This window comes from Pithys albifrons, chromosome 4 (genome assembly GCF_047495875.1).
Source record: "Pithys albifrons albifrons isolate INPA30051 chromosome 4, PitAlb_v1, whole genome shotgun sequence".
Lineage (NCBI taxonomy): Eukaryota > Metazoa > Chordata > Aves > Passeriformes > Thamnophilidae > Pithys > Pithys albifrons.
In genome coordinates this window covers 65,354,313-65,878,295 of record NC_092461.1, presented here as the reverse complement: position 1 = coordinate 65,878,295, position 523,983 = coordinate 65,354,313, and the positions used below count along the sequence as shown (strand labels likewise).

The 523,983-nt window shown below is 38.1% G+C and overlaps 4 protein-coding genes and 1 long non-coding RNA gene across 8 annotated transcripts; 3 read left to right on the top strand and 2 right to left on the bottom strand.

Annotated features, from left to right (window-relative positions):
• Positions 1-42,259: 42,259 nt before the first annotated feature.
• NKAIN3 (sodium/potassium transporting ATPase interacting 3) lies at positions 42,260-402,752 on the top strand. Of its 3 annotated transcripts, none has more exons than XM_071553096.1 (7): positions 42,260-42,596; positions 216,429-216,566; positions 225,385-225,465; positions 312,476-312,673; positions 377,456-377,516; positions 398,059-398,142; positions 401,647-402,752. In XM_071553096.1, exons 1-7 carry the CDS (start codon positions 42,543-42,545, stop codon positions 401,658-401,660), a joined length of 630 nt encoding a protein of 209 aa, XP_071409197.1. In that variant the 5' UTR covers positions 42,260-42,542; the 3' UTR covers positions 401,661-402,752. The 3 variants fall into 3 exon arrangements, with proteins under 3 accessions (XP_071409197.1, XP_071409199.1, XP_071409198.1); XM_071553097.1 differs by lacking the exon at positions 42,260-42,596 and adding an exon at positions 42,803-42,956; XM_071553098.1 differs by lacking the exon at positions 398,059-398,142.
• Positions 59,649-68,800, top strand: LOC139670947 (uncharacterized). Of its 2 annotated transcripts, none has more exons than XR_011697611.1 (3): positions 59,649-60,074; positions 62,178-62,281; positions 68,349-68,800. It is a non-coding gene; the product is annotated as an uncharacterized lncRNA (long non-coding RNA). The 2 variants fall into 2 exon arrangements; XR_011697612.1 differs by lacking the exon at positions 68,349-68,800 and having other exon boundaries at positions 59,649-59,791; positions 59,879-60,074; positions 62,178-62,633.
• A 21,860-nt stretch (positions 402,753-424,612) lies between the features above and the next one.
• On the bottom strand, positions 424,613-438,661 carry GGH (gamma-glutamyl hydrolase). Its single transcript, XM_071554451.1, has 9 exons — positions 438,440-438,661; positions 437,573-437,687; positions 436,161-436,211; positions 433,031-433,115; positions 431,336-431,474; positions 430,314-430,420; positions 430,117-430,207; positions 428,719-428,856; positions 424,613-426,616 (listed from the first exon to the last, which is right to left on the bottom strand). The coding sequence occupies exons 1-9, from the start codon at positions 438,564-438,566 to the stop codon at positions 426,495-426,497; spliced, it is 975 nt and encodes a 324-aa protein (XP_071410552.1). The 5' UTR covers positions 438,567-438,661; the 3' UTR covers positions 424,613-426,494.
• Positions 438,662-438,786: 125 nt separating this feature from the next.
• Positions 438,787-456,739, bottom strand: TTPA (alpha tocopherol transfer protein). The gene is made up of 5 exons (XM_071554452.1): positions 456,464-456,739; positions 447,537-447,690; positions 446,144-446,337; positions 443,312-443,422; positions 438,787-441,583 (listed from the first exon to the last, which is right to left on the bottom strand). The coding sequence occupies exons 1-5, from the start codon at positions 456,656-456,658 to the stop codon at positions 441,404-441,406; spliced, it is 834 nt and encodes a 277-aa protein (XP_071410553.1). The 5' UTR covers positions 456,659-456,739; the 3' UTR covers positions 438,787-441,403.
• Positions 456,740-482,178: 25,439 nt separating this feature from the next.
• On the top strand, positions 482,179-503,929 carry YTHDF3 (YTH N6-methyladenosine RNA binding protein F3). Its single transcript, XM_071554450.1, has 5 exons — positions 482,179-482,503; positions 484,509-484,533; positions 489,681-489,766; positions 491,101-492,693; positions 502,958-503,929. Exons 1-5 carry the CDS (start codon positions 482,480-482,482, stop codon positions 502,979-502,981), a joined length of 1,752 nt encoding a protein of 583 aa, XP_071410551.1. The 5' UTR covers positions 482,179-482,479; the 3' UTR covers positions 502,982-503,929.
• Positions 503,930-523,983: the final 20,054 nt, after the last annotated feature.

The following is a 523,983-nucleotide window of genomic DNA, read 5'->3' as shown; positions in this document are numbered from 1 at the left end:
AAAAGTGGTTAATTCCTTGGTAATGTTTGGTTTATGTTGTAGCAGAGTATCCAGCAATTAAATGCATGGTAAGTGACTTTATAGGCAAACCCAACACATTTAAATTACAAACTAAAGATCTAATAATTTTCTCAGTATGCCTCCAAACAGGAGATAGACTACATGAGAGAAAGTCACATTACTGCCTTAAGGACAGTGACCGTCATCTTCAGATCTGACAAATCAGTGAGTACCACCTAAAGGTTTCAGATTTTACCATCTAAAAGTTTCAGTTGTGTTTTGATGTTGATGTCAAATGCACAAACACACGCAATATAACACTCGCATGGGATCAATGTCCTTAATGCACATCTGATCATCCACTTTCAATATGCAACTTTTCTTCTCTCTCATGTAAGACCCATTATGGCCCTGATCCAAGTCTCACCACTGTTAAGACTCTGCTGCCTCCTACAGACTTTTTGTCAGCACCCTAAAATATAGTAATACCCAAGAGACTAGTAGTTCATATCAGTGGAATTGGTGAAGCAGTTTAACAGTTTAAAAACAGTGCTTTTTAACATTCTTGAATAATTTAAATGATATGGAAAAATTAATTCCTCTGCAGTCATCTAATTCCAGAGTGAAGAATCGCTGCAATTTTCATTTTGGTCTTAGAGACAGAATTATTAACAAACTAAATCAAGTAAATTGGATATCATGCAAAGGTAGGTTATTTTTCTGGCTTTAATAATGCAAAATCAATACAAGCATTTACTACTTTCTGGTGCTTTCTGAACATGGTCTGAGACAGTTTTTCAAAAAAATACTTTACAGCACTCAGGCTACTATGAACTGCTACCAAAGCAGTTTCTCAAAAACTGCTCACAGAGGTCTCTGCAGTTAACATCCTCCTTCCTCACCCCCTCTTTAGGTTTTGTCCAAAGCTTCAAGTGAATGCTTCAGCCTCTATGTATAAGAATAAAAATCACAGTCAGTCAGCACAATGCCAAGTTTGTGGTTTCAATCCCTGTGTGGACCATTACTTAGGAGCTGGACTTGATGATCCTTGTGGGTCCCTTCCATCTCAGAATATTCTGTGAGTCTGTGATATTCCTCTTATGAAAGTTCTGGGCCTTATTTTATATTTTGAAAAAAATCTGAGTTTTGAGGTAAAGCTAGAAAGGATGTCCTTAAGAATCCAAAAATTCAGTCCTTTTCTTCTCCATTCCATTCTCTCAAGTTGGCAAGGAGCTGGCTCTTTCCTATTGAAATCAAACAAATCCCTTTTGATGTCTTTTCCCTGAAGTTAGAATTACTTCTAAAAGAGACTATTCCTTCAACTGGTATGAGAGATATATACCAGTCTCCATCCACTGCCCTTTCCAAGCTATCTGGCTGACATCACATTAATCTCAAGAGTAAAATTAATGGAATACCTTAGTGTCTTTTCTGGTTTTTTGAGAAAAGTATGACCTGTCTTAATCACGGTAGATAAAATACCTGAAGAAATCAGGCACTCAAAATGGAATCTTGCTCTGATGGGTAGAACAGAGTTAGCTATTTATACTGAAGTACCAGGAAATTCAGGTCCTGTTCAGTGGAAGACTGCTCAAGATGAAAATTTACCTGTAGAAGCTTCCTAGAAGGGAGCTAGCTACATAAAACAAAGAGATGTTTGGGATTTGACCCAACAGATGGGCCTTTAAGGTGAGAAGTAACTGTACACATTTCTAGGGAAGTAAAGACTCCCTCTGCCCCCACCCCGCCACCTCCCTAGGAAAAATAGAATAAAATTCTTTCATTTCCTACTACAAGTAGGGCAATTTTATCATGTATTGTGAGACAATGAGAAGAGAAATCTTTTTAGTTATCATGCAATTCTGTCTTTCCTCATCTCCTCCTTTCTTCCTTTCAGGTGAGTAATTGAATAGTTGTGAGACTGTTCTTTGCCTGGCTAGTAATTCCTTGAACTGCATGACATATATGAAGTGCACTTAGATATTGAAAGGGCTTTCTGTGCTCTTCTCATCAGTCTATCAGACTATACTCAGGCTTAAGCTCAGTAAAAGCCTGTTGGGAAATAAGACATTTTGTCCAAACTACAGTGGAATTTGTACTAGTTATTTCAGTAATTAACAAAAAACCCCGCCCAAATAAAAACAAACAAACAAATTAATCTTTTTATTTCAAAAGATACTTACTTCACACCATTACTTGACATTCTTCTATACTGTAGCCCTGAATTGTTTTGTTTAAACATCTGGTATGTTATCTGTGAAGCAAAGTATTTATCTTGCTCATCTGTACCCATCAGCATCTTGAACCATAGCGATTGCTGAATGATCATACCTTAGATTTATAGCAAATTTCATTGTTCCCTGAATCTCTGAAAAGAAATTCCTGCAGTATTTGCTCAGGCATCTGGGGACAAAGACTTTTTGTAATTGAAACTTAGGGCTATTGAGAACCCACACAGTGGCCAGAAATATTTGTCAATGAGAAGGAAGAGGCAGGTTTATTTCAAAATCTTTTGTTAGAAAATGATCAAGAGCATACTAGAAATACAATATGATGACTTTGTAATTTAATAGCCTTGCATGTTTTATTTGTAACATTGACATTGCTAATTAACTGCAAAAGGGGTTGAATCACACTTTGTGTAACAAGTTCATGACACAACTTGTATGTTACAGTGGCCTTTTGCTGAATGAGGATTGCCATATCATGCCTCTGTTTTAGGTGACTGCAATGTTAAGTGTAAGTCCTGAAAAGCTGGTAAGTGATTATTTGAATTCCAAATAGCCAAGGAGACTGTAAGTGTTCTTTAATGCCTAACACAGACATAATAATATCCCTCTCCCTAGCCCTCTAGTATCAGAACTCCTCATAATTTTAATTTGTTATTTCATTCACAGAAGTTAATTAAGGAAAGACCAGAAAAATAATTCTCAGCCATCTCTCTGGTTTCTGCAACGCCAAAGCAGCTGGACCGCTATTACCATGTAACTCATCCAGAGGGGCCACTACCATTAGTCACATTAATGTTGAATTGCACCATTCGCTTAAGCAAACTCTCAGACAAAATACATTTAATTTTTCTTTCATGAATAATTGTTTCTGTGAAGGACAGGTGGCTGGCTCTAGCCTTGACAGAAATCTAAGAGGGATGCTCCTTCCCCATTTAGTTTCTGGTGTACAATTAAAGATGTTTTACATATTCTGGTTGTAAAAAAGTGGGCCAAAATTAAATAATAGCTTGAAAATCTGAAATAATCAATAATAAGTTATTGTGGGCTAAACTGTGGATAGTCCTTTCACAGACTCATACCGTGTAGAGAGTCTCTCTTTTATGGCTGTTGCATGACCTTCTCTGAAAGCTCAAAAGTTACATCCTTGCCTCAAAGAAAGAAGCTGTAGAAAAGATGGAAAGGACAAAGTGCTGCACCAAGTATTCACTGACAAGCCATGCAGCAAAAGTCAGTTGACATTTTGGTGAGCAGAGCAAAGACTACTGCCTAAAGACTAATGCATGTGCATCAGGCACATTGTCCTGGGACTAATGGTGGAACAGGACAATTCTGTCCAAATACTTCTGTCCAAACTGAAAATTTGTATGTAGGTCCCAAGTGGATTTTTAAAAGTATCTTGTTCTGGGATGTACAATCAAAGCATAAACCAGCAAGCCATATGAGCAGTTTCTGATCTCTCATGAAGGAATGTAATTGTTGTGTGATTTATAGCCAAATTCTGCACCTGGGACAGGGCAACCCTGGTTCTATGAATAGACTGGGAAGAGAGAGCCTTGGAGAGCAGCAGTGCAGAACGGGACCTGGGAGTCCTGGTCGACAGCAAGTTGAATGAGTCACCAGTGCCCTGGCAGCCAGGAGGACCAACCATGTCCTGGGGGGCATCAGGCAAACCATCGCCCGCTGGTTGAGGGAGAGGATTGTCCCATGCTGCTCTGCACTGGTGCAGCCTCACCTTAAATATTGTGTGCAGTTTTGGGCACCACAAGGTAAGAAAGACATTAAGCTGTTAGAGTGCATCGAAAGGAGGACCACAAGGATGGTGACGAGTCTGAAGGGGAAGCTGTATGAGGGGGGACTGAGGTCACAGGTTCAGCCGGCAGAAGAGGAGGGTAAGGGAAGACTTCATTGTGGTCTTCAATATCCTCACAAAGGGTATCTGCCTGCTGTGAAGTAGACTTTGAAGTGAAATTTAAGCTGTTTCTTTGGGCTCTGCACTTGCATCCATACATTCAAAAACTACATTGGCTGTGCTTTCCGTTAGAAGCTATCTGTGGAAATAGTTAAGAGAGAGAAAGCTTTCAAGGCAGAATTACCTTTCACAATCTTTATAACAAACTTATGAAGAAAATACAAACCATTTTTTTATTTTACTTATCTGTTCTGATATCATTACTAGCCATAGAAATAGTTCAAATTCTTGAAGGTAACAGGTGACTGATTATTCAAGGATGCAGCAGAATAAATCTGTTGTAACCATAATTTAAGAGCAAATGAGTTCCATACTTCCCATAAAGTGGGCATTAAATGTGTTATAAGGAGGAAATAGACACCATATTGATTACCATCACTTTCCTAATCAGTTGAGATATTTAGTTTCTTCTGAGCGTTCTGCATATAGATGTAAGTTTAAATCTACCAAAAATATTTTTAGTGTTATGTCTTGTTCAAAGTAATTTCCAATTAAAATAGCCTTGAAAAAACCTATCAATTTTCACAACTGAATATGTATATTTCTCTTACAGCTAAATAAGAAGTTTTGGCTGGAACCACAGGATCATGAACTGAGACCTATGGCAAGCAACCAGTAAAAAATGAATCTCTTTTTTCCCATTTTACAAGTTTTCTGACCTGTTTAACACTTCAGTGATGAGTACGCTGAAGGAGACAAAAGTTCTCACACCCACATCTTGACATAGTCATGAAAAGTTCTGTCAGTACTGGGGGGTCAGCAGTATGTGCAAGAAGCTCACTAAGTGCAGCACCCCTCCCAGCACTTAGTGGGCTCTCCAGCCCTTGGAAATAAGTGTCCTGCAACATACTACCACCATAGCTTGCCTAAGCTGCAAAAGAAAAGCACAATTTCATGCTAAATCATGTTGAAAAGACATAGATTCTGGGCCTAGTTTTCTTATTTTGGTAGACTCCTTACAGGATGGTAGCAATAGATAGTGTGGATAATTTTAGTCCTGATTTTGGTTTGCTTTTCTTAGCTTTAGGAAACCAGATCCATGAGAACGAGCTGTGTGTTGTGTTGAAAAAGGACTTTGGTGAGAAGGGAATGATGACTACGTAGTATCTGTTTACCTTAGTGCAAGAGAGATGAGCTCCATGCAATTTAGGATATGAGATTTTATTTTGCTCTCATAATTTTTAATATTGTCATCATCAGATACTGTGCAGATAGATTTTATGTCCACAGATTCCTTTGCACTGATACATTTAATAACAGCCCTGACTTTCATGTCTAGAACAGCTTCCTTGGACTTCTTCCTCTCAGTCTTTTAGAATCATGACCCCTAGAGGAAGGAACTTAGCCAGCTAATCAGAAAATAATGGCCTGACAATGAATCAGCTAAAAATAAATTATCCACTTTCTTATGAATATATATGTGTATTTAACGCATATAACTTACAAATTTGACATATTTTGCTTCTTTCCCTTTATATAATGCCTGTATAAATATTGTAGGGATTGCTGTCTTTGCTTCATTCTAAGTATATTTGTTCATAAAATGAAATGGTCAGATCAATATCATCATGGCAATGAGCTTGTGTACAGGTGCCTTTATACACAGAGCTTTTTAAAATGGGTTTAAGTTTGCTATCATAAGAGCTTTCTGTATAGGTGTTCAGCAATGATACATGTCAGTACATAGGGATTTGTCATTGCAGTTATTTCTTCTTGGAAAGCTTATTATTCTATAAAAATTAAAACTTTGTTTCAAAAAAATTCGATTTTAGGAGGAAGTTTTGGTTCTGAAAGAGAGCTGACATCAAAGCAGTGATTCTTCTAATAAGTTGTTTTAACATTTTGCTGACTCCTTGACACTGCTCTGAATGCTTCCAGCATGAGTACTTCAGAAGCACTTCCAGGAGATGGCAGTGAATGTCACTGGACCTGCTCAAAACTTAATTCCTCTCTGCTAAATCAAGAAATCTAGCACAGTCAGTTTCCATAAGCCTGACTGCCATATTAGCCTTCAGGCTGCAGAAACTTGGCACCAAATTTATGCTTCCCTTTGTATTTGGCTTGCATTTACGAAAATATCAGCCCTAAGACACCAGCAGTTATGAAGTCCACTTTCCAACAGTGTTATCCGCTGAGTTTAAACTTCAGTAAAGCTGTAGCACTTAAAGCAGAGACAGCAAGTTAAAAATGTAACCTGTAAGCATAATTATGGTAGCAAAGCATATTTATAGTAAATCTAACCTAAAGATTCCAGATCTTGATTATTAATCAATTATAATTACTGCTTAGAATTAGTAGCTTTTGTGAATTGCTGACTTGAAAAATTATTGAGACATTTCCCCATACCTTTCTTGAGGTGCTATCAACTAGATATTGAAGAGAATTTAACACTTTGAACATCATTTCCTAATCCTTTTATTATCTTTACTTTTTGAATTTGTTTCATGAGGACTAAAAATATACAAATGCAGCAATAGCTGAAGTCAGTGTGTTGACTTCAAAAGTTAGCTTCACCATAGTTTCTTTTGGTGCCCTTTAAAGTCAGCAGGAATGGTTTGCATCCCATAATACACCTGTAATACTCCATAAAACTGGATTGTTGTGTAGTAGTTGCTGTATAAGTAGAGTCTAGAAAACCAGATACACTGAGGTGACCAAAGAAATTACAGGGTCGGAGTTTGGTTTGAGTAGAAACAGTGACTGTTATGTTTTTTAATGGATTTATTTATAGGAACAAAGTTTTCCAACAGAATTTTATGCATTTTAGATATTCATTTGTATTTTAAAAGTTTTGTTATAATTTTTGTTACTTGAGTTTCCAGTTCTGTTGACTTAGTTATTTCCTTGGTCCGTTGTGTTTGATGAGTCTGTAAAGTATTTATTCCTGACACTAGGTGTCACACTAAGAATGTTTCTGTTTCTGGAAAGAAAATCCTTTCCCAGTAAGGGAGAAAACACAATTCCCAGAATGACCTTCTCTCAGTCCAAATGCCCAAGGTCAACAGGAATTTTTCGCATTGATTTTGGTGCAGCAGAGTTTGTGCCCTTGTTGCTTATTTAGATCCATTCCTTCTAAAGTTGTAGCACTTGGGCACAAACTACCCATTTGGCAATCATTTGGATTTGGTATCCCCATTCAGTATTCTAGTTGCTAAGGGAAGTGACATTTGCCCTCACGTGTTGCCCAATCTTTTCAAAGACTTGGATATGGAGTTTGTTAGAATTTTCAACAAAGTACTCTGGCTCCATACATAAAAGTACAAATGAGCAGTTCTCGAAACAACATTCAGCAGGATGGATTTGCATGCTCTAACACCCAAAGTCAATGAACGGGTTCCTGGACTTTGGCTGGAGAATTTGCAGTATTTCATACTTCATGCTGAGCCTTCAACTCACTTGTGAACCTACAGTTACTGCCTCTTTTCGCTGCAATGAGTTTCATGGGAAGACTTCTGTGGTGCTTGCATGCAGTAGGAGTGCAGTGAGAGAGGTGGAAGAACGAGCCCAATGGTAGCAGAAGCTATTTTTGTGCAATAATTGTGCAGAGTTTAGAGTCAGAACCTCCGAATATTTTGCTGGGAGGTTTCCTGTATATATCTATTTGTATATGGTCTAATCTAAAGTTTGTTGAAATACAGAAGTTTGTGCATCGATAACAATGTAATTTGGATTAGGCACTTAGGGCAGATATGAATAAATGGGTCTGTGCCGAAAGTGTTTCCAGTCATGAACAGAGGATGTAGGTGGAAAGATAGATGCAACAGGTAACTTTAAAACGCTGTACTTATTTTTCATTTGAGCTTTTCTTATTTGAGTGAGCAATTTGTTCACCAGGTGTTTCATGCCAGCTCATGCTGATAGATACAAGAACTTAGCTTTGGAACGTTCTGAAAGCTTTTAGAGAGCCTTGATTCGTTCTTCCAGCCTGATGTTCTGAGAAAAGGGCTTAAATCCTAAGCACTTGCAATTCTCCAGCAACACACAATAGAGTCAAGTTGAAAGCACTATAAAACTTGTTTACAAGGACTCAGAGAGTGAAAAATTGTTTCATTTAAAATGCTGCAGAGGAAGTGGGATCTGACAGCTTAAGAGCCTGATTTTTTCCTGCCTCCCAGCAGGGATAATGCACCAGCATGGACATTCCTGTCACCTCAGAAAACCCTTACACCAGCTGTGCATGTGTGAGCCAGATAACAGAAGAGAGATGCAAGGCAGTGGCCAATACCATTTTCATTTCATTCACTTCTTAATGAGTTTTGTGGTTTTCAATATCACAAAGGAAGGTCTGCCCTAGTTTTTCTACTATTGCGATGTTGGTGGGAAGAACAATGGTGGGACAGACAGAGCTATGTCCTATATTCCTCATTCTAAGGTAAGACAGGTAACAAAGAGATTTCATAGGTCTGTTATTACTGTGTGGTCTGATACCTATTTGCTTTGTTTTGTACCACTCTGATACATGGAAAAAAATGGAAGAGCTGCTAGTGGTGAAAAATTTTCAATGTCAGAATAAAATCTTGAAATTCTTGGTGCCTGTCTCACCCTACTGTCAGTTGACATAATTTTGGTCTGTCAATTGTGTTTGCACTAGCACAGATTAGAGAGTCAGGTTCTATGGAGCAAAGCCTTCCTGGTAACAAGTGGAACATGGTGGCAGCTGTTCTAAGGCTTGCCATTATGCCCATTAGACAAAACTCTGGTTGTATAATAAAAAGATAATGTGCAGAAATGGTCAGGTTATAGTGTTCTGGACCTTAGCTCTGCCCACACGTATCAGCTGTTCTGCCACTTGCTTACACCAGCTCAGACCTAGACAGACACTGGTTTGCACTGCACTGCATCCCAAACATTGAAATATAATACCTAAGAGTGAGAGTCACTGTCTTGTAAATAAAACTTTTACCTTCCAGTTTTCTCCATCTCCATGCAAGATAACAAATGTATCCACCAGACTTATTTACATGCTTGCAGATAATGTAAAGTGGAGCATGTTCATATTCTGCTTCAGATCATGTAGGAGAAATGCAGGGAGCTGTATAAAACATAATTGCAGCCTGAAGTGAAGGAGGAGAAGGAGAGCCTGAGGGCATCATTAGTACTGATGCTGCAGCTTTTACTGGGCATTGGTGCCAAACACAGGCTTCTCAGTGTCTTTGGGTTGGGGATGGGGGTTGCTTTTTTTCACCTCTGGTGCAGACCCATCAGCCATAAGATAAGAAACTGAAAAGTCATGTGATTTTTTTCTCCTCAGCAGACCAAACTACTGTCACCTGTCTGAGGCCACAGGACAGCTGAAGAAAATTGTGAGAGAGTTACCAGGACAGGGTATGAAGTGGAATATCTGATGCCTGCTAGTTCTCCTTCTTATGCTGTTTTCTATGTTTCTTCTCAATGAAGAACAAAAAGTAAATCCACACAACAGAATTGTGCATGTAAGTGTTTCAGTTCCAGCTTTGCAGTTTCAATAACTGTACAGACCATAATATGCTTTAGAATATGTCAGATGTGTTCTCATCTCACAGAGTCAAGGTTGGAAGAGACCTTCAAGATTATGTAGTCCAACCATCAATGTGGTAGTGGTGACTCTACCACCTCCCTGAACAAGTTATTCCAATGCCTAACCACTCAGTGAAATATTTTTCTGATATCTAATCTGAATCTCCCCTGGTGCAACTTAAGACTATTTCCTCTTGTCCTTTCACTTGAGACTTGGCAGAAACTGTACACCACCTCACTACAGCCTCCTTTCAGGTAGTTACAGAAAGCAATGAGATCCTTCCAAGCCACCTTTTCTCCAGATTAAACCTCCCCAGCTCCCTCAGTCACTCCTCATAAGACTTGTGGTCCAGACCCTTCACCAGCCCCACTGACCTTTTCCACACACATTCCAGCACCTCTGTCCTTTTTGAAGGGAGGGGCCCAGAATGGAACACAGTATTCAAGGTGTGACCTCACCAGTGCAGAATACAGAGGACAATCAGTGGCCTGGTCCTGTTCGCCACACTGTTTCTGATCCAAGCCAAGATGCCGTTGGCCTTCTTGGATAGTTGGGCACATTGCTGGCTCATATCCAGCCAGATGTCAACCAGCACCCCCAAGTCCCTTTCCCCTGAACAGCTCTCAAACCACTCTTTCCCCAGCCTGTAGAACTGCATGGAGCTGTTGTGACTCAGGGGCAGGATCCAGCGCTACACCTTGTTGAACCCCATGTAATTTACCACTGTCCATTGATCCAGCCTGTCTAGATCTCTCTCAGAGCCATCTTGCTCTTCAGTAGATCAACACCCCCACCCAACTTGGTGTCATCTGCAAACTTACTGAGGGTGCACTTGATCCCCTTGTCCAGATCACTGATAAAGATGTTAAACAGGACCAGCCCCAACACTGAGCCCTAGGGAACACCACTAGTGACCGAACACCAATCTCTACTATGCCTGTCATGCCCTACTAGGACTTTGCTGATTGTCACAATTATTTATTCCATCCCAGATTTCTAATCCTCCTAAATCCACTGAAGCTCTTCTATGATGATGTGGAGGACCACTATTATACACCTGCTAATATGCCATTGGAAAAAGAAGAGCCTCAATAAAGAAAATTATGTTTGATGTGCGTCCAAGATGTTGCTGCCTTGTTCAGTCAGTTTCTTTCACGTGTACAAGCACTATCTACTCCCAGGCAGCTGCACAAAATTCATCACAGAGCAGTTGCTTTCTGATGATGTGATTTCCTTCTAGTAGCTGTCTGGGGGCAAATGCTTCTTAAACCACTGAGTCTGAACAAAAACCCTACAACATTTGGAGCAATTTGGATTCAAAAATGTTTGGCTTGGATCCATTTCTGTATTTCACTCTAGAGCCCTTCTTCTTTGTTACTAGTGCATTACAGCATTAGCTGTAATATTTTCCTTGTGCTGGTACCTACTCTCACCTGCATAAAAGCTCTAAGAAATTGCATGATACTCTGAGCATCATTGCTGCAACCAGTGATGAGTGGAAACTCAAATGGAGTGGATCACCTTCTTTCTGCTTATCCATTCTAACCACTTTTAGACTGTTTTCTGAGGTGTTAAATTCTTCCTATAATAGAAATGCAGCAAAATTAAATATTAAATTAAATATTATCTAAGGAGTAGTCTCTGGGACCAGCTCTGATTTCTGAAAACAATGTTTACCAACATGCAGCATGTAATGAGAGCTAAATATGCAGGTCTCAGCAGAGATGATTCTCAGCTCTGTTATTCAGTGTGTTCCTTGATCTAACAGCACAGTTCCAGTGTCACTTCTGTTTTTGGTGGCTGACACTGCAGATCCTCACTAGTTGTTTCACTTTGCTCATTTTGGAACTCAACATTTGCATTGTGAAAACATTTAAACTTGTGAATTAAAGTGTCTCCAAAAACCACTCAGGACCAATGCAAATTTACTTATATGGCTCTCATACAGGAGACTGAGTCAATCAGGCTTCTGTCTTCTATCACACTTCCAGGCTACTTTCATGATAAGAAGAAAAGAGAGTAATGTGATAATAAACACAATTCTATCAAGTCTGCTTCCTTGGATGACTTCATAGGACAGATCTATAAGCATCATGTCACATAATGCTATAGTGTTTCACTACAGGCTGATCTGCACTAGTGAGTGCAGGACTGTTAGGCAAAGTGAGCACATGTGAATTGTTCCACCTGTCTCATACTCTCTAAAATGTTTGTGAAATCCTGAAGAGTGTGTGGTGCCTCTGCATACTGGCACCCTTATTCCAAGAAGAGAAGGACTCCAAAAGGATATCTGCGTGTACAGGATGCTGAATACCACAGTGGGATCATAAGTTAGCTTTACAATGGAAATGGGAGCTAGAATGAGAGCTAGAGATAGGAGAGGTAAAGGAGCCTTCTTAGAATGTATTAAAGTTCAATTCATTGCTAAATATGAAGCTGTTGTCTCCCTAAGACAGCATTTGGTGAGGTTCCCCTCAGTGCAGAGCATAGGAAGCAGTATGTGAAAGACAGACTAGGCACAATATTCCAAATACGGGAAAATTTGATAGCAGGTTTGTAACCCTGGATGAGAATTAAATGTTTAGATTAATTTGGCATTCAATTTTCATTCAAATTAATTTGGGCCTTCAATTTTGCAAGCGCAAAAAGCAGGGCAAACTATCTTTATGTAAACATCTATTTCCAAAGATTACTTAATTCCATCCGCAGATACCTTGCAATGCCTTGAGTTTAAACCAACAAAAACTATGTCATACAGGTTGTTATTTAATTCTCCCTATTCCCCCTTCCCCCCCTTTTTTTTTGCTATATATCTCGGTTTCTTGCTATAACTCATCTCTTTTAGCAGGATTCCCTTTCCACTCCTAATTTCCCCCCCTAAGATTTCCTCCTGCTCTCTGCCCCTTAGAGAACCCTGTTTGCTTCTCATTTAGCTGTAAAGTCAATGCTTCAGCTCTATGGTCCCTGACTTACTGCCTCTTATAATGTAAGCAATAGTGTCTTAAAAATGCATTTGTTTTCATCACCTAAGAAGTATTCAGAACTATGTATTGCCAGTCTTTAGAAACACTTTGGGTTGTGGGTACATGAATATTTTCTCTTCTAGCTTGAAACATTTCAAAGCTGCCAATTTTTAAAGTACTCAACAAACCACTTGGAAGAAACAGATATTTTTTGCCATTAACTTCCTCCTATGATTGGCAGAATCACCATCAATGAAAAGGAAGTGTAGAAACAGGAGGACAGATTGCATTCATTTTAGAATCTGAGGATTGTGGTTTTAGAAGACATCAACTGAAATCTCCTATTCTTTTTTTTTTTCACTATTTCTTCTCCCTTCTTCTCCCTTCTTTCTCTTCTACTCAAGTGTGCCTAGAAGAATGTTCCAATTTTTGTGTCTTTCACAGTCTTTTTTAATTAGGCACATATCTGCACATAAAAACCTTGTAGAAAACCCAGAGCACAGAACAGCACTTTTATGTAACCCTACTGCTAGATGGCAAACTGCCACCTCCTGCCCCTCGCTCATCTTCTCTGACTGATCATTTTGGCACTGCTTTACTTCTACATGAGACTTGTTTACTTAAAAGACAACATTCTGATTCTTTAATTTTTTTCTATTTATGTTTTTTCCACAGATGCTTCCATTAACTTTGCTTAGGATCTTTGCTGATCATGTCTGCACCTCTTATTTCTGGTTATTTCTTTACTGACACTGTATGTTGTGTGCAGTTTTTCTGTTGCTTTGACCTTGAAGTCTGGCATTTCAGAGGCTTCCAGATGTCTTTTGTCCACCTAGTCATAGGAATCTGTGGATGCCTCCCTATATTTTTGTGTCCAGTTCTGCTGTGGCAAGACTTAGACAAACTGATTCCTATAGCATTAGGGAGCAGGAACACCAGCATTTCAAAGGAATACATGACTGAGTATTACACATTTTTGTAATCTTATACTAATGATGTTTCTGAAATAGAAGAAAGGTTTGGAAGGCAGCAGCACTCTGGAATATTTTTTCAAACCTAAGATCATGCATAACCAAACCTGCACTGCTCTGTAAAGGACACCTACTTTGTTGCCTTGAGGCTACCTCTTTTGACATTTCCACATCTGGAATGCTGTACTGGGTTTGTGTGGCAAGGTTTTGGTAGCAGTGGACCTTGAGGAGCCATTTCTGTGAGAAGCCTCCGCCACATCTGACAGAGCGAATGCCAGATAGCTCCAAGATGGACCTGCCACTAGCCAAGGCTGAGCCCATAAGCAATAATGATAATGCCTCTGCGATAACATATTTAAGAAGGGAAAAGAAATTGCTGCACAGAAACAATTGCAGACAGAGAGAGGAGAGAGAATATGTGAGACAAACTACTCTGCAGACCCCCCAGAGTCAGTGAAAAAGGAGCAGGTTCTCAAGGCACCACAGCGAAGACTCCCCTGCAGCCCATGGTCATCTATGGTGGAGAAGATATCCACCTGCAGCCTGTGAAGGAGACCGACACTGAGGCAGGTGGTGCCTAAAGGAGACTGTGACCGCATGGGAAGCCCATGCTAGAGCAGGCTCCTGACAGGAACTGTGGGGAGAGGAACCCATGCTGGAGTAGATTTTCTGGCAGGATTTGTGACTCCACGGGGGACCCACTCTGGAGCAGGGTGTTCCTGAAGGACTGCATCCCATAGAAGAGTTGCATGCTGAAGCAGTTCCAGAACTGTAGCCCATAGGAAGGACTCACATTGGGGAAGTTCATGAAGAACTGTCTCCTCTGAGAGGCACCCCATGCTGGAGCAAGGAAAGAAATCCCACTCCTGAGGAGGAAGCCATGGCTGAGACAATGTGTGATGAACTGACCACAGTGCCCATTCCCTGTCCCTCGTGCTGCTGGCAGCGAGGAGGTAGAGAACCAGGAATAAAGTTAAACCAAAAAAGAAGGGAGAGGTGAGGTTAGGGTGTTTTTAAGATTTGGTTTTACTTTTATTTATCCTATTCTGATTTGACTAGTAGTAAATTCCATTAATTTTCCCAAGTTTGAGTGTGTTATTGCCCATGAGAGTGAATGATCTCTCCCTGCCCTTATCTCAACCCACTAGTCTTTGATTGTATTTCCTCTCCCTTGCTCACCTGAGGAGGGGAGTGATGGAGCATGTCTGCTGGCCACCTGGCATCCAGTCAGTATTAACCCAACACAAAGGCCAGATTAAAAACAGAGGACAATCTGGTCTTCAAAGAACCCTCTTCCATGTTCTTTCAGGCCCTCTGGATGATCCTCCTTTCGGAGTAACCAGAACATCCTTGGACAGAAGCATGGCAAAGGCAGCACCACTGTGCCTCATCTTCCCTGATATGAGTTAGAGTGGATAGCTTCCTTCAGTGTTAAGGTGACTGCACAGCCACTCAGAAACTGTGTTCCAGGAAGTAGAATTTTTCTCTGTCCCATAGAACAATCTTACCTGAAACTCTTGCTAAAGAACCTGTTTCATTTCATTCATGGACCAGCACCAAACCAATGCTTCTCCAGAACCTTGGCTTTCTAAAACAATGTAAACCTCTTTCTCTATTCTCTCCTGTATCTTTATTCTCATCTACACTTTTAAACTTCTCTGTGGACACCCCCTTGTCGCAAGGGAGAAGCTTGTGTGCCTTCATGAGGCTGTGTGCTATGCTGGCAGTGGTATGTGCCTCCAGTAGGGTCTCCCATGCCAGACACGTCTCACCTGAAGGGTCAGACAAGGTGTGTCCATGGGCAGGATGGGATTGCTAGCTGTCTGGCAATCATCCTAGGAGAAGGACAACTCTAACTCCAAACATGAGCAGATGGAGCTCGCTTAGCCCTGTAAGGTTATCCATCTAAGAGAAGGATACTCTAATGAAACCTACATCTTGAGGTATTTGCTGTCATCCAAGCTTGCTCAGCCCTGACAGATGAACCTTAGGAGTAAAGGGTGGGGCCAGTTCCGTGCATACTGTGCCTCACCTAAAAAATCCATTGCACAGGCTTGAAGGGTTCACCCACATTGCAAAGCCTTGTAGCGAAAGGTGAGGGTCAAAACAGCAGGTGATAGGAAGTGCTGGAAGCCACGGCCCCAACCCTGCATGCAGGTGGTTCAGGACATTGGTCATTCAAGACTAACCCTGGAGATTACAATCTGCTTTGGCAACATCCTGAATGACCAAGCAGCTTTTTTAAGCCCCTTACTCCACACAGAGAGGGGCCTAGAAAAGATGGCCTAACCAAAGCTCATCTCCACACCTGGTTGGATAACCACAGCCAACAAGCATCTTCCGATGCAGTCAAAGACAAAGAGAAAAAGGCATACACCTGCCTCCAAAGTTGTGTCCAAATTAACACTCGCATGTTGGAACATCAGAACCATGCTTGATACTGCAGATAGTGGATGACCTGAGCGTTGTTCTGCTCTAATTGCCCATGAACTGTCACGACTCAACATTGCTGCTCTCAGTGAAGTTCTTCATGAGGAAGGCAGCCTTAAAGAACATGGTGCCGGCTATGCACTCTACTGGTCAGGCAAACCCAAAACTGAAAGTCACCTTTCAGGACTTGGCTTCATGACTGAAAACTCCATTGCCTCCAAAATTGAAAATTTGCCGATAGGTCATTCCAATCACATTATGTCCTTACACCTCCCACTACACAACAAGAAACATGTTGTTCTTTTTAGAGTCTGTGCCCCAAATCTCCAAGCTGACCCGGTGGAAAAAGACAAATTCTAGACGGACCTGCACCACCTCACCCAAAAGGTTCCTGCAGATGTGTCCTAGTTCAGCAGGAGGGACCAGCTAACCCTGTGTGGGGGTGATCAAAGCTGTGTATTCTACCCCCTCTATTCATTCCCCAAGGTCAATGGGCCATTAGCAGCAGCTGCCCAGGGAGCCATTATCACCTTCACAACCAGCCTGAGGGGGGCAGAGCTGCTAATGGGCCATCAACAGTTCAACACCCCCTGGCTCCCAGAGTTAATCACCCATTGTGTGAGTCCCTGCCCAGGGGGAGGGACTGGGTGCTCTCTGAGGGTACATAAGTGGTGGGTAAGAAGACCTCGGGAAATTCTCGTCAGATCCAGAACAGCAGCAGGACCTTGACAGGAGGAGATCACTGCTCTTGCCCAGACCCCAACCCTCACCTGCACCAACAGGTTTTTTCTTTTCCTTTTGCTCTGGACTTGGGGGAACCACAGGGGTCTCAGCACAAGGGCAAACAAACCCCCTTGGGTTTGTGCCCCAGGACACTGGGTTATACTGCTGGGGTTTTGTGAGTTGAAAGCAATTTCCCTTGTGTGTCAGTGTTGTTATTGTAATATTATTATTAAATTTTAGCTCTGACTTATAATCTCTCTCGTGGTGAGTTCATTTCCCCTGCTGGTTCACCTTTAAACCAGCACAAGATGATACAATCATAATCCTTGGTGTCTGGTCTTGAACAGGCTGGGGTCACCAGTACCGAGGCCATGCTGATGAGAATGCAGCTGCGCTGGGCAGGGCACATCTCCAGGATGGAGGATCACCACCTTCCGAAGATTGTGCTTGATGGTGAACTCACCACCGGCTGCCACAAGAGAGGAGCCCCAAAGAGGAGATACAAGGACTCCCTGAAACAACACCTCAGCCTTGGTGATATTGACTGTCATCAATGGTCCACTCTGGCCTCCAGTCTGGATTCATGGAGATGCATCGTTCACGACACTGCTGTTTCATTTGAAAATGCACACAGAGTCAGTCTCGAGGAGAAAAGACAATGCAGAAAGAATTGTTCCTTGCCAATATTGCCAAAGGAGACTTTCCGTTGTGTCGTTTGTGACTGGACTTGCCTATCCCATATCAGCCTTTTTAGCCACCAGCACGCTTGCAGCAAGCGTGGGTAATGCCCTTTCCTAATCTTTGTTGGCGAAGCCAACCATGATGATGACACTTTCAAAGTCATTCAATGATACTCCAGTTCTAAGCCCAGGCATACTTATGGGTGAGTTTAGTTATTGGCAGACATGAAGATTGAAATTTGGTGTTAATTTGGCTAATGAGTGGAACATGAAGTTGTATTCCTATAGTGCTTGAAATGTTCTACAGCTGGAGAGACCATAGATTTGACAGAGTAGTGTACTTGCTGTGTTTTTGCAAGTACCTGCTTACAGGTTGGCCTGATGCAGTTTTCTCTTTCTCAGCTGCTTAATCAGGTAAAGTCCTGTGTCTAGTACAGGAGCAATGGGTGTTGTCACAGGTGAAGCCAAACTGAATGCACATCCAGCTTTTAGAGTGTTGGCTGAGAATGAATGTTTACATGCAATACACCAATGTCAACCTCACTTGTTTTTACTTTGGGTGATTTTGGATGCTTAAGTTTCCTATGAAAGCAGTTCTTCCCACTTCCATTGAAATTGTGCACCCAGTGCAATGAGAGAATGTATCTCTAGTTTTCATACTTTTGAATACCTAAATATCCTCCATTCACTTTTTCTTCAATTACTTGTGCTGATTCAAGTCTATAATTTTGCCCTAACACAGAACTGTGCTAGAAGCAACTTCAAAAATAAGGTTTTCCTAATGAAAACACATTAGTTTCAGTGGGGATTTCAACCAGTAGATTCCTAATTCCATCAGTTTATAGGCATGGCTGAATACAGTCTGAAATCTAAAGCCCAAATTTAGGCTTACCTAGCTAAACCCATAACATGGCTTGAGCTAATGTTAAATGAAGTTTGTATTTGTTCTTCAGCTTATGAATCTGATGAACATTGTATTCATTGGTTTTACATTGCTAACTAGTAAAGCGTTTGTTGTGGATGTGGTCTCCCAGCCTTCAAAATAGATCCTAGGGGTTTTCTTATTCAGAGGTATATTTTATTCAAAGTATTTGTCTTCCACAAACTTTCTGATACCATGGAAACTTTAGATATCCATGACATCCTATAACAAGAATTTCAACTATACATAATATTCAAAGGTCTCTCACCTGATTTGAGTGGGTGGCTTGCACCTTTCCTATACCTCTTATGATTTTATAGATCCCTGTCATAGTCCTCTCAGTTATCTTCTTTCAAGTTAAGGGAACTGTCCTAGTTCAGCTGGAGGGACCAGCTAACCCTGTGTGGTGGTCATCAAACCTGTGTATTCCACCCCCTCTATTCATTCCCCAAGGACAATGGGCCATTAGCAGCAGCTGCCCAGGGAGCCATTATCACCTTCACACCCAGCCTGAGGGGGGCAGAGCTGCTAATGGGCCATCAACAGCTCAACACCCCCTGGCTCCCAGAGTTAATCACCCATTGTGTGAGTCCCCGCCCAGGGGGAGGGACTGAGTGCTCCCTGAGGGTACATAAGTGGTGGGTAAGAAGACCTCGGTAACCTTCTCGTCGGATCCAGAGCAGCAGCAGGACCTCGACAGGAGGAGATCACCGCTCTCGCCCAGACCACAGCCCTCGCTTGCACCAACAGGTTTTTTTTCTTTTCCTTTTGCTCTGGACTTGGGGGAACCACAGGGGTCTCAGCACAAGGGCAAACAAACCCCCCTTGGGTTTGTGCCCCAGGACACTGGGTTATATTGCTGGGGTATTGTGAGTTGAAAGCAATTTCCCTTGTGTGTCAGTGTTGTTATTGTAATATTATTATTAAATTTTAGCTCTGACTTATAATCTCTCTCGTGGTGAGTTCATTTCCCCTGCTTGTTCACCTTCAAACCAGCACAGGAACCCAGGTTGACTTAATTCTTCTTTACCTGACAGCTATTGCCTAATTTTCATCATTACTGTTGCCAATGATTTCCATTTTCATTATGCTGTGTTTTGGTTTGAGATTACTGCCTACTGTATTAGTGCATCACTACATCTTTTTGTTTTCTTTCCTATTGTTTCCCAAAGTTTTGGTCATTTTTGCCTGTCTTTGTTTTTACCACTGTGAGGCACTGAGCTGACATTTTTATGGAACTATTTACTATAACCTTGAGATTCCGTTTCTGAGGGGTAATAGCTAGATGAGAGCTTCACATTAACTTTATAACGTTAGAATTGTTCATTTTTTCCTGACATTACTTCACATTTGTCTTTATTGAATTTCATTTGGTATTTTATTGCACAGTATTGTGAAGTCCTTCTGCAATTTCTCTTAGTCAGCCTTCATTTTTACTTCTGTGAATGCTTTAAACTTAGTCACTTTGATATTCATCATATAAGCTTGAGTTTACATCCTCTATGGAGACTCCATTGGTGGCTTCTTTCTTTTGTGCAAATTAGCCATTTGCTGTTCCCTTTACTCAGTGAGTTAGCTATATGAAAAATTTTCCCCTTATCCCAGGGCAGCTTGTCTTTTCCCTCTTGGAAATCTTTGAGGGGTCTCTAGTGCTCTCTTCTGAAGATCAAAGTAGTTATATCCATGAGATTCACCCACCTCTCCTTGACTCCTTCGCAGAACTGGTACAGATATGTGAAACATTACTCTGTTTCATGAAAATCATATCAGCTCTTCTCAAATATGTTGTAATATTGACTCCCAATCATATGCAGTAAACCAGGTCCTGAGCACTCAAAAAAAGAAGTGTTGAAAATAATGTAATGACAATATCATGATACTATATAAATAATATAATGTTTTTAACTTATTAGAAAGGAATAAATTGTAATATTAAATTTTTAACACAGTTTAAAATTTTAAGAAATTCTGGCATGTGGTAGGTGCTAAGTATTATTCAAGAAGCAGAGGTAAGTTGCAAAGAAATGAGACTATCACATCTACAATCTACAGATCTCAGTAGCAGTCAGTGCCACGGGAGAGCTGCCTTGAGCATCTCATCACCAGTGTAAGACTACTTTAAAACAAATAAGACAAGCAGACGCAGTGTTTTGTAGTTAGCTTCTTTTCTTGCCAATGCTTGTCTCCTTAGATCCTTCTTCTCCTGGCATTTCTTTTTTTGCCTGTGTATGTTAAACACTTAATTTACAAGCCATAATACAAGCATTCAGAAATCCAACTGAAAGGTCTACAGAAGTCTATCTATGTTACTTTAGCTCCTTTAGCAGTGTTTGTGTATTTTTCCTGATTGTTGTTTGGGCTGGAAGTAATCTGCTCTGTGCTTTTGAGGCACTTGGCATAATGGGGTCATGGTCTTTGAGCAGAGTTTTTAGGTACTACGTAAATTTATCAGGGTTTATTCAGGTGCCCACTGATTCTATTCACTGTTACAATATTTTGTGCAGCACAGTCTTATTCATCTGGTGTTTTCTGGGTACTTGCTGGAAGCACATCATGCTTGCTGACACTGAGGAAATTTTAAGCGAGAGGTTACACCCTGAAATGCTTATTTCAGCTGTATAATAATTAAGTTCCTTTCACACTGGTCCTGGAGTTTTTTACTATCCGTTATGTCAGTGTCCTAGTTCAGCAACCGGGACCAGTTTATCACTGTGTGGGTGTGATCAAAGCTGTGTATTCTACACTCTCTATGCCATTTCTCATGAACTGTTAACAATGGATCGTTTGCAGCAGCTGCCCAGGGCACACCTGACCCCTCAGGCTGCAAGCTGGGAGTGAGAGAAGCCTGTGAGAGAGGAACTGTGATAACTCTCCTCCAGGGAGTCATTAGCACCTTCAGACCCAGCCTGAGTGGTCATGTCTGCTAATGGGCCACCAACAATTCCAAAATATCCCATGACTCACAGAGTTACATAACCCACTGTGAAACTCCCTGCCCTGGGGGAGGTGCTGGGCATTCCCACCTAGACCTGAGCATATATAATCTTGGGGTTTGGGGATTTCTGGTTACACTTGTTGGATCCAGAGGAGGACCAGAACCTTGACAGGACTGTGACCACCACTCTTGACCAGACTGCGACCGTCATCTGCGCCAACAGGTTCCTTCCCTTCCTTTTACTTTGGACTCAGGGAAACCATGTGGGTCTCAGCACAGGGGCTAACAAACACCATTGTGTTTGTCCCCTAGAGTGCTGGGTTATACTTCTGGGTTTTGTGGGTTAAAACCAATTTCTCTTTGTATCATTGGATTTATTGTAATATTGTTATTAAATTGTAACTCCGACTTATAATCTCTTTTGTGTTGGGTTCATTTCTCCTGCTGGTTTAGCTTTAAACCAGCACGTTTAATCTGACCAAAAATGTTTTTTACTCACATTTCATTTTGAGACAGGACTGTGGTATATCTGTTAACATGTTTCAGTGGGGGACTCTGCCTGAGCTCCTTACATAGTGAAGAGTTCAGCAGGCCAAAGAGGTATGTGAAATACTAACCTAACTTTTCTATTGTGGCCTTGTGTACTCCATTATTACTTCATCACCTATCTGGTCATCTTCCTTTTCCTCATGCCTTTGAACGAGATTTATTTTTGGTTTCAAAGGTTTTTGAGAAACATTCCTCAGACTTTTATTGGACTGCCTTATAGAATATTTACATTTAACTTGTCAGATTTTGTTGTTTTCTACTTTCCTTGTTTGGAAATAATGTCAGCTCTTTTAAAGAAAGCTATCTTGATCTAATGAACTTGGTGAAGTGTTTAATCCTACTGGCCTTTCCTGGGTATTTGAGGGATCAGAATAGAAGGAAGGAAGGTTTCAGTAGATGCCAAATGGGCTTCATGTTTCATACTCTACTGCTTTAAGAATGCAGAATTGATTTTGTGGCATCATTAACCAACATCTGAAATACAGATTCTGGTCAAATAGTTAAAAATAATACTAGACTTTCTGGGCATGTATTAGGATTTTAGCCATCATCTCTATAAGTGAATATTTTGTAGACAGTGCCATTTAAAGTTGTCACTTTAGGATCCAGTGGACTAGAAGACAGTCTCGAAAGTCACCAGGGCTTCTTCCGGGTATGAAAGGAAAAGACAAACAGACCCTTGCAGACAGCCAGTGCAGTATCTTGCTTTCTCTGTAGTAGCTCTGTCCTGTAGTGTTGTGACAATCGGCCAAGCTGTGCCACATGTCTGAGCTGCTTCTTCAGTTTCCCAGTGATGACAGGATCCATGGTGCCAACGTGCAGTTATTCACGTGCCTCCTTCACACCTGAAAGCTGGCCAAATGAGACAAAAGCCAATTCCTCTTTCTAGAGACTGCTCAAAATTGTATCTGCTTTGCAGGAAGCAACTTGGCAACAAGCATTTGCTATTTTACCTCAGGTGCAAAGACGCTGGGAGAAGGATTTACTTTGTGTGTGTGTGTGTGTGTACAGCGTGTGTGTGTGTGTACAGCGTGTGTGTGTGTGTGTGCACAGCAGTCAGCATAGTAGGGTCCTGATTGATGGCTGACATTCTTGTAGGCTGAATAATAAGATGAATAATTTACTGTAGCAGGAACTGTGGCAGAGGGTGTTCACTACTGCTTTTATAATTTCCTGCACTTGTGTCTTGGTTTGAGATAAGCAACTGCCAACCCCCCCCAGGCACAGAGAGAAAAGCCTCCCTCCTAACACCAGGGAAAGGGAGGAAAAGAGAGGGGAAAGAAAAAAAAACACTTCAAACCGCGTTTATACTAAAACTACATATATTTTTACAGAAAGAAAGAGACAATTAAAAGAGTACAAATATACACTCACACAAGTCTGCAACAACAAGTTCCCCACCTCAACTTCATAATGAACACACAAATTCTACTGTCTTAACTACACATTACTTAAGAAAAGACTTATTCCCCAGGGAGACAAACTCAAGTAGAAAGGAGAGACCCAGAACAACACATTTTACTTTCCTGAGGTACCCTGTGAGCCAGTGGTGGGCCTGGTCCTCTCCATCCCCCCTGGGACAGCATCGTGCGTCCTCCCAAGAGGAGGGCTGAGAAGTGACTACCTAACCACTCCCACACTGGTTCCTGCTTCCCTGGAGATGATGTCATAATGTGGTATGGAATACAAAATTACTGACTAGAAGAGGTCAGCTGTTAGCTCAGCCCAGCTCAAGTCAGTTTACAGCTTCGGCCCAGTCCAGACTTCAGAGCCCAAATTTAGGCCCACTTAGGTGAACCCATAACAACTTGTAACTATGTATAACTACAAAGAACAGTAAGACTGAAGGTTCATTTAGAAGTTAAAGATAATAAGTGAGAGCAGAGTACTGTATACCCTCTCATCACTGCTGTTCTGCCGCTGGTTGCAATACTTCTCTCCCTCTCCTATTCTTTTAATTTATCTTTCAGTTCACCTTGAAAGGCCCCATGGATTATGTATGGCAAATGCTACTAGCTTGCAAAACTGGCAGTGGTGATACCATTAGATGAGCGCTGCTAGAGCTACTGCTACTAGCAACAAAAATCCGTGTTCTGGTCTTCTGAAGTCTTCTCCATTCCCACTATGCTAAAGTGTAGCCTGATTTGATTTTTCTTTTCTGCACCTGCTTATTTTTCTGATTGGTGGCAGGGATAAGAGTGAGAAATGATCATCCTTGCTACTGGAAAACAGAGTCCACCATAAACACAATTTTTTGCTAGTTAAATGTGGATGCATTTACCTAAATAGAAAGAATGAGCCCATATGTACTGAAATTCTACCATCAAACATGGAACAATAACTATAATACATTTACTGCACCTTGTCCTGATTTTCATTGCTCCCATAATCTATAGAAGGATTTTGTTACCTGCTCAAGAGAAAACGGTGAGTCATTACTCAAGATGCTGCATGTTCAAGAGGCAAAGGAAATTGAATAAGTAAATAACTGGCTTTTAAGGAAGCTGCAGAAAACAGGAAAGTAAAGAATTTAGAATATTTGTATGGGAAATCATTTTCCTGAAACTAAAAATGGTCTGCAATTCAGAGAAGAAAAGAAACTTATTATGCAAAGATTAAGTTAGTCAATCTGGAAATAAACTACATAAACATGATTTTTCAGAGATCATACAGAAGTGTTTTGACCTTTAAGATTCTTATAACTTAGTTCACTGCATTAATTTAATGAACACAGAGTTTTGTCAGGTTATTTGGCTGTCTTTTGGGGTTTTTTGTTTTATTTTTTGGGGTTTTTTTGGTGTTGGTTTTTTTTTCCCAATTGTTCTTTTTTTTTTTTTAACTTGAGGTACTACTTCTTTTTATCAGGAAATCTTTTGGTTCTCAGTTGTTTCCTCACACCAACTCAGTTTCTGTCAGAATGCAGCTTGGCACATTTGAACAGCTGTAAGTGTAGGAATTCCCTCTTGTTTGTCCATAGAAGTCTTGACAAGTTTAATTAAACGTGTTTGTGTATCAGCTCTCATAATGGACCTCTGATACGTGATTAGGGTCTCTTGGTACTCCCATAATAAACTCAGGAATATTTGAAAGTATTTCATGATTTCAGGAGATACAATGTAACAATTGCTAGACCACACTGTGGCCTGTCCCTTGCCATGCCCCTGCTTAGCATTTCTAGGCTTGAAAACAGGCTACGTTTCTGTCTCCTTCTGACAAGACTAGTGCACAGCAGTGGGATTTTTTTACAGGCTCCCAGTGCAATCTACAAATGTTTAGGATGCTGCCATGTGGACCAGTTCAGACAAACCTTTAGGAAGCAACGCAGCCATTAAAGTGGAAAGTATGCCAGCCTTTTACTGGTGGAACTAGGTTTTTAGGCCTACCTAGCTAAACCCACAACATTAGGTTTCTCTAGAGCTTGTCTCACACAAAGCGTCGCTCAGTCGTCCTTGTGCAATGAATTGTGACCAGACTTGGGCACATGCAGAGTGTTTGTGGCTCTGCAAGAGGAGACTGTGACTCACAACTAGATATAAACCTAAAATGGCCAATTTTCTGTTTTCTGCTGATGAAGCAGATGAGTACTGATTGCAGACACTGCAGTATGGGGCAAATTCTGTGGGTTTTAACTTCAGGCATAGCTTCAATGAGGTTTGAGCCTGGCTGTGGAGCAGTTATTTGACTCCTTCATGAACAGGAAAAGAAAATAATAATTTTACAGAATCTTTACACTTGCAATTTTGTTGTGCACAGTTTTCATGGGAAGCAACCCCTATTGAAATACTGCAGTCACTGATGCACATCCTCAGTGTTGCAGTCCTCTAGGCTAGCATGCAGCTTAGTTTCCAGGAGTAATGGCCAGAGACAAATCATTATGAGTATGGATACTGCTAGTAACTGCACCAGAAGAAGCACTATAAAGAGTAGTAACTGTAGAACTAAACACGCTTATTTGTATTTAAGAAGAAGCAGTGGGACTAAGCCCACTGAAATATGTCAAGCAGAGAATATTTGCAGGTAAATCCAGAGCTACCAAGCATATAAAAATTTCCTTTCTATTTTCAATATTCCATTATTGTAGCTATAAAATCTGATATTGTCCTTGTTAGTCATCATTATTTAACACTGTCTTTAAAACAGAACCAAGTATCATACCAGTTTACAAGGGACAAAAATGATGGGCACCTTGGCGGCTTAAGAGTACATGTATGTTAGTGAGTAAAGATGTAGCTATGTAAAAACAGATAATGTGAATTCATTTAATCATTTGATGTCTCAGGGTTTTTTTATGTTTTATTTTTTACACATTTTAGTAGTTGTAGTAAATGTAGATTTTAATGTACCAGTAAGAGTAACCCCCCAGTAGTTCAATGTTTACACATACCAACCCTATCCCCTATCAATCCCTCAAAATTCTGTTAGCTGTTTAGTCATCTTTTCAAGGTAGAAATGCAGAAAAACGCTGTAAGGCCTGCACCAGGAGACATAAACATAACCAGAGTGACCTCAAAGCTCAGAATGCTGAAAGACCTCCAAGGACTCTACATGATATGAGGAAGATGAAGATGATGGAGGGTCCCAAACTCCCCCAGACTCAATACCTGGTGGGGTGTGCCGGGAGGCAGAACAAGGCAGAGCCAGAGAGTAGCAGAATAGAGATTAAATAAACATTATTATAAAAAACATGGAACCAGTGTTCAAGGCACATGCGTGGATATGTATTCCTGTGGGCCTCAGGCCTGAAATTAAAATACCTACCCTTTTTATCTTATACACTGAGTTGGCTCAGAGTTCTGTTTTCTGTGGTCTCTTAAGGCAACAAGTAAACCCAGAAACATATTGTCAGACATTATAGTCTAGGTGAAATTTAAAGTCCTGCATTATTGCTGTTCCTCTGTTTTGTGTTACCCTTCACTACCTTATTAGGCTTCTCTAGGGTGTTTCTGTTTATGACTTTTTTTGTCTTAAGGAGAGAAAATGAGATGGAGTAGCTATAGAGTTAATATATTGCCCTATGAAATCATGTATGTGGGAATTTCTGGAATATCCCCCTTTCCCATATGATAGTCTATTGTACAGAGAAGTAGTTTTGAGAGACATAAACCACTGTTAGGTTTGGGGTTTTTTTAATTTCAAAATGCACTTTCAGAAAATGCATGTACCTATGTTACAGCTGTAACATAGCCATTGGCTGATTTTAGCTAGACAATGATCAAATCTAAAGCTTGATGTAATTTATCATCCTCACATTGAAACAAGTTAATAAACCAGTTGAGTCACCACAGGTCCTTTCCCAGACTACTCAGTCTTCTCTGTGTGCATTCTCTTGTACATTGCTTTGTTTTAAAATCAGTTTCCTAGTTCTTGTTGCAGGATTATCTTTTGCCTCTTTCACATATACTGATTCTTTCTGTTAAACCTGTTTCTTCTATAAATTATTCTGCATTGTTCTTCTTGACTGTCACCTTTCTTCATTCATTTGCACCAGATACAGTTTGTGTCTTGTGGAGAGACTTATGCATCTTAGATTTTGAGCCATTTAGGGATAGAAAGATCTCTCTTAGTTTAGTCAGTTAAGGTTCCTCTCACAAAAGCAATTATATATAAACAAGGTTATTGTCTGTATAATAAACCAAAAAACATAGCAAAGAGCTAAACTGGAAGACCAATAGGTCTTTTCTATCTCTAACTTTATTAATGAGCCTTAAAAAATGCAGTACTCATTAAGTCTTAATGCTTAATCATGCTAGTGTCACTAAATAGAAAATGTATATGCTCCATCTGGATTATTACAGAATACAAGAGAAAGGCTAAATAAATTCTACATTTAACTCACTCTTTTCTTTAGCACAATAAAGTAAATTAAAATCTATGATTGATTGTCTTTGGGAACATTATCATCAGAGCTAAATACATAAACAATGCACCAAATGAAATGCTATTTAATCACATTCTTATTTATGTCTTAGTATGAGTCAATAAATAACATTTATTTTATTCCAAAGATTTTTAAAAAATCATTTATTCAGTTTAATTGTTTCTCCCAGTTTGATTTTCTTTGATGGTTCTTTATGTACGGAAATGTATACAAATATTTTAAAATGTTTAGAAACATCTGGCATTGTATACAACTTTTAGAAGTATCTTAACCAGGCTTATTGTAGTGCAGGGAATCTGTCTTCATACAATAAAACATACAGAGTCCCGGGGAGTTTGAAAAGGTCTTAGTCAATGTGGGCATGTTTGGGGTTTTTTTCAGTGGGAATAGAAATTTCTTTTGACCATTATTTTAAAATTGTATTTGTTTTCTTTTTAATAGTATATGTTAGTGCCTTTACATTCACTGTGTCAAGGCCCTCTGATCACATGTCTTATGCTACTCTTCAATGAACTGTCCTCAGTTTGCGTAGTTTTATGTGCCTGTACAAGGCTGCTGGTAAAGTAGAACTGAGGTATGCATGGGAATTACTGGTGTGAAATGCTAATTCCACATGTGGGAAATTTCATACAAAATTTGATATACTGATTTTTGCATGTGTATTTAATACACTAATTCAAATAAAAATTACATATGCATTACAAAAGTGCACAGAAGAAACATGATTTATTGTCCTGAAATAATCTGATTTGGAAATGGAGAAATAAATTTCATGGACATAAACTTGGTTGTGTGGATTTTAACTTGTTGATTTAGGAGGAGTACTTTTAATCAAGCAGACATTTATTCAGGTCAGAGATTTAAGCTTTTCTTCTTAATCAACTAGTACTGAAGTTTGATAGTAGGGGAACAGATTCATGGGAATCTTATCAGTAACTTGGAATAACTATAAGCTAAATGTCTTTCAGTGCAAAGTAATCCTAAGGGAAAAAAATAAGCAGAGAGACAAGTGGGAATACAGACTCCATGAAATCAAAGCTAAATAGAATTTACATTTGATGATGTGTTTGGGCCTGTATGGAATCAATCCTTTTTTATTATTACCTTTTTGGCAATATAAAGGACTTGTTCTGATGTGATTTCTGAGGCTGAGCTGGACCTGCAGCTGTCCTTAGTGAAGCTGGAGAACCTGTCTGATTATTTTCAGTTGCAATTCATTGTGGCAAATTAATACATTGTGAAAGAAATCATATGTAAGGAAAGAAAGGGTAGAAAAAGGGACAGAGACAGCTATTTGGACGAGTCAAAGTTTAGCTAATTGCTGCTGCTTTAGTGCGGTTTTGATTAATGGTCATTGAGAAGTGCTGGTTTTGTACGCATTCAATATCCTATATTGCATCTTCTGTTACAGAATATTGAAACATTTTCCATTGTGAGTTGTTATGCACATTGTAATCCTCAACAGTCCTGTTGCGTAAAGTGCTTCGTCTCTTTGCACTTAGTGCAAACTAATGCAAAGTCAGTTTTCCAGCCTCATAAGAACTGAGCTTTAAAAGGGCTGAGCACTTAGAGGTCACAGCAAAAGTAGGGTCCCCTTGTGCCACTGCAATCATTAAAATTCAGTGCAAGTGAGAGCAGTCTAAAACATTCTCATTTGCTCTGCAGTCAAATCAGAATTTAGATTTCTCAGGCTAGTGGTGTGGAGGCAGCAGACAAGTGGTGGAGAATTGCTCCTCTTTTCCTCTTAACTGTTCATCACACAGCTGACAATACATTTCGAAGCATGCTGCCTCCTAGTCCTGTGCATATAAAGTTGGGTTCCTGGGATTTCAAACATCCGTAATTATGCACTTAAAATGTATTGTTTCCAGATGGTAATGTAACCAGTTATTTCAAACAATGAAAAATCCAGTGATTTAATTGTTTGTAACAGATGAGTAGGAAAGCTGAAGGAATAGAAATGTGTAAAAAGAATGTTATATAAGGCTGTTGGTAGATTTTGCATCCAAAGAATTTCCATAGAAATGTGGATCCATAGCCTTAAAAAATGCCTTTCATGAAAATACAGACTTGAGGTATTCAAGAGTTTGACATTTGTAATAATTTCAAACAGTTCTTACATATATAGGTGTGATTAAAAGCTGTACAAACAAAGGAAATTCCACATTTTCATTCTTGAGTGCAAAACCGGATTCTAAGGCTGGAGCAGGGGAGGAGCAGAATTTTTCCAGTTTCATTGTTCTCTGCAGCATGTTGATTACAGAAAGAGCACCTTGAACTATGTATTTCATGAACCCAGAATCATTCTCAGTATGACAAATCCACATGGAACATATCTTTTCATCAGTTCTTGTCAGTAAGTTCTTTTAGCCAGATGCAATAGTTCAACAATACAATTTTACAGGTGTAAAGAATGCTGATTAGATCCATGGATTGGTAACACACTGTGCCCTTAAGATCTACACATCACAGTGTTTAGCTGACTCAGAAAAATGTACTCTTAATGTCATGCAATGGTTTTTAAGACAATAAGGTCATACAGCATTATGAAATTTCACTTTTTCCTAGTGCTGGTTACCTGCAGAAGCAATGAAAACAGTTTACCAGTTTCAGACCTTCTCCCTGTTTTCCACTTTCCTAGAAACACAGTGGTGTGACAGGCTACAGGTCAGTGCATCGTTCCAGAAGACCTTTGGGACATTTTCTTGCAGTCCTGTGCCCCCATATCAGAATTAATCTCATCAACGTGGTGGATTTCCTTCCAGGGCACTGGCTCTGGTGAACATATCTCATCCCAACACTGACCACACTAGGAACCATCACAAATGCGATTCCTGTACACTTGACTGGAAAAGCATCTGTCCCATAATAGAAATTACTTTTTGATCATGTGAAAGATACTTTATGTTCATGGAAAAAGATGAGGTAATTACATGCTTTAAATGCCTCCCTGACAAGCTATGTAGCTTGTCCTGCCCAGAGAGCCCTAGGAAGTGAACTTTCTATGCACAAGATCAGACAGCTATGAAGAGCTTTCTCTATTCCAAATCACAAGCAATTCTCGTTTCCATCACATATGTATTTTAAGCTATCACTTAGCAAGTGTTCCAGTATACATAAACAATAAAGAAAATAAGTTTCCTTTACTGGAAAGTATATGCTTTGCCTGGTTTGCTTTGTTAGAGGGCATATTCATGAAACAAGAAAAGTCACACAGCCAAACAGCACACACCTTGCTCAGAGCAGAAGCAGCCAGAAGGTGTATGCAGTCACTTCTATGCTGTTCTTACAACAATTTTAAATGAGATATATAGACTCAGGACCGTTCCAACAAATAAGAGCCCCTGGTATAGATAAGACAGTCTCAGATCAGGGATGATCTGACTACCCTTCCTTTCCAGGCAGAAAAATAACTAGCTGCCAGGAGAGCAATGGTATAAGACATGCTATGCCAGTTGTCTGCATTAATTGGCTACCCTGGCTTTAGAGCTGCTTAGTGTCAACAGTACAGTGCTAACCAGCTGTAGCCCAAATCCGAATTTGGTTTCCACACTGCTTCACAAAAGCTACAAAACTGATTGCACCACTATTGGCTTTTAAACTATTTACAACTCGAGACCTCATTACCACTGTAAGACTGTGGGTTTTGATTGCCTTGTCCAAGCCTCCTACTCAGTGTCACTTGATCTGCTTTGGTTCTATTAGCATAAGCTGAAATAACCTAACACAGTTGGCATGGGATGCTTTAACATTACAATTCTGGAAGTACTATAGCACTGCTGCCAAAAAGAACAGCCCTGCCCTTTCCCTCTTTCCAAATGCTTGCTCTTGTCCCTATGTTGCTCCTTGTCTGCTGCCAGTGTAAGTATTTGCACTGCCAAGCAATAAGCTAAATGGGAGAATGGGTCCACTTCAAAGAAAAAAATAGTAATGATTAATTTTAATCCAGACAAATTCAAACTGTTTTGCTGTTCATTACTGAGAATGCCTTTGTCAGCTTAAAGCAGAGGGCAACCGGGAGAGCAGTGGATTGTATTTAGGGGCAGATGAAGAGTAAGGCTGCTGTTCTTGGCTTACATTTTTCATAGAAATGTGGTATAAATATGATCCTGTTCTCAAATGCCCTTAAAATGACACTATTATTCTGTTCTTATTGCTCCTTATCTATCTCTCAATTCTCACTTGAGGTCTTTTTAAAAGCATTCATTAAGGTGGTTTTTTGGCCCTTGTCATCTAAAATTTAATTAGGAGTATGAAGTGCTTTTCTTCCTGGCTTGATCATATCATTGCTCAGTAACTGAAACATGCTTATTGGCAATACATAACACAGAAAACATACTTTACATGGAACTGTCTTTTCAGAGGAATAAACATAGTGTAAGCTCCTTTTGCATATGAACATCACATCTTTGGATGTGCAGAGATATTGGTTTCCTGGTAAGTACCTACTTAACCAAAATGCAAGAACAATTGCTTTTCTTTTTTGCTTTTTTTTTGGCTTCCAGAGAGGCATCTAGTGATGCAGAGCACAGCACGGCTGCAATCAGGAAGAACACGGATATGCAGACATGAAAAAAATTGCACAGTTCTACCACCCAGATTTTAGGTACTACGCTTCAAGTCCTGTTCCAAAAGAAAGACTGATGAACATAGTCCCTCACCCAGAGGAGCAGAACCCATTGAATGAAAAGATATCATCTTTTAAACAACTGGTTCACTCTTACTACTTTCTTAGTAGTTCTTTTTCTACTAGAAAAGAGCTGATCAAACCTGTACATCTGTACATGACAGCAAAGATTTAATCTTTAATTATAGATTTCTCTCAGATTTCAGTATTGAATATTTGAACTACAAGAGTATCCTCACAGCAAGAAACCAAAGGAGCTGCATGTGTTCAGTCCCTGTGTGTCCCCAGCTTCATTCATATTACCTTTCAGTTCCTTGGGGCTAAAAAAACCCTTCATAGGCATGAGGAATGAACCACAGGTAGGTCAAATTCATATCCAGAATTCACTGCAGTTTCATTATGATATTGTTAAGTTTCATGTTCCTGCTGAAAAGATGACATTTTCTATTGAACAGAGACATTTGAAAATTTAAAACTAGCATATTACATTTCTTCTGAAATACTTGATTCAGCAAACAAGTGACAGACACAGATATTCTGGGTTTCATTGGCTTCCGCAGAAACATTATACAAATTGTTATTTGATCCCAAGTTTAAACTCCTTCTTTGCTTTACTTAGGTAAGTGGACAAAAAAAAGCAAAAGCATGAGCAGTTTAGAACAGCACAAAAACTTTTCTGAAGTTTAGTCTTTTTATCTTTACCGTGGAAACCTTTTCTGAGACATTAATTAAGGACCAAACAGGGATTAGATAGTGCAACAGTCTCTGTCTTGAAGTGTTATATGAATATATCAAAACATATCAGAAAATTTTCTAAAGGATTAATAGCAGACTCAGTTACTACACATGAAAATGCAAACGTGGCCATCAATCCAGATTACCTGCTTTAAAACCTTGTATGAAAATTCACTACAAAATTCAGTCTTGGACTGAAACACTGAAACATTTTAATCTCTATAGCAATTGCTGCATCTGTATACAGCTTTGTTAACTCTGGTATTAAAAATGAACTGAGACTCCAGTTAACAGTCACAGCCCCGTAAATTTGTTGTGGTGCATTAGGGAGTCTGGCCCAGTGTGTGTCACAGTTGTTTAATTCATCTAAGGTTGGCAGGGGCTTTTTTTTACTTAAATGTATTCACACCCATGCAAGCTGTCAAATTGGAATTACACTTAAGGGCTTAGGCCTTGCTGCAGCTGCAGCAGCAATGGGGGCAGGGAGAAGGGGGCCTTGCATCACTCCCTCTTCTGTCACCTGGGACTGAAGAAAATGGCCCTTCCACTGTTGGCCTGGTCTTATCTTCCCTGAGTGTTTTTTTGAAGGTCTGCTTGACCTGGCTTTTATCTGGATTTCAGGTTTCATGTGATATTAAAGGACTTAAGGATGTCATTTTCATTTAGCAATGGATAAAAATAAGGTATTGAAGAGGATATTCTTGCAGCTTGAAATGAATAAACAATCATCTATCATCACAACCGTATTATCTCTGTTCCTAGAGCAAACTCTCTTCATTAGAGCTGGGAAAAGTATTTGCAATAAAGAATTTATTCAGATAATTTAACCTTGGTTTTTTTCCCATTTTTCCAATTGAAATTTATCTGCAAACAGTCCGATTTTTACATGCTGTCCTGTTACTCAGAGTTACTCAGTGAGTTCTTTATGCAGCTGTGTTGGAGTTTATGCACTGCTCCTGAGTTCCTCACTCTGGCCATTTTTCTCAAGTATGAGCCAGTCATAATTTGCTATTTGTTTAGTGGATGACTCAAATAAGTTTTTTAATGTTGCCTTCATTTTCTTCTGAGCATCCTGTAGGACTGCTTAACTTAGAGTAGGATTTGTTTCCCAGAGGCATCCATGCTGCCCAGAGGCTTTGTCAGCTATACTGGCTGACAGGATGGTTTTCTGTCTGACACATCTCCTTCCCTTCATTCCTCATGCTGTCTTTGTGTTAGAATTTTTGATGGCTTTCTATAATTCAAAGGGACTTCCTGGTATTCTATAGGGTTCTGGTATTGCAATTATCTGTGCTTCATCCATCCAATTCCCTTCACTAATTTGTCAACTTCGTCTAAAAATTAATTGGCTTTATTTGTTTCTCCCAATAGCCTTGGGAAAGTTCTTCTAGGATCTCATTCCTTTGTTGGCTGGAGTCCTTCTAATTCCTAGTAAAGAGTCATCATCAGACTACTGCCTGTCACATTCTTCTTTGAATTCTGGTACTGAGGCTTTTTTTTTTCCTTTAACAGCCCTTTAAAAGCAAGTGAAGAGCTTGATGCAGTAGTGAAAACTTCCAGCAACATATTTAACTTTAAACATAGTGCTATAACTTGCACAAATGTCAAATGAATGCAAAACTATATGATCACATTTTCTGTATTAAAATAATTAACTAGTACTCATCTTCTTGTATAGTATTGGTCATCCAAGCTAAAAATTCATAAGCACCACCTTCTTGATCAGTATATAGATACATGATTACATTTGCCAGAGTGTGTGCTCTCAGGTTCTGGAACTGACTCAGTTTCCATTTAACTGATGCATTACTGTTATCCTCACACACTTAACAGCTTTACTTTGTTGTGGAAAAGACAGTTTATTTTTCTTCATGCAAACTAAGTTTCCTATGTAATCGCTTGAAGGTGGTGTTATACAAGTAACAATTAGCAAACATGACAAAATCATCAAAAATGGTAACATGTATTGTCAGTGTGTATGGACCTTGAATAGCATGCTTATGTACTGGCAATTCACACCCTACAATAGAATTAGTAGGTTACAGAAATATATTTACAATGTGTAGGAAATTGATAGAGAAAACCAAGAAGTGTGCATGGATCATTATCATGCAAACCCGTAACTCTGAACTGTCTGTGAAGAATTGTTAAAATTTCTAAAAATAATGTCATAGGCTGGTCTCAGACATAAAATGAGTCTGAAGAAGAGGTTCACTTTGAAGGGTGGGTAGATACTTTTGTTGTAGACTGTAGGTTATTACAAGCATCAAATTTCAATACAATGTAGAGAACCAAGGTTAGGAGCCTAAGTTCCCTGCCTTGGAAGCAGCAGAAATCTTGATAGGAAAATGTCTTTAGTTACTTAACAGACTGGAGTGGGGAGTGCTGCTCAGCTTCCTCCTTTCCTCCAGCTCCTAGAGAAGGATCAAGGTTTACTCACCCCACAGGTAATCCAGGAAACAGAACAAAGGAGACCCTGTCTGTAAATTCCATATAAATACATATATGACAGTGGAATACTGTCATTTTATTATTAATTCAGATATTCAGAGACTAAATTATGAACTCAGCGATGGAAATTGAAAACTGAAAATGTATTTATTTCAAAGCGACACGTAATTATATACTTCTAGTTTGCCCTGTCTATTTTAAATAACTTTGTGCAAATCTCATTTTCAAGGATTATGTATAGAGTAAAATTAGATGAGCCCTTAAAAAGCTAATATAATATAATTGTGGTATTATTGTGTGTGTGCATAGTGTGTACATAAGATCCAGATGCTAATTACTAAATCAGGTTGATTTAGCAAACAGAAATTTGTTCTGATGAAAAACTGAAAGAAGAGACTATTACTTCCTAGAAAGTTATTGTTTGTACTATGAGCTCACTAAAAAGAAAAAAAATAACATGGAGAAAATACTTTCAAATAAAAAAACACCAATTAAGTCATATAAGCAGAACCAAGCCTGATGGCTTTCTGCAAAAAGACATTAGTTGTTTACCCTGAGTATGGACTGTGTAAGGATAAGGCAGCCAGCTTTATGTAATCAAATTTTCCACTCACGTGTATCACTATATTGCACCTGGCTGTAATGGAGCTAGGGAAGTTTGCATCAGATACATATGTAGTTCCTTAAGCCTTCTTTTGAGGGATACAGCTGGCTCCAGAGGCTTAAAATTTCTGTCAGTCATTGTACAGTTTTCCTGGACCAAAACTACTCCAGTACATGTCCTTGGATGGGCTCTGTTCAGAGGCTTGATCCAAATGGCAGCCTTGCGCTGTATATAAAATGAAACTTGATGTAAAATATTTCAGCTTTATAGTCATAACAAAAGAAGGTTTTTTCGACCACAAATGTAATAACTGTAATTTAGGTAAGTTTTGTTATTTAGCATCAATAGGCATGTCAGCTTTGCCTATCTTATGGAAAGCTGACATTTAATGTCTGAAAATACCTGGAAAATGAGTATGAATTACTCAGAGAAAAATATTGCTGACAAGAGAAACTTTAGAACAATTCCATGGAATAACCTCTCGGCCTACCTTCTCAGCCCTAATCAGACCTTAGCAGTGTGTTCACTGCTTCCCAAACTCACATTGACTTCACTGAGAGTTCTGGATGTATCCAGAACAGGAGGTACTGTCCACATTTCCTACTGTGGCAAAACCTCTGTCATGACCTATGATCCCCAGATCCAAAATCTCATTCAGCAGGTCCCAAAAGCTGAGCAGAGCATGAGTGTGGCAAATGTCATAAGTATTTCAGACCAATCTAGCATCTAAAATCCTTGGTTATGAACAACACAGCTGGTATCAATGTTATCTTTTCAAGCCTAATGCAAAAACCTCAATGGGCAAAGGAAAACAATCTTTTCAACATTCCAGCTCAGATGTTATAATTCAGCTTTGCATTTTGAAGGACTTTTCTATATCAACACATACAGGCCAGTTTTCTTGTGAAGTTTTTCCATATTAAAATTGAGGATTGTAGCAATGTTTGTGTACAATGAATGGTTCACAATTAACACTTGCTGACCTACAAGAAAGCCTTATAATTTACCAGATTTTTTGGTTCCTGCAACAAATATGAGAGGCAGTTGCAAACATCTTGTGCTTTATTCTAGTCTTACTGAAAGATATGGTAGTACTCATTATACCAAAATTGAAAAAAAAAAAACAGAAAGAAGGGCTCAAGACAGAAAAAGAAGCCCAAAGCTGAGCTAGGTTCTGTCTACTGCTGAAAAACCAGAGTGAGTTACAGGGAGTCAGTTTGTGCACTTAAAACACTCATGTTTTCAAAACTGCTTTCATATTGTCAGGGCCCCGAGAGCGCCATCAACCCTGCCTGTCCCTGCCCACCTCCTGGGGCTCTCCCACCCCTGCCCATAGCCATCAGCCCCATCTCAGACATGCAAAGGCTATGAGTCCCTGACCCAGTGACACCTCATTGGGGCCAGTCTACAGCTCCCCACAGCCTTGTCTCTCCAGAGAAGAAACCAGCCTGTGGGCTGACATCTTGTTCTGGCACTAAATGGTCCCCATCCCTGTCCTCATGGACCTACCCAGCCACTGAGAGGCTGTGCCTCACCCTGGTTCCCCACACTGGGAGTGATCATTTAAAACACTATTTTTAAAATAAGAAAAAAGTAATTCACAATGAACTTATGTTTTCATTTCATAAAGTACTTGCATTTAAATGAAGAATACAGTTTCCTAGCAGCAGGTGTGAACATCGAAATGAAAAATTAGATCATTATATTGTGTACCTGCCTTCAGAGGGATAAACTGAAAACAGGATTTACTAAAAACACTGATAATACCTTGAAACCCTTATTTGTCTTTAAAGCTATATTAAATTTCATGGGGTTTCTAGTTTGCTTGAGGTATTTCAAGACTGCTTGGGGAATACACACTGGAATGTTTTTCTAAGCTATCAGAACTATATGTCTGCCTGAAGTGTGACCTGTTGATAGCTTTATGAAGGTACATTTTGATCCATGTATCCTCCTTCATTATGGCAAAGCTTGAAAAGTAATTACAAAGCTTCTGATTCTCAGTGTTTCTGCATTAAATGCCAAAATTAAAGGTGAAATCTGAGGCCACGGAAATCTCTTCTTAAACTCAGATTCCGCAGACCTTGAATGTACTTACCTATTCTCTGTGCAGGATCAAGGGCTACTTTCAGTGTTTAAAATTAATAGGAAATCTTTCCAGGATTAAGGTTATTCTTTAAAACTCTTACTTATTTTCATCAGTAATTTCCTCTGAATAACATTCATGATCAGAGATGGAAAATTCAGGTGATGAAGATTTTCTGCTGTCACCCATGATTATTACTGTAGTCCAATTGGCAGAGTTAACAAAACACACCTCCTTAAGCCCAGCTTCATGACCAGACAAGTTTGGTGCAGGCTGATGAAAATTCCAGCACAGGCAGACAAGTGAATGGCTTATTTAAACAAGTAGTATGAGCCATTAAAGAGCTACAAGGACAGTCAAATATTATGAATTTCACTTTGCCCTCTTGATATGAGAATTTTACTGATGGTTCTAGTTCTTAAACTTGAAAATTTTCATATCTGTTATTCTGACAAATATAACCTATCAAGGAATAGAAGTCTCTATGACATAATTGCAATATGTCTTATAGATATGTGTGATGCTGTTTGTCTATAAATGTGAACTACTTCAGTTTTCTGCTGTGAATGCAATTAAATTAAAAGGACAAGCTCTAATGGCCTACAATAAGGAATCCTACAGTTTTGTCAGGGTATGGCCATGAGTACATGGATTTATAAAAAAGCTTTTGAGGACATGTTTTCTCTTCAAGCACACTAAATTTGCATCCATACAGCACACCTTGTTAGATGTTAAGATAGTCCACAGGGCTTCTTTGAGCTTACACCATTTTTTCATCTAGTTCGGATGCACACTGCTGAACTAGAGGTGTCTTCATTATGAAGCTGGAAATTACTTTCTATGGTTATTTGACTATCAGCTTCTCTACCTAGTTCATGTGTAGAGAAATCTGTAAATACAGTCCTTCATCTTTGTACAATATTCTATTCTTCTTTTGCATTTTCTGATATGCTCTAGAAATTCTATGCCTTCTCATAACCATACTTCATTTCTAACCTTCTTCTGACTCAGTTTCTTTCTTCTGTATCTCGCTGTGCCCAGTGCTTTCAGCTGTAAGGCAAGGGTATTCTAATACTTCAGTTCCTTGTGCCCCTGTCATGTTCTGCAGCATTCTCTTGTTAATTAACTTTTTTTTTTAACTGAGTCCCAAGCCAGGTAACATTAGTTTTGTTTGTGGAACCTTATGCTCAGGAATAATTCTGCTTTATACAACTGTCCTTTTTCGGGGGTGGGGTGTGGGATAGACAGTTTTGGCTAGCTAGAGGACACAAACAGCAAAATCTTCAAGAACATGAGAAAGCAAACAGAAAAAATATTAGAGATTCATAGACCTCTATGAACGTTCTCTCATTTGTTGTAATTTACACAGCCACTCACTCCCACCTCCCCTCCCTCATGTGGAGGGGGAGAGAATCAGAAAGTAAAAGTGAGAAAACTTGTGGGTTGAGATAAAAACAGTTTAATAGGGAAAGCACAAGCTGTGCACACAAGCTAAACAAGACAAGGAATTCATTCACTACTTCCCATGGGCAGACAGGTGTTAAGCCATCTCCAGGAAAGCAGAGCTCCATCATGTGCAACAGTGATTTGGGAAGACAAAAACCATCACCCCAAACATTCCTCTCTTTCTTCCTCCCCCAGCTCTGTATGCTAAGCATGATGCCATATGGTATAGAATATGCCTGTGGTCAATTGGAGTCAGTTGGCCCAGCTGTGCCCCTTCCCAACATCTCGTGCACCCCTAATCTCCTTGCTGGTAGGGAGGGGTGAGAAGCAAAAATCCCTTAAAGCTGTGTGAGCCCTGCTCAGTAGTATCTAAAGCACCTTTGAATTATCAACGCAGTGTCAGCACAAATCTAAAACACAGCCTCATATCATCTACAATGAATAAAATTAACTATCCCAGCCCAACCCATCACATTCTCTACTCCTTATTCCATAGGATTTAGCTACGTCTCAGAAGAGCACTATGCTTGGAGAGAAGTAGAGGGTAAAGAGTTATGAACCTCATCCCACTGATGTACAAGCAGGGGATGAATATGGTGAGTACAAGTAAAATCTCTTCAGCACTAGCTCTTGTAATTTCATTTACCTGATTCCTTACCCACCCTGCAATTCATATTATTAAGCTCTGTATTATTTGGTTTAACTAAAAATATCTTGTAGTCTATTAAATACTTCAGTAAAGTCCAGAGAGATGATGCCTGATCTAAAGCCCTCTATAAAGAAAGCCAATTATCTGTAAAATTTACCAGCTCAGGCTGGCATAATGTATTTTTGGCAACTACCATCGTTTCAATTTACTTTCATATCTTCAAGTATTCATCCATCAAAATATGTATGTTCTCAGAACATGCACTTTTAGTAAAGTTTTAGCCCCAGGTAGAATTTTATCTTAAAAGCCATACACAGAAATAAAAATATCATGTAGTTTTATTAAAGTTTTGTATATTGTGCAATGTGGATTATATTTTGCACTCCTCACATACATACCTAGTCAAATACACACCCTGGATGAGCAGAATCCGCTTTTTTCTTGTCTTTTGTTCCTTCAGTTTGGTATATAAAACTACCATAATGGTTTTCTACTTAAGAGAGGTGGTAGAAAAAAGCAGTTTTCCAAATCTAATGTGACACAGCACTGTTTTGCAGTAGCATTGTAACTATTAGACTACTGTCACTACCATTTAATGCATAAATGAAGAGCCATGTGTAGTTTGGGGAATGCAACACTCTGTACTTCACAGAGACGTTATTCAGATATCTCGCTACAATGCCTCGCAGAAGATAAAGTTGTTTTGTTTTTTTTTTCCCTCAGGGCAAGCTTCATTCAGTGTTTTGTGGTAGAAGTCTGTGTATCATGGAACAGTAGCTGGTAACAGGCTGTAGGAAAGTGCTGTCTGGTGAGCGGAACACGCCTGTAAAAATAATCTAATTTATACATACTTTGTTGGGGAAAAAAAGTCGTTGACACTTCACCCACGTATAAAAATATTGTTAAGAGACGGTGTATATATTAGTATTTATTAGCCCTCCCCAAACATTACTTGTCTATGACCGAAGTGCATATAATAGATGTAGGGACCTCGTTATATCTCCAGTGATCATGTTTCTCTCAGCTGCCCACGGACAGGCCCCTGGAGAGCACTGTTTGTTCATCCGTCTCCTTGTACGCCGTGTATTTGGCAGTGCTGAACTAACGGTTGGACTTGATGATCTTAAAGGTCTTTTCCAAGCTGAAAGACTTTACCATTGCCAGGAGCAGTGACTGCAGGGGCCGAGCCCCTCTCCCCGGGGCCCATTCCAAATTCACACCCGCGAGGGACCGCAGGAGCCGGCAGGCTTTTCCTGACACAATGGCGTTGCCAGCGAGGGAAACCCCTTCCCCCAGCACCGCCGGTGAGGGGATCAAACAGCCCGAGCTTCACCGTGAGGCACCCAGGCACTCACCGCCGGGAGGGGAAGGAGCTTCCTGAGATACCTCCTCTCACCTGCTGAGAGCGGGCACCCAGTCTCTGCCAGTGGGACTCGCTGACGAACAGGGTCCCGGCTGCCTCCCCCGGCCCGGGAGCGCCCTCCAGCCCCGGCACAGCCCACACCGCGAACAATGGGCCGCGGCCACCGCCGGGCGGGTGCTCCGGGCTCGTTCCCGCCCCGCCGCTCGGCGGCCGCCGCTCCCCGCCCCTCCCGGACAAGTCCCTTGAACTTTCCCCGGGCGCTCTCAACAAACGGCTCGCGCCGGGCTGCCCCGGTCCCTTTTGCCGAGTCCCCCTCAACTACGGCCTGCCTTGAGAGCCTCCAAAATCCCTGCACTGCCTGCCCGCGGAACCTCCAAAATCGCTGCCAACTACTCGTACGCAGACCCCCGACACGGCGCCCGAGGAGAGCCCGCCGCCGCCGCTCTTCTCCTTTCACACCTCGCACAGCTCCCGCTCGCTCGCCCGCCCTTCCTCGCACGCCCCCCGCCTCCCCGCCCGCGTTCCCTCTGCCCACCCCCGGCCCGGTCCGCACACGCCCACCCCCGGCCCCTGCCCCTTCCCCAGAGCCAGACCCGCGCAAAGCCCTCCGCTGCCGCCTGCTCCCATCCCTGGGGCCGCGCCGACCTCCGCCCGCTGCTTCCCGCTGCCGAGCAGAAGCGCCTCCACAAAGGAGCGAGGCAGCGGAAAGCGGGGGACACACGCACGCTCGGCCGCTCCGTCCGGATGCGGTGAGCCCCCCGTCTCGCCTCCGGGGCCGCGTCAGCGCGGGAGGGAAGAAGAGAAGCAGCGGCGGCCGCTCTTCGGCTGCCACCATGGGCTGCTGCACGGGGCGCTGCACGCTGATCTTCCTCTGCTCGCTGCAGCTGGTGAGTGTCGGGGCACGGCTCGGCTTCGCGGGAGGAGGGAAGGGACGGGCGCTCTCTCGCCTGCCCCGGGCACACCCGCCGAGGGCGCGGAGCGGCGCTGACCCGTCCGCGGAGCTGTCCGCGTCCGCTGGCCCGACGGCACGCCCGCCCCGCGTCCCCGCGCCCCAACCCGTAAGTTTCGTGGTGCGACGCGGCGTGGGGCGAGAGCAGCCCCGCGGCCGGGGCAGGGAGGGGAGCGGCGGGCCGGGCGGGTGTCGCAGCGCCCCAGCCCGGGCGGCTGTCAGGGTTCCCTGCCGGAGGCTGAGCAGCTCCCCCACCCTGATGTCCCTTCGAGACGGTGTCGCTCCTCCCTGGTGCCGGGTAGGGCTTCCCCCGTATCCTCAAAGTAGAGGCCGAGGGGAAGAGCGAGGCGGACGATGTCCGTTCGGGCCGCAGCCGGTGCCCGCGGGGCGATGGTGGGGCCGGGCGCTGCCGGCGCTGTGGGAAGGTGCGGGGGCCGGCATTGCCGCCTCTTTCTGTTTTTTCTTAACCTGTGTAAAAGCGGTGTCTGCTGGCCCTCTCCCGTGACTTTTCTTGGGGTTTCTTTCCTCTGATTAAATATTCCTCAGCGTGCAGTTGAAACAACAGAAAGGTGCAGCTTCTTCTCTTTGTTTAGTGAAATTGGCATGTTTATTTTAGAGAAAAGAGTTGTTGAGACAAATCAGCGCCAAACAACAACAATCCTTCCTCTGTCTCATTACGTGGATGATAAAATAATGCTCTTCCTTTAGCAGTCGTTACCGGTCCCAAGAGTATTTTAAAAGATTTTTCTCCTTTCTAGTGACTCAGAGTCATAATTTTGCCATGTGATCTCTCTTAAAATTTATGCTGTTCCTTATGTGTGTGTCTGTAAAGAAGAAAAGTGGGATGCAGTTGGGGGGGGGGGGGCGTGAGGGGTGTGTTTGTTTGTTTGCTTTGTTTTCATAAACCTTTTCCTGATCTTTCTAGTTTTCTGTCAGAGCACTTCGAAAGAGTTTCTTCACTAGAAGTAATTGTCCATATTGCATTTATTTGAAGATCCTCGTTGATTTTCAAAGCTTTGTGCCAGGTTCTTAGCCTGTGCAAACTGGTGTGTCTCCATTGTTTCCAGTGTCAGCCTGAACCTTATTCAGATGTGCTTCAGTGTGATTAGCCAAGTGTGGTATACTTCTGAATGGCACAACCTTGCCAAAAAGCAGAGGAGGCATGCAATTTGTACTTTTAATGTGAGGAAAGTGTTCTTTTTATATTTCTGGTGGTTTTTATGTCTTATTTTGCATGTTTTGACCTAATGTCTACAGCAGAATTGCTCCTGATTTACTTCAGTGCATGCAGGAGAGGAAACAAACCCTATTTCTTCAAATATATCTCTCTGCCAGTTTTGAGGGTTATAATAACTGTATTTACTATTCTGTAGAATTACTGTGAGACTATAAAAAATTGAAGTAAATTGTGAATAGCCACCATAATCTGCAGAGAAATGCATAAAAAGCCTTTCAGAAGGTAAGAATGATATTTTATAAAGTCCTGTCAGATGATATAACAACTTTCAAAAATTACTTCAATGCATAGTTCTTTCTCCTGTACTTACCTGCTTTATAGTAAATGTCCACTGTCATATCTATGTCTTTCAGGTTCTGATACATGTCTATTTTGCAAAATACTGCCTTGCTAATTTATTTTCATTTAAAATAGAAGTATTTCTTGATATCCATGGGGGCATGAGTAGGACCCAGAGGTTATTCTGTACCACCTCATGTTGTTGCCAGGAGTGGGGGGAAGGAACTCTCTTTTGGGCAGAAGGGGTTCCTTCCAACTGAGGTGGTGTGGCCCTGGTTCCAAGCCAGAGGGAGCATGGCTGTGGTCATGTGGGGTCGGGCTCAGTGAGCATTCTGCATGTGAGTCACTCTCTGTTTTGTACACTTTTGTTACTGATATTGTTGCAGTTACTGTTAGTTTTATCTAATTACTGTTTCCAGTAAATTGTTCTTATCCCAGCCTATGATCTTTGCCTTTTGTGCCTCTAATTCTCCTCTCCAACCACCTGCAGGGAGAGAGGAAGCAAGTGAGCATCAGCATGGTTTGGAGAGTCTCAGTGGGAGAACTAAATTGGGGAGTCCTATTGCTAAACCATGACACATGAACTTAAAGCTCAGGCACTTTCCATGATCTCAGTGGTGGTAGAGTTAAGTTTATATATGTACACTTTGTTGCCACAGACAGTTTTAGAGCTTTTTCTAACATCTTAGAGGTTAGGAGCATAAAGCATTCACAGCAAAACTGCATCCCTGGACATTGCTGTTGCTATGTGAGATTTATTTTCCCTTGCATCTATTTATGGAGGGGTCAAAGAGATGTTAGTAATTGTGGACTACATTTAGATTAAGTCTTACAAAATCCAAAATGCTTGTATTGCTAATTTGTAGAATTACAGAAGTACCGATGATTTATATAACTTGAGGAAAAACTTAAAAAAGGAGACTGATGGGCAAGTCTTTTAAAAAAGGAAATTGCTCACCTTAGTCATGTTTTGGTCATGTCAGGAAAAGGCCTGGAAACTTTAGGATTAACCTTTAGATATCACCTGAGAAAGAGATACCTTATTAAATACAGTTGGCAGCACTTTTCGTAGCATGCATGTACTACACAGAGTCTCTTTTGTATAAGATGTGAAGTTAAAAAGTCATATCCCTGCAGATATGTTTATAAACAAGATTTGGTTCTTGTTCTAAAGAAAGGTGCATTGTTTAGTGTCCCCAAAGCATAGTTTCTTGATTCTTTGATTTTTTTAACTTTTGCCTTCTTTATCCCAGCAACATATAAACAAAGCAGCCTAGGCAAAAGAGCACAACAGTTATTGCATGACAATAGATAAAATACCTTTTCTCTAATGTTAACCCATTAAGTGCATTAACTGCAAGATGTTTGCAATTTTCAGTGCTTTTTGTCAGAGGATTTAGATGTAAAAATGGTAATAATACCAGTTTTAAGTTATGTTTTGATCAATTAAATTATTTTTGCCTGCCAACTTTTGCTTTTTTATGATAAACACATATAAATGTTGAATTCAGTAATCTCAAGAACAGTCTGTAGTTAGTCTTCTATCATTTAATGATAACTTCATTAGTAAATGTGAATCCATATCAATATGTGTGATATAGAATTCTGGAAAAACTCACTGAGATGGAACACTAGGTGGTACAAGTTCAGGAAAAGTTGTTAGTTGCATGGTTTTGTCAAATCCTTTCAGCTGGATTCTGCTTCTGAAAGCCAGGGGAATTTTGTGTAAGAACTGAATCTTTCTCATCCCCCTGCCCTTCATCCTTCACTACTTTTCTCTTCCTGTCTGAAGCATTGTCATATGCCATTGCCACACTTGTCAAGCAAAGAAGTCAGAAGTGTATGTGTATGTGTATCTTTTTGTGCGTAAATCTGTCATTAAGACTATTAGGATCTATGTATATATTGGGAAAACAAATCATAAGGATTACAGACATAATTCTTACTGGTGCCACTAGAAGTCTGAGATGTTAGACTTGTCTGTACTAGAAAATTAAAGCAGTTGCCAGAGATTGCACGTGTTAGTGCATAAAATGCTGCCATAAAACATTGCAAGATGAAAATGTTTGTAAAATAAAACAAATTCAAAAAATATTAAATTCTGGAAGGGGTAAATTGACAATGAATTGCAGCAAGTTTAGCTGTGTGAGTCCAATTGATGTTAATATATGTCACACAGTGAAAGCCTTCATGCTGCTTTGAAAATGTGTTTCTGAGAAACTACTATTGCAGGATAATTTTGTTTCAGCATTTACAGTAAGTGGAAGTTTTTGAGACCTAGAAGCATACAGATAAACAGACATAAAAAACTCCAAATAATAGAGATGGTGAATGAGATTTTCAAAGTGATGAAGGGGAGTTTGATGGAAAGTATGTGGCTAAGTCCCCTTACGGCTTTGACAATCTCATTTCATGTGTTTATCCTTGGACTCCTCTGTACTGTGTTCATTCTGTAGGTCTTGATTTAGAAGTGTCTGGTTTATCCAGTTATAGTTAGTGTCAAATAGGCTGTTGCCTATTTAACCTGTTACTTTCCAAATAAGTTAAGTGTCAGCAGACCACAGTGGGAAATGACTCCAGTGGAAACACAACTTCTGTGTACTAATCTTTTGACTAGTGATTGTTTGTGGAGTGCAGTTGGTAATTTTAACAGAGTAATACTTCTCAGTATTCTGAAGATTTATGTTTATGATTGCCATTAACATTATTATACTGATGTATGTAAATCCTTACATTTAGAGATGAAACTGTATCCATTAGACTGAATGATAACGTTTTAATTTGTTACTGTACATCTTGAAATTTCAGCAGTTATGTGGGGAAGTGATATATGCCATGCATAATTTTCATCTCATTTTAAAATACTTCATAGAGCTAGACACTTTAACTTAATGATTTTGACTCTCAATGCTTGTAATGTTAGAATGGACAGATAGCTGTTATTCAGTTAACAGCTCAGGGATTCAAGGGATTTGATAAATTTGAGAAAGTAAAATCTTTGAGCTGGTAAATTGCAGCATCTTTTTATGTTGGTAGAAGAATCACCAACCCATTGATCTGGACATGAAGCATCTGTCTACTGATAAAAGAGGAGAAAGTATAGGGGAGTGCCTGTTGTACTAGGAAGGATGGAGAAGGCTTGGGACTTTTGGTCTGGACAATGCCCTGATTGCAGAATGTTGCCTCTTCTGTTAGAGCCGAAGATGTGAATGGTGTTTTTCTGAGATAAATTAAATATCATCCCCAAAACATGTACCCATTTCTGGTGGCTGTGCCTGAGAGGCTGATATGCTTGTTATATAGGTGTATAATTGCATTTAATCTGAAGGATTTAGGCTGGTGAAAGGACATGAGCACAATTCTTATGAGGAAAGGCTGAGGGAGCTGGGGTTGTTTAGCCTGGAGAGAGAGGAGGAGGCACAGGGGAGACCTTATCACTCTCTACAACTACCTGAAAGGAGACTGTAGCCAGGTGGGGATTGGTCTCTTCTCTCAGGCAACCAACAGTAGGGCAAGAGGGCATGGGCTTAAGCTCTGCCAGGGGAGGTTTAGGTTGGATATCAGGAAGAAGTTCTTTACAGAGAGAGTGGTCAGGCATTGGAATGGCCTGCCCAGGGAGGTGGTGGATTCTCCGACCCTGGAGGTTTTTAAGGTCAGACTGGATGTGGCACTCAGTGCCATGATCTAGTAATCAAAGTGGGGTTGGATTAAAGGTTGGACTTGATGATCTTGGAGGTCTCTTCCAACCCAACTGATTCTATGATTCTAAGATTGGCAGTAATACACTGCATCTAGTAGAACTACTTGAATTAACTATTTGCAATCCAAAAAAACCATATGATACAGGAACAAAAGAGTAACAACTAACATTAAATGTTTTCCACTTTGTGATATGTTTTATTTAACAAATTTTTTGGGAGTTACCTGTTAGTAAAACACATTCCCAGCTCATCAACACTGTACAGTTTAACCTCTCTGTGAACTAGAGATTCAGCTTCAGTAGTGAAACCCACTCCTGCCAAAGGCTGCACATGAGACTTCTTTCGGTTCAGTGTTCCAAGTAAGAAATTCAAGACTTGAGGAACCATGAACTTTTAGAGCTCTCTGAAATTTCTGAACTGGGTGAATTTGTGGAAGGACCCTCGCAGTTCTTGCTTAGTTTTAGGTTCCATCCACCACAGCAGGCTGCTCTATGACTCACAGTTAATTGTCATATAAACATTTAATGACTATTTTTACAGTGATGAAAGAGTTAAAATTTCAGTGATAATAATGACAATTAATACACAGAAAATTGTGAATTCTTTAGCTGTTCTTTCTGTATAAGATCAGTAGGTTTTGGAAATATTTATTTTAAGAACATTCAGATATGCTGCTGCTCTGCTTCTTGTTTCAAGATCTGCTATGTTCTGCCAGGACACAATTCTTGGGACTAAGAAACAAATATTGTGGCTTTGAAAATTATTGGGCTTACAGTTCTTTACAGTTAAGGGCTTACAGTTCTTTATTAGTCAGGCAAATAAAATACACAGTAGTTTGAATTGTTCTGAAATAATTAGTTTCTTTATTTGTTTCATTTATAATACTGTGGAAATAGGCTTGATATGGCAATAATAATTCTAGTATTCAGTTGTACCTCTTGATGTCAAACTTGAGTGTTAAAGTAAATGAGAAGTACCTGTGATGGCCCTGTCATTTATTATTTCACAAGTAACAATTCAAACTCATTAATATTGAAGCAAAATATATTTTATTCATTCAGCCTTGTAATTAATTACTAAGCAGTAATTTTTGGGCAAATAGCCCGTTACTTTTATCTGCACAGGGAAGTGAACTGCACACTTTTGGTTCTAGATGAATAATATAAAGGAGCAGTAATAAGTGACTGTTTGGTTCAGGAAACTGATATGTCATATAGAGTTTTTCAACTCTAGGTCACATTTTGAGATTCACTGCAAGTTAGATGAGGGCAAAAGTCATTATGAAATGTTTGTATTAAATTTTACTGGTCTTGCTAGAGCATCAGAATAAAAATGTCATCTCTATATTAGCCCTAATTTCTGCCTTTTAGAAGGGTGAAGCTTGATGGCCGTTGTACTGTGAAGACCAAAGTGATCTTTTTGCCAAAGTTTCCTTCAGGTCACCTTTTGTGCTAGCAGGTGCTAGCAAGATAGTTCAATGAATTTTGCACTACCTTTTCTCATGCTCAGCATGATTTCTCTATAAATTAAATTAAACCAAAATGAAAAATAATGTTAATTGCAATGATTTTTTGTAAATTTCATCTTTTTCAGTGGTCAGAAAGAAGCACATTTCTTTCTGCCTTTTATTTAGTATATTTTGCCTTGAAAATAGAATTCAGGCAGCAGCAAATGAGAAGTGTCTCCCTTTGAATCTTGAAGCATCTTGGATTTGTCAAAGATAAAACCGTTTTCTTCTCATCTCTCAAGATCAGTTAATGCATACCTTCCTAAAGGATATGCCAGCAGGTTTCAGATCATGCACTGCTACGTTTAGTGAGACTTGCAATTCCTTAACAGAGCCATGCCAGCAGCACTGTGGCAGTTTTTACTATGTCATGGGCTTGGGTTTTTCTGTGTTTTTTTTTTTTCCTTCCATGTGTGACCAGTGAAGTCTTTGTAATCTTGCTATGGATCAGTGCCTTTGGTAGGTCTGTAAAAGACAGTGATAAGCTGTATTTAATCACTGTTCTCTGATCTTAGGAACAAACAGAGTGCTTAAGACCCCAGTAATGAAATGGTAGTAAAAGATTTTATTTTAGACTTTTTACTTTTTACTGTACTTCTTTATCATCTTGTCTTTCTTCAAACACAGCCATATCTTGCATGTAATCTCAGCTCAGATGGATTTTTTAATGCAGTGGTGATTTGGGACTTGTTCTTACAAGTTGCTGAATGCCCTACAGCTCTTATTAAAGTTGTTGAAAGTCATTCTTTTACATATAGGCTCTTTATAGTGATAGGTTCAAGCAAAAGCAGCAATGAACCCCTTCCACCTAGTGAATGCCAGCATTACAGTAGAAGAAAAGGAAAAAGGAAACTTTTCCACTTAATAGAACAACTTAATGAACAACTTAATACTGCTTTGGCCAGACACGTATCTCCTACAGAAATTAACATCAGAAAGAAGTAAAATTAAAAATATTACAAAATGCAAAAGGAAGATAATTTGAAACCAATTATTTATGTTGAGAGTGGTCCTCTTGAATAATCACTGTTTGTTCTTCCACAGATCTCTCCAAAGGAGGTTGATAGAAAGGTGGGTTTCTTTTTAATTTCATCAGTACAGAGATTTTGGCTGAAAGTAAGTGTATATATATATATATATATATATATATATATATATATATATATAAAAAGAGTTATCTGTTTGACAATGAGCCAAGTGGGACTTCCTTAAGGAGGGTTTTGACACACACCAAAGGAGCTACAGCTACAGCAAAATAATAATTAAGAGATGAACCATGAGCAGAAAGATCCTGAAATGCTTTTGTAGTGATGGAGATTATGTGGGAGCATGGGTTGAAAAGTGTAGAAAAGTACATTTAGATGAGTGCAAAGAAAGTGGGATGTGGAAGCCCTCTTCAGCAGACAGATGAAAGTTGCCTCTGTGTGTGGGAGAGATTCCTGCCCAAGGTTTCACTGAATACAAGATCTTAAAATCTAAAGAAGATTTTTATTTATCCTTTCTAACATGCCACTGCCGCTAAGCCAGTTTCTCACTGTTCTATTGTAAAGTAACCATGTTAGTGTCAGATCTTTTGAATCAAATTTGCCAGGGGAGTAAAATCATTTTATCATGGCATTTTCTAGGGAGATTGGAATAACAGGCTGTGTTTCTCATCCAACTTTAGTTTCTGCCTTTGATTGAGCCTTGAATAGTTTGTGTTGACCTGGGAATGCTGCAGCTTCACTGCCCTGTTGCCAGTTTCCAGAACCTCCTGTGAGCAAAGTGCTTCTAGAGTTTAGGAATGTGCAACTGAAGCTCAGCACAAGGCCCAGGGGGAATGAGTAGATGCGTAAATCTGTGTTGGCTGATATTATGCATACCTACAAAAGCAAAAACACCCAAACAAACAAACAAAAAAACCCCAAACAAACCCCCAAACCCCAAACCAACAACAAAAAACCAACCTCCCCCCCAAAAAAAAAATCCCAAGGGCAATTAAGTGCAGTTTCTTAGGTGGACTGAAAAGACCTCATGTTTAAATGCATTTTGGAAACAGGATTCTGTTCAAATGAAGTGCATAGAGAAAAATCCTTCTGTAAGTTCAGTCTCTACAATCAAGGAATAAAAAGCTGAAGAATTGTAAAGCTGGAAACTGTAGTGCATTATAATGCAGGAATAACATCACAAAAATAGATAATTTTGCCTCTGCTTGTGAGGTATTTATTTTTTCCTGCTAAAAGCTTGATGTATCTTTCTATTTCAGAGTGACCAGGGTGTTTCATTTCTCTAATATGTGTTTGTTTCATGAATTAAGTAGACATCATCAAGGTAAGTGGGTTTAACTGGAACAGAAACCTTGCAGTTCCTACTGATTGAATAATTTGCCTCATAGAAACTTTAAAAGCCTCTCTGTCCTCTAATGTGGACGGAGCTACTCAGAAAACTGAAGATACATGGTCGTCTCATGGAGATTGCTTGAGCTACTGAAGATTCTTTAATCAGTCTGCAGTCAGCCAGCTGCACATTTGTGAGATAACTGTTTAAGTGTGCTCACCAATATGAACATTCAGGAAACCTTGAAAATGCCCAGGTTTGGAAGATAATTTTGCCAATTACCACTGTTTACACTTAATTCTTATATTGGTTAAAATCACAGATTTTTTCTCAGCCTTATCCTTCTTTCTGTTCTCATCAACAGTAAGCTCTTGGCTCCAATACCCAGGTGTGAAATGATACGCTATTTCCATTTATCATGTTCCTTTTTTCTTTTTCTGGAGCCAGATCATTTGTTCCTGACTCTCCTTCCAGTTATTTCATAGCAGCTTCCAAGTTCTGATATTCATCTTTTTATCTCAGTAAAATTCAGACCTTGTTCCCTAAATGAGTCAAGACAAAGTTTGCTTGTGGTTCTAAAGGGGAACAGTGTGTTGTTCTTATCTGAGTGATTTTCATCTATACAAACTAAGTGTTCTTTCAGTGGATGCCACAGTTATTTGTGGTTCTTCATGTGATGTTGGTTTCACAGCATTATAAAAAGATCTCATTAGTTCAGAAAAGAAGAGAATGTAAACAAGTGATACCAGATAGATGAACTAGTAGTGTCATTTACTATAATGCAGTTTTTAGAGGACTTGCAATAGGAGTGTTGAAATGGACTGAAAAAAGTGCTTCCAAGCCTGAATTTACAATGACAAATTAGACATATGAATGACAGTAGCCTAAATCCAAACTTCATTCAAATGTCATAAATGAGTTTAAGTATATTGAAGATATTAGATCCCATGAATGGCTTTAAGTTGTGTATTACTAATGTATAATTTAGTTATAGTGGTTTGATGAAAGCCAAAGCTGACTGAGTTGTGCCAGAAGTAACCACAAAGTGCTGAAGTTTATTTAACTTGTATTAAGTGAGGAAGCCCTTCATTTATCTGTTTTTTCTCCATGAATTAGACATCATGAAGATGTGTGTTTATATTTCAATTGGAACCACTTACATCTGTTAAATCTGTACAATTGTAATCAATTGAATGCACTGATGACTCTTTCAAAATGTAGCCTTGCAGCTGAGGTGTGATGTGCTGCTTAGCACAGTGGTAATGCAAGGGGTGGAGCAGCCACACCAGGACATTAGTGGTTCATACATAGGTACATGAACCTGGTTGGTTGTTCTCTTGTGGGATGGGTACTACAGTGTATCCACCGTGATCTGCTGACAGTTTGTACCCACACTGGGTTTTGAAAAGAGGTGATTGCATGATGGTTGCAGGACAATACTGCATGTAACCCCTTTTGGTCACATTTAACAAGCCCAGGTCGTCTGGAAAGAGTGTGGTATCAGATAGTTTCATTGCATTTTTTGTATCCATGGAAGGCTCCAGGTTTCAGCATTCAGCCAATATGTGATACTTGACCTGAAAGCTGAAGAAATCTTTCTGCAGTGCCTTGTGCCCTTGTGTCAACGTTAACCTGCGCAGCTGAGATGCTGGTATTTTCATTGCAGTATTTAATTATTTATTATTTAGCTTGCTTACATATTTGGTTCTCTTGGCCTATCTGACCAGTGAAATTCTTGGCCACATGACTCTCTTAGGTTTTCTGTGGGATTTCTAGACTGTTGTTTGATTTCTAGGCTGAACTGTAGTTACTGCACGTTCCAGACGTGCTGGAGTGCTCCAGTACTTCCGGGAGTTCATTGTGTGTATTCATCTGTTGAGAAGCTGCAGTAAATAATGCTCCAAGTCCAGTGCTGAGTTTGCACTTTGAAACATCATTTGAAACACACTGCAGCCGAGGATGGCTCTGGACTATAATGTGTATCTGAGATACAACCTGCCTCAAGCACTTACAAACCAAAACAGATAATGTACTCACAGAAGGAAGCATGTGAATGTTTTGCTTTATGTCATATAGAGAGTCTCTGGAATCATATTTCATGCTGGTTTTATGTTTGGTGCTTCATCACTGTTTCTGCGTACAATTACTGGAATTCGTTGTGGGTTTTTGTTGGTTTTTGTTTGTTTGTTATAAATTGGCCACATGTGACTATGAGTAAACTAATATTTTGATAGGCAATTTCTCTGTGTTTGTGTGGGCTCATAATTTGAAGAACACATTTCTTTTTGATTGTGTACTGTTGGAAAAGTGGTTTAGAGGTGCTAAAATACATTGCAAAGACAAAATTATCTCCATGTTTCAGGAGGAATTTAGTAAGTATGGATTTTCTTTTGGAGAGATTATTTTCAGGAGTTGACAGATTTGAGCTGATCCCAGCACGGTTAGCTCTCTTGCAGAATGAGACTTGTAAATACCTACACCTGCACTGGTCGCATGCTTAGCTGGGGATTCCCTCTTGAGTTGTCACCTCTGGACACAAGCTCTTTTGGAAGACAGGAGTTAGTCTCTTTAAGGCATTGTGGAGAATGAAAAAATGAACAAATATCCCCAAAATACTGAAACTGACCATCTACGTATAAGGAAGGGACATTTTTAAGTCAGGGAGGAGTTTTGTTTCTCCTGATAGAAACACTTTAATTGGTCCTAAAAGAACCATGAGTTCATGGGTTTCTTGTTATGTTACCTTTGTCAACAATTTACTCAATTCATTTTTTGTTAACTGGAAATGGCTAAAAAATTACATGATATTCACTGTAATGATAATAAGAAGTCCTAATCTCTTGGGTGGCAAACCTTAATTGTTGCATATTCTCTGAATGACAAAAGCACATCTGACAGAGCATCCCAACTGTCTAGGCAGAAGAGTAATTTCCTAGGCAGCCCAGCCACATTCAATTCTCTTCCTCTAAAAATAAAGCAATAAATTATGCTCTGTTTAAGGGGTAATCTCTGTGACTTTAAAGAACATAAATCCTCAGAGACTTACCAGTCTGACTGTGCTAAGTGTTGAACACCTCCTGTGTTGGAGTGAGCAACCTCATCTCCCACAGAGAACATTGGGAGTTACAGACACTGGTGTCCTCACTCAGTGGCGTCCTAACCTAGAGGGATCAAGCTGTAACTAAGGGAGCTATGCTACTGACTGGGCTTGGTAAGTGCAAGCACTATTAGAGGGTGCCATTAGATGAAGTCACTGTAATGAACCATTAGGAAACCTGCAAAAATGAGTACCCTCTTCTAATCGGAAAAGTGTTGTGGTTGAGAATAGACCCATTGCACATTCTCAAGGGAAGATTTCTTTTGCACATACCGACTCTATCAGTGTTACCAGCCAGCCTTTCACTAGCATGTGACAGCTTTGAAACGTTTCGCGGATCCTACATCATACTGAGTAGTGCTGGGTCATCTATTATTGATATGCTCACATTTTTTGCTAGAGTTGTCTTATTCTCTTATTAAATCTTCCATTACTTTAAGATGCTTTCAAAGTCTGTTCTGCTCTCATTATTAGTTGTGAAGAAAAGTTCTTCTAGCATCAGAAGTTAATATATACTGATTTCTGGATAAGCAAGAAAATACATCAGATTTTGAGGCCAGTTTATATGTAATGATGTCTTTGAGCCTCATGGACTGTTTTTATAAAATAGTTCTCTTTTTCCTATTTGATTGCATATCAAGACACAGTTACAGTTTTGAATCAGAAATACTGGCTGTATAGTAATGTGAAACTTTCTCCTATAATTATAACCAGTTATTATTTCACATGCATAAAGAATTCAAAGAACTTTAAAGTTAGAGACTTAACATTATGTTTGCTTAAATAAGTTGATGGAGACAGTCACAGTTCATTCTGCTTTGAGGTGGCCTGAGGCAAGGCAATGTGCATCTGGGAACTTTGAAGTTAGTTAGTGTGGTGTGGTGCCTTGGTTAATGAGCCAGTGGAGAATATCCTATCTCAGGCACAGTACAGTGCTAATGCATCCACAAGGCTTCTGATTGGAAGCTGGGCTGTATCTGCATAGACAAAGCAGTCAGAGCAACTCTGAAAAATATACACAGGCCACAAATATAAAAACAGTAGAATTATCAAAATATGAGGGCACACATTCTCTGAAATGCTCAGGCTATTGTGAAGAAAGACACTGGGAGAGTAGACTGGGCCCACCAGTTACTGCTTTGTTAGATAACAGCTTATTGCTTTGATGGGAACCAGATTTGTTCATCCTGGTCAGCTTTCTGCCTTGTGTTGGTTATTCTTGGGCAGCAGAGTGGAACAGGCCATCTTAACCATAATGCTGTTGTAACATGGTTTGAGGATTAAGTGAAAGGTAAGCATGGAGAGGAGTATCATGACAGAGAAGTCCTCCAACAGAATCTCAGGAATGCTACACGTTATAATATCTTGCTGCTAATGGCCAGGTTCATTTGGAGTGGTTTTGCCTTTGTTCCACCATGACTGAAGCTCAGCAGAGGGGAAGATTCTCAGAACCAGGCTGGAAAGTGTATTATGCTTTCTAGAGTTCCCCTGCAAATCTCTTGCTATTTTTATTTCTGAAACTCTGTTTCCTAAAATAGCATGCAGGACCTGTTGGAGGAATAAACTTTCCCCTTATTATTTAGCTAATGTAGGCCTGATTTTAAGTGCACTGTTTATGCTCTGTTAATTTCCGGATTCATTCTTGCCTTACCAGTAATAAGCCTAACACAGACAATGAATTTTACCAATAACCCTTCTTTCTCTGTTGATCTATTTTTTCTGTTCTCCTTGTAAGTTTTTTTGTTAAGCTTTAGGGAACTTTGAACTACTTCCCACAGTTATGCTGAAAAGTGGGTTTGTAGCCTTTTACTGCCATTGCCACTAGTAGACCTTGCTTGAGGCCATAGGGAAGTTGGGACAAAGCCAGGGAAAAACTCAGGCTTATGTCTTAAGCACAAGATCACCATTTGTCTTTTATAAGCCTTTTTTTTTCTGATGCTTTCAAAGTCTCAGAAGAGATGGCCTTGGAGATTGAAGTGTTCATAACTCAGAAATAGATTTTTTTTCTTGGGAAAGTTTGGTCATGTCATACTGGTCTGTTTGTGGGCCTCAAGGTGTGTGGTGATGTTACATCTGAGGTCATTATTCCTTGCTTTTTCTATTAGATTATTCAAAACTCACTTTCTTTGGGTCTTTAGCCTTTGTAAATCCATTAACATCAGCGGAATTATGGTTGTTTATACTTGCTGAATATCAGTTTTAAAAGATAGCAGCTGAATACTTGATACTAAGTGTCCTTCACATATTTGAAAAAAATTACTCTGATAATGAATCTGTATTTTTAAATATTTCTTATGGCCACATTTTAATAAAATGCTTAATAGGGTTTGAGATTATAATGGTGTCACTGGTGGTTTCTCTTACCATTATCTGCATTAGGGAGTTTGTGTCTCTATCCACTCTGCCTCCTTTATCCTTGTCCTATTTTGGAAAGTGTAAAGTTCCTCATAGTTTTTAGCAGAAGGCTGTTTTTACAGGAAGACTCAGGATAGTCCTCTAACTTCTGACCTTTCCAGAACATGCTTTTAGGTCTCTTTTGAAGAAGCATAGAGGAATGATGGTAAGGAAGTTGAAGATGTGGCCAACATAAACATAAATATGCTCAGAAAATGATACTGTCTTCATTAATATTGAAGGGAAAAAAAATAAGCGTGTGACCTAAAACCTGTTGGAAATAAGTGGAACAGATCTTGATGATTTGATATTCTGAAGTCAGCCTTGCACATAGTTTTCTGCAATGCTTTTCATGTATTCCTTTTGGGTTTTTTTCGCTTATTCAGGTGCTTAAATGCACTTTTTTTAGAGTTACTGCAAGAGGCAAAATTTAGGCTTCCCTCACTGTGATTTATTGAAAATCTCAACCATAATGTTACATTAACGGAATTCATATAGCACATATAGCATTTTTACTTGACAGGGTAGAAACTTTATTGTGTCTAGAATTGTTGTCTAAAGACCTTTCCAGAGGTATCAGGAGAGATTACTTGTGCATTCTTAGCCTTTCAGAAGAAAGGAAGAGCCATGAGCCAAACCTGTAATTCAGGGCTGGAGTCTACACATTCCACAGCATCGTGCTGAAATATTGGTAGAAGGTAAGAAAACATAATAAATGGTCACTTCTCTGAAAATGTCAGACAAGATTCTTGAAATATATATCATTTCCATTCACGTCTCAAGAAGTGGTAAGAACCAGGGCAGTGGGAATATCACAGAATCACAGAATTGTTAGGATTGGAAAGGATCTCTGGAGATCATCTCATCTAATCCCCTTGCCAAGACAAGGTCACCAGGGGCTGGTTACACAGGAATGTGTCCAAGTGGGTTTTTAGTGTCTCCAGACTCCACAACTTCACTGGGCAGCCTGTACTGACATGAGAGGCAAACCCTTGTTTTAATGATGTTTTCAGATACAGGTGCACTTTTCCATTTAGGCAGGTGAAGGAAGCCTTGGCTTGGTTGTCCTCCCTTTGAAATATAAGCAAAATAGTCTCCCTGAATTTTATGTGAAAAGGGTTATGATTCTTGTTTGAATGGTGCATATTTACCCTCATTCTGTCTCATTGAGGAATTATTTTTGCATGAAAAGTATATATACTATATGGGTTAAACACTGCTCCATCTTTACTTTTCTATGAAAACAAATTTCTCAGGGATTAGGGGTTCTGTTACAGGGATGTTTGATCAAGAACATATAATTTGTACAGTTGATTCTGTCTTGAGGCAGATGATCTCTTGTGGCTGCTTTTGACCCTGATTTTAGAAAAAAACTAAAAGGAAATGTGCACAAGCTGATGTAAAATCCACAGAGGACTTGCAGCATTATGTTGGATATAAAGATCAAGTAACAGAAACTCTGTAGTTAATACATATTGTTTAGATTTTGCCTAATTTGTAGGCTGCAGTCTTAGCACTACTGGTGTAACTTCATTACAGGAGCCTTTTGGTGTAGATGTGAAATAAGTCAACAGGATTTTCTTTCTTCCTGCAGGCTGTTATACCACCTCTTTAAATGTATAAACTTAGCTACGACAGCTCTTACCTACTGATGCAGTCATGTCCTCATAAGGGGCTTTGCCATCCCAGAGCAGATAGCTGTGGTATTGAAATTTTCCTGTGAGTTAGAAGTACAAGGCAATTATGGCACAGTTTTGTGATGTCAACTGAATAGTACCTGCATACGCCCAAGAGAGAAATGTACTGAACTGCTGTCGGTTCTAACAAATGAATCTGAAATCTGTCTATGCTACTCCTATTCCAGTTATTATGCAGCTTTTCTTTCTTTAAAAATAAATAATTAAATGGTATGTTTTGAGGAGTCAGACTCTCATTAGTGGCAAGCAAAAAATTGTGCACGCCATTTGGACACTGATTATCATTTTGTTAATTATGAATTAGGCTAAATATGTTTGGTCTGTGCATGTATTTTGTTGCTTTAAAAGTAATTATCAACAGTTCTAATAATGACATAAACCAAACATCTGAAAGGATGGAAAGGAGGGCACTGGCAGGAGAGAAGAGTACACGTCTTCTTTTGCATGTAGGAGTCTTGTTTCTGTTGCTATATCATTTCAGCCTTACTCTTCAAGTATCATCTGAGCTCTGATAGACATACTGATTCCTGAGATACTCCTTGTTGCTCAGATTCTAAATGAAACAAGTAAGTCTGCTGGAGTCAGCTTCTCTGCTTCTTTGTCTTCAGTTTGGAGAGCTCACAGTTTCTCACAAACTTGATAAAGGGCTCATTTCTCCTGAATATCTGACAGTGACTTAGAAATGTATTTTCTGTCTTAGATTTTATGCCATTTTTCTTCCATATACATGTTGTTCTGCTACTATTTACAGAATATACAAGGGTGACATGCCTTGGACTGCCTGAAGCCATTTACTGAGTGGATATTTTTCATATTGAATCACATTTCATATTGAATCATTCCAGTCAACATGAGCCTATGAAAGGCAGGTCCCACTGATCAACCTGTTCTCCTTCTATGACAAGGTGACTCACCTAGTGAATGGCTGTGGATGTGTTTTACCTGGACTTGAAGAAAGCTTTTGACACTATTTCTCACAGCATTCTCTACAGCATTCTCCTGCAGGGACTGACTCCCATGCTGGAGCAAGGAAAGGAGTCCTGCCTCTGAGAAGGAAACAGTGTCAGCCGCAATGTCTGATGGACTGACCACAGCTCCTATTCCCTGTGTCTTGTGCTGCTGGCAGGGAGGAGGTAGAGAACCAGGAATAAAATTCAGCCCAGGAAGAAGGGAAGGGCGTGAGGGAAGGTATGCTTTACTTTTCATTACTCTGATTTGACTGGTAGTAAATTCCATTAATTTTCAAGTGTGTTATTGCCCGTGGCAGAGAGTGATCTCTCCCTTCCCTTATCTTAACCCATGAGTCTTTCACTGTGTTTCCTCGCCCTTGCCCAGCTGATGAGCGGACTTATGGAGCAGCTTTCATGGGCACCTGATGTGCAGCCAAGGTCAACTCAGCATAATGTACAACTTTCTTCTTCATAATAACCCTTGATGATTTTAGTTATTATATATATATCTGTTTTCACACTTTTCTTCAGATTGAACAGTTCAAATTTCTCTTTGATACCATTGATCCCCTTGTTCAAATCATTGATAAAGCCCCAATACTGAGCCCAGGGGAACACTGCCAGCTGGATTTAAGTCCCATTCATCACCACTCCCTGGGCCCTGCCATCCAGACAGTTTTTTATCCAGCAATTCTGATAGTTCCAGTTGCCCTCCTCTGGATTTCTACCAGTTGGTCAACATAGTCCTTATGGTATGATTCCTAAATCTAAAGTCAAGCCTCCAGCTGAGGCCTTTCATTTTGCATAGAGAAAGAATCACTATATATATATGTATTTTACAATTCTTGCTTTTGCTGGTTGCTTGAAGTAGCATGAAAATGATGACTTATTTGATTTATCTACTGTAAACTGTAGCCCTTTTCTTCAAAGTAGCTATCTAACCTGCTGTTTTCAAACTGGTATTTGCACATATTCTAGTTAATATTGTATTCATACCTCCTTACTGTATTGATTTTGATTCTTCATCTTAGACCATTTCCCCATTTCATCAAAATAATTTTTCTAACATGACTACAGTAGTTCCTGCCTTTATGTTTAGTAAGTATATGTTTTGTCATAGCTACTGTCATTAATAAATCTGTAATGTAATTTACTTTGTGGAACCAGGACAAACCCTCCAGCAAGACCAGTTAATCCAACTGTTAATGACCATTCGTCAAAATTCTGCGGTTGCTACAGAAACATCTTTGTCTTTTACAAATTCTTTGAGGAAACATTCCACTTCGTGATCCTGAGACATGATCTGTCTGAGAAAGTGTAGCAAGAATGTACTTTCTAAGCTAGCAAGGGAAACTTCAGATTACACTCCTGATGTAAGCTGGCAATGTGTGCTTACAGCCCAGAAAGTCAGTCATGTGCTGGACTCCAACAAAATAAGCATGACCAGCAAGTTGAGGGATGTGATTCTGCATCTCTCCTGTCACAGAAGCATCAGGGTTGGAAGAGAACTCCACAATCATCTAGTCCAACCATCAACTCAGCACCACCATAATCAACCCCAAATCATATTCCAGTGTTCTGCTGAGACTTCATCTCTAGAGTACTATGTCTAACTCTGGACACAGGAAAGACATGGACCTGTTGAAGTGAGTCCAGATGAGAGCAACAAAAATGATCAGAGGGCTGGAGCACCTTTCCTATGAAGAAAGTTTGATAGAGTTGGAGTTGTTAGGCTCCAGGGAGACTTTATTGAAGCCTTTTAGTACTTAAAGGGGGCTTACAATGGATATGGGGGCAAGCTTTTTGGTAGGGACTGTTGTGATAATATGGGGAGTAATGGTTTTAAACTAAAAGAGGATAGATATAGACTAGATATAAGGAAGACATTTTTTTGTGATGAGCGTGGTAAAACACTGGCACAGTGTTTTACCTGTTTTACACTGACCAGAGAGAGGTGGTAGATGCCCCATCCCTGCATATATTTGAAGTCAGGTTGGATGGGCCTTTGAGCAACCTGATCCAGTTGAAGAATCCCTTCTCATTGCAGACAAATTGGACTAGATGACCTCTAAAGGTCTCTATCAACCCTAAATTCTATGATTCTATGTTTCCTGGGCTTGTGATCAAAATCTGGAGCAAAGTTTAGACGTGGGAGGCAGTAAAGAAGTGCCTGGTTCACAGCAAGACTTTCCCTGTGAAAGCAACTGGACTCGTAGCCCATTTCCATTGCTAGTACGTTATGGTCACCTTTGCACCACAGACCATAGGACTGTAGAGTTTAAATTAGTGAGAGAAGTCAACAAGACTTCCAGAATTATAATACTTTCTTTCCCTACTGCAGATTTTGAGTTGCTCATGGATCAACTTCGGAGGATCCCATGGACATGCACCGAAGAGCAAATGGGGGCTGGCAGAGCAGTTTATCTTGACATATGATAAGAGGGGGTAAGAGGCTGTATAAAGAGACAGTTCTATCTCCGTCCTTGCAGATACTTAGAAATGGATATTACAAATAGATTTTTATAAGAAAGAAGTTCTTCAACAGTTCTGTCTTCACATTCTGCAGAAATTTCATATACAGAGAAGCTGAAAGAGGTTTTTGAACACCAATAGGGTAGTTAATATGGATATTGCTGGTGGAAAAGCCTGCATATTTGGAGAAGAAAAAAGATAGTTCGAGTGGCAATTTAGACTTTACTTAATCTTCAATGTCATGCATTTATTTGTTTTGTCCTCACCTTAGGCTGCTAAATAAATATTTTTGAAACCTCACAATTAATAATGAATGTCTTCTCTTGGTGGCATAGTGAGTATCTGATAGTAAATCCTCACAGAACTATGTTCTGAAGTTCAGGGGCAAGATCTTTCCCTTGACTGGAATTTAGCCAGGATTATTGCTGTTAATATACCATTGTGTTGTGGGGTACAAACATGCTAAGACTTTCAGATCTGCTGTAAGTTCCTAAGGAAAAGTCTTGGCACTTAGCATTTTCATAGGTGTTTTTTCCCTAATGCCTCATCCTAATTTTTGAGAAGTTAAGTCACACCGTCTATTCAGTTTGAAAACTGTATTGTGTCTGCAGCTTGGCAATCTTTAGTGGCTCTAGGATTTTTTTATGCCTATTGTGTTGCCTAAAATCAAGGAAAAAACCTTTCAAGACAATTTACTATAGGTAAAGTACAGAGCAGTTTTTTAATTAAAGTTTTATGATGCACAGAGTATACAGATGTGCACACACAGTTTATAGTTCTCAGAACTTTATAACAGTACTTAATTATCATATCTAATGGATACATCCAACCCAAGAACCTTTTGCCTTTGGTACCACCTTGGTACCATCCTCAGAACTGCCCTGTTGGAGCAACTCCAAGGGATCTGGGCCTTTTATCTTGTTTTACCTTGTTCTTCCGGTTTCTAGTAAGGGGGTTCTTTTTAATTATCATCATTATGTCTTTGTTTTCAGCATGTATTCTGTTCTGTACAAACAAAGTAAAAAAGACAGCATGTTGTTAATGACTTTAAGGTCAGCATGTCACCAGCATCTATTCCCTGTGGTCCTACAAAACAAACAGTGATGACATTTCAAGGACTATCACAAGCATCAGGTCAAATATACTTGGAACTGTGGGTTCTTTGGGATCAAAAGTTCATATGTGATTCTGTTGCTTTCCTAACTGGTGAAAAAACAACCACAAAGTGATCAAAGTAATAAATGAATGCATATGCTTTGTCTTATTATCCCAGTAACTTAGATTGTTCTGTTCTGTCAGAGGAATTAAAAGAGCCCAGTTTCAGATAACTAAAAATTTGCTCCTTAAATCTTAATCTCTTAGTTTGAACAACATCTGATGCCATGGGGCTAGAACACTGAGGCACATCCATATAAAATTCATGTGTTCTGCCTTCTGCAGAATTAGAGTCTGTGAACTATATAAACATATAAGGTATGCAAAATAATGGTGGGTTCTGTATCAGCTAAGGTAAGGTGTAAAGATCAAATTTTGTCCATTAACTTGTGGAGCATCACCATTAATTCCTTGCTTTAAGAAGAAAATACATTTTTATGCATTTTTAACTGTCAATAAAATGTGTTCTGTGTGAGAGCGCTCAGTATTAATGATAGTTCATTGTTCAATCAGATGTTTTAACAGCTAGAAAAGCAGCAGGATTTTTGGTAACTCCTGATAACAGATCTCTCAATATTTTTCTTTTTAATCTTCTTTTTACTGCAAACTATAAAACTCTTGATGCTGTTACCGTTCTGAGTGAAACATTACATATTGCTCTACTACATGATGGTATTGTTTTACTTTAGAAAATCAGAACTAGTAAAGAAACAAAAGAAAAGTTTGGATTTTTTTAATAGGCTCTTTCAGTATGAAATTTTTCACAGAGAACATCACCTTTACTCAAAAATAATACCGTGGTGCCTCTCTGAGTTGACATCTGTTGATGTGCTTTCAGTCTTCTCTGTGGATGTCTAGATTAAAGTGACATACTTTTCTCATGATATGAATCTCTAGTCTTAATGCATGACAGATAGAATACAGGTGAAGAGCACCTAGAAGAAATAAGACAAAGCTGCACAAAAATTTCCAAGAAGCATTAAACAGCACTGTCAAATTAATTTTGTTTGAATTTTATGCAACTATTTTAAACTGAAAAGTCAAATTTTCCCCTAATGTGAAATTTTTCATTTATTGAAAAGTCTGTCTCTGATATAACTGTATTACACAGAAACTTGAGCCATCCCTGTAAAAATATAAGCACATACACATGTGGAACAAGAAAATATAAGCATCTTAGAATACAGCCACTAAAGCTAAATAAGTTACTCTGTAAATGTGTGTGCATGTTTGTTGGTGTGTAAACATAGATATTGGTTGCTTTCTGCTGCCTGTCTCCATGTGTGATTGACTCTTGGGAAGGAATGATCCTGGAGGAATTGCTCTGTCAATCAATAAAAACAATGGGACAAGAAATTTGAGGGTCTGAGCTTCTAGAAAGGCCACCTGTTTTATTTTTATGTGATTATAGCAGTTAATGGATTTTCATGGAATAGTTTTATTGCTGTTGAATCAATATTTTAGGATAAAAAGTCTTCCACTATGTAAGATTTTTTTGTAATTTCATTATTCATGTGCAACATTTAGACTGTGTTACTCAAAGTCTCTCCAATACTTCCTAAACATTTAGCAAATACTTAAGGACAAGCTTGTGAGCAGTATTTTTGAGAATAGGGAGTACCAAGTCCAAATGTGATTTTCAGATGTCACTGGATTGTCTGCTATTAATTCTGGGTGAATTCAGCATCTGAAAGAGATGTATTGGGAAAAGATACACAAAAATAAACCAGATTAATTGATTGATTTATTGATTGATTGATTTAGTTAGTTAGTTAGTTATTTGGAGACTGGCAAGCACAAAATTCAAGAGATTCATGTAGCTGATGTTAAATGGATACAAGAGCATATCTAAGACTGGTCTTTAACCTGTGAATAATTGTGACTTACCAATTTTATTGGGACTTTAAGTGTAACACTGTATTTTAAATGAAAGGGATTAATAAATTTTGGATGTGATGTAAGGGCTAAATAGTGAAACCACTTCATACTTAATGAATCAATCTTATCTTTAATTGTTTGGAGACTAGCATCTGCATGAAAATTACAGTAGACACCAGAATAGCTGGCAACTGCATTATCAAATTTATAGATGGAAATAAAAAATAAGTAATTGTTGAAACTGTGTTGTGTGATATATGCTCATGTAGTCTTCCTTTTCTTTCTGCAAAGGGATTAATTTATAAGTGTATGAAAAAAGAAAATTGTTGTGTGTTTGAGCTCATACACAATTTTTCATACACCTCATTTCTTAATGTTTTCTTTAGAATTTGCAAATATTTATTTTTAAGGGGTTTCATAGATTATTCTCTACTATATGTGACTCTTGATCTTTCAGTCTCCTATTAAATGTAATGTGAAGCTCAGACTCTTGGGTTGCAGCTACAACAAGGGGATGTATTTCAGTCAGTGTTGGATGTATTTTTTTGGTGTGAATGTGATTTGCTAGGTTTCATATATGCTGTAAAATAACTCATGACAGCTACGTGCTAAAACAGATAGCTTTTCTTCCTTCCGTAAACCTTTGACTTGACTGTTCTTTCTCTCCAATGACTTGCACTACACAGAAAATTTCTGCTAACTCTTGCTCAATAGATGGTCAGAAAGTATGGTTTAAATGTGGCAGAAACCCATGAAAATATTTTCAAGGATCAGTTGTCTGCAGGTGGTGTTTGTGCTGTCAGAGATGGAAATGATTTATCTGAAGTTTTATTCCTTTAGGGGTCAGGACCAGTAATTGTTTTATCACAGGAGAAATGCCTGCACTTACTAGTAAGGTGCTGGTTTGAGATTTGTGGTGATAGTGTAGACTGGCAGGCCAGGGTTTGGGCTCTGGGATAGATACGTATTTTGCTGGACTCACAGGTTCCTGAGGTTAGGAATGTTTTGGGGTGAACATCCAAACACTGATTAAATACAAATTCTCAGTCAAGGGGATGTGAAAAATACATAAAAGAAGATGGATAATAGGGATGTCTCTATGGATGAGAACTGTTATTTTTCACGCTAGTGTCTGTTATGTCCCAAATCTTCTATAGTTCTCCAATAGCAGCTTCTTATTGCTTCTTAGCAGCTTGCTATGACTTTGGCAGTAAGTAGTTGATGATGCATGAGAGTGGTATCCACTAGAGTGTTTTCTTCCTCTTCATTCTAATGCACTGCATATGGATATCTTCTGTATCCCATTTTATGTATTTTTACTATCAGTGCAAAGAAGTGGAACAAATGTGAGCAAGAACAGATTTCATTTGCTATTCCACTGCCATTATCCTGTTAGTACTTTATTACTTACTGAAAAGCTGTCTTGGAGTAATGGTATGGTGCTGCTTAAGAGCAACGATGTGATTAATGACAAGGTTTTTATTTTTTTTTTTTGTTGTAATGGGGAAATGCTAACTTAAAGCAGAAGTTATGTAATTTACCTTACTCCCTGAGAGTTTAATGTAAACAGTGTAGAAGATGCCTGCTGTTTGCAATAGAGCTGATAACGTTACTCATTAGACATATTTTCTTCGAGTTGATGGAGGCAAACTCTGCATGTAGAGATCTCAGTTCCTACATATGTACGCTTTATTCAGGATAAGTGATTAACCAATTTATGTGGATGTATTTCAGGCTCTTGGCTGTGTGGAAACCACTCATGGTGGTTGGCCTAGGATCAGAGCTACATGAACATTTGCCTAAATCACATGAGATTACCTCTATTTCCTTTCTGGATGATCAAACCTTAGTGGGCATGGGAAAGTGACAAAGAAAAGTGACAAAGTACTACGTTGTTCTCTCCTTTTCCCATGAATCACTGTTTGACCTTCCCAGTTCCCTCAGACAGTGGATGGCTCTGGTTAGGGCAGCACTGCCAGAGTCTTTCTGGGGAGGTTCTTCTTGCACTGGCTGAAGTGGTCACTTTTAACTAAGACATTCACTGTGCTGGAGGGGTACCAAGAATTGCATGAAGATAGATTATTCTGTCACTTGAGAATAAGTCTGTTAAGACCAAAAAGGGATTTGGATGTGTTTTCAGGTCTGCTTATATATTTTAGAAATTGCCCAAAATATAGCAGTCAGCCTGGAGTAGAGCCCAAACAGTGTGCTCTAGAAGTTCTGAAATAGAGTTTTATGTTCTCTGTCCCCAGCAAACTGAATGAAAGAGATACCCCTTCTTCCCTGTCCCCTTCTAATCCATTTTTATTTCGTTATTCATACAAACTCACTGTCAGAGAGAGATTAGATGGCAGCCTAGTGTTTCGAGTCATGGGTTTGACTTTTCAAGTGCTGAAGAAGGAATTGAGCTTGTCTTCTATTACCTAGGCAAGTTCTCTCACTACACTGGAGAGGAAACAGGGAACTCCCTAGGATGCTTTTAAAAAAAATCTGGTGTTGGATGTTGCTCTGAAAAAGTGATGCTAAAAAGTGTGAAAGCTCCAGTCTGAGCTTACAACTCTGAAGTGCCCAAATCAGGTTATTTCAGATCTCCTTAGTTTCTGGATTTAAACTGATTTAGGCATGAACTAGATATTAAACACTTTCTCCCTCTTTAAGAAAATTTGGCATAAAGCAGAAAATTCCATTTTAAAGTGCCAAGGGAGATCTAAGGATACAACTGTGGCTGCAGCTGTGGCTGGGAATAGTCATTTATTATTCCCAACAATGCAGAGTTTATCAGGTTCACAGTTTGGCATCAAATCCTCACAGCATCTTAGTCTGTAATCTTAGAACTGCTGATCTAGCAGGTTTCCTATTCTTAAGATGTTTGCTTTGAACGCAGCATATCTTTAGGGAATCATAGGTCCTATATCAGGATTAACAGTTCATAAAACTAGTTTATGGAAATTAGTTTTGTCCTTAAATATTTCCACAGTGCTCATGGGAGAAAAAACTTTATTTACAGAAATGCTGTAGAACTGATGAAAAGGTAGTGCAACTTGACTGAAACAAAGTGGAGTTCGGAATCTGAGAGAAGAACTCTGAGTGATTTTGCTTCTCTATCTGGCCAGACTGATCTTGGGACCTCCTTGCAAGGTATGAGGAGTATGATATGAGGGGAAGATATGAGGAGAAAATATGAGAAATTTGAGGAAGGACTACTTTAGTGTGTGAGTGACGGTGCACTGGAACAGATTGCCCAGAGAGGTTGTGGAGTCTCCCTCACTGGAGATATTCAAGAACTGTCAGCATGCAATCCTGTGCCATGTGGTCCCTTCCAACTCGACCCATCCTGTGATTTTGCAGTGCTTTGAACTGCTGTCCTCTGTTATCTTTGTAATTTTCCCCCATGCTTCATCTGTCATTTCTGGAGGCCTCTTTCACAACCTCCCAAATCCTTGCATTGTTACATCAAAAACTCACTTTGGCTTAAGAAAACTCAGTGTAAGCTATAACTTAGTCTCTGCCCACCAGAATGTATGTATGTGGTATAAGCATTTCCTTTTCTTTCTTAGCCGTGCTTGTATAACACCCCCACTGCTTAGTTCTTAATCCTTAAAATATTATTTAAACTGCTTTTCTGAAGTCCATGGTATACTTATTTATATACAAAAGCAAATTCCATGTCAAGTTTCTTGCTTACCGGTGTGAATGTGGAGAGCAGGACCAACAATTATTTGCTCCTTTCCAGCTGTGTTTCCTGATGTAAGCTTAAAACAATTATGGGTTGGATAAAATAAGGCCTAAAAATAAAAGCAGATTTACGTCAAACAGAATTAAATAGTCCAAGAGCTGGTGCACAAAACTAGCCTATCTTCTTGATAATTCATAGCGGGCATGGGATCCACACATACCATCAGGTAAAAATGTGCATCTGAGTGTAAAATTTGTTTTTCCTCCTTGCTACATAATAAAGTAAGTTTACATGTAGATGCCAATATATTTTAGAACATTTAAGAAAGATTAAAAGGATCTAAAGATTATTTTTACATGCTTTTTAAATAACTAGTGGATGGACTTGAGCTATCACAGTGTGTATTATTGTCTGACTTAATTCCTGTGGTTTATTTGAAGTAAACTGCCAATGTTTCTCAAGACAAAGGTTTATTGATTATTAGAATGCTCTCAGGATATCATTACTGTCTTTGTAGCATAGGTACTGTAACCTTTTGAGAACTGACTTCTATTTAAACGAATTGTCAACTGTTTGATCTCTGAAGAGCCATGAGAGGATTACAGGTAGCATGGGACATAACACTTTTTTTGATAAACAACTTGTCATTTAGCTGAAATGCATGTTTCTGTACTTTTAAATTTTTAAGATGCACTTAAAATACAAAAGACAAAAAGAGAAGAAGGAAATCTGAAGAAGCTATTAATGACCCCCAAAGCAAATAAAAACCCAGAGCATATGAAGAAGAAACAGTCTCCTGTTAAATAGTTCTAACAAAGAGAGCACAGAAAAACATGCCCTGTAAATTGTAACCAATTTTTTTTCCCTCTGAGATATGGGAAAATAGCAAGATAAGAATCCTAAAGCTTCATACTGGCTTCTAAAATCCAAGTCTGATTGAGTATAGTCAAACAATGTAGAAGTCAGCTTGTTTGCCCAGTGACATAGATTACAAAAATGATGCTGTTTAGATTTAGGATGCCTTTTAAATATTTACAGCAGTTTATTAACATTAGCAAATTAATTTTTTACCACCTGAGTCATATATATGTATTTTCAAGCATAGATTGCTTTGCATAAATTGGGTCAAATTCACAGGGTGGTTTAATCTGAAATAAAAATAAATATAAAAAAATTGAAGCAGATCATGAAGCACATGATAAATTTTCAGTGTCTTAACATCAATGTTAGTGGCCCATGCAGACTGTAATGTAATGATAAATGATATAGAAGGGAACCTTTTGAAAAGAATTCTGATGTATGGAAGCTCCATATCTTGCCAAAGAAACTTTTCTAGTCAGGTTTTCTTTAGGTTCATTTAGTATCCTAATTATTAGGATGTATTACGTGAGATGTTATTAACTAGAGTCCTCTGTGAATGGTATCTAAAGCCACTTAATCCAGCTGTGTGTTCTCAAATTGTCTTTGCTTTTACTAATACAGTTAAAAATTACTAAAGAGAAAATTTTTGGGTTTTTTTTCATTCATTAAAAAAATGGAGCAAAATTGTTTTTATATTGATCTGCAATAATAATGTATGTATGTATTTATTGGAACTGTCAGCAAGGCAAAAAAAAGATTTTTGCCCATTTGTCATCATAATTTGTTTCTGAAGTATAAACAGAATAATTTCTCATTTACAGTTACAGAAAGGATGTGGGAAGAAGTAAATTTATTAAGGATGAAGTTTGTATTACAAATTTGAAATTATAGAAGTTTGATTAAGAACAGATTTGTGTTAAATTTGGTTGGACCATGCATGTTATGGTTTTAGAAAGACAATACATTCCACAAAGTTCTAGTATTATTTATCTCTACATTGTGTAAATGTAATGAAATCAAATAATAGCAGGTGGTTATTTTGTTTGCTGAAAATAAAATATTTTCAAGTGTTTGTAAGCATGGTGGATATAATGACTTTAATTTTAAACCCAGGAAATATCTAAGTTCTTCTGCAATAAAGGGAATGCTGTCTGTTGTTTTAAAGTCCACCATTATCAGAGATTAAGTTCCTTTTTGAAATCTACAGTAAGGAACTCCTTACTGTAATTACCCTGCAAACATGGAAGATGAGAATATTAACACATTTGCAGCTTTGGGGTCACAGATTAAGAGCTTTGTTTTCCATCTTGCTGTCTTTTGATCTCTAGATTTGAAGTGCACGGAGAGTAAAGGGTTTCTAAGAACAAACCCTGTCACAATATGTGTTTATCCCCTTGGGAGACAACAGTTAGCTTAGAAAGAGTCCAATTGATTTTCTTAGTTTGCCAAAAATTTACTTTCTTTTTCTGTTACAAGCATAAATTGATAATTTGGAGTATGTAAGAAGCCTGTAAAGAAAATAGTTTGACTTCTCCAGTTTCCATTTTTGCAGTTTTGAAACTGTTAAATAAGCTTTTTGCAATTTTTCTAGCTTTTTAGAAAGCTAATAGGCCTTTCATGTCCTGAATATTATCTGTGAATAGAAATTTCATCTTAAATTTTCAGTAAATGATGTATGTTGAGATTAAAATACATGAAGAGAATTAGTGCTTCATGTTGAAATAATATTTGCTATATGTCAGGTGTCCATGTAACCTCTGGAAAAGACAACAGTTTAGTTTCCTGGAATATAAGGATACTATTTATATTTTTATTCCATATTGCAAACAGTCGTTGAAATAAATCAGAAGTTGAAGCTAAAATATACACAGAAAGGTTTTATATTTCTTTTAGTATCTAGAATATATATTGTTGGAATATGTATTTATATATTTGTCTCCAACCAAGGAGCTTAAATAACTTCAACTGAGCTGGGGCAGAGGCAAAACTGATGTTACTGAATGGGCATGATTTGTGTGATATGGAGGATGTTTTGCAGGGTTATAAGCAGGCCATTTGTTTTTTGTAATACTTTTCAAACAAAAAATTCTAACTAGGAACAATATCACATCTTTCATGTTCACTTTGATGCAGCTACCATTTTCTGAACATTGAAAAATAATATGGACAATGTCTTCTGAAAAGATGATCACGGAGACTTTCAGAACTGTAACACTGGACTGTAGTCCACACCCAAACTTAGTGTTTTGTTTTCTTGCAAAATCCCTTGATACTCAAGAGAATCCTTGATCTTGGTCCTATTTTTAGTGTCCTTAGAACACAGTTGTATGACGAGGATCATTACAGGTAAAGGCATCTAATTATGAGCAAGATCTGACCTCAGTCTGAGTCAGTTATTGGGAGCTCAATACTTCTGAAAACCAGACAGTTTACAGGTAAGGACCTAGAAACAGAAGAAAGGAGAAGAAAAAACAGTGTCATTGAATGCCTTCTTTGCCTCAGTCTTCACCAATAAGACCAGCCCTCAGGGATCTCTGACCCAGGAGACTGGGGTAAATGAACTGCAGGATAAAGACCTTCCCTTGGCTAAAGAGGACTACTGGGTTAGAAAACACATAAGCAAACTTGACATCCACAGGCCCTAACAGCATGAATCCAGGAGTGCTGAGAAGATTGGCGGACATCATAACTAGGCCTCTCACGGTCATCTTTGGGAGGTAATGGAGGTCAGGGGAGGTGCCTAAGAACTGGAAAAAAATGAATGTCATTCCATTCTTCAAAAAGGGTAAGAAGGGAACTACTGGCCAGTTAGTCTCAACTGAAAACCTGAAAGGTGCTGGAGCACCTCATTCTGAGGCCATCTCTACCCGCATGGAAGACAAGAAGGTGATCAGGAGTAGTCAGAATGGGTTCACTATAGGTAAGTCATGTTTGTTCAACTGCATTGACTTCTGCAATGAAACAACTACCTGGATGGATGAAGAGAGATTAGTGGATATCTGTCTACCTCAATTTCATGAAGGCTTTTGACATCGTATTCCTATGAAATGCTCATAGGCAAACCCTAGAAGTGTGTGTTGGATGAATGGACAGTGGAATGGATTGAGAACTGGCTGTGTCAAATCCCAGAGGGTTGTGATCACTGGTACAGAATCTAGTTGGAGGCCTGTCACTAGTGGTGTCCTCCAGGGTTCTGTACTGGGCCCAGTGTTCTTTAATGTGTTCGTCAATGACTCAAATGAAGGGACAGATGCCTCCTCAGCAAGTTCACTGATGATACAAAGCTGGGAGGAGTGACTGGTACCTCACAGGGTTGTGTGGCTCATAAGAGGGCCCTTGATATATTGGAGAGATGGGCAGAGAAGAACCTTCTGAAATTCAACAAGGGCAAATACAGGGTCCTGCATCTGGGGAGAAGTAACCCCATGCACCAGCACAGGCTGTGGGATGATCTGCTGGAAAGCAGCTCTGTGGAGAAGGACCTGAGAATCCTGCTGCATGAGCCAGCAGTGGGCACTTGTTGCCAGGAAGGCCAACAGAATCCTGGGATGCACTGGAAAGGGCATTGCAGCAGATTGAGGGAGGTGGTCCTGCCCCTCTACCTAGCCCTGGTGAAGCCACATTTGGAGTACTGCATGCAGTTCTGGGCTCTTCAGTACAAGAGGGACAAGGAGCTTCTGGAGCAGGTCCAGTAGAGAGCTACTAAGCTGGTCAGGGATTTGGAGAATTTCTCATATGATGAAAGGCTGAGAGAGTTGTGCCTGTTCAGCCTCAAGAAGAGGTGACTGAGAGGGGCCCTCATTAATTTGCATAAGTATCTGAAGAATGACTGTGAAGAGGATGGAGCCAGGCTCTTCTCAGTGGTGCCAATGAATAGCACAAGAGGCAATGGGCAGAAACTGATGCACAGAAAATTCCAGCTGAACATGAGGGAGAACATCCTTACAGTATGAGAGACTGAGCACTGGAACAGATTGTCCAGGGAGGTTTTCGATTCTCCCTCACTGGAGATACTCAAGAATCATCTGAATACTCAAGAATCATCTGAATGCAATCTTGTGCCATGTGCTCTAGGATGACTGTGCTTGAGCATATAGGTTGGACCAGATGACCCACTGAGATCCCTTCCAACCTGACCCATTCTGTGATTCCGTGACACCTGGATCCACCCAATGTTCCTGAAGACTGTCATTGTAATATAGCATGTAAATAATAATGAAGCTATGAATCAACCAAAAATGGTAAACGAGGCTGAAGCATAATGCCTATGGGCACTTGAATCAAATGAATGTTGCTTAGGTGGCCACAAAACTCAGTTTCCCTAGAGTTTCACAGCCTTCAACAGCTAAAATTGAATATATTTTAACATTACATTACATTTTGCTTTTAAGAAAAATATAAAAGCCAGTTAATTATTGTAATTCCTATTTCTGTAAATAGTTAAGTAAATAGTATGTGTGCTGTAAATATCAAGTTAGAGAATGTTCTGTGTTATATGAGGAGAGTAAGCATTTACTGCTAATATGTGGTCAGGTCAATTTAAAACACCATTTCTATGGATACAGTGGAAATTTTCATTTCATGTGACTGGGTAATAAATCCTGATCTCACAAATATTTTTAGAAAATATACACAAGAAGGTAATAGTGTCATATAAAGAATTGATGCATAAAACTGAGGAAAGATTTTCAGGATATTTCTTATTACTTCTCATGCTATGGATACTCTTAAATTCAAAGTTCCCCTCCCTTAATTTGTATGTAAGCAAGTTAAGCTTAGCCTTGGTTAACATTTGAAAATGTATCTTAGGATATTTAAGTATATCTAGCAATGAATAATTAATCTTTAATATTTGCATATGTTATAGTATCACTATGTACTCAAACTATATGTTCTATTTAATACCTTCTAAACTACCATTGTATATGAATTTTAATGCAGCTCTGGGTTGGTTTTTTTTAGCATAGAAGAAAAAGCATTTAATGTGTAAGTATAGTTAGACAAAAACTGAAGTTTTGAATTTGAGTGCTGAGCTTGTTTCCTAAATGATCTGTAAGGGCAATTATCTTTTACATGTAGAAATGCTGTTAGTTGCTGCAGTAAGTGGCTGTTGGGAAGCCCTGTACAAGCAGTCAACTTCTTTGGAGTATTTTATATTTCTTTCTTTAGACCCCAGCAGAGAACTGTAGAAGAAAAAAAGCTCCATGATTTGGTTCTTAGCAGCCATCTCCCATAATTGACTGGGTATTTCTGTCAAGCAGAGGTTTTTAGTGTGATGGAGCAATGAGGCTGGGAGCTGTCAAATACTCTTGTTTCACAGCAAATGGATTCATGATGGATTAGCTGTGTGCCTCATATCAGAGCATGACAGGCCCAGACGACATGAACTGAGATTCTCTGCCACCACGCAAGCATATCAGCATCTCAGAGGAATTGATTGGGATCTCATCAACCTACAGTACTCTTCAAGGCATGGTTCAGATCTGGGAAACTCTCTCCAATGTACTTCAATCAAATGAACTTTATGTTATCATTACTCCTCACAAATAAGGTTTCCTTGATATCAAAACTTAGTTTCCTGTGTAGAGAGAGATTGGTGTTCCTCTGAACTTGCTAACTGCTGGAAAAGTCTGCTGTCCCATTCATATCACTATCTTTTGATATATGTGCACCTTTTGTTCAGGAGAGCTGTTTGATATTACTAGTTTGTGGTACATTAACCATGGCTCTTTTTTAATAATGATACTGAGAAGAACAATAACAATAACCTCTTGACATTTTGCAGGAGCCCAAGATTATGTATTGAAGTGACTTAATTGCAAAGCTCATGCTTTTTCATATGATTTTGTCATTGTTTGTATTTAACTATGTATAAATGGTGCAAGTGTATAAATGGCATAATTATTTATAAATGTTACATGTTACAAATCAAGCAACAAGCCGAAATCACCTTGATATGGGACGATATTCAATGAAGATTAGCACATAGTGGGCTTTATGTTAGTGTGTTGTATTTATAAAACTTTTGTTTTCTTGTTCCGTATTTTTTGTTTTTGTCCTAGTTCAGCAGGTGGAACCAGTTTATCACTGTGTGGGTGTGACCAAAGCTATGTATTCTACACCATCCATTCACTTCCTATGAACTGTTAACAATGGACCATTTACAACAGCTGCCTAGGGCATGCCCGACCCCTCAGGGTGTGAGTTGGGGGTGAAAGACACCTGTGAATAAGAGCTGTGATAACTCCCTTCTAGGTAGTTGTTAGCACCTCCACACCCAGCCTAAGGGGTCATGTCTGCTAATGGGCCATCCATGATTCAAAAAATATCCCATGACTTACAGAGTTAGATCACCCATTGTGGAACATCCCACCTTGGGGGAAATACTGGGCGGTCCTACCTGGACCTGAGGGGATATAATCTTGGGGGGACCACTTGTCAGATCCAGAGGAGGACCAGAACCTCGACAGGACTGTGACCACCACTCTTCACCAGACTGCAACTGTCATCTGCACTAACAGGTTCTTCACTTCCTTTTACTTTGGACTCAGGAGAACCACGTGGGGTTGAGCACAGGGGCTAACGAACACCATTGTGTTTGTGCCCCAGGGTGCTGGGTTACATGTCTGGGTTTTGTGGGTTAAAACCAATTTCTCTGTGTGTCATTGCATTTATTGTAATATTGTTATTAAATGGTAATTCTGACTTATAATCTCTTTTGTGTTGGGTTAATATCTGCTTCCTGTTTTTCCTTTGCCACTTGTTATTTATATGTTTCTACATGATATTTAAATTGATTTTTTTTTTTTAGTTTCTTGCCTTCATCTAGGATTATTAAAATACGTTACACTTTAGATGCCCTGTTTTTTTGTGCAATAGCGTTAAAGTCAGCTAGGAGGAAATAGTTACTAGTAATGCTATTTATCTAATCTACTAAATTTAGGATACAAGGAATTGCTGAAAGGCGTTTTATACAGCCATATGGTAACACAGGATTCCTCCTTTGGAGGAGGTGCTGCTGTAAACATTTGCCAGTAGGCTGGTAGAAGAGAGAGACTAGCAATCGTTGGCACATTTAGAGGCAGCAAATCATTTAGGCTTTTTAATTCAGACTTGGGGAAGAGGGAAAGGAACTCAATGTCATGAAACCCTGCGTAATTCATTATAAATACATGTAAAGCAATGCGCACTGGAAGGGGAAAATTTGAAATGCCTCGGATCCAAATTCTTTGTGTCCACACAATTAGATAGTTCTAACAACCTGGATTGTTATTTTTCTTTTTTTTTTTTTTTTTAATCTGAAGATGACTCTCAATTTGCTTTTGTCTTTGCAACTAGAAGTGTCATAATATGTAGCAGTAATTACTATGGGTGCTAGTACACTTGTGGTTTCTTACTAATGTGGTATTTCTCTAGGACCAGCTTCTCTAAAAGGAGACATTTTTTCATCAGGATAGTTGGGGAGGTCAAATTGGAAGCATGGCCCTTCAGGAAACATTTTGAAGCCTGCTCTTCTTGTACAGCACACTGAGTGTGCGCTCGGCAGCAATAGCCAAAGGCCAAGGCACGCTGAGGCAGCTACTAGAAACTCAGGAGAAATTATCAACAGGACTCATTATGTTAACTTCAGCCTCAGTGATAAAGGTAAGTTAGTGCTTTACTGAAATAGATGGGACAGCTGCAGTTCAGCACCGTTCTGCTGAATTAGCAGGCGAAATTTAATAGTGAACTGCTACACAAAAGAAGCAAAGGGTCACAGAGAAAGCATCAGTGAACAAAGGCTGGAAGCAATGTTTACCCAGGGAGATTTAATCGGTACTCAGGTGGTTGGTAACAGGGATGGCCAGTTTTAATTAGTCCTTGGAGACATAAGAAACATGTGGCAAGCTACTTACTGTTCATTTTGGATAAATAGAAAATACAGAATGTCCAGCACTACACTTGTGGCTGTAATTAAGGATTACCATTTTTCATGCTGCTGTTTACTTAGTCACTAATTGGCACAGCCATGTGTTTTGATCTAAGCAAGGTTCATTTACCTAGCTGTTATTAGAGGTTCTGGTTTTCAGTTTACACGACAATAAATCAAACGCACAGAAAAAGTACAAAAAAGACATGAACCTGTTGGAGTGGGTCCAGAGTAAAGCCACTAAAATGTTCAAAGGGATGGCGCACCTCTCCTGTGTGGAAAGACTGACAGAGTTAGGGTAGCTCAGCCTGGAGAAGAGGAGGCTCCAGGGAGACCTTATTGCAGCTTTTTAGTACCTAAAGACAGTGGGCAGGTGTCTTAGCAGGGCTTATTGTGATAGGACAAGGGATAATGGTTTTAAACTAAAAGGGGGCAAATTCAGACTAGATACAAGGAGGAAATTTTTTACAGTAAGGGTGGTGAAGCGCTGACACGGGCTGCCCAGGGAGGTTGTGGATGTCCCATCCCTGGAAACATTCTATGTCAAGTTTGATGGGGGTCTGAGCAACCTGATGTAGTTGAAGATGTCCCTGCCGGAGGACTGGACTACATGGCCTTTAAAGGTCCCTTCCAAACCAAACCATTCTGTGATAAAAAATCTGTCAGTTCATCAGTCAGTTTTACACTACTGGAAAAGGTTCAGCATTGATGATCTGAAGCACTTCTAAGTTAAAATTCAGCTTGCAAAATTGAGTTTTACAGCCACACACTGATTTTTTTTTCTCCCTCCCCCTCACTCATCTGTTGTCTAGGGAATCCCAGGAATTATTAAAGCCAAAGCTAAACTAGGGTTATGGTGATGGCTTTCTGTTTCATATGCATGTCCAAAAGTAACCAGATGCATTCTAATTCATAACCATATCCTATCCAAAATAAAATTTTGCTGTGTAGGGATTTTTCCTGGAAGATCCAGAAGTAGTATAGCAGAATTGAAATCTCATTTACTACCTGATGCCAGCTTAAATCAGTTTTTCTCACAGTAAGTTACTTCTTTTTACTTCAGTCTGCTCTAGCAAAGGGAAAGCTCATAATTCCTATATGAATTTATTAATGAGAAAGTGATAATCGGTGAAATGTGGAATAATCTGTTACAGATTTTCTGTAGATTTTATTTTAGAAATCTTTGTATTCCTTTCTCATGAGTCAGTGTTTAAGCATTGATCCTACTATTGTATCTTTAATACTGTATCACTATAATGCATGTAGTAACTAAATCCTGGGCTTGTATGAGCTAAATGATATTAATGTTAACAGAAGGATAGCTAGACAAACCGCACTTGTGCTCGGGTGTGCTGTCTGAGTTAAATGAAGGGGACATTTACTACTGTGAGCTGTGCAATGTGAGATATGGTACCATCTCATTTGGTTGCGACTGATCTTTAGACGTATCCACTGGGGTCAAAGAAATCTGGACAATGTTTTGTTTGTACATTGCAAAAAAGGGATGTGACTCTTTTTAACATATCCTGAGGGAATCAGTACCCCGTTGGTACAGAAAGGAAGGAAGCTCAACACATCCTATGTCAGAGGTGATGTGGATTGGTTTTCTGTGTCCTACACATGGAGTAGGTGGTGTAAGGAGGGATGGAGCACTCTGAGGCACAGTTTCTAGTAAAGCACTCTCCCTATTTCCTATTTCTTTGTGAGACTAATCACAATTGATGTGGTGCTATATGGTTAGGGATGCTGAGACATTTTCTGGGGAAATATTTCTTCGGAAAAAAAGTAGGTTTGACAGTCCCACTCCCAGAAGCACACCTTTCTGTAGGAAGAGTCTGGTTTAGACAGAATTCCTGTACTGAAGGAAAAAACTAAGTGGCGAAAATGTACTCTTCATATTTTGAAATATTTCAAATGTAGCAGAATAGTGTTTGTGAGCCTCTTTCTGAGAAGCCTGCTTGTCTTGTACTGTCTGTTGTTGAGAAGTCATAGGTTCTCTCTGCTCTGTAGTCTTGAATGAACACAAACACACAGATCACAGGTATGGCATTGCATAAAGTATCCCTTTTGGGGTTTCATTTAGTAATGAGAGTACATAACAAAGGCCTATGTAGTAATTATAAATAACATTTGTACTTTCCTACTCAAAGTCTCCAATTTAAGGCTTTTTCTTTAAGATTTAGTCTGCCAATGTTGTCTTCAAAAAGAGGATGGTTGGGCCCTGGAACAGGCTCCCCAGGGAAGTGGTCACAGTACCAAGGCTGACAGAGTTCAAGAAGATACTCTCAGGCACATGGTGTGACTCTTGGGGATGGTCCTGTGCAGGGCTAAGGGTTGGACTTGAGGATCCTTGTGGGTCCCTTCCAACTCGGCATATTCTGTTGATTCTGTGATCTGCTTAAGAGAGTGTGGAAGAACCTGCGAGGACAGGAAAAATGTATAAATTTCCTGGGTTGGGGGATGAGAGAAAAGACTGTTTAGAAGTTGAACAAGCATGCTGAGTGTACAGGTCTTTCTGCTGTTTGCTGCTTACATTGTGACTGTGTTTGGTAGTTACACTATCACTGTAGCATATTTTTTCAAAATTGACAGTAATAACATTTTGGTACTTCAGCAAGTATTCCCTGCAATACCAGTACATACTACTGTGGATTAAATAAGGAATAAGAAAAGCAGTTCTTTTCTTTAAAGATTATGTCAAATCTGCTGGATTTTCTTTACTGTGGGTTGAAGTTCTTTTTCTGTCCCTACAAATGTACCTGTTAGCAAATGCAATATCTAAGACAAAGGCATATTTTCTTATAGAAACTTTGTCTGCTTCTAAAAGTAAGAAAAACTGCTGTGGAGTAACCAAGACACTTTTTAAAAATGTATTTCTGTTTTTCACTTGTATTCTTCTCACAAGGACTATGAACTTTTAGAAATTAGAAAAACCCCTCAAAAACATTTTAATGAGGACACAGGGATCAACTGATGAACTGGAGTATCATCCCTTTACAGTTTATGCTTAGCTCATTATATATTTATTCCTTTGCTTGCCTAAGTCTGATGTTTTGGAACTCAACACTGCCCATTTGGATGTTTGTTCTTCAAGAGGTTTTGGTTGTGCATCTGCTTTTTGTATTGCAGTTTCAGTTCTGGTCACATGGCCCACAGTGTGTGCCAGGAGAATGACACTGGCACTTGTGGCAGGACCATAGCATTTCACTGCCACCTTCTATTCCTGTCCTGCTGTGCAATGGACAGCTACCTGCAGGCGTTTGAAAGCTACCTGCAGGCATTTGAAAGCTTCCAGTATTTATGTGTGTGCCTATCTATCTATATCTATATCTATATCTATATCTATATCTATATCTAATCTATATCTAATCTATATCTAATCTATATCTATATATCTATATCTATATCTATCTATATCTTCTATATCTGTATCTATATATCTATATACATCTATATATGTATCTATACCATCTATATCATATATATCTTTATATCATCTATATCTATCTATCTATCTCTATCTCTATCTAATCTATATATATATAAAAGCAGAAACTGAGGAAACAGTTTTTTGTATTTTGCTCCTTGACAGGAATCTTCTATGATTTGCTGGTCTTGGGGTGGTTCCATTCAACAAGGAAGCGCAGATGAGTTGACTTTACTCATTGGGGCTTTTTCAGGTTAATGGAGCTTTTATTGTGTACATGAATGAGGTCAGAGATTATGGCAGTATTTATGGACTTAATTCAGAGGATGGCATACTCAGGTTTCTGTTCTGACAGACACTATAAAGTAAAAGCCAAGCTGCTTTTGTTCTTCCCATGTTCTTATTCTGTGTTTTAGTCTTACTTGTAATTTTAGTTTCTTCTCTAATGTCATGTAGTACTTCAGTCTTTAAGAATACATTGCAATCTGTCAATCTTACATTGCATTTTTCTTTCTCAGAGAACTGCTTGAATATGAAATCAGATTATTTACATTAGACAGTTATAAAGTCTTTGTTACAGTCAGGTCTCTGCTTGTTTTCTACTTGTGGAGGCGCACCAGGCTGTATGTTGGGCTGATTTTCAAGATAACTGAATCTGAGGAGTATTTGGAAACTGTCCTTGTGTCTAAGGAATACTGCACTTATGGTGTGGAGCTCAGTTCCACTGTATAGAGGATACAAATACCCCTCCAGAGCTCTGTGCTCGTGGATGTGCTGAATAAATCACAGATTAAATATTTCGCCTCGGAAGGGTCTTATGGCAGTTCAAGCCACATACACTGTATCATCCACACAGTACAAGAGACACTGAAAAATAGGGGTATCTACCACAAAATTTTCCCCATTTGGTTTCCTGACAGTATGTTTGGGTCTGTCAGTGTTTTCAACAGAGTCTCCCTGGCTCTGGGTTGCAGTCAGCCTGCTGTTGTGTAGGAGTTTCACACTTTTTTCTTGAACTTCTCCCTCCTCCAATCTGCAGTGTGTTAGAGTCACTAGAAAAGCAATAAATAGCCTGCGGCTGGTGGTCTTGATTGTGCTACTAGGGCAACATTGTGCTTGCTACAAGGACAGGAACAATAAGTTGGTGATGGGTCTTTCAGGGAGAGATGAAGGGAAGGACACAGCAAGTAGCCTACAGGAAATTCTACCAGCAAGGTTATAAACTGGAAATCAGGCCTTGAAGTAGATTAATTTCTGCATAGTCATAGTTTTGATGCATATTAAGGATGCCACAGGGTAAAGCTTGATAATAAAAGTGAATTAGTATTGGTTGGGAAAATGTATTCAAATACAATTTTTCCGGTTGTTGATTTAACATTTCCTTTGAAGGCAGCTGTAATCGTTGACGACTAATTCTGTGATAATTAAAATGAAATGTGTTGAAGTGCTGAATTATCTCTGTCTCAGCAGAATAAAACTGGCCATATAATGCTTGCTAATGTCAGTAGATCTTTTCCCTTCTAATTTGCTAAGGTTATCACAAGAGTCTTGAAATATAGCCTATTTGTGCAGGTCTAATTTCCAGCCAACTCAACCCCTGCTTCATGTTTTTTTAATATGTTTTGTACCAAAAAATAAATTAGGTATTTGGAAGGAACTCACTATGTTTCAGAATACCCAAATGAGCCTTTTGCTATGGGGATCTTGCAATTTAATTGCAGATAATAGTGCTGCAAAACTGTGGTTCTTTTTCAGGATTTCTTGTTTAATGTGCTCAACAGCAATGGGTCCCTAACTGAGTAAAACCAAATGGATGGCTTTCACTCTCATTTGTTACTAATTCACTCTAGTTTACTTGGGAACTAAACAAATGCAATGCTGTCTCCCATCTTCCATATGCATTGTAAAGGCAGGTGATTTAAAATATACATTGTTTTCACTGACTTTTAGCTGTGCCGAAAACCATTATTTCTCTTCACAGCTTCCTTTTCCCAGTGGTTACTTATATGTATATATACATACATGTATGTTAGCTTAGTAAACTTCTTGGAGCAGGTTACTATATCATTGCTGTTTGTTTCAGTAATGACTTCAGTGTGGGAACCCCTATTGGTTTAGGTGCTTCTTCATTAAAATAAATAACTTATGCCATAGAGATAGTATAACATCTAATTACAAGAAAGATAAAACATATACTGAAAAGTATGTGAATAGTGTAATTTTGAATGGTGTTCTGATTGAAATATTTGCTGGGTTGAAAAAAATTATAAACTTTAAGTCCACTTTTCAAGCCTGACTTCTGCTTCAGGTTATGTGGATATAATCTGTCTGTGTAATTATGCTACTTCAGGCTTGCATATTCACAACATAGAATAAGCAAAAGTTAATACCAAAGGATATAAAATAAGCTGAGAGTTTGGGTGGATTGTTATTCTTTTGAAGAATATGGAAATCATCCTAAAGTTAAAGCCCCAAAGATTCTACACAGGGTTTGTTTTTTTTTCTCAAAGGCCTAAGTACTGTGTGATTAGTAGGAACTAGTGATAGAGGGTGGCATCTGGGTTTTTTTGGGTGTGGAATTGTCATTCTAGAGCAAGGATACCAGTCTGGTGCCTTAAGAGTGGTTTTGGAGCCAGTATTAGCATCCATGCTGATAACCTTGCACAAGAAGTAGCACGTGTGAAATTTGGTAATGGATGAAACCAGAAGGCATTGTCAAATCAAAGACAGGGTGACTGAATGGAAAGAAATGGGCTGAAATTAAGCAGTACAAAGTGCAAGACCTTGTACTTAGGTACTGGTATTGGGATTTACTGCTCTTAACATTGAGCTACTCCATTGAAAATAGCTGAGGAAGAGAAAAATATTATTTTATAATTTGTTAAAAAATATCTATAAGCAGTGAGAGAACAAGTGCACTAGCAACAGGCTGGATATGATGACCCATAAAGTTCCTTTCAGTGTTGCTGTATCAGCTCCTGGTTTGACAAATATGCATTACTGTTTGCAAAAAAAAAATAGAGAATACAGCAACAGTTGTTGAATAACTGTTGTCTTCAATATAGTATATACACCTTTGCAAGCAGTATTTTGAATAAACCAGCATGTAGCTTGTGGTGGAATATTGGCACTTACAGTTTATTCTTTTTATTTCTCACTTAATTCAGTGCTTCTGAATAGAGAATTATCAGGTGATATTGAAATGAGTAATTTTTTTCTCCTTCATTTTACAAATTCTGCTTGCAACTTTATGGCTGACTTGGAGAAGACTGCAGCTTGTAGTTGAGAGACACAAAGCTTCAGGGAAAGTTACATAAAACAGAAAAAAAATCCTCTGACTCCATAATAATAGATGGAATAGGATAGGCTACCCTATTGCCTGGAGCTTAGTGTTTATGTTTCTGTATTGATTGAAATGCTTTAATTTTGCATCCTGTCACAGTTACAATTGTGCATCCAGAGCTGCAATTCTAAGAAAGAGAATATTCTAATAAAATGATTTTTTTTAAAGGGAAGTGTTTAGTGATACAAGTTTGCGTGATTATTTGGAACTCTTACTCTGGAGCTCTTATTCTGGAGCTCCAGCAAGTGAAAACAAAATAATTTATATTATATAGTGGCATTCATACAGAGTATCACAACATGGTTCATAAGAAACTGACTATTAAGCAACAGGGACGAAACGAGGCTTTAAGGCATGCTGAAAAGGGTGAGTGGAGCACCATGAGAAGGAGTGAGTTAGCATTGAGATCAGACTGATCAGAGGAGAAGGTCAGCAAGAAGTTTTACCTGAGTTTCGAAAATAACTTTTTTCCTTTAGATTCAGAGGTGAATGGTCTAAAAATGGGAGATAAATCTTTTTGTCTCAGTAAAAAGTGTAGTTATCTAGGATGTTTCTGGTGTTTTTAAAGCTTGAGAGTTGAGACATGGGAGGAAAATGAAAAAAAAAATGGTGGTAAGCTGGGATATGTTGAAGAACACAGTTCTTCCTGGGATGTGCTGAAGAAGGCATCACTTCCTCCCATCTTTAGTCCCTAAGATTAGAAAGATACATCTTCTCTTTGGCTATTGAAGGCAGTTTTCTTTTTAAATTTCAGGTAACAAAAATACAGCACAGCTCTACTGTTTAGCCACTGATCACAAAAGGCCTCCCACCCTGTCCTTGGCTAAAAGTTTACATAGCATGGGAAATATTCAATCACAATTTATTTGCCTGTTCTTTTCTAGTAAGATATATTGTGATGATTTGCTACAGAATAATCCAGGAAGTAATTTTTATGCTGTCACTTGGAGCTGTTGAGGGAAGATCAGTTTGGTGGACTTCAGTATTTGCTGGATTTTTCCTGTTCAATCCAATAGATCCAGATTGCCACAGTCCCATGCTCCTTGGTCTCAGCAGTAGAAAGGCTGAGAGTGTGTTCCTTATGCACAGTCATAGCTGGCCACCAGCAGAGTCGCACACAGAGGAGAACTGTGCTCAGTCTGGCGCCTTACTTGTAGGTTTGTGCTTCCACCACACAAACAAATCTGCTGATCCTGTTCTTTCATTTCACTAATTGGAATCTAAGCATGCTAGTACATTTCACATTTGTACATCCTTACATGAAGACACACACACACACAGATGTCTCCAGTCCTATCATTCCTGAGAATGGCTCACTTTCAGGCTTTCCAACCATGTTTTTTTTTTTTTTTCTGGTGGCTGGCTCCCAGAGCTTTTACCCTAGGCATTGGTTAGTCCAGCATGAAGTTTGCTAACATCTCACACACGCATTTGTGCACAGAAAAGAAAGCACATTTAAGCATAGTTATGGAGAAAAGAGGTGTAGAGTTTAATAAGACAGGGTAAACTGGTGATCAGATGCTGGACTTGGCAAGACAGCTGCACTGTCCAGTAGCTTGATTATACTTGACTGGGCCCTTTTATCTCCCTTTCTCTCCTTTTTTTCTGTGCTTGTTCTTTTCTCCCATACCTTTTGGTCTTGGTGTTTGCTCTTCCTTTCTTCCCAAATAAAAAACCTGTCCCTAATTATTTTCCCATGCTAATCTCAGTTTCACTACATCCTTTAAATTTGATGTTACTGACAGCATTATCTAGGTCTTCTCAGCCATATTATGTATGTATGGCCAGACTTTGTGAACAAAGATTTGGGAGGGGCTCTCCTCACATGGGTGTGCCCTTCCAGCCTGCGCAGTGGATTTTTTAGGTGAGGCACAGCGTGCACAGAACTGGCCCCACCGTTTAAGTCCTAAGGTCCATTTGCCATGGCCGAGCGAGCTGGGACAGTGACAGTGAAGTCCTCGGGACTGTCACAGCACCTGGTACTTACCGGGGCTGACCCTGCTTGGTGTCCGAGATCTGATGGGATCGGATGGCAGGGCGGCATTTAACTGCCAGGGGACGGTCCCCACAGAGACTCAAACTCAGGTCCTTGGGATTCAGAGTTCAGAGTGCTCTCCTTTACACCATGGGACCACCATAGTAGTATCACTCTTACTGTAAGTGAATTTACTGCAGATTCAGGTGGAGTAAGGTTCTGGAGCCTTCTTGTACCAAGCAAATTGCGAGGGTGAATGAACAGCCCCCCACACCCGTGAAGACATTGCAGCTCTAGACTGCTCATTCTTCTGTTTGAATTTTTTGTGTGTTTGGGAGTTACTACCATGGAGGAATCTGTAGATGCACATACATTTTCACTTTCATTGACAGTTTGAAAGAAGATAGTTTTGAGAACCTGGTGACCTGGTGCCTTTAATGTCTATCACTTTTTAATTAGCTATAAACCAGTATTTTTCTAATATTATGTAGTAAAGGTATTATACTTTTGACAAGTTTCCCTTTCCTCACATGTGAAAATGATATATTTTTGTCATTGTCAAAGGGTTGTTTTGGCATTGTACACTCTAAAGTATGCAGTTATATGTCACTTCACTTTAAATAGTGAGCAGCATATTCTATAATATCTATGAAATTATCTATGCAATGGTCTTTGTATTGTCATCTTTCAGCAATTTGCAACTCTCTTGAAACTGTTGCTATTTAATAAAGAAAAATCCTCTACTTTTATCTTACTTCATAACAGTTTTTCTTCACACACTGTTGTCATGTAAAAGCTGGCACATCAGCATATTCTTTCTGCTGTGCTGTAGTGGAATTTGCAATTTGCCCATGAAACATATACTGTTTTCCTTTTAATGGACTTTTAATGGACTTTAAATAACAGTTGAACATTTGTAGAGGATAAACTGTACATCAAGAAAGTCTGACCTTGGCCCAGCCACTGAATGAAAATTCAAGTTCTGTTTCACTGCTCAGAGGAGCTTAAACAACTTTTGCTATTTTAAGAGACCCTTTCAATTAGCTTCATTATGTCCTTTGAGAGCATTGGCTGTTCCATCAGAAAATATTGAGGAACTTTTTTCATGATCAGGTTCTCTGACTAATGGTAAAATGTCTCTTGCATGTATTTTTTTTAAACCTAGAATGGAAACATAAACAAGTATCCTGAGGTCTATCAATGTCTATATAGGATGCTGATGGGAAATTTTTGTTGAAAAATATGTCATTAGTCAATTTTTACTTTCTGAACAAAAATTTTTACACTGTGTTAGTGATAGAGTAAATCACTCTGGGAAATCACTTTATTGAAATCAAATCAGAGACTTATAAATGAGTAATAATTTTTATTTAACACTAAGCTTTACTTACCTCATGAAAAGTTCAGAAAAATCTGTTGTTCAGCTATATTGTTATTGAAACAGAAATTGCACTTAAATAGTATTGTGGTGGTTTTTTTTTTTCATAATTGTGATGTAATACAGGAGTTTCTATCTACTTAGGAAAGTGCCCAAGGGTGTGTATATCAGAAATTTAATGAGAATTCTTATTAATTATTAACAGCTCAAGAGTGAAAAATTAGGTCTCACCAGTGGGAATCTCACGAATAGGAAAAACTGCTTTCACTAAAAAAGGAGATGCTTTCTGCTTATGTTGCTCCAAATAAAAAACCAACAGCTGCTAACCGACTTTCTACAGGATTATGTGAAATACAGTCTTACACTCCAATTTTCTTTGTCAAAAGCTTTGGCCTCTGAGGACATATTTGACTATGTTTTGAGAAAATACAAGATCATTCAGTACTTCAGATGTGATAAAAACCTAGGTTTCTAGGTCTTAGCTTTTTAAGATAGCATAGAGAAGTGCACCATGATGGAACCTGAATTTTATGTGCTGTATCTGAATGAAGAATTAAGTCAAATTTACTTCATGTGATTTATGTAAAAAGACTTGCGATGCATTGTTGGCCCTCAGTAATACAAAAATGTGCATTTACTAAGGTAAATGTAAAAACCTGGTAGAAGTCACCAATAAAGATGAGCTATGAAACTTTGTAAATATACCCTTTATGCTAAGTTAACCTCTTTCTTAAACAATTCCACTTAATTTTACTGCTTTTCCTTGATATGTCTTTGCTCATACTCTCAGATGCTTTTCTAGCATGACTCTCCTGTGGGTTGTGTAGCATCCTGTGTTATAGTTGGTATTTCCAAGAAGAAAGAGACTTGCTTTATTGGTTGTTGATTGCTTTTTCTGTTGTTCACTTTCACTCTTCTGTTAAAAGACTGGAAAAGGGGAGCAACATGTTAAATTTCTGGAGTGATGCTTTACTGTGGTTAGTTAAATGAGGAGCATATTCCAGTCAGGTAGAAGAGACTGAGGAAATTGCAATTACAATAGTGAATTAATTTAGATGAATACTGATAGCTGCTGCTGGGCTGCTTTATATAATTTTTCTCAAGACAGAAGGCAGATTTCAGCAAGGTTCCTGGAAGAAGTGTAATGAAACCTGTATTCAAACCTGGTGACACAGAACTAGCCAAACTATACCTGAAAGAAATGGGAGTCAAATTTGGCTCTAAGACTGGGCCACACAGAGCATCTGGTTACATTTTGAAAATCGTTAAGTGTTTCATATGCTAATTTTTATGAGAAGGGCAAGACAGGTAATTGATGTGCTCACCAGTGGGAATGAGACACTGCACCTGCTGACATGCTTACATTGGGTGATAAGAGTAAAGGCATCCATATACATCTGCTGTTTCCATGTTTAAATTTCTTTACCTATGTTGGAACATAGAGAGAAACACTCATAAAACCCTCTCAATGCAGGTAGTGACTTGTGGGAGAAGACCCAGGATTCACTAAATGGCAGGATTATTTTAAACGTTGAGTCTACGATGATGCGGATTCTCTGAATTCTACTGCCCCTAATGCTGATATGTTAATATCAGTAGTTTAATTAAAGTGCATCATAAACATGTCCTCCCCATTGTATTTTTCCCTTAGTCATTCCCTATCCAAGTTTCTTCTTCCCATAATCCCCTAGCGTTCCTTTCCCGCCACTTCTCCCTATCGGTTTATTGTGATGTTCCACCCCTATACCCCATTGGTCCATTTTTGATCCTTCATTTGCATGCCTTTCGACCAATGGGAAGCTTAGTACTGCCCTTTATTCCAGAACCTTCCCTCCTGAACCCATAAAAGCGAGACCTCTCAATAAAATTCACTTATTCTGCCACCGAGCCTCCTGGTGTCTGGACCTCTCTCCAGGGTGTGGCACTCTGGGCTTGGGCGGATCGGTGCGGAGGGAACCTTCCTTGGCTTTGAGGAGCTAGAGCGAAATCACTCAAAGCGAAATCACTCACCAACATTTGGTGTTAATCATCCACTGTTAGAGACTGTGTGAATGTCAGAGAGGGGGCACTTCATTTGCCTCTGCTGCAACAAAAGAAAAATCCAAAGAAACGCATCCTCTCAGTTGTATGCCATTCCCTTCTTTTGTGCCAAATTTGCATGTGTTCTCTTTCTTTTGTTAAAAACTGGTGGAAGGTCACTTATATGCATAATTTTGGTAACCCTGGATAGTAAGTTCAGATCACAAATCCTCAAAGCAGTTAATAAAATCCCTGTAACAGACCTCCCACTGAATCCTGCTGGGGCTCCTGAGACAAATAATTAATCTCAAACCTACTTATTTCAACATTGTTCATTTACTGAACAAATGTGTTGAGAAAAAAGACCTTCTTGAAATAATAACCTAGTTCACAGATTTATAGTTCTGACTGAGAAAAGTATTTAGCCATAATGGAGATACCAGGACATTTTTGTTATCATTTTCCTAGTGTAGATTCCCCAAAGCTAAGTGTTAACCACAAAAGCTGATGCCACTGAGAAGCTGTATTACTGCTATTGGTATTATTTTAAATTTTGTAGTAATATTTAGGAACTTGTGAAAGTCAGGATCTCACTTTGCTAAGCAAACTGCAAATGAACATGCAAATAATGAAGAGACTGACTTCTCCTTTACAGGGCTTACATCATATGCATAAACAGGGAGTCCAGCAAATTAATGAGCAGTTCTCTTTGGAAAAAAAAATAAATTAAAAGTTATAGAATGATAAATGATTTGGGCTGGAAGGAACCTTAAAGATCATATTGTTACAATCCTCCTGCCTTGGGTAGGACCTCCTTCCAGAAGACCAAGTTTCTCAAATCCCCATCCACCTTGGCACTGAACACTTAAAGGGGTGGGGATCCACAACTTCTCTGGGCAACCTGTTCCAGTGCCTCACCACCCACTGAGCAAAGAATTTCTTTGTGGTATCTAATCTAAATCTACTCTCTTTCAGTTTAAGGCCATTGCCCCTGATCCCATCACTACATGCCCCTGTAAAACATCCCTCCCCAGCATTTCTGTAGGGCCCCTTTAGGTACTGAATGGCTGCAATAAGGTTTCCCTGGAACCTTCTCTTCTCTAGGATGAATGACCCCCCAGTTTTCTCAACCTGTCTTCATAGGAAAGGTGCTTCAGCCCTCTCATCATCTTTGTGGCCCTTCTCTGGATTCACTGCATCATGTCCATGTCTGTCTTATTTTGGGAGCCCCAGTGATGGACGCAACACTCCAGGTGTGGTCTCATGAAAGCTGAGTAGAGAGGGAGAATCTTCTCCCTTGACTAGCTGGCCATGCTTCTTGTGATGTGTCCCAGGGTCCAGTTGGCCTTCTGGGCTGCAAGTGCATGGTGCCGGGTCATGTCAGGCTTCTCTTCCCCTGATATCCCCAAGTCCTTCTCCTCAAGACTGCTCTCAATTCATTCTCCACCCAGCCTGTATTTGTGCTTGTGGTGCTTTGTCTAGGTAGATTTCCCAAATTTTCAACTATACAAATCTTCCACAGTTTTTGCGAATTTTTTGGAAGCAAAGTTCAGTTTACTGTTGGAAATTTACAGCAGAATGTTAAAAGTCTGGCTCGAGAGGGACTAAAGATGTGTGGAAAGGATTATTCACGGCCTTAGTGATTCCTTCACTGACAAGGAAGATAGCATGATCAGGAATAGTAACACGAGCATAGCCCTGTAGCTGGGAAAGTTGTGGGGCAGGTTATGTCCAAACCTGTCCATCTATGGGGAAGGAAGCAGAGCAGCCTCTGCACTGTGGTTGTGTTCCCAGTCTGCGTCAGTGAACAAGATGTGCAAAAAAAGCAGGAAACAAGCAGATTCTTGGCTTCACAGTTGTCATTGTAGGACATAAGAAACCTCCTGCACAATGATTTTCAGGGTACATAATTGTCCCATTATGGGAGATGTAACAGCAACACTTTGCATCAGCTGTAGACAGAAGGCACTGCTACCTGAACCAGCATTCTTTTCCAGTGCAGGCCTAAGGACTTGGTACCTGGGAACTGTTTTTCATTTCCAGTTTCTTATCATTCTCATCTCTCTTCTTGCTGTACAGTCTTTCAGAAATAAAGTAGAAATAAATGGACAGGGTTTTCAGTATGCCCATGTGCCTGTTTGATACCTGCCTTTAGTGGGGTGTGTGATTAGATTTTTGAGTAAGAGCAACTTTCTCAAGAGCGGTGCCTCTGCCTTGAGGAGCTCTGTGCCTTGTTCTGATGAAGGTAACTGAATGTTTTATTTGACTTTTAATAAATTTCTTTGAGGTTTGATTTGGCCCTCATCTAAAAAATAGTAGGTAATTCTTACTTTGTCAGGGAAGTCTGTAAGGAGGCTTAAAAACTCAGACTAGGCAGCAGTGTAGTAGAGCAGGTTTAAAACCATCGTGCAGTGTCTGTTCACTCAGCAGCAGAAGCTGTGAAGATGAATGGTGTGACATGTGACAATACCCTGCTGGTGAAGGTGTTGTGCCACATGCTGTTGAAGGCTGCACCAGTCAACAAGGGAGCTCTGGGGGCTGCGTTTGTAGGTGCCCTGAATGGTGTTTGTGTGCTGAGTTTGCCTACAGCCTCTGTGGCTGAAGGTAATCCTTCTTTTAACAGGCTTAGCTGGTCCAAAAAAAAAAAAAAATTGAACTACACAACAAAAAACATTTAATTTGGAAATATTTATTTGTAGGAAAGTGAGCTGTGAAAATATAAATCTCTTGATAAACTCTCCGTGCTATATTGACATTGATGGTACACAAGGCATTTTCTTGCTGTTCTCTGTTCTTTCAGGGAAACCAGAAAATCTCAGGAAATATTCCGTTTGTCTTTAAAGCACAGCACTAATGATCTTGTTACAAGTTTACATCTGGCAGGAACAACTTTATGTTTGTAAATGTTTCATTCCTCTTGCTAAATAAGTTATAGCAGTAACTCATTTCAAATTTAACAAATCTGTAGAAGCATACAATAAATTAACTACTAATTCAGAGGATCATTTTTGAATGCTAGAATTTAAAAAAACCCCAACTTAATAATGATTTTTCATATTGGTTCCATCCTCGACACATTAACTGTTCATTACCTCTGTGTGTTTTCTATTGATCCATCTATTATACCAGTATATTCCATTCTCCTGCATACCTATGAGCCTGAATTTATTGGAACAGTTAGATGACATTTAATGCACTGTAGCTGGGAAACAGAGCCACTAGACAAACCTATTATTATACTAATGGAGTTTTTTGAATTACATTTCTCTAAGCTCAATGTTATGTTTTATGGTATTCTCAAACCTAGTGACAGGTGGGGTAGTTTAATATCTTCTGAGCTGTGTACGGTTCTGGTCTGTTTGCTTAATGAACTCATGGTTTCAGACATTGTTTTCCTTTATTTCTGAAGAAGCTTAAATATTTAAAACAGTCCTAAACCAAACAAGCAAACAGCAAAATTATTCTGGGCTATATAGGCAGTTTTCCTTTCAGACATGTGAGAAAGCAGCAGTGCACTGCCCCAATTTCAGAATAAATCAGAATGAAATTAGTTGGAAAAATCCTTTTAAAAACATAAACCAATATGAGTATAAATGAGGATATCTCACCTAATTTCTGAGGAATTATGCAGTTAAAAACTGAATTCTGTTTGTGGATTGAAAGTTACATCATTTTAGCAAGGCAGAAAAAAACCCACCCCAATGGGACCTGCTTTTTATTTGCTGAGAAGCAAGGAAAAAATGCCTTAATGTTGTAAGTAAAGTAAATAGAAACATTTTTTCTCTGATATTCCTGACTTAAATCACTGATGATTACTTTTGGCTAGGACTTCAGGTAAGTTCCAAGATGGTTAAACAAACCTCAGTCCACCAAGTCTTTTTAAATTCAGGGATTTTGTCTTTTCTTCTTCTGAAATTCAGCTGTCTGTCTCATTAGAAACCCCTTTGCCTCCTGGAGGGCACATGGCAATATTCATTCATGCCTTGGCACCCATTCTCCTTTAGATAAACAAATTCAGAACAACCAGCCTTGTTCTGTCCATTGTTAAGCAAGCAGAAGCTGCCAGTCAGCAGATTGGGAAAACCAATTCCTCTGCACTTGAGTAACATGTTTCATGTTTGCTGGGTGCATGAACAATAAAACACTTAGTTATGTTTGGCTTTTTAGCTATAGGAAGAGATGGTGGCTCACCTTATTCCTTACACCATCAAGAAGAAGACAAATCTCTCTGGGAATATGAGGGGTTTTACTTGTAAATCTGGTAAATATAGTATTAGCAGTATCAACTTAGCTCTTGTTGTTCTGAGTGAGGCACTCATACAATCTAGCTCTGGTTCTCAGGCCTGACATACTATGCAGTTTATAAAATCCACTGCAGAGGTGACAGAATCCATTGCAGAGGTGACAAAAACCTCCACTGAGTGTGAGCTATCCATGCAATCCTCATACTTTTCCTTTGTAACAGAGCTTTTCATTCCTTTGCACTCCACAGTCGTGAAAGTGGTTTGAATCCCCCTCCCTTGCGCAGCAGCAGGCTCTTGGCTTCTCACTCTTGCTGGAGTGGGGAGGCTGCTGAGCAAAGGAACTCCAAGAGCTTTTCATTTTCATGATCCAGTGGGACAGTTATTCAGCTCCTCTTTCACTGACGTACTTGGTTCATCAACAATAGAGGGGTTATCTCAACAGCTGCATCCTACATGGCACTGCCTGCCTACATGTTTTGTCACAGAGCCGGAAAAGAGTATATTACCAGAGTCAACAGTTGTCTTGCATTGCCAGTCAGTCCTACAGCAGTCTGCTTGGAGAGAGTGAGGCTTGAGAGTCACCTTCTCCCTGTCCCCCTGGCTTTATTCATCAGCAACTTTCTGCAGAGGTGTCAAAAGAAACTGCAAGCTATATTAGAAAACAGACTGGAGACCTCCTTTAGGATTTATCAAATGAGCTGAATGAGACAGCAGAGCTTGATTTGTGCCTTCCTGAAGATGGAATAAATGCAGCCCATGGATCATATGCTGTTGTGAAATCGGATACATCTGTCCAAGAACATTTAATCTTTTCAAAAATCTCTGTTATTTTTACTTTTCAATTGTTTCCTTTACCATCATGTATTTTTTACTGAAACGTCACAGCTGTTCTTGCAGTAGTAATTCCCACAAAGGCATTTGACAAGACCTTTAATATCTGAGGTCCTAGCATGAACTATCATGGACCTTTTAAGGAATTTATTCCTATGGGACATGGAAATGACCAAAGGAGATTTACAATCATTCTTTACAAGCACAGAGGAAGCTGGTTGTTGAGTAACCTATCTCAAATTAACGTTATCGGGAGCTTGGCAGATATTGGTAATATAATTACCTTTCCCACAATCACCCATGATAATTTGACTGTATAAAATTACTTTTTCTCCTCTAATGGAGACCTAGTTATCATCTTTGTAGCTATATTTTGGGTTTCCACTTCAGATTCATTTTCTGTTACTTTAAATAGAAATATCAACAAATGAGGTTGCAAGAGCACATATCTTTTCTGTGGTCTGTCAAGAGTAATGTAGCTTAATTTTAGAAATATTTAGATGTGATTCTTTGATTTATTCTGGGTTTTGTGTAGGTAAGAAAATCCTGTGGAATTAAGACAAAATTTCAATGCGGTCCAATAGTGGAGGGCATAAAAAACCAGAAGATGCAGCTAGAGGAGATATTAAATGGCTATCTCACCCTGGTCAAATGGCAAAACAGGTTTAAAAAGGAGGATTCTCAGAGTGGTTTTGAATTTTCCACTTTGAATTGTTGCAAATCTTTATCTCTGGTGGTTTTTTCCAACCTAAATTTCTGGGCTGTTAATGCCAGTGGGAACTGTTGGTGAGTCAAGGAAATCAGATTGGCTTCTCTGTGACATTCAAGGTGACTTTTTAAAAATGGGTGACAAACTGTCTAGGAATCACTATAAATTTTTGTTAGATGAATTAGAAAATAGATTTCAGCACCAGGAACTTGGCAGGAGTTTGACCCAAATTATTTTGGTGCAACCTTGGTGATAGAAATAAAAAATATATTAATCCAGAAGAGGACTCAATTATTTGTTTTGGACAGTTTTATGTAGAGTGTTTTTTTGTGTTAATGAATAGTTCTTCAGCAGATCAAGCACATCTTATCTATTATACCCATTATACTTACTTACCATAAAAAGCAAATGTAATATAAAATACAGACTTCTGCCTTTGAGGACACTAAATTTCTTCAACTTGCTGCAGAGCACCTGGTGTGATTCCCTTCCCAGTTTTTAAGAAAAATTTTCACTGACTTCATTATCAACAGTCATTGATTTTTGGTGGTTGAGATGCTTAGCATGAGTACATACTTGATACCTTTCGGGACTGAGCTATTCCCTTAACCCTAGATTTTAAATGCCTCTCAGGCCGTGAGGGAGAGTGAGATAAATGACACCTCCTGGCTGTTTGTTAGATGCTGTAGTAAGCATTCTTTCACATGAGCACAAAGTGTTTAGGTTTGTATTTGCCTATCATGCCACATGTGAATGATGAGTAAGGTGATTTCTCATTGTTATCTGATTAATTGCCTGAGCATCAGGACTTTTCCCAGGACTTTTCAGGTAACTCTTGTGTTTTCACTGGTTGGCACATCTGATCAATTCAATAATTAAACTTTATGATGCTATCTGTGCAATCACTTAAGTTTATCTTTCCCATTTGCTTATCTATGTCTCCCTCTAAGATCTGAGTGTGAATGGGAGAACTGCCGAGTCTTCAATAAGATGATATTTATGTACCTATCTATGAAGTTTACTAAATTTCCACCCTTACTCACTCACCCCAATCACAAACCAATCCATCACATTCGAGAAGAAGCAAATGTAATTCATGCTCCCAAATGAGACTCTTTCTGCTATGATTTCATATCCCTTTCTGCATTTTAGCTTTTTTCCCTTCCTGCCTTCACACTGAAGTGGCATTTGGATGTTATATTTGAGAAAGCTAGTGGTTTTATCAACTCTATCTAGCTTTTTACCACTACCACCATCACTTTCAAACACAGATGGGACAGTCAGTTTAGAATAGACACAGTTTCCCTGAATTACAAATATAAGAAAAGCCATATTTACTAATTTTTCATCTATATTTGGCAGTGTTATCATCACAAAGCTAAAGGCAGTCTGAAGTGTGTTTTAAATACAGGATGTATCTTCATGTAAGCTTCACTAGTTGATTTGTTAGAGAGGGTATTCTGCTTCAACTTTATGGCCAGTAGAAAATTCTCCTAATTTGTTGAAAAAGGGAGCTGTTTTATTTTTTTGTCACTATTCACATCTTAAAGTGATCACAGGAATATTTTTATAAGGACTTGTTTGAGGAATAAGTATGTAAGAGCAAGGAAGGTTAAGTTGCAAAGTAATTGGGAAAAATAACTGGAAGTTGCAGAGCATTTGAATATGAATTGCTTATTTACATGTCCTTCTGTTTGCATTTTTATTGTACCTTTCTTGAAACAAATACTCAAATTTCGAAGAAATTGTTCTGTATGCTAGATGTAGATGCATCCCCATTTCAAAACTGCTGTCTTGTTTCTGGTGATATCAGCATTTCATTTATTTACTGCTTTTCTTCAGATCAGGGCTTGTTTCACTGGTTTCACCTCTTCTGTATATGGGAACATTTTCTTTTGATTCTAGCTTGTGCAAGACCCTTGTGCATGACATCATCACATACCAGTTGCAAAATAGCCATTGTTTTAGCTTGTTTTATGCTGAAGTCTAGGACTTCCTTGCTGTCTTTTGTTCCAGCTGTTGAGAGACAGTGTGTGAAAATGTGTGAAGTCATCATGATTTTGACATATCCCTATTCTACCAGAAAGTGAAGGAATTTGATGAGAGTTGGGGAAATGCTGGGGACAGCAGGCAATGGAACCACCCTCATGGGAATTCACCTTCATGGCTGCTGCATCCCCTCCACAGTCCCTATGTGGAAGTGCTGTTTCTCCCCGTTGAAGCACAAAAAGCTGCCAGCCTCTGTCACTGCTGACTTGTGTCACTTCTGTAAAGGTCCATCAGGAATTGAGCATTTAGTGCTTAGACCATACTACTCAACAGCAGTTTAAAAATGACAGTGACACTGACTTTTGATGGGTAAAGGCATAACAGTAGAGGGGTTGTGGGAATTTGATCAAAATTCCAAAATCTAGGAGAAGATACATGAAAAACTACCAGAATAATAATAGAAACTCCATAATTTGTGGTGGCTGCGCAGAGGTTTGCTGTTAGCATCTCCAGTGAAAAAGAGTATATGTACTTTGGAAAATTAGAGATTTCTGTGGGTACAAAAAAAGAGAAATGCATGAAGCAGTTATACCAAAACTGTGTGGACCCACAATTCATAGTCTAGCCACTCCCAATTATTCTTAATGGAAGATTGCCGTGCAAATAACTTTCAAATTTAAAATAACTTTAAACTTAAACAAACCATAGCACATACTCTGATGTTAATGTCATGCTGAACTTTCTGAAGTTTATAAAACTTATTGTTGGAACTAATTAATATGCTCCCCCTTCCCCCCCCCCCCCACTCCAAAGACCTCAAGTTAGTAGTTTGGTAATTCATATGTAGATACAAATTGGAGATAATTAGAAATGCTGAGGTACCATGCAGATTAAGTGTGCAGCATTATTTGAGCTATTTAATGCATTTTATTGGTAGCTGAAAAAGTGCAAAGTAAGCTGGACAGGGAGGTTCTTTTCCATTCTACATTAAATCTGAGACCTAAATAGAGTTACATTTTTCTACTCCAGTTAAAATAAATTGAAAACCTTCATAAGGTGCTACAACAAGTAGTGGACTGCTGCTGACAGTGGCATCTCCTTATAAGTAGGTGTATTAGGCTTTTCAGGAATAAGCTGTCATTTTGTGCTTTGTGCTGGGGTGAAAAAGAAAAGCAAATTTTAACAAGGCTACATGGTGTGGAATAGGTTTCCAGAAATCCCAGTTTCTTAATTTTTACAGGTTTAAATTGAACTGCCTTTATGTTCTGCTGCCTACTTTCTGATCCATCTTCATCTGCTGCCAAAAGGTATTCAGCTCTGCCTGAGGTCTCTGTCAAGAGCTTTGATACAATCTTCTGTCAAATACAAGCTACAGGATGGACATGCTCTGCTGTAACAATAGTTACAGAAATTTTAAAATATAGCAGCTGAAATTTCAGAACAATTTGTGAGCTGTCTGTTCCAGACTTGAGTTTTTGAAATTTTGGACACAATCCAAATCCTCTGCAAAGTAAAACTTTCAGTATCTCAAGTAAGAAAAAACTTTTTTAATGAAACCAATAGTTATAACCTGGCATTTTGGAGAATGTTGAGAAAAGATTTTTCTGCCAGCACCTCCAACTACTCCATCTGACAACGGTTTTTTAAGCAAATTTTCCTTAGCATTACCTTGTCTCCGGTGCTTAGAACTTACATATTTTTTCTGGATGGTCTATGTTGCAAGTCACTATGGGAAGGGAAAAGTGTAACAAAATCTCATTTCCTGCCATTTTTTTTTTTTGCTGTTTTTGAGGAGGAATGAAAACTGTTATGGACCTGTTCTGAAAACAGCAACTTGTTGAGGAAATGGAGACCTCCAGCGCTAGGGATATCATGATACAGAAGAAGAGAAGAATTGTTTCCAGTATCAAATGGTACAGTATTTAGAAGCAGGTCCCCTTTGAATAGATTTTTAATTTAAGTTGCTGCATGGGAACCTCCTCTCCTTAGAGAAACAGATAATGTGTAGACTGTCCTTGAGCAGAATATATTCCTCCTAGGACCTTTTTGCTGTACGTAATGAGGAGTTCTTACTGGCTGAGTAAGACAAATATGAGACAAAGGGAATGAAAAAATTCTGGTCTTGGTTTGAGTATCTTTTAAACTTCTAGAGAGTACTTAACAGAAAAATTAAGTGTTATTTGGACCTAGAGTATACGACTTGTGTGACTTGTATATTCAGGTTCAAGTTTCTGGACTGTTCTATTACAGAATGGGTAAGGTTGGAAGGGCCCAGAATGGGTCATCCTAGAGCGCGTTGCAGGGGATTGCATCCAGATGGTTCTTGAGTATCTCCAGTGAGGGAGACTCCCCAGCCTCTCTGGACAATCTGTCCCAGTGCTCAGTCAGTTCTCCCTCATGTTCAGTTGGAGCTTCCTGGGCATCAGTTTCTGCCCATTGCCTCTCGTTCTATTGGTTGGCACCACCGAGAGAAGAGCCTGGCTCCATCCTCTTAAAGCTTCTTTAGATACTTACACACATTAACGAGGTTCCCTCTCAGTCACCTCTTCTTGAGGGTGAATAGGCGCAGCTCTCAGCCTTTCCTCATAAGAGAGATGCTCCTATCCCTTGAGCAACTTAATAGCTTCTGCAGGACCTTTCCCAGGAGCTTCATGTCCCTCTTGTACTGTGGAGCCCAGAACTGCACACAGCACTCCAAATGTGACATCACCACGGCTGAGTAGAGGGGCAGGACCACCTCCCTCAATCTGCTGGCAATGCCCTTTCCGGAGCATCCCAGGATTCTGTTGGCCTTCTTGGCCACAAGAACACTCTGCTGGCTCATGGACCGTTTGTTGTCCCTGATCTTCAGGTCCTTCTCTGCCGTGCTGCTGCTTTTATATTCCTGCAGTGTATACTAGTTGACATCATGCTTGAAGGATGCTGAGAAGATTAATTGTTAACTTCCTTAACCTGTTTTGTTTAAATGTGAGTGTGATAAAACCCAGTGTTTTATCCTTCAGAAGTTCATGCAAGAAACAAGTTGTTCCCCTCTTTCTTTACATAGGGAAAATGAGAACATACGGCTCCAGAATGACCATGAAAAGAGAAACAAGTGAGTCAAAAGAGTGTTTTCTACATTGTGACATTCTTTGTACTAGTAACACTGGGACAAGGGCTGCATATGCATCATGGTTGAATAAAGAAATAATTTGTAATTGTGAAGCAGTTGAGAGATATATCTTGAGGGAAACCAGTGAATAGCAGCTAATGCAAACCCATCTTTCATCAGGCTTGATCAGTTTTACTTGTGTGGATACTAACCTTTATGATGGTAGCTGAAGACCAAATTATCAGTGGAAATGTGGTAGTTAGTAACTGCTAGGTTAGTAACAAGAAATGACTGGAAGTATCAAAAAATATTGTTAATGGAAAACAACATGGGATCCATGTGGCTATCCATAGCTGGGGGAAAGAGGAAAACCCTATGTTCTGTAAAAATTGGAACAGAAAAGGCTTATCTTCAGAAGCTAAAAGTGGTTTGAAAAGCTGGTGCCTTTTGTAAAACCAACTATGACTGCCAGGTCATTGCCATGTAAGCACAGATTCAGTCTGCTGTCTTAGACCTATCACAACTTCTATTAAAGGCAAGAAAAATTTGGAAGAACATTTACAAGTAGATTTTTGTCCTCTTGAAATTAAAGATTTCTTTTTTTTTTTTTTGTAAATAAAATGCTTAAAAGCATCATGCTCAGATTTTCATTGAGTTATTGACAATCTATGGGGAAAATATTATTACTTTGATTTTTAAAAAATCTTTTCATTCAGATTGTTGTTGAAAAAAATTAACTTTTAGGAGGAGTGATGGTCACTAGTTAGGGTGAAAATGTCTTGTGTAAACATTGCAGAAATTTAGTAGTGCTTATGAATTTGTATATATATGTATTCACATATCTAGGTTTATATATGTCAATAAGTACTGCCATTTTGACTGTAAAAATTCAAATCAAAAGTGCAGGTTCTGTTTGTTATTAGTCAAAGAGGTCAATACAGCATTTGACCTGCCCAGTTATGCTGGAGTAAGGTTTGTGTATGGGGATCCCAGGGAAAATTGATAGGACTCACACATCTTGAATTTTGGCCAGTCTATTCAATGTATCTCATTTAAAATAACTATAGGAATTTTGTGTTAGTTATATGATGTAAGATTTTCAAGATCACAGTCATGCAATTACCTTTGCATAGAGATAACTAGGGAGATGACAGTTTTGTCATCTTACTGTTTAACTGAAAAATGGTAAGAATATTTAGTGTTATTAGTACTATTGTTTGCAAAGTTTTTAATTGTTATATCTACACATATGTAAATCTGTAGATTTAGAAAAAAATATAATTCATCTTTTTTATCTCTTTTGCTTATCTCAGTCCTTCCACAGTATTTTCAGCCTTCAGTGAGGTACATAATCCTCTCAAAATCCAATATCATGAAGTGTGTGGTTGTTACAACAGTAAAGGTCACATCAGGTCATGAAAAGGTGTTAGATCTTCTTTCTAATTGAAGGATAGAAAGCTGACCTATGAGATTTATTAGACCTTCTGGAGGAGACAGAAAAGTATTAGCTTCCAAATGGTAGCTGTGGGAATAATATTGAGAGTCACCAAGAAGAATAAAAACAGCTGGGAGTTCAATTTATGCCATTCAATTTCCAGTCATTAATATGGTTTAGTGTATAAGAGTAGGACAAATAGTCTTGTTATTATAGTGTTTATAGGGGAATATTATATATAAAGGCCCAAGCTCATGTTTTTCTTTGAAAATGAATACAAAAACATTCTAAACTTCTGAGATTTCACAGAAAACACTGAATATTCATGATGTGGGTGCTTTATTGCTTTTTTATTCTTAACTTACAGTTTAGTGAACTATAATGGAGCCAAGCATGGAGTGAGATCCCTACAAAACCAGAAGAAATGTGTCAGAGAGAGAGAATGCCCTTTGCTCCAGTACCGCATGGATTTCGCGAATGAGGGAGGGAGTCGCTGTGCTGTGCTGCACTGCATGGGGAGGCAGCTCTAACAGTTTCTTTTCTATCACTCCTGATTCTTTACTACTCATACACACAAACTAAAGATGCTTCCCCTATGTCCTGGGTTTAAGTAGGTGTAGGCCTAAATTTAGGCTTTAGTTTTAGAGTGGGCTTTGAATTATCAGCTGACTTAAGCTGGGTCAGGCCACCTGAGAGCTGACTCTGCTGGCCAGTGGTATTCCATACCATATTCTGACATCATCTCAAGTATAAAAAGAGAGGGAGGTGGAGCTTCTGTCTCTTTTTGCTCATCACTCCAGCCCTGGGAGGACGTGCTGCTGCTGCTGTCACTGAAATTAGGCCTCACTACTACCCCACTGCTGTGTTATCTAGGGAAGTAAACATCTTATTATTGTTTTTTTCTCTCCTCTCTTGCAGAGAGTTTTCTCAGGAAGAGTCTTTTGGGGTGTTTTTGTGCATCTAGGTGGTTAGAATCTCTTATTTGGATGGCAACTCAGTAGAGTTGTTTTTATTTCTTTTCACATTTGTGTATATATGTGTTATATTGTATTCTGTTTTCAAGTTTTCCTCCTCTGTGTAAATATTAAAACCATGTCATTTTAAGATTTACTTCTGGTTGGTTTTGTTTCCCCTCCCTTTCCCCTGGCGGTGGACTCTGACTCTGTCTGTTGTGTACTTGGCATTTTGCCAAGCTAAACCATAACACCCTATCAAAATAGTAAAAAACACATTCATTGAATCTGTCATCCCTGATATATTTAGTTGTGTGTTTAAACAGGTTCTTACTTCTATCGTGCTATTTTTTAGCCCAACTGAAGCAGTAGAAAGCATTCATGATGTACATGACAATGTGGAATTGATGCCTGCTGGACTGATGTCTCACCATTCTTTTCAGTTTGACAGTTTATTATGTTGTCCTTCTCATCCATTCCTGCACATATATACGCCTGTATTTCTCTCTCGTGTAAATAGGCCCTTCTTACCTAAACCAGAGGACAGCTATGCATATTTGGATATGTAAAGGAGTTAACTTCTATATGTGCTGCATTTTGTTCCCATTAAGTGAGGGCATTAAAACAAATTAGAACATTACTTAATGTGGTGTAAAATTATTGCCATATGAGCAGTCAATTAACAAGATAAAATTTGCAATAATGACTTAAAGGTGAAATGTGAGAGCTTTTAATGAAAAAAGAAAGAAAATGTGGGGGAAAAAGAAGTCCTTCCCAGTCCTCAAGTTATTGGAGTATACAGGCAAACAACCATGACAAGTGTGTTTTATTATAGATTCCTTAAAGACCTCTTCCTTCATGACTGCTTTATGAAGGCTTTATTGGGTCCTCATCCTCAATAAAGCAGATAAATCTTATGCAGAGAATATGGTTCAGGAGTGCAGAACCAGAGAGGTACACCATCACTGTATGGAAAACTTACCTCTTGTCTTTAGGCATCAGAAATTACCTCCTTTTCCTGACTTTTTACTAAGGACAAAGGCATTTCTGGCTCCAGAATGAGGCTGAGGGCTCTGAGTTCAGAGATTCAGGCAACATGGATGATAAGATGCCAGTTCTCCCGGGAACCATGACAATCCGTCTCTTACCTTCAGTGTTTGTGACAGGGACGGAACTTCAGACCCTCTCCATCACTCACTTGTGAGTGTCTGTAGGGTACCAAAGGTCTGGCAATCCAACTAGCAATCCTGAAATCATGCCATCAGTGGTGGCTTCCTTATTGGTGTGTTGGCATTTTAATATGAAATACAACTCCTAGCATTTATTATGATGTCAATGTTCCTGAGTCAGTAGTGTGTTTTTCAATTCAGTTGTCTATTTGTTTTCCCAAATACTTGACATGTTTAATGTTGTGATGTCCTAGCCATAAAATCTCCTGGATACAGAAGCTGGGGATTTCTATGATTCAATTCTTTTTTGAAGTCCAGTGTTTTTTTTTTCTTAAATTGCAGAACTTTTCTTAAAATGCATTTGAGGGTCTGTAAAAAAAAGGGCTTTGTTCTGTGGTGCTCTGTTTATGTATGAGTTTGAAGGCCTTTGTTCCTATGTATGGTCTTCATACTAGTGTGCATGCAAGTTTTTATTCAAAATTCTGTGTTGCTGCTGTTCTAATGCAGGTTTTTGGTGTTCAGAGACAATTTTGTTCTTTATGAATAAATACAAGTCCTAAAGGCAGCCTGCCTGATTAAGTATGCACTTAGCTTAAAAACAGTAACTTCTTTCCCTTGTCCACAATTTCAACCAATATTTACTGTGTAACTGATGCACACAAAAATGAATTAGTCAAAACTTTTCCTGGTATCTTGTCCATTCAGCATTAATGTTTATTGCAATACAACTCCAATTGGAAGCTGTAAAGAAAGATGAAATAGCAGTCTCTGCTTGAGGAAGCCTAAAACCTAAATGATTCCTGTACAAATGATTAGATATAGAGCTCCAACAAATTAAAGCAAATCAACAGTAAACATTAATTTGTGTCTTACTGGCCTTAAAAATCAGAGTCCCTTACTGACACTGCTTCTCTACAATCTTCAGTGACAGGAGAAAGATCTGGTATAGAGGTAGCAATTTTGTGTGTGTGTGTTTAAAGGTATAACTGCAAAGAGTCTTAGAAAACTGATAAATTTCTGTTGATATTGATAATAATTTTTAGAATATATATCATGTTGCCTTTCCTTTGTAAATGAGGTTGTAAATTAAAAATGTATTACCTATCATGACAAGCAAAGTGCTTCCTGATCATAAGACTTGAAGGCCAGTAATGTATGGTTACTATAATGCTTCAACCTGCACAGGAAATCAACAGAATCTGCCTGACTCTGAGAAAGATTTTGATTGCAAAGGCACTAGCTGTGCATATTTATTTATTTAATATTTGGTATTTTTTAACATCTCCCCTGTTCTGGCAGCATCAGGCTGTAGAGTTGTGCACTTGTAAACCTATTTGTTTCTATCTGTGGTTTGTGGAAGGCACAGTTTGATGTAGTACGCTTATCTTTGCAGATGTCTTTAAAGGATTTGATTGAATGAGTTGTCATATCAGGAAACTCAGTAAGCCAATTTGTTATACTGATATTCCTGTAAAATACATGAGGACTGAGCCAGGAGGTGTTTCAACAGTCCTGTCTGATAAATCAGATTGAACTGCATTTATCTAAGTACCGTGGCTTGAATTTCCTTCCACTGTTGCTTTAGCTAAACTTTTCAGTTTAGCTAAAGAAGTGGCAAAGAAAGAGACAGCAAAAGAAAAGGATTTACTTGACAGTTATCTATTATTCAATGTTTGGTCTTGTCTATCTGTGCAGTGTGTACATGGCTAAAGTCTGAAGAAAAGTGATCTGCAAACAGAAACAAATAAAATGTCACCTTTACAAAATTATCAATGACAACAGCAATTATTGCTAAGGACGTGGCAATTTCATTCCTTTCCACTGTAAAACCCACAATATCTGAACTCTGAGTAGAAACAGCAGGTCATCATCATCATCATCATCATCATGGCTAGGCTTCGCAAACGAAGATTTGAGAAGGGCACTACCCACGCTTGCTGCAAGCGTGCTGGTGGCTAAAAAGGCCGATACGGGAAAGGCAGGTCCGGTCACAAAAGACACAGCGGAATGTCTCCCTGGGTGACATTGGCAAGGAACGGTTCTTTCTGCGTTGTCTTTTCTCCTCAAGACTGACTCTCCGTGCATTCTCAAAGGAAGCAGCAGCGTCGTGAATGGTGTGTCTCCATGAATCCCGATTGGAGGCCAGAGTGGACCACTGGTGGCAGTCAATATGGCCAAGGCTGAGGTGTTGTTTCAGGGAGTCCTTGTATCTCTTCTTCGGGGCTCCTCTCTTGCGGCAGCTGGTGGTGAGTTCACCATAGAGTACAATCTTCGGAAGGCGGTGATCCTCCATCCTGGAGACGTGCCCTGCCCAGCGCAGCTGCGTTCTCATCAACATGGCCTCGATACTGCTGACCCCTGCCTCTTCAAGAACAGACACATTGGTCATGTAATCAGACCAGTGGATGTTTAGGATTGAACGGAGGCAGCGCTGATGGAAGCGTTCAAGAAACTGCAGGTGGTGGCGGTAGATGACCCAGGATTCAGACCCATATAAAAGAGTAGACAGTACAATGGCTCTGTAGACACTAATCTTTGTACTTTTCGTCAGGTGTTTATTGGACCAGACTCTTTTATGGAGTTTTCCGAAGGCTCTGTATGCCTTTGCTAGCCTGTTGTCTATCTCTTTGTCAATCTTACCGTCTGAGGAAATGATACTTCCCAGATAGGTGAACTGCTGGGCTGACTTAAGCTCTGAATTGCCTATGGTGATGTGAGGATGATGGAAGACTTCTTGAGGTGCAGGTTGGTAGAGAACTTCTGTCTTCTTCAGGCTGACTTCCAGCCCAAAAAGCTCAGCAGCCTCTGCAAAGCAGGATGTTAAGCACTGCAGAGCTGCTTCTGTGTGAGCAACGAGGGCGGCATCATCAGCAAAAAGCAGCTCGCGGACAAGGTGATTCAGGGCCTTGGTGTGGGCCTTCAGTCGCCTTAGGTTGAATAGGCTTCCATCGGTACGATATCGGATGTAGATGCCGTTTTCTCCATCGAGGTCTGCTGTGACTCTTTGGAGCATCATGCTGAAGAAGATTGTGAATAGAGTTGGTGCAAGAATGCAACCTTGTTTCACACCATTGGTTATTGGAAAGGGCTCAGAGAGTGAATCGCCATATCTGACTTGTCCACGCTGATCCTCATGTAGCAGGATGATCATTTTGAGGAACTTGGGGGGACATCCTAAACGTTCCAAGATCTGCCACAGGCCTTTTCTGCTCACAGTGTTGAAAGCTTTGGTGAGGTCAACAAAGGTTACATAGAGACCTTTGTTCTGTTCCCTACACTTCTCTTGCAGTTGTCTGAGAACAAACATCATGTCTGTGGTGCTCCTATTGGCTCTGAAACCACACTGGCTTTCAGGTAGAAGATCTTCTGCAATAGTGGGTACTAATCTGTTCAGAAGTACTCTTGCAAGGATTTTACCAGCAATGGAGAGCAAAGTAATACCTTGGTAATTTGAGCAGTCTGATTTTTCTCCTTTCTTCTTGTACAGGGTGATAATGACTGCATCACGGAGATCTGGTGGTAGTTCCCCTTGTTCCCAGCAACGCACAACAAGCTTGTGGAATTTGGCATGAAGTGCTTGACCTCCATGCTTCCAGATTTCAGGTGGAATTCCATCAACCCCAGCTGCCTTGCCAGTTTTCACCTGTTGTATGGCCTTGAGTATCTCTCCCATAGTAGGGGCTGCATCCAATTTATGTTTCACCGGTTGTTGTGTAATGGGCTGAATTGCTGAGCCTTGGACTACACGGTTGGCACTGAAGAGAGCCTGAAAGTGCTCAGACCATTGGTTCAAGATGGAGGTTTTATCTGTTAGAAGCAGTTGACCATCTGCACTGAGTAGGGGGCTTTGAACCTGGTGTGTGGGTCCGTACACTGCTTTCAGGGCCTCATAGAATCCTCTTTGGTCACCCAAATCTGCGCATAGTTGTGTCTTTTCTGCTAGGTCGAGCCACCATTTGTTCTGGATGTCTCGAAGTTTCTGTTGGAGCTTACTGCATGCAAGACGAAAGGCGGCTTTTTTATATGGCAAGATGGCTGAGCAAGGTGTGCTTGGTGAGCAGTTCTCTTCTTCTTCAGCAATTCCTGGATCTCTTGATTGTTCTTATCAAACCAGTCTTTGTTTTTCTTGGAGGAGAACCCTAGGGACTCTTCAGAGGACTGCAGGATACAACTTTTAATATGTTGCCAAAGCGCTTCAGGAGAGGGATCTATGGGATTATCTTTAAGTCTAGTTTGAAGGTTTCCCTGGAAGCTGTCTCTCACTGTGGCTGTTTGAAGATTGCTGACTTGGAGCCTTCTCCTTGGAATGCCGCCTCTCTTAGGTTTGGGCTTCAAGTGGAGGTTAAGTTTGCAGCGCACAAGGCGGTGGTCTGTTTGACATTCTGCACTCGGCATCACTTGAGTATGACGGACATCACTGACATTTCTCTGTTGTACTAAGATATAGTCAATGAGGTGCCAGTGCTTGGATCGAGGATGCATCCAGGTTGTCTTCAGGCTCTCTTTCTGTTGAAAGACAGTGTTGGTGATGGTGAGCTGCTGTTCTGCGCAAAACTCTATCAGGAGGCGTCCTTTGTCATTGCAGTTTCCAACGCCATGCTTGCCCAGGACTCCTTCCCAAACTTAAGAATTCTTACCTACTCTGGCATTGAAATCACCAAGGATTATGATCTTATCATCTGCAGGAACATTTTGGGTGAGGCGGCGCAGGTCTGTGTAGAATTTGTCTTTTTCTGCTGGGTCAGCTTGGAGAGTTGGGGTATATACGCTAAAAAGAACAACATGTTGCTTGTTGTGTAGAGGGAGGCGTAAGGACATAATGCGATCGGAATGACCTGTCGGCAGATTTTCAAGTTTGGAGGCAATGGAATTTTTAATCATGAAGCCAACTCCTGAAAGGTAAGGTAACCATCAAATGGACTTTATATCTCGTTGCATTATCAATACATACTGTGAGGGACTGAAGTGCAGAACCGTACCAAAAATTGTGTAAATTCCTTTCTTGCATCTGAATCAGAATCTGATGGATAAAACATGTCATGAGCAGTGGGTCATTCTAAGGCTTACTGACCCTGGAGGAAGTCTGTGAGTCTTGGCTCAGAAATGGGAAGAGAAAAAATTTACAAATCATCTGAGGAGCATGAAACTACTTTTTGTGTCTGCAGTTCACCCTTGTGATCCTTATTTGTTCTTAGACATTGGCATCTGAAATGCAGTTTCATGAGGAGGATGTAGTCCTGGATAACCCAGAATTAACTTTTTGCATTCCTCAGTGCACAAACTTGCTTCAGAAATTAAGTACAGTTTATTCAGTTTTTTATGGTAATTTTGATGATGGGTTTTTAAGATCAACAAATACTTGAATAGGAGAATATATTTCTGACTTCTGCTATTAATCAATTTATGGCCTTAGATCTAAAATTGTTATTTATGATTAGAAGAAAATCTACACACTATGCATGAAGTCTTTGCTGCCTTAGCAATTGTTTAGTCCAGGGTCAGTCTCTTCCTGAAAGAATTCACCCTTCCTTGGACATGATCCAAAAGACTTTATTATAGTTTTCATGCAGATTTTCTTTAATGTTTGTTACTTTGAGGAAGTAATTAAAACTGATCAGGAATTTCCCAGTATGGATATTTTGGAATGAGAAGAAGATCTCATTGCTGAAACTGTTTTTTTTCCCAGAAAATATAAGCTGCAGTTTCTCTTGCAAATCAGAGGCTGATTTGACCATATACAGAATTAATCAGGTGATAAGGTGTTCTCTTGGGATGTGGGGGATGCTGTCAAAGCCCCGTGCAGAATTAAGCAGAATGGAAGGTCGCACTGTGGTTTTCTCCATCCTGGGCAAGTGCCCTGAACACAGAACTATTTATTATTTTTATGGAAGGATGAAGACAGTGTAGGAGGAATAAATCTTCCCTCCACCCAATTTCATGGATATTTTTAAAAAATCTATTTCCTTTCCTTAAATACATGCAATTTATTGTCACATTTTAATGGGATAAGACTTTTCATTTGACTCTATCTTTCCCTGGCTTCCCACTTTAGAACTATCATTTGTGTTTTTACCATGTCTTCCCATTGTGGTCTTAATCCTGTTTATAACCCCTGCTACTGAAGAAACTGTACATTTAATTAGTAATGATGCTGGCAGATTTTAGCTCCTCTAACAGGCCTTCCTTCTGTTTTTATTTCTGAATGGCTTTCAAAAGAATGCTGTTTTCTTAAGTGAGAAAGATAAAATTGAACATGTCTAAGAATGTTGAAGGTATCTTATCTGAATGAGAAAGAAACAAAGATGTTCTCAGAGGCAATTGATAAAATGTAGAGAGCTAGCTACTGTTAGCAGCAAAATCCTTTTCCTTTAAATGGTGCTAAGCCTGTTTGTGCCACCAGAACTTCTGGTATAAACATAGTTTTTTCTATATCTGCAATTATGTTCATCATAAACCCCACCCCCACGAATAATCAAGCTGAAATTTTTGATGCCACATAAGTGCACCTGCACAGTTTTTCTCAATCCTTATATATTTTTGCTGCACTCCTTGCCTTCCAGTGCAGAAAGATCATCTTTGGAAGGAAAAATACAGTTTTGACCTTGTACACCTGTCTAATTTCTGCTCTCTCCAGTGACATTTCCAGCAGGACTGCCAGGTGTGAGTTAAATTTTCTTTCATTATCAAGAATAAAGAAAACATTGTTACATGAGTAACACATCATCAGACAGCTACCATGTAGAAGGTACACTGGGCTTTTACTGTCTTGCATCACTGCACTCTAGTGACCCTGAAGCAAAATGGTTTGTTTTGCTATAAAGCCACTCAGTGTCTCCTCTTTGCCTCTGAGCTCTTGTGAATGAAATCATGGGCCACATTTATTGCTCATCGCTATTGACCAGATGATTGTCCCCACCCAGGTGTTCTTTGTGAACCTGCAGTGCGACAAATGGGACCTCAACTTTAAACCTGCAGCCCAGGAGTGCTGTGTGAGGGCGAGGTCTGTCTGTAGCCTGTGCTGCTGCTTGAATAGGGAATTTGGCTGGGATGTGCAGAGGAATTGCCCTGGTCCCTTGGCCTGGCTACTCAGGCACCCAAAATGATAAAGAAGGCTTCCTTGAGGATTCTCCCATAGAAAGGAAAAGCTTCAGAAATTTTTTGCATAGCAGAATGGTTGTTGGAGAGATACAGTGATGCAACAAAACCTGGGAGTGGGCCTGGAATAGCAAGGGCACAGATGTCTCTCCACTGGATCTTGAATTATGCCTAAATTGTGGGGACAGTGGAGCTTTTGATTAAGTCTTTCCTGTAGAATTACCTTCCAGTGAAGCTTAAGACAGGTGCCTGAGTACAGGTAATACCTAATTTTCAATTCTTCTGGTAGCATAAAGTCTGGGGGAGATCAGACAAAAATATGACTTCTTACACCATTGGTTTTCATTGGCATCCCTCACCTAGAGAGACAAGGTATGTTGCACTCCTCCAGCCTCTCAGCTTACTGTAAATCTTTACTGTTTCCCTTCTCATTTCTATGATATCTTTCTGATTTCTGCTGTGGATAAATAGGTGATGCTTCTGTCAGGTACTCACTGAAGTGCTGTGAATGAAGATGCTTTATTGGTGACCATTCCATTACTTTCAATGGGCTTTGGAATGAACCCACTCCTGTTTCTCTTGTAATTATTTGTTCCTCATTCATTTACCTGGGCCTCCTTATGACTTTTCCTATCTATTCTTTCTTCACTCCTTCCAGTTTCTTTGTATTTTGCAGAATTTCTTCTTCCTTCTCTTCTCCCTCCTCATTCACATTATCCTTTAGTGGAGCCCTGTGACCATAAAAAGAATTTTAGAAAGAGTAAATGGAGTTATTTGCCCTTTTTACATTTAATTTTTTCCTTTTAAACTTTTTTTCTCATTTGTGGGATAGAATTAATTGTTTTTCGATCATATTTTACTTTTTATTTACTCACCAGAGTTATTTATTTGTAAACAGAGAGAACTTAGGAAAGCAGATATTGCTAATTGTTGCAAGAGGCAGATAGTTGCTTGTGTCTTTGGCTTGGGAAATCGTGAGTTAGGGCTTGGGATGTCCTGTCATCTAGAGCAGATGATAGCAGGTCTGGATGCTTCTGTTACTCCTCTAGAGGTTGTTTGCAATGCTACAGAAACAGAGAAAAGAGATACCTTTGTACTGGAAACATTTGTTTACTCCTGGTTTTTAGGGTTTGAAAAGCAAGAATGTTCTACTTGTGTTTAGCCTTTTTGAACTGGAGCATGCTCTCTCTTTCCAAGTCTGCCCAGCAATTTAGCTCAATTTAAAGGGACCTTTATGTTATTGACATATTCAAGATTATTCTCTTGTTCCTGATGCTGCCTCTGAAACATTGTTTCCATTATAGCTGGCCACCCATTTTATGTCCTGTCGACCTCTGTTCTGAAGTACTAGGAGGGTGTTGAGTTTATCCTCTCTGCTTCAGGAAGACATTGAGAGAAAAATTTTTCCCCCTTACTGATCTTTTAAATAACACTTTATCTCCTGTCCATGAGTTTAGCTGATCAATGGTGTGGCACAACAACTATAATGTTTGAGTTTCTAAGAAAAATAAATGCTAGAAATGGTTTGTGTAGCCTCCTTGCCAGACTTTTATCTATAACGTCTTCTCAATAGTCCTCAAACCACTGACATAGTATTCATGGGAGAAAATCCAGTTGACTTCACTTCTTCTGCATCATTATCAGACTAAGCATTAGCATGCACAGATATTTATTTAGATCACACAGCATGTTTTGTAACAAAACTAAAGAGTAATGTCCTCTAAATAGCAATAGCAATGACAACAGTCCTTCAGAATGTATAGATTCCCCCATCATATTCAGGGTGGAATTCTAATCTGTTCTCAAATCAGCCACCATGCTCTCCTCCTCAGTATCATGAAGGGGTTGCTTACATAGTATATTTTAAGTGCAGTTTTAAGGCATGCATTGTCAATATAGCTCTGAAGATTCATTCCCTTTAACTTTTGAAAATATACCCTTTGTTTAACAGTGAATTGATTAACAGCTTTTCAAGAAATGATGCTGTAATACGCACCATTTAAAAGCAAATATCATCCCTGAAAATCACCTCCAATACGGTTTCATAAGCAAGGTGAGAGCCTTCCAAAAGAAAGAATCAAATTAATTAGCTCTAGCTATCTGACACCGCTCCTGTCTCACTGAACTGACAGCTGAAGTGAAAGGCACGTTCAGACTCCATAGCGCTGTTACATTATTCTGCACATTTGTAGAAGTCTCAAGGGTCAAAACCAAATAATATCTATGCTGTCACAGAAAAAAATCGGTAGAACCTGCTGCTTTCTGAAAGCTTCTGATGTCATTTTGCACTGTGACCCATAAAATGGGGGTTATTGACAAATTGTAAAGGGATACAGACTTAGATATATTATGCTGCAGATTTAAAATTATTACTGCCCTTGTGCAACTAATAAGCAAAGTTGTGGGAATCGGGACACCACTGGGGCCAGAGTCTTGCTAAGTGGCTTCCAAAAACTGCTTCTATTAGCTTAAATGAATAGCTCCTGCCCATTCACTGCAGTTCAGTTGGTGCGTGCTGCCATCAGACCTGGCCTAGTGCTGACTGTGTGGGAAGAAATTTCACCTGCAAATACTACACATGCATTTGGTGCACCTGCTAATACCAAATTGCAGGATAAAATGCCTTTTCAGCCAGGGCTCTGAATATAGGTTAGAACATGAAAGAACTGATGTAGAGTTTTACTGGAAGTTCCTAGAAGAATGAGGGGACAGCCTATGTAATGTTATGGTACTGTGAGTTTTAGGATAGGACATCATTAGAGTGACAGGAAGGTTTCAATACTTCTTAAAACATAGGTAAAAAAGTTCACTTCAGATTGAAGGGTAATAGTTAAGAATGAACAATTCTGAACTTCAATATTTTGTAGAATGAGGGTATCAATTTGAAATGCATTTTCCTGGTTTAATGTTCTAAATAAATATATTTAGATATATAGAAATACTAGTGGTGTATTTTTCTGTATGTGTATATAAAGATTATTAAAGTTTTAATTTCAAATTTCATCATAAACCTATCCTAGATTAGAAAACCCTTTTCAGGATCCTGCATTGGGCTGTCAATGATGGTGGCATATGTTAAGCCCTGGAAGGATCTAATAATATTTGACAATGTTCACTATCACAGACTGTGGTTATAGTGCATGTAATAGACACGTGTGTTTCTCAAAGACTCTTGATTCTTAGCACAAAGATTAGTGACCTGTGAAAAGGAGAAGTTGTGAGATATAAGTCACTTGCAAGGTGCAAACAGCCCTGCGGTGCCAGCCAAGAGGAACCAGAGAATGATTCTAAATTACAAGTAGAAGAATTATTTTTAGTGAACTTTTGAGAGATAGGCACACATTCCTCACTTTGTTGTGGATGTATACAAATACCTGAATACTACTGCATTCAGAGGTGTATGCTATGATTGATCTTAGCTGTCACACAAGTCCTAAAGGACAATATTTTTCTTTGCCATTTGCTTTTGTACTCAGATCTGCTAGAGAATTAATTTTTCATGAGTGGCTGTAATCCAGAACAGAAAAAAACCCCAAACAAACAAACAAGAAAAAAAAATGGGAAAAGAATCATGTACCAGTCTCATTCATGAGGTTGCTGTGTAGTTTTGAGAAAAACTATTTTGGCAGTGGTTATACGGTTGAATGTTTTTCAATGGTGAAATTGTCACCTTTTTTTCAATAAAGGAGCACAGAATAGCTCTAGAAGACTCTTAATACCCTAAATATTCAAAATTGCTTCATAAAGTCTGAAAGCCACATAACAAAGAGACCCACACTGTAAAGCAGAGGATGGATCATGAACAGAGGAGTAAAAACAAAAAGATGATACAGGGCCATCTCCTTTGGCCAGAAGAGTTCTGTAGTGCGGGTGAAGAGAGGGTTTTACAAAGTCCTGCAGTGACAATGATTTTACACTGAAAGAAGGTAAATATACATTAGACACAGGAAGAAATTCTTCACAGTGGTGGTAGGCAGACACTGCAATAGACTGCCAAGAGGATGCTTCATCCCTGGATGTTCAAGGCCAGACTGATGTGGCTAGGGAAAGATGTTCTTTTACATGTTATGTGGGTTGGAACTAGATTGTCTTAAAGGTTGCTTCCAACCAAAACCATTTTGTGGTTCTAACATTCTGTGAATACCAGTTGTTGATTTCATCAGGAGCACTGGAGGAACAGAGAGGCACAGAAGAAAGATCATGGTACTGGGGGACTATATAGAAAAGTTTCCTCACAGCAGCTCAATACTGAAGGACAGTAATAATCAAAATATGAAGTTATAAATCACAGCCATACATCAGAAGATGTTACTAAGATATTCCTTCCTCTGAAGAAAACTGTGGAATTACTGGACCACTTGGATAGACACTTCACACTTACTCAGTTATTTGTTAAGTCAAAAAGAAGGGAGAGTTAATGGCAGATGAAAGTTGATAACACTTCTGAAAATTTTTTGCAGTGGGACTAGGTTTTGAATAAAACCAAGGAACCAGGTTGGGATTTTTTGTTTGTTTGTTTTTGGTTTTTTTTGTTTTGTTTTTTTCTTTTTTCTCAAGCCTCCTGTCATAATAAAGGCCTGATTGAAAATACAGAGAGATTATGTCATATCCACATTCATTGGGCCCTCAGAGTTTGTTCTGGAACAGGGAATTAGCCCTCTCAACTGACAGATAATTGCTGGTTTTTGAGTCACTTAAATAACACAGAGCTACCTTACTGGCAGACATCTTAAACTTCATTTGACCTAAAATGCTATAAATTTTTTTGCTGTAAAATGCCTTCAAAAGACAAGCCTAAAATTCAATGACCTAGTAGAAACGTTTGGTTTGGGCATATGCAATTTCACTAAGTCTTTCTTCCAGCGGATGTGGTCCTGTGTTGCAGTCAATAATTGCCTCTCTCTTTTCTCCCTGTCCCACAGAGGCAAACAAGCTTTTCATCTGTCTCCTTCCTCTGCTTCACAGATGTCAGCCATACTCTTCTTTCAATCAGTTACCTAAATAATTAACATAATTAAGTTAAACTCGGTGAAATTGTTCCTGAATTGTATGTAGCCCGAAGGGTGTTTTGGCTTGGAAGTGCTGCTGGTATCTCCAAACCTCCCTTTTCCTTCTTTTTTTTTTTTTTTTTTTTTTTAGTTTAGGTTAATTTTACCAGTTGTTTTCCTTTGATTTCTTGTTTTCTTTATAGATTATAACTCTAGATCACAGTAACTCAATTCATGGACCTGTAAAAACTGAAGATGAGAGTCAGTGACTTACCTGTAAGCACAAAGCACTTTTCCTCTGAACAGTGCATAGAGTTCTTGAGGAGATTGAGAGTTTCTAATACCTGTAGTATACTGTTGCAGTATAGCAACTCAGCCAATGCACACAAGTGCTGTAGTGGTCTTTAAAGGTAGCAAACATTTTTTGTAGGTGTGTTTTTGTGTTTCTTTATGGGCAGAGAATAGGGGGAACTTTTTTTTTTCCAAGTCTATGGTTGAGTAAAATGATGGCTTCTCCTACCTGAACTGGCTGCTTAGATGAAGAACAGCAAAACACATAAGTTTCAGAACAGTGATATCAGTAAATACCACCCCGCCACCTTTTTCCCTCTCCTGAAGCAGATTAACACTAGCCTAGTTGTCCCTGTTTTTCATAATCACTTGTCTTTCAGATATGTTTCTGTTCCGGAAGTACCACAGTGCTTCAGTAAATCTTAGTCATGCTGTATTAAAAACTGAACAGGGCTGTACTGAGACAGTCCCTGACCTGATGTTCTGGTGATTTAAATGGAAAGTGCATCAAACTGTGGTGATTGTAAAAGTGTAACAAAAACTGACATATAAACAAATGCAAAACCATCTATAGAATATAATTTTTGCTAGTGTAGCTATTTCAATTAGAGGCAGATGAAGTGAACTCACATAGCTTCATTTATATACGCTTGAGCTGTGTAGATAGATGATTCTTTGCACTGATGGAGCAAAGTATCTTAAATTGCAAAATTAATTAGAAAATAGAGTCTTGAATTTAATTTCACCCTGTAAGGTTGCTGAGAATGAGCAACCACAAGGAAGAATATGGAATGGGAGCAAAAAAGAGGGACTGGAGAAAAGATGCAGTGGCAATGTGGACTTGCTTCCTACTAGTTAGTCACTGGTTTCAAGTAGGGGTGTGTTCTGTTTCTGAGTTTGCTTTGTTTGGGTTTTTTTTGATGACAAGTGAATGATGCTGCTAATTGTCTTGACTGCCTGCTCAGGCAGGCTCGGCTTGTCTCCCCAGGTGCCACTGTTTGGTGTTACTGTGCAGAAGTTGCATTTAATTATTTGCAGTAATTTGGGTGAAAATGCATCTTCTAAGATGATTCCTCATGCCACAGGTGTTGAAGTGGTTCCCTTTGTTTAGCAAGATGAAACTGAATTCTAATGAGAAAGTTAATGTATTGGAAAATGACTCTAAATGGAATAAAATTGCATTTTGCTAACTAATTAAATTTATTTTGCATCTTTTACCATAAAAAATATAATCATTTTCGGAGTCTGGCATTTCTTTTCTTTCATGGCCTTCGAGGGAATGTATTGACACTCGTTCTCTGTCCTACTTGCTCTCCATTCATAACATTGTTTCAAATGCAGACCAATACTCCTTCTCACAAAGATTTCCGCACTTCTCTTTCTGTTATCTGATTTTTTTGTAAAGAAGACTATTGCTTTCCTTTGCAATCTGTAGTACTTTTATTCTGTGAATCTTCTTTTTTTCATTACACCATTGAAACACATAATTAAGTTAAATCAGTCAGCTGTTAAACATTTGAGTTTCCTAAAATTTTAAGTTTTTGTGTTGGTGGGAATCCTGAAGACTTCAACAATTTTGTTACATTTGTAATAGCTTCCCACGAGTTTTGATTTCACCTTACACTTATTCACTTGGGGAAATAAGAACATTGGATAAGAGGTGCATTGAGGGAGTTGGAACTGCCTTTTAGATATGAGTGCTTCTATGTCACCTTCTGCTCTGCAAATGGCCTTTTGGCATGTGTTCTTACAGGGGCAGAAAGGCAGCAGGTAGAACTCAGAGATGTAGCTGACTCTTCTTTATTACATTGTTGAATACTTATAAGGAGAGTCTGGAAAAAAAATCAGTGCTTTCATTTGGCAAATATGCTAAAATTTGAATGTTCAGTTGTCAGCCTGAAAAAGTACCTGGGAGCTTTCTGAACATCGACTTTCTAAAAAATGCTCCTTGTTACAGTTTTCCTAGAAGTATCACAGTAAATAAAATCTTCAACTTTATTTTCTGATGGCCTTCAAATTTATTCAAAAGTTAGAAGATCAGTGACAGATGATGTGTTATTTTTTTTTAAATACTAAATGAATTTTTTAAAACCCCAAAAAGATAGTTTAGTGGTGTTTGAACACAGGCTGCTGTCCCTGCTGCTGTCTAAGTTCATTACCTAAATTCATTACCTATGCATGACTTGCTGTTTTAATTAGTGGCCTGTTACCCTTCATGTAATGAGCGCAGATGGAAGAATTCTAACCTAGCTATTATCATGTACATTGGGCTGAACATTTCTTGGGAGTCATCTTAAGATTTGGGCCTTTGAATTTTAAACAGATATTACCTACTTGGAGCAGTGGTTAATTAAATTGAACTAGTGGTGTTAGTTGGCAAATCCTTTTTTCCTAGTGCACTAAACAGGAAGCACATGTTCTGGTTACATTCCCTGGTATTTAGAAAAGATCTTCCAAACTTTCTTCGTTAGGATTATGTGCAGTTTTCTTCAAGAAAGCAAACAATGAAAAGATGTTCGCAGATGCAAATTGCCTCTGCTCCTTTCCATGGCAGTAGGTACCAGAGACTCAAAGGTGACTGAAGCTTCAAGAGAATTTTTAACAGGATGAAGCATCATCTTTATTGATATTTAGAGCTTTTTATAACACCAGTGGGAATCTGTTAAAGAGCACCCACTGATGAACTGTGCAGTATCAGAGGTGATTGCTAACTTAGCACCAGCCTGACCACAGCTTCACTGCTCCTGTGTGTGAGTAGTAATTTGCATTGAAAGTTGTCATGAGAATAGCAGGGCTTAGTTCTGTGGATCAGTAGAATCACAGGAGTTGTTTCGTCAAAGTGCCAGTTCTTCTCTTAAGAATAGGGTGACCAACAGAAGGGTATTTGTAATTTTAAAATTGATTTTATCTGTGCTACTGTATTAAAAGTTCCAGTAAACATTTAGACTATGTCCTTCTTAACCATCCAGATTGTGCTAGATCCTGGATAAGGAATACCAACAGGTTTTGAATCCTAGTCATTAATTTTAATGCAGGTGCATTTTTACACTGACCCGAAACACCAGAGTTAATTTCTACCTGTGGTTTTTTTTAACAGAATTAAGGGGAAAAAACTGGGGAAAAAAATTGAGCAGAGATGGTATACAGCAGACTAAAATGAGCAGAAATATCTCAAAGAAGTGTTGGATGGATTTCAGTAGCAGAAGTTATGACTGTAGGACCTGTGTGGGAAAGGTGGTAGCTGTAGGTACAATACATATATCAATGCCAAACAACTTGTATTGAAAGAGTAAGTCAAGAGAGTAATGTCACTTGTAATATGAGCACCAAGTAGCACTTGGTACCACGTGGGAATCCTGTTCTTCTCTATGGCTTTGGCATTTGCTTCTGGTACTTTGCTATTCCTCAAGAACTGCTGGATAGCTTTCTAGTCACACTGGCTTGCTCAACATTTGAGAGCCATCAGGAAAAAAACAGATTAAGTACAAAGTGGAAGACTTTTTTATCCTTATTTAACTCCAGTGAAGCTATTTGGATATGTAGGTAAAAATATTTAGATTTGCACCAGCTATAGTGTTTGGCACTCCATCTAAGCACTGTCTTGAATATTTAAAGAATAATCATATAGTTCAATATGGGGAAATAAAAAATAGAAATGCCATGTCCATGTAGACCATGTAAGTCAGTGAAAAAGCCACAGATAGAATTGCTACCCCTGTTTTCCTTCTTAGAACATCACTCATGCTTTCCAGGAAAAGAAGAAAAGCCACTGAAGAAGAGCTGAACAGGACAGTCTATGAAAGGAGTAGAGAAAGGAAAAAGGACCATCTCTTACTTAAGCTCAAGGGCTGATACTGTGAAATCGTATTTATATGCTGAGATCTGTAGGTTGCTTCAGGTATAGTGACATGGGACAGGTATCAATTAGAGAAAATTTCCATAATCTAATTAAGAGATAACAGTTTACTGGTCTCTTTTTTTTCCTTTCACTTGAAAATTCTCCATTGTTTTTAATTAAGCTTGTCTTGGATTCATGACCATAATCAATGTGATTTTTTCCCCTGATTTAACAACTAGCTTTGCTCATCAAGGAACTTTTCCCTGGTGTTACACACTCTAGTTAAGAAATTTCATTTTGAGCTATTCTAGTTCCTAGAATGACTTAAAAATATCTTCAGAGTATAGAGCTGGAGCATGAATGAATATAATTTTTCCAAATTATAAGTGCATATTCTCAATTTGCTGTGAATGCTTTATCTTTCCACAGAAAGCAGATACTTTAAACACTAGGTGCCTATTGGAAAACACCTGCATAAAGTTTTTTTTGTTTTTCATATGCCATCTTATTAAGAGAAAAGGGAAAAGAGCAATTGCTAAATGCTGACTTGTAAATTTGAATAATCATTGCAATTTTTGTCATACCAATTTGAGTGATCTACTTATTTCTTGAATCAACATAAATGCTTTTAATCTGGAACAGCATGTAGTACAGAGAATATAGAATATAGAATAGTCCTGCCAAAGGAACCATACTGGATTGTTAGATAAACCAAATTACATATGCTTAAATGCTGACAAAAAAATGGTGTTTTTATAAAGGGTTTTCCAGTTTCCTTTGTAAGGGATTTTTGATTCCTTGTGAATGTTTTTGCTAAGACTCCGAACCTGATCTCTATTTCTATAGGGTCTCATCCTTCCTATGGCAGGAAGTAGCATCTACTTCCAATAATTGTCTTTGCTTTGTTGTATGGGGAATTTCAGGCATTGTCCTGTAGTATGGGCTCATATCCTTCATGTCTGATTAAATTTAGCTAAGAGACAGAGGATCCAATAGATGTGCAAGTAGTCAACCACTTTGTAATGGAGGACAGCATGCTAATAGAGTCCTTATGCAAGAATACTCAGTTCTTTTGAATATGTGGTTATTAATATCCTCATGGAAATTCTCAAGAGCATTTATCTGCATTAGCAGTGTCTCACAAATATTAACCGATTTCCCCCAACAAAATTTTAGTAGTTATTTTTCAAGTAACTGAGATTTCCAACTTTTTTTCCCCCCAGGACAAATATTTCCTTCTGTTGGAAATTTCTTGTTTTTAGAAAATAAATAACCTGTGAGTTTTTGACCTGATTACCAAACATAGGAAGTGTAAGTCTAAATGATGACCTTGAAAAATTTGGATTAAGTTACTTCCAAGAATATCCTTTAATTCAGGTACTTTTAAAGTTCTGGACATTGTCTGTAACATTCTATCATAACTCAAAGTGATTTAAAGTTTCTTATGTTCTCAGACTGAGAATTTGAATAATTTTTCATATTCATAGTTTAATACCACCATGAAATAAGAAAGTACAGTTATTCCTGTTTCACAGGCTAGAGTATCAGACTCTTAGCTAATGGATTTACATTGCTCTGGGATCTGAGCTGCCATCTCTGCTTGGTAATCCACTGTGCCATATCCTAAATCTCATTTATTCTTACTTTTAACATCTAGCTGAAGTGCTTCAGCAAGAAAAGTCTAATATTACCCTTCAGTCAATGGTAAGTAGAGATTCAGATCTAGTACATTGCAATTAGAGATCTAGTTGTACTAGATATTATACAACTTATTACATTTAAGGTGTGAGGTGCCTAAATGCAAGTGAAATATAATATTAAGTACTTATTAAACCATTGGTTTTATATTTTAATAAAAATATAAATAAAATTAAAATAACATGTAATAAAATATATATGTAATATTATGTACTTATTAAACCATTGGTTGTAGAGGGAGACTATCATCTTCTCTTAGATTTTGTTAAGCTTAATACCTGAATTTCTTCAGCAGTAATCCAAAACTAGCCAGGAAGATTGTGAGGAGCAGAGACTGACAGCCAGCCATGGGGTAGAGCTATTAGTATGAGACCTTTGCCCTTGTCTTCTAATACACTTTTTGTATAGTGTAAATACAAGGACTCTCTATAGCAGCATTGCAAAGCAGATCTGTCTAAATAAACGAGGAAGAAAATAAATCCCTGTGACCCTGACGTACTTCTACAGGCCCCAGAGGTTCTTTGATTAAGTAAAACTGTCACTTACCAGTGTTATCTTTTCACTTTCATTTTACTCATTAATCTTCAATACTGCTAACAAGAAGACATATTTAATGGGTACGTTAAGTCACTTGTAGCCCTTTATCTGTAGATTGTTGGCTCTTGTCCAGCTGCTGTAAAAGTGATGAAAATGTGTAGTCATGTCATGGCTGCTCAGTGGCTGAGAAAGTCCAAGTCCTCCACCAGTGTGTGAACACCCACATCACCTAGGATACAAGCAATCTTTATCCAGATTCTGCCAAATCCAGAGTCTAGTTCTAACATGTGGAAACAGGTCAATGATGCTCTGTGCTTCACCTCCCACACCTATTTCTGTCCTGTGTCTGCGCTGTGCCTGTGCAGAGCTCTTTGGTCTTCAAGAATACCAGTCAAGAAACTTCCACAGGCTGAATGTTACCCAGTTACTATCCTTTGTAAATAAGGAAAAACTTAACTTTTTCCTTTTAATAATTATGAATGATGTCTCAGTTAAATTTCATTCTGGTCTCACTGATAAGGAGGTCTTTTTCATTATTTAGGATTTTCAGGGCTGCCTCTTGGAGTGTTTAGCATTCAGCCCCCTACCTGGAGGCTGCTGCTGTGAGATCAGAGTTGAGATTTATCAAGGCAAAGCTGGGTGTTTGTCCATTGGGTGGACCTTGGCTGCTGGCTCTTAGTAAAATTCCAGTTGAATCAAAACTTCACAGCTGGGAGGCTGGAGGCACAAAGGAGCTCTACTTAAGTTGATGATTTTAGGATTTCCAGATTGCCTACCATGAATTCAAGAGCATGGAAGCCTAGGGAAGCTGTCTTGGGTTGAGCTGGAGCTGGCAAAATGCCAACTGCCCAATACAGAGTCAAAGCCTCCCTCCCCCTCCTGCTGAGAAAAGGGAGAACGGAATAAAACCTGGAAACTCAGAACAGGTTCAAACTTAAACTAATTATATATATTTATACAGAAAGGAGAAAATAAAAAGCAAACTACAATATAACACACACACACAAGTTAGATATAACAAGAATTTTATATTTCTTAGTGAATACAAATTTCATCATTCTAGAATCCATAGAGCACCTCAAAAGTCACCCAGCAAAGCAAAAGAGAGAGAACAACAATAAAATGTTTTACTTCCCTGAATTCAAACAAAATGTGAAGTAGCACTGGGCAGCAGCCAAGGCCCACTTCATCAAGAGAGCAGCTGCGTGTCTTGCCTCTACTTTGGCCATGATGGAGCTGAGAAACTTTCCTACTCCAGCTTTTGTATTTTGAGATGATGTTGGAATATGGTATGGAATACCATTGGCCAGTAGTAGTCAGCTGTCAGCTAGCCCAGCCCAGCTCAAGTCAGCTGATAGTCACAGGCCTACTCTGAAATCTAAAGCCTAAATTTAGGCCTACACTTAGCTAAACCCATAACAGGAGCTTTCGAAGAGGCTTGACTGTCTAAACAAAGAAGAAGGGCTTGATCAACTAGATGAGTTAAAATTTCTGGGTTTGTAGTTTTCATGATGAGTACCTGAGGATCTGGTTCTGAGCAGCTTTACTGTAATTTCTTGTTCATCAGCTTCTGAACTAGGTGTAAAGTGGGCAAGGAATGGTCTTTTTTACTATGGTTTTGATGTTAAATTTAAGTTCATGTAATTTTATTCTTCCTTGGCTCTTGTAAGTGTAGTAATAGTTTTGTTTCTACTTTGAGTTTTATAATTTCTCCCCAGTGTTCAGCTAAGGGAGAGTGTGCAGAGGAATAATAGTTGTTCAGGTGGAAGAAAAATATGAAAGAGCTGTCTGAATACTGAAAGTATTAATTAAGAATATGCAGTATAAATGCACTTTTATTCTAGAAGCCCATAAAATTGGCTGGCTGAAGCAAGTTATTTTTTTCTTTGCAGTGGGAGTTATGAAGCAATGTATATTTTAGTGCTCAATGTACTGGAGAATTAATTATAGTCCTAAACCTATCAGACTTTCAGGAAACAGAACCTGATGCTTGAAAAGAATGAATGGCTCCAAAGAGAGAGTGCAATTTGAGTATGCTGGTAAGAGGTTGAAAAAGATGGTCTCCCAGTATCTCAAAGGATTAGGCTCCTTGTTAAGGATATGCACCTTGAAAGACTGAATGTGAATTGAGATCTGGTGTGGTTGGAAGCAGGTAATATATTAAGAATATATTAAGAAGTCTGTTCAAAGGCATAAAGCTTAGTTAAAAATAATTTAGATAAATTGTTTTAATAAAGAAAAAAATTGAAACATTTCTAATGTTTGCAGAAACCTTCTGGTATATTAATTTTAAAAGGTTTTTTTACTTTTTGTTATTTTTTAACCTCCTGATTATGAGAAGAAAAACAACAGTGTATTATGTTTGTTGAACCATTAAATGGAATCCAGCAAGCCACTAAACTTAATAGGTCAGCATGAAACATGGGTGGATGCAGAGGAAAAAGCCCAGGGTGACTACCTATCAAAATGCTGCATCTGTTTGTCAAGGTGAATGGTATAGCCCAATTTTTTTATAATAGTCTTCTTATCTGGGCTTTATTATAATTCACGTGTATGTGCAATCTTTAAAATGATAGATGAGAATTAAATGGGAAATGCGTAACTTTTCTTTGTAATGATATACCATGGAATATTTTACAGTTAGCTGAAAAAACCCTCATTTCTTATTCAGTGATGGTATTTCCTTGAACTAACAAGTAAGGCATAGGAGGCAAGTTATGTTTACATTAAAGATCTACACAGAGGTTTGCCAGCTTGAAAGCCATAGAAGAGATTGTAGAGCCAAAGAAAACATATGGAAGAAGAAAATGAAACAGCTGAATGTGACCTGCACTTGGTAGAAATGAGCAAAATGAGCAAAATGAAATAGAGTGATCACAGTTCCCAATACTATCTGAATAAACTGATGCTTTGGCAAATGAGAAATAGGTAACATCAAGCTGGAGGATGTGATGAGTTGCTGCTTACCTCAGTTATACATATTTTTCTGAGAAGAATGGTGAAGCTCCTGGGTATGAAGAGGTTTTCACTCATTTGTTGCTGAATAAATGGCAGATATGTCTATTGCATAGCACCACACTGTGCTACTGAATTCTAGTGGCCACCGCTTTTGGTGAAATACTAATGGAACATCTGCAGCCCAGCAGGGAGCAGGCTGGGCCCACAGTGAGCTGATTATTTTATGCTGCAGCTTCTAATCTTTATTGGTGTGCATTTTGGAGTCCTAGATCACTTACCTTTCTCATTTATAACAGTAAACAGCTTTCCTATTTCTATCTCGTTGTGGCTAAGCCTTACATACATGATGTCCGTAATTCCTTTGCATTCCAGGGACTTGAATTAAACTTTGGTATGAATAAGACATATATATATATATATATATATATATATATATATATATATATATATATACTGAATTAAAATGAAAGAGCAGTAGAGAGACATTGAATGTTTTTATGTTTTAATATCATGTTCTAAGTTGGTAATCTGAAACGGCACTAAAATGTAAAAAAACTGACATAGTTTAATCCTTTAGTAACAAAAAAAAGGCACATAGCTCCTGATCTGACTTTAACTGAATTCAGATTACGAGATTGGATTCTCATCACAGTTAAGCGAGTTTGAGTCTGAAATAACTTTCCTGACAGTGTTATTGTGGATTGACACCAGCGTAATGGAGAATTGAATATGGATTTTGAATTTAAATCCTTTCACCCTTCACTTAAATTTAAAAGTAATTTACCTGAGCCTTTCACTGTACCAGTTCTTAAGTCTGGACTTACTCTAAGTGCATGATCCTTTTGGGTGACAGCAGGAATACTATCAGGAAACTAGGCAAGGATGCTAATCAAGTTAAGAGATGTGGCTAGTACTAACAACTCATGTTAAGCAGCCTTCTCTCAACACACCTGCAGTACACCATGACTCCTTTTGAATTGCCAAATATTCCTTCCTAGAGCAGTGAACTGTCTTTATTTCAAATCATGTATATTGCATTCCATAGCAAACCACAGACTGTTGGTGTTAACAAGGAGGATGGTAGTAGATTGATTATTGGATTGACCTGATTAACTCCATGATGTTAAACAACAGTCAGTGGTAAAAATACCTCACAAGTCTGTCTATTAAAGAAAGTAATTGGATTCAGATCCTGTAAAATGGTATTTTGCTCCTGCTGTGTATTTTCCACTAAAATTTTGAGGAATTCATTCAAATTCATCTTAGAACCAAATGCGGTCCCTGCCAAGCCATTCTCTGATTCTGTCATTCTCTAACCTGAGATGCCACATTGTGCTTCTGGTAGGAGGTGGGTAGGCATATTTTGAGTCACTGGTCCTGAAGCCTTCCCTTTGACCTGGAGGGATTTTATAACTGCAGAAATGGTCTTCCAGCATACCGTGGGAAGAGTGTGATGCTTTGAGGTGCAGGGCTGTGCAGAGCTGCACCTGGCCTTACTTTTTGCATGGTGTGGTGTGCTATCTTGATGTGGGCCCGTTGCAAAATGCTGCAGCTGTGCAGGAGAAAGAAGACTCAATTTGTATCCAGAAATTCACCCCTTTCATTGGTTGTCATATGTCACTTCTGAGGAAAACGGGAAGATCTCAGTGAGGCGATGGAGCTGCCATAGCTCAGGTAATCTCAAAGGGACAAATTTGTAAGAATAGCAGTAAGTCTGCTTTTGTTAGCTGCTTCATGCATCTATGTATATATGTTTATATGCATACAATCCTTAGGCTAAGGATGCTTATATTAATGTTCCTTAACAGCCATTAAGGAGTTCAGAAAAAGCTTACCCACAGCTTATCTACAACCTGGCTGAATGAGTCTGCCGTTTATTTTCAGACATATTTTCACTTATCTCCAGTACCTGTTTTCTTCCCCACCTTGTAATTCCTGTCTTTAAAAATCGGCTAGGAAGGTACAATACTATCACTTTATCAGTTTAGCTCAGCTGAAATTCAGTGTATTATACATAGGCAAAAAAACCTAACAGAGCTTATCCTTTCAGGTATGCATTAGCCCCAGAACAGACTTAATGAAGTAAGGATTCACTTGAAAAAGGTAGGGTAATTAGGAAGAAAATTATCTGTGCCTTGCAAAGGAAGTTTCAAAGTTTTTTCATTTTCTTTTTACAGGTTCAGTATTGGTAAAGAAATAAAATAATTTCTGACTGTGAGCATTAAGTTTCTCTGAAAAATAATAAGCATGTGTATTATATTGCTATACAATCTGTGCTTTATTAATGGTAAAAATAATGCTGTGTAATTGTGTAGTTCATTTTTAATAGAAACCACAAAATTGTTAGAAGTGGCTGTGTTTTGAAAGAATGGAAAGTTAAGGGGAGAGAGTTTGAAAACCTGAATTTTGGGAGTGTGGAACATTTAGAGTTTCACTTGAAGTTGTGATGAGTTGTAAGGGCTCAGCACCTGTGAAACACAAACCTGTCCAGCTATCCTGAGAGTAGAATTCAGATCCCTTCACCCTTCTGTCTATCTCAGTCCCTTAGGCTACATGTATATTCCAATATATATTAAATTACTAAAGTAATAACCAAAAATCCATATGGTAATTGGTTTTAGGTCTCTTTGATGTGGATTTTGCAGAATTATGGATAGCTGCCAAGTGTCTTGGGAGGTCATGGGTGGACTTGTGGGGCTGTCACCATGGCAACACTCATGGATGCAGATTTTCCAAGTAATGGATTTACAAAGGAGAGGGAGAAAGAGGACTCTTGTGCATCATTCTGACTGTCAATATCTGTTCAAATAGAGGAAATACAGATTGAATGCTTATTAATAAAGTTATTATTGTGTTGTCTCAGCATAATAATGTACTAAAACCTATTGATTAGCAGCTGAAAGCTAGAAGTAAAGTCAATCAGTGAGTATATAACATTCAGCCATATCCTAATTTTCTTTGTAGAAGCTATTTTATATGTTCTGTGACTGCAGCAGTGTGGCTGTGCAGATAAAGAAAGTAATATTGGAGAAGTGTTATGTTTATGATTTCATTTGTGTTTTGATAGTGAACGAGTGGTCAAGTCTTTAAGTGGCCTCTTATTTCCTGCTGTGATGGTTAACCATGTTTAGTGAGTGGCAAGAACTTCTTGACAAAGTCTTGGTCTTCAAAGTCACCAGTTTATTGAAGCCCAAATATTTACATTTATTTATAAACTTTCAGTAAAATAAAAGCATGAGCCTTGTGAGTTTTCTAGTTTCCAGGAAGCTGTATTAGATGCATTGACTCAGAGTCAATGATTTCAAGCCTTCCAGCCTGCTTCCTGTGAGTTGAGAAGCGGGAATCTGGGAGAGCCTGAGCTTCAGTGAAGGCTGTTGTACATTCAGCTCTGGCTTTGGAGCAGGAAGCTCCAAATCTCACCCCCACTTCCCGTCACAGGGGTCTTAGGGCTCCCAGCTTACTGATGGTGCAACTCTGAAGCTGGAGGAGTTGATAAGTGTCATTAATTCTGTCTGGGGTCATAGTTCCCAGACATGCTGTGTTGTTACACAACTGGTCCAGGGTGCTGCAAAATTCTAGCAGCCTTCCCTGTTATTTAGATACTGTGGTTTGATTAGAATAAGAGTTTTTTTTCTTCATCTCTGAGGAGTTTCAAAAAGTCTAGTTTTCATTTTGTGACATATTGTGTTATGGTCCTGCATGCAGATTTCCTTTTTTCCCATAAGCAAGATTTCTTTGTTTTGCCTTCTGCACTATTTCCTATGAGGGAAAAGGGAAGCAGGGAGGAAGTGAGGAGAGTAATAGTTCCATTTTTACAAGTGGGAAACTCCCATACTACAGTAAAATGCATCTCAAAAAAGAAATAAAGCAAGGAAATGGGCAAGTAGGGTAGAAGCTCCCATTTACTAGCTTCAGATTTGGAGTTTTTCTGTGCTGAAGAAAATGTGCAAGTCCCAGCTGTAAAGTATAAGAACAAACTCACTGCATAACACATGCTGATGTCTTCCCTATTTTATTTATTCATACAAGGCTGCACTTGTCAGTCTGTAATGCATAACTTTTTTTGCTGTAAATCTAAATGGTAACCATAATGTTTTCTTTGTTGTTTTGCTTTTACATTTTAGATTTCACTCTTTTGTACCAAGCTCTCTTTATATCTTTAGAGACCAATCAAGAATTGTTTATCTGAGATCCCCGATTATAAAGATAATGTGCACTTTTAAAGTGCACTGTATTTAGAGATATTTGGACCAGTGATTATCTGCACATTAAAGACATAAAAGAAGAAAATGAGGAGATAAACACTGCAGGAGGTATATGAATGGATACTTTAAGGCTTTAAAATGGTCCTTCTTGTTTTCATATTCAGATGGCTTAACACTTTTATAACTTACAACCGGCATAATTGTTGTCACAATGTTTTGCCAAGAGTTAAAGCCATCTAACCTTCTGACCAAGCCTCCTAAACTAGTAAACATCAAGGCTTCTAGAAAACATATTTGGCAGGGCACAGACTTTATTGTTTGTTTTTACTTCTGTGCATAAAGCTGTCACTTTTTTATTTGCCTTTCTGTCTGTCATGCATTCTCTGAAATTTAACTGATATAAAGCTAATGGTGCAGGACTTTTTGCTTCAGTAAAACCTTGGGAATATCAAATATGCTCTAATTCCAGATGTAATGTGTATTCTCCTGTGAATCAGGCTGCGTCTGTGTTGGCGATAATGTCGCTGTTAGTTTCATCTACTTTGTGAGACAGCAAACTGTCCATCTTTAAAATGACTGCTACAGAGACTTGGATTTTAAAAAGAAGCCCTCGTGAGTTTACAAAATTATAAATAGGACAAGAAGGGATTGCAAGGCTCCATCCACTCTCTCTCTTGGGTATGATACAGGACCAAATACACTTAATCTGTTCTTGATAGGTATTTGTTTAGTGTGTCTGGAAATATCCAAAGGTGGTAATTCTACAAAGCATTCATAAAATCTGCTTCGTTGTTTATCCTTGCTGCTGAAAAGTTGATTTTTCCTCTCAAGTCTTTTCTGCTGGTCCTCTGCTGCTTTTTAAGCCATTACTTCTCTTTCCATTCTCAGAGCATGGAAGAGAGGTTAAACATTGCCATTCTTTTTGCAACTCTCCTTTGAAGAATGTTATCCTTCTCAGTCCCAATTGAGTCCTGATTTTTCTCAATCTTTTGATCAAGCTCTAGATTTGATCACTTGCTGTCTGCTTCTTACAAGCTTTTGGTAGGTCCGTGTCTTTCCTGAAGTACCATGCTCAAAACTGTGCAGGAGACTGATTAACTGCGTATCTCACAGGTGCTAGTCCTCATTTATACATTTCAGGTAAGGTGAAACTGCTGGCAGCAGGAGAAGGAAAAGAGGAGTTCTTAAAGGCCAAATGTCTTTCACTGTTCTTAAATGAATGGTCCATCAGACAGCATCGGGCTAATCGCATGGGTAAGACATGCAGGATTCTGACTTCCATAAATGCTATCATTTTATGTCATCTCGACATTTTAAAATGCATTGAGATAGTTAATGCATTTTTTATCTGATTTCAATTTAATACAGTTTCACATCTGGCTAAGTAGAGATAAGTATGCTGGTTATTTCAAAGTTTACAAAGTTGCTAGGTCAGTATTTTGCAAGCAGGATTTCATAATAGTCATCATAACACTAGTGTTCTAACACAATGGGATATGCAACTGGAGCCCATGGAGAATCGTATTAACATTTCTGCATTGCTAATTTTGACAATGGTAACACACTTCAATTTGATAAGAATATCATTAATGCAGCACGAGCCTCTGTCCTAGTTTCACATTGCTTTAATATTAATGACAACATGCCTGAGACTAGACCACATCTAAATGTCACTAGAATTGGTAGGTGGACCAAGATGAGAATAAATAATTCACATACAAACAAGTTCACTAATGATTTTATGTAAGACTTTTAACTTTTGGGAATGGCACTTGCACACCTGACAAGAAACACTAAATATGTCTGGCAGAAGGAAGGTGCAATGCTGCTAGGTTTTTTTGCCAATCTGTGGGAGCAACAGATATCTATTTAGCTTTCTTATGTAAACACATTATTTAAATCTAACTTCAGACAGTAAATACCAAAGATATTTTAAACAAAACAGGGTTTTTTCAGTAATTCAGGGAAAGGTCACCTATAAATATTTAATTATCCAAATTCATTAATTTCAATTACACATAGATTATATCTAATCCAATCACTCTTCATCTCAGCTACAAGTAAAGTATAAAATATGCCGAATCTGTTCTGGAATACTCAAAGCCAGCAATTAATAAGTAATATTTCAAGTGAATTTTAGAGTGTTGCTGTTTATATGAAATACATTGAAATTAATAAAAACAGGTCAATTTAATTCTTATTCAACCTTGTACATCTTGTAGAGGTATGTTTTGCCTGAATATGAAATTTGGCTCAGGTTTTTTCTGTGTTTCCTTTGAGGTAATGATACACAATATGAAAAGAGAAAAGCAGAAAAATGATGCAATGATTTTCTGTGCTGGAAAATCTAACAGAGAAGATGAAATACTGAAGCCCTGTGAATGAAAGACATGACAGACTTCTTTCTTGTATACCTCCCAGCCCCCTCTGTTTTTTGTCTGAATGAGTTATTAGTTTCTCCCTGAGTTCCCTTCATCTGAGTGACACACTGCATGTATAAGATATCAGGGTTGTGAATCAAAATGTAGAATTAGCCCATTGAAATTATACATTTGTGTTCAGTTTCTTTTTTTTATGTTCAGATCTCATGTTTAGATTTTCTCAGCCTGACTGTCACGTGTAGCTGTCACTGAACTGTCTGTCACCATTGCCTGGAAAAGTGTTTTAATTAACTCTGTGTCCCAGAGAGTGGAAATTTCAAATGTAATTTTGAGAGGGCTCACTCTGGTCTGCAGGTCCATCCCCAGAGTTCTCAGTTTAAGAGCTGGGGGAGACTGTTCTACAAACCATCTATACTATGCTAAACAAGAAAGAGGTTATGAATTTTCAAAGATGTTAAATGTAATACATATTTACTTCATATATTGCTCAAAGCTGAACCGCATAGTCGGTGGGATTATGAAAAGCATGATGGAAAATGCACCGAAGTCAATGGGAGTCTCCCTATTGCTTTTAAGATCAGGCCTTTAATAAGAACACTCTGTTCTGTCATGTAGGAAACATTGGCCTCACTCTCCAAAATGGTGGTTATGGTGGTGCTGTAGCTTTCTCTGGGATCTGGTCCTCAAGATAATGGGGCTGATGTGTTGCAGTGTCATAAACCCCAATTTTATAAAACCTTGCTCCATGAGTGTGTCATAGCACTGATTTCTGAGACGAATAAGACATATGTAACTACTGATGGACTTTGTGTGAATACCATTAGGCGTCCACCTCCAAGGTGACACTAGCACTGTATTTCATTTAATGTGCAGATGTACTCCTGAGAAAAGAGGCACCTCAGTCTTCTGTGCCAGCATTGTAAGGGATGCAGCAGGCATCAGTGATGCTGTAGAGGTTTCCTGCTCTCTCTGAGAACTGTCAGTACTTCAGGCAGCACTAATGGTGACTGGAAATTAGGTGGGCAAAAGAGGGTTGGGATGAGCTCTGCACTCAGCTAGTTGGATTTGAGTTTCAGAAAGGGATCAACTGAACTTTAAACTTCTCATACAGTTGTTACAATGACCCTCTGGTACTTTCATTCCTGTCTTTATTCTGATGTTTCTCTGTCATTTTTTAAAATGAAGCCTTCATTGGCTTTTCAGCAATCAGTTTTGATAAAGGCATTTAAATTTGCCCGCAGCATGGTCTGTAAAGACCTGTTGGATAGGACTTCTTTTATTCCTGAGCTCTGAGTTGCAAATGTCTTCCTGTATTCAATGATTTGCCTTATTGTGTTCGGAAATATGTGTAGAGCAGTTCTAGGATCTCCTCTAGCTTAATGCATTGCTTAGTTATGTAAGCATAACTGAATAAAGATAGTCACAAATGTGTGTGCTGATTATTCCCATAATTTCTCATTACATTTTTGATATTTCAATCTTTCTGAACTAGGAAAAGGGCTAGGAGAAATGCAAAGGAGAAATAAAAATCATTGTCAGTTAAGCCACATAACTGCCTTAAGAACTGTACACTAGTATTGCACAAATCTTGATTCTGCTAGCAAAGTGTAAAGAATAAACACATAGTATGTCATGGGGAGTAAATCAGATTAAAAAAAATCAGGTTTAATGTTTCAGAATAAGATTAGCACAGGGAAGAAGACTTTTAAATATGATTATAAGCTGGCTGTTATGGGTTATTTACTTGATGTGGGATGCTGAGGAGAATGCGATATTAATCTTTAATGTAATATGGGGAGGAAGTTTAAATAGTTATGGAACTAAGGGTGATGAAAAAGGGCTTTACCCGATATCCTAAAATCATGCTTAGCATAGGTTAAAACTTCTGCTATTATTTTTATGAAATACTTGCATAATAGGAGGTCAAGCTGAAAGACACTGGAAAGTGTGCTGAAGTCTCAGTTACATGTCTTAGTTCTGGAGGACTGATATTTAAACAGTATGTTTGCCTTCAAAGAGAAACCAACATAATGTTTGCCCTTAGTCTAGAGACATCAACACTTGATATAATTGGAACTGATAACCGTTTCAGTTAGAAGCATAGATTTAAGCCTGACTATTCTACGCTGAAATACTATTCCACTGATGACCTTGATAAGAAGATTATATTTCCTTCACTGTGTTATTTCTTGTGTAGTTGAAGACTCCAGCTCCACAAAAGTAAACACTTCACCCTACCAAAATATAGATGAATATTTGTTGAAAACCTGTCCACAATTCATGAACCAACTGAATCTTACTTGAAAGGCCTGGAATTATGATCCAGCCTGGGATGTCTCAAATTACAGAACTAAGGTGAATACAGTTTATCTGCTGTTGTATATACAGAATTTTTTCTCTTCTGAATACAGGTTTTGCCTGTATGATTTACTTATGTATAATGGACAATTACTCTTTTAAAAGCACTTACAGATAAAAAACGTGCAGACTAACCAACAGAAATATCCTTTAAGATGGGTTCTTTATAGACTGAGATACCACATCCATCTGAATAGATTACTGTCTCTAAGTCATTATCTATGTGGTGAACATAGAAAGGTTTGAGCTTACTGGTTTTGATAAAATATTGGCATGATAGAGAGATATGCCTCCTTCTTTCACAGCTAAAGAGCCTGATGGAAAGCATGAAAGTAAGACTGGTGAGTCCAAGAATAAGCACTGAGAGAAGTTCTTGGCACTATCCATCTGAAAGATCCACACATTTTTAAGGTGGTTAAGAGTACTTAAGCTTCTATAGTGGACATACTAGTTAACAGAATTAGTTAGTAATTTCAAACCAGTAGTTTAACTACAGTTGCCAAGCCCATGGGTAAGAGACAGTATCAAGAAAAAAGCCAACAATTTTATCCAGTCAGGGATGCTAATTTAATTATGTATTGACTTGAGCTGGGATTTCAGTCTGTTCTCAATACTGAACATCACTTTTACATGTAAGGGCCTATTACAGTTTCACTGTGGCACAGTTCTCATCTGCAGATTAGAATAGTCTTGTGGAAAGAGTCTGTTTGAATGGACAGAATGGGGAGTTCACTGTGCTGCTTGTAAATTTAACAGCTATTTCTGTTTGGGGTACTTCTTTGAGTCAGTGTCCACCAGTATGTTTCTGACAGCAGGAGCTGAAGAAGGGTCTCTAGAAGGTGTGGTGAAGAACTATGTGCAGTAAGGAATTGCATTATTTGAGAGGCACTGTTGGGGTTTATATGCCAGGAAGAACATATATGTGCAGGTCATGCCAATCTGTACAATGGTGATATACAGATCTGTCAGGCTGAGGAGGTTTCAATCACAGTTCAGATGAACTGCAGGTTCTGGGGTGTTTAGATAGATGATAGCCCTTTGGATAATGGACTTTTGAAGGGATGCAGAAAGAAGACTGAGGAATATCCTTCTGCATAAATGTGCTGCAAGTATTGTCATTAGATCTCAAATAAATCAGTGATACATGCTCAGGAGGAGGGAGATTTGGAGGTGCAGACACAGAATGTGTGTACTAAGGCTGAAAGCAGAAATACAGCCTGGAGAGAGGAATGATGTTTTTGTAGCTTTGATCAGCACAATTTTTTTTGGTGTGCACTACAAAATTTTGCTGGCTTAAGAAGCTGCACGGTTAGATCATCATTATTTGTTCAGTATAACGGCTGATACTCTGCACTACCGCTCATGACAAACTTTTTACACTCTACAGATAGTAAAAGGTGTCTCCTTACACAAAGTCCTGGTTAAGGAAGAACATGTTTCCACTGTTCCACTGTGTTAATGAAAATGGTTTCTTCTGTGCTTTCTCAATAGAGAAACTAAGCATTTTTCTTTGAAGTTTGGCTGAGTAGTCAGCACTCTAACTTTTGCTCATCACAAACACCTGAGCTCTCTTTGGTAGCCAACACAATTAATGTTTGATATATATTTCCTCAGCATTTTCTTTATCTTGAGTCAGTGGAACAAGGGGTCACAATTATATTTCAGTCATTTTACCAGCTGTGGTGATTGAAAATTGTTAATTTGGATTTTTAATCAGGTTCCTTAACAGGTACACCTTGTGTATATGTCAGACAAGGTGATGTCAAAGCAGTATTCTCTGTTCTAGGAAGAGAAAGTAGTAAGACCTATTACTTTTCATAACTATTAAGAAAATTCTTGCTTAAATTTCAGTTACATTCTCAGTCTAGATGTGTTTTGTCTCCTTAGCCTTTTATTGTACCACCACAGATACTGTCATTAACCGTAGTTGTCATTTTGCAGTGATAAAAGCTCTTAAACCCGAAGGGACAAGACAAGACCTTGCACCTGATATGAAATTTCATGGAAATCAATAACAGACAACAAGAAAAGGGCTTGAATAACTCATAGTAACATATCCTGCAGAGGAGATGTGTTGTAGTGATCTTTACTAGTTGGCAATTGCTAAACATTAAGGGCGGCATGACCATCTGTCCCATTACCGTGTGCCAGCCAAGATACAGTGAAAATGTGAGCAATGTGAGTCATGTCAAGAGTCATCCATGTTACAGTGGCAAATGTTGTGTTTCTAGGAAAGATGAAAAATGTTATTTGCTACTACAGGGGAAATTAGTGTCATGAAAGAAACCAGAATTGAATAAATTAAGGGCTAGGTATCTGAAATGGTAACCAAAAAAGACTGTATTGTGCCTGCTCTTTCTCACAACCATAGCACTTTCATTTAGTGCAGTGTGAGAAAGGAAATTTAAAAACTTTTTTTCTTTGTTTCAAAAGCCTTCACACTCTCATTAGCACTTCAGAGAAGTTCTGTACTTTTATTCCTCTTATGAAGAAACCAGTACTAAAAAAAAGAGAAATGCTCCCCAATTTATTTTACACTTTTGAATGTCATATCTAAAATACTCTACAGATTTTGAATAAAGCCACTATTGTCTATGTCAAGGTTGTTACAAAAGAAAAGCAGAAACTCTCATGCTGCTTGTGTTGAAAGTCTACTCCTGAGATTATGTTAGTACTTTCTAAATAACTATGTAAATAATGCTTAAATTTTTATATATATTGAATACCTGAAAATGAGTATATATTTCTGATTTTTAAATATATCTGTAGATATAATGAACAGCTTTTGTTAGAGAATATAATGTATTGTACTTGGTATCATTCCCTTATCAGGAAGAAACTGAATGCAAGTTCAGTGAGATTTACTGTGTGTTCAGTACTACTTTGGGAAAGGGTTTCAGACATCATGTTTTCGGCTGACCACATCAGTCATTGTAATTTTTTTTCTATACTATTTGATAAATGGAAGATAAGAACAAAAACATGTGGGACCACTGGCAGTCCCTTTCTTTTGCTTGTATCAGCCGTGGAATTTGTGCTAGAATGAGAATTAGGAATGTGAAATGATAGGGATTTGTATCATCATGGCCAGGCTTTACGAATGAAGATTTGGGAAGGGTTCTCCCCACGTGGGTGTGCCCCCTTCGAGCCTGCACATTGGATTTTTTAGGTGAGGCTCAGCGTGCGCAGAACTGGCCCCACCCTTTAACTCCTGAGGTTCATCTGCCACAGTCGAGCGAGCTTGGACAGTGACAGTGAAGTCCTCAGGACTAGAACCTACAGCCCCCGGTATTCCCAGGAGGTCTCCCATCCAAGTACTAACTGAGCCTGACCCTGCTTAGCTTCCCAGATCTGATGGGTTCAGATGTCGGGGTGACATTTGACTACCTAGGAATTTGTATATGTTATAAAATAAGCATCAGTAGAAAAATCAACAAAACAAAATCAAATTTACTTCTTTTACTAGGCTGACATTCCTTCAGGATAAATATAAACTTCTCTGCTGGTGACTCAGGTTGATACTAGGTGATGATATAAACGTGTGCTGACCTGTTAGAGAAAATCAGTAGCAGCAGCAACGGCAGTGTTAGTCTCCATGGTGACAGAGGAGCTAACAACAGACCATTTATATGAAAGGGGAAATAATGCTTTTTGTTGCTTTTAAAGGAAAGGGCTGTGTCTATAACAGTTTGAACAGTTTTGAATGTGTGTTTATTCACCTTTGGAGAAATAAGAATGCAGGACATTAGTACTCTTCTTTTTTGTTCTTTTCTTTCCTACATTCCCTCCTCCTCATCCACATTTTTTTTCTCAAGACACTGTCTGGCAGCCTGTTTAATACACTTGTAAATCACATTTCACTATTAGGTTTCAGATAATCAGCTGAAGGGCTTGAAAGGGTTTCTAATTTGGAGATAAAGTTTTCTCTAGAAAAAATATTTAGGCTGTAATCATACATTTGTGGAAAAACAGAGATCACAGCCAGAGCAGTCAAACTTTGGAACCTAAAAGTAACTACTTAAATTCATCCTGAAGAACATGAAATATTTGAAATTATTCATGTTATGAGCTAATATGACATACTTCCTGCTTTTGCTGGAGTGTTTTGTTAGAACAAAGGAAGAGAAGTGAAAAACCTGTGAGCACAACTTTGGACTCTTAGCAGTAAAGAACTGCTCCCAACTTAAGAAGTAGCATTTCCAATCCGCAGGGTAACATTGAGGTTATTATTTCATTTCAAGATGCATGACTGGATAGTCCCATGTCCTGCTGGCAGAACTGGTTCATGATACAGCTTCATCCTGTTCCCACATATTTGCACAAATTACATTTGAGTGGAGCATCATTTCTGGTTGGTGTATTCATAGCCTCTGCTATATGACAGTAGTGCAGTCCTGGAAATCAGGATGATCTTTATCAGATGATAAAGGACAGGCCTGCCTCTAAATAGAGGCAAATTAGGCAGAGTGCTTATGGTGGAGAAAAGCAGAGAGACCACTTTATCTAATCAGGAACCCTGAAAAGTCAGATCATGAGCTAGTGTTACCATTACTTTTAATGGGTATTATCCTCTGCTGAAAGAAGGGATAGAAGTTGATTCAGTTATGTTTTTATATTCCAATGAACACCTGCTTCTTCTCCCTCTTCTCCTTTGCCAAGAACCATTTGCCTGAAAGGTGTGACTCAGTCCTTAACCAGGTCATGAGGTGTCTTCCTTCATGGCAAGGCTCATGTTATCTATCTCAGAAGCCTCGAGATAGCTCTTGGTAAAAAGAGCATAGCACTCCCATATCTCAAACTTACTGTCTCTGTCAGTGTCACTATTTGTCACATTAATAGCAAAGACAAATCATTCTAACTGCAAAATATATTTATCTCTATTTCTCTAACCTTGCTGGAAATATCAGTTGGATTATGAAGACCAGATTTGGAGATGCTGGCCTCAAATACTTCAAGAAAAAAATGTTATGAAGTTTTCAAACATTTAGTTACTATCCCTGCTCCTATGTATGAAAGAGGATCAAAGAGGAATTTATATGGATGCAGAGACATACTGTGACATAACTAGCACAACCATTTTCTAACCTGGTCCAGCCAGGAAGTGTCTCTGCCTAGCCATGCACAAGGGATATTTGTGTTTCTAGAGCGAGCTAGGAGTCAGCAGATAGCCTTGGGGGAGGAATGTGAAAACCTGATATTGTAATTAATTATCACATGTATGAATCATGAGTAGTCTTCTGGAAAGTGAATAAAAAAAGAAATTTATGAGGGAAAATGGGTATTGTATATACTTACAAATCCATTTGGAGATGGTTCTCACTCAGTGAAAGTGACTAATGAGATGAAGGTCATAGCTGAGAATTGAATCCAATTGCCCAAGCATCCCAACAGCTTTCCAACTAGATGGAACAGAAGGGAAAGCTCTGTGAGACAAACTGAAAAAAAGCTTTAAACAGTAATTGTTTTACATCTCTGTAAAAAGAAAAGTTTTAAATTTGTGTTTCAGATCTGACACTAGTAATTTGTAAATAAATTGTTTATAAGATACTTTTTATTATTTGGGTTTGATTTTTATAAATTTAAAAAGGTGATTTAAAGTGGTGGGTTATGCAGTAGCATTGTATGGAGACTGAAATATGCTACAATAATATCCTACTGTAATTATGCTAGTAAACTGTCACGACATATAAGCTCAGAAATGTTAAGTAGTAGTGTTCTGTGGAGGTGTGGGGGCCGTTCCAGGATCTGGTAAAACAGATTTCTTGTTTGGGAGTTAGAAGGACAAACATTAGCCAAAGAAGAGCTGTGAGGAATTTAGGAAAATGATTGAACCCTCAGGATCTCTTGCATATCACTGTTTAGGTGATGTGTTACAAAATGTTGTGGATCAATGTAGTTCATCATAAGCATTAAGGGGTGCTATCTAGGTGAGGGTTAGACTGTCCTATCTACTTGGCTGCTTAGGTGTCAGCTATGGGAAGATCAAGGAAACTAGTTGAACAAAATCACTGCAAGTGTCTGAAGCATAATCGTAAGAACAATGAAAGTAATATTTGTCAGAGGACAAACAAGAACTTTGAGATCTACTTAGTGCTCACATAAATGAAGTGCATATGCAAAATTTAATGCTACAAGTTTTCTTCTTAGAAGTAGACCTGTCAAAAGGAGTAGTAACAGAAATGGATGCAAGAAGAATGGACAATGTCTCTGTGTCTCCATGTAACTCTTGTTGAAGGTATTTTCAACATCCTGTACACAGACTTAATGTCTTTTTGTGGAATGGCTGTGCATTCAGATCCTATGTCAACCTATCTCTCAAAGAATGGGTAATGACATTTAATTTTCCTATTTTGAGTATCCAGTTATAATTTCAGATGTGCCTACAGTCTTTGTTTTCACACGTAGAGATGCCCAAAGTTAAAATTCTATGAATGCACCTATGGGCTAGTATAAACATTTGGTCAGTTCTCAGTTTTAAGGACACTGACATAGAAGGAACAAGAAAAGAATGTAGAAAAGTAAAACAGAATAGCAAGACCACATGAGATCGGTATAAATTTACTTGTTCTCAGAGCAGCATCATAGTTAAATAAACATTCTAATAACATTTTCTGTTATTATTTATTGGTTTTGGTGTGTCAGACACATTCAGATCAAGCTTCTTTGCAAACTCTCATTATTCTAAGAGTTCTTACCATGATGGGCACACTCTACTGGAGCCCTTGAGTTTGACTCTGCTCCCACGTGAGGGGCAAGAATTCAACAGCTGAATGTGCAAGTATGCATTCTCCTTTCAGATACATTAAAGATTTTGGAAGGTATCTGATGTCTGCCTGTGATCATGCTCTCCATAGTCTTGTACTTGAAATCATTATTTCTTTGTGTTATATTGATTGTTTTTTCTCTGTTGTTTTTTTTTTTTGTCTATCAGCTACAACATTTTATGTACTCAGGTAACTTGACACTGGAGTCTCATTTATTTTCTGCTAATGTCGTTTGGGATTTTTGTGAAGACTGACAGTTACAGTGGCTTAGATCTCTAATTATCTTGTTTTAAACATTTAAAATATTTGAAAAAACTTTTATCAAAAAGAGTGAATTAATTTCTTTCTGCAAAATATAACCTTTCTGATTGTAGTTGACAAGTAATTTGCTTAGATAATGCAAGAAACTCCAATACTTTTCTGTAGGTTTAGTAACAAATAGAAGCAGATGAATGTGATGCTAAAAAGTACTAATTATTTTCTTAATAACAAACACAATGTGATGACAAATTTATTTCAGCTCTTTGACTGTGTCCTGACTTAGACTATTCATCAAAATTGACACTTGGAATAGAGTAGTATTTGGAGAGAAAATGTAATGATTCTTGAAAATCCACATACATTGTTGTCATGATAAATCAGAGGTACTGTAGGTTGAGAAACCCATTGAAAAAAATCAGCATTTATTGTCTGTACATGATATGTAAGAAACTTATGCATTCACAAAGAGTGTACTTTGTCTCTGAGAACAAAGTCCAGCTGAGAACTTTCGTCTAGTTTAATTTGGAAGTTTGACTTTTCTTCCCAGAAGACCTTGTCTCTGTTTGAATTTCTATTCAAGACTGCAGAATCTGAAGAAGAATTTTCAAAGCATATGCCTGACCAAAATTACTTTCCTACATCTCTACAAATATTTTTAATGAACTGCTTCTGTGTCAAAAGAAGATGATGCCATGCCTTTTAATTTGGTGACCCAGAAAACTCTGTGATGTTGATGTGACCCAAGGGCTCGTGCATTAAAATTTATCTGTGACAGACACTGCATATTAACATGATACTTGATACCTTGTCAGAATAGTTTCAGACTTTATAATTTTCATGCTGCCTCATGATTCTTTCTGGAGGGCAGAGTTCATGGCTGGGAATAGCACCCTTAAAGGAAATGCAAGTGTGTAGCATGAACATTGCAAACCTGGACAAAATTGCTTCCATTTCTGTGAAAGGCATACTTCCAGTTGCTGGAATTACAGAATGGATAATTCTAAGTTTGCATAAAAGTCAACGTCAGATGATTGAACTGTTCCTGAAGTTTACAGTGTTTAATGAGGCATAGATAAGCAGGTGTTAGTTGCTTGTAAGTTTTCCTTTGACAAGAATTTATCGCAGCATTCCAATAAACTGGACTCCAATTTGCAGTTCCTGTCTTTAATTTCCTAGACCTGCCCACCTCAACATCTGCATGTGATTTGGGCTGGAAGTTGCCTTTCTTTCCACCTATGTTCTGTAGACCTAGTAGATGGACGAGGTAAACAAAGGTGAACAGAGCCTACCCATTTCTTGTAGGAGCAACGCAGACTTGTCCTTCTCATTTGGCAGCTTTATGATATATTAAAGCTGCATCAGCTAGTACACAAGAAAAGGACTCAGAGAGTCTTACCTACCTGCAAACCCACAACTTAAAGCTTCATGACAAGCCCATATTCATAGTTGAGATGATTGTGGAGTTAGTTGTGAATCAGCAGCTGTCTGCAGTTGTATAAGTATCAGCTTGCTTATTCAAGTGGCAGGAGGATTTGTGGTGGTATGTTTATATGAAGGTTGCAATCGTGGTGAAGAACCCCTTGATAATCATCCTTTGGCATTCCAAATGTGGTATAACTATGTGCTGGCCTTCTTTTTGCATTGACTGTCTGCCCAGCCAAGCAGTAGACTGGCATGCTTTGTGCATATAGACCAAAGATGATTAGCTGTTGCAACAAGTCCCACATGCAGTGGACAAGCTTCTTTATCTTGTGAAGGCAACATAAATATTGGTGTCTGATTTCTAATGCCTTAGGCTTTGAGAACTCATGGTCTTGTAGGATCTGTGGTGGGCCTTTAAAAAGACAAAGCTAAATGGCATTCTGCCAGGCTATTGTGTGGTATGTTATTCCATATGAAATTGAAGTTTAGCCATTACATAAAGATTGCATTGTAAAAATCAATCCCAATTTTGCTTGTTATTTCTGGTAGTTTTTACTTAAAGACACACAATAAAAGCTGTTGGCTTTATTTTATTGACAATTTTCTTTTATATAAATACCTCCTTATGAAAGAGTTTAAAAAATTTTTAAAATTTTTTTAATTTTTGCCATTGCAGAGGATGTCTGGAGGAGTGTTTCAAGAAGAAAATTTAAAATGGGCCCAGTTTTAAAAGTTGGAGTCAAAATATAGTTAAGTCACCGTATTTTCACTAGTTATCACATATAAAGTCCTTCTTGGAAATGCTGATTTGGGATACATAGAATATTAAAAAAAAAGCGTATGTTGTTTGTTAAAAGGACTGATCACTTAAAATGGTAGAAAAACATTCTAATTCCTTTGTTTATGTAGGTCTTCTGATAAGGTGTTATGACATTGTCAACCTGAAGAACAAGATCTTCTTGGTGAGCAAAGTTACAGTATGGATTAGTGCTGAGAAGCCAGAGTGTAAAGTACAAACTGGCAACATGATTTAATAATATGGAAAAAGTGGTCAGAGAACATCTGGGTCATGTAACAGTGCTACAGCTTTATGGAGATCTGATAGACCCAACCTCGGGGAAAGTACACAAAATGCATAATGCACTGAAAGCTTTTCTCATTGTGTGTCCTGCATAAAGAGAGAAAGACGGTCTGGAGCCAAGACCCTGTTAAAAGAAAAATATTTGAGCACCTTTCCTCCATCTCAGACTGTCCTGAGGAAAGATAGGTAGATCAGTAGAAACACATTTTTTATATTAACCTGCTGTGTTCCCTGGACATAAGGAGGGTACTAGCCTAGGCACTGGGGTGAAAGGGGAAGTGGTTGCAGTTAGTGTTGTGTCTGTGGTCCAAGATCCATATGCACAGGTGAAGTGGGTATATACAGTAATCGTCACTCCCACTTTGGAGGTAAATTTGGTGCACAGTTGGATGGGTGCACACTAGGAAAATGGAGTGTGACTAACACATTCTGTCTCGTAATCCACATGTTTAAATCTTGTTTCTTAGCATTCGGTGAACTTGAGAGTTTTAACTTAGGTGCCTTATGGATACTTACTGTGATCTTTGTGCAATAATGATCTATATTTCCTTATATGGTACTATCACTCATTTCCTTTTTATGCAAGTGAAATACATTTTCATAATTTAACCTTTCATGTTACTGTTTCCCTGATCTATTAGCACTGTGAACTCTAAATCTATAATACACAAAGATGACACTGACTTTTAAATGTGAAAATCAGCTTGTTTTTGGAATGCAGAGCTTAATAACTTTGAGAATGAAGTGAACAAATCAGGCATTGGAAAGCTGAGATGGCAACATCAAACAAGATAATGAACAGAGCAATCATTCCAGGAAAACAAAAGAAAAGAGTGAAGTTTGTCTTTGACTTTAGAATGCAGTATGAAACAAAATACAGGATTGCCTGTTTTCAATAGTGAGTTTAAAAAACCAAACTGCCTTACGAGTTTATAGGAAAGAAATTTTTTTCTGCTTTTTGGATCAAATTTCCTGAAGCCAGAAAAAATATATAATATATATTAAAGTTAGTACATAGTGGATTTTTTCTTTGTACAGTCTTTATTTAATGTTGTTAAAATTATGATATTGTAACACTGAACTTTGATTAGTAGCTTCTGCATCTGTTTGTTATATCTCCAGAGCTGTATGTTGGAAGAAACTTTAGGGATGAAAGGCTCAATACTTGATGAGTTACTTAGGTGGACTGATGGACTTTATGTCCAAATCATTGAGAATCTGCAGAATCAGGTACAGTAATGTTTTAATGTGGAAAAATTGTACAGAGATGAGTTTTGACAAAATTTGTCTAAAATCTAAATTTCAGACTTAAATCACAGGTACGAATTTTCTTGGGTACAAACAAAAGGAACAGTTTACACAAACCTCTAAAAGATAAGCCATATTCGTTAATTTCTGTCTTTCTGACTATTAACACGTCAGCTCATCTGCCTGAGGATTAATGTGGCTTGCAAGTTGCAGCAGGTGTCTCTGTCATAGTCCATGTCTAAACATCGTAATTTAAAAAGCCCTGCCGAGCCGAACAGGCTCCTGAAAGTGGTCCTCTGGCTATGTTTCAACAGTCATAATTGAAGAGAGTGGTTTTCTCTAATTTATATTTGAATTTACTTTTATTAATTGTTATACAATTAGTACATGCAGAAATGCTAAGTTCTTGCCTCCAGCATCTCCCAGTGAAAAGGCCTGACCAGTTCTTACTCAAATTAAAGGAAGCCTCCTACTGGTTTTGATTAAATTTATTTAGAATTTGAAGACAGTATTTCTGAAATTATTGGAACAAAGACATGTTAAAATGGAGAGCTGACGGGCTTTTCAGGCTTTTTAAGAGGCGACAGGGTGGGAGTGCCAAGATAAAATAAATGGCATGAGACACATTTTGTCAGTGCCAAGTTTGTCAAGGCCTATCAGCTTTATCAGTAAGTGTCCTGATACTGATCCCCCTGCTGATAGTTTTTTCTTCCTTGAGTTTTGAACATGCCCAAACTGATATTAGATAACTTCATCTTCTGTCTTCTTACAGGGCAATCTTCATTACATGCTTGCACATACTTAGTTACAAGAAAAGCATATTTAACTTACTAGAATCATTCTCAGGATTCTCCTCTTTTTGTTCTGGCCCTTCCTTTTGTCTGTAGCTATCACCTTTGGTGCTTAGATCCTCTTTTGCTTCAGCAGACTGAAATGGAGCCCAACTTTCATCTGTACCTACAGAGGTTGCAGTAAAAAAACCTGCTTTTTCAAATCCTATCTTTACCCGGGGAAAGCTGAAGATGATAGCTGTATCCAGAACCATTATCCATGAATAGTTTTATAAATAGAAACAGTGAAATCCATTTGATGAGTTTTCAAATGCTGCACTCAGTCATTGTTCATAAATTTTGAATAGATGAAGCATCATTTTAATTTATTAAAATATTAATGAACATTGACTAAGTTAACATGAAAGTATGGGGAACATTTCATAAATGAAGAGGCACTCATTTATATGGGAATGCTATTTTTCCTGTCCAGTAATGTGTCCCTGCTGGAAAATGTAAGTACTACAATTAGTTATTATGTTGGGAAATGCAATGCTCTTATTTTATTGAGTAATATGAAAGGACAAATAGCATATGTGAATAACATGGTGAGGATTAAGATGTAAATATAATAATATGAGTAAGCATTTTTAATATTTTCACATAAATGGTACACTAAGCTGTTTTGTTTTAGAAAAGAATTTGTAAAATTATATATTATTACTGTTATGTAGAGAAAGTGTTACTTAATACCTTCCCTTATTGCAGTGAAAGATTCAAATTTTATTGTTGCCTTCAGATTTTATACTTGCTTGTGAACGCTGGACACTTAAGTTCCTGTTCCTGTTCATATAAACTTTTGCCAAATTTATATGTTCTTCAAAAGTCCTTTTTTATTTCCTTGCCCCTGAACTGAATGTTGAGTTAGATCTCTAGTATGTAGAATAACAGGAAAAAGTATGGGAAGCTCCTTTTCTGAATGATGTCTAAGATTTCAATCATTTACAAGACTCAGCTTTTCTTCATTTGAGAAAACTTAGTTGTCCTCCTATTCATTCACAGAAACATTTTTATGTACCTCCTTTAGTAATTGCCAACAGGGTTCAGAAGATTAAATATTTCAAATTTTACATTTCTATTACTTTTTCTAGCCGACTAAAACTATGTATTATTCTTCAGGTAATTAGTAAATCCATAACAAAACCAAACACAACCTCCTACCTCCCCTGAAAACCAAGCAGCCAGGCAAAGCAAAACTAAGCATTATACTCTTTTGACATTGGAAGAAAACCTAAACCCTACTGACCTCATCTTCATTTCAAGTTCACTTCATGCTGATATGAATGGTGGAAGACACTTCTGAATACTTCTGAAAATTACACCACATGTTGATACTAAAATTAGAGTTGGATGGAAAGGCACTTTTGGTGTGTTAAGTATTCTCTAAGAAGTCTTTAAGCGCTTTTTTTGTGGGTGGGAGGATGACTTGTTGGGTTTTGTTTGTTTGTTTGTAAAATTTATACTATCTTGCATGCCTCTTAGAAAAAGAGGCATGTCCTGTCCCCTAGGAATTAGGAGCTGCAAAAACATACATAGCAGAAATACAGAACTCAAATAATATCTACACACTTACCCACTGAACTAGGAGCAGGTGTGAATCAGCTCCTTCAGTTTCTATTTAGAATTATCTATTTTTGTATCAATAATTTAAAGATTGACTAAAGCTAGAAACCAGGGCAGGTATTTCCAACATTCCAAAGACAGTAGGAGACCTCACTGTCTTTAGCCAAAACATTGTCATTTTTCTATTAAAGCATGTGAGACGGGCACCATGGGCCAAGGAGGTATCACACTTAATAGGCATTTGGATACCTCGGGCTCACATTCCTAGTCCAGTGAATAGTTTGCTAGTTATACAAGGTGGAATAAGTCACCCCACCCACAATTACTGATAACTTGACTGGACCTTGGACCTTGAAGACTAAAGTCTGTAGCCTGTGCTACACAAAATTTCATGTTCAGGAATACTTTTAATTTTTATCATAATAGCTGCACAGGGTAATTTGTCTCTAACCCTGCTCTGGACATGGCCAGAAAAGAACTCTACAAAATGGAATTCATGTTTTTACAGTTTCATTTTCTTTAGACTGGTTTCTTTCTGGAACAGTATCTTCTTGAGAATGTTTCTGAAAATAAGCACTGGATACTTACTGATGTAAATCTTACAGGAATCGAAATGGCCCTGTGGAATAGGCTGTGTTTTATATCAGTCTCCCCGAGCAAAGGAAAGAGAGTTTTAGCTCCTGTCAAGTTTGTAGCTAACTTAGTAATAATAGGTGGATTTTTTACTGAGAAACACTCTTTGAAGATTTAGCAGGTGGTGAGAGGTGACCCCAGCCAGTGACACTAACTGTAATGCCTTTGTGCTCACCTTTTGCTGCCCCACAGGTTTTTGAAGGCTTCCATCTGCTACTCCCCACATTGAGATGGATTGTCACCTCCTCTGGGCAGTGGTTAGCTTTCCATGATATGCATACTCTGCTTTATACTGAAGAACTAAGCAAGCCTCAATGGTGGGTTTTACATGCATCAGCAAAATAAATAATTCAGCCCCAACAGTAAAACGTATTTTCTGCTGAGACTATTTGCTGGTGATATGAAAAATCTTATTACAGCAATGCCAGGAGAGCTATTCTGTTCTGCCTGTGCATCTTTCCTCTTCCCAGATTGGGAGGAGCATGACTTACCTCAGATGTGCAAAGCAATTCAGTGACTTGCTGATATTCGTACAATGGGCCAAGGAGAAAGCATGAGAAATAAAAAGTAGGTTTCTGTGTTCCCAAGGTGTTGCCTTTACAGTGCATCTCTCTCCTCATCACTTCTCTCCTTTTCCCTCCATTAAGTACTCTTTCCCTCATGCAGCCTAGCTCAGCTGACCTTTTTTCTCTCCTGTTTCTTGGGGATATGACAACTATTAAAACTGAAATGGAGGCATGGAAATGTCTGAACTCCTGTTTTGACATGTTTCTGGTCATGGGATTTTAAAAGTGAATACACTGTTCTTTTTCTGTACAAAAGGTATAGCAATTTTCTACTTTCAAGTATGACTCACATTGTAGAGTCAAGATGGCTTACTATGCAGGGTGGTTTGTGATTCCCTGTTTACAATTTTGTTATTTCTCTGCTTCCTTCATGTTTTGCTTTAGATTTTTCTTAGAGCCCTAACTTTATTTTGTTCTTCTTCAGGTTCCACTGTAACATAAAAATAGTATTTATCCCTCTGTACCTTAGTTTCTGTTGGGGCTTTTACGTGCATTTGGTAAAGAAATAAAAAAAGTCCCTAGTTGTTTAACATGTTTGTATCTCACTAGTACGATCAAAAAAAACCAAGATATGCTCTTCAGTAGACATGCTTATGACTAAAACACGACTGTGCTCTAAAACTGACTTTATTCAAAACAGAGGCCAAATTTTCATCTCATTTATTACGAATTTTGCTTCTCCCAAAACTGTCTTGGAATAGGCACAGGATTTTTCACTGCTTGGATGCTAACAGGCAGAGTATGTAAGGCTGTATGCAATGGTATCATGTGAGAAATTCCACCTAAATTTAACACTGGAATTTTAATTAAAAATAGTTCTCTTAGGTTGTTCCTTCTTTTCCAGCTAAACACAACTTTGCTGTCCTGCTAATAGCTGACTTCAAGGTACTTTGTTCATAGCAAATGATTATGATAAGTATATTATTTGATATTTGACCTGAAATCTTCTGTGTTGTTGGTCTTTGTCATGCATTGCTTGCCATGTTTATATCAGTCAACATGATAAACAAGGATAAAAAGTGACATAGAACAGAGTTGTATTAGATGAAAATCTATTTCTGTAAAATTTCTGTAATTTAGTTTGCTTTGACCATTTACAAAGTTGAATACTGTTTGGACAATATAGTTGTGTGATGCTATACTTTTCTGGAATAAGGTCCTCCTTGTCAATATTGTACACCTTCCCTGTAAATGGTAGGAATTGCCAAATAGTAAAGAACTTAGAGAAGTGGCAAAGTGTGTTAGTAATTTTTATTCAAGACATGATACTGTCTTTATAATCAAAACTGTGAAACACTGCTCATTTGTTATGTGAAGACAGGTTTATTTTTGTTCTATCACTATGATTGATAGATGTAAATTGGATACAGTATGATATCTTGATTTTTGTTATTATCTGGAAAGGAAAATGAAAATTTTAATTGAATTTGCACAATGAGTAATAAAGTAACATGGAAAGCAGAGACAAAAGAACTGTCATATGAAAGGAAATTTTATTTAGTCAGATTATGATCTAATTTTGCATTTAATCAATAATGACAAAGTCCCTGAGGACAGTCAAAAAGCTAGATTAAAACGGAAATTTCTTATACACAAAAATCTCTTTTAATCAGAAGACAGTTGGAATAATTCCCAGTTGTACACTATCAGTTCTGTATAGGCTCAAGGTACAATGTACATGTTCAAAATCAAAACAGGTTTAACATTGTAAATATTTAGGCGTAAATCGCTAAGCACGAACAAGGCCATCGGTGCTAGAGACTGTACCATGCAGGGACAAGCTGGAGGTCACAGCTACCTTGTCTGGGCGTATTCTGCTTGCAGGTGACATGTAACTGAAAGGATATCCATGGGAGCAATGATGAAGTGCACATACAGAGCATAACAGCTACTTAAACTGTGACAAATACCTTTCCTGACTTCACAATCCACTTGGTGTGTTGAGTTGATGGGGAAGGCACAAGAGAAAATTGTGAATTTCGTATTTCATTCCCCTTGGACATCCAAGCTTACTGTAGCAAGATGAACTCTCTTCCCTTGGCCTTGATCTCTCCTATAATTTTCCCTTCATTTTCATGAGAATGATTTTTGCAAGCATCTGGCCAAGAGTGGAGGAGAAGGCAGTTGCCTGTGGGGTAACCTCAGCTGCGTTCAAGGCCCAGGGCCAGCCTTCTGCCTGTCCTGGCTGCGCCTGGTGCCTACTTTGCCACAGTGGAGACTCAGTTTCGGCTCTGTGCAAACAGATGCCTGCCTTTTCTTTTTATTCTGTAAGCAATTATTTTGAGGCTGGCCATGTCTTCTATTGAGTTTATACATGAATTCACTCTATGAGCTTATGAATATTGAGCTACATATTGTGACCTCAACAATAGTCTCTGGCTGCTAACTGAAGAAACTCATTATCATGATGATTGAGTCTTAATTTTCACTGTGCATGTTTGCTCTGTACAAGCAGGCAAACAAAATCCTTAACCTATGCTATTCAAAATCTAAAGAAATACATAGGAAGGCAAAGACAGAAAGAATTTGTCATGGAATTTAATATGTGCTACTTGTTTGTTTCTTTGGGGTATTGTGGAAAAATTACTCTTCAGGAGAGATGGGCTATGAGAAGACCAGTAAATCAGGATGATTTGTAAAGTGCAATGAACAAGAGGAACTGACAGAGCAGGAGAAAAACTTGTTGAGGCTTTTTTCATTGGCAGGGTTTATTAGGGAAGAGGAGGTAGAAGATGAAATATGACAGACTCTGATATTCATCCTGTAATGTGCACTGCTCTGTTTTCCTTTACCTCACATTATGCATAATTCAGATATTCTATTCCATGCTGATAGGAATTCAGATTTATAACAGTTTTAATTTCTGATCTACTCCTCATACATGTTATATCTACATATTATGTCAATATATTATGCCTATTTTGAAAAGCCCTTTCTCTCAAAGCCTGTGTATTTGCTGTTCATACTGTGTATGCCAACCATCTGTTGATACAATTACAAAACAGGGTTTTCAACTCTTGACTAAAAACATCTGGTACATTCTGACACAATGCATGAAAGTTCACTGTTCAGACTGATGGCAGTGCATGACCTTGAAAATTTTAAATGACCTAGTAAGTATTTACCACAATATCTTCCTGTAATGAGTGGAAATGGGCTGAATGACCTGTCTCACCATTTGCTGGTGTAACTAACTCTATTTAACATTGGGAGCAAGAGTAAAACGATATTCTACTACTGATACACAGATTATCAAACATTACTCTATAACTTTGATTCCTCTCTTCTCTGCAGTTCTTTGAAGCCACAGAGGACCATTTTCCTTATTTTTTAGGGCAGTAGGGAGTATCTCCTATGGCTTTATTGAAGGGACCACTTGAACGGCATCTGAATTGACAGAGAATCCTGGGCATGTCATGCAAACTAGGGAAGTTATTGGAAGACCTTTGGATGGAAGACCTTTGTATTTTTTTAGTACATATGTTGCAACCCTCCCTTAAAGACTACTTCAAATATCAATAGCAAAGAAAGTAATTTTTCATGATCTTATGTCACATAATTAGAACTTCTGTACCTAGTTTAAAAGGAGAAGAAAATAGACTTTTTATCATAAACATTGTAAATTAGATGAAGTATGTATGAAGTTAAAAAATCCAAATATATTATTATTCTGACAGACTCAGGAATCCTAATGGAATTTCAATACAACGATATGCAATTTCAGGCATTTAAAATATCAAATGTAAAACTACAAAGACATAAATAATTTGTATAAACTGTCAGTCAGAGTAGAAATATGTGTTATATAATTTTTTCCATTTGTCATAACTAAGGAAAAAGAGAAGAGATGTCAAGACACGCTTTTGGAAATGTGGTTTATTTTAAGGGCAGGATAAATGAGTTATGACTCATGTGGTTAGTAATGAAAAAGATTCTTTCACCTCAAAGTCCTTCATTTAAATCCCAGTTCAGGTTACTGTAGTCACCTAAAGACTTCTGGGATTCTTTTTATCTTGATGATAAAAACTGGCGTGAGGTACTTAAAAAGGAAGATAAAGTGGATAGATGTAAAGACTTTGTTGCTCTCTTAAGTCCTACAGTAAGCTAAAACTCTTTGACTATCGCAGTGCTACATTTCTGATACACATTCGGTTTGTCCAGACATTTTTTATGTCTAGATTTCCACATCATAATCTTTATCATAGTCACTGTGAGACCAGCAGTCATCAGTAAATGAGAATTATTAGTACCATGAGAGAGACTGTATATATACAGGTCTTATTGCAGGTCATTTAGAGTCAAACACTGTTATAGAGACTTTGTCTTTTTCCTTTCTAGCCATGGTAATCTCCTTTATGGAGATTATTATGAACAAAAATCATGTTTCTTTTCCGCCATCCAAGGTTTGAATTCATGGGTTTGAAGCTTTACAGAAGTCCAGCTGAATGAAGAAAAACCAAAGCTCTGTTCATTTAATCTACAACTGAAACTTGCAATTTGCTAAGAATGATCTGCTGCTTTAGGCAACTCACTGTAGTCTGCTTTCTTTCCATGTTAAACTGGAAACATTAACAAAGGGGAAAGGCATGAAATGTCTAAAGCCTATACAGCACTGCAAACATCAAAATGCTCAATTCCACAGGTGTGGCACTACACTGAGTTTTTAGGGCAGCATGCACAGCTTGTTATCTATAGTCAGAATTGCAATTTTGTTATAGTTCACTGAAGTCCCTCATGGAAGTAAAAATACACTTTGGAATATACTTTACTGTCCCAGTCTTCCTTTCTCACCTGCTTTTGGCTAATGCATGTTGAATTCCAAAAGACAGAGTAAGAGATTTGCTGCATTGCTTAATTAGTAACTGAAAATGATTGAACTGAAGGTAAACCTTGGAAAAGCTCTAAATCCCTCCAGTCATTTGACTCTTGCTGTTTCTGTGTCTTGCTGAACTGTTTGTATGAGCTGAAATATTTTTATTTAAATGAAGAGGAGAATAAGTCAACCTAAGGTTATAAAACTTCCATTTAGGCCTGAAAGAAAATCATTAATGTCCACAGCATGTGGTCCTTTCATGCTAGGAGTGCCACCTGTCCTCAGCTTAGCCTGAAAGCTTTGACTAACATAAATATGTGTGAGGGTATGTATATAAACTGCAGAATAAAAAGAGTATTACTGTCCAGTAATATAATAATACTTACCCACTCTTCAGTTAAAGCATATTTAGAATTCTGTAACTTTTTATTTTCCTTATCTGCAGTTCCTTCCTGTGCTGGGTCTTTGGGCTAAGTTGCCTGGAGTTCAGAAAGCAGAAAAAGTAGTGGCTTAAAGTGTATAATGACATAATAATGAAAAATGAAGAAGAATTAAACAGGACTGTAGTAAGCCCCATCAGCCTGGGGAAGTCCCCTATTAATAAATCAGAAGAGGAAAGGGTTCAAGACATGAATTGAAATATGTGTCCTGTGCTGTTACTGACAACACTCTGCTTGAAGGAAGATATTTTGTAATAGAAAGTATTGTTAATAAAGAAGGCTCTTTGCAGCCATTGGGATTTTTTTCTTAATAACCATGGTGCCAGCTGGCCTAGGATTTCCTAGGTAATTTTCTGCATTTCTAATGAAGTAATATATTGAAGTTGCTGTAGGGATGTGCATGCTCAGGTTTTTGTTGCTGTTGTGTTTTCAACTACCCTTTTCATTGCAAAAGGTCAAAGGATAAATATTTGACTTGACTGAATCTCCTTTGAGCCCATAGTGGAAGTTCCAGCATGTTTCTTTCCAGAGGAGCCTCTTAGCACAGCTGCCAGATTGCACACATGGAGGGGTTAACACATGGAGAGAACGTTGTGACTGTCTTGGCATAGGGATTTGCATGATTGAGGTTTTTCCCACCCCTTTCATGGAGGGTTCAGCTGCTAGTTGAGACTCTCAACTGGTGTAAATCCATATATTTCCTGTCATATTGTGGAGGTAGAAGGATAGGTCCCAGCTGGGGTTTTTGCATCCTTAATATCCATGTGTGCATCAGCAGAGGGCTGATAGACTTACAGGCTCCAGCTGGCACACCTGGTCCAGTATTGCCAAGAGCTTGGTGGTACTAAAGTGGTTCTCATAGTTGCCTGAGAGCTTCAGCCTTAGCATTTCTCCAATGTACTGTGCCTTCTTTCAGTCACACAAAATAACTTGCCTTGTCAGTGTTACAGATGCAATTTGCTGTGTTCTTGTGCTCCTTAAGCATAAGTCCTGACTAGGGATATTGGAAACTTCCACAGAAACTTTGTTGTAGTGGTAGGTTGCTGACCTACCAAAACTGAGGTTGGAATGTATCAGTTATACCACTATCAGCAGAGTTCTCTACCAACAGTAGTAGAAATTGATGTGAAATTAAATAAAGATTGAAAACCTTGTATTTCTTGTTAAAATTAGTACTCTAGTCCTATATGGTGGTGGAAAGGGATGGCTACTTCTAGCATTTTGACCCTCTCTACTGTTAAAGAGCCTGCTGTCTTCTGATTTTGTCACTACCTGAGGAGATATAAACTGAGCAAATGTATGAATTAAAGAAAGGCAGACACAGACAGTCTTTTGTTTCTTAAAAAGCCTGTTCTCAGAATTTCTCATTCACTGGAAAATTATTCAGAGGGAAAAAGTTTCAAGTTGGATTAAAAACAAATTCTGTAAAAACACAAGTGTTTTGTGAAAAAGCAATTCTGCATTTTTAGCCAGCTTTGTTCAGAGTAGGTACCCTTTATTAATTATATGATCACTTGAATCTCATACTTTTTGTACATTGCAGGTAAAAGCCAGAACCTCAGTTGAGTTAATTGGCTTCAGTGATATTACTGAAGGTATAAATACAAACTTATCATGTCTACTTGAGAATTTCTATTTAAGTCATTCATTCATTCTACTTAATAGTGCAGTTTAAGCAGCAAAGGAGAAAGCTGCTGTTTTCTTCTGAATCAGTTTCTTTTTTTTTTTTTTTGAAAGTATGAACTGGATGTTAGCCTCTGACACAGAAATGTCTGAATATTTAAACAAGAAGAAAAGGTTGCTTAGATACTTTTCTGAAGAACCTTTTATTATAATTATTTTTTTCTCTCCTGTTTAATTGTATATTTTCTCACAAAGAGATTTTCCTTTGTGCTTCTTTCATATGGCATAGAAGAATTAGCATGACAGTTTATTCACTTTACAACATTTCTTGGCCTGGTTTTCTAATATAAAGATGTGGCATTTTTGATCATGTCATTTACCTGCCATTATGTTTAGACTTACCAGAGTACAAGGTAAAATATACCTAGTTATTTGCCTTCATATTTCAATATCATATAATCAATAGGCCTCTATGTGATAATTATTTCAGGACAGATTCTTCCATGTTTGTCATATTGAGTTGTATGTTACTGAAAATTAGCTCTGTTCAGGCGAATATCTTACCCTCTTAAAATGAATAAGATATTATTTAGTATGAAAAAAGGATCTTGGTTTAACACAAAATAATAGTGGAGTGAGTCATTATGACAGAATCACAGTGGGTTTATGCCAATAGTTTGTTAGGAATATTTGCCAACATGTCATGACTTAGAGTTATTCCTCCTGAAAAATAACTAAAGAAATTTTACTGTTCATTGAAATAGTTTGTGTCCTGCAATATTTGGCACAATGTGATTATGTAGCTAAACTTTGGACATTTATTGAATAATCTTATTTAAATTTATATTTAATAGATCAATTTTTTACTAAGGATAAACCTGTATGCATATAAAGGGGAAGTGCAAGACTATTTTTGTTTGACTAAGTAAAGTAGTTACATAGGTGTGTTGTTTTTCATAAAAATTGTGTTCTCCTTCTCACTAACAAGTCTACTCATTATAGCTACTTCATACAATGGTTGCAGGAAGAATTTTTCATTAATTTTGCTTTTTATAAAGGAATTACAGTTTATCTACATAAGGCAAAGCAATATTTTAAACCTAGAAGATTACTGTATATTTCAAATTGATTTGTCTCATTATTAACATAAAAATCTGCCCTTTGCTCATCTACAGAGCCTGTACTAGTATCTTTTCATTTCTGTGTGTTAGACAAATGCCAAGACACCATCCGAGTGACTGCAATATTTTCACTATTGACCATATAGTGATTTTCTGTCCCCTTTGGTTTATATCTCTATGAGAACTTCAGAAATAAACAACATCTATTTAACTCCATTTATGGCCATGCAGTTGTAAAGAAGTTTTGATAATTGTACATGTATCTTTCTGTGCACTTGAATTTGACTGTTACAATTAATCTTTTTTGTCCATTAAAAGTTGTCAGTATAAAGTTACTTTTCTTTCTTTTTTTTCCCTTTCTTTTCATTGATGCCATTTTTAGTTGTCATTCACTGAATTCAGATTTCAGGCAGAAGAAAGTTAAAACAGAAATATGAGGGTACTACTGTCAAGGAGTAAGTGGATAAAATGTTTTTAAGATGTGCCAGTATGAAGTGACATAATTGTCCTGTTATGTACAGGTATCTGTGTTCTCAAGTTTCTGATAGCATCTCCTTGTATGATTTTTCATTAGCCATAGTCACCTTGTAGAAGGGGACAAAAGTGCATTTCACCCAGCACCTTGATCTGAGACTGCTGACATGATACTTGTGGTTTGTTTTCTCTTTCCTTTACTTTTGTCTTGTCTAAATGTTCTTTAAAACCTTGATGTTGATTCAAATTTACTCTGTGAATCACTTTCCCTCTCTCCAGTCCTTAGTGAACTGGGCTTCTTCAGAGGACTTAGTCAATCACCAATATTAGGTTGACAACATGAGGGCCAGCATAGAAGGAAGGCATGTGTTGACGCAAGAGCTTTATCACATCTTTTATCTTGTTTTTTTTTTTTTACTTATTTCATCTTGTTTAAAGTGAATCGGAACATATTAATAGTGACATGTTACATTTTTAGTACTTACAAAAGTTTCTTGGAAATACTCCAAAAATATTGGAGAATGTTTTTGTGTGCACGTCTTTGCAATTTCCCACTTTCATAATTGCTCTGATATGAGAGGTCAGCACTTCCTGTCTTCATATTACTTAACTGAGAAATTAGAAAAGTCCTCTAAGTTTATCTTATTATCAGGTTTGTGGGTATTTTTTGTTCTTGTTGATAATTTTTTATTTCACCAAATGCTCAGCAATTCTCTTAGCCCAGTCTTGTAGAAGAGTTCTTTACTCTGTAACTAGTAAGTTTTACTTCTCCTGCTTTGATGAAGTATACTTACTGTGAAGAAAGATGAGAGAAGAAGTTTCTGTGACAGCTTTAGGCTGAATCTGTATCTTGGGAATGTCAGAAAAACTCTTTCTAGTAGTTATGTGATGAGTAGTCAGTATGAGGAATGAGTTAACACACTGTCTGTATTTAGAAGTCTGTTTGTATCACTCTTTACTAAAAAACCAAGGACTACGTGACTGCTTGAATGTGTACTAGAATGACTGAACAAGAAGAGGCAATTTAGCCAGTCCTGCCTATTTCTTATTATATCTTGTCACTAATGGTATAAAGTGATCAAACTTCTCTATTGACCATTTCTACCTCTTAAAAGAAATTAATGAATTTTCTCTTTTAAAACTCAAAAATAGAGAGCTCTATGGTATTTTCTGGGTATTATAATTCATCGTTGTGTAGTGCTGTGCTGCTGAAAGATACCTACTCAATTTTAGTGTCACTTTTCATAAAAGAGCTTATAGCAAGAGTGGTAGATAAGGATGTCATAACAGAGAGAGAAATACAGATGAAAACTTTGCTCCCAAGTGTTTTCCTAATAATTTAATATGAATTAGGTTAAAGAACTAAGATGTCCTCTGAAGCTAGAATATAGTTAGTATGTAGGGAGAAGGCATGAAAATGGAGGTGGAATGTTATGGGCAGTTGATGAAAAGATGGGTAAGCAGAAGAGAAGATTCACAAGGAAAGCTGATTTAAAATAGACACTTTCTTAAAGCCAGGTTTGAGAGCTTTAAGCATGGTGTGGATGAGAGAAGAAGCTAAAAGATATTCAGAAAATGGAATTGTTTGTTGGTTACGAATATAAGCAACTAATTCAGAAAAAAACTAAATTACGTATAAATCATAAAATTGTACAACAACTGAGATTGAAGGGAATGTCTGAAGACCATTTAGTCCACTCTGCCCTCCACCTTGTTCTCAAAGCAGGATCAACTAGAGCAAATTGCTTGCGAGATTTCTAGTCAGTTTTTTAATGTCTTCAAAGATGGAGACTTCACAACTTCTCTGAATAGCCTATTCCATTTCAGTGTTTGACCACCCTCACAGTAAGAAAGTGTTCAGAGTTCATATATAATTTCTTATTTATTAATTTGTTCCCATTGTATATTGTCCTCCGACTGGACACCACTGAGAAGTTCCTGGCTCCAAATTCCTTAATCACCTCATTACTTGCTGTCAGTGCCCTGCCCCTTTCAGCCCAGGAAGCTGTTGGCCTTTTCTGCAAGGGGGCATTGCTGGTTCATGTTCATCTTGGTCTCCACAAGGAACTCTAGGCCTTTTTCATTAAACTGCTTTCCAGCTCCTGAAGGTGAGTGTGGTGATCTTACTATTTCTTTGTTCTCATTGCTCACAATCCTGAATTCCACCCTCCCATGATCACTGTAGCAAAGACTGTTCCCAGCCTTCACATCTCTGACCTGTTTTTCTTTGTTTGCAAGTGTAAGATCAAGCAGATCATCTCTCCTTTTCCATGTCTTGATTATCTGTGCCCTGCTGTGTGGTTTCTCCAGCAGATGCATAGGTAGTTCAAGCATCATTACTTTTTGTTGTTAAATATTATGAGAAGTGTCTCTGATGTGGCTGCTGTATTGGAAATTAGATAAGCATGTAGCATGAAACTGGTTTGTGGTGGATGCAGAGAAGGAAACTTAGAAGGGCAGCTTTTGAACTGAACACTTAATGATGCTAAAACCATCAGCAAAGTATTGCCTACTGAATTCAGACTCACAGGTCTTTGTAGGTTAGCAGGGTCACACCTAGCACACCAGACCCCTCCATTAATGTCTCCTCAAAATGCAAACATCTTAGAGGGCCCTGGAATTTGGCTATCATCCGAAGTTAAAAAAAACTAAATCTGAATACTCTTTGCTATATTCTTTGTTGTTTCACTTCAAAGGAGCTAATTGATATTTTGATCTTCTTTTGCTAAACAATACACTGGATAAATAATGCTTTGGATAAAATTATTTTCTGATGTAATTCTATTAGAATAGCTTAACTATAATGAAATAATGAGGTGCATTTGACTGATAAAATTTACATAGTCTCACAAGGACTTGATGTTTTTCAAGCTGTGTAATTGGAAACCAAACAATTACTACAATAGGTCAACAACTGTCTATTCTATGAAGCGTACATCACATTGTTAGGGAAATTATAGGTGATTTTCCATGCTGCTGCACAGTACTTTGTGAGATTAGCAAGGTCACAGAATATGAAGACCTGGAAAAGCCTTCCTTATCACTACAGTATTTCCATTTAATTTAAATATTGGGATTTCTTTTTCTTGGTAGTTCTATTTTCATTGTTTGAGAGAATCTCTTCTTGCAAGTTTGGTTCCAACTGAAGCAATATATATGTCTGGCATAGTGAAAGAATTTTACAAGATAATGATTTTCAGTTTCCTAACTGTACCTTTTCAGTCCCTCATAGATTAGTAATGTTATCCCAGTCCAGACTCAATAAAAAGACTGAATAGGAGAGACTTCTCCTGGACCTAAAACATTTTTCTTCTTTCAATCTGTTTCTCTCAAAAGTTGAGTAAGTTAACTCATGACAAAATTCAATTTATATCTATATATTTTCATTCTGAGGGCGTTTCTTCATGATATAAAGGTCTTTTTTTACACTTTTGTATACATAGTCTTGAAAAATCAAGAAGCAAGAAATGACAAGCTCGAATAAGACAAATCACAAAAAGGAACATGTTGGAATGGCTCATAATATTTATCATATTTCTGCAGAAGAAAAAAAGAAGAGGCATCTAAGAAGCAAAAGTAAGGCCGATGACCTAAATGACTCATGTGTTTCATTATTCAGTTGTTGTTTCAGGCCTTTTGTTTCTGAATGGGGAAAGCAAAGCAGCAGATGGAACTCAAGATTTGAAATTAAAGCAAGAAGATCTAGACTGCAGTCCAAATTGTAAGAAAGACAGCTGCTCAAAAAAAAAAAAAAGCCAGCTCTTAGTTTCTTGAAAAATAATAATAATAAAAAATCTCCATTACTTTTAATGTCTTAACTTTCCAGCAGAGTCTGAATATTGTTCTGAAGACACAAGCATTGAATGATTTTTAATGAGCAGGCTGAACTGTACTTGGAAAGGTCTTAAGTTGAAATGGTGCTAACTATGATACATGAAGATCTGAAGTTGTATATTTTGGTCATGCAGGAAGTAAACCACACTTTTTCTGCTTGTAGCACAAAAAGTTGTAGCCTAGAGATCAAAGGATAGCTAATTAGTAAGTAGCTGTAAAGAACATGCTATCAGCAGGAAAGAAAAAGTGTTTAGTAACAAAACCAGTCATTATGTAACAGTATATGATGATTTTATTCATAAATTATATGTACTGTTTTGTAATAATCCAGACAAATGAGAAAATATTTCTCTACACTCCCACAGAGTTATATTCCTATTGGTCACATGATTCTAGTCCAACATGAAGAATGTTTTCAAGTTTATTTTTTCTGAATCACTTATTTTCTTGAGAAACTAAATCTAACTGATACAAAGCTGATGCTCTTATTTCCTAGAGACACATACCAGCCAGATCAGTGAGCTGGAGATTTATGGCGTAAATATGTATCTCCCAAAAAGATAAGGAACTACTTTGTATATTGATCTTGTTGTAACGAGTCCTGATCAAGGACAGTAGAGCTAAAATTCATCTAACTCTAATATTAATTTATGTGGATTTTGTATCTCAATAAAATAAAATTACTTGGTTTAGCACTGGTTTAGCAACATATTGTGCTTAAACACTCAACATAGAATTTAAATAGTGTTTTATCCTTTACATAGGAACTGGAGCGCAAAGTGTTTGCCCAACAAGAGTATACTGTTATGAAGCCCATCTGTTTCTGGCAAGGCTAGTACTTAAGATTCCTTCTCATCTAATTTAATATACAGATGAATTTGCACTTGCCTTTCTTAACCCCTAACCATTTTCAAAGGAGCATCTAGGAAAAAAAATAATATATTTATAAAATAAATTGCTATCATTTGGAAGAAATTGCACTAGTCCCAGATAGTCCTGTTTCACTGGGCCATAGAAGACATTGGTTTCTTTAGGCTGAGGTTAGGCTGATCCCCTAGGTCTGGCATCCTCAATACCTGTTTTCCAAATCTTGTCAGATGAAAACTGATCTTCCCTTTCTGATCTGTGAGTTTATCAGTGGGTCACTCTGCCCAATACTGATTGGTAAAGTAACATGGACAAAGACTTTGTTAGGACTTTTTATATTGTAACTGTTTTCATTTGTCACTTGCACAGTTTTCACCGTAGATGTGAGGAGGAGAGGCCCAGAAGTCACCAGGTTATGCAGAGCTTACTACTAATATCTTCTCAAGACTACTTGATATCTAGAGAGGGTCTGCTAGTGGAGATTGTGGTCCCCAGATCTGACTAGTCCTCTTTTCCTAAGCTTATATGTCCCTTCTCTGGCGAACTATTCAGTCCATCAAGTATTTAACCCAACTGTTTTTTGCTTCTACAAGATACTTTACTCAAGGCAGGGACAATACTGGGAGCTCACAAACTGAAAGCAAGAATTGTGGACTACCCTGAATAAAGAGTAATTTGAGTCTGCAATGTGAGAGTGTGTAACACTCTGGCCTTGGAGCTGCTGGCTCACAGACTCTGGAGTTTTACTTTACTTTACTTTATATACAGGATTCTTTAATACCTCACGACAGCATTCAGAGAATGAGTCACAGACTTGTTCCCAAGAGGTATCTTTATTAATTTAGGGGAGAAGATAAGGGAACTTGTCAAAGGTTCAAAAAGGGCACTACACAAATGTGGTGGACAAAATGTTCCACCACAATACTAATTCATCACATACTAATGCACAACACATATGAAAATTTAATCCCTCCAGCTCCAAGCCATCCAAAGCATCATGGAAGGAGTAAAGAAAGAGGAGCAGAGGGAGGAAGAAGAGAGAAAGAGGGAAGAGGCAGATCATTTGGCCACCACTGAAACCTTGTGAAGACCAGCTCTCACATGTCCAGATGGCAGGGTTGTGACATATGCCACACTTACGCCTCTGGCTTTATCTGCTCTGGTCTCTATGGCCAAACACCCCATGCGGGACCTCTGACCCCCGGGACACTCTGGGGTCCCAGGCCAGGGTGAAGGGCTGTGTTCTTACTGTCCCTGCCAATCTGAGCTGGGTCAGTGCTCCAGGAACTGTGTGGTGTTACAGTTTTCCTAGACTGTTTGTGACTGGCAGCTGCTCTGGGGCTTCCCTGTGTGGGCTCCAGGGCCCTGCCATGAGAGATACGATGCCACCCAACCTCTGTGAGCCTCAACCCATCCCTGTCCTCTCCACACACACACACCTGCACACCCCACAAGGTTGTTCTGTTCCAATAATTACTGATCTGGTGTGTAACACAGTGGTGGCTCAGGTAGAACGTGTAGCAAAATCCCACATGGCTGTTATTTCTGGGCAATGTCATTTGTAGCTCATTAACTGTATTCTACTTTGCAAAATTCTTGTGAAACTTATTCATTTTTGGGTTTTTTTATTGTTCTAAGAAGAGAAAGGAAGACTATTTTCCCATTAACAAATATGGGTATTTTAAAAGACAGCAAAAGCTTACTTAAACTAAACAAGAAAAATGTGGATGTAGAATAATACTGATTGTTACAAAATAAAAGTCTACAAGACTAGTAATTACTATTATCAAATTTACTTCCACAGCATGAGCAGGATTTGCCTCTGAGCTGTACCAACAATTGCCCAAATTCTGATAAGGTCTTTCCTACCACTGTTCCACTGCGCCAGATGAATCTTGCATTAAACATTCTACATTTTGCATACAAAGACCCTTGTATTTTACTTAATCAGGGAATCGATTCAAAACTTGTTCTTTACACATGGCTGATTACCTCAATAGATTGTAAGGTATTAAATCTGTGAAATAGTCTATAAAACAGCTCCAGCCAATTAATCCTAATTTCACAATTCCAAAGTGGAGTTTTCGAAAGTACCTGCAAATACTTTGTTAGTGACCTTTCTGATATGTGTACCCTACCTGTCAATACCATTTATTGCTACTGCTGTTTAATTCCTCTTTTATTCAAATTAAATACCTTCCAGCCATTTACAAAAACTGAATTATGCTGCTGCTTCTTGCAATTGTCACACTAGTTAATTAGTTCTTGGCATGCCTGAGTGTCTGAAGAAATTGGGAAAATGATTTGTAATTGTTCACCGAAGTACAAAGAGGCACTTTAATAAAGCCACATAAATGCTGGAGAATAGATACGTATTTCAATGTAATTTAGGTTTTTATATTATCAGCAAAAATTAGAAAAGCTCATTCATTTTATATGCAAGCTATGTGCTCATCATCTTTTGCTGTACCTGAGCTTAGCAAGGTTTTAAAATATAAGAAAAAAAAACAAAACAGTGAAAAAAAAAATGGGATTTTATAGAAGCAAACTGCCAAATAATTTTTTTAAAGAGTTCCTCCTGTCCAACCTCTGATTCTTATCACTAGCTTATATTGTAACTGAGATATTTGGAGGGATCTGAATATTACGACATCTGGTACTTTGAGATCTGTGAAGCCCCAAGCTCCCAGCTCTGTGTCATGGTACTAAGGTAGCTTTAGGAGTCTTCATCAGCACAAAGCAGCGTTAAAGCCAATCTAAGTAACCAGAAGAGAATTTCCCTGTAGTCTTCCTTCTGGTGTGAGACTTGAGAAATAGAAAGTTATTAGACAATGCTTTTTCTTTCATCAGTCTTCTTCCTTGTGCTTGTGAAAGTAAAGGGAAGACATAGCAAACTTTCAGTGTATGTCTGCGTGATTTTGTCCTACCTGTTGCACAGGGGATAACAAGGCTTTTGTTACTACTTTAAACAGCATCATGTTTGCAATGGCTCTCTCTATTTGTAAACCAACACACAACCAAAGTTAATTTAATCAAAGAAGAGGGTTACAGTAGTCCAGACATGGGTTAGTTTAGTGTGATTATTCTCCTTTACAGGAAATCTCAGGGCACCTCTGTTTAGAAAGCTGGTTTACTTTGCCTGCTTCTTAGCTCATTTTTCTTTCCACATGTAGAATACATAGTGTGCACAGGCAGAAGTGAAGTGTACATACAGTGAGAGAAAAATGGAACCTGGGAAGTAGGAACTTCAGGAATCCTGTTGCCTGGTAGCTTACTGTGTAGCAAATGTTCAGTCTTCCAAGGAGCCAACATATCTACAAATGAGGATGCCAAGTGCCTTGTCAATGCAGAGCTTAATGTACTGCAACATGTGGTGTCAGATAATTAGCTTGACAGACCGATGGATATTCCAATAAAACTGATCGTGTAAGCCTTTTTTATTAGTATTATTTAGAACAGTCATTGTAACCTTTTGATGAAATTGAAATCAATCCAGAAATAAAGACTCAGAGTCTGTAGGCACGCTTCTAATTTTGGTCACCTTGTCTAAGAATTATCTCTGGCTGACTTCTCATTGCTCTCATGCTCAATTTGAGACAAATAATATATTAATGCTCATAAATTGATCAAGGAAAGCAATGCAGTATGGCAAATGAGTTTTCAAAAACAGCTGCTATTTCAAATAACTTTGCAGTATTTACAGTGTAAATTCTTCAAGTAACAAGCTGTCATCTTTCCTGACACTCTAATTTTAGTCACTCCTACTCAATTGATGACTCTTTTCTGGAAAAAAAAGTACTGTATAAAATATAGTAAACATACTTTTTATTCACACTGTCTCTGCTTCAAAGCATAAGGTGATAAAATGAAAATGTTTGTTGTAGTTATTGTGGTACTCACTGCTGAAGCTGGACTTGAGTGCTGCAGTCAAGACCTTCTGGGGTACATCTCAGTAAAAGTGATGTTTATTCCCTGTAATCTTGTTAGCTGTTTGACTATATCTACATGGCATAGGGAGAATGCTTTGCAATAGTTGCTTTCCAAGAGGCATGTTTGTATTGCTCATATTGGGGCACCATGGCCAGGCTGGAAGTGCAGGGTAGGTCTGTGTGCAGGTCAACTGTGGGTATGATGCCTTAGCACATGGTTGTGTGACAGAGAGCTGGGGAGCTCAAACCACTGCACATTGGTAGTTTTGCACAAAATAATTGCCAGTTACCTAGAATTTTAACTGGATATTACTTAGGTAAAGAAGATATATTCTGTGAACTTTTCAGCCAGGTACATTTAAAATACACATGGAATTGGAAGGAACTGTGAAAGAAAATGTGGGCAAATCACTGCATGGCCTGTGAAAATGCAGATGTTTCTTTAGACATCCTCTTGTAGCTGCTGGGAGGAGTGGAGGCATCATGGTAAAATATCCCATTAGTAGGTCTGACTTAAAAAAATTAACCAGCAGAGTCTTGTATTTGAATTACATGCCCAAAGTTTTACCTGTGTTTTTCTTCCTAGTGGTACTTCCAGTGTGAAGCAGGTTTTGAAAGCATGCCTGTGCCTTTGTGGCAACCTGCAGAGCAGAGCAGGAAGGTGGATGACTGCCCTGTGGGGGCGTGAGCCTCCTTCCATGGGGGAGGTTTTTCTGCAGGTGGTGGAAACTTTGCCTCTCTAAATAAAGTGGAAAGTCTCAAACTTAGGCTGCTCCTAGCTCTGTCTCATCTTTCTTCTTCCTATCTTTCTCCAAGGTTGCACATTATGTCCTTTTTCCCCCCTCCCTGTGCAGTCTAGCAGGGTCACAGGCACTTTAAAATGGATTGCAGCACTAGTACAGAGACAAAAGAGAACACACTGATGGAAGGATGAAATGACATGTGGCTTGGCTACCAGTGCAGAGACAGCTGTGATTGAAGTGAAACACAGGAAAGGCATAAGAGCAATCACAGGGAACTATTACAGATTTCCGAGGGCAGAATGAAAAGGCAGACTAGGAAATGTTTATTCAGATAGAGGCAGCAGCTTTTTTGGAAAGGCTAGGACACTAAGCACACAGGATATGTTCAACCAGCCTTTGAGTCAAAATTGTAGTGTTCCCTGTAGGATTTTAATGGCAACAATTTCAGAAAAGATTTTTGTGAACTGGATGAAATCTTTAAAATATTACTGATAGGAGTGAGTTAGATGATGTGTTATCACTGCATTAATAGATAAAGAAATTTGTTAGCAAGGGTGATGCACAAGACAAAACCTAGTGGAAATAGCTTTTCTGCTGGGTGTAAATGGAGCAGTATTAGGCTATAACCATGGCATCTGCTTGTGCTAGATACAGCTGCTCATTAGTCTGTCCTGCATGCAAGTCCTTAGATATTTTTAGTCCAAAGCCTCCTCCTTTAGGTGAGCCCACAACACCTCTAGAGCAGTCAAATGCTCATGGAACTTTATCTGCACAATTCACTTCTGTTCAGTCTGCCACCTTTACTACAAAATATCTGGTGAGCAATTTCTGAAGCAGTTAATATTACAAGGAACAGTAGTTAGTGACTGCAGTGAGTCCGTGAAGAGAAGAAATAAATGTAAAAGGTCTGAGGCATCAGTGTGTTCAGAAAGAACATTTGTGAAAGCAATACATACAGAAGGAAAATCAGGGTTGCTGAAGCTTCTGCATATGTTTCCAATAATACAGAATAAACTGTTATATTTGGCAGAGAGCCATGGAAATCAGAGGGTATAATCTTAAAACTAAGAAATTAGGAACTATAAAATGTTTAAGTATACAAGAGGGAATAAACATATGTACTAAATTACTGTTCAAATGAGGAGAACTAGCAAGACAGCTCCTAGGCAAAGGGTGAGAATGGGAAGAAAGATTGAAACTAACTGATTTTTTGTATTTTCTGCAGAATTTTTCAAACCAGTCTGTCATGGGTAGTTAGGATACTTCTGAAAAGAAAATAAAACCCCTTTGTCAATGGCTTGGGTAGCTTAAAAATGTAGTTCTCAGGATCTCTTTTGTTGCAGTTCCTGTTGGGCCAGTGTAAAGGATTTTTAGACTAAAGAGTTATACAGATAAAGTGCATATTTACTGTCTCATTTTATTTAATTGAGATGAGACACAACATCATTTCAGATGGTGTAGTTACATGCCTATATTTATGGCAGAGGATGCTGTGACAAAGTGTGCTGGTTTAAAGGTAAACCGGCAGGAAAAATGGACCCAATACAAAAGAGATTATAATCAGAGTTACAATTTACTAAAAATATTACAAAAAATGCAATGATATATAAAGTAATTGGTTTTAACTCACAAAACCCAGAAGTATAACCCATCACCCTGGGGCACAAACAATGGTGTTTGTTAGCCCCTGTGCTGAGAACCCCACCTGGTTTGCCTGAGTCCAAAGTGAAGGGAAGGGAAAAACCTGTTGGTGCTGATGATGGTTGCATTCTGGTCGAGAGTGGTGGTCGCAGTCCTGCTGAGGTTCTGCTCCCCCTCTGGATCCAATGAGTGGTACCAGAAGACCCCAGACACCAAGATCATATACCCTCTGGTTCAGGTGGGAATGCCCAGTACCTTCCCCAGTGTGGGGAGTTCCACAGTGGGTCATCTAACTGTGTCATGGGGTATTTTTGGAATTGTTGATGGCCCATTAGCAGACATGCCCCCTTAGGCTGGGTGTGAAGGTGCTAACGACTCCCTGGAGGGGAGTTATCACAGCTCCTCTCTCACAGGCTTTTTTAACACCCAGCTTGCAGCCTGAGGGGTCAGATGTGCTCTGGGCAGCTGCTGCAAATGGTCCCTTGTTAACAGTTCATGAGAAATGACACAGAGGATGTAGAATACACAGCTTTGGTTACACCCACACAGTGATTAACTGATCCTGGCTGCTGAAGTAGGACACCAAAGAAAGTAGTATTTCCTGTGGAGGGTGGATATTAAGCAGATACTTCCAGAAAATGAGTTTGGAATGCATACTGTAATCTGATGAATAATAAAAGTTAAGGGAATTTTTTTGTGATGACAATATTTTTGAGTTTTGTGTTTCAGGCACTTCCCTGATCAATTCCTTTTTGTAAGAGCTTTTTGCGAAATGCAGAAGGAAACCTGAGTTCTGGCAATTGTACCATGGGGTTAATTCCACTGAAACGTCTGATTATTTGCAGAAAACAAGATATAAGCAATGTGTAAAACAGCTATTTTGAGGATGTCTAACACTGGATGAAGTAGCCTGGAGTAGATGCTTTGTGCTTCTGCCTTCTGTCTTTCACCTAGATTCGTCAGTTAGCTGTTTCTGTCTGTGTGATAGTAGTCAAACAGACAAAAATCTGCTATTTGGAGGGAGAAATCCATTGGAGTACTATTATTGACCACAATTAGACTAAAACAGTATGAAATTCTCAAGACGGAACATTATTTTAAAATGATAATTGGCAGAACACTCTTAAGACATTTACAATATTGTATCATCTTTTTTTCTTTCTAGTGGGGGGAATTTTTGCAAAGTGTGTTAGCTTTTATATTAAGCCTCCTTAGATTTGGATTGAGAAGGTAAAGATACTTTATGCACATTTCTTTGAAACAAGGCTATTTCCATCTCATCTTGATAAATAAAGGCAGTGAAAGGTTTGCACTATTTCTACCTCTTTCATTTTACAGTCTCTGGTCTAGTGGTTTCTCTCAGTTTCCCAGTTCATGCCACACTTTGCCTTTTTGTGGTGCATATGAGAGTTGAAGCAATGTTTTAAGCATAAAAATACTTGTAAGTGCATCATGCTGATCTCAGTGTATATAACGGTGAGCAAAGTTCCTTGTGAGTTGCAGTCTGTGTGATCAAGTTTTATATATAAATAAAGGCAAAGAAGAAAATTTCAGTGCATTTTTACTTTTCACATTCAGTTAAGCATCAGATTAAATGCTTGTCTATATCAGGGCTAAATTGCCCAAATATGTTGGAGATCTTTCTGTCCACTGTTTACAGGTTAAATGGATATATTTACTAGCTACAATTATTTTTAAGTAGAGGCTAAGTTCTGTAAAAGCATATGGTAGCCACTATCAGAAATATAAATACCCATTTCAGTGAAAACCAAGATGCTCTTCTCAAATATAGTCCAATACTAGGAGTTCCAAAAGCATCTTGTAATTATGAACTCAATAATGGTGCTGCTGCTAAGCTGTCTTAATGCTGCACCTTGTAATCTTGTCCTCTGGTTTTGATGCCAGGCTGTATGTTACACCCATTAACTTCAACTAAGCATGTTTTATTACCTACTTCAAATTATATATGGACTAGGAAAGAGGAATGAAGGCAATAAATCAGTCAGAAATGGCTGGTGTCATACAGAAAAGAACTTTTCTGTGGGGGCTTTAACAGGGTGCAGTAAGCAGTTAAAGAATGACTTACTGGCTAGAAAAGCAGACTATATTTTTCTGGCTAATTGCCTGTGGTCCACCTTCATAATTTTTCACCAGCTTAGTTGTAGTGCTGAGATGTTTGTGAATAGTGATGTTATTTCTATTACTATTAACTTATGCCGTGAGCTGGGACCACAGTCTGATTTTTCTGTTTCATGTTAGCAATTCAGAATATAAGATCAAGAACTGATTTTATTTAGATAGAAGACAAAAGTTAAAATGTATTAAAGGCCTGAGTTTGCAGCATAAGGTCATTGTAGAACTTTTCTGAGATGTTTATTATAACAGCAGTATCAACGACAATAACAATATTAACAGGAATAGTAATAATATAGCAGAGACTATTTGTTCCTCTTTTTATCTAAATATATGCAGCACTTGAGTGTTAAAGTCTGCACATTTCTCTAAAGCTGTGAAAAAATACCTTAATAAAATTTAGTACAATGCTATTTTTCCCCTGCATGTTTTCAACATAACTTTATATGTAGAAATTTATATTATTTACATATTTTTATATTTTTTTTACTGGTTTAAAAATAAAACATCAAAGTGCCCTGTTTAGCAGATCATATTTTCCATTTGCACATGCATCTTTTTGCTTTAAAAAGTTGTTCTATGCAACTTCTATCCAGATTCAAAATGTGTGCTATGTGACCTCTCTGATCAATTACAATATAACTCAATCCATAAATAATAACTGGGAAGTCTTAGCATGTGCTTGTTTTGAACCCTTTAGGCATTAAAAATGGCATAAACATTGAAACCTATATGCATTTGAAAGAATGGAAATATCCTGGCAGAGGTGCCTTAGACACTAGACAGATTAAGCTTCAGTAACAATACAATCACTATGAATTATTTGCCTCATCCTTCTCATCGTACAATGTTGCTGATAGAATTTTCTGTTGCATAAAACATGCACCTACTTTCTTTATATATTCTAGCAGTTATCTTAGATCTCTTGGGAGAAATAAAAATAGATATTTGTTTGTATTCTGACTTCTGATCAGGCAGAAAGAAGCTGCTTAAACCAGATATGCTCCCTTTGATGAATTGCAATGTAAGTAGAAGTACAGAAAGTGCTGGTTTAGCCTAGCTCAGTTCAGAGGCTTGTTCTGTTGTATGCCAGTGGCAACCACAGGGGAATGGGGTGTCAGAATTCCACTTGAAAGATTTAGATATAAACAATCATGATTTAAAAAAATGAGACCTCCCTAAACAGACAAGGAATATTCTACAGATACAACAATTGAAAGTGGGGAAAAAACAGAAACTTAATGAAAAAGTGCAGAAAATTAAGTATGAAATAGTGAAGTTTTGCTGTGAAGCAAAGGAGACAGAACACCTTGCTGGGTTCTAATATTCCAGTCAGAAATATAATCTCTACCATATGATAGAAGACTTTCAGCAAAAGATGGTCAAAGAAGTGTGAGGGCAGAGTAGAGGCAACACAGGGTACCAAGAAAGGAAGTCAAATCAGATGTTCATAGTCCCAAGGCACGAACACTGTCTCAAGACTTTTGATCGATTGTGTTCTGTGTTGTTAATCACAGCTTAGCTTCAGAAGGAGCCATACAAAAGTGTCTATTCTGAGTGAATTCATGAACTTCAGTTGAGCTGATGGAGAGAAAAATCAGACCTTTTAGTATAGTTGGCAGAATAAAATCTAATATTCTTCACTGCATTTTTAAACCAGTGCCTAGTCCAAGAAATATTTTTTAGCTACTGTACAGTGATAAAATTAAGCTGTAGTTCAAGCAGAAAATACCAGCTCATCTTGATTGCAGGAAATGGTCACAAAGGCATGGATCAAACTAATCAGCACCTACTGCCTCTGAAATGGTTTTCCCTCTGGACATTTATTTAACCCTTTGCTCCTAGGCAGAAATGGCTCAGAGATCACAGGGTTGAAACAGTGGTACATGCTGTTCTGTTCACAGCATCTGGCTGCTGGAGTAACCTGGCAGCTGCTTCCCTAGTTCTCCATACCATCCTCCCTATGGCTTCCATCTTTATTCCTCCCTATCTCTGGCAGCCCCAGCACAGTGTGCTCACACTGTGCACATCTGGTGTGGAGCAGCAACCCCTCCCATCATCAGGCTGGCACAGCTGCTGCTTCTAAATGGGACCTGGCCAAGCAACTGTTCCCAATGATTCCCCTGACAGCTCCTTTCCACTTACTGATCCAGCTTTCCTATTCACCACCTGCTTGATTTCCCTTCCCTAAACACGCTTGCTGCTCAAATACACATTCTGAATCCTCTGCTTTTGGCAGCCTGCACACTAAAGCCATGGGAATGCTATTCTCCCTGGGCTGATTCCCTACACCTCCAGCTCAACAGTTATTGCTGCTGTCATCCTTGGATTTAAAATAGCAAACCAGTGAATGGAAGATTACTTCTTTTTTCCCCTGTTCTGCCATGTTTTGATTCAGATCGTATGTCTGCAGGTTAACACCAGAAACAGGACAAAGCAGTGCAAAGCTTCACAGTTACATGCTAAAGTTTGGAAATTGGGGTCTTGAGCTGACTATTGGGCAACGACTCTCTCTTATCCTCTGAAAAAGATTGTTCTGCTGGTTGTTCCTTTGTGCTGTGGTAGAGACTGTCCTGTAGGAAGTCAGTCATAACTCACTTCTGTAGTAACAACCTAGGGTGGTCCTGTGGTGTAATGGAGAGCACTCTGGACTCCAAATCCCAAGGTCATGAGTTTGAGTTTCAGTGGGGACTGTCCCCATGGCAGTTAAATGCCTCCCTGCCATCTGATCCTGTCAGATCTCGTATGCTCAGCGGGGTCAGCCCTGGTTAGTAGTGGGTGCTCTAGACAGTCCCGAGGACTTCCCTGTCACTGTCCAAGCTCACTCGGCCATGGCAATTGGACCTTAGGACTGAAACGGTGGGGCCAGTTCTGTGCACGCTGTGCCTCACCTAAAATATCCACTGCACAGGTTTGAAGGGCCTCTCCCACATGGGGAGAGCCCTTCCGAAATCTTAATTCGTGAAGTCTGGCCATACACACATACGTAGTAACAACTTTGGGCAGCAAAACTATAAAACACTGAGTCAAACACCTTACTGGTTTCTGAGACTTAAATCTGTTGAAGTTTTAGTTTTGGGAATCATCTCCATTTACTACTTTACCACAGAGCATGGTTAGTGAGGAATAGCTGAGTTGGTTAAAACTTGATTGTAATAATGCCAAGGTCATGGGTTCAATCCCCTATGTGGGTCATTGACTTAAGAGTTGGACTCGATGATCCTTGTGGGTCCCTTCCAACTCGGAATAGTCTGTGATTCTGTGATAATTGCTTTTGGTAGGAGCTGCCTTCCTATCTATTTTCCATTTCGAGAGAAAACATATTTCATAATTGAGATATTTTGTTTTTCTTAAAAGCAGAGAAAGCCAAGACTCCAGAAATACCTGAAGCCTATAAAGTTATCAGTACTAGGAACTAGGACTAGGGAAGGAAACATCAGTATCTCATATTCTGTATGGAGCCCATCACTCCAGACTAAAAACTTAGGCCTACCTTTTGTGTTTTATCTTCTTCACTTCAAAGTATTAAAAAAAAAATTAAAAAGAACTATTGTGCCAGACCAGAGATATGTTTGATTTCATATGTGTTAGGACAGTTCCCTTTGATGCAGAACAGCAAGATTTAAAACTTGGATCTGAATCAGGTAAAACCCAAATATGTCTTCAGCTCTCATATTGGAGGCTAATTCCCTGGCTGTTAGTGACCATGAGCACAGCATTTGCCATTAGTGGATTTTCTTGAAATGCTGGGATGAGCACAGGTCCTTCCAGTAGTGATATGGAACATTTTGAATTCTCAAAAATAAAAAAAAAAAAAGAAGTGTCTCCCTCCTATCACTGTTCCATGTGTTTCTGATGTGCCTTTAGGGCATGCATTCCAAACCCTGAATGATCAATAGCTTTTCATATGTATTGGTGGATTGAAAAGATTACAATTAATTTATATATCCAGAATATAACATAGTGTAACTTTAAGCCTTTTAAAGCCTTCTGAGACAGTGTAGTAGGAACACTGGCACTTCTGAAGGAGTCACTCCCTGTTTCTGGAAACATTACAGAGGATAGAGTAGGGGCACAGGCATTCTGTCAGAAGAGTGCAGAAAGAATAGGGAGTACAGACAGCAGGAGGAACAGGATGATTTTCTTCAAAGCAGCCTTTGTTGATGGCATCAAACATGACTCAAATGAATAGACCTAATTCTAATATCTCCCACTTTTTGGTTCTACTGACATCCTGTCTTTTTTGTTAAATTAGTTTCTTAGCAGGGAATGTTTCAATTTTCTTCCCCTTATTCCCACCAGTCTAACGATTCTTTACCATCTTAATAAGCACAACGAATGTGCTCCATTAATGGACAGAAGCATTAGAGAATAATGTAATTTCTGAAAATTCTTAATACATTTCACAATTAAGAAAGCACAGACCCAAGATCTTTTTCAAACAAGAAAAACCCAAGTCATTTCCCTTGTGACACTTACTGCCTTATGAGAAGTGGGTATTCTAGTAAGGAAGTTTCTTTGATTTTTTTTCATGTGTTGCTTCATTTGCATGCATCAGCTTTGCCTGATCCCTGAACCTGGCTCAAATACTCATCTGCAAATAGCAAGGGTCTATATGTATCAGGATTTTGTACCAAATTTTGAATTCCAGCTTAACAGAGATAGAGAAAATATGTAAATGCAAGTGATTGGGTTTTTTACATATGTGAAATTTATGTCTAGTACTATCACATTTTTTAAGCAATAGTTATTTTGTGTCATCAATTTATGCTGCACTTTTTTTCCGTATTTTTTCCTCAATTTTGCTTGGCTTACAATGCTCAACTCTGCTTAAGTTATGAATCATAAAACATCCTCTTATCCAAACATTGCCCTTTTGACAGCAAATGGCATGTTTATCCAGTCAAGTGCAGACAGACAAGGCATAGTGTACTGGTGAAATATGAACGATATGTTTTGCTAAATTAATGTAGACACATCAGCATGTGATTTTGCATTGCTTTGTAAGACCTGTATTTGAGGTCTTTCAGGACCTTGTGCTCAGGTAACTCATCTGAAAGCATAAATGGAGGCATCTGAATGTAACTGTGAAGACACATTCTAATTGCTTTGCTGAAGTGGCAAATAGTAATAGTCCAACTGAAGCCAGCCTGTGTGGACTTGTGAGCATGAAAAGAAGGATTTTCATGTGTGTGGTATTGAACTCTATATTCTTGGTTCTAATTCATTATTACTGAAACACAAAGCCACTGATTAGCTATGTATCATCTTTCTTTTTCATTGAAAGTAAACTTTGTGTCAATATTAGCACTAGCACTTCAGAAAGGAATATCCTGATTGTCTCGTCTGACTATCCTTTACTTTTAGTCATGGAACACTCAGAGTAAATGAACTATGTTTCTTCAATGACAATAAACCAGCAGCATTCATTCCATGGTACTTTTAGTTCGAAGTAAGCCCTCCAGATACTATACCTGCTTCTACTACACATCACTCTTTGCTGTGTTGCTTCTATTACACGCACAAGCTTATTTGTGTTAGTAATGAATTTGAATGGACAAGATGATACATTATTTTGCTTAGGTATTCCTCTTTAGAAGGAGCATAAATAATTTATTTCCAATCTCAGCAAATATCACCATGTATGATTATTAGGGCATTTGATATATCCAAGTAGCTTTGCTTTGTTGTTTTACTTGTGTCCCTGCCAGCTGCAGCATATGTTTTTTTTTCTTGGAAAATATTATATGGACTGGAAACTTATCAGGTACTTAAGGTCTACTTTAAACTTTGTTAAAGTTTTTATCATTTATACCCTTCAACATGGTGGTTCATTTTGTGCATGATCTGTAATCACAACAGCCTATACCCTCTTTTATAAAATTATCTAAAATGTCATTCTTGCAAATTCTATACATTCTAGAGTCCAGGACTAATTCAGTGCATTAGTTCTCCAAGGTATGGTTTAGTGACAGCATTCTCCATGAAGGGCCACTTTCCCTCTCCCTTTGGCTAGTACTACAGAACAGTTTAACAGTTTAATTAATCTCTCATCATTTCTTGTCATGATTTAGGCATCTTGAGACGACTGATAGCATCAGGAAGATTGATAGCTTATGATTTATGTGATGAGAAAGACTAACATTTACTAATGTGGGGCATCACTCACAGCAACAGCCCAATTCACTCTGTGAATAGTTAAGATAAAACTTAGCCAGTGTCTGGAACACTCTTGGCCAACACCCTTTAACTCTGTTATCAGCACAAGGCCAGTACTGGTAGTTTTCCCCATTCCCTCTCCATATGTTTTAGGTTGATGATATCCAGTGAGTCAGAATACATTGCATATGCCTGCATTTCATTTGTTTAGTGATTGTGTAAAATGAGAAGGTAACAAGACAGTCCTGTTATTCTTTTTCATGGTTGCTACTAAGACTTCTACAGAGTTAATGACTGATGACAGATGAAAAACTGGAGCTTTCTTTCCCAAACCTAACAAAACAACTGCTTTATCTGAGTGTGGGTGGGTGACTCCCAGAAAATTTTTAAGTTCAGAAGAATGGTCTTATGAAAGAAATAAGAATATTCTCTAAGTAGAAAAACATTTGATTTAGGTGGCTAATTAATATACCTGAGGAAAAAAAAATTACATTTCTGAAAGAAATATATTTACAAAGCAATTGATTGATTGATTGATTGATTGATTGATTGATTAAATCAAGCTGTAGGGGTTTTTTGTTTTGGTTTGGTTTGGTTTGGGTTTTTTTTACATCAGAATTTTTTGTGCCCTCTGCTTAGATCTGTCCTACTTTTTTTGCTCCAAGTGCCACTTTCAGGGTTTAGTATTCTGCCCATGACTGTGATTTTGGGAGCAGGGTCCTTCTGAGTGTCTAGACACACTGAGTCATTATTGTCATTATCCTGGCAGTGCTACTGTTGGGTAGTTAGGAAAGTGGGGGTCCCCATGTAATGTGTCTAGAGTTGAGATGCAAAGTATTGAAAGTATATGATCAAGGTGATGGAAGAACATAATACCAAGAGCTCAGAATAAACCAGAGGTTGCTAAAAGTTCAACGTGCCATCATGATTTCTTCATGATTTCATCAATGTGTTCCCCTGATTTCTTGCTGATTTCAAGTACTGAGAGAAAGAGAAAGAAAAGTCTATCTTGACTCTTTGAATTTGTTATATATTATCCCACCCATGCTTGTTCTTAAGATTTTGGATCTTTTTGTACAGGTACAATTTCAGAAAAAAATTGGAACATGAAATCAGAATTCACATGAACATATGCAGAGGTCCTTTAACAGATGTGAAAGCCTCTTCCAACACCATAGTTTATTCAGCAGTAAACCATGTGACACTGCATATGTTAAAACAGATTTGGTATCAACACAGTTTAGTATTTCGATGATTTCTTATCTGGGGTTCTCCCACAAAAATTCATTTTCTATCAAAATACAAGAGCAGAAGTGTTCAAAATCCTACTCCACAATGTCTGTTATGTTCAGTGACAGAACTAGTTAAAGGATGAAGCAGATAGCTTCTCAAGGTATCATTGGTAAGCTTAGTTAGAGATTATAGCTCAGTTACAGATTGTAAGTATGCAAATAACATAGTCCCAGGAAGTATCAAGAAACATTCAACCTCTATTGGAGAACTGCCAATGCACACCTTTGCTATGATTTGAACACTTATTGTGTGATAGTGACACTTCTTATGTCCCGCTAAAATATAAATTGAGCAAATTTGTCTCAGGTTATACAAGAGTCCTGTAAAATACCTCAGATCTTCTAGCTGGTTTTATACCCTTAACACCTCATACACCTCACACACCTCACATTCCTCTGCCTGTTAATTAAAATACATTGATTCTCTGGATGCTGTAAATAAATATTCTGTTCCATAAATTTGGTATTAACATATTCGCCTCTTTTTACCTAGCTACTGTTTTGCTCTTAGGGTGAAGTATACCAATACATCATTTGTGATCTGTTTGCCTGATCACCCTACAGAAGAAAAGCAACATTTTGATATTTTGAGGCTCACCTTCCTGGCTACTGCAGCAAAGCAGTAGATTTGCAGTGATATTCTTGAATTTATATTTTTTCAGTGAAAACAGCCTCTGTTTCGAAGGTTAATACATCAAATCCTGTCATGCTGTGCTGGGACTGAAAAAGGAAAAGCTTTCTGCATCAGAAATCATTGTTTTGTGATATATTTCTAAGTGCCTCTGCAAGGTGTAGACCTTTGATTGTAATGTCTGGGTTTTTACAATAAACAGTAATGTCAGCAATGTGGTCTGGAAAATTTGTTTAGTTTGTGTGTCTTACAACTGATAAAGTCATGTAAATGTGTTTCATGTGCTACTTAAGTGTGTGGGAAGCTATTTTTTATGGTAACTCTTCTGCTCTTGATGAAATCCCTAATTTTCTGTAATGTAGTAAAGATCACTGGGGGATAAATTGCAATGAAATCTCATATTTGGGAAATTTGGTGTGAAATCTAATAGTTCATTCCTCTTTCACTGTTTATTCTCCCTCTGAGTGAACCCAAGGCTACTTTACCTTTCAGTACATGGATTTCTTGGGCAATGGAAAATACTTTGCTTTACCTTCTAATGCTTTTCTCAAGTTTTGCTTCTTCTCCACTCGTTTCTGGGGTTCCTGTTGTCTTTCTCTCCTGAGGTAGTCATGTAGATTGTGTTACTGCTTCTTTTACTCTCCTTTTCAGTGCTTTTTTCTCTTTCTCTCTTCACTTACCTAGACACAGACACAGAGGCAGGTTCCTCATAAAAAAGATGTGTTTAGTAGCCATTTGTCCCTCTACTTGACTTGAACTATTCATTTATTGAGTCTGTTTTTCTGAGCTCCTGGGCAATTCTAAATGCACGCAAAATACATGTGGTGTCTGTGGTTTAGAATATGTATCTTGCTTGCCATCTAAGACTTACAGACTGAGCCTGTATGAGTAAACTGAAAACCGTGGTGAACTCTGCTAGCATTCGATGTTAATTTTTTCTGAGAGACGAAAGCTTCATTTCCACTATAGTCCAAAATTGGAGATGGCCTCACTATTTGTTCAAAGAAAAGGAACAAAAGAAATGCATTGTACTTTATTGTCTTCCCTGAAATGTCACTGAAGTTCCTGGGGTAAGAGAGCCATATGGTGTGAGACCTCTGGTCAATGCCTGTCTCTAAGTTAAAAAAGTATACATGAGATCTCAAATCCCAAATTAGTCTCAAGAGCTTGGATGTAAGGTTCACCAAGGAGTCTGCACTCACTTATGAAAAGATGACACCTCACATTGCTGCACTGACAAGTAATACCTTGGACCAACTAGAGTCAGTTTGAGCTCCTTGGTTTCCAAGGTTTATGGTCTCAGTATACAAGCTTACACAATTAACCTGTGGATAAGGACATAACCTTTGGCGATATTGATAAATATTTATTTGTTCTCACTAGACCCAGTTGGTCCCCAGTGGAGTTAGTCAAAGTCCTTTCCTTTCTACTAGGCAGGTATATAGCAATTCATTTCCTTTTTCCTCTTGCCAATATAGGCTTTATTTTTGGAGGAGATACACTGAATCCTGTGCCCTTTTTTAAATGTGTATTAATATACTCAGATTTAGCTCAATTTTCTATGGACATCCTTCAATGTTCACGATTTCCATGAAGTTATGTGAAGTCACTGGTTCCACTGAAGTTACATTCTCCCTTAATGGGAAGAACAAAACTGAAATTGCTTTTATTTTGATTTTTATGAGCAAGGACTTCTGGAAGACATCACAGGGACTGACTGTGACTTCTTTGTTGTTCCTGTTGCCAAATTGTTGATGCATTTCCCACAGATGGTACAAATGTGTCAGCTGATAAAAAGCAATTTCTTGGTGAGATCTTCGTGACAGTAGACATCTGAATTGAGGCAGCCTATTGCAAATGCCAGTAAGGGATCGCCAAGCTTGTAGAAAAGATACTCAAAAAGGAAAAAGAGAGGGTAAAAAAGCAGTTTGGAGAGATACTGACTGGTCACTGTTGTGTCTGTTACTGCCAGTATTATTTTTTGAGTTTTGTCAAGTTACGAAAATAAATATTGCAATAAAGATTCTTTTAATATCTAACCTAATTTTTCACAGATGACAGGTCTGATATTCCTGATTTGGTGGATGGTAGTATTAAATGTACGAGTATAAGTTTGCACTACAGAGGAGTATCCATCTTCCATGGATGATTTTTTGTGGATACACATTAAAAACAAAGCTGGGCTGCTTATAGTATAATTTTCCAAAACTCACTGGAGGATCAGGGATACTTTGACCCCTATTCTCTCTAAACATTTTTTAAAAATGCCTTTAGTTTTGGGGTTTTTTTTTTGAATTCAGTTTCTTATAAAGAACCTGCTCTGCTCTTGCTTTTCTTCCCTTATCATCATGAGTAATTTCACAGAGGGCATTCCCTTGATGAACAATGATTTTTTTTCCTCCTTTCTCCAAGTGAAACTACCGGTTCTGAAAACACACTTTGTTTTGAGTCTTCCATAAGTTTTTAAAGAAAGACCTGTCATCCTTTAAACCTGCCCTTAAACTTTTTCATTCTGTCCAGTAAGAAAGGTCCTGCTCCTTTGCTGGTTTTGCTGAGAGTATATGTAATAATGACTTCCACACAATATTTTGACCCGGTCCCCATGAATCTTTCAGGCAGGACTCAGCCACCTGCTCCCAAGCAACCTTTTCTGACACTAAATTTCTAAAGAGCAGAGAAAGTGTAGAAGAGAGACTTTTTCCTGCTCTCTGCTAACTTAAGCTGCGCTAAATTGAACTACTTTTTGCTTTAAAAATCAGGCTTTACAGCATGTGAGAAAGACAAGGGCAAAGGACTGGAGAGGAGAATAATAAGTGGAAGAAAGAAAGAAGAAGACACAAGAAAATGTATACAAGAAAAGGGAGTCATTTAAAGGGTCACGTTTTCAAAAAAGAGAACAGTGATATCTGAGCAAACATATTCTCAGAGTCAAACACCTTTGGCAGCTTCACATTTAAGGACATCTTCACACCTGTTGCAGTATACTGTTACATTTGCCTGTGCATGGCTTGGGCATTTTTAGACTCATGTTTAAGGAAGCCAGACCTTGGTACTCTGCTATGGTCAGTGGGAAGAGGTAGTCCCAACACCTTAGATCAGACAACCTCTCAAAAGAATTTGTATGTATGCATCTTTTGATCATCTAATTATAGATCTTAGTGGTTGGTTGTGTCTGTAGTTGTACTTTTCCCATGGTAACCAACTGTACTTTTACCATAGAAGTAGTACTCTTAAAAAAACCCCACTCCTGTATTCACAATCATTATGTTTCTCACTGCTGGTAATCTTAGGAGATACTCAGGGACTGTTGTGAGAGTTTTAGTGAAATATATTAAACCGTTTCTTCCTCCAAACACATCTGTGTCCTACACCACCATGTCATGAGGTGCATGTCCTTAACAAAGCCATGGTTTCCCCTTTGGATTCAACTTTGGAATCATACAACATGGGGCAGATGAGTTGCTCTACTCATTTTTTTAACTTCAGAATAGACTGTTTAACTAGCATACATACACATATATATGTGTGTACACACACACACACACACACACACACACACACACACAATTATAGCTCCTTCACACATATATATGTGTGTACACACACACACATACACGCTACAGCTCCTTCTTTAACTGCCTGACTCAGTATTTTTATTCCAGTAACAGAGCTCCTCACGGGCTACTGAGGTGCTGCCTCATTATATTTTACTGTCATAAATGGATGGGCAAAAACGTGAGGAAATGGTAGTACCTGTATTTTACTTAGAGGCAACTTAGAGATATTGATGGGCTAGTGTTTGGAAGTAGTTGGGTCTCTTAATAAATGGGGTTTAAGAGGTTGCCTAAAGCCATATATACCAAGTCTGTAACAAAGCTAGAACTGAGCCACAGTTTAGTCTAAGCTTTGTAATAGAACTTTATCCCAGCCTAGATTTTTAAACCCCACATCCATTATTTGTTTACTCATCTATTCCCACTCCTCTTGATGTCCTTTGGATCTACTGATTCTGTTTAATTAAAAGGCAGACCCAGCCAAGGGGTTTTAATTCTCTCCAGGCATACCTTTGCAGGGTAAAGAGCCTCAAATGTACTTCCAGTTCATCTTGTGCTCTGTTGGCTGCTCTGCTGCAGTTCCAGACCACCATTTGTGAAACAGGTGGTTTTGGCAGGAGTGTGCTCTGTCACCTGGCCCCATGAGAAAGGGCATGCCTGAAGGGGCAGGGAGAGAGAAGAAGAAAGGCAAAAAATGATGGTGCCTGCCTGGCTTTCTGTCCAGCATGGTCAGATGTCAACCAGAGCAGGCACTGGCCCTGGGAGTGGAAAAGCACTCTCATGCTTAGACATAACTAGGTTAGCCAGTACGAGTGGATGAAAATTTCCATTCCTCTTGATTTGTTCTCTGCAAAATGACATCTTGTGTATTTTGCAATAATTTCTTTTTCATCACTTTGAAAGCTCTTGGTATGGTCATCAAGCTTTACAATATTTTAAATACTAAATATCTATAAGGATGCTGTCTGGTATAAGCAAATGTGTTTATTAGAAAGTCTGAGACGTGTGTGATATATTGTGATGAATTGTATAAAATTGCTTTAGGCTATTTTCTGTGATGCTGCGTAACACTCTGTGGAATAAGCATATGACAGAATTTTGTCTTTTGAGGAGTTTATGGAAAACATAAGACAGGCTAAACATTACAATTTTGTGATAGATTCCTGAATGTGGCTTTTAATGACATTTCTGTCAGCCATAAAGAAACCATCTTCCATTTACTAGTAAATATGCACTCAATAAACAAAAAAAAAAATGAAAAAAGTATTTACAATATGTGAAATTACTTTTAAAAGAAGCTATTAGTAAGTCAAATATTATGCCTTTTATTACCATTTGTTGCTACTGCCACATTCCATTTCATTTTGATAGGCATATCTCAATATGTTAGTAATCACATAAACACATTATCCTTAATCATCTTTCAGACATAATTATTCAGTACCTATTTTGATTATAATATACAGTATGAATCACTTAATAATTTTAGACTTGAATATAATACAGGCATCTTAGTATTTTTTTTTCAGATTTTACCACTTCCTTTCAGTAAAACTCAGTATGTTGAAAGTGAAATTTTAGTCCATTCATTGACCTGTGCTGTTGATTTTCTGCTGGTGAAATTGAAGCCAACAGAGATTCTGAAGTGAACAAATATCTTTATCTTCTTCGCAGGCAACAGTCACTTCTCCTTATTATCAGAGTTAATAGATCTTGAAATCCCCTTATAAGCTCACATTATGAACTTTCGCCTTATTATATTGAACAATTGCTTTGTTGATACAATTTAAGAGCTTAATGTTAGCTCGTTGGGTTTTTTCTCAACACTTTCAGACCTATTGGTGGGAGAAAAGTTCCACTTCCATAGGAATACCATAATGTCATATATACATTAGAACAACTGAGGCATTCCATGGTGGATAAAACATGAAAACACACCCATCTCAATTCAAAGAGGCCCAGTGCTTCTCTCAGCACCTGTGTTCGATGCTGGTTGTCGCAGCTCACAGACAGCAGTGTTTTGTGTATGATAAAGAAATAACCTCAACTTCATAAGCACAACCTCCTGCAAGGTCAACCAGATGTCTTGCCTTTCTCTGCACAACTGCTGAGACACATGAGTCAGATCTTCCCCTTTTATTATGCTTTGCAAGGAGGTTTATGAGCTGTGGAAGGAGATGAGTTTCCTTCAGGTTTGTCATCCAGTTAACAAATTTTGGTGTAAGCTTTGATGTAAGCTCTGTGTTTCACCAAATGGGACTCCTTGTTGTAGACTTTTCTTGCTTAAGAAGATGTCTCTTTTACATTATTTTCTTGAAATATCTTCAAGATATTTGAGTCTTTAAGACCTCTGCTCTTGTATCATTTTTCAATGAGCAATTGAAATAGACCACACAAGAAAAGAAGAGAGAAACATCCTTGTGTATAAGGTGATTCCATACATCTCCTTACTAAATCATGTTAAAAATTTGATGCTGAACTATAAAATGTAGAGTTTATTTGTGTAAAGTGTTACAGGTGTGCTCTTCTTTATAACAGTGTCAATTTGCCATACCTTCAAGTGTATATGCCTAGTTATTTTTTTTAAGATTTGAAAATACTCTGGAAGAGCTTTTTTGGCTGTGATTGGCTAATATTTGTATATATATGCATATATACATATATCTTAAACATAGTGTGATTAACCAACATGTGCTTGTATGTGTGAGTGCGCATATATATATATATATATATATATATATATATATCTTGAACATAGCATACAACTTGTTTGCAATCAAGAGACATTCTTCATAAAATAAAGCGGGTTATGTAAATAGCAAAAATGGCTGCTGGTTTGCTCTGTCAGAATGATTCCTAATAATTTTCTGTCTTTGTCTGTTTATTGGATATTTATGCCACTAGAATAATAATTTCAATTCTTAACTCAAAGTACCTTACTCAAGTGTTTAAGTTCATTTTAGAAATAATTTTCTTGTCAGACACATCACTGTAAAGCTCTCTGATATGTCTGTACTGGCATATATTGATTTATATGAAGCATGTCCCATTCATGGGGAAAATAACCCAAATGAAGAGGCAGTAGCAATAAGCCTCACTTAGAATGCTAAATGGGACTTAAGTGTCATGCAAATACTCCCACAATTTGTCTGAATGGAAATGCTTTACAGCTGCTTGAAATACGATTATGTATCTTTGCTGCAGTTTCTTCGGCAAGTAGCTGGGATTATGCCTACTTTATATATGGTCCCATCTGATTACAGTGACATGTTGACATCTGCACTTTTTCAACATGTATCTTTGAAAAACAAAATCATTTTTTTAAACTGTGCCATCAAGGCTGTGAAAAATACTTGTTTCATGGGACTTATACAATATATGGTGATGGTGTTTTCATCATGTTAGCATTTCTTTCTAATCATGCCGTGAAATAATATTTGCCAGTGCAAGAAAAATGAGGGGAGCAGAGGAAAAAAACGCTATCAGGATATTCTTTGATAGTTTTTCTTGTGATGTCAATGATTCATTATATATTTGCCAATTGCTATTAAAAGGTTGAATATAAGCAAAAATTTATCCAGAGAATCTGCCTCCTTCCGCCTGAAAAAAACCCAAAGTTTTGTATTTTAAATGGAATCATTTAAGACATCTTGTTGCTTGCCAGTAGAAATAGTTAAATTATGGTGTTGTAGCAAACTTTAACTAAAATGTTAGTTAAAGGCTTTTATCCTAATGCTTTGATGTATATGCATGGAAGGTGCACTTTGAATTAAACTGTTAATATTATAGGAAAAGATAGTTCATTACAAAGTTCATTGCAGTAGTAGGAATATTTAAAAAAAACAGCACAAAGGCAATGATGTCTTGTATCAAATTATTATTAAAAAGAAGAAGAAAAGGTATAACAGCACTGTCCAGAAAACTGTGCTAAGAATGGTGTTTCCATTGGTCAGTGAGTTGCAGTTACACAGATACACAGTAAAAGGTAATCATAGTAGAATGAAATTCATTCTGCTGAAGGTTAGCACAAAGCTTACATGTTTCTTCAGTACTTACTCAAGCCTTAATTGAAGGGTTAAATTGAAATGTGATGATGCAGAAACTGCTTGCTCTCTCTCATTGCAGAGAAATAGAGTTAATTCTCTCAAGGATATCTCAGAACTGCCATGGCTGATTATTTGAACCGGGGAAGGACACAGACCACAAATGAAGCAAGATCAAATAGTGCATTAATATGATACATAAATGATATATTGAATGAATCTCCAACAAGTACATCCACAAAAACTGCATGATTTGAAACAGCTGACACCAAACATTATTGGTTAAATATGGTTTAGAACAGAAAGATAGAAGCTTCTGATGATTTCCCAAACTCCTAAAGGAAAATAAAAATGTTTCTAAATATGGGACTTCACTCATTGTCTTCATCAAACCGTCAGTGTCATTAGTGAAACAGGTCATAATCTTTTTATTATAAATGGCAAATCACATCTAAATTGAATTTCTTCACTTTTTGTCTATAGTATGTTTTCTAATGAGCAAGAACTCAAGTTTCAGGGTTGCCTGTAGAAATTAACAGTCAATGTGCTAAGGCACCTGAGGGATGCTTGAATGCATCCCCAAGCAATTAAATCATTATGAACCATCTCTGAAACCCCAACCCTGTATTTTTATGATAATTTTTAGGCTCTTCTGCTATCGGACTGTGGGGAGCAGGGTCATGACAAGCATTTTGAACTTCTGTACAAGTGTGTATCTGCCCATATCATGCTTCTATTCAAGAGTATGAAGAAAAGAGTTTACAAGAAAATTTTAACTTTATTCTCTAGCCAAGGTTCATGGTCTAGCACAGAGAAAACGTAAAATGTTTTAAGATCATGAAGTAATGCTGCTCTTCAAATTACTTCAGTAAATAACAATTGCTCAATGGATTTTATGGGAGACAATGTAATCAATCCTGCACTTGAATAATAGACAGTGTTCTCGTGTATGAATGATTTGCTTTGAGGAGATGTTGTTTATCTTAGATTGAAACAAACATTTTGGACATCCCCTTGGCTTGAAATAGTTATTTATTATTTACAATGTATATGATTTAGGACATTACTCAGATAGAACTTCCTTGACTTAATGTTCAAGACTACCTACAAGATAAACTACCCTAAGAAACTGGAAGGAGACTGAATTGCGTTTTAATCCTAATGAGCTACAATGGAGAGTCTCTTGGCAAAGCTTGTGTGGATCATTTGAGTAATACCCCTGGAATTTAAAGGAAATCAAACATACTGATAATAAAATAATAACAAAATTAATGAAATTACCTGCTTTTAACACAGATGTGGTTCATGCAAGATTCATCATGAGCTTCAGAAGAGGGAAAACATGATTTTCTGGTAGACTAGGAACCTATGTATGCAGCCTAATTTCACTCCATAGATTAAACCAAAGGAAGCAGCCTTATGAATGAAGTTTTGTATGTTTAAAATAATGAGACAATGAGGCCTTTTCTCAGGTTGTCTCCAGTTAGAAGGAAGTAATTACAGAAATACACTTGATCTCTGAACAGATGAGGAACATAGTTTGAGCTGTGAAGAACAGGAGAAATGATGCTGAAGAGAGATAATTTCTTAGTCTTCTTTCCACCTCTAACCCTTTTGTCCTCCACATCCTTCCCTTTAGAGCTTCTACTATCCTAAATAAAACTGAACTAAAAGAGCAGACTATTTCAGAAGGGTTTTTGTAGTGGAGACTAAAAATATATATAAGATGCAATTAGTTGTTTGGAGTTTTTTTGTGATGGTAGAGAAACATAAGCAAATCCTCACTCATAGTAAATTGTCATACACACAACACTTGGGTTGACTTTGAATGCCTTGTAAGGCTGGCCCTGTATACATCTCAGATCATCTGTTCTAATTTAATTAACTTGTTTCCGAGATTCCAGTTTTGCTTACAACTCTTTCTGTCTAAAACTGTGCAGTTTGCTAAACTGTACACTTTCTTCACAGTATGAATTCTTCAATAATTTATATGAAATATATAACTATGGAATAATTTATATTCAATGCATTTTTGTCTCCTCTAGGTCTAAGTGAATTTACATGCCATTGTGTTTATGCAAGGCCTGGACATTTCACATTTTGTATATTGGACTTCAGAAACAGATCTGCTTTTTAAACAGAGAAAAAAGTCTTCTCATGTGGTTATATTTTTCTTCTTTTTTATGAAAAATTGAAATGAATGAAATGAGAATTTAAAGGACAGTGACACAGGATAGATTAATTTCTTTTTGACTAAAAAATTTCCAAATGAAAATGTACATTAATTATATAAAAAGTCTTCATGTTAGATTCATATGCCATCTGTGCTACAGTGTTTACCAGTTGATTTATTTACATATAGACAGATATCTGTCTATGTAAAAAATCTTCTACCTTTAGTTTTTGACATATCACACACATTTCGAAGAGAATGTTAACACATTCCAATACAGATTTTGGTTGAGCTGCCTATTGTTAAGCAGATGCCATTAATATTTGGATTTTCAAAGGCTGGTTAGAACTTTTCTGATGTTGCTAAAATAAAAATGAAAAAGAATCATAGAGTGTGACCCTTTGGAGAGATTCCCACTGAAATCTCAGAGGTTTCCACTGGAAACATGAGATAACTGCTGCCTACTTACCTCTATGCCTGCTTGCTCACCAAGATGCCTTCCTGTGTGTTAGTTTGGGAGGAATCTGGGAGCTAGAAGAGCTTTCATCCAGGCCCGTAAGGGAATGTTATTTCAAAACAGAAAAATCTCAAAAACACTAGAAGTTATTATTCAGAAATTCAATTCAGTTTTCTGTTTTGTTCCACTTCCTTCCCCATGTATGAACTTGATCCGTTTCTTCCATTCCTAAGGTCTCTTAACAGTAAGCATGAACATCTCCTTTTATCTCCCACTGACACTCCAAAAACAACAGCACTCCTTCAGCAAATGTTTTTGTTTGAAGTAGAGGACCTTCCATTTCCAATAGGAAAGCCACAGAGTATCTCTGAAAGCAATAAAGGAGAGGATGAGAGAGGAAAGCGTCTTCAGTTTATGACCTGACTGCTCACGCACATCAATATTGCCTTGGATAAACAGTGTTTTGTGTTTTTTAAGCATAGGCTTGAGCAAACAATGGTATGTAAATTGCATCAACCTACAAATAGCTCTGGGAGGTATTGTGCCTCATACCACAGTTCAGAATAATTGCTTACTGGCTTCCTCTTTCTCCTGGGGGATAATAATCAGCTGCTTACCTCTGTCTGTAGTAAAACTACTGAACATCAGCACAGAAAACCTAACATAAACATACGCTTGCTCATCTGCTTCATTTAGCGGCTCAAGCTTTCGTATCACTCACTCTTTATTTAATGCACAGCATGTAAGTCCTTGCTTATTTTCTGTATATTTGGAATCTCCCATAAGCATACAGAGTTTTAATTTTTATTTCCTTTCACTCATATGAAGTTTGAGCAAAACTGCAGCCCATAATTGTCTTATTTCCCCACCCATTTGTGGAGAGGAGATAATAAACCTTATTCACACTTCTAAAGTACATAAGAAACACTGATTGTGAATTATATGTAGCATATAAAATGTATTTACACCATGTTTATGTTATAATGCCATAATGGTGTAAGACATCCTCTTCCACAGTTGAGAATCAATCTCAATATGAATAACACAGTGATTTTTTTTTACATGAAAGGGATAGAACTCTATAGTGGACTCTGGAAAGCTAAGATGTTAAAAACTTCATGTGGTTAATAGCTTGTGTCACTCTGTGCCATAAAATTTGATATATCATCCCTGAATCATTATAGGCAGATCTAAATCCCATGGGAATTTCACACCGATATATACTTGCTGGATTAGTCTAATTTCTTAAAAGTGCACACCCCAGTAAGTCATTTAAGAACTAGGCAATAAAAGAAAACACAATTAGCCTTCAACTTGAGTGATTCTTTTGGTTTAACCTCCCAAACTTCTGGTTAGACCCTGCAGCCCAAAGTAATTGCAGTAGTGTAAAATCCCTTGTAACATATGCCGTTTGCATGGCTTGCCAATATAGACCTTGTAGGTTTTGAAGTTGCTTTGCTTTCCTTTTAAAGGCTTTCAACATAACAACTGTGATATTTATACTCTTTTATTCTAAAGAGCATTTTCCCTGTTCTATAGGAAGCTGAACTGTTCCATTCCTGCTCCCAAGCACATCTTGACATTTTGAAAATGAATACAGGTCCCCAGAGGACACACACTGTGCTCAGAGTGAACAGCTGTTCCAGTTAGCAGTATATACAATCAAATTAAAACATATTAATTGCACATCAGGATTAACATAAAGTTCTCTGAAATCAAAGCCCACACAATACCAATCCTTTACCCTGTCAACTCCATCTTCATTGGTGCCATTGTAGGAAGCAGATCAATATGCCCATGTTCATTTTTTTAACTAGTATTAGATTTGTAATTCTACAAGTTTACAAATCAGAGTTAGTTGTAATGGAGGATGGAATGCTGAGCACTGTGCCATAAATTCTCATAATGAATGCCAATAATAATAAAGTTTATTTATAAAAGTTTTATTGTGTGTGAATTAGAGGCATGCCAAAGTCAGCATGAGCAACTCTGAAGGGGACAAAAGGATTTGCAGCAACCCACAACATTTTGTGACAACTGCAACAAAATGTTGTTTCAGTCACCAGAGGCATCCTGGACAGTGATGAATTTCCCCTTTGCCATCTCATCATCACACCACACTTATTTCAATGTAGGAGAAATACTGCCAAGAGTAGTAGTATTAACTTAGTCGCATGGAGTAGGGAACAAACTTGGTGCATTTTGCTTGATTGTACCATCTTGGTGTGATTCTCTTCTGAGGTCTAATTAAATGCGGGCAATTATTCTAAGCAGACAAAACTTTCTTATTTGCATCATAGGGCATTAGGAAAGAGAGGTTTCCTCTGTTTGTCTTTAACAACAATTCTCCATTTTTAAATTTAGGGAACTGAAATCTGAATTTAGGGGCTGCACAGCTAATTACTTTTGGTACCTGCTGGAATGAAATTCCTTATTGCTGATGGAATTTAAATCTTTAAACAAAAGCAACTATTCCACTAACTTAGATATACTCTGTCTTAACCTTTACATAAATGAGGTTTTACTGTTTCCTGATGGAAAATGAGCTGAGACTGGATGCAGACCACTCAATAGAGCTGGTCACTGGATTAGATGTTTTATCTTGTTTTCATTACTAGCTTTGATTTCTCCTATGTCATAGTGATAGGACCAATTTATTTAAATATGGTATTTTTACAGATAATAGACCAAATGGAAGGTCCTATAATGTTTTCATAATTCATTTCAAATGGAGAATAATTCTCCTGAAATGCAAGCCTTTGACTGCAATATGTTTCCTTCAACTCATTTATTGTCCTCTTTCTAAACTGTGATTCTGATACTTAGTAAAGATTCTCTGGAATTTTATGGCATTTCCATGGAAATAGCAGCAAAAAAGCAGAGCCACAAAATTAAAAAATATAGGCTCTGAAGCCTATAGTTGTACATCTCATAGTATTAAATATATTTTTTTTTAACTGCAGCTATTTATTATTCACCCTGTCTGCCCTTTTCTGCACACACATACTCATAGTCAGCAGAGATTTTGTAGTAGCTGTAGTTCCCCTGGGGCTACGTCATGAGGTCCACAATAATTCCACAGAATTATTGCTAGCATGAAGCAATTTGTGGCAATCGAAAGCCTGGTTCAGAGTTGGTTATTGATTGGTATCCTGATGTAGCCATTCCATATGAGGGAAATTTCCTAAAAAGAAAAGAGGAAGCAATAGCTGTATGTAAGGGGAACTTTTTCACTAGTACATCTTCTTATTTTCCTTGATTCAAGAGATGCAGAGGGATTGTAATGAGGAAAGATCAAAGGATGGTAGCTTCCTAATGTTCTGTGAGATTGCTTATGCGGCTATTTGATGGTATCATAGAGCAGAATAAATTTTAACAATGCTACAAGTGTTTATCATTTTTGTGAAAATATCTAAAGACCTAAATTATGATATGGTATGATAAAGAAGACCTTGGACCTAGAAATAATTGAAAGTTTTCAATTTCACATCCTTTGTTTAATTAGTGTACAACATATAAAAAACAAATGGCTATACAGTGGTCACATTAAACAACTTACTGTCCTTTTGTCTAAACCACTGAATATACATCTTGGGGCTTGGGAAAGAATTTGTCTTCCTTTTGCTTTCTCTTAAAACTCAAGAAATGAAGGTCAGTTACAAGAAGCAACTCGCTTCACTTTAGGTTAACACAGAAAATATTAAGTCCAATGTAACCAATGTTAACCTTTAAACATACATAGAAGGGAGAATGGAAGTACATCAGGAAGAGGTCAACATATATTCCAGTATGTAACATAAAAATATGTACGTATGTCAGAAAATTGCTAAAATCATCAAAAGAGAGAAAGGAAGAAAACTGTAGCAATGGAAATAAGGTATGAAAATAAATATTAATGTCTCTGTAGTAAAAAGTTTGTTAACAAGGATGCAGATCTCTGCAGCAGTGATAGAATAGTCAAATTGCTTAAAAATGTGGAAATTACAGAAGTGATCTCTAAGTATTTCTTCTCTATTCTTTGGAAAAAAAAAGAAAGAAGTATATGATAGAGGTGTTTGAAAAGATAAAGATGATAAAACATTTTTTAGTCCTGTGATAATTTGAGAGGATGTCTAGTACTAAATATTAAAGTGATAGACATTTTGAAAAGAGCATGTATGTCACATTCAGAGGTTTCAACGATTTAGATGAGAACCTGTCTCAGGATTTGATCTTCATTTTCATCATGTTTTGGAACACCAAAGAAGTTCCAGAAGAGAGCTGATGTTGCAAAATAATTTAGAAGGAGTCTTAAGTAAATTGTTTATATTGTTTATATTCAGTGCCTAGCAATGTACTTAATTTTAGAATTTATGAAATATCAATCAAGAAAAAAAAGTGTTATAGAATTATGTGACACTCCTTAAATACACTAAAAATACATTAACTCCAGTTTTCAGAATGTAACCACTTCATCAGGGATATCTGCTTAATACTATGTTTAAAGTCAATATTCCTAATGGCTGTATAAGTGCTTTGGGTCCTATGCTGCCAAAGATTTCAATAATGACAAACAGAAATCCTAAAATAATAATTTATAAGATTTACAGGAATGCAAAGGTAGGGAATTGGTAAATAACAGAGATAAATATTTAAACTCTGTTGTTCTTGTTTCCAAAAAAACCCAAACTTCCAAATTATTTAGAGTACTATAACTGTCATATCATGATTGGTTTGTTTATTTTTGGTGTCTTTCTAAAAATCCAGCCTGAATTTGAACTGATACCTTTACATGTCTTCCAACAAAAAAACACCCCTTTATTGTAGTAGCTTTTAAAATAGGTTAATCATGTCTCTTGGGAGAAGAACTCCAACTTATATCTGAAATGCTTTAGGCCAAGATAGACTTCATATTGTAATTGTGGTGTCTTTGGTAAGTCAGAGAAAGCATTTTTGAGGAAGTTTATGTAGCAGTTTTGAGTAATTGCCTCGTGTCAAGTAACCATTGTGTCTGAAGAATCAGATCATTCCATTTAAGTAAATATTTCCTCACATCAAAGTGGATATTCTTATTCTTCAAAAAGAATGTAATTGTTAAGTTTGTGGAAAAGAACTTCAACATTAAGTTCTTTGAAAAGAACTAGAAACTAAGGTACAGCATTAATGTATCAATCACTGAAAGACAATCTTGTATTTTATAAGACATAAAGTGGGTAAATGTTGTTGATTTCAATTATGTTTTTTATTTCAAAAACAATTATGTTTTTTATTTCAAAAACAAGAGTTTAATTCTTGGTCAGGAAATGTTAGATGCTATCAAATATGACTCAATAACCAACTTTACAAAGCTTCTGAAAGCAGGTAGATATGAAATGTAAACTATCACATAAGAAGAAAATCGATTGAACAAGTGAAATTAGCAAATACCTAAGGAGTTGTATTTGATGCAATAACCACACTGTACACGGCCAGAAAGCCCTGTAGGCAGAGCCAACTTCAGGTGTAGGAAATTGCTTGGAGTTAAAAGTAGTTGTGGCTAGCCCTGAACTGCTGATCCCCATCTCCTGCCCACACCTTTTGCCTGGTGCTGTGGCTATCACTGGGATTTGGATTCTGTGGTAAACCAACTGTTACAGGTTAGTTTGTCCTAGTGCTTGGCAGAGATGAGAAGCCACAAGGTATTCTCTTGGAATAAGGAATTCACAGCAGATATCTGGATGCAGTGCTGGTGTGGAGACAGTGTGCATTAGTCTGGGTGCTCCTGAAGGAGAAGAGGCTGCTGTGAAGACTCCAGATGTAATCCTGACCTCCTCACACATGCTCAGGCTTCACTGAACCTGATTTTTTTTCTGGAGGAAGAGCTTTTGGTTTAAATAACTTTATTATTATGGTATGACAATTTTCATAATTACAACATTTACAGGGTTTCTACTGTTCAGAAAAGGGAACTATTTTGAATATAGATAGAGTTTACATGTGATTGGGCCAGGATTTCAGAATGATTTCTATACAACTGTTTGTGTATCAAAAGAGTTAGGGACACTGAATTAATTACATATACACATACATATACATATGTATTTATATGTATAGATCTCTATATAAATAAGTATCTGTGTGTTTTTATGTAAATGCATATTTTAACATATGTATGCAATTTATATAGATAGATGTTTTGAGCTAACTCCCTGCACGTTTGAATATTTGCATGGATGTGCATGATTTGACTTCATGTCTGATATCAGCCTTCTCAAACTGACTATACACAGCTTTGTGGGGAGAAGGGCAGAAGCCTTGTGTTTTAACTACAAGACACTTCCTTAATAATAATAAAAAATGTTTGGATACTGTGGGACATATTGTAAGGAAATGCTTAGAAATAGAAATCAAAGAACACTATTTTGCTTCCAGCTCTTTCAAGGACTTAATTGAAGGACTTCAGTGAAACATTTTTGAACAATTTCACTGGCTTTTATTTTCTGTAAGACCTCTTAAAAACTTGGGATGAGGAATGCAAAATTATGACTTCTACTACCATGGAAAAAAGGAAATGAACTCTGAAGGTGACTGAAAGTGTAATGCAACAACATAATCTAGTTACATAAACTTTACAAACAGTAAAAACCCACACTCATGATTTAGTGTTCCCAGGAGACAGTCTCAGCATTTTTCAATGACTTATGATTGAATCTTGGCCTTGTGGTGTAATCCTGTGTTTGTGAAATGGGAATAAATCCTCCCTAAAAACAAATTGGGAGATCTTTATTCCCAGAGAAATGCTTGCAATAAGACAGAAATGTAGGATGTGAAGAAAAAAAGAAAATAGAAAGGTGATGGTTCCTTGTGTGTTCCTGTAGCCACATGGCATCTTCAAGCTTTCAGTATGAAGTGACAGCTTTAATTTACAGTTGAGCTTTGAAACATTTTTATAGCTCGGCATTCAGTTCTTTTATGTGGGTAGTACAAAGAGTTTATCAGAACAAGCATGGTTTTTAAACCACAAGGCACTTTAGGGTATATACTGTGAATCAGAAGTAGGATTCTGAATTTATGTTTAGAGAAAATGTACCATAAGTTGGATCATTAGGGAGTCAAGATGGTGATAAGATTAAAGGTATACCTGAGGACATACATATCATGTACATCATCCCAGTTCTATTATTTCTATTCATTCTTCACTTTTAAGAAATAAGTTTGCTTTGGCTGTGGAGAAAAATAGATGGGTATCTTGCCTGGTTACACAATGTTCATTGCAAAATAATTGATATAGCTAGTAGTTATCTTATTGTACATTGTGTATATTGTGTTAAAATTTAGAATTTTAAATAGGAAGCCTAGTAAAATCCCATGAAAGTGCAAATTAAACTAAAACAAAATGTACAGCCATACTACCAGAGAGAGAAGGAAATGGCAGGCTTCTCTGTGGTTTCTGTGGTGTGCCTGTGGTACAATGTCATGACCCTCTTGTGTGTGATTTTCTTCTTTTCCAAGAGGTAAGCTTGAACTAAAAAATGAAATCTGTGTTGCAGCATCTTAGAATCGTGGTTTTTTACAACATTAAAGAGGTTTATGTGTATTTACTATCTATCAGTGGCAGGAGAAATACAGAGTTTGAATCTGAGAGCATGTAGATGTGTTTGTAAATCAAAAGCCTCCTGGGGCCACTTGTATGAAAGTTATCTTTAAGAGTAGGTCTGGAAGTCAACTACCACAAGCAAGTAATCCATTAGAAAGTTGAAATACATTGGAGAAAGTGAATTTGGATGTTGTCCTTGTCTTTTTAGTGCAGAGCAAATTACCTCTTTACTGGATAAATATTCTGCATGCTTCCAGGTCCTCATCTGACTAGAAACAGTACTGCAATTGGAGCATCAGTTTTCTGATGTTTGTGGAAGATTACATTATATGAAGGAAATATGATGAGTTTACAGAAGAGAATAAAAGTAGTGATGACAACCTCTCACTGTATTTTGTAACTAGAGATAATGATTGATAATTTATTTATATCATTGGGTCGCAAAAGCCTTGGAAGTAGTAATAGATGGCAATAAAGTACCTCCATGAATTCAAGAACATTCAAGAACATAAAAATGGCCATACTGAATCAGAGCAAATACTTAGATCCATCAGTGCTCAGATTTTTAGGGAAAGAGGGCAAGAAACATACAGAGACTTTGGGGGTATTTTGACAGTCAGAGACTATGAAGAGACAGTGTTAATATGTTGCCCATTTATAATCAAAAGGGGTTATTGTTTAATTAATTTTACTGACGGATTACAGTAAGAAATATTTTATCCCTTGCTAGCATACCATGCTGCCAACTCTTGAGCATGAAACAGCTTCTTGTTCCGCATATTTCTCTTGTCGGGGGTAAGGAATGGAGAGCTGGCAGTGTGCAAAGGGCACGAAACCCAATAGAAACTGCATATTTCCTGGGACCTTTGGTTCTTCAGTAAAAGTAGTGGTGTGCCATTAAAATTCATCATTGCTAATTTTCTCCAAAGTTACCCTAGGTCAGAACAGACAGACATCAACTTTTAATTAAGGGCAGGAATAAAAGATCTGTAAGGTATAAATCTAATGGTGAAAGTAGCCATGTTGTCCTATGTTTCTGAACAAATAAACTGTTTGTCACCTTGTTGAGCATTAAATAGGAATACATAACTTATGTAATATATTAGCTGTCCATTTATGGAATCCAAATATTTTGGCAAACATAAGGCCACCAACAGCTGAAGGTGTACATGGTTTTCCCCAAATTCTAGGAATCCATTAGAAATATTTAATACACCAGATAGGCCCCAGGTGACACACGCATGCAGCAGTCATTGTGATTAAGGGTTTATGGAAGAGTGTGTTTATGGAAGAGTCACACAGGGCATACTTTGGTCCTAAAGAAGTAAAAGGAAGACCTGTGGATTTAGTGGGCAGTATGTCCCGTGGAGATGTGTGAATATGCAAATAAGACATTTTGGCAAGATGAAATGAGAGATGTGACAGCTCAAGTAAAAGCAGGAATAAATGTGTTTGCAGCTTCTCCAACTCTGAAGTTACAAAGGAGATGAGACAAAAGAGACATGTGGGTCTTGCCTCACATGGAGAAATATGGTAGGTTTTCATTGTATCAGCTTCCTCTGTATTGCTACCATCTGCTCAATCACTAGATTAAGGAGGTTTCTCTTCTGACAGTGGATTTTCAGGAGTTCTTGCAAGATAATGCATGTTTATAATTTCTAACCCTGGCATCAGATAAGGCAGGCTTGCCTTGTCTTTATGCCTATTCCAGCTGTGATAAGAAGAGATTACAGCATGCCTTCTCTGGGGTCTGCAAACTCTCTGTCATAGACTGATTGCTTAGCCCAGCTGAAAACAGTTGCCTCTCACCAGGGAGATGAAGCTGGAATAAATAAGTCTACAGTGTTTAATTCACTGATCAATTGATTGGTTGGTCTTAAATTTTTCTTTACTTCAAGTATCTCTAATCAGGTTTTGATTCATCTGACATTCATTTTGCTTAGGTTAACATCATGATTTCATAGAGGAAATTTCATAGTGCTGTGAATATCTTCCTTTATCTCATAGAGCCGAGGGTGAATTTTGACAATTCTACCATGTAGCACACTTACCCTTCATTTGTGTATATGATCCTGTAGCTCACACATGCCTAAACAACCCCACTGGCTTCACTGGGGTTACTACTGAGACCAAGGGTTCCAGGTTCTGATGCTGGTAGGACTGCCATCAGATTTTCCAAGTCTTTGCTCTAAACTCATCTTAGCTTCTTATTTGTTACAGTCTCCCTTTGTCCTTCTTAAGAAAACTATCTTGCTCAAGTTTCTAAATTTGATCCTGATTAAGTCATATCAGATCTGCCACAGCAATAAAACCAGCATGTTTTGAAGACAGAAACATGCCTCAGAGTTTCTTGTATTTTCTCAAAGTCCCTCCCTTTTCCACAGAGACTGTCATAGCACATCTGCTGAATTCACTAGAAATTGTATACTGAAAGGCACAGAAAAAGGAAACACTTTTGCTGTGAGAGTGACTGAACACTAGCACAGGTTGCCCAGAGAGGAGTCTCCATCCTGGGAGGTATTCAGTACTCGTCTAGACATGGTCCTTGGGAAGCGGCTCTAGGTGGCCCTGCTTGAGTAGGGGGTTTGGACCAGGTGACCTCCTCACATCCCTCCCACCCTTAACCATTCCATGACTCAGTTTTGCTCTACTAGCACTCAGATATGACCTATGCATCAACTTAAACATTTTCTCATGTAACATTATCCACTTTCTTGATGTTTCCTTCACGGTTTTGGATGATAGCCAGGAAGTATTTGGACAGCATCAGTTACAGTAAGGATTATGTCTGAAATGGATTGAGGTCTCTCTTACACAGCACACTATCACTGATATTTCTGTTATTCATACCCAGCCACTGCGATCTAGATAGTCTGGATGATATATTATTGTGCTACAGCTCAGAAAAAGCACAGCATAGAAGTGTGATACTTAAAAACAGTCTGTTATGTTTTTACCTTGGTTGTATAGGAACATTACATATGTAGCCTTAACACAAACTAATAAATGTTTGGGGGATTTTGCAGATCTTTGGGATCAGAACTCTGAAATACAAAGGAAAAATGTTGTACCATGGGAATCTATCATACTGCATGACTTCAGATCCATGTCTGTCTTCCCTTTTTTCTGTGTAGTCTTGCTGAGCATCTCTAGATAATTAGGGATAATTACCTCTAGCCACTGAATAGCAATAGTGTCTTTTGTGACATTCTGGTAGGCCCCCTACTTTCCTCAACTTGTTTGTTCCAAACCTTTTGAGAGACAATTAACAAGTATGGATATGTCTTGGCTGTGCTTAGGAATGGACAAAAGAGCTGCTGGAAAAGCTTTGACTGATGGGATAAATAGAGAGAACACCGCTGAGATAAATGAAGAGCTCCACTGAATATCACTAGCTATCATCTTTTTGTGGTACATACTGAAATACCAGCAGTGGGGCTGGTGGAGAGTGGCAGGAATTATGAAGGTAAAGAGAGATAATTATTGCATCTATAGTTTGCAAGGAAAAGGCTAAATAAAGTTTTTTAAAGCACTGTAGGCCTACTACTATGGAGAAATAACAGATGTTGGAGGATTAAATAGAAATAACAAGACAAATGAAAGTAAACCACTGAGAGATGAATTAAGTTCTGTTAAAATTGGACTAAAAAGTTAAGATTAAACAATTTGAACACTTATTTTATGAAAGAGTCCAAAATATAGCACATACAAAGAACTTTTGCACTTCTATATGTATACCTTTGACCCTGAAATGTATCATCCCCACTTCTGAATACTTGTTTTAAATTCAGATTATAATTCATCCCTCTCTCCTATGAACTATGAATTACCAGTTAGTGCCAAGCAAAAGTAAAAATGTTTTTATTTGACTGAAAATGAAAATAGATATTTCCACTGATAAAGGAACACAGAGGAGTCTTTCTGCACATCTAACAGAACTACACATGTTTGGGAAAAATAAGTTGAAGGTGAAGCAGGTACTGTTTGAATGATGATGTTTTGGATTGGCATTCGAGAAAGAGTAGGGGAATCAAGGCAGTTTAGGTAGAACATAAAGAATTCTTAAAAGGAGTTGAGAGTGGAGTTAATTTTGGTATCAGGGAATTGGTTTAGATGCCCCAAAAGACATTTTTATTTCCCCTGTAGCTCTGTAACAATCATTTTCCAGAACAAGTATTTCTGTTGACAACTTTCCAGCAAACCGTAGATGTAGTTATCTGTCTGTCTATCTATCTATCTATCTATCTATCTATCTATCTATCTATCTATCTATCTATCTATCTATCTATCTCTATCTATCTATCTTTATCTATCTATCTATCTATCTATCTATCTATCTCTATCTATCTATCTTTATCTATCTATCTATCTATCTATCTATCTATCTATCTATCTATCTATCTCTTCTTTGAGAATTTCAGTCTTCATTCTGTGAGAGTAGGTGACAAAATCACTGAAAATAATGTGTATTTGGGGTTTATTTTTACAAGAGAGTGGCTAGATCTTAGCGTAGATGTAAAAGAGCAATATTTAAAGCAAGATATTGCTATGTTGTCACCCACTTCTAACTACAGTTATCTTCTTCCATGTTTTGAGAATAACATCAGACTTTCCATTATTTTTAATCAAAACATTCTTGTATGTCTACATGAGACATAAATGCCCATATAGAACCCAAATGTAAGTTATTCACACAATAAATTTTGTTGATGAATTACTTCAGATGACATGAGGTCAAAATAATTTGTCATGCTGCTATTCAGTTCTATTTCTTTCCCTTAATGGGAGAGGTTAGAAAAAGAAAAGAAAATTCAGCTGTCCTACTTTCTGTTAATAGTAACTGGCAAGAGGATGCTCATGGGATGCTGTATATGTGTCCAGAGTGCATGATCAGATATTTGATAATAAATTATGGTACTTGAAAGAGAAAAATAATATTAAGTGCAAAGAGCATTCCACAGAGAAACATTGTTGTGACACATCAGGCAATTACCTGGATCAGGAGATGAAATTGTTATACACCAGTCCAGATCCTGTATTATATTTTGTGAGTTTGCAGGATTTGAGCACACAGCAGGCAGAACTACCGGAAGCATTCAAAGTTCTTTATTATACAGAAGAATTAATGAAGAGAAGCTTCATATTCATTATTTTTGAGTAATGGGCTTGGACATGTGCTCTAGATGTTGCTGCCTTCAGTTCAGTTGGTTCAGGTACTTCAGTTTACCTTTCTACTAACAGTGTAAATTGACTCAGTTATAATGTCAACAGTCTCACCTCACTTGTTTCAAAGGAGTGAGATGCTCTGCTTGTGAGGATGAGACAGAGCTCTGAAGGGAACAAAAAAAGACAGTAGTAAAGAAGACTAGAAGAGACTCAAATCAATTTGATACTAATTATGTTCTCTCATCAAAGAAAAAAAAGCATCAGACTTTTCAGCACGTGGAAGTAGCAGGTGCATCCTCTTTCTTCACCACAACCCTTCTTCTTGGCCAAATAACTCAGGGGGTGGAGGGATATTGTTGCTATGCTGTAAACAGAGAAGGATTTTTCTGTATTTTATGTGACAACAAGAAATGATCCACTATCAGAGAGTTTTCTCGTCAATGCAATGGCAACTTCAATACAATCTTGTCATTGCAATGACAGAGTCAAAGGATCTGTGACTGTTTCTAGTGTGCTTGAAATTGGCATTTGACAGCAAATGAATGAACTGCAATGCAGGGGCCTATTTAGACACATTGTCAGACTTCTGAGCTGGTGCTAAACTGCTTGTTTTCCCCTTGTGCATCTGTTGAATCTAAGCAGATGCAGTCTCCTATTCTATGTTTTCATAGCTGGCACTCAAGAGAGGCACTGGACAGAAGTTTTCCAGGGAAAAAAAATGGAAAAGTTATCTAGGTGGATGTCTGAACTCCTCCCTGCTGTGGAAATAGACTCTGTGTGTGGCTCAAATTAGGCGTAACAGGCAGCACATGATTTTTATTACTTGGCTGCCTTGGCTTAATACTTTGTTTTGCTTAAGAGAGTTGGTGATTGAAGATACACTGCCTCTTTGGAACCACAAACTAAACCCTAATAGAAGATGCACCATCCTGTAAGAAACCTTATGTTTCACATTATCTAGCATTAATCAGTTTGAGCCATTTGATGTTTTATGCCAAAGCTCGTATCAAACAATTTCAGTTTGTTAAACTTGGACCTTGAGCTAACTGTCCAACCTGTCTAGGTCCTTGTGAACTCTGAACATGTGTCTTCCTTAGTGGTTTAATTTCTGTCTTCTTTTGGAGCCTGTATTAAAACACAGGAGTTTATAGGGCTTTAAAGAGTCGTAAAAGAAATATACTTTGTAAGAGTAGAGGGTTGTTCTTTGGCCAGAAGGAGCATGACATTCATCTCTTAGAGGCTCTAAATATTGGTTTACCTGTTTAGCCTACAGAAATTTTAATTCCTCTCATACCTTGCAGTCTGAGTGCCCATCTCAGCCTCCCTTCTCTCAAAGTCTGTCTCTTTGTGCTGGGTATGGCTTGGGTACAGAAATTACAGCAAATGGTCTCAGCATTTTCTTGTTTGTTTGTTGTGTTTTTTGCCTGGATACAATACTCATCAGAATCTAGGAGAAATATAGGGCTGTCAACTGCCCTGTTATCAAGTGCTGGCATAATCTGTTATCCCCTCACCTTGCCTACTATGCCCTGGGAATTCAATGTAGTAGTAAACATGTTCATTTCTCACTATTGTGAGGTAGTCAGTAAGGACTTTACTCCACCATTTCTTAAACCTGAGCATTGAGGAAGCCTGTAAAGATACGTAGATTTTTGTGTAAAGAAATGAAACAAACAAACAAACAAACCCCCCCCAACTTTACTATTACAAGAATTTAGTGTTTGAAGATATGAAGGGATATAATCATGTGGCATGTGAAAGCTTTCTTTCGGATTAAAGGCACTGCATATGTAGCTTGATATATTTACAAAGAAGAAAAATTGTAATTTTCTTTTCTCTTTGCTCTAGTGTCTTTTGACGTGGACTTTGTCATTTATGGTAAGATGGAAATCTTTAAAGATCTTTAACCTATAACTATCTCTTACACAGTCTTTTGCTGTATATATGCTGGCATTTAAGTGAAAAAACCAAGGGAGTCTTAAATGCCATTATAAGCATGTTCATTCCAGCTGTTTGCAGGATTGGATAGGTCAACCAGCCAAGGAGCTTGACTTTAGTGTTTTGGGATCAGTTATATCTTCATTGAAGGGTTGAAATTCAATCTTAAATCACTGTGCTGTAACGAGTTGGCACTAGGAGGTTTTATTACACTAGCTGGCTTCTTCCCTGTCATGGCTACCCATAGACTGTAACGGCATTTTTATAGTGTCTGTTTGGTACTCGTAGCTGTCAGCCTCAGGTATATCACACTGACACCCATAGTGTGCTGGGAAGTGGGACTATTTGATGCCACATTTTATATCACTGCAGGTAGGTGACCCTGCAAAATAAATATTAACAGACTCTTCCTTTCATGCTGATGAGATTCTTAAATAATTTAATGTTGCCTTTCTGAGCCAGGTCCTGCAGCCTTGATGCAGTCATGGCTTCTTTTGTCTTTGCATGAGTTTTGTCAGAGCCCAAACTGAAGGCTTGGGCTCAGTTTGTTGAAGGTATATAACGCCATCACTCAAAGTTTCCTGCACATCAGTAGTGGATTGACCCTGGCTGGACACTAGGTATGCACCAAAGCTGCTCTATCACTCTCCTCTGCAACTGGTGAGAGGAGAGAAAATGCAATGAAAGGTTCATGAGTTGAGACCAGGACTGGGAGAGATCACTCAAGATTACCATCATGGTAAACAGATTTGAAGTGCAGATATTAATTAAATTTATTACTAACAACATCAGAGCAGGATAATGACAAGAAGAATAAATCCTAAAAAACACCTTCCCCTCTGCCCTTCCCCCCCCCGTGGCTCAGGGAGACTGGAATGGGTACTATGGGCAGTTCATCACAGGTTGTTTCTGCAGCTGCTCAGGGGGAGAAGTCCTTCTCCTGCTCTCCATGGGGTCCTTCCCATGGGAGGTAGTTCTCCATGAACTTCTCCAACTTCAGTCCATCCTACAGGCAACAGTGCTCTGTGAACTATTCTGTGGGTTACTATCACTCTTGATGGGCTCAACCTTGGCCAGCAGTGGGTCCATCCTGGAGCCAGCTGGCATTGGCTCTACTGGACATGGGGGAATCTTCTGTCAGTTTCTCACAGAAGCCACCCCTGTAGCCCCCCACTAATAAAATGTCGCCACACAAACTCAATACAACATCACTGGTGTAGCTGCAATGCTTTTGTAGTACATGTAATAATTAAAAACCCAAATACTGTTAGGAATTGCTTATGTTTTGTGTTTGTCTGATAAACAGTGATTTTAAATATATAAATATGTTAGTAAAGATTAGTGGAGAAAATGAACTAAAGAAGAGAAACCTTTCAGCATCTGTATAATTGCATTTGTAGATTTTTAACATCTGGCATTTATCATCTCTCCCTATTGAACTATGGTCCAAATTCTCTGAGATCAGGTTCTTCAACAGTTGTTTATAGAATCATAGAATCATAGAATCGATTGGGTTGGAAAAGACCTCCAAGATCATTGAGTCCAACCCTTGGTCCAACTCTAGTCCATTTACTAGATCATGGCACTCAGCGCCACGTCCAATCTGTGTTTAAAAATCTCTAGGGATGGTGAATCCACCATCTCTCTGGGTCTTCTGGTTCTGAGATGTTAGAACAGTGTATTGGCTTTCAAAAATAATTGAACACATACTGCTGACTACTTACCTGTCTTTTTTTCTTAAGCAGTTTCTGAAAAACTACTAATAAAATATTGATGATTCACAATTTCTTTTTTTTTCCTCAGAAAAAACCCCAAACATTATTTTGCTAAAATATCATGTCTGCAGCAATATTGTGTGCTATTGTTACCATTACCCTCCAATGAACTTATTCACCAAAGCACTTACCAGAATGGTGGAAAGATCTTTACTTAGTTCTGAGTATTTTCCATATGAAAAATATGAATATGAAAAATATGTCTTGGGTTGAGCTGGCAAAATGCCAACTGCCCAATACAAAGTCAAAGTCTCCCTCCTCCCACCAAGAAAAAGGAGAAAGGAAAAAAACCTGGAAACTCAAAACAGGTTTATATATTTATGCAGAAAGGAGAAAATTAAAAGAAAACTACAATGCAGCACACACACAAGTTAGATATAACAACAATTTTCTACTTCTTACTGAAAACTGATTTCATTACTCTAGATTCATAAAGCACTCTAAAAGACACTCAGCGAGGCAAAAGAGAGAGAATAGCAATAAAATGTTTCTACTTCCCTGAACTCAAACAAAATGCAAAGTAGTAGTGGGCACCTGCCAAGACCCAGCACAGCACCACAGCAGCTGCATGTGTTGCCTCTACTTCAACCATGATGCCAACTGAGAAACTCCTCCTATTCTGGCTTTTATATTTTGAGATGATGTTGGAATATGGTATGGAATACCATTGGCCAGTAGTAGTCAGCTGTCAGCTAGTCCAGCCCAGATCAAGTCAGCTGATAGTCTCAGACCTGCTGTGAAATCTAACATTTAAATTTAGGCTGATACTTGGCTAAACCCGTAACAGTCAAATAACTAAGAGTAACATTCACTGTTGAAAGACAGCAAAGACTCTCTTAGAAAAAAGGAGAATTTTTATTGAACCTGCCTTTCTTTTCTTTGTTTCTATGCTTTGGCCTTCGCTAGTCTTGGCCACTACTCTTTTATTGAGCTCTTTCAGCATATATATTTCTTTTGCTTTATATTTTATTTAAAGCTACTCAAGTGACAGCCAATTACCTATCTATCTGACCAACACTGCAAAGACACTTGATATTAGATCAGTGGGGGTTTTTTGGTCTTTGACAATTACTTGTCAGAAAGCTAACAGTTTCTCTTTTCCTCCATTAAACTGAAATTACTATAAATATTAATGATTTAATCAGAATATTCCTTGACATTCCATAACCTCCATGACACATAATCTTAAAAATGTATTTAGTGAGGTGCTATAAGGGATCACTCCCTTAAAATCACCCAAAAGCTAGTATTTCACCTAGACAAGTGAATTTGGATCATTAAAAATCCAGTGGGAGTTTCCTCTCTGGCCAGATGATTGCTTTAACTGTCATCAAAGGTATAAAGAAGAGATTTAAGTCAAATTTTAACATTTCAATTTGACACAGACTGCATTCATCTTTGGTTATGAAGCCTCCATTGAAAGATAGTAAATTACATATAAGGAGGCTGTAATCTTTAGCTGAGGAACAGTATCTTGGTTCTTCCGCCAAGAGCAATCATCTGACACTACCCTTCTACTTCAGATTTAAGTGTCCTCCTCTGCTTTGAAAACCTAGTATTTCTCGTCTATTAAATCCTACCTTCCTTTTTATTGAAGTCAAGCCTGTCAGTAAAATTCTGAAATCACAACAGGAGTATAAAATTTGTATAAAAAGTGATTATGCATTAACTGTTGATCTTTGATGAAACTTATTTATTTACATATTTATTTTATCTTCTTCTTTCACCAACGATTAGTCTTCTGTTAGAAATCCTGCTTTTTAGCATGTGATAAGTCAATCTTTTACTCTCCAGTGCTGTGGTTTTATCCAGAGTAGCTTGGAAGTTTTTTGATGTCTTTTCATCTTAAATTAGAAAGTGCTTATTTTCCAAAATAATGTAAAAACATGATGTGAACATTGAACATTTGCCCCAAGGTTTTACAAATATGTTTTCTCAGTGAAATATCTGTCAAGAAAAAACAAATAGACACCTAAGAGCACTGGAATGTGAAGACACACTTTAAGTTAAATGTGGCTAGGGCTAAAAATGACTTTGATACAAGGTCTTCTCTATTCTAGCTGAGTATTCTGGCTATAAGGTGGTATAAGAGGCTCCGACTGCTCCTCTACTACCTCACTATTGCCCTCTTCCTTGTGTTGGCCAGCAGCTTTTTGGGAGCGTGCAACCATCTGGCCAAAAATGAAGGAAGAAAGAAGGGCAGGAAAGTAAGGAGGGATGGAATGGAATGGGATGGGATGGGATGGGATGGGATGGGATGGGATGGGATGGGATGGGATGGGATGGGATGGGATGGGATGGGATGGGATGGGATGGAATGGGAAAGGTTGATGCACTGCTGAGCTCAGCAAAGATATCCTGGAGCTTCAGAAAAGGGGGGTCTTAAAGCTCCTGGTGGAGTTTTCTGGAGGAGGCTTGGGACCAGATCAGTGTTTAACAATTGCATCTACCAGACTGGACTAAAATGTCTGTAATTCAGCACAGCACATTGAGATTAGTGGTCATGGTAAAAGGAAAAACAGTTCTCAGAGATCCGTCATGTCTAGGAAACTCTTCCTCAAGCCACATGTTAAATTTATGACCATAAGCTGAAGCTGAGAATTTTGGAGAAAATGTCTTTATCCTTAGGAGCAGCAGTTAGTATGGATGATGAGCTGTGTCCTGGAACTTCTCCTGTGATAATTATTAGCAGCATTGGCCAACTCCAAGTCTTACAGGAATAAATCAAATGTTTTAGATAACTCCTCACTTGAATTTACAAAATTAATCCTCTGGACTGGAATTTTTGGATTCACCATTGTTTTGTATACTGTTTTCATTTTTGAATGCTGAGTCCATATGAAACACTAACAGTGTGCATTTGGGAAGCCATAATAATTTCTCTCTCTTTTTTTCCTCTAGCTTTTAAAATTGTTTTATTTCAAAAAAGTTTCAAAGCTGTATAGTTTTGCAGCTCTGCAGTCATTAGGTATTTAATTTTATAATTTTTGTTAGATTTCTTGAATACAATGTTGTCAGATATAGGATACTTCACTTCTCTGGTTGTTATAATTTCTAGGGATTGTTTTCCATGACAGATTGAAGAATCTTTTTAATATCAAATGCAGAGTAAATTATACTTCCCAGCTTTTTAAATTTAGTAATTTATAGGGTATCAAATTTGCAGCTATGTCATTAACCTTTTATTTTTATATTAAGAAATTTTTTGTCTTGTGTTTATATCAAGCCACATTTAGAGGTTTTTCTTGTAAGAAATGATCTTTTACATATGAAAACTCTTTGTCTTGATTCAGTGAATCTTTTTGTTATGGATGTAGATCTATTTATTAATCTCAAACTAACATGTCATTTATAAAAGCTTTTCCATTAAAATATAAAACTGACTGTTATCTGTGATATTTCTGACAGAAGAGAAAATTGAGTTTTAACACGTATTTTGAAAAGTTGACTTTGTGACTCTGTTGTGGTGTCTCGTCTCTCAGACAGCTCCTGATATGTATTTTGAAGTATAATAGGACCTGAGCATTTAAAGGAGCGGTTTACTCCATGGGCCATACTTACTGAAACCTTCTATGAAAAATATATTTTGATCTCTCTGTTGACTAGGACCATCTTCCATCTTGGTGATTTCTTTCTGTAGCTCCTACACAGCATTGGAGATTGCTATCTTTTTATTTTGTTCCTCCTCTACTACAAGCTGCATAAGGGTCATTAAGACTTCAACTTGCCCTATTTCTTCTGTTCAGGATGCTCCAAACGTGCTGGACAACTGGTTAATCCATCTTGGGGAGAAGCTCAAAATTCTAACCAGTTTAGTTCACCTGAACTCTTTCCTGCTCTTAACACAAGAGAACTTGGGCATGGCCAGTAGAGAAAGTTCAGCCTAAGTTACTTTAATGCAGTCCCATCTCGCAACATTCTCCTTGAACTCTGCAGGAATTGGGAAATGAGGAATGTTTAAAAGACTTAGCAAAATAGAGAAGCAAAAGAACAAGGCATATGTGGCCCATCTTCATTAAGTGAATTCATGCAGTCCCAATAGAGCATTTTACTTATAGTCCTGGTCTCCTGAGTTGCACTTTACATTACATGGTTGTCGGTGACGATGATGACTAAGTAACAAAGCACTCCCTTGCCGGCAGCAATGAGAAGTATCATGTCTCCTTTTCCAAGTGTTGTTATGATAAGAAAATGTTATTTCCTATCAACTTTGATAGATTTTTGTAAATTCTAGTGAATTTTTTTACTCAACTGCAAACCAGATACCCAGTATTTAAGTTGCCAAAACCAAATCCTAATCTTTTATTTATAAGAAAGGTTTGGGTTTTCATTCCACTTTCATGTTGATCATTGAAAAAGCATCATACAAAAATTTATTGTGCACACTCCCAAACTTTTTTGTCTTAGTTTTCATGAGTAATGGAGGTGCCAGCCTCTCACAGATTTTAGGGAAGTGGTATGACAAGTAACCCCCAGAGGACCTCAGTTACATCAAGCATACCCCATTTCTCCAGCCTTGAGCTCCTCTGTCCTACTCAGTTCATATCTGTCTTCTAGCAATGGGAGAAGTTGAGCCAGATGATTTTGGAAACCTCTGTTTTGCCTTCAGGGTTCAGGTATTTTTGGTGTTCTCAGAAGAATCTGAAAATGGTGATGAAAGCAGAAATTCATGTGGGAAAATTTCTTGTTGAGAAAAACAGCGTCTTAATCATCAAAACATTTTTGGTGAAACATTTCAAAGTACTCACATGCACATAACTCCAAGTGAAACCATCTGCCACAGTGTCTGGTCCTTTCCAACTGCACCATGTGGCATAGGTTAGTCTGGTGGCCAATGTTGGCTACTGAGATTTTGTGCAAACACAGATAATACTGGCTCTTCATATCTGTGGAAAACCAGCCTGTAACTGTGCACAGCTACCTGTTTCCTTCCCTTTATTCCGACGATTTATGTGCAATGAATTACCTGAATCACAGATGGTGTTAGGGACTGCTTTTATTCATTTGCACAGAGATAAAAAGTGTGTGGACTTCACTGCTGCTTGAGGACTCTGTTGGGTGAAATACTAGACCTAAGAACTGCAGCTCTCAGATGTTTTCTCTATTCAGAGCATATTGCTTATGGTATAAGGAAAACAGAACTTAATATGTTTCCTCTGTCATGATCATGAATTATTAGGTTTTTAACTTCTACCTGCATTGCCTGCAAGAAGGTGTTAAAATTTAGAAGAAAGTAGCAATTTTAGCAGGACAGACATGCCTCCAACCTCTTTCTTTTCTTTAGATTCAACATCCCCACTCCCTACTAATGTATTTTGTAGGCTTTAGGGATGAGACAAATTACTCTGTGTTGGCAACAAGTGCAAAATAAATGAGACTTAGTTGTGCAGGAAGGTCTCACTGCATAGCCTGATAGTGAGAGCACTTTTTAGTGGGGAAGGAATGGTACTGTATGTTTGGCATCCTGCTTCCAGGGCTCCTTCAGTGGTTTCATGCTGTCACTGCATATAAAAACAAAGAGCCAGCCCTGCAGGCAAGAAGTGCAAGCAACTCTCCCAGTTCTGGGGAAGTGTCATAAGCAATAGGCTGTAGACTCATGTTTCTGCTTGCACTTTCTTTTTGACTCACTAAATACAAATTCTTATTTTTTGCCTGTGACAGAGCTTCAAGGAGAAGCTCTCTCACTTGGTATCCTAATGGATAGGAAATGGGAGGAGACTGTTGCCTGAACAGTCTGTAAAAAATGACTCCAAGCCAGTTTTGGTAGGAGATAAGAGTGCAGTGGCTTAAGTGAGCACCCAGGCTCACCCAGGAATATATCGACGTGCGCGTGGGCAAGCTCTAATTTCCATGACGTTTATAGAATGATCTATTCAACCATTAGTTTACACATCTCCAGTTCAACTTTTTTCCCATCCGAGTCCCACCCCATCAGGATTTGAGTCTGGGGTCGGTGAGACCTCCTCTTCATCAGTCCTCCTCTTCCTCGGACTTCTGGAGTCCTTCCAGTGTTCTGACTTCTGGGTCACTCCGCCCTGTGCTTATGTCTCCTTTTGATATTCTTCAACCTTCTGCCTTGAAAAAGAGACTAAACAGCTAAAGGAATTTGAGCTTACAGTTCTGGGACAGGGGTAACAATAGAAAGGCATTAAACTCAAGCATTAAGCTTAAAACTTGCTTGGCAGGTATTGTTGCAACCCTGCGCTAGGGAGACTGCACACACCAATGAGATGTTCAAGCAAATCCCAAGTTTATTCAAAAACACAGGTATATATGACCTCAAGTGACCCCGCCCCAGGTGCGGTGGTCTGACTCTAATTGGTTGAGGCTGGAAACATGTCCTTTTAAGGTGAAAACGAAACTTGTGAGGTGGTCCTCCAGACCCACCTGAATCAGGGGCTGCAACAGGTATCAAAGAGGTGTATGTGAAGGCAAACTTTGTATCTGAACCAGTGTAGGCATAAGCTGAATACCAAGCCTTTTAACATGGGTCTGTTGGCAAAGTGCAGTGGTTTGTATTTGTTTGTGTTGCAGTACTATGTCTTTCAGGCATTGAAGATGCTGATGTACACAAGTCTGAAAATTTCTCTGAAGGACCAGTGTAACAGAGTGGGTTCTACAGTTGCTGGAAAAGTGAGGCTGAGCACTGCAGAGAGTTTAGAAAAACAGTATTTTTATTAACAGGAGTGACTGAATAGCAGGAACCCGAAGAGAATGGAGAGAGAAGAGAGACTAAAGCACTAAGCCCAAATGTGTAAGCACTCCAGTCACCAGAGTTACTCACGTAAGGTTGTCTTTCCAACTCAGAACACTTCCCTGAATGCAGGGGTACATCTTCTAAGCACTGGCAGACAGCAGGCATCCCTGTTGTCTTTTTGGGGAAAGAACCACCAATGCCAAGGTCTCTCACCTTTTTTTGAGCCTGCTGGAGACCTCTGCCTGGGGAGGTGAGGCCCCCAGCTCCCAGCAAGAAGTCACAGGCCCTGCTGCTCCCTCTCCCTCCCTCCCTCCCTCCCTCCCTCCCTCCCTCCCTCCCTCCCTCCCTCCCTCCCTCCCTCCCTCCCTCCCTCCCTCCCTCCCTCCCTCTTCCTCTCTCCCTCCCTCTTCTCCTCAGACTGTCAAACCAATAGGAGAGACTCAAATAACTTTAGTTTATGCAAAGTCTGTCTTCAAGGACGAAGCCTTCACAGCTTTTGTTCCCTAGAACTTGGCAGGAAAAGGATAAATCTTTTCACAGGTCACATTGGCAAAAACACAGACCAAAATGTCAACAGTTTTAATTCCTGACACAACCTGTTTCAACGGGGACACATACCAAACATCTTCATTCATACCTGTGCTGCTGCATTTATACCTAGAATCATAGAATCGATTGGGTTGGAAAAGACCTGGGAGATCATCGAGTCCAACCCTTGGTCCAACTCTAGTCCATTTACTAGATCATGGCACTCAGCGCCACATCCAATCTGCATTTAAAAATCTCTAGGGATGGTAAATCCACCACCTCTCTGGGCAGCCCATTCCAATGCCTGATTACTCTCTCTGGAAAGAATTTTTTCTGATATCCAACTTAGATTTCCCCAGGCAGAGCTTAAGCCTGTGCCCCCTTGTCCTATTGCTGAGTGCCTGGGAGAAGAGACCAGCCCCCACCTGGCTAGAACTTCCCTTCAGGTAGTTCTAGACAGTGATGAGGTCACCTCTGAGCCTCCTCTTCTCCAGGCTAAACAACCCCAGCTCCCTCAGCCTCTTCCCACAGGGCTTGTGCTCCAGTCCCTTCACCAGCCTTGTTGCTCTTCTCTGGACTCGCTTCAGCACCTCAATATCCTTTCTGAACTGAGGGGCCCAGAACTGAACACAGTACTCAAGGTGTGGCCTCACCAACGCAGATTCCAGGGGAAGGATCACTTCCCTGGTCCTGCTGGCCACGCTATTTTTGATACAGGACAGGATCCCATTGGCCTTCTTGGCCACCTGGGCACACTGTTGGCTCATGTTGAGCTTCCTGTCAATTAGTACCCCAAGGTCCCTTTCTGCCTTGCTGCTCTCCAGCCACTCTGTGCCCAGCCTGTAGCACTGCAGGGGGTTGTTGTGGCCAAAGTGCAGGACCCGGCACTTGGCCTTGTTGAACTTCATGCCATTGGAATCAGTCCATCTCTCAAGTCTATCCAGATCCCTCTGCAGAGCCCTCCTGCCTTCCAGCAGATCGACATTCCCTCCCAGCTTGGTGTCATCAGCAAATTTGCTGATGATGGACTCAATCCCCTCATCTCATCATCATCATCATCATCATCATCATCATGGCTAGGCTTCGCAAACGAAGATTTGAGAAGGGCACTACCCATGCTTGCTGCAAGCGTGCTGGTGGCTAAAAAGGCCGATACGGGATAGGCAGGTCCGGTCACAAAAGGCACAGCGGAACGTCTCCCTAGGTGACATTGGCAAGGAACCGTTCTTTCTGCATTGTCTTTTCTCCTCAAGACTGACTCTCCGTGCATTCTCAAAGGAAGCAGCAGCGTCGTGAATGGTGTGTCTCCATGAATCCCGATTGGAGGCCAGAGCGGACCACTGGTGGCAGTCAATATGGCCAAGGCTGAGGTGTTGTTTCAGGGAGTCCTTGTACCTCTTCTTCGGGGCTCCTCTCTTGCGGCAGCCGGTGGCGAGTTCACCATAGAGCACAATCTTCGGAAGGCGGTGATCCTCCATCCTGGAGACGTGCCCTGCCCAGCGCAGCTGCGTTCTCATCAGCATGGCCTCGATACTGCTGCCTTCTATGCTGCGAGTGTGATAGGACGCAATTTATTGGTGCAGGTGAAGACATAGGCTACAGGAGAGTTTCAGTGAATGTCAGGGCAGAGGTGGCTGCTAAGCAAGTTCTACTCTGATTTGACAACTCCATTCACAACTCACTAGGTAATGTCAGGGCTCCAGGAAGAAGACATGTCTCTCAAAATGTGTCATCTGTGGTTTTGCTGACCCTAGCAGATCTCCTCTTGTAGTGGTGGGAATGAAATGGGTTCTGACTCTGGTCATCAATGTCATAAATGTCTTCATATGTGGTACAGGACAGGACTCTTGGTATGTTGTTGTTAGATTATAAACTGTAGGTTCTGCCTGTGCCAAAGAGTTTTCAAAACTCTTTATTTACCTTTTTGCACCTGAGATTTGGGGCACCTTTGTGCTGTACTGTGTGAAGTTTCCTGTGGTTTAGGGAAGTTACAGGCAGGGTTATTCCCAAATGTGGGGTCAACTGAGTGAGCTCACTAGAGAGTAGGAGAAAAAACACATCATTCTGACATGTCCCTTGTGAGGTCCCAACTAGGGCATTATCCTATAGCAGAAAGAGGATAAGAATTTTGGTTAATATAGGAACATCTTATGTGTTCAAGAGGATAATGCCACATTAACATTGTTTTCTACATGGTAATTTTTCATTTATATATACTGGGCCAGAGGTTTAACTCATAAAAGACACATCACTGATTGCAGAGGAGCTGCACTGACTTGATAATTCAACTTTTGTTCATTTCATTGTTTAGATTTATCATATTTATTAACCTCAGAGAATATGGTTTTCATGTGTGGTGAAAGGGAGGATTCTTGTACAGAAAAGATGGATTCTGCTCTCAATGATGCCTAGCCCCATCTTATAGGTGAAGAATGAATCTGGTCATTATGTGTAAAATGAAATGGTTTATATAAAATACCCACATATGATAATACTTATGTTGGTATTCATAGAGCCTTGCTTACTCCATCTGTCTCAGTTATAAGTATTTTAATTGTATAATTTGGTAATTTTTGGGGTTTGTAACACTGTAGTAAATCAAGTAGATGCTAATAAATTCCAGCAAACACAGAAACTCAGTTGTTTCTCTGTAGGATTCTTTTTAGCTGCTTAGGAATGTTTTCTTCCAACTGCACAAATATTGAACCAAGTTTAGGCTTCAACAAATGTGCTGCTAAGAAAGTTGTTTTTTATATTCAAAACAATAGACTGGATTGTCAAAAAGGAGTAGCAAATGTGTTTGCAGAAGAATTTTAATCTGATTCCTTTTTTTTTTCTCTTTTTTTTTTGACTAATGTTAAGACATGTAGAATTACCTAAGAACCACATGCTGGATGATGATTGATGCTTCTTAACTTCCTCCTTTTCCACACCCAGCTAAATCTGTACCCAAAATGCCAAGAGGACAGCGGCAAGAGAGCTGCCACAAAGAAACAGTTGCCACCATTTCTTTCTGATTTGTAGTTGCCCAAAGTAACCTAGCAGCTTTTGGTAGAGCATAGATAACTCATTTGGCTGTTGGCTTTGAAGCAGCTTGCTCTGAGATTTTTTTAACATTTCTACAGGCTCTTACTCTCTGAGTCTACATTTGTGCCTCAGGCAGTGAGGAGATCCCAGCAGTCTTCCTTGATTCCTGCATTAGGGAACTCCTGAGATCATACACAATACTACATTCGTGACTATTCTGAACTTACTTTGCTCTTTTGGGCCTTTAGGATCTGATTGAGGAACTTGAAGTCAAGTCCAGTTGAGACTACAAGAAAACAAAGACATAGGGAAGGGAAGGAACATGATGATATTTCAGTAACAATAGCAAGATGCATAGCTTTGCTCAGTCTAGGTGAGCTTCTGTTTAAGACAAATTTTTTATTTAAATAAATATTGTCAAGCCTTAGAGTTTCCACAATACAAGAATAAAATAAAACTTGTCTGCATTTGATTTCTAGAGGTATTTTTGTATTATATGTGGTTGTGTAAATATTTTCTTGAAATTTTTTCAAAATGCTTTTTTATTAGAAGAACTGTATGTTGACTAGTGACTGTTTTCAAAAATCAATGTCCTGACAATGCTGACAAAGACTACAGCCAGAAACCATAGTTTCCGAATTCTTCTATACTTTTGTCTGGTGAAGACTGGTGCAAATAAGAAAATGTCAAGTGTTCTATCTCACCCATAATTAAAAAGTGGATGTTCTGTTTATGTGTTTTCTTACAGCTGGCAGCATTAGAGAGACAGATCTTTGACTTCCTTGGTTTCCAGTGGGCTCCTATCCTTGGCAATTTCCTACAAATAATAGTTGTCATTTTGGGTTTGTTTGGAACCATCCAGTTTAGGCCTCGATATATAGTCGTGGTAAGTCTCATTTATTTTATATAAATTTATTTTATATAAACGGCAAAAAAAAAATCCCTGTTCCTTCTCCACACTCTTTCCTGAATGGATTAATATTATGCTTTACCTGGTATTGCTTGCATCCGGAACATTTTGGTTGTGTTGTCAGTAATGGATTTTAAGAGTCTAAAGTTACCTTTCTTTTTTCTCAAAAAAGAGTGAAATAAATGTCTACTGGGCAAAATTAATTAAACAAATACTAAAAACCTTCATCTTTTCTAGTCAAGCTTGCAATCGTGTAATTCTTTGTCATGTTCTCAGGAGGGTTAGGAAGGATTACAGGCTGAAACTATGACACCATTTAAAATACAAGCAAACAGTATTTATTGCAAAGAAATAGCACATGAAAGGAAAAAAAATGAGAAAAGGAAAAAAAAAACAAATCCCAAGATAACTCCCACTAAGTTACTCACAGTTACTGTCCATACCAACCCCAAGGTGCTCAAGATCCCCAGTATCACCAGCTGTTTCATCCTTGGTCTTTGGTAGGCTTAACACACTTAGCAGGCATCCCTGTGGAGGCAATGTTGTCCTTGGCCAGCACACATCTCCACCTGCAGTGGAAATGGTCTGTTTTTTATGCACTTGGTCTGTGATGTCTGTCTAGGTGCATGTGGCCAGCACTCACCCAGATAGAGGCCTCCAGTCCCTCCACCCATTATGTAACTGGAAACCCACCTGCATGTGTGCAATGTGTATCGAGGATCTTTCTTTTTGGGTCGGTGGTCATTACTTCATCAGCCTCCTCTTTTTCTCTTTGACTCATCCTTGACTTGCTGTGGCAAGCAGCCAGACTACAAAACAGTTTCAATGTACACAAGATGTTTTTCCTTCAAGGCCAAAGTCCCACTTATCGGGTCTTATTTTCCATACCTTGGCACGAAAAGAACAGACTGGGCCAGACACAGACCAGAATAACAGTGTCTCATCATGCACAAATACATGTCTTACAAGAAAAGTGAACAAAAAATGTGTCCGAGGTTATACTCAATTAGTTAAGCTTACAAGCAATCTATAACAAATTGAAAATGGATTGATATAAATAACAGCACTTTCATCTATTATCTGTGATTGAAAAACTGGGCACCCATTGCAGACTCACCTTTCTGCTTCATGCTCTCCATTTGGTACATAAGAAGTAAGTGAGGTTAAGCATCTGTAAAATTAAGTAGGAAGTTTATGTCTGAAGAGCAACATTAAAAAATTTCTTGCCACTCAGTTTCAGCACTGCTGTTCAGTAATGCAAGCTCTGCTTTAATTTCCAAATGAAATGCAACAGATGTTGACCGTTTCTATGTCTTTTCCAATGTAAATGAACATTTTAGGCTATATTAAAGGGGTTTTTTAAAGAAGAGGTATAAAATGCATCATTAAAGAAAGAAGCACTTCTGCAGCAAGATAGTTTATCCTCAGATTTAACTGAACTGGTGTTCAGATTTATGTTTAAGCATGTATTTAAGAGCTAAAGGTACAGTAGGTGCAAAACCTCATTACTTGGGAAGATCACAGCCTTAGGACAGCTTCTATCCTTAGTAATGCAAAGTTCCTAGTGAAATAATAATAGTTTGAGCTAAATCCTGGTCTGAAGAGTGAAGGTGTACAAGGTGTCTGGAGCCAGCCTCACAGCTCAACATCAACAGAAGGGAGTGGTTTGCACATCTCTCTGTTCACACTGTTGTTCTCCCTGATCGAAAATTTTTCAATATCCTCCCCACCAATTCTGGCAGCAGTTAATTGGACCCTTCAATAAGCCATTTCCACTCCTAAGCCATCAGAAAACCAATCTAGCAAAAACTGGAGAGTTTTTTTTTTACCAAAATGGTGAGCTGAACCCATTCTGTGAGGTTCCCAATGGTTGCCAGGGCCAGCATAAGGCAGGGATTGGGTCTGCATGATCATGAACAGCAGTGTGGAGGTGGAGGGGAAAGGAGGAGGTGCAGGATTTCTGTTGTTGCTAGCTACACACTTGTCATTTCAGCCTTTACCCAAGCTTCACCCTCAAACTGAGTTCAGTGGATTCCTCAAGCCAGCATAAGAAGTAGTCCCTTAGCTCAGCTGCTGCCTTCAGTCCCTGTGCTGTTCCTTCACTTGCACCAGCACAACCATCAATTCAGCCCCTGGGTAAACTGTCAAACCAGAACAGATCCTGTTGAAAAACAACTGTTTCCTTTACTGGTGTGAAGTGTAGGCCAGCTCTCCCCTGTGTTTTGCTTGTTCCAGGAGAAGGGAGGAGTGACTCCTACCCAGGCTCCCACTAGTGCATTGGGCTCCAAATTCATTAAGAAGCTTTGTGGGCTTCCAAGTCCATAGCTGCACCTTCAGCCACATCTAAGCCCCTGGATATGTTAGTGGTTGGTGAGCTGAGAATTTGGTACTCTGTCTTTGACAGAAGTAGTATGTTGAGTAATGTTTTTATGTACTGTAGTTGCTGAAGATTCTGATTTATATTAAGCTTAATCCAATTTCACTGGAAAAGTAACCAATTACTTCAAGAAAAGTATGCTTAGCCTCCATTGTCTTTTCCTCAAGACTTCCCTGGAAGTCAGCATTACTAGTGCAGATGATCCCATCAGAATATTAAAAAAATTAAGTAAAGTGAAAATCATGTCAGATACAACAGTTCTGTAAGCTGTTTTCACCAAATTGATCTGGCACATGTGAATGCAAATTGTCCCCATGATACTCTGTCATACTCTGGTGGTGATCTTGACTTAAGCTGACCAGCTCTGGGTTTGTTGTTTAACCTCAAGAGAATGTTTTTATCTATCTTCTGTGCAATGAAGGCTGTGCCGGAAGGTTTCCCTGACAAGAGAGGTTACACAAAAGCTTTCACTTTGACATCCTATGCTGTGTGTGTCATATTCTCTCTCCTCAAATTTTAACATAGTAAGAAATGGGGAAGTAAGTGAATAAAGGTAATACATGTAGGGCCATAACTTGAAGCACATCTATACTGCAGTCAAATATGAGACTAATTCTGCAGGCACAATTGAGCAGGCTTTTGTTGCAGGTATATAGAGTCAAGGAATTCAGTGAGGGCTACAATAGAAACTGATTAACACAATAGCAGTTGCATTCTTCTAACCCTTCCTCTGCCATTGAACCCAAGCTACTTAGTGTATCACTAGCATTTAATAACTACATAAGATGTAGTATTTTCTTTGACAGCAGCATAGGCATAGCCATGGTACATTAAAAGTCTGAAGAAAGAAATTAGTTTAGTGATATAAAATTTGTCATGAGAGCTTTCTACCAATAAAAAATGCCCATCTATCTAAGAGCAGCCATGCAATAGCTGATTCATGAGGCATCTTTGTTGAATATTATTGTCATTACAAGTAGTAAAAGGTAGTAGCTCATGCTGTCCATCTGCAGTCTTTCAGATACAGGCCTATAAGGATAGTAATTCTGAAATAAATCTGAAGTTTCTCTTGCCCATAGATAAAATTCCAAGTCCTCAGCACTTAGGAAACAGAGAGATAGGGAACAGCAGCATTGACTCCAAGTGTCCTAATTAGTTTAAATCCCATAATTATTTCTATTATATTTTGTATTAATTAGTAATTTAGATACATTTTGTGAACAATTTGTCCTGTCACTAAGCAGATGTGCTATTTTCAGTATTTTGTGACTGAATTAAATCTTTGCAAAGTTCCCAGAACTTTGCAAGTGCAGAGTTGATTCCTAATTTTCACATATTAGCTCATTTGAAACTTACTCAAACATTTGAGAAAAGAAACAGCTACATTTCAGTTCTAATTTTACTGTTTTACTTGTGTCGTGAAGCTCCAGAGTTCTGCTGTGATCCGTTTCCCTATGCATGCTTTTCCTTTCTTTATAGAACTTGCTGTCAGCAGCAAGATTTTTAGGCTGTTAAAATTGATTAAAGATGATACTTGTTAAATTTGGGGATTTCCCCCCCTCTCCTACCTCTGATATGAAACTTCAAAAGGCTTCTGAATGGTGAGTCATGTAGTTAAAATTGCACAAACCAGGCCCAAAGCTGCAAAAAATGTGTTAATGAGCAATGAGGGATGAAAATAATACACTTAAATAGGAGGAATATAAGGTGGAAATTTCTCCACTACTTGCCTTAATGTTTTCCAATACATTAATGTATTCCAATACAATATAATACATAGACAATAGGAGAGTTTCTTTAAAAAAATAGAAAGGAAAAAAATAAACCAAACCAAAACAACCCAAGAAAACAAAAGCAAAAGGTCTATACAGGATACTTTACACAGTATTCAAACAAATATACAGACAGTGAAAACACATGTGAAAAATTTAGGCTTCCAAAATTACCCCTTAAATATCCTTTCTGGTAAGTCCTGTGTTGTTACTGCTCTATAGGGTGATTTATACCACTTCTCTTGCTATCTTTCATAACTATGACTTATACATCTCTGCAAGTACTGATGCCTCTGAGGCACAGCCAGGTGTTTCAGAGGGATGATCTGACGACTCAGTAGTTGCTCCTTTCCCTTGAAGTATCCCTGAGCAAACTGCATTTCCGCTAATGCCCCTTACCTTGTCAGAGTAGTTGCCACACTTCAGATTTAAATATACACTTGAGATACTGTACTCCTTAAAGCTAAACTTATCCCACTATCCTTGTAATATTCAAACTTAGAAAATTCCATTTTTTTCTTTTACCTTTCACTTTAAGATGCCATCCTTTTCATTTTTTCTTAACCTGTTCTTTTTGTGACTTTGTGTCCATCCAATGTGAATGATTTAACTCTAGAAATGTTTGTATTTCACTGATACATAAAATATATGACTGCATTGGTTTCAATATGGGCTGTAGAGTCAAAAAAGGTGTAGAAATCTCACTGACAGAGTGGCTGGTATTATGAAAGAGGATCTGAAAGGAACCTACTTGGCTTGACCGTAATTTAATAGGCCTGTAAGGTTTAGGGAGCACTCTCTCCACGTAACTTATAAGACTCCAAATACTTCCTTACACCAGATAATATACAATCATTAGTGCAAAAGACCAAAAGCAAGAAATAATATAGTGCATATTGGGGGGAAATAAGCACAGATTAAGACTAGGTCCAAGGTCCTTCCACCAGAAATCTATTACAAAAATGTCCACGTGATTTTTAAGTAGTGCATCATATAGGATATCAAGTAAAACTCCCAACTTTTCTTATTAATTCAACCTATGTGGAAAATTTCTCCTTCATACCAGATATTGTGAGGGTTGTGATGCTGAGCATGAGACCAGATGAGCTGGGGTGTTCTGAATGTGGCTCACAAAAAAAGAACTGATGGGAGAATTGCTCAATGTGGAGGAGTAAAAGTGAGCAGATACAGGACGGACAGGGTAATGTTTAGGCCATGGAGTGGGAGAGGTTGAATGGCAGATCAGGGCATGAAACAGGTTAGGTGAGGTGCCTTGGTAGGGAAATGAATCCTGAGGATCAGCGTGGACCTGATGTTTCAGATCCTAACCATTACTATGCTGAGAGAAAATTGCCAGCAGGTTGACATGTCCCTTCACAGAGAGAATGGCAATTCAGGCTGTTTCTCTGCTACCAAAAAGAAGTCTTCATCATGGATCTAAAAGTTAAACCTTTCTTCATGACTCCAGCAGGTGTTAGGGTAATACCACATAATGGAATATTGCTATAATTATTTTTTTAACCTATAAGGTATTTACATGTGAGTTTACACATATACACATAATGGTCAAAAATTATTACAAAATTTTCAGAAAGAAACACTCAAACATTTAGAAGAATTGTTACTGAAACCCTTCTGTGTAATCCTACTGTGACCCTTTTATATATTTGTGATTTTGAACTGGATAGGTGCATACCAATTCTTATTATATTATCACCTCAGTTTCAATAGAAAGGACAGACATTTGGGGGTTTTCTGGTGATCACAGCCAGAAAATATAAGCTTGATTTGCATAAAACAGAAGACAATGGGAAGAGTGAGGCACATGCTAGCAAGAATTGTTTTTGCTGTGAAGTCTCTGCTGAGTAGCTGAGATTCATCTCTGCTCTTATCCAGTGAAACCCTTTTTGACTCAAAGCGAATCACTGAAACCAAACTTGTTATGTGCTTTGTTTTCCCCTTGTGTTCTGGGTTCTTGTCTTGAGACCTGTGGTCTGATTTGCACGAGTGCTGCATGCTCAGCCACATGGAGCTGAACACGGAATTTATAAAGTCCTGTATAAGCTCAAGTGTTCTGAAAATGAACTCTTAAGCACCTCAAGTTAGATGCGTATAATGTATGAATACTTCTGATTGTAATCTCTGCATGTTCCAGAACATCATTTGCATTCTGAGAACTGTATCATTCCCTTATAACATAAAATAAATTAGTTAATGTTTGTGCAGCTCTCACATAGTACAGCGATGAGCATCTTAGTAAACCTCATGAGGAAATTAATATTCTGTCCTCAGAGCAGAGTCTGAGTGACAAGGAGAAATGAAGTATTGAGTTAGCTGTTCATAAAATGTGTTAAGGGAGGTAAGATCTTTTAAAATTAAAATATGCCTATGATGATTTAATTAAGGTTTGCATTGTATGGCATATCCACAAAATAAATTAATTTGACAAATAAACCAAATTGTGACATTTCCTAAATTTTGCTTGCTTGCTTTTTCTGTCTTATAACCTTTCCTTTAATGTAGTCTTCCTTAACTACCTAGGAAACTATGCAAGATAAAAATATGCATATCCAAAAGGATGTATTTTCAAATGTGGACAGTAACACTCTTACTTAAAAAAATTATATAGTACTTATTACTGAAGATGTAATTATTATGTTTATAAATTGAGACTTCTGCAGTTCAGTGAAAGTATAGGAAGAGCATCTTCATACACAGCAGCTGGGTTTCTAAGTGCACACCTGCTTTGCACCTTCACTTCTCTTTTACTAATCCTCACAATGGATAAGGAACCAAACCAGTCCTTACTGTGTAAAACAGCATAGCCTGTTCTGGGAAAGCACGTTCAGACAGTTTTTGCCTGCATAGTTCAGAATTGTCATTGGTGCCTGTGGGACAGAATGAGGCCATTAACAGATTTGGTTTGGCCTGGCAGATCAAGCAGGATTCCCTTTGTTGTGGTGACAGATTTAGTTCATAGACAGAAAAAAAATTCTTTCTTAAAAAGGTGAATTCTCCTGAACAGTCTTACTTCTGCTTTTTACAAGCAACTCGGCTTGTATGAATTGTTCATTAATTTTGAACACTCTGCACATTATCTGAAGATAAATATTGGAAATTCAGTAGCTCGTGATGAGTTACTACAAACTCAACAAATGTAGGAAAATGTGACCTACTCTTTTAAGTTAATCTTATGAATAGTACAGACTCTACACTACTCAGACACCATGGCAGCTTTGTCTATCGTATAATAACCCAGCCTTCTGTTGCTGCACTTCTTTGTAAGACAAGGGAAACAGGGAATGTTACTCTTGTTTCCTTTATTAATGACCTATTTCTAAGGCCAGAGCTACCTCCCAGCTGCCTATGTACCTCAGAAGAAATTATATTAAAGCAGTTCACCTGTTTGGGGGGCTAATCAAAGTGGGAAAAAATTCAACGCCCTTCACCTGAACCTTTCATTATACATTACCATAAGGGGGAAGGAAGAAGGGAACATAACTCAAAACTGAGCAAGAAAGCCAAACTGATGGCATATGTGCAATGCAAGTGGGATCCAGTGTCATAGATAAGTATGCTGAGTTTTAGTGATTAAATTGAAGCAAAACAATAGCATATTAACACTCATCTGATTACAGCTAATTAGACTTGGAATGACTCTTAGCAGCAGTTCTCTACTGTGAAGATTGTAAGTCTGTAAATGTAAAGTGGCAACAATGCTGGTTATTGCATTTTTCTTCAGGTGGATGTAGCTCCAGTGTGGATGGGTGGGCACTTGGCCCATCAGACAGAAATGTTTCTGCGGTGCTGCCTGGAGAGTTCACTGGGAATAGTTTACAGCTGTATGTTAGTAAGCAGTGCATCTGTAAGGAAATAGTGCCAGTCTATTGTGCTGACAATTAAGATTGAAAAGATGAGTTAAGGTAGAAAAATTATTCTCCCATTCATGCTGTAGGTGGAGTATGAGTTCAGTATGACACTGGAGAAACCAGAAGAGATATGGATACATTTGTCTGTTGAGGGTGCTTTGTAGGATCTGGTTCACGGCAGAAGGGCTGGAGAAATAGTGAGCTATTTTTAATGTAATTAAAGTATATTTTACTGTCAAAGATGCTTAAGAGATCAGATTTACCCTTAATTGTTTAAAAAGAAAATAATTCAGATTATCAGGTCAATAGATCTTCTGTTTTATGTGGTGATGGGGGTTTTATCTTGTGGCTTTCTTCGTAATATTTAAATGTTATTTCAATATTTCCTTATTTGAAGTATTGTGTTATTATGGAATTTCCTTCAACAAAGCTAAATCATAATTTAAAAATTGCTCACAGTTGCCCCAAAACTGGTGTTTAGGTCTGCATTTTGGACTTAATTGATATCAGTAGGATAGTCTAAAACTGTAAAGAATAAATGTTTTTATTGATATTTACTTAGTACAGAAGTGAATATTGGATTTGTAATTTCCGGTGCTTCTTAGGGGACTTCTGGAGGGAGAACTCCTTTCCTGAACTCTCTATGCTTGGCTGTTCCCAGGAGAACAATGCTTATTGATATCAGGTTTTTTGTTATTGATCTGGTCAGTTTAAAGTCGTTTCATCTTCACATTTTATTTTTCTGTCTCTTTGCTTTCATCCGGCTTTGTGTTTAGTACACGGTGTGGACTGCCCTGTGGGTCACCTGGAATGTTTTCATTATCTGCTTCTATTTGGAAGTAGGCGGACTTTCCAAGGTAGGTCACTTCTCATTCTTCAGGTTTATGGGAGGGTGTTTTAAAAGCAGGACTCTCAGATTTTAGAAGACTGGAAACACAGAGGAGAAAAATGTGTTTGTTTGAACATACAATTTGATCTTCAGCTCCCCTACAAGAGCTTCTAGCATTTGAACTTCTCCCTGATAGTAAATAGCCAAGGGTTTGAAGAACATAAATGCAGTGGATCTGAATTACAGTTGTCTTCTGAAGTACCATCCTGAGGTGAGGGGTGGGGAATGTATTCAGTTGTAAAAATTGAGGTTCTTTTTGGTTGTTGAAAAACAGGCAATGTCATTTTTGTTGAATTTTCAAGTGTATGAAAAGTGTGAATTTCCAAGACTGCTTTGAAAGGAGCTAAAAAAATTACTAAGAAGGTTAATGTAATAAGCTGTTGAGCAAATTGGTCTCACAGACAGAATGTTAATTCCTTACAAAAAAGAACAAATTACAAAGGACAACTTTTGTCACATCTGAATACAGCTTTCCTTTACATAACACTCAGTGCTGTAGGTCACCAATGCCTTATTCAAATGTCTGATTAGAGCAGAAATGTTTGCTGAAACTGTCAGGAGACATATGTGCATTCAAGGTGGAACTTATATTACCAGAGTTTATGTTTAGCATTGTATCTATAGTGAGTTCCATACAACACCTGCTGTTTTTATTCTCGAGTTGGACATAGTTGATACCAATCTTTGTTTACCACAGTCATACTTCAGTGCTTCCAGGCACAATGTGTCATGTGCATGCTGATACCACCATTAGTAATAGAATAAATGTCACCATTACTGGTTAGTGATATGAACTACATCAATCTTAATTCATGCAATGCTTTTAGAGAATGCACTGCTGTGCTGTGTGCTCTAGGGAGTCCCTGCTTGAGTAGGGAGGTTGGACCAGATCATCCACTGTGGTCCCTTCCAACCTTACCCATGCTGTGATTCCATGAATTGTGTACTCCACTCAGTTCAGAGTGGAACATTTATGAGCTACATACTGGCTAGCATTAAAGCTCCTAGCTTTTAGCTAACAACAAACAGAAAACTGGTGAAACTAATTTAATAAGAAACAAAATTTAATTTACTCAGTAGAAATTCCATTAAAACTAAAGCTTTCAGTGATAGATTCCTTTGGTGATAAAATTTGATAATGAAAAGCTGCAAGTTTATTTTTCCTCCAAATATGATGTAGCTATGAGAAGTCATAGGCTTGATGAGTTCACATTAGTGCACTTCAAAATAAATTATTCTGATGGTATGTTCTGATTTGAAAATCTATTAAATGAACAGAAGGGCAACACATGAAAGTGATGAATGCCTGAAGTAGTTGTTTGTTATGATACACAGGAGTTGTATTTTTTCCTTTAGTTGGGTCATGTTTGCTTTTGTAGTGACTATTATATTTTAAATATAACTAGTATATTTATCCAAGTGCCTAGGAAGTGAAGCAAAACTTTGACTTCCCCCTGAGTTTGTAAAAATTTGAGGGTTTTTTTCCATTGATTTCAAAGCATTCTGATCATATCTGTAGTTTAAGTGGTTTATAAATCGGCAGGTATGAATTGAAATCTTGCATCTTCCAGTTGCACATGTTTCACTTTTAGTTCTTCTTACTTAACATATGTAACAAATCACAGTGCAGAGGAATAGTAGCAAAACCATGACTCAACAGTTGAGAAAATTTCCTTTTATTAGGATATACTTCAGCTGATTCAATATTTTTGTGGAATTTTTATCTTGTAGTTGATAATGACAACATTTGAAAAGTATTCTCTCAACAAGGTGATTGACACAAAATTAGTTCCACAGAAGTTTAATTGATCTTGTATAGATTATGTCAAAGGTCCTAGTGTCGGCATGAAATAAGTAATTATAGAATCAAGAATTTTGTTCATGGAATTTTTGATCAATTTAATTCTCTTTCTAAAAATTATGCTAGAAATGATGAGGCCATCATGAGAGTGAGGTCTTTTTTCACCATGTGGATAGAATCCCGGGGATTTACAAATTGTATGTTACACCGATTTAATTAGAACCTAGATTTTATCCAAGATGTTAGCTTAAAAATAATCATCTTTGCTTTCCATTAATATGTTCCTGTGTTTTCAGGCATGATAGAAAGGTACTCTTATCAAGGTACATTAGTGTGGTTAGGAAATCAAACACCATCATAAGCTTTTATTGGCTGCTTATTCAGTACTGAAATCTTGGCGAGTAATAGTTGCTTTTCTCTTGCTATTATACTATTTTTCCATTAAAAAAAAGAAAAAAATCTTTATTTCTGAAATGTAAACAGATTGATTATAATTTTAAACTTCTGTTGGCATACAATCAGGGAAAATTATGATGCTGTCTGGCAGATGACTTATTTCTGTTGATTTGTTTATTTTTAAGCACTTTTGTTTTTGTATTTGCTCTGACCAGAACTAATTGTTGCTGGTTGGAGTCCTGTGTGTTTATTAGGTCTTCAGTCATGAATGCTTCAGAAAACCTAACTTGGTGCAATAATAAATGGCAATTTTGATTCAGTATCTTCGCATGGACTATGCATACAATGCAGACAGACTTTTCAAATGTCATGATACAAACCCACCACTGCTGAAAGTTTGCTCAGATCTTATTCCTGCAGTGGAGAGGAAGATTTCCTTTGAATATTCACTGTTTGAATTCTGCCAAGAAGTTCCACTGCAGTTAACGGAAAATTTGGATAAGAAGGACATAGGTAATATAGACCTGTTCTTTACTGTGAAAGTTTGAAATATTTTCCTTTCATTATAATGCATAATGTTCAGATTTCTCGGTAAGCTCATATTTTATGTTTTTTAAGGAAAAATTTGGTATTTACTTCAAAGTTCATGGATATAGTGCACCAAGATCTTTAAACTTTTCTTGATAAGGAATGATGGAAACTTCTGCCCCCTACTCTCCCAGTGTCACGCACAATCGATGTGACTTGATCCTTTCCATTTTTTCAGAAGAGAATGTTTCTTCATCAGAGTGATATGGAAACTGCATTTTTAGTTGAAAATACATTTCTTGTTTGATTTCAATAATCTGGAGGGCCAAACTAGTAGACCTCAGGGGAGGAAGCTGGTGGAGAGGGCTAGGCTAGGAACTGAAAGACTGTATATATGGCTGTAGGCTTGTCATCAAGGAATTCACTTGCTCCATTCCCTGCTCCAATTAACATATTATTTTATTAATGTTATAGTTTCAAAATCTTCCGTGGAATTTTTTTGTCTCTCTTACTAATACAGTGGTGTGGGAGTTGAAGAGTCAGGATGAGATAGCTTGTTGAAGGCCAGCCCCTACTACCTGTTCCCAGTTAACTGTCTAAAAGGCAAAACAAAGGGATGGCTGATAGCTTTGCATTCCTATGTGATGGCTGGGGAAGGTTTTTTCCTGGTGTTGGCCACACTTCTCAGTCTGTGTGGGTTCTAGCCGCTGTTTGCTGGGCTGGTGTAAACACTGGGTCTTTTTCTGGCTTGTCCCCTGACTCTACGTGCCCTGTGCATTCTTTGGAAGGAACAGTCTGCCTGGATTTGCTGCAGAAAGCAAATCGAGGGGCCGACATCATCTGCTGAGGAGTTGCTGCCCCTTACCCTGACACCTCCACAGAAATGTTTTTTTCGGACAAAGGATGGTAGGAGAGGGTCTTTGCACTGCCTATGGGAAAGGTTTCATCCCATCCCTGTGGCCGCCATTCCCATAGGAGTTTCGGAGCCAGCGTATCTCCCTGGTCCCTGATTTTGCCTCACCAGAACCTTTGAGTGACTCATCATGCCTGCTGTCTCACAAGGCATGGCATCGCCTCCTGTTGTGTGTAAATACAACTGCACTGAAGGGGCAGAGATAGGACTTGTCTGAAAGTTTTAGTTATGGTGTTGCTGTTTGTTCTGTTCTGGTTTTGGTTACATATATATGCAGTAAAGAACTGTTACCTTTTTCTATACATTTTCCTATTAAAGTCTTTTAATTTCAAAGGTCGTGGTGGTTTTGGGGAAGAGGCCCCCTACCTAGTCCAGATACACATTTAGTTTCCTTTTAAACTGAGACAATTATATAGAGATGGTCTCACAGAAGAGCTGTCTGAGGAAGCACCCCCAGGAGCTATAGTATGGTGATTAAAGCAATATCCTGTGAAAAGAATGATATAGATTCAAGTCATCTTGGATACAAAAGGGAAATAAACACAGCTCTCCCACAGCCAGCTAAGGAGCAAAGGTTTCCTCTTTATCTACCTTATAAACAGCACATATGTCAAGCTTCTTTTTCGATTTTGTTGAGATGTGCAAATAAAATTTTAATGCTTTTACCAGGGTTAAAGAAATTGTATTTAATCAGAAACAAAAGAAATATATCCATATGCATATTGCTTATTTGTTTAAACTTAGGAATTTTCTCTGACTTTAACTGTGATAAAACTTCGCATAAGAAAAATGAAATTTGCCTGGTTTTATTTTTTTAAATTTACTACTTCTGTGAAATTACAAGCATAATTTTTAGTGTTAACCATTCTATATGAGAATGGTTATATGAGATAAATAAAGCTGCTATTATAAAATGACCTTTTAATCCTCAACTGCAGGATGACAGATTGCTGCATCCATATATAAGCTCATTAGTTGTTTGGATCTTATTCTATGTCTTGTAGGGAAAATATGTTCTAATTGTCACATTCCAGAGCATGGACAATTTAAAGCATATACACATAAACACTGTTTTTCTGAAGTTTTGTATGTGCTTAAATATTGATCAGGTAACTTCTAATGTGTACAAGCCAGCCCTCCATTTGCAGCAATATATGCCTTATGCACTCCTGTGCAAAGGAGACTTCATTTGTTTTGAGTGTACAGTTAATAATTCTATTTTTCATACCCTTCCAGTGTGAAAATAGCTGTGTTTATTTGTATTTATCATTTGCTCTTTCAACTGGTAATTTTTGAGAGACCATTTTTTCTATTGTTTGTGTTATTGTGAGTTACTGGCATTTCTTTCCATGTGTTAAAACCTTTATTCAGTAAACACATAGCAGTATTCCAGTACTGTGTACACCTTTCCTAGTTGTTTGATATACTTTACCTAAGCAGCTGGGCAATGTTGATGAGCTCTTTTATTTTTCTGTGATAGTTCTGCTTTTTTTTTGCATAGCTTTTTCATGACATGCTTCTTCAGCATGAACCTTGCCTCATTCTGCATTATCTTTAGTTTAGCTTTCAAAATTGAGCTCTATGTCAACTGACTTTTTTACTTTTGGCCAAGGATTTGCATGACACACAGTTGTATATTCAGTGGGAAACTACTTTGAATGTTTATTACCTGGTTCTTAGTTTTATGTGTTGAATAAGATCTAAAGCTATTACGAAGCCTTAGTACTGGATAACTCTTTTGCCTCATTACTTTTTGTCTGTGGAAACAAGCCTCTGAGAAGATAAAATCCCGGGTTGGTGTCCATGGAAGCTTTAGGATAGGAGTGTTTAAATTTAAAAAGTGAGTTGAAGACTCAAAACCTTATCTTAAATCGAAAGTCTTACTTGCTTCAGCAGGAGCATCGTTCCAGCTGGGAAGTTTGAGGTGGCTTTTCTCCCCTACAGGTGTGTAGGGACACAGAACTAGGGGACTCTAGTGGAGTCTCCTTAGGAGATTGACAGCAGGGTTTGAGTGCTCGCAGGTGAGGCTTTGTTGTTCAGCTGTGTGACAGCAAGCGGGAGGCAACAATGTCACTGCTGCTCACTCCTTGTAGAGAGTAGACTTCTGTTACAGACAACTTGTGTGCTTTCTGTTCTGTTGATGGACTTTTAGCTGAACAGAAATCACTGCCTTCGCTGTGAACAAAGTGAGAGTGATAATAGCGTATTTCTTTGCTGCTGTACATGGTGCATACATTCATGTACAGCTTAGCTGAGAATTTGTTCCCCACACCTCTAATTCATCAGCACTTCCTTTTGGTCACCATCTCTTTTGAGAGACTACATACTCTTTAACTTCTTACTCTCTTCACTACTGTATGTTTATTTGTTTCAACTGATGCCATCAGCTGCTACAAGCTGACATGTGATAAAACATTGGATGTAGCTGTAGGCATTCTGAAATTTCTAGACATTACAAATTACTGGTTTTATAGCAGTAGTAAAATATAATCTCTTCCTAGTGTATGCCCTAGTAAAACTCAACTTGCAGAAATTAAAGCTGATGAAAACACTGGTTTTGTTTCTTTGATGTTTGGACCCTCTTACCTCTACCTTCTTCCTCAACCTTATTATTCCCAAAGGTTTTAAAAAGTTGTTTTATAAGTAATGTTTCAGAATCTTCCTTGACATGGTAAAAGGAGGAATGCTAATGAAATAACACTTAAGCACATTTAAACTAATCTAAAAGCAAAGAAAAACAGACCCAATGTAAATTTTAATGCTTGCATCGTATAATCCTTTCAACATCTTTAGCATTCACTCATTCTTTGAACCAGCTCTCATAAGTAACGGTTTGGGTTTTTTTAAGAAAAAAAGGTTTTAGAACCAGGTGCCTCCTTTTTGTTATTCTTGTACCCTTTCCTGCAATAGAAGTTCCACTGACATGTGTTTGTTAAAATACAAACTTCTAATATGATCTTCCTTGTTCAAGTTGGTCCTCCCATCCTGCTGCTCTCTCACCATATAAAGAAATATCCTTCATGTTCAGTTGTATTTAATACTTTTCAATAATATTCTGTTCCAACAGCCACCTTTTGAATTTTTAATTAATTTGGTAGTAAACCTGGAAACCAATTTACTGTGAAGTTAAGCAGTGTAATACTGAAGGGAAACAACTTGTAGTACTTCAAAATAATAACTCTGGCCTTGGATGATGTTAGGTACTGTTAATCACAGATTCATCACATTGATGTGATGCCTTTCAATGGTATTTGCAAACACTATTTTCTGATGTTGTGTTAGGCTGGCATCAATATGTGCAGGAGAAGAAAATGTGTGTGGCAGTTTCTATAGAGAGTGCAATGGCTGTTTTCATGAAAAGCGAGAGATGAATTAGTGAAGAATTGTGAATTCACAAGGATGAAGCTATGGAAAATGGCATTTTCTTTTAATTTGCAATTTGAATTTCTCAGACAAAAAAGGTGACTTAAAAAGATGACTTAATGCATTCTCTTTTTAAAAAAAATAGGAAAAGGAAATTGAAGAGCAGAAATATGTGAATCTGTTAGTACTTTAATACTGAAATCAGTGCATATCACTCCAAAACTTTCAACAATGAAATAGCCTCAAAGAGTTCTGTTTTAACTGAAGAGGCTTTCTGATTGTTTAGCTGAAGAGACTTTGATGTTCCCAATTTCACATTCCAAAAGTAATTTTGTTCATCCTGTTATAATCCATTGTGTAAAGCTGTAGCATCATGTAAGATTTAATGAAATGCATGCTTGTTCTTGAAAGGAGAATCAACATGCAGGTAGGTTCATGGCACAAGCTGAGTATAAGGTCTTTCTGGAAAAAAAAAGTGTAACAAATGGGGCACAGATAAATGCCACTGAAACTCCAAAATATGTCATGTTGATTAGTTTGTTTAGGTGATGCAATCACATTGCTAAACAACTTAATCAGGAGTACTATCCAGATGGTGCAAAAATTCAATTTGATATCCTTTCAGGTGACATTTACAGGGGTTCATTATATTATATTCAATGAGCACCAATAAAATAGGTTTTTCAATCAGAATTGGTGTTGTTCTATAACCCTTTGATGTTAAATTCTAATATGCTATTTGCAGTGTAAGCCACCATCTTCTTCATTGATTTAAATAACTGAGGTATATCTTTGACCTTTTTTTTAAATAATCTATTTAATATCCATTAATATTAAATGGCTTTGGGAATAATGGGTATATCATATCTGGTTAGCTCAGAGGTACGCAGATAAATTTATTAATACAAACATCACATGCATATTTGTTTGAGTTAATTTACTTACTTTCCAAGATCTTGAAGATTTTTAAAAGGAAAAAAAGCTAGTGAGTAGGTAAGTAGCTCAAGCAGATTGCAAAATTTGTCCAAAGACACTTTTGGATATGAAAAATGAAAAAGGATGCAGTCCCAGTCTGAGCTCAGTCCTAGTGATGCAGAGAGGGTAAATCCTAAGTACCCACGGTACAGCTGTGCCTGAAGCACATAGCAAAGCTTGAAAAAGGACTGGGTATTCACATGTAGAACAAGAACATACAGAATAAGGAACGAGAGAATATAAGGGCAGGAAGGACCATCTAGTCATCTCTTCTAACCTTGTGTTTCTGAAATCAGTTGAATTGCTCATGGAGTGAGGGAGGGAAATTTCCTTGAATTGTGATTTGATTGTAAGCAAGTATGGCACATTCATCTGCAGGTAAAGGTGAACCTTGGTTTCATTACTCAGGATATTATTTTAACTACTTATTGATATTTAAGTCTATTTTGTAGTGATTATTATGCTCTTTTTGTAGAAATGGAAAGACCGTTGCTGGGATTTGATTTTTATCTTTGTAAACATGATGTCCTTCTGACAGAACTGAAATGAAAGATATTTTGATTATTTCTTCAATCATCTTCTTGTTTAGACTTTGGATCAACCATATTTGCTGTCTGTCCAGCACCTTCTAAATACTGAGATGAGTGAATCTGTGCCCAGATTTTGGTCTTTACGTAAGGCAGTATACTTATTTCAGTGCTAGTGCAGGCTCTGTTTGTTGCCTGCTAAGGTCAAATTGGTGGTTTCTGCTAATAATTTGTGTACACTGTTTTTATTGCCATAGTGTATTCTTTGGAATTTTAGTTCCTACATTGGCCAAATAAGGAATTTTTCCTAATTATGAGGAAATCTGTCATTTCCTAAGTCTTCTAATAAATATTTGCACTCAATTGATGTCCAGTTTGAAAACAGTTTTACCGTTTACTGTTTTAAAGGGAGATTCACACTGTTTCACAGGTGTTTGCTTGGTTTTTTCTTTCCATTTGATGGCAATGCTTGTTAGGAAAAAAATGTAATTTGAAGTAAGTTTTTTGTAATAATTTTCTCATAAGGCAGTCCTTGATGAACGTACAGAGGATTTATTGTTGGTGATAGTACATTCTGAAAAAGTTCTTTCCAGAAATTATGATGCTGAATCTCTTGGTAGTTTTAAGAGACTTCATAATCAAAGAATCATTGAGTCACTAAGGTTGGAAAAGACCTCCAAGGTCATCAAGTTCAACCATTAACCTAACACTGCCAGGTCCACCACTAAACCATGTCCCCAAGCACCACATCAACACGTTTTTGAACACTTCCAGGGCCTGTAATTCCACCACTTCCAGATGAAAGCAGAGCAGCCTGTTCCATGTTTGACAACTTTATCAGTGAAGAAATTTTTCCTGATATCCAATATAAACCTCCCTTGGCATAACTTGAGGCCACTTCCTCTTGTTCTGTTACTTGTTACCTGCAAAGAAGAGACCAGACTCCACCTGCTACAACCTCCTTTCAGGTAGTTGCAGAGAGTGATAAGGTCTGCTCGGAACCTCCTTTTTTTCCAGCTCCCTCAGCCACTCCTCTTAAGGCATGTGCTCCAGGCCCTTCGGACAGACTGCAGCACCTCAATGTCTTTTTTGCAGTGAGGGACCAGAACTGGACACAGGATTAGAGATGAAGCCTCACCAGTGCTGAGTACAGGGGTGTGATCACTGTCCTTGGCCTGCTGACCACACTATTACTTATAAAAGCCAGGATGCCATTGGCCTTCTTGGCCACCTAGGCACATTGCTGGCTCATGTTCAGCCAGCTGTCAACCGGCACTCCCAGGTCCTTTTCTGCCACTCAGCTTTCCAGCCTGTCTTCCCAAGCCTACAGCACTGCTGGGGGTTATTGTGACCTAAGGGCAGGACCTAGCACTTGGCCTTGTCAAACCTCATCAGATTGGCCTCAGAACATCAATCCAACCTGTCCAAACTCCCCTGTAGATATTATTTAGATAGATGTGTTAATACAGGCCTACCTTTGACCTGGAAAATAAATATAAGAAGCGAGTGATTGCTTATTGTCTCCAGATGTCATGCAGGTGACTGTCCTGACATCCTTTGGGATACATAAACTCTAATTTAGAGAAAAAGCAGGCTTGGTTTGCTTTTCATAGATTACATTGACAACCAAGGAGCTTTTGCTAACTATATAGATCCTCTGTATCCACTCAGAGTTTTCCTGATTCTTTACTGTTTTCTAATGTCTTGACATTTGACATGCATAATAATGAATTTTCTGAGCTAAAATCGACCTTAAATTACTTTGGTCCAGGACTCTAGTACTATAGTTTTGCCTTTGATTTTTACAAACCTTGTTGTATTTCAAAAGAGCATTGGGAAGAAAGTAATTTTGCCCTTCAGCTCCTGTTGAGTGGTTCTTTCTTGGGGAACAATAAGGGCAGTGTCCCTGCCTTCACTTCTGGTATTCATTTATTTTGTAGGCTTCAGCAAACAAAAATCCTCTAGTTTGTTCCTTAGCATGACCTTGGGAAACCTTAAATGTATTTCCAACATGTCTATTTTGGCAATCTTTTCTTCTTTTGTAGAATGCTTAATGTTTGTTTTGTGTTAATCTGTTTTAATTAGAAGAAGGTGTTTGATTCTGTTAGGTCATAGAAAGTAGTCTCTTAATCTTTGTGGTTTGAATCTTGGAGCAAGTTTGCTTCCTAAATTTCTTTTCCATGCAATAATTTATTTAACCTCTATAAGGTGAATGGGTTTTGAGAACTCCTTTTCAATTGCACAAGGGAATTGGAGGGATTTTTCCTTGTCTAGATTATTATACTCTTCCTTTTTCAGCTGTCCTTCAGGGAAATTCCTTGGTCATGTCAATGATGTGACTGAATTTATTATTCATGAGTATCAGTATTCCTTTGAGCAGACTTCTTCAGTTTGGATTAATGGGGAAAGAGTGAGACAATCCTACTGGGGATTTAGCTGCCCTCCTGCCCTTTATTTTGCTAGGAGGTTTATTGTCAGAGTGGCTTTACTATATCAAGAATAATGCTGGGTCTTCTTGACCTATTCAGTCAAATAGGGAAGGCAGAAATGTTGGAAGAGAAGTCACAGTGATGGCAGAAGTGCTTGACTAATGCTGTCTTCCAAGGGCAAATGCTGCTTAGAAATAATTTGATTGTGTTATAGCAGCATTGCATTCTGCACACTAAGATTCCCTCTCAGCTTATATCTTTAAAGACCATGTATAAGTTCTTTAAGATATTATTTTGAAAGAGCTATTCCATTGCAAGGAGCAAAAATATTACATGCATCTGCTGAGAACTGCTGTTCTGTGTTACTGTGTCACATGCTTGGAATAATCTTCTTTCTTTTTATCTATTCTTTTGTCTCCTCTTGTAAATCAAGGTTTGATTTGTGAGTTTTGACTGAAGATTTTCCTTGTTTATCTCAAAGATGTTTGAAGGCCTGGACATTTTTTGCACTAAGACAGTTTGAACTCTGAATCAACTGCTGAAACCTCTCTCTAGTTCTGCTGCAAGGGGCATAGGTGTTATTCCTAAACAAAAGATTGCCTATTTGCAGCAGCTATAACACAGTTGATTTATTTTACCTTTACTTTCTGTAAATTGTCAATGATATTTTATTTTTTTCAGCTTTATTTTCATTCAGTTTAGTAATTTTCCTTGCTTTGGTCAGAAATGACCAAACTACTGGCCAATTTTACCAGGACAGATTATTTTCCTTTTGAGCCATCTCGCCTTGACTAAACTGTGTTTCTTTCTCTTTATCTGTTACCAGTACATTCAGAAGTGCTTCTTATTTTTGCACTTCAAAGGTGGACTATTAGATAAAAGACTGCAGTCAGTGAGGGGAAAAAAAGCTATGTACATGTAGCTGTGAAGGAACTGATTTTCACTAAATCTTCATCTCAAATACAGTTGTACATTATTTAACTTCAGAGTTGTTCATGCTTTATTAGGACCATTTTCATATGCTTCATGTCTACCCTGAATTACAACTATAATTTGCTTCAGGTTATCTTCCATTCTTATGTTTTGTTTTTTACATGAGGTAACTACTGGTTATTGTTAAATGTTTTGGGTGTATAGACATTATGTACCCTGTCAACATTAGCACAGTCAGTGTAAATAGTTATTTTGGAAAAGCTTATGATACAAAGTTCTTGATAATCATGTTTTAAGTAGTATTTTGCAATATTTTAATGTATTTTAGCTTTAGTTTGTTTATATCTAACTTTTATGAATCAAACCCAATTAGTTAAAAAATACTGTTTTAAAGATACAGTTTCCTATAAAAATTTAAATAATCTTGTGTATTATTTTCTTGGAAAACCTTTTACTCTGATACAATATGCTAATATTTGTGAAAATGCCTAAATCTTAAACCATGCTTGGGAAAGATATTTACTTGGTTGTAATATACAAAATAACCAAATTATTTTAAAAGGTTATTAGAATATTTCTAGAAGTTAGTAGTGCCATCACTATCCTAGGATATTAATTTCTAAATATCTAAATAAGACAACTTTTTACATATGTAACTAGGTAGCTTGCTTAAATATTCCAGGATAATATTAACTTTTATCCAAACAGTTTGTTTCCTATAATGCATTTTACAGATCTGTGACGTGACTTGCATTTTCTTCTTCCAGGCTGTATAATTTTGATTGTGCCTATAGTTTAACAGATTTTGTTTCACTGATCCCAGCCTACCAAGTAGTCCAGATGGCCCTGTACAGCTGCCTGTCTTTTCATTATTTACCCTCCTCCCTCTCTTTGTGTCATCTGCAAATATATCCACTAAAAGCAGTGATTCTATATGTTCTTCTAGATCACTGATGAAAATGTTGAATAACATTAGACCTTACATTAATCCCAAGGGAGTCCTGCTAGAATCACTCTTATTCAGCTATGATTTTCCATTGATAACTATGTTAATTAGCTAGTTTTCAATCTATTTAATTTTCAGTCCATTAAAATGTATGGCCATTCTTTTTTTTCAGTAAGAATGTTTTGTGAATGCCTTATAGATGTCTAAGTATATTATCTTCTTGCAGCTGCTTCCATCAACTCAACTTTTAACCTCTTGAAGCAATGAAATCAAGTTTGTTTAGCAGATCCTAATGTCTTAAGAAATTTTATTGACTGACATAAATTATGCTGCTTTTGCTGGTTATCAAGCATCTGTTTCTAAGTCATCTTTCCCCTGTTTACTGTGGGACTGAAGCTAGATTAACTGTCCTTGAACCATTGCATGTACATGTTTTGAACCTTATTTAAACTTTAAAATTATTCAGTCTCATGCAGTTCCAGAGATTTTCATAAAATTAACTTATTTGCATTCCTGGATCATCCAAAGCTTATTGTGGTTGCAAGTTGTCCAGGCCTAAAGACTACATATGATTTAGAAATTGGTAGACACTTACTAATAGTTTAGAAAATGCTTTTTCCTCCTCTTTTCATTCTATTCTTTACTAAAAAACAAAGCAAAACAAAAAAAAACAAAAAAACCCCAAAGAAGCAAAACAAAAACAACCAACCCAGAAACATGTATTAAAGATGTCTGCCTTTTATGCCTTTTAAAATAATTCACAGTAAACATCTACTAACAGATCTAGATCATCTGTGTATTTTCTTTTGTTCCTAATAAGTTTAATGAACAATTTCTTACTGCCTTTAACCTTGCTAGCATGGATTCTACCTGACTTATTTTTCTTCACCATTAAATATTCTGTACTATATATCTTCTAATTTATATTGACAGAAATCTTTTCTGCATTTTTATTCTGGTTTCTTGAGGAACAGACTGGCACCATCAGTGTATGGGTGTATTTGTTTGCCTGGCATTGAAAGCTTTTATTTCTTTTTTTACTCATTGGCTGCAGAAATTTACACAAAGGATGAATCTTTCATAATTAAATTCTTGTATGTGATCTGTTACAAATGAAAAAAGGTAGCCAGAAGAGAGGACAGAAGCAGCTGTCTAGTGCCCCCACAGAGAGAAGCATTGTGGTAATGTCTTATTAGAAATTTCATAGCTGTCTTTATTTTAAACAAGAAAAAAGACCACAGTGGAGAAGAAGGGAAAGAGATCCTTTTGTATTCCTTCTCAGTTTCAGTCCTTAGTCCAAAGCATCCTAGTTCTGAACCTGGAATAGTCCTTGACTTATTAACCCGTGAAACTCCATATGCTGATCACCTAAAGCTTCCACAGCCATTTTCCCTCACTGAGACGTCTTTCTTGTGTTCTTAATATGCACAACCTCTGCTTCAGAAAGAAAATGAGAGCATCACACACCCAATGAGCTGCTATAGCCTAAAGCTGGTGTGTGCAAATTATAGCGGTTATTGTCCTATGACGTTGTGTATTCATACCACTTAGATTTCTGTATGGCATTTTTTTCTGTGGCTTCAGACACAAGTTTAACTTAAAATGCGTGAGTAGTCTCATTAAACTCAATAAAATTACTCAGTTGCTTACTATGCATTTTAGTTTGCAGAATCAGCATTAAAATAAGAGGCAATCCATAGATCTCTCCACTTCTCGTATAAAAAGTCTAGGAAAGGGAGGGGGCTTTAATATAAAAGCTGAGAAAACCTCTAAGAAGTCATCAAGTATAAAAATCTTGTCCTGTGGAATAAAGTTGGAATGCTAAGATTTGATATACAATGTATTAAATAAATGCTGATATATTTGTCTATCTATATTATTCTGTTTGTATATTATGGACATTACAATATTGTCTAACAGTATCTCTGAAGAGCCTTTTCAAGTCATCTAGGTTGCATTTGCTTGTATTGATCCTGTATATATTACTGTGACACCTCTTATGTGACTCTGTTGTGCTTTTGCTTTGTAACTTCTCTCAATACATAACATGAGGTGAGAGAAATTCAATGAGTTGGAGTCAGAAAAAGTCAGGGAAGGATATGTAGATTTATGAAATTTATGGTCATGGTTTTGGTGGTGTTTTTTCAGCAAACATCTGCATTACTTTACTATTTTGGTGCATCTCTGAAATAGTCAGTGTTTTTAAAAAGTACAGTTCTTAAAAAGGAGAATAAAAAAAATCACTGAGTATTAAAGCCAAAAATGTTTCAAAGGCAGAGAAATTAGTATTTTATTAGTATTACTACTAGGTTTATGTGAAAAAGAATGCACAATATGTTGCTTCTTTCGTTCTGTGGCACAGCTATAACAATTTGTCCTGCTACATCATATCACCAAGATTGTGAACAGTGTGATAAATAATCTTTCTGACATAGCTTTTTTTTTAATTTAGTACTTGCATTTTGAGTCCCTTAATTAGCACAGAAATATGTGTTCCTGTATTAAGTGTTTTGCCAGCAGTAAAAGAAGTTGATGTATTGAAAGATTTAATATTTTACAGGCTTGTGTTCTTTCTAGCAAAATTATTACTCTGTTTTATTTGTAATTCCACTTGGCTTAATAGATTATTTTGTCAGTCCACTGAGTGGCTGTTTAATTCAGGTTGCATTGAAGACAAAAAGAAACACTGGAGTTTATGAGTTGCAAGATGACAAACAAAAGGTATTAATAACTATTCATAGTACTGCAAACAAAGTATAGAATTTCAATACTTGCACATTATTCTGCTGCCTATGTCTGGGCTGTTGGTAAATACCATTTTAAGGAGAAAAAACAGGTTTCCATTTTGTGCAATGTTTTTAAAATTTCGAAGTTCTTGACTTTCTGCTGAGATGGTATAAACTGACATGACTAAAGGAAAATGCATTGAAACCCTGATCAAAGAGATTAGACAAAAATTTGACCTTGTTGTCTCAGCCAATTCTTTAATGAAAAGGAAGACATTTGTGTGCTAAATAACCTTAAAGGAGAGAATGTTTTTTTTTTTCTTTTCTGAGGAGAGAGTCCCCCGGAGGGCAATGATGTAAAACTAACTTAACCTCAACAATGTGTTTTTAGGGATGCAGTCACGGTTTCCACACAGGCCTCTCATGGGTTAGGATGGAACTTCCTTTGAAAACTGTCTCAGTGGCAATGCTGGGAAGGAAACTGTCTCTCAGTGAGTCTTCTTGCCTCTCCAGAGAGTAAAGAGAGCATCATCTATGTATTCATTATTTCTCCTACTCTGTCTTTCCACAAATAGACTATACTTCTTCCCATCTGCAGTCCTGCCTCATCCATCTACCAAGGTAGAAGAACGTTTGCTGTGATGCTGTTTTTCCATAAAGCACTGTTCATCAACATAGGCCATTGCTTTTCTCCCCAAACTGTGTATTTTACTTCTATATGTTTCTTTTATCCTTTGCTTTCGGGACAACCATTGCTTAGGTATTTGACTCATGGAAGACAACCTTGACTTCACTGTGTTTTTAAAAGGCACATGGGTGCTCTAGTGTTCTGGATCACCCTGAGGTACTTGAAGCACTGTACAAAGATAGTCTGAATCATTGTATTTGTTGAGTGTTTGAAAAAAAATCAGCCACTTATGCTTGATGAGTGAGTCCTGAAATGTACCAGGATAGACTTTCGATCCTACATTTGAGAAACAAATGTCAACTATAAGATTTATGTTTATCTAGCAAAGAGGCAGATTTTCAAGTTCCTGAGATCAATGACTCTTAAAATTGCTCAAACACTGAATAATATGCATGAATAATTTAAAACTGTTTTGTTAAATGTGTAAAACTCAAGTTATCCTTGCAGTGAGAGTCATTGTAAATTGCCAGCAATTTACTTTGATTCTGAAAACCGCAGGCATCAATTTACAGACAAGATTAGACCTGTTACTATACACATGTGACATTTTCTTGATTTAAACTGTCATTCTGAAAAGCTGCTTACTGACAGCCAAAGTTTGGGATGAGGTTATAAAGTTTACTGAAGAATTCCTTGCCACTGAGGTTGAACCGTATTTCTGCTCCATTAGAGAAGAGCACATAGACCTCCTACCACAACTGCATTATCTATGCATGCAAAGTAGCACTTTAAAGGGAAATTGTACATTATATTTGTAGACATTCATGTGCTGCGGTGGCATGTGGTGCAGTGATGACATTTTGCATCTCATAAACACAGTATTGTATTTCCAAAGTATCTTCTTTCTTTTGAGGTATGTCAGAAATTCTGACTGTAAGCACTACATTCAGACACCTGGCAGTATAGTCATATGCAGTGGCTTCATTGTTTTGTCTGTTCTCTGTAAGTGTTGTTTGTCAAAGTAGTTTCTGAAGTTGATCCATTGGGTTCCAGAATATCATGATGGGCTAGAGAAGGGAATATTCATCTTTAGTTACTGTGGGAGTTTTCTTAAATGATCAACTAGACTGGAAGTCTTCCTACCAGCTCAGTGCCTGTTACATTTCTATGGCACACCTAGCAGAGATAAGAGTTAAAAAAAAAACAGCAGGTGGACTCCTTGTAGACAAGACAAACTACTGTTATAACAATCAAGTGACAATTTGGTCTTCTGAAAACTAAGTGATCCTCAGGCCTTGCCACCCCTATTACTGCAGCCAAACTGGTGAAAGGTTGGGGAGCACATCTTATCTACTGACAGTGGGGTTGAGTTTGTTTATATGGAATTAATGGATACTCTTGCAGCGTAGCTGTGTAATAGTGAATTCAATGTTTCATATGAACTCTATTGGTATTAGAACCCATGCGTATTAGTATTCACTTACAGAACTAGTCTGGGATTCTGGTACCTTCTTCACTTGTGCCAGGTGGAGTTGCCTTTGGATTTCTGCTTTTGTGAAGTATTTGATGAGGAAGGGAAAAAGGAAGTGGTGATACAAGCAAAAAAAGGCAAGTATCAAGGAGGAAATCAGTTTTCTTTCCTCATACTTGAACAGCTCTGCAGGAAGAACACAATAAACCATCAGGTTGTAACACAGAGAGTAGTATATACTGGGTTATTTCACTAGAAATAATTTCTTTAAAATGTTTGTTTAAAGATAGAGGGGGAAATGGAATGAACAAAATTATCCTTCTGTAAGTAAAAGTACAGCTTCAGATTGGATCTGGATTATTCATCATACCAGACTAGACAGAGTGTTGAAAAAAATGATATTTTAGTCACTTTGTCTATCTGATGCTATACAAGTGCAAGTCCCTCCAAGTAACTATCCCTGGGCTGTTTGCTGTTGGTCTCCACCTCACCTTTTGCAATGCCTTATGGAGTTCTTGGCCACCTGATATTAACAAACACAAGATATTTAAACACATGGTTATGAGTACCAAATAGCAGCACAAAATAGAAATAAGCATGAAACAATATTAAATTACTACTGTAATTATTGCCTAGTCTCAAGTATAAATATTTGATTTAAAAAACAATTTGTTTAAAAACTGGTTATTTAGAAGAACTTAGTTTAGAAAAGTTAAATGCAGCATTTTAACTAAAGATATCCTAACAATACAGTTGATGACACTTTTATGTGTCTCCATTTATACACGCACTGCATCTGGTTTGATCTGAGGAAGGTGCAGTCAACTTTTAGTGTGAATTTACTATGTTTTTAAAGTAACTTGGTATCCCCAGATTCAGAACGTGCTGTAAAAAAACCCCCACTGTCCTTCGCAGAGGAACTTTTTTTTCCTTCTAGTTTCATTACCATTTGGAATGAAAATATGTCAAACAATGTAATCTAAGCAATAATAAATAATGAGTGAATGTTTAATAATTACTGACTCGTTTGAAGATCCTTGGGTTTTTGGATGTAATTAAGAAATTGAGCAGTTTCTCATGGTATTTTCTAACAATGGAATATCTAAGTGATGTTTTAAAATGCTCTGGGACACATAATTTATACCTTGTTGTTACTATCAGTTTCTGACTCTTTAGCTTGCTTTCGCTTTGTTTTTTTGTTGTTTTGGGGGTTTTTGGTTGGTTTTTTTTTTTTTTAGTAAATGCAGGAAAGATCTTATTTTATCTGCTTCCGCAAAACCAGTAATAATTGGAAAACTCAGATTTGTTCAAACTGCTTTCTGCTATCTGTGGATTTCTGTTTGACCATGTCAGGCACCATCTTCCCCTAGGATCTCTGAGTGCTCTCAGCCCTGGCACTTTATCATCAGTTTTTCTATTGGAAAATGTAAGCTGCTGTGGCATCTTTCTATCAAATATCTTTCAGAAACATGAGTCATATCGGGTCAATTCACTAGGGAAGATGTTTTTGATGAACAAAAAAGATTAAAAATTGCTAAAAAAGATGAAAAAGCATAACCTTAATTTCACTAATTTGGGATTATAAAATCTTTATGAAAATAACCAAGTTTACAGTGAGTTTTAGGATATGCTTTAATAAACTAGTTAAGTAATTTTGTCACGTGTTACCTTTGAGCATATCATGTGAACTCAGGAGTTCTGCTATGGAAGTGGAAGAGAATATTATGAGTGAAAAACAGGACGTGGTGGTGGTTGTCGACTCCAAATGAGTGTGGACAAAGGATGTGGTTTGAATTCAGTTTGTTATTCTCTTGAATCCAAACTTCTATTGTTCATTCTATCCAATCAGTAATCTTTGTACATGATATAGGAGCATGTGTCCAAAGATAGAGAGAATACTATATATTCATCTTATTAATATTTTTGCAAGTGTCATGTAGTACTTCAGTGTGAAATATATTACATAGAAAATTTAAACAAATAATATTGGCATTTTCTACATAAATATCAGGCCTTATATTGCATTCTGGAAAGGAAGGAAAGACCAAGAAGATGCATAAGTAGAATTCCTGATTAAAGTTATATTTCAGCTGGAACAGGCTTTTGAAGGGTTAAGGGCCTTGAGATCAAGTTTTCAAGAGACCACCTGTTCTCTAGAGACCACCTGTGGTCATAATGTGATTCCTGGCCATTAGCTATCACAAATCATGTCTTCACAGTTTTTCTTCAGTTAGTGTTTGGGGTGTTTTTTGGGGGTGGGGGGGATGGAGATGTAAAATTCATTAATTTATATAGTAATGATAAATTAGTATTTGGAGGGGTTAATGTTTGTTTTTATATAAAAACTTCTAATGCTTACTTATGTATCCTTCATATCAGGAAGTGTTATACATAACATGTAAAGTCTCCTTTGGGTAATACTAAGCAGCAGCCCTACTACTCCTGCTACAGCTGGAAGAGAGTGAAAAATATAATTTTAATTTTCCTAAAGCCTGACTATTTCCCAGCCATCAAGCTGCTGACACACCTTTTCTATACTGAAATTATGGATGTATCAAACTGTGGTCTTAGAAAGGCTGAAATTTACATACTTTTTTCAGGTCAATGATTAAAGTAATGAAAGGTGCAAGTTAGTCATTTGAGAACCACAAGATGCATTTACCTGAAAGGTCAGGTAAATGAAGGGGCTGGTGCAGAAAACTTGGAGGTTGGGCATTAATTCCAGTGAGTTTCTTGGTATCGATTGCACAGATCAAGAATGCTCATTTGTAGGCCAGAAGGCAGATATGTCTCTTTGCAGACCATTTGTCTCCTTTTGTTTCTTAATATCATAGGTTTGAAAACCTGTGGTAATGAAATTGGTCTGTTAATTAGGCTAGTCTTTAGCAGAAATGTTTTGATGTCTTATTTTTTTTTCCAGCACAGTTAACAGCAGTTTTGTTAAAACTTATGCTTGTTGATGTAAGGAATAAACACATCCTCTGCTTGATAACCATTTTAGTGTTAGATTTCAGCAAAAAATACTGATTTGAAAGTTTTGATTTTTTCTCTGGATGTCTTTAACCTGCAGTTTTAAACAATTGTGTTAATATCTTACTTGGGAAAAATAGGTTATTTCTTCTTGTTTTTGAACATCTGGCTGCATTTTGAGTGACATAAAATACTGTATCACGATCTTTTGATGCAGCTTTCAGTGGCACAGTCAATTTTCTCTGATGATTGTGCAGTGTTTTTCCAGAACAATGGAAGAGATGCTTTATTATGTTTAAGAGTAAAAAAAAAAGTAAAATTAAGACATAGCCAAAAAATGAGAGAAGGGGCAAAGACACCACTGAAAGATAGACTTCTTATTGAGTGTTTTGGGAGAAAGAAGTTCTCTTTGTAAATTAATTTTCTGGTTTGACTTTTACCTTAGATTAGATGACAACTATTTTTTTTTAATTTTCTAATAGTTTGTGACTTCCTGATAAAAAGTAAATAATATCCTTTTGTTTGGTGTTAAATTCTGAAGAAATTATCACTAGAAATCAATGATGAAATCCTGTATGTGTTGATATCTCATTCGGTGTTCTGTGTGCAGCCCTTGCAGTTCACACTCAGTGAGGTAACTTTTCATTACCCCCTCATATTTACATCCTTTAGGTCACTAAAACTAGTATTGCTTTATTTTAGCACATTTTTATTGTAGTGAATTATATTTACATCAAAGAGATGAGAAGCGTAAGTGTCTTGGTTTGAGCTAGCAAACTGCCAACTCCCACAAGTACTGAGAGAAAAAACCTTTTTGCGCCCACCGAAGGAAAGAAGGAAAAAAACCCAAACTACATTTATGCTAACACGACATGTTTTTTTACAGAAAGAGAGAGAAAATTAGAAGAAAAGTACAATACATGTTCACACAAGTTAGAAACAACAAGAAACAATTTCCCACTTCCTAATGAACACACAAATTCTACTATCTTAACTACAAATTACTTTAAAAGACTTAGTCCCCAGAGAGACAAACCCAAGAGGAAAGGAGAGAACCAGAACAACACATTTTACTTTCCTGAGATAACTGGTGAACCAGTGGTGGGGCTGGTCCTCCCCATCCCCCCTGTGACAGCATTGCGTGTCCTCCCAAGAGGAAGGCTAAGAAGCGACTGCCTAAGCCACTCCTACCCAGCCTTTTATTCCTTTGGAGAATGATGTCGTAACATGGTATAGAATACAATATTATTGGCTAGAAACTGTCAGCTGTTAGCTCAGCACAGCTCAAGTCAGCTGACAGGTCCAGGCCTACCTCTAGGTTTAAAGCCTAAGTTTAGGCTCACTTACGTAACTCTGCAACAGTAAGTCAGAAAACAAGATTGGATTTATTAGAAGGATAAGCAATCCCTCTACAGCGTTAAGTAAGAAAATGTTTTCACAACATAAAATATTGCATGTTTTAAAGCTCCCCTAGGAGAGGTGAATGCAGGCAAGTGCAGTAGGCCTAATTGTTAACATACACAGACCAAATAAAGCATTTTTAAAATTATCTAATATTTTCTCTGCGTGCTATTGTGATCTTGCTTTAGCAAACATCCACAACACTATGTTATTTTAAGGTAACTGGAAGTGGTAGAAAATATTGTTGGAACCTGAACATCTTTTAGATAAAGTACTCAGAATAAAGGAATCTGTTAGAAAACACTTTTGTGAAATCTGTGAATAGATATACTTATGTATACCAACTCAAGCGATGAAATAAGCTCCTTATTCTTTTCTTGTACAGCTGAAGAATGTTTCCATACTTTGCTCACATTCTCTGAAAATTGTTGTGATTAGGGAGAAAGATCAAATGTATAGGCTCCCTCAAGACTGAAATTTAAATTGTTTCAAAACTGCTATAGCAGGAATTGCACGCTAGTTTTAACTATAATGATTTCTACCTTTCTCTTGTACATTTTAAATTTCTTTTTTGCATACATTTAAAACTTTCTGCTGTTTGTAGAGCTTAGAAAACTTTCAGAAAATCTCATATTTTTCTGTCAAAGTAACTTTGATAATTGAATTGCTCTTACCATTTTTAATAAATCTTTACAGATTTCACAGTTTCTGTATTTGCTTTGTTATTTTTTCCTCAGGGTTTTCAGAAGATTTTCTTCCCTTTTTCAGACACATTACAGTATAATGAGGCAGTTGGATTAAGTCTTGCGAATCCGCTAGTTGTGGACCAAGCAATGAGAGTCACATCCTGTTCATATTTCCTAGGCCAGCCAAGTGAAGCAAATAGAGCAGAAAAGGAAATAATCCAGAACCAAGTAGTGTCCTATGGTTCATGCTGTTAAGGGTATTTCCATTTTATGAGCTAACAGGTTAAAGGGGGCTGGATTAAGAAAAGTGAACCTAAAAGACACATACTTGGTCACTAAGTGCAGTCTTCTGAATAACCAGTCGTCCTGTCATATTATTTTTTTCATAAACGAATCAATTTATTGCATATCACGATTGTGTGATCCATGTTATTTTATTTTCCCATATCACAAAATACACAGATGTTATGATCCATGTACTCCATAATCATTTGCAGTTGTGAATTTTGGATTTAGTGGATAACATGATAGACTTCTCTTGATTCTAAGCATTTTTTATGATCTTAAGAAAACTCTTAATCATCTTGTTTCTTTTTTTTCCCTCTTTCTCTCACTTCAACATTTCAACTGCACAGACTCTTAACAAGGTATCTGCTTTATAATTTCAGAACACAGTTCTACCTAGCACAGAAGAACAAGGGTGGTTTTGAGCTACTTCTCTCAGACTAAGATTTTTATTTCCAAAAAAGAATAATCACAGCATCTTAAAAAAGAAAATATCAACCATCTGAATCCATTTTCATTTAAGCAATTGTTCACAACCATGTTAAAGGTGTCTATACTAGTTTTGTGTCATTGGTTCTTAAATTTACTTGTACCTAGGGTCTGTAGATAGATCTGATAAGGTTACAGCTGAGCCAGGATGATTATACTGTTTTATAGGACTATTCAAGTCTTACATTGCTGTAAAGGAAAACACTCTTTTTTTGTCAATTCAGAGATAACTGAAAAAAAAAATCACCAAGAAAAATTGACTTTTTCGGTACTTTCAATACTGAAATAGAAGTGTTAATTACAAGCCATATCTTTGTATGAAGTGCACCAAGTACATAACTTTAATTCTTCCCCTTGAATCTTAGCTTTCTCTCGCAATAGAAATATGGAAAGTTATGGCTCATCACTTTTGGGATGAGATACGAAAACCAAAAAGGAATTGGCAAGTTAAGATATGACATAAGTGATCTTTTGATGTGTGTTCTGTTCTCTACCCCAGAGTCACACAGAATGTGCTGCCTACAAGACTTTTGTGCTTTGCTTGTAGGCATAGGAAATTAAGAACATAAAAATAAAACCTGGGCTTTTTGAGGAGGTGAAGGATAATGTTGCCTACTGCTCATTCTGTGTCAGCAGTGTTGCCTGTGGTCAAATATGATTAGGACCACTGTTTTCAGATATAGCTCAAAGTTATATTGTTTCATCTAGTACATTCTGGGTTATAGCTCTATCTCTGACTTCACTGAGGAAAGGGTAAATATGGAATATGAGAATAGTTTTGCCTACTGTATCATTTTTTTTCATCATTTATGCTACAAAATAATTGTTTCACATTGGATTGAGTTAATATTTGCAGCAATTCAGTGCTTCAATAAGGATAGCTCATATAATATTTTAAAAAAGGAACTATTTATTATGATGGGCAGTGCTTTATATGCCTGTGAGAAGCAGCTCCATAGACACTAAGAATACCTTCCTGGATAATTTAAGAATTTCAAATTAAGTAAATGGAAAACCAGAAATTTCCCTATGAAATAGCATCTGTACCTGAAATCCAATAGTTTTTACCCAAATGTGTTGCTGTTGCATCGCAAGGACCAACAGTCCAGTCTTCTATTTCTAATTCTCTTTTCGTGTCTGGAGATCAGAGATGACCACATCCTGTGTTGAACCATGTTCTCCATTCTTGCTGCCCCCCTACGGCATTATACCTAGAATCATAGGATCAATTGGGTTGGAAAAGACCTCCAAGATCATCGAGTCCAACTCTAGTCCATTTACTAGATCATGGCACTCAGTGCCACGTCCAATCTGTGTTTAAAAATCTCTAGGGATGGTGAATCCACCACCTCTCTGGGCAGCCCATTCCAATGCCTGATTACTCTCTCTGGAAACAATTTTTTTCTGATATCCAACTTAAATTTCCCCTGGCAGAGCTTAAGCCCGTGCCCCCTTGTCCTATTGCTGAGTGCCTGGGAGAAGAGACCAGCCCCCACCTGGCTAGAACTTCCCTTCAGGAAGTTATAGACAGTGATGAGGTCACCTCTGAGCCTCCTCTTCTCCAGGCTAAACAACCCCAGCTCCCTCAGCCTCTCCCAACAGGGCTTGTGCTCCAGTCCCTTCACCAGCCTTGTTGTTCTTCTCTGGACTCGCTCCAGCACCTCAATATCCTTTCTGAACTGAGGGGCCCAGAACTGAACACAGTACTCAAGGTGTGGCCTCACCAATGCAGAGTACAGGGGAAGGATCACTTCCCTGGTCCTGCTGGCCACGCTATTTTTGATACAGACCAGGATCCCATTGGCCTTCTTGGCCACCTGGGCACACTGTTGGCTCATGTTGAGCTTCCTGTCAATTAGTACTCCAAGGTCCCTTTCTGCCTGGCTGCTCTCCAGCCACTCTGTGCCCAGCCTGTAGCACTGCAGGGGGTTGTTGTGGCCAAAGTGCAGGACCCGGCACTTGGCCTTATTGAACTTCATCCCATTGGAATCAGCCCATCTCTCAAGTCTATCCAGATCCCTCTGCAGAGCCCTCCTGCCTTCCAGCAGATCGACACTCCCTCCCAGCTTGGTGTCATCAGCAAATTTGCTGATGATGGACTCAATCCCCTCATCTAAATCATCAATAAAGATGTTAAACAGGACTGAACCCAACACAGACCCCTGGGGAACACCACTGGTGACTGGCCGCCAGCTGGATGCAGCTCCGTTCACCAGCACTCTCTGAGCCCAACCCTCCAGCCAGCTCCTAATCCAGGAGAGGATACACTTGTCCAGGCCATGGGCTACCAGCTTTTCCAGGAGTATATTATGGGAGACAGTGTCAAAGGCCTTGCTGAAGTCCAGATAGACTACATCCACAGCCTTCCCCTCATCCACCAGGTGGGTCACCGGATCGTAAAAAGAGATCAGGTTGGTCAGACAGGACCTGCCCCTCCTAAACCCATGCTGGCTGGGTCTAATCCCTTGTCCACCCTCACTCAGGATGAACTGCTCCATAACCCTGCCAGGCACGGAGGTCAGGCTGACAGGCCTGTAGTTGCCAGGGTCCTGCTTGCAGCCCTTTTTGTGGATTATGATCTGTAGTCAGCTGAAGGGAATAGGAGGAACAAACTACAGTTGCCATTAACATCGAAATCATATTTCAGAATACTTCCTTTACCACTTAAACTATTAGTGTAAAGCTGATGGTTGGGAGGTGTGTGTGTGACTTTATTTCTGTACATTGAGCCCAAGACATCAGAAAACCACAAGTATTTTTCACTCTTCTAGAGTGAACAGAGCACACCTATAACAATAATTTTAACCGGGCTGTTTGAGCAATGTTTTTGAACAATTCTGTACACAATTCAGTTTTAAGTTTTCTCACCTTCAGCATCTTTTTTATTTATTCAAACTAAAAGATAAAGTAGTAAACAATCTATTTATTTCAGTTCTGTTGACAGCCTCCATACCCCAATGGGACTGCTTATAGAGGCGTGACAGGGTACTGGGAATCGTTATTTGCTGGAACCAAGCCCAGCCATTAGGGAGTCATTTTTAACACTGGATAAGAACTAATGAACTGCCTTTTAAAATGTCCTTTTTCAAATGCAGTAACTGGCACCATTCCAATGCTGACATAAGAAAAAAATATTAAAAATGTATGTAAAATATGTCTTCCATATAGATGCACACACTTTCCCTACACTAATATAGCATTAATATATTAAAACTTTTTGTTAAATTTGATGCAAGAGTAAGATGTGATAAAGATTTTAAGAGCATCTTCTGGTATGTAGTGCTGCTTACAGGAAGCAGAAGCAGCCCTTGTGCACTGCTCCCACGAGGTGAGGTCCGAGGTGCATTAAGTAGGTGAAAGGTGTATTGCACATACTCTTATGCAGCAAGATAAGCTTGGTTTAACATCAAAAAGAGACTATTTTGTGCTCTGGGTGGACATAGATGGGTACTGTAGCAAATTCTAAGTTTTCATGTTTGTTCTTTTTACAACAAAAGATTCATAAGCTGAAAATCAAGCAGCAAGAGTGACTGACCCCAAAATCCTCCAAAATTTCAGTATTTTGTTTTGGTTGTTTTTTTTTCCTCATTCTAGATTCACAAACTGAGTGAGAATGGTGATGCAAGTGTCTGGGTTTTTTTAAGTCATCAGAGGTCGGAGCACAGAGCCATGATATGGGAAGAGGGATTCTTGTTTAAACTTCTGGTGTACAGATGGCTGTCTGCAGCAAGGCAAAACATGAGGGGATATTTTAAAACATTCCATGATTTTACACCACAGAAATGCTATATAAAAACCTTCAAATTGAGCTGGCCTCTTCCTAGGGGCAGATACAAACCTAGTTTTCTGAAGAAAAGAGTTGCTGCTGCACTAGACTGCTTGTTTTAGTGTGTTTTGAAAAAGATATATTGGAAGTCAAGCACCCCAGACACATCCATTTAGTGGGCTGGCGATAGTGGATTATGCTTTGGCATACCTGCAGTGTATGTCAAAGCAAGACATTCTTGTGTATCACTCAGTCAGTAAGATCTGTCTCTGAGGGATCCAAGGGAGAGAGCGCTATCTTTTAACTCTTATGAATGGGAAAGAGAGGAAAAGATTGGAAGAGATCACATCTTTCATTCACGTTGTAGATTAAGGGCCACAAGTCAAATGCCTTGCAGCATCCTTTCTTCAGCTGGGTTCAACAATCACTTTCTTATTTGCTGGTTCTTGCATATTATTTCAGCATTAGATAGATGTATAAGGATGTTGATTGCATTTAGTGCCTTATTTGTAAGAGGGAAGAAAGTTGAAAGGGAAGGCAGAAAGGTTTTTCACATCACTCCTGGGTGGATGCTGTAGGTAATGAATTAAAAGCACAGAAAGTAGGCACTGTATGAGAAGACAAAAAGAAAATTGTTGCAGCTGGTGAAGCATGGTTTGCTTTTTCAATGAACAGATGTTATTTGATCTCTTCTACTTTCTTATGAAGGCAAAATAATCTTTCATACTGGGACAGCTCCTGGGAGAAGTCTCTCCCATTTTTCAAAGAGGGTTACTGTAATAACACTGTTCTAACTGTGTGGGTCAGTTGTCTTTTTGCCTCAAAACTGGAATGATAATGCATGATTCATAGAATTGCCTACAGCCTACTCTTCTTCAATAGTGGGTCTGAGTCTGATGATGCTGTACCAAGTCTGTGATGTGTTCAAGAAATGAATGACAAAGAAATATAGCTATGGTATAGGGAAGGGATGAATGGGGACAGTAGGCAGTTTGGAGGGAACACAGCAGCAGCCATAATTCTTGCGGTCACTATCAGTCTCATTTAATGAATTCTTGTGCTTGGAGCACAAAACCTGGTTATCAGGAGACTAGATGAAAGGGTCAAATGTCCAAGTCGCAGTTGGTAGTGAAATAGAAATACCACATAGCTGGGCTTTTTCCCTTGTAGTATCTTTCAAACAGCCTTCAAACTAGGTAATAAGCCCTTTGTTAAAAATGTGTCAAAATTAATAACAAATGCTATCGGAAGAAGAGGGAATTAAGGGAGAGAGAACAGAGGAATTTTCAAGTTAGTCTAGAAAACATCTTAATCTCACATTAAAACATTTTTCTAAGACCCCTGTATTTTGGCCTTGCTGCAAGGAAGAGGGAATGACCTGCAAGGAGAGTACCTGCAAGGCTGAGACCACTCTGGAAAAGAGTTTATAGTGGCATAGGATTCATATTTTAGTGACAGTAGCTAATATTTTACATCAACTGTCATAACTAAAGAAGGAAGGACTTGGGACTTCCTTCTAGTTGAGTATTTGAGGACTTTTGACAGTATGAAGAACACTGTTAAAAAGTTGCATCATTAGCTGTGATAACACTAACACAGGTTTTAAATCTAACTTTGTCTTATGGGCTTGTCTGCCCTGAAAAATCCCTGAAGGACACTAAGATTCTAATTTATATTGCTTACTATATCTTAACACCCACTGTGGAAATCATGGGTGCATAAAATATATGAATTATTTCGCTTCACTTACTACACGCTGATATCCACACCAAGAGTTAAACAAAAGTAGATAGTATGCAGCAGGTTGGCTTATTTTGGAGCAAATTGCCAGAAAAGGCATGCATTCCAAGAAGTCCTTCAGCCTCTGCTAAGTAGATGCATTAGCTCTCTCAAGAAACATTTCTGTGTGTTTAATAATTTTATCTTGTGATTATTAAGTAGCACAGACTCTCAGCTCAGTTTTCCTGAATGTCAGTTTCTCATCGAGCTACTTACTGCAAACCAGCCAGAAGGAAATGTGCTCTTAGGCATTAATGGATTACTGATTAATTTTTATTATTGGGATTAGGCCTTGTTCACTTAATCTAATGGCTGCAAAGATGTAATAATGGTGGTGAATGCAGCCTGTATTCTACAACACTAAGCTTACTCAAAGCTCCTCTTAAAGAAATCTGACTTCCGGGGGATGAAATTTAAATAGGAGCCATTATAAGCACTGATAATTTAGTTCCTACAGAATGATTTCTGCAAATGTCTCCTTGATTTGTGGCACCTTTTTGTGCTTCAAGTCACCAAAGCAAACACTGTAGCAACCTAAATCTGTATAAAGATATTTTTCTTTATTCTGAGGAAGTGAAAGTTGAAGAACTGGCACAGCTGAAAGCACTTTGAATGTTGTTCTTCTGTTCTCCCTCCCATTCCTTCATGTCTTCCCTATCTTAGACATGGAAAATACCTGTTAAATGTAATATTTGCTCCTGTGTTAAAGTTAAGTTTTTCTGGTAAATTGTCTATACTGTGTCCCAGTTCAAAGTTATAGATATAAAAGACTATGAGAATCTTTTAAACTTGTGAAAGATTGTTTTTAGGTCCCAACAGTATAAAGCCCTGAGCAACTTGGTCTGATCCCATAGCTGGCCCTGCCAGAATCAGGCAGTTGGACTAGAGACCCACTAATGACCCTTTCAACCTGAAGTATCCTATGATCCTATAACTAATATAATTTGTCCTGCAGTCTGATTAATAAACTATGAAAGTTATACTTCTATGGCTCTTCCTGTTGTCCTTGTCTCAGAAATTCGGAGCAAGGGAACAGTATTAATTGCCATGTTTAGGAGGATGGCTTCTGTAAATGCATTTGGTACCAGCTGGACTTCCTGAAGCCTCAGTTGTGCAAAATTTATCATAGAGGAACGGGTCCATCTGTGATTTTAAGCTTTCTCTTCCAAATGCACCCAGGAGTTAAAAAAAAAAAGGAAAAAATAAAAAAGAACAACAAGGAAAAAACTAGCTGAGGCCTGCAAAATTTGTCTTATAGCAATCTGAAATTATAGAAGAATCATCTCCCAGTGGTATAGACATGTCTATGTGAAGCCTTTTCTCATTTCTTTTGATTAAAGCTTCAAATCAATTTCTTGGTTCGTGGGTTCATTTGTCTCTCAGCAATTGAGTGAAATGTGTTCTTCAGTCTCTCATTAGGCCAGTCTTCACAAAATTGCAAGAGCTCAGCTACTACAGGATCAACAGTGACTGAACAGGCAGAAATGATACAGAAGATGTGCAGTAGTGTCTATTGCCTGGAGCCACCAGCTGTTACCCAAAAACTTCTGCCCAGCTGCTGCAATGGTTCTACTGAAAAAAAAAAAAAAAAGTCTTTCAGTGTGGTATCAGACCTTCTTGCAACCCAGTGTGCCAGTTTAGTAAGGCCACTTTCACAACTGGATACCAAGAGCTGTTTTGAGTCAGAGCATGGCAGGCTGCTTTTCTGCTCCCCATGAAATAACATAAAGCAACTGGTCATAACTCTTGGTCCTTACAACTACAATTTGTCATTTCTAAAAAAGAAGAAACCTCAGTAAGAACATTCACATCCAACTACATCTTGTTACTAGGTTTGACTATGGCCATCAAGGGACCCAGAGGCAGCTGAGGCAGTGCTGCTCAGCTCATCTCAAATGCTTGGTGCTGCAGTTCTGCTTCCTTCTGGTGCCAGTGTTTTGCCACTGCCCAGAGATGTTTGTGTACCTGTGCTTGTGCCATCAGTCAAAAAATTACCACTGCTGTGTTTTTGAGCTGGCTCTATAAGCTTTGTGGTCCATGCTGCAGCTCTAGGATGATTCTGGATGGAGGTGAACACAGAGCTTTACTTTCCCCTGGAATTACTCCTTGGAGGAGTCATGACTGTTCTTTCATATCTCAGCCAGTCTATAATAGACAGGTTTTTGCATGAAAACATTTGTCTCTGTGGCAGGTTCATCTTCCCATCTCACCGGAAATCTTTTCTTATTGCTGGATAAACCATTAGCAGCATCCAGATAGATGAATAGCATCTTTTTACCCTTTTGTTGCTGGCACAGCACAAGATGAGTTCCTGATACAAACATTGTAATCATCATTACTTGAGTGTTCCTCATTTTTCTGATTTACTGATTAGACACAGTGGCCAGAAGTCCTGCACAAAGTGTATGTTTTGATGATGCTTTCAAAAGGAAGAAACATGCCAGATACTCCAAACAATATTGGTCTCATCTTTTGGAACTGCTCTTACTTCTGTAAAATGGGGGTGATGGTAAACCTTCATAGCCCAAAGAAGTTGTGGAGGTAGATTTAAAGCATGCCACCCTGACCAACATCCAGTACAAGTAAGTAGATTGTTTGCAGTAAAGATTATGCAGTAAATAACAGATATGAAAGGAACGAGGGAATAACTAAACAAATATTTCTTACCAAGAACATAAATTCTTGGGAGGGATGGGGGGGAGGCAAAGCATGTGTGCACAGAACTGAAGATTATATCATATTGCAAGTGCACAAAGGGACCAAGTAAAGACTGTTTAAGCAAATTTAATTCTTGCACTTAATAAGTTTTTATGCTTGATTTTACAAAATTCAGGTGGTTCAGACTTCCATGGTGGAGTTTGCTAGAGTGACTAACTTTGTAAATTAGGTTGCTCACTGGTGAAAATCAGAAAGAACAACTATCTTTAAAAATAGCACTCATAAATAATACACTTTGCTATTTTGGGGTTTATGAAGCGTTAATGAGATTTGTAGGAGCAATTGTTATTTCAAAAATCACAGCAATTTATTGTTGCTAATTACTCTCTTGGCATGGCATGTATTTAAGACTAATTAGAATGTCTGTACTCAGTAATGAGGTCTCATGTAGTTTACAGTGACTGACAACTCTTCCTTTATCTAGAAAATTACCACACTGGAAAATTTTTAAACAGGGCTGTAGCTCTTGGCAATCAAAGTTTGAAAGTTTTACTTGATACAGTAGCTACTGATTAAAAAGATCAGGCAGCCCAGCAGTTAATAATAGCAATAAAAAAAAGTCTGCAGGAATTGTCAAGAAGATATAACTTGCACACACAGAAAAGGATGTTTGACTCCTATGGAGTCTGAATTAATATTCAAAGACTGGTTTCTCAGTTTCTCATCATGAATTAAAACAGCAGCATCCCTCAAAGATTTATTTTTATCACTATTTTGTTGCTGTAAATTTAGTTGTCTAAGGATGGATACTGGAAAAGCAGTCCTTTCATCTCCATTTAAAAAAACACTATGAATAAATAATAGTAGGTGTCAGTGGCAAGGAGGATTGTGTTGTAGTGCTTTGTGTTGAATTGCTTTGTTTGTGTATACATGTACATACATGTTTATGCAAATGGATATTTCTTTGGCAGCTTGCCTATTTCTGTAATCAGTTAAAAAGGGGAATTTTGTGTCGTTCTTTCTTGGATGCATTTGTCAATGGGACTGATAAACAATCACTTGTTACAGACTTCTTTGTCAAAGAATGGGAAATGACTGCTGGTGGTAGAATTCATCATTACTTGAATTAGAAACTTGGTCTTCCTAACCACAACCACATTTCTGGTGCTGGACACGGCAGAAAATCCAACCACCCAAAAAATACCAACCTGGACTCCCTAACCTTGGTCACTTCTGCATTGCAAAACTAAAGCCATACTTGGTAACTCTGCCAAAATATAGTTGTTTTCTGTGTGCTCTTGATCTTACAGTATTCATCAATTAACAAGGAGATCATTTTGCAAAAGCTCTAAGGGTGCAAATTTTCATGAAGGGTTTGAAAAATTTACATATCAACCATTTATTCTGGTTACTTTCCATTTCCCTATATTATGCAGTCGATCTGTAAAACTCAAATTAGAATTATCCAATTAATCAGAATTGTGTCGAGCATTTCTTAGATGATCCCTTGAATAAAACCAACGAAGTTGTAACATTAATGACCAACAAATATAGTGGTTTATTATCTTCATTTTTTTTCAGTATTTAATTTTATAGTTTCTCATGGGCCCCCCTTTCTACTCAACTGATGATTAGATGAACTATTAGTACAGAAGTTAGAGCAAAATTAGCAGATATGCTATGAGCAGTACTTTCTTGGAGCACTGTGGATCTGGGCATTATTGTTGATGCTTGAACTAATTTGGAACTGTGTTTTAAATGGGAAAAGCATGGGTATTTACACTGGTGTTTAATGGCACTGTATTAGTCTTGGAGCACAATTCTATTTTACTGATTTTTTCCAGGAAGCGGGGAAAAGTTGACATCCTGACTGTTCTGGTCATTAGTTACGCATCTTCAAAGCATTTCAAAGCTAAACTGTGGGGCAATGTTTGTTGGTATGCATTAGTTATGAGAGGTTCTGCCCAAAAGAGATAACACCATGCATGCTCCTTTTCAGCTGCCTGGTACCCTAGTGTGAGTCTGGGCTGTGGCTGAGACCTTGGGTCTCATTTCCAGGGTGTCTTTGTGGGAACTTGCACTACAGGGGATTGATAGAAAAAGCAAACAAAGCCTGTCTTTGCCAAGAGGGTGCAAAAAGGAGCAAAATTCCTCATATGATTGTTATAGTTCTGAGCATCTGGGCAGGGGCCAGGGAAAGCCTCTCTTTTGATTAACAGTGCTGTTTATTATACACCAAATGTTTTTCTCCTTGCTAGCAGCGCTCTGATCTTGTTAAAGGGGCTCGGAAAGAGTGAAACCAGAGGTACTGTGTAACTTTGTGCACAGTGGATAAGCATGGTGAGTGCTTTTCTTTGCTGGCCGTACTCCTTACAGGCAGCCAGAGGAACCAGGAAGAGGGATGCCATCCAATTAGGTCAATCTTGTCACCCATTTTTTTACTGTGTAATCTTGCAGGCTGGATATGGCCACCAGAGCTGCAGATGATCAGGCTCTATTTACATTCATGCTTCAATCTTGCATGTAGGTTTTCAAATTATTTTTTTAAATTACAGTGGCACAAATGGAGATAATAACTAGATGGAAACACTGTAATCCCTTGGCATTCCCACTAATGCACTAAGTCAAAGCTGCAACACATTCTATCTTAGCGATATATATTTCCTCCAAGTTTTTGTGGTAACTGTTGAATGCTCCTCAAGCTTGGTGCAGACCCTGACAAGTGTTGAAAATGGGTTGTTCCTAAGATATCAGAACAGAAATGAGAAACTATAAAACTGCTCAGGAAAATGACATTCTGAAATTTAAAAAAAAAGTTTAAAATAAGTTACCAGGTTTATGAATTTTTATGTTAAAGCAACCAAAAGAAATCCAGGAGAACTCGGTACAATACTTGCAGATTCCACAACTGTCCTGGCCTGAAGAGATGCAGTTCTCAGGAAGTTGGGTATCTGCTGTGAAATATAGACGAGTCACAACAGTACCCTCATAAAAGGCAACAGAGAGACCCTAATAATCTTGGCTTCTGACGTGACCCTCATTACTCCAGAATCCTTTGAGCCTGGTTTACCTATCTCTAAGGCATTTTAGACTCATTCTAAAGTTTGGAATTCTTGAATTCTTTAATCCAGGGATCTTTCAGCATTGTGTAGTGGTGCTGTCCAGTAGGCAGAAATTTTGAAACCTCAGAGAACACAGTGATGTGTGATACAGAAGGTCAAAAAACCCTAAAAGTTACTATCAGAAACCTCTGTATGTTACCCAAATCAGTATATTTCTGTAGGTAATAGCTTTTATCTGAATCATTTTGTGAGGTAATTACTGGGTAGTTCCACTGTGTTGTTATGCGATGTGAAATAACTGTATATGCCTTCTTGAAGTTAAATCTGGCAATGCTGCTGTCATTCTGTATTGTGAAAGACCCAAGAAATTTTAAAGACCAATTATTTATTTGGATTTTTTTCACATCTTTCAAAAGAATTGATTCCTGTACTATCTCAGAATTATTGGTAGAGTCAAGTATTGCTAACCCAGACAACCAGAAATAATGAATCAAAGCCAAAAAAAAAAAAAGGCATTTCAAAAATAAGGTGTTATTACTCAATAATTTGCCTTAAGACATTCTCTGTAATAATGTCTATAAGAACAAGGAATGAATTCTTGCATTTTGAGCAAGGCACAGTTCTTAAATGATTCTGCTGCAATGGTAGCATAGCATATTAATACAATAAATATAATAATATATATTGTATATTGTATAATAAATGTTTCAACTACTGATAAAGTCATGGTAAGTGGTTACAATGGGAGTTAAAATAAGCAGAGATACTGAAAAGAAAATTAAGTGGAGTTTCAAGAATAGGGTATGTTATGACTGCTGGATCGCAAGTTACATGTGAGGTGAGTCGGGGGTGTCTCATTTTGTCCAGTAGAGTTCTGTCCACATGAAACACTGACAGAAACAGATATCAAGGAAATTGCATAGATCAGCCATCATACAATTTTACCCCACAGACATCTCCAAGGCTCCAATGATCTGCAATGCAGCACTGAAATGAAAGGTTTACAAACATTCCTGTTGTCATTGGTGTCTGGATGAAGTCATTTAGGTCCAGAAGCCTTCACTGTAAGTGGCAGAGTCTATTAGGAGAGCTGCCTGCTGAGCTGTTCCAGTACTGAATGTGTTCCCAGATGAGCAATGGCAACAGGTCTATTGAAGCTGCAATAAGGAAAGTTTCTGGTTTGTAGTAATGAAATAATGGGATCATTAACTTAGATGTGCATGCTTCCAGGGAGAGACATTAGAAGGCCATTGGCAAGCTGCACTTCATCCTTAAGTTTTAAAATTGCTTTTCAATGCCTTGGTTTGAGTCTTACCTCAAAGAAATGACCAGCTTTAAACTCAGTTGAAAATCAAAGCAAAAGTAATGAAATCTCTTAAGTGGAGCGAATAATGTAGCACATCCTTTGTCCTTCATCCTTTGAGATTTATAAAGATTGCCCCTGAGTGACTTTCTAGTAATAGGACTTGGAAAATGTGGGTTTTTAACACTAGAAATTTTCACACTGATTTTCAGGTCCAAACCTGTGTCAATCATTCATGGTTTATTAATCCTTAATACTTATTGCTCCTTTTCCAGTCTCCAATCTCTTGACTTTTTTTTTTTTAATTCATTATTTACTGGATTGGCATATTGTATTTTTGTGCGTTCAAAATTTCAGGACTAGAGAAACTGAGTTTTTAAATTAATTTTGCAAAGCAGTGAAAGCCATGAGACTGGTTTAGACTCTTCAATGAACACGATCTTAATCTTTTATTAGCTTCTTTAAGAGTTTTCATCTGACAGTTTTCTCTCTGTAACTTGACAGCTTCATTAGTACCCATCACCCAAACAAATCAAGCTGAGCCAGGTCACTTCAAAATAGTGAGATTGTCTTTTTTTTTTTTTTTTTTTTTCTGAAGTGCTCCTTCTCTTTCCTGGTTATATTAGTATTTCCTATGATTGACACTTTTTTATGCATAGTGATTCTGAAAACTGAAAAAATAGTGTTATTAATGTTATTTAAAAGATATGGAGATTTGGGCATTTTATGTAAAATTATCATGCTTCATCTGCTGTTGCCTCTTTGCGAGTTCCCAGTCTATGGAAGATAATTTGAACCATGTGGAACTCAATAGCTGAAGGCATTACAAAATAAAGTAATGTCAGTCTTTCAGGCATTTCTTTTGAGAACTTAAAAGTGGGGAAATGAGTGAAAGATGTGTTCATTACCATTATGAGTTTAAAGGGAAAAAAATACTGGATATATAGGCCATAAGGGGAGATAAAGCAGTGTTTGTGTAATATGTAGTACTTCGTAGTTATTCCAGTGCTTGTTTTCTTGATGTTACTTTACGTATCTTTAGCCTTGCAGGAGTATTTGCTGGAAGATTCAAACAGGAATAAGATTAACTGACTGGCTACTGTAAATCTTTTGACCAATTGTGTTGGTTTAAAGGTAAACCAGCAGGAGAAATGAACCCAACATGAGAGGGCTTATAAGTCAGAGTTATGATTTAATAACAATAAATGCAATGGCACAAAGAGAAATTGGTTTTAACCCACAAAATGCAGTAGTTTAACCCAGCACCCTGGGGCACAAACACAATGGTGTTTGTTAGCCCCTGTGCTGAGATCCACAGTTCCCCCAAGTCCAAAGTAAAAGGAAGTGAAAAACCTGTTGGTGCAGATGACAGTCGCAGTCTGGTTGTGAGTGTTGGTCTCAGTCCTGTCGAGGTTCTGGTCCTCCTCTGGATCTGATGAGTGCTGCCTGAAGTCCCCAAACCCCAAAATTATATATGCTCAGGTTCAGATGGGAGCACCCAGTACCTCCCCCTGGGCGAGGAATTCCACAATGGGTGATCTAGTTCTGTGAGTCATGGGGTATTTTTGGAATTGTTGATGGCCCATTAGCAGACACACCGCCCTCAGGCTGGGGGTGAAGGTGCTAACAACTTCCTGAAGGGGAGTTATCACAGCTCCTATCTCATGGGTTTCTTTAATACCCATCTTACAGGCTGAGGGATCAGGTGTGCCCTGGGCAACTGCTGCAAATGGACCATTGTTAACAGCTCGTGAGAGATTATATAGAGGGTGTAGAATACACACCTTTGGTCACACCCACACAGTGGTCCTGGTTGCTGAACCAGAACACCAATACAACACAGCAGATTCCAGAGCTGCATTTATGAGAAACAGCTGGATGCCTTAATAATGCGGAGCTTTTTAGTCCAGTAAATGTATGCTGTATTGCTGTTCCATGAACATCTTGTGAAAAACAAGAGGATTCTTCTTGCTATGTTTTGACTTAAAACTAAAAAAGGAAATAAAGCATGAATCCCCAAATGATCATTTGCTTCTTAAAGCAATCATCCAAGAAAAGACTCATTGTCTGCTTTGTCTCTTCCAACATTTGAAATCAGAGGTAGCCTGGCAACAAATGTGCTTGTTATGCTTCTAAAACAGATTTCACAACATCTGCAGGTCTTATGCTTATATGAGTAATGCCTTATTCATTAAATCATAGAATGGCTTGTGTTGGAAGGGGTCTTAAAGATCATCTTGTTCCAACTCTTCTGCCATGGACAAGGACATCTTCCACTAGAGCAGGCTGCTCAAAGGCCCATCCAACCTGGCCTTGAACAATTCTAGAGATGGGGCATCCAGAACTGCTCTGGACAACCTGCTCCAGTGCCTCACCACTCTCTTAGTAAAGAATTTCTTCCTTATAACTAATCTAAACCTGGCTTCTTTCAGTTTAAAGCCATTCCCCCTTGTCCTATCACGACATTTCCTTGTAAAAAGTCCCTCTCCAGCTCTCTGGTAGGCTCCTTTAGGTACTATAATGCTCAGTAAGATCTCCTTGGAACCTTCTCCAGTCTGAACAACATTAATTCTCTCAGCCTACGTTCATAGGAGAGGTGCTCTAGCACTCTGATCGTCTACGTAGCCTTCTCTGGATTCTTTCTAGAAGGTCTATGTTCTTCTTGTGTGGAGGGCCCTAGAGGTGGATACAGAACCCCAGGTGTAGTCTCATTGTCTGACTACTTTGTGTTTTAATGGGACTTGTAGTTGCAATGTGCATCAACTCATCAAGTATATGTTGGGTGCTCTCTTGATGAGTCAGCTGGTTCCATATCTCCATGGCTGTGTTTAGTCACCCTCCTCACTCATAATTCACTTGGGGATATGGATTCCACTGTTATGCTCTTTTCTCAATTTGTTATGGCATTTAGACCTTCATCTGGAAACAAATAAGGAACCTCTGAAATGAGACGCTACTACTGCTTTGGGGATCTCTTGCTTCAGAAAACATGTATCTTTTTTACATTCTTTGTTTTTATTGTTGTTGGATTTTTTTAACAGAATTTTCAAATCAAGCTGGAAAGGCAGTTTGAAGATCATTTGCGAGTACATTTGCTATGAGGACAAACAGGAGTCTTTGTGAACTAACATAGCAGTGCTCAAGCACTTATATAAATAAGATCGAGGAGTAAGAGGAAATCTTACCTCTCATGCCCGGTCAAACAATTAATCAAGTGTATTTGTGTATCTTTTGTTTTCTATAATATTAAATGTAGACCATAGGTTATCATGACCAGTAAGCAATCACATCTAGTAAATCAGACCTCTTTTTCTTAACAGCAACATCTTAGAGGGTGATCCATTTTCTAACTTTAGTATGTTACTCTACATCCTCTAAGCTGCAGTAAAAGTTAGCATAGCTTTTCTTTTCTCACAGATGAGGTAAATGTTATCAGTTTAAGTCAACTTCCTTCCTAGTTTCAGTGGAAAAATTAAAAGGAAAAGCAGCTGGGCTGCCTGTAACCTACAAGATTCAAACCCCTTGGAGTAAAGTTGCCAGACTTGCTTGTCGTCATTGTTGGTTTTGGTTCCTGTGGTGAATAATACCAAAGAGTGTACCACACACCTTCAGTAGATGTTCACAGCTGGATTGCATTAATATTTTAAATTATTCTTTCTACAGCAAATAAAGTATCAATATGTTCATTGTTCTATTTTTATTAAAATTGTGATTTTTTTCAAGAAAATCTCTCTTGAATTCTTCTGTTTGCTAAAGAGTTCACTCAGTGAACATTTGTGTCCATTTGAGGAAACAGAAAAAGAGATTCAGTGAAAAATTTAATGTTGCTTTTGCACTGCATTAAACAGGTTTTATAATGAGTTTTATATGGATCATCATAATTTTTCTGTGTAAATTTCTACTGACTACCCATTTTGAGACTGATGCAAATTTAAAAAGAAATTCTGACAGACATCCTTTTTTTTTGCTGCAGCTTTAGTGCCATCATCTATCTTACCAATTGCATTGTGGTGAATGAAGAACAAGGCTTAGGAAAGTGTGTGTGAATGGTCACTTTCTACTGTTATGTGACAAATATTTATGCCTCAACTGGTGCACATACTTCACTGGAGGGAAAAGAAAACAAGCAATTCAGATATTTAAGGTCTTGAATAATCTCAGCTTAAAACTCACAGCCTAATACTTCATTGAAAATTGGTTGCTTATGGCTCATGAACATGAAGTTTGGTATGTGTACATTGGAAAATAGGCATAACTGCAAAATTTTTTTATTTATCACAGTCTTATTTATCACAGTCATAGAATCAAAGAATGCTTTGGGTTGGAAGGGACTTTAAAGATCATCTGGTTCCAAACCCTCCTGCCATGACAGGGATGCCATTTTATATATTAGGTTACTTAGGGCCTCAGTCAGCCTGGTCTTGAATGTTTCCAGGAATGGGACATCCACTGCCTCTCTGGGCAACCTGTGCCAGTGTTTCACCAAATCTACCTTCTTTCAGTTTAAAACTGTGACTCTGTGTCCTGACGATATGGGCACTGATAAGTCTGTCCCCATCTTTCTTATAGGCTGAAAGGCCACAACAAAGTCTCCCCAGAGCCTTCCACATAGGCAGTCTTTCAGCCAAACATTTAAATGTCTGTCTCACTTCTAAGTTACTGTTGAATTCAGCAAATTCTTGAATACCTCGGTGATTGATCACAGCAATGAAATGTGCCAAATACAGAGCAAGCAAAAGAGATGAATTATTTTGTCTGAAGAGTTTATCTGCTAAAGTAGTGGTCCCTAAGTTCTACTGGCAAAGAAAAAGTAAAATCAGTAATGCATTGCAGCAAGCAGCATCCTGTGGGACTCAGTTTTCTTTATCTTAATCTCTTCACTCTTGAAGTACATCAGAGGGGTACCTGGACTACATGCTTTTTAGCTGAGGACCTACTACCAGATGGCTTACGCATACTATGAAGATAGATTATACTTGTCACTGATGCCATGAGTAAATATTTCCACTCTACGTCAGGACAGAAGAACGAGGATGCCTAGCACTGCTATTCTGTGTCTACATTTGCAAACAAACATGTGTTCTGAGCTTTGTCAGTCAAGCCATACCACTAGCTGAGGTATGCTGTTGGCAGCAGTCATTTTCTTTTTCGAAGAGAGATCTTATTCCTCCTGTCATTTACAATTTTATATATGAGAGCACAGTCAGTGTAGCCTCGAGGTCATTGAATTTTATCAAGTATACTGTTTCCTTCCTGTGCTCTGGCAAAAGTGTTAATTATCACATACTATTCGTCCACCACAGTAAGAGGCCTCAGAGTCATGAAGTACAGATGAACACAGTCAGTTTACATTAAAACTAGGTTCGAGCAATTAAAAATTGCCCAATCTTTCCTCTGTAGATGAAAACATGCTGTAGGAGTGCTGCTGAAGTGTATTAAACCAATGCATTAAAGTAACTCTAAGTGTCTTCATTCTAGAATAATTTTACTATTCACAGACACCAAGTAATTTTTATGTAAACTGCCTATTAAAACACAAGCTATTCATCACCATAGAGACTAGCTACATTCCCTATCAAGATCAGTAATACTTTTGTTTGGTTTGTTGGATTTTTTTCATTTCAAAGCTTTAAAGTTAGTTATAAAACCTATATTTGTTGATAATTTATGATGTTTTCTAAGAAGCATCTAGGATTCTATGAATCTTTTTCATCTGGAATAAGTTAGTGTAGCATTAAAATGTAATGGCTAAGTACTGGCAAGGGATAGGAACTCAGGTGTAAATTAGAGTATTCTACAGGAATGCCAGAAGTCCATAGATTGTGTAACAAAAAAAAAAGAAAAATAATTGATAAAACCTTTAAAGACAGAAAGTTTAATTCTATGTTTGCATTCTCAACCCTAGCTTGGTCTTTCAAATACACACTGTAAACTTCTATGCAAAACATTTTGTATGTAACTGTTCACTTTTTCAGCAAATGCTTCTGTCTTCTACAATGATCCAGCATTCTTTTTACACCATTACCATGGCATCTGGATTATATGCATGATAGTACTGTATTTGGGCTCTTATGCATATATGTATGTAAATACTGATAGATTTTCATGTGCATCTATCTATACATAAAAACATATATACATTTACCAGTATAGAGGTATATAAGAATCCATCATGAAATCCAGGAACAAAAGAAGAATAAAAAAAATGGAAACAATCTCCCTTAACACAGGTGCTTCACATTGTACAGAGCAGTTCTTTTGTAGATCTTGTTGACAGCAGCTCGAACGTGGAAGCTGCTGTGATTACAGCTACAGAACAGATCAGTCAGGAACTACAGATGGCCACTCAAGCAGCAGTGTTAAAGACATGTGGCACCGATATTTCTGTTCATGTTTTTCTTGGTTGCATGAAGTATGCTTTTATACTTAAAACCTCTGTGAATTGTTTTTGCTTGAATTGGAAATGATAGTCAATGGACTTTGTGGAAGTCAGAGTGGCAGTCTTGCTACTAGTAATGGCAATTATATATAAAAAAAAGTTTAAAATAATTTATCCAAGCAACATATTTTTTCAAGGTTCCTCCAGTTAATTTAAATCTATTCCAGAACTGAAGACTCAAGAATCTAAATAATTTGAAAAATAGCATAGTCAACATTCTTCACTAGAAAATAAAACTGCAGGATAACAACTATGCCTGAATGGAGTGACATTTCTCTTCCATAGCACATGGAGCATATCTTGTAACTGTTTATACGAACAGTGACACTAATGGAAAAACAACTTGCTGCTGAAAAAAACCATCAAGACCAAATATTTTAAGAACAATAACAAACAAAACACTTCATAGTAATAAATTTAGATAGAAAAAAAAATTAAAATTATAAATACATCATTCTCATAATTCCTTTCTCAGAATAAAACAGTTTAATTGTCTTCCCATGTAAGAACTACTAATATAAATATAGTTAAAATAATTAAATTCAATATAATGTTAGAGATAAAGTTTACAGTCTCTGGAAAGCCTGAGTTTTGATTATATTGGCTTGTCTTATGTTTTTCATCATCATGGAGGAAGACTTTGGAAGTGAATTTTCAATAGAGCTGTGTTACTGTAGTGAGACAGTGAAAGGGTGCTCAGGGCTATGCAGCTCCAGCACAGAGCAAGGGATCACTAAGCAGTGGCTTCAGTGGGAAGAGCTTTGCTGTAAAGGCAGAATACCCTCTGCTCCGGGATGCAAGGTGGGATACTGCTGACCACCACTCCTCAGGGTTCCTGTACCATCCAGTTCTGCTCCACTACAGCAAGTGATGAGACTTCAAATGTCTGCTCCCAAGTTAAATTCATTGTGCTAAGAGAGTTCTGGAAAAGAATGTCAGGGGCTTGATTACTGGCTGAAGGTGTTGTTTCCAGAGGCTTCTGGTTCAGGTGGATTTCTTAGGTGGAGATAGTTGCTGAAAGGCACCAGAGAAAGGACAACCAGCTGCAGTTGAATATGCAGAGTTCCTCTCATTCCTTGTTTAAACAGAAAATGCCTTTTTCTATGGGGATTTTTACATTGAAAATGCTGTGGCTGTCAATATCTTGGCTTGTGCCTGTAGTCTGTTCTCTGGTAGTACTTTGAGTAAATCTGCTGCAGTAATTCAAATCTCTGGCAGCATGCTGAGGGCACCAGTGCTGTACTCACTGAGTCACTACTTTAAGTACTAGAAGACTTGGGATGCTTTGGGAGAGAGGACTTTCAGATCTGGTCATCCCATGGGCCCGAAGTGCTACTGTCCCTGGATACAGTGGAAAAACAGAAGAATTTGCACACACACCTCGCAGTCCCAACACAGACTCCAGCAAGACAGGGGAGATGCAGGAAGTGACCACAAAAAATGTATGAAAGGGAAAAAATGTGCCTTCTCTGTATTGTCTTGTGTGTTCTTCCTTCTCGCTCTCTCTTTTTTTTTTAATTTTTTTTTTTTTTAAGGGAGTGATCGTCATCTGCTCTCTCCTGTGCTCTGAGTTACTGATATTACCGATGAAGAAAGGAAGTAATCCTTTTGGATACTCACCAATGTTTGTAATCACTTGGTGCTAGAATTTTAATGTGTGTGCCAGGTTTGCAAAATATATAGATTTAAATATTGGATGTTGAATGTGTGTCTGAAGCATGTTGGTGGTTATCTCTGTGTGTGTGTGTGTGCACGCGCGCGTGTGTTCATTACTTATTGAGAAATGTTTAAAATAAAGATTTCTGTGTCTCAGCTACACAGGTGAAATTGGCTGTACAAGACTTTTCTTTTAAAATAACAATCTTTGCTCTCCATGGAAAGAAAAGATGTCTATTAGAAGAGCCCCATCTTAATTTCTTCTTATTGTCTTAATTGAGCCATTGATCTGCAGTCAGTAAAAGCTCACAGCAAATACAGTATCCAATCAGATATATATTTTAAATTAATCTACATTTGAATACCTTCCCTGATTTCCCACCAGCACCTGCAAAAGAAAAAAAAAGGGGGGAAAAAAAAGGACAAACGTTTGAAAAGAAAAGGAATACATTTGCAAGTTTAATTTCCCTAGGGAGAAACGAGCTTTTCAGAACAACTTTGATATGTTTCTTTCTTCTTTGTGTAACCTGTAGTTTAATTTTGGTTCACATTTTTGCATTGACATTTGCATGATAAAAAAAGTTCCACTTTTCATTTAAGGATTATTCCAGAAAGTCAAAATTATTCATAGGAGAAAACCATTAATAAAATGAAAATTTAAAAATTGTCTTCTTTTTCAGTAAGTTGTATATGCAGTCTGCTGGTTGCCAGTGATTTTACTGCTGTGATGAGAGTGCTGTGTCTGATAATCGCTGGAGGTGTTCAGGGCCAGTTTGGATGGGGCCCTGACCGACCTGGTCTGGTGGGGTGCATCCCTGCCTGTGGCAGGGGATTTGGAACTATATAATCTTTAAGGTCCTTTCCAACCCAAGCCTTTCTATGATTCCGTCATTCTTTTATTCTATGATTTTATGTTTTTTAGAAGGTTATATGAAATATTGATACATTGTTACTTTCATAGTGATTCTGTGAGTCTTCATTTTTAAATGGGACGAGGCATCCCAAAGACAAAATTGTTTGATCTTCAGTGTTGAAGATATTTTCAACGTATTTTCTCAGACCCAAACAAATGTTTGGGTTGCTTAGCATCCCTTCTAAAATCTTCTTTCATGCCATCTGTCCTGCAGCTAAGCTGACAGTGAAACTGGGAAAACTTCTATTATCTGTATTTGTTAGAGCTAGAGACCTGTGATTTATTTGCTGCTCAGTCATGTTTACACAGGGATTTCCTAACTTACTCTTGACCACTGAGAAAACAAAAGCAGCATGACCTAGTCACTTCTATACATCTATGGATGAGACAAGATGAGATGTTTCTTTATCACATAGGAACTGTGTTTTCCTTCCCTGTGGTATACCTGACATGTAGAGATTTGTGTAGCTTAGTCTGGTAACATATTTTAGTTGTCTCATGTGATGCCTACCCCTGTCCCTCCTGTTGAGTTTCTCAGCTCCATCAAATGCAGTAGTAGGACTGTAAGGCAATATACCAAGCTGCAAAACAAAAACCCAGCTTATACCTCAGGAAGCAAGATCACAAAGAAATTTTTAGCTGTCCAGAGCTAGAATTCAAATATTTACTAATAAAAACTTCTATCTATGTCGTATATTCCAGGACATTACATAAAATCTTCAAAAAACAGATATAGATTTCAGGTGTGCAGTTATATACGTACATACAGGTATCTTCTGTCACCAGTTATCACCTGCACAACCTGTGTTTGAAGTAGCTCCAGCTTGCAAGTGACCTTTTGAAGGAAATGACATAGATACAGCTATTCCCAAGCCCAGCTTCATCTGAACTGCTGGGCCATTGTGTCCTTTGCCTGCCAGCATTAAGTATTAGCCAGTATTATTCAGCATTACTCAGCCCCATAGTGGGTTCTAGCTGCCAGCTTCTGTCCTAATTATCAACTAAAATATTATATCAACCTTTGTCATGTGCTAATTAGCATACTCACCTACAGTAGTATGAATTTTATTAAGGATAATTCTTTGTATGTTACATGTTATTATGATGCAAGTAGTTTGAATCCTATCTGTTTAGATGCTTATGTGGTATAGAAACACATAATACCCAAACCCCTTGTGGTATTTCATGAGTGATCTCATGAGTGATGAGTGCAGAGACACTTGCTCTTACTTTTCACAGTTTGTCTGAAAGAGGAATTACTTGGGTAATAGAGGCACTTTACTTGTTTATAGCTTTCTGTGAGTAGAAAGAAATGTGAGTGCAAGAAACGAGGAGAGAAAAATATATTTAGTGGGAAATGTGAAAATATGTCCTGCAAATGGGGAGCCATCTGATGTCCTGCTTGGCCAAGATTATACTCAAGTGTTAGGCTTTCCCTTTAGAGTTTTTAGTTTTTAGCTTTTTCTCCTCAGTTTACACTTTTCAACTCTTCCTCAGTTTAGCAATCATAAGTGCACAAATCATGTCTAGCTATGAGAGGGCTTCAAATATCATTAGAGATATCTTGGTTGGGGCAGACAGTAAAGGGCAGATAGGTTCAAAGTAAGCTGAAATATCCAATGGAGAAACTAATGTATTTGCTATCTGATGGTAGTTCTGCTTTGGTTTGGTTTGGTTTTTTGTTTGTTTTTTTTTCTTTTGCTATTACCAATCACACTTTACTATCACATCTGCCAAGATTTTTGTTTCTCATCTCTATTTAATTGTATTGCCCTTTTCCATGTTCTGTGTCCTGACATTCGTAAACAGTGTCTTCCTGAGATTCAAAAGCAATTCCCAAGCATCCTGGTGTTTCAGCTCTGCAGGTAAAGATCCTGTCCTTAATGGGAGTTACTGCAAAGGAATCACATTCTTCAAAGAACATTTTTGTCTCAGAAGATCTCTCACCTCAGTGTTTTGCTGAAAAGCCATAACACTTCATGAGCTTTCTTTAGTCATTAAGAAAAATAAGAGAAAGGTGATTTGTTTTTATATAGATGAATCCTTAAGTGTTTTTAATTTTAGAAGTCAGCCTATATTATCTTAGATACCTGTGTGCAGTTGCAGATGAGCCTTTTTGGCTCTTGCAAAAAAAGGCTTGATGTAGACAAAATATTATCAGTAGGGATTCAGTGTTAGTGACACGAGCCATTTAAAGGTTTTTCCCAAACTCCCTTACAGCCTATGCAAAACAAGAAAATATACTTGGTGTTTGTCAGCAGCTAACATCAAGGAATGCTCTTGGAGACTAGCATGAGTGTACACCTTACTGGACTGTGACACCAGGTTGCACCTCTGGATCAAGTCCTAGACACAACTCCAAGAGTGAAGGTCTAACTTGCTCTCTTAATTCCCATGTTAACTCAAGGGTAAAGCACAAGAATTACAATATTACTTGAAGCAAGAGACTTTTTTCAGCCCCTGGAAATACTGACTCCATGTGTAGCTTCTCCTCAGAAAGGTCAGGGTCAGAGCTACAGATGATGTCCTCGATGGCCCTGATTCCATCAAATGCTGCTGGTATGCTACTTTGAAAACAGATGATGCTGCTTCTCTGACCTTTTTTTTTTTTGTGTTTAGGGGAGTTATTGTTCAGGTGGGTTTTCTATTTTCCTGATTTCAAGCCATTAGGGATGATGTTTTTGTGTTATTCTTCAGTCCATCATTTCGTGCTACTATTCTGTGCAATAGTAGATCACCTTGGGCAAAGGACCTTGCTTTTTTTTTTGGTGAGGTTTGTATTTCCACAGCATTGATCACAAAAGCCTATTCCACTGTAAGTTTCACACACGTCCTAGGAGACACTAGGTATGTGCAAAAATTTTAAATATTGAAATTGTGTACAACTTTTAAAGAATTCCTGAAAGAAGTAGTAGTTGTATTTATTATTTTTTATACTTCAAGTCTCTTTTCCTATTTATTAACAGTTTTATCCTGTCTGAAATGTAGGCCAAAGGTTTCTTGTTTATTTAGGAAATTGAGCAATAAAATGTTTATTGCTCATGCATTTCTTCACTTTCTAGTTACTGGATGCTTGCTGGGTAGTTTTTTCATTACGTCCTTATTACTAATAAATGGAACAATGTCAGGATATTGTGTATTCATGTTATCTCACATTTTAAGCTCAAAATTTACTACATCAATAACAGTTATAAAATAGACTGACCAGGATGTACAAAAAGATAATCTTAAACAGAAATCTTGGCATGTAATTTTAAATTACCGTTTTTCTTGCTGCCTTTTTTTTTTAATCTACTCATTGATGGATGTACATAAATACACAGCACCAAAACCAAGGCTTAATAATATCACAAGAAACATTTCATTTTATAAAGAACAATTTGATCGTCTGGTGTGATCTTCAGTGCTTGTAAATTGTTGTCCAGTCTAAAGCATTTCTCCTTGTTCTTTACTGTAATAAACACAATAAATACATATTTTCCACAGCTTTTCAAATGTTTTAATCCCCAATTCTTTACCTGATGGATGCAATGGAAGTCAGATAGCTGCAGTCATTATTCCTGATTTCTTTTTACTTTTCCAGTTTTTATTTTAAAAGAATTGTCTACTTTACTGTAATAAACAAGGCAGTTCTTTTATTTGGGTAAATCCAAACATAAGTTTATATAATTTAGTGTAATTAGGAATAGGAAAATGGCTTTTAAAATTTCCTGTATCAGTCATAATAACATGATTTTTCTCTTGCCTACCCTCATCTTAAGCAAGACCTTGGGTTTTTTTTAAATAAAATACTTTTCCACCAGATAGGGAAACTGTATATTATTGATACAATAAATTACTAAAGAAAGAAAAAATACCATGTTTATATGAATAATAAAACTATCTGTTGTCAGAACACATTAACAAAAATGCTGTTGCAAGGCTTGCAGTGTGATGCTTCAATTTGTTGAACTCAGATTCAATTTTTTAGGTGGTAGTATATTTTCTAATAATGGGCCTGTCGCAATTTCACACACATTCCCTTGATGTTCAGTCACTAACTAGTCTTATAGAGAAAAAGTGCTCTTGGACAGCATTTTTGGTTTCATGACCATGTGTTGGTAAGGAAGAAAAGCAAAGTAGTCCCCACTCTGAACCAGCAGAGTTTGGAAATTCAGATGCATTGTGTTACTGTGAAAAGGAGGTAAATAAAGAAAAATGTAGTTTTGGATAGAAGTCCAAGACGAGATGGTGTGGAGACATAACACAAGCAAAATACTATAGTGACCTCTTCAATATTACATATTTCTGCTTGAGGCTATTTGTTTGGTGCTTTCTATTTATCTTACCAATAAACCCATCTCACTTCCCATGAAAACAGACAAAAACATACAAAGGAAGTACAGTTTCTCTGCTACAGTTAATTTAGATGAAGAACTTGTATTTGGCCACAATAAATGTGCTCAAACATTAGAAGCAAAGTACATGGTTTGGCTATAAAAATTGGCAAATTAACTAGTGAGATTAAGGGACTGTTTACATGATGCATCCATTCCCTGCTGTTTGTGAGCAAATGCAAGTGCTGAGAGGGAGATTTTTTCTCATTTTGTTCACTTAGCAGGTGGATGATTGGGTTAATTTGACTTAATGAAGCATTACAGCACACATTTTCTTCCTTGCAGTTATGAGCAGCTTCTCTGTATGAAGAGGATATCATGGTGTGGTCTGCTTGACAAAACAGGGAACAGTGCCCTCTCAAAGCCATCACACACAATTTTGTCAATGCTTAGTGCTTTCTGATCAAAATTCAACAGTACACTTGTGTTTTATCACATAGAGGTAGAATTTTCTGGTTGAATAAGTGGAAGTTTTTATGCTTAGATGCATTTGAGCAAAAGCCTCTGTGCTTTCACTGGGAGACTACACTGTTTGCAAGTGCTCCTGTCTGTCCATAGGGTATGATTGGAAAATGTCAGTTCAAGATAGAAAGGGGCTAATGCATAAGTTAGTTAACATTTGGTTAAGGCTTTTTAAATGACTGAAAATGCCAATTATATAACAGCATGGAAATGTGTTAATGTTGATTGTTTCCTAGGTGTTGATCATTCTCATTTAGCTTGGGAAAGCAACTGATTAGTCCCAATCAAATTGATTTGATTACATTTGAGCACTTTGTCTTCTGTTCACAGTTATTGTACATAAAAGTGGTAGTTTAATTTATTCTTGTGAAGCTATTTATTATGATCATTTCCAGACCTGATGTTTGAATTACCTTATTTTGAATTATTTTTAGCAAGTTTCAGCTAAATGGTTCAGACACAAATACTTGTAAGTGAATAAGTTGTAAAATAAGTTATTCCGAAACATGCTAAGTTCTTTTAGGTAAAAAGCCATCAGGGAGAAGTTGTGGCTGTTCTACTAATCATCTGAGGGCTTTTTATTTTTTTTTTTAGTTTGTTTTTTTTTTTTTTTTAAAGATTGTGACATTATAAGCAGAATGGAGAATATTCAAGTACTTGCCAGGAAGAAAGTTGTGTTCAGGAGAACTGTGTTAATTATTTTATACAGAAATTATTTTTCTTGAATGCATTTCCAATATTAAGGGTAGACTAAGCCATACTAGTGAGGTCTAGACAAGTTCTGTGAATGAATGAATGAATGAATGAATGAATGAATGAATGAATGAATGAATGAATGAGAGGGGGAATAGGGGCGAAGACCCAACTGCACAATGTCTCCTGCGCAAAGTGCAACCAATGGGCCTCTAATGTCTCTGATTCTTCTCATGCCTGTATCAGTTCTGCCTTTGCTATGAATACTCCTCTCAGATTTGAAAGGAAAACTTTTCTCCTAAAGCCTGTCTTGCACATCTCTGAAACAATATCTGAGCTGTCCTTGTGAAAACAAGATGATTTTGTCATATTACTTCTCTCCATGATTATTCCAGCCCAGTGTGAAAAGGTGTTTCTGCTTATCCTTAACTTTTCAGAATAAATAGTCCTGGAATGGACTTGTGGTCTTTTGGTACTGTACATGAACAAGCCTAAGGATTGCCTTTTATAAAAGGAACAATTTAGCATTGCCTTTCAAAACTCTCAAGCTGATCTAATTGAGCTTTAAACTGTCAAAAATATTTGCTGGACAGAGCAGATGGATAAGCAGGTTGTTCTCATCCTGCATGTGTCTGTGTCAAGTTCCAAAGTTATAAGCCCTCTAAACAGGCTGTCTGGAAGAAAAAAAGGTGAAAACTCCAAATAATTGATGGAATTCAGCTGAGCAATCTATAACTTTAAGAAAGTCTCCAAGTTTGTCCCCCTTGTATGGAGAAAATAGTGCCTGTGAAACAGATCATCGAAGAAACAAAAGGGAAAGAAAAGTGCAAACTATTCTTTTTCCTTTATTTTTATGACTTGATACTTTGATATCATTTATTATTTGTTCTTGCATACATATGCTTGCTCACCAAGTCGGTCAGTCATTATATTGGTCATTGTAATCTTTTATTAGTAAAGCAGCCAGTAATTCCTCATAGCAATGAAATACTAGGAGATTCTGCTGAGTATCTTTATATCCTTACACTGAACCAAGATATGGTGCTGACTCTTTGGGCCTTTTCATAAATCTTGAACACTTTGTTTTTCCTCACAGCACTTAGCTAGTCAGCTTTAAAAAAGCCAACTTGAGAACAGAAAATATTGCTATAATGACAGCAAAATGATGAAACTCATTGAATCTTGCTGTGATCATCCTTCCCTGAGTAGCATGCACTAGTCGTAGAATCATAGAATGGTTTGGGTTGGAAGAGACCTTAAAGACCATCTAGTTACAACTCCCCTGCCATAGGCAGAGACACCTTCCTCTAGACCAAGTTGCTCCAAGCCCTGACCTACCTGGCCTTGAGCACTTCCAGGGACAGACCATCCAGAACTTCTCTGGACAGCTTGTTTCAGTGTCTCCCCACCTTCACTGTAAAGGATTCCTTCCTAATAGCTAATCTAAACCTACTCTTCAGTTTAAAGCCGTTTCTCCTTGTCATGTCACTAAGTAGTTGCTACCTTTAATCTTAGCACAACCCTGCAGATGTTAGCCTTTCCCTCTGTTCACTTGTTCTACTTGTCTGTGAGCTCTGTTAATCTGTTCGTGAAACTGGAAGATACACTGACATTGTCTGAGCTCCAGCTTTCAGACTGATCATTATGTTGCTCCACTTTAATGAGTAGTTATATTAAAGTGCTGGTTATATACATGTTAACCTGTATATTTGCTCACTTTGCTTTTAAATCAAACCCCTTCAAAGCATGTAGAGCTAATTTATTCAATTACCTTTTAGTACAGCATATGAACTCAAAGGCCACAGGGGGCCTCAGATCATAGGTTTAGAGGTTGCTTTCCTATGCTTATAAATAAATCTCCAGGTTCTTCACAGGGGCTGTGGAACTCATTTGTATAAAAATTCTGAATGTTTTCTGTAAAACTGATCCTGCACAGGACAGAATGTAAATGTTCCACCATGCTATTTCTGAGACTGAACAGATTTAATAGGTTATGTTCTCTAGTTCTCTCTAGCATTAATTTAAGTAGCATTCTAAACTTTCCTTTAAGTGAGGAAACGGTAGGAAAATGGTGTGGTATTGGTTTGCCTTGTTTGCATTATGCATCCAACTGTTGGACCAGAGACCAAGATATGACTGCCTGTATTCATTTAGTTTGCCATCAGTCCTGCTTAAACCTGTTTTCCTTATTGTAATCTCTGTTCAAATGAGAAAGTCTTAGTATGCCCTGCAATCCAGTGTTCACCTTAGTGTCTGTACTATAGAAATAAATATAGCAAGAATAGCAAATAAATTATCTTGAAGTAGAGTGAGAAAAAGAAACATTTCCAAGAAGTGCTGAAGTGTCCAGAGAGTTTATATTATGCTTTCACTCTCTTCTTTCATTTGACTGCTTAGAGCAATCACTATTTTGCATCCATTTGGTTGGTACAGTTTTATGGAAGGCTATGTACTGTGATGGATGGAGCTGTCTAAAATCCTGCTGAACTGAGTATTTAAGTGTTGGACCAGTGGATTACATTTGATAACAGTTGTACTGTGGGAAGTCAGAGCTGACTTCACCTCTCCTTTTCAAGTTAATAAAGCAAAGTATAGGAGGGAAACCTATGTAGATTTGGAAGTAATTTAAGAGTCACTTTTCATTCCTGTATAGGCTAAGCATGTTAGACAGATGATTTCAGAAAGATTCTGTCCTCAGAGATTTTCACTCAAAAATGAATAGTGCCCTTCTAAACTAAACACAGATTGAAAAGGAATCTATGACAATACCACGTATTATTAGATGAAACATAGAGACCAAGTCTTCTGAGTACTTTAATGGAATGAGAAAAGCAGTGTCATGAAAGGACAAAACAATAACACTTTCTGGTTTATGGATCCTTTCCTAGTTCTTCCTTCTAAATCATATCACTTTGACATTTCAAATTAAAACACTAGGTGCTTTACTTTTAAATAACTTGTCTCAGTGTCTCCTTGTCTCTGCATTCAGGGGAAGCTGCAGTTGCATATTCCGTAAGTCTCCTGAGTGATATATTTTAACTTTATTTGAAAGTCTATGAGTCCTTTTTCTATAATGAAAAGCATGAAGATTTCTGTATATATGTTTCTGGAGCCCATTCAGTAGATTCACACATTTTGAAAAACATTTTTTTTCTTTTTTTTTTTCTTTTTTTATATATAAATCATTGGAGTAATTATTTGTAACATAAAAATGAATAATTGGAAACAAAAAAATATTAACCTGTTTCCTTTCACTGATTTGATAAACTTTGCAACCTGGGATGTGTGTGTCTATCTTTAAAGCCGTGTTAGGTAGCAATAACCTCATTTTATTGATAATGAGAGTTAATTTTCTTATTCAATAACAATTTTATACACAGCTGAGCCCAATATCTTCCTGGCAACCAGCTACCTCTGATAAGCATGTTTTCTGTGATGTGCCAGGTCAGGCTTCTATGGGATGCTATTCAAAGCCCAGATCTTTCTATCTAAAATCTGAAATTATTGTATATTTCAGCTAAAAAAAATGAATGGGCAAACCAAAGCCTTTAGTCTGTAAGTCACCTCTATGTGAGAAATCATTTGCTGAGTTATGCATATAATCATATGAAAGTGTTCTGCATGTGTAAAAGTGCCCAGAGGTAAGAGATGCATCTGTAGTCAATGACAGACTAAAATGCGTGCTTTAAAGCACCTTTGCATTAAATAACATACAGGCAGAACAGGCTAGACTGGAAAAAGGATTACAAGCACTAGACCTCAAAATATAAAATAAAGATATTATTTTGTCTGAAAGAGTGTGTTTATGAGTTTTGAAACTCTCACTTTAAAAGAGACTCTTTATTTCCCTTGGTTCCAATTCATCTCTGTTCTCTGAATAAGAAACAAGAATTGGGTCTCTGAAACAATTGCTGTTGTGGCAGCCACAAATTATACAGTGGTGCTGCTAATTCCTTGTGGTGCACAATGTATTTGCAGCCTTCTTTTTTTATTGATTCTTTCTGAGAGTCTGCACTGAGTGCTGCAATAGAGATACAGAATTTCCAATGTAATTTCTAGCAAAATTATTATTATTATTATTATTGCTGTTGTTGTTATTGTTATTATTATGTTCCCTCTGAAAATGCAATATTGCCAGAAGAAACTGAAATAATTATGGGTTTCATCTATAGGTAATGATCTGTTTTCTTCGATTCTTTTTTGTGAGGTTTAAAGCAGCTATCTGTAGCCAAGCAAATCCTGGTGTTCTCTCTGCCTTATTCTGAGTGACTCTGGGTTTTATATGCTTTAAACTATTATCTGATGTGCCCTTCTACCTCTGGTTATCTGGAAGCAACGTGCTTCTTGACCACAGAGTTACATAATAAAACAAAATGAAATTTCAGATTACAGTGGAAAAGTTCGAGTAATTCAATTTGTAAATAGTTATCAACTTGACCTCTGTATTTAAGCCCTCGGGTCTTCATTAGCCAGTATTTATAACACAAAAACTCCTTCTCTACATGTGTCTATGTGCAGACAGATGAAATAGGTTCCTTCCTACCTGATTTTAATATGAAAATTATATTTTTACATGCAAGTACTTATCCTTTTTCCTTTTATTTTTATTATTTTTTTAAATATAGTGAAGGAGTATGGAATGATGACAACTACACAGAGAGTACAGAAGTCTGTAACAAAAGCTTAAGTCCTTGGCCCACCTCAGTCTTTGACAGTGTATTCTCTACATGATGCCTTATCCTCTACACTGTGCCGTGACCTTTTTTTTTTTGCTGGGGGGTGGAGTGGCGGGGGATGACTGGGGTCTGGGTGTTTGGTTTTTGTTTGTTTTGTTTAATTATCTCTCTTAGGAAGCTGAGTTTTCTTAGTTTTTCTTTTCTTAGTTTTCCTCAAGATTCTGCAACACGACAAAAAGCATTTCACTGCTTCATTTCTGTTTCACTCCTCTTTGTTACCCAATAGTGTGTAAACCTTTTCAAGGTCTGCAGACTACTACTACCTTGCCACCTGCACAAACTAAGTAAATATACAGAGGGAGGAAAAACACTCTTTATGAAGGACTGACATTTTATTTAGAATTTACATTATATAATAAATTTATTATATGTACCTAGCCTTTGTTTTCTGAGCTTTTATATTACCTCCTCACTTTCTATACTACCTAACACAGATAGCTTTAAATAATTATTTTCCACATAATTACATCCATGGTATATTATTCTATATTTTTTAAAGATAGACTGGTATTTTACTCTAGAATCCTTGCTCTTCAAGGAGACTTCTTTTGGGTTGAGATACCCTCAATGTCTTTCCCATCACTTTGTGCTGCTGCTTCTACCGTAAAGTCTTTGCACCTTTTTCTCCCCCTGCCTTTCTTCCTATTTTTTTTTTTTACTCTTATGTTAGCAGAGACAATGTAAAGGAAACTGTTAGAAAATACCACCATGCTCCAGAAGATGACAGTGAATGATGTCTCATTGCTTTCCCTGGTTTCTATGCAGTGCCTCACAATGTTTTGAGTAGCCTCTGACCTGCATGTAGGTACAAAAGTGAAGGAAAAGAGCTGTCTTCCACCTCCATCACACGAGAGATGTGCTCTGTCAGTCTCAACCAGCTGTACCACTTAATGGACACCAGCTCTCAGGCACAGAGAAACCGAATTTCTTGAGGGGCTTTTTGTTTTGGATATTTTGTTTGTTTGGGGATTTTGGTTTGGTTTTTTTTTTTTCTTGGTTGGTTGGTGTTTTTTAATTGTGGATAGTGTGGAGTGGGACACAGGGCGATGATTTAATCCTGAAGGTATTTGGGCTCAGTTTGTTACATGGTGGGTCATACTGTGAAAGATTTACAGTGAAAACTATCAGCAGCTACAAAAAAGGCTAGGGGAGCTGAATGGTCATTTCATTGCCACAACTTCAGGACTGGAAAGAACTGGCAGCCTCTTCAGTTATTCTCAAAGAGTAAATGCTCTGGCTTTGCCAGCTCCTGCTTCAGGTTTCTTTTCTTCTTATATGACACTGTTTCACACAAACAGGACAAAAATTATTGAGGCTAACCCGGGTTGTTTTGATGTTTCTAAATTCTGAATATTTAGAATGACTTTTTATTTTTTAATTTTTTTTTTTCTATTTCAACTAGAGGAAATTCTAGGGTACCAATTTTTCACTAGAAATAAACATTTTATTATTGAATGATGGGCATTTTTATATTTCTTTAGCGCAGTTATACGCATGTAATAATGTTAACACATAGGTTGTCATTTAGATTTGAGCTTTCTGATCCCTGGCACAGACTTCTGCCACCATAACTAATAGAACAGCATCTAGAAAAAGCAGTTTGACATCTTGGTGCACCAGAACTGGAGTGGGGAAAAGGTTTGGAGGGGAATAGGAGCTTTTGGACTCCCATTTGCAAGCAAAGAAGCGAAGGTGCTTTGGAAAGCCCACTGCTCTGGGGTTTGCCACTTTCTTCTATGTCCTCTCCAGCCTCTTAGTTTCTTTTCCCTCTTGCTTTTTGTTGTCTCCTCCAATCCACCATGCAAGAGCCTTATCCTCTATCTGATTTGCATTCCCTTAGCATCTCTGTCTTTTTCTTCTTCCTTCAGTGTTGTTTCTATAAAGAGTAACGGTCCCAGTCTCTGTCTCATGACCTTTTGTTACCGTCTCTGCATTATACACTATCCTTCCAAGCTACTCCCAGCTCCCTAGCTGCACATAAATCCATTTCCTATGATGCTATTTGAAGCATCTTCTAGTTTGACATCTTACATGAACTTTATTGCTGGTAACAAAGTCTCTCTTCCAGATCATTAGTGAACACATGAAATGTTACAGAGACAAATTACATTACATGCACTCTGCAAGAAAGGTACTTTGTGAGAGTTTTACATTTTATTACATGCTTCTCAGCTGTTGAAAGTCTGGAAGAAAGAAAATTAAATACAATTTCACAATGTCACAGCACTAAATCAAAGAAGGTAGCTCTGAAGGCTTAAATTTGGATCAGTCTGCTAACAATTCCGGTTCCATCTGGATGCCAAAACTATTAGGAAGTATCCTCTATTTAAAAACTTTTTGAGCATGGGCAAATAAAGGTGTGCACAAAACACCAGAGAAGTCTGCAGCACAATTAGTTACTGAAAGGACAGAACAGAGGAGAAGCTAATGTGTTCACAAATGAATTTTAAGTACCTTTTGGGTGATGGCTCAGCTCAGTAATGTAGTTTTGTGAAGAAGTGATCAAGTATCAGAGAACATGGAAAGTGATTCTGTGCTTGGCAGGATATATGGTTATGAAGGTCAATACAGCTTCAAGGTGGACTTTTTTAATCAGTGAGCATGGGAAGTAGAGGAACTTTTTTATGATTGGGCCTGCTTTCCCAGAATTATCTGTAGTGATGTCTTTCCCCTGCTCACCTCTCTCTTTGTATCTCTTTCTTTTTTGTTTTCTCCTTTTTCTTCTTTTTTTTTTTTGTGTACTTCTCTCCTTCTGCTACATTCTCATGCTTGCTAATGACTTTCTTCAGCTGTAGCCCTTATTCTGTCCTATCCCATCAGCCTTCCTCTATCTCCATCCATCTTCTTCTGCCCTGGTATTAGATCTCATTTGTTTCTCATCACATCTAATTTGGTTCTGTTACTATGTAAAGTCAGAACACAAGTGAGAAGACTAGAAGTAGACATTTCTGTTCTTCCTCTTCACCATTTTTTTTATCCTTCCTCCTCACTTTCCCACTTAGCTGTACTTTTAAAACAGCTTTAGCTTTCGCAGTTGGAGCAACTAAAAATATGGTTTTGCACACTTAACCTCAAACCTTAGTTATCTTGTTATTCTATCTTTTATGGTGCACACGGAGAAGAGGTTTTTGCAGGATTTGCAGGAAGGGCAAGGGAGAAAAGCCTTTGTAATACTCCCAAATTGGTTGATTCATTCCTATGAAAGGGAGCTGAAATGGCTTCATGCTGTTCCTGAAAGAAAACAGTGCCGAGATCCACAGTTGTCTGAATGAGACAGAGAAACAATTTCAGTATTGGGCTACCTCATCAGCAGTCCTGAGTGGCTACCAGAGGGAAGTGAAAATAATCTTTCTGTTGTGGCAAGCAAAGAGTGGTATTTCAGGAGGGGTCAGAGATATTGCAACCATGGCATTTGGCAGGTATGAATATACATAAATGAGATACAGCACAGATGCCCCAAATCTCTCCCAGCTGAGGTTTACTCTGTGAGCCTGCCAGGAGCCCAGCTGGAAGATCATAATATATACAATAAAATAAAATAGATTGCTCTTGGCTTTATAATTCTTTGTCTTGGAAACAGAGATGGAAGGCATGAGAGAGCCATAGCTTTGATTCTTCCTTTGACTTTATGAACCCAGACTCAAACAGTTTTCCCCAAAGTGTAAGAAAAGAAAAATGGACTAAACTGTATTGGACAAAATGTTGACTGTGTCTACTATTACACAATGAAAGATGCTCTGATAATACAGTATAAAAAAGCCCCACAACAAATCCACAAAGAAAAAGAAAATAAGAAGAAATGTGCTTTAGAGGAATAGTGTATAAATGGCATTATAGAACTCCAAATTCTGATTTGAGAAATCTTTTGTGAAATCACAAGAAGAAGGGGTCTGGATGCAAGGCAATTTCTTGAACTAGACCTATACATTTAATCATGTCAGTGCCATGATGAAATCAGAGTAACTAAGTTATATCTTTGCCAGGTTTGATCTTTTGTACTGCAGGTCTTAAATTTTCATAAAGCTCTGGGAAGGATTTGGTAGATAGATATGGGAATAGGTTGGAAGATTATCATGTGGACCTTTCTGAACTAAAAATCTAGTGTGCCCGTGGTTCAGAAGTTAGTTTGGAAATGATTTTTTTTTTTTTTTAGTTTGGTTTTCACTTCTTTTTTTTGAGTTAGGAGTCCTCGGAGTCACAGAAGGAATCTGAATTACTGAGAACCACACCTTCTTCAGCTGTCTGCCAAACTTTTCAGTGTTTCAGAGTGCTTTCGGTGTGTCAGTATAACTCCTAATCACAAGGAGTTATTTAGTCTAGGAATGAATGATTAAGATTTGGGTAGATAGAAACACCTCTCATTTGAGGTGCTCAAGAGGAATTTTGCATTCCCTTCCCATGTATGGTTCTGTCTCTGAAGCATTTGGTATATTTTCCCCTGACAGTGTTCTTAGGTGCTCAAAGTGGTATTAAAAGTTACAGCTTTGACAATGACACCTGAATCCAGTGTACCTCATTACACATAAATCCTGTTTCATAGCAGTAGCAGCACTATGGGAGTGCATCTTTCTGGGAGAGGAGATTATTTGTTCTTTGGCCTTACATCTGACATCAGCCCTGATGTGGTATTCTAATTATGCAGCCTCACTGTCTGTCAGCTCTTATTTTTCTATGCAATAATGTAACCCCTTCCTAAGTGTACTGTAAAAACTGATGACACACTATCCTTAGTAATACATAATTATCTATTCTTTTTTTCTGTATTATAAATGTAACCATTTTCATGTGAACTAAAATCTCCAAATTGCATGATGATTACTCAATAAATAACTGGATTATTTCAAATGTGTCTGACAAATGTTCTGCAGAAATGGTTAATTCCTTATGACATAAAAAGCATTTCTCATAGCATTATAAAAGATTTCATGTTTACAGATGCATTGAAAAAAATTAGAGAAGGAAAAATTCTCTGAAGTGCTGTAAATTAAAGCTATAATTTCTCTGAAATTTAGTTTAGCAGTTACTTATTGCAATCACCATTTAGAAAGCAATTTACATAAATGTCATCTTTGCCTGTGTTGATTATATAAAATGCTGCTGGTAGCTTCAAAATATACCTGATTACTTGAAGATGGCACTTTCCATCACTTTATGGATCTGAGAACACAAGTCTGCTGGCAAATGTTTACACATAGTGTGTGCATTTAGTAGTTTGTCATCCAAAAGGAGTTGCACCATTACATATAGGGAGATAAAGGACATATCCGTTGGTGGTTTGATGTCAGAGTTGCTTTTCCACTATTTCAAAATTCGTGCTGCTACAGCAAAAGTTAGTTGTTAAAAACAGGTATTGTATTTTGTGGTTAGGCAATGATTGTCCTATTTGCATACACACAGAAAGAGATAGTGTTAGTTATGGATTTTATATAAAGTTAAGTTTGATGACAGGCAACAAGCTGTTTTACATGTAGCTAGAAGATCAAATTGTCATCCTTACTATCATAGAAAAACTCCAGTCCATCTTCCTCAGGGAGGAACTCCTGGTTTTTCTTCAGTACAGACAGTCAAGAAAGAGGTAATATGTAAGTTCATAGTTACATTTTCCTATTTTATTCATGAACATATTGAAGGATTTTGTTTTCATAGGGTTGCTACATCCATTTGTGCTTTTTTACCAAGCACAACATGGTGAACACAGCTGCTTCTGCCAGGAAGAGCCAGCAGATTAGACTGTGCTACACATCACACTGTTATGAACTGAGAATACTTTTTTGTTTGTTTGTTTTATTTTAAAATTATAATTTGGAAAATTTTTAAGATTTTGACATTTTTTAATAAATCATGGGAGGAAGTCACCACTTTTTTTTCTGGTTTTGCCCTAAGCCTGGACTCCAATATGGTAATCAAATGCACTATTGCTCTCACCACATATGTCTCTTAATCTCAAGCAATTTCATAGCTATTGCATTTCAATTTCATACCTCTGAGCTGGATTCAATAGACTAAACACAACCCTACATCATATCTTTCTTTTCATACATGCATGAGAACTTTTTTCCTTAACTTTCTTGAAACTTGTATCTTTGCAAGAGTAATTCAGTTATCTTAGTGTAATTCATTTTCTTAACATTTATTCTTTTATGGCAATTGTGCTGGTTTAAAGACAAACTGGCAGGAGAAATGAACCCAGCTCAGGAGAGATTATAAGGCAGAGTTACAATTTAATACAAATATTACAATAAATGCAATGTCACAGAGAGAAATTGGTTTTAACCCAAAAAACTCAGTAGTATAACCCAGCACCCTGGGGCACAAACACAATGGGGTTTGTTAGCCCCTGTGCTGAAACCCATGTGGTTCCCGAGTCCAAAATAAAAGGAAGGGAAAAACCTGTTGGTGCAGATGACAGTCATAGTCTGGTCAAGAGTGGTGGTCACAGTTCTACTGAGGTCCTGCTTCTCCTCTGGATCTGATGAGTGGTCCCAGGGGTCTCCAGACCCCAAGATTTTATACCCTCAGGTCCAGTTCGAAAAGCCCAGTACCTCGCTCAGGGCAGGGAGTTCCACAATGGGTGATCTCACTCTGTGAGTCATAGGGTATTTTTAGAATCATTGATGGCCTATTAGCAGACATGACCCCTCAGGCTGGGTGTGAAGGTGCTAATGACTTCCTGGAGAGGAGTTATCACAGCTCTTATCTCACACCCTTCTTTAACACCCATCTGATAGCCTGAAGGGTCAGGTGTGCCCTGGCCAGCTGCTGCACAAGGTCCATTGTAAACAGTTCATGGGAAATGAACAGAGGGTGTAGAATGCATAGCTTTGGTCACACCCACATGGTGATAAAATGGTCCCACCTGCTGAACTAGGACAGCAACCTTTTCCAGGAGGACAAATATTGGTTTTAGCATTATTATCTTAGCAAAATGTGATTTTTTTACCATAAGAGAGCAGCCATTCTGCCATATTCATGTCTGTATCTTTCTCTATGCAGATGTGTCTGGTTGCTTTTTAGAGAAAATGAAATTTGTTTGATTTGATTTCACAGATTTTTCTGACTGTTTCTGAATACAATAAAGCTGATGTCTGACTGTTGGGCAACCTAACTTTGCTAAACCAGTTTGCTTTCAAATTACATATATGAAAAGAAACTACATCTCATTAGAAAAAAAAAAAGTAGTTTTCCTTATTCATTCTGCAAATTTGACTTTGGAAATTTTAAGCTATTAGTGATGAAAAGTTGCTAAAAATATGTAGTAAATTATTGAATAATGTATTTTCACGCAATTTTTAAAGGAGTGTTTGAGATTTTTTTCTGTCACATATTCATCTTCTGTAACGCATTCTTTGAAGTTGAATTCCTCTCTGGACTTGAGCAAACTGTCACTGATATTGCTTAGCATCATCCGCTGCCCTCTGTTGACTGAAAAAATTGCTGACTCTTAGACATGGAGCATTATTTGGGTTTGTACTTTGATATTTAGCACAATTCTGTAACTGGCAGTAAGTGCAGAATTCAGGCACTCTACTTGCAAGAGTAACTAGAACTATTAAAATAGACTCGCAAAATATTGGCTGCTGAAATTTTCTATTTTTTCCCTTTTATGGAGATTAATGGTGTGATTTCTGTGCCTGGATGCTGTACAAAATGGAATTGTAGGAAGCAACTTCCTTGAAGAATTAAGACTGCTTTCTTCAGAAAATAGGAAAGCTATACCTTTGCAGATTTGGTTTAAAACCTAGATGTAGTAGGTCTGCAAAATTTTATACAGAAGAGAAGGTTAGGGATAAATCTAGTTTATTATAAGGTGAGGAGCAGAAAGGATTATGGACCCCTGAGGAAAGATTCTTTTCAGTTTGATAAATGCAGCATAAGTTATTTTCTATAAAATGCCAAGTCATTCTAGAAGTACACTGATTTTGTACTCCTGTCTACTTGGAGAGCACAGGTTTCTTTGACATTTTGTAATTTGGTAGGAGTCAAATAATTGTGAAGTGGTTATTTGTAGATAGTGATAAATTCTGAGTATACAAAAAGTTATGTTTTATTTTCCTGCATGTGGTACAAATATAAATGTTTATAAGTTATGAAGAACGTATTCTGTCCTTCCACAAAATCCTTCTGGAGAGAGCAGAGATTCCAGGTTTAAAATGTCTAATATAGTAGGAAAAGTAAAGTTCATACAGAAGGCAACAGAGATCAGGTTAGTTAAAAGGAATGACAGTCCAATGGAGCAGTATGAAAGTAACTGGAGTTTTAGTACTGGACCAGCTCTACCTGGCAAACTGGAAATGGTTTGGACACCACAGAATGACAGCAATGCCACAATACCATATAATTTAGGTTCTCCAAGACCTACTTGTCCTTTCTGTGTGAAGGTGGATTATAAAGCTTCTCTTACAGAGAACACTTGAAGAACATGACATTTCCAGGGTTTTTTTTTCAGTATTTTACTCTCATGGGAAGAAATTAACCCAGTCCTCAGTGGATACTACTAAGAACAATGTGGATGGGGTCTTGCAGCCTTGTGAGGCTGCCAAGCAAGTTACCCTTGCCATGCTCTCAAACATCATTGGCTTTCTGCTCAGGACCCCATTACACTCTTGTAAAGTGTCCAAATCCAGTTTATGCACTTAAACATATTGTCCTGCTTTGGAATATCTGGTACTCAGAATGTTTAAGCCTGTCCAACTACTCTAATGGACTTTTGCATAGCCCTTTCAGTTCCTTAATAATTTTATTCCTCTTCTCCTTTATCCTCTACTTGTCAACATCTTTCAAAATCCAAAGAGCCCATAACAGCATTATTTATAGCTGGAAATTGGATTAGTTTTTCACTACTAAAATAAAAATATAGAAATGTCAACTCGGAACAAACTGGTTTATTAAAGAACTATATTATTATTAATAATTACTAATATAATTTATAGGTATGATTACTACATTTAAAGAAAGCCAAGCTGTTGCCTGCTTCTTAAATGACAATATTTCAACTTTTCAGCATGTTACTTAAAAATATGAAGTAGTCACCTTATTATACATCATCTTTCAGGATTTGAAAGCAGCTTATACATATGAATGATTTTATCCTCATCAGTACTTCTAAATGATGGGGGGAAAATTACATTTATTAAATAAATGCATCTAGTGAAGATCCTATCTGCTGGATTAAGTCTTGATTTACATTTAAAAACACTTTGAAGGGTTAATCATCTCAAACTTGTCTAGATTGATTAGGTGGGCTCTTTCCATCCTCAGCAGAAAGAGACAGAGATATCCTGGGGAGGCCTGTCACACTGCTTTTAAATACCCATTTGTAGGGGCCACTGCCCTTTAGAGGTACAGCTCCCTTTCCAGGAGGGATAGACAACTGGGTGAAATGAGGTACTTAACTTTTAGACACTTTAGACCTACTGAAGATAGGTGAGATTGATCTCTTCTCCTGCAAGTCTATTCATTTGTTTCATCTTAGTACCCTGTAAGAAAACTCCTACTGTGTGCCTTTGAAATACTTTAGATAAGTGGTGAAGGGACTGCATGGATCTACAAATTGGATTCATCTAATAAGTAGTAAGAAGTAGTAAAATTAAACATAAGCTTTAACTAATAACCTGATAAAGACAAAATTTTCTTTTTATCTCTTTTGCCTCTATGATGCTTAAGATTCTTTCTTTGTCACTCTCCTTGCTATTAATTGGCTCAGAAGTTGTTATCCTCCATAAAAATCTTCCTCTATTGTCTTTAGTTAAAGAAAAAAAAATATTATCAAGGGAAAATAATGGAAGCCTGCATCAGTTCATCCTTCCATTTAAATATTAATTCAAATCTTTAAAAATGTCTATTTGTTTGCCATATAGTAACTGAAAAGTCAAAGTTTCAGTCAGATGGTGGGACTGTTCTCTAGTATAATGCTAGTTATTACTTGGTTGTTGTCACTAAATTCGGTGCCCTAGGGAGACCTTCTAATTTGAGAAGGCTCAGTTATTATAGAAGCTGATCACTTTTATGACACACCTTAATCCCAGGTCATCCATTCAAATAGCTGTTTCTTTTCTACTCAGTTTCATTGTCTGTATAGTTCTCTGAACTAATGAAATTGCTTTAACAAATTCTTGTCCCTGGCTCCTCCTCTCTATCATAATTCAGTTTTCAACAGTTAATAACTAATCTTTTAGTCTCCCAGTTTATATCATCAGCCAGTTTTCCTTCAGCTGAGCTAAGGAGTGTTGGCTTTTTCCCGCCTTCTTATTCTTTGAACTAATGATAGATTTTTTTCCCTTCTTTTTTGATCTTTCATTTTGTTTTTTCTCTTTAGCCTGTCAAGAACGAGGTTTGTGTGCATTTATGGTCACATACGTATCCTAGTCTCTTCAGTTAGATTTTAAGGAAATTAAAGTGAAGCAATTAACTGCTGACTTAAAGACCATTTAAAGCACAGGACCAGCACATGAGAAAGATCTCAAATATATAAAAAAAATAATGTCCAATACTGTATGAACATGCTGAAGCTTTACCAGGAATAAAAGGTACATGAATCAAGAATGCAGTCGCCCATGGGCTCTCTTGAATAACCTTTTCAGCACACCTGAGCCCTTGATTGTCTCCAGATGTACGCTAGTGAAATTGCATTGTAAATGCAGAACTTATTTTCTCCATAAGATGCATAGCCACGAGACAAAAATGGACCTTACAGGGCCCATTAAAGGGCTTGTTTTTATTTTCAGAAACTGTGTTGAGGTTTTGAGTTGGGGCTTCCATTCAAAGGATTACTTTGGGGAGTGTCAAGGGAGGAGTAGGGACTGGGATGGCTGTCCATGGGGATAGTGTTCCCTTAGCTATATAAGGAAAAGCGAGGCAGCTCTACTATTGTGTGTTACACAAAAATAAATAGTCCTCTGCAAAACACAAAAATTCCCTCTAAAATAAAGAAGGACCTACTGAAATGTTCTGTGGGTTGTGAAAGAAAAGACAAGTTTATTAAACATTTTTGTCATTTTTCTTTCTTACTAAGGTTTTCTTTGTTGCCCTATCCTCACAAGTAGAAGACAGTTGGTTTTAGAGGGGAAAATGGACTGCAAGAGTCTTCAAAACTCTGAATGAGTTTTTCACTCTTTTCAAACTTACATAGTTTTATTTAAAAACCTGGCAAAATAACAGCCAGTCAGTCTGCATAGCATGTATCCTTTTATTCTTGGATATCTTGAAAGTAAATACACTAGAATATTTGCTTTTTATTCTGTCAGAAATGAGGGGAATCCTTCATATATGCTGATTCTTCTTCACTGTCTGGCAACATTGTGAATAAACACAAAGATTTTCACCAAGTCATGCAATGATTTCTTTTAGCATTTATTATTTAACATTGCATGACTACATATACTGAGCAATAGGAATGGAGATATACTAAAAATTAATATCTGTGGGAAAGAAAAGACCCCACCTGGAGTACTGTGTCCACCTCTGGGGCTCCAAACACAAGGAAGAAGTGGACCTGTTTGAGTGAGTCCAGAGGAGGCCACAAAGATGATCAGATGTCTGGAGCAGTTCTCCTGTGGAGACATGCTGAGATAGTTGGGGTTGTTCAGCCTGGAGAGGAGAAGACTTCTGGGAGACCTTGTAGCACTTTCCAGTACTTAAAGAGGCCTGCAAGAGATCTAGAAAGAGATTTTTTTAAAGGGCATGTAGGACATAGGGCAAAGGAGAATGGCATTAAACTGAAAGAGGAAAGATTTAGATTAGATACTTGGAAGAAATCCTTTACTGAGAGAGTGGTGAGTCACTGGAACAGGTTTACCATAGAAGCTGTGGATGCCCCATCCGTGGAAGTGTTCAAGTCAAGGTTGTATAGGGTTTTGGGCAAGCTGGTCTAATGGAATTTATCCTTGCCCGTGACAGCAGGCATCAGAGATGACCTTTAAAGTCCCTTCCAACCCAAGCCATTGGATGAATGCATAAAATTGAATCTGATATTTGTAATGTAGAAAACCTATCCAAAGCATCATCAGGGACTGTATCTTTTGTGTCTTGACTTTAACTATCACTTCCATGTTACAATTAACAACAGAAACATGGGAAACATTAAAACCATTTCAGAACTAAGACAATAAAAGAAGCATCTTAACTGTATTGAAGCTCTATCGCAGGAGTCCATTTCTACACCTCCTCTGCTCTTAGTATTGCAACAGGAATATTTGGAAATGGAAAGTGATCTACCTGTGGCTTTTGTAAAATATATTGATCTTGTTCCCATTGGTTATCTGGTGGGTTTTTTGTTGTTTGTTGTTTGGGTTTTTTTATAAGAATAAGTGGCTGACACAATATTTCAAATGGAGAGAAGGAAAGCAGCCTACCTACTGTAAGTGTAGCTGTTTTCACTGCACCTTCAGTGAGGCCTACTTTCTGAAATTTAGATTGTTGTGCCAAGGCAGATGTGAAATCTGGGAAAATTTCCAAAAAAATCATTATAGAATGAGGTTCTCAAGATTAGCTGCTGTGTTTACCCTTTTTCTCCCTTGCACTATTAGCAGCACTGAAGTCAACACTGGATGATGGACTGAGAGCATAAAAAACTCATAGAAGAGCACTAAGGGAAACACTGTGTTTTCAAGTACACTTCTTCCCTTTGTCAGAAATCTGTAGCCATTTTTAAAGAATAAAAGGACTCTTCTGCTGCTATGGCACAATTTTACTCTGGCCAAAACAAGCCACATGTTAGAAAACTGAAAGCTGAGGCTTCTCCTGTGACATCTGAGAAGTGATGCAGTGGGAATAATTACATGATTGCTGCTGGTACTGATGGTATCTCCCTGCCTGGCTGGTACTGCTAATCTATTTTACATTGTCTTGTGCTTCTGTAAAAATTGTTATGCCTAAACTGAGCAGGAAGATGTTAATGATGACATTGCCTCCAGATAGTGTCTGTCAGGTGCCACTTTTAGATATTTCTAAAGAACTGGAGGGACAAGCAGACAGAGGATGAGACAGATGCCACTCCTCACTGTACTTCTTTGGAAACATCTTTAAAGAAAATCTAAATAATCCTGCTTTACATAAGTGATTGAGGATTTCCTTCATGGAGACTCATGTCATAAACCTACCTCACCTGTTTGCAACACCAAGAGTTTAAAAAACCCAATGCTTGAGAAGTGCATTATGTACAAGAGTTTCCATTAAGAAGAATTATTTTAGCTATTCAAATAAGGACCCACAAAAAGATTGATCTGAATTAGCCTGACATCAAGATTTGGCAAAAGCATAAGACTGAACTGGAACTACTTTCCCCCTTTCTTAGCCATTATGTACATAAAATCTGAACCTAAGTGTCTTAGTTTGAGGGAAGAAACCAAAATATTTATCCAAGCTGAGGAGAGTATTCCTCCACAATAATCATGTCACTCTTTATCAAATTTAAGAAAAGGAACTTTAATCAGAAAATGTATATAAGAAGGATAACTTTTCTTAACTACTATATATATATGTAAGTATATATATAATTGTAAACAGACCAGAGCAAACTGCTTCCCCAACACCACAAGAAAAGAATGAAAGAGAACAACCCCCAAACTGACAGGGGAAAAGTTATACTTATGGGCAGTGTCAGTGTCACACCCCGGCTAGCTGCAGGGTGAGCTCCTAGTCACTCTCCAGCGAGACAGAGATGAGCAGTGAGCACTCAGATGAATTCTGGCTCTCCCTCTGTGTCCCTTGTCCCAAACGAAGAAGGAAAGCTGGGAGTAGCAGCGTGTACCGCAAAGTAGCTGTGACTTCTCTCTCCCGGGTCGCTGCTGTGGTGAGGTGGGCAGTTGTGACACTGCAGGCGATGGTGAGGCCTGAGCAGCGACCTGGACCCCAATGCCGAATCAGGAGAACAGCCGTGGCAAGGAAAAAGGAACCAGCACACTAAAAAGCAGCAGCAGCAGTGAGGAGCAGGAGAAAACGGCTTCTCTTCCACAGCAGCACACACACAGCTCCTGCGTTCAGCCAAGTTAAGAATGGAATGTCCCCAAAACCAAAAGAGACAGTCTGCCCCCCACCCAAATGATCAAGAAGAAGCCGGTAGCAGTTAACTACTTCTTTTTGTTAGCTAATGGCATAGGCAGTTAGTGGCAGGGAGGGAATTTACATTTTAATTTCAAACTATAACACTAAGAAAATGCAGGGCTGCAATGACCTTGGATTATTTAATCAACATTAACATAATTTCAGACTTAACATTTTATACAGTTTAAAAAATCAAATAATGAAATAGGAGAAATATTAGCAATATTTACTGTTTCATAATGTCAACTAATTTTACTGTAAAAATTAGTGAAAATATTTCTCTGAATCCACTCTAGTGTCTTGAAAGCTGAAAGAAAAAAAAAACAAAAAAAAAGGAAAGCAGACTTCCCTAAACATGGCAGGGGTTAAATATTAACAGATAGTATTAGCATCATTTTATTTTTCAGGTCAGACACCTGGAATTATTAGCAGCAATAGACAATACTGTAAAATATGATGGCGGTTGTTATCTGACTGGAAGTCTAATGTGCAACATTAAACCTCATCACAGGAGATTTTTAAACTTTTAATAATTACTCTATGGCTATAAATGGCTACGGCATTAATGCCTGCGTAGTTGCAGCTGCAGAAACTCTAATTACCCGACCACACTGTCAGTATTCATAACTGTTGGTGTTTCTTATTCTGTTACTATTGGCTTTCCCAAGCTAAAATCCAATGCCTGATTTTTGTTCTTCTCTGATTATTACATTCCCAAGACCACATTCCTTAGCCAGCTAAATGTTCTTTTCCTCATTCACTTCAGTGCAGGTACATCAATGCATTTCATTGCCCATTTGCTCTAGCAGAGAATCTAATCTAGCAGGGGTAAGAATACAAATATGCTAGAGAGGCAACTCTGTAGTATGTGTTTGGAATTATGTTTTTTCGGCCTTTGTTGTTTGTGTAATATGGAAGGGCTTGTAACTATTCATAACTTTAAAAAAGAGCCAAGTACTACAGGTGAATTTCCATACATTATAAAAGGAGATACCATTCATTACTGTCACATTCTCATGTCATTTTCTGGAGCAGTAATTCCCATGGGTATATATTTTGTTTGCATAATGTATATGGAAATAAATTCTCTGATTTATTTACAGAAGGATATTTTTTAAATACTGTGAATTTTAGTAGTTAATAGTTCTTTTCAGTTATTCTTTACTTCTTTAGGCATTAACAAAGCACAGAAAAAAGCACCTAGGCTTTGGCAAAATTTAAAAGAGCAAAGATTGTAATAGGAATGCCTATCCAGCATGGCAGCTGCCTTAGGGATGAGTAGGATCTGGAAGACAAGGACAAAGCTCAACATGGGATGTGGAAAATTTAAGAGACAGAAGCAAAAGTAATGCGGCTGGAATTAGACCTTAACTCCAGTGGAATCAACAGACAAAACATATGTTGGTTTCAGTACAACAGCAATTCACCAAATGTGATTCATGTAATTTTTGTAGCTATTTTCTGTACAGATCAAAATATGAAAATAGAAAAATAATAAATTATTCATATATACCAAATTAACAGCTAGAAAAATACATGAATCACAAAAATATATAATGACAAAGAAGATCCATATAGTTTCTTTAGGATAATACATGTGGCTTTTTGTAAAAGTAATGGTGAGGAATTGAAAGAAATTACACTGAAAGTGAGTATTACAGGAGTTAAACTGGGAACTCTCTTCTGATTACTTCCCTGCTTCAAACTGTACAGGGGAGGGTGTTTGCTGTTATATAGAGCTGAATAAGATCAGTCCAATGCACTTCCGCTTTCTTGTATGCATTCTCTCTTTCCACATTTATCAGTTCATCCTGGTCATGACAGTCCAGCAGTCTGGTGGAGTATTTTTCAGACATTTTTAAGACTTTGCTTTATGCCTTCCCAATGTGCAACTTCTTGTTTTTCCTCTTATTGTGACATTTTTCTTGTATTTTCTCATCTAAAATTGAAGTAATATATTCTTTAGAATAGCAACTATTGTTTACATGTTTGGAAGTGTGTTTCTTAGTTTCCCTTTCTCTCTTCTTTAGATCACCAATTTGTACCTGATTGTCTACTCACAGCCTGTCCTTTTTTTTTTCTTTCTTTCTTTTTTGTAAACTATGTTTCCTTCCAAACCCTAGGCTGGACTTTTGTTGCTTTTCCCATGTGACTTTAGGTAAAAAGATGAAAAATAAGAACTATCAATCCCCCTTCATTGGGAATACATACAGAAGAGATGAGGTCTGAACAGTTCCTTTCCCTCTTTTCAGTAAAGCTTATCTCACCATTTTGGGGCGTCTTCCTCACCACAGTCTTCAAACATTCTCCTCTGCCTATAAAACTCGGTGACAACATGCTCTTTGGCTGCTTACTCTTTTTGCAACAACAAGGCTTGCTAGCGAGGTGTACTTCCTCTCATGGGCTTTGATTAACCAGGAGAAGTTTCTAGGATTTTAAACCTCTCACCTGATCCAAGTTGTCTGTTTTGTATCAACTTAACTTGCTCACACAGGATCTTCTTCTAAGTCCAGACATCCTACCGGAATGCAGAAGGCAGGAAAAGATCAGTCTGTGCCTCTCCATTCCAGTGGAGCAAGCTTTTATTTAATTCTCCTTTAAATGGGTATGCAATATACTTTTATAATTTGATAGCAATTCACAATTCTGATGGCCATTCTCCCAAAAATGTAGTAATTTCATTCCCTGACAACATTCAATCGTCATATTGTTGAAACCCTAGTAAATATGCATTATATGTGATTGTATGGGCAGCAGAAATAATTATGCCACTTTTTATACTCGTGCATTGACATCAATCTCTCTTATGGTTTCTCTTTCATCAGAAAAAGACAAACTTTCCCTAGGGTCCTCCTTCTCTTTCTAGTTTCTTATTTTAATGAAACTTTTAGGTAAGTTAATATACATGGGAACTTTCTTCATTTGCAAAGGTGTGAAAATACCCCAAGGGGATGGAGAGACAGACACTGATGTGTACTGAGATGCTATGAGTGTTCTTTCTTTAGGAAATCAAATGGAAACCACATAGGATAAGACTAAAAACATACCTGATTTTTTATACACCTGCAAATATTGGCCATTCAAGACAGATAGTTCCAACATTTCTCACTAGGAATGTTCTACAAATGCTCAGTTGACCCAAGCCACGCAGCATGTCTGCACAATGGCTGTTTGATTTGAGTTGCTTAGCAGGGCATTTTGTCTGCATTCATTTGTTTAGTATTTCCAGAAACTTGATACTTCAGTATCACAATTTAGTAGTGTTATGGGTTCACCTAGGTGGGCCTAGATTTGGGCTCTGAAGTGTGGACTAGGCCGAAGCTGTCAGCTGACTTGAGCTGGGCTGAGCTAACAGCTGACCTCTTCTAGCCAGTAATTTTGTATTCCATACCACATTATGACATCATCTCCAGGGAAGTAGGAACCAGTGTGGGAGTGGTTAAGGCAGTCGCTTCTCAGCCCTCCTCTTGGGAGGACACACGATGCTGTCCCAGGGGGGATGGAGAGGACCAGGCCCACCACTGGCTCACAGGGTCCCTCAGGAAAGTAAATTGTGTTGTTCTGGGTCTCTCCTTTCTGCTTGAGTTTGTCTCCATGGGGAATAAGTCTTTTCTTAAGTAATGTGTAGTTAAGACAGTAGAATTTGTGTGTTTGTTATGAAGTTGAGGTGGGGAACTTGTTGTTGCAGACTTGTGTGAGTGTATATTTGTACTCTCTTCTAATTGTCTCTTTCTTTCTGTGAAAAATATATGTAGTTTTAGTATAAACGTGGTTTGAAGTGTTTTTTTTCTTTCCCCTCTCTTTTCCTCCTTTCCCTGGTGTTAGGAGGGGGGCTTTTCTCTCTGTGCTTGGGGGAAGTTGGCAGTTGCTTATCTCAAACCAATTACTGGTGAAGCTGTTAGGTACAGATCAAACAGGCTTTCTCATTTCCTTAAAACTGTCTATAAGTACCACATGCAAAAAAATTCTTTTGTGGACTTTGAGTCACATCTTCAGTGATTGGCCAGTTGTAATTTACTCTGTAAATGCAATATACTCTTACAGTTCACCAGGCTAAACAGCAACTTAGGGGTTAAATTTTAGTTTTAACTAAACCGTTGTAATGCTATAGCCATGACAATGGTCATTATTGTGCTTTTTATTACAAAACTTCCTCATGCAATTATAAAAATACCTTTACAACATTATTATTGTTTTATGTTGATGGAAGTTATGCCAATTTAATTATATCAACATAGCTGAAATAATACCACGTTGTAATCAGACCTTGTCTGTGACAATTTGTGTTTTACTTCTGTATGATTTACTGGTGCTGTGTTAATAGGAATTTTTTCTTCTGTCTAGATTTTGGTAATTTTTTCTTTTCATTCATGAGTTAGCACAATCCACACAAGTAAAGATCTTACAGATTAAAGATTGTCCAAAGAATCATCTGTGACAGCATTTAAAGTGAGCATAAGCAAACCTCTCAGTTCAGAGCTGTTTTCTCCTTTTCCCTTTACTAGCAAGACTCTGAAGAATTAATTCAACAGACATAATCCTTATATAAAGTTTGTCAGGTTTTATGATTTTTATTTCAGGGAAAACAAATTGTTTACTTTCTTAGAAATAAGGTGATTTGTAGAAAGCTGGCTTGTTCAGAGAAAAACCTTGAAACATACAGTTTTAGTTCCTGGGTTTTAGTACTTTGACTTTGGAAGTACATTTATAGCTGAAAAATTTCTTCATTTTGAATGCATTTAAAATTCAACAAAACATGAACATTCAGAAGAGTTTTGTTTAGATGGTTTTGGTTGTTGTTTGTTTGGGGTTTTTTTCAATTAGGATATTTTCATTTTCCATGTTCAGGTCATAAATCTTTACTGTATAATAGGGACTTTTTTGTGGGAAAGGGTAAAATGCAGACATAACAGCTACAGTTTTTAAAAGTATTACCAAGTTCAGACGACTGCATGTGTTTACCTACTTTCCCAGTTTGCAAAGCTAATTACTCCCTCCCCACAACGTTCTGCCTGCTGTGCAAAAACCTACCTGTTTACAGTATATGAATGACTTAAAGTTCTCTTTGTGTTCGCATGAGTAGTTGTATTTTTAAAAAGAAAATATCAAGTTGGCAAAATCTACTTTGATTCCAAACAGGAAAGGAAAGTGTAGTGGAGGGCAGTGAAGGTGTATCTGTTTTCAGGTGTGCACGTTGGTGTGCCTTTGTAGCTATGCACCTGTAGCTATCCTGTCATCTCAGATCCATCTGTTTCAGTGTTGTGGTGCTTCCCTGTCCCACAGTTATGTTGAAAGGGATCCAACTCAAAGCTGTCTGAAGTTCCTAAGGGTCTGCATTACCAATGGCTGCTTGACTGTATCACTACTATGCAATGTACATTTAAAACCAAGTGTGTGGATGTTAAGATTTGCAATGTTAAGATTTGCAGTATTAAAGATGTGAAGACATGAGAGTTATCAAGAAGTACTAAGAGGGACTGGCATTTCATGAGATTTTTCCCAGTATGTTTCCTGATCCTTAGCCTTGTTAGGCAACACCCCCATACACGACACTGAGGCAGCATTCCTGGGCAGGGTTGATTTCTGTTCTTTCCCACAGATGTTTTCACCTGAGCTGCTGCTGCTTTCATGCCCACAGTCATGCAGCCTGTGCCCACCCAGCAAGCAATTAAAGCTGACCCATCCTCTCTCATCCAGCCAGCCCTCAGCAGTGCTGTAAGAAGCAAAACTGTTGAGAAGTCTGTGGCTCTGAGAAGAGGCAATTAGTGAAAGAGGAGCAGTGGGGAAGTCTGCAAGGCCAGGCAGCAGTAAATGGCAGGAAACTTACTCCCATCCTACTTAATAACTCCAGATCTTAAAATTTCCCTGCTTTATCATATCTACTATCTTCCCCAGAAAGTCTTAGTACTGAATTTGTCTTTATCTTTGCTATTTAGCACTGCCATGGAACTTAGTTGCTCCAGCCAGCAACTAAGCACCATGGAGCTGCTTCAGCTGTCCTGACTGCATCCCTTCCAACTCCAACCTCCAGGCTGCTCACTGGTGGGATGGGATGAGGAACAGAAAAGAATTTGACTTGCACTTCTCCGCAGTAACAAAAACTTTCCATGTGTTATCAACACTGTTTTCAGCAAAATCCAAAACAAAGGCCCATACAAGCTACTCTGAAGAAGATTAACTTTCCAATTCAAAACCAGCACAAGCACACAGACATTAGCTGGCTACATGTGAGGAATAAAATAAATGTAAATAACACCTGCTCTCTTCACATTCCTCTTCCTCACCCAGAGACTGGATGGGAAACTCACCTTTAAAAACATATTCTTAAAACATTTGCACCTGAAATTCTAGCATCCACTAAAGCTGCCTATGGACTAATTTCATAGACTTAACTAGAGTTTTATAGCAAAATATGTCCCATTTGTTCAAGAAAACCTTCCTCACTCAACTGACCTTCCTGCTGCACAAATCTATATAGGACATGCTATACTGAAAAGAAATTCTGTGTTATCTCCAGGAAGTATACAATTAGGCTGTTAAGAATACAGCCACATGTTCATATTTCTTGTCCTTTTCCTCTCATGTATTTCTTAACTGCTTTTCTTACTCACCCTAATCCAGCAAATATATGTAGATCCCTTATGTCAATGGGATGCTTGTTGAAATTAAGCAGTGCATTTGTCAAATCAGCTCTGTAGCTTTGTAGACTTTTCAGGCTTTCAGTGGCCTTCTGGAGTCACACTGTCATCCTTATATCACTGCTTTTAAAACCAGCTTTAAAAATAGAAACACTTGCAAAGTGAAAATGCTGGTGATATTAGTAATCCTTATTATTTATTGTAAAGATTAGTGATTTCCAAAGTGTATTGGATTTTGAAGATACTCATCGGCTTGCAGAAAAATGTGTCACATTGACAATATTTTGATTCTTTCTTTCCCTCAGACAAACTGAAAATTCTTTATATACATATATATTTGAGGAAACTCTTTATTTAGTAGTCTTGATTTTGTTTTCAATAAATACGTAATACTATCACACTGATATTAATATTACTTGTCCTTTTATAGTTGTATCCTGATGTCACTCACAACTCAAACAGTCTGTCCAAAAATTATTAATCATTCTTCCCCTTGTCTGTTCTTATTATTTCAAATTTGAGAGTGAAATGAAACTACCATTTCAAATATCAATATGCCCTTGTATCTTTGTGATGGTCTCATTTTACTCTTATTTATTAGAGCAGAATATATTAAAAATTGCATGATGAAGGATTGCGAACAATTCTGTGTTGTTAAAGAATGAATGGATCATTAGACTTCTCTGTGCCTTTATTCATCACCTAAAGTGACCAGATTTATACAACATCTGTTAACAGGATTATTAAATAATCCACCTAAACTTGAAGTAATTAGCAGAGGCTTTTATAGTTACCTTGTGAATTAAAAATACATTTCTGGTGATCATATCCAACCACATTGATTAAAGGAACTTCTGTGAGAAATGTCTTCAGAATTAAAAAAAAAAAAAGATATAATCAAACTCAGCACCTCACTGATTTCCTTTGGCATGGCAAACATTTATCCAAAAGTTACTGAACACCATCATATCCTTTTTATTTTTCTCATTAAAATAATTTTATAAATTTGGTTATGAGGAGTCTAGACTTACCAAAAAGAGGGTGTGTCAGAGAAAAAAGGATCCTTGTTCCAGAAATGGTCCTCTAAGAATCTGAAAATTAATGGAGAGAACAAATCAAAATTCTCTTTTGTATGAATTTCTGTGAGAGTTATTGAGGTTTGGAGGTGAATTAGGCTGCAAATAATCTGATTGAGGCCAGGGTACAATGCATTGCTGAAGGAGATTGTTAAGGCTGGCTTCTTTGACCACAGTTGGCAGTTGTTCTAAGGAAAGCACTGTTGAATCACTAATTTCTACAGAAAAATATAAATATGTAAATATATAAATAGATGTATACCATGTATATGTAAATAAAACACTATATGCATCAATTAATATATTTAAATAAATTCATTAAATATTTCAAGGAATCTAAACTGTGGGCTAATGCCTGTCATCGGTGTGAAGTGAATAATTTAATAAATCGTATTAACTGAGTTCTGCTACAGCAGATTTTCTTTTCTGCAGTCATCAACACTTCTAGAAAAGGGAGGATTTCAAATTTCATCTTTTGACCTTAAAGTTTCTATAGAGATTATATTTGCTATTAAAAAAATAGTTATCTGTTCCAATAGAATGCAAACGAAGCCTGTGATTAAAAAGATTGATCAGCTAAAAGGATTGCTCTGCTAAAACCAAGGTCACTGGCAAACAGCACCACAAAACTTGAGAGACTGACAAAAATATGATGACCTGATATTACAGACAAGAAATATAGAAACAAAAGTGTCATAAGGAAGTGTATGTTTCTGAGAGCATCTTGTGCTTCACTGAAATGAAAGCAGTGAGAAAGCACACCCTTAGGAGTTCAATACACTTCTGCTGCTTATTGTTTCCTGTCTCATTTTGTATTCTGAGTCTTCAGAAGGGCTTCAGAAGTGTAGACACTCACTTCTTGCCAATATGTTAGTGGCAGACAGTCTTATTCAATGAACGGTATAGTTCACTCTAAAGATGTAGTGAATTAGCACATCTTTCTAGTTGCCCTTTGCACACACTCTAAAATTAAAATTTGAATCTCCTGAGGAAAGTTGCATAAAATCTTGCAATTTGATTTATATATCAATAAAATTGGGCATTCCTTATTACCTCTTTTAAGCTTTTAGGCTGTAATTGGGTCAGTCTTCTTGATCAAACAATTAAAAAACGGTTGGCCATTTCCTATACCCTGGTGGATCCATGACTGTCCAAGGTGGGGTACATTGGCACATAGCTGTGGATCTGTGGAGCTGTGGATGGCTGTGGTCTGAACATGCGATACTGAAACCTCCTGTCTAGATTCCAGGAGCACAGCTTTAAGAAAGAGCAGCAAGTAATGCAAATTCCGTCACAGACTGGAAGTGCCAAGCAGTAGGGCTTATGATTTTTGGAGCTTTCCTCTGCAGTTCACTTTGTTGTAGCAAGACCAACTTCTTAGTGTAATCTCACATCACTGCGAATGGAGGCGTTAGCAAAAATGCTGAACATAACCAGGCTTACCATAAAACAAGAGCTAGAAATACCATGAATAAATGCATTGCTTCAAGCAAGCAAAGCAGAGAACATAACAGCAGTTGCTTAAACTCACCTATTAATCTTTAAAATTGTTCCTGGATGCAGGTAGGAGCATTGTGGCTAGTCTCAAAAGGAGTTATTTTTCTTGTCATAAATTTCAACATTCAGGTGAATTTTCAAAAGTCTTTTTATTGTGCTTTTTGATGTCATCAGAGTCTGGGACAGAACCTTAAATTCAGGACCTACTCTCTCATGTGTTTATTTATTTCCAGCATAGCATTTATCTCCTTATATAGCAAGAGATGTTACGGTATTCTTATAGCTGGGACAGAGAGAAAAAGCACAGAACGCACCAGAAACTAAAGAAAGTATTAAAATTAGCTGCATTATTTTTATGACATTATATTCTTAATCCTGCTTTTATCCCAATGCTTTGTCTTTGTTCACAACCACTGTGAACAAAACATGGTTATTTGGATAATAACAAAGTTAAATCCTGTTTTGGTTTGAGGCTACATCGCATCTGTTCCTCATGTGGGATTATGTGGATTTTTGGCAGAAAATGTGTTTCCTATTTGCATGCATTTCCTAGTAACATTACAACTAAAACCCCAAGGAAGTTTTGGTTTTGCAAGGCTTGTAACATTAGGATAACCATGGTACAAAAGACAGAGAGCTATGGAAGAATTACTATCTTAGTATGATCAAGCCAGGCCAGGCATGACCATTTTAACTGTAGAAATCCAGTTTCTATCAACATTGTAAGATATTCTCAATTTTCTTAACCAATGTATTTGTTGAAAACTTAAAGGCTGTAAACACAGTACTCAGGCATGAGTCTGATCCTTTCTGCTTTAATAATAAAATATTGTAAAATAGTGTGGGAAGAGTTTTCTATAATTTTAAATATTGTAATATTGTAATATTGTAAAATAGTGTGGGAAGAGTTTTCTATAATTTTTTGAGCTTATTTTTTAGAGAAGGTATGTTGGCATCAAATTTTAATTTTGTGATATTTCAAATGTATGCATGACTTCATAGGGATCTCAGCAATTTTGCTTAAAAAACAACAGAAAAGAAGAAAATTATGGGCTAAAATGTTCTTGCTGAGACTTGAAAATGCTTGATGTTGTAAATTCCTTTTTCAAATGCTCTTAGATTATGAACCTTCTGGACAGAATTTTTTTATGGCCCATAATTGTAGTGTTTTCCCATTTTTTGTATACTAAGATTTTTCAAGCTTTTTTTAACCTTTCATGGCCCTATGCCCTGTAAAGTTTTCCTACAGCATTTGTGCTGGTAGCTGTATATGGCCAATAGTGTTTCTAATTTTTCACTATTATAATTATATTTCAGTCAAAATCACATGTGGCTTGAGTGAGGGACACATCAATCCACACAAACCCTTGGCTTGTACAAACGCTTGTCATATTCAGTCTTCAAAACTCAAAGCAGTGCTCATGGTTCGGAATCACTCCAAAGACCTCTGGATCATCAAGAGGGAATAGATGAGAGCAATTTTCAAACTAAGTGCTCAGCTTAACCACATAGCAAATCACACGCAATCACGGACTATTCTGAGTTGGAAGGGACCCACAAGGATCATCTAGTCCAACTCTTAAGTCAATGGCCCATACATGGGATTGAACCCATGACCTTGGCATTATTTACTACCATGTTTTAACCAACTGAGCTAATCCTTCAGTGGTGAGGACTCCATTGGAGCAAACCAGTTTTTCTGAGCAATCATGAGTTCTTTGTGCTCATGTTGAACTTTCTGTGGCAAGTGATAAGTAAGGTTCATATTGATCTAATCACCTTGTCTTGTGCTGTTTATTCCTTCGGGCTTGCAGCTTTTTTCTGCCATACTGTGTTACTTCTCCAGACTGTTTCTCAGACAAAGTGCCACAAGAGGAAGGTAGACCAGGAAAAGATGTAAAACATGGAGCCGGGATTTGAGCATGGATCTGAAGATTGCCAAAGATCAGAGCTCAACTTTACAGGCAACAAGTCACAAAACCAGCCCCTTGCTGGTTTTTATGATTTGCTCTTGTGACTAATACTAAAACTGCATGAAGAGGACAGCAGCATGCTTCTTTTTTGACTTCTTGCCTTCTGGCTTAAAGACATTCCACTATATTCCACTTTCTTAGTAAGTTTGGTAAATCTGATCTTGAAATTTCCTGTTTTGCAAGACAGGATACAGACCCCTGAGCATGTGGAAAATTAGGCAATGCAGGGAAATTATTTTTATAATTTAGGTAGATCATCTATTTGCTTTACCAAATAAACTTCCCAAAGTTATTTTGTTCACTTTAAAAAGATAAGATAAAATCTGATAACACTTTCTATAGCCCAAGGAATAAAAGTAGTAAAAGAAGAATAAGCCAGTACGGCTTAGTTTGAACATCCTTTTTTTTTAGAGGGTTGTAGATGTGGAGGGTGGCCTGTAGCCAAATGTATAACAGGTGTTGTAGTGTAGATATATTGAGGGAAAAATAGAGTAACTTTCTAACAGTAATGCTTGATATGGAAATCTTTGCCTATAGTCATGGTCTGACGTCATGATTGCAGGATTTCCTCCATCTTTGAACCTCTAATATCAGTAAGTGGGAACCATGAACCTCTAATCACACCACCCAAAAATGGCTTTGCCTCACTTAACGACTCTCAGGCCATGATGCTCGGGTTACCTTGTGGTCTGTGTCTGAAGATCTTACTACTGCAAATTTTCTTTCAGTGATAATTAATTTAGGTGTGTCACATGGTTCTTCTGGTTTAGTGTGCATTGGGTTTGCTACCTCAGAGGTGAATTTGCTATGTCTAATCTGGCATCCAGTTTAGACAACTGAATAGTCTTAATAGAGTCAACCCATAAGCTTCAATTTAAGAATGCTCTTCATATCATTTGTTCACTAGAGTGCTCAGGATGAGGTCAAGATATTGACTGTGTTATATCTTGAGCATCCTGGAATTGGCATGGTTCATTGTTCTATCCCATTAACAGGAATGCCACAATTATTGAGTGAGCTACCTTTGACCCCTAGCTCATAGGGTAGGTAAAAGCCATCTGTGTAACACTGAGGCAAGATTTGAAACGGAAAAGGAAAAAAAAAAAAGAAGAAAAAAACCCTCAATAGTCAATATTCAAATATAATCATCCCAATCAAGACAACATGAGCGCTAGTGGCACAAGCTTCCCTGTTTGGAAATGGGAAATGGCCATGGACTTCTTCAGTATTACCCTTCCCAGTCTCTTCTTGTTCAGCACTAGTGAGAGGAGATGGAATGTGACTGGTCACAGGCAGAGCAAGCTGGAAACAGAACCTGTTGTTTCAGGTAATAGCAGGGTACAAAACTCAGATTGTGCTGCCAGTGGGAGTCTTTGACTAATAGCTGATGGTCATACTTCCAAGTACTTCTACAATTACAGCAGGTTTTGTTAATACTGGAACACATCATTTATATCTAGTGAATATTAAGGTCTCTTTGAGATTAGAAACTAAGGAATGTGTGTGCCCCTTTTTCCTGCCAACACCCCTACATTTTAACTACAAGCTTAATTCAGTGTAGGGAATTACAAGGAAACATACTGTTTCTTTCCTAGCATTATGCATAATATCTTTAATTACCTGTTGACGAGGTGTTTGAATTGAATCTCTTTTCTCCTTACTGGTTGAACAAAAACTGTGTAGCAAGTCATAACAGAGCATGCTTAGGAATAGAATGGGAATATTAAATGCCTCAACCTAATTAATGTTGATTTGTCATAAGCATTATAATATTTGTCCATAAAATTTAAAGTGTTAGGAAGGGCTAGGTACCACACAAGCAACAGTAAAGTCAGTATCTCTAACATTGTGCTTTGCCAGACCTTATGCTCTTGCAATTTTGAACATGAAATGTCATGTTCTGAGTGTTGTCTTGTGAAGGAAAAATGTGATTTTCCTCCATCTCTCTCAACACACTAATGTTTTGTTACAGTTTTCCTGGGTGTATTTTTCAGATATTAACAAGTAATGAAAGAAATCGAAAAAAGAATGTCATAAAGCAGAAACATACAATGAAAAAAAAATCTCTTCAATGGTAATCATGTCAGAGCATAATATTTGTTTGGTGTACAAGACAATGTTTGTGCATTGTTTTTTCCCCCTGGAGCTTTAGTGTCTTTTTTTTTTCCTTTACAACTGGTGATTTTAGTTAGTCTTAATTTCTCATTAATTGTTTGTGTTGTTCTTGTAGACACTGTGCATATAGTAAACACAAATAAATGGAATATCACCCCTGTTCTTGGTCTTTAGTTTTAAAATAAGCTATGTTCTGCTATGATCTGTTAAAATTTACCCAGATTCACCACCTGAAAATTGAAGCAAAAAATCACTGAATGATTTGGGTCAGAAGTGACCTTCAAAGATCATCTAGAACACTTCCCCACCATGGGTGGGGGCATCTTTTACTAGATCAGGTTGCTCGAAGACCTTCCCAATAGAAAATGTCCACTTGAAACCAAATGTTGAAAATAAGCAGATATAATGAAATTAAACATTATCTCCAAGCATTTAGAAACAGTATTACTTGGATTTACAGGGATTACATCTCACCTAAGAGAAAGTACCTGCCATAGCAATGATTTCCAATAATGATCAAAATTAATCCTTGGGCTGACAGCCAACACAAATCCTATACAAGTTTAAAAGCTTAAAAAGCTGTAGACAGTTAAGTGGGACTCTGCATTAGTAGAGGTGTGATTACAGGGCTGATCCTACAGTCAGGATTGAACTTAGCACAGATTGGAGTATTGCTTTAGTACTAGCTGAAAAAAGGGACGAATAGGAAACAAGACTTCCCTTGCCCTGTATCACCTCCTTAAGCTCCACATGATTTTCCTGAAAATCCTGTTATCGGTGGCCTTCCTGCTTTTTGTTTATGGCACCTGTCTGAGAGGTTACCAGCTGAGAAGGTATAGTTTACTAGATGATGTATGGAATTAAAGTCAAAATATATGCTCATAAGACAGGATTTTTCCGTCCATGTTTGAAATTTCAACTGTTAAATGAATCCCAACTGGATTAGTCAGAAAGGCTAGTTGCTTTCTCTTGTACAGACTCTGAAACTGAGTCTCTTGCTGTGAAGAAGCATCATTTTTTCTAATAAGCAGTTTGCATTATGTCACCTGCTGGGGATTAAACATTTTATGCATATTTGCTTAATGTTTGCTTGTGACATTGGAAGGTAGCAAATGTTCTATTGAAAAATTTTGAGCATCTGCTTGTACTTTCTGAAAAATTCTTACATTTCATTAAAGATAGCCTGAAAATAAGCTGCTTGGACAGCTGCTCTTCCATTTCGGGGTTTCCAAGCTGTGAAATCATAAATACTGAAATACTCTCTGAAGTCTACTGGTATTTAAAACCTGTACACTCTGTCAAAAAGTCTCAAATTTTCTATACATTTGTAAATTACTATAAAGATACAGGTTAATTACTTTAATGTGTGGTACATTTGAGTCACTTTATGGATTAAGAATCTCCAAGTATTTAGAGAGGAGTATGTTTCAGCAGCCAAAAAAAAAAATTGATTTTTTTTTGGTCAGCCTTTTTTAATTGATTGGCAGCTTAACATTTATCACCTTGAACAGCTTATGGGTGCCATTTTGTGAAGTAATGTTATAGAGGTCAAGCTAATGCACCAAGTGGTTTGGTTTGCATTTCTAAAGCTGATCTTTGCTGGGCCATCATTATCTGCATTTACCTGCTTTGAGAGCACAGAATGTAATAAACACAGTGAAAAATTGCTATGAAAAACTCTTCTTACAGCCTTTATCCATATCTTCGGAACAATAATTTATTTTTTAAAAAACAGAAAGTGTTGTAATGACATCTCTTTTGGTTTTTTGCTCTTTCCTATTTACCTGTGGTGTAATGGTGAGCACTCCGGACTCTGGATCACAAGGACGTGAGTTCGAGTCTCACTGGAGACTGTACCGGGCAGTTAAATGCCTCCCTGCCATCCGATCCCGTCAGATCTCAGATGCTCAGCAGGGTCAGTCCCGGTTAGTACCGGGTGCTGTAGACAGTCCTGAGGACTTCACTGTCACTGTCCAAGCTTGCTCGCCAGTGGCAGATGGACCTTGGGACTTAAACAGTGGGGCCAGTTCTGTGCACACTGTGCCTGACCTAAAAAATCCACTGCGCAGGCTGGAAGGGCACACCCACGTGGGGAGAGCCCTGCCCAAATCTTTGTTCACGAAGTCTGGCCATACATTTACTTGAATCCAACGGCCTTGAAATATGAACATGACCATCTAGTTAGCATTTCCAGACATGCCCATCAGGTAAAGCATTTTTTTTAATCACTCCAAGAGCCAAACAGCAGTATTCCATAAATGAAGAATTTTAAGGTGTTTGTACTAATCACATCACATATTCTTGAATTTTAAATGTGTCAGCAACATTTATGAAGCTATTTCTTTATGCAAATTTGCCATTTTTTGGTGTTATTGGCCGTGAACTAGCCAAGAATAAACACAGAAATAGGGTTTGATATTAAAACCTTAAAGAGAAAAAAAATCACAAAAACTCTCTGGAGCTAAGAAAGCTGTGACACCAACACCTTGGACATCACAATTTATTTCCATAGTTGTTATATCAAAGCATTACTTCACAATGCCTCATATACACTAACCCATTAATCCACATTCCTATTCAAAAAAGAGCTACTGAAATACATGAGAGTTAATATCTGTGTGCTGCTTGACAACTGGCATTTCTTAGAGTTGACAACTGTTAAAAGCACTTGATAACACTGTGCAATCTCTGGCATTGTTGTACAAAGAAAGCCTCAGTTGTTTCCTGTGACTCTGTATTTATAATTATGTTTTCATTAAACCGAATTGTCTGTCAGCTTCTGATTTCACAAGTTGTTTTCAAGTTGCAGCTGAAAATTTTCTAAACTAGTATCAAGGACTGACATGCAAAGTCAAAAGAAAAATGCCTCATCAACTGGAAATAATGTTCCAGCAAGTCTGCATTTAAACAGTAAAGAACTTTGGAGAACAAAACAGAGGATCACAAAGGCACATTTCTTATTGCTGTATAGCAGTAACATACACTAGGAGGAGGTAATTCCCCTGTTAATTTTCAGGTGAGGCCAGAATAGAGGCAATTAACAGAGGAGAACAATGAAAGGACCACTTTTCCAACTGGAATCTGAACCAAATAGCATGATGGTCAGGGTGAAAGTAAATGGTCACAGATAGAAGGATGGGACAGATTTTTGGAGTGGGTCACAAAGGGCAAATCAGTGTCATGGCAGTGCTGACAAAGAGGGCATGTATGTAAGTTGAGGCATTTTGTGGGCATCTGAATGAGAATTTTATACACTTTTTGTTTTTACATCTACCTTGGAATTAAGAGTACAAAACATGGAAACTTAAATCTGAATTAATTATTTAATTATATATATAACTCAGCTGTCATTTATCTCCAGTGAGGAGTTGTGGGTTTTTGTTGTTGTTGTTTTGTTTTTTTATTTAAAGGGCATCCATTCAACTTCAGGGTATTTTGCTTCAGCATGACCTGAAGACCTAGATTTGCTCTTAATTAGAATGAATTTTCCTGTTTGTATTTTGTAGACAAGCTGTGAGAAAATTTGTACACTAGTATATGTGCCATTTTTACTGCTCCAAGTGGAAGTGAGATTTTGTTTACTAAAATGCACAGACATTGTACATCCTGTGTGGGTTAGTGCAGCCAGTACCCGTTTGAGTAGATTTAATACCTGATGAGTAAGATGATTTGAGTCAAGTAAAGTTAGTGCTTCTATTTTAAACTCAGATCAGTTCCCAGAAGCAGATTTCTTTACTAAACTGAGAAGATGGTAATCTGGATGAGGGGCAGAGGAGAGAAGAGAGAGCAGGATGCTTGACTGGAGACATCTTTTCATTTGAATCTTTGGAAACTGCAACAGCCTTGGCTGCCTGTGGTCCTACTTGAAATGATAACTACTATTTATAGATAAAATGTAAATAAATATGATGGCAGTTTAATTTAGATTGTCTCCAGTACCATGGGGCAAAACTGTCTCTGTACCTGTTAAAAAAGTTTAGCTCTTAAATGACATTTTAATCAAGTAACAACAGAAATGCTTTTCATGCTGTTAAGTCCATAGGGACACAGGTTATGCTCTGTGTTTTGTACAGTAGCTGGTATGACAGTTCTTTTACCAGGCAGAAACTCCTATGTGCAACTGCAATATAATCAATGAATGTTTGCAATTTCCTCTCCCTACTTTAATATCCTACTTTCCTGTTGAAATTACTGGGATGAGGGTTAAGGCAAGTTAGTTATCTCATTGTCCTTGTAATAATTGAAAAGATCTTTTATTTCCCCTTGCTTTACCTGAAATAAAGTAAAGAAGTTCAGAGGTTTTTCACACTTTTTCCCTCCCTCTCCTAGGAAACAGATCTCATGACCTTTAACATCTCAATGCACCGCTCTTGGTGGCGGGAACATGGACCCGGCTGCATACGAAGGGTCGTTCGTCCTTCTGCCCCTGGTGTCCTAGAGGATTACTCCTACGTCTCTGTGACAGGCTGCATCATTGATTTCCAGTACCTAGAGGTCATTCACAGTGCTATCCAAATACTCCTCTCTGTAAGTTCATGTTTCTTTTTGTACTGGGATTCTCTAAGTTCTTTCATGTGCAGTCTGCTGCAGGTCCTGGAAGAGTCATATAGTAGTTGATGTATAGCAGTACAGATTTTTGATTGTATTCTTAATTAGAGAATTATATACATGTTATTAAAATATATCTCTTAAAACTCTGTACAATCATCATCCCCATTCTTGCCTCTGCTGCGACAGATGAAAATTGACTTTCATTCATTAAGACATGTACAGTAAAGGAGAGCAGACTTGTCCAATATTAATTTTCCTAAACCTTTCTGAAGTTCACAGTTGATGGCATTTATTCAGCCCTGAATGTAAATATATTTTACATGATACAATGCTAAGTTTCTTCCCAAAGTGAGATATGGAGCAATACTTGTAAAAGGTCAGAGAAGTATTAGGAATTAAAGTACGCATTCATATTTAACCATGTTATTTGTTCTTTCTTGGAACTCTGTGTTTGCAGAATGCTCTGCCTCCATGGTTCACTTTTCTTGCAACACTAGACAAAAAATGCAATGACAAAAAGTTGTTATAAAAAAGCCTTTCTAATGCAGTGCAAGGAAGCGCTGGGGCTGGATATGTTGCTTTGGGAGAAACAGCCTGGTCTTGGCCAAAGTTTTTCATCAATCTGTTTTCTGCTTGTGATTAACAAGTTGTTTGGCATGAGCTGTGTGTGATCTAGAAGTGGTAGCTCTTTCACTACATAGTTGTGTGTAGTACATATTGATTGGCTGATCCTGAGAGATGGCACATAGGTCCCATCACCCCAGAGGTCCAGGCCTATTTTGAGAACAAAAATGCTTGTGAATTGAGAACATGAATCTTTATCCTAACCATGGCCACCAATACTTGTCAGACAGTGGGAGAAGAGATGCAGTCTGCAGTTCACATTTGTTAGTCAGGTGAGCTATCTCATCAGAGCAATCAGAAAGGATAGATACTCCTGGTCTGTTCAGTACTTCAAGCTATGCTACTAACTGACTGGTAAGTACTACCACTTGCAAATTTAAAAGAATCTTCAGAATCAATCTCACTCATTGGTTTAAAATTATTTTCAAAATTTAATTTTTACACTTTTTTCCAAGATAAAGATATTTCTCTTTTAAAAGAAAAAAAAATCAGTATATATACTTATGTCTGTCATCCTATCCAACTGTCTGAAAGTTCAAGATAAATCCTCTGCAGTTCTTAATGCCTTTTTTAAGGTGTCAGGTCCTTTTTTCTTGCCACTACTTTTAATCAAGCCTGGATAAACTTTTACATCTGTAATTAATGAACTTCCACTTGAAAATCCAGGTCTGAATTAATGCACTTAGTTTGCACATCACTGACATCATGTGCACCTACACAAGAGTGTGTCTGCTCCTGGTCTATCAGCTTCTCAGGCATCAGTGACATCACAAGCACCTACATAAGTCTTCTCCTGACTGTCACACAGGAAAGACTTTTGAGTCAGGATCTTTTCTGGTGTATGCCAATAAAAGTCAAAGCATTTCTGTGAAAGTAGGCCTTCCAGCAGAATTTTGCATGCTATATCTGTAAAATGGAACTGAATGCACCTTCCTTACTTTTGTGGGGGCCTGATAATTCAAAGCAGGTTTCTTCTCCCATGAGTTTCTCATTTGGAGCAAATTTCCCTGACAATGAAGTGTTGTTCACTCTGCATCAGTAAGCCTGTAAAAAGGAAACTTAAGTGGGGTTATTTTAAAGGAGGATATAAATATTTTAAATACTCCCTCGCTTCTATAAGAAACAATGTACTATGTTAACTTTTTTTCTAGCATTTTTGTGATTATTAACAGATTTAATGTTCAGTGGAAGTATAGCTGGTTGTTGAAATCAGGAGCTATTTTTTTCTCCAATTAATGGTGCAGTAGAGTTGTGGTCAAATGACAGGAACACAAATCCTGCTATTACAATAACAGAATAAAATTATTAATATATACAAACTAAGATAAATATGAAAATTAAAAAAACCTCTAGAAATTATGTAATTGTGCTGGTTTAAAGGTAAACCAGCAGGAGAAACCAAACCAACATGAATGAGATTAAAAGTCAGGGTTACAATTTAATAAAAATATTACCATAAATGCAATGGCTCAAAGAGAAATTGGGTTTAACCCACAAAACCCAGAGGTATAACCCAGCACCCTGTGGCACAAACACAATGGTGTTCGTTAGCCTCTGTGCTGAGCCCCACATAGTTCTCCTGAGTCCAAAGTAAAAGGAGGTGAAAAACCTGTTGGTGCAGATGACAGTCGCAGTCTGTTCAAGAGTGGTGGTCTCCTCCAGTTGAGGTTCAGGTCCTACTCTGGGTCCGCCAAGTGGTTCCCCATGTCCCAAAAACCCCCGAGATTATATGCCCTGTGGTTCAGGTGGGACCACCCAGTACCTCTCCTGGGGCAAGGAGTTCCACAATGAGTGATCTGACTCTGTGAGTCATGAAATATTTTTGGAATCATTGATGGCCCATTAGCAGACATGACCCCTCAGGCTGGGTGTGAAGGTGCTAACAACTTTCTGGAGAGGAGTCATCACAGCTCTTTTCTCATGGGCTTCTTTAACACCCATCTTACAGCCTGAGGGCTTGGGTGTGCCCTGGGCAGCTGCTGCAAATGGTTCATTGTTAACAGTTCATGAGAAATTACATAGAAAATTTTAGAATACACAGCTTTGGTCACACTCACACAATGATAAACTGGTCCCGGTTTCCTGAACTAGGACAATAATAATTATAAAACATAACATGTAGCTCGCCTTCCCTTTCTGAAGCAGTAACTGATTGCAATTTTGGATACAATTCATTGCAAATTCAAAATATGCCAGGTATTTATAAGGCATGACTGTGAATTAAATAGTTGCCAGTTTCAGATGCAATTTTGATTGATATACACAGTGTTAATATTAAAATACTATACACAAAGGAAGGTTTTCCTCCAGTTTTACTATCTCGCCATCCCGTCTGTGACACATCATGACTAACTTACCATGCATCTGTACTTCAGTTTTCATTCTGAATTGTAATTTAGGCTTGTTTCATTTACTGTCGCACGGGACAGAAGGCACCACCTAGATTAACAACTTTATTGCCATTTCCTCCCATTTTCTGAGTAATGTTGACCTGAGGAAGTTCCCATCCATTTTGGATGCATAACTGCTTTCCTAATTTGGGTACCAATATCAATTGTTAATTAAAAGGTCATTTAGGTTATCTTTTCAAAGTACTGAAGAACTGCAGATCAGATTTTTTTCCTTTTCCTAGTAGCTAGTCCAAAAAGCAGCCTATTCCTTTTTGGACCTTGCAACCTACTTAATTTTCATAACATTTTTATGTAGCAATAGTCGTGTAACAAACCATTTTACAGTGTAACAAAAAACTTTACTGGCATAACAAATCGCTTTATCATGCTAACCCTTGTCCAAATGACTGGGAATGTGAACACTTCCATTTGGTAGGGAATTAGAGCCTCTGTAAGAAGAAATCCCCTCCAGGGGTAAATATTGGATACCTGGCGAGATATATAACTCACTAGTAGCATTTTTGAAAGGTGACTTTTTTTTTTTAACTGATATAAAGATTTTATATGCAGCTGTGACTACATTAGACCCTGCTTCAGGGAATGGGCTTAACATTCATTATTTAATTCTAACACAGTAAAGCTCTTTTTGTGTGTTCTTTATAGTTTCTAAAAAAAATAAAAGAAATCTTTCATTGGTGTGTTGCCTAAAATTGAAGAACTTTCTGAGACAATGTTAATCTTGGCAAAGGTAGAAAACAGTTCTTTGCTGAAAAGCTTTTCAGATCTACAAAATATTGACACGCGTGCTACAGCATAGAAATCTTACAATTTATAACACTACTTAGTTATCATAACTAAAGGTTTTGTCCAAGCTAAGTATTGTCTACTCTCAGGCAACCTTGGTATCATTCCCCAAAGCTCTGCTATGTCTGTCCCTTGACATAGCTCCTCAGAATTTGATCTGGGGCCCTGAGACCCCTTTATCTTTTTTCTTCATCATTATGCTACTTTTTCCTCTTTGGAGTTCTTCCAAGGTTCCTGGGTCCTCTCTCTTGGTTTGATTAAAGTGGTATCTTATTATCTTAGTGTTGGTATATGATTTTCAGGCAAAATGTTCTAACTCTTGTCTGACTTTTTAAGACAGAATCCAGGAATTTAGCATAGGGTTTAGAAGCTGCCAGCTAATATTTCAAGCATAAAAGCTGCATAACTATATAAAATCTACAAGTGTATAAAATCCTACAAAAACTTACAACTATAAAATCCTAAGGCAACAGGTGGAACAGTAACTTTGTATCATATCCTGATTCTGGGTGGCTATTCAAGTTATCTGGAGTTGAAGATGTTAAACATTTCTTTAAATTGGGGGAGAACCAAGAAAAGTATGAGACAATAGGATGCAAGTGATAGTAAAGAAGAATTATATTTAAGTAATATGTTTAAAATCTACATTTATTTAACATAGGTTATAGTATATACTATTTTGATAAATAATTCTTCTGTATAACACCTTTTAAATGCAAGGCAGATAGTCATTACCAAAACTTCAGTTTTCAGAGAACAGATTAATAGTATAGTCAAAATGGTGACAGCTTAGTGTCTTTGAGAAAGACCCTTCATACAATTTTTGTTGTTATTTGAAAACAGACAATGCCGAGTAAGAGTGTTAAATGCCAGTTAGACACTAACTTCAATTTCCTGAGCTTTAAAAAGTTCTCCAAGTGATTGTGTAGAGTTTTGCATTAGACCCATAGCCCAATATGACAACAAACTTGTCCACAACTACACTGTGAAGCAGGGACCACCCTCCAGGCCAGGGTTCACTGAGGTAGCTTTGGAATTAGCAGCTGTTTAACTTTATCAGTGATGAAAAAACAGAAAGAATAAATTTTGGCTGAGCAACAGATTGACACAATTAGACTGCTGCTGGGACAGGAGCCATTACAGGTGAGGAACAGTTATTTAAAAAAGCCCTCTCTTGGACAGTCACTTGGTTTTCAGTACACTATAAATCCAGGCAAAAATGTGATATACAGAGATTCAGAGCATTGAATTTTTCCGTAGTGAAGTAGAAAGCAGTGAGCATACACCTGTCTAAGGCAAAGTTATCAGTGGGGAATACCTTATCAAATACAAAACCAAGCACAAAACAAAAACCAGAAAAATATATTACACTCTCCAGAATGTAATCAAGTTGTAGTACCACAAGAATAAGAAAAAGCACTCCTGGCAGCCAAATTGGGAACTGGATTCTGCGGTCACTATGAGTCTGAATGCTCGTGACATGTCTACCACTAGTTGAAAAATTGCAACCTCTGTATCACAAAATCACACAGGAGGGTTGAGGTGGGGAGGGACCTCTGGAAGTCATCTGATATCACACTCAAGTGGGTCAACCTAGAGCAGTCTTCCCAGGACTGTGTCCAAATAGCTTTTGAATACCTCCAAGGAGAGAGACTCCACAATCTCTCTGGGCAATCTGTGCCAGGGCTTGATAACCCTTCCACTGAAAAAGTGGTTTTGGATGTTCAGAGGGAAACTTCAGTGTTTCAGTTTGTGCTCATTGTCTCTAGTCCTGGAACTGAGAATAGCCTGGCTCCATCCTCATTACACCCTCCATCCAAGACCTGGACCCAACACTGCAGTTGTGGCCTCACCAGTGCTGAGCAGAGGGGAATAATCACTTGCCTTTATCTGCTGGCATTGCTTTGCCTAATGCAGCCCAGGATATCATTTGCCTGCTTTATGGAAAGGAGACACTTATTCAACCTGGTGTTCACCATGACCCCAAGTCTCTATTCTTGCTGAACTGCTTTCCAACCAGGTGGCCCCTCCAATATTTCAATACAGAGGCTTGTTCTTCTCAAAGTGTAGGACTTTTCACTTCCCCTTGTTGAACTTCATGAGGTATCTTATGCTAAAAATTAGAATTAATTATATTTCTAACTTCTACCTCATGGTCTGTAAAAATGGCCCTTACCTGTTGAAAAGATTCATAATTATTGATGTAAATTGATGCTGAACACTTTAAAAATATAATTGTTAGTATTCTTTGAGTCATCATCTGTGCATTTGTAGGTTCTTCTGTTTTAATTAACCAGGTGCAATGATTTCAAATATTTTGAATTTTCATTATTATTTTTATAATTCATAGTAACACAATGATCTGTGTTATAAAGATCATTGCTTCCTTTTGTTTGTGAGGACTCTATTCTTGTTTTTAGCTCACAGTTTTCAGTTCTCTGATGTCCTAAATCTTTGTTCTTCTCTCCAGAGTATACAAGCATCATTTTCAAAAGGAAATGACAGACAATGGTTTGACTTAATTTCTAAATATCTGTCACCAGTGAGTGCTTCACACTGTCTCCATGGAATTGTTTCACTTTGGGAATTATTTCTGCCCTGCTGTCTTCAAAAATCTGCCAAATATTGATTACTTGATATGAAAATTAATTATGAGATCTGGTAGACAATGCTTTTTTTCATCAGAGAAAAGTAGAACTTAATTAAAAAACTTATTTAGTGCAACAGACATTAAAATGGAGGTAGTGAGTCTCAGGTAAATAATTAATCAAGTAAAACAACGTGAATACCGAGCTATAGAGACTAAAATTGTGGGCAGTGCTGGAGTGGCTTAATGCATTTCAGGTCATTGACCAAGCATTTACTACTGACCCATAAGTCTGAATCCTTTTTGGGTTGATTTGGATGGCACTTCCTCTATCCCCAAAGTTACGATAAGATTACCTTCTCTATGCCATTGGAAAAGCTCCAGGAACTGCTCTGAAAGAGGTTGCAAAACAGCTTTTGCCCCTCCCTTTAGTCAGCCAGAGCTGCAGTTTTGTTCATATTCATTTAAATGTAACAAAAGGGCTAATGATACCAATATATAATATGGCTCCTCTGGGGCACTGCAGAGGCCCATTTTTCCCATTAGTTATGGCCTTGTTATTTTTATAATTGGACAGAAAAGGATGCTAGGGAGCATACCATGTATGTTGTTCTCCAAAGAAAATCCCTGTAGGGCCTGACACCAGTACTCAGGCAGGTTCCTTTCCATTTCCTTGAGTGATATGATTGATTAAAAAAACTGGCCAACGTCAGCATGTGATAGAAAAGCATGAGGTAATTGAGAGTTAAGGGCTATGGCAATGGTAAAATATATTTTACATGAGTAAAACATAGTTATCCTCAAGGTAATACATAATTTCTTGAATTTTAGATTGTACTTTTTCATCTTTTTTGTTTAGGAAACCGTTAACATCTTCTTTTCCATAATAAGCAATTGCACGAGTGGCATGGAAAATTGATTTTACATTGTCTGGAGAGCTTAACTTCAACATTTCTTCAATAAAGGGTATGAAAGATATGCCTGTTATTCATCACCACCGCCATCATCACCATCATCATCATCACAAGAGCAATAAAACAAAAAATAGCCAAGAACACTTGTCTCTTGGCCATGGAAATAGACAGGATGAGCTGTTGGCTTCTCACAGATTTTTAGTAAGTTTAATATGATCACCAGATTATTGAAAATTAGAACTTTTTCTGCCTGAGCAATTTTACAGAGGAGATGTCAGTCTCTGGAACAGACTGGAGAGAGGCTACAAAGACTTGTGCAGACCTATGGCTTTTTAAATTACATCCAATGTTTTGTAGTAGTTGTACCATTTTCTTTATATCATAATCTATGCCTTGTGCAATTCCTCCACTGTTTATAACATTGGTTCAGGGATGCATTCAGCCCACTTCATCTTTTCCAGTAAACAAGCCTTCAGTGTCAAAAAATTATAACCAAGAGAAACAAAAATAATGAGAGACTGTATCTGCACCAACATTCTAGAAACATTCACATTAGATTTAGTTAGAGCTCATTATTTATGGTAGTGCATACGTAGTAAAATATACAAGTATATTTGTCTAATTACCAGTCTGGGTCAATAAAGCAACTGTGTGAAACAAGATCAAGATAAATCTGTGGGTTTCCATTTGAGTTATTGGTTCAAGGATGTTTGCTTTTGCAAGCATCTCATTTGAAAGGAACTGAAATCACTGATATTATAGCTATTTGCATGCTCATTTATTCATTAACTGTTATGATATGGATTTGTGAAAAAGAGGCAACTTCTGCAGCAGAGCTGGCTAAGGGTGAAGGTATAGTAGACAACAGTTCAAGCATTAGCAACGTAGTAGTGCTTTTGACTTGTCAGTTAATCTGTATGAGACCTTAGTTGTTCTGGGTATTTTGGAGTACATGATATAGAATTGTTTTCCATTTTACATAAAAAATTACTGTGACAATTTTTTTTATTGTACAAAAATGTTAATGAAATTCTGGGAAGGTATTCAGAAATACTTTTATTTACACAAAAATATTTATAGTAAAATAAAACTCAATTGTTTATTTGGAGTTTTGTGGAGCTCATTAATATTTTGGTGCAAACTATGGCAAAACACTGGAGATAAATAGGAGATTTGGAAAATATTTGGGATTTTTCCTCCTTCAATTTTTGCCCAAAATTACCGATCCCATGGCAGAAACAGTGTAATAGACTGTAGATCTGGAAATTAGTTACTGCAATTCTCAGATACATACTTTCATTCAGTGTCATTTTCAGTGTTCTCAAGTTAGCCTGAACTAGCACTGAGCAGGGAACTGCAGCTGCCCATTGCTAAGTATACTTGGTGGTCACAGATTCCAGTATGAGGCAGCATCTCTGCAAATAAGCAGGAGAGGTGGTGGAAGAGGCAAAGACAGGTTAAACTTCCTCAACAAGCTTGTGTGCCTACATGCTGTTTTAAAGCTGAGCAGAATGCTGAATGTTACACTAGGAAATTGGAAATTATAAGAGAATAAAGTGGAAAGTGTAGCAAAGATTATCAGTCAAAACATTTTTTTAGAGTACGTGAAAATCAAATATTTTTCATTAAGAAAAGTGGAAGCAGTATTTGCTTTGAACTTTAGGGATATTTTATTGACTGTATTGTGGGAAGCCATTAACAGTTTGATGGGCTACTGGGACACCAAAGATCCTGGAATTCGGAAAGCCAGAACGCATTGCTCACTCGAATATTCGTTTCAGGTTTCTCAGGACACTCATGAGCTTTCAGCAGCCCCTGTGGCAATCGATGCATGATAGTTTACTCAGAAGGTGGAATCGAATTTGTACCATTTTGCCAAGCTGCAATTCAGTGCAAAGAGCTTTACTGCATTGCTAGCAGTGTGCTGCATCAGGTCTGCTCCAGTGGAGAAGTTGATAAACCAACCAAGGAAATTAACTCCTCTAGGCTAGAAGTTCACATGTTGATTGATAAGCCTGGCTGAATGTTTTTTATTTCCAAAAAAACCACAGTTCTCTAACTGATTTTTTACAAGAAGATGTGCTTTCAAGTAAGAAAAGGTGTTTTACTGAGAGGGTTTGATTCCTTACTCTGCAAACGTAGTGTAAAGGATACAGGCAAAACAGAGGTGAGCCTTCCACTGCAGTCTCACTGAGCCTAACAGCAATAGATCTGTGCTCACTCATATTCATCAGGATGATTCCTTCTGCATGTTGTAGTTGATCCCCATGTGACCAGACTTTCTTATACAGGGCAAAAATATTCGCTGATTAAAACCCATTTCTGTGTGAAATTCCACTGACAGGATATTTTTCTTTTAATCATGCTCTGAGTCCACAGCCTAGCTCTTCCATTAAAATTTGTTGCCTGAATGTGACCTGACTACAGAAAGAATTCTTCTTTTCTCTCAGATATGGCCCCTGGTGATTTGCAATGCTCTCTGTTTTGTTCTAGGAAAACAGGAGAATCCAGAGCAGGGATCTTATTAAACAAGCATTGACACAACTTATACTCCTTAAGCTTTGAGAGCATGATTTGATTTTCACCAAGGAAGGAAGTCAATGTGTATATATGCTCCTCTCAGAACTACACACAAAAAGACAGACAAAGTTTTTTGGGCAAATATATTTTGATATAGGAAAGTTGCAGTGCAGAGTAAGTTTTCAAAGCCCTGTGTTCTGTAAATGCTGCCTTCATAGATTTTGTAGCTAATGCTTCTAGCCCAAATTCTCTAATAAATCTGCTGATTTTTTTATTATTCTTTGTTCTCTAGCTAGTGTTATGGGAACTGTTGAAAAATGTAGCTTTTCTTTTCATATACTTCAAAACAGAGCAGGGAATCCCACCAGCACATGTGAGGTCTAGCACAGGATGTGCTTTCCTGGCACCTGTGTAGATGACAGGTTTGAAAACAGGACACGATGGACTCATAAGGAGCAGTTCCATCCTTTGCTATAGATACTCACTTAGCCCTTATCAGCTCTCTCATGGAAGGTGCTGGACATGGTAACAGCCCAGTTCATGCTAAATCCTCTGACACTGTGTAGGGAAAGGCACTGAGCTTCTGCTACTTCAGTGTGTGCCAGAGGAGATGGCTGCCACAGCACTCTTCATTCACAGATTATTTATGGGCGTAACTTCATTGGGAGGAAGGAAAGAGGAAAGGGACTATAACCCACGAGACTCACTCAAACAAGGTACCAGAGAGCAGAGTTTGGATGACTCTGCAATATACCAAAAGAGACTAATAAAAAGATTATACATGAGTGCAGTCAAGATGAATGTTGATAAGTGTCTTAGAAGTGATGCTTTACAATATCACTGTAGTAACTTACATAGAGTTAACTGATGAATTTGCCTTCTTTTCAGTTTGAATTTTTCAGTGGTTGTCAGGCTTGCCTAACACATCTGCCTTTTAATACACTTTTATAGAACAAAGAAGTGAGTCTCCTGTCATGGAAAGGAAAACCAGGAAACACAGATGAGAAGGACAGGGCTTGAAGTTGTGGCTAGGAATAAGTATCTATAAGGATTTTTGTGTTTTCTGAAGGTTCAGAATAGATTGAGTGAATGAATCCTTGGGACATTTCTTTGCTATGGTGTGATTATAATCTGAATAGGTAAGGTTGCTAATGATCTTGAAATGGAGACTGATGTGAATTACTTTCAGTTTGTAAGTTTTTCTCATGTCAGTAACTATTCTGAAAGGACAAAATCATCTTAAAGTAGAAGCCTGGAAAGAAAATGTAATGTCTTTCTCACCCATGTAAAAGGCTTAATTTGCAACAATTGTTCACATGGAAGGACAAAAATTATGAATAATGGTGTTGCTCTATGTCTTGGGTTGAGCTGTTAAAATGCCAACTGCCCAATACAGAGTCAGTATCCCTCCCCCCTCCACTGAGAAAAGGGAGAAAGGAAAAAACTGGAAACTCAAAACAGTTTAAACTTAAACTAACTATATATATTTATACAGAAAAGAGAGAATTAAATAAAACTACAATATAACACACACACAAGTTCAATATAACAAAAAATAACTTCCCACTCCCTATCGAACACAAATCCCACTATTTTAGCTACAAATCACTGCAGAAAACTCAATCTCCAGAGGGACAGACTCAAGCAGAGGGAGACTAAGAACATTTTGTTTCCCTAAGATAACATGATGGTAAACCAGTGCTGGGCATGGTCCTCCCGTCCCTCCTGGGATGGTACAGTGCGTCCTCCTGGGACAGCAGCTTGAAGGAACTGACTAAGTCTCTCTTACTCTGACTTTTATATTTTGAGATGATGTCAGAATATGGTATGGAATACCATTGGCTAGAAGAAGTCAGCTGTTAGCTAGCCCAGCCCAGCTCAAGTCAGCTGATAGTCTCAGGCCTACTCTGAAATCTAAAGCCTAAATTTAGGCCTACACCTAGCTAAACCCATAACACTCCATAATTCTGATGATAGTCTGAAAATGATAATTGAATAAATCAGGTGTTGCAGAAGACAGCTACTAGATCTGTCTGAATCTATGATATAAGTAAAGATTTTTCAAAAAATCTTTCTTTGTGATGTGGGACTTTCCTAGTTTAATTTTCCATTACCTCCTATGTAAATTAATGTTATGTAGATTAATTGATAATCATTGTGAATGACAGTAAAAAGTGGTAGATAATTAAACAGCCTCTTAAAAGAACATGATGATTTCCATTTTTACCTGTGATTTATTTTTATCTTGTTTATTAATTTATAATGTACCTGATATCTTCATACACACATACATGCATAATAGAAAAAATATGTATTTAAAGAAGATATTAAAATGCAAGGATGAACATAGAAAACTAAAGTTACAATCTGGTCACTTAAAAAAGACAGCTTGAGTATTTATTCAAGTAATACACTAGTTTCCAGAAAAATTTTTCAAGAGTGAAATCCTGTGTGTGTCTGAAATATCCTTGGCTTTGCCTGGAGGCTTTTCTTGCAAATTTCATCTTCTTGATAGCTCTTATCACTAATGGCCAGGGATTGACAAGTTCTCCCTCCCTGAATAATGAATTTTTACTTGGGCAAGCAGAAATGAACTGGAAAGACCCAAGTGTTCCATAATTCCTTTATGTCCCTTTTCTCTTCCTGGGACCTTCATTCTATCAATAACCTCACATGCTCTCCTTAAACCAGCTCACAGAGGAGCTGAGACTGGAACACAACTGCACTGTAAGCTTTACATCCCCATTCTGGAGGGCAGTGAGTTTAGTGTTCGTATAAGCATCAATTGAACCATCAATTTGATTCTTGATGAAAATCAAACTATAAAGGAAAATGAAAATTCTCTGTTCTTTCTTTGCTATTTTTAAAGCATGCTCATTTGTGGACCCAAACTGCAGGTCATTCAAACCCATTTCAGTCTTCAATAATGAGAGTCTCATTATCTGTGCCATTATGTTGTTCACTGGTAACATGGACCATATCTGCCTCATGCTACTCAGCTTTAACAATTGGTACAATACAATAATTTATCAATATGCAATCTGGGACAGGTCCTTCCCACTGGAGAGCTTAATAGATATAATGATCAAATTTAGTGACTTTCTTGAGAAATGTTCCTATTACAAGATTCTTTTTGGCATTAACATTTTTATTTTCTAGTGCAAATCTTACAAAATGATGTGAAGATGGAACCTAAATGAGGTCGTCTTGTACCAGAGAGTCTGTCTGCTTTTTCTAATTGTGGAAAACACAACACAAAAGACTTCAGAATAGTTTTATTCTGTTCATTTTCCTCCAGTTATCTAAAATGGATTATGAAAATCCTAAAAAAACCGGTTTGCCATTCCCCTCCAATACTCTACTTTCTGTATAAGTCATACTTATTAGCAAAATGTCCTCCTGTTTCCAATGCACTCTGTGGGTATTACAGAATTTCAGTAGCCCTGTTTGGACCGATGAGCGCAACAGGGCCAGAAAATGAGTTTGAGCATCATCCTCTATTATCCATTGGGTGAGAATATGAGCATCATGTTTTTCATAGAATCACAGAATCATAAATTATACTGAGTTGGAAGGGGCATACAAGGGTGATTGAGTCCCACTACTGGCCCTGCACAGGACCACCCCAAGAATCACATCATACCCTTGAAAGCATTTTCTAAATGCTTCTTGAACTCTTGTCAGCCTTGGTGCTGTGACCACTTCCCTGGGAAGCCTGTTCCAGTATCCAGCCATCCTCTGAATGAAGAATCTTTCCCTAATATCCAAACTAAATCTGCCCAGACATAGCTTCAGGCTATTCCCTTGAGTCCTGTCACTGCTTACCAGAGAGAAGAGATCAGTGCCTGCCCTTCCATGTTCCCTCACAAGGAAGCCCTAGATGTCACAATTCTTTTCCACGCTGAACAAACCAAGCAACCTCAGCCACTCCCCATGCAGCTTCCCATCTAGGCTGTTCAGCATCTTCATAGCCCTCCTTTGGATGGTCTCTAACAGCTTTATGTCTTTCTTGTATTGCGCAACACAAAAATGCACACCGTACTCGAGGTGAGGCCAGACTAGCACAGAGTAGAGGGGGACAATCCCCTCCTTTGACTGGCAGATGATGCTTTGCCTGATGCCCCCAGACTGGCCCTCCTGGCTGCCAGAGCACTGCTGACTCATATTCAACTGGCCATTGACCAGGACCCCCAGGTTCCTGTTCATGTCACTCGACTCCATCATCTCGTTCCCTGGTCTGTACAAACACCCAGGGTTGCCTCTGTCCCAAGTGCAGAATAAGGCACTGATGGCCCAGACCCCTAATTTGTCAAGATCTCTCTGCCTTCAAGGGAGTCAACAGCCCCGCCCAACTTAGTGTCATCAGCAAACTTGCTTTGTATACTCTAACATCCCCCATTCGACTCGTTTATGAAGAGGTTGAAGAGAATTGGGCCTAAGATGGAACCCTGCAGAACCACACTGCTGACAGGTTGCCATTGTGATGTAACCCCATTTACCATAAGCCTTTGCACCCAACTTGTGAGCCGGCATCTGAACCATTGCATTATGTGTTTATCCAGCATACAGCTGGATATTTTGTCCAGAAAGATACTGTGAGAGACAGTGTCAAAAGTTTTTTGAAATCCAATGATGCCATGTTGACCACCAGTGGTGGAGACAGCACAGGTCAGGGATTATGCTCATGAGCCTGGGCATATGAGCCCACCCTGTTTCTCTGTGCCAGAAGAGAGATGGGGAAGACATAGGTGCTAAGGTGCAAGCCATGCCAGACACAACTAGAGCAGCTGGGATTGTGCCTTGGCACATGTACTCCTGACATGTAGCCCATGAAAGCAGGAGTGTTGTGGAATTCTTTGCTTGGGTTTTCCATGAGTCACCAGCACAAATGGGACATTTCTGTTGTGTTTGTGCCTAATGCAGTTACAAAAATTATTTAGGACTTGGGACTGTGTTAGTCTTTCTTTATTTCCTCTTCCCCTATTTTCCACACCACCTGTCTGGTATTCATTGCCCAGTGCAGGGAGGCTGCATTGGCCAGTTATGTGATTACACAGAGCCCTCCATTGACGTGAATTCATATTTCACCTCCAGAAATTCCTGGGGAAATGTACTAAATTTCACAGGAGTGGTTCCATGTCCATTAGTTCATACAAACACACTCGTCAGCTCCTATACCAAACATGGCGGGTATCCAATTTCCTTTTGTAATAGAGTGCCTGAAAGAGCTGAGTGTTTGCTTTTGGTTTTAAACCTTTCAGAAATTCTTCTTACTTTACTAATTTGTGGATTTTGTCCACAGGCAATGAAGATGGGCCTCCACAGGAGGTTTGTAGACAAAAAGAATAAATAACATTGAATTCTCTCAGGTGTTTTTTTTTCATGATGTGAGATTGGCAGTTTCTCATACCTCTGGGCTAAGGATATTTTAAAGCCACTGGTGTTTTCTCCTTTGATCTGCTAGTTTCAGTCCAGAGGTGCTGCTAGAAAACAGCTGACAGATTTTTGTTTTTCATAGGGGAGTCATGCATTTTTATTAAAATATTGTAAACTTACACCACCAAAACACACCACCATTTTCACCAGAAATAATTACAGTCAAATAAATGGAAATATACAGTGGTAAAGCTGATGCAAGTGAAAAATAAGTCCCTTGGTTCTCATTGACAGAGTATTTATACAGTAAACAATGAATAAGGAGAAGATTACCTAGACTTTGCAGTCTCCAGGATTCTCACATATTTCCTAACAGCTTTATTGAACCTAGGGCACTCCTCGCAATAAATGTTGTGTTTCTAGACACTCAATTCTTTGTAGGGTTTTACAGAGGGAATGAAAGGTGTATTCCCTCTGGTGAGAAGGAATGCATTCATACATTTGCTGTGTAGGGTGCCTGATTTTATGAAAGACCAAAGGAATATCACCATGATATATATATTTCTAACTGCACATCTAACTGCATATCAAGTCATATGAGGGAATAATGTCATCCAGAGAAAAGGCTATATTCACCTACAATTCTCCTGACTGGAATATATTTTGTTGTTTGAAATGCTTGAATAGAAATGACATTGAAAATTTCTTGATTTATAAACCCTTCCAAACCATCTGTTTTGCTTTCATATTAATATTCTCAACCTCTTTCTGGGGGATGAAAGTCTTTCAGTGATAGATACATCCTTGGGGGCTGTATCTTTTGGTTCTCCTTTATAGTCTGAACAGAAATTCAAAGATTTAAAGGAGGGGATGGAGAAAGCTGGCAGATGGAGAGACTGGTCTTCTCTGCTCCCTATCACCTCTATGAGTTTTACCTCTCACTGAGGAAATTTTATAATTGCAGCTATTTCTTTTCTCCTTTGAGCAAGCCACCACAGGCAACACAACAGCAAACAAAGCCTGCAGCTGGGTTATAAAGAAACTGGGGAAAAACTGCTTGCTCTCAATGCCATTTTTCAGGCTCAGAGACCAGAAAATCCAAAAATGTCCTGGGACTGGCAGTCTGACCTTGCTTTTGTTGATTACCTACATTGCAGACTGAGTGACAATGAATGTCATATGCAGCAGAAACAATTATATTCCTCTGACTGCTCCTGCTTCCACTCCAACACATGGTCTGTAGATTAGGACCTGCCTGATCTACTGAGGAAGAGTTTTTGAACATGGTGGAGATTGATGACTTCCATCCAGTGAGAAATTGAAGCACTTTATCATGATAAATAAGGGAAAGAGACACAGTAAATAGAAATATCCTCAAATGAGTTAGAAACTTTGCAACTTATGCTCATTCAGTTGAGTTGGACTGTTGAGGAAGATTGTACAGTAATTTTTCAAATAAAGAATGAGCTTTGATTTGGCTTTTGCTTGAGCAAAATTAAATATGCAAACAAAACAAGTGGGATGTGGGATTATCTGTACAGCTTTGAAGTAGCAGTTGGAGTGCATCCACTCTTATGATCCAACATTTTCAAAACAATAAAGATAAAAGTAATGCTTTACATGGAACATCATCTGTGCCTTTAGCACATGCAAAGACTTTGCCTTGAAAAGTTTTGCACATTTCCATGGTGAATTAAACTCTTTCCCCCTCCCCCTTTTTTCTCAGATTTCCTTTCATTTGAGGAAACAGACGCTCTTAAGAATGAAAGTGCATCTGCACAGTACAGACTCCCTTTCCCACTGCTTTCATCTCTTATTTTTCAGTTTCTAATTTGTGGCTGAAATCAGCATTTCAGTCCCTGGCTCAGATTATGATTTTCTGATAAAAGAGAACTTTCATCAGCAAATAAACTGAATAGTGGGGAACAACCAGAAAAAAATACAAAATGACAAGACATATTTAGGGCTAAGCCTGACTGTTTACACCTGTCAGAAACAGCAGACCTTGCCAGTTGCCCCAGTTATGAATATGTTAAAATGAAATTCACATCCTACACCTGAGTCAAATTTATTCTGAACATAAAATAGAGTAATAAAAAGCAAATGCAGTATTTCTGAATCTAGAGTTAAGTTGTTTTTGTGGGTTTGTTCTACTTGGTGATAGAATTCCCTACCACTAGCAATAATATAGGATGTACATTTATAATATATTGATTTGTCCTTACAGAATACATTTATGTGAATATTAACTACACAGTATATGGTTTTGTCCTTGAAGAATACATGCACTTCTAATCTGTAACATGCCAGGTCCCTGGACAATTACAGTCCTACAATGCCAAGCTCAAATTCTAGGTGCTTCAAAGAGCTCATGCAGAAATTTGAAAAAGAAAAATGTGTTTTGTAACTGTGTGCTGTCAGACAGACAATATAAACACAGGACCTGGGCTGGTTTACAACAGAATGCATTTGGTTATTCACTACACAATGGACTGAATAATCCTATAAATATTTATGAGCAAACCACAGAAGATTTACTCTTCTAGCATGTGGAGATTTTATAATGTGCACCATGTTAGTTGAAAGTAAAACCTAATGGTTTCGTTGCTACTTAATACATCTAACAACATGGCTCTGCATCACATATGTGTATTCTCTAGACAGTTGCTCACAGACAGTATTTTGGGAGGAGCTAGTCTGCAACCCCCTAATTCTAAAGGCCAAGACATGCAGCACATATTGGGGACAGAGGGTGTAAGGTAGGAGCTGCTTTGCATTTTTAAATGAGGCAGCATCAGCTGGGCTCTGGATTTTTATAATGAGTAGCTCAGTCTGAGCAATAATCCTAGTGAAAAGAAAAGGAAACAAATTTTTTTAAAAAGGAATAAAAATAAGAGATAATCAAATTGGACTTTAGTGGTTGGATTTTTAAAGGTACACTGCTTTTAAGAATGTTAGTTGCCAACTCAGTGAACCTTATTTTCTGCAAAGCTGCCCTGTTCATGGAATGGGTCATTTCTTTGGTTTCTGATACTATCACATGAACAAGTCTATGCTTAAGTTAAACTTATTAGTAGTAACTTTCAAATGAAAATAATTTTCATGATTTCCTCGTTGACTTTGCCATGATTCACCTTAATTTATATAATAGACTGTAACTTTCTTTGCAGAGCAAGACATTTGTGCCCTTCCCACTTTAACCTGTAAAACTTAAGACATCTTTTTTTATATTTATTAGTTGTTCCGAACTGAAGGCTAAGTCGTTGATGTTCCTCTTTTGACATTTCTCTTCTGCTCATCAATCATGTCACATATGTTCCTTTCTGAAGATTGGACATAGACAAATACTGTTAGCTCCAGTTTCTGCTGAACCCATGGGAACAGGATAACATTTTCTGAATAACCTTGTTACTTTTCCTGTAAAATTATCCTTTGTACTGATAGGGTGCATTTATATTCATCTTTCATTTATGATGAGAGTTGGCTTTTAGAGCACATCTCTCAGGCACCTCAACTTGCTGTGTTGTGGTTCACATCAGAGAGACATGTCCAAGTACACGAGCTACATTCCCTCTGCATTGCACTGAACTGAAAGAGATGCTCCTGGGAGGACACAGAAGTCATGAGAGCCTGAATCAGTCAGTCAGCTGATGGGAGAAGAACCTGAAACAGTCAGCTGATGGGACCAAACCAGAATCAGACTAAAAGTTAAAGTCAAACCAAAAGAACCTGGTATATGTGTAGCTTGGGTATGAGGTTTGCAGGTCCATCTGTTTGACTGTACCTTTCTGTGTCCGTTGGTCTGCACTGCTTGCTAGTGTAGACACATCCCTGGTAATCATTGTCTTTAAGGCTGCCTAGCTTTACAAAGTATTTTCCACTGTCATATAATTCTACCAAATTTGAAACATTCTGCCTAAAATATTCCCTAGTATTCTAACGCCTGAAGACAACTTAGCTCAACTATTGAAACTTTTCTGAGAATGAGACTGAAATAAAATATTTCACCCTACCAGTTATAAAAAACAGGGAGGTCCTTGTTGTAGAGAAGGAGTTTGAAGACTGCAGGGAGGATGAGATTAAGGGGTGCCCTTGGTATTTTTGCTCTCTGACTATAGAGAAATCTGGTGGAGTCCTGTTTCAATAACTTCTCTTAAACGTGTCATGTTCATTCTCTGACCATTCTTTGATTATTATTAGATTGGATTGGATATTAGAATCAATATCTTCACTGAAAGGGTGGTCAAGTATTGGAACAGGCTGCCCAGGAGGTGGTGGAAATACTGTCCATGGAAGTGCATGAACAAAAGGTGGTTAGGTAGTTGGTTTAGTTGTGGACCTGGCAATGCTAGGGCGATGGTTGGTGATATTAGAGGTCTTTTCCAGCCTTAAGTATCCTATGATTCTATGCTAATGCAGAGCAGGCTTCACTCCTCAGAGTTGTCTTGTGCTGGCCCCATAGCTGAGTTGCAAAGGCCCAGCAAATTGTTCACTTGAAGCAGCTCCTCCAGGAGGGATTGAAAGGCATGACCTCATCTTTTGCTGATAATAAGGAGACAAGGGAAGTAAGGACTCATAGAGAAGGCAAAAAAGTGAAAAAAGTATGAAGAGGCTCTAACATCAGGTCGGCTCTTCAGAGAAGAATTATAAGCTGACTCTAAGCAGTGTATTTACAAACTATGTGAAAGTACAGATGCTCTGTTTCTTGTAGATATTTTGATCCATCCTTCAGAGTTAGTGTTAAGCACCTTTTCATATCAGTACCTGAACTGTAGTGCATGCCTAATCTAGCCTGACATTTCTGGGTTAAGTGTTAGACTGTCTGAACTCAAGTGAAAGAGCATTACTAATTAAGTATCAATTTTGAAGCACCACAATTCTCTTAACTATTCTCCTATGCATTTATGTAGACAGTAATTGACACTGGGCTATCTCATACCTGTTCATATTCAGACTAATTGTTGTTTACTTTTTTTCAAGAAAAAAAAAAGAGTGCAAAGGCTAAGAAGAATTTCTAGTTGCTGCTCAGGTGACATATACTCTAAAATCTGGGGCAAATTAGACTATCATTCTTTATTTTCCTTTGTAGTGTCTTTGGTAACTTTCCTCTCATCTATCCGATTCTGAAAAAAAATGCCTAAAATCTTCAGAAGATGATGAGCACCTTCCAGATAGAACTCTTTGATGTAAATGTGTTGGCTGAGCAATTCTGTTTGTACTTGTCCAGGTAAGCACAATGCTGGTGCTTAGCAAACAGAAACATCCTGATCTGCCAGTAAAATGAGACAGTCCTGGAAGAAGAGTGCACAGTGTAGCAGTGGCCAGGCCCCTAGTATGCACCACACAATATGGTAATTTTTCCCACTCTGCCATGTTTTCATTTCTGTGATGAGCAGTTGCTTGAACACTGTGCTTAAGCTTTCTCCAGTGAGATGTAGCTGAAAATACGTAGTCTGTTTAACAGAAAACGGGTCACTGCTTTCAGCACTTTGTTTGCCTGATGATGTGCTGTTGTCACAAAGGCACGAGACATGGTCAGTGTTAATCAGAGACTTGCCAGGTCTCCTGGGTAATTTAGTGGCAAAACCCCCTGTGGTTAAGATACTGAGGCAAATTTATTTTAGAAGTTATAATCCTGAAGAAGCAAGAACATGTTGAATCTGACTGTCATTTACTAATTGGCATCTTGATTTTCTCTGAAAATTCATTCACTCAATTTTTAGCAGTGTCTTGTCTGTGAGTTATGATTTACAACAAGCCAAAGTGAGACACTTGATACAAAGCAGACAGAACACCAATGCCTGCCACACAGGCATGTACTACTGCTTTTTAACTACCAGGCAAAGATTTAAATGAGCAAGGAGCCTTCAAAGAAAGCATCAATCTCAATAAGCAATAAAAAAACCCCTACTGTCATTAACACAGTTTCAGCTGAACAGACATGCTCAAAGCAATGCTGAAGATTTTGAGACTGGACAAGTACAGAGTATCAAAGGAATGCACAGACACTGTAGAAATTCCTCATGGATTTTTGTTAGGAAGTACCTCACAAAGAGAGAGAACAAGAGTATTCAGCTAGAGAAGAGAATTTTCTGGTTCTTTCCCACCATTAATATCTGTGATTGTGCAATAATAGCCTGGGGCTGTTAAATTGGAGAGAATTTTTACATGGGGCCAACTATTAGCAGCAAATAATTACAAACAGGTTTTGCCTACATTCATTTAGAAATCTTGTGTGAATAGACTGTGATTTTTCTGCTTTTATTACAGAAAGTTATTCAGGAAATCTTTCACACAAATAAATTTTAGGCCGTCAGTTGCCTGCATGACTTTTTGATTCTATAAATTATAATTATCAGCTGGAAATGTGTTATTCATCCATGTGCTTGAAACCCAGTTCTCTAGTTATATGAATATGTTTGTAATAGAGAAAAGGACTATTAAGTGCTGAAACCCTTGATTCTTACAGTGAGCAGAAAGGAATATTTCTCATGGAGATGAAGATGTGTCATAACTTCAGTTTTCTTGTGGGTGAACTCGGATTTATTTCATTGTTGTGTCTTCTTCCTATGAAAAAACGCAGTCTATGTGGTTAATTTACTGTAGACATAGTTGCTGGGGATGACAAGTAAGTAAACAACTGACCTGGACATATGGCCATGGAAACAAAAAACTACACTCAGTTTATCCTTTTCTTGTCTACAGTGATTGCAAGTATGGCTCAGTACTACAGATGTTTGCAAAAAAAAAAAAATTACTACTAATTACAATGCTTACTTTAGTTCATGTAATATTTGTTTCATAAGACATTACTGAATATGTGAAAAAAGTTCCATGGTATTGCACCAAGACAGGATCAAGTGTTGTTTGGAATCTTTTATAGTTGTTCTTACAATATGTTCAACAAAGGCTGGCCATGCCAGCATTTCCAGTCTTTCTTAGACAACAATTTTCCATCCTAGATATTCTCTACTAAAAATGAAGAACATTTTCCCCTTGCTTTTTTAATTCAGTGAGCAACGGGAAAATTTCTTACATATCTCTCTTGATTTTTTTTCACTTATCTGAAAGCTACTACTATACAATCTGCTGATTGCCATACTGTTTAATTTTTCACATTGACTGTACTCATTCTTAAAGTTGTGACTTTCTGTCACTATTGTGATCATTGTCATTGCACTCTGGGTTCTCTCCAATATTTCTTAAGGTGTGGTGCCCAACAAAAAACATGGTAGCTGAAGTAGACTTTAGCCACTAATGTTGTCCTATCTCATACTTGTGCTAAATTTGCAAAATACATACTTTAAAAAATTCACCTACTATATGGTGAGTTCAGTTGAGCCTCAATTATATCATAAATACCTTCTTCATGGGTTGCTTCTGCTCTCGTTATGTGGTCACAGAGCCTCCCTGAGTCTGGCCCTCTTCTTTCTTACCAGTTCAACCTTTGGTCACATCTCTCTGCTGGCACCTGTGAGGTTTTTCCAGAGGTGCCTACAAAGGTTGTACAAAACACAGGAAACAGAAATGGTTGTAGGTGGTAAGAGCAAATAAGGTTCCAGAGACATAACTCCTTCTTCATGTCTGGAAGCTGATATGTTAACAGGTGTTATCTTTCTACATATATTATTTTGCTACTGAAGGAATCACTAAAAGTCACTTTCCCCATTCAGAGACTTCTCAATATTAAAGTAGCATTTGTGTAGCAATCCTAGAAAATGCCATTTCCCCATATTCTAGATAGCAGCTGGAGACAAAATGATTTTTCAATTACTTTTGCTGTAAATGAAATATGCAGAAGGTATAGATTTTCTCTTAAGGAGGCCAGCATGGGAATAAAAGAGTTGCAAGACAGTAAGACATACGTCAATACTATAACCTTAGTCATCTCTCAGTGAATATTTGTGTGAAAAGTGTTACGCATCATTTTAATGTAGCCTAAAATTACTCTATGGTTTAGAAGCAGGGATATTCCTTCTTCATGGAGACCATAGTTTTCCTCATACCTCATGGCCTTGCCCCATGAGGACATACTTTGATATTTGAGCAGAATCTAACTGCAGAGGGACCTCATAAGCATCCACAAAGTAACTATACTGCCAACACATAACTAGATGTGCACACAAGTGACAAGATCTCTCCCATGGACGTCTCTTGTGGGAGTTTCTTCCCCAGCAAGGCACTGCCATTATCATCCCTTCCCAGCACTGGGCTATGCAACCAGTACTGTGTTAATAACTGGTTTAGTCCTATGGCCTCTCTCTGGCGTTGACATACACTTGTCACAAGGTATGTCAGCATGCTTACAGTATTAGTTACAGATCAGTGTCTTCTGTGGCTCACTGCTGAGCTACAGGTAGTTGCAAGACTGGTAGAAATTAAAGGAAAAGCCAAGTAACTGTAGGGTTAATAATGAATAAAGGCAGGATATGAGTCAGAGGCATCAGACTCACAGATGTGTTTCATGCAGCCTGTCAGTCTGATTTGAAATAACTGAGGTTCTCTTTGAAGAAAAGTGCTTCAGAGAAATATCAAATGACATAAAAACCTCTGAGCAGCTTCCAAGTTGCTGAAAACTTGCAGCAGGCTCCAACAGCCTTGCAAAGTAACAACAGAGGGCTGCAAGCAAGTTAAGAAAATCAAGTTAAGCTGGCAATTTCTAATATGAGAGTCAAGCATACTGTCACAGCTGCAGCACCATTGGTCAGTTGAGCCCAAAACTGTGCTGATCTTATTGTGTGGAGGACCAGTTGTCTTTCTACAGGGTCTCTTTGAGCCAAGGACTGCTACCCTTTCCTCAGTTACCCACACTCATGCCCTGCATCCTCTTGATGAAGCTGTTACTGAAAGGGAGGTGAAAGTGTGGGCACAGCTGACAGAGCCTTTGATACTGTGTGTTGGGATGAGGCATTGCAATGGCACCAAGTGTGTAAGATGGCAGGTAATTAAAATAAAATTCATTCAGAAAATGTGAACAAGCCTCCCGGTCTCTGCTTTTGCAGTCAAGCTTGCTCACCTTCATAGCACCATGCTAATGAGTGCTCCACAGGTTTGAGCATAGAACACCTTGTACAATTTAATAAGCATCATAAAAACATCTAATTGAGCACCCACATGTTTCAAATGAACCTGTGGGCCAGTGTCTGAGGAAGACCTGCAGGTTGAAATGAGGCTGAGAAGTGATCCAAGTTTGAACTTCTCTCATTACATTGGTGCTCTCTGGAAGTGTGAGTCACATGTGTGCAGGCACTTTCCTTACATTTATGGTCTTTTCTGCCCAATTACTTTTTTGTAAAATGCTTTTACAAGCAGAAAAAGTGAGAGGGCCATTGCACCTTGCTGACCCATATCTTAGCTTTGTTATGTTCAAATTACTCACAGGGCTATACCATCGGCATGTGAATTTTATGTTGATATATATCTTTAGGAAAGAAGAAGCAGTGTAAGTAAATGAAGGTTTTCACAAGGCACTCATGTCATTGTAACTTTACATTAATTAATATTGTCCTCCTTGGAAAAGCAAATTTTTGCATGAATATTTTTGCACGTGTTATAAACTGCCACCCTTTCTCAGTCTTTGTTTCAATGCTTAATCCAGTTGGCTTCAAGGACCAACTGTGATCTGCTCCAAAAATATTTCAAGAAGAAATTCTTATTTATCTGAATGGTTTATATAAATGAGAACATATGTTTTCAACAATTCTAGTATTTCCTTCTGTCTGTGCTTTGGTTTTGTGGTTGAATTATACAGATACAAGCCCTTAGAAGAGCAATGCATACAAAATATTATTATAAAAATAAAATTTTAAAATAAATACATAAATATTGTATATTGTAAATATATATACATAAATATATGCATTTTTAGAATTACTTAGGAATACTAGGCTTGTGGAAAGGTATTTTAAAATGAGAAGATTATTTTCGTGAAATAATTTTAAAATGTGCTTTGCTACAATAGCAAGTAATTACACTTTAATTATTTGCTTTGCTAGTAGACATAATGTGGCTTTGTTGGCAAACTCCTTCTCCTTCTTTTGGCTAGTTTTAGAATTATTATGACATGTAGTTTGCCTGTAGCAGAGACTGTAAAATGGAGAAAAAACTTGCATTTATATCAATTTTTGTGTAGTCTCCTCAAAACAGTCTTTAGTCATCTCAATTGATTAGTATGCTATTTAAATTGTAAATATTTTAAAGTTTACTACATTTTATTAGCTTAATTTTGGCTGAGAACCTTTTCGAAGATCGGTTTAGAAAACTACTTTTGGAGAAAAAAATATATAGGCTAAAAATACATATCCCTATTTAAAATAAATTAGCAGAAATTTTTTATTGTGCATAGTTCTGTTTGAATAATCACCAATAGTGTTTGAAAAGAGTTTTGCTTTCCTGATTGAATCAAGATACACTGTATAGCAGCACCAGCAAGCAGCATCTGCTGCTAAATTAGAAAATTTCATAAACTTGTGATATACATGGTTAAAAAAAAATCTTTTTTTTTTGTTTTGGTCAGTTTGATACAAAACACCATTAATGTCATCTAAAAAAAAAAACAACATAAAAAATAAACAAAGGAAATTCTGAGGCCCAGTCTCTGATCTTAACATTAAGAGATGTTGTGACAGTGCATTCCAAATGGGCTTGAACTGCATCCTGGTTCAGCTGTGCACACTCCCCATTATCCCACGACTGGCATAAGGCTTGGCGTGCCTGCTTGGCATCTCTTCCCACCAGTCTTCCCTGTCCTTTGATTTGCTGTCACTTATATTACTACGCTCACTTTCCATTCCAGCCATCCTTTCCAGAGGGCAGCGACCATTCCCTGCTCTATTCAGCTCCCTTCGGAAGGTAAAGGACTGTAAGAATGAGGTTGTAAAGTGAGAAAACAGGCAAGCACCAAAGGTTTCTCATTGCAGAAATCCTTAAGAGAAACTCGGTGGGTGCATCACTGAGTCCAAGCAATGCCTTGTGGAGAAATTTAAAAAGTGGCTGCCCAAAACCAACTGAAAAAGGAATTGTCTGCAGGATTTTTTTTTTGTAAAGTGCCAGATTAAGACCCCTCTGAAACACAGGGATAAAGATACTCGTAAGTATTGAACATCTCTGCATTCTCAAAAACATTGCTCTTATTTCCATAAAACATGTTTTTCTGTGAGATCACTCAGATACTTCTCAAAACTTTTTTTCCAAGTTGAATATCTTTACTGGAATCAGAGCAATCAAAAGTGTCAAATTCAAATGTAATTGCCTTGAAAAATTACCAGAATTTGATTTAGAAAAAGTTTTAAGTGACTGTTGCTTCAGGGTTTTTAGAGGTACGTCTCTGACAAGCTAATTTACCTCAAAAGTCAATATCAGTAACAAAATCTCCAGAAGAGGTCTAGGATGAAATTAATTACCTTCTCTTTTCATCAGTAATCCATTCTTATTTTTTCAAGATATTGAGCAGTTTATTTTTTCTTATTTATGCAAGACACAGATATTTCTATATGCTATCGCCATTTCAGAACCACACATTTTTTTCCATTAAAATTAAATTCTTTATGTGCTAGATCTTAACCAGACTTTTTTTTTTTTTGACAACTTTTCTAAATGTCCAACTTTGCCTAGTTGACATTGTCCTTAATATGAAAAAGGAACAACAATAAAGAACTAGGGGACCATCTACGAATGCCTCCTGTGTTACCCTAATGAACCCAAGGCACAGCTCTTCAGTCTAACAGCTGGTTGAAACCATCTGACATTTTGTTCTGGTCATGGATATAAATTGTAGCAAATCTCTCAGATTTAGCAAAGGAAGATGTTTGAGGAAACCAAAGAACTCACTGTCTCACTGTCCTTAAGAAAGAGTCATCAGAGGAAACTGGAACTATCTGGAAATACTAGGCAACTCTAATTTCTCTGCATGACCTCACTGATTTTCAGATAGAAAATGGTAAATTGGAGCAATTTTTCACCATGTTTTGCCCTGGATGGAGGCTGGGTTGGCCCTCCCCTTCTGTCCTCTTTCTGTCATTGTTGTTTTCTTACAAGCGAAGGTAGAAATCAACAAACCATTTAAATCACTGATGCAAAAATAACATCCATACAGGATCAAAGAAGACTTCAAAACATATAATCCAGTCCTAAATTATGGTTATATTTCCCATTGCTAAGCATATGGGAAAACATCAGATTCTCATTCTGTCTCAGTATCACAAATATTTTCTGATTCTTTTCTCCTTTTATCCTTTATTTTTCTTACTTATATACTATCTTTGCATATGAAATATTCTGATATCATCTCCAAATTACCACTCTGGAGCCAGGAAAGGTTGCTACAGCTGTTTGAGGTGCAAACATGAGCACTTGTTCAGAGCACACTGAAGCACAGAAAGGCTAAAGAAATACTATTTACTCACTATCAGTCAATATCTGTGAGAAAAAATCTACTTTTTCCTACTTCAATTTTGAAATTGATCCGGAAATAATTTATTTTTTTTAATTTCAGCACTTCATCTAGACAATGTATAATGACCAGCTGCTCAAAATGAAAATTAAAGGAACCTAAACTGGGGTTTTCTGCCAAATTTAAATCTGTGTTATTTTTCTCTTATTTAGTAGCTTTATCTTGAAGGTATTGAGAAGAAATTCTTGCTATGATAAAACAAGACATTTTAAGTAAATCATACACACAGGTATAGAGATGTAATTTCTTTTGTGTTATATTCTCATTTCTTGAGTCTTGGATGGGCTTTTTTCATGATTGTCATCTTTCCGCATATGAAAACTGCGTTTCTCACATGCATGTATTTCTTTATTTTCCTCAAATGTTCTCTCTGTTGGCAATTTCTCATACTTAGATGGAATATTCCAGATATGCTTTTATCAGTGCTGTGTAGAAAGGGGCCCTTGGTGTCCGAGCCTACATTGGTTATGGGTATCCAGCTCAAAACCATACTGGCTTCATTTCCCACAACAGATTTGCATCCAGTTTACAACCTGTATCTTCCATTAGTCTCTCCCAGCATTATTTCTTTCCAAGTATTTCCATCAGAAAAGTTGTGGTTTAGATAGTTATTTTAAGGATTGTGCTGACCTGCTTTTTTTTTGCCACTTGAATCTCAAGTTCCTGATCCTACTCACAGTGCCACTTCATTCTTTGTTTCTCTGTTTGTAGCTATTTCTAGTTTAGCATAATTTTTCTACACCACTAACAAATTAATCTAATCTTTCCTCTGAATAAAACATTAACAGCTTAGTGGACTGTGTGATTGCTAATCCAGGGAGTTCTCTGAGCATTATTCCCAATTACAGCCTGTAGTTGGACCAATAGAGTAAAACTAAAATTATGACTTCACTTAAGAACATTATATTTCTTTTTATAAATAGTTCTATACTTTGCAGCTTGAGTTACTGAGTATGCAAAAATATTCTTTTTTTTTTAACCTTCTAGGGCTGTTTAGTGGGGTGAAGCAAAGTCAATTTACTTATGGTGCAACTAACTTATGGAATTGTGTCACAGATATGGATTCATTCTGCTCCTAGTTGGGAAAAGTGAATTAAACAATTAGCTAATGCACATATACATTTATTTTAATAATATATTTATTACATGCATTCACCTTGCAGTATGTATTTTAATTCAAATAATAACAAACATATTTTGAATTGAAGTTTTTCATTTAGATAATATATATTAATGATATTGTGATGCACAAAAAGCTATAAATAATCTTATAGGCAGTTGTAACATGTTGTTCAAATATTAATGAAATCATATTAATTTAATTTCTAACCTTGCTCAATTAATCTTGAATGGAATAATACTGACAGTCTCCCAAGGATAAAGCCTGCACAGATACTGCCAAAAGAATAAATGAAGAAGAGTACATGCCATTTGTTTAACTGCATAACTGGAAGCTCCCTCTGGACTGGGGAGAATAAAGGTCTAATTTTCTGCCACTAAAAGACATTTTCTCTTCACAGAGAGATGAAGGATCTAGTAGTCTCTATTCATCACTGCTGTAAGACTTCATTAGTATCAATTTTCTGAGAAGTCCCAGCTAACAGTGAAAGGCTTAGGCTGTGTTAGAAAGTGTATGAGAAACATTGCTTAAGGAATTAACATTTGTTTTTAATGAGCATGCCCTCACTGCACTCTTGTGTACGTCCTGTGACAGATTACTCATTCCAATCTTAGGGAGCATGCTTTGACCTTTCAGATACTGCCCTCCAGTTTTGTTGCTATATATAGCTGTAAGTTCATTTTTGAAAGAAGTACCAAGAAGACTAAAAACAGAGGATGATTTGTTGTTCTGATAAAATACAAAGAAAAAATAAAGCCGTAGCCAATTCACAGTTTTAGATTACAGTGGAAGAGAACAGAGGAATTTAGAACTGTTATAAGGGGAGAAGTAAGAAGATTAGTTTGTGTGCCAGACTACTGATATGAACATAAAAGGAAGGGAAGAGAAGCTAATCAAAACGAACTTTAATATTTTGTATCAAAGTGACTGAGATAATACAGTTGAAAAAAAGGAATATGAAAGTACCTTCGGTAGAAGAGGTGCAGAAGTTTCACTTTTGGAAGTGTCAATATCCCTGAAAACAGAGGGAAGGAGAGAGAGAGAAAGAGAGGGGAGTGGGGGCATGGGGGAGTGGGACAGAGAAAGCAACATGATCAGGGCATTACACCATGGATGAAGGGATGTGTTTGAGAGCTGTGACTGTGGACTGAGACTATAGGAGTTGATAGGGATGGGTAATGAAAGGAAAAGATACGGAGACAAGGAGAGACCATGAGAACACCAAGCAGAGAAACAAGGAGGTAACACTGAGACACTGAAGCTGGCACAAAGGTGCAGATCTGACATGTAAGAAGTTGCAGAGGATGGAGCAGAGATCATGGAGCTAACACATTTTTTTAGAGAAAATAAAATGGTTAGCTTTACAAGAGAAAAAGGAACTAATATGGGACATAGAAAAGAACATGTGGTGTTCACATCTGTCAACCATGAAGGAATGATCTATCTTATCACCAAACTATAGGGAAAAGTAAGAGGATTGCAGCAGTAGGATATGCAAACTGTGTTTGACAAGGATAGGGCTAAAAAGCAGTGGTAGCCTGGGATGTTTAAGAGTTCCCACTAAGGGGACAAAATGCAATGCCCATTTTATTGTAGCTAGCAGTGTCTGCTGTTTCTATTGACAGCCCCTCTTTAATGTTCTTGAATTTGTTTCTCCACAAGTTATGTGAGAAAAGTCACCATTGCTTTTATCTTTGACTTCTTTGCTCTGAGAATTCTTGGTTCAGTAATCCATTTGAGTTTAAAGACTACTTTCAGAGTAAGGAGGTCTGTTGGCTCTGAAGAATAATGTTTTATCTCCTCTTTAGCAATACAGCACTGTGGCAACTGTCTTTTGGATTTTTAGATGGAAAATGCATCCCAGAGCTCCCTGAAGAGTAAAGTAATTCACAACTGCTAAGAAAGAGACAATGATTTTCTTTTCTTTTCTTTTTAATAATCATTAGGAATATGTTAGGCATGCTCAAACACAGGCTTTATTGAAATTAGTCTGATGACTGGGAAAACAATGGAAGGTGTGAGATGGGATTGATGAGCTGGAGACTTAATCCTAGAAATATTGTCTAATGTGAAGAATCCTTAAATTTATCCATAGACTTGAATTATATGGTTCTAGTTACCAAATGCTGGTGAGAGGGAGGGGGAAAAAAAAAGGGCTAGAAACAAAATGCTTAAAATTGTTTCTGGGCAACTAAGTTTACCAGTATATATAGGGAGATTAGACCAGCCTGTAGATCTGAGGCTGATTCATGAGGAGTGCTGTTATTTTTTAATCATTAACATGCTTCCGTTTTTCATGTGGATTTTTAAATGGAAAGCTCCCAATGATGGAGTTTCTTAGGACTGCCAAAGGACATACTGAATGCAAAACTACTGAATACAGAGTTATAATTGTCTCATTAGAAATGGTCAGTTAGAATTCAGAAATGTTTGGCTTAACCAGGCTCAGTGGTAATGGCAATCTGTATCACTGATGTAAATTATTAGCAACTTTAAAAGCCCCTGATAAAAACTGACAGGCTAGACTCTTGCTAAAAGCCTAAGATATGGATTCCAGAGGCAGGCTAGGACAGCTGCAAAATGAGTTAAGCCACCATAAATAGAGAATGAGGATGCAGAAAAATGGAAATCACTTTATCTTTTCAGCAGGTCATTTTGAATCCCTTTCTTTTCTCTCATTACTTGATAGAGACTGTAAAAAGCTTGGCCCATTTTTATTACACACATATTTAAAGTTCATGATTTTGAAAGACCAGTCGGTATTTTTTATCTGTGTAGGTTCATACACATGTTTTATTGGGGATATTTCTTTTCCTACTTACAAAGTTGTATATTCGGAATTAAAATGGGGTTGATTTTATTTTCAATGCAAAATTTTCTTGTTCAGTTCAAATGTCATCTATCAATATAAATGTATTTTAGCACTACAAAAGCAAAAGATAGAGACATGGAGAATTACATAAATGCGTACCTTAGGAAGGTGAGGAGCTGACAAAAAAATCCTCTAAAATTAGGTGTGTGTGAGTGTTACTTTTATTCCACTCTAGGTGTATTATTCTATTCATACTAGATAGTAACTTGAGAAGAAATACATTCATAAAGTAAAGTTGAAGGAAAACATATCTGGGACAGGTGTCTGAAAATTGCAAAGCCATTATCATATTGACAGCCCTGACAATGGTAAATGGTCCAACAGTCACAGCTGAAGAAATAAGAAGACTGAAGCTGTTTAAACAAGAATTAAATGACACTGTGAGGGAGTCAAGGATGTTGAAGTGCACCTCTAGCAGATGGAGCAAGCATTGCAATTATTGTTTCTGGTCAGCCCTTCTCCTTTAGTATATCAAAATAATTACACTTTAAAACTTGATTAGAAAAAAAGGGAGAATAGATAAAGTTCAGAATTTGAATGAACACCTGAAAATGCTCAATGGGCCTCCTAGCAGCCCATACTTTCTGCTTACCCTAATAACATGTATAACTTGCTACACCTCTTACTGTTTTCAGGAAACTTAGTATTAGCTTTCCAATGTAAGATGGTACTAGAGTCTCCCTGTTATATGTGTTGGACATCTGCAAAGTTAACACAGGAAATTACAAGGTAGAGTGGTGCTGGCTTGAGACACTTCAGTAATGCACACTGGAAATACAGCTCTTCCAATGCTCCTGTACACCTGGTCAGACCTTCACCCTTCGGAGGTCCCCCAGAACAAAAAAAGATGAATGGCAGTATGTTCTTGCTGGAACCGCTGTTAATGGTTTCATTCAAAGCAATCAATACTTTAATTATTAATAGGAATTAACAGTCAGGAATGACAGTTTGTGCAGTGTAGTTCACTCATACAAACCAAGAATGCATGGGAGCAACCATACTGGAGTGTATGCATCAAGACTTAATAAAATCCTAGGCAAATATTTTCCTTGTAAATCAGTGATTAGAAATGTTAGGCTGGATTTATCAAAATAAGAATAGATGTTGTGCAAGGTTTTCACTTTTTTTTTTGAAAATATGGCAGAAATTAATCTTTTTTAATGATATTCAGGCATTATGGATAATGGCCAAATTTTGATCTTTTCAGAGATCTAATGCATGTGAGGGCAGAGAACAGTTCAAATCAAGGTATATAAGTACTAAAAATGACATTTTTACAACAAAATTCATATATATGCTCTTTGTTCTGTTTTTCTCATGTAGTGCTCTTACTATCTCTTTTCTTAGTCAAGTATGAGGATAATGTGATCTCCTTGTTCTAAAACGTCAGTCTCTCATTACATTCTGATGTCCATCTTTTCTCTCACGAGAAATACATAGCTCTTTGACTCTTTGTGCACTCTTTTATTTGTTGTACAGGGAAGCTCATACTCCCCAGGCCATAACAGCTCACTCGTTGAATCTCCACTGTACGTGTTTCTGGAGCACCAGTCACATTTTCCTGATGTTGGTTGGTTTGTTTGTTGTTTTTTTTTTTTGTTGTTTTTTTTTTGTTTAGTTTTTTTAAGCAATGAACCTGAAGGAAAGAGGTTAAAGGGAAGGAAAGAGACAGTCTACTTTGTCTTCTCTTTCATATCCCATTTTTTTTTGGCCAGCTCTCACTGCTAAAAGTCTATCTAGTGACTCCTCACCCTTTTTTCCAAGAACATCAGTCATTCAAGACTAGACTACTCTGTATTCTTATACTCTACTCTGTCTTTTATTGTATTTCGGCTTCTGGCATGTTTTTCTAAATGTTCTTGTGATACATTGCTGTTAATGGTCACTGACCTGCATTTCCTGTATGGATTATGGAAAATAAAACTGAATGAAGACTTAGCAGAATGTGACCTATAATAGTCTGCTATGGTGTTAGAGGTTTTTTTTCTTTTTCTTTTTAAAAGAAGACTTGAAATGATAAGTGCAAATTCACGTGGCATTTTCACAGCCATAAATATCTTGTCCCACTGACTTGCAGTGGGGTAATTTAATCTCAAAACATTTTTCTGGCTAGTTTTCATGTGTCTCCTGTATACTTCCAAGATTTGGTTGGCTGTATAAAGAAGTGCCAGCATTCAATTAAAAGATACTGCATGTCTATCAAAGGAACTATTGCCTCTGGCTATCAGGGTGACAAAGAGACATCTGTGATTTTCTGGAATCAGTCCAGGTTGATAGCTTTCTAAACCACTGCAAGTAACTCTGTAAGTAAGATAGTTAATGGAAATAGCAATTATCCTTTACTATGTCTTTCAGGAGTATATGGCAAACCAATACCTATTCTAAAGTGTCAATTCTACTTCAATATAAGTTCTTTTATTGTGTGCCAGGCAATACATTTTATGTCCTTGCCAAATACAATGTCTTTGCTGTTGAAAGAACTGCACATAATACCACATCTCAGAAGAAAAAAGCTATGTCAAAAGGAGACTATGGACTTCATTCTCACATCACTCATACATTGCTGCATTTCTACCGCTGTTACCTCAGAAGCCTCTGCTTTATGCTAAGCAAGATTAAAACCAAATTCTATTTATCAAATGTTGGCTTTATGTATCTTTTTATTGTTTCTACAGAAATGAAAACCCAAAGAATTCATATGTGATAGAGGCAATTTTCCCCCTAGTAGCCATTACAGTGCTGTGTTTTGCATTCAGTATGAGAATAGTGTTGATAACACACTGATGGTTTAGTTCTTACTAAGCAGTTTCTAGCCTAAGTCAAGGGTGTTTCATGCTCTGCCACTGAGCAGGTGCACAAGAATCTGAGAGGAAACACAGCCAGAACAGCTGACTCAAAATGGCCAAAGGGGTATTCCATCCCTTAGAATGTCATGCTCAGCATATAAAATGAGGGAGTTGACCGGGAGCCACCAATCGCTGCTCAGGGACTACTTGAGCATCATCAGTGGGTGGTGAGCAACTGTATTTGATATCACTTCTTTCTCTTGGGTTTTATTCACTCTGTATCTTTCATTACTACTGCTAATTTTAATACTACAATTTATATTCTTAGTATTACTTTTGGTTTCAGTTATTAACATGTTCTTCTCTCAGCCAGGGAGGTTTCCCTTTTTTTCCCCATTCTTCTCTCCACCAGGGAAAGTCATTGAGTGAGCAAGCTTAGTCGCTGGCTGGGGTTAAACCACATCAATTACTTAGATATGAAGCTTGCTTTGGCCAATAAGGGGTGTGTATAATAAGTACCCCAATATAATTTGTTTTCTTTATATGCAGATATTAATTTTCTTTTCCTAAAACCATGTTTGCCTTATTTTATCTAAATTGGAAATATAGATTATATATATTTTAGTATGTATACATTAAACTGACATTGTGTCATTTAAAAGTGAAAAATGCAAGTGACATTTAATTTTCAAGCTGATTAACACACTCATCTTGTATACGTTATTGAATTCTGATTTTATAGGTAATTCCTATCTCCATCCATACAGTCTATTTTGTCATATTTGTCCTGGTCAAAAGTGTAGTAGATATATTTACTAGTTCTAAGACTATCCATATATTTACAATCATTTGAAGAATAAATCAGATATTTTTTATGGAACTTGAGCAATTTTGAGCTTTCTTTCATATGCTATTAAAAACAGAAAAATATGTAAATGAGTGAAGGAATAAGTAGGGTCGGTTTGCAAAGATGAAATATAAAAAAGCTGATATAAAAGGTCTTTTATCTAGTGTAATGCAACACTTCTGAAACAAATTGAGTCTTTTAATCACCATATGGCACTTTAAGAGCTCTATTATTGTCTTTATATCCTAGACCTCTGCTCTAACCAACCAAATTTCCCCTGAGTTTTGTCTTACTTACTTCGTTAGGTGCCATTCACATTTTCCATTTGACCATTGATTCTCACTGGAAGGAAGAAAATTATTCTTCTCATAAGAACAAATGAAGATGTTAGTGGAAATGAGCTGTAAAACTAAGCAGCCATCTCTTGCTTTTCTTTATTGACAAAAAAATTCCAAACTGCTTTTATCCTGTAGATAAAATCAGAAACAAAGTGTGCTACCTTGCAGAGAGGTACAATATCCATACTAAGTATGCATCATGTGAGATACTAAATTGTTGTAGCTGAATCACAGTCCCTGGAGGTATCTACAGGTTGTGCAGTTAGGTCACTTAGGGACATTATTTAGTGGTGGACTTGGCCCTGCTGGGTTACTCGCTGTACTCAATGATCTTAAAGGTCTTTTCCAACAAAAAACATTCCAAGATACTATAGATCTAAACATAAATCTACTGGATTAAAAGTGGTCCCAATAGATATCATGATATAAGTACTTTATAAAACCTTTTTTTAGAGAGTTGAAGAAGATGAAGTACAAATAGTGCCTTATCTAAGGAACTATGAGAAGAATTTGACTGTTTCCTTCTACTTGAAAATGGACTCTCAATCAAATCTATGCAGACATAACCTAGGAAAGCATTTTCATTTTCTGAATAGTTGTTGGAAAATTAACACAATCATTTATTTCCAGGGAAAATTTCACACTCTTTCAAAGGCATGATAAAAGAGTATCAGAAGAAAATGTCATTTTAATCCATATTTTAATAAAGAAAAAGAGAGTGAGACAGAGGGGAAGGGACTGTTCTTGGCAGTCTTGAAGACTGTTTGAGATCACAGGTCATTTATTTGAAAGAAAATCTCTGTTAAATTAAAGAGAGTTAAAGAGATTATGTACCCTTTCCATAAGGACTTCCACAACTTATCAATTCAAAGTAAATCTGTTTGGTTTCTAGATTCCATACGTTAACCTGTCAACAAGTAATAATGAATATGAAAAGAAGTGAGGGAGAAAATGGTTCTATTTCATCAATAAATATGCTAAGATTTGATAGGGGGAGGAAAAAACAAAAGAGAAAAATAGTCAAAGTCAATACAAAGCTTCAATTCAGTGGATGTTTCCCTTGCAGAAACAGTTTGACAGGTCATGGCTAACAAAAATATACAAGAAGTGAAAATCCAAGATGAGTGCTCTGCATGGCTGATCACTACTTGTGCAATGCTGAGACCCTCACCCTTCACACACCAGGGATTTCCCAGCGGGAGCAGTCCTTGTGGCCACAACACCACCAGTCTGCTTTCAGAATGGGAAAGCCAATTGACTCAGCATGCATCACTCCCCGTCTTTACTGATGAAAATATTTGTGCTGACATGCTTTAAATATTTTTCTTTGCTGTTTATTTATTTAAAGATTTTTTTTTACTTGCCTGTTTCAAAAGCTCAGATATCTCAAAAAGACTGGATATTAGGGAAATTTTCTTTCAAACCTTGAAACAAGCTTCCCAGGGAAGCGATTGTCACCATCCGTAGAGATATTTAAAATATATGTGGATGTGGTGCTTAGGGCGTGGTTTAGTGGTGGACTTTGAGGTGGTTGGACTTGATGATACCAGAAGTCTTTTCCAACCTAAACTATTCTATGATTGTATGTTTCTACCATCAGTTTTAGAGTCTGTGTGCATAAACAGTGCCAGCAGCAAAGGTGAGAAAAGAGCAGCATATCTTGCCACAGGAAGACAAGAGACACTAAGGAGGATTCAGGGTAAGGAATCTACCTTGCTGACAATGGAAATACCTGGGTAACTTCAGCCTCCATTGACAAAAATTCTGAGAACTGAAAAGCAAAATGGTTTGCTATTTTCCACATAAGTGAAGACAACCAAAATCTTTATATCAGTCCTCTTGCTCCCTTGTCAGATAAAAGAAACAGAAGCATTTAAGAAGAAAAGGTGAGGAAGCTAGCTCTGAAGATGAGAAATTATTTTTAGATATCACTGTTTTTAGCAAAATGAGAAAAAGTAATCTAGGGGAAGTTAAGAGTGTGTATGAAATCCTCACCCTGTTGCAATGAATTCCAAAACTCCTACTGGTGTTTAAATAAGAAGGGATTTTTTCTTTGTGTACAGATTTTACCACATTTACAAAATACATTCTGCAATACTATTTAAAAAACAAAACAAAACAAAACAAAAATGCTAAGAATTTAAGTGAGAACTGTAGTTTAGATTAAGTACTAACAGCACCTACTGAAAAAGAAATAGCACATCAGTCTCCAGTAAATTTTCAGGTACCATTTCCTTTCAACAGTAGTAACAACCCTAATAATAAATAAGGGGAGAGAAGCTCTTCACTCAGTACATCTGTCTGCTGCCAGGAGCATGGCAATCAGTACAGAACACCATATTCTACTCACTTTCACATTAGTTCTGCCTTCTCACAGAGTTTCTTGTGTTATTCCCATTCCCCAAAGTGCTCTTTCCTTTTTGTGCATTTTCCTTGGCTGTAAGTCCTCCTTTTATGGCCAACTTCACTGAAGGCACACAAAGTCTGAAAGCCAGCTTTGGCACCATATCAACTATGAAGGTTTCTCAGCAGAGCAGGCATAATCTATTGGAAGGACTTTAGACTCTACAAAATACACATAAATCCTCCTAAATATAGAATTATTTACTGATTTTGTCCACCATGTCTAAAGTATTGAACAGCATCTGTCAGAAATTCTGGATAAAGATAAGTTTCCAGTCTAAATTAATTTTGAAATACAAGAGTTCAAAATAATTTACCCTCAGACAGATTTATCCCCTTAGACTGACCTGCTGTATTCCCAAGCATGAAGCTTGAAGACTTTGTTCTGGATTTTCATGGCTAAGTTTGACTGTGAAATACCATATTGTTTAGCTCTGTTGCAGTCCTCTGTGAGGACTGAAAATATAGAAACAGCCTTTATTAAAGGAAAACAGCTTCAGTCTTTAAAGACTGAGACAAATTCCTCCACACAAACACACTATTTATTGATATTCTGCAAACCCAATTGCTAATTCTGTAAACACCATATGAGATAATCCTTGGGGGGGGGGGGGGGGGGGGAAGACCATAATGGGAAGGAAGAGTATTAAACAGCAGAGAGACTGGGCTACAAAAAAGTAAAAGAAAAGATTCATTGGAAGCCTGGGAATTTCAAAGAAGACCCTAGATTTGCCTAGTATTTCATTTTGAAGTTTCAGCACTATTCAAACATTTGCAAGTGCTATGTAAAAGCAGTTACTTTTACATTCTTCTCTATTATATTGTGAATCATCCTCAGATCATCTTTCCTTGAGTAAGGAGGGTGGAAACCAGGGAATTAATAAAGGACATAGGGTATGAAAGGCAGAAGAATTCCTGCAGCATGGATGGCTAAATAGTCAATGAAAAAGCAGCCTGGGGAGACTTTTTCTGTTACCATGAATTATGACTGAGTTTCTAAATGCAGGTGCAGTCAACAGTGCATCTGCACGGTAGAATTTGTGAAGTAATTTGTTCTACAAATGAAGTATTGATTTCTTAGAACATAGCATACACCTTCAGAAGTTTTACCGTATCTGAAGAAACTGTGGCTTTTTGCTTTTCTGTCCCTTGCAAAGGGTTCTACAACCTGAAAAGGACTCCCTGGCTACAGAATTTATTACAGTATAGTTCTGTTCTTCTTTTACCCTTTAATTTGACCTTTCTAGATGTAGTCTAATAATTTTCTGTCCTATAAAGTTAATTAAGAATTGAACATTTCCACCTGTTAATGCAGTGAAGTGCAGTTGTTCTTATGATAGAACATATTAATAACGTCACTAATTGAGACAATAATTGTCATGACATAGGTTCCCTCATTTTCCTCAGTATGAATTTTACCTAGGGGAGGATTAAGCTGTGACCTGACACGGGAGTTGTAAACTCTTGTAATGAGAGAACATTATAATCACCCTGTGAGGCCAGGAAAACCCACAGCAGAAATAATTAGTGATGGGCAGGAAAGTTTCTGTAGGGCTATAGCATCTGTATGCTGCTGTTATTAGGGCCTTTGGTACAACTGACCAGGTAATCTGGCCAGTGTTACCTGAGTAGGGCATCCTTATTGCCCTGCATTATGGTGGAGGAGCATAGTGTTACAGTGTCTCAGATTCCTGCACTGAGAGGATTTTCCTCTGGGGAGCCAGGGGTAGGTCAATGGTGTGGAGTCACATCAGATCTCTCTCTCAAAGGCCACAGAAATGCTGTTAAGATACTTTGGGTGCAACTGAATCTTAGACTAAGTTTTCAGGACAGCATGAGCCCCAGCAGAACTTCTAGGGGCTAGCTGAGAGAGACAGATGTTTTCAAAGCCTCAGAAGATGGGATGACACAACCCTAAGAAAGAGGTGCACTCTTTCATTTGGTTTTGCTGATGCTATAGGTGAGACATAGCACAGTCGGATGATTTAGCAGGTCTGGGTAAAGAAGCCAAATTTCCTTTATGTCAGAACAACTTCTTATTTACTATATCACAGTACCAACCAGAAACTCCACCTGAAGTGTGTTTATTGGTCATGATGGTAGATTGTCTTCCATTTCGCTTTAAAAAATTCAGTGTAAAGTACTGTCAGAATTATTTTAAGGACAAGTAAAACAGATAAGGTTAGAGACCTGATTTACACCTGGAAGTTTTGTTTATCCTGCTTATGTTGACATGAGATTTGGGGTGTTGGCTAGCATGTGACATGGGATCAGGACCAGGTTTCTCTTACCATACCAGTCTATAATTAAAGTCCAGTATCTAAGTTTTTTGGGTTTGTTTTTTTTTTTTTAATGATTTTAAGGCTTCTTTGGGCCTTAATCACAAAAGCTCTAAAATGTGTTCAGGAGTTATGATTATTTGACTTGATACCTTTTAACATATTGTGTACCTTTAAAAAACTGAGTCAAGGTCTAAGTGGTGTGCTGATGGAAATTCAGCAGTCTTGGTCCTTATTCTTGTGGTGTGTGACACCTGGTGGGGGAAGGGAATAATTTATGCTTCCATACGCTTCTTTACTGTGAGGGTGGTAAGGCACTAGCACAGGTTGCCCAGAGAAATCATGGATGTCCCATCCCTGAAATTGTTCAAAGCCAGGCTGGACAGGGCTTGGAGCAACCTGCTCTAGTGGAAGATGTCCCAGGCTATAGTAAGGGGGTTGGAACTGGATGGTCTTTAAAGTCCCTTCTAATCCAAATCCAAAGCATGATTCTATCATTCTATAACCATTAAACTAATATTTCAGTATGTATCTATGTACCTCATAAAAGAGCTAATTAGCAATCTGCTTATAGAAGTAAGCAAAATTTTTGCACTTCTGTGAATGGAAGGGAATGGCGAAGTATTTACTCTGGACTTATTCTAGCTTGAATAGCTTCTGCCCATAGCAAAACAGGGACAGACATTTATCATATTCGGTCAGTAGTCAAATGTTAGAGATAATGATTACTGTGATCTTTGTCTAAAGGTAAGAGTTGCTTGAAGTGTTAAAATAAATATTGGCTAATCTTTTATATATGTGTCTTTCTTTTCAAAATGTGATGTCTCAGCCAGGTTTCTTCATCAGCACAGGGAAAATCAAAAGCACAGCTTCCTGTGTTAGAAGCACATTATTCTTGGCTACAGTGGCTGTGCTTTGATATGCTGTTACTTTCTGCCTGAATTCAGTTCATTCAAGCATTCTCTTGATTCTCTTAACTGCTATTGCCTATTATTCAGATATCTTCATCAATCTCTTCATGATTGTTCCTAAAGGTTTTTTTCTTCCTGAGAATCCAGGCTGTTCAAAGCCCATTGGTATGTTAAAAGTCTGATTAAACTCTCAGTATGTCTGACAGGGCTATCTGCAGGGATTCCCGATTAACCACCTGGAATCATTTGATCTTAAACTGCATTAAAATAACATTTTGATAAATCCATGTTTGAATGCTACCATGTTTATCCAATAAATACTATCTCAGTATCAGCTTTTATTCATGAAGAAATTACTTCTCTCTAGCTGCCTCAGCTGCAATATCTAGTTAGGATTTTAGAGTTTTTGCAAATTTACCTTAGTAGGCCTACATATCCACTCTATCCATTAAGGCGTCATATTTTTATTGAGTACTTGCTTAAAATATGCTATAAAAGTAACAGCTCAAACAGTTCATTGTCAGGCCTTGTAAACAGTCTACTGAGTTTTTCAGGAATACAAAAGTTTTTCTGAACCATGTGAAAACACTTTCTACAGTCACCCATTTTTCTGTGAATAAATCAGTCACTAGAGCAGTCCAGCTGGATTCAGCTGAGTTTTGTTGTCCTCCCCTAAGGTCCCCAGTAGCCACAGGAGGGCCACTTCCCAAGGGCTGCCAAGCTGATCTACTTCTAGAGTGAGATGCTTTTTTTGAAGTGGAGGAATTGCTTTGGCTAAGTGCTTTCCTTAGAATTTAGCTGAGCTTTGACTGCTGGATATTCGGTATAAATAAATCCTAAACCCTGAATTCCTTCTTTTCTTGATCTTGACTTGCTGCTCTGACTACAGGTTATCTTTGTGAGAGCTGAGGACAGCAAATTGCTAAGCACCATGGTGGAGTGTGTCCTTGAGCTCTGCAGCTGGAGACACTAAACATAACATCCAAACCATGCAATCTATATGCAAAATAAATAAATAACTTTCCAATAGATCCTCCTTTGAAGGGGAAAATAAGCAAAGCAATAGCATTAGAATACACAGTTAGTCTGAAATCCTTGCTAAGCTGCAGATTATCCACAGCTATTTCCATAGCTCTTTGTGGAGTCAGCTGGCCTCCTGCAAGCAAGAAATGAGAAAGTATAAGGAAGGACTTTGCTCTGGTTTGCCCAGTCCTCTTTCCCACACAAACTCTGGTTCACTTTTAGTGTCTCTTCCTTTCCACAACTTTTATTTCACTTTTAGTATCTCTTCCTTCCACTGGTATTTAAAATTTCAGTATTTCTTCTTTCTCTATACCTCTCCTTTCTGTCAACTTTCATCATGCATGTAAAGAAAGCAAGGAAGCAAGGTAAGCTAAGTTAACTGTCAATGCCTGTTGCATATTAGTCATGCTAAACTAGCTAAGCTGAGCTGAAAACAAAACTGCAGTCACTCACCTAGGAGAAAATAATGTAGACATATCCACTGTGCCTACCAGAATTCTTTATTCTTGATAGTTCATCACTTTAAAAATGAGGATATTTTGAATAGACAGAACTGGGTCTGTAAACAACTTGATTGGCACAAAAGATATGTTATGCTAATATTAACAATATGTGTGGCAGAAGAGTTGCTAACTGTCTATATGACAATATCTTTTATATCTCTTTCTGATTGTAACTTAGTATCTAAAATGATATTCAAATACATTAAATCTCTCTTGAAATTAATTGTCTCCCACAGGAAGGAATTCAGCTACAGCAGGAATAGTTTATACCATAATATAATGATTGTTTTTCTGTGCAACTCATCTAGGAAAGTTTCAGATGAAGTAAACCTATTTGGGAAGTATTTTGGAGATATGTAATGCTGCAACTAACAGTAAAAGGTACTAGAAATACCAGTCATAATATCTCATTTCCTAGGGTTCTGTACAGACTTATAAGCAGAGAAAATTATTCTGGTCTGGATTATCCATCCTCTGTAATGCAGTCAGGACATGGCATGGGTACTAAACAGATATTACAGGCATATTGTGAAAAAGCAAAATAAGAAAATGAACAAAACATAGTGAGAAAATTGCATTCACTGCTGTTTACTGCAAAAATAACAGTTTCATTTTCAGACTAAAAGATAAAACATTGGTTATTTTGCTGGTGTAACCTCTTGCTCTGTCATAGAAATAGGAGATAGATACAGTTTTCAGAAGCTTTTGTGTTGAAATACTGTTATTATAAAATATTTTCATTCCGTATAATACTATTTTTTCAGCATGATTTTTTTTCTCCCCAGTTTGGAAAATAACTTGTGCCTTCTAAATGAAAGTATCTGTTGTCATTGTCCTATCCCACCAAGATTTCTGTTGACTATTTTAAATGCCTAAGATATCTGCATATGGTAAGGGGATGTGAAGTTAGGCCTACTTCTAACCTCTTGGAGTAGCAGCTGGAAGCTTTTAAGAGTACCTTTTGATTCCTAGTTTATGCATATGTTTAGGCGTCTATTTATCTTCTGGATAGGTGTGGACAGCTGGACCTCTGCCTGGCAATGTTTCAAAAGTGCTTCCTAGAAAGAATTAGTTATTTTCATGTGCAGCCCAGGGTCCAGCAGTATTGTACTTTACTTTTGTTCTGATGTTGAAGATGTTTACTATTTCATGTTAATGATTCATTTAGCCTGCTGAGAAGGTCATATCCCATCTTGAATAGTATCTCTTCACCATCAGAAAATATTGACACACTCAAAATAATGTCATGCTGCTTTAAAATACTAATGAGTAAATCCTTGAGTCTTTTGATATTAGTAATTGTTTCATGCTTTAATTGAATTTGAAAAGCTCTATTCAGATTTTTATCCTCTGACAGTACCTTATTATTTCTAGAATAAAATTGTTTGATAGTGGTTTAGGTGGTAGCAGTCTGAAGAAGCACTTTGCACTTCATCTTTCAATGAACAATGAGAACTAATAATACACTGTAAAGGCAGGCTACCAGGTCCAGAAGTTTTAGAGGAGTGTGTAATTTTTTATCATAAGATTTCTAAAGAGGTCATGTTTTCCAAATGTTTGATCATTCTCACAATTTTCATCTGAAATTCCTCTGATTCAATCTTCTCATTGCTGAAGAAAAATCTACAAAATATACCCAGTTTGTCCATAGGTGCCATACTGGTGCTGTGTTCTGGGGCACTGCTGATTCACCTTGAACTTCAGGTTTTCATCCCATTCTGATGTCTGGTTTCTTCTCCCCAACATTATGATATTATCAAGTCTTAGTGTGATTCATTATTCTGTGGAACTGCTATCTAGTCTGTTGTTCACCCTGTTCTGTCTTCAAGTACTTCGCTATTCCTTATTCCTACTTAAGTATAGTAATTTGCACTTGGTCTTTATTTTTTTCCAGAGCCTTTTTCAGTTTGTCAATATTATTTTAATTCTAATCTTTTTTGCCATGGTATTTGCACCCACTGTCAATTTGCTTCCTTCTGGAAGTGTGAGAGGTATATCTCTGGAGATAACTCAGTGACTACTGAAGCTACTGGGTAGTACTGGACACAGGTAGAATTCCACAGAGCCTCATTAGCTACTGTTTCTTAATTCAAAGGAGTAAAATGAGTAGCTATTTCTGAGTACAATTTGAAAATAAGTCGTTCAATCTATTCAATAGTACTTTGGCCTAAGCAGTATTTTCATAGTATTCTTATAAGAATGTCAGGCAGTGTCAAAATGCTTACTAAAATCAGGATGTATGACAGCTCATACTCCTTCCCTAACAATGCCCATTATCTCTCCTAAGAGGGAACAGACTTGATTTAACATGATTCAGTTTCTGATAAATTCATATTAGCTATAACTTAGCACTTTGTCTTCCCACTAGTATGTTTATTTTCCCACTAATAATTTGATTCCTTATTTTCAGAAGTTTATACTAAATGAAGCTAGGGATACAACTCTGTGTGTTCTCTTTTCCTTTTTTTTTGTCTTTGTGTGAAGAGATAGGTACAATCTTTGACTTTCAGATCTTCAGCCTTTCCTGTTTTCATCAAATTGTTACATTTATCTTCTAAGATGCTTGAGATCCCTTTAGGCACACATCTACATGCTTTGAAGTGAATTCACTAGGCCTAGTACCTCTAAATTTCTTCAGCTTTCTATTTTATGCCAATGATCCATAACATATTCTTCCTTATTCTCACCTGAGTCCTTCATTAGAATCAGTGGCATGACTTTACCAACCACAGGTAATCTTTTTGCTCAAAAAGGGAATAAAGAGAAAAGACATTGTTTTTTTCAGCAACATCAAGGCCACAGTCTGTAGTCCTTCCCTTGAAGGCAATGCCATTTAACATAGCCAACATTATATTCAGGCTTGCCCTTTGTTAATATTATGCTACTGAGTACTTTTGATTATACTTTATTGTCTTTTTAGTTGTATCTTTTGTCTTGACCTTTCTCAGTTCTTTCCTACACACTGTTGGAGTTATTTTATATTTTTTATTTTTCTCTGCTAATCTGTATGCAGATCATCAAGGAGACGGTTATTTAACCAAATCCTTCACTTGCTGTTTCTGCTTGGGAAAGTTCAGACTTGTTCAGTGTGTGTTCTTCCAGTAAGTCTGGTGGCTTTCTTGAACTTCCCTTTCCGATACACCTGTATGCCCATAGAAGCTACGCTCCACCTCAGGCCACTGCAATCTGGTTCCTGGGTGTTAATGTCCATTGCACAGTTCTTCTCTCAGAATTGTTATCTCTAGTACTGCAGGGTTTCTGTAGTGCATGCTCTCTTCCCACTCAATATTATTTCTTATAGATACTATTTGGTTTATGCATTACAACATCAAAAGGAAATCTCATTCTTTTCACAGGACTTTCTGTGAGAAAGAGGGTAAGATCATACAAATTTTAAAGGTCTCTTGTGTTACTTCTTACCTCTAAACAAATATAAGAAACACTTTTTTTTTTCTCCACAGTGATACAAATTTTTAGAGAATCATATAGAAGACAAAATTGCTGTATTCTTAAAACAAAATTCAGTATTTACCCAAGAATATTAAAAGCTGGATAAAAATACCAGGTTTTAGGTTTGGACTGGGTTCTCCACATTGCCAAATTTAGTAATTTTAAAAAGCTATATATGAATTTTGTCAGGTGAAATTATATGTTTACTTTTCATGTAGAACATGAATTGTCTGCTCAGAGAGAATCAGAAATATTCCTAATTCTCTCAAAGAGACTACTGACATTTTAACATTTCTTATACAAGAATTTATAATCTATCAGAAGCTATTTTAGGAAGTTTTTTCTCACCTTAAATTGATACATTAAAGATTTTTAAGTTGTTGGACATTTGTATTCTAATTGCAGTAAAGATGCACAACCTCTTTTTTGTCTTAAAGAACTATCTGAAAATTGTTCATTTGTTTAGATTAATTTAGGGAAATTGTATTATACTGTTTTCATTATTCATTCTTTATCCATTCCAAAATATGCCCATCACTTTAGAAACAGAGTGAAGTGCCTTGTAAATATCTTCTTTAAATGTGCTTATTTACATGATATGAGGGGACAACTTATTCTATAAGCTTCTTATGGATTTTGTTGAAACATTTAGCAAAGAAAATAGAAGCCTAAGCAAGCATATTATTAAGACAATTTACTTCAATTCAGCTAATGGAAAAAATCGACTATATGATCGAATCAGGACTACAATTAAGATTGAGTCAATGAACCAGTGAGTTCGGTTTCTTGTTGTTACAGTAAAATCAAAAGTGAGCAATTCAGATCTATAGAAAAGCCTGTGAGACTCGGCTATCAGCCAGAAGCAGCAAAGAGCTCAGCTGCTGCTGGCTGATAGGGAGGAGGCTACTCCCCAAGAATTCACATAGTAGGAATTCACAGGACTCTGCAGAGACACGAAAACAGCCAGGATGAAATAATATAAATATAGGACTTGTGAGAGATAGGCTTTAACCAATTGAAGTATCTGGCGTGGTGGTGTGTAACTCTTTTAGCCAATAAGCTGTAGTCCTAACCCTATATAAACTGTGTGCTTTGTGTAATAAGAGGTCTTCACTATAAACTTCATAAGCTTGTTGGTGAAGTCCTTTCTCTCTGCCGAAAATTGTTTACTTTAGTTTCTCACAATACCAAATAATATGCTACCAGATAATCAGATTGAAACCATGGAAATAACAATTTGGGGTTTTTTTAGAGTCCATTTTCCTTCCTGCTTAAGATCCTATCAGTGACCAATACAATTTTAGCATTAAGTACATGAAGACATAAGGAGCCATGGTCACAGTTTAGGTACAAATTACGTGTTGGTGCATGGACTATACACTTTGGATAGTGCATATTTCCCATAACAGAGATGGCCTTTGGCTCCATCACTATTTTGCCATTTCTGTCTTAAACTTCATTTTTACCAAATATTATTGATTTATTGCTCTGTTCCTCTTTTCATCTAATAACATAGACTCTTTCCCCTGACTTAAGATAAAGGTCAATTTGAGCTTAATACAAGTTTTTTGACTGATAAATATTTTAAAATACTTAACATACATATAATTTGAAGATAACAAATCTTTGTTGTTTATTGCTGGGAATTTTTAAAAGTGTTATTTTGTAAGCACATACATTTTTCTATATACACATGCAAAGAACAAAGCACACCTCTAAGAAAATACAGAGAAAAATTAAGGAAAAATGAGTTCTATCAAAGAACACAGTTGTGAATGTCTCTAAAGAGCAGTAGGTGTTTACCTGATGACTATGAGATCTCTAGGTTTTAGTAAAGTTACTGGACTCTTAAACTGAATCCTCAGATCACTTTTTTTTCTGTAGAACCTAATGTGGAAAGACTGGCATCAAATTTTATAGGCCAGTATATTTTAAAAAAATCTATCAAGAGAAAAATTTTCTTCTAAGTACTGTTGAGGATAATTTTCTCAGGTTGATTTTCAGCCCCACTGGACTGACTTTCTGGCCTCTATTTGCAGAGAAAATTTGCTTCTGTGCACAGCTTTTCATTTCAGAGAATCACAGTATTAGGCTTGGAAGGGACCTCTGGAGCCCAACTGCCCTGCCAAGGCAGGGGCACCTAGAGCAGGTTACACAGGAACGCATCCAAGTGGGTTTTGAATGTCTCCAGCAAGGGAGAATCCATGACCTCCCTGGGCAACCTGTTCCACTGCTCTGCCACCTTCCTCATATTGAGGTGGAACTTCTTGTGTTTTAGTTTATGGCCATTGCTCCTCATGCTGACACTGGGCACCACTGAAAATGGTCTGGCACCATCCTCATGGCACCTGCCTTTGAGATATTTATATTAATATATTAATGAGATCAAACAGACCCAGCTCCTGCAGTCTGTCCTCATAAGAGTGATGCTCCAGACCTCTCATTATCTTTGTGGCCCCTCTTTTGTACCCTCTCCAGTAGCAACTTGTCTCTCTTTTACTGTGGAGCCCAGAACTGGACACAGTAGTCCAGATGTGACCTCACTAGGGCCCAGTAGAGGGGGAGGATCATCTTGTCACCCTGCTCACAGCCCTATTCCTGATTCACCCCAGGCTACTATTGGCCCTCCTGGCAGCAAGGGCACACTGCCAGCTCATGGTCCACTTGTCATCCACCAAGATTCCAGGTCCTTCTCTGCAGAACTGCTCTCTAGCAGGTCAGCCCCCAACCTGTGCTGGTACTTGGGGTTATTCTTCCCCAGGTGCAGGACACTATGCCTGCCCTTGTTGAACCTATTAGGTTTATTTCTGCCCAATTCACCCCCTATTATGGTTTTGCTGAATGGCAGCACAGCCTTCAGGTGTATTAGCCACTACCCCAGTTTCATATCATCAGCAAACTTGCTGAAAGTGCATTCTATCCCTTTATTTAAGTCATTGATAAGTAAGACTGGACTCAGTGCTGATCCCTCTGAAGCACTGCTGACTGCAGGCCTCCAACTGAATTCTGTTTCTCTGATCATGACCTTCTCTGAGCTCTGCCATTGTACCAGTTCTTAATCCACCTCACTGTCCATTCATTTAACCCACATTTCCTGAGCTTACCTAGGAGAATGTTATGGAAGACTGTCAAAAGCCTTCAACTTATTTACTAAGTTGATAATGGATAAATTAATTTTAAAAATCTGAAAAATACTAAGAGCTAAATTATGATTAGTACTTGGAATACTGATGTCAGTTTTTTGAGATGGTTTTGAAAATGGGTCCCACAGTCAGTTGAGCAGTATTTTAGAAATATAATGATTAATGTAACACAGCAATCCTTTCATTTAAAAGGTCTTTTTTTCCTGCAGTTGTTCCTTAAGTGTTAATACTGTTTTACCAGCAAAGACTGCCTGATTAGTGTAGCTTTTTGACTTTTTAAAGATTTCAGAATGAAATCCATAAAGTGCCTTGACATTTTGTTACAGTCAATTTACTTATTATTAAACAATAAAAGTTTTTCTGGCCCAGCTCCAATCCACTCATATTTCTCACAACAAATGAAGTTGCAAGGAAGTCTTGTGTTATGAACTGCTGAGAGTTATAGAAATTTAACATGATAGATGAGCATCACTCATATCTATTATCAGTGTTTTAGATGGAAGTATCTGCATTATGTCTTCTCTTTCAACTGGAATAGGCAGCACACCTAAGTAAACATTTTCATATAAATTTCAAAGCATGAATGCAACCATACTTTAATTAACGCTTTACAATTCAACAAATCATGAGCTGAAATTATGATGTATGCATAAAGCCTAGAGTTAGCATTTTAATTTGTTTCCCATTGTGTGCATTAGAATTCCAGGCTTCTAATTTTGCAACTATGTAATTTACACCTGAATTTAGCAAATATAAATGGTAATAAAACAACATGTTCAATGCAGCAAACATGAGTACTTAGCATCTCTTGGCTTTGTCACCTGGGATGTCCTGGGACAAATCTGTTGTAGCTAAACTCGGTTTTTGTAGCCTTCAATGAATATTTTTTTCCCTGAAAAAAACTCCAGCTTTTGATCTATGTACAGGACTTACTTCTCCAGCATGTTCTGGAAATTGAGTTCCATGGTTTATTTCTGATCTGTATAGAAAATGTCCTTCCTACAGTTTGTGATGAAAAGCAACACCTTAGCCTGTGATTTGCTAAGGTGGTTTGATTTCCATTGTCCTTGTATATTAAAAAGTGAGATTAATTATTCTGTATTTATCTTTTTGAAGGCATTCATGATTTTATTTTTCCTATGATTCTTTCATCAATTGTCCCCTTTCCAAGGGTGAATTTGTCTAATCTCTCCTTATTCTAAAGTCACCCCTATCTTTGATTATCTTTGACATCTCTCTCTGTACTTTTTTTATTCAACTACTTGCTTTCTGAGATGAGGAGAAAGAACTGTGTGCAGCACTGAAGATGCAGGACACAAAGGATTTGTATGGTGGCATAATGATGTGTTCTACTTTCTTTACTATTGCTTTTATACTATTTGATTCTTCTTTCTAACTGCCACTGAGCACTGAGCTGATGTTTATAATGAACTATTCACAAGTTTCCCGAGAGCAAATACCAAATTCAGAGCCTATTACTTACTGTATATGTGTAGTTACAGTTGGTCGTCCTTATGTGCTTTACTTTGCATTTATTGACATAGTATTTCAGCTCTAATTTTATCACACAGTCACCCAGTGCCATGAAATCCATCTACAACATTTTTAGTATACTTTTGATTTGAATTGTCATCAATTGATAGAGTTCCTCACCCCATATCCCAATTATTCATGAATACCTGAAATGCGTAGGCTGAGTGCGATTCTGTATAAAGCACTACAGATAACTTTCCTCACTCTGAACACTGATCTATTCATATACAGTTTATATATCCTTATACTTTTAGGGGTGCTGGTCAGCAGCAGGCTCAGTATGAGTCAACAGTGTACTCAGCAGCCAAGAGGCCAAGTCCCATCCTGCAGTGCATCAAACACAGCATCACGAGCCTCTCAAAAGAGGTGTTTATCCTGCTGTGTTCTGCATTTGGGCAGCCTCACCTGGAGTGCTGTGTGCAGTTCTAGGCCTCACAGTATAGGAAGAATGTGAAGGTCTTATAATGCATCCAGAGGAGGGCAACAAAGCTGGTGAAAGGGTTGGAAGGCACATTCTGTAATGACTCGATAAGGACATTCATTTTGTTTGGAGAAAAGGAGGCTGAGAGGCGCAACCTCATTGCTCTCCACGGCTTCCTGAGAGGGCAAATTGGGCAAATGGAGAGGGAGGTGCTGATCTCTTCTTCAGTTCTGGTGTCCAGTGATAGGGCATGTGAGAGTGGGGAAGTTTATTGACATTAGGAAGCATTTCTTTGTTATAAAGGTGCTCAAACACTGGAGCAGGCTTCCTAGAAAGGTAGTCAGTGTGTCAGAGGCATTGGGACAATGTCCCTAATAATATGCTTATCCTTTGGTCAGACGTACAGTGGTCATGCAGTTGGACTAGATGATTGTTGTAGGTCCCTTCCATTTGATCTAGCCCAGTCATTTTCTGTTCTAATCTGTGAGATTAAGAGACAAACATTTTTCATTCCATGACAGCATATAATTATTGAGAAGCTGTGGTTATGGACCTGGTAAAATAATTTTTTTGAGGTGCAACTGTTCTATATCAAATGATTTATTCACCAAAGGGCTTTAACGTGGGCCATGGCTTTTTTCCTTTCATTACCTTTCATTCTACACCATTCTGTCACTTTTTTTCGATGTCCTCCTATTGAATAAATACAGCTTGTGGCAATTTGCTTATTACAGAAGCCAGAATGCCTGTCCCTTATTTTATTTTTGATGTGAACTATCCTTAGCAAAAGTTAACTTTTCAAACAACTATGAGAGTTGCCAATAAAATAAACCTACCTGAGTTTCCTTTGAAAGAGCCAGATCTACTTCTGCTCACAATATGTGGGAATTGTATCAGCAGGGGGAAGAGTGATATAAAGATTAACCGGCTAGATATATATTCAGCTACTCTGTGCAGCACAGCATGGTTTAGTAAGCTTAAACTTATTTGTACCTGAAAGAAAACAAAAAAAGATTTGAACAGCACTGGAACCCTAGAAACATATTCTATATTTCCAAACTGTTTGTTTTGGTTATACCTTCAGCCTTCCCCAGGTATACTAATGTTTCTTCCAAGGACTAAAGACATAATCCCAAGGTCCTGGTGTCCCTCATATACAGAGGAAATATTTCTTGGCAAAGATTCATCCCAGTTCTGGATACAAGAAGAAAAAGGAGGAGAAGTGGGCGAGCATTATCTTTGGCTGATTTAATCTCCTTGAGGCTGTGTAATTTGAGACTCTCTTCATGCCAGAACAAGACCCAAATAAGCACCATCACCTATATCCTAGATTTCTGTAAATATGAGCTTGTTTTCCAGAAAGAAGCTACATGCTGTAGCCAAAAGCTCAGCCTAGGTGAGTCAGAGTCAGGGATGCCAAAGACATGCTTGTTAAAACTCATCTGTGGTCAAGACATATTCTCAGTGCAGCAAATTCTGCTTAGTCCCCTTTTGCAATTACTTTTACCAGGTGCAGACTGTCTTGATGCATTTGCATTTCTTTGCAGGAGTAGCCTCAAGACAGGCGCTGGGGGCCAAATCTGCCTTCCATATGCTAAAGCATCCTGGCACTTGACATGGGGGAAAACAAGAAAATGCCTCCCATACACCCAGCATGTGGGAGCAGGATCACCAGACATGCAGGGATGCTTATGCTGGTTTTGTATTGATAGTGGGAGAAAAGTCCTTTCTAGAATGGCTTCAGTGTAGCCTGTGTATTTGCATGCTGCCTGATTATAGGCTGTGCTTAGATACCTTGAAAAAGAAATATTCCTTTTGGGTGCACCCTGGGCTTCAGGCTGCAGAATCAGACCCATGAATGTAAAGGGAGTAGTGTAAAGTAAAAGCTGTTGGTAAGAAACAGGAGCGAATAGTACATGAAGCTGTAACATATATACAGGGACCATCTACTATCCCCAAATAAACTGTGCCAGGGAGATGTGGTATAAGAGATCACACTGGGTCAGATGTGACTGGAGAAGCAGCTTTGGAAATTCATTAAGCACTGAGAGAAAGCAAACCTTCACTGCAATTCTTGATAGCTTTTCTGCCCAGTGGGAATCCAGCACAAAAGCCTTTTAGCACACAGTTTAACTGGGAATACCTGAGCAAACTGATAACTGGGTTTATGCTAGTCTTTTTTTCTCATGGCAGATCACTCCACAAAGCATTATAAGACCACTCCACAAAGCATTATAAGCATTTGTGTGTGTGTGTATTGTGTGTGTGTGTACCTCCACCTGGAGATTCAGGTAGCAGCTTGAACAAATTAAACAATGCTATCCATAGTGAGAAGAACTACAGTGGGAAGGATATGCATAAAAGAAAATCAACTGCCAAAGAAGGGGTTTTCAAAATTACCTGCTTTGTTATTGTAGAGTCCTTTGTGTTGCACAGTTCTAGATGTCATAGCCAAGTGAAGACCCTGCTATGTTACCTGCCAAGCACATAAATCCAGCCATGTTTCTGATTATAGTATTATTCCTTTCAAAGACAAACTCCCCCATTTCAACTGTGGCTCAAAACTGAGTCATTTGCTCTGTGGTTTAAATATGGCTCAAATGAGAGCATTGGATAGATCATCTGCTAAACACTCTGTTAGATGGAAATTGATTAGGAAAAACAAAGTGATGACCGAGAAGGAGTTTCTTATCTTCACTTTTCTATCTGTCATCTGCTACTGTTCATCACTGAATTATCTCAACAAACATGCAAAAAAAAGGAAAAACAATGTCAAAGTCTGGTGGACATAGGAGTTACTTGTTTCATTTTTCATTTTTGAGAATCAAAAGCCATCATGTTTGCTTGTTCTCTTTTTCCTTAATGGTGGGGGTAAACTTCCTTTGTCAAGAATAGGCAAACTCATGATCTGCGGTCTCTAAAGAAGATAAAGTTTTGAGTCTTTCTGGTATGTATTCACACATACAAGAAAAGCATCCAAATTAATTTTTTTTTGTGATTTCCCTTGTATTCATTGAACAAAAGGGTAATAGAAAAAGAAAATTGAACTATTCAGTGTCCAAAAATAATTTGAATTGATATCCACAGAGAGAAATACTGTATGCTACTTTTCCAGCTCCCTCTGCATACCAGATTATAAGAAAAGTTTTCAGACAACTTGGGCTCCATCCAGCTGCTTTATAAGAATTTCTCCAATTTTGTGAATTTTAACCATCACTTGGTTATTATTCAAGGCTTTTTCCCCCTGTGAATTGATTAGTGCCTGCTCTAAGCTGCTGCATATCTTTCGGGCTTTGGAGCTCAATTCTGAGGTGCATTTCTGTGTCAGACACTCCTGCAAAGTCCTTTCAGAGGGTTCCACTGGGGGCAATAATATGAGCAGGCTGATAAGAGTAGAGGTTGAATTATTATTTTGCAGTTCATTAGTTCATAAATCATTTCTTGCATGAATTGATACTGTCTTTGTGCCTATCCGAGCATTGCTTTTTTTCTTCTATTATTCCCTGAAATATCATAGAATTGTTTGGATTGGAAGGGACTTTTCACTTTCCAGGTTGCTCAAAGCACCATCCAACCTGCCCTTGAACACTTCCATCCACAACTTCTCTGGGCAGCCTGTGCCTGTTCCAGTTCTTCAGCACTCTCACAGTAAAGAATTTCTTCCAAATATCTAATCTATGCCTACTCTCTTTTCAATTTAAATCCATTGCCTCTTGTCCTATCACTTGGAGAAAGTCCTTCTCCATCTTTCTTGTAGCCCACTTCAGGTACTGGAAGACAATATAAGGTCTCTCTGGAGCCTTCTCTTCTCCAGGTTGTACTGCCCCAACTGTCTTTAGCCCGTTGGAGGGGAGAGGCTCTGATCATCTTCATGGCCTTCTGTGGACTTACTCCAGCAGGTCCATGTCCCTCTTGTGTTGGGGGCCCCAGAGCTGGACACAGGGGGGATCTTGCAAGAACAGAGTAGAGGAAGAGAATCATCTCCCACAACCTACTGCTGTGGCATAACTGCTGTTGGTGAAGTCTTTGCAATTCTTTTGGTGGTTTTTAAGCCTTGTTTATGGATTAACAGGAGATAGAATAATAATGTGTTCAATCTTAGGTATTATTACCCATGTATTTAGGAAGATTAGAGAATATTGCGGATCAGACCAGCATAATTCATTGAAATCTAGTCACTTTTGTTTCCATGTCACAGTTTGTCTGTCTTTAAATGGGTACTACCTCATGGTAATATAACCCTTTCTTGCATGTGTTATTTACATTGTGCATGAAGGGACAGAAATTATTCTGTAGAAAATAAGTAATTCTTACAGATTTCAATTCATTGTTAGATTAAAAATACATTATCTCCGTCTATTGTTACAACTAAGTGGAAATAATACTCTCATTATATGCCTTCTGATCTAGTAAGGAGGGGAAAATATCTTTTAGCATTCTATCAACAAAGGACATCTTTTGTAATTGCAGTATAAGCAGTGAAAGAATTTTAAAAGCAGTATTATCATAAAAAATGGCCAAGCTTTGCAATATCCTGCTGTTCTGAAAGAAGTTTGCTTTGGTACCCCCTGCATGCATAATCAGTTTCTCTAGGATTCAGAAACATTCCCAAGTGCCTTGTCATATGTCAAGCAGATTTGCATTGGCTCTAGTCACTGGCAGACATTTATTTCATTCTTTCTCCTGATGTCCTTACCAGCTTTCAAAGCAGTACTTGCAACTTAGTGGAAGTGAAGTCATTACCTAGTGGGTACCTTGAAAAAATACTTTGGGTTACAAGGAACCCTCAAACCTGAATTTCTTTGTTAGATCAAAAGATGTGAAATATCATGTGACCTATAAGTACCTCTGAAATTGTCCTTAACACTGATAAGTTAAGGTAAAAGCAAGGAAAAATAGTTATGTAGAAAATATTAAAACAAATAACACAATGTCAGTTTGACAGAAATGAAGGAAGGCCATCTTTCTTTCTGCTTATTGTAAAATTAGATGTAAAAGGTTTTCTCCCTGTTTTTCAGCTAATTAGTCATTAACCTAAATATGAGAACACCCCATTCTCAGGATAACTTGTATTTTCTTTACACACTGGAGAAAAACTAAGTCCAGAGAAAGTCTCGCTTATTTATCCAGTTCTTTTCTAGTCATTTTGCTTTGATTGTATGTAAATCTCCTTTCTTTCCCTCTTCCTTCTTACTACCTTCATCCCCTTCACTTTCCATTGCTTTGTTCTTAAACTTTCAAGGTTGGCTTTATTTAACACTTTTGACTTGCACTGTATCCAGTTGAATCATTAACAAGCAATTAATATATATCAAGATAAAACACTGCATTTTGACCAGTTGTTTAAATACTGTGTTCAGGTTTTTTTACATATTGAGACTTCCATTTCATTCAAAATAGAAAACTTCAATATTTATCACACAGTAGGCAACCAAATAAATAAGGATTAATACTTGGGGTTTATTTCTAACCTCTTCTGTGAGTGAATGACAAAGGTTCCCAGATCCCTCATATTCATGTATCTCATCTTGGAGCACCAGTACCCCAGCATAGTCTGTGAGGGATGCCCTGACATTAACATTATACTGAGAGAGGGAAATTCTGTGACCTACAGAATTACATGGCAGACTGGATTACATGGTTTATTTCAAATCCTCCATCTTTTGGATCTTACTACACATTATATTTTTCTAAAGGCCTTGAAGCAAAAAGGAGGGAGAATAACCCATCACTAAGCTAAAGAGAGAGAGGGGAGAGAGAATACACTATGTTTTCCCTTGTTTGTCTCAACCCCAGCAAAGTTGGGAACCATCTTGGCCATGTAATGTGTTAGTTCTCCCTCATAACTGGTAAAGTCTTTTTGGGCAACTGGGTTAAAGGGTAGTTATGTGTTAATACTGCGGAAGAAATAAATTCCTATACCAAGTGCAGGCAATAAGGTTTCTGATCTTGGCCTGCGAAAGTTAGATGATCAAATACAAATTTTAATTTAAAGACAGACACTGTGAGAGGCAGGATTTGAGAAGGGGAGATAGATACAGGGTAGGACTTCAAAAAGCATGCTAGCTAGCTATAGTCCTTTCCTGCATGCTACTAGACTCCTGGTGCTAGGTAGGTGGCCTTTGAGAGGAATTTTTCGTGCAGTATTAGCCAAAAGCAATCTCTGTGTATTTTAAGAATAGACATTTTTGTATCTGCTCACTTGGTTCTCCCTGATAAATATAAAACAAAAGTACCCATAAGCTCCTGTCACCCACTTTTGGAGTCCTTAGCACATTTTAAGGGCTATCAGTATTTTAGTTTCTAGGAGCTCTCCACTACAGCTGTAAACGGCACACTTGGACCAGGCTGGCTCTGAATAATGCTGATTAAACTGGTAGGCAATACCCCTACAGCCTGAATTTTATTCAACTCAAATCAAGTAGATTTTAGGAAGATGAAGGAAAGGAAAAAAAATCAGACAACATAGTGTACTTGAGATGTTGCTGCTACCTTATCCTGCTATGTTTTCTGGAGATTTTTCCAGTTGTCCACTTTGGTGGTTTTAGATTTCTAAGTACTTTAATGTTGACACTCCTACTACTACCATGGTTAAATGCTGTGTGTTTAATCATTTAGCTCTGGAAAATGAAGACTTATCTTTAAAACTGTCTCCTCTTTGATTCAAAAAATTGCATGCAGCTTTGAAATTATCTATAACACTATAGTTTTACAACATGTTTTTAATAAAATTTATATAATCGAACTGAGTGCATAATTATATACAGTAACATAATTGGATAATTATATACTACAGTAGTGAATGGTTATTATTATGCTACAGCTATACACTACTGTTACTCTTGATTTGTCTGTTTGTCATTGTCTTGAAAAATGTAGACTTATAATTTCTTTATGCCTGATAATCTTAATCATATCTCTGTATGAATCATGTTGTATCATCTACTGAATTGTGTGTACACACAGATACTGGGATGATATCCTGTTTTGCTTATGTATCTCCCATTCTGACTTAGGGCTTTTCTAGTCTTTAATGGAAGAAAAGGGCTTTACAGTCCCCTTTGCAGAGCAATAAAAATGTTAGTGGCAAGTAGATAGCTAAGATTAACTACTCGTGTTTCAGCCTTTCCTCAGTAATTGTTTGTTCTTCTGAAAATGCTAGTTAGGAGATAGTAATAGTCAGCATGCTATGAAATTTAATGCATTTTTACCTTTTTGCTCACTAAATTTACTCTTGTTACACAGTTTCCATTTTATAAGTTAAATTTAAGGACACCTTATCAAGTTTACTATCTGACACATATTTTATGCATAAATGTTTAAAACTTTCTTTTCCTTTCATACTCCTTCAGTGGGAAATCGGGTAATAGTGAAATGTCTTGAAAAAAAAAGAGTTGTGTTCACCAAATTATACTTTTGAGGAATCACAGAGATAAATAGGAAATAATAATCTTCAACTGTCATCAGCAAAAAAAAAAGGCCAAGAAAAAGCCATATTCAGTGAGATTACAGCCTGAGGGAACTGGATGTGTACAAGGAAGGCCGTGAAGCACAGCTTTCATTTTGGTTGGAGAAGTTTTACAAATCCAGTTTACTGACAATGTTGCATACACTGTCTGAGAGCCAGGAGTGTATTTTGTTTCTCTATTTGGATGGTTCTATGCTGTTGTAATGAAATCTCTACAAAACTCTGTGTATTTGCTCAAAAGTGTAAGTGACCTATTGTACATTTGATCTTGAAGATTAACCTGATAGCCCAGGGCACTGCTTCATATAAACCTAAATATTTGGTATACACTCACATATTTCCTTTGAACCAAGCTGATAGATAAGAAAATAATCTCATACTGTGAGAGTGTATTTGAAGGCCACAGCTGATGATGACAAAGCAAAGCAGAAAGATTTAAATTAAAATTATCCAAATCATCAATTTTCATAAAAACTGCTTCAGCCTGCAGAAAATAGCCTTGATCTAAATCATCACTTGTAGACTACAAGTGATTTGCATTTGTCTTTGCTTTTCTAAGGAAGGGCTAATTTACATTAACTACTAACTATTAAAATACTTTAATTTGCAAGTAAACATGCATTTTACACTTGGTTTGGTTCTTATTTTTAATAGGATATATTCTAGTAATATTCACATTTTAAAGCAATTATATGTTAGCATATATTTCCTCAAATTATTAGTTTTTAATTTCTTACATGTTTTAATAGTTTCTTTCAGTTTAATGATGGACAATTATATAATGTAATTTCACTTCTGTTAAACTGGGTGTTTATATTTCAAGCAGATGTCCATAGTCTAAGTCTAGAGATCTTAGTTAGACTAAGGCATTTAGATCCTCGAGAGACTATAATTCCTGCACAATAGAAAAATAACAGAGAGTACTACTGTTTCATTTCTATCTAAGGATATCAGCAGAAAAAATATTATGCATCAAAAGCCTTGATAATAGTGTCATATAAATGTACCCATATTCCACTAATAAGAAATCCCTTTATGCTTTCCATACACTGAAAAAATAAGGGACTTGGTATGAAAATTCTGGTGGTACGGAAATACCGCATGGTCATGTCCAAAGTGTTATGACTCAATGTACAAGTGGTGTTACTCAGGGGCTTATACTGGGATTGATGCTTTCATATCTTCATTGCTAACATAACACCACTGAGTGCACCATCAGTAGGTTTGATGATGACACTCAGCTGAGTTTTGCTGTTGAAGTGCTTGAGGGAAGAGATGCCACTCAGAGGGACCTTGGCAGGCTCAAGGACTGAGCCCATATGAACTTCTTGAAGTTCAGGAAGGCCAGATGCAAGATCTTGCACCTGGGTCAGGGCAATCTGTAATATCAGTACGGGCTGAGGGATAAATGGCTTGAAAGGAGACATTCTGAGAAGAAGTTGGGTATCACGGTGGATGGCAAACTTAGCAGGAGTGCATTTGCAGTCCAGAAAGCCAACTGGACCCTGGGCTGCCTCACAAGAAATGTAGCCAGCAGATGAAGGGAGGTTACTCCCCCTCCCCTACTCTGCTCTCGTGGGACTCCACCTGGAGGGCCATGAGAATGATCAGAGGGCTAAGAAATCTGGGGCGATTTAAACATTACTGTGTCCTTTCAACATATAAAGGGAGCTTATAAGAAAGATGGAGAGAGGCTTTTTACCATGGTCTGCAGGGAGAGGACAAAGGGCAACAGTTTTAAATTGAAAGACTGTAGATCAAGATTGAAAATAAGGAAGACATTTTTTACAATGAGAGTGGTGAGGCACAGGAACAGGTTGCCTAGAGCTATTGTGGATTCCCCAATCCTGAAAGAGTTCAAGTCCAGTTTGGTTGGGATTTGAGAAACCTTATCTAGTGAAAGATGTTTCTGCACATGATAGGAAGGTTGAACCAGATATCTTTAAGCTCCCTTCCAACCCAAACCATTCTGCAACTCCATGCAATAGCTGCATATTTTATGTATTACTTATTCTTTCCAGAGAAACATGTCTACCCAAACCAACCTGTAGCTGGATGAAAGCAAGGAACAACAGCCTCTTCCCACAGTTTTCCACCTGATTTTCTGCAGAATAACACTGACAAGTGTCCTCTGAGACACTTTACTAGACTGGACTCTCCACAAGGCAGGAAGTCTTGTACAGTGCCAGGATCCCAGAAGGTTTCAAAGCTTTGAACTCAATATTGTCAAGACAAGTCCACCTTGGCTTCTTCGTTGCTCTGTGGATCAAGCCAGAGGCTCCCATGTGTATTTTCAAGTGCTAGTGACTTTTGATACTTTGGATATCCTGTTCCAACCACTTCATTGGTACCTTTGAATGATTACTGAAACTCAAGATGACTAAATTAAGTATATTCCAGCTCATTTTCATCCTACTTTCTTTAGTTATCAGGGAACAGACATTTAACTCTATCCCTTGGTGCCAGGCCAATAGCCAACATTTCCAATATCAAGAAACTGTGCAGTAGACATTAGTCAGCTCACTATAGATTGGCAATTAGCATGATGGCTGGATGGGTTCAAATGCACATAACACAATTAAACAGCAGCTGCATTAATCAAGATAGCAAAAGTAATTTGTTAGAATAACTACTTTATTAATGTGTCTATCAATATGCAAAATAAGAGGTTTTAATCAATTAATTTTTAAAAGTATTGACATTGTGGTGGCTGTAACTCTGTTCAAGGATCTGAAAACTAGTCTCATCTGTCAAAGGGTATATTCCCACTTTATCACTTCTTGTTAATTATGCTGTAGATATCAGATATCCAACTACAGTTACTAGTTTGTTAGTTACATGCCACACATTGCTGTCCACCTCTGAACAGCAATACCTGGCAGTTGATGCTAAAGAGCTCGTTTTCCTCCTTGCTGCTTTATTTTTTCAGAAACATTTGATCTGAAGTTTAACTACAGAAAGATATTCTTGAAGTATAGTGGGTTATGATATCTCCTAATGTGGTTAGAGACTTCATCTTTCTTTTCCCCTCAAAAAGACCATGAAATTGAGAGAGAGTGAATATACTTTTTGTTTCTCCTGGTATTAATAATTAAACAGATAGGGGAAATTGTATATTTTAAACAAATATATGCCATAAATGCAACAGGTCGAAGTGATTTCTGACTGAGAAATATTTATTTAGTAATGCTGAGAAATATCAATAAATATACTTCTGAGAGGCAGAGAAAGGTGACTGATTTTGCAAGGCCATAGATTAGGGAAAGTATGTTTCAAACATTGAGGAGAGTGGAAAAATATTTACTTTAAGGAGAAGGTCTAGTTAAAGAGCAAGATCTAAGCTGTGGGGACTGTTAAGACAATCAGTCTTGTCATGACTCACATTTTTTGTAGATAAGACCTCTCAGAGTATTTTTCCCTATTGCTTTCATTCTTTGTGTCAAGTGGTTTATTACTCTGGAGTGGAACTCTTGCAGTGGGTCATCCACCTGTCCAACATATTAGATCTGTGAGAAATTTTCTGGAAACACTCACAGAGATTTTTTTTTAATAGGACACAGATAGAGACTGCATATGTACCTATAAAGAAGGAATTGCATTTATAAAAGCAAAGTTAATTTAACAAGAATACTATTAACAAGAAAAATTAAATACCTGGTGGGAAAATAGTGAATAATTCTAAATATTGGATCTTCCTTCACAAACACTTAAACCAAAAGCTGTACTACACTTCATTTTTATCATGTTCATTATTTATTCAGCAGTTTTACTCTTAATATTTCAGCTATGTTTAGGGAAAGAAACAAACCCAAGTGACTTATATAGTCAAATTGCACAATGCAAATGATGAACAGAAAATATTGTAAATAAACAGATGGCATTCTGTTATGAAAAATCACTTGTGTTCTGGTGTTTCTGTGGTACTAATGCAATTTTTTTTTAATTTATATGTAACATTCAGGTGGCACAAGCATCATACCTCAAGTATGATTAGTCTTTTAATCCCTTGGAAGCCTTTACATCATATTGTTTTGCATTTCTTCCATGCCTGAAATGTGCTCTAAACTGTGAAGTTTAGGGAAGAAATGTGCTTAATCTGTCAAGAAATCTGTAAATCAGTGCAGATCCTGGATGTGCTGGGCAGCAGAACCCTATGATCTCATTGTCATTAGCAGCAGGAGGCTGGACTTCACTTAAACACATGCAGAGTCTTCAGCAGGTGAAGGCGCACACGCAGTGAACCAGCCAGCCCCAGCTGTCTGTGGGTCCTGTCCAGCTGCAGCCACCTGACTGCAGGCACAGTGGGAATGGGTGGCTTAGTCCTGGCTGTCTCCAGCAAGTGCTTCCTCCTGAGCTGGTTTGCATTTCACTGGCTCAGAGCATCAATACAATGAAGTGGTGCTCACCTAACAGAGGCTGTGACAATACCACCCCAGCAAACTGGGCACAAAAAGGTCAAGGAAGCTGCCAATACTGTAGCGTGCTCAAAACAAGAGAAAAGTTGGATTAAACTCACTTTCCCAAAACAGCAGTGAGGTGAATGCCCTAGAGAGGAAGCTCTTACAGGACTGTACCACAGTGCTGTGACAGCCCTCATTCACAAGAAACTCAGCTTCAGCACACTGTAGCTTAATTCTCCATGGGAAGACTAATCCCTTGGAGAAGGATTAAGCTGCAGTGAACTGAGGCCACTTTATTTCTGAATGGGAAAGGCCACATAGGGATTTAATGTACTTTATCTTATGTGCCTTGAATTCACAGCTTTAGTTAATTCATCTTAACTTCTCTGAATTCCCTTGTGTGGACAAGCTTTTGTCTGCAGAGAGGCTCTTGGAGCTGCTTGTAAAGCTCCTCATGCAGCCCAACCAGAAATCAGGTTGGAATGATTTCTGTGTTCTGAATGAGCTTATACCTGTCTAGATACTATTAAATTACCTCTTTCTCAGATGTTTGATTTGTGACATCCTTAGAAGAACTGTTTTAATTAGATTTTTTAATGGATCAGAGAAAAAGGAGCTTAAAAACTAATCTCTGGGTTATTTTAGAAATCTCTCATGAAGAGTCTTTTCAAGGCTTTCAGATAGTGTGAATTATGTAAAGCTGCACAAACTATATTTTCTCAAGCATGAACATGTCTCAGCAGTACGGTTTAATAGGTTTCCTTGCCTGGTGGGGTTTTCTTCTTCTTTGCTGGTGATCATAAGAAAACATTTTGTCTGTATTGATAACAAATGAGTGGAGTTTCTATTTCCTCATTCAGAAGATTTTAATCCCTTCCTCTTGGTGGCACAAGTGATACAGATCCAGGTTGAGGAGGATGTTTTTGTGAGTGCTGCTGTTAAAATAAGGGCATGTTTTGCCTGGTGTTTTCCTTTGAGGAAATGAGTCTGTGCACTTCTTGAATAATTATTTTGAATTACTGATAGGCCCTTCTGATAGGGTGTTTCCTCATGTCAATGAATCATAACCCAGTTTTACTGTTCAGCTGCATCATGACAATTCACATATCAATTTAAACTTTGGTGAAGTCCATAAAAATGCTACTATGACTGAATTCTGTAGCAACCAATAAATATTTTGTCTGTTTAGTAAGTATATCAGGTGCATAGAGGGCCCACAATCATGTAGGAAAAGTTATGTGAGAACAGAGATATTGAACAAAGAAATGTAAATAATAGCTAAACATCAAGGTATAGGTGTTTTCCACCAGTATTACTTAAAAGTAGTAGTCCACAATACTGATCCCAGAGGGATTGGGAAAATATTTTAAAATATAAAATGCATATTTATATATAAAATATATGTCATTCAACACGACAAAAGAGGGGAAATCTCTTTAATATAGCTGTTTGTGACCATTTGCACTGAAATTTACAAATGCAGGAAATGGAAGTAAATATTTTTAAAATTTAGCTGTGTTTATATGTCATTGTACTAAAAGCTTAACAAGTGTTCAGTGTGCTCTAATGATTGCTTTTCCTCTTCTTTCATACAGCTCATTGGATTTGTGTATGCCTGTTACGTGATCAGTATTTTCATTGAGGAGGAGGACAGCTGTAAGTACTGATACACTCCATATCCGGAGCCACAGTACCTGGCGTGGGACTTAGCCTTGCATTGACTACCAAGGCAAAGAGCAAAGTTTGAAAAATGGCAGAAAGTGCCATTCATGTAACAACCAGTTGTGCTCAAAGACATACTTATTTAGGTACTACTGTCTTATCTAAGTAGGATTGCTCTTTCTAAACTTCTTCATAGAGATTCTTGGACCTCTTGCATGAGCCAGTCACAGGGCTGAAAATTATGTGATCCATGTTGCATACGTATACATATATATATGTCTTTATGTATGCATATTTGAATCAAAACTCCTGAAGCCATCTAGTCTATCTCTCCAAATGACAGCTTTATCAGGAAAGTTAATGGAGATGACAAATCAAGCCATCTGCCAGTGTGCAGTATCACTCTGATCAATAATTAGATAAACTTGATCAACACTTACAGATAACAAGACCATGCATTTAAAATGCTGACCCCATGTTCTTGATTTGTCTTTATCAGTAAAACCCTTTTTTACATATTCCAAAAGTGTGAAAATGTCCACACCTTTAAAAAAATATTTCTCAAAAAGTCATTAAATAGATATTGGAAAACTCTGAATATGCTGAACATTTTGGTAGGATGTTGTATGAAAAGAGGCTGTGAGAGTTGCCTAACGATGTCACCATACACACATGACTAGCATAGCCATTGGTAAAAGCAGTAGTAAGAATGCAAAAATAATGGATGAGTAAAGAGGAGGAAGTACAAGAAAAAATTAAAAAATGGGCAATGTGTGATCATGTCAGTTACTTCCTGTCATTTATGAGGAGTTAAACAGTAAAATAGTTGCCTCTAGGGGGTGAAAAAAACCCCAACAAATATCAATATATTTACGGCTTAGGATAAATATATAAATATTTATTAATAAACTTTTATTGATAAATCTTTGCATAGTTGTCCTGTTTCTTCACAGAATAGCACTAGTGGGTGAAATTAATAAAGTAGGAAAAATTAATTTAGTTTATGGGAAAGCATTTGATGATATCTGGAAAGTCCTATTGAAGACGTAATTCAAGTAGTTCATGCTGATGGCAAAGCAGACTGTCTGAAAACAGTGTGAAGGACCATAAATGAAATACTTTTCCATTGCTGCAAATTGATACAATGTTCAGTTCTCCATCACAATGCAACAGACATTAGTGTCAAATCTTTAAACTTTCCTCTAGATTTCTGTTAGGAAGAAAATATATCAAAGAGATTCTCAGATAAAATTGAGTGTGAAGGAGTCATAAGCATGTTGTGAACACAGTGTACTATGAAGAAGTGCAAGGAGCCCAGACAAAGGGAGCGACTGTAAAGGAGAAATATGAACACTTGGAGAAGCAAAATGTAGGTCTTGAGGAGAAAAAGCTCAGAAAATACTACTTTGGAAAGCTGGAAACTGCCAGTTAGGCAGAAACTGGTAACACAGTGTATCAGCAGAAGATGGCCCTGCAGCATGATGACTGTATAATTTGGGATGTATAAGCAGAGTCTTTGGTCATTGAAATCCAAAGGCAACTGCTTTCCATATGGCTGTGGTAAATCATGACAGTAGCTAGGGCTTCATACGGATACTTGGAAACATGATTTATGACGCAGTTACTAACTAAATTCCTGGAACAGGAAAGCCACACTAAGCAATACCGAAGGTCTGCAGACTGATGAGAAAGTCTTAAACTACACTGGCTTTAAAAGGGTAATAGTGTTTGCACATGCAAACCAACATGCAAAGACAAATACATCTGTACCTGGGAAGATAGGCTCTTCAGTTTTTACACAAGTATGTTGTGTTACTGTTGGGTTTGTTTAGCCCTTTATAGTGTGCTTCACACACCCCATTTTTATTCTTGTGGAAAGAAGACTGGAAAGAAAAATTCCCACCAAATAATGTATGTTCAGGGAAACTAGTCATGTGCTGAAGAGTATATGTGGTTTATATTCAGGGCCTCACAAGTGGGTTATTGTAAAGTTAAGGGCCCTGTTCTTTTAGAAAACCTGTCTGTTTCTGACACGGTGGGGCCCCATTCACTTTCCTATGATGGTGAGCCCATGTCATTCTTTTGAGACATGATGTCTTTTTGAGCCATATGATACTGATGGAAGCGTAAATCACTGAGAATGGAGAACAGCTGACATTTATCAACCAGTAAAACACGTCAGGTGCTAAGGTGATTTAGTATGTAAAATGAACCCAGTTCCCATTCTCCACAAAGGACTTGGGGATCTGCATTTAGTTTCTGCTTATCTTTTAGAACTGTGGATGGTAATTTGGTGTTCTGTTACAGGTGAAAATCATCTTACTTGTCTTGGAAATTATAGTGTAATTCAGCTCAATGTCCTTTGTTAGGAGTGGATATTTTCCCATTTCACTTGTACCTTTATATATAATCTTCTAGACTCTTTTGTGAATTTAATTTTTTTTGTTATCAGAGGATGACCTGGGGCAGGGGCAAGTGCAGTGTGTAAAGGAAGGAAAAAAAGGGAGGAAAGAAGCAGAATAGATATAGCTAAGAGATTTAACAACCACTGAAAAGAAGTAATTTCTGATTTGTTACTTTTTTTAATTGCCATTTAAGATCCTGAATCCAATCAAAAGCAAATAAACAGCCCTTGAATATTTCACTTTGTGCCTTAGTGCCCATTAGTGTTTTAGAGTCCTCTATGCTTACAGGTAAATACATTAAAGACAAATGTTAACTCCTTCATAGCAATCCCACAGATATGTTTTAAATAAAAGAAATATCTGTCTAAGGCACAAAGTGGCTTTGTTTGGTTATTAGCTGAGAAGAACATGAGTTATCCTGGAAAAATTCACATAGCTAACTTGTGACATGATAAACAGAAAATTATTTGAGATGCCAGTACAGTGGTGCTTCAAAATAGGTTAAAAGTAGACAGTGTTTACATTAGGATAAAACTCCAAGAAACTGCAACTAAGGAGCAATTATGCAGCAGCTTCTTTTCTTAGGTAGATGCAGCTATTTCATCATAATTTTGCAGTGGTTTGCACAGAATAAATCAGCCATCTGAGAGTCAAAGCCTTCTTAATTAAATATACTCTGCAATATTCAGTGCATCAAGTTAACCTGAGTTCTCAATCTGAAAGCCGTCATGCAGACTTAAAAATTAATAATAGTTGCCTGCGTAGCCTCTGTGCAGTGCTTAAATGGACTTTGAGCCTGACATTTTGGGTGATGGACACTTTTCTGAACAGTAATAATGCTTGAGGAAACATTTATTTCCAGCTATTGCTCACCTTACCTACTTTTCAGACTGTAGTTAGCTTATACATAGAAAGAAGATGATAGCAGGTCAAAAGGGATGAAGAAAAAGACATGTAAAAGGCACACTGCTATAGTGGGGTGAGTATCTTCCATCATTCATCCTAATGAAAAAGTCTATTTATATATCTTCTTTTCATTTTTTCATTTCTTTCTTTGTAGATCTATCAATCTCTGTAAGCCCTCTTGAAGGAATAGTGTATGTGAAATCTGTAATTGCAAAAGCCTGTCACTATCCTGTTTGTGAATCATTTTCTCCTAAAAATGAACTCAGAAGCTTGTTTTCACCTTGTCAGAGCTACTGAATGGTTTTAATACAGCAGAGCCTGTATACTGGTGTGCTGGTTTAAAGGTGAACCAGCAGGGGAAATGAACTCACCACGAGAGAGATTATAAGTCAGACCTAAAATTTAATAATAATATTACAATAACAACACTGACACACAAGGGAAATTGCTTTCAACTCACAAAACCCCAGCAGTATAACCCAGTGTCCTGGGGCACAAACCCAAGGGGGTTTGTTTGCCCTTGTGCTGAGACCCCTGTGGCTCCCCCAAGTCCAGAGCAAAAGGAAAAGAAAAACCTGTTGGTGCAGGCGAGGGCTGTGGTCTGGGCGAGAGCGGGGATCTCCTCCTGTCAAGGTCCTGCTGCTGCTCTGGATCCAACGAGAGGTTCCTGAGGTCTTCTTACCCACCCCTTATGTACCTTCAGGGAGCACCCAGTCCCTCCCCCTGGGCGGGGACTCACACAATGGGTGATTAACTCTGGGGGCCAGGGGGTGTTGAGCTGTTGATGGCCCATTAGCAGCTCCGCCCCCCTCAGGCTGAGTGTGAAGGTGGTAATGGCTCCCTGGGCAGCTGCTGGTAATGGCCCATTGTCCTTGGGGAATGAATAGAGGGGGTAGAATACACAGCTTTGATCACCCCCACACAGGGTTAGCTGGTCCCTCCTGCTGAACTAGGACAACTGGGAAAAATACATTGCTAAAATCATTATTAAATTTCTAAATAGTTTCTGGACTTTTTTGAGAAACAGTTGATAACACTATTATTGCTAAACACTAGTTCATAAGTGTGACATTGACACATGACAGAAGTGATAGTTCTTTACTGTATGGGATTTTGTGTTGTGGAAGCTGAGTTGTATACAAATTGTGTATGGAAATAACAGTAAAATCACAAGGGAAGGTTTGCCACAAAACTACAATTTTCATTTCAGCATTTCTGTAAAAATAAGACTGAAACACCAAAAGAGCAATCCCAGAAAGATTAAACCTCTTTTTTGCATGGACAAAAATAAAGGAAAGGGTTTCTATTCACCATGAGGGGAAGATTTATCCCCTAAATGAAACCAGAAGAACAGAATTAATTTAAAAAATTAATTCTCTTGTGTCTGTCTTCTGTTAGTTGTATTTAGAGCTCATCTGCACTTTCAAAATGGAGAGGAAGATGAATTTGTATTTACAAAGTATGAGTTTCCCTATATTGTGGTATCAATATGACCCTCCATATGCCATCATTAGACAAATATTAAGCAAAGCAAAATGCATTATTTCTTCCACTGAAAAACTGCTGCTTTGCTTTATCTGACATATGGCGTAACACTTAAACACACCAGTGAGCATCTGTGGGCAGTAATCAAACAAGAGAGAAAGACTTTTTCATCACATTGAATTTAATGTTTGTAATTACAGAGTAGGTCCAGCAGTGATAAATTTCTTATAAACACACTATTTTTTTCAAAGTGAATGCAGACCTAACAATAGCTAATATTTTATATATTTGATTACTTTTATATATAAGGGTACACGTTTTCTTCACTAAGGAATATTTGGGAACCCACTACTATCTTTACACCAATTGCAATTGCAAACGTTGAGTCCATTTACATTCTAAAAAAAGAGAATTTTTATGATGAAATGCTTAATATCAAGGATGACCAAGAAGGAGAATTCAGCACTACTCTTCTGTTGGGCAATACGTGAATCAAACATCCCCAGGCAATAACTTTCCTAAATTACCTCACTGAAAATGAGAAATTATGAAACTTGCCACACAGCAGCCATCAGCACAAGTCACCACCAGGCTTTAGCACTCAGCACTCTCACCTTTAGACCATAATGACTTGATATATTGAAACAAAATGCGTTGTTACTGACCAATGGATGAATATGTTTGACACAGACTTTTTAATTTTTTTTTTTTTTTTACTGTTCGGCAGTGAAACAGCATTATAGCTGCCAGGTTGACAGCACTCCCCTGGCTTTGGCATTTCTGTAAAATGATAGTGCCTATCACTATTTTTGGAAAGCTTGAAAAGCAGTTTGCATATTTCTGTTTATCTGGACAAGAAACCCAAACCCCAGAATTTTGATACATCTGTTTTGGAAAAACAACAGAATGAGTGATTTTTGCCAGGCATAGACTACAGGTATTGCTAGGCACAGAATTGTAGTAGATGCATAACCAAATGTATTCTGTAATTCAAGTGATCAGTTTTCTAAATCTAATCTCCTGCAGAGATGAATAGTCCAGCATACCTGTCCTCAAACATATTCTGACATCTGAAAAGCTGGGTAACCCAGCTAATGCCAGAACACACCTGGCTGATGAAAGGTGGTTTCTGTAGCTCCTTGCAGTGTGGTGCTGTCCACATTTCAGGGCAGCTTGTTCCCTGCTGGCAGATGCCTTCCATGAACTGAAGGAGTGGTTAGTGCAGGCAGAAATATCACCAGAAGTATCCAGGGGACTTCATCAACAGCCCCACCAGACATTGAATAGAGACAAATGTCAAGTTACAGTTTCTGTAGATATTAGATGTCTATCCAACAGGAGTTTGTTGATCAGATACAGACTCACCTATTTGCTATCCTACTTATACTTGACTCCATTCTCTCCCACATTGGAAATAAAAAGAATAAACCTGTTATTTTAACAACATTTTATGGTCTAACAACATTATATGGTCTTATGGTGCCACTGGTGTCCTCCTATTTATCATTAGCCTTAACATGTGAATTAAATGGAAATGCATGCTCATTCCTACACTAAACTAACACAATGAATTCTGAAGTATTTAATGAAGGAAGAAATACTGCAGAGATGTTACACTAGTTAAATTACCTCTAGATACTCTTTCAATTTTTATTTCTTTCTTTTTTTCTTACATTTGGTTACCACACATTGCCTGAACAAGCATTTGTTATAATTCTTATGGAAATATGTGCAGAGATAAAATGCACACTACCAAGGGTAAAACCTCTGAGGTACTGTATAATAAAAGAAATTAAACAATATAAATACTAAATACTAGAAAAGAATCTCAATCCTAGAGAAGCTTGTGGGATCAAAGGCATGATCCCACCTTCTTTTTCTTTTTGCTTAAAAGCCATAGATGAATAACCTGTCACGGAAAAAAACAACTCAAAAAAATACCCATGCCACTGTCTGCTTTTACATCCAGCTTGCAAAATTTACAAAATAGTCTTCATTTCCAGTTGTATTCTCTGTGGATTGTTGTGGAAGATCTTGTTTTAGCTAAGGGATTACCTTTAAATAACAAATAGTGTACACTATATGAAAACAGAAGTCTTAGCTGTGGAATATTTCTAGCAGCAACAGGAGTTATCTGCTTGAAAGTACCATACATTTCATGTGGAATGCAACATGAAAGGTTTATCCAGATAGGGTGCAGACAAAACATGACAAAATGGAGTCATCTAAATGACACATGTAAACTAATTTCAGTTTTTCGTTGGTGCAAATCAAATAACTTGAAGAAATCCCTCTTGAGTTTCTAAACCACTTCTGTAAAATATTTTAGTCTGTCCTTGGTAAAGAATTCATTTCTTACTGTAGAGTTGCCTCAAATAGGCCTGAAAATAATAGTCCAGAAGCCATTTCCATGCAAGTCAGCAGCTCATTTGCTTTTCATGAAGGAAAAGGATAAATCACTCAAATTATAGGAGTTCCTCTAGTGCATTCCCACAATTCCTCCCTTAAGCACAAGGCAGAAATTTCTTCTGAAGTTCAGTAGGAAAGAATCACCTCAATCACTTTAGCAAAAAAGAAATATTATTGGATATTCCCCAGAATATTAGTAGGTAGTAGCAGTAGTGGTGAACACACGTGGATGAGAAAAACCCAAGTACCCAGAGCCAGCTGGCTGGTGCCACAGGTAGCTCAGTAGGTGATGTATTTTCTCCTCCGCTTCATATATCAAAATGATACTTGGTAATTTTGGTGAAGTTGGAGATATCCACTTGTTCTTTTTCATATAAAGTTGAGAGAGATTTTAGGAGTGTAAAATTTAATATTTTTTTAAGATCTCTTTTATACCAATGAATAATGGGAGTTTTCAGCTACCAATAGCCACAGAGCTACAATCATTAGCTTCCATCCGCAGTTTTGGATTCTGACTGGAGAAATATGCACATATATATAGTAATTTAAATGAGACTTCAGGAGTACAGGTAAAGCATTTAGAAATATCTGTACGGAACGCACAATATATTTTATGTACTATTTACAGAAAGTACTAACACAGTTCTCTGAACAAGGAAATGTGTCAGAACAGTATCATATCATCATTAGAAAATTTTTTCCTGTTTTGATAAATATGTACATGTATATATATACGCGTGCGTGTGTGTGTGTGTGTGTGTGTGTGTGTGTAGATGGATATGTATATCCATGTGGATGGATATGTAGTCATTTATATACATACTTTTTGATCAAACAGGTATATACAGACTCCACTTTGATTTGATTTTCAGACAGATAACTGACATTTTTAAAGCCTAGTTCACTACTACCTGATCAATTTCTGTTTTACAAATACAATTAATGTTGAGCATTTCCACCCTTGATTCTGCATATTCAGATTAGATGTTTGGAAGAATTTTTTTACAATAAGAGTGGTGAAACACTAGAACAGGTTGTGCAGAGATGTCAGGTGCCCCGTTCTTGGAAACAAAATTCAAGGTCAGAATCCTGATTTAGTTGAAGATGTCCATTTTAGGGAGGTTGGGCTAGATGACCTTTAAACATTCCTTCCAAATGAAATTATTCTATGATTTAATGATTCTATTAATATTATATTCCATACCATATATATATATATATATATATATATATATATATATATATATATATATTTATAAATATAGATCTCCCATACATACATACATACATTTGAACAACTATGTACAAGTTTAACAAAGGCAAATGCAGGGTCCTGCACGAACACAGGCTGGGGGCTGACCTGCTGGAAAGCAGCTCTGCAGAGGACTTGGAGGTTGCGGTCAACAACAAGCCATCCATGAGTCAGCAGTGCTCTTGTGACCGAGAAGGCCAATGGTGTCCTGGGCTGCATTAAAAAGAGCACTGCTAGTCTGTCAAGGACATTGATCCTGCACCTCTACTCAGCTCCAGTGAGGCCACATCTGTAGTGTTGTGTCCAGTTCTGGGCTCCTCATTACAAGAAAGAAAAGATACTACTGGAAAGGGTCCAGCAGACATTTTACAAAGATCATTAGGGAACTGGAGCATCTCTCTCAGAAGGAAAAGCGGAGGGAGCTCAGCCTTTTTTAGTCTGAAGGAGAGATGACTGAGAGAAGATTTTATCAATGCATACAAATATTTAAGGACAGGTGTCAAGATAATGGAGCCAGACATTTCTCCATGGTGCCCACTGACAGGACAACGGGCAGTGGCGTACGAACTGAAACACAGGAAGTTCCACATGAGTATGAGAAAAAAAGTCTTTAAGGTAGACAGCACTGGAAGAGGCTGCCCAGAGCAGCTGTGGTGTCTCCTTCTCTGTATATAGAAATAGCAGGTTGCTCTAGGTGAACCTGCTTTAGCAGAGGTTTGGACTAGATGATCTCCAAAAGTTCCTTCCAACCCTAACCAGTCTCTGATTTTGTGATAGAAGATAATTTCAAGTAAGAATATGTTTATAATCAGACCATTTTCCTTAACTGGGGATCATACCTTCCTTTAAACTTGTTTTTTTTACTACTATAATAAATAATAGTCTAACTAAAATTGAATTATTATTCTGATTTTAAGGGGTATATCATTTAATGAGAGTTTCTCAATAGTTCTCAGGTCCATGCATTGATTCCCTACTCTCAAATATTCAGTATGCCTTTTTTATTTACTTGACTCATTTCATTCAAGCTTCTACTTACCTAATTTAATATTGATTTTGTTTTAGTTTCCACCTTCCACCTTCTTGGCCTTTCTGTTTAAATTAAATCTGTTTTTAAAAGGATGCTATCTCAACCCCCAGTTGCCAGCACCTTAGCCTTTTCACTTAAATTGCATCTATAGTTAAATCAATTTGCTCCAGCATCTAGCGTTGCTCTCTTGAGCTTTCTACTCAACATCACACACAGGCCTAAGTAGTGCCCATTCCTGTCTCTACTTTTCATCCAGCTACACTGCTAAAATGAAACCTCTTTACAAATCCATTTTCCACTTCCAGTAGAAATCCTCTTACTTCTTCATTTCTGAATGGCAACAGCCTTGTGTTTTAGTTTTTGAGCTTGAAAAAAACTTTTCAGATTCCCACTCTTCCATGTGAATGCCATCTTTCCCAAATATTCACTGTCGTGCAAATGCGTTGTCGTCATTTCTGGGCCTCACCTTAAGCAATATCCATTTCATTGTTACTCCTGCTTGAGTGATAATTTCTCAATTAGCAATCATGCCTAAGAGCTCTGTCTGGTGTTAACTGCTGCCTTTCGTGTGGGAAGTGTAAGCCTGGAGTGAGTGGTGGGCACCTGTAATGAAGGGGTGTGCTGAGCCAAGGAGGGCACAGGATTAGTCAGGTTCTTCACTGGGCTGTAAATTCTCTTCATTATGTGCCGATGGGGAATCTGGGAGTTCAGTGAGCAGTGAACAGTTACAACTGAGACAACTATTCCCACATATGTATTTCACTCAATGAACAGACTCAATGGACTTGTGGATGAATTAGCAGCTTAGGTGGCCAGAGTTCTCAATGCCTTCTCCTGGCTTGAGAGAGATGGTGAAGTTCCATCTTAGAAGAAAGAAAGGTCCCCTCCCCTCTGCCTTACAGATAATAACTTCAAAAATCAAAACAGATCCATTCAGACCAGCTGAGCTGCAGCACTGGAACTGAATTTTCGTTACGATAAGGTTTATTCACAATTCTAATAGCACTAAGCTTTGAAAGACAACACTAAAAAAGCCAAAGCTGCTCATTTCTTATTTTAAGGGAATATCTATGACAAAAACCATAAAATATGGGTCCCGTTTCATCTAATGGGTTCTGGTGTATGCAATCATATGTCATAGCCTTAGAGGATATTCAAACTACTTTGCAAAGCAACTACTGTAAATTCAAAAAGAGGTGACTAACCAGGACAAGTTATTGAAAAATATTTTCAGGTCATAGTCAGGTTAATTTTGAAGATTATTGTATTTATTAATGGATTCTTTCTCAAAATGTGGCCAAATTGAACAACTCAAATAAGAATTAACTATCCATCATTTTACCCCTCTCTGAAAATGTCAGTTCTGAATTTCATAAATCTGAAGACAACCAGCATATCCCACCAAGAAAAGTTGTCAGTCTTGTTTGGAAAAAGAAAAGGGATGACTATTGATTACTGATAAGATCAAAGCAAGAGAAAGGCCCTTGCAAAACAACTATCACAAGGATTTCTTAGAAGAAAGAACAAGAGAAAGGAGAAGATACTAACCTACTGAAACTAATTTAAGGTGATTTTTTGCTGAACACTGCTTTTTATCTTGTAAAATTCTTGCTTATGTAGTTCTCTTGATCATGTCTCTGATGTTATCACACCTTCAGCTTTTCAAAAAGTAACTTTTAGAAATTTCTCCTGTTTGTAAACTTTGCCTTGTCTATATGTGACATTTTTTCAGATTTTCTAGTTGTAATCTTTCAATAGCCTTAATAATTTCAGTAAATACGTGTAGCAAGTTTTATGGCAAGAGGTGGTGTCTTAAAAAATCAAGACATATAGATGGTATTGTTTTCCAGATGGGCTAGATGATCAAATAAAATATATTAGCTGTTCCTAGAAAATCTTTTTTTCAAAAAGGCTGCGTTTTATTTATTGCATTTAGTCTGTAGTGCTGGTGTGCTTTATTAGCTCTATATCATAACAAGTCTTTCTCTTACTAGTGCTCTGTGATTTGGGTCATAGCTGGACTCACTTTAAACTTCATTTGACTTTTCTTTTCCTTGAATCCGTAAATACACAGTTGGCTTTGTTAGCAAAAATTTTATCTCAGTTCATCTGTGCTTTTCTCAAAATCACAGGTTATATGCAGCAAAATTAAGTAATACAATGTGACTCTCACTATTTATATGATGACTCTTTTTCCTTGGCATTGATTTCTACTCATTCTCTTTTGCTCCTTGATCATGACAATGTGTTATTTTGGAGGACTGAAATTTGAATTACAAGATTTTCATGAAAGTGTATATTTTTACTTAATCCTTCTTCAGGAAGAGGTTTTTTTATGAAGGAGGTCGGTATTGCATTATTTTTCTTTCTCATTAGCAGATTGATTCATTGGTGGCTTCAAAATGAGTATTAATCCTGTTACATACTATTTCAGACATTCATCTTTTTCCTAATATGAAATGATACCACTTTCTAACAAAGAGAAAACCATTTTCCTGGCCATCATATTTGCTAGCACATGCAATATTTCTTTTTTCACTTCATCGTGTATGAAAAGACCACTGGTCATTGTAAGCTCCCGTTTTATAATGCTCTACATTCTTAGGTCTATTTCCAAAGCTGAGAATGTAGTCATATTATAAGATACTTTGGGGGTTTGAGAAGCTAACTTGATTTGGTGATAGAGATGGTAATGCCAAAAGCAATACTAAGAAATTAGCCAGTTGACTTGAATGTGAAGATAAAGAAGGAAAAAAAGCAATAAAATATGAAGTGAGATAGATTTCTCCATTTGAAGAGAAACAGAGACAATCGAGTTCTCATGAATGCATTTGGATGTGATTAAGTGGTAGGCTTAGCAGATATATCCACAATGGCTCTGAAATACTGGATGATCATATTTCACAGAATCACAGAATCACAGACTATTCTGAGTTGGAAGGGACCCACAAGGATCATCAAGTCCGGGGCAGACTAAGGGTAGCAGAGAAGAACTTAGTGCATTTACTGGGGCTTGAGAAGTCTGGCATGACACTGATCAACTGAAGAACTCTTTTGCTGGCTTCCATATCTTGAAAAAGTAAAGGCAGGAACAAACAGAAGAGCTTGAGGGTTTGTACTCATTCACATAGACAAAAAATTAAAAGAAGGATGTTGAGAATCTGTAGATCACAGAAGGGGTTTATCCACTCTTGTTTCTTGTCTCTAGTCTTGGATTCAGAGAAGACACAGTAGGACCACAGGCTTATGTGCTGGGAGGGAGAATGTGCAATTTTCTGGCATGAGGAGAGGAAGGCTCCATTAATCATTCCTTAGTAAAGGAATAAAACTAGTCTGGATATGTGGTAGAAAACCTAGGGGTCTGCCTCCTCAAGGATTGAAGCAGACCACCTTTAAGAAAGATGTAGATGTAAGTGTAGTGTAACTGCAGAGGAGAGAATGCATGCAATACCCCATGCTATGGAGCAAATGTCATGGGGCGAAGCAGGATTTCTACACAAGATATCACTGATGGTCATAGGGGCAAAGGCAGGATGCTAAATGAGAAGGAGGATGAGGAAATGGAAGTTCTCTGAACTGAAATGGAAAATAGTGTTAAACAGTGTTAATGGGTTTGATATAATAAACTGGAAAATACCATCAGATCAGTATTTTGGAAAAGCAGATACCTCACCTCTTAGGCTACTGAAAGTACTTGGTTTAGATCAAGTTCAAGATATCAAGTTTTTCAAGGTAAAGATGGTAGTTCTGCAACTATTTTCCAGCAAAGTCAGCTACTAATAAAGAAAGGGTGAGTCAGGGAAGGCTCCCCTGACTGACAGCAAAAGACATTAACAGGAAGAGATGTCAAACAGATTTAAAGCAAATAAAAAAGGGCTATAAAGGAAAGACAAGAAAAATTGCAACATGGGCTGTGACAGAGCTTTGGTCAGCCAGACCTTTGAAGTGGAAAAGCACTGCCCCCTTTATAGAAAATTTCCAAAAAATACCTCAACACAAAATTCAGAGAAGCCAGATTTAATTGAATTATAAACTAGCACATTTTAAATGGAAAACTCAAAGTTACTGGATCATACAAAACAGAAATGAAAGGCTTATAGCATTTCCTCCATTATTGTCTGTGTCTATGCAGTTGGAGAACAATGCTTTCCATTTGAGTCTCAGCCAAGTCTCTGGCTTCTTGACTTGCAGTGGACTCTGCTTGGCCTCTCAAGTTATTCACTAAGGCCTGCCTTGTTTGCTGCTTCCCACTGCAGCCTCCGCTTGGCAGCTCCTTGCCTCTTTTAGCTTGTGTCCTGGGCTGTGCCATGAACACAGATGAGCTCCTCTGAGCATCCTTGGCTGACTCCTGTTCTCTCTTCATAACACAAGTAAAGCTACAAATAGATGGAGCAAGTATGTCACAGAGGATGATAGCAGCAAATTTCAGGAGCAGTCTTTCATCCCTAGGAAGGTAGGAACAAAAATCCAGAATCACTCGGGAATAAAAAGAATCCCTCCAGTCCTGTAACCTACTCTTTAAAATAATCTTCTGTTGTGAATGGAGGATGGGAACTTTCTTCAATATGTAAGAATCCTTTCCTTCAAAAGTCACATGTGTTCTAAAAGGCATAGCTTCATGTCATGTATTTGATCTTGTAAATACTTTTCTCTAGGAGTTTTAATTATTCATTAGAATTGAAGAAGGTCAACATTATATAAAGAGAACAATTATTTCACATACTAAATTATCTGTGACTGGTAGTTAAGGTTAGTATTCTTGGATATATAATAACCAGACAGATATAAACTCTTAACCATTGTCTCAAAAATAAATAATTTGATCATACTGGCAAAAAACTGAAGCCAAAGAACAGCAGGATAGAAATAGAGCCCCATGGGATTCAAATGATAGTGAAAAAAAAACAAACTTGAAGGAACAAAACACCTAACTGGTGACCTAGCAATGAACTGTAAGTGGAATAGATCAATTCCAATCCATCTGAGCATCTGTGCTAAACATTTTTGAAAGAACTCTGTAGTTTATGACATCAAACTCAGCAGTAATATAAAGACACGCTAATACATTGCATATATTCCTGAATCAGAATACTAAAAAAAGATCAAAGCATAACTTCAAAAAGAAGATTCAGAGTTCTGTCTCTTTTGAAGCCAACTTGGACACATTTATTGTGAAGATCATGTGTCTGGAGGTGTGACTGAAGCTGCAGCAGCCTTCTGCACAACAGTCTTCACTTGGGACTATTTGAGCTGCCATTTTAGTGGATTGACTGGCTATGTGTTGTGAATACTCAATTCACAATTCAATTCAATTGCTTGAATGTAATTGAATGATGTATTTTCTGGGCATTTAATATCTTTCATGCATGGTTTATTTTTCCTTTACAGGCTTAACTTGCACATAGGCAGTATAGTAACTTTAATAGCAAGGGAAAGAGGGAATCACAAAGTATTCTGCACCAAAAAGGTTTAAATCAAAAAGTGTGCCACAGAGGGGAAAATCAGTAATTAGTGAAAACAAGTGAGCTAAGATTTTTCACATTTCTATTTTTTCACTGTGTAAGAAAATTATATATGACGTTTTGATTAGAATTCTTTGCAATTTTTTGGCCCTATGCAGAGAACTGCCTAACCTTCACTGTATTTGAAATCTCATACTAGAACTAGCAGTAGCACCTTTAAATGCAAGCCTCAGAAAAAAGATTTCTTTGTTTGAAATACTTTTAAATACAACTTCCATATATTAGCATTCTCATTAAGATGTTAGCATTATCATTAAAATGAAAAATAGTAACCTATATACAAAGAAAATGTATCATCAGAAATCTTTTACTTGAACCTCATTGCTGAAGAATATTGTAAGTCATCGCCAACTCTGCTGAGATGTATGGGTCATTTGATGCCCAGACTGATAAATATTAGGAGAGAAGACAGTAAAACAGATAGCATAATATCATGAAAAACAGATGTTTGCTAAAGCCTAGAGGAAACAATTCCTACATATCTGAAGCCTAAATTTTTGTTGGGTTTTTTTTTGGTTTGAGTTGTTTGGGGGCTTTTAAGTTGTTTTTTGGTTGTTTGTTGTTTTGTGGGTTTTTTCTGATACTTAGTAATAGTAAACTTGTGATAAGCAGTTTTTCCCGTGGGCCTTATATGCAATGACCGTACACTTCTAGGGACTTCTACCATGTAGTGGCCAGGAGTACTAGTGACTTGGAAGAGACTGGGAAATGCTTACTTTAAGAAAATACCCATAATCAGGCAGCTTGTCATTTAACTTCAGTAATGCCATGGTATGACTGCAAATAGCTTTCAAAGGCATGGCAAAAGAAGATTTTGGAAAGATACTTGAATGATTGCAGGGTTTGGGTTAAGGTACTAGGTAATTGTATCCTGGGAGATTAAAAGGTCTTTGAATATCATGTATTGATATTTTGGATGTCACTTAACCAATCAAATAAGGAGAGAGTTAAGTAGCAAAGACTATAGTTAAAATTTCTGTGTCAATGCCCTTTTGAAGTCAACTTGTTTATATAAGCTACAGGTGCAAAACACTTGAAAGTCCAAAGTTTCGACTTTTTGCATCTAGCACTGACTTACCATCAATCTTCCTTTTTTATTTCCTCTTTCTTATTGATTTTGGATCCTTTTCTGTGAGTTACACCCTCTGCAGATTACATACCTTTTCTTAATGAATGTAAATGAAATTGATATATTGCCATTAAAAAAATCTCAGTACAAGGAAAAGAATTCAATGCAAAATAGCATTTGGGACCCCATAGGTTAAGAAAATCTTCTGTACATAAAAAAAAACAAGTTCAAGCAGCTGCTAGTCTTCCCCTCTCTTGAAAAGGGGACAGCTGGAAGTGTCAGCAGTTGAAACCATCAGTTTTGGCTCACCCCCATTTACTAAAAAGAGAGGCAAGTATCAATAGGACCTAAGGTATTCTGGGCCAAAAAACTGCAGGATTTACTGAGAATTGTGCTGTTGGCATATTGCTGCTCTGTTCACACCCTGCACCTCCAGACATGCTTAGAATTTGCCAAATTTGAAAGAAATTAGCAATATACCAATGAGCTGACAAGTTCTGGCAGCTGTTTGCATGTGGCCTGCCAGTAGGTGAATGGGATATTGCCAGAGAAGTTGAATTCCAGATGAGAGGGTGGAAAAGGAGAAAGGACTTTTTTCAGAGCTCTGATACTATTGCCCTATCTTCAAAACAAAGCAAAATTTAACTGGCATACAGGTGAATGTGCTGGATAAATAGTAGTAAGGCAAACCAAAATATCATCTGTCTAGAAAAGAATAACCCCCAAAATCGCTGATGACAGTGGATACACTTTCTTCAGCCAGCAGTGTATTGCATTTTTCTCACTCAGACAGATTAGGACCACTGTTCCTTTGATACGGCCCGTGAATGAACATCACTTTAATGGACTGCCTGCAGTGGGCAGCCAGCACAGATCTGCACTTCCAAGCACAGCAGGTAGTGAACTCTAAAGGAACATTTCACACTGGCCATTAAGCTTCCAGCATGCCCACAAAACTGAGGTGACACAAGAAGAGAGCAATTCCCTGGGAATATGGATCATGTTTTGCAGCCAGCTGCAGATAAAATAACCAGCTTCTGCTGTAACCTGTTATTATCCTCTCCCTAGGATTTTAAGTTTCTCTCTGCATGACTGTAGATAATGGCTGGACTACGTGGGTATTCCTTGTTTAGTGACTGAATATCCCTACTGCTAAAAAGTTGTGGAGGTTGGCTTGGGTTTTTGTTTTTGCTTTGGTTTTGGTGTTGGTTTTGGTTTAGGTTTTGGTTGGTCGGGTGGTTGGTTGGTTGATTTTGTTTTTTAGTTTTGTTTTTTTTTCGTTTTGTTGTTCTGGGTTGGTTGTTCTGTGGTGGTTTGTTTTTGTTTGGTTTTTTTTTTAATTAATGCGCAGTATTATAGAACTGTATAGAATATTGGGGGTTTTGTTGAACTTTCGTCTAGGCATATGCAACTTTCTGGGGCTAATTATTGTAGTCCTATGAATCTATGGCAGAAATTATCCAAAATCTATTAACCATGGGTCAGAAGTGAACAAACCAACTATTTGGTATCATCCTTAAACCAACCCTTGGAAAACCCTAAAAATGTTGCTGCTGTTTACTTTTGGTCAATTAAATAGAGGTATGTATGCAATCAAAAGTTCAGTCAGTGTAAGGTTTTAAAGTATTTGATGTCTATTTGCACTGAAACATACATGGTAATTTCTTTCTATCCAATGAAAATAAAATTTCAATTTTCTCTGTTTAATGGCCATTTGTGGTCTTAGTCCTGGAAATATACTAATTATAAGCAGTGAAAATATCAGGTAAAATCAGATTGACTTTTTTAAACTAAAAATAACTTATAATTCAAATTTATGATGAATCTTCATATTAAAGACCTGTCAGCCATAAAACAGAGTGCATAATGAAAAATGGCACATTCCATTGCCTCGTGTGATAGAGCACTTCATGCCTTGAGAATTAGCTTCACATGAATTTTAAGGTGAATTTCAACTTTAATGCTATATAAAATGTCTTTGATTTCAAAAGAAAAAGCCTTGGCTAACCAGGTTTCATCAGCTCATCTAAATGCTTGCTGGATGGTGCTATTAAATATATTCTCATTTTTTAGACAAAGACACATCTACATTGTCAGTCATTAATACCTCTTGACTTCATTTCTTGCTCATTTTGCAAAAAGATTTGTTGGTAGAAGGGCTAGTTACTTTAAGCTCTGTCCCTGCTTACAGTTGCAGATGATGCTTATTATTGCTGAGAAAAATACCATGTCGTTCTGAAGTGGCAAATTATCTCAAAAACTTTCTTTCAACTGCTTAAGTTAACATGCACTTAGTAAAAAACAGAACAAAACCTAACAAAACCAAAGCAAACAAAAAGCACCCAAACCTTCAGAAGTCAGAGAAAACTAAAGTACATAACAAAAAAATCACTATAGACATTATTTATTCTAAAATACTATTCAGTAATTATGTAATATATTAGACATATCACTTTTGGCTATGGGGTTCCCATTACACGAAGGACATCAACCTGTAAAGCAATTGCAGAGGAGGGACACCAAGTAGGTTAGAGGGATGAAGCACCTCTCCTTTGAGGAAAGGTTAAGAGAATTGGGATTGCTTAACATGGAGTAGAGAAGGCATTACGGTCACCTAATTGCAGCCTTCCAGTATATGAAGGGAGCCTACAAGAAAAAATGAGAGAGACTAAAAAAAAAATTAAAAAAAATTCCAAAAGCATATAGTGAGAGGACAAAGGGGAAGGGATTCAAACTGAGAGAGAGTAGGTTTAGATTAGATTTTAGGGAGAAATTCTTCACTGAATGTGGTGAGGCACTGGAACACAATGCCGAATCCCCTGGAAATGTTCTAGGCCACGCTTGAATGAGGATTTGAGCAACCTGGTCAGGTGGAAGGTATCCCTGACCACAGCAGATGGGTTGGAACTAGGTGATCTTTAAGGCCCTTTCCAACCCAAACCATTCTATAATTTAATGATTTTAAAAATGAACTTTTACAAAAATTTATCTGCAACTATTTCCTTTGTAAGTGTTTGGTCCCATTAATGCTGAAATCAGTTTTGATCATTATTTCATTTAGTAACCAAATTCTGAAGGAGAGCAGCAATACAAAAGAAATACAGTAGAAAGAAGGGGTGGTGATAGGCTGGGTCTGGCACTCATGCTGTGCTAGCTTTTCAATATTATGTCCTGCTCAGATAGTTTTAAGAAAACAGGGGGCAAAAGTGATGCTACATGATTGAAGTACATCAAGTTCAGTTTGCAGACACGCTACCCCATTCTGGGACTCAGGAGGAGAGACAACTACAGTCAACAGGAGTATTTTCACAGTTTTCAGTTGGTATGGCATCAGTTCTTCAATCCCTAAGCCTTATTTTGTCATCCCTTTGTCCTTGATGAGCACTCTTTACCTACTTATTGCACACGTTGGCTGGGAAGTGAGTGTTTCTTATTAGGTATTTCTCATACAGCACTTAGCACAACAAGTATCAAAATTCTGCTTAGGACTTTTGTATATATGCCTATATATAAACAAGTGAAGGCAGTTGCTTTCCATGTGACCAAAGAATCCTAATGTGCTATAAATCTTATCAGCTCTGGACAGGTCTGCAAACAGTCCTTAGGGAATCAACAGAATAGCCTTTCCACAAACCTGCTTTTAAGATTTCTGGGATAGCTTGTGGCTTGTGGCATCTTGAAGCTGCTTAAAATCTCACTAAAATAACAAAATACAAGACTTGGAATAAAATGTCATTTTTTAAGACTATTATGACCATAGAAGGAACTAAAAACTTCTCAAGATAGCCCCACATTATTTCTGACCTAGAAATCTTTAGAGAAAATGGAAGGATTCAAAAAGGGCTTCTTGACCCCACAAGTTCATCCAGGGGAAATGCTACTGTTTTTTTCACATCTTGTTATCACCTGTTTATTCTTTATTCAGTGCTCACACCTTTAGTTTTTGTTGATGCCTAACAGTCCTGCAAGTCCACTGACTGACCTGTAAGAGTTTAGGTGAAATTAGGTTCATGAGCTAAACTATTTCCTTTGCCTAAATTTCTAAACACTTCAAAAGGAGTTTAAATATTAAATACATTTTATATGTATATATATGCTGAGATTGTCCTAAAGAGAATCAGCTACATTACATGTCAGTAGTTTCTGTTTACTTGCTCCGCACATCCATGAATGCTCCTTTTGCACTCATGCTGGCAGGAGTGTGTATGTCTTCTCAAACCAATGATAGCCTGTCTTGCCAGGCATGGGGCTAAAAAGGCCCCAAGGAAGACAGAGCACAGAGCCTTCTGTAAGCAGTTTCCACAGTACCTTTACCTGCTTGGTTCATTTCTTATATTCAAACTTGTGCATGCACTTACTATTTTTTTTAAAACATAATTTGTCCATTGTTTTGGGGTTTTTTTCAGTTGACATATTTTCATTTCCATTTGTTCATTTCTGGAACTGTTGTATTTTCAGTTGATTTCATAGGTGGACTTGACACATACTCCTACCGACAGCCCCCCCAGGAACATGTTGAGTTAAAGCCTGTAAAGCCTGTAGGTAAGGTTCTAGTCCTGTGGACTACATTAATCCTTCTAACTGAACTGAAAGCTAACCTTTTCCTAAAATAATTTTGGCATCAGATTACTGATAATTTAATTATATTTTAATTAGAACTTCATTAAAAATTAATCCACATAAAACATTCAAGTAAGGATGCTTTGTCACTGATGACATATCCGCTAAAGCAAGGATTAGTAGATATCACCATGTCTGCCGTGTCAGGCCTCATCTTAACACAAGGAGAGGCTCTCAGTGAAGGGGGGAATTGCTTCCCTGCTGACTTTTAGCAAGAGCTGGTTTATGGCTGCTGCTTCTGCAGAAACCTTAATGAGATTAACCCATTTACGGAAAAGCAGAAGATTTTACATTTGCCTAGCTACTAAAAAAAATGTTTGCTGAAAAACTACTAGTCAGCTCAATATCTATCTGTAGAGTTTCACTGGAAGTTCATTATCTCTTTGTCATCACTTGCTCATACCATGAAAATTACATGTTTTCGTAGACTTTTCCTGCTCTGCTACCTAATGAATAAGTTTGGATGCATATCTATTCTTTTTATTTTGAATAAATTAAGATATGGGGAGGAATTACTAGTACATATATTTTGGCAGAAGCTCAATAACTTCAAATAGATGATTTTACAAAGTATTATTGGTAAACCAGAAGACATTCATTTGGAAATTCTTCTTATATGCTTGGAAGTTGTTGTGCTGTTGCTTTCTGTCTTTAAATTTACCTTTGTGCCTTTTATGCATCTTAAATGCAACATGAAAGCCACATACAGGTAGACTGAAACTGATTTAATGACTTACTGTATTTTACTTATCAGTTAACAGAATTAAAATGAGTTGAAGGTTTTTTCTGGTGTATGCATGTGCATGTGTGCTTGGAGTTGTAATTTAAAGTAGACAACTTCTAACTAAATGTTTTAAGTTGAAACTTGACACCTGAACTTTGTGACTTTATTAATTTTTGCATGTTTTGAAAATATATTTTATTCATGACACAGCTTTCAATTTGTGGAAATAAACACAGACAAAATTTACTAAACATTTACTTGAATATTATAGGATTATGAAGGCCCAAAATGATGGTATATGCTAGAATGGGATGACATATCACATTATCATATGAACATTCTGACTTTTGCTTAAGTACATGCTCTACATTGAAATCCACAGTTTTCAGTAATATTTCATTAAACGTCAATTTTGTCACATTTTCTGTTGGAAAGATGACTGCAAAATGAGGGTTTCACCCTTCTGAAAAAGCTGCTAAAGTTAAACTGCTATTCAGAAGCAAGAAAGCCACACCTACAGCATTTACATCTCTCCATTACAGATTTTAATCTCTAAATCTATATTCAGATTAGTTCTAAGAATTAAGTGAATAAATGTTTAGTACTTTCATAACAAACTTATTATCATTAAAGAAGAGGATAAAAGACATTCACAAGAGATGTACAAATACATTCCTGCAAAATATGTCCTTTTGTTTTGCAGTAGAAAAGTCCCAGCATCTGATAATTTGTTCTTTGATAGCCAATTTTCCATAAGTAGCTCAAAATTTTGAGGCTTTTTGGTGAACTTGCAATACTGGACCATAAATGACATTTCATTTCCCATGTGTGGGTATTCTTGTACACCTCGGAGGATCCTCTCTGGCTTCTTTATGGCTGCAAGAAGTATAAAACTGGGAGAGATATTATATTGTGTTGTTTTCTTTAATGATGTTTGGTTTTATGTACTGAAAGATATTGAGAGGATCTTTATGCAAGCTGGGAGGAAAATTACTATCAGTGATCAAAGTCTGAATTAAAAGCCACTTTGCTGAAAATAACGAAGTCAGTGGATTATGCGAAATATTTGAAGATGCTTGTCTCTGCAGTGCACTAGCCTTCTGGACTTCTTTTGATAAGTTAATTACTATCTGTATCAGTTATATATAGTCTGAGAATCTATAGTATCCCTAAGAAATGTGAATTCTGTTCAGACTGTGAAAAACTCCATTTCTGATCTCTCAGAATTGAACATGAATAATGCTTGTAAAAACGCATTAAAAGCATTAATAAATGTTATTTTATAGATGAAAGCTTGCCTATATTTCCCTTTTTCTCATCCCTTTTATTTCCCTTGTTCCATTCATAAATTAACTAAACATCACTCATTGAAAATAGAAGACTCCATGCTCATCCAAACCATGTAGAGGACAATCTGTTTTTATCAAGTACTCATATTCATTATAACTTCTACTTAGTGCTACCATAATTATTAATGATTAACAGGAATAAGATTAGTTTTCCTTTTCATCCCTCAGGGAGGATAAATTTGAACTTGTTCCCATGGGGAACAAATTTTAATCCAAATATGAATTATCATAGTTTTTCTCTTTGCTCTTTCTTCTATCTGTAACTCCATCAGGCTATGGAACAAGCCACAGGATCTTTTCCCTGAACCATGCAGTTTCAATTCAGATATGTATAGGGCAGGAGACAACAGGTGGAGTAGAAAAAAATTGTCATGTTTTATTTGGGAGTAAAGCACAATGACTATAAAGAAGACTCTTGTGTCTGTCTGTATCAACAGCCAGGTCACTCAGTAGTATTTAGAATGGCTTCATGTACTACCATGTGGAAAAGAGAGGAGCATGGCAACTAGAAGAAAAGAATAAGAAGTTGCATTTTGGTTTGCATTAGAGATTAATATTATTAATAATAAGAAGAATTATATTATATAGTAATAATATATCACAATGATATTTTAATATAATAGTTATGATAGTAACAATAATTATAATAAAACTACTAAAGCTTTGGACAACCCTAACTAGACAGACAATGAATCCCTAATTCCAGTTAGGGTTGTCCCTAGCATTTCTAAGAACATTCTTAACTTCTGCTCATGGAACTGATTCAGTGTAGGAGAAACTGTACCAGTGGAGAGGTCACTACCTTGTGATGGATCTGTGTGATCCTGTCCTGTTTTTATCTCCTAAGACTTTACCCATCTCAAAATTCCTCTGAATGACCATCATAGACTTTCCAAGATTACACAACTAAACATGGTTTACAGGGAGTCACGTGAGAATACATGGATTCAGCATGTATGTTGCAGTGAGGACTATAAATAGTGTGAGTCCAGCTCAATTGCACAAGTTTATAAGCAGGTTAGAATTCTACAACTGGGTGAAAATATGTCTTACACTGCTAAAATGTATTCTGCTAAAATGAATCTGTTCTTGTGTGAGCTTCAAACATGTTTCACCAGGTGTGGGATTTTGCTTTTGTGGTATGCGTAATACAAAGCTACTGCTTTGTACCCACTCATTCATTCTTGATTTATATGTGAGCCGTACAGCTGAGGAAATTACTGACCAGAGGAGATTTATCCACTTGTTTGTTAGTTGATAACCTGTCTGCTAGTGTGAATTTTCATTTCACAAATTAGAAGATAAACAGAATAGGTTTTCACTTGTAAGTAATTCATGTATCCTGCTTTTTAGGTCGAAGTAAGTAATGAACGTGGACTCAAGACTTCCACTGCTGTTGCTGAAGAAACAGATTTTACAAGAAAAGACCAACATTGTGACTCATTGTTCTGGAAGAAACCCACCATCCGTTCCTCACGGCATGTGGATTGTTCTTCCCACAGGCTCAGTGTCATTATCAGCGTTGTTATTTCGTAGAACCTTGTAGATGGTCTTGACTTTCTGAATAATTTACTTATATGGACACTTGTATATTGTAAATTTTTTTCTTTTTTAATTTCAATATTTTTACAATGTTTAGTGTTGAGTCATAAAAACAAAGAAACCTGTGAAAACTAGGAGAAGGGTGCATCTTTCTAAAAAAAAAAAAGTCAGTATTTTTTGACTGATAGGGTCATACTGTGCCTAGTCAAGATCGTGTCAGTAAACAGTAATTTTGACTACAAAATATGCAGCAAGAGTCAAACCCTAACAGTGTACAAGAGATCATTTCTATGCTATGTTTAGAATTCACTCCTTGCATTGTTTGAACTGCTGAATGCAGTAGGAATGGATCTATGACTCTTCTTAACCAGATGTTCAAGCACTAACTTACTTGCATAATTATAGCAATTCAGATATGACTTCTTCTCCTTTTCCAATCCCTTTTGCCCTGACTCCACCTCCAGTAGCTGTCTCTGATTGGAAGAGAAGTAGGACGACTGCTCTGTGGATGTCAGTCTCTAGAAACCCTTCCATCCAGGGCTGTTTAGATGTCTGTGATTTGCACATTTTTAAACTCCTTTCCTCCCTTCTCCCAGGAAGAAGTCAAGCATGAATGTACAGTACAAGGCACCAACTGAAGCCTTAGAAGCCTCTGGGGACTAATTTTTCTCTTAATTTAAAAGTAAACAAGCAAAACTGAAAATGTGTGTAAAAATTTGTAAAGTTATTTGTAAATACTTCTAGACAAAAAACATGTATGCACCTGTGGTATTTTGTTTTCTATTGTGTCACCACTAGCATAAAGTGATACACAAAGCTATTTTCTGTGGAGAACTGGCAGTCTTTTTAACAGAACACTTTATTTCTTTCTTCTTAATTACAATATAAAGTTCTGTGTAGATTTGTATGCCCCAGAGAGTCACATCTGTCTACAGAGCCTCTGCGCCTCAGCATTGAGCAGAAACTTCATTGGAGTTTCAGGACGGCTTGTGGTTTTGCACTTTTTTCACTTTATGATTTCTTTGGTGGTACTGTCAGGAAGGATGCTCCTTCTGGTATGTGTGTCCCTTCTTTTCCACCAACAGCTGAACAGAAGACCACTAAGTTGCTTCATAAATACCCTAAGCAATCTTCAGCTGATCTAAACATTTAGATCCTAAATTTGCTGTCTTCTCTTATATTTTCTATTTTTAAGTCTGGGCAAGTGAGAGCTAGAAGAAAGCTTGTCTTGATTCTTTCCCTCCTGAAATCAGTGTTATTTACTGATATGAACCTATTGGAGATGCTAATAAATACAATGGAAGTAGAGTCTATCATTTTCAGGTGACTAGAGTCTTGTGGTGCATCCACCTGCTTTCCAGCTAGTTAGCTCAAAAATCTCACCAGCATTGGAGAAAACACAAGCTGAACTGAGGTTAACCTTCCTTAAAACCAAGTGTGAAATAAGTGTGAAGAAACAGGGAACAGCAATGGTAAAAAAAACCCTTTCTTAGTATTTCTGGGACTGGATATACCTAAAATGGTATGGTTTGTATGTGAAGTCAGACTGGGCCAGAAATAGGGATACTTTGTATGAAGATGCCTTCTGCTCTCATGTATTTTTCTGTTCCCTCCTATGCTCTATTCACCTATATTCTAGAATGTTGCAAAGTATCAGTTTTGTCCCATCTTGGAAACTTCATCTTCGTACTCAAACCCAAGTACTTTGTCACAAAATTAATAGGAATAATGTAATTTTTTGATGCATAATGAAAAAGATAGTGTGGATTGCTTTATAGATGTAATATTTTAACTAGGTGGACACATTTTTATCTTTTCTATAAAATTTTACTTCTCTTTAGCCCAACAGATTATTTTACTTTTTTACATGATGCCTTAAAAAGTGATAATGCCTACCTAGCCAGTGCATTCAGTCTTGTGTTTGTGATGGCTCCAGAACTTTGGAGATGGGAATATCCGAGCACCTTTCAGTGTCTGACAGTTTCCCGGAGCTGCCTTACTTCAACTTTCTCAAGTACAGAGACAGGCAAGGATGTGGGCAACTAGCACAGTGATTCCCATTATACACTGTTCCACTTTTGGTCTTTACAATCCATCATTAATTTCCCTGCAATAATTATGATGGGCTAGCACATTAAAGGCCTCCAACTTAACTCAATGCTGCTCTCAGGACCAGGGGGTAAGAACAGAAAGAAGCACTACATTTCCCTTGGTTGTGCAGGTTCAACACTGTTCTGGCAGAATTTTGGAAGTGCATATTTGATTTTCTGCCAGAACAGACATGTCTGTTGGATCATGTTTTACAAATTTGTCTGAATGTGTCTAAACCCTGTCTTTCTGTGAGTCCTTCAGAACTGTGTACATGTCACAAAAATTCTGCAAACACAGAACCTGACATCTCTTCCATCTGAAATATTGATCACTTTTTAGCTAGGGAACACAATCCAGTATATCCCAAATCATAGAATCATAGAATCATAGAATCGATTGGGTTGGAAAAGACCTGGGAGATCATCAAATCTAACCCTTGGTCCAACTCTAGTCCATTTACTAGATCATGGCACTCGGTGCCACATCCAATCTGCATTTAAAAATCTCTAGGGATGTTGAATCCACCACCACTCTGGGCAGCCCATTCCAATGCCTGATTACTCTCTCTGGAAACAATTTTTTTCTGATATCCAACTTAAATTTCCCTTGGCAGAGCTTAAGCCCGTGCCCCCTTGTCCTATTGCTGACTGCCTGGGAGAAGACATCAGCCCCCACCTGGCTAGAATTTCCCTTCAGATAGTTATAGACAGTGATGAGGTCACCTCTGAGCCTCCTCTTCTCCAGGCTGAACAACCCCAGCTCCTTCGGCCTCTCCCCATAGGGCTTGTGCTCCAGTCCCTTCACCAGCCTTGTTGCTCTTCTCTGGACTCGCTCCAGCACCTCAATATCCTTTCTGAATTGAGGGGCCCAGAACTGAACACAGTACTCAAGGTGTGGCCTCACCAACGCAGAGTACAGGGGAAGGATCACTTCCCTGGTCATGCTGGCCATGCTATTTTTGATACAGGACAGGATCCCATTGGCCTTCTTGGCCACCTGGGCACACTGTTGGCTCATGTTGAGCTTCCTGTCAATTAGTACTCCAAGGTCCCTTTCTGCCTGGCTGCTCTCCAGCCACTCTGTGCCCAGCCTGGAGCGCTGCAGGGGGTTGTTGTGGCCAAAGTGCAGGACCCGGCACTTGGCCTTATTGAACTTCATCCCATTGGAATCAGCCCATCTCTCAAGTCTATCCAGATCCCTCTGCAGAGCCCTCCTGCCTTCCAGCAGGTCGACACTCCCTCCCAGCTTGGTGTCATCAGCAAATTTGCTGATGATGGACTCAATCCCCTCATCTAAATCATCAATATAGATGTTAAACAGGACTGGACCTGGGGACCCCTGGGGAACACCACTGGTGACTGGCCGCCAGCTGGATGCAGTTCCGTTCACCAGCACTCTCTGGGCCTGACCCTCCAGCCAGCTCTTAATCCAGGAGAGGGTACACTTGTCCAGGCCACGGGCTACCAGCTTTTCCAGGAGTATATTATGGGAGACAGTGTCAAAGGCTTTGCTGAAGTCCAGATAGACCACATCCACAGCCTTCCCCTCATCCACTAGGTGGGTCACCTGATCGTAAAAAAAGATCAGGTTGGTCAGACAGGACCTGCCCCTCCTAAACCCATGCTGGCTGGGTCTAATCCCTTGTCCACCCTGAAGGTGCTGTGTGTTTGCACTCAGGATGAGCTGCTCCATAACCCTGCCAGGCACAGAGGTCAGGCTGACAGGCCTGTAGTTGCCAGGGTCCTGCTTGCAGACCTTTTTGGGGATTGGGGTGACATTGGCCAACCTCCAATCATCTGGGAACTCCCCAGAGAGCCAGGACTGTTGGAAGATGATGGAGAGCGGTTTGGCAAGCTCTTCTGCCAGCTCCCTCAGCACCCTGGGATGGATCTCATCTGGTCCCATAGATTTGTTAGGATCCAGCTGATCAGTAAGTCAGTAACTATATTCTCCTGGAATACAGGAAGGCTATTCAGCTCCCTCTCCCTGTCTACCAGCTCCAGAGGCCAGTTGTCTTGAGGGCCACCTGTCTTACTGGTGAAAACTGAGGCAAAGTAGGTGTTAAGTACCTCAGCCTTCTCCTCATCTTCCTTAACTATATTTCCCTCCAAGTCCAACAGAGACTGGAGGTTTTCCTTGCCCCTCCTTTTGTTATTAGTGTATTTATAAAAGGACTTTTTGTTATCCCTAACTGAAATAGCCAAATTTACTTCAAATTCCACTTTTCTTTCCCTAATTTTTTTCCTGCATGACCTAGCTCTATCTGTAAATTCTTCGTAAGTAGCCAGCCCTTTTGTCCATAGTCTGTAAAGTTTCTTTTTATCCCTGATTTCTTGCAGAATCTCCCTATTTAACCAAGCTGGCCGTCTTCCCCTCCGGCTGGCCTTTTGGCACACTGGTATAGCCTGTTGCTGTGCACTCAAAATTTCCTTCTTAAAACATGTCCATCCCTCCTGGACCCCCTTGCCTTTAAGGGTTGTTTCCCAGGGTATGCTCTGAATCAGTTCTTTGAATAGGCCAAAATCTGCTCTCTGGAAGTCCAAAGTAGAGGTTTTAATGGTAGCTCTCCTTACATCCCTGAGGACTGAAAATTCTATTATTTCATGGTCACTATGCCCCAGACGGCCTCCAACCACTACATCATCTACCAGCCCCTCTCTGTTTGTAAACAGTAGGTCTAGCGGGGCCTTACCCCTGCTAGGCTCATTTACCAGTTGATGAAGGAAATTGCCCTCTATACACTCCAGGAACCTCCTTGACTGCCTCTTCTCTGCAGTATGAAGCTCCCAGCAGATATCTGGCAGGTTAAAGTCACCCACAAGAACAAGGGATGGAAATTTTGAGACATCCGCCAGCTGCTTGTAGAATAATTCATCTCCTTCATCATCCTGGTTGGGCAGTCTGTAACAGACACCCACAAGGGTGTCAGACTTGTTGGCCTTGCCCCTGATTCTGGCCCACAGGCACTCAACCTTGTCACTGCTGACCTCAACTTCAACAGAGTCAAGAGACTCTCTAACATATAAAGCCACCCCTCCCCCTCTCCTTCCCTGCCTGTCCTTTCTGAAGAGCTTGTAGCCCCCCATAGCAGCACTCCAGTCATGTGAGTCATCCCACCACATTTCTGTGACAGCAACTATGTCATAGTTTTCCTGCTGCACTATGGCTTCCAGCTCCTCTTGTTTGTTTCCCATACTGCGTGCATTGGTGTACATGCACTTCAGCTGGGCCATTGATTTCATTCTCAACTCGGGCTCTATGCCCTTAGGCCTATCTCTGGAGAGCCCAGTTGCCATCCCTTCCCCCTTCAAACCTAGTTTAAAGCCCTCCTAACCAACCCTGCCAACTTATGGGCTACAGTTCTTTTGCCCTTCCTAGATAAATGAAGCCCATCTGCTTTCACGAGACCGGGCAACACGGAGTTTGCCCCATGATCAAAAAACCCAAAATTTTGACGATAGCACCATCCCCTAAGCCACCTATTGGTAAGCTGGGCTTTCCTAAACCTCTCCTCATTCATCCCGGCTAGCACAGGAACTGAGGCAATTACTACCTGTGCTCCTGTCCCATGAAGAGATCAGGTCAGTGCCTTGAAATCTTTTTTAGTTACTCTGGTACTCCTTTTATTAATATCATCACTTCCAACCTGGACAACCAACAGCAGGTAATAGTCTGAGGGTTGGATAAGCTTAGGAAGTCTTTTGGTAATATCCCTCACCCTGGCCCCGGGAAGGCAGCAAACTTCCCTGTGGGACAGGTCTGGCTGACATATAGGGCCCTCAGTTCCCCTCAGAAGGGAGTAACCGATTACAACAACCCTTCTCTTTTTCCTCTTACCTGTAGTTGTAACCCATCCGTTAGACCGGGGGTAACCAGAAGACCTTGTAGACAGATCCTCCTCCTGACTGTCCTCCAACAGACTGTCCGAGTCCAGGGCCATATACCTGATTATAAGGGCGCCTTGGCAGGTGAAAGGGGTCGAGAGGGGGTGTTTTTGCCTCTACGACCAGGCACCTGTTTCCATTCGTCCCCATCCCTATGGTCTGTTCTGTCTGCCTGATGGCAGGAGGGGCTGGGCTTCACCACCTCCTGCTGGGCTTCCTTAGGAGTGGAAAGGGTGTGACTCCACCAGTCAATTTCCCTTTCACTCTCACTTATGTTTCTGAGCCTATCCACTTCTTCCTTTAGCTCTGCCACCAGACGCAGCAAATCGTTCATCTGCTCACATCGTATGCAGGTGCTTTTCACACTGTCCTCTGGTAGTAGGTCCAGGCTCAAATACACTTAAGATCTCAGAATCTTTACCAATACAGTGAGTGTACCATCTGTTTCACTTAACAAACAGAACAACCCTGATTGAGGGGAATTTGTCTTCATTAGAACCAGCCAAAAGGCAGACTGCAATGTCGAAGGAAACTGTCATTCTTTTCTAAACTGAGACACTCAAAATAGTATCAATCAACCTGTACATGTTAGGGGGAAAAGATCTTAGAATAATGCTTTAATGCTTATATGATTTTATATTGGCTAACATTTTTGTATAAAGCCTTGAGCAGTAGTTCCTTTATTTTTCAAAAACATACTTTCAATAAGGTGTTGGATGAGCCAGCTACAAAGGAAATAAATGTTGACTTTCTAAATAAACTTGGATAGTTTTCTTAAACTTAGCTGTAACATGCAAAACAGAATTTGCTGACAATCTTAAAAACTTAGAGATTATCAGTTACTGCAAACTATTCTGGTGGTATTAATAAGTCATACTGTTACAATTTAGGGCAGCTGAAGACCTGTCCTTGAAACTTTTAGACTTTTTTTCCTTTTCCCAAGTTTCTGCTTAATTCAAGTTTTACAAAGAATCAGATTTGCCACAGTACCTGAGCTTACAGGAAACTTGAAGATGTGACGGCAGAAATATGGCACTACATGTTCACTAAGGACTGAACCAGGTATCACTAGTTTCATAAGAGAGCAGCGGATGTCTTCAGGACCTGAAAACAAAAACTATAGCAAGAAATTAACAGGTTTTCCCTTGGTGTGGTGACATACAGTGATTACATATTACAATTTCTGGAATTATTGGTTGGATTCTTTCAAATCCATAGAGATTTTTTTTACAAAAAAGTTTGAAATAAATAAATTTTTGAAGTTCAATTTTGATCTGAAGCTAATCTCTAAAATGAAACAATTTAGAGTCTGGATTAGTTGAAAGGGTTTTTTAGTGCTAGGATATGACATTGACTACTATAAATAATTTTCAGTAGAGCTCTACCAGTTAAAATCATGGGAATTATGCCTTTATTATTCAGTAACTCCTTGCTTTCAGTAGTTCAGCAGATACCATAAAGAAGATGGTATTTACAACATATTAATAATCAGAGATTGAAGCTAGGGATATGGTTTCTAAATTAGCATGTGATGATACTTATTTTTCTTGTTTCAAACCAGAGAACACATAATTTTGCTCATATAATACATTCAAAAGCCTTTAGTCCTGCTCAAAAATACCCCCAAAAAACAACAATCCATGGCAGATTTCAGCCCAAACAACTGTTGATTTGTCCCTTTTGAACAGTGTTGAGTAAAGGCTTTCTTCCTTCATAGCTTCTGTGCAAGTCTCTCCTCCATGTTTGGATCTTGAGTTTCACCTCTCCCTCCAGTTGCCCACAGCTCAAGCGTTGCAACACCTTTGTCATCTCCAAGGACCTTGTTGGCAGGTGCAGCCTTTTTTTCAATACTGACTGCAATGTGCACCCAACTGCCTGCCTATTTTTCCCATGGGAATTAGCAGGTTGAAAAACCCAAGCCAGCAATCTATCAAGGTCCTTTAACAGACTTTGACAGTGGCAAACAAAAATTGACATCCCAAACTAATTGGCTTGCCTCCTTTCAATATTAGCCTCATCTAGTTTAATTATAACAGATTACAACGTGTGAGCTCTTTTAGACACTGAAAAATATTTCCTTTCAAGTTGAGAAAATGTTCCTTACATGTAAAGCTTCAATGTCAATGGGTGTTTTTCACAACTGAGTTAATCTCTTACCTGCTTCAAGTGTTTTGACAGACACTTGCTCCTTAGTGCCCAGTACAGTGATGGGATCATGCTGGTGCCTTCCAAAAAAGTGGTCTTACAGTAGGATGGCTGAGTTGCACCCTGAGGTCATGTCAGATGGGTTAGGATTGCATAAGCTGGAGAGTGCCCTTAATCCGTGTAGCCTTAAAGAAATGATGTCTCTCCCCTCTCTGTCCAGGGAGATGACTATCCCTGCAACCAGACCTGAGGATCAGGCTGAAAGATTCATTAGTTTGCAGAGGCTTGATAAGCAAACTAATACATGTGTATGGACTATTAGGGAACTCAGATCTGTGAAAATGGGCACATAAAGAAGATACTTCATATTGAGATTACTGCTGCAGCATATCTGTATTGCATGCTGGTGGTGTGTTCCCAGCATGTCACAACAGCTCTGATCACCTGGCATTACCAGCAGCACACTACCTCACTGTAAGGGGACACTAGGCTGTTCAGGACCCTAAAATCCTATTTAGCAGCTAAGGACACAGGTCTAGCCTATACTGCTTGCTGTTAGACAACTCCATATGAGTTGCCCCATTTTCTTCAGATTGATAAGCCATCTTTATTTATCTGCACATAAATGACGGTTTCTTGACATTGGGCCAACTTAGGGAGCTGATTTGTTTGCTCATCAGTCACACAACACAGTCCTGGATGTGACAGCTTTGTGGAATAGCTGCCTTTGCATGGTCTGTTGCCTCTCAAAACCAACAACAGACTCTGAAGACAGTCTCACTAAGCAGCAGTCATGCGTCAATAATACCAGGAATGCCAAAAAGATTCTCCTTGTTTTTCTTATCCCCCTAGGAATCAAAATCACTTCTTCAAGCTTTCTGCCCCACTTTCCTATTTGTTTCACACCAGCCACATGCAACCATGCTTTCAAAACTCTCCTGTGAGTGCCAAGCAAACTTACCGAAGCTGAATTTTAAGTTGCCTGAATATGATTCCAAGAGCAATCTAATTTCTCATTTTCCACAACATTGCATACCTGCCCAATTAGTAGAGCATCATATACAAGGAAGGGTTACAGCACCCCCTAGCACATGACATATTTGGAATGAGAACTGTGTTACACATGAGCAAACAAATCAGCTCCCTAAGTTGGCCCATACTGTTCAATAAAATGTCACTGGGGTGTACTTATACTGCTTTATCCATAGCCAGAGCCAGAGTGGCAAGCAGGTAAGAGTCCCAGATTCTGGGGCAAATGCAAGCCAACAACTTGTTTAAACAACCTTGGTCTGATATTAGTAATCCATACTGCAGTGGCTCTTTTTTTTCTTTTTTCTTTTTTTTTTCTTAGCAAATAAAGCTGCCTGGTTTATAAATTGCAGCCAGACCCCTCAGGTGTGTGATAACTAGTAACCTTCTCTGCCACTCTTACACATATACATGTATATATATATTCATAGTCATGTTTGGGTTTCTAAATGCCTTAGAATTCAAAGAAGTCTGTTTTCCCTGAAGTTTAGAGAAGGCTATGTCTGGATTGCTGTAGGGATTGTCCCTCTGAGCATTTGGAGACTAAAATAACACCTATGAAGATCACTGCCTGCACATGGGAGCACCTCCAAACCCATCCTGGTGCCTGCACTGGCTGGCATCTCTGGAGGATAACCAAGGTCTGACAGGAGCAAAAGAGTCTGACCATCACAGGCATGCCTCACCCCTGGGCTCTGCACCCTCCAACAGCCTGCTGGGGAATAGTTCTTCAGACACGTTCCCTGATGTGCTCAGGGCTGCATTTACCTGCATTTAAGCCTGGACCCTGGGCTGTAGTGCTCACCTGTGCTGTGCTGTCATTGTGTCTGTGCCTGTCAGGGACCTCTCTGGCTCAAAAAAGTGCAGAAGGCTAATCTCAGGAAATGAGTTCTGATGAGCTTTTGAGGACTACAGAATCACAGAATATGCTGAGTTAGAAGGGACCCACAAGAATCATTGAGTCTAACTCCTAGCCAGCACAGAACCATCATCAAGAGTCACACCACATGCCCATGAGTATTTTTCAAACCCTTCTTGAACTAAGACAGGCTTAGTGCTGTGACCACTTCCCCGCGGAGCCTGGTCCAGAGCTCAGACACTCTCTGAGTGAAGAATCTCTTTCTACCATCTAATCTAAACCTCCCCTGACCCAACTTCAAGCCATTTCCTCAGGTCCTGTCACTGGTCACCACACAGAAGAGATCAATGCCCCTTCTCTTCACAAGGAAGTTGAAGACTGTGATGAGGTCTCCCTGAAGTCTCCTTTTCTTAATTTCATGCACTCTGATAAAAATATTCTTGTCTACATTAGGGGTCCACATAAAATAAGCTGTGTGCTTAAGAAAGTGTTTAATGCAAGTATGTAGCTAACAGATGATTAATGGCTATTTTCAACTCACCAAACCTGTTTTACATCACAATAATCAGAAAGGAGGGCAGTCCCATGGTGTAATGGTGAGCACTCTGAACTCTGATCACAAGGTCGTGAGTTCAAGTCTCAGTGGAGACCCTACTGGGCAGTTAAATGCCTCCCTGCCATCCGATCCCATCAGATCTCGGATGCTCAGCAGGGTCAGCCCTGGTTAGTACCGGGTGATGTAGACAGTCCTGAGAACTTCACTGTCACCGTCCAAGCTCGCTCGGCCATGGCAGATGCACCTTGGGACTTAAACGGTGGGGCCAGTTCTGCGCACGCTGTGCCTTACCTAAAAAAAAATCCACTGCACAGGCTCAAAGGGCACACCCCCACGTGGGGAAAGCCCTTCCCAAATCCTCGTTCGCGAAGTTTGTCCATACAATCAGAAAGGAAAAAATCAAGCCTGGATGGGTTAGCCCTACAAGGAAAAAGAGATTTCAGAAAAGAAAGAAGCCAGACTTACTGAAGGCAACACACTAAAAGCAGAACTATGTAGCAGAAAGTGGGGGGAGGGAGAAAAATAAAAGAACAGCAATTTTTATTTTTAGCATCATCATGTAGCACTACACTCAAAATGATTATTTACTAGAATCAAAACCACCACAAAATACAAGCAACACAAATATGTAACTTGGTCCCGGCTTTTTGTAAGAACTCAACTAGTTTTACAGCCTGTCTTTCACCATTTAAATTTTTTATGCCAAGAAATAGGTAAAAAAAGAATATTAAAAGGAAGGTTTGCTTTTCTGCTGAGCATGTTATGCCACCTCATGGTTAGTGACAGAAACACCACCACACTCTCAGTGCTGTTTCAAAACCATAGCAGAGGAAAAAGAGTAGCACATCTCAGTTATTGGTGCACAGTGCTGAAATGTCAGGATCCCACTGGGATCAATCATTGCAGAGTGCTAAGATCAAATGTGTGAATTACATTTAAAGACAAAGTACTGCAAAACACATCTCCTTTTAACTGTTAAATTTTCTGTTTTACTGCAAATATATTGCTAACATTACACATAATCCAACACTGACACGATACCAGCCTATAAACACCTCCTCCTGTGGAGCTATGTTCCTGTGTTTAGCTTGTTTCAGTAAGTTGCCATTATCTTGAAGCTCACAGAGTCCTCCCCTCCAGGAAGCGTCATCTCTTTGCATCTCTCACTTTAACAACAATAAATATTACTTACTTTCAATTGGATAACTAACATGAAATTCCAGTCATGGATGTGTATAATGTACACCTAATTAATGAACTTGTGTTTTACCATGACCTAAAAGTCCTAAGGTTAAAAAAGTCCAGAACCTCAGGAGAATATGGTTTTTCATTTGAGCCAAGAGTTCATAATATATCCTAATAAAGATTGGGTTACGTGTTTATAATAAATTATACAAAGAAGTAGAAATGGAAGGTGGCTAAATCAATGTGACCTGGAGTGGAGTGAGTTAGGTGATGGCCAGAGCCCCAGCTACACTAAAGTCACTTCAGATAACATGTTTTTTAAAACCAATGAGTTAGACTCAGGTTGCTCATGCATGAGTAGAAATAGAATAATGTTACTTGAACTTAGACATTTTTTACACAAAATATTGAAATTTAGCAGTCCTGAAGGACAGTCCCGTGATGTAATGGAGAGCACTCTGGACTCTGAATCCCAAGGTTGTGAGTTCGAGTCTCACCAGGGACCATCCTCCCCAGGCAGTTCAATGCCTCCCTGCCATCCGATCCTGTCAGATCTCAGATGCTCAGCAGGGTCAGCCCCAGTTAGTACCAGGTGCTGTGACAGTCCCGAGGACTTCCCTGTCACTATCCAAGCTCGCTTGGCCGTGGCAAATGGACCTCAGGACTGAAATGGTGGGGCCAGTTCTGCACACGCTGTGCCTCACCTAAAAAAATCCACTGCGCAGGCTGGAAAGGCACACCCACATGGGGAGAGCCCTTCCCAAATCTTCATTCGTGAAGTTTAGCCATACATACATAGCAGTCCTGACATTGGTAAAGCAGCAGCAGGGAAGGAACTGTGTCTCTCTTGCTCCCAAATATATTGTGATAATCAAGCTCTTAATTTGGGCATCTCAGTCCAGCCCAGAGTCAAGTCAGAAGAATGTGAAACAAATATATTCCAAATCCTATGTTTTACTTCCTAATCTTTCAATGCAGCATACTTGGCTTCACGCAGTTCAGAGTACGGTCAACACCTGAGCATCTGAGGAAACTTAGATAAAGTAAAAACATATTTAAAGCAAAACCATTTATTAATTAAGCAGACACATGGCATCTTGAGAAGTGGAAATGAGGCATGAAAAAGTTGGGATTTTGGAGCTTTTTCTTTGATTTGGTTAACTCTCAAAGCAAATGACCTCTCCGGGACACATGAGAAATGGCTACATGCAGATAAAAATCCCTCTTCTATAGAGTAGTACAGTCTTTCATCACAACAGGTGATAGAGAAACTTTATCCGGTTTATCTCTCAGCAAGAGGCTTAAAGGTTAACTTTGTAAAAGTAAATGTGAAAGTCAGGCACTGTTTGCATTTGAATATTCAAATTCTCTTCTCAATGTAGTTGTTTGAAAAATGGTCTGTGCCCTGTTTTTTGATGCAAACTAACTCAGAGACAATAAAATGCTCCTGGTTTGTATGTCTAGAAAGTCTAAAGATGGATTCTCTCCCTCTTGTCCAGAGAATGTATTTGTTGAGGTAGTAATCTGCAGCACAAAATTACTGATACGTTTAGGAATCATCCTCATTTCTCTGTCTTATCAGGAAGTTCATATTCTTGAAGGATGACTTGCCATGCAAATAAATTAAAACACCAACCTCATCCGAAAAAATGCTAGATATTTCCTACTCAGTAGTTACTGATTATTACAGCAAAACAAAATACTTTCATTTAATAAAGTTTTCATAGTAGTAGTAATAATTTTGTTCAAAAATGCTGTAAGCTTTTAAACTTACAGTGCAGAAATACTTAATCATCCTGAAATCTCTTTCTAGAGATTGCTTAAGCAAGGACATCATGTGCTGAGGAAATGCAATATTGGAGTCAGAATCTTTAGAGAGTAAAAAAAGCTATACATTATCCCTTCTTCCCCTACTTACAGTTTCTAGGGCTAATTTGGCCAGCCATGAATAATGTATTGCAGGATGGGCTTCCTACCTTTTGAGATTCATTCTATTCATCAAGTGTAACTATTATGACTCTCCATCTGCTCTGCGTGACATATAATTTTGCATAGCATTAGGCAGCATGTTGAAAGTGGGAGCTCCTTAACAAATACAATTTCTGCTTCCAAATCACATACAGATGACTTCCTGGAGCTGACTGGAATATGCACTCCAAAAGTTGTGTTCTGAAAGCACTCACATCCTCTATAATGACATTTAAAATGACTAATGAAAACCTGTTTGGACCAACCTATTAGTGATTAATGGCATGTAGATATGTCTTTGTCCTCCTGGAGAAGAATGAAGGCTTGACTTCCTCACTAGATGTGGCTACTTACTTTAACACAGCTGTTACTCTGAGGTCCAAACCTTGCTGGAAAACCAAGAAGAAAATGCAGACCTTTATTCTTTGTGCTAGGCAGTTGCAAGGCATTCCACTAGTCTGTATCAGCCACAAACACTTAAGGGAACAGCAGACACTCTGAGATTGTTCTGAAGGAGCTGCTTAGCAAGACCTCAAACTAATGGCCTCCATTGTACTGTGGTTGTGACATGGAGTCCCACTCTGGGACCTGCAAAGTAATATTTAAGCGCTTGGTATCGTGCTCTTCTGTGACATGAGAATAGTAACAGCTATGTAGTCCATATCCACAGAAACAGGATTTTACTCAGATTTGGCTTGTTTTGTTTTGTGGAGCTGCTGGCTACCAAGGATGGTGTTTGTATGGAAGCCTTACTAGTAGTTGCCAGGTCACCTACTAGATTCAGTTGCCTTTGACTCCAGACAGGAATTGTCACGTGGTTGCAGAGACAAAGGACCAAAGCTATATCTCATTCAGAGAGCAAACCTGTGCTGGCATCAAACTTCTTTGTTCTTCCTCACCATTCTCCCAAGTCTAGTTTGAAGAGAGGGACCAAGGTCTGCCCATGGCTGTGGCTGGCAAAGATGAGGGCACAGTAGCTGTTCAAGCTCTGTATGAATCAATACACTGATGCAGGACAGGGCCTCAGGCACCAATACTTGCCTCTGCTGTGGCATTTTCACTAACTCCTCAGCATGGTTTACAGTCAGGCTGACTCAAAGTCCTGGCAAGGCTGGCCCAGACTGGGAGAAAGCATGGGCCAGGAATGAGAATTTTGAACGACGCATCAAAGAAGAAAAAATAGGAAAGGGAATATTCCATATTCAGAGAGAAGAGGCAATTTAGAAAAAATATACCAGTCACAGAGAGTTTAACTCCACAGCCTATAGGAGGAGTGTTACAACAGAATAGTAAGGGCTATGCAGGAAAACAACAGAGAGAGAGTGGGATTCCTTCATTTCACTTAGGATTCTGATGTCTATTTCCAGGCATGTTAAGGGTTGTGTGCAGGTTGATGGGTAAGTTGACCAGTTATATAAAAAGAGTATTTATACTTTTTGGAGTATGAGTATTATATACAAAGGATTGTGCCACTTTCTTTACACACCACTTTAATGGGTGTTCTTCAGACAAATGAAACTATTCAAGTTATTAGGAGCTATGCGTGATCACAAATAGCTGTAGAATGTGGGATTTTCTTTTCAATTTTAAACTTCATAAACTAACTAACCACAGAAGAGTTTAGCAACTAAAAATAACAGGACTGGGTTTTATCTGTTTCTTTTTCTCTCAGGGAAAAAGTAAGAGAAGTTAAAATAAAAAAAAAAATTAAAAAAAACCACAAAAAAACCATAAACCACAGAACTGTCCATGGAATAGGTTGAAAGACTCAAGTGGAAAATGCTATTCTTCATTGTAGTTAAAAGTGTTTCTGAACACTTAAAGCAGTTTAGAAACAGTGAGGAAATCTGACACAGTTGCCAGACTTTATTTCCACTTCAGTGCTTAGTCATAAAGTAACTCAGCACTAGTACTCTGTGTACCTACTATGGTTAACACCTCATGACATCCTATTGCTCTCACCAAAACTCAGTGCTGTGTTGCTTTGCTGTTGTTATTTTTGCAAAGTCAAACAAAACCCGGAAGTGTTTATTAAAAGGTTTCACAAAGCAGACAAGAAGACTTTCCTGAAAACTACACTGCAAGAAAGAGTTGTACTATAAAAATACAGTGCTAAGACTGATATAGTGAAACATAATTTAAATTATGGGGATCCTTTGTGTGGACTACTTTTTGGTCATTGCTTCTGGATGTGACCTTTCTCCCCAACCAAAAATTACACCTGCTTGGCTTCATTTGGATTCATCATCTGAGGAGTTGGGATATTTCCCAGATTTCTAGTAATCTCATAATTTTTTGAGTGGTTTGACTTTCAGTGAGTACCTGCAACCATGCTTCTGCCCAGGAAGGACTGTTGGCTTCCCCTGCCCTTGCAAGAGGGGAAGGGGCAGTGCTAAGGTGTTATTCAGCTTACTGTAGTTATGCAGGGTATGAAGTCGGCATCCATGATTATGACCAGCTGGGGTGCTCACCCAACTGAATCCATCCCTGGGCTGTCTGATACCCATGTCAGCAGACCGAGCTTCCTCTTCCATCCAAAACTCCTCATATACTGTCATGCTCTCCTGCTCAACCTGGCACTGTTAGACCATGATGTTCACCACACCACGATCCAGGTTCCAGGCTGCTCTATAGTTTTCTGGCTGAGCCAGGGCTCCATCTCCAGGTGGAGACTTCCACAGTATGCTGAGGAAATAACCAGGTTAAGTGGCCTGAACATATTGACAGGGACCCAGCCCCACTGCTGTCACTTGGCTGGTGTTATTTACCATGCCAAAGCAGTCTGCATCTTAGCTGTAATGATCAAAATAGAGCTGTTGAGGACAAAATAGGAAAGACTGGGCCATAATGAGAAATTTCTAGGAAGCATCAGCTTTTTCTAATGGAAATGTTCATTTGCAAATTCCATAGTTAATGGCATCAAATGAAAATGTTTTGCAGATGCATAATATATCAAGGCCTGTGAATCTGAGAACAGCAGGTGGCTTATACACATCTGAGGAGTTTTTAAATATTAAATAAACAAATGAAGATTGGAGAGGAGTGTCAGTCATGCATCTTGTTAGATGTTTAATCAGGCAGGTGAGACTTCCCAATTTTTTGTTACCTTTATTTTTCAGTGCACCAGTCTAGTTTCAAATTGCAGAAATTAAGCTCTTTAACTTTTCTTGTCTGGTTTGAAGTTTCGGTACCTAGACGATAATTTATCAGGAAGTTCTACAGGACACAGAGAACAAGATAACTACCAGAAATCCTGCTGCTCATAGAAGTATGAGATCATGTTCCTTTTTAATTACTTCTCATATTTTAATCATCCATTGGTCTGTATCATATTCATCAACATTATACTCATGAGTTAAAAAACCCATGCAATGAAGTCATGACAAGCTTAGCAGGAGACAAGCTGGACTAAAGGAATAAACATCAGTGGGATAATGATTTAGAGGCTTCAGCAAAGTTCATAAGAAAAATGTCAGTCTAGCCCTTCATTTACCATATGTGGTCATTTGTCTTGTAACAGCACTGAGCAGGACAATTAAGCTCTGTTCTAAAGGCAGCTTTTTTTTTTTTAATAGGAATTTTTTTCTTCCCATGGTAAACCCTGGCTCTAATGGTACTGTATAAACATGCTCCCACTCCTTAACCTGGGGACAACAGATCCCAGGAGAAATCTGCTTCATGCCACCCAGAAACCAAACAGGTTGTCTGGGAATTCAAAATATACACCAGCTTTGCTAGCAGTGCCACTGTATGGATGAGCACTCAGCTGCAGTGAGTGTTCAGGAGGTTTACCATTGTCACCACCATCTTCCTTGTACCATGCAGCAGGAAGGAAGCATATCTGCTGCTGGGAGAGATATCCATGGAGCAGAGGATGGGGCTGATGTCACCCATGCAAGCCTGGCTCTTTCCTTCTTTATTGATCTTAGAGAAACAGACAGCAAATTGAAAAGGTGAGCAGGAAAGGAAGCACTGCTACTCAATCAAGTTCTCAAGCAGCAGAAGAGAAAAAAATCCCATTTATTCAGAAAAAACCAAACCAAACCAAACCAAAAAAAAACCCCTTAAAGGTAAAATTTCTACATAGAAATCATTCCATTGTGTTACATTATTAAGCACCTTATGACCTTTGTAAACATCATTTTAAATCCTTTTGAACAGTACAAAAATACACGGCACATTTTGTGCACACATCTGCACTCACTGGTGTGGCAGTGCAGATTATAAGCCTTGGGCTTTCTCTGCCTTTGGGAAATTGAAACTCTCCTAATTTGTCTAAACATGAGTGAGATGGGACAGATTGGGTGTGTTTTGTGAAACCCTGACTTGCCACACCTTACCTGGCACATGACTTGCATTCTTGCCCCGTGCAGTTTTGTCACTTGGCTGCCACAAACAGACAAGCAGCAGTGGGAGACATCACCAGGTTTAGCACCAAAGTCCTAGTGTGGCCATCATCATCTATGCTGAGGCTTTGCAGGAATGTCTGCCAAAAGGATGCTATATTATAAAATAGCCTGGACTCCACAATCAAAATGCTCAAGTTCGGAATTTGGGAAAACAAGAGGCCCAGCAAGGCCTGTTGTTCCAACAGATGTTATTGTCTGGACTGGTATTCCCCATGCTGATGGGATGCAATTCAACTTCTCTTAAAATAAAATTAATTCATATACATATTTCATCTGTACCAAAGCTTTTCCCCACTCACTGCACAAAAGTGCGGCTTAAAAGCCACAGTGTATCCTAAATTCAAGTTTCACTTTTGTTTAAAACAGTTGGAGATTAGTCCGAATTAATTTATTTCACGTGTCTGACTCCTTGGCTGTAGAAAATAAAGAGAAAACTGCTCACAGATTCTGAACAACTTTCTCAGGAAAACCTTGCCAAAGCAACTGAGGGAGGGCAAGGGAGCTGACAGTTAAGAATAGAAGGACATGAAAGACATTTATTTTGAAGCACTGGTTGCCTAACCATCATTCAGACTAGCATGGTTTGAGCTTCAGTTTCAGATAACACACACTGGCCAGGGAACTACTGGGCTTGCTCAAGCACCTAGTGTATTCATGAGAGAGGTACCTCATTTGCAATCATCTGAAGAGGAATGGTTACTAATTTGGGAAGGCTATGGCAGCTGTTGATGGAAGAAGGAGTGAATGCTGTCTTGAAGTTCTGCTACAGTAGCTAACTCCCTAAGGAGCCACAAAGTAGTACAGTCTGCAAGAACCAAAGTGGCAAAAATACAGGGATGGATGAGAAACCTGAAATAAAGCATTGGAGCCTAGAGATGAAGTGTGAACTAGCTTCTCTTCCTAGTAAGAGGAAATTTTTTTTCAGCTTAGTGGTAATAAGAATAAACAAAATTGTTGCAGATGTAACTCCAGAGACAAAGGGTTTACTGGTACTTCAGGTTGAAAAGGTGGACTGAGATGCTTCTTTTAAATATTAATGAGAAATAATCAGTACAAATTCCTCAAGTTAAAGCAAAGCAGGTAATAAGGTCCTTCAGGTTTCTCTCTTTTCCTCTGAAAATAAAAATTATGGTTAGACCTGCTTCGTGAGGCTGAAAATGGCCTTCATCCCTGGTACAACAGTATAAATGCTAGTGATGAATTTAGAAATGTAGAAAGATTCAAAGGACTAATTCCATCCAGGGTGAGAATGGGTTTTGCCAAAATCTTGAGCGCTTTCATTCTGCCATGAAGTCTTTGAAAAATAATCTCCGCAATAGTGTAAACTATTCACTGTATTTCGTGTCTCCTCTGTAATACTAATGATAACACAATTATTATTAATAAAATCTAATAATAGTATTAACAATTAACACTTAATAGTAATTGAGTAATTGGTCACAATATGCCCCATTATCTTTTTGAAAAAGCAGGCCCTTAGAAGTTAGCTAAAGTAAACAATTTACAAACAGCGGAGTAACTGGACTTCACCAAGAAGCTTATGAAGTTTATAGTGAAGACCTTTTATTACACAAAGCACACAGTTTATATGGGGTTAGGACTACAGCTTATTGGCTAAAAGAGTTAACACACCACCACGCCAGATACTTCAATTGGTTAAAGCCTATCTCTCACAAGTCCCATGTTTATATTATTTATCCTGGCTGTTTTCCTGTACCTGCAGAGTCCTGTGAATTCCTACTATGTGAATTCTTGGGGAGCAAACTTCTCCCTACCAGCCAGCAGCAGCTGAGTTCCTTGCTGCCTCTGGCTGATAGCTGAGTCTCACAGGGTTTTTCTATAGGTCTGAATTGCTCACTTTTGATTTTACTGTAACAACAGTTAGCCTAGTGCAAGAGTTGCTGAGTAAATCTCAGTCAAATATAGACATGTGAATTTCACACTTCCCAGGCTGAGGTTGAATTCAGGTCATTATAACCTCTTTATATTGGTGCCTCAAGAAGTCAGAGGGGGAAACAATTTCCTAGTGTGCTTCTAGCTAGAAAATTGCTGTTTTAGTCTTCCTGGATTTGCTGATCTATGCTTCAGGAAAATAGCAAGAAATCTCACATGTATAATATGACCTGTTGAACTCATATAACTGCAAACCCACAGTGAAACACATCATCAAAAGAAGTTTGGGACCTACATAATCCACAAACTGCTGAGGTTTAACCCCATGCAGCAACAAAGTCCCAGTGCAGCTGCTTACTCACTACCCCTGCAGAGGGACTGGGGAGAGAATCAGAAGAGAAATGAGGAAGTGATGAAAGCTGGAACAGTATCCTTATCAACAGGTGGTCCCTGGCAGGAATATACTTCATTATTTGCCCTATAAATAAGCACTGGATTAGAGAAGAAGTCTGCTCTGGCAAAAAGACACAAGGCTAACAAGGGAAGGTAATCAATCACTTCACAATATCTGTCAATCTGTCTTCCAGGTAAGTACTCAAACCAAAATAATTTGAAAAGGCACTTAGAAACCTTAATGGGACTGGGACCCTAGCCAATTCCTATAGCTTTTCTGATAACACGACCATCAGATATATACATGGGAACTCCAGAGAATGAAAACAAAAACACAAAGCAAAAGCATACAAGCCCAGATAAAATAAAAATTAAATACGGTGATAAAAGTGAAATCTTGTGTACTCCCTTCCACCTCAAATCCAAACACTCTGGGTGTGCACTGGCATGCAGTCTTCTGCCACCTGGTTACACATACATCCAATTCTTTCACCTCAGGACTCCTGCCTCCTAAGGGCAATGCAGGGATAACACACAACTGGGAAATTATTCCTTATTGTTCTTTCTGGTTGTTCAAACCCTCTCCATACTTTTGTCACTGTTCCAAGAAAAGAATGATCACATTTTAATAGGCCACTAATTTCTACAGAAATACGTCCAGTAAGGTCCAGCTTATGCTATTGGATTGCTGAGCAGCATCCACAGCAATTAATAAGATGCTGAAGTGGAAAAGGTTTAAAATTAACCTAAAACGAAACTATTCAGCATAGAAGGAGGAATAGGGTCATGGCCTGCTTAGACACTAATCTTGGTTTTGAATTCACTACCTTTCCAGGGAATTTTGCATACCCTGTCAGACAGAGTGGTGGGGGTTTGGGTGAGTTTTTTTCGGTACTTTTTTTCACCACAATCCAGCTTGTGGGTTAGGCTCTTACCCTTTAATTCAGTACTTAACAGTACTTACTCAGGATGCTTCTTCCCTACAATTTCTTCCTTAACCTGAAGAAATTCAAACTGGTCTTTCCTGCCTCCCAGGGAAAGGTTTTATGAGATCAACTTCTCAGTTCTTGCAATCTAAAGCTGCCTTGTATTGCATGAACTAGAAAAATGGAATGTTTATAGAAAATGGAACCAAGGCAGATTCTGTAGCTATAGGAGAGGAACAACAAACTGAAAGTATGTATGTCCCTCTAGCCAACTCCAGCTAATGCTTGAAAGCTTTAAATACTCCCTGGAAACAAGGTTTAATCCCAGATGAATTAATTCCACGCTCATATACTCTCTCTCTCGTGCAATCCTGCCAATAAGCACAGTTGTGCCATAAAGAGTCCAGTATTAATGTCTCCTCCCTTCTTTTTCCTCCACATCCCAAATACCCTGGTATACAACTACATACAACAGTACAGCAAATATCTTACTCAGCTTTAGAGACACCACCACACCCGATTACAGAATTGCATAAAATTCTGGTCCTTGTAGGCCATCTAGTGGGAAAAGCAGAATACTCCAAAGGAAACAATTTCAAAATTTTCCTTCTTAAAGATGACTAAATATAATCTGCAAGACACGTGGAGTTACTTTGCTCATCAGTGGATGTTTTTCCCACACAGGAGCAAGCAAGTTGATTAGGCTAGTAAGTGAGACTCTCAATACGCTGAGAGTATAGCTACATGCTCCTCTTCTTCTCTAGCATTAATTCTAAAAACTACGTTAGGATTTCTGTCTGAGCAATGAAAAACCATATTGTACATCATTTTGAGTAGAGGAGATCTAATGAAACTCCTTTAAAACAAATTTTTAAATCCTTTATTGGTTGACTACTAGCCAGTTCTGGGTTCCTATAGTTTGCTTCTGACTGGAGAACATGATTAAAGATATCAGGTATTACAAGGAACAGACAGAAGTTCTCCTTTTCACTGAACGTTGCAGACAGCAGTTTCTTTGCTTATGGCTTTCAGAGCCCTGAGAGCCCCACCAGTGCTGCAGCCCCTTCCCATCTTCATAGGGGTTTGGCTGCCCATGGCAGAAGTTAGCTCTGATACTGCCCCTGCAATGAACCTGCTGTGAAAAGGCTGTATGAGAATGAGCAGTCTTGTTTAAAGCTCCTGCCCCTTGGCTCAGCAGCCACATTTAAGTACATTTAAGCTCAGGCTCTGGGCATGGGTACCAGCCTGAGCTGCATAGTGGGTAAGTCTGTGCCAGATTGCACAGATCTCTTATCCTGACCCCGCCTTGCTGGCATGTCCACAGCAAGTAGACACAGGCTGTACAGTAGCCTCCTGATTTGTGACTATCACAGGTGGAAACAAAAAGACAATGACTAATAATGCTTTATCCACGCTATCTAAAAACAAACAAAAACACACACCTGCTGGAATAAAAGTTTATTTCACGTATGATAGAAAAATCATGCACATCATCAAACAGGGCTTTACAAGATAAAGCATGTAAAGAAAAGACATACAATTACATAATATATAAACTGCTCTCATCATATTACACACAATATTGCTTACAGTTACACACTTAGAAACTAATTACTACCATTGCTGTTAGCAGAGATTTCACTTACAAGATTGATCCCTGGTTTTAAGGCTAAAACCTGCACTCCTTACTTAGGCAACTTCTTAGAGCTATTCCAAATAACTCAGCCTGGGCAAGCAGTAGAAGAATGGACTTGGTTTATAAGTATCCTAGCTGCCACATTTACATGGAACTGTAGAGTGTAATCTTCTTTTTTAGACTTGATGTACTCAGGAGTCAGTTAATAAAGTCACATATATTAAAAAGATAACCATTTCCTGAAGATGGCTGATCTGACAAATGTAAAAATAAGCTGTAGTATCACATGTTAAGCTTGTAATTACCTGGAAGTGTTTTTCTGGTAGTTAAAGTTTCCTTACATTTTTTTTTAACTGAAGCATTTCACATGCTCTTATGCAATTGCTTCATGATAAAGAACAAGTCAGAGAGTGTTTTACTTAAAAAACCTGAGAAACTTACCGGTTTATTCAGATATGGTACCTGAGAGTATAAGGTTCTATAAAACAGAGCTGAGGTATAAAGCTGAATTCTTCATAAACTCCAAATCCCTACTGATGTTAATGAGTTTTGAACCTGTGCTTACATAAGAGACTTAAATCTGATTGTCTCATCTTAGTTCCTTTTTGGACACCACACAAAACCACTGAACAGAATTTTCTCTAAGTGTGCAGCAAAGCAAAGAAAAAGGTATCAGTGTATTGCATGCAATTGCTATTATCACATTATGTTGTTTTTAAGAGGTTTCCCATATACATTCATCTTTTGTTTGAATTCTACCAGTGCCGAACAACCCAACAAGACAGAAAAAAAACTACTGTCTTTACCAAGTTAATGGCAAAATACCTCTTGACTCCAAGTGAAAATTCCATTCAGCTACAGGAAAAGTAAGACTGTTTAGAGGAAAAAATTAGGTTTACATTCTTTTAAAATACAAGGGAACGAATGTCTGATCTCCTATCTGGCTGCTGACTCCAGTTATTCTCAGACAAATTCTTGGAGGTTATATAGAACTGAATTGTAAAGAACAGACAGTGAAATCAGCACTTAACTATGCCCTGCAAACTTACTTATTTTATCTGATGTTTGCAATGCCAACTTTACACTGCATCCTCATATTTATGAAGGACTTCAAACAATGCCGAATGTACAAGGGAAACAGCTTCACAAATGGGATATAACATGCTTCTTAGGCAAAAATGTCTTTTTGCTATCATGTCTTCTTACTATTTTGTTCAGTTTTTGAAATGACAAAAGATCCCTGTCAAAAAATTGGTGCATACACGTATTTATGACAAATGCAAGAGTCTCATTTGTTAAATAATTTGAAAAGGAAAGAATTTTACTAAGCAATGGATCTAACTATCTAGTGCTATCACAGCCCACAACATTTTACAAAAATAGCTCTCATATTTTAAAATATATGAAAGCTTTTCCTTGTATGAAAGGTGATTACTTCAAAGTTTATAAGCATAAACAAGTCTTCTTCCCTGGAAAGAAAAATACATTTTTCTGCAGCTTGCCTTAAAGTGTGATCCCAGACAATTATTATGTTATTGAATGCAAATTTTTATATTAATTTTCCAACAGTGCAGAATAAATCATTGCAAAGGAAAACTGTTCTGGCTGTCATTGTATCAGCTTAATTACACAATGCTGGCAAATAATTCATTTATAAATAACAACGCTGCACTTTGACAAGACACTCAATCAAAAAAATAGGTTTGCTGAAATGCAGAAAATGTTCCTGTATAGACTGGAATATAATTATAAATCAATTCTTTTGTTTCCTCATCTTCACTGGGGAAATGATGCAAGCTCTTCCGGGCTGTAAAACATTTTAAAAGTACAGATCACTCTACTGTTATGCTCCTCAACAATATCTAGCTTGGTAAAGTAAGTTATTTTGTGTAGCATAACAGCAAATGGAATTACAGTAACTTCTATGTGAAGAACTGTGAAGATACATCTTCAGAAAGCTACTAACAGCATAGTTTATTACTGAGGAGGGAGAATTTAAAGCCAAGACTACATAGAAGTAGTTAACCATGAAATACTGGCAGTATCTACCAGAAATACCAGTAATTGTACACTGAAATAAATGCATCAGAGTATCAGCCTACTGAAAGTATTGTGTTGGCATCTCTACACAAGTTAAAATTAATGATAAATGGATAAAAAAATTATGTATCACTGGAATGGTTTAGAATGATCACACATGTGTATATTTTTGCTAGCTGAAAATAGCATACATTTTTTATGCTGTGGCTTATTTTCAAAGTTAAGGAAGACACTCTACCTTATGCTAGCTAAAAATGTCAATTACTCATCAAAAAGTTATGAAATGAAGTACTCAGCAGGAGCAGGTTATTCTTCATTACCTTCCCAACAGATTGGGAAGAATAACTTGTAATTTGGTTGATGAGATAGCTGGCTGAAGCAAGTTTACAGTACTGGAACTGAAGATCAACAGATCCAAAAGCTATTGACACATCTGTGTGCACTATGAGCAAGTTCATCACATGGGTAACCACACAACACATCCTGTATGCATTGTGTCTTAACAGGACCTAAAGCAAAGTTGGCACTTATTTTGTCACACTTAATTGGATAACGGCCTGAGCAAGTTTATTCTGTTGGTAATACACCATGCAAAAAGATACTACGGAAAGTAACAAGCAAAACCAGAAAACACACTGCATTGTAGTATTAAACTACAAAATTAAAAACAGACTCATACTATACTTTCTCCTTTTTCCCTTTTTTTTTTTGTCTTACTCAACCATCTCATAGACTCACAGAATGGTGTGGGCTCCAAGGTACCTTAAAGATGACCTAGTTCCAACTCCCCCTGCCATAGGCAGAGACACTTTTCACTAGAACAGGCTGCTCAGAGCCCCAGTTCAGCCTGGCCATAAGCATTCTATCAAAATTCCTAAAATACAGGAAACAAGGATACCAAGCGACATGATTTTGCTAGCATTTTGCAAAGAGGAGTGGGACTACTTCACGGAAAAAAGCACCTTGAATTTGTACGAAGCACAACTTTTTTTTCTATATGCTCTCATTGGCCAGGTCAGCACAAGCTGCATTTCTTTAAATCACTGTCTACTTTCTCCATTAGGTGACTCTTTTGACTACAGATCAAGTCTAGAGCCCAAACTCAATTAGCTTAATGATTATGTTCTTCATAGTCCCAATCAATCAGGTAAAACAATCTCATAAATAGTACATTGGAATTGTTTAGTAGGGATAAATAAAGGAATAAAATTTGATTCCTTCATACTGCTGTATTTATATCCTTCTATTTATAGCAAATAGAACAGAAGTGTCATAAACTATCAATATGGAATGAACTCGTTACTTTCAGATTCTAAAGCTATAAACAAATTAGCAGCTCTGTAAGATTCAAAAATTTCTTGTGCTGTCTGTAGTCTACAAGTGTTTGGCACCATATTGCACCCCTCTGACACATCCATATACTGCTCAAGCAGTATTATAATCCTGGTAGCATGCATTTTTGAAAGCAAAATCGAGAACATATTGAATGACTGTAAGGCAGTTTGGAACTGAAGAAACCTCTGGAATTATGAATGGAGTACTATTTTGTTTTATTGGTTTTGTGCAAGGGAGGCCAAAATGTTACAGTGATATTTTGAAAGGGTAGAAAGTCACAGCACAGTGTTTTAGAGCCAGTCTACTGAAAAGAGTTTGTGGAATGCTTGCCCTTTTGGTGTCATTTTCACTAAGCCATTCTATGTCTAGTATCCCTTGGTTTTTCACAAGCTTATAACTCTTGCATAATAATCTTCTCAGAAAGCACTATGAGGTACTGAACTTTGACAGCTGAAAAAGATGTCAGCTATCTTCAAAGATTTTCACTAATACTTCATTCTATCCGACCCCAATTACAGAAAATAAACTTTTTACCTTCATTAACGAAGAAATCAGCCATATAATATGCTGCTTTTATAGCAGATGGGGAATGTGGAATGCCTGAAGAATTCTTCCACTCAAAAGGATTTTTCTCTGGATGCCACTGCATGCTATAAATTGGATATTTGTATGCTACAACAAAACACAAAGCATGTAAACAAGGTGTATGTCTTAAGAAGTATGTGTTTAAACTAACTGCAAAAGAAAATCAAAGATGAGCTACAAATATGCCTCACTTATCAATAGTTTCACAAAAGCTTAAACAAGGAGAAATGTTGTTAAAGTCACAGTAGAACTGAAGGAAAATAAATGGATATTGCAAAAGAAGGGTCTTGATCCATGCAAGAAAATATTTGTACATTGCTTTCTTGATTACTCATTACAAAATTAATATACATAGACACTAAAAAATAATGTTACAAGTGTATCAGTCTCAAAGCTTCCTATCTGCTGCCAACATCACTCAACATTCAATATTCAAACCCACACAGGATACCAATTCCACGGGAAAGATCCAAGTCTTAGCATCTCCTTGAAGCCCCAGTCAATCCAGGGGCAGCTCCCATCTGCTCTGGCCAGGCCTGATAACATGTTGGGGGAGTCAGTCCTTAACTTTCTTACAGAGAAAGCAGAACAGCAGCTGATGACTGCTCTGTGATAAACTGCTTGCAGGCATGGGTGATGCCTGTCATTAGCCTAGTCAGGTTTGCTGATCAAAGTGCTATTCTTCTCTTTTGGAGGACAGCCAGTATGCCACACAGAAGAATCCCATTGGTGACAGCTGGGCCTTACTGTAGGGCTGTTAGTGATGGACTGATCAAGATAAAGCACTCCCTGAAGAGCTAAATTGTTTCTTGAGCTGAGCAAGCCTAGTGCAAAACATAACACAAGGCAATTAATGCAAAAGGCTTTTGAAGGAGGGCAATTACCAGTATTGCCACTAAAGTAATGAGGGATGTTGCTGTTCCCTCAGCAGCCTGAATTGCTCTTTCCATAGAATAAACAGTGAGCATCACGGGAAGGCAAGCCTAAGGAGACAGATGGAAAGCAAGGTGCAACAGAGGCACACTGCACTGCAGAGGGATCAAACTACTGCAGGACAAGGACTGTGCAGTTCTCATCACAGCACTCAAATATACCAGTGCTAAAATGTAATAGTGTATCTGGAAGGAGAACAGCAGGTGAGACAAGTAATTAGGCTCACAATTACATACCCAAAAGATGAAATATCCCTCCAAGGAGAGCATGCTCCCCACAGCCAGAGAACTGACAGAGCTCATGCTCATCCTGCTATTCTAACAATTTGGAATAAGAATTAACATCAATGCTACAACACCTCTAAAGAACCAGTTTGTTACAGTCACAGTTTCCAAAGGAAATGAATTTCCCTACCTTCCATGGTAGATATAAACTCCACGTCATCATCAGTGTTAGTGGTCAGAACATTGTAGAAATTACGAAGCCTTTCATTATTTGTGAAATTCTGTGATAAGGAGAGGAGCAGGGGGAGAAAGGTGTTATTTGCTTATTTATTTCTAGTTTTAACAAAACAAATGCGTTTGTATGCAGGAAATAAAAAGATCAAATACCTCCATGGACAGGCTCCATTTATGAAAGTTTGATGTCAATGGCTCAGAAGCAAACGCGTGTAATACATCATCAGGGAAATTCCTAAACAACCGACTCTCTTTTGCAGCTAAAACAAAGAAAAAAAATAAAAAAGGATATTGTCCGTTACCCAAACTGCTATCAGATAGACTAATACTGAACAGAAGACAATTAATAAAATGCTGCATTAAAGTGAACTTTTTTTGGTAGTCATCATCATCATGGCTAGGCTTCGTGAACGAAGATTTGGAAAATAAAACTTTATTATTTTAGAATGTGCTGCAAGAAAAATCACTGAAATAAGTACAACAGATTTCCAATATGCTGACTACTGTCCATCAATCTTGACTGAGAGGATCCAACTTTGCTACCTAAGTTCTCACTAAAATAAACATCATTCTTTGACACTCATTTCAGCAGCCTTTCCACTCACAATGAACACAAATGACAGAATTTGTGAATGCTACATGGTCTGCAGACATATTATTCATAAAGCAAAGGATAAAGTATCAACAGAAGCCACATTTTAGCAGTGTTGCTGAGTGCCACAGCTCCATCTTAAGGGATCTCTCTGACTTCAGTACTGTTTATATGGGAAAGTAATGGCAATATTCATCATTAGGAAAGATGTCATTCGAAAAATTTAAAATCACCTGCTCTCCAAGTTTGATATGTTTTGAATCTGTGAATTTTGTTCAACTTGATAACAAAAAGGGCCCTAAACAGACACTTTTTTGTAGGTCCAAATTATCAAATGACTCAAAGAGCCACAACTGTGGTTTTTGCTGACTGCTGTTGGTTTCACATGGCTTGGGCTCACATCTCTGCTTTAGAAATGACAGTGTTATACTGACTTTCTAAAACCATCAATGCAATTTAACAACAAAGAATTTAACAAGATAATCATCAGAAACCTCCCAAACATTTAGCCCTGCATATTTTTAATGAACAAAACACAATACTGCTCAGCAAACTCAGATATGAGATGCAATCAATTTTTCACCTGAGGTAAAGTTCAGAGGAAGTGAAAAACCATTCGTCTTGGTATGAACAAGTAAAACTTCACCACTTGTGAGATATGTAAGCTCTTCATGTCCAAGACACGTTCCCCACACTGGGAAATAATCTCCGTTGTCATTAGCCTTCAAAATAAAAGTAACAACATGAGGAAAAAGTAATGAAAATTTACAGAAAAAAGACTGACAAAACCTTCCTACTCTTTTCAGTTTCTTTTGTTTAGGTGAGAAGTATAACTACTACAGTAGTACAAATTGCTAGGAGAGGAATTATAAAAGTTCTATTACAATTGAAATAAGCAGATTACCTTAATTTTTCTCCTAAAATATGAATGCTAGGGAATATACATGTATGTTGAAGCAGTAAACGGAACCTAATGTTGATACTGATTTGCTGTTCTGTTCTATGACTAAGTAATGTTGACAGACGCCTAAACAGAACCTACAAAATGGCAACATCTCCATAAAAAAACAGGATCATTAGAAATGTGAACAGAATTTTGTAATAGTACAATAAACCACAAGAAACCATTGCTCCAGTACTGAATACAAAGACACAGACTGCAGTTCACACAGTGAGCAGTTCCAAACTGACAAATGAGATTGTCTCACATAAAAGTCAGACGGTCTTTGCAAGACTCAGGTTTAAGATGACAGACTAACAATCACCAGAAATAGAGACAAAAGAATAAAAACACTGGTGCAGTGGGGACTGAAGGGGACTTAATTACTGAATTGTAGCAGTGACTGGTCCTGCAAATGCCACTGCCTGTGCCTGCTTGCTGTTGGAAAGTTGGTGGCAAAGGTTAGAAAAGGAATTCCTCACTGCCAATGAACACTTCTACCACGGTACCAGTTTAAGCACTACTCATAACTGCCTCTAGAATTGGGCAAAGTTTTCCAAAGTGTGACTTCTGTGACAATTTTAATCAATGTTAGCTGAAAACAAAATAAAGCCAGTAAAGCAGAAAAAAGTTCTAATATGTTTTCATTCAATTTGAATACAGGAGATTTTTAACATCACAAGGATTGTGTATAAATCTCAGTGCATCCCCATGTGTGATTAGTATCTGGAACTCTTCTGCTCTAAGAGAATTAAATCTTTAATAAGGATTCAGAGCCTTCCTGATGTTCTTTCAAAGAAACGGCTTTCTCAGAAATTCAATCTCTTCTTATTAAAGCTAATGATCATATAAACACTTAGAGATAATTACTGTAACCTCTCAAATGTTCTTCTCACTTTTTTTGTATTATAATCTAGTGTTTACTTTTAACATCTGCTATATTACAGTTACCAATGCAAGGAAATAAGTAGAATGCTATAAGGTGCTAATGCAGATCCCTCATCTGAGCCTCAAAAGATATAATTAAATCTACTTACAGATAAGGGAGAATAAGTGTTTCACTTGCTGTAACATATATGTGAAGGGAGGCCTTAGTGTTATTTCAAGTTGGTTTATTTGAGAATCTCTCCAGAATGCCTTTTGAGAAGAAGGTGACAGAAGTCTGAATCTTAAGGTACTAAATTACTTTTTTTATATGCAGAATCAAGACATGAGCTATCTATTTTCAGGATGACAGTTAACACACAGGATGCCAGTGCAAAACTGAAAAATATGAACCTGTCATTTTGATCTCTGAACAGTGACAGTAACAAGAACAGAGTGTTCCTCAGTAATTACCTCTAACGCCTTGTGATAAAATATCTTAGCCACCCTCGCATATTCTGAAGTCTTAAGATCCACACCACCTCCTGGAAAAAGTACCCTGAAAGGCAACATCCAAGAATATGATTAGCAACAGTGATCAAAACAAAACTTGGGCAATGTACACAGAGAAATGCCTGATAGCAGTTTAAGGGTACGATTCAGGTCTAGGTTTCAGAAATTATCTATAGACAAGCCCCTATGCTTCCATTATGGACAGCAGGGATCTAGTCAGAAAAGTCACTGGAGATTCAAATAGGTTTTCTACAGCAGATACCTAAATGATGGGTATGTTGAACAGCCCTGTTGGTTCCACTGACTATACTGATTAGCACTCAGTGAGTTTGGATGGCTAGTGCACATGCAGACAGCTGAGTTTAGGTGTTTTAGTCTTTGAATCATATCCTAAATCTTAAGTGTTCTCCTATTCAAGAATGATTACTATCACAAAGTAGTGATCAACACTAATGCAACATATAGAAGAGAATAAACAGAAAATACATAAAGCATACAGATTTCAACTGTATACAAAAGAGTTGCATGCCCTGATTGTCAAATCCTGTCTTGACTCTTAGCTGCCTCTTACTGTTCAGTTTCAGTAAAGAAGAATTGTGGCCCTGATAGAGTGACCCTCTTATTACAGACAACACAGATGAAAAGGTTCCTATAAAAAAGGAAAAAAAACCTCCTATGTTTGGCCATAACCTTTGGTCACACAGGATCCTATACAGATGAAGACAAAGCAACCTCAGGGACGATTTCAAAGAAATGGTGCAGAAGCCTTTTCCACTACAAAAAATAATCAGCCATAGAAATTCCCTGTGTAGATTCCCAAACCCACACATCACAAAAGATTCAGTAGAGGCTGGCAGAGATTTCACACGTACACATGATGGCACAGAAAGTCAGGAACAGAATATGAAATAAAGGAAGACTCTTCTGGCTGTAACTGGAATAGTGCCTACAGAACAGAACTGGATGTGTGACCACTCCCTATCCCACTACTGCAGAATCTCAATTAGATTTACTCAAGTCACATCCATTAGTTGCCCAATTTTTACGAAAATTGCTGAAGAATTTCCTCCAAATTTCTGCACTCTAGAACTGGCAACCTGTACCAGTGAGATACTAACAAGCAGTTAGAAGCAACAAACATCTCAAATGATCCCAAGCCTTTGCAGAGCAAGTGTGCTTTTAAACCCTTGCGACCAGGTTTATTATAAGGTGAATAATGCACAGGATCATGCAAAAGCCACCAAGTATTTGGTGAAAAAGTAGTATTCAGAACAATATAAATCAGATTACTCTCCATTGTCAAGACTGAAAATTATTACAGCTGAAGGTATTTTTAAAACAGGATAGATTACAGATTTCTTCAGAGGTCTAATTAGACAAATAAGGTGATCCTTACCTGTAAGAGCTGGAAAATTCATTCCACCTGTTCCTTTTTTTCAACCCCAAAACTGGTCAATATTAATTAGAAAAAAATGATTACTATTTTTGCTAATGCAAAAAGGAAATAACCCATTAAGTAGCAATGATAATGGCTTGACATGAGCATAAGCGGATTGAAATGTAATCACGTGTATTCCAGTATCTCTAACTAGTTAGAGCTGATGATGTACAGTAAGCATTTCAAAGGCTACCTCAAGACTACATTGCTATATTTATAAAATTATGTCTCTATAAGAATAAATTTCATGATTTTAAGAAGGTAGCATTTAATAAGTAATTTCCTACTGCAAAGAAGCAACATGAAAGACCTCCTCCTCATTCTAAGATTCCACAGAAGTCATTCTTTCCAGAGATCTTACATGTTATTTATACACAGTAATACTGTGAAGGTCATTAGGTGACAGGGGAGGGCTACAAGAGGGCAAATAGATCATTCTTACTTAAATAGCACAAATTCAACTGACAGTCACCGCAAAGACAGAAGGACAAGGGAACTGGATCTACTTGCCTAACACACTTGCATTGAGGTGGGTGGTGCAGCAGAAAGAATGGGAAACCTCAGTGGTGGGAAGTCTTTTTGGTAACCAGAGAGAGGCTGGTAGCCATGAGAAAGGGATGAAATTATTCATTTTGTGTCCAACATGATTAGCCACAGGAGACAAAGTGTCACTGTCCTCCACTTGCTCATATCACAAGACTGCAAAGACCCAGCGATGTAGTGCACAGGACGTGCTGTGATACATGAGGACAGTGCCCTCTGAGAACAGCCAAAGGGCTAAATTCTGCAAATTCTACGCATGTTGATTAACATTCTAGCACATGCATAAGCTTAACAAAAATGTCCACTGTTTAAGATGCTCATCTCATGACTACAAGTAGCCCAATCAGATGCTATGTCCTCACATGCTATCAAGGCTGTGGAGTGCAGCATCAGCTGATTTTACTCATCTAAAGTTCAATTTTTAGCACAAAGCTAAAAAACCCTAAAAGGTTTCGAATTTAGCCCACAATAAAATCTGTTAAGCAAGATCACATCATCCCACACTTAAAATGTAGGAAGAACACATGGGTAGACAGTTGCCTTAAGTTCCCTGAAAAGTTAGAAAGTTTGTCTAACAATGACCTAAGCCACAGAATCCCAACAAGCAAGACAGGCCGTTCAAGTAGACAAAGTACCCATGGAGAAAACAGTAGGAGAGACTGGAAATCAGAAACTGGAGGAGATAGGGAAGGACCAAAAGAGAGAGGAAAGGGTAGGAAGGGAGAAAAAATACCAAACAAGGTCTATCAAACATCAAAATTAAGGCAACAGCTTAAATGAGGAAGAGAGAAAAATTAGCAAAGAGGAAGTGGGATATTTCACTTGCGAAATTGTTAATAACTCTGATGCCTCTTCTGCCTGCCTGCACACTAGCACAGGAGAATGCCAAGATGAGACTTGGCACTGTTGCAGATCATCTGACATGTTCCTCAGGGAAGGGAAAGGCAGTACACCAGTACTGGATGAAATAATGCGCACTCTGTCTTAGAACACATTTTCAAGGCTGCAGTGCCCAGGCAACCTCTCTAAAGAGTAGGAAGACAGTCTCTTCTTGGGACACACGGCAGAACTCAAAACCAGAACTGTCATGTCTTTCAACTGAAAACTTACCCGTTAATAGAATGGAATATTCTATGATATTCTTCATCTGTAAGATTTAATCTGAAACATCAAAACGTAATTATAGAATACATATGAAATACACATATTTAACCACAGAAATATAATTGTTATTGAACAGAAGCATCAGACACAGAAAATATCCAGAAAGCATGCTTTAAAGAATAGATCCAAATCAAGTGAAAAGTTTTGCTTCAAACAGTTCAATTCATAATACTGAAAATAGTGCCCTGTCAGGTACAGTTCAGATTAAGTACTCTGAGACTCTTTGGCAAACACTCAAAAAATTTACCATTTACAGGAATGGTATGTTTATTATTTCCTGCAGACTGGCAACTCCGGTTTTCAATTGACTCCACGAAGGGCAGAGCTGCAAACCCTGGGTCACACCCATGCACCCCCAGCCTCCTTGCCAGCGTGGCAGTAAGAAAAGCAGAAAAGGCCGTGGCTCTGTGTATGCACTGCTCATTAATAAAAAACCCATCCCTATATTATCCACCCTGTGTTCAGCACAGACCCAAAACATAGCCCCGTATCAGCTACTGTGAAGAGAATAACACTCCCCGAACCAAAACCAGATAGCACAGATGGCTACACTTCTGCAGAACTGGGTACAAGTCAAAGTGTCCAGCTTTGTTGTATCTAACTTAATTGCCAGAATTAGAAGCCTCCATTTATGGTCAACAAATGTTCTGAAAGCCCCACTAGGTACATGAGGAATGCTGGTTTCTAAATCAGGCCCTTAACTGGTGCTCTTAATGGACTGTGTAGATACATCCTATTGTGATTTTCTGCAGCTATATCAGTGCATATATCTGTTCTGACATTACAATTCTATAATTTGATTTCAGTGCACTTAGTATTTTGTAGCTAGGTGCTAGCTATTAAGTATTGTCAGTTCTGTTAATTAGTCTGCTACATTTTACCCAACAATAGAAATACAACACATGAAGTTAGTGACCCATAGTTCCAATAGAATGGGATTTTGGTTTTCTTAAAGGCGTACTGGTAGCATTCCTTGAATTCTAGGGCCACAGAATGTGACAAAAGATAGTTGTATCTAGATACCTATGTGTGTGGGGCACTACACTGTTGACTTAAACCAGCTAACTTCTAAAACCACACATGTAAACTACAAAAGGCAATTTTACAGGTTAAAAAAAAATTAGAACTTTCCCCAGAAAAGGACTATTAATATTAGAAGAAATAGTAAAATGTTCATGCTCACTCTGCTTTTATTCTGATTTCTAAAAACTCCCTGCAAATTGTGGCATCCTCAAGTAGTCTTTGAGGAGCAATATATGCTCAGAAAAGCAGCGCAGCTGCTTTCTGTGTCTCTAAGATGCTACCCTTACATAATACAATTATTATCCACTTCCAAAGATATTAAAAAAAAAAACTACCTTATTGGCACAGCTCGGGCACCAGCAGATTCCACAAATTTCACATATGAAGCTGCAATATAAGATCTTCCAAAGCTCTGGAACTCATCAAAGTGACATTCCTGTGCCAATATCCCTGAAAGGTCCAAGAAAGAAAATTAGCACTATACATATATCAAATACTACACACTGAAAGAAAAATCACAGAATCACTGAATCAAAAAGGTTGGAAAAGACCTCTGAGATCATCAAGTCCAACCTTTGACTGAACATCACCCTGTCAATCAGATCATGAGAACAAGTGCCCCATCCAGTTTTTCCTTAAACTTTCCAGAAACAGTTACTCTACCACCTCCCTGGGCAGTCCACTCCAATGCCTAATCACCCCTTCTGTGGAGAAACTCTTCCTAATATCCAATCTAAACCTCCCCTGGTGTAGCTTAAGGCTGTGTCCTCTTGTCAAACCTTTAGCTGTATCCTCTTCTCCAGGTTAAACAAGCCCAGCCCTCAAAGCGGCTCCTCCTAAGACTTGGGCTCTTATAATGATCTGAACCCCTAATTCCTACATGTCAGGCTGCAGTGATACATTTACTGCCCGGAGGAATTACAGGCACGGAGACAACGGGGCATCGGTGCCCCGTCACAAGGTACCACATAAACACAGATTACCTGACGAAGAATAAAATATCGTTACGGTTTTAGAGAAAGCAGCACAACGTAACGCTCCTTGCGACAGCTCTAACCACACCTACGCTTGGGGAGGCATCTCAATCCACCCAGAAACCGGCGGCGCCTCCGTCCGCGGACAGCGCCGAGGCAGGAGGAAGGCAAGCGGGAGGCAGCCCGGGCGCGGCCGGCGATGCGCCCCTTACCGCAGCCCCGCCTTACCGATGATGGGTCTGTCGTTGCGCTCCCCCAGGCGCTCTCGCAGCACGAAGGTGGAGGCGCAGCGCAGCAGGAGAAGGAGCAGGAGGGAGGCGGCCGGGACGGGACGGAGCCCAGCGAGGAGCCCCATGGCCACGTCTCCACAGCCGATCGGACCCAACGTCTCCCGCCGCGGCTCCGCGCACCGCCCGCGCCGCGGCTCCTGGGAAATGCAGTCCCGGCGAGTGCCCGCCCCGCCCCGCCCCGCAGTCGCGGTGCGCCGGGAGGGATGCCCGCGGTCCTGTCCGGCGCCCCTTCCTTCTCTGCGTCCCACAAAGCTGTGCTTGTGCAGCCAAACCGTGACTCACAAGGATGGTTCAACCAGAAAGGGTTTATTAATTAGAATGGTGTTAATATGTAAAAACAAAAATTAAAGACACAGTGCATCACATTGTGCTTACAGTCAGTAGTAAATTACACTTGCATTGTTTAACAGGAACTTGGTTTTTTTAGAGGCACTCGCGATGTTTTTGAAGAATAACGCACTTAGGGATCTTTGTTTTGTTGACTGCAGCTCAAAGCTGCCACACCACTGTGCATCATACTAATACCTCCGCCATTAATTATGTGTCCTTACTAGTAGCAGCAATTGCACTTTCTATATAATATGTAAACATTAAAAAATCATTCCATTTATGAAAAAACAACTGCAGTCAGTGCTTTAACTGTTGCGTTATGCAAATACACTACCACTTAGTACACAGATTCAAGATATATTTGAAGACTCTGAGGACTTTATATCCATAGAGCTGGTTTAGTTCAAATAAAGATTAAAAAAACCTAAAAAATGGCTTCATATGCATGGGCATATACATATGCAATCAAATGAGTTCTCTGCTACATAAACCAGCAACAACCAGCTATTGGTTTCATAGGAAAAGTTTAAATTTTCCTGTTCACTGAAACATGGCTCATTGCTTTGTGCAGTTTACGTTCAAAGATTAAAATTGAAGGACTGTAAAATTAAGACAATTGTTTCAGTTCTCCAGTAGGTAAATGATTTAGAACTTAAGTTACACACTTGAACAATTGCCAGATGCCTGACTACTTAGTTTATTTTCTTGCAAAGAAGAATTAGCAGTTCACCGAACTCCTCTATTTAAGGAGAGTTTATTTTATCACAAAATAGTTTAATCTGAGGAAAAAAAAAAGAAATATATGAAATTTACGATCCTATAAAAAGTACCTGGAAAAGGTTTCTTTAAATTTAGGCTCCATATCAAATATATTCTGAAAGAGAAAAATTGAAAACACACTAGAGGAAATGAGGGAATTGGAAGAAAAAAATAATTTAAGAAGTTTTTGTCAGTTTTGGAAGTATTTCTGGCATTTACCTAAGTACAGCAGAATAAAGTACAACCAACAAATAAAGAACAGCTAATAAAGAACAGCTATCAATGATTTCTGCAATAATGCAGTATTAGTCATAATGTAAAATAAGACCTTTCTCATTTAATAGGATAGTATAATTTCTCTCCCTTAAGCATATATGAATATAACATATCAATGTCCTAAAGATTCCAAAATAACTGAAGTTATTATTTATAGCTACCTGAGAAACAAAGCACTTTTTACAGACTCGTTTGTATGAAGATTCAAATGGAATGCTTAAACATACAATGCTTACACAAAGACCCCTTGGTTTATTACAAAACAGTTAGAAACTGAATAAAGGAACTCAAGCAGTTGTTGTACTAACAGATTTTAAGAGAAAGCTGAGTGAAAAGCAAAATGTTTTAGGTTGTTAGCTTCTGGGAATTGCAAGATGATCCTGCTATGTAATGTGAGACATAGCTTTTACATAGGTAGCGTTCATATCTCATTAATACCCCTTAAAAATAAACCAACAAACAAACCAAACCCAGTTTTCAGTAAGTATTTTTTTCATTACCCCTACAGAAATAAAGAAGGCTTAACAGAAATTAAAAATAATTTCTTTCAGTGCCCAACAGCAAATAGACTGGCAAATTGTCAATTACTGTTCTGAAAATAAAGACACCCTGTATCTCCTATGCAGAAGTCCAAAGTGACCTCAAAGCACCCTTAAACCACATAATAGATATTTCTAAAGTTCAGATCCATGAAGGATAACTTACTTCACCCTCTGAAACAAACAGATAAGGCAAACAGCTGAAAGCTCTGGACCTCTGTAGTCCTCTAAACTAAGAACTAGAGGTGACAATTTGAGTTGAAATAGTTGCCCATAGACAACATCACTTTGAAGAAAGAAAATAGAATTTTCAAGGTTGCTTGGGCTCTCTTACCAGTTTCTCCTCCTGATTCAGACTGTCCTTTGAAGAATAGGTACATGGTGTTTTCCCCAGGTTCCTCTATAAAACTGGAAGATACTCTGTTCATTAGCACAAAAAGGGAAGGAAGCTGTACAAACAGCACAAAGATTAACATAAATGTCTCACTATTGCTGACTAATTTTCAATTTGACACAAACTAACAAAACAGCCTTTTCCCTGAGAATCAATCCAAAAAGCAGCCTCTTCATTCCTGGTAAATCAGCCGTGCAACAAACTTCTGCAACAAACTACCTTAGTCACACTGTTCTTTGTTTTGTGTCCTATTGTATTGACAAGTCAAGACACAAGAGCTAAGTGTAAGGTTCTGGACTGCATTATTACAAATAAGTTGTCTCCAAAGACTTAACAGGAACAGTATCAATCTGATATCTAATGCATTCTTCCACTTTTTGGCATAGAAGTTAAAACAATTACAAACAGTACTGAAAGAACGTAGAATTCATTAATCTCTTCAGACACACATACTGGTAGGCTCCAGTTAGTATAAAAGTGCAGCCAATATTCAGTGCCCTGCAAAGATATACTGGTTTCATTCACAATAATTTCAAGTTTAAATTAATGTTTTCATATTAAACATATTTCCATTGTTTAAGAATTGATGTAATACTGTAAAAAGTTATTCCTGTGCAACCAGAGAAATGCTCTGAAGATAATCTGCAGATGCCATTATAAAGTCAGTCCATTCTTTGGCCAGCTCTTCAATGGAGACTTCCTCCCCACCATATTCCAGTGGAAGAATGCTGACAGGGAAGTGTTCGGTCAGACTCTGCATGTAGTTATTTCCATGCAGATACACCTAAAACAAAATATGAAAAGCATTTACTTGGGTATGAATGCTAAACTTCTGAGTGAAAACAGGCAGCAAAGAAACTGAGTGTAAGAGCTGAAGCCACCAGCTTGGTTTGACTAAACAAGTGTACTTGTTCATAATGAGCTCCTTAAAAGAAGAAGGAAGTACCTTGTGAGTTTCCCATGGGTGTTCAAACTCTGTTCTGCTCAGTATCTGAAGATTAGTGATGGGTGGACTACAACCTGAGAACTGCATTTTATGCCATTGTGAGCACAAGAGCCAAAAATAACTATACACTTATTCCAGATTGGTTTAGCAACACTGGTAAGAGTACATGCAACAACCCAACTGCTAAACTGAGCTAAACCATGGGAAGACTGGAGACTGGTTTTGTCCTGATATCATGTACTTGCCTTTCAGTCATTTCCAAGAAAAGGGCAGTTGTCTGGCTCCTGGCCAATACTACCTTGTCCTGCCATATTTATTTAAAAGCAACATTATGTAGTATGTATGTAGGTTCAGACAGGTGTCAAGGAAGATATTCAAAAGAATCTATATCTTAGTCCTTATATTTCATTACCAACTGAAATTAGATCCTGAACTACTCTACCACTTTAGCCCTCATAACACCGTAGTTTTATTTCTTCTCCTCTTGCCTAATTGTACCTATCTTCATTAGTTGGACACTTTTATAGGCCTCTTATTAACATTTGGCAATAATTTTCCACAATTACTATGCAAAGACAATAAGGATATACAGTCAAAAGGTAGTTGGCTGTCTTTTATCCAACACTTCCTCATCAGGAAGATAAGGGAGGTAATAGGAATTATTTCTATGAAGGTATGGGGAACTAGTCCCTAGAGTTGGGTTGGTTTTGGTGTTTTGTTTTTTTTTCTGATCATACCTGTAACTCTAAGCCAAGGGACAAAACAATCTGCTTCTGTTCCATTCAATGAAGCAGGATACCAGGTTTGGTTTGGTTTGGCCTTTACTGTCCCTCTGTCCTCTTTTCCACTTTTAAAGTTCTATCCTAAAACTGGATCAGGTGACATGGATTTTTTTCACAGGTGTTAAGGTGAGAAGAGAAGGGCCAGGGTATCAGTCTGCTGGAACATACCTCCTCTTTCTATCATCTTTCATGCCAGCTTAAAAGTCCAATATTCTTCCCATGCTACAAGAAAGAGAATCCTTGGCATGCTTTTGCATCCAAATAAAAATAGGTTTGTATTTGGATGATTTGCAGATTTATAACTGCAAAACTACTTAAAACAACTAAGAAGCTATTTGGAAAAAAACTTCCAACTTAAGTCTGACCTATTTTTGATGCATAAATGCCTCTGGGAGTCTTTCAGAGCAAAACAGTTGTCTTCTACTAATTCTGCAGAACTTGGAGCATAATATCACTGTTCAGTGATAATTGTTCTCTTTCACTTACAGGCAGAGTACTGGGTGATTCAGGACCTACTCCTTTCTAGTTCTACAGGATAATTGCTTTGTGATGTCAAGCAGATTATTAAACCTCTCTGTGTCACAGTAGTTTTTATCTTTAGAGTGGTGAGCACCACTTGCAAATCTCACGTTATTGATAACTGCAAATGATTTACAATTAGATTCTGGAGGCAACAAATATGATTTATCCTCTTCAGAGCTCAGGAGTAACAGACACTCAGAGAAGTGCTACAGATTGTCATATAAGGGTTTTGTGACAGAAAGAAATATTTGTGTGCACTCACCCGTTCCTTTATTTTTTCAGTGAGAAAAGGCTTAATTAGAGCGAAGACTGGGTGGAAGAATAAAGGCTCATTAATCAAGTGGATACCTCGAACTTTTAGTGGAAAGGAATCCTGTCAACACACATAAAAAACAGCACAAGAAAGTATTATTGAAAAGATTCTATTGCTAAGGACAAACTTGTGAAAATTGCCTAGTCCATAGATTAAAGATTTCCTCCTGACCTTGCCAATTCCTGCATTTTGGAGTGTTCTTAACTAACAATGCTGCAATAACACTTAGAAAAATCATATCTTGTTCTGCCTATTAGAAGGAAAAAAATCAGTATGAGGAGAGGTTGATTATTAAAAACAAACAAAAACAAAAAAGAAAACTGCCACCAAATTGCATGTAAATATTGTACACAAACCTTGTGCTCAGCCTTTCCTCTAAGGTAAAATTCTTCACAACAGAGATTCTACCTCTATGAAAAAGGTGTCAAGGCATGTGCTTTTACTGGCAATGCACAGCCTAGAGGACAATATGTAAATATAAACAAATATAAACTATTGGAGATACTAACTCTAAGTTAAATAAATTAAATTTATAATTTAGAGACAAGCCATGAAATTACTGGGAATTTGGCCAAGCCAGAAGTTCAGCTTTACAAAAAAATTAGTATTGTAATGAAAATAAAAAATGTATCTGGCATACAGCCTGCATAATATGAAATACTTCTATTTGCATGCACAACTCGTCTAAAAGTCCCAGACATCTGAAATTTAAAAGAAAGTATGCCAGTGCTCAAAACCAGCACTGTGCAATGGGGAAAGTACAGCTTTCATTCATATCCCACCTGATACTACCTCTGCAACCAGATGTTTTCTGCTTATAAAAATGGTACTTCTCAAAAACATTTCTCCTCACTAGTATGGTAATTCAAAGGATGAAAAAATCCAAACCAAATGGATTTCTTACATGTCATTCCTTTTAGATTTTACTGTATGATAAAGACCTAAAAACTATCAGATTATAGGTTTACTTCACTTTATGATGTGTTATCATATACTTAAAGTCTATTATCATGCTTTTCACAAAAAAATCTTGTTTTACCTCAGGTAACAGATTTTTCTAGAAAATATCACTTATTCTCACTATGCTTTACATTTCTTAATACATATTTCTTGTCTACTAATTTCTGTTTCTTCATACACAATAGTAATTTGCAAGACACATTTCTTGAGTAAAACATAGGGTTAAAATTAAGGTTTCTTAATGTTTACTTTTAGGCATGTTCCAGGGTGCATTGGAACAGGCTCCTCAGGGCAGTGGTCACAACACCAAGCCTGACAGAGTTCAAGAAGCTTATACACAGCACTTTAAGACCCATAGTGTGATTCTTGGGGTGTCCTCTCCAGGGCCAGCAGCTGGACTCAATGGTCCTGATGGGTCTCTTCCAACTCCACATATTCTATGATACTACAAATCTATGATATTGAACAACGCTTAGACAATTTCTGAGTGAAATATATGAGCCCACTTAAAGTAATGAAAGGAGTTAGGAAACAAACAACAACAAAAAAAAAAACAAGAAAAAAACCACAAAAAACCGACAAAAACCATCAAAACCCCACAAAAAAATTAAAAAAAAAGTTAAAATTCTTTCAATAGCTATAATAAACATTTAGAAGCTTGAAAAGCACCCAAGGAATCTGAAATAGGTCAAGATGGAAACATCACATTCAAAGAATTTCCTGCTTTGAGATAATGGATTGAAACCTTTAGATGTACTTGCAAATCCTATTCTACTTCCTTTCTACTCTATTTCAAGGTTAAAAAATTTACTAGTAATTTGTTTACTATCCCAGAAACCAACTGAAACACTCTCACTAGTCCTGAGATCTGGCCCAAGACTGTATAACACCAATAGTTCTTATTCTAGATGTGAAAAATTGGGAATACCTGACAGTTTCTCTAAAGTTTCACAGTACATACCAAAAAGGAAGAACAGCTGAAGTTCTCATGATATTAGTTCAATGACTAAGTTTTGAATGAACCTCAGATATGAGGCTTATCAAATCAGAGCAAGAGATTATCTCCCTGGCTCATTTCCACATCACAGGCTAACAGTTTTATTATCTCTGACTTTCAACCTAACTTCTGTAGGAAAATGGGATTTAAGAACTACACTGTAGTTTGCCTGTCAGTTCTCTGTCCCTCTCTTTTTTCTTTCATTAGTTTTTTTCTTCTCAAATCCAGTGGCAAAGTTCAGCTGAATTTGGCAGAAAGGAATAAGCTAAAGTAATTAAAGTCCCTAGTAGTTTTGTGAAAAATAGGAGGTGAGGTAGCAGTGATTTGCACAAAACAATTGTCATGTTGGGGGTAAAAGGCAAGCAGGACATAATTATTATACATTCTGCTGGCAGCAGATGATATAGCATCATCTATATCAGTAACAAGTTGGTAATGCCTTGCTCTTATCTACTCTTAGTGCATGCTATTTCTTATATTCTCTGAGTCTCGAGAATAAAAGCTTTGAATCTTGAGTTAATGCAAAAAAAAAAAAGGACAAAACTGGGCTTCATCTCCTCTTACAGTCATGAAATTCTTGTGTTGTAAGAGGTCAGTGAAGTTCTCAGACTATATCAGAAGTTAGAGGGCATTTACTGCTATAGAAGAACATACTTTAAGTACAATCAAGCACAACCTATGACTTCTAATGGATTTAAGATTTTGTTCTTTAAAGCTGCCTAGACTGAGAAGGTCTACAGAAGGAAAATTTACTATAGCTTAGAACAAATGAAAAATCTGAAGTTATAACAATGAAGCCACATACAGCAGTACGTCATACTTACTGTGAGAACAGCAGCAATTTTTTTGGCCACTGCTGGACTGATTTGGAATGCATGAGCAAATTGCCAGCCTTGAAGATCAAAGATAACCTTGACCCCATTCCGCTGAGTCTCAATCTCCTTTACAATGAGTTCAGATGTGATAAGACTTACACGAAACACATCATATGCTGTAAATAAATTGGGATCCCATTGTCCTGAAGAGTAAATAGATTACTCTGCATTACCATAAGAATATCCCATATACCTGTACTTTTGCTTACTACTACTTCTATTATGCTTCTCAGGAACAAGAGTTAACCAGCAATATCAAAGGTCCTGAAATAAACTGATTTATCAGTATGTAGTTACTTTGTGTGCTTGCTCTGTAACTCATCTTTTATGCTCCTTTAGCAGATGGTACCACATAATGGTAGATGGTTGCGGATATCACTTGATGTAGTATACTCCACCTACAGATATAGACTCCAGTACAAGGTTTTGACAGGAACAACTCAGTCATGCTAGCTGAAACTACAGATCATCAATCAATCAATTAATATAATTTTTCTTCAGCATAGTAATTCTGCCAAAATTCAGTGAATCTCACTTATTTCTTTCTAAGGCCTAAGCAAAGAATTGCATGGGATGAGCCTTAACCCTAGATGTAAGCTTCAGTGTACAACTGCCTATTAGACCAGTCTGATAATAAAACAATTCTTTGAAAGTTGGCAAAAATAATGTCTGTCCAAAACAAGCATAAAGGGATATGGTGATTATTTAACTACATCTTTTTTAAAAAGACTTTTGGAATGCATCAAACATTTTCTAAGTGTTGTTAGGTAAGGCTCTTTGGCTTGAAGTAACCACTGAAGATGGAGAAAACTGCTTATCCACACCTAAATTGAACATTGATACATGAATAGATATGCAACCTTTTTTCTGTTCTCCCCACTCCGTGCTTAGCCTTACTCTTAGCCCATTGCTTTGAAAACTTACATGAAAACAATTGCTCAGACAGTCACATTCAAATAATGACATAATCTCACAAATTTTAGGGTTCAAGACTTCTTTTGAGGTCAACAAGAATTGCACTGAAAAGGAAATTATCTTCTTCCTCAAGAATTGTACAACTTTAGCCATACAGGTAATATAAGCAAAATGATGTAACTCTCAGAACTCAATATATATTCCATTTATATTAATTGAAAGGTATTTCTAACAGGGAATATGTTATCTGTCTAGTTAAGACACTCTGATTTTATCTGATTTTATCAGCCTGTGCAGTTGTGCCTGTAAAATATTTTTGGCTTGCTGCTAAAATTGTAATAATTAAAACCAACAAAAAAAAAACCACAAAAAACAAAACAGTGCCAGAGCCATGTTTGAAACAGTTCCAATCAGTTTTGTCACTCACCAATTCTATATATTAGAACTTTGCTTCCGTGTGGGTCCCTTGATCTCAAGACTCCATGATAGCCAGCTTGCAAAAGACCAAGAACAGAAGATGGTTGTAAATCTGCACTTATTTCTGGGCATTCAATTCTCCACTTCTGATAATTCTTCAATAACTGGAAATAAATAAATGTGGATGCCAGGTAAGCATCAGCTATTGTATGAAGAGCACAGTTAGAAAACATGTTTTCCTCATGTGGTCATAGTCAGGTTTAGTTTTTTAAATTAGCTATATTTTCATTGTATATTTTAAGCAAATGACTCCTAGAAACAGAAGGTTGCTAAACTGGATCTAATAAATTAGTAAATTGCTATGTTGAATTTAGGACCCTGTCAAATTGTTCATGGACTGGAGTTGTCATTGTGTGTCAGAAAACAAAACTGGATGTAGAATAAGCTTGTAGTTTCTAAGTAAAATGCACTTAAATTGCAGATTTCTCACTCAGGTTACCTTTAGGACTATTCAGTTTGATAACACATCAGATTCATTCAGGATTGTTTGAAATTAGACATGCAAAAATTATACAGGGGAACATTCTTCATCACTCACCCTCTTCCTTTCCCCCCTCCCTGATTTTGTGCACAGAGTCATCAATAATTCTAGTTTACTATTTGAAACAGGTATGATCATCAGCATATCTGAAAACATTTTTGAAGTCGCTCCTACCCCTCTGAAATGGCACACTATAACAAAGTAGAGGGCCCATTGCACATTACACAATTTCCCTCCCACAGAGTGGAAATAATGAGAACCTGTTTGGCTAAAACAGAGATCCTGTCTGTTATCAGGGGTGTGACCACCCTGGTTCCTGAGCCTGGAAGGCAGCATTGTAACTAGTGTTGCTAAGGCACAGGAAGAGCTGTGTTGAAAGACGATGGCCTAATCCTAAGGAAGTGGCAATTAAAGGCTTCCCTTTGTGAGGTAACAGCTAGGTAGAGGAATTACAGGTAGCACTGTGAAAAGTTATGTTAGAGATGGAGCATAAAAAACTAAGTTGGTGATGCAGTAGTTCTAATTTCCAAATCTAATTACCGTTTCTCCTTTAATATTAAGTGATGGTGGGGAAAATGAAATGCTATGCCCTGCAACTAAAATGTATTTAAGATATTTTGCATAGGTAAGTAGGAAGCTATGCAAGACTTTTTCCTGAAAAGCTCCCTAAACTAAAGTTTGCCTCTGCTCTATCACCTATGTTAGGCTCTCTAGCACTGCATTTGAAGGGCTAAAGGATAGCTACAGCAAGTAATTTAGATTTTGCAATAATTTGCTCAATAGCTACAGTTTAGAGTTCTAAGACAAGACCTTCAAAGGAGCTAAGTGAATCAGAACTTTTCAGTACCTCATTTCACAACAAACTGGAATGTAGGTTTATATCTTAAAGGTAGCCTGCACAGGCTAGCCTTCCAGATTGTTGCTATATTTAATCAAAAAGCAAAATGCAGTGTGATCCTCAGCAGTTTCACAAATTAAATGTGTTCACCATACTGAGAGCATCAACCAACAGTCTTACTTCTGTTAATTAGTACTAACAGAAACTATTTTTATTCCATTCTCAGTTACTCTATATTTTGCAATGGAAATATGACAGTTAAAAGAGCTGACAGCTCCAACTATTAGAACATAGGCTTAAACAAATTAAAAATTTCTTGTTTCTATGTAAGTATAATTTTCTTCAGCATTTCATCGGAAGAATGGTCAGAAGAAACTTCAGTAGAATTTAATTCATCCCTTGGAAAATCACAGCATCAGCTACGCTTAGAGGGAGACCTGAGGAAGACTCTTAGAGGGAGACCTGAGACTCACCACCCTGTACCTCATAGCAGGCTTATGTCAGCTAATTAGTTTTATTTCTTACACCTCCCTCTACTTTAAAGCTTCTTATATTATTTTACATAAAACATATTTTTTCTTTTGCTCAGATTAAAGTCTTGAATGATTTTGAAGGTCTCTCAAATGAATTGTCATGAAGAAATTATTTATAAAACATTTGTTTATTGGCAGAATTTGCTTACAAATGCAAAATATACTGATCAGAATTAGCCATATCCTTTAGGGAAATAGCACCTATAAATATGTATTTAGGTACAACATAAAAGAAAACGTTCATCTGCCATGCTGGAACCTCATTTGATTTAACAATGAAAAAGTGGACAAAAGCCTCATCCTAAATTGAACATCACAGAAAGAAGCATTTAACTATATGAGAATTTTACTGGACACCCTTTGACTGCATTAAATCAGTTCTAGCCTAGGCCAAATTAAAAACTAAGAAGTAATGAAAAAAGGCAAGGAAGGGAAGCAGAAGGGAAAGTAAGTTACTTTGTGGAACTGAATTGCACTATAGTTGCAAAAATAGGCCTGACGAGGAACTCTGATTATCTCACTCTGTTGCATGACTCTCTGCAAAGGACACTGTTTGAGCAATGCCAACCACTTCGGGCCAATCAGACCAGACAGCATTGTCAACATATGTTCTCATCCTTGGTCTTTCCAAAACAGATACTTAAAAAGTGGCAAAATACAAAAACAAGCTCAAAACAACTATGCAAACATCTGTAGCTTTGTAATTTCTCACTCTTCTTCTAAAATCTGTGGTACTACAACTTAATGAACCTAATTAACAATCTATATTGATAGATAGATAGATAGATAGATAGATAGATAGATAGATAGATAGATAGATAGATAGATAGATAGGTACCTCTTTGAAGAGCTGCCTGCCGAAACTAAGATGAGAATTAAAAAGATACTTTCATTTAGTACCTTAAATAATCCTGTCTTGTCAGTACAGTTAGTTTCCTATTTTCAGGAATATTTACATTTTTCAAGTTGGAACTAAAAAGGTTCTGGACCTTTGAAGAAAGAGAGTAGTGTTTGCAGCTTGTGACACACTCAAGATCCTTACAGAAGACATAATTTATCTACTGGCGTAGCCACTAAGGAGAAAATATATGGTTGGAATACTTCTGACACTTTCCATGAAATAAGGAAGTGGTGCATCTTTCAGACATATGACATGGCTAAGCTTCAAACATACCTCACTTAACAAGAAAATCACAAAGTGCTGAAGAGTTCTTAGATTTTGAAAACCTAATCTAATTACCTGAAATGATTTAGAACTGAAGTAAAGGTTAGCGTCAGATAATCTTCCACAGCATCTACAGTCAGTTTTGGAGATATTCTGTAAACTTTTATTTATGTAAACAATTCTTTTCTTAGGAGCTGGACATATTCAGGTCACACACAGCTACTTAAACATGTAATCTTTAAACATGTAGCAGAATTGGAAAAACAGCAGTGAGTACTTACAGGTTTCCTAGACTCACACTGTTTAAACACAGACATTCATGCAAAATATTTTAAAAATACGATTTTTTTTACAATAAAGCCATCAAGGAAAAACATAAATGTTATGTATAACAAACATTCTGGATATAGATGAAACAACCTAGTATCAGGAAAAACAAGCACATTCATTACCTAGTATAAAAAATGGCTTACCTACTTACAACACACGGAAAACATCACAATGTATAATTATCTGTGTTTACAAACTGAATAACCCATTTAGCAACTGCTCAGCATCTGAAAACAGATGTAAGATAACTTGATAAATGGAGAAAGCTGGATGAAAAACTCCAGACTGGAGCTAAGCATTAATCAAGAGGGTTTTTACCTGAAGTCTGTTGAGGATAGTTCCAGATTTCTGAACATCAGAGATTATAAAGTTACCAATTAAACCAAAATGCATGTGCTACAAAACAGTGAACTTAGTACTTGGCTTAGAAGTAAAAGAGCTAGAAAACATTGTGCTTGTTAGAGAAACTAATGCACCTGTACATGTAAATTATTTTTTTCTTGTTTAATAACTGTTCATTTATAGATAGCATTAAGCCTTTACTGTGTCAGCAGTTGTAACAGTGTTGTACACAGTGATTAGGAAAAAAATTTTCTATTGGCATTCTTTGTAGGAGAAACCACAGCTCAAACTTCAGAATAGAAACATATACATATATAAACACGTCCACACCTTTGTAAATAAATACTTTATATTTACTTTTATATATGTGTATATACATACACCTAGAAATCAAACTTATGGTATACACAGATAAAGAACTGAAACTATTTTTACAGAGACACAGAACTTTCTCAATTCCACATGCATTACATCTCTGTGTCATTGGGAAAAGTCAGGCGCATGTGCAAGTTGAGATATTTGGCTTAGTGCAAAGGGAAGTCTCACTGACTCATTTGTGCTGCCTCAACAGTCAGCCCAGAAAGCTTAATAAATGCTCTTCCACCTGTAATGGTTTTACCCATGGCTTCCTCAGTAACCATTGTATCTAAGGAAGTTACAAGTATTCCACACGTGTCTTCCACATAGCAGGGGAGGAGTGGGGGTTCACTTTTCCTTGGCCGGGGAGCTGGTGGGAGGGCCTGGAGTCTGATCCCTCTGGTTGTTGGTGGTTCTCCGGTTCTGGGTGAGATTGTTTCATGCTTGTTCCCCTTCCTCAAAGTTTTTAATTGTGTTTGTCTGTTTCATTTGTTTTTTTTTTTGTTTGGTTTTGTTTCTTCCCAATTTTCTGGTTAACCAGTCCCCTTTCCCCTTTCCCCTGGGGGTGAGATCCTACGTACTGTGTATACAGTGTGGTTGTGAATGTTAGAAAATATAATTTCTTCTTTTTATTCAGTTCGGTTTCTTTTGAGTTTTTTTTCTTTTCAGGTTTTTTTCTTCCCTTTGCTGGGAGTGTTCTGGGAGGGGGAAGGGGGGGCCAGTCCAGAGTTGGTAATAGCTAGGCCAAACTTGCGACACCACCCTTTTTAAGGAATCCCTCAATATTGGTGGAAGAAGGGCAGCCAAATAACCTATTTAAACTTAGTATATATATTTGAATGATGTGAAGATGCTCAGAGATAATGCCTGAGAATCAGCAGTGTGTTTGGCACTATGAAAAACAGCCCTTCTTGTACAGCGTAGTTATTCTAAGTTACTTACTTGCAGTGCAACACACTAGGAAGTCCTGATTCCTCTGTAGCTAAATGCAGAGCAAACCCTAAGTCCTACTACATACCTTTGTATCAACCAGAACTCCTAAAAGGATACTAGCTATTTAGGAAGATTTCAGGGTCATAAAACCGATGCTTACAAAAGGATGTTATGAAAACTCTTGTCATAGAGTTTCAATGTTGCATTTTTACTGAATTTGAAGATTTTAATTCAGTTCTCCATGGTATAATCCATTTCAAGTACAAAAAGATAGTATCCCCAAGTCATTGACAATCAGTCCTATAGAAGACTTGGGGGTTGCAATAATAAAATGCACTAGGGCATAATAAAATGCACTAGGCAAAAACATTTATGGCGGAAAGGAGATGCTAAGTCTCCAGATTTCACATATCACTAGGGAATCCGGGTGACAGTGTGTGCTGGTTTAAAGGCGAACCAGCAGGGGAAATGAACTCACCACGAGAGAGAGATTATAAGTCAGAGCTAAAATTTAATAATAATATTACAATAAAAACACTGACACAAAAGGGAAATTGCTTTCAACTCACAAAAACCCAGCAGTATAACCCAGTGTCCCGGGGCACAAACCCAAGGGGGTTTGTTTGCCCTTGTGCTGAGACCCCTGTGGCTCCCCCAAGTCCAGAGCAAAAGGAAAAGAAAAACCTGTTGGTGCAGGCAAGGGCTATGGTCTGGGCGAGAGTGGTGAGCTCCTCCTGTCGAGATCCTGCTGCTCCTCTGGATCCGACAAGAAGTTCCCAAAGTCTTCTTACCCACCACTTATGTACCCTCAGGGAGCACCCAGTCCCTCCCCCTGGGCGGGGACTCACACAATGGGTGATTAACTCTGGGAGCCAGAGGGTGTTGAACTGTTGATGGCCCATAGCAGCTCCGCCCCCTCAGGCTGAGTGTGAAGGTGATAATGACTCCCTGGGCAGCTGCTGCTAATGGCCCATTGTCCTTGGGGAATGAATAGAGGGGGTAGAATACACAGCTTTGATCACCCACACACAGTGTCAACTGGTCCCTCCTGCTCAACTAGGACACAGTGTTTTTGATGATAACAAAAAATAAAAAATACACACATAGCTGGTACATTAAAAAAGGGGTATATAAACCCATTGCTTTAGCACAATTAATAGAGACCTGTGGCCCTGCTCCTTAGTTTACAGTATATGCAGTAGTTAAATGTATCTGCACAAACTAACACCATGCTCAGCTCAGGCATGAATTTATATCCAGGTATGAATTTATTTCTATTAGCATTATAGGTATCAATATATCAGTAGTTAAAAGCATGTCTGGAATTGCCATTGGAAAAATGTAAAAGGTTGTTGTTGCAATGAGTCACTGAAAGAGATTTAGAAATTGAATGTCGACACAATTTACCTGATTATTCTTTCCTGAAGCATTTCCAAATGTTAATAACAGACATCAGATAAATCTGTGTCAATTATTAACCAGAAATGCAACAATAAACAGTCTATTCAGTTGCCAGACTCTTGATTCATATTTAAGGATAAGTAAAAGCCTGTACTAAGATGCAAGACGACTTGTTTAAAAACACTGACAGGGCCATGAACTTTGATTATCCCTTAGTGACCCTTACAAATACTATGCAATTATACACAGGAGCCTAGTAGGCAAAAAAGAACTGTATCAGCCTGAATGCCAAAACAAGAGGCAACATCAAACCAGAACAGGAGGGAACAGCCACTGTCTGGACTGATGGCAGGAGAACTCTGTTTAGGATGAAGTACAAGCATAACCTCTGCATGAAGTCAGGCTTGGGTTAGATCAATCTTACGACACCCACACAATTTTGCACAACAATCCTCTTGGGTCTTGATATCCCAGTTGCAATAAACATATTAAATACATTCCTTTGAGGGAAAAAAAGGTCAGCCAGTGCTTGGAACATTAAGTACAATTAGCTACAGAATTTGGAGAACTGAAATTCTAGACAGAAACATTAAACACAGGTTGGTTTTGAACATCAGAATCTCTTAATTCAAAGAAAGGTTTGAAACTCAGAAGCTTAGCAGCCTGTGGAGACACAATAAAAATAAAGAGATTCTAAAAAGACTTAAATTTTTTCAAAGCAGGTCTCCAGTCTAGAGGGCTGATTCTGGAGGAGTATAGGACATTTGCTACTTCATAGACTCCATCTGTAAACCTAGCTTAAATTCCACACTGTCAAAGATTAGTCCTACCTACAATACACCTCACAATTAATCACATCAAAGTGCAGAAATATATGGGCCAAATTCTGAAGTGCCACCATTCTGTCTACAGGATTACCAGTAACAACCAATTGCAATGCAATTAGGAATTCAGGAGTCCATATTGTCCTCATAAAGCCGTGCTTTTTGGTACAAGGCATACAGCAAAAAAATGGTTTTTGTTGTAAAAGAAGAAAAAAAGAAGCATGGTCTACAACTGTTAGTGCACAGCTTTGATATAAACAACCTGATGAACTTTAAGGAAAAGTAAGATCCATAAATACTCAAAGGAATCTGACTTGACTCTCTAGTTCATTAGCCGAGGAGGAAAGGCTTAAATCTATGACACAGATCTTACGAGCCAAATGAACAAAAATCTAGTTTTTAAAGCTATTTAAGATGAAGGTAATAATTCAATTTCTCATATTATTGTTTTAGCTACCTCGATCTTGCAATACATCCATGTGCAAACAATCTTCTCTTATGGTGACTAAACTTGAAAAATCTACAGTACAGAAAAGTCAGAAACTAACACGTGAGGTCTCTTGGGCAATGCTATGTAATCCACATCAAATTTCATGGAAACAGCTTCCAATTGGCACATGTGAATCAATGCTTTTGCTCTGGGAAGATTTGGTAATATTTTCTGTTCCAAAGGTTTAGCAGTTGCCAGTCTTTATTTGGAAAAAAAAAAAAAAAGAAAAAAAAAGAAAAGTAAGAGTCTGTACCTTTGGATATTGAAAATATGCGTGCACTGTGGCAGAAAGCCATGCATAGAGCGAGGAAAGAATTGATTTACGAAAGCCTGCAAGAAGTGCTGTAAATTACTAAACTCCAAGAGAAAAGAAATTTTTATAGGTTTTTTAGCGTAATTGTAAGTGTGTAGTGAAACTAGTATCGTTGCTAGTAACGAGGAACCTGAACTTGAGAATCATGATAAGGACGTCCCTTCAAGGATACTATTTCCTTAACCCGAGATATGACCTTACCACACTTACTGTACGCGTGACTGACTTGTACGATACTTAACTTCTGTGTTACCTCATCGAGAATGCACAGAAACAGCCACGACACCACATTCATTCGGTGTCTTGACAAGCAATTGAAGTTACACGCTGAAACTGCGCGCCCACCGTCGGCCTCTCCAAGCAGAGCAGCTCACTCTCCCATTCAACACCCGCAGCCGCTGGCCCCGTCCGCCCCAGCGATGCCACCGGCCGGCTGCTCGCCGCGTCCCCGAGCCGGGCTGGCCGGGGACAGCCAGCGCGGGGGCTACCCAGGCACCAGGACATGCCGCTGCCCCCTCATAGAATCATATAATCGATTGGATTGGAAAAGACCTCCGAGATCATCCAGCCCAACACTTGGTCCAACTCCAGTGCTACGTCCAGTCTCAGTTTAAAAACCTCCAGGGATGGTGAATCCACCACCTCTCTAGGCAGCCCATTCCAATGCCTGATTACTCTCTCTGAAAAGAATTTTTTTCTGATATCCAACGTAAATTTCCCCTGGCAGAGCTTGAGCCCGTGCCCCCTTGTCCTATTGCTGAGTGCCTGGGAGAAGAGACCAACCCCCATCTGGCTATAACTTCCTTTCAGGTAGTTATAGACAGTGATGAGGTCACCTCCGCCCCATGGTGGGCCAGCGCTACTCCTTACCCTCCAGGCCAGGTCCAAGTGGAAGTCTCGGGCGCGCAGGAACCGCACCAGGAAGGTGTCGGAGAGGGGCTGAGACCAGCGCTGGCCGGGCTCTTCCTCCGCCCGCCGGCGCAGCTCGGCCACGGCGCTGCGCACCCGCGGAGCATGGTCGGGCAGGTCGTTGGGATGCCCCGCGCCCAGCGCACCCCGCGACATTGCCCCGCCGCCGCTCCGAGGACACGGCCACGCTCAGCCCCGCCGGCCCCATCGGGACCCGCGGCCCGGCCGGGCTGCCTCCGCCCCCGCACGGCTTTAACCCCTGAGCATCCTCCCGGGCCCGGGCCGAGGGGAGCAGGCAGGTGCGTCGCGTTCCCAGCTGGCTCTGCTGAGACGGCTCGTCTTTTGTGGTTGGTTTTTTGCGCTTTTGTGGACTTGACCAGTTTTTAGAATTTTACGCTCTAAACCCATCTCCTGTTTTTCGCTTACAGCCCCAAAAGCGTGCTGTGCCTGCGCCCTGCAGAAGGCAAGGGGCGGCCCCACGCGGCACGGAGACCCCCGACGCTGGTTCCTGCCGCAGGAGGGTCATCCCGAGCTCCTGGAACTCGCTAAAGGTGGTGGCCTGCCTCTTACGAGAAAATAATCTATCTGTAGACATTAAGTGGCAAAAAGCTGCAACCTCATTGCAGCTGGGAACTGCTGTGCAAAGGGGAGATCGGTGCTGGTGGAAAACTGCCTTGAAGCACCTATTCCTTGACATGGATAAACAGTAATAGAAATATACCCACTCTGCCTGAAGAAAGGGTGGTGAAATTGAATTCAATTTTAGTCCAAAGTTGTTGCCCAGCAGTGAGTTCAATGACTAAGGTGAAGAGTTCATTGCCAATAGTATTTTCATTATAACCTTTTCCTTAAATTAGATTTCCTTTGAGACCTGTCTGGCCTACTGAGGCTAAAGGCCTTATTTCTTTTAACATACAACTAATAAGGCATACTTAGGCCTAGTAAGAAAAGTCAAGAACAAGTTTACAAAACTTTGTTCCAGACTACTTGCCCCTTTTCTGGCTTTCTACAGCTACACTTATTGCTTTTTGATTGGTGTTTTGGACATATTTAACCATGTTCTGACCTCTTATGTACTGCTGAAATGTCTACAGATATCCCCTCAGCTTTACAAATGTAAAAAAATCTGCATATGTAAAGGCAGATAGGTAAAAAGTGGGAGGGGTGGGGGTTTTTACCAAAAAGCCAAAAAGACATTAAAGCAGAAACTCAAGGGACTGAATAGGGAATATAAGCTTGCAGGGGAAAAGTGCTGAAGGAAAGGATAAAAAGTGTAAAATGTCAGAGTGTGCAGTCAAGAGTCTATAGATGTGGACATGTAGAATGGCAAGGAGGTGTGAGTTACCATATGCACTTACCATAGATCAAGAAAAAGCAAGCTGGAAATATAGGAAGAAACTAACAGAACATAACATGGGGGGACAACAAAAAACAACTCCTTTTGTTTCTGTACAGAGCAGGACAGAGCCTGTATGGGAAACAATGGCATACAAACATATAACCCAACTACAGATAGCAGACCAAAAAAAAAGCATCACAGCAAGGTCATACAGTGCATTTAAACACCACAATTTTTGAGCACTTAGTTTTGTCATCTCAGTGTTTTTACAATTAAGTGTTTTGTGTGTGAAAACAAAAAGGATTAGAAAATAGAGATACTTTTCATTACACCTCTCAGCTGAGCAACTCATAGCTTTTAATTATCTTTTCTACAAATATGGGTTGTGACTTTGGCTTCATATTTGAATAAAGTTTGTTTTACTATCAGTTTCAGTAATTCCCTCAAGACTGAGCTACAAAAATATCTGTAAATTTAAGGTTTTATTATACCTTACTTTTTATTATTATTGGAAGCCAACACGTTTTATACTTGATCCTTCACCAGAGCAATTAAGACCTGTTGCAAAAGAAAGCTTGTAGGTAAAGACTTTTTTTTTTTGTTTAATGACATCTGGAAAAGAGCTTAAGTGTCTGAAAGCTCAGTATAAATGAAGTATGCCTGTTTGTAAACTTTGCCTTGTTTGTGTCCTTGTTTGTGACCAGGATGATTACTGTTACAACAAAGACTTGAAATTGTGGCAATAGCTCTTTGATGTTCCCTTTTGGCATATTCCTGTGACAGACTTTTAACAGATAGCTGGAATTTGCAGTCCTTCAGCAGAAGCTTTAGGTCTAAGTAAAACCCACATCATACTTTAACAGGTCGTCTGTGGCAAGTGCTTAAGAGTTGTGGAGGCAACTATTTTAGACTGACTGTAATATATACATGTACCTGTGCTCCTTTCTTTTACGGGACACTATAAAAATTGTAAAAGGTTTTTGAGTTTCAGCCCTACAGTAGTAGTCATTTGTTCTTTCTGTTAATGATATGGATAAATAAAAGGACCTTGCCTTTCATGCACATGTGTGCAAGCTAGCATTAGGACACAGATATCATCAGGATCAAGATTAAGGGTTTAACTTGCACAGATGCTGAACAAATAATTTCAGCCGCTGGTGATAGCAGGTAGTCAGCACCTCTATAAGTTAACTTGTTGAAACTTATGCAGAAGAAGTCATCATGGAATGTTTCATTTCCAGGTTTTTTGGTTTTGTTTTTGTTTTGGTTTTTACTAAGAATTCACATATTTAAAATGTGTAAATGCAGACTTGTGAGTCAGGAAATCAAGGCAATAATTGGGAGAGTTGATTTATGGGGTGTCAAATGACTTGCTCTTTTCTTTTGCCTTTCTGCTCAAAGAAGCATTCACCAGCTAAAAGAAAAGAACCCTACTATACAAAAAACCCCAAACTATTTATTCTTCAAGATTGTCACATATGCCAGGGTGAACAGATATTTGCTAAGAGTTAAAAAACACTTATTAATTAGAGAGACAGATGAAACTGCTTGCACATGAAAAAATATTATCTATCCCCCTGTAATGTATTATGTACATATAACTCTCCCAACCCCAACCCCCAAACCAACAGTCCAGTACAAGCAAACTCCTGTACAAATGCAAGCTTCCAGTGAAATCCAGAGCAGACAGTCATATCAGTAGGACTCCCAGTTTGTCACAGGGATCTATTCACGTAAAGTACTTCAGAACTGAAGTATTCTTGTTGAAGAAAGAAATCTTTAACTAAAACTGAATCGAGAACACGATTGTGCCTGAAGGCTGACCATTTTGTGCAGCAAAAAGGAGTGTATAATGGTTGTCATCCTTCTCTGAATCTATACTGTAGGCATGCCTTAACATAGTAATGCTGAAGTTGTTGGCCTTTCACTGCAGCTGAAGACTTAAATTGTAACAGGTCTGGTTGCAGTAAATATATTCTGATCTTTGTCTGAATTTCTCCACGATCCATCCTTCCTGTTGTCTGTCTACTCATGGGTGCTGATAGCATTGCTTGAAACTATGTCAAGCCTTTTTCTATTGTGATAGACCAAAAGCTTACAATATACTGTCTAGCAAGGTTGGTTGGTGACTCAGCAACTTAGCAATAGCCTTTGAAAGTCTAATTCTATAATATAACTCAGCAATCTCAGTAGACAGCTGGAGGTAGGGACACAGCAGAGAACTTAGTTTTCATTTTACAGCACAATAGACTATTTGCAAAATGATATTGATGTAAAAATAATTTTTAATAAAGGCATATTATAAGCATAGCCCAAGTTTCTACTTAAATCAAAGCTAGTTTACTCTGCTCTGCAAGACACTGCAATCCTTGGTGTGTGACAAGATAATGAAAAACACTCATGGCCAGGAACTGGCAGAGTAACTCAAGGACTGAGTGAGTGATGAAGGAGAAAGACTTTGATCCTGCTGTTTTGCTGTAGCAAGAGTATGAATCATGTGCTTATTTACTGCCAGATTTATGGACATCCCCTCGAAGTCTGAGCATGTTATGGAAGCAATAAAGACTTGCTAGACCCAGCTCTGTCACGTGGCTGTGAGAATATGCAGCACACTCTATATGTTTAAAGAGAGGAAAGACTTGTGCAGGTTCCTTAACGCTCATCTCTTCCTCTTTTCAATTTAATCTATGCCCATAAATATAAGCAAGGATTTACCCATTGGCCATGTATTTATTGAAATACTTCAGGCTTTATTTTCACTTTTCACTGTTTTCTACATATCCCTCATTGCCAGTTGAAATTTATCCAAATTAATTCCATTAACTGGTGAGGTGGTGAGGAAGAGCCAAACTCCCTCCAAAACTAGCAAACACAACAGCTTTTCAATAAACTTCATATTCCCTGCATCTGTGTGTTTCACAACTTCTGTCTGTCACAATGTGTTTGGTCTGGCTGTCAATAGTGTCTCTCCCCGGGACCTCTGCTCACAATTTTTTGCTTCTTTTGCCGCTTGTCAACATTTCCACTGTATAAGTATACAGATGAAAAAAGATGTTAACTCAGGTTGCTAGGACTCAGAGATACTGAAAAGCTATGAGCAAAATCCACAGGCAGAATCAACAGGGTGAATATTTGTGCATTCACATGCCTTCTCTTTCCTGCATTCATTCCAGCATATGGGTTCTGCCTGCAGTGTAGCAGTCTATGGGTCATGATTTGCTATAGCAAGATCCCCTTTCCTTTACCTGTAATGCCAAGTACTCAAACAAAGCATGCTGTTTCAAGGTGTGGTTCTTTGTTGCCTTGTACTGAACTTGATTGCACTCTGCAGCTACTTCATCCTGTTGTCTTTTTATTCCTGTTTAGGCTACATAGCAGGATACACAGAGTAATAAATGCAAGCCCTGACACAGAAGCAGTGTCCAGTGCCCTGACTTAATTTTTTTGCCTGGGAAGATTACTTTTAAATGGAGTTTTACTAGCCAGGAAGTTAGGTGCTGACTCTGTGCTCTCAAGCTGTGGCTGTCTTGAAGTCCTGCACTGGAATTCTGCCTTACAATACAAAATAAAAAAAAAAAAATCCAGGTGCACCATGAACCTGTGTACATGCAGAAATATAATAACTAAGCATGAATGGTTACCTTTCACTTCCATACCAGATAAGCTGATACATTTTCTTGTTATTTTATCCTTGTTACTTTTATAATACTATATACTTAGCAAGATAAATGCAAAATTTTCTTTGGGTCTTGTATTTTATTAGGTTTAGGTTTTTATTTCACCTATGCTTTAAATAAATCATCTCTCCTGATGAATTTATGCAGCTGTCATTCTATTTCTAAATAAGAGAGAATCCAGCATATTATACTTTAAAAGAATGAGAGATATGCAACACAGCTATTCTGCCTAAGTTATATGGAAAAAAGAGATTTATTTCTGGAAAACACTGAGATATGTGTTAAACTGTGATCTGCTATTACTGACATTGTTGGAACACTATGCAAGAATATGGCTGTACAGATCAATTCTTACAAAAAAAAGACATCAAGCTGTATCTAAGATTACCATGCAGAAAATGCCATATTGTAATTTTTTTTTTACAAAATATGTTTGTATTGTGAAACAGATTTATTTATTTTTTTTGAATAATGCTATTAATCAGTTCTGTTAGTGGATATTTTAACAAGCAGTTCTAAGATACATCAAGTCCATTAGATGTGACCAAACTACCATCCTGTTTGAAACAATGGCCATCTTCTCACCTAGACTGCCAAAACATAGGTGCTATGAGTAGAATTGAACTACTGTAACAAACTGTGATATACAATCTATGCATTATTTGCATTATACCTAAACTGAAATAAAAACTTGAGCCCTCGCATCTTTTCACATACTCATGTACCATCAATGGTACACAGTATTCATCAGACCTCATCCCCCCTGCTAAACAAGTCTGTGATGTAGAGAAGAATGTATTGCTTTGCCTTTTATTCCAAGTGCATAAAAATAATTGTCATGATTTAGATACTTATAATAAAATCAAGCATCAATAAATGCTGTCTTCAAAGGAAAAGAAACTGGTTGATTCCAGATAGATACATCACTGACTTCAACTCTTTATAAATACTCTTTACAAATACTCTTTTAAGTAGGTGAGAAAATAGCTCTTCTTCTATCCTGATTTTTGTTCCACATACTGGACTAAAATCTGTTCTATACTGCCTCCAATGGGTACTGTCTTAACATGAATTTGTAAGATGAGCCATTGACAACTTAATTTCCTTTAACACCAACTTCTCTGTTTCCAGCTGAAGGTCAGTCATCTCTACTGAGTTTCCTAATGGACTTTTATTGAGCATGTAAAAGCATCGTCTACTGCCTGGATGACATAAAGCTTCATGGGCCTGGGCATCAATATTTTATTTACAAAAAAGCCAAAGTGTGAAAAGTCAAGTTAGAGCCACAGCCTGTGGATAGATTTCCATTTGTCCTGACATGGTACATGTCCTGCTGGGATCAAGATGAGAAATAATATCCATTGTGAACTATAACTGGATGATAGTACATATGCTGCTGGGGGCATGTCATAGAACAAATCTAGATTGGAGAACCTTCTACTGGGTAGGCACTGATATCAGTTCTTCCATACAGATGATGCCACTGGGACATGTCAAAATTTTTTGACCTTTGCAAGACAGCAAAGTTATGAAGGTCCAGAGAACAATTACTTTCAAATAAAACCTGTTGATGACATTTCAGAGGGAATGTATGGTTTTCTAGGGCATTTTCTCAGCTGTGTTGAGAAGCTACTATTAATTGTTGGCTATTGCAAGTGATGGGATTTAGATGATGAAATCAATGTGGCCTAGTTTCCAGTGGACCAGGTTTCAAGTTACTTCACCGTCCTTGGCAGAGAAATGTCTGCTGCCTTCTATATGTGGATTGTTCCTGAAGCCAAAGTAAGATCCTTTGCCTGATAGAGACAGTGGTGCTGTCCTGGCTGTGACCAACACATGTGCTGACCTAGGAGTCTGTGTGGACAAGAGAGAAGTGAGGACAGCTGAGCTCATACTGCAGCTTGCTCCTCCCCAATTACTGTGCTTTGTAAGGACTTGATACCGTTGGGCTCTTGCCTTTCTGTCAAATGTAGTCATCATTAGCTCTGACATTCAAAAGTTATAAGACAGAGAGACAGGTCAGAGATTGAGTGGCCGAGAGAGGGGCAGGCAATGTGATCACATTTATTTCCTTGAGAAATCAGATCTGTAAGTCATATGAAAAACTGTAGATTGTATGTTGGTAGGTGGGATTTTCAAAATCTCCTAAGCCCCAGAGCAGTAAATTTATTTATGCACCTCATCTTAACTCAGATAAAAGGAGAATTAGAAACGTAAATAACATTAAAAGTCTAATCTAAATTACTTTAATAGGATTTGCTATATCACCAGAGTAGCCTTAATCCCCCTTGCTGTATTTAAAATGGTAGACGTTAGGAGTTTTGGCACTGATTTTGAAGAGTCTATCATTTTATAAAGCTTACATAAGAACAATGATAATGCTTGAAAACCTTGAAAAATATAAAGATACAACATTAGGTGCCTTAGTTCACACACTGGTAAAAATGTCAGCAGGCAAACAAAGCTTGGATTGGTGCCAAATAGTCAACACTGAAAAAATGTTCTTAGAAGTTTTCACATTGATCCAGACAAATAAATAAAAATATATATTGGGTAAGAGATCTCCTATTTTCTACAGCCATTAAAAATATATAGTGTGTCAGAGAAGACCATGAGGGAAAACTTTGCAAAGGCACAAACAGGGCAGGCCTTCATTTGGTTTGCATTACCTCTACATGCAGGGTGTGCAGCAAAGAGCCATATATCTTGGCAGATAAGGCATAGCGATGCTGTCAGGACCTGTGAGCAAAATCAGGCTGATAACTATTTGCAAGAAGGATTGCAGATGAAAGTAAGCAGAGCGACCAGAAGTATAAATGTGATACCTGTGTCTGCTGGACATTGTAAAAGTAAGACTGGTGTGTCTCTCTATCAAAATTCATTTCTCCTAGTCAAATGGAATGCAGATTTCATGAATGGGACCAACATCTCCCCATCTTTTTTTTTTTTTTTCCGGTATCCTAGTTGAGCAGGAGGGACCAGTTGACACTGTGTGGGGGTGATCAAAGCTGTGTATTCTACCCCCTCTATTCATTCCCCAAGGACAATGGGCCATTACCAGCAGCTGCCCAGGGAGCCATTATCACCTTCACACTCAGCCTGAGGGGGCGGAGCTGCTAATGGGCCATCAACAGTTCAACAATACCCCCTGGCTCCCAGAGTTAATCACCCATTGTGTGAGTCCCCGCCCAGGGAGAGGGACTGGGTGCTCCCTGAGGGTACATAAGTGGTGGGTAAGAAGACTGGTAACTTCTTGTCGGATCCAGAGGAGCAGCAGGACCTTGACAGGAGGAGCTCACCACTCTCGCCCAGACCACAGCCCTTGCCTGCACCAACAGGTTTTTCATTTCCTTTTGCTCTGGACTTGGGGGAGCCACAGGGGTCTCAGCACAAGGGCAAACAAACCCCCTTGGGTTTGTGCCCCAGGACACTGGGTTATACTGCTGGGTTTTTGTGAGTTGAATGCAATTTCCCTTTTGTGTCAGTGTTTTTATTGTAATATTATTATTAAATTTTAGCTCTGACTTATAATCTCTCTCTCATGGTGAGTTCACTTCCCCTGCTGGTTCACCTTTAAACCAGCACACCCGGGGAAGTTCCTTTTTAAGAAAAGGACTAATTAGTTTAAAATTGCTATTTCTTTAAGCTGAGAACGAATTATAATAAACAGTTAAAGCTAGAGATGTAAATTATCCAGAAGACAACCATCCATTTACTGCATTCCAATATTACAAAATTTGCTTTCATGTTTATGCTGTAAACTCCGAAATCAATGAGAGCATTCTGTGTCAAGATATTTGGATTTAAGATGTTAGATGGATATTTAGATACTGCACTTGCAATGACTAGAACATCTACATCGAACATTTCAAGAAAAAAATTCAATCCAAATTGGGCAGATCTCTGTGCAAGCAGATTGGTAATTCTCTGTGAAAGCTCTGAGTTTAACTGAGGAATATCTTCTGCAAAGAAATGGTTCTGAGTACTTTTACTGCAAAACCTAAATGAAATGGCTTGATTTCCAAAAGTGCTCAAATCGGCACAAAGTACCAAAAGAGGATAAAGGACTTCTCAAATTATGTCTATTGAGAAGCTTATCTCTAGGGACTTATAAAAACTTTGGACAGAGTCTAAGCAGTACAAATAGTTTGACCCACTTAAATTCTAAGCATTAGGGCATTATTTGCCCGTCTCTCTAACAGTAAAACCAAAGCTAATAAATAACCACATTGCATCAACATTTCTTACTACTTTCAGGGAAATCCTGTTTACTTAGACCCTTGCCTGCTAAGTGACACAATATTTGAGTTCTTCAATAAGATATAAACTTTAATCCAGGTTGGTAATCACTGAGTATTCACTGATTCAGATGAGATAATAAAAGAATTTGGTATTTTTATTCATGATTTTCTTTACTGTTTTCCTCAGTGGATTCAACTAGAAAAGAATGCTCTCTATATTGCTGATACTACTACTGCTAATAGTCTCTATTGCAGCACCAGTGAAGGAAGCATAAGAGAGCCATTTCTATCTTCTGTCAATTTTTTACTTTCTTTTAGTGCATGAAGGTAGCCAGAGGACAGAGCTATTCTTAGACACTGAAACAGTCCTTCCCTGTGATGTCCTTTTGGCTGTCCTGGCAGGGGAACTTGCTCTAATATCAGTGAAATTAAAAAATAGGTATGCAAACTGAAGGACTGATAAGGTAGTCCCATGATGTGGTTAATCCAAAAAGACATTTGTTGTTCAAAAAAACCCATGCAAGATGAATAATATTATGTATGCATCGATGGTATGACTACTATGGTTGATGTTACTCTATTCTCTTAGGTTCTGTGCAGATGCAGACCAAGCTGGTCCCTGGCCTCAGGCAGCCTACACCTACTAATAAAAAAGACATAAAAAAAACAGAATTAGAGGACAAGAAAACAGTGGAACCATAGTGGTTAGAATAATAAGCTCAAATTATTGCATATCTGCAGCCTAGATATTCAGAAACCTACAGATTGCCTAGACAAAAGCTTCAAGAAGGGACTGAAAGAAGATGATTCATTTTGTGGAGCTTTTTCCAACAGCGAGGGCAGAAGGTGGTCTGCATCTACTTCTTACAACTAAAGAAAAGCTGATGCCATAGATTAGATGGCAACAGTAAAAAGTGTTTGATTTGAGGATAAGCATCTTTTGTTTGATATGACGGAGAAATGGGAGTATATGGAAGCACACAGAGACCTAACACTTTCAGATGTGCACAAAAAGCAATTTTTACAGCAGCCTTGTAGGTAGGTGTGACAAGACCAGAAAAAGGTATCAATAAATGAGACAACCATAACATGAATGACAACTTCAGTTTTGTAAGTAGACAAAGAGAATTCTATTCTGCTCACATTATACAGAGTGAACTACTAAAGAAGGAGGTATGATCTAGGGATGAAGATACAGAGAAGCCTGGTAGATGTTCATGTATAGCCAAAATGACAGGCAGAGATGACATCTGCCACAGCAGCAAGGAGGAGGAAGGGAAGGGTTGGACTGTGAGGGTGAGACTGTTGGTTAATCATCCATCAGAGGATGTTAGGAAGACATATTAGTATTTTAGTTGCCAGTGATAAGTGTTTTGGAAGTGAGAAGTGGATGTGACAACCCTAAAAGAGCATGACCAATTGCACAGAAATAAATGGTACTTGATATGTATCTGAAGGCAATACAACCACAAAACAGAGCACATACTGTACTCTGCCTCAGAATTGTTATTAGTCATCTCTGTCCTGTTGCAAAGGGGTAAGACAGCTCACCTTTGATTTCTAGCAGAGTTATTTCCATCCCGTTTCAGACTACTTTTAGACTAAATGGGTAAAACTTTTGCTTCCAAATAGAAGTAATATGGTCTTAATTCAGGTTCCTGGTATGGTCTGTTACTAACTTCCTTCTATTTGGAGAAACAGTCATTCACTCCAGTTTTTGGTTTGCTTGCTTGTTTGTTTTCCTTACAAATTCAATGTTTAATCATAACAAGCACCATGATTACTTATCCTCTTTAACCATCCTAATTGTATGAGAAAGCCTGCTGAAAAAATTATAGAAACTATTCTTTTAGGACATCTTTACCTTTAGCTTTTAACAAGCAAAGCAAAGCACTTTTCTTCCCCTTTGCGAAGACTGTGTGGCCTGGCTTTCGATCAAGGCATATTTCTGCAGCTTTGTCCTCAGACTGACTTTCCATCTTCTGTCTTACAGGTCACCCCAGAAAATGTTTCTAAAACACGGACACCATTCAGTTATGTGGATTTACACCAATAACTATTTAGGCCTGGCTTAAAACTAATAGCAATTTCAGAACATGTCAGGAGAAAAAAATTCCTTACTTAACCTAAATTTCTCTAGATAGCTTGCATTGGAAAATTTACAAACTAACTGAAGAAAACATCATTTGTAGTACCTTAGCATTAAATACTCTAAAAGCCACATAGTCTTTTGACTTGAAACTTAGTAAATTGCTTCAAGTTCTTTTTACAAGAAATAATGATTAAATCACTTGTTTAAAGAAGTGAAAAATTACGTAACATTATGCCAGTGAAATAGAAATTAACTCCTCTCTTCCTAGATGAGGTCCCACCAAAGCAATCTATTTTCAGCTCTTGAACCTGAATTCTCTCTTTTCAAATACCATTACAGATCATAACAGTAAGTGCAATGTTCAAGCATAGACGTCAGAGCAATGTTCCTTGTGCACTGGATTTCAAGACACTCTATTCTGAGCCTGGCACAGTGAGTAGCTCACCCCCTACTTTGAGGACTTACAGAGCCAAGGGCTTCTTTCTTGGCTCTCTGCTGAGATGACCACCTACAGTTCTGACTTTCCCTATGTGGCAGACTCACAACATTATGAACATAATAAAACAGAAGCAGTAAAATAAAAAGAACTAGGTTGTTAAATCTCCCCACAAAGTTAAAAAAATAAATAAGCTAAATAAAGAAGAAAATAAACTACCTGATCTGTCCAAATGTGACTTCTGGTTTGAAAGAAAGACTTTGATTTTTGGTAATTTGGTATATTGAGAAATGAAGACACCCAGGTACAAAACTAAAACTAGTGTTAAACTTCAGCAGCAACAGCAAGCTGAAGAAAGTAGTATATATATAAAACTTGTGTATCCATTTCAGATCTACAATAACACATAAAAAAGGAAGAAGCCTTTGAACAATCAACTTCATATTAATTAAAGGTTGCACCAATGTTTTCTAATTTGCATATTTCAGATTATAGGTATCAGCATTATTCTGATGCCCTGAGAGACCCCATAAAACAGACTCTGAGCCACGTTAGTGTGGGATAAGATAAAAAGGTCAATTCTTTAATGTTTAGGCTTAGGGCTTTTAGGAATACATGATGACATGCCCCCGTGAACACTGATTTCCATGGTTTTTATAATATTGTCTACCCAATCCTCAGTTCACACATCTCTTGGTCCAGCCTTGTCCTGCTCCTGGTCACACCTCCTTAAGATTTGAGGCTGAGGTCAGTGGGACCCTCTCTTCATCATTTTCCTCTTCTTCAGCACACGTAGGGCTCTTGGAGGTTTCCCAGTGTTCTTAGACTCAAGGTTGTTGGTTTATATCTTGTTCTACAGGCCTTCTGATATTCTTTAGCCTTTACCTTGAAAAGAAGTCTAAACAGTTATAAGAATTTGAGCTGCTGATATGTGGTAAGGGTTAGGATACATAAACAATGAACTTAAGCTGTTAGAAATATTAACACACTACATTTGCTTTTTTAGTACAGTTACAGGCACTTCTAAAATCTATAAAAATGAAAAATCAAAAATCAAAAACCCCATAGGCATCAATTCCAAGATACACTGCAGATAACTAAGCCTATTTTTTGTGTCCTATAAATCATCTTTGCACGAAATGCTGAGTTTCTGACTAATTTCTTCTCTATAGCTGTCCAGTGATCCAAATCTTTATTTTCTTTAAGATCAATATCTTTAGGCTGTATCTTCACAGGGTATGTTTAAAGCATGAAGAATACCTGACATGATGTAGACTTACTAAAGGTGAAAGATTACATCATCTTAGTTTATATACCTTATTCTGCTTCCCAGCCTTGTATTGAAAAGAGCCTTTGTGTTTTGGCCATGAACAAAAAAGCCTTTTCACTACACTGAAATTACTGATTAAATTTGATTGCAGTGCACTTACCCCAATAACTAGGTCTGAATTCTCCAGGTTTACATGTGCACTCTTTAGCAACTTTCATAATAGCCTCTCTAGACTCTTTTCTGTTGGCAATTCATATGTGTTTTTTCTTCATACTCTGCCTAAACAGTGATTTTATACATTTTTTTCTATGAATAACAGAAGCCTAGCTTACTCTAAATTTGTCTTGTGTCTCATAAACTATTTAAACTGTTGTTAGTTCGATTTTCCTAATCTTCAATAGCTGCTTGGTCAGCACTTCCAGTTCCTGCCCAGCCCTCGGTATTACCATGGCTTTCTCACTGGGCTCCTCCACGTCAGTTTTTGAGCTCCCTCACCCCAAACTTGAAGCCCTCCTAGACCTGCCCCAGTAATCAGTCCTCGCATGGTTTTCACCTTTGCCAGCCTCCTTCTCAGGCAAGACTTGAATGGTTGTTGCATATGTAAGCGCCGCACGGGTACAGCCCAGGCAGCTGCCCTCAGCCACCTGCCTGAGGTGTACAGGCAAGCAAAAAGGATAGGAATAAGCTCATCATGTGTCCTCCCTCTCCTTCTCCATCTATCTCCCACTTGCCATGAGTCTGAAGACTTTGTTCTCCTGGAAATCTGCAAAGAACACATCAAAGAAATGCCTTCTGAAGGGCACTTCCCTCAAAACCACATAAATGAAGCCTGATTCTGATTTACCAGAATTTCGCTCTCAAGGCAGAAGCAGAGGCAATTGGAATGGCCTGAGCACTAAGGGTGTCATAACTTCTCCTAGAAGCTGGGGGGGCTTCAGAGTTCCCACTGGAGCACTGGGCAGCAGTTTGACAGGACTAACACCTTCTTTGATAGAGAAGCAATGTCAGGAACAAATGATTATGCCAGAAGCTTTCAGTGTCAGATTGAAAGGCAGAGGAATTACTGGGCAACTGACTGGGGTGTAGCTGACCAAGAAGTCTGTGGCAGCTGTGTTTTTTTTTAAAGCTCCAAAGAAGGTGGTTTACATTAGGATGAGTGATTGCAGAGCAAATAGCTAAAGAATAACTTAAGAAAACAAGGCCTTGGTCTCCACAGGGAATTTGGCAGTGTCTGTAATTCATACCTGTATAACTGGCCATAGGGGCCTTCCTGCCCCTTCCCATGGCCATGTGCAGTAACATCACAACAGTATTCCTTTATTCCTTATGGGAAGTTAAACATCTTTCAGGACTGAGGAAGCACTCAAGCAATGCCAAGCTTTGTCTTTATTTAATGTATTTAAAGAACTACTTATCCAAATCACTTTGAGTCTGGACATAAACTTTTCCTTCAAATGCCAAAAAATACTAATGAAAATTATCTATTCTAAGGGTTCCAGAGATGAACAATAACCAAAATTTATAATGGAGAGCAGTACATCTCCATAATGGTGGACATCCAGTTTTACTTCTAAAACAGAAAACACAATTCTAGAAAAGAAGGAACCAAAGCACCTGGATAAAAATCTCACTCATGTTGCCAAGAATGTTCCTGTTATAGTGTTGACTAATGAAATATAAATTAATACTTCTCAGTCACAATGACTTCCAGTTGGATTTCTGAGATGGGCTTGACAGTCCTGAGCAAGTCACACCGGGGTAGCTTATTTCAAGCACCACCTAGTGGATCTATTTAGAAGTTACCCAAAATGAAGCAATTCGTAAAATATTTTTCTTTTGAAGATAGGAGTGGCAGCTGTTTTTAAATCTTATTAAATCTTGCTACTTGATTTTTTTAATCTTGCTACTTGATTTTTTGTTAATAGAAAGTCACAACAGATCTGAAAAACACTAAATTAATAAAGGTGAAAAAATACCGTTGAGCATGCACAAAATTTGGCTCTTACTGAGCTTCAGCACAGTACAATCTTTTCCCAACTCATTGGGCCCAAAATATTAAGAGAGGTATGCCCTTTAATGATCAGAATTCCCTGGGTAATGAAAAATTAACTTCTGCCTTAAATGAAAACAAGTAAGACTGAGATGCCATTATATTAATACTGAAATATAACTAATCAAAGAAAACATTTCTAATTTTGTTCATTGGTCAGTAAAATGTGGCTATATAATTATGTAAGTATATAATTTTTAAAATGTAGTATATAAATTTAAGAGACACTTGATAGGCCCCCTATCTCAGCAATTTCCTAAATTAAAAATAATTTAACATGAATCAATACAGTAAGTTTATTAATACTTTTATTAATTTGGTGATTTAAGTATGTAGGGATGGTTAATTATTTTAAATTCTGGATTGGATCTGAGCATTGCATCATAATATCTATAATCTATACTTAAAATATTACCTATGAAGAGCATTCTTCAGCAAGTCTTCAGACTTACTGTTTTGAGAAACTGAGATTTGATTGAAAAAAATAAAATATTGAGATCTTTAAAGTGAAGGGTACTCAGCCTAAAGTAAACTGAGTTTGCCATGACCCAGGATTGGCACCGAACCTTGAGCACCTGAGTGTTCGTGCCTTATCTCATTAGGGGGTTAGCCAGTGCAGATCATGAAATTAAGATTAAAGAATAAAGATGGCCATGTCCAGGCAAGTAAAATACAAAATAGAAGGAATACTGTGATGTGTCAGCAGTAAGAGGAAACACTGTCATGCCAGAATCAGAATTACCATTTATGAGATACAGTTACTGATGACTGAAAGATCAAAACAGCAGCAAACAGAAATTAGTGAAATAACTGAAAGCGGAAACCACTGCTCAGAAAAAAATAATCCTGAGTTCTCTTCCCCAGAGACACTTTTGAGTAGGCTAGAATTAATGGTGTTGATCCAGCAGCCGATCAGACGCTTGATTACATAGGTTAATGAAAAGCCTTACAAAATGGACAGCTTCTATGTCCGGAGTGAAATATAAGAATGTAGAAAGGATTGTATACTTCTCTTAGATGAAGCTGTTAAAATAAAAATGGATTCACAATAGCCAATGGGTTATGGGTTCTATCATGTAATTAGTTATGTCAACTGCACTTTCTATTTATTTATTCAGTTAGTCTACCTTTAGAAAAAGAAAGGTCTTAGTCCTACCTTTTGTATATTGAAAGTAATTTTTAGCCATTTTTCACTAAACTCAGTCTAGATTTAAGTTGCTATTTTACAGGAAGGCATGACATAGATCAATTCTTCTAAGGAACACAGAGCTATAAGTAGTGATAAAGAACATATGTTTGTTATTAATGAGGAAATGTAGTTACTTTTAGTTGACTGAATGGAAATTACAAATGTACTATGTACTAATTATCACAATTTTATCTTATTTTGAAATTACCTAAATTGGTTTGGTCTGTATGTAGTACATTAAAAGATATCCCTGCTTTAATACAGAATTCACGTTGCACTCTTTGTACACATACCAATAGGGGAATCACACTTTGGTGCCTATTTGTTTATGGTATTCTTTTGAAAATATTTGGATATTAAAAATATAAGTAAAATATATTTATTTAGTTCCTAAATATAAAAATACCTTTATTCAGAATAAAGGTATTGAGTGGCTGCACTAATAAAGTAGGTCTAGGGCTTACGTATTTCAAAGAAAACAAAGCTTTCTCCTTCTCCAAATTTGTATTATTTTAGAGTGGCGCAAATACAAAATATCAAATGTTCTGATTCATAGGTTTCCTTCTCCCACATACCATGGTCAAGGGAATAGTCAAGTAAGAGAAATTAATTAAATTCTATCATACTTTGATGATTAATTCTTTTTATTATCATACTGATAAAAGTGTGGGTGGCTGGATTTTGTGCCTGCAAAGGTAAACTGTAACAATGGTTTATCAATGCAGAACTAACACCTGGTGCCTTCCACAGCTTCTGTATTTTGAGGGTCAAATTCAGCCTGATGTCAATGGACAAAATTCCACTGAAACTGTACACTGATAGTAGGGTTCTATTTATCCTCTTGCATTACTCAGGGAGAATGTATGCACATCTTATTCCTGGGGGTTTTTTTGTTGTTGTTCAATGAGAGACTGTGGCACTCAGAGTACACAGAGAAAACCAGCAAGCTTTCTGGCCAGTCAGCACCATGCTTCCAAGGACTCTGAAACCCTGACTTGCATCCAGATCAGGATTTCTCAAGACTTCAGCACCCCAAACAGTAAACAGTTTTAAGGAGATAAGTGGAGTATGTCATCAAAGAACAGAGTTACCACAGTTCATTGTAAAAAAAGTTTAATTCTAAACAGTGTTTCTGAACATTAAAACACTTCTTAAATACACAAATATGGCAATATAATCTACATAACCATGCAGGATATGACAATATAACATGATATGTATAAAATAAACATACAACTTAGCAGAGGAACATGATAAAGATGCAAAGAAAGGATAATGATTGTAGATATTTGTAAGGCAAATGTCTTTCAGAAACACAATTCTTCACTTATTGCCTTATTGCACTCTTTCTTGCTAAGTGGGCAGTATAAGGGTAAAATATTACACCCTTACTTTCTGAGGAAAAAAGAAGTGAGGAGAAATAACCCAACAGAAAGAAGTATGGACTTAAAAAATCTGCTTCTGATAGGAAGAATAACATACTGGTTTAACTTTCAGTAAATTGTGTGGAGGATAATGGAGATCAGGTGGGTGTTGTAGACAATAAACACTCAAATAATGAATTTTGATAACATCCTGTAAGTACATAAATTATTTAAGAACATTAACAGAGGACTCATCTTAAATAGACATACCTCTGTAGACTGCAGGATTTGGACATGGGTACAGGGGTTGGGGAGAGGGATTATTTTGATTCTCTCAGGACCTATCAGCATAAACAAGCTTGGAGCTAGTACTGGAGATAACCTTCCCGTTCCTCTCCTTCTGGTTAGCAGCTAACATCTCCTACATTATGTTATACAACTTTTGAATCTAACCACTAACAAACTACATAGCAAAATCTAGGAAAAAATGTAAGCATCGGTGATAGAAGGATTTTAGAAAGTTTTATAAAACTGATGAAAATTTTCCAAGTTTAGAAATCAGATTAATACGGGATGTGGTATGCATCCTGAGAGCAGAGCCAAACCTCTCATTCTACCAAAAAGTTGCAGGACCTCTTGAGCAAGAACGAAAAACAGAATCCTGTGACAAAGACACAAGTTTCTGCCATTTATGAACGGAAAATAGTAAAATTTTTAGGGGGAAAAAAAGAAAAATAGGGCACTCTTGTGACATGAAGAGTCAGGCAGTAAAAACATTTCATTTATCTAATGAAAGAGACAAAGAGTGCAAGAGTCAAAATGCTGCAGTCGCATACAGAATATGACTTCAGAAAGGTTTGCAGGTATTACCCACCATGGCAAAGAGAAAATCATTAATAAGGTGGTAGAATCCTGTACCCATTCCATAATTTATTCCTTTTTTTCTAAAGTAAGTGCCAAAGCCACTTCATGGAACAGGTGACCATGTCAGAAAATGCACACCAGGTCTGTTAGATACAGTAAACTTTGATTTAATTACAGATAGTATTCTTGCATCCAATGTCTGGGGTGGAAACCAAGTGGCTTGTCTTTGAAATAATTGTGGAATCCAGTCCATGACAATTTTTCTTAAAGAACAGGAAGATTATAAACTTAAATTAGAGAACAGCACACAATGCATATTCTCAGTCAAGCAGGTTACCATGTGAGGCTCCTAAAATGCTCCTTTTGTGTATATCAAACAGTATAGTATCTGAGCAGTGTCTGTACAATAGATCCATGCATTTTCTGCTCTGGCACATGAAATAATTTGAAACAGGTGGGAACGGGCCATAGGCTGTTTGCTAATGGACTGGGAAAAGCACAGTCTGAAAAATGTTACGATGCAGGCAAGAAGCTACATAAACTATGTCCACTAGGAATCATCTGTAGCACAGTGTTACTATACCCTCTGGGCTGTAGTCAGGACAATGGCAGTGCTAAGCCTCAAACATGTGGTGGTTATGATGAGCACCGTTGTACACCAAAAGGGAGAGTGCTCTATGTGATTAGGAGCAAAGGCTCTAATGTCTTTTGCTTGAGACACTCATTTTACACAAAATATGAGTAAAATTTAAATTAAAAAATAGGCAGATGGACAGGAGGGTTTCACAGACAGAATGTAAGAAATAAAGGATATATATATATATAATTTTTACAACTGTCTTTCATAAAAAACTAATCAGAGAAACCTGTCAGTAATTGTTTACTGTTGTGGACCCAATCTACTATGATACAGCTACGCTCCCTTAAGCCAAATAGATAGCACGTACTGGTATCAAATATACTAATGTTGTACATTACTACCTCTTTGGAGAAGAGCTTGCTAGTGTGAAAAGCTTCTGATTTACCTCATGCTCATAGATAATGAAGCCCACCAAAAATAACATGTTACACAACAAGGGAAATTAAATCAAAGTATCTGGGAGGTGAAATCATTGTTGATTAAACACAGTAATCTCTTTTTAAAAGACATGATGCACTAATTTAGCTGCTTAACTCTGTCATAGTGTTATCTTGGAGCTATTACATTATAATTTTGTTGTACAACTATTTACAGTCTATTGTACAATTTTGCAGTTCTTTCATACAATGTTGCCCTGCAAATTCTTTCCTTAGTGCAAGTTTGCATTTCCTCATTCCGAAGAAGTGCATCAACAACATTAACATACTGAATAACTTTATCACTCCTTTATGATCAGTGTATTTTCCAGAATACCTGTTGCATATTTTGAAAATTCCTGTTTTGTAGATGTTACTGCACATTCAGAAATGTTCAAATCTTGGAAAAGAATGCTTGCTGGAATCTGGAACCTACCCTGGACCTCAGCATACAACTGACTTTCACACAGGATGCAGAACAAGCAGCTGTTTAATAACCACTGAGTGAATTATATTCATGGCTCGGCTTCGCGGATGAAGATTTGGGAAGGTCTCTACCCACATGGGTGTGTCCTTCCAGCCTTCGCAGTGGATTTTAGGTGAGGCACAGCGTGCACAGAACCCTTTAACTCCTAAGGTTCATCTGCCATGGCCGACTGAGCTCGGACAGTGACAGTGAAGTCCTCAGGACTAGAACCTACAGCCCCCGGTATTCCCAGGAGGTCTCCTATCCAAGTATTAACTGGGCCCAACCCTGCTTAGATTCCAAGATCTGACAGGATCAGGTGTTAGGGAGGCATTCAACAGCCTTAAATAACATATGATAAGGTCTTTATACATGCCTATTTTTAATAGCTCAGAACTATTTAATCTCAAACACACAGAGGAAAATTATTTATCTGAAACTGACCTCTGTTTTTCACTCATTTATACTCTTCTTTATGAGGACTTTCACTAATGCAACAATCCTTGTTGCCAGATGAAGTTGGGCATCCCAGTCTCTTGACCCCAGCTAATACCAAGGGGCAGCTGGAGGTGTGCTAAAAGCTGGAATATTCTGGAAGGCATGCTCATCAGCAGCCACCAACACTTGAGCTTTGACTTGTCTAATAAATCATGCAGAGATACATTAATTCATAGATAATAACATAACCATTGGTTAGTGGGGACATCTGAAGGCCACCTACTCCAGCTTACTGCATAGAGAAGGTCTATCACCAACACTAGATCATAACACACTGATGTATTTATATATATACTCATATATTTGGAGACAGTTGAAACAGAGGAACACTAGTAGCATCTATTTTCAATTTATTTAACATGTATTTTTATAATTTTTTTAGCTGTTAGGCTACACTGAGAAACAGGCAGCAGGCTATTTACAGTTTGTCTGTTGTTTAGTATTAGGTTTTAAGCTTCTTCAGGACACTTCTGTGTGTAGCCAAGATTTGACAAAGCACCTGTTTTACAGTCCAGTGACAGCCTCAGAGATGTTTGAGAAAATTATGGTCTTTTTTAATATTTTAATGGTTAAGAAAAGAATCTTCACTGCTTTTTCTGAGCTCTTCAGAACTTGTGCCTTAAATCTCTATCATTTTCAAAGAAATTGTTACCATAAAGTTTTCCTAATTTTTTTTTAAAGAATACATATGTTCTTCTTCTGCTTTTGTCCAGTGAAGCTGAAGGGAAATAATTATCTCAAAATTATCTCACAGTCATCCTTTTGCTCTTTAAGTTTGCCATTAAGCTGGCACTATCATTATGCTAAAAGCAGTAATGGAAAAATCCAAAAGGTTTTGTTGAACGGAACAGACTTTGATAAGGACCTATTGAATTCATGGTTAAACAAAGAGAATGGTCCTCCTCCCGAGATCTGTTGTAGTCTAGAGCTATGTTTCTAGAAGGGCTCCAAGACCTTTCCAGGGTCATGAGCACATGTCTGTTTGATATGCATTTCAAACAAGCATGAGGAAATGGAGTCCTGATGAGAATGCTACTGTTGGTTGGCACTCCCTGTCCAATTAAGTCAATTCAGAAAACTGCCAGCAAAGCAGCTTGAAATGGCTCCATCGACACCAACTCTGCAAGTCATGCACGTGGATGACACAGATCTTCAATGTGATAATCTGATGGCAAAGGGTGGTGGAATCCAACTATCATAGTGAAGATCACAAATAACATTCCTGAATATAAGAAGTGGACAATGGAAAATTACAGGGTATAAAACCTAGGCCTAAAAGCATTTTGAAAAATGAACAATATATATTTCCAAAGTCTCTGGAGCCACATGAGGCCAGAACGTGGACTATAATATTAATTTCCACACAGCATTCCAGCAAGTCCTCAGAGGCTTGCATTATTCCCCATCAAAAAGGTTCATTTGAGCCTAAGCTTGCAATGCAGACTGGAATCCTGCTGAACTTGCACTTTCTTTAAGGATAATTTTCACTCTACTATATTCCTAATAGTATAGACAAGAAGGAACAACGTAGAATCATCTCACAGCACAGACACCAATATTATCAAAAACTGGAAATATTTGCAGCACATTGAATTTTTATCATACAAATCACAGCAACCATTATAAATTGAATAAAAAATTCCCAGTGATTTTATTTATTCCCCTATTACATTGCATATTTAACTAAATGGATGTTATTAAGTCACTAGGAGCCAGCACTACCTCAAAGGCAATACAGTACTTCTATAAAAGAAGCACAATTTAAAACATCAAATATTCAAAAACAACTGTCAGACTCGTAAAATTAATGGCCTTGGGTCAGAACCAGTGAGATGTTAAAGAAGCAACAAATTTGAGTTCTCCTTTCCCAATGCCCATTTTCAAAGTTTTTGTCTGCTTTCTTTCCAGACTTCTTTGTCTAATCAGGAGGGCCAAAACCATTTGAAACATTGGCACTTCAATATCATTTCATGATTCCAAAAATATGGAGTTAAAAAACCACATTTCCTAGGACACAGGATAAAATCTTTAGGACTGGCAAGATGCTATGAACCAGATGGTTTAAAGTCTGTTGTTTCACTGGCCCAGATTTCCTAATGGACATCTGTGGAAGATTCTTATTGAGTGTTACTGATGTAAAATTTAGGTCTCTAAGACTGAAACTGGAATTTTCAATGTGGTATTCACCACATAACTTTGTAGGATGTACCCATGGCCAGTAGTCCTCATGACCTAAGACATGCTGAGATCTGAATTCTCTCATCAGTGGGAACAGATTAGAACCCACACTTCTCATGGCAGTATTATCATTACCACACCAAAATGCATTTGAAACTTGAAGAGTTGAAGTTAATTTACTGTGGTTAAATGAAATAAGGATAGAAGATGCCAGGAAAACAAACAAATAAATCTCAACAAATGAAAGGCAGAAATGAATGCCTAGCTTATCGATAACGAGACTACCCAATGAGGGCACTCCTTCCATTTAACTGCCCGTGCTCTGTTTGTCTCACTTTTACTTTTCTTCTGCCTACCTAATCTTTTTTGTGTGTGTGTGTAAACTATAACCTTTCAACAAGAAGTGAAAATCCCCTCATCCCATAGCTGCCTAGGGATTAGGAAAACTGGAAAAAAGGGAAAGAAATATGATTTTAAAGACTGAATCCAAGGGTTCCACCTGTGTTTGTTTTTTTTAACTGTGGGGCTAGAGGTGGGAGTTCAGATAATTAAATGCCACTCTGATGCCCGATTCCATCAGATCTCAGAAGCTAAGCAGGGTCAAGCCCGGTTAGTACTTGGATGGGAATACCGGGTGCTGTAGGTTCTAGTCCTGAGAACTTCACTGTCACCGTCCAAGCTCGCTCGTCTGTGGCAGATGAACCTTAGGAGTTAAAAGGGTGGGGCCAGTTCTGTGCACGCTGAGCCTCACCTAAAATCCACTGTGCAGGCTCGAAGGACACACCCACATGGGGAGAGCCCTTCCCAAAATCTTCATTTGAGAAGCTGAGCCATGATGATGATGAGAGGTTGGAGTGCAGAGTCCGGATTCCTTCTGGATAGTGGTTTAAATGAGTCTTATTCAATGTTAGTCTGCAGATCTACTAAGGGTCAACTACTTCGATCAGTGTTGCAAAAAATCAACTTTAACCTTGCCAGTTGCAGTTTAAATCCATAGTATTTTATCCTGTTTGAAATACACAAAAATATTCAATGACTTTATTCCTATTATATCCTAGCCTCATTCTTGTCATTCTTGGCCCAACCAAAGCCATTTCTTTCAATCTTTTCTTTTAGAACCTACTTTCCAGAACCAGACCTACATCATCTTTCTGTATTTTAGGGTGTTTCTTCATGGGTGGTTGTCAAAACTACAGACTGCACTGCAACATAGTAAATGAACACTCTCTAAGTCTTCCTTACACCAACTCTGCGTAACTTCCAGTATAATGTTTTTCACAATTTTAAGATGTGATTTGCCACTGTAAACTGACTCTTTATCCGGAAATATTACTTTCCCATGATTTCTTTGTGCAACTGCTAAAGAAACCAACATAAAATCACTTTACTTTATGAAGGAAAAGCACATGTACCAAGTTTCAAAATGAACTTGGACTGAGGGTCTTGAGGGATGCACCTTCCAATTGCCCCGACAGCTATGTTTACACAATTGCATTGGATTGAAAGCATTGTTTTCTCCAAACTCTAAGCATCCTATGAACTACAATGTTGTCTTTTCACACTTAAGTTTATAAATGCTTAATTCTCCCCTGTGGTATTGTTGAAGCAGTCTTGGATTTTACTGATGGCTGCTACAAGAAGCCCCTGTACAACCTCTTAATTTTTTACGCTGATTAAGGCCTGTGTAACTCATTAATGAGGGAGCTGATAGCAGCTAAATAAAAATGCCTGTTTGATGAGGCATTGTTTGTTTATCCCCCAAACTTGTACCAAAGCACAGACTTCCAAGTCCCAGCCCGCGGTACACCAGAGTGGATGCGGGTGGTAGGCTAAGGGTTATGGGCAGGTAATCCCACCGTCCATGAGCTCACCCAGCCGGAGTGGGCAGCCAGACAGGGTTGTGGACTCCAGCCCAGGCAGCGCCCTGAATCCCGCTTACAGGGGGAGGCAGCTGAGCCACGTATGCCAACAGCAGGATTGATTTGGAGTGCCATGTCCAGTTCTGGGTTCCTCAGTACAAGAGGGACACAGAGATCCTGAAGAGGGGCCAGCGGAGGGCAACCAAGATGATTAGGGGACCAGAGCATCTCTCTTATGAGAAAAGGCGCGTTCAGCCTCGAAGAAAAACGACTGAGAGAACTTTATCAATGTATATAAATATGTAAGGGGGTAGGGTGTCGGGAGGATGGAGTCAGGCTCTCCTCGGCGGTGCCGAGCATCAGGACAAGAGGCAACAGGCAGAAACAGAAGTTCCACTTGAGTAAAAAAAGAAATTCTTTACTGCATAGGTGATCCCGCATGGGAACAGACTGCCCAGATGTTGTGGAGTCTCCCTGGAGAAATTTAAGAACCGACTGGACGCGGTCCTGTGCAACATGCTCTATGCCGACCCTGCTTGAGCAGGGTGGCTGGACCACAGGACCACTGTGGCCCCTTCCCACCCGACTCATCTTGCGATCCTGTGACCTAGGAGAGAAAGGGGGTCAGGAGCGGCCTGGCAGTGGGGGGCTGCCCGAGCCCTCCGCAGGCGGCAGCAGCGGCTCAGGACAGCCAGGGCGGATGCCCCCGGGGCCGCGTTGCCGCCTGCTCGCCACATCGCCGGCGGGGCAGCGCCGCTGCACGGAGGCTGGAGAGCGCAGGGCACCGCCGCTCCCCCTCACCGCGCATTCCTCATCCGCACGCGGGCGAGAGCCCCCCCAACTCCTTCCGCCGCCCCGCCCCGCCCCGCCCCCTCGCCCCGCTCCGCCCCCTCGTCCCGCTCCGCCCCCTCGTCCCGCTCCGCCCCCTCGCCCCGCTCCGCCCCCTCGCCCCGCTGCGCGCACGCGCGCTCCCGCCAGGCGCCGCAGGCCCCGCCCCTCCGCGCCATGGGAGCTGCCGGGCGGCTGTGGGCGCGCGCGCGCAGTGGTGTTTCCCGCTCCACGTGACCGGGAGGAGGCGGGGACGGGAAGGGAAAGGTCAGCGGCGACGCCGGCGGAGGGGGGAGCGGAAGGTCAGGGCGCCGCGGAGCGGAAGTGGGAGTCGGAGCCCGTCCGCCATTGTGGGGAAGCGGAGCCTAGAGCAAGGGGGGGAAGCGGCGCTGCGTCCGGCCGGCGGCTCCTTCCAGCGGGATCCCGATCGGCGGCGGCGAGCCCAGGCGGCGGCGGCGGCGACGACAATCAGGGGGAGGAGGCGGCGGAGGCGAGCGAGCGACCCCGGCGTGCGAAATCAGTCTAGGCCCAGGCGGAGCGGAGCGAGGGGATCGCGGCTCCCCGTGAAGAATGTCAGCCACCAGTGTCGACCAGGTACCGGCCGCGGGGCGGGGGCCGCCTGCCCGCTCCCTGCCCGCCCACTCGCGGTCCTCCCCTTCTCCCGGGCCCGGCCTTACCCCCGGCGGTGGGGGGGCGGCAGCAGGGCGGCCACCTGCACCTTCCCTCGCCGCCGGGGCGGCGCGGTTCGGCCTCTTCCCTCCTCCCTCCTTCCTTCCCTCCGCGCCGCCATGGGGAGGGCCGGTCCGACGCAGCCAGAATGGCGGGCCCCGTTCCCAGCCCGGGCGTCTCTATTTATCCCCGCGAATCCGCCGCGGCCGCTCCGCCTCCCGCCCGCCCGCAGGGCCCGCCGGCGCTCAGCTCAGCCCGCGCTGCTCTCAGCCCTCGCCCCGCCGCCCCCTTTGTGTGGGACCCACCCGGGCTGGCCTTCCCTGGCTCAGCGCCCCCAGTTCTTCGCTCCAGGAGCGCCTCAGTGTCGGGCTCCCCGCGGCGCCGGCTCCGCTCCCTTGCGCACCCCTGATTCCCTCTGGCTCCTCGTTACCGCATCCTTTCTCTTCCTGCCTTTCGCTTTCCTAACCCACCTTTTCTCCGTCCTTACCCTCCGGCCTCCGCTTCTTCCAGCAGTTTTCACTTTATCTCACTGTGCTGTTCAGCACTTTAAGTTGGCCCTTCATGGAGCTCTGAATTTGTTATTTTTTAATCTTTGCTGGGCCTCTCTTGTACTTTATTTCCGGCTGGAAACTACTCTGCCTTGTTCTCTGCTTCCTCCGTGGACTTCTGCTACTGCCCAAAAGTTTTGGCCCTGCAGTGTCCTGCCTCTTTTTATTTTCTCTCTCCTTGCCTTTAATGTTTTGTTTCTTTCGTCTCTGTGCATGCTCTCCAGTTTCCTTTAAGCACCTATTTCTAGCTCAGTAATCTCTTAGCTTTTCATTTCTCTAACTTCCATGAAGGGTGCTTCTTCTCAGCTTTTCTAGTTGTGGGTATCTCGGTCTTTGCATGCCCTTGTGTTGGGATTAGATTTATCCCAAAAGACGAGGTGGTTGGGATTTTTAAGGTTACAAAGATACTTCCCTGGTTGTGGGAGAGGGAGGTGACCAACAGTGCATCTTGAGGTGGAGCAGTTCAACAGTGCTACAGTAACTCCGAGACACATACACAGGAAAGCAGCATGGAGGTGGTTACCTCCTAAACTTTCTAACCTGTGAATACTGAGCTCTTCAGGGCTAAAAATTGTAGAGAGAATGATAGAGCATGGAGACTCACTCATGCTTAGTTGAAGATACGGAAGAAGATGAATTAGATCTTCATTGAGTAGCATTTGTTTTTCTAAGCGATTTTATCTTGCTATAGAGGAACTAAGGATTCTGTAACTTGTACTGTTACATTGATTCTTCGTGCATGACAGATTAACAGTATTTTGTAATGACTAATCCTAAAAAAAAAAGTCCTCCTTAAGGTATTATTTCCTTGTGTGAAAGCTTCGTACGGACTATCATTTTCTCAATGTAATTACCTGGGTGAGGAATGCACAACATGAAGTTCAGCTTACAATATCACTATGTTGTTTTGTATATCTAAAAAACAAGGCATTGTAGCTTATTCCCTGGCCTGTCAGTCATTTTAAAAGATGATATATCATAATGAAGTTCAAGTATTGTCAGTAATCTTAAACTACTAATTTTGTTTTGTTTTTTACTCAATACACTGTTTTTATGTTTATTGCTTATGGTTTTTTGAGCAAGGAGCAATCAAAGATTACTTGTTTTTCAAGATGATTTAAGTTTTACATGCTGTAAAATACTAGATTATTTCAATGATTTTTTTGTGAAATTCTATCAATTTTTGGTTTTGTAATATTTTATAATATTATTTTATATGTCACAGCATTTGTATAATAGCATGGTTTTAATAATATTTTAAAGTGATATTTAAGTTGAAAAGGGCAGAATTGGCAAATAAATGTAATTACCCTGAAGTTAATGTTGGAGGATTCTAACTGAACTTGTTTTGCTTTTTTCCCCCTCCACCTTCCTATGTACAGAGACCTAAAGGACAGGGAAATAAAGGTAAGTTAATACCTTGTATTTCTGTATAAATCTGTAACATTGCTGTTTATGGAGGATCATGTGTCTTCAGACAGTCACAGGAAGAGGTTGTAGCTGTAGGATTTCTCTTATTTCATAGCAGGATGACAGGAAATTTTGTGCCAAAATGTTATTTCCCAGCATTTTTACTGTGGCACAGCAGTGCATCAATTGAAAATGTTTTATTTTACAAAAGATTCATTATCGAAAGTCGGACAGTAACATAATTATTTCTTTTTAGCTGACTTTGTGATATGTTTGTATATTCTTTTTTAACAGTACAACTTGGGCCTTTCTGTACAGTGAATAGAATCATAGGAAGAATATTTTTAACAGCTTCCTTAGTTTGCTACACAGCAACCATGTGATTAGTTACTCATGTCTATGAGCAGAAAAGTCACCTTCCTTATTTCCCAAATTATTGTGGTCTTTCTTCATTTTGGCATCAGTATGGAGTCTTCTAGTAGTGTTTGTAGGATTTCTGCTTTTTTGCTTTTTTCATGTTTCTGTCAACATCTTTAGTTTTTAAATATCATACTCCATGGGGTTTGTTTCCCACAAAACCAGAGAACTACTAACTGCTTCATATTCAAAACCAGAGAACTACTAACTGCTTCATATTCTTCTCTCTAAAATAGTTGGCAAGTCAGTTGTAAACAGCATCTCACATTTTATCTTACAGTTGCTCCTCTGGAATTTGTTTTCTTACTAATATTCTTTTTTGGCATTTCTTTTTCCTAAGCAGTCCACTTGTGCCCATCTAATTCTTAGCTGCTGAGCAAACTGAGCTGTAGAATAGTATACACACAGCTACCTTTGTGTGTTAATATGCTTATTATACTTGCGCAGATAAGAAACATTTTTTTGAGCTCAGGTGCTGGTTGCCCCCCTCTGTTCATTTTCTGAACTAATCTAATTGTTCTCTGTGAGCTGTCATTTAATGTTATTCACAAGTACTTATCCTGTTATTCTGTCTACATACAGATTATCTGTTTCTTGTTACATATATTGCTTGTGAGGGGTCACATGCTTCCCAGATCTTGCTGAATTTGTCCTGTTTTACTTTCTTTGCATTCAGAGAAAAATAAGCATGTGTTAACCTCCTCAGACATTCTTAGTTGTGTCAGTCTTGAATACTTGTTCTCTCATATTCTAGTATTCTACTTTTTTCTTTTTCCCAAACTGCATTTTTTAACTACTTCATTTTTTTAAATACTTTGTGGTTTTACTTACCATATTGCCCTTAAATGAGAAGAAAAGTCAGAGTCATTGTAGCAAGTAGTTTGTGGCTTCACAATTTTCAAGTTACCATTTCTGAGTTTTATTGACATTACTGAGCTGCATCTGTTAGAGAATCATACAGGTAGTTTTTGAACTATATATGTGTGGATTGTAGTGAAAGTATCAAGCATTTCTGTTTGGATGTTATGCTACAGTGTGTGAAAATACACTAGTCAGCTTTACTTTGGCTTATTTATGTTAGCATATTTTTGTGGACTATAATTTGTCACTGCTGTGGAATGTCTGAATCAAAACACATCTCTTGGTTTGCTTTGTAAGGAAGAGATTTTTGGATTTCTGATCTTGGATTTTTTTATGGAGTGCATCTTTAAATAATGAATACTTGTGACGTATTGGTGCGAATATGATTTCAATGAAAACTATAGTTAAACAGAACAATAAATTATTTGGTGTAATGTCTGCTTAGTGAAACTAAGTTATGATGTAGCATTAAAGGTCTGGGAGATTGAAGGTGGTAGCATAGGCGGTTGGCTTGGGGTTAGACACTTTTTCAAGAGGATAAATTAAGTCAGTATCAGCAGTCCTTATTGACCACATGTTAGCAGACAGTAATCTTTTCCAATTGTCATGATAGGTCTCAGCTTGAAGGAGCTTTGAAGGAAGATGTGATACTGGCTTAACAGACTAATCTGAAGTTGGTTCTGTGCATAAGAGAAGTAATGTTAAAGAGGGTGGTAGAAGCTGTCCATATATCTGGTAGAGCATATGAGAGAAAGTGAGTGAGCAGTAAAAGGGGTGTATGCATATTTTGTATTGAAATGAAAAATATGTTTTGGATGCTTTATTCTAATTGATAAATTGGTGCACTGTGCTGTTTCCCTCTACCAGAATTTGTGGGATTGATGTTTTAGTGTGTAGAACAGTATTATCCATCTGTTGTGTTGGGTATTAACATTGGTAATTCAGAGATTTGAATGAGTGAATCATCTTGTCATGAAAGTTTTCTTATTCTAGTTGTCAACTACTGTACAGTTGACATAAAATATCAGAATGGACATCAATCAAATTATGTCTTACCGGGTCGTGGTGATAAGGGGAAACAAGGCATTCCTGGAACTCTTTCCCCTCCCTGCCTCGGTTTGTTATTGTGTCACTGTATCACACCTGTCATAGGAAGCTGCTGACTTGTTTTTACACTTACATGTATATAATAATTTCTTGTTTTGTAGAAGATTTAAATTTAGCTATTAAGTTTAAAACAAGAATGAAATGTTACATATTTCTTTTAGTATTTATTCTTCACATTAGAAGTGTGATGACTTCTAATGAAAAAGTTATTCTTATGCCTTTGGCTATAATTTGTGCATTTTGCAAGGAGTTATTCCAAGGATAGTAGCACTTGAAAAAATATGAGCTTTAAGTTCCTCTATTTGATGAGTTGTTTCTTCCCAATATGTAGTTACATTGTGTGTTTTCACAGTGTTTGAGGAAGTATACAGTATTTTTAGTGTTGTATTGATATGGATATTTTTAGTATCTGTAGATTAGTTTCAATTAGTATTCTTCATCACTACCCTGTTCAGTTGGAACACTTAACATGAGATTCTGGGCATGAGACATTCATTTGGTCTTGTTAAATGTCTGTGTGGGCTACATCCCTCACTATGAACACATTATGTAAAGTTAGAATGAAAAGACAAAGAAACATGCTTCTAGTGATTCTATGTCACTGGGAAACCTATGTATTTACTGAGAAAAATGTCAGAGTAGAAATACTTTGTCACTGATTTAAGATCCCAACACAGAATGTATAAAAAAGGAATTTACAAGAACATTCTGTGTTAGTTGTAATGTCAAAGCAAATATAATTCTGTCTTAAGTGACCTTTGGATACCTGTGAAGCAACAAACACAGCAGGTGCATGTTTTATGAAGATTAGCTGTCAGTATGTGGGGATGTTTTTATAGGATACTAGTCTTGACATACAGCTGTTTACTCCTTTATGTGTGATTGCATGCTTTTAAAAAACTTATTTGCAGCTGCCCATGTTTTTCATTATAGCAGAGTTGTATTTGAGGGTTTAGCCATCTGTACTATTTGGTGAAGTCTAAGCAGTGGGCATAGTGGGGCCAAAATGTTTTGAGATTCATCCCATGTGTAACTGGGCTAAATATAAAGAGGAATATAGTGTTCCAGCTCATTAATATGTTACCATTGTGTATAAATTCAAGTTGATTAATGATCTTAACTGAAGCTCTTTATTTATGGGGGAAAGTACCCCCAACACCTAATGTTTGATTTAAATGTGATATTTAATTAGAGTAATGTTATATCTAATTGTAGACCCCATTATGCTTATCATTGCTGGTCATATTTGACTTTAGCTAGTACAGAAATGCACTGTGCCAGTTTGTAATAACTGAAGTGTCAAGTGTTCTGACTTGTAAAATATCAAGAAGGTATTCAAAACACAAGTTGCTTTTTTCTTTCCCAGATAATTGCTTTGAAAAAAATAGTCTGTTCTGTGTTAAATTATGAATTTTTACCTCTTTTTACTGCTGTCTGAAGTTAATCAAATTTTCCAGGATTTTGATTATTCTTTGTGATTACTCCTTTGTAATTTTTTCCAGCTAGTTTCATTCACTGATGGCAGTTTTGTTTTAGAGGTGTTGAAGTCAAATGTGAAAGAAAATTGAAGTGACTTAGTCCAGGCACCACTTGGTTTGCAGTGTGAACCCTGTGTGGCAACACCCTTCTCCCCAGTGAAGCAGAGTCTCCCCCCACTCTTAACGACTAGTTTAGTTATATGGATGTATATGCTTTTCAGAAGCATTTGCTAAAAGAGGGAAGCCTCAGAGTCAGGACCTAACTCAGTGTCTTAAGCTGACAGAGAATCTGCAGTTTTGTTGTAACTTCTGCTGTCATGGTTTATCAGTGCACCTTACTGATCATTCTGAAACTTCCCCCCCCAACCCTCCCTGAATCTTTTTGATTAATAACAAAAATAATTACATTTGGAAAACCAGTAGTTGTTTGTTGGGGGTTTTTTTTGAGAAGAAATCTTCGTCTTCAAGTTGTACAATTGCAGTTGCTAGTTTAAGTCCTTGTTCTGCTTTGCACCATGGGAAAGAGTGGAACTTAGCAGAAGTTTGTGCAATGTGGCTTTGTTTGAATAGTAGCCTGGGGGATGGTAGAGAGACACTTCAAGTAATTTGGGCAGCTGGAAAATTCCAGGTAGGTGTAATGCCTTAGATGAAATGAAAGGTAATAGGAGGCCAGGAAGAGCAGGTAGGAAGAGATTCCAGCATATAGTGGGCATATATGTTGGGAAAGGCTTGTGATCACCCTTTGGGAATTAAGTTCTAGTTTCTGTCTTGTTTTGTCCCCTCAGCTTCAGGGATGCCACTAACGCAGTACAGTCATGTAGGAAATACAGAGTTAAATATCTGAAAAGTGATGCCCTTCACAGTTGTATTGGTGGGTAACTGCCTTTCCTCCTGGCAGGAGAAAGCTCTATGTTGCAACTTTCCCCAAACCTATTGAATATGTCTATAGATCTGGTTGGTCTGCACATTTGCACTTGGGCTGGTACTTCTGGAAACGCTGGATTTACTGCCTGTGCAAATAAGGTGTGCCTGTAGATTTTCCTCCTCTGTCTGTGGACCTCAGGAAACAATAATTAGGAGTAGGCTGCTTTAGTTGCCATCTTTGCAGACCTCTCCTAAGATCTGATCATGATGTTCAATAAAATAAGCTATTTTCTTTAAATTGGAGTGGAGCTTGAAAATAATATATATATCAATGTACAGGCGATTAAGAAGTTTTATCTAGATTAAAAGTGCAGCATAGATCTTCCAGACAGTATACTAATACAGATTTACTTTTAGTTTCAGTACAAAACGGTTCGATTCATCAAAAGGATGCAGTAAATGATGATGATTTTGAGCCATATCTAAGTAGTCAGACAAATCAGGTAAGTGAACATTGTGTACTACCTTGAAGTTAATTTTGGTGTTCAACTCACTTCCAGACTTAATTTTGGGATATTTCTTATTGTTACTTACTTGCTTGAATATCCATTGAAATACAGTTTTATGTCTTATTTTGTCTTATTGTGTAGTATCTTAAGCAGATAAAGTACTCTTAAAAATTCTGGACAAGCTTCAGTTAAAAAGCATGCTTTGATGTCTCATGCTCTTGTGCCTGTGCTCTGGCTTCAGAAAAATACAGTTACAAGAAACTTGAGGAGAAAAACAAACCAAAAAACCAAAACACAGACCTCAAACAGAAAGCCAACCCCTTATATTTACAACAAAATTATCATCTTCTGGATGTAGTTCAAAACAACCGTTTTCTTTGGCTCTGAGGAGATATTAACTGCTTGGACATGATTTCCTTCGAAGGTGGTAGAAGTATCTCACAGCTGATGGCATAATAGATTGAAGCTTAATATTACTTGGTACAACTTCTCTGCCAAGAAGTTAATGACTTGACTTTCAGAACTGTGAATTGCCCCTGCAGTCAAAAGTTAATATGCATTATGTTAAGTTTGTAAGTTGTAGTGGTCTTGAGACAGGGAGAAAGTCCAAATTATTAAAAGACTGAGAATTTTGCTTACCTTCACTCCCCCTCCTCCCCCTCCCTCCCAATAATGCATTAATGGTCATCAGCTAGAGGATGGTAATGTGCATTTTTTCCCCAAAACAGTGTCAGAAGTCATATGGGGGTAGTCGTTCAAATGTCTCAGGAAGTAAATTCTGTGATTTCTCAGGAGTCTATCTGGTGTAGTAGTGATTTAATGCCCATTCTCAATAGCATGGAAATATTACAGTTTTATTGTTAGTCCTTCTGAAGGAAACAGGCATCCTTGCATCCCTTTCCCTATGATATTATTTTGGTATCTCCAATTAGAAGTGAGAAGTTTGACAGAAGCTAAATATACCAAAACTTTAAATCATAGTTGCCATTCTTTTTCTTTAGTTATGAAAGTACAGTTGCTATGACTTGTTTTTTTAAAGTAGCTCATTATTTTCTTGGCACTGTTGGCATGGAGGCATTTTAAACTGAGCTTAGTAAATGAAAGATAATATGTTACAAAACACTGGGATCATTAAGTGCTTCGAGAAGATCCCTTCAAAAAACGGTCATATCTGACAGATACTTTGTTCATCATTTATGTAGTGAGCAATGGTGGAAGTTACAAATGCATTCATATAACTCTTCAAAATATTTTGGATTGTATTACAGGTCTTTTTTGCCCTGAGCATAATTGTCATTGTTACTGATTTTTATTTTATTTTCTTGCAGAGTAACAGCTATCCACCAATGTCAGACCCATATATGCCTAGCTATTATGCTCCATCCATTGGATTTCCATACTCTTTAGGTGAAGCAGCATGGTCAACTGCAGGCGACCCTCCAATGCCATATTTGACAACTTATGGACAGATGAGTAATGGTGAACACCATTACATACCTGATGGTGTATTTAGTCAGCCTGGGGCATTAGGAAATACCCCTCCATTTCTTGGGCAGCATGGATTTAATTTTTTTCCTGGGAATGCAGACTTCTCTACGTGGGGGACAAGTGGATCTCAGGGACAATCAACGCAAAGCTCTGCTTACAGCAGCAGCTATGGCTATCCACCTAGTTCTCTTGGCAGAGCCATAGCAGATGGACAGACTGGATTTGGCAGTGATACTCTGAGCAAGGTGCCTGGGATTAGCAGCATTGAGCAAGGCATGACTGGACTGAAAATCGGTGGAGATATGACGGCTGCTGTAACAAAAACTGTAGGTTCAGCTCTAAGCAGTACAGGTATGACAAGCATTGCAGCCAACAGCGTGCCCCCAGTCAGCAGTTCAGCACCTAAACCAACCTCATGGGCTGCAATTGCAAGGAAACCTGCTAAACCTCAGCCTAAACTCAAGCCTAAAGGTAATGTGGGCATTGGGGGCCCTGCTGTACCACCACCACCTATAAAACACAACATGAATATTGGAACTTGGGATGACAAAGGGTCAGTGGTAAAAGCACCCCCAGCTCAACCAGTACTGCCTCCTCAGACTATAATCCAGCAGCCTCAGCCATTAATTCAGCCACCACCACTGGTGCAAAGCCAACTGCCTCAACAGCAGCCTCAGCCACAGCAACCACAACAGCAACAAGGACCTCAGCAGCAGGCGCAGCCTCACCAGTTGCAGCAGCAACAGCTGCAAAACCGCTGGGTAGCTCCTCGTAATAGGGGTGTGGGCTTCAGCCAGAACAATGGAGCTGGCAGTGAGAACTTTGGTTTAGGTGTTGTATCTGTCAGCTCCTCACCTTCTGGTGTGGAAGTGCACCCAGTGCTGGAGAAACTAAAGGCCATAAACAACTACAATCCCAAAGACTTCGATTGGAATCTGAAGAATGGGCGTGTGTTTATAATCAAAAGTTATTCAGAGGACGATATTCATCGCTCCATTAAGTACTCTATCTGGTGTAGTACTGAACATGGTAATAAGCGCTTGGATGCTGCTTACCGTTCCCTGAACGGGAAGGGCCCACTCTATTTACTCTTCAGTGTGAATGGCAGTGGACACTTCTGTGGAGTGGCTGAGATGAAGTCTGTTGTGGACTACAATGCATATGCTGGTGTCTGGTCTCAGGATAAGTGGAAGGGGAAGTTTGATGTCAAATGGATCTTTGTCAAAGACGTTCCCAATAACCAACTGCGACATATTCGCTTGGAAAACAATGACAACAAACCGGTTACCAATTCGAGGGACACTCAAGAGGTACCCCTAGAAAAAGCCAAGCAAGTGCTTAAAATAATTGCTACTTTCAAGCATACCACCTCAATCTTTGATGACTTTGCACATTATGAGAAGCGTCAAGAGGAGGAGGAAGCCATGCGTAGGGTAAGAAATCAGTGTCATTATAGTAGTTCTCCTGTTTATTCTGGTTTTGGAAACTTTGCTTTTCATTCAGCTAAAATTTCTGTGAGTGTTGAAATAAAAGGTTGTGCTTTTTGCCTAAAATGTCAGTACTTGATAAAACTGGCTCTTAATAAAAAGTTTTAATTACTTGTAACGTGTTTGTTCATGTAGGCATGTGTTTAACCACAGTACTAACATAGGCCTGAATAAGCAGATATCTGACATGTTCTAGTCCTTCTATGTAAATGAAAACTGAATTGAGTGTATTATCCATAACCTAAGTCTTACAGTTCAGATTTTTATTGTTTCAGTGTGTCACAAAAGCGATCAAAAATTACAGAAGAAGCATACTTTATTTAACATAGCATTTTTATTCAAATTCTGCTTCAATGAAATGTTAACAGCATGATTACTGTGAAAAGCAGGTTTTCCCCTTGATGCAATTTGTCTTTTGTGAAACACAGAAGCAACATGGTGATGACCTGTATAGTGTCAAAATAATAATGCACTTCTGATAGTGCATTTCCTAAAAAATTAAGCATAGTTAATTTCTGTGAAGAAGAGTATACATGTGATAAATCTGTAGAGAAACTCAAGGTTTGGAGGTATTTTGGGAAACTGGACAAGGTATAAAGGCATTTAATTCAAGTTGGTTTATGGTACTTGTCTACTTTGTCTTGTCTGTACAATGTTCACCATTGGCCACAATGTTTACTGTTCTATATTTACTTTCTTTCCAGACTGGCTAGTAACTGTAAATACATGATTTGTCTCATGGTTAGAAACATTTCAGGAACTATTGTACCAGTTAGATGATATGCAAGTACTCCGAATGGGAGCTTGCATCAGTGCGGTTTGGTGGTAGTGGTCTCTGTTCATCCTGTCACACCACCCATTAAATAAAAAACCCCAAAAGTCTAGGGTTTATGCTAATTAGAGGCCTTGTGATGTGTGAAGTTGTGAATTTGTTCACTTGAAGTTGACACAATTCTGGCTTGGTAAGAATTTCACCTGCTCCCCAGCCTCCTTGCTTCCCTTGGGTTTCTAGTGCTGCAGTAGTTTCACCCTTCTTGTACGTTCCTAATCTTTCAACACACGTATTGCATCTCACGGAGACGGGTGTAGAGCATACTCAAAATCCATTTTGTATTTTTATTGCATGGCTTTGCAATAAATTGTTGTGTTGGAAGTTTTCTGTTGTTCAGGGGCTTGATGAATACTAACTTGGGTGTCTAATGCCTTTTGCATTTTTTTCTAAAAGGAAAACTGACTATGCCCTAAATTAGTATTGTTAGTTACGTGCTAACTTGATGATGGGACACTTTCTTAACTAATATTCAATGTCAGAGGCAGACTTTGACTTTTTCAGGCTTTAGTACAAGTTTATCAAGTGCAGCATTCTTAGCTGGTCAGGGGAGGTGATTGTCCTTCTCAACCTGTGCTGATGCGGCCTCACCTGGAATTCTATGTGCAGTTTTGGGCACCGCAACACAGGAAAAACATAAAGCATTAGAGAGCATCCAGAAGGGCCACAGAGATGGTGAAGAGTCTAGAAGGAAAGCTGTGTAAAGGGAAACTGAGGTCACTTGGTCTCTTCAGCCCAATGAAGAGGAGACTGAGGGGAGACCTAATTGCAGTCTACAACTTCCTCAAAAGGGAAAGAGGAGATGCAGGCACCGATCTCTTCTCTGTGGTGACCAATGGCAGGACCCAAGGGAATGGCATGAAGCTGTGTCAGGGGAGGTTTAGGTCAGATATAAGAAAGGGTTCTTCACCCAGAGGGTGGTTGGGCACTGGAACAGGCTCCCCAGGGAAGTTGTCACAGCATCAAGCCTGACAGAGTTCAGAAGGGTTTGGACAATGCTCTCAGGCACATGGTGTGATTCTTGGGCTGTCCTTGTGGTTCCCTCCCAACTCAGGATATTTTATGATTCTGTGATTCATTGTGGTTTTGTAATGTTGAAGGAGGACTAAAATTATAGTCCGTCCCTGTAGCCTTCATGTTTCAGGATTTTCTTAATTTTTAAAGTTTTAAGGCACTCCACAAATAACTGTTTTTCTTCAAAAATACCTACTTTTGTGACAAAACTTAACAAAGGAATCATGATTCAGACATGCCCTAGCTAGCAACTCAGGAAAATTGCGTTTTATTTGCGGTTTTGTTCCTCAGTAGTAGGCAAAAACCACAGAACATAATGGAGAGGTGGAATGTAGATTATTGCAAGTGTTTCTATATAAGCTAAAGTTAAAATTCAAAGTACTAAATTTAGCATTTAGTAGCTCTCTAACTGTGATTATATGTATTTGTGTAATAAGGTACCATTGCTATTTCCTTTAATGTCTTCTGGGTAAACATACAGTATCTGTATGACTCAAGTCTGCATTTCTTTGTAAACAGTTACCTTTCTCAACACTATTAGGAGAAAACATACTTGTCAAGATACTTGCACAAAGGCTGTTGGCTCTTTTACAGCATTGTAGAAATTGGTTTTATGACCAATTATGAAAAATGGCTGTAGAGCTGTATAGGTAGTTTGAACTTCTCTCTTTGTAGATGGATTTGAGGTATGCCTTAAGCAAATGAATTATGGACTTAAAATATAAGAAGTCCAAATTAAGCTAGTGACATCTACTGACAGTTCATCTTTATCATTCTCTTCTGATTGAGTGTCGATTTTAAATCTGTGGGTTTCTTCTTTTATCACACATTGTACAAGTAACCTGTCTTTAAATGGTAAACATAGAATTGTTAACTGTTCTATGATTCAAGTTTTAAATACAACAATTAGTATTGTAAGCTCTGGTTTATGGTTATTTGAGTAATCCTTCATTACCTAGTGCCAGCTAGGCTTTTATGAAGGTGAATTTAAATATGTGCACTTTCTACTGCCAGTAGGACTGTGTAAATTAAGTTTGTGCTCATTTTCTTTGGCAGGTCTGGCAATCACTTTGTTTCCAGTGTCTCAGTCATGAAAAATATGCTTATTGCTGTTAATAAAATATTAAATGCATCAAGTAGCAGTACTCATTTCCATGTTCCTTAAAGTTCAGTTAATGTTTTGTTGTTGCATAGGTGATAACAAACTTCTATACAGCCAGTGATATAAACATTGTAAACAGAATATGATTTATGGATTTAACTTATTTTATAACTGTTCATCATTGCAGCTAACTTATCTTAAAATAATCAGCTGTAAAAGTTTAACAGCTCAGGAGGATCAATAATTAATTTCAATATGACCTAGCAGTATGGTTTCTTAAAACATGGCAGTGTACTTGTGAAAGTACAAGGAATGGTTTCTGGTCAGCATGAAACTTCAGTAATTTTGCCACTTGATAAAGGTTACTTACAGTTGACTATGAATAGTCTCTTTAACCATAAATATTAGAACTCTAGCACTGTTTGATGTGACCTTGGTGTAGGTAAGGTATCTATGGTTGGGATTCTGCAGTAATCATTCCGCACTTCTCTTACAGCTCAGGTTCCAGTATCCTATTTTAAACATACAAATGCTGTGATCATTTACCAAAGGATCAAAGAAATGAGCATTGTGTTTCATTAGTTCTGTCATATGTATATTGAAATAATCTGGAATGCCATTAGTCCTTAGTTAACTGCTGCCTTGTAGTGGCATTGTGTCTATTTGTGTGCATGTTATATAAAAACATGTTTTACTGTCTTTTGACAGAAAGTTGTAGCTATAGCATCTAGAAAAATGGAACAGAAGTCTTAAAATATGCCTTTTAAGAGGACATAATTACATTTTAGAAAATAAAAGATATTGAAAATGAAAAAAACCCATCTGTAGTAGTAGTTATGCTCCTGATCTTCAGTAAATATATGGAGCAAAATCAAATGTGGCTCTAATTAAAAATGCAGTTTTTGGAAGATTACAACTTCCTTGCCCCCTCAGGTGGTGGCTTATTCATTTGCAGTTACCTGTTGTCCTAGGACTTCTTTTGCTGCTTTTTGATGGAGAATTCTACTTTTGTTCTATACAATGGACAAAAAAAATTCATGGTTTCATGTAACCGTAGAATGCTTTAGATGTTTTTCTTAGGGCAATGGTATACAAAAATAATTGCTTTTTATTCATGAGATAAAAGAATTTAGTATATATCTGTGTTTAATTTACATTCAAAATATTTTTACTTTTCATTAAACTTTTAAATGACAAATAAGCATTTAAAATGCTATTTTTTTCCTGTTGTACTATATATCTTGTAATAGTAATGCTGATGTAGCTAGAACTTACTGACTCTTAAAAGATGTCATTTTTTCCCCCCCCCTTCATTCTGATAAAAATGGAACTTTTGTTTCCGTGATACTTAGATCATAATCAGTCTGCAGTGTTAAGCAGCGTGACTCCTTTCCAGGACATAGCTGACTTTATGCTTCATTTGATAATTCTTAGAGATATTTTGAAGGAAGGAAGGAATGAAGGGAGAAAATATGCATTAAGAGTGAGCGTTAGATAGTGGTTCCTCCCCTTAACCCACAGCCAGAAAGTACTAGGTTATAATGTCCAAATCAGATATAGATACATCCACAGTCCTTGTGCAAGTCAACAAAAACAGGTAGTTGATTAAGATGTTTAATGCAGTTAAATGATATTTGTACTAGAGAACTTTTAAAAGTTAGTGTATTTACATCTAAAAGAGGTTCATGCAATAAACATGCAACCCTGTAAGAGAGGTTTATGTAATATCTTCTGAGAAACGTGCATTTCCTGTATTCTTGTGATGATGTTTCAAGAGGCATTATTTTGCAATTTCCTTGAACTTCATGTTTATCCACAGTTTCATCTTCATAACTTGAAGTGATATTTCAGCTCCCGTGTCTGAGGAAGGAGATACTTCTTTTTTCCCTCCCTTGATAATCCTGCAATGAATATATGTACTCCTGATTGTGAGGGAAAAAGAGTATTTGAAGCTAGAATAATATTGGATGTACTGCTCCAGAATTTCTTTCCTGTGATGGTGTGCTTATTTAATTTTTGTTTGCTTTTCCATCTTCAGTCTTTTGGAAACACTTAAAAATGACCTACAAGTTCTTATGTTACAGATACAGATATTTCAAATGTGCCTGTTTTCTGTGCATTTGATAGTCAGTTGTTTCTGTTCCAAGGTAGGGTTTAGAATTCATTAGAGGATGGGCATAGTATGGAGAGGTCTGGATGTTATAATGTGGTCTTGTATAGAGGGACTATGTAAGAGTTTGAGTAGTGGTGTGGCCTGCCTTTCTTTAGTGATGATGCAAGAAGAAAAGTGCAATATTGGACTCTTGAATAAAAGAAGTGAAATGTAGTTAAGCTCATAGGCAGTCTCAGTTCATGGCAACACTTGTATGGATCTTGTCACATTTTTCTTTTCAGTTTTGAAATCTCTATCTGCAAAGTCAAGCCTACAGAGTCTTTTTTTTTTACAGAGTGGATTCAACATGTCTGACTCAGGGACTTGAAAGACCAATTTCTCCTGTAAAAGAGGGACCCCTATTGGAAAAGCTAGGAATATCAATCAAGTCGTTTACCTTAATTCTCAAGAGACCAGTAATTTTTTGAAATCTAAAGCTTTAAAGTTCTTAAATATCTAGACCGCTGCTTAAGACAAGACTTTGAACTTGAACTGAGCTGGATCTGTGACAGCTGTACCTTTTCTAAATACTATGTCAAGTTTTGATTTTTAAAGCAAAGAAGTAATTCAAAATCTCTTACTCCAGAGCAGAAGCAGAATCTTGAGTATACCAAAAGAGTTGTTAAAATTCACAATGCAGCGTTCTGCTTTCTGCTACATCTCCTCAGACTTCAGTGCTCCGTTAAGAACAAATTGACTAGAACAGTGATGCTTTTCCTGCCGTTAGCTGGGGAAAAATATGTCTGCATATTGCAAGGAGGTCCCAGCCCATGTGACTCTTCACAGAGTACTTCAGCCTGGCTTCATTGATTCATAATGCAGGTGGGGTAGTTAGCAGAAACTCAGTGAAGATTGCTGGAGGTGCTTTGCTGGAAAAAATGACACTTGGAAACAGATCTTGCATGTCTAATAAAGCTGTTGCAGATTCAGCTGAACAAAGATTGCTTATGCTTTATATCAAAAAGTTTATTTGCTTAAAACTTCATTTAGTTGAAATGAGATATTACAAAAATTATCAGTTGATAAGCTGTTTCTGCCCAGTTCTTTGTGATTTTTTTTTTTAGAGAGATTTGGTAGTGTAGTTGATATGGACAGATAATTACTGTTTTGCTTCTATACCCTTAGGGTTATAGTCAGAGCTTGCATGTTCATTGATTTTCATGTAAGATAAAATGAGAAACTGAGATAAATAACTTCATGTTTCTTCATGGTAGATTGGAATTTGGTTACACATGTGTGCAAAGAACGTGAGTGGCAAGGCTTAAAGAAAAATTACCTGAGAAATTCTTCCCCAGTATATTTTATAAGCTCTGCTATGAATGTCATTTTCTTTCCAAGGCTACTGTAGATTCCCTAGCAGAGCAATTAAATAATATATTGTTGTTGCCATGAGCATCTGAGAAAAATTAACAAAGGTGTCAAGAGTCATCTTTCTATTTCTTTTGCTGGGACAGAGATCATCACTAAATGTGATTTCCATAGATTTAGTAAGAAGCTATCTGTTACTCTTCAAAAGCCAGTGTTATACTATGAGCACTGTTAACATATAACGATGATCAAGAGGTCGGATTTTTTTTTTTAACTTCCAAGTGAACTTACTGAAATAGCTGTCTTGTAGCTAATTAGAGTCTGATATTTCAGTGTGTGATGATGTACAGCACTGAAAACAAGCACTTGCTACTTGTAGTTAGAATTGGCCGATCCATCACTGAAAGTGTCTGCCTGGGAAAGCAAGACAGGAAGAGCTCTTCTGGCTCAGGGAGTTCAAGCTTGATTTCTGTAGACTTTTCTTGTTGTGTGTTATCATATAATGTCTTTAAAGTAGTTGGGTTTTTTCTCCTGCTCTGCCTTCTGAATGTTTGTATACCGTGGCATTTCAAATGTGGATTAAGTTCTTATTGCCTTTATCATTACCATAATGAAGTAATATGGTCTGTCCATGTTCTGCATGAGTCTGCTCAAATTTAAATTTATCTTTTTACTGTAATTTGCGCACATTTTTTCCTATTACTAAGTGTGTTTCAAGACTAAAATAAGTAAAATGCCTTCAAAACTAATAGGAAGAGTAAATCAATTCTAGGTCTTTTTAGAGTTTCTTTATATTTATATGCTTGAAAACCACATATACTGTCTGGAGTTCAAATGATCTGCAGCAGCAGGGTCTCAGATGATTCATAAGGCTGCTTACCAGGGAGAGAGCTACTCTGAAGTTGTAAAACCTCATTCAACTCTATGTTAACTTTGATTTTTAATTTGTGCCTTGTGGTTTTCATGTTGTGTTAAGAAATAGAAGAAAATGAGTGTTTGGGGAGGAGAACTCCACAGGAAAAATTTCTAGGTCTGTATAAGGCTTCTAGAGATCCTTCCCACCTGATCTTTTCCTCCTATCTTCCTAGAATTCCTAGAAGTGCTTCTCAGAGAAACGCATTTAAATATTTTTTCTGGTTCTGAGATAATCTTTGTGTTTAGGAGATGTATCCTCTGTAGTTTGGAATTCAAGAGTGAGAAGTTAAAAAGGACTGGTATTTTACACATTTTTAAAGTTTCAATAATCTATTTTATGTTAACGGCCACTGATATCCTTGTTATTAAAAGAGTAAACTATTTGTTGTGGCTCTTAAGCACTAAGGTCAATGTTTATGCTGTCCTACCTGTATTGGTACACTGGGGTGAAATAAATTGCAGACTATGACTGGTGCCATTAGTAAGTGAGATTTCATGAACTTCAGTGTGACTTCTTCTCACCACCTCTGCAGCTGTCTGTTCTGCCTCTGCCAGGTGTTTCTGCCCACACAGCACAGTTGGCAGAGCAGCTGAGTGCCTGTGCCTCACTTCACAGAATGCAGTCTGACATGTTAGCTTATGTTGCAGATGAGCAGGGCTTTTAAGTTGAAGATTAAGTCATGGTTTGCAGTAAAGCAACTTTTGAAGCTGTTGTGAGAATGCTGCCTCTTGGGGGAGGTGCAAAGCAAACAGTTCCAGGCCTGAACGCTTTAAACATTGCAGTAAGAGGCAAAGCTTTGGCAAAATTCTAGTTTTTTTGCAAGTATAGGTGCTAGTACTGGAGGTGAGTGAGCATTTGTGGGAGCTCTGCAGTTTGCTTCTGCAACCTTGCAATCCTGGATAGCTTTCAAAATGGACACCTTAAAACACTTACACTTGCCAATACTATAAGAATCAGCCAGAGTCATCTTTTCAGATCTGCCCTCTGTCTCCTTGAGCTTGTCTGTGGGATCTTGGAAATAAAATACAGCCAAGGACTGTAGGAATTTCTTCTTGGTCTTGTTAGGCTACATTTACATTAAACCTACTTAAAATTAGGTTTTATTGTTTACATTCTTTGTGACAAAGAAATCCCAAAGTCCGTGTTACGTGCACCTCAGTAGTTTCGAATTTTGAAATTTTGTTAGCATAGAGATTTCATTATATCTGAGGATAAATTACATTGCAGCTACTTTTCAGCATGGGATCATTTGATTAATGCTCTAAACTCAGAGCACTAAAATTTGGAAGTAAGTAATCCTCATAGTTAAGACCAAGTTAATTCCACAGGTTTTTTGTTTGCACTAGATTGATATGCATTTTTATGGCCTAAGCATTTTTTTTAGATTCACCTTTACTTGGTTTTGCTGGTTTATGTAGAAAGTTATTTGCATATGTGAAATCTGCTCAGCACATGGTCTGCAGTTGGCAGGTACTTTTAACCATCCCATATGTTCCCACATTGTTCTAATACAAATGGTACTTTATTTCCATGTTGTGTTCATAAATTCCTCTTAAAGCTGGGTAACCTGACCCTGATGAGTTCTGAAGTGAAGTTGGCCTTTGGCAGGAAACTTAAATATACCAGAGAAGCTTTTTATCTGAGAGTAGTGCCATAGAGGTGACAAAAGTTTTGCTCATCTGAACAAAGAAAAAGAAATGAAATTCAATGAGTGGAAGAGAAACGTAGTGGAATCCAGTTGGTCATGCTCGAAACTTCCTCTGCTCTCATGGTGGAACTTTCTTGGGGTAAAGTCTTCTGCTAGTTTGTCTATAACCACCAGAAAAACCCAGAAGAAAAATGCTTTCTGAGATAGGAAAAGGCAGTGATTTGGTTTGGGAGTGTGGTCTGACTTAAGAGTTGGAGGGGGTTATTTTTTTGAGTGGAATACCACTGCCCAGGGTTTGAATAAATCAGGTTGTTGTTCTGTTTAGGTGTACAGATATGACAAATGTAAGTGGTACCAGTATTTGAAGAATATACTGTTCACTTGCATTGAATAAAATGTCAACTTTGTATGTCTTCTTTAAGAATTTAAATATAAATGTAGTAATATGTAATTTTGAGACTGCAGGAAAAGTGTGCTGATGTTTTGAAGCCTTTTTCCTCTGTAGAATTCAAAATGGATGTGAAATTTGCAACACATCCTTTATTTCATCAACTGGAAACAGGTAGTCAGGGTATCATTCCTTTTCTACTTTGAATTTGTATGAACTCAAATGGATTTTTTGTTCTGGGGCTTTTCAGATCATCAGTTCGGTCAGTTTACAGTGCAGCAGTTTGCAATGCAGAGAGTTTCTAGACAACTTGAGTCATGGGTTGGGTATATAATTTTTGCAGATGAACAGGAAGTGATGATTTTAGTTGTATACAAGTTATATTTAAAATTGTTAAAGTATCAATATTTTAACACTGCAGTTGCATAGGCTCCTACTTAATGCCACTGTAGTTCTTGCAGTTGAAGTCTGCTAATATTAGAGGAATAATCTGAGATGTGCATGAGCAGGCTATTTTTGCATGCCTTACATGCGTAGTGAGGCACGAGTCCAGTGATCATCTGTTTTCGGCCTAGAGTGCATTGTTAGCATACCAATTTGTATTAATGACTGATACTGTAAATCTTACATACTTGCCTTTTAGTTTGATGTACACTTCTGTGTTTCTTTTTAAGAATTTGACTTAAACTAGATAATTTCATTTTCCTGAAAGTAATTAAAGCTTTTTTGACTTGAGCTTGATGCCCAATTTAGATAATTGCAAGCAATGAAACTGCTGTAATGAGAAGAAAGCACATAATATTGATCTGTGTGTATTAACATGATTTTCCTTTTCTGTTTTTGTTTTTTTCAGGAGAGAAATAGAAACAAACAATAGCTATATGGAGATGTTCTGCTAGAATACAACACTAATGATGTAGACTCTGGAAATGCCTAATATGTCTAAGAAGACGTTATTAAAGCTTTTTTCTGCTTAAGGTGACATCTTTGAACACTTTAACACGAAATTGACTCTTCTTGTAATGGTTCTCATCAGTGCATCTGCCCTTATACTCTCTCACCAAACACACTTGAGAACTGTACCTTCGTCAAGCACTTTCTGTCCTGAAGCTTTTACCAGTATCTGCTGTCTTTTGTATTTATGCATCCTAGCTAAGGCACAGGAGACCGAACGAATGCAAGGATTCATTAACTCTTTGAATTTGTTAAATACTAACATTTAACCATTAGAAGTGGTTCAATGATGTGAGATTCACATTGCTTCAACTTAATTTTTTTCTTTGTTGTAGTTTTTTTAATTGTCAGTTTTTAGCTATTCAACAGATTAAAAGCAAATCATGCCATGTTTAGTCCTGGAGTAAAACTCAAGTCTAAATGTTCATGTGAAAATTATTGTAGTAATCTTTTAATATGGCAAAGCAACTTTAAGCTGCAGTTTAGCCAAATGAATCGTAACATGAAATTATATTAGGATGACATTTCCCTTGTTTCAAACTGTTTTGGTGTAAGAGAATATTAATATGCAGCTTGGTGGACACCACCAGTTAATGCACATTTCTTTATTTTTTTTCTGTAACATGTATACTGAAAAAAGTGCATTTGTCTGAGGAACTGTTTGTTTGCTACCACTCAATGAATCTCAGTTTTGAGTAAATGTACCTCAGTCTAAATCAGACTTTTTATGACCTTTATAACTACATTTAAAATAATTAATTCCTATTTCTGGGTGTTTGCAAGCCTGACAGATTGCTATCATGAAAGTGAAAATTTACTCCTCTAGGTGATTCACTAGCTAAATAAACATAATTCTTGTTTAGCAAGCATATACTGTTTCTCAAATTTTTTTGTTTCATTGTCCCAACATCCAAGTGTTTTCCCCCTATTTGAAAATATTTTGAGAAAAATACCTTTATCCAGGGAGTTGACATATTCCTAACCATGTTAAGATGATTTTTCTTAGAACCATGCAACAACAATTTTAGAAAACATACTAAACCTGGCAGTTATATACTAGTTTTTAACTTTGAAATAATATATTTTCTGTTTCAGTCCATATAGCAACACATTGTCTGCTGGAAGAGAATATAGAAAAACTGCTAAGCGGGTGTATTGACTGTACAAAATACTGAACAACCTGTACCCAAACTCCAGGGATAGCTTTCTCTTTTTAGAATGACAGTGTAGAAGTAAGATATGTTATAGCTTAAAATAGCAATAGCACATATTATTTGAACGTGTTTCATGTCTTACTGTCAAACACAGGTGTTTATATTGTGTTTCAAATCATTCATTTACAGATTCTGGCAATCAAAGTTCTGGAGCTTAAGTAGCAAAGGTTTGTTTTGAATCCAGACTATTTTGCTAACTTTTGGATTCTCTCTTCTTAAACCCCTGGGACTCTTATAAACTTCCAGACACGAAAAGTTCAGCACATACTTCTTGCTCATTATTTAAATATCGTTTGAGATTTTATAATAGCAGATGTGAATCTTAATTTTTACTGGCAGGTTTCTGGAAGCTCAAAAGGGAAGCTACTCTTGTAATTTGGAGTAAAGAAGCAATGTCACTTAAATGCAGATGTGTGACAAATAACAAGTGGGGTAAGGGAGGGATAAGCAAAGTGCATAATGTAAGAGAAGACTAGGAGATAAGGGTTTCAAGCCCAAACATGATGAAATTTGGCTGCAACTCAAAAATTTCTGCTTCCAAGCATATCTGTTTCTTGCTAACAGGTTTTATAGCTATTTGTTTCCCTCTGTTGGCTGATTTATGGTCTACTGCCTATTATTCCAACTGTCATTGATCAGCTGAAGTGGCGAAGGTCAATTTTGTGAGTCCAAAGAATGTAGTTCTTCTGATGATCCATCAAGGGATCAGCATGTTTCTGCTTCTTTATTACAAAAATATCTTATGAAAATGCACAGAAGTTTCCAGTTAAAAGAAAGCCACTGTTAGAGTCAAGCATTCAGGAACTAATTGCATGTGTGACCTTAGTTTTTTTCCACTGCAGTATTCGTATTTTTGAAGGCTTTGTTAATATTTCCTGCTTTACCCCATGCCTCTTTTATTCTAATAGCATGAGCCTTGTTCTTGGATTGAATCAGGTTTAGTATAAAGTGGGTTCATCACACTGTTGCAGGCTTTGAAATCTTGGAAAATGAGACAGGATTGTGAGAGAAGGAGGTGATCACATTTAGAGAGCTGTGACAGTTCTTACACTGTTCCAGGATTCTTAGCAAATCTACAAATAGAAGAGTTTGATTGCTGATGGTGTTAGTCATGTTGCGACCGATTTTTCTGACTGCTGACTGCCGAGAGTTTAGTATGTGCAGCTGAAATTAAAAGGAATTTCATGTGCATATAAAGTACTGTAAAAATAGTATATAACATTGTAAAATCAGCTGTGGAGTGCTGTATTAGTTAATGGACTTGTGAAACTTCTAGCCTTCCGCGTCCTTATGCACAAGTTCTTTTCCTCCAGAAAGAAAAGGAATGGTGCTTAATATCTTCAATAAATGTAGAAATACCTTTTTTGGTCTGACTTTTCAGTACGGTGAAGCTGTTGTAATGGCTACTTGCTAACTTGCTAATGGAGGAGTCAGTGGAACCCCTTTTCTGTTTCTGGTGCCACCTCCTTTGTGCCAGCATTTGTTTTCCTGCGTTCCAAACTGAGCCAGTTCAAGCTGTTTTCTGCTGGTTTAATGTTTGGCCAGTTGTCTGTGAGGTTAGATGTGTAGAAGGGAGATGGTGGGACGGTAAGGAAGGAGGCTTGTCCTTTCAGAAGCAGGTACCCACTGTTGAATAGGTTTAGCTGCACGGAACTGCATACCTGTGGGTTGATATGCCAGAGATGCAGCAGTGTTTAAAACTGGGAAAGGCTCTCCAAGGAAAAAAAAATCCAATTCTGTTTTCAGTGTAAAATTTTGATAGTGTACAAGTCAGATAGGATATTATCACACACATTTAGTGATACCAGGAGGAGGGAGGAAATTCTAAGTATTTTCCATTTTGACTACTTGCTTTGCTTTGACGCAACAAACCTGAGAATTCTCATAGAAAGTTACTGCTGAAAGGCTTGTCCTACCAACACAAGTGGGACAAACTACAGTTGTATGAGCTTTGCTGACATTTGAGCATCTCCTGACTTGGTAACATCAGCATCTTTAATGTAGGTTTTTTGGCATTTGACAACAAATAATTTCTGTCAGCTGAATGTGCACGTTGCTGGCTTAAAGAAACATTATCACTGCTTTATTCTGAGGACTTAGATTGGGAAAAACTCAATATTCACAACTAGACCAATTTTACTTCTTGATGTATTTTGCTATTCTAGGCTTAATTTATTAAATACTTGCTTCTCTACATTCTGTTTTCCCTTTTTTTTTTTTTGATACTCTGGCAGTTTCATAGCTGTGTCTGCAAAATTTAGATGCAAAAGCCCCTTGCCAAAATTATTCTTACTGCAGAAAAATCTGTGGCACCAAACAAAAGACAATGTTGCGGTTAAGTGCAAATACTGCACTTAGAAAGAAGCATCTTAAATTTTTTCACGGTTTAATCCAAGTTCTATTTTTAAGGTTTTTTTCTGTTTCGTAGGGGAACTTGCACACTTGAAATATATTCACAAAATCACAGAATGGGTAAGGTTGGAAGTGAGGTAATTTGGTCCAACCTTCCTGCTCAAGCAGGGTCATCCTAGCAAATTCCTAAAATATCAGTGCATTTTTCATTGCTGAAATTGAGTTGAAGCAACAATGTTTTGAATTCTGTAAGTAGCAGTTACCTTAATTTTTCAAGATTATTGGTGACTCTCTCACTGGAAATATGTTTACATACTCAGCTGTTTCTAGTGCAGTGAAAATCCAGTGGAAACGGTCTGAATTTTCTCCAGCACTGTTTTTTAAATTAATAATTCTGGGCATTAAAATACTGATCACCCTATAGGAATGGATTTTATTGTATTTTCAAAGCCATTTGTACTAATTTTTCTTACCACTTTATTAAGGAAATACACAAAGATTTTCAGTGTCTTGTTTATCCTTTTGCTGAGTTAAGATCCATATATTTTAATGAGAAATCAAGAGGGATTAAAGGAACAGTTCTTTTCCATTTAAGTGCAGCAAAACTCGATTTAAATTTTGTGGAGGGTTTTTTTTGTGTGTACCGTTTAAAGTATGGTAACTGAAATGAGAATTCTTTTGGCATGAGAGTCGACCATTTGATCTTATTAAATATGCTTGAAAGTTTCCACAAATGCAACCTGTTCACATCTTAATTTGTTCTATTTTCAGCCTGACACATCCAGTGTAGTTTAGCATGGGAGAAGAAAGAATTTCTCTACAGATCATAGGAATTTCAAGTAAATTAGTTTAGCCTCATATAAAAATATTAGTGTACAGCGGGCATGTTTTCCTCAAAACATATGTTCTATATGGTCTGTTCTACTTTATGTATTTTAATAAATTGCATTTTAATATGATGAATATGAACCTTTCAATTCACAATTTTAAATTTCTGTCCAATCCAGGGTTCATCAGTATTTCTTTTCTCATAATAATTCTGAAGCATTCTTAGTAATCATACTGTCAGTGTCCAGGGATCCTAATCCAAATATTAATAATAAAACTTGCTGCTTGTTAATATAAGGGGATGCATAATGTTTGTGTTATCTGTTCTTTTCTGACCTTGTTCCTCCCCACAAGTGAAAATGAAACAAACAGAAATCAATGACCAGCTGGACGTCTTCTCCAATCAATTTCAGTACGTATTTCCATACATTCTGCCACACTGCAAGCAGAATGCAGATGGGTGGGTCTTCAGCTATCTTCCTGCAGAAACCTGTTCTTAATCCAACATTCAAGAGACAGTGAATTTCTTACTCACATCTAAGCATTCCTTTCCATTTCCCTACCTTTTCTGGGAAAACTCCACTGTTACGTCTCTTCGCTGTATACTTCGGATGCCCATTAGGGAAGCCTGGCTTTTGATGCTGTTTTCACAATCTACAGAAAAGTTCCTGACTTAACTTATTTACCTCTCTGGAAAGAGGAAATCTTTTGAGTTTAGCTTGTCTGTCTTAGCTTGTTTGCCACAATGTAAATAGAGAAATACTTCTTTTATAACTGGATAAATTCTGTCCCCCATGTGGTGTATACCATTTTTTAAAGTTAAGTGCAGCATTTTTCGTTCGGAAGGTGGAAAAGGGCAGTATTTCATTGAAATTTTCAAGGGCATATAGTAATAAAAATACAAGTCGACTTTTAAGTGTTCTGAATTTTAGTGGTGGTGATAACCAAAGTGTTAACAGTGAGAGTTTATAAGCTGTTTGCATATCCTGTGTGCATTTGCACTTGTCATCTTAATATTGAATTAACTTCCTTTGCCTGTAAAATTAGTTTGTAACATTTGAGAAATTTTTTTTGTTGCTGTTGCTTTGAATTTCATCCACTCAGAGATACCATAACTTTTCATCTGCCTGCACAAGTTTACGTGCATCTTGAGAATGAAGTGGATGTTCATGTAAAATGAAACAAGATACTCTAGATTGATGACTGTATTTTAAATTGAGCTTATGGACTTTGAAATGAACAAGCTGTCTTGATTTGTGCCCTCTTATGTGAAGCATTACACTTTAATCTTGAAATCTGAATTTATGCATCCTTTCCTGTTCTGCAAACATCTGAAAGAACCTCAGATGTCAAAAAAGAAATCCTCACTTTATGCTTAGTCCAGGAATAAGAATTTCTAAACTAAGCATTTGAGCAAGCTAAATGGAGGCTTAACTTTAGTTTGAGCTAAGCTATTACATTTGAGCAAAGGGGTGAGATTAAAGTTTGTGGGTCATTCATTATCTACTGTAATCGTATATCTACTGTTAAAAAAAAAAAGCTGAAATTTTATTTTGCAAGCATTAATATATGCAGCTGCTGTTCAGTATTACCCAAGAATCTTACCAGTATTTTTATGAGTTTGGATTAGCAGCTTTGTAAAATAGAGGATGAAAGGACTGAGATCTCTTTTTCCAGAAATAAAGAATTGTTAAATTGGTTAAAATTCAGATGTTTGTGATGTACAACTGGAATACATTGGATGTTAAATCTATCCCTTGTCTGCTAGTTACCTGGAAAATATTGCAACTAAATTCTTACCGTATTTTTTTTTAATTTAAATTGACCGCCAATTTGTTTTAATTTGTTTTTAGCTGCTTAACTGGTTTGCAGCTTAGTTCTCATGAGATGCTTCACTGGGTCTTGTGAGTGTGGTGCTTCATCAGAAAATGTGTAAAACTGTATTTAATTTCTTCAAGTTAATGTGATGTAATTGCTATTAACTTGATCTGTATTCCATTCAATTTCATATTTGATGATAATGCTTGGTCTTTCAGTTGCATTGATCTTTAATTTCAAGAATACCACATGCAGAACAATTCAGAGAATTTTTTTAGTTACTGAAATCTATGCTTATTTTAAATGTTAATAAATAGCTATCATTATCTGCTCTTTGGGTTGCTGGTGAGTATTGATGATTTTTTTTTGAAAACTGAAAGTGAAAGGTGGAGACAGGAATACTTGTCCTGGGAAGCAGATGAAATGCTGGAACACTGAAGAGAACTCACAGCTGTATGAGAGAAAGGATGTTAAACAGCCAAGAGAGTGTTGTGAAGTTGGGTCTTCACTCACAATTCAGTGTAGCTTTTCAGATGCTGGAAGAATCTTTTGAGCAAAGAATTAAGTATATTCACATAGTCCAGTTGAACTCCTAATTTGGTCTATGTGGGGTTGTTTGTTTTGGGGCTTTTCCCCCATTTATCTCATATCTCTCTTCTGTTTATCATGTAACATGATTTTGCTCTTGGCCTGACATCAGTTTGCAGTCTTTAGGATTAGCTTGCTTTCCATGAAAATGTTCCACATTTCACCCTTTCTTTAAATTAGTAGATGTTGCAAGGCTTTGAAGGTTGTGTTCAGTGTGTAGACTGTTCCCCTGCACCACGTTATCATTGCTGTTCACTAGACTTACTCAGTTGATCCCATATTCAGTGTTTTTTCTATTGTTACTTAATGTTGCTCATCTGAAGAAGTTACTCAGTTAATAGTTTATGAGAATAACACTTAATCTTTGGAGTAGGCTATACTGATGAGTTGCATCTTTTTTTCTTATACTGATTAAATGACAAGTCAATGAAATACGATTGTTTTACATTAGATTAAAAAAATACTGAAATGTTCCCATGCAGGCTATGTTTTTAAGACTTCACAGCTTAACTTCCTTGCAAGTTCTTGGTAGTTTTCTCTGTGCCAGACCCATCTTAGTGATGTTCAAATCTTCTTAGGTGGACTGAAAAAGTTTCTGTTGAACAGCTTTTTTTGACAGCATTACACCATGATGGAGTATCTATCTCACTTAGTGTCTTTCTTTATATCTAAGAGTAAGATTGTGACTGAGGAACTTGAATCTCAACCAGTGAATCTGCCTGCTTTCTCTGCAACAGAAAATTCACTTGAAAGGGCACCTTGACTTTCTGCCCTTTTTTTCTTTTCATGTTTTTCTCCCATTCCTTGCAATTCAATGAATCATACCTGTGGCATGTAAAAAAACAATGAGCTCTTGATTTGTTTGCTTTAAACAAGAGGGAGGGGTAATGGGAAATCTTTCAAGAAAATAAGAAACGGATTGAATTGTGTGGTGTTTCCAACTGCAGGGAGCAAATGCACCAACAAAGCCTAAGGTAAAAGGGAATTGATGAAATGCTGTCCAGACATTCTGTTTTGCTATCATTTGTATGTTGGTTCAGTGTGTAGCTAAGTTTCTGTTAGGCTTTTTGGGTATTTCACTTGCTAGTTGGAGTCTTTTCAGAATTGAAGCAGTTTGCTGATATTAAGCCTAGAGTTCTAATGATTACTAAGAATAAAAAGCTAGGTTTTTTTTTTCAGTTGGGAGACATTCAAAGTTTCAAATTTTATTTTCTTTTTAAAGGTGGGAGGTACTTCTCCTTCCCTCCCCTTCCATCTTCAAATCCCACAGAATGAACTAACAGGAGTGCTGGATAAAGTTTGTGTGATGCAGACAGTTGAACAATTAGTTGTGAAGTTTGTGGTCTTGAAGGCCAATCTACCAGCCCACAAAGGAGTGCACTAAGAGCAGTCTCATTCTGAGACACTGCTGCTTGGGCGACCCTGGGTGATAATGCAGCTCACTTTTCAAGATGAGCCTGTGAAAAGAGTCTTGAAATAGGTTATGACTATGTCAGATCTCTGATGAAATGAGTTGCTGGTTTCTATAATTGTTCTCAAAAGTTAAGGTAACAGGCACAGGCTTGCTCGAGACCCCAAGTGAGACCATCCCTGCTGCAGAGTATTTTCCTTTCCTGAGCGATGGAAGCAAAAACCTCCTTCTGAGTACAGATTGGCAATTAAACGTTTAATGAAGCACTGGGATAATGGTGTGATGAGGTGCATAGGACAGAATAGCTACGTACTGTGCTGTGCTTATAAGTCATTCAGTGTGATAAGTGTTGCTTAAATAAGCTAGCTATTTTTTCTTAAATTCTGGCATCAAAATACTATTGGAGAAAGAGGAATTGTTACTCATTTGACAGGTAAAATATCTTGAATGTGATATTTAAAATGCTTGTTTTTGCAAACATTATACACAAAGTTCTCCTCTTTGTATTTTTAGAGAAGCAGATCTTCAACTACAATGTACAAATGTAATGCAGTAATTCTTACATTTATACCTAGTCAACAATCAGCAGGCATACACTCATCTATATTTGACTGATAATGTAATATGCCTATTATAATAAATCACATTTTCTACAGGAGAGTTGGAGGACACAGAAAGGGTAAGACATTTGTACTAGACTCTTCACAAATGGATATCCTTGAATTTAAAAGCTTCTAATTAAGACAGACTGAGGAAACAGGAATAGTTGAAGGAAGAATGTGCTTTCAGCAAATACTTTTTATTTGTCTCTCTGTGTGTGTGTAGTGGGAAAAGAGTTAAGTAGATGTCAGTAGTGGTGGTGGGATACTTGGAAACTTTACGGAAAGGACCATGAGGGTAGAGGAGTATTAGGGACTGGAAAAGGCCTCAGGGTGGCAGGTACAGGGAGAACAACGGATAGAGAAGGTGTAGAAGTGGATGCAGAGGGATCTTAAAATAAACTTGTTGATAGTAATTAGGCCAGGCGTGATCTGAGAGAAAGGAACTGTAGCACAAGTATTCCATTGCACTGGTAGGAGGGAAGAGTTGAACATATGGGATCCTGCTCCCAGGATAGCTGTGGTTCTTTGCTGGTTGCAGCTTTCCACAGAAAGGTAAGATGACCTTGAATCACATCTGCCTGAGGAGGGGAGTCAAGAGGGAAACATCCAGGTTGGTAAGTAATTTGCCCACTAATCTGCTAACAAGATTTAAAGAAGGATGAGCTCTGTGCAGATTTCATAGACAAGAATTGCTGAATCTGAAGGGAGACGATAGCTCTGAGTGCAAAATCTGTGAAAATTTTCGTGAGAGTTTTAAAAGTTTGAGCCTTTCCCTGTCATCTGGCTCACATCACTAGTAATAAAAGGCTCATTGTTGACTGAATTGGATTCAATTTTATGAGTCTCCTTACAATCTGTATGGAATGCTCTGATATTGCAAAAGTTTTGGGGACATGTTCTTTTCAAATACAAGGCTTCACATACATGATGAGCCCAAAGTCCTTGGTCAGTAATGACTAACACCCAATAGAGATCAAATTAAAATCCTATGGTAATGTAAACACAAAAAAAGCCGGTGTAGAAGTCTTAGTGCACTGACTAAAGAAATGCATCAAAATGTTGCATGCAAAAAAGATATATTAAATTGTACAATGTTTGTTTTTTCATTATTCTTTCTAAATCTAATTATGTTAAACATTTTCTTGTGGCTTAGTATTCATAACATTGTGCTCAAAAAGAGATTCTAAGAACAAATACATGAAATGTAAATAAAACTGAAATTTTTTTTGCCTCAACTGTGTTCTAGAAAGTATGAAAAGAGACTTCAGTGCTAAGTTTTAAGAAGTTCAACAAGTTTGTTGCAAAAATATTTTGAAACTTTAACTCAGCCCTTATTGCAGGGTTCTTTTTTACAATGAATAAGAATGGATATGACAGGCAGAGCAAAAGTCTGACTAATATGTTATCCTGCCTCTAACCACAACCAACTGATAACACTAGAAGAGCAGCGTAAGAGCAAGGAAAGCAGAACCTGCCTCTGACATGCTCACCCAGCCTCCAGCTAGCTGAAACTTTATAAATCAAGACCCTTTCTGGATTTTTACTTCATTGAACTATTCAAGTTGCTTTATGATTTGCAGATTACATAAATAGTTCAATGCAACTCAAATAGACTCAGAAAACCTTTAAGGAAAATTCTGTAGCAAAACATTTTAAAAAAATTGTTACATCATCTGCAGTAGCAATATGACTCACCTGACAGCCAAAAAATTAAAGTCCGTTGAGATCTCTCTCAAAAGGACAAACTTACACATGGCTTTTCTCTGCTAAAAAGAAACTTTAACCAAACATGGAAAATTATCAAGATGATAAATGGAATATTCTACAGGCAAAATGGCCACTTACATTGCAAAACTAAATGTCTACTTCACATGACAGAAATGTGTTTGGAAAGTTTCTGTTGTTAGGTGTGTCTAGTAGGGCTACCCACACACTTTTCACACTCCCCCTGTATAAATAGAATCATAGAATCGATTGGGTTGGAAAAGACCTCCAAGATCATCGAGTCCAACCCTTGGTCCAACCCTAGTCCATTTACTAGATCATGGCACCCAGCGCCACGTCCAATCTGTGTTTAAAAATCTCTAGGGATGGTGAATCCACCACCTCTCTGGGCAGCCCATTCCAATGCCTGGTTACTCTCTCTGTAAATTTTTTTCTGATATCCAACTTAAATTTCCCCTGGCAGAGCTTAAGCCCGTGCCCCCTTGCTGAGTGCCTGGGAGAAGAGACCAGCCCCCACCTGGCTATAACTACCCTTCAGGTAGTTATAGACAGTGATGAGGTCACCTCTGAGTCTCCTCTTCTCCAGGCTGAACAACCCCAGCTCCCTCAGCCTCTCCCCATAGGGCTTGTGCTCCAGTCCCTTCACCAGCCTTGTTGCTCTTCTCTGGACTCCAGCACCTCAATATCCTTTCTGAACTGAGGGGCCCAGAACTGAACACAGTACTCAAGGTGTGGCCTCACCAGCACAGAGTACAGGGGAAGGATCACTTCCCTGGTCCCTTCAGACCTCCAGGAATTAGTTACCTTTGGAGGGCATTTGGTCAAAGTTTTCATCTTTATATGTGTTTGGTATTCCAGGGGAAGCATACTAAAGCAACCTACAGGAGAACTAAATATAGGAGTTAGATGGGGGCAGGTGCTGCACTCCCACTGAATAAAGTGCTTCTGTCCCTGTAGAAAGACAAAATGTACTTGATGTTTGCTTAGTTACTGGTTTGGGTTTGTTCTTCCCTGTTGATTTTTTTTCCCTCATGCTCTTGTTGGGGCCTATGGGAATTAGCACAGGAAAACCTGTTCCCTGGTGAAAGTTGGATCCTTTCCTTTTAGCTGAAATGTAATTACTTGAGAAAGTACTTTCTGGAGTAAAGAAAAGGTGCATAGGAATCCAGGTTTTTATTCCAGGAGCTTCTGTTCTCAGAGCAGGGGTGAGATGCTGCTGGATATTACCTCTTACATTCTCCAGATTTTAACATGAGTGTTCAGCCTTCTTTACAGAGGTAGAGGCCTTTTGTAAGAGATTGAATTTCAAGTTTCATCTACACAGAACTCAGATTATTCTAATGCTGGTATAAATGTGTCTTTACCCAAGTGAGTTTATTATTTGTTAAAGAGTGACAGCTGGGATGGAAAAAGTCCTTTTATACATAGTGGTCATAGGTTGTTACGTGTCCAAGGGCTCAACTAGTTGCCAGCTGTGTCGTGCGCAGCAAACTGTTTGCTGCCTGTGTACCCACCTCTGCAGCACAGTTTTGCTACTTGGATTACTCTCAACCAGACTTAACCACCTCCACAGCACCTCTGGACTGCTGCAGGCTTCTGTCTCACAGCTGGATCACATCTGGGGAGTTCAGAGAAGGATCAGCTCAAATCCACTGGGTGAGCAAACAAAAGGACATCTGAATACAGCAGGTGCATCTGCAATTGGGTGAAATGAGATTTGGCTTAATTAATTGATTAAAAAAAGGAAGGGGGACAGGGGTTTGGTGCCTCAGACTTTCTGTGCAACAACAAACATCCTTTAATCTTCATGCCTTGGTTTCATGTCAGTAATGCAGGCTCTCCCTGACCTAGCAGAGGTTAGAGAATAAATTGAGTATGCAAATACTGTTAAGGTAACTTTCACAAACTTCTTTCGTTTCAGGCTTTCTGACACTTAGTTGATCCCAAGTCAGGATAATTATTCCAGCTCTGTAGGCAGAGTCTGGAATAGATGCAAGAGGAGCTTTGGGAGGCTGCGTTCTCTCTTCTGTCTAAAAAAGCACAGAGAATGGGCTTTGATCACTGCTCACATTAACTAATTGTATTCCTCTTCTACCCCCTTGCTTTACAGCACCAGATATCTTGAAGTGGCAGGTCTAAGTGTGCCAAGTGGGTTTTTTGGCTTTGTAATATCAGCAATTCTTGTATGAAAATTGCTCCTTCCAAGTCTGCCAGTCAGAAAAGTAATACCAGTAATGCTAGTAAACCAGAAAGCATGCAGCAGTTGGGCTGATCTCGAGAAACCAAAGATGCAACTTCTTACAAACATGAGAGTAAAAAGGTTTAATCTGGAGGGTGTGTAATGCGCAGGTCACTCTATTATAATTGTGTATTTGATACCACAGGGTTACTTACAAGGAATCGTGCTTTAATGTTTTTTGGACATTCTACTTAGCTTTTTCCACTGATACTTGTATATAGTATCTATCCCTAAGAAGTTGATCAAGTAGCTTGTACTTGCAATGTAGGTAAATAAAGCTAGTTTTACCATTCACTGGATATGGACTTTTATAGCAAAGAACCACGACGGTATGCTGAAGGATTTGGAAGATTTGATATATGGAGCTACTTTAATATTATTTGGGCAGATTACACTTGATTTTTCACCCTCTGCCCCGGATTAGGATGGTCTACCTCCAAGATGTTAGAAGTATTATCTATATTAAGAAGGGTAGAATTTAATGCATGAGCCTAGCCTAGTCAAACGAGAGTGCAAAGCCATTTCATGCTAAGAGATTGTTAGTAATAAATTAGTGCTTGTATCTCATGACAAAAAAATAAAATACTTGCTTCCTGTGGTGAATTAGCCTACCATCATAATAAAAAGGAAGGAGGAAAAAAACCCAACAAAAATCCAAACCAAAACCCAACAGTTGAAATCTAGTGGATGGTAAGGCTATGGAAAGAGTGGAAATGTGTTAGGTTTTAGTATGTTTCCTGGAGGAAGGTGACTGGGATAGATGCAATGGGTATGATCTTTAGGCAAAATTAGGCTGTAGCTTTCTGATACCTCAGCAGTCAGAGAGACTGTCTCCCACCAGTTTAAATGCATACTGAATGAAAGGTAAGTACAGTGACGAACAGCCAGCAATCTCAGCTTGCACCACCACATGAATGAGATGACTGCTGGCTATTTAAGCGAGTACATCTGTGTCTGGTTTAGACAGGGCACCACAAATGCACCAAGAACTCTGATGAGGAGACCCGGTAGAGGAGGGTTACTGCTAGTCCTGGGCATGATAGAAGACACTTAATTTAGAACAATGAGGCCATTGAACGCTGCAGTGTGCGAGGGATAAATATAGCTCCCAGGTTGGGAGGTATCGGGTTCAGAGTGGAAGGAAGACAGAAGCAATTGAGACAAATTCTGTGACTGTAGAAATACTCACTGCTGTTGTTCCATTAACCTCAGGCACCAAATCTACATTAAGGGAGCACTGAGGGACTGAGACAGTGGGTGCCTATTCTGGGCGGCCAGGGACAGGGGAGCACTGCTGGTGGTGGATGTCACTCTGACTGCCTCCCCCCTCACTCCCTGTGCCTGGGAGGTGGCTTTCACCAACTGTCGAAAGTGAAGTACTAAAGTATTTTGCTTTCCTCTCAAAACTACACCTATGTGTTTTGACTGAGCACTGCAGATTTTTATTATCTTCCCATTTTGTACATTTCTAGGAATAACTTGCATCCTCTAGAGTTCTTTATTCTTTAGGTGTGGGACGGCATATCCTGGGGTCTGGTTCTGCTTCTTTTGAGGGACTTGTTGACTTCTGTGGCATGGAGTTAGATCGCTGATGGAGCACTTGTTGCTAAGCTTCCTACCAGGATGCCAAGAGTCAGACAAGTCCTTTGTCACCTGTGTGGCAAGACACCCTGACATTCCTGCTTTGCTACTCACCTGTGCCAGGTAATGTCCACTATCTGTCTCCTGGGCCTGGCAAAGAGCAATGCAAAATGCTTGCCAGAGGCAGTACAGTATTCCAGTTGGTTAATGGGTTGTGGAGTCTGATTTAGGAGAAACATCCTCTCTCTAGGACTGTTCCTTAGCTCTGAAATTTTTTTTACAATTGTTTTGTTACAGATAGAGTTGCTTCATGCGGAGTAGTCTGGCTTTGTTAGAGACACAGTCCATATCTCTGCAGTTGAATCCAGCTTGACCCCAAAGCTGATGACAAAGATGATAAACCACTCATAAACCTTTTTCCATGATGCTACATGTAGCTGTTGTACAAACATGAAGGGATGCTACTATTCCAGCATTGATAAGCTGACATTGAATTGCAGTTTGAGGAATTTGCTTTTGAATAAAGGTGTCTTTGACTCTTTAGAGCTGGTACACTGTATGATGTGTGAAAATACCACATATTCGCTGACCAGGGAAGGAAAAAATGGCTTTTAAAACATTTACAAATATAATGAAACTTCCAAGACATGACAGCAGAGGGAGCCATTGAGATTTGCTTGGTTTGCTTCTATTTTGAAAGGAAAAAACCCCTAGAACTTCAAGTTATAGAGCACTTTCCCCCTTCACCTTTAAATGAATTAGTATTTTGGGGGGAAAAGAAATCCATATTAGTTCAATACATTTTACACTACTGTCACTTGAGGTATTGAGATGCTCCAGATATTTGATGCTATTAGCATTCTGGGCAGCTTCCTAAATAAATTCAGGGGACACAACTTTGTGCAGCAAGCAATAGCATTAGTGTGTCAAATGGAGGCAGTCTCCATTGGAATGTGCAGTATTGTTTATTAAAATCTACATGATAAATCTGTGTTATTTTTAACCTGTATTTATTACTGGCCTCATTTTTTTATATCTACTAATATATCTTTTCTACTGTTGTATGTATACTTTGGTCTGTACAATCCCATGTATTTGCACAGTGCCTGAAGCTGTGTGGGCTTTGCAAGAATGTTGACAGTAGTTTCCAAAGCAAGCTATGCGTGCACAAAATGTGTTTCCATATTTTCAAGTGTCTTGTTAACAGATAGACTGTGGCAATTGGCTAAGAAGAAAAAGGAGTTTAAATTCTATTATTGACTCTTTCTATTACTTGCTAGAAACCACAACAAAGAAATGATAGCTCATAGTTCTACACACTGTCTCCAGAAACACTGAGGCATGTGGTCCTGGTATCAAACATTGTGGCATAAACTGTGGTGTGGGAGGAGAAAGTGGAGGTGGAAAGATTAAGTTAGCTGCCTACAGCAGATCAATGGCAGTTGAGATTTTACTCCAGGCATTATTGTTGCTGTAAGCTACTGCCAGGTGATAACACTTGTATTAGTACCACTATTGAGAACACTTACGCATTTAGTTTGTATCAGGACTCTGCTATCATGCAATGCCCATTATCTAGTTTTGAACAGCCGTAGTAAAGGTTTCATGTACACTCTTAATGATGACTCCCACTTAGTTACATCCTCTTATACTGTGGATCTGAGACTTTTCAGATCACCTGGGAGTGATTTCTTCCAAATGGTAAATGGATAGTCATAAGATCATGAAGTTGTCTGTGCTCAGCTGTATCGTTTTATATTTGAAAGAAGGAGAACAGGAGATTTCTGGATATAGTGAGAATAGGATTTATAGAAGGTGATGGGGGAAGACACCAAAATGGTTTTCAGTTGTAAATAATAAGCAATTGTGCTGGTTTAAAGGTGAACCAGCAGGGGAAATGAACTCACCACGAGAGAGATTATAAGTCAGACCTAAAATTTAATAATAATATTACAATAGCAACACTGACACACAAGGGAAATTGCTTTCAACTCACAAAACCCCAGCAGTATAACCCAGTGTCCTGGGGCACAAACCCAAGGGGGTTTGTTTGCCCTTGTGCTGAGACCCCTGTGGTTCCCCCAAGTCCAGAGCAAAAGGAAAAGAAAAACCTGTTGGTGCAGGCGAGGGCTGTGGTCTGGGCGAGAGCGGGGATCTCCTCCTGTCAAGGTCCTGCTGCTGCTCTGGATCTGACGAGAGGTTCCCGAGTTCTTCTTACCCACCCCTTATGTACCCTCAGGGAGCTCTCAGTCCCTCCCCCTGGGCGGGGACTCACACAATGGGTGATTAACTCTGGGAGCCAGGGGGTGTTGAGCTGTTGATGGCCCATTAGCAGCTCCGCCCCCCTCAGGCTGGGTGTGAAGTGATAATGGCTCCCTGGGCAGCTGCTGGTAATGGCCCATTGTCCTTGGGGAATGAATAGAGGGGGTAGAAAACACAGCTTTGATTACCCCCACACAGGGTTAGCTGGTCCCTCCTGCTGAACTAGGACAGCAATATAACTACACAATACCCATATCTGGTTGTGGTGGTGGCTCCCCAGACCCAAGAAAAGTGAACAAACAGATCAGTGTCCTATGGAACTGGTAGGACTGACAGTCTCCTTCATAAAAGACCTACATGGAGAAGCTGAGTGCTTGGTTTAATGCTGATGTCTGGTACATCTCATCTGAGAAGCCCAAATGTGATACTGTAAATTGTATTATCTGTTGTATTAAGTGTATCTAAATTAACTTCAGAAATTGCCAAGTAAAAATATTCTAAAGTGGACATTAGTCATGTACAGTCAAAATAATCCAGAAGTCCAGCTCTGACATCTCTGTTAATAAATGACTAGCTAAGGGAAGAAATTAATACTTGCCAACAGGATTCCAGTACAATTAATGTAAATGTGTACTGTTAGGTATGATCCTGCAATATTTCTGTACACACAAAAGATGATTGCTTTCTTTAAACAGAAATTATAGAAATTCTTCTTGCTTTGATGAATCTATTAGTCGTTTGTCTAAACAACAAAATGATGCTTCCAGGAGGAAATCTGTACAGGTACAGCTCTGTAAAGAAAACACATGCAATTAAAAGCAAGATTCTGAGCAAATACAGAGTCTTAGGTTACTATAAGTACTCACACTGACTTAAAAGCATAATCTTATGTTTTGACTTAATTTGGGTATTTTCTGTGAAACTGAATCAGAACATGGACTTGTTCTTGCTTTTGACTTTTCTAAAAGATTGAATTAATATCTAATATATTGAGACTTGGGCTTATCAAAATTTATTGCTGAACAGAATGAGTGTGCTCTTCATTTTTCTAAATCAATAACTGCCACAGCTCTAATTTGATGGGATTTTGCATTGAACAGATAGAAAGGAAGAGTAAGCTTATGGTCGTTTTAAAGACTTCCCCTTCTGAAATCTAATAGCAGAAATCTATCTGCCTTAACAGATTTTCCACCGTTGTTCATTCAAATGGATGCACCAAAGTCTGGGGATATTAGTCTTTAGGTTAAAGAAATAATTTTTTTAACTGCAGTTTAACTCCCTTTTGAATAAAAAATAAAATTTGCATTATGTATATTAATTGCATTTAAAATCCTGTTATACCAACTAAATCGCCAATTGAGATTATCAGTTTTACTTAAAGTATCATTTAATAGGTGTATTTTATTTTTCCAGAAGGCCACTGAGACTGTTTATGAATCATTACAGATATTCCTAAACTCCTTGATGTTTTTATTTTGAAAAATTTCCACTTCTAATAAAAATGAAGTTTGCATAAAAACTTTTTTTTAATCCTATTTAAATGTATGTTTATTGCATGAGAGAGTCCTTACAACTAAAACAATATTCACGCCACCCTTATGGTTTGATTTTCACTCTTGCTCCCACTCATTCATTGAAATTATCCATGGCCACATTACCATCTTCCTCTTAGAAGATTTATGGCCATCATTCATTGTTCGAATTTTTACAGTTGATTTGAAATAGCTCCTGAGATTAAAATCCAAAAATCTAATAACTTGAGGTTATATAAACTTGCAATTAATTTAAACATGTAGGTAAAAAAAAAAGAAATAAAAAATGAGGAGAGAAAAAATGGTTGAGGAATTTGGATTACTGTTTTTAACAACTCTTTGGTTAATATGCAGGTTTCCACTGTATAGTAGAATTAACTTTTCTTTTACTTCAATAGTTTTGTTGATATCATTCTTTTTTTTCTGCAAACTTATAATGACATTCTTAATTCCTAGACACAGCATCAACTGGAAACTGGGGCACTCTGGCACATCTGCCCATTGTAATTACTTTCTTGAGATTTTTTTAGTGACAGATTGACCTTCTTAAGTTCCAGCTGTCATATATTAATATACATGACAACATAGTATTTATTATATGCTATAATGACCTTCATCTTCCCATATATATTTGTCCTTTCTTAATGCTGTTCACATGTCTAGATAGTTCTCAGTTACCGCCACTAAAATTATGAAGTAAATGCTGAAATTCTGACACTTCTTGCAAATATAATGTCTGACCTTCATAGCTGTAGTCTGCCATTGGGGCCCAGAGATAAAACAACTCATCTTGTTGGCACTTTTATTCTTGTGGGCACATGTACACTCATGAGATCACCAGGCTGAAGTCACGCTGTGAACTTTAACAACTTAACTGCTTATTAGCAAAGCATTCAAAAGAAAAGGCACCCAAGTAAAACAACTTGTGACTGTATTTGGATTAATTTTACTTGGTGTCATGCATGGAAGTATCAGTCCACTCCAGAGTATGGTACCTTATGGACCCTTTTTGTGGTCTGTATACTGTGCTCACTTAGTGTGGATATTGAGTTTTTGGGCGCTTTGGCCCTTTGAGATAGTTCTTCATGCCTGAAACAGAAAGTTTCTCTGATGCCTTGAGACTTATGTTGCCCCTCAGAAAGGCTGATATCTCCCCTGTGCCAGTGATATCGAAGGTTGCTTATGCCTACAACTAAATTTCTCAGAGGTTATTCTTTAGGCCATGTAATCTTTTATATTCTTCAACTTTCATGTTATTAAACAAGGCTGAATGTTACTTCGGTTGCAGTTGCATGAAGTTTGGATCTGTTTACTTCTCCCAGAGTGTGCTATTAGTTCAGTATTAAAATATTTGCTCGTAACTCACTTTGTATTAATTTGATTCATTCTGTCCTCAAAGAATTATGAGGGCTTTTATGACCTTTTGGAGATACAAAAGTATGTGTAGAGTGAAATTCTGATCTAAGATTTTCCATTGGCCAAGCACAATGATACTTTTTGCCTTCAGAAATTTTTCTTTCTCTAATTAACTACAAATATTAGATCTAAACCAGTTACTGTTGCAGAGTTTATCATGAATCAGATGTTACTTATTGCTGTTATACTTGTTGCGATAGATGTCTCATGTAAGTTACTTGAAAAAGAATATGGCTGATATTCAGTCAGGATAGCTGCTTCCTAGATACTTCTCTTGAGACCTTCTGCTAGAATAGTGGAGCACTACTTTTTGAAAAGTGGGATAGAAGATCTGCTGTGAATTTCATTGCATTAAATACCAGGTTATGTAGCCTAATGGACAGAGTAGAAGCTGAAGTGTCAAGAGGTGCAGTTTGTAAATTAGATTTGCCATGACATTATTAATTCACTGTTTTAGGCCTTAGATTACCTGCTTCCTTAATGGGAATGGCAACACCTCACAGTTTGGGGAGTAAAATAATCCCTCTGAGAAGTTAGAAATAAAAAATAAACAAATAAGCCATACTTGTTCTGATGTTGATAAGGGAATTATAGAAAAGTATACTTAATCTAGATAAGCCTTGGTAGTGTTTATTACACTTTCAAAATACAGGATGTAGTTTTCTACTTGTTTTTCTATTAGATGTAGAGCTTAGGGACTCGAGTGGACAAGTGTGACACAGTATTTTTCATTACAACCAAAGGAGTCCCCCAAAGTTATAAGAAGAAAATGAACTTGTACAAAGGAGAGGAGCGGAAAACTATTCTAACATTTTCAAATTTATAATATCTGGAATATGGAAGATCTGTGAGTTCCAAAACATGTTATTTACCACACTCAAATTGGAGCTCATGGGAAATTCAGAGGATGCACTGCTTAAAATATTATTCAACAAAATGTTATAAAAAATAATTAAAGATTAAAAGTTAGTCACAAATAATCAGAAAAACAAGGCTTTCCCCCAAAGCATATCTTTAAATAATTAACTACACTCACGTTTGATGTTCACACTTAATTCAAATTCAGGAGAGATTCCAAATCCAAACTGAAAGAAAACACTTCTATTTTTCCTTTCTCATTTGCAAGATCTCTGCTCAATCCCATATTGCTTGTTTACTTCTCTATGATGCTCCATTTATCTAGTTATGTTCCATAACATACATGCCTTAATATTTTATCATGGAAGCTGGACTCCTGGGCAAAGAGAAGGCTCATCTCTTGAGACAGCCTAGATCATAGGCCAAAAAGCTAAGCTGTAGATATGCTTTCCGCTGACTTGAATGCGAATTAATACTTCAGATTTAATTTGGCACCAAA

Excerpts from the sequence above, each read along its gene's own strand:
- NKAIN3 (XM_071553096.1), top strand. The coding sequence starts at position 42,543 with ATGGGCTGCTGCACGGGGCGCTGCACGCTGATCTTCCTCTGCTCGCTG. Across the intron at positions 216,567-225,384 it reads GGCCTCGATATATAGTCGTG|TACACGGTGTGGACTGCCCT; the intron begins GTAAGTCTCATT and ends CTTTGTGTTTAG. Across the intron at positions 377,517-398,058 it reads CATTGAGGAGGAGGACAGCT|TTGATTTCATAGGTGGACTT; the intron begins GTAAGTACTGAT and ends TTGTATTTTCAG.
- GGH (XM_071554451.1), bottom strand. The coding sequence starts at position 438,566 with ATGGGGCTCCTCGCTGGGCTCCGTCCCGTCCCGGCCGCCTCCCTCCTG. Across the intron at positions 430,421-431,335 it reads TCCTCTGAACTTTACCTCAG|CTGCAAAAGAGAGTCGGTTG; the intron begins GTGAAAAATTGA and ends TCTTTGTTTTAG. Across the intron at positions 426,617-428,718 it reads TGATTTCTTCGTTAATGAAG|CCCGGAAGAGCTTGCATCAT; the intron begins GTAAAAAGTTTA and ends AATGTTTTACAG.
- TTPA (XM_071554452.1), bottom strand. The coding sequence starts at position 456,658 with ATGTCGCGGGGTGCGCTGGGCGCGGGGCATCCCAACGACCTGCCCGAC. Across the intron at positions 446,338-447,536 it reads AGTTCTAATATATAGAATTG|GACAATGGGATCCCAATTTA; the intron begins GTGAGTGACAAA and ends TTTACTCTTCAG. Across the intron at positions 441,584-443,311 it reads CTGAAAAAATAAAGGAACGG|GTGTATCTGCATGGAAATAA; the intron begins GTGAGTGCACAC and ends ATTTTGTTTTAG.
- YTHDF3 (XM_071554450.1), top strand. The coding sequence starts at position 482,480 with ATGTCAGCCACCAGTGTCGACCAG. Across the intron at positions 484,534-489,680 it reads TAAAGGACAGGGAAATAAAG|TTTCAGTACAAAACGGTTCG; the intron begins GTAAGTTAATAC and ends ATTTACTTTTAG. Across the intron at positions 489,767-491,100 it reads TAAGTAGTCAGACAAATCAG|AGTAACAGCTATCCACCAAT; the intron begins GTAAGTGAACAT and ends ATTTTCTTGCAG.